This window comes from Cydia splendana, chromosome 2, assembly GCF_910591565.1.
Source record: "Cydia splendana chromosome 2, ilCydSple1.2, whole genome shotgun sequence".
NCBI lineage: Eukaryota > Metazoa > Arthropoda > Insecta > Lepidoptera > Tortricidae > Cydia > Cydia splendana.
In genome coordinates, this window is record NC_085961.1 from 24,604,015 (window position 1) to 25,180,730 (window position 576,716).

At 37.2% G+C, this 576,716-nt stretch overlaps 22 protein-coding genes and 1 long non-coding RNA gene across 26 annotated transcripts; 10 read left to right on the forward strand and 13 right to left on the reverse strand.

The window, feature by feature from the left end:
• Positions 1-6,373: 6,373 nt before the first annotated feature.
• On the forward strand, positions 6,374-53,747 carry LOC134806015 (homeotic protein Sex combs reduced-like). The gene is made up of 3 exons (XM_063779218.1): positions 6,374-6,557; positions 9,978-10,854; positions 53,060-53,747. The coding sequence occupies exons 2-3, from the start codon at positions 10,110-10,112 to the stop codon at positions 53,362-53,364; spliced, it is 1,050 nt and encodes a 349-aa protein (XP_063635288.1). The 5' UTR covers positions 6,374-6,557; positions 9,978-10,109; the 3' UTR covers positions 53,365-53,747.
• LOC134806038 (uncharacterized) lies at positions 25,253-472,833 on the reverse strand. Its single transcript, XR_010146452.1, has 4 exons — positions 472,819-472,833; positions 157,885-158,120; positions 156,855-157,766; positions 25,253-25,273 (listed from the first exon to the last, which is right to left on the reverse strand). It is a non-coding gene; the product is annotated as an uncharacterized LOC134806038 (long non-coding RNA).
• Positions 137,768-153,265, reverse strand: LOC134805899 (homeobox protein Hox-B4). Its single transcript, XM_063779098.1, has 2 exons — positions 151,722-153,265; positions 137,768-138,687 (listed from the first exon to the last, which is right to left on the reverse strand). Exons 1-2 carry the CDS (start codon positions 152,245-152,247, stop codon positions 138,035-138,037), a joined length of 1,179 nt encoding a protein of 392 aa, XP_063635168.1. The 5' UTR covers positions 152,248-153,265; the 3' UTR covers positions 137,768-138,034.
• Positions 243,780-246,123, forward strand: LOC134805906 (homeobox protein Mix.2-like). The gene is made up of 3 exons (XM_063779104.1): positions 243,780-244,761; positions 244,998-245,070; positions 245,161-246,123. Exons 1-3 carry the CDS (start codon positions 244,114-244,116, stop codon positions 246,090-246,092), a joined length of 1,653 nt encoding a protein of 550 aa, XP_063635174.1. The 5' UTR covers positions 243,780-244,113; the 3' UTR covers positions 246,093-246,123.
• Positions 250,750-254,022, forward strand: LOC134799710 (homeobox protein Hox-A1-like). Its single transcript, XM_063772147.1, has 4 exons — positions 250,750-251,133; positions 251,381-251,584; positions 253,144-253,237; positions 253,362-254,022. Exons 1-4 carry the CDS (start codon positions 251,011-251,013, stop codon positions 253,943-253,945), a joined length of 1,005 nt encoding a protein of 334 aa, XP_063628217.1. The 5' UTR covers positions 250,750-251,010; the 3' UTR covers positions 253,946-254,022.
• LOC134800533 (homeobox protein Hox-B3-like) lies at positions 254,277-256,060 on the forward strand. Its single transcript, XM_063773016.1, has 3 exons — positions 254,277-254,441; positions 254,882-254,948; positions 255,447-256,060. Exons 1-3 carry the CDS (start codon positions 254,388-254,390, stop codon positions 256,058-256,060), a joined length of 735 nt encoding a protein of 244 aa, XP_063629086.1. The 5' UTR covers positions 254,277-254,387.
• On the reverse strand, positions 257,422-259,412 carry LOC134805914 (diencephalon/mesencephalon homeobox protein 1-like). The gene is made up of 2 exons (XM_063779109.1): positions 259,122-259,412; positions 257,422-258,404 (listed from the first exon to the last, which is right to left on the reverse strand). Exons 1-2 carry the CDS (start codon positions 259,215-259,217, stop codon positions 257,430-257,432), a joined length of 1,071 nt encoding a protein of 356 aa, XP_063635179.1. The 5' UTR covers positions 259,218-259,412; the 3' UTR covers positions 257,422-257,429.
• Positions 261,324-263,051, reverse strand: LOC134800540 (homeobox protein Hox-A4a-like). The gene is made up of 2 exons (XM_063773028.1): positions 262,674-263,051; positions 261,324-262,301 (listed from the first exon to the last, which is right to left on the reverse strand). Exons 1-2 carry the CDS (start codon positions 262,803-262,805, stop codon positions 261,324-261,326), a joined length of 1,110 nt encoding a protein of 369 aa, XP_063629098.1. The 5' UTR covers positions 262,806-263,051.
• On the reverse strand, positions 293,082-407,970 carry LOC134806030 (prefoldin subunit 5). Of its 2 annotated transcripts, XR_010146451.1 has the most exons (4): positions 407,740-407,970; positions 407,432-407,641; positions 405,308-405,914; positions 293,082-293,458 (listed from the first exon to the last, which is right to left on the reverse strand). XR_010146451.1 is itself a non-coding variant. In XM_063779236.1 (3 exons), the coding sequence occupies exons 1-3, from the start codon at positions 407,839-407,841 to the stop codon at positions 405,741-405,743; spliced, it is 486 nt and encodes a 161-aa protein (XP_063635306.1). In that variant the 5' UTR covers positions 407,842-407,970; the 3' UTR covers positions 405,159-405,740. The 2 variants fall into 2 exon arrangements, 1 of the variants encoding a protein (XP_063635306.1); XM_063779236.1 differs by lacking the exon at positions 293,082-293,458 and having other exon boundaries at positions 405,159-405,914.
• LOC134806028 (deoxycytidylate deaminase-like) lies at positions 294,760-304,711 on the reverse strand. Its single transcript, XM_063779235.1, has 5 exons — positions 304,622-304,711; positions 303,241-303,367; positions 302,552-302,616; positions 297,822-298,044; positions 294,760-297,602 (listed from the first exon to the last, which is right to left on the reverse strand). Exons 1-5 carry the CDS (start codon positions 304,662-304,664, stop codon positions 297,554-297,556), a joined length of 507 nt encoding a protein of 168 aa, XP_063635305.1. The 5' UTR covers positions 304,665-304,711; the 3' UTR covers positions 294,760-297,553.
• Positions 340,284-403,489, forward strand: LOC134805995 (homeotic protein proboscipedia). Its single transcript, XM_063779178.1, has 4 exons — positions 340,284-340,760; positions 352,830-353,462; positions 401,258-401,400; positions 401,504-403,489. The coding sequence occupies exons 2-4, from the start codon at positions 352,994-352,996 to the stop codon at positions 402,917-402,919; spliced, it is 2,028 nt and encodes a 675-aa protein (XP_063635248.1). The 5' UTR covers positions 340,284-340,760; positions 352,830-352,993; the 3' UTR covers positions 402,920-403,489.
• On the forward strand, positions 411,999-415,263 carry LOC134805924 (glutaredoxin-3). The gene is made up of 4 exons (XM_063779115.1): positions 411,999-412,244; positions 412,681-412,849; positions 413,054-413,322; positions 415,027-415,263. The coding sequence occupies exons 1-4, from the start codon at positions 412,195-412,197 to the stop codon at positions 415,202-415,204; spliced, it is 666 nt and encodes a 221-aa protein (XP_063635185.1). The 5' UTR covers positions 411,999-412,194; the 3' UTR covers positions 415,205-415,263.
• On the forward strand, positions 416,990-427,053 carry LOC134806006 (golgin-45). Of its 2 annotated transcripts, none has more exons than XM_063779201.1 (6): positions 416,990-417,182; positions 418,042-418,544; positions 425,270-425,407; positions 425,623-425,684; positions 425,768-426,152; positions 426,467-427,053. In XM_063779201.1, exons 2-6 carry the CDS (start codon positions 418,047-418,049, stop codon positions 426,608-426,610), a joined length of 1,227 nt encoding a protein of 408 aa, XP_063635271.1. In that variant the 5' UTR covers positions 416,990-417,182; positions 418,042-418,046; the 3' UTR covers positions 426,611-427,053. The 2 variants fall into 2 exon arrangements, with proteins under 2 accessions (XP_063635271.1, XP_063635270.1); XM_063779200.1 differs by having other exon boundaries at positions 417,138-417,274; positions 426,467-427,051.
• Positions 428,220-432,551, reverse strand: LOC134806026 (protein CREG1). The gene is made up of 6 exons (XM_063779233.1): positions 432,413-432,551; positions 432,042-432,236; positions 431,635-431,789; positions 430,782-430,901; positions 429,838-429,919; positions 428,220-429,186 (listed from the first exon to the last, which is right to left on the reverse strand). Exons 2-6 carry the CDS (start codon positions 432,220-432,222, stop codon positions 429,029-429,031), a joined length of 696 nt encoding a protein of 231 aa, XP_063635303.1. The 5' UTR covers positions 432,223-432,236; positions 432,413-432,551; the 3' UTR covers positions 428,220-429,028.
• Positions 436,128-438,124, reverse strand: LOC134806013 (uncharacterized). The gene has a single exon (XM_063779215.1). It carries the CDS (start codon positions 437,978-437,980, stop codon positions 436,871-436,873), a length of 1,110 nt encoding a protein of 369 aa, XP_063635285.1. The 5' UTR covers positions 437,981-438,124; the 3' UTR covers positions 436,128-436,870.
• LOC134806012 (cleavage stimulation factor subunit 2 tau variant) lies at positions 440,476-446,650 on the reverse strand. 2 transcript variants are annotated; one of them, XM_063779213.1, is made up of 12 exons: positions 446,569-446,650; positions 446,337-446,459; positions 445,736-446,004; positions 445,258-445,383; positions 444,793-444,900; positions 444,148-444,244; positions 443,509-443,568; positions 443,172-443,301; positions 442,785-442,814; positions 442,081-442,175; positions 441,377-441,456; positions 440,476-440,638 (listed from the first exon to the last, which is right to left on the reverse strand). In XM_063779213.1, exons 2-12 carry the CDS (start codon positions 446,398-446,400, stop codon positions 440,516-440,518), a joined length of 1,182 nt encoding a protein of 393 aa, XP_063635283.1. In that variant the 5' UTR covers positions 446,401-446,459; positions 446,569-446,650; the 3' UTR covers positions 440,476-440,515. The 2 variants fall into 2 exon arrangements, with proteins under 2 accessions (XP_063635283.1, XP_063635284.1); XM_063779214.1 differs by lacking the exon at positions 442,785-442,814.
• LOC134805932 (leucine-rich repeat protein soc-2 homolog) lies at positions 447,690-452,133 on the forward strand. The gene has a single exon (XM_063779120.1). The coding sequence runs from the start codon at positions 447,974-447,976 to the stop codon at positions 449,675-449,677; it is 1,704 nt and encodes a 567-aa protein (XP_063635190.1). The 5' UTR covers positions 447,690-447,973; the 3' UTR covers positions 449,678-452,133.
• On the reverse strand, positions 454,820-470,523 carry LOC134805968 (ras-related C3 botulinum toxin substrate 1). Its single transcript, XM_063779146.1, has 7 exons — positions 470,259-470,523; positions 470,062-470,177; positions 469,194-469,343; positions 468,668-468,750; positions 468,289-468,449; positions 456,184-456,542; positions 454,820-455,491 (listed from the first exon to the last, which is right to left on the reverse strand). Exons 2-6 carry the CDS (start codon positions 470,175-470,177, stop codon positions 456,465-456,467), a joined length of 588 nt encoding a protein of 195 aa, XP_063635216.1. The 5' UTR covers positions 470,259-470,523; the 3' UTR covers positions 454,820-455,491; positions 456,184-456,464.
• On the forward strand, positions 467,090-468,140 carry LOC134805959 (uncharacterized). Its single transcript, XM_063779139.1, has one exon. It carries the CDS (start codon positions 467,120-467,122, stop codon positions 467,978-467,980), a length of 861 nt encoding a protein of 286 aa, XP_063635209.1. The 5' UTR covers positions 467,090-467,119; the 3' UTR covers positions 467,981-468,140.
• On the forward strand, positions 471,428-479,042 carry LOC134805992 (testin). Its single transcript, XM_063779171.1, has 6 exons — positions 471,428-471,549; positions 471,632-471,761; positions 471,932-472,084; positions 475,159-475,238; positions 476,575-476,733; positions 477,221-479,042. Exons 2-6 carry the CDS (start codon positions 471,632-471,634, stop codon positions 478,820-478,822), a joined length of 2,124 nt encoding a protein of 707 aa, XP_063635241.1. The 5' UTR covers positions 471,428-471,549; the 3' UTR covers positions 478,823-479,042.
• Positions 479,043-480,604: 1,562 nt separating this feature from the next.
• On the reverse strand, positions 480,605-481,200 carry LOC134799715 (prefoldin subunit 6). Its single transcript, XM_063772153.1, has one exon. The coding sequence runs from the start codon at positions 481,079-481,081 to the stop codon at positions 480,713-480,715; it is 369 nt and encodes a 122-aa protein (XP_063628223.1). The 5' UTR covers positions 481,082-481,200; the 3' UTR covers positions 480,605-480,712.
• Positions 481,201-492,532: 11,332 nt separating this feature from the next.
• On the reverse strand, positions 492,533-495,754 carry LOC134801302 (protein PFC0760c-like). The gene is made up of 2 exons (XM_063773844.1): positions 495,725-495,754; positions 492,533-495,064 (listed from the first exon to the last, which is right to left on the reverse strand). The coding sequence occupies exons 1-2, from the start codon at positions 495,752-495,754 to the stop codon at positions 492,533-492,535; spliced, it is 2,562 nt and encodes an 853-aa protein (XP_063629914.1).
• Positions 495,755-497,022: 1,268 nt separating this feature from the next.
• LOC134805990 (peroxidase) lies at positions 497,023-555,926 on the reverse strand. The gene is made up of 14 exons (XM_063779169.1): positions 555,629-555,926; positions 544,288-544,437; positions 519,107-519,183; positions 518,600-518,690; positions 504,858-505,049; positions 504,185-504,381; positions 503,395-503,568; positions 499,622-499,700; positions 499,150-499,295; positions 498,496-498,737; positions 498,135-498,267; positions 497,584-498,046; positions 497,360-497,506; positions 497,023-497,240 (listed from the first exon to the last, which is right to left on the reverse strand). The coding sequence occupies exons 1-14, from the start codon at positions 555,661-555,663 to the stop codon at positions 497,096-497,098; spliced, it is 2,271 nt and encodes a 756-aa protein (XP_063635239.1). The 5' UTR covers positions 555,664-555,926; the 3' UTR covers positions 497,023-497,095.
• Positions 555,927-576,716: the final 20,790 nt, after the last annotated feature.

The window sequence follows — 576,716 nt, forward strand, 5'->3', positions numbered from 1 at the left end:
TCCGTCTCGCTCTAATCTATGAAGAATCCACTAGAGTGAAAGGAACAGCATGACTCTTTTACGATTACATGCAAATTTTTATTCAATTGCAAATTAAGTGTTGCATTACAATGGATTAAGTAATTATGTTATATTATATGGAATCACGAATTTCTTTGACATGTGCATCTTTATAGATAAAATGCAAGCGTGAGTATGGAATTAAGTTCAAGGTTTTTATGTTAAGAATATTGAATATTAAATATTAAACGGTTGGAGTTGTAAATATGGTTATTTTTAACGTTGTTAGCATTTTTTTAACAATGATAATGCTCATTGCCCACGAATAGGGAGATAGATACTATATAGAGTCATAAAAAATTATAAGACCTCTGATATTGGTAGGTAAGAAGGTAATATTTATGCAGTATTTTCGTATATATTTACCACCTGTAAAATAGAATGTAGGTAAAACACTTTACTACTAAGAATCAAAATTTGTACCCCAATCAAAATCTGGGGCCCATTCTCGAATGGTATTAGGCTAATAGTCCACAAACTGTCAAATCATATGGGTTTCCATGACAACACACTAATATGAGAGAGAGAGAGAAATGGGCCCCAGTCGGAATATTCTAGTTTGATGTGACATTGAGCCATCGCACTGGGAGTCTTCGGCACAAGATCGGCCGAAGTGGAGGCATACAGTGAGCACAAAAGTGCAAGCCGTCGAAGAGCAGAGGCGAGTGGAACTCGACGCAAAGCGCGACGAGTTAAAGGCCCGACCACCTGCGGTCATCAACTACAATTTTGTCGGAGGGGTGCTGACCTGCAGTGAGTGCGGTCGTGCATTCACTGCAAAGATATAGGCTACGCCAGTCACCTAAGAGCTCACGATCGTCGCTCTCAATAACTAGTACAACTCCAGTCGCCGTGGCCGAAACCGGCCAGGACAGGATGATGATGATGATGATTCTAGTTTCACACACAGTTGAAAAAGGGGAAACTCTACATTATTAGGTACATACAGAGAACCAAAAAAGTGGTAAGTATATGGCTGGCATTTCACGTAAATTTGTCAAAGGCAATTATGTAGATGGGGACAGAACAGCGGATGTCATTCCAGATCTAGAGCAGAGCCCAGCTGGGAAAGTATCTTACAGAAAACATCAGCCAAATAACACTAGACCCTACTCATAGTGTTGTGTTCCTACCGTAAGGTTGCCAGACCTCAACGAGGGTCTGGAGTGTTAGGCTCGGCAACGAGCATGTAACACCTCTGGAGTGCAGGCGACCATAGGCTACGGTGACAGCTTACCATCAGACGGGCCGTCACCTTGGCTTGTTTGCCACCGTCGTAGCATAAAAAATTTAGATACGAGTATGTCAAGTAGCAAATTTGACAGTTCACCGATTCTAACGTAGGTAATACATTGAGAAAGATACCGAAGTTAATAGAGTTATACCAAGAAAAGTCTGCATTTGATAGCCCACGCAGTACAAGTGTTATTTTAAAAGTCTATCTTCTATGAAATTATGACGTATAAATAACACTTGTACTGCGTGGGCTATCAAAATCACTGCAGACTTTTCTTGGTCTAACTCTACTTACCGATGCCTCTACAATTTAGAGTAGGTACCTATTTGAGTCCATGGTAGTTTTTTTAGCCATTGTTTTTTGAACACCATGAAATATTTCAACTTCCATCTCGTCCTTGTGGCCATCTGCCCCGGAATCACCCTAGCCTGACTTTAAAACACCCAAACCCAAAGGGACATTGCCCCATAGACAAACCCCATGGGCCACAAAATTTATTACAACATAATAATCAACAGGTCACGCGACATGTTGCCATTCACCTGATAATTTACGACCTAGGATAATCCCTCCTTCACACTCGCTACGGAGGAGAATGAGACAAAAACTCGATTTATAAATCGTTTATTGCCTTTTAATTATGTATTTTAAAGGTTTTTTCTAAGTGTTTTTTCAAGGGAAGTGGAGGAATGTAAATAAATTATGGTAGGTGCCGTCTAATAGGATTTGGATATTAGCAGTTGTTTTTTTAGACTCAAGAGCGATAGGTCTCCTGAAAAAGACGTGAATTTTATTTGTTTACTTACTTCCATAGATATCTTATTTCTGTGCTTACTCCCATCTTAAAGACCGGCAACGCGCAACCGCCCGGTATTGCGGGTTTCCATGATGACAGTAGGTAATCCTTACCATCAGGCGCAACGTCTGCACGTTTGCCTCCTAAAAAAAATCATAGCAATTATTTTATTAGGTAATTAATTAAAATAAAGGGTCATCATTTTACCATTTTATACCTAGCCACATTATCAACACCATAGTACCTGACAGACTTCACTATCAGCAGTGGGGCGACACTCCTCCTTTCGGGCATTCTCGGCTCCGTTCGGCTCAGCATTGCTCCGAGCAATGCTGTTGACACAACTTGATGTCCCATTGCGTGCACGACCACAGATAAGATAATGACTTCAATTTTGACAACCCTCAATAGCCGAAAGGGATAGGGCCATTAGAAAGTGACAGCATGATTCTTCCCTGAATCGCTGTCAAACTTCAGTTTTGTAGGAAGTGTCGACCTTTCTGTACGGTAATAGGTAGGTAGGTACTATTACCTATTTATTCTGTGCTATCAGGCCAATTCCGGTTTTAGATCAGTATCATATTGGGAACAGATTGAATAACTAAATTGAATTGGCCTGTACGTCACAGTCCCCACGCAGCCCAGTGCCGGTTGGGGACTAATTGGCCCATTTCTTTAATTAACTACTAATTATATTACAACTCGAAACGAGTGCGAGACGAATGCCCGCCATTAGAACACCAACTGTTTAGATTTATTCTTATGGGCAAGCTTTTAATAGCTCTGTGGTGTGATTGAAAATCAATGGGAAGTTAACAGTTTTCAATGATTCACGGTTACTTTCACGGTCAGTAGTTTCGGTTAGTATCGACCGGGATATGGACCGTGATTACCTTTTGTATTGTTTTCGAACTCCCGATATTTTGACGCAGTCAGGCGTGGCTCACTCCGGGATTTCGTCGCTTTGCTACAGGTAGTAAAAGTACATCCGTTCCACACCAATTTTGGTGGCTATCCATAAGCCGCGTGCCGTGGTGCTGTCGTCACCTAGCGGCCATATCTGTCCTGATCGTGATAGACGCGTTTTGTTAGAGAGTGAGTCTTCTGTACCTAGTACTATTATTTATTCTGTGACGCAGTTACATGCATCTTGTCCGTAATATCGGGAGTTCGAAAACAATACAAAACGTAATCACGGTCCATATCCCGGTCGATATAAGTCCAATGGGAATTTGCTTGTTCATTTACCTACGATTGTGTATTGTGTATCTAATTGATACCTAAATGACTAGAATACGTCTATGTTAACTTTGCACAAACTTTAATAGAAGACAGTGAGGGAGTGGGAGATTTCGTAGAAATGAGACATTATAATGATGACATTGACATACTTTGTCATTGCAAGTTAGTTAGTTACTATTACTATCTACGTTACGTATCTAACTCGAACTAAAAAAAAAACCACTTTCGTGAGCCATATTTTAAAATATTTTGATCACATCATCACGACGGTTACAGTCACGTGATGGGTCTGAAACATGTCGCCAATAGCGACTAATAATTCACGTGAGTGTCACCGTTGTGATCTAAATATTTAAAAAATTTATATATGTAACAAATGTAAAGCTAAACGAGATAGCTTGAATGGAAAAACAACTAAAATTAATTCACATATTATGTGTACCTAATTCATAAAATAAGGCACACTGTCAATATCTATAATATAAATAAGCTAAGGTATTACACCTACTTATCTATATTTGCATCCTATCTTATAGGAAATTTGTTTAATACCCGTTCAACATTTCAATAATATGAAGATTCACGCGGTTATCTCATCTAAGTTTATATATTTCAGTGCAGGAAATAACCCTTCTAAAAGCTATTTCTCCACCAGCTTGGCACACGCGACAGAGTATGGAAGCGTTATCATAAACGTCAAAGACCAAGCCGGTGCAAAGTTACTATTTCTAATCTCTATTTTCTAATTTATAACCTCTATCTAGTAGAGATAGAAACATTTATACGAACTGAAAGAATAACAAAAGGCATAGAGAACAAAAAAATTATGTGTATCACGAAAGACCCAACTCAACATTTTGCTTAAATATTACATTTTTTATAAGTAACGCAGGAGACGTTTAGTAAATATGTAAAGCCTGACCAGTAATATATGATCACGCGCAATGTTGAGAATTTTACTGCAATAATTTTTTTCATATGAATTGTCACCCTATACATGAGAATAACAGCGCCCTCTTGACAATGATTACTGGTCAAGCTTTAGCAAAAGTTTAGGGGTAAACTTTTAATACATACCCATAGAGTAATATTTATTCGGTACCTAACTTATTAAAATGAATAAGGTAGCTTTTAAAATAATTTTCGCAGTGTCATATTTCCACAACAAACCTGCAACCGTTACAAAACATCTGTTTTAAAATAGCGTTTTAAATAATTCATTGAAGTGCTTGGTAATTTTTATTCCGTCCGTCACGTCATTCCTGATGTATGGGCGTCCGCGCGGCGACCGGTAAGTACTGACTTATGACGGATTACTGACGTTTTGTAGTGGAAATAGTTATACTTTACGTGCATAATTATTACTATTTTACTATTTAAATTACAGTAACAATAATTGATATGAGAAATAGGGCAAATGTATTAAATCACTATTTCATTGCTAGCTATTTTGCTTAGGTAATGTTACAATATAATATATGCAACTTTAATATATGCAAGTAGATTTTCAAATATTGCTACCTATAACTTGTAGCCTGACAGATACCACTAGCTTTGTGAACTGTAAAAAAGATAGCACAAACGTCTTAGTTATGCCCCTGCTAAAATACGATTTAATTATTAAAACGTCTGAAGTAGGTAGGTACCTACCTAAATATTTATATTTCATTATGAGATACAAACCTGCTTAAATATAAAATTGTCATTTATCCTTTAAAGGTAAGTATATAAACACAAAGAGACGAGGTGCTTTTTCTTAGAGCAAGTACCTACCTGTTTGAAGAATACCAATGAAACCTATTTTTTTTTTTTCTTTAGTGATCAAATTCCAGGCCACAGCTTTTTTTTATTTTATTTATTTAGGATCACCAACAGACAATACATCATGAAAAAATTATCAGTAGCTTACATAACATTAAAGGTAGACGTTGTCCAATTATAGGTAACCACAGCTTGCTTGAAGAAATTGTGAAGAACTACGGCGCAGAATTACTTACTTCAAAATTTGGTAACTGGTCCTGAAAGAAAAATATTTTTGAGTTTTTCTTTAACCCCAGATAAATGTAGGTATATAGTTTGGTAAGCCATTTCCATCAGTAGAAAAAGGCGATAGCCCAAAAAAATAGGCTCGAGGCTGTCCTCCCAAAGAAAATTGGAATTTCGCTTTTATTTCTACTGACAAACTGGGTTTACCAGAGTGATTTCCACACAGGGGCGTATTTTGAAATTTGGCGCCCCGGGCCCATACGTTTTGCCGCCCCAGAAGTCAAGGAAGAAAAACAAAATGCAATCCGGCATGCCGCCCCTGGGGGTTGGCATATGCCGCCCCTGGAGGTTGGCGCCCCGGGCCATGGCCCGGATGGCCCTAGGGTAAATACGCCCCTGTTTCCACACGGAGTGATTTTATTACTTCTGACCATACTCTGTGGGATGGATAGGTACCAAGGGTTTTTCAGTCCGACCTAACCAAAAAAACTCTGAGGAGTAGTATTGTCAAACAACAAATTTAATCAGTGAAAATCACCCTGTGTAGGGTCACCTCGATTTCATGGAGGCAGAAATTCTCTTAACATCAAAATAAATACCTATTAATAAACCTACATTTCTTGTGTTTGACTTTCCTCAAAGTCGAAATGAAAAGTAGGTAGAGTGTTTACCTCGGGTACGAGTAAAAATAACCATTTCACCCTTGAACTAGTGGCGCCAAAATATCTCGGGTGATATGGTTTACTTTCCACCCTTGGTTAACAATCTAATATTAACTAAGTATCCTCATCTTGAAAACATCTCATGAAATTATAATCCTAGTTTCATCATAACCATTTTGCGAACTTAATTAAAAGAAGCAATATAACATCCACGTAAACAAAGAAACACTTCGTCAAATCCCATCTCCATGAAAAGTGAGGCCTTCGCGTCACTTTCAGCACAGGCGGCAGCGGGAGCGGGCGCAAGCGCGCCGCCCGAGCGGGCACGTGGCGCCGGCTCAGGTGGGCCCCTCCCCGCCCGGCCCACCTCGCCGCGATCGCTCGCTCGAGACGCATTCGTCGCTCGGACGCCGGGAAACCACGAGCCGTTTTCCTCCGCGCCGCGCCGAACTTTTCGGACGCATTCGATTTTTAAACTTACCGGACTTTTAAAATAAGAGTTCGATTTTTAAACTGTGAAGTGAGTGATGTTTGTGAATCGGTTGTGATTGTTTTTTTTTTATTGACATTTAGTGTGAGTATAGTTTTAATATGTTTGGATTTATGAAAAGAAAATTCGGCTGAAAAAATTTAACGCGCTGAAATTAATTTGACTGTAGTTCTTAAAGCTCAAGTCACAATTTTTTTTCGATTCCGTGATTGAATGGCACTAAATCCCATGATTCAGTTTCTTAAAAAATTATCGTCAATTGAAAGTGTTTGAGTAGTCATAAAATCAAAGCGTGTCGCAGTAAATCTCTTGGCGGTGGATCTCAACTGTCCACTTGACACGGGACATTTAAAGCATATTAAATCTTTGAAAGCTTACTGTATTTGACTACAAAGCGAGTTTGGTTGGTTTATACAAGTTTCCGGTGACTATTAACTGTTTGAATTTTGTTTGATTAATGTTTTTTTTATTTCAAAATAAGAAATTAATCATACATTTATATTTGTGTTATTTTATGTATTATAAGAATAATAAGAATTATAATGGGACTAAACTCCATGGTTAATGTTTACTATTTTTTTCATTTTAATAAAATATATCAAATTAATTCGAAACGTGAATCTAGCTGACAATATGTGCTTAGATCATCTTCTAAAATAAAAATGAAAACTGATCGCAACATTCAAAAGCCCTTCCTTAATAAACTAAACCAAACAAGACACTTGCAACAAGCTATCAATGCCCGAATTAAAATTAAAACAGTCAGCCGTTTCCTCTTCAAAGCTGAGAACGTTAGAAAAATAAATGAAATTAAAAGAAAAAGAAAAAGCATCGAAATCGTCCGGCCCATTTAACTCGTACCGGACGACGACAAAAATCCGACTGAAATAAACCGACACATGTGAGGGCACGTCAGCGTCTTTATTTCAATATGGATTATTTTGATACTGAACTTGGTTGAAACTTTTGTTTGTTTATGGGACACAAGATTATTAAATTTAATTCAATCTGCCATTTTTGTAGAATCTTAGTAAACGGTTTTCACATAAATTTTTCTTTATTTTTTTAATTTAAGTTTGATTGCAGACTTAAAAAGTAAAATTTCCTACTTACATATTATTAAAAATACTTTTCAGACCTCCAAGTCAAGATTATCTTGCTTTCCAACCATATAGACGTATAGACGTTTATATTATTATTGCAGGTAGGTATAAAGTAAGGAAGGTATCTGAGTAGGTACAAATTTAATAAGAATCGAATAGCGAAATCAGGAGATCCTAAACTATCATGGACCTTAAATCTGACTGACTAAATCATAATAAAAAATCCTGTAGGTAGGTAGATATGGGTACGAACTTATGGATAACACCTATGTTATCTACATATGGAGGTCCCTACCTAGTTTCATTCTCTATTTAAGCTACTGAAATAACATTAACGAATAATATTAAAATAATTTAAAGTAACAAAGTTGCTTAAATTGATACTTGTATTGATAGTACTGATACTACTCGTGCTACCCAATGCTTCCAAGCATGGTTCTTAAAGATTATCTTCAATTAGGTATTTATAATCAGTAGTTGTTTATGAAAATACCTAAGTATATCAATCAATCAATCAAACTTTTATTGATAACATAGAAGTATTGTACCTTCATGTTATACAGGAATAACACAAGAGACGTGTCGTCACCATGGTTACCGATCATCACTGGTTCTTAAAGTTAATTTAGTCAATTAAAAATTAATCTTAGTTACTAGAGGTTTACGTCCATTATATTTAACTACAGGTTTGAGTCCATTATATTTAATTATACCTACAGTTGTAGTCACTATGATAGTCATACACTATGTAGGCTCAAAGTGACGGATATCATTTTAGGAAGTTTTACGTTTTAATACTATGGTCACCATATAACTACAGGTGTAGCAACTTATCTATATCTAAGTATGTATTAATATAAGACACGAAAAATATAATTCCAAATTTATTTACAATTTGGGACCAAAGCAGAACAAATTATTCTTTGATGAGTATTATTCGTCACATCACGGGATTGTGATTACAATGAATATAATTTCCAAATCTAATAAAACATACATACCTAATATATTACTTAAAAGGTAGTTTAAGTTAAAAAAAATCATGATTCGCAATCAATGCATACCGTCGCGTGTTACAATTTTGATTCTATTTAGAACTAGAAGAATCAACCTTTGCGGAATAGAACTTTATTTTTTATATCATATTATATGATATGATAGGTACCTACTCGTAATTTCAAATAGGCATAGAAAATAAAACCCACGTCACAAAGTTACATCACAAAGTGTCTTAAACTTCAAGATTTGCGGACATTCATTCAGCTCAACGCAGTTAAAACTCCGCAAATTTTCATCCTAAAATCCCCAATTCTCAAATTCACACATTCATCACTCGACTGTAAATCCAGCACATACACAATGACTGCTAATTTGCTCATAAAGACATATGCACCGGCATACGTCGTAAATCGCGCTTGGCCTACCGCTTACACCCATAAAGCTCTGCGGACACTTTTATGGGCCAACACGTGGCGTCTTTTTTCCGCATACACTTGACATGTGTAGCACTTTATAGAAATGTATTAATTTATTGTTTTAGAATAGACCCCCCTTGCGCAGCTTCCTTATTCTCTATTGGTGATCTACGTCGTGATGCAAGAATTATTTTTGATTGGCATTCCTTTCCTTATATTGTTTTTTTCCTTGTGTGTACGTACGGGAATAATACGAATATATACCTGTAATTGTAAATCTCAGCCTCTTCACGTTTAATCCACGCAGACTAGCCAGTTATTATTTAGATATGTTATATTCTACAAAGTATTAACTGCTGTTAAGATAAATTATTGCTTTAAAACAAATTTTCTTTACATTTGTTTATGTTTTTGGCCCTTCAACTTAGGAAACGTGAGTTTATTTTTAAAGGTAGGAACATTATTGCCAAGTAGGATTTTCTACTAGTCAACCGTATACCTAGGCAAAACTACAGAACAGAAAAAGAGACACGAGAGAGAGAGTTTAATATATCTATCTACCATTTACATTAATTTAGTATGTCTATTTTATTATATCTTATTAACATTTTATTAGCTGTTATGATTACGTTAAATGTTGCTGTTGTTTTAGCTAGTGAAAAGTATTATTTAAAAAACAAAATTTTGTATTATTATGTCTAGTATTATTCACCGACATTCGGTTTGATTACAAGCATACAAAAATATTCAAAATCAGTTAGTTCTCAAAACTAATATCTGTCATATCATAACACTACGTCTACATTAAAAGCACCTCCTTAGACAGTAACTTCATTCTCGCACAACATCTATCACTAATACGGCGTTTGAAAGAATAACAACATACGAGTACACTTATACCATAGTCACTTCCTTCCTTATTCTATTGGATGCCCTCCTAACGAGAGCACACACTTGACCAACTAATGTGTCTCATTTTATCGCAGGACCATCAATCAAGCTCGGACAATTGAAGCGGACTGCGAACAGCACTTAACATGTCCGACTAGACCATTCAGACATCCGAAGGATGACAAGAGTAGAGTGAACTTAACAAGAAGGACACTACGCTGTTACCGATGAACGACCTAAACTACAACGCCGGGATGAGTTCCTACCAGTTCGTGAACTCCCTAGCCTCGTGCTACGGGAACCAGGCGCCGGGGCGCACGGGCACGCCGGTGGACCAGCCCGGGCACCCGGGCCTGCCGACCCCGGGAGCGGATTACTACAATCCAACCGCGGCGGCCTCAGCCTACCCGAACGCCTGCTACTCTCCTCCACAAGTCGGCCACCACTACCCTCAACACCCGTACGCCGCGCCGGCCGCGGGCGCGCACATGCAGCCACAGACCATGATAGACTACACGCAACTACATCCACAAAGACTTGGAAACACAGCCAGTCATATGCATCAGCATTCAAACCCGAGCCCTGGGGCACTGTCACCGAATTTGATATCCAATCCTCCCAGCCAAGCGGGCGGTGCTAGTTGTAAATTCGCTGATACCACGTCCACTACAGGCGTCGCATCGCCACAAGATCTCTCCACATCATCAGGCCCCGGCAGAACTTCGCCCGGCTTTAGCGTACAGGGTGGAACTGGGTCTAAGCTGGGTCTGACGACACCCATCGCTTCTCCAGTGGAACACAAAGCGAACGTGAACCAGAACATTTCGAGTCCGGCTTCCAGTACGTCCAGCAACGAAAGCAATGAGGCTAACAACTCTAGTTCTAATAATACGAAGAATTCTAAATCTGCCAACGCGTCGGCGAATCCTCCACAAATTTATCCTTGGATGAAACGGGTGCATCTAGGACAAAGTAAGTAACTTAATTTCATTTATAAACGATTTTAATAATTTTCATAATCAGCATTGCAATCTAGCTAGGTCGTGTCACCATACATAGGTTGATAGTTGATATATTATCATCTATTTTATTATTTTACTACGACTTTATAATCAAGCAATAATACGTTAAAATAAACAAGTTTCACACTTTTTACCGCCGTTAAATCAAATGGATCGACTTCCTCGTTAGTTTAACAAGCCGGAGGCCGCCACGCCCTCGTCCAAACCAAATACCAATAGTTGATGTACGAGTAATAGAAACTAGCTGTTAGTCAATAGTCCAAGGTGTAGACAAAGCAAATTATACATCTATTTATAAAACATTAGCGTACATTAATGTACGATCGAAGCTGATGAATAGCGTCCATAATAAGGCATTAATGGACGTCGGGCGCTTGCATTCGAAGCCTTTTTTCTCCTAATGATGAAAGTGCATCGTCACTGTGACGTGGCAAATGATAACCTTCTGGTGTTAACCTGGTTAAAAGTTAATACGTTTTTAATTTGATTTTAGAACCATTTGTTTCTTTTAAAAAACGTTTTATCTTCATTAGCCTACCCGCAAACGTGTGAGTTAAACAAAAAACTAAAGATACTCGTATTATTACAAGCATAGGACAGCAAGATGGTTGGCGCAGCCGCTGTCACTTGTAGATGTCTGAGATAAAGGCGCGCACATGTTGCCGTCTGTTTCCCAGAAATGAGACTTGTATTGTTTCACGAATTCCATGACCTTCTCAAGGTTCACACTTGCACAATCTTTCACTTTTCAATATGCAAAATACAGGGATCGGCTACACTACAGACATAGATTAATTTGTGTAAAGTCTTAACGTTAACCTATTTAAAGACGTGTTTGCGAAATTTACATATAAAATGTTGATTCAAACTGGCATATTTAGAGCAATTAGTTTTTAAACGTTAAAAGTAGATCAACTATCAAGGCTGCGGCCAGCGTTTGGAACATTATAAGTATAATAATTTAGTTGCAATTATGTTAATATTTAGGTATTTTAGACCTATAATTTGAATACCATGGACGTATACCTACGGGGTTATAATAGTTTTTCACGCGTTATATTATACCTATTATGTGTGAGGTTTAATATTTGTCATGAGTTTTGCCAAATTTAACTCAGACAAATTGACAAAGAGTCAAAATTCAAATTTCGTCAGGAAGATAATGTGCGTTAAGAAACTACGAGTGAATGTAGTAAGTAGTCAATAATTTCTAATTTTAAAAAACATGAACATGGTCGCCAGGATACTATAACAGCTAAGATTCTTTAAAGTTTAAACTACAATGTAGGCACTTAAATTGGACAATTTGCGCTTAGGTTAGGAATGAAGTTTGACCTCTACTAACCGTCGCACTGCCAATAGGAACGGATATTTGCATAGTGGGGGCGGTGCCGTTGACATTTGCTGCTAGGTGCGCCTTGTTTAGCCAATAACTACCGTATTACCGTATATCAGCCGTCTAGTTATCATGTAGACGATTTGTTTTAGGGCCTTATTATAAAAGTTAGTCATAACATTTTACTTCCATTTTATATTTTTATTTTATTTTATATTTTGCTGCCCAAATTTGGCTAGGTATCGCTGGTAATTATCAATTAAGTTTTAAAAGCTTAACGCGAGGGAAAAGTAACACAAGAGACAAAATAAAATACCTGCTAATGCCAATCATGTAGAGGTTGTTGATTAGTAGTAGACATATTTATCTATTTTAACAAAGTTAAAAGGAAAACTATTAGGAGTAAATGTACTTACTCGTTCTCATGTTATAGATGAGTGATGATTCAAATCTTTACTTGCTGAAATAGCTATATACTTGAAATTCAATTCCTACTGAAATAACCCAATATTCTTATTGGCTGATATTTGGCTATAAAGTATCTTTAAAACTATGTTACATTTACCTTATTAACTCTAAAAAACTAAAAGCGTGCGCAAATCAAACGCGTGCTCCCATTGAAGAAGCTCCTCGTTTTGGAGCAAAACATGTCGAGCAATCGTACTTAAAATACATGAGTGACCCGTTTCCATAAGTATAATTATCCAATATGTCTGTGTCTTACAGAAGTTGTTATTAAAAACGCTTACCTATCTTTTAAGTCTTTTAGATACTTACGTACTAACCGTATCTGACCGGGGCAAGTATGCAAATAGAAAAGACGGAGGTCGCAACCCTTACGTGCTTCAAGGCAATAAGTCAAACGCGACGCCGCATGCGCTATGCGTGCAGACTAAGATTTCTATATATTTAGTACTTGTGAAATTACATGCAAACGCTATGGAGTGACGTGTCTATTCCATTTCGAGGAAAGGGATATGTTTGTTTCCGAGCTGCATGCACATACATGCGTCCGTAGTACACTGTTTGCGCGTATAAATCATAAGTCAAAGTGCTTGGAATAAGTCTGTTTTCATTGTTCTTCATGCTAATATGTTCGTAAGGCATGTTGTTGTTGGTTAGTCACTTAGGAAAGAAAATGCAACACAGACAGGTTTTTTTAATAAAAAGATAAATGTTAATAGTTGCGAAAAGATGGTAAGGTGTAATAACTGCCATGATACACAGGTAACAACTATTACCATTTTATGGACTCATTTACGGTCATTTGAATAATTTGTATTATATCAGTACCTACATGTTAAGTAAATTGTACTAGGTATTGCAAAGTCTGATATTTTGAACACATTTTTGCAAGTTTCACTAATCATTAATACAAATCAATTTTAATGGAATAACTATTTGAAACGCTAATAATGTTTACAATCGTGTCATTGTGGCATACATACAATACCATGTCTAGAGTCAGTATTTTGACGTCCGATCCTGTAAATAAAAACGACAGTTCTACGCAAGCTTAACATATAGCTGACTGTAGAACCCGTTGAAACCTGTATGATAAATGACGATTAGCATTGTTTAACACTAATTTATGAAGCGAGTGAAGGGATAACCTGCATAACCAGAACCAAAGTGCTGTAAGGAAAAAAGAAAAAAATAGTAGAAATTCAATCTTAATGCCATTCGTTTTAAATCTAAAATTGATCGACACAGTTAATCTCTTCTGGCATGAAAAGTCTTTGAGGAACTTTGATCCACACATTGAGTAATTATTTAATGAATTATGTATAAATGCAAACTCAATATAATTACTTATGCGATTTTCTGCCAACCGCGGCGGTGCCTCTTTTATATGCGCCATGTATAATGTGTCTGTATTATAATTTTTAAGTGCGCAAAAAATAATGAATTTCATTAAGCACTTATGCTTGACTACCGTAAAATGCGTTTACTCAAAAATTGTCAATATTATGAATGCTGAAGTAATATTAAAGTATTTTTTAATCATTTTACAAGTTTAGTTAGAAACAATGAATTAGGTAATTAATTTCTTAATAAAGGTAGTACCTATCCACAACTAAAAAATTCAAAGTACCTAAACTTATTTAAATTCTAACCGATGCTTCCTAACTACGCCATCGAAAAAAATAAATAGAATAAAAGAACATTGATAGGTACCCACTTTTTGGTAAACTCTTATGTTTGTTGATAGGTTCAATAAGAAATCGAAACACTATAATGCATTACAATCATACTTATTACGATACACATTTCTCGTAAGTAGCTATAAAACTTTACTTTAACTTACCTACTTAAATTGCTTTAATTGACAAACGATATGCATAATTGCATACATCAAACATGCCACAATATATCATCCAAAAATCGCAGTTATACAATTTGTCATATTGTCGTGCCATTAAAACAAACCGAAAACGGATTTCGCTCAAACAGCGCTGCCACTGCTGTATCGATTCACGCGCAGGCCTTAATATGCATACGGCCCTTTAGCCACATTTGATAAGGCCATAAGCACATTTGAGCTCAAGTGTACTTATGCCCTTTTTGAGCGTGAAACATTGCATTCCTCGTACCTGTACTACCGATTAGTAAATAAATAACAAATTTAATTCCAAGCAAGATTAGTGGCCGTCTGAGTCCATAAATAAATCAAGTCCGAGTGAGTAAAATATGACTCAAACAATATTATGCTATGGGCGCATTGTGCAGTTGCTGTGTGTTCCGCGTTTTTTAGTTTATTGGCAATTAAAATATAAATTAAGTTTATTTCAGTAATAAAGATGAATAAAATGTTGTTGCACTTTAATAAGGCCTCGGTTCTTATGTAAATTGTTTTTTTCCGTACCGTAACGCAGGAGACAAGTGAAGCTAGTTTATGTTAAATAATATTTAAAGTTTTATAGTAAACCTCGGGATTATTTGTCTTTGTTACAGCTAATTAATATTGAACTTTAAAAAAATAATTTTAAGGGTACCTACCTACCTACTAACACAGGAGACGCCACCATGGCACTCTTAGCAGTTTAAGTTAATTAACCCAATTTTTATTATGAGTTTAAAGATGCAAATTATATTAAGCAACTAATCCTATCAGAAATTAAAACTTATACCTAAACATACTCGACCAATTATCAAATTAATACATTACCTACATTAAAATTAACTCTAAACTAAACTATTAAAACTAAGCTAAATAAAGCCACAACCAAGAACTCAATCAAACAACCCGTCCCGCGCCCTTCCAGACGCAAAGGTGCCCATCACGCTCGCCGCGTTGCCACGCTGGACCGCGATAGACAGCCTCTGCATCAGGAATGACCCGGAACGAGGGTCATGACCTCCCTCCCTCGAACGTTGCCCCAATTCGCTCAAAAATTATATTAAGTATCACTACTTGAACTACTACTTGTACTTGGTGTACTTGAATATCAAGTTAATAGAACAAGATGTACAAGAGGTAGCTATATTTACCCACCAAGCTATACCCATAAAACAAACGCAACAATTTGGCTACCTACTTCGCTTCTTACTTCATAGTTACATATAATATTATTGATTGTAAACTCTATTTAATTTAAATTTGCACCACATTGAATTTACAACAGTGTTTTAATATTCTGTAAAATGGCTTCTTAGTTAAATTCAAAAGCAGTTAGGTACACTTCGTGAGCGCAAGGGCCTCGATCGAAGATACGGCAGGAATCTAGTTCGCAGACCCCGCCTCGCACCGTCAATATGCAAGGATTAAAAAAACAACAACTGGTTAACGAAAATAAATAAAAGGGATTAGTGCCCCAACCACCGCGGCCATATTGGCGGCAATGACTTTGCAAGTTCTTGCTAAAATACGCCTCAGGTTTTTTTTTTCATTATGACCTGGATGCGAGTCCTTTAAGCCATACAGCTTAGAAGCGTAAAGGCGTATTTCAATACCTTTCTCACGCTCATGAGGCGTTTTTGTGCGATTAACTCTGCGTATTGGTGTATGCGTGTTTTTATTTAATTAGGTTGCACTGTCGGGACACGCCCTGTTTTAAATGAAGTTGATTATTCTTTAGCGCTTAAGTTTATTAAGTGGGAGTAAATTACGCTAATTATTTAATATGGATGGATAGCAATTGTAGGAAGTTCATGGTTAATGCTGTTATTTATAACCGTAAAAACGTATTGTTAGTAAATAGCTTCGGTAAAGTTAAATACAAAAACATATAAAAATTATGCGCTTAAAAATATATTTTCATTAAAATGAATGCAAGTCTTAATATGTTTATTAATAACAATAATAACGAACCTTACCTAATTCCTATAAGGCGTAAAAATAAATCTTAACTGAACTTTAAATTAAAATGACAATATGTGGTTCATAAATACAATTACAGACCAGTTTGAAAACCAACTGGAGTTCCCTAAACCCCGCTCCCGCGAGACTCTCCTTCAATTATTGATGGCAACTTTTAGCCAATAAAATATAGGGGACGATGCGAACTATTTTTCATCTGGTTTAACCATCGACATCACGCGTATGGACTTGGAATTTAGTGCGAGATTCAGCTTCTTAAATACGAGAGCCAAAGATTTAATTTGTAATTAACGTCACAACTGATAATTATACCTATGTATGTATGCATAAGAAAGTAAAGTCCCCAGGGGGCCTCGCTAAGATGACAATTGTACATCATCGTACAAATGCCAAACAAATAGAGAAAATATATCGGGATGACAGATGAAAAGTCACATGACTATTTCCATACATTACGTTTCGATTGGCGTTTTCTATCAACGATTGTCAACTTGGCTAGGCCCCCTGTATGGATATGACGTTCGAAGCTGGCTAACTAGCCACCTGACAACTGTATATGAGGATTAGGACAGTTTCAGTCTTTTTCAATCACCTCATGTAAAAAAGTGACATTTATTTTATCACATGAATACTTACTTATAATGTCATCCGTAACACGTCTGCTGGCGTGGTCGTCTATCTATGTACGATAAACAGGAAACCCACTATAGCAAAGTTATTAATGCAGTTATAATAACGTAAAATATTGGTATTGGGAATTGCTATTTGTCTCTTAGATGCATATTACAATTCGAGAGTTGCGTGCAAAAAAGCTTCTATGTTGCTTATTTATACATGACTGTTTCTCTCCAAATAAAAGTACATATATTCAAGTCAATGGGCCGATGCCAACTATTTTTCACCTGGTTTAGCTTCAAATAACTGGTGCATGCTTTTATTTTCACGCACGTACCTACGTTATTTATAGGCGTTTTTCAGCTGATACGAACAAACATGCTTTTTCACACGCAACTGTACCGTTTAGGCGTTTTTCAACGCGAAACCGATGCAGGTGTGCATTTTGGACGCTTCGGTGATATGTTTATTAATTGCATATTACCTACTGTTGCATAAATATATCGTGCTTGCATGAAAAACATCTAACACTATTAGACTATGCAAAGTTTGTATAGACTGGGCTAACTGAAAAAAAAACCGGGCAAGTGCGAGTCGGACTCGCCCGCCGAGGGTTCCGTATTTTTTAGTATTTGTTGTTATAGCGGCAACTACATCATCTGTGAAAATTTCAACTATCTAGTATCACGGTTCATGAGATACAGCCTGGTGACAGACAGATAGATGGACAGTGGAGTCTTAGGATCACAACGTCATCTCTAATTTTAATTTTTGTTATCATACTGTGAAATTGTTACAAATCCTTTGTGAGCTTATAAATAAACATTTTTATTTATTATTATTTATTTATTTATTAGTAATAGGGTCCCGTTTTTACAGACATTCAACTTTTAACGTGCAAAACGTTATAATTTTTGTTTCATGATTGGTTACCACAGGTAACAATAAGTTAGGTTAGTATTAGCAACGTCCCAAGTTCTGTGCCACTGCGGAGAAACTTCTTGCAGGAGGAATTGCTTGAGTAATTATAATACGTAATAATAATTCAGCCTATATACGTTCCACTGCTGCTGCCCAGTGGCAGATTTGCAGTGTTGGCCGCCCTAGGCCCCAGACCCTGTAGTAGGTAACTACTAGCCGCCCCTTTCTCAGCACCCATCTATAGACTGCCGCCTTGCTGCCGCCCTAATATCTTGCCGCTCTAGGCCCGGGCCTACTGGGCCTTAGGGCAAATCCGCCACTGCAGTGGTGCCTCCTATAATGCGCGAGAAGCGAAGGTTTCCTCGCGATGGCGCTCCATCGCGAGGCTGCTGCATGGCTCGCTAGCCATGCAGAATTTGAACCTACGGCCTCGGGATTGGAAGTCGGGCTTCATATCCACTCGGCCAACACGTTATACAATTTGTAACCATATTAGAATACAAAATTGTACATTTTCAGAGATTTTTTTTTCCTTTCTTTCGGTCAGATCAGAAGATAACTGAAAAACCAAGAAGAAGTAACATTAAATGCCATTAGTAGTTAATTGCAAATTGCACATTACATCATGGTTCGTCATAATCGAGGTTTTTACACTTTTTGTAATTTTACGCAATAGGTGTTTTTGCCCTTTACGAAATGAGATATATTTAACTCGTCACATTTACTGTTATAATTATTAAAATTAACTTTCTGGGGTAATAATTATTGGTTGTATGCCTTATAATTTTATAAGTAGATAGGTGTTTTGATAATGGTATAAGTACCTACAGTACAGTACAGTTGCTTTTAATGATTATGTTTAATATAAGTACTAACATGAACAACACAGTAGCTTTTCTATAACACCAAAATACGAGTATTAATGCATACCGCATAAGCTAGTACCATAAAATGGGGTGAGTAGGGTTCGCGGGGAGAGTTGGGTTATGAATGGGGAGAGAAGGGATGAAAGGGGGGTGAGATGGAATTTTAAGGCTACTGCTACAAAAATAATGTATTCCAATTTAAAATGGAGCTATAGTAATACTCATAACTCATGTCACATAGTATGAAAATATGGGAAAAAGTGGTAGCGAGACGAATGAGAGAAGAAAGTGAGGTAGCACAGAACCAATTTGGGTTTATGCCGGGCCGGGGAACTACGGACGCCATATTTGCACTTCGCCAGCTGTGCGAAAAATACAGACTTGCGCAAAAGAACTTGCACATGGTGTTCGTGGACTTGGAAAAGGCATACGATAGAGTCCCCCGTAAGGTTCTGTGGTGGTCTATGAGAGAGAAAGGAATGCCAGAGAAGTATGTACGGCTTGTTCAGGCGATGTATGACAGAGCCAGTACTCACGTCAGGTCGGAAGCAGGAGTAACCGACAAGTTCAATGTGGCGGTAGGTTTACACCAGGGGTCGGCCTTAAGCCCGTATTTGTTCCTCCTGGTTATGGATGCTCTGACATCGAACATACAGGAGGAGGCACCTTGGTGTATGCTGTTTGCCGACGACATTGTTCTTGTCGGAGAAAATGCACTTGAGGTCCAGAGCAGGCTGGGAAAATGGCAAGAAAAGCTGGAAAGTGTGGGACTCAAAATAAGCAGAACCAAAACGGAGCACATGTTCTGCGATTTCGGTGGTCTATCCAGTTTTTCCCATATTGCCTTAGATGGTGTATCCCTACCAGTCTGCTCTGACTTCCGGTACCTTGGGTCATTGATCCAAAGTGACGGAAACATCGACCGAGACGTGAAAAATAGAATAAATGTGGGATGGATGAAATGGCGACAGATCTCTGGAACAACTTGCGATCCACGAATGCCCCTTAAACTTAAGGGGAAAATATACAGAACGATCGTGAGACCTGTTGTAATGTATGGATCAGAATGCTGGGCGTCGAAAGTAGCGGATGAAAGAAGAGTGCACGCAGCGGAAATGAGAATGCTGAGATGGATGTGTGGAGTGACGAGAAAGGATCGTATTAAGAATGAGTATATAAGAGGAAGTTTGAAAGTAGCTCCAGTAACGGAGAAAATGAGGAGTACTAGGTTAGCGTGGTATGGGCATGTAATGAGGAGGGATGAATGCCATATAGGCAAAATAATGTTAGGGATGAATGTTGATGGACGGAGAGCGTATGGTAGACCCAAAAAACGATGGATGGATTGTGTGAAAGAGGATATGAGAAAGAAAGGAGTGAGTGCTGAGGAGACGAAAGACAGAGGAGAATGGAAGAGAAAAACATGTTGTGCCGACCCCACATAACGTGGGATAAGGGCAGGGGAAAGAAGAAGTAATACTCATAATAAAAAAAATCGATCCAACAATCTTCCAAAATCACCTTTGTATGAAAACCCAACTCACCCCAAATACGAGGGACTACGGGGTGAGGTGGGATTTCCTGTTTATCGTTAAAGTTATGAAATGGAACTACCCAAAATAAAATAAAGACTAAAATACAAACGTCCGAAACACTTATTATATACACCATTCAGTTTGCATATGTAAAAATAAAATGTTATCGAGGTTTGAATGTCAGTTTTGCACCTACTCACCCCATTTTACGGTACCTAAGCTTAGCGGGTAACCAATAATATATTACAGTGGAAACTGGATAAGTGGAATCGCAAGGGACCGGCTGTTTAGTTCCGCTTATCCAGGTTTTCCATTTATCCAGTTTTCCACTAAACCAGGTTCAAATAAAACGTATTCTCACTTAAGGGGCCCACTGATTAACAGTCCGCCGGACGGTATCGGCCTGTCAGTTAGAACAAAATTTTGACAGTTCCGAACAACTGACAGGCCGATACCGTCCGGCGGACTGTTAATCAGTGGGCCCCTTTACAGAGGCTCTCGCTAACAGAGGTTGTGGATGCTAGTAATGTCGTTTATAGAGGTCACGTATGGTATGATCAAGACTTAAATAATCATCTTTTATTAAATATGTATGTAGATATGTATGTATTAACAAAAATAGGTATGTAATCCTGACTTTAAAAAAAGCAATACTGTAAATAATCCACAGTACCTACTCGTATACAATTTTCAAAATTACAAAAACAAAATCACTCCTAATATTTATTTATGCAAGAGAAACCAGTATGGTTAAATAAATCAATGTACCGATTGTACTTTAATGCAAAAAAACTGAACGATGTGTGATCTCATACAAAATACGTAGTTAAAACACGAACCATAATGTTAACGAAACAAACTACCCTCTTTGTGACGGTTTATTAAAAATACAATTTTTTTAACGCCGAGCTATTCCACTCATAGAGGTTTCGGAGACGGCTGCTTCCAGTTACAGAGGTAAAAATAAGAAATTTTCGAAAAAATGGATTCCGCTTATAGAGGTCCCAAAATTCCACTTAAGTATAGAGGTAATTCGTTGCCAAGGGACTGGAACCGAGAACTTGGGTCCACTTAAAGAGGTTTTCCACTAACCCAGGTTCCACTTATCCAGTTTCCACTGTATAATGTTAGGTATACATGTGAGGATTAGACGCCATATAAATAGGTCACATATAACCTGAAAAGGGTTGAATATATTTTAAAGAGTTTATCCCCTAAGGAGGTGCAATGGCAGTTGCAATTTAGTACGAATAAAGTACAAATAGGAGAGAATGGGGAAGATTAACGATTTATAAATAATAATTAAAATTAAAAGAAGACTATAGTAATTAATATAAAACGAATACCTATCAAAAGAAGACGACCTATCACGAAATGTGCCCTTAAAGTCAATACAGATACTAAAATAGGTTATGAACCAATTTTGAACTAGAAAACAAGTTCCTCTCGCAAGCACGTATTTAATAATTTTTGCTCTATATTCAACTACAATTTAAATACAGGAAATAAACAACTACTAGTACTTAACTAATTGTAGCACCTAAGACATAGGTACTTTACCAACTAACACAAACAGCATAGCCTTGAAGCACATTATCTTTTACGTAAGCACGTAAATCTAGTCTGAATAAACGTACAGACAATTATGGCGTAGGAGTTCTAAAAAGTATGAACTATCACAAAATCTTCGTGTTCTTATGGCCTTTACAAGTAATGGTATTGTGCTGTTGTTATGTTCTAAAAAGGATAAGAATAGTTAAAGTACCTTAGTCATTACGACCTTCTATGACTGAATAGAATACGCTCTTTGCATGTGTGATGCTGACTACCTAATCATGCCTAATGCACTGTATAAGGAAGGATCAGTAGGTAGGTACCTACTTATTGAATTTTAAATGTCTGACATGCATTCATTCTTCTTAATAAGACGTAAAAGTATTCCAAATTAGGGAAGCAAAAGGGAAGGCTTATTGTAACTTCTGGGAGTTATGACCGCGTTTTCATCGTTTAACGATGTGTATGTCACTTTCATTGGCCAGTCAGAAGTCAGAACGAGACGTCGTCTTAGTTACATATATCGAATATAGCGAAAAACTATAAGTATTTTAATATATAATCATCACTGAGCAAAAGAGCACGTCGTGGTCACTTAAAGGCCAAAGCAAAGGAAGCACGGTTGAGGAACTACTCATACAAGACTTGTAGAGATTAATAAGGAGATAGCTTTACAGCCAAAGTGTTAATGGATAATTTAATTGTTTTTAAACTTGCTTTACTTGTTGCCTTGTATGTATGTATTACATATACGAGTATGTTGTTTTTCTTCAATTTTAACAGGCATCATGTATTAGGTATAGGCATATATCCATAAGCAAATAACATCATCATGTTGTGTATCATCATGTTGGATTAACGTACTAGGTACCTATAACAGTAACATTATTCTAAGGCACGTATTTAACCGGTCAACTAATTAATCGAATGTGGGTAGTTAAAAAAAATAGAAATGGCTACTAAAATTAATAGTTTGGCAACAAAACCGGAGCCTTAAAATATATCAATATGAGTTGTATTTTAATGCCGTTACAGCTTTTGATTATTTTTAGGCAGGTACCAAGTATTTATTTGGCTACTGAATTAATATAATGGAGACCATTTATGAAGCACCTTTTAAAAAGAAAACGGCTATCTATTAATTAAAAAATTAAGTTCTTTTAAAATATTTTGTTTGGTCATTACACGGTCAACCTAACACGCTTAGGGTTTCTGCTCGAGAATTCTCGAGGCGGGAAATCTCGAGAAATTTGTCCTTGGTCGAGACGGGAAAAAAAAACTCAATGCCTCGAGAAATAAATTTCATGTAATAAGTAAAAAAAACACGCGTATAACAAGTGATGTGTCTATAGTGTTTTTCTTTAGGTAGTAAAATAAATGTAAACAATGTTTTTTTTAACATTTTCAAGTACTTACCTAAAACATTTATTAGTTAACCAAACATATGAAAAACTGCCTTGATCCGTGCTCTAGAGTTAGACCAAGAAAAGACTCTCAGACGCCAAACCTCTATGGAATTATGACGTATAAATAACACTTGCACTGCGCGGGCTATCAAAATCGCTGCAGACTTTTCTTGGTTTAACTCTATCATCCTGGCATCAACCGATTTTCATGTTTTGAACTACTAACCTCAAATTTCTCAAGAAATCGTCTCGTTTTAGGGTCTTTAATAGGGCCATGTAGTAGCAAATATTACAAAACTAAATTACTATTGATTAATCAAATTATCGCGATATATTCCTAAGCAAAATAGCACAATTTTAGCTGCTTCATTGTTACGTTGAGTAATTATTAATATTACGTAGGTAGTAAAACTTCTGTAAGGTTTTCACATCGAGTTAAATTGACTTGAATGCTGACTTGAATATTCTTGCTTAAAAAATACTATAATAATTGTGGTTTGATTACATTTTGTAAAATAGGTACCTAAAGAAATACACTACACCATATCACATCGCTGGCGCGTACGCTTGCTATATTGTCTTTATTGTTCGTTGTTGAATTATTGATTATTAAGTGCAATTTATGGTAACTAAAATTTTACCATTTGTTTGATTATTGATCTCACCTACGACTCCTATGAGTCTGATTTGTAAAAAAGCAAAAAAAAAAAAATAACATGGTGTTTGTTGAAACTTTCATAATTTCTCGAGATACTCGAGAAAATCGAGAAATCTTGGTCGAGAATTCCCGTGCCTCGAGAAATAAAAAAGGCCGAGAAACCAGAAACCCTAAACAAGCTCCTCCTCGCTTCGCTCGTCGTCGCACCTATCTGTTGACTCTAGCAGAACACGGTGGTAACTATTGAAATTAGTAATTAAAAATTTAAAGATCTAATGATTCTAATGGTATAATGGCCATTAGGCGTTTCATGATTAGAAATTTCGACTATAAGTATACTGACCATTGCGTATTCGTAAATTAATTTCAGGTGTTTTGTGTAGAAAGTGACCAATATTCATTAAATTTAACTGCTTTCGTGTCAAAATACTACCTAGCTGAAACGATATGCTCAGTTATGATTAGTTGATTTCATAGGTGTGAACAACTAGATGACAACTAAATTTTATGATCGCTTTACAATATTAGTTGCCAATTTATTATTTTAGACGCCAACTTATCACTTTAAGTTCCCTATCATTTTTTTAGGTGGCTTGATTTTGCTGCCAGTTTTTTTAATAATATGATGCTTATATTTGAGGCTAAAATATTTTTTTTGGCGCTAAAATATTAATGCACAGCCAAATTATATTATTATATGCTCAATGAAAGTTCCTGTTTAATATTTTAGTTGCCCGGTTAATAATAAGCCTTACTCTAACACCAAGAAAACCTGTTCAAAATGACAATTTAGCAACGTACTACTTAACTCGAATAGGTTAGCAACTTGCCAACATTTTCAATAATGTTAACATACAACTATGACTTTTCGGTGTACGTTACATTACCGGTTCATACATAATGGCGTCAGTGAGTTACACATACAACATTCTGCCTATTCAATACATAATGGTATCACGTTTCTCTACTGGTTCCTATAGAACTGTGACATTAGTGCGTTGCGTGCGGCGTAAATAAATGCTTACGTATAAAAACTTAAAGATACCTATACTCTGTAATTATAGCAATTACTAGAACTAGTTAGGCTTTACGTTAGCTCACCGATATTATGACTGTAGGCGATGAATTAATGGCCATTTTAGCGCCTTTATTTTTAGCTTTGAATAATTATGTCAGTAGTAATTTTGTATAATTATTCAGTTGAACTTTGTGCAACTTCTGGTATGTTGTCATAGGCACCATAATATTGACTTATATTAATACTTTTGGTGAATAAAGACTGTAACTTGATCACATACTGGACTGATAGAAAGAAGCCGCAGACATTAAGGGTCAATCAAATATTTTTTGTTAATACTTTTTTACACAGTTTTAATGTAGGTATAAAAAGTGTGTTCATTAAAAGACTGAGCTTATAACTTCCACAGAATTTATTATAATTGTTTCTAAGGGTGACCCAGCGGACGTAACCAAGGCATCGCGTTACATGAAAAAGTTGATTAAGCTTATATCTTAACTTACACTCAAAAGTGCATGACTGAACAGTCTAAGAAAGGTTTTCCTTTATACATACATGTGTTAAAATGAATGCCCAACACTATTACGAGTTTTAATTCCATTGCAATAAGCCGTGTCGCCTCCGACGCAGACTGATGCTCATAAAGGCACACAAACTGCATTCAGATGCACATGCATTTCGCAACCTCGTTCTTCTTCAATCACACCACCGTAAAAACTACCTTCGTCCAACCACCTAAGATTCAAATTCGAGTTTGAAGCATATACAATGTTGAGAACTTTAAGCAAAGAATATGCATACGTATATGAGGTATATGAGGATTATGCAGTTGCAGATTGCACATTTTGAATTAGCATAGGCGTCTCAAGTCGTTACTCAACTGTTCTGGGTATTTGCAAGGGTAAACTGGGCTCACGTGGTAACAATTTAAAATTTATAAATATACGATGAAAATGTAGTATTAATTTAATTACGAAACCCTAAAACGAATTAAGATCAAATTTCAATTCATTTTTTTCTCGAAATGTATATTAAAATGGCATATATCAGGACTGACTAGGTATGGCACACAGAAATATGAATGGTACCTATAGCAGGAAGATTCAATACTTGGTGAATTTAGTAAATTATAAAAACGACTTGATTAAACAATTATTGATCAATAGCAACGTTACTTCCTCCCTTGCCCATCGTCCCCTGACGTTTAGGCTCGAAACTTGCTTTTTTACTAGATTATAAGATCCGTTAAAAGCACAATGTACGTTTTTTCTACTATTACAGTTATGATATCGGTGAATTAAGTCACTTCACGCACAATAATATGAGCTGTGGCCCATTGTTGAACTAAATAAAGTCGCCACGACGTCTTCATCGGACGACGCAAAAAACAATATAATACACTTATTGCTGTCAAATGTGAAATAATGGTAACACTGCAATTGTTTTCGCGGCCATAAATAACTTTAACAAAAGATTCGCGGTTTCCTTAAAAGCTAAACTGGCTGATAAACATTTTTTTTTCTCCCGCGGCCCTTTCCCGAGGCTGCCTATAAATATTAATACAATCAAATGTTTTGACGTGGGCCTTTTTTAAGCTTTTATCTTCTGCCTTGGCTCTTTTTTTATAAGCATCGATGCCTTTTTTATTTCGTGTTAATTTGGACAGCGAATTTGGGTCTTTTAACAGATCGTAAAGTACCTATAGAGGGGAAGAGGCGCCTGGTGTTTCGCGAATATTCAAGATTTATATCTTGAAAAGAAAATAACGGTTTACGTACATACTCAAACCAAATAAAAACAACATTAGTACCTACGCATAATATTGAAACAGTAATAAAACCCAAACAATCGCAAATAAATCTTTGTGTATAAATATATTAATTATAATGCGCATGTTCGAAGCTACTTCGAAATAGTTACTAAACCAGTAAATATCAATTAAACAACAAATTAGCATAGTTTAATCGCTCACACTAAATCATTAATGCTTAAATAAAAACATAAATCTCTGCAGGCGACTCAAAAGACTAGCACAGACACAGACTCCCACACCATCGGAAAATGATATACAAATTTAGACTCTGTCACAATCCCAATAGGGTTCAAATACTCATGTCAAGATCACTGCGGACTTAGAATTCGACAAGATCTGATCAAAGTATCTAAAATGGTCACAGTTAGTGGGTTAACCACTTTAAATTGTCATCCGACTGATTTATTTCTGTATCTGAGGCAAACACATTTTTGTGGGCTTCTCGGAGTAAACCTTGATTTCATTTAAATTATATTATTTTAAACGACGTGATAAGAAATTAAATTATTGCATCTGTAGCCAGTAGCTTTTGTTTTAATGCAGGGCTTTTGAGTGTTTGCAAATTCAATTATTTCGAGTAGAGACAAAACAATAGGTACGGCTCTACTCTATAATTTGGTATCAGTTTGTTGGCAACGGTAGCATTAAACATCCAGTTTCTGGAAATCATTCCCACAAACACGCAAAATCCCCTTAATTTCCATTTATTACCCAACCTCCGACCGAAACACAGTAATCAAGAGAAATTTGCGACCCAAATACCTTCTCGAACTCAAACTGGTATCGAATTAAATGCATTTGCGAACGTTATTTTTCAATTTCAACTTTTTTTTGGACGAAATGACACCATTTTCACAGCACATTAGCTGCGCCTGGGCAGCCGCGCCAGGGGCGGATCCAGTCAAACGGTCGTAAACTATAATCATTTGCGGACCTCATAAATAATTGCGGAGTTCGGCCCTGGTTTTTGTCGGCCGCAAGTCTAGGGTTGCCAACGTGAAAGAGAAGGTTTAAAATTATCGACAAGTATGATTAGTTAGGTGCGTGACACATAATTATCTATATACCTAATTCATGTTAAGTTACGAGTAAAGACGATCGTCTGAAAAAAATCATAAACCGTACACATTGGGATCTGAACTCATGTGTGACGCGTCTAATGGCCTATAGTATAGTATCTTAAAGTTTGAATCGGGCAGTATGTCTTAATACTGTGTCAGCTCTTAGAGCTTTAATAAGTATAATTATCTTTTCCCATCGTAAATACCCGTCGAAATATAGTAGTTTTTGTGCACTATAAATTTTCTTAAAAGTAGTACACTAGGTCAAAATACAGTACAATATATATTATATAGTACGGTTGGCAACCCTAAGCGAGTCGCCTGCGCAGGTAATATAGTCATAAATTTCCATAACCGCCACTCGATCTTATCAAACATGATTTTAATTTGATTTCGGAACCACACGTGTTGAGGTCGTTTCGTTGCGAGTTACGATCGTAGGTATACTAAACACCTACTACGTCATTTTAATGATGTATCTTATAAGAATGCAGGAAAGTATTACATAGTTTTATGAGGGAAAATACATATTTATGACAAGAATGAGAACGAAAATATAGATAAAGATAATACGGTTACATTAACCACAATAGGTATACCTAAATACCTTAGTGCTTCTAAGAGTGTTCATAATGTGGTTTTATGTATTCAGACTACCCTTGAAAGTCGAGCGTTACCATAAAACAAAATTGATACGAAACTAAACGCACATCACAAATTATTGTCAAACGCAATCAATAACGAGGTAAAACGCCCTAATGACACATTATTACAAAACAGGTCACGCCTCGAAATGTAACAAACTATCTGACAGTCGATATGTCATTAAATTCTAAACACTATAAAGAAAACGAGATTAATGCTAAAAGGCCGACACTCACACCATCACGTAATATAAACATGACCGATATCAGAGACCACTATGAGAAAGTTCAAAAGGTTGACTGTTACACATTTATATTGATGCTAAAGATGAGAAATAAGATTTCGATGGTGACAATTAATCAAACGTTTCTGATCGGAACAGATAAGGTTGCAAAAAGTAGAACAATGAAGACTGAGCTAATCTAGATGAAACTGTTGGTAATGATCTAGTACTATGTTTAGATCTGCACATAAATGTAGGTAATGAAATTGTAAAGACATGAAGATACAAAATATAAAGACTTAAAAATCAAAAATAAAAACTATAATTATTTACCTCCACAAAAACGTATGTAATTCCCTTCTTTAATCTTCAGTGTTTTTTTCTTCTCTGCTCCGGCCTTAATCTTTCATGTGTGTGTGGTAGTCAAAAGTCCCGGGTTCAAACCTTGGTTGTGCTCCTACAGCAGCAGCTCTATACAAATACATTTTATATAGAGCAGAAAAAAATATTTTCAAAAATATGCTGAAACATGACATAAATTCGGTCAGCTCTACTTCCTTATTCATACACAAACAACAACAGGTTAATTATAGTGCAATTATTTTTTTTATTACGTCCACCTTACACATTGATGTACCGGGAGGTTCCTTGATACAAAACTGAAATTGACCGTCGATTACAAAACTACGATTTACAACCCACAGTTTCTATTATCTAGTATCAGACTTTAATCCATTTATCACCGCCTTTGTTTACGATCCTCGCGTATCATCAACTATTAATTATCATGCGTTCTTTGCTTCAAACTTTGACGTTCTCGCCGTGTGACAGACCAGAGATAAGAATTTAAATGTTATTCGATAGCTCTGTACTTCAATTGTGATACCACGTTTAACAAAAATGAGATCTACATGTTTATCATTAAGGTCCCTTTCAGAAATTTGAATTAAAAATGACTTGACTGATTGATTTTGAACTGTATCGCAGGATATTTGAGTCCATTATTCACTGAAAGGGTTGAGGAATCTGAACACCTCGAAGAGTACTTTAGAATTTTGATGGATGTGCTTATAATTGTTTCTGTATCGATTATGCCATTGATAAATATTTCGACTATTGCTCATTTTATTAATGATGTGGAAACGGAAGAGCTTTCTGGGTGATACCCTAACGACAAGGCATTGTTACAATTAATATTGTTGCTGTCAAAACATCTGTCTGTTGACGTAAATTGCGTATCGTTTTCAATCATTTGTGCTTTAATCGAATTTAGAGCTTAACAAAAGAGTTTCCGAGTTAACCTGCTGCTTATTGTTAATTATTAATTGATGATAATTAATGATTAGAGTCTGTGCGAAAAGAGAAAAGTCGTAGAGTGTATGGGTTCCCTTACATTCCACGACTCTTCTCTTTCCGCACAGATTCTACCAAAAATTGTAATAAAGGAAACGATCAGTGGCGGAGCGTCAATATAACCTTTAACATCGGCATTTACTCGTATTACAAAATCCTACGCCCTCCCATATGTTAATCGATAAAGCCAGATTATTTATAATTTTATATTTGCATTCATATAATTTGTAAACAGTTTATTTTTATTTTTGAGGGAATTGTCACGCACAAAAAAAACGCGCGCGCGCGCTTGCCTTATAAATTTGGTTGGATAGAAGCATCCATAATAAGTAATTACTGTGACCTAAATTGACTAAAGAATTGACCTGGTGATATTTTTTTTACCCATAAATAATCTGATACTATCTTCTGAAGTATATAAAAACGACTTAATTGTAATTTTATTTATTCATATTCGGATGATGTAGGTTAAAATTTCCGGTTACTATAATAAATAACTCAAGAAATGTTTTCTATGATACAGTTACATAGTCTTAAGTTAAGTTTTATATATTGAGTCGTAGCACAGGAAAACAATAACAGAACAGAACAGGAAAATCAATAGACAATTTTCACCAAAATTAACGGTGCCGTATAAACCAGCGGAGCAACGAATCGTAAAGGAATCCAAATAGTTCAAGTCTTTAGTCACACGGCTCCGACCCGGAGGAATCTCCTGATGAACCCTGCTCATTTGATATTGCACTTGCAAATTTACTCTCATAGATTTAAGGTCCAATTTGCTATGTTAATTTCTGTGTATAAGTTTTGAAAAATCATTAAAAGTTCTTGGAGGGTCTCTTACTGAGACCTATTACGCTATATGTAAAAAGAATAATCAATATTACCTATCATTAGGTACCGCGAGCTGCAAAGTGCATATCCACTTTATGAATGGATATGATAATGTATAAAGTATACACTTTTGCAGCTGAGTGTAGGTACATACAAGCTCAATAAAAGATTGTGATTGAGAAAAAATAAACTTTGCCTATCTATTGTTATGAATATCGCAAATTATCATTAAGTACCATGACTTTTATGTCTTGCTTAAGTTAACAATTGCAAACACTGACCGACTATTTTGTCTTATGATTGTCAAAATATTTATATTATTTACAACTATAAAACGACGGATCACGCACCAAAATATAACGCGCCCTTAAGTATGCGTGATACTAGTTCACTACTTCATAAAATTATGGTAAAAAGGCTTAAATTGTTTGTTATTACAAAAGCATACGTCTTTCTTTACCTGACAGTGTACTGTAAACTTCGCGTGCTGAGGTGGAGCAGGCTTACAAATTAGTATGAAAATTGCAACTCGACTGTACACGCCACTTCATGCCACAAACGCGGACACTTGGCGCCGAGTGTACCTTGTACTACCTTTGGTTTATTTTCACTATATTTGAATAAGTGTATGCTGTCAATATTATAAAATTGGAGTATTTATGTACGTACTTACCAGCTTTGTATTTTGCAATCACGCAGCTTTTTATTTAAAAAGTAAACAGAGTGGTTTAGGGAACTTTTATAATCTCTTTACTTTAGCATCTATTATTTTATTGTATTGCCGTAAAATCGTGTGATTGTGTTATAAAATTTAACAAATAGGCACTGTACTCACTAGACACCTTATAATTTTGCGTTACTTTCTAGTGCGCACCTACGTTACGTATCTAAGTTTGAGAAGCTATGACCTACATATTTCTAATATTTTTATTTGCATATCAGTTTGATCTAACCTGGAAAGGTCAGAATAAAGATAAGGTGTTATACCTACTTTAATTACTAATATGTGAACGTAACTGCCTAATCTTTCATATAGAGTTGGTTTTGTTCTTTTTAAAGTAATATTGTTGGTAGTTATTGGCGATTTGTGCTTCAATAGGTATAATTTGTCATATTTTAGATATTTTAGTATAAAATTTGAATAATCAACGAAAAACAATTTTCCCAGCATACTTCTCAAAACACTTCCTTCTAGGAAGCATATTACCAGTTAATAACCTAATATGTTGTGACAAAACGCCGTTTTCCCTGAAAACAAGGAAATTCCTCGCCAACGTAGACAGTGTGACAGGGTCTGACATGTTTACAGTTCGATGTCACGGTGACAGGGGTCGGTACTTCATTAATTCTTGGAACACGTGATCAATGCCATATTGCTTTCGGGAAAGGGTGGAGTACTAAGGGATATTGTTTACTATAATACGTTGAAAATGTTAACGTTAGACCAAAAAAAGTCTGCAGCGATTTTGATAGCCCACGCATTGCAAGTGTTATTTTAAACGTCAAACTTCTATGAAATTATTATTATTGCTATCAAAATCAAAAACGTCAAAAACAATTATTCTCTTTAAATTCCTTCTTAATATCTCCACGATTACTCTTTATCTATACGTATCTACCGGGTGTGGCCTGTAATACGAGCAATAAATTAAACTGTAGGCTGTACCTACTCCTCATACTGACCAACATTTGTTCAGCAACTTTTAAAAATAACTTGTGGTTTAATTTTTAATTCACTTGAAAGTTTAGTCTAAGACGCAATGTATTGTGAATTTTGTTATGTTTAAGGCATGACAAGCAACGTCTATCACAAATGATATGGCATGGCAGTGGCGTCCATTGAAGGTAATATTTATTTTGTATGAAAAATAGAAAGTCTAAATACTTACTTCATAATTTATAAAAGTTGTTTAACAAAAGAGTCAACGTTTGAGGAGTACAATCTATGTTTTAATTATTTGCTCGTGTTACAGGCTACACCCGGTATACGTTTAAGATTAGAGTTTAAATTTAAGTTACCTATTGAGTTGAAGTTGTAAAAGTTTCTAACTACAATTTTATCTAAAATGTTTCATGATAAAAGTTTACTTTGTTGCGTATTGCCAGGCATTACATCAAAAATATACTTTGTAAACAAGAAAATATTGATAAAACATTATTAATACACTGTTGCAAACAGCACAAACTGCATTTACACAAATAACTAAATTGTATTAAGTCCCCACTATTACCAATTCGCAATTGATGTACAATTGTAGCCAACGTCAAAGTAATTAAACGATTTTGAACCTTATCCAATCACATTAGGGTGTAAAATATTTGACGTGGTACAGTGCCCGCACAGTGGGCCCGTCAAAGGAAACAGACGGACAGTTATTAATGGTTACATATTATGGAAAAAATATCGTTGCGTTTCCGCGGCCCCAACTTTTAAGCGCAAACTGCGTGCAATTAAAACGCCAATCGCAGATTGATCGTTTTATTAATTACGCTTTGCTTTTAGATATCGTGAAACTAAATCTCCCCAAAAATGTTTTTCGGGGACGAATTTGAGTGGTATAGTTACGTAGTGACTTTTTATACGTAAGCTTTATTGTAATAGAATTAGGTTAAAAGAATACTTACCCAATGTTAGGTACAGTCGACGTCAAATATATGTTTACATTTTTCGCCTTATTACAAAGGCAAGGTGCAAAAGTGTAAACATATCTTTGAGGTCGACGGTACCTAAACATTTTCACCAAAAACCAAAGTTAAAATAACTGTCTTTAAACTATTTAAAGTCTATACTTTTTAGGGTTCCGTACCCAAAGGGTAAAAATGTGGCCCTATTACTAAGACTCCGAGTCTGTCTGTCTGTCTATCTGTCACCATGCTGTATCTCATGAACCGTGGTAGTTGAAATTTTCACAGATGATGTATTTCAGCTGCTGCTATAACAACAAATACTTAAAAGTACGGAACCCTCGGTGGGCGAGTCCGACGCTCACTTGTCAATGTTTTTAAAGACTCTTAACAGATAGCATAGGTAGGTTAGTACATTATTGTCTATCACAAAGTAATAAAAACAAACATTAAAACAACTAATTGAACACAGCAAATAATATAAAAATTAAAACGCATAATTGTAAGCTACAACGAAAAACTAGCTATTTTCTGTTATCAAGTTATCAAATATCAGCTGATTCAATCTGTACGTAACTCGAATAGCACCAATTAAAATGGCGACTCGTGATTGTCAAATGTAATTGGTTAATTATTATCAACAAGACTGGGCGTGGCTTAATAAGGCGGCATGAAATAGGACATACTTTCATTTCATACAGTATTTGCAACAGAGTAGAGTCATTGCTGATATCAACTCTATTCAGCGCAAGATAAGGTTGAAATTTGAAGGACTGTACAATAGCATGGTCAGTAATCTACGGTTTTGTATTATGAAATCGAAATGCGATTATTAGAGTACGGTAGATAAAGTAGTAATGTAGATTAACAAGCTACTTTGTACGAACCGCATTATTTAAATGCCAATTTTATAATCTATCTTTAGGAACCCCAACAAAGACACCTGTAAATAAGTAGGTACCTACTTACTTCACTTTTTAGGGTTCCGTACCCAAAGGCTAAAAACGGGACCTTATTACTAAGATTCCGCTGTCCGTCTGTCCATCTGTCTGTCAGTCCGCCTGTCTGTCTATCACCAGGCTGTACCTCATGAATCTTGATAGCTAGACAATTGAAATTTTCACAGATGATGTATTTTTGTTGCCGCTATAACAACAAATACTAAAAACATAATATAATAAATATTTAAGTGGGGCGCCCATACAACAAACGTGATTTTTTGCCGTGTTTTGCGTAATGGTACCTACGGAACCTTTCGTGCGCGAGTCCGACTCGCACTTGGCCGGTTTTTTAATTCCGAATATTCAATAGTACCGTATTACTAATAATGATAAAGATTGCGATTATTTATTTTTACAAATTTCTAAATCAACAATTTGTTTGTAAAAAAACCGGGCAAGTGCGAGTCGGACTCGCGCACGAAGGGTTCCGTACCATAATGCAAAAAAAAACGAAAAAAAAAGCAAAAAAAAAACGGTCACCCATCCAAGTACTGACCACTCCCGACGTTGCTTAACTTTGGTCAAAAATCACGTTTGTTGTATGGGAGCCCCATTTATCTTTATTTTATTCTGTTTTTAGTATTTGTTGTTATAGCGGCAACAGAAATACATCATCTGTGAAAATTTCAACTGTCTAGCTATCACGGTTCGTGAGATACAGCCTGGTGACAGACGGACGGACGGACGGACGGACGGACAGCGAAGTCTTAGTAATAGGGTCCCGTTTTACCCTTTGGGTACGGAACCCTAAAAAAGATTAAAATCGGACAGTAAACACAATAAAAGCAAGTACTTCGTTATTACATCTATGAAACTTTTTATGCAACAGAAACATTTAAACTATGATTAAGTAATCATCACCTGTCGTGTATTTGTGACTTCAACTAAGTAACAGTTCAAAACAGGTCATTACGAAATGATTAATGTTCCTTACTCACGACTCAGGGGAGTTAGGTGGCGCTGTTAATGCTTAATTCATAATTATTCGTTCATAATTCAATTTTTTATCATGAAAAATATTATGAATACTCCCTAGTGTGAATACCCTACTATTACTCTGTTAGATACGTGCGGCAAAAAGGTGTGAAATTATTGTTTAATAAGCAATAGCTACAATTGTAGGCAGTGACAGATGGACGTGTAGAAACAATGAAAAACTCACGCGGAAAGGTTCAATTGATAGCTGCTTTGACAGTAGGTACACTGGTACAGTCACCAGCAGAACTAGTAATACGGGTGAAATGCTCAAAATACTCTCAGCCGTGTAGACTAAAAAGTTCTAATTTTATAATTTATAATTATTTTTACTCAGAATTAGGAGACAAAGGAAATATAATTGTGAATTATTCTGTGTGTGACAATCCACATAGAATTTATGAAAAAATAACAACGGGTTGCACTCCGGGAGTGCCGGCAGAAGTGAAAACTCAATGACATTGTAACTCAAAATATTAATAACAGCGCCATCTAGTGCAAAATGTCTGCAGAACTATGTATAATTGAGGTTAATGCCATCTAGCGTTATTTCGTCGCATTACTTGAAACCCTTAAGCACATCACTGAGTACTAGAGTTATATTAGTACCAGTATGAGGGAAACTCACTAGATGGCATTTAAACTTAAAAAAAACTCAATGACTTTGTAACAGTGTCCGTCACACGTGTCGTCACAGTGTCAGTTTAACATTTTTTCGCCATCACAAAAAGTGCTCAGCGCCGCTAAAGAAGTTTTCACTTCAAAAATCGTTAAGTGAAACGAAAATGTAAGGACAATCAGGAGAAGCCTTATTTTACTTTCACTTGTTGTAGTCTTTCCGTAATCAAAGCTTGCAATTATAATATGATCTACTTTCTGCATGGTTGTCGTTGTATCTTTAACTTCAGATGTTAGTCAAAACTAATATGTACCTACTCAATTTTGAGTTTAAAATTTTGAACAATTAAATATACTAAATAAATAAAATAGGTAACTCATATTTTTAGGGTTCCGTACCCAAAGGGTAAAAACGGGACCCTATTACTAAGACTCCGCTGTCCGTCCGTCCGTCTGTCACCAGTCTGTATCTCATGAACCGTGATAGCCAGGCAGTTGAAATTTTCACAGATGATGTATTTCTGTTGCCGCTATAACAACAAGTACTAAAAACAGAATAAAATAAAGATTTAAGTGGGGCTCCCATACAACAAACGTGATTTTTGACCGAAGTTAAGCAACGTCGGGCGGGGTCAGTACTTGGATGGGTGACCGTTTTTATAGATAATGGTACGGAACTCTTCGTGTGCAAGTCCGACTCGCACTTAACCGTTTTTTTTTTAAATATGACTTTACTTCTCCTTAAAAAAAATACTGTGTGCAGATATGTATTTATCATTTTGAGCACTTCACGCAACTATAACAATATCACAATGCCTAAGAATACTAATATTTATGTACCTAGCTATAATATATATGGCAATATGTCTGGCACCTGCGCGTTTCTTCAAAGTACATATATCGTTTTTATTTACACAAATAAATTTACTTTAACTTGCCTTGTCATAAAAAAGGAATGCCTGACAGTGGAAAAACACACTTTTTATTTGCTTTCACAAATTTAAAGAAATGTAGATATAAGTAGTTACATTTATTTCCTAAGTCCCAGCAAGATAGTTACCGCACCACTTCATTTCATTTTCATCAGAAAATCAAGACCTAAGCAAGACCATTAATTACCTATCAAATCGAAATTATAAAGAGCTCATAAGACTTAAAACAGATTATTTAGTGCCCGGTGGTTTACGCCGCGATTTGGCCAGTCAAAACATTCAAACATCGACGCTGACGTCTGGAAGGTTTGTTTTGATATGTCGTGAGCTTTCAGAGTCTTTATTCTCTTATGACTATCGACGGTTACTCTGAGATAAGTCAGTATATGTGTGGTCTTCCAATACAAATAGAGTGTATGGATGTCGAGCTCAACGGTTATACTGGTTAGCTTGAGTTGACTGTTCGCATTCGCACAGCAAGTGATGAAATTACAGGGCTTGCGCTCACGCTTGACAGCCGTTTCCCGCGTTTTGTGATCCCGCTGTATATTTAGACTGATGTTTTAATTGGTAGATGATATGTTGAAAATTTTAAGAGGCTGATACTATTATTGGGTTACTTGTGTCGTATGGAAGTTTAATAACTTACGTGATTGTTAATGATTATGTTTTATTTACGCTTACTTTTGTATGCCTACCACTTCTAAATTAATAAAATGTCTCATTATTTATGTATAACACAATTGTATTTTCTGATTTTGTTGCTCACGTTAAAGAGTCATTCACGTTTTTATAATTATTAATTAGTTAACTTAACATTGACAGAACAATTGATCGAAACTATAAAATTAAAATTTAAAGAGATACACAGTTTATATAAACTGTCTGAAATGATACAAATTTCAACCCTTCTACACTCGTGAAGGTACGTTTACTAAGAATATCATTTCTCCTGAATGACTTGACACTGACGACGCGCGCGCCTGCGGCTGTCGCCGTCAACTCCTGCGCGCTCAACTCCAAAAAGACACAAGTGTACTTATATCCCTATTATTACACACCCGTTTATCACGAGGACGGTAAAACGCGTGTTCAACCCCGATCTCTGATCATGACGAATCCCTACTAAGATGAAAAGCTACTATAAACTACTTGCAATTTGTTACTAGTCTATTCAACGATTTTAGAGCGTTATTTATTGACGGCTTGTGAAGTAATTAAATATTTGATGGTTACAATGTTATAATTATTTATCGGCATGAAACTTAGGAAGCAGAAATTAAATCCCGAATGGATTATTTGAAACGTCATTTATACCACTTTGTACATATTTTACCCTACTTATAACATTTGTAATGCATATGAAAGCAGTTCTAGCCGAACATATATTTACACATACAGGTCTAAATTTTATTGTTTTGCTTTGAGAAAAACTGTTTATGCACCTATGTGGTAAAATCAGTAAAATAACTAGGTAATTTTTAATTACACGTTTGAGATAAAACAAATCTTTTATGCGTTGTAGTTATTTAAAGAGTTTGTCCTTTGATAGGTAATTATCTGTACGTGCCACAAATTAGTCACGGCTATTACAGTCTAGATTAGACTGATCTAGAAACATGCAATCAAGCGTTCAAAGGCTATTAATAATAATTCAAGAAGAAAGGACTGGCATCAAAATCAATGGCGACGCAGATCCATCATAGGTATTTAAAGCACGCGTCTGTTTTGATCTACGCTATCTACCAAAGTGAGTCGACTAGAGTTAATTTACTAGAACAATCCTTAAACATTAACCATCTTTCCCCGCAGTCGGCTCATCAGTCGACCAAGAAATTAGTCGGTGTCACTACAATAATATACAATAAGGAGCCGGGCCACGGTCCTCGCATAAATCGATCAACACGATGCTCTAATGTTTTGTATGGAGATTTCTTTCGGCGATCGCTGCCGGTATCTAGGCTTAGATTAATGAATTTAATTGGTATATGTCAGATTGTAGCGCGCCGACATTGTTTTAATTCACTTAGTTTGCTTCCTACTTTTTGAATAGATAAAGATAAAAAATACTATAAAACGTTTTTTGCGTACCGATTATGTCATTTAAACCACTGTGCCTTTAGTGATTTTCTTAAACATCAATGGAACCTGTTATTTGATAGTTACTTTGATTTCGTATCTGTACCTATGATATCATGTTCTATTTTCGTATTCTCATTGCTCACAGCTGTACTTATATTATTACAGAGTGGCCGCAATACACCGCACGACGTCTTTACCATGCCATATATTAATGTTCCCTTTGTTCATAAACTATTCATTAAAACTAAAAGTGTTTAGTACGCGCATTGTTGCCTTTTTCAACCCTGTTACAAATTCACCGCAAGTGGTATTTCTTGAAACGCCCAACAAAAGGCACGCAGACAGTATAAATCAAAGCTGTGCGAAAAGTACCAAATGTTGCAAAACCCATGCAACACAAGGTCAACTTGCATTCAAAACATTTCACGGGACTCGCAGAATTACGCCTATTGTTATAGGAAAGTTTTAAAAGAGACTTTCTTCTAAAATGTCATGGCAATTAATCTACTAATGTGCGTATTGAGAGTAGATTATTACTTTTACTTTCTTTGAAAGTGAGCGATTTGCAAAAAGTTGGAATTTGCATGGACGGACCCACCAGGCAGGTAGTGTGTTGTAATCGGGTGATTTGTCTTATTGTCGGTTTGTCGTTTTCTTATTGTCGGTTGTCGTTTGTTTGTGAGCGGTGACCGCGACGGTGCCCGAGATAAGTGTAATAAATTACGAGAAACGGAAGATGCTGGCCGACAGAGGTGTGGCCCCAAACATTAGGGCATGCATTTACTAATGCGATTAAAGGACTACAAAATGGGACCCAAATACCAATCTGTATTTGTTTAAAGCAACTGATCAGTTGCTCGATTGCTGACCGAGACTCGTAAATACTTTACTTGGCCACGCAACAATTTTGATCTAATACCGGGAAAAACTCTATGCGCTTTTCTAGTCTATATTTTTTATTTATAAACATTTTTTTTAATAAGTAAACATTATCGGTAGGTATGCAAACAGTCCCAACTTAGAATTGACAACATTTCTTCTATAAATTTTGATTCGTACTATACATGCATATTGGCGACTTTAAAGACGTAGATACACTAAGATCCTTTTATGATAAGCAACTACATACAGTCGTCTCTTGAGAAAATCTTGGCTTTTCACAGCCAGAGCGTTCATGGAAGGAATTTATAATCGCATAGCGTGAGACACATACTTAACTTTAAAATGCAAAAGGTTTTGATGAGATTAATTTCTAGTTAAATCATAGTAGTAGCGCCTTTTATTTGAACAATAAATACCCTTACTTGTAAACGACACACTGTAGAGTGATAAGATTGTGGATGACAGAAAGCAGTGTGTTTATATATATGTCACCGTAAAATTGTAAACACGCGTCAGTTCATAATCTCGCTAGTTAAATTATAAACTGACGGTAGGGAGATTACAATCTAACCTAACCTAACCTACGTTAGATTATAAACTAACGGGTTCACAATCTTACGGTGTCATATATATGTGTTAGTTTTTACAACCTGGAGGCCTTTAATTTACGTTGGTTCGCCCTAGAGCTCGACTCCTGCGCAGCCAATGAGAACAACCCAATCAGTAGGTACATACAAAGTCGTTCAACCAGATTTATGATGAATTTTCGACCGGATTATTATTAATATTCAATTAGCTTTCCGCACATGCGCCGTGGCTGGGCGTGTTATTAAACTTAATTTATGGCATCATTTACTGGCGATATTTTAAAGTGATTACTTTGGGTTTCTTTCGTAAACGTAATTGTGTACCGATTATTGACTACACCGTTGTATCCATTCTTCCGCGATGATACTTCCCAAGTAGCACAGATAGCTCTATAACTACTCACTTTTAGTTCTATCTAACGCTCTGTGCGTATTAAGACACTTATAAGAGCACACTCGTGGGCCTACAGGTGTATAATAGATCTCAGTGATATTTATATAGCTTAGGGCTGATTAAAAGCTGCATTACGTCTCTGAAAACTACCATTAATACGCAAAGAGTAATATAAAGGTATATTTGCTACGACCCTATACAGCTTTAAGGGTTATCAAATGCTTTAACCGTTATAAGGTCTGTTTAGTGGATAAAATTACGCCATGTGCTGTATAAGGAGGTAATTGTGGACTTTTATTACGTTGACTTATTAAGGGAGCACAAGTGAACTATTATGAAGCTAATAGACGTATAATGGAACACATGTGGCACATAATATAGCTTGTCGCTTAACATGTTTACCGCTAAGAAGCTTTTATTACACTGACTTTTAAGGGAGCACGAGTGAACTAATATGAAGCCAATAAAGGTATAATGGAACACATGTGGCGCATAATACAGCTTATCGCTGAACGTGTTTACCGCTAAGCAGCTTTTATTACGCTGACTTTTTAAGGAAGCACAAATGAACTATTATGAAGCCAATAGACGTATAATGGAACACACGTGGTGCATAAATTGCATAATACAGCTTATCGCTGAACATGTTTACCGCTAAGCAGCTTTTATTACGCTGACTTTTAAGGGAGCACAAGTGAACTAATATGAAGCCAATAGACGTATAAATGGAACACATGGGGCGCATAATACAGCTTATAGCTGAACATGTTTACCGCTAAGCAGCTTTTATTATTCTGACTTTTTGAGGAAGCACGAATGAACTATTATGAAGCCAATAGAGGTATAATGGAACACATGGGGCGCAAAATACAGCTTATCGCTGAACATGTTTACCGCTAAAGCAGCTTTTATTTCGCTGACTTATTATAAGGGAGAACGAGTGAACTATTATGAAACCAATAGACGTATAATCGAAGACATGTGGCGCATAATATGGCTTAGCGCTGAACATGTTTACCGCTAAGCAGCCTATTATACTACCATTGGGACTGTCTGCATAGCGGCTGTTAAAACGTTCACAAGATGCCTTATAACTGGTTAGAGGTTCACTAGTGTATCGAAATAACGACTTGGACTTTATAGTGGTTCACTTAAGTATCTTTATCACATATATAACAGTCGTATGCTGCATATAAGAATTTTAACGGTTCACGTTGCTTTTTAACATTGACCGCCATTTTATTGTATATAACCTACAAAATTGAAATTGCTTTTCCAACTTTTAAGGGTAACAATAAGGTGTTGTGCCTGAGTTCTTAACCTAAATTAGTTTAGTACTTCCTATAACGTATTATTAACTTTTTAGCTCATAATTATGTCCAAACCACTGAAATAGTTTTTTCACATAGCTTATTTATATCATTCATTTAAATAAATACTGATTATTTTCGTGGCGCACTGAAATTTTCTTAGATAATGTATATATATAATGTCAATAAACTTGCATTCCCAAAGATCTTTCTCGCATTAATATATAAAAGATCATGTACAAACATTTAACAAAACACTTTAACAAAATGACTTATGGTGTCTTTGCGCTTAACGTTTTTGCTTCAATATAAATATGTTCACCTCTGCGTTCATCGTCACTATACTAAATATAATAGCTGATTTTTAAGGCAGAGGTGTAAAAGTATGTTATTAATTATCTTTTATTCAGCCCAACGTCAATCTTTCCCGGTATTAGGGCGCACATGTGACATATTAGCTGAATAAAGGGTAACTGGTGGTCTCTTACCCAGTTAATATACACCTCTTATAACTCCTGTTACCCCTTATAATTCCGTTAAATTGCTGCTACAACGCTCTTAAGTAGCTATGTGAACTTAAGGCTGCCTAATTTGTGCCCATTTAAGAGTTATAAAAGCTGAAAAGACGCTTATACAGCTCTTATGCAGCTTTTATATTCCAGCTTCAAGCGTATTCGTACTTCATTATGCGGCTGCTATACAGCTAATCTGTGCTACTTGGGTTGTTTTTTTCTTAATTATGTAGGTGCATAATAAGTGTAATTTTTCTCTCAAATATCAGAAGTGTCATAGGTTTATTTTCCACCTTAATATCTTAATAAGAATTTAATTATATATGAAGCTTTTGTTATTTTGTTGAAAATATAATCAGTGGGTTTCACAACTTTGGTTTCAAGAATTTAATTTGTAAGAGTTTAATTTGTAAATAGTATTACATAATTGATAATAAATTCCCGTGCTGCAGATATTTTCAATGCAAAACTGGTAGCGTAACTGTTGTAACTAAAAGGAGAAATTCTTAAACATTACATGCTGTTGTTAAACAATTAGATAATAAATCACAATTGACCTTTTGCATCAGTTTCCCCATTCCAGTCGTCCATGGGCCGTTATTTCCAACGCATCGAGCCATTTAGACTGGCCAGTCTAGTGTGATCTCCAAACATGCATAGTGGTTACGGACGTATGGCTCATTTATATTTTTTCACCTGGGCTATATGAACGGCACATCAAACGGTAATCCCCGTATCCCTAATAAGCGCATTTTCTTGTTGCATATAGTTATTTATTATCAATCAGTCCACCTTCCGAAAAATTTAAGAATGACCAGATCAGAGTCAAGATCGAAGGAAACCATTGGATGAGACCGCAAACATTGTGGAGGTCCTTTGGGGAGGCCTACGTCCAGTAGTAGATTTTTTTGGCTGATAGGATACTGAATAATGTGCATAAGTGTTTTTGGCATATTCCCTTTAGAACAAAGTTTTGGATTTTTTATAGATTAGTTGGAGTAAGTAGCACTACGCTAGTCAGCGAATTCCCTGATTTATCCGCTTCGGATTACAATGTGGTATTCTTATCGGGGTTTTCAATATTTTTTACCAAAATCTGTATCTTTTAGATTGCAGTGGGGAGGGAGAACTAGGTGGGAATTGTAAAGTTTAAAATATTCACTTTAAAGATTCTTCCCCTTCTCCTTCCCATCTTATTACGGCTCATCTCCTGTACTTTTACACTGGTTCTAATCTAAATGCTCAAGGCGCCATAAAGCGATAGGAATGCCTCTGTCCTCTTATAGACAAGCTAAACGACCGGTAGGTAATCGCGTAAGTACCGGTTCCGGAATGAAGTCAGGGATTAGTCTTGTGGTTAGCTGAGACTCGGGGCATCGGTGGATCTAGTCCATCTTCGTTTGTATGATCGGACAGGATAATTATTTTCATTTAAAGAAAATCACTAGTACAGTCAAGTAGCATTTTTAATGGAAAATTGATTGATTAATCCTACAGCAAGTCGCACCTGAGAAAAGTGGTCTAAAAATCAATAGCGGCTTACGGGTTGTTATTTACCTAGGTATGAGTACAGTGAATCCTAGACAGTTGATATCTCAAGAGACCGGCAATTTTGTAAAATGTGTCAATTATAGAGGTTCTAAGTTGCGTTCTGATATTTTTTTTATGGAGGTGCAAAAAAAACCATTGAAAATAGTTTCACAAACTAGGTATATTCTGGTTTTCTGGTCTATATATGCGCTTTTATACTACGTTAATCAGTATGTATTTTTTCAGTACGTTAACTTTTCCTTGACTTGTCACTAATGAATTACAACGGTAAGTTTCAAATGTACTATCTATGAACTGGCTAATATCGAGTGCTCGTAGTTAGCCTTATTTAAGTTTAACCATGCATGTCACAAACAAGGCCTTGCCTGTCTATGTATGGTAATTGAACAATGAACATGCGGATAAGTGATGTTTAATATTAATTTAAAGCCTTACAATCTAATTCCTCATTGTATTGCAGTTTCAATGCAATATACTTGAATACATGGTATCAATCAAAATCACACAAGTAGATACTTATCTTGTCGCCAACCAAGAACTTTTTAGGAGGTGCACAAAATAGTATCAATTTCGAAAAAAATAACGATAGATCGTTAAAAGATTTTAGGAACTATTGAATTTTGAGAATGGCATTTTACTTTTAATTAAATGTTTTATCGTTGCGTTTGGTCGCAAAAAATTTAGAAAGTGACAAAAAACAGGCACTGAAATGTAGTTTTAAAATAAGAAAGAGAATGTTTATGTGAGTCCAACACTCGCCTGTGCTCGTAAGCAGTGTGAATTTACGCAGAGCCATGTATCGTGCGCTTGACTACATTCGGTTGCGACCATCCATCCGTGGTAGCACCGCGGCTATTCGTCAACCAGATAAAACTGGTTCCTTCCGCGCAATTACCACGGATTACCAAGCCTCTTATAGATAGTTTTATTATTAATCTTAACCATTATCTTCTATGCAAACTACAGTACGCAGTTAATAAGATTTAAATAGATAGTAATCCTATTTGCACGCGGCATACCTTTAGTTGAGGAACTGAGTTCAGTCAGACAATAAGTTATCTTCGTATTATTGTTGTACAAAATAGAACAATCGGAGCTGAAGTGAGACGGCACGGCCACCGCATCGAAATAGACCATCAAAAAAGCTCCAATAAGAATTTATCAACGGCGCCGTCTGAGCGCTGCGCACGAGATTTATTGCGTGTTATGTAAATGTGTACAAGACATTAGAGTCCTTAATATTTCCACGTCGTGATTAGCGCTCACTGGTCATGTATTCCTATAGCTTACCGTGCTCGAAAACATCGAAGATCAGGCGAACCGTTCAGGTTACCATTACCTCATAGTCTGTAAACATCTACCTATGCGTAAGCCGCGCACGTATATACTTGCTCGGTTGACCGTTCTGCTATCCATAGCTTGAAAAGTGGTAGGAATTACAGTCCAGCTCACTGTGAACGTGAGAAATCCAATCTCGAGCCGCGCTTCGTGCGCGCTCGGTGCCCAATCGGCCAATCTTCGGCTTTTATGGATCGGCGCTGCGCTGGCGCTGCAAATTGGATTATTTTTCTTCTTCGCGGCTATACTGGGAGAAAAAGGCTACGTGAACCTTACGAGTACCTATATGCCGTTACGTATATAAAATTGTACCAATAAGTGATACATCATATAAATTTGGTAATCTAAGTTCAAGGAGATTAACTATTTCAGCGTCTGAAACTCATGTAACAATTACATTCAAATATACTTCGTGGGAAGTTAATAAGAGCAAGGCAACGAGCCAAATAATAACCAGTGATGACTGGCAAGGCACTGACATTTGGAGTAGCATAACATGAACCAGCGGCTGATGACATAATTTGAACTGTGCGTGCGCGCGTCGTCAGCGTCATATTTTACGAATTTGATATACCTACCTAGGCAATAAAGAATGTGATTTGACTTTAAACTATTATACTGATTGTAAATTTTAAGGTAATATAACATATATTACAAGATTGCTATGATATCAACTTTTACTATAGAAGCACAACAAAAAATCCTGGTCTTCATACAATTGTCGAATTGAACTTTATAGTATGGAACAGCTGGTATTTTCTTGCGATTTCAGGGTTGCTCTCTTAACAAAAGTTGCTCACAGTTATAAGTACCTACAGTCGCCATTGTTTCACCTAAACAAGTATATTGTTCACTTAAATATGTAGTTAGTTGCACCCCGTATTAAATCTTAATATTTGACGTGAAAGACGCCAGTGATCTCATATATTTATACAGGGCTCTTAAAGGTTCTGCACGGTGCGTTGGTTTCTGGTTCCTATGTACGTAATTACTTAACGTGTCGCCTTCGTTATCGCGGGCGGTATTTTTGAGGCTACCCGTTGGGCGCGGTTCATTTTGCAGTGCTCAGTATCTCCTCCGGCTATCACTGCAATGTGTCAGAGCGGCCCCTTTTACGAAGGTTGTAGGTAGTTAGCGAGGCTTATGTATATAGTTCTGTGCGGATTTTAAATGTGCAAAGTATTTAATTTAATCTTTTACAAACAATGGTTCAGCTACAAGATGATGGCTGTGCTTGTCACTCTTGTAAGAAGGGGTTTATTAAAGGTTTCCTTTGCAAACCTAAAGCTAAATACACAGATAGTATAAGTCCAAACAAATACAATCAGATTTTGAAAATCGCGGTTACATGTAAACTTGAAGTTAATTTCATTCAACGTTAGGATGCACAAGATATAGCAAAGTGCCGTACCATAGGTACGTATTACTATGTCAAAACTACGATTTTTGAAAACTTGTGCAATTTTAGTTGTTATCCCTCTCTGACAAGAGTGTGACGACAAAGAAGAAGTTGTTATCGTCTTTTGCTATAAAGTACAGGTTCGAAATAGTTTTCAAAATATCGTGGATCGTTTTGAATCTGCCATATGTATCGCTAAACGTACCGTTCATAAACACAAACAATCAATAACTGCAAAATAATGTCAATTCGCATGACAGAAACGTGAAAACAATCGCACGTTGATACCACGGCAACAATAAATCAAATCGATGATAGATTCAATTGTCAAAATTACCAGCTGCATTTACATTTGGTGCAGCAATGTTGATCGTTAAAGTCAATAAAATAGAGTCTTAACTTGGCTGGCAAGACGTTTGGCTATCAGAGGTCGGTTCGAATTCCCGTAGTGACCACCTTGGCCAGTATTATTGCTTGCCGAGCACCGGTGATCGTTATTTCCTCTGAGGATGACCAGTTAAGTTTGACCTACAACTGCAAGTCTTTGTTACGAGCCTCGATATCGCAGTTATACTGGATGTCGGAGGCTTTTGCTCGCTTGTGGTCAGCACGCGATGGGAATTTCTTTAGCTGTCGCGACTCGCATACTAGAAGACAAGTGGTGTGACAGACAGACGGACACGCGACAGTAGAGGTTTTTGTAGGCAGGTGGAATTTAGCCGTAAGGAAGTGTCCACTTAGAGGACAGCTATCCTAAATAGCAATCTTATCTAGACGCATTGCATGAAAATCGTAGCCACACCAAGGCTTTGAATGGTAAACTAGTAGATTCAGTTTAATGTGACTCACAAATGAAAATATTAAATTTATTGGACTTAGTATTTTATAAATTTAAGACGTCCGGAAAACTATTTTTGCCTATCCTGACCCGTAAAAAAACCTAATTTAGAAGAATAACGATGATAATGGATATATGTATATTTAAAAAGCAGTCACGTCTTCAGTCATCGCTAGCTTTAACCTCAGGGCTAAGCACATTCGGCCTATCACTCGGCACATTGATAATTTCCTAAAATAGTTCAGCTTGACCGTGACAACTATTAGTTTTTATTAAACTGGCTTATTTTTCATATTTTCATTAAAAAAACACAATGTACCAATTTAGAAATGGAATTTATTAGTTTTATTTACTTCGTTATTCGCAAGCATGACAGTTCGTCATCTACTTCAGGATAAAAACATCGGACAGAAAACAAATTGGTAAATTATTTTTCTAATCATTTATTGTATTGTAGCACTGTCTGTTTGATATTCGGGTATCTATATTAGGAAAATGCCTGTAGGTAAAGATACAGTAGAACGGTTCATTTCAGAACATTGAGCCAAGATGAAAATTTAGCATCAAAATCATGGATGACAAAAACTGAAGCAGCCATGAAGATTTTTGAGGCATTTACATTTAAAAACTAAAATATTATTGTAATATTTATTAAAACATTATGTATTTTATTCAAATACTAACCTGTCTATATGTCCTTTCCAAAAAGTTAACAGACCGTCATTTGTTTCCGGATGCATAACGTGACCTCTTCGTGTATGACGTGTACCCCATCTTGTTACAAAAGCGCGGGCAACTCGAATCCCAAACCAAAGTAACAAGGCCTCGAGATCCATAACAACCGTAACCAGATTGCGTAAATCTATTGGCTAGCCGCGCCAGCGATTAGAAAACCATACTTAACTTTATCAGAACAAAAAACACATTGATTAATGTGTTTTTTAGTCGTGCGGTGAATATGGTGATGCGCCGCACTGTTTGCTATTCGGCGGGTACCTGTAATAGGCAGATGGGAGCCGCAGCCGCCTAGCAACATTCACTTGATGCCTTTACATATCATTACTACCACCGTTTCTGGGTTCTGTGGATTTTTAACATAAAAGCTTTCATATATCTACACGTATACGTATGTATGTCATATGTCTACTTAAACAAGAAGGGGGATTGAAATCCAGTAAATACATACCTACTTATAATATTGCTATAAGTACTCCTAGTATAGGTAGGTATGGTAATCATAATCAAAGCTCTGCAAATATTATTTAAGAGCACATTAACTATCAGAGTAATATGTAGGAATTAGGTAACGACCTACGTAAATAAAAATGCGTAGTATTTACAAAAACTTCTGAGATTAATTTGGTGGTATTTATAGAAAATAAGCACTAACTGCACAGAATAAAATTATGTTTTAGATGCAGATAGTTTACTTGAAGTTTTGTAAATGTATTTGGATCGATAATTTATTCTACAAGGTATATAATATACAACTGATTTACAGTTTCAGTGTAACGCGTGTACAAAATGGGTACCTCCCTACTTAAGGATTTAATAGGCTTTTATTATCATTAAATCTAATAATAATAAGATAGGGTAAGATAAATATTGGGCCAAGAGAAAGAGAAACACTGTCTTATAGGGAATTCTCAAACTGTTCTTCCTGCTACGAGCAAAATAAACTATGCTCCACTCAAATGACTCAAACCACCCAACATGATCTTAAAATAATAAAAAAAAACACTAGAGTAGAAATAATAAAAATATGAACATAATTCTAGTAACACATTATTATTCATTAATTCTTTAAAAATGTAATAAAGAGTTAACAACATCCGATGACAATATCGATGAAGGATCATATTATTATGCTCATAATCGTAAGCGAGCATAAGACAACTCATAACTCCACTCTACGATCTTTACGACTATTCGGCTACAATTTGTTTTATTTATTATTCTCCAAACGATATAGTTAACATTTACACGCTCTACAGCCGCAAATAAGAACTATTATGTGACACTTTTATTACATGTATTCTGTTTTCATCTAGATATCATTAATCATGAGTTCTTTGATGTTTTATCGCCAAGCATTTTTGTGTTTGCGTATTTGGAGGCACTGATATTTATGTGTAGATGTTGATGGAAGAATATGCTGCTGATGGGGAAAATATTCTAAGCAGCTTAATGGTGCGGTAAATTTTTTCTTTCCCATCTTTTTTATTAAGTTTATTTTAAGACCATGTAGCCATTAATACGATACAAGTGCGAAAAATAGGAAATTCGCAACTAGTGGCGAATTTTAAAACACGACCGAATGTTTGTGTTTTAAAACGACATGAATTGCGGTACATGGCCCTTTAAATTTTCGACGTAGTTACGTAATGTGTTTATTATAGCACAGGGTGTCGTAATGGAGCACCAAATGTACTGTAAGAGTATTTTAAGACATTGCATTTAAAACAGTATAAAATACAGTTACAGGTAGGTAGTGATAGGTACAATGTGTGTTGCAAATCTTTTTATATCTAAAAATCCAGTCCAGTTTCCAGACAGAAACTATTTTAGATTGTAAATTCAGTCTCATCCATTATTAAATATCGTGTTATACGTTTTAATTTTGACCATGCAATATGTCTAGATCTAGCCAGACGGAATATCAATGGCATTTGACCTAGAAGGACTCAAAAACCGGGCAAGTGCGAGAGGAGAGATATAAAAGGATTCCGTCTAAGACATTTATTCAAATCTCTTTTATTTTCTCTTCTTGTCAAATCTTCTCTTCTTTTCCAGTTTAAAAATGCAACCATTTTATCTCTAGAAGACATCAGAGACTAGGGCATTCCAGCTGAAACCTTTAGGTATATAGCAAGTGCACGTTCACTGCACAATTGAAATACGCAGTGCAGCTGAAATTCAGTCCACTTGTTTATCTATTACCATTTCTGGTTTTGGAAAAATTACCATCTCACTCTCTATGAAAGAATTCAACTTAAACCAAAACTGGTACATACTTCAATGCGTTTCTTTTAGCAATGTAGGTACTGATATTTGGTTGTAATATTATTACGAAGCATAAATTTGATTCGTCTAGAAATATTTTATTTTATCAGGTACTTATACTAGGAGTATTTTTTTAAGGGTACTTAAACGTTAACGTTGTGAGTTCAATTATAGGCCAGTTAGTGGCACGGCAGAAGTACCTATAGGCACTGTCGCGCCAAAAGTAAGACGAACATATAACCAAACATATTGTAAGCCCTACGTATTTAGGTAAAATGGAAGAACGGGTATACCTAGGTGTCCTAGGTACTTACTCAAAATATGCCAGCCAAGAAAAAAAATCATCCTTAAAAATACCTTACAAATACATAGTAAATACTTACCTACAGCCAATAATATATACAAAGATTGATATGTCTTTGCAGATACAAGAACAACTGAAATTTGTCAAGAATAGTCGTTGGAAATATTAAATGTTATATGAATCCATTCTAAACCAGACATCATTGTGCAAAAACGATGATAAATTCGCAAAATTGCAGTCAGAGATTGGCATTATTTCATTCAGATTCCGGATGTGCTCACTCGAACTAAAGTGAATAGATATTCAAATAAGATACTTGATGTGAGCGTTTAAACTCTATCACCATATTTGTGAATTCGAATTGAAATTCAATGTCCTCGTATTGCATCCATTCGTTTCGTTTCTGAACAAGGATTATGGTAAAATAAACTGTCACTCAGTTGTTTGTGCATCAGGCTGTCACTAACATATCAATCGCGAAGGGTTTTTGCCGCGGCCTCACTTGTTGCCTTACCGATACCGGCCAGCGGGCGCATCGCATATTTATACTTTCTTTAAACATCTTTATTGACACGGGCCTGACAACTCCACCGGAATAAGCATCGGAGCGGAATTTATTACGACTTTTTCTTTATCAACCAAATATCGCGATCACTTTTAAACTGTTACATCCATAATTCAAAGCGCTTACAGGTGTTTGAACCGTTTGCTTTAAAGCAGTATCCAACTCATTAGCGTTGTGGTCTAGTTGAAGAAAAATAACAAATGACACAGTTTAATTTGGTAGACACAGGCGAGACGTGCCTCGTATCGATCACGGGGCTGGCAAGGGTCCAAGATGGTCCAAGTGGTGGGCCGGCGAGCGACGCGCAGTGACAGGTGCAGCATGCGACCCATGACTCTGTCATACCGCCGTCACTGCAGCTCTTTGATATCGCTGCGGGAATGTCGACGGCCGCAGCGGCGGGAGTTACTGTCGCTCACTGGATATTTGACGGACGGAACGTTTTAGATCTGACTAACAGTTAAAAGGTGACACGACTATTGGTTTGTTAAGCATCCCAATCAAAATAAGATTAGGAAGGTAGTACGCATTTGCGCAATTTATACAAAGCTATGCCTCATTCTTATGTAAGAGCCGTGATTTTGTTTACGACATCAAACTAAACCTTCATCTTCATAAAAAATCTACAACAATACTACCTACATTAGGAAGCTAAAATATAAGGCTTCAAATCCCTTTCACTAAGCCCAACTGTACCTCGCTATATAAACAAGTGCCAAATCTGATATTAGAAAAACTTTTAGTAACACGCACGTAATAAATTAAGAGGAACATGACAGCTCTAGGAAATAAATTTAAATTAATTGCACAATAGTGTTCGGATTTCTCAATAGAAATCTTGTTTTGAATCGAGCGAGCTGCCGCGAGCTGTTCTACAGTACATCACAATCGAGCAAGCGTGGCAAGGCACGAAGCCGATCGAGCCAACTATTCATTGGCGCTCAAACGGACATTCAGATCTAAATATTAACATGCCTCACGTTTTGTGACCAGAATAATACTTAACGCACTTATGCAATGTAATACCGCTCAATCATCTGTCTGTTGACACCTTGTAACACAGCGTTCTTATGTTTTCAGGTACGGTGAATGCCAACGGCGAGACGAAACGTCAGAGGACGTCGTACACGCGGTATCAGACGCTAGAGCTGGAGAAGGAGTTCCACTTCAACCGGTACCTGACGCGGAGGAGACGGATCGAGATCGCGCACGCGCTCTGCCTCACGGAGCGCCAGATCAAGATCTGGTTCCAGAACCGGCGAATGAAGTGGAAGAAGGAGCACAAGATGGCGTCCATGAACATAGTGCCGTACCATATGAATCCCTACGGCCACCCCTACCAGTTCGACCTTCACCCGAGTCAGTTTGCGCATCTCTCCGCATAGGATCAGTGGAATTTTTCGAACAGCGGATAACTGATTTATTAAGGTAAACAGTCGGCCGTGGTACCGCGGGGTTGCTTGTAGCATCGAGAGGCCGCCGGCGTCTGAGATGCTACAGCGACCAGACTGGGTCAGTTATTCGCTGCTCGAAAAATTTCCACCTGATAGCCTAATTTTGTTAAATTGTTGATTGTGACGTTATAAGTGACGCTAAAAAGTGGTGTGTGTTTCAAGATACGTTAAGAAGGATTGCAGTGATAAAATTATGTGCATACAAAGATCTTTAAGTGTAGAACTACCTAAATAATTCGATTGATCGACGGATATCATAAGTACCTGGCAGACGTAAATATTTACCTGCTAGTTTATTTTATTTGTATTGAACTAATGACCAGATATTGATACTACTGATTGTAAAGTCTCAAAATCTTTTTTTCAGTTTGGTTCTAAATGTCACAGTGTAATATTTTATCGTAAATGCTATTGGGATACGTTAAAATAGTGTTAAATTTGATGTAGAAAGAAATTTACCTAGTCATAAGCTATGATTCGAATTGCATGTTATTCCTAAAGACAACTGAGAGCCGAATAGTATACATGACGATGGCTTAATCAATACCTAAATATACCTAGGTTAGGGTTAAATGGATTAGCTTTCCAGCAGCTTAGGTGTAGGTAGATAAGCCGTCTCAGAAATAACAAATTCGGAATTGTACAGGGATAGCATAACACAACATAGGTAATACAAAAGGATTGTATGTATGTACTATCAAATTTATTAAGGGTTGCTATACTTACTTCGTCTAGTACCAGATATAAATACATTTTAAATTAGAGAGGGCTTGTAAAAGCGCTGTGAACTTAATTAGAGATAATTGTAAGCTCAGTAATATAGTAACTGTGAATAGGTAGATATTCCTTCTTATTGTATATACGTAATGTTTTAATAGGTATGGTGAAAAGTTTAATATATTTCAGTAAACTTCCCGAAGAACTGTTTTATGTTCCTGTCGTTTAGTTGTAAATAACAAAAGTATTTATCATCCTATAAATACTAATAACGATACCTAATTAACATTAATTAGATTACGATGGATTTTTTAAAGTTTCCACAAACGATACCAATTATAACATTTTCAAATGACTCTATTTCGTACTTTAAAAACTTTAATGTCGTATTTGTAAATGTACTTAATATTCTTAGCAATTAAAAGGTCCTATAGTTTCTTCCCTTGAGTAAACATTGGTTGTTTAAATTGACTTACTTTACATTCGTTTTATAAGCAGACCTTTGTCGTCGCATTATGGTCTTTAATCACATGTTTATTAGGATTGTCGTGGTCAACTGTGATATTTTGTTAAATTTTATTCTTAAGTAAAAACAGTGCGACTTGAGTTGGTTATATTTGGTTTCATTCAGAAAGTATGCCTGAAAAGTGCTGATTTCATTTACTTTCGACTAGTTCATTTGTTGCTTTATTTATTGTTTGTAAATATTAGATACGTCATTTAGTATAACTGAATTGAGAAATGTTCAAATTCATAATGTAACATAACATCATTGTATCATTTACGTTGACTTTTTTCTATGAATTCTGTGCAATAGCGAGTGGCCTAATTCGTTTATCTACAAATTGTTTCTATCTTGCATCTTCAAGCTTCGCCATCATTATTTTTAATTGTGTTATTTCCTTTTAACTAAATACGAATATGTTTATCGTTCATTCCAGTTTTAAATGAGAGCTCTAGTGAAGTATACTACTTATTCATTTAAATTATTGTATTGTATGAATAAAAATGTATCAAATTTGAAAATTGGTGAAGATGAAATAAATTATGAAGAGAACATGAGTTTTTCTGTTATTCCGTTATCCAGAATCTAAAGGAATAGGTACCTAAGTAATTAACGCATTAATGACGGTAGCAGGTAAGTACTACATGATTTTTTGAAATCAGGCAAAAATTTAACATACAGAAAATAGCGTTGGGTAGAGGAAAGCTTTCGAACTATTCTTTCAAATGTGTAAGCGCCAGCAAGACGCCTTGCGGAGCGTATTGAGCTATGATAAATGACATGGAAGCAATGACATGACAGCCGAACCTGCGAGGGGAGTACCACGTGTCTAACAAAAGGAGTGCGAAAAATGAAGGCCTTAGTTTGTAGGTCGCGGCTGCGTATCGGAGGCTGGACCTATAAATCATGCTGTCAGAATATTTTGCTTTTATACAGTTTTGATACGGATTCATTGGATGCTGCGGACGTCTGGTGCTGGACTGTTTTTCATTCGCATGTCAGTTCGACGGTTTAATTCAAATTTGATTTGGTTTAACGACTTCTTAGCGGACCGGGTACCTATCCATTAGTGATTCTGTGAACCAAAACATCCTAAGGTAAAAAAATAAACAAAGTGAACGAACATTATTCGAAATTTAAATACAATCTACTAGTCAGCTTTGGGGCTATAGGTAGTCGTGGACTTATGAACAGAGGTTCATGAAAAAACCTGTGACGATCAAGTGGGACATACCTACATTCTGCTCGCTGTTAGGAATGTTTAACGTCATGATCAGACATAGAAGTTTTCGTGTCATAAACGAGTGTTTGAGAAAATGAAACATCGATAAATTTGTTATCGATAAGTCATAGATTAATATTTAAAATATGCTGTAGGTAAGTTACCGAGAAATTTCAATAATGCAGATCAATTACAAAGCGCTACATAATTTCTTTATTATGTAATAAAGAAATTATGTAATAAAGAAATTATGTAGCGCCCTGTGCTGTGTTGTAATTTAGTCGATGTTACGTTATCGATACTATGTCACTTGTTTGCTGCCGTGCGCACTATTATAGGTACCTAATTATAAAAATAAAGATTAGTACGTTTTTGATAAAAAGAAAATTAATATGTACATTAATATTTATGTATGTTGCCAATGAAAATTTCTTGTAAAAGATAACCTTTATAGCTAATAGTAATGTCATCCTGCTAAACGGGTGAAAACAATTTCCAACTCTCACGATCCCATACAAAACTGTGACAAAAAGAACGCGAATCCAACTTCGCAGTATGACTAATATTATTAATGTTCCGCTGTCCGTCCGATTGTGGAAACCTGGACGATTGCGATACTTGCATTAAGGAGTGTTCGGTGGCGACCATCATTTTTCAATGGACGGAGCCGGCGAAGCGTAAGTAAAGAAAGATGGTTCAAATGGCGTCAACACCTACTACAGTAAAACCACAATGCCATTTCCTACGTAATGTATCATTTTCCATTTTTCCTCGGTTTCTTCTGATTTTTTGCAGTCACAGCTTATAGGACTGGGCGACGAAATATAAGTAAAATTATTTTAAAATTAAATGTTAGTTACTGGAAATGTAGGTTTTGGTTAGGCTTTTTAGATCTTATTAAAAATCCTGACTAAGTTCAAGCAAAAACTTTATTTTAGTATCTCAAATAGTATAGAACTAATAGAACATTTTAATTGACATTGAATTTGATTAGCACATTTCAGCTTTCAGATAAGCAACATAAGGTATGGTGAGGTAAGGTAAGGTAAAGTGAGGTAAGGTGTACATTCAGCGACAGTAATCACTTACCATCAGGCGATTTGTCTGCTCGTTGGCCTCCTTTATCATTAAATAAGCAAAAAACTTGATTGAATAAAAAAACAAACATACATATTTTAATTTTGAATTTAGTATTCGAATATCCAACGATCCTGTAGAAGCACAAAGCATTTGATTGAAGTACCTATAAGTAAGACAAACCACGTCAGCGATGGCGAGACGAGTTAGACACCTTTTTAAAGGAATGGCCAGAGATTGCACAGGATCGGGAAGACTGGAAAAAGTGGGGGGGAGGCCTTTGCCCAGCAGTGGGACATTATAGACTCAGGCAATAATGTAAGTAATATAAAGTATAAAGTGAATCAACTGTCGTTTTATATTCTGTGGCAATGCGTAGCCTGTATGGGACAGTGTTTTGACACATCGATAAGATTACCCAGTAATTTTAAGAGTTATTGTACTTTGAATTAAAGTAGGTATTTATATTTGAAATATTAGTTGCCATTGAACATTTGGCACTCTGGGATCATTAATCAATTTAAACACTGTAAAAAATAACATTGAATGAGCATTTATTTGTTTGTTAAAATGGATGAAAATGATTGGTACCTATTACGATTTCAGAATAAGTAACTACTACTTGCTTAATTATAATTAGTGTTTCTTCGAAGTTAGATCATTTACTAATAATTATCTAAAAAAATATTATGTAGGTCTTCTATTACAAATACAAAATGTATAAGTAGGTACTAGAAGAGTGAATATGTGGATTGTGGATAGATGTAGTCAAGAAACATTCAAATGATATAGGTACCAAATTTTAGGGTAGGTAGGTACTAGACATAATATGTATACCTACCTACTAGTAGGTAATAGAGGGAATCAAAATTAATTCTGAAATAGAAAATTACACGTGCATAAGCGCAAGTCACAAAAAAATAAGTGCCCTCGTCATATTCATAATTATGAATTATGAGAGCGCTGTTTGATTAATAAATAAGTCTTCATTTTAATGTGACATACCTAAGTATTTATTAATCAAACAGCGCCCTCTCACTTATTTAAGAGGAACAATTGATAAATGTACAACGGTACCGGAATAATCTTACCAAATCTTACTAAATAAGATGCGGGAGTCAAATAGCAGTAAGACGCCATCTAACAGTCGTAATTCTAACTAAGTCGTAGTTATTATTCAGCTTTAACAAGTGAAACGGAAGCTGTCGTTGTTTGAGAATTTTCCCGCAGATGGCGCTAGTAGGTACAACCTAATAAGAACAGAAGACAAAAAATCGAATTAGAATTTGTTTAAAAAAAGTTTGTAGGTCATTTTTAAGATTACATCCGAACTATCCAGGAATCAATTTTAATAAAATGTACAAAACTTAAGAAACGACATTAAAATACTGCTTTCTCCAATACGAACGTTTGGACGTCATAGTACTCCTATCCGCCACGAGATGGCGCTAGCAAATGACTCGCAGGGTAAAGCAGGTGACGTTAGTTTTTGCAGACAGTAGAGCTTTTTCGTAGCAAGCGGGAGGCGCATTTCGCCGGCAGCTTTCTACAAAATTGCCGAATAAATCGTGTGAAAGGACGAGAATTATTCTACTGGTAAGTTTGTCTGTTGTGTGTGTCATTTTAGTTTATATTTTTATACGACGTTGTCGCCAATTTGCAGCATTGCAGGAAAGCTCTAGCTTTGAATAGAGATTTATTGCAGTAGTATAGCACTAGCCTGCAGTGCGTCCGTATTCTGACGACAACGGTGTATTCGAAAATGTAGTTTTTCAGTAGGAACTGTATTTTTCAGTGAAGTTCTACTAGTTTTATCAATATTGTGCAATGTTTATATACACAAAGGTTTCTATATAATTATTATAATTTAATTCATGGTTCAAAGTTAAGTAAGTTACTTACAAACCTAGAAAACATTACTACTTAGTAATGTAAATAACTTATTATGTAAATATTTATAAGTAGGTATAAAGAAAATATTTTCTTAACGATAAAAAACCTACCGTTCATAAGATGAACTTATACTATTGCCTCTGAAAGCTACATAGACCTCGCAATAAGCTTTATAAGCTTAATAAATGTAAAAATTAACTTCGTCAAGTCATTATCACAGAGGACTCACACTGATCTTAAATGCCATAGACCCTACTGGTACTTAGGTCCTTATTGCCAATGTTCGCCATTTTGTGCATTTTCCACAATAAGAAACGAAAAATTTCTATCGAACTACCGAACCTACTCACACAATTTCACGAGAATCGGTTGAGATAATGCGACCTGCAGAGGAGAACATCCGGACATAGGTACGAAAACATTTTTGCCTAAACTGAAACGGAGACCTTCGCTAACGCTCGGTCAAATACAGTCGTCTTATAATATTTTTTTTACTATTGAGCCAAAACCACTTTAACTTTTAACTATCGCAATCCATTTTAACTTTTCAAGCGTAGGTAAATACATAATTGATAAGTTTAGATATACATATTATGTAGACCAGTACATAATTCATTCAAAATTAATAATATTATAAATATTTATTATATTCTGTAAAAATACGTGTTTTTTGTTTACTAATATTATTACTAGGTACTTGTCTTAATTTAAGGCGATCTTCACATTTAATGCAGAATCACACGCCGCTCCGGTATGCGAGCGGGAGAGCGCTATATACTTTGCATAACGCTGTGTCGCTCACTCACCGGAGCTACGTGCGGATCCGCATCAGTGTGATAACAGTGAAAAAATATCATCAACCTAAGAGTTAAAATACAAAATATTTTATTGCACAAAAGTTGTTAATATTTCATTTTATTATTAATTTTTGAATAAATATAGGTTCTATAATACCTAAATTAGTGTTAACGCTTAACGGTCCTATAAATAGCAGGTTTTGTAAATGTTGCTTTAATTCCGGGGAAAAAAAAAATAGGTATGTAATTTCGAATAATTTTCTTCAAACAGGGTATTTTTAGAGAAACATTAGTGTATAAATTATTTAAACAATTAACTATTGTTATTTATTTTAGATAAACTTTATTTATCTAGTTTGATCCTTAGGCCTAATTAATAACATAAATACGGATGTAAATCATAAAAATACACAAACACAATAGAAAATACATATAACTACATATAGCTCAGCTGAAATATAAATTATTTTATTCCTATTTTTGACAATTGCCGCAAATGTTTCTATAGGATATATAAAAAATATTAAAGGAGCTACTAAATAAAGAGCTAATCTTATTAAAAGAAGGATTTACAGCAAAACACCTTAAGCACCTAAAGTCAAAAATAATTCCCTACTAAATACGTTCCAAACATAATCCTATTTAAACACGCTCAGACCGTTGCACAAAAAAGAAAAAAATCCCCAAAACTGTTAACTCGAAATTTATACCTGACTTGTATGAATGGCCACACTGTTAGAGGTCGACGTAAAAGAACAAAGATGGCTGCCATAAAAGGCACCTTCCTTGCGCCTGCGCCGCCGCCTGCCTTGCGCAGTTCGGGGTTGCGGGCTGGAGCCCAATAGGGTATTATACTGTATTTAAAATAAATTAATTTACACCATGCATGAAATAAAGCACCAGATAATTATTAGAAAAACACGGATAGGAGTTATTTTTAAACACAAGTTATATTTAATAAATCGGATAGAAATATAAAAAGTAGGTGAGTTGACCGTGACGTCACGATGTAATGTTTCATATAAATTCCATATTAGCAAATCGTTTTGACAGTTCTAAAAAAGTAACTGATTTGACTAGTAGGAGAATACCCTATTTAAACATGCATTTTGATGACGGAATGATGTTATTTTGATATTATGTGCCCTGCGTCTCGCTTGTGTCAATACATGTACCTATAACAAATTATTCGAGCGAAATGCACGCGCGAATAGTAACAAAATTACATCATTTTTATATCAAAATGTAAATGGTCTCCTGGAAGCAGGGTTGGGCAGTATTTCAATTACATGTATTTGAAATACGTATTTGAAATATATTTTAGTATTTTGTATTTGTATTTCAAATACTACCTGGAAAAGTATTTTGTATTTGGTATTTCAAATACTGCACTCACATGTATTTTGTATTTTGTATTTCAAATACTTTAAGCTTCAAAATACATTTCTACAAAATACATTTTTTTATTAAATTCTTTGATCCTAAAATGGAACGTTTTTTTAAATATAATGTACGACTTGTACGAGGTACAAATATGTAGGTACAATGCGCGAGCTATTCTGCGCGGAACTTTTCGTCAACAGCCAGGGGATAGGGTCATTGCAGTAGTTTCCGTCCATGCTCTAGTTTTCGACCACTTGACAGATTCATCATCATCATCATCAGCCTACTCTCGTCCACTGCTGGACATAGGCCTCTCCTATTGCACGCCATTGAGCACGATTTGCGGCAACTCTGATCCAGCTGCCGCCTTGCGAAGGTCATCGCTCCATCTAGTCTGAGGGCGTCCTACGCTACGTTTGCCGATGCGCGGTCTCCACTCCAGAACTCGCCTACCCCAACGGTTATCGGTTCTACGGCTAATATGACCGGCCCACTGCCACTTCAGCTTGCTAATCCGGTGGGCTATGTCGACGACTTTAGTTCTCTGACGGATGACTTCATTTCGAATACGATCCCTCAGAGAGACTCCGAGCATAGCCCTTTCCATAGCTCGCTGAGCGACTTTGAATTTATGGACCAGTCCTACCGTGAGTGTCCACGTTTCGGCTCCGTATGTCATCACGGGTAGGACGCACTGATTGAAGACTTTTGTCTTCAGACTTTGTGGGATTGATGACGTGAAGACTTGACGCAGCTTCCCATATGCTGCCCAGCCCAGCTGTATCCTTCTATTCGACTCTTTCTCGAAGTTGTTCCTTCCTAACTGCAGTATTTGCCCGAGGTAGACGTATTCCTGAACAACCTCGAGAACAGCCCCTTGTACTGCAATAGGTCCCGGAGCAACACGTTCGTTGAACATAACTTTCGTTTTGTCCAAATTCATCCGGAGACCTATGCGTTGAGAAGAATCAGCTAGACCGGTCAGCATATGCTCTAAATCCTGCAACGTCTCAGCCATGATGACGATGTCGTCCGCAAATCGCAAGTGTGAGATGTATTCGCCATTAATGTTAATACCATGTTCCTTCCAGTCGAGCGTTTTAAACATATCCTCCAATGCATTTGTGAACAATTTGGGGGAAATCACATCCCCTTGTCTCACACCACGATGCATGGGGATAGCCTTAGTCTGCTGGTTTTGGACTTGGACGTCCATGGTAGCTGCGTTGTACAGACATCTCAACACTCGGATATATCGCCAGTCGACTTGGCATCGCTGCAGGGAATCCAGAACAGCCCAAACTCCAATGGAGTCAAAGGCTTTCTCATAGTCCACAAATGCTAAGCACAGGGGCCGATTATACTCTTCAGTCTTCTGTATAATCTGCCGCACTGTGAAGATGTGGTCTATGGTGCCGTATCCTCCTCGAAATCCGGCCTGCTCCGGTGGCTGAAATTATGGTTGACACTTGACAGATTAGCAAATAATAATAATAATTATTATTATTATATGTAAATGCACAGGCAGCTTAAAGCTGATACGTGCACATCAATGTCCACTTGTGTTTTGTAGTCTAAGAAAGTGTTCATCGAGTTTGTTTTTAAAAGAGTTTATCGAAGGTGCACTGATCACTGACTCGGGTAAACCGTTCCACACTTTCACTACGCGGTTAGACAGGAAGTGTCGTCTGGGGTTGCTACTACTCTGCGTCCGTGTCAGTTTCAGAGAGTGTCCTCTCAGTCTGTCATTTATGTTGCGAGTAAAAATATCGCTTAACCCGGGTACGTTGTAGTGTCCTGTGAGTATTTTATACGTTTCTATCAGGTCACCGCGTTGCCTTCGCTAATAATAATATATTTCATTTTTAATTTACTATTTGCCAAATATAATTTTTATATGTAGACAGATATATTGTTTAGCTAAGGATTGAAATCAGTCCAAATTTGTGCAGCAATGTAGGTTTATACCTATTCAAATTTCGTCAAGTGGAAGAAAACTAGAGCTGGACGAAAACAAGCACAATGACCCTATAAGTTTTTAGGAAAGGATATTCGTTAAAAACCGGCCAAGTGCGAGTCGGACTCGCGCACGAACGTACCATAATGCAAAAAAACGGCATAAAAAGACGGTCGTTGCTTAACTTCGATCAAAAATCACGTTTGTTGTATGGGAGCCCCACTTAAATCTTTATTTTATTCTGTTTTTAGTATTTGTTGTTATAGCGGCAACAGAAATACATCATCTGTGAAAATTTTAACTGTCTAGCTATCACGGTTCGTGAGATACAGCCCGGTGACAGACGGACGGACGGACGGACGGACGGACAGCGGGGTCTTAGTAATAGGGTCCCGTTTTACCCTTTGGGTACGGAACCCTAAAAAACTAAATGATTAAACAAAAAAAAATTAAAAGTATTTTGTATTTGAAATACATTATTTTAAACACTGTAATTTGTATTTTGTATTTCAAATACCAGTCACCAAAGTAGTTTGTATTTGGTATTACAAATACTTTTAAAAATGTATTTTGTAATTTGTATTTGAAATACGTGGAAGCCAGTATTTTGCCCAACCCTGCCTGGAAGCATGCTCAAAGACATAAAATTTAGTCCCAATATTATTTTGATATGGCACGTAATTAACCGGTCAACTAATTAATCGAATTTGGGTAGTTTAAAATAATAGAAATGGGTACTAAAATTAATAGTTTGGCAACAAAAACGGAGCCTTAAAATATATCAATATGAGTTGTATTTTAATGCCGTTACAGCTTTTGTTTATTTTTAGGCAGGTACCAATAGTAGATTGTACAACAAGGGCATAAAGTGACCCATTGTTACCCGAGGCAATTTTTTGGTCTGAGCGAAGCGAAGACCAAAATAGTAGACGAGGGTAAAAATGGACATTTATGCCCTTGTTGGACACTCTGCTTTTCACTTCGATTGCGAGGAAATTATATTATTCACGGCAATTTACACCACGAAATTGTCGTAAAGCGAAAGAACATAATACATAACCAATTCCCGCCAACTAACTTTTTAATTTTTTTTTTTAATTTTCAACATGTGATCAGAGTTTCAGACGCTTGGTTTTCTGCCAAGTCAAACATTTTGGAGCATTTTTGAACGATAATCGACTCCTATTTTATGTGATTTACTAAATTTAATGACAGAAAATACGGATTTCTAATAAATTGTAGCAAAAATATAATAATATAACAAGTTTTGTCATCTACACAATTTTATTACTCAGTAAAATTGTGCAATATGTTTTAACTGTTTGGCTGTTGAGACCGATTACCTTAGTCTTAGAAGAAAATTTTAGTTTTATGCTCTAGAGCATAAAATGCGATTTTATGTCGCCTACGCACAACATAAAGCTGCACTTTTTGAGCATGAGAAGTGAAAATATTTATTTGGCAACTGAATTATTATATTGGCGACTATTTATGAAGCACTTTTTAGGGTTCCGTACCCAAAGGGTAAAACGGGACCCTATTACTAAGACTTCGCTGTCCGTCCGTCCGTCCGTCCGTCCGTCCGTCCGTCCGTCCGTCTGTCACCAGGCTGTATCTCACGAACCGTGATAGCTAGACAGTTGAAATTTTCACAGATGATGTATTTCTGTTGCTGCTATAGCAACAAATACTAAAAACAGAATAAAATAAAGATTTAAATGGGGCTCCCATACAACAAACGTGATTTTTGACCAAAGTTAAGCAACGTCGGGAGTGGTCAGTATTTGAATGGGTGACCGTTTTTTTTTTTGCTTTTTTTTTGTTTGTTTTTTGCATTATGGTACGGAACCCTTCGTGCGCGAGTCCGACTCGCACTTGCCCGGTTTTTTTAAAAAGAAAACGGCTATCTATTAATTTAAAGATGAAGTTCTTTTAAAATATTTTGTTTGGTCACTACACGGTCAACCTAACACGCTCCTCCTCGCTTCGCTCGTCGTCGCACCTATCTTTTGACTCTGGCAGAACACAGTGGTAACTATTGAAATTAGTAATTAAAAATTTAAAGACGTAATGGTATAATGGCCATTAGGTGTTTCATGATTAGGAATTTCGACTATAAGTATAGCAAGTATAGTAGGGTATTATTGGTAAATAAAGAACCCCGTACCAAAAGTATGGAAAATGTGGTTTCAGTTAAATATTCTGAGATTTTGATATAATATAGATTTTAACGTCCTGAACAAAAGTCTCTATGGGGGCTACCACTGTTGCAGAGTCCCTTTCAGAGTTACGGCTGATTTTGTATCAGATAACAAATCATTAATTAGATGCAATTACCAACTATTTATTTAAATAATTGACATAAGATTGAACCTATATTGCGATATTTGCGATAAGCTGGCCATTTGACGAAAGATAAAATTACTGCAATGTCAACTTCAAACTCCGTCCGCAGATTGTACCTCTCGGCCAGGAGTCGGGCGTCAAGGTCCCACGGTATATATGGTGCCGGCGAGGGCGCAAGCGGCTGCATGCCCTATGGTCTTGTATCCTCTTATAATGCGCTGCGCAATCACTCTCTGAGGCCTTCGGGGGAGGGCCCTCGTTTTGTTGTTAAGCCTCCCGGCCCATATAGGTGCCCCGTATAGTGCCATGCTACGAATGACGTTCGCATATATGCGTCGACATGGAGCTTGGGGCCCCCTACATTGGGCAATAGTCGGCTCAGCGCCGAAGCGGCACCAACGAGCCGAGGAACCAAGTTGGTAAAACGTTCCTTGAACTCCCACTTGCTGTGATTTGAAAGACGGATGGAGTGCGGTGTTCCGCAGGGGTCGGTTTTGGGGCCCCTGCTCTGGATCATCGTATTCGACTGGGCAATATGGGGAGAGCAACTTCCCCGCATGGTCACCATTTGTTATGCCGACGACACAATGGTGGCCGTGAGGGGAAGACAGTTCCAGGAAACCTTAAGGAGAGCCGCTGTCGCAACGGAACTCACGGTGGGACGCATCAACCTCCTAGGGCTTGCCGTGTCCCTCAATAAGACTGACGCCGTGGTCTTCAGAGGAAGAGGCTGGAGACTGCGGCGCAACGATATGATCCTAGTAGTAGGGGGTGAGGCGGTTCCCCTGAGGGCCCACATCAAATACTTGGGCCTAGTCTTGGACAGCAAGTGGGAGTTCGAGGAACATTTTACCAACTTGGTCCCTCGGCTCGTTGGTGCCGCTTCGGCGCTGAGCCAACTATTGCCCAATGTAGGGGGCCCCCAAGCTCCATGTCGACGCCTATATGTGAACGTCATTCGTAGCATGGCACTATACGGGGCACCTATATGGGCTGGGAGGCTTAACAACAAAACGAGGGCCCTCCTCCGAAGGCCTCAGAGAGTGATTGCGCAGCGCATTATAAGAGGATACAAGGCCATAGGGCATGCAGCCGCTTGCGCCCTCGCCGGCACCATATATACCGTGGGACCTTGACGCCCGACTCCTGGCCGAGAGGTACAATCTGCGGACGGAGTTTGAAGTTGACATTGCAGTAATTTTATCTGTCGTCAAATGGACAGCTTATCGCAAATATCGCAATATAGGTTCAATCTAATGTCAATTGTTTAAATAAATAGTTGGTAATTGCATCTATATAAAGATTTGTTATCTGATACAAAATCAGTCGTAACTCTGAAAGGGACTCAGCAACAGTGGTAGCCCTCACAGAGACCTTTGTTCAGGACGTTAAAATCTATATTAAGTATATCAAAATCTCAGAATATTTAACCGAAACCACATTTTCCATACTTTTGGTACGGGGTTCTTTGTGGTGTTTTGTGGATTAGGAAATTTGTCAATTTGAAGTAGGTATGCTAGGTATGCATATGTTTAAATTTAAATTATTTAAAAATGGAGTATTTAAGCTTATGTATATAGGTATCTTAGGTATTCTGTATATGTACAAAATATATAAACAACCAAATTGTATGATCGCTTTACAATATTAGTTGTCAACTTATTATTTTAGATGCCAACCTATCAATTCAAGTTCCCTATAATTTTTTTGGTTGGCTTGATTTTGCTGCCAGTTTTTTTAATAATATGATGCTTAAATTTGAGGCTAATATAAATTTATTGGTGCTAAAATATTAATGCACAGCCAAATTATATTATTATATGCCCAGTGAAAGTTCCTGTTTAATATTTTAGTTGCCCGGTTAATAATAAGCCTTTTGATATCAGTGCTACCCTTTCTCACACATGTAACTGAGCAGATGAGACACGTTGATTTTGATATCGTGTTGTATTTTGGTGTTTTTGGTGTTAAGTTCTTTTGACATTTTTTTATTATTATTTTTGTTACTTAATTACTAGAACGTCGATTTTGCGATATCAATTAATTGGTTTGATTGTTGCTTAATACCTACCTACGAATTAAATAATTGCGTCTAATTAATTGAATGCTAAAAAAAACATTATCACAAGTCTATAAACCAACACAAACAGTATAAACGATCCACTACTTGGATAGGTATAGGCCTTCTCACATTGTACAATATTAAACTAATTAAATTTTCTCTTTAATTAAATAATTAATAAAGTAAAATTAAGGTCACTGTGGCGAAGTCTTTATTTGGCATACTTTATTTTTTTTTTGACTTTGGAGTGATCTAATTCCGTTAAATATTCACCTATGTTACTGCTTGTAATCGCATACGATGAATAATTTAATAATTAATAGTTTAGCCTTAGTGACAGATCATTTCAAGCACAAATTAAGCAAAAACAATGGCATTTTTTTAAATTCGGCGAGTAGACGGACTTCCCGTGCAGTTTAAGGGAAGTCCGTCTAGTTATGATATCAGCCAATCTATGGGTGCGTATATGTTCGTAGTCAAATTCCTAAAAAGAACGGATCAAGACAATGAAAAGTGTATTTTAAACTTGTTAATATACGGTTCAGATTCGAAATAAACACAATTTTTCTAAAACAAAGGCACTATATACTACCAAAATGGGGTGGTAAACATTTTTTGGCAAATAATTAAACATAATTATTTTTTTGATTTCCGAAATAAAAGATCAATAGTAATTTTAAAATGAATTTTAATCGTTTCTTTTAATTTACTGAGAACAAAATTTAATAAAGTAACGTCATGCGTAAAGTCAGGAGGATTTTTTGATACCTTATCAAATCGTTATAATATTAAAGTCGCAAAAACAGTTGGTAATCTCTGATTTAACGAAAGTCCGGCATATCACGGACTTGCCTTGAACATAATAGACGGACTTCCCAACTTAGTCAAATTTTAATATGATAAATTGTAGAACGTATAATTACAAAACTAAGCTAATTTCTGATATTTTAAAAATAGAATAAAGACAACTGGTTCTTATGCTACCTACGTAGTTACTTTCTGATGCACAATCTTTTCAAAAACTATTTTTAACAATTTTTTTTCGAACGGCTGTCGCACTATGACTTCGAGTTCAAAACACGAAATGACTTGTTGAGGCGGATTGCTCTGAAGTTGGTTGGCACAGCGCCATCTGTTTTACAGTGACGGAACTAGCGCGAAAAACTGGTTAATCGACTGGACTCCAAAGTCGCATACGCCTTCAAATTCAAAAGTTATAACGTGTTGACGGACTTGCCTTGTAGACGGACTTGCCCACAGTGACCTTAACTAATTATACTTACCTGAGTAAGTACCTAACAATATACAATGACTAACGACTAGATCCAAATAAATAAAAAATGTTTAAAAAGTACCTACGCAACTCGAACACGAGTGTACCCTATTAGCTATATTTAAAGGGGAGCGGATAAAATTGAAATTCCGTTTTTAAATTCACCAATAGGGGGAGGGTGGCGTTGGATTGGCCGCGCGTCCGAGCCGAGCGTGCTAGGGGCCGTAGTGATGATCATTTTGCAAGCTGATCTCGTTCATTTAAGATTAGTTATGCGATTTCGGAGTCCAAATAATTTTTTTACTAAGTTTTACGCTATATTATATTTTTAATTTAAAAAAACCACATTTGTTAAAAAAAATAAAGATGCTTGGCTGTTATATTTGTTAATTTGTCATCTTAATTTTTATGTGAAAAGGCGAAAAGATGACAAAAATGTGTTAAATTAGGGATAACTATACATAGCCAATATAGAATTAGAACAGCTTCTTTGATTTACACGTTTTTTTCATACACAAACGTCGTATTTATCGTACTCAATACTTATACTAAGTACATACACTTATAGTTCATAGTATGTATAAGATTTCTTAAGTTCAACCCGGATGATTGTTTTTTTTATCTCTATGCTCATTTTACAACGTTGTTAAACTACGGTGTGATCAATTGTTCTACTTGTATGTAAATACTATACTTACGTGATTAAAATAGATTCATTAACAATGTATTCTAAGCAGATGGTTGTATAAAAAAATTACCAACGATTACATATAGGCATTGACTTTACACGCTTGATTGCTCGTCGAATATCGATACGTTTCTCTGTCGCGCTTTTGTGTATACGACAACAGAAGACAGCAACAATCATTTTTACGTACGACGCGATTTGAAACAGGGCAGGACAGCGGTAAGGCTAGATGCACACAGTTTTTAAATTTTTATTTTACTTAACCCTTTACCGCATGGATTTTTTATTCTCCCCGAATTAAATATATGTAATAAAACACTAAACATGTAACGTAAAAAAAATTGTAAAAAAAATCTATATTCAACCCAATTGAAAATAATAGTAAATAACAATTTGTTCCAAATTTGGACCTTTATGTATTAGTGGCTAACCGGAGCCCGATTATTAAACTGGTCAAATTTGGGACTGTATGCAATATATGTATGGAAATGTAAGTTTGAAAAAAATTACTTACATTTTCAAAAACTATTTATTATTTTTATACTTAGTTTTGGTCAGGTTTAGGCTATGGTAGCCACTTACCACCATACGGAACGTATGATTGTTTGTCATTGACGTAGTAAAATCATTTGATTTTTAGGGTTCCGTACCCAAAGGGTAAAACGGGACCCTATTACTAAGACTTCGCTGTCCGTCCGTCCGTCCGTCCGTCCGTCCGTCCGTCCGTCCGTCCGTCCGTCCGTCCGTCTGTCACCAGGCTGTATCTCACGAACCGTGATAGCTAGACAGTTGAAATTTTCACAGATGATGTATTTCTGTTGCCGCTATAACAACAAATACTAAAAACAGAATAAAATAAAGATTTAAATGGGGCTCCCATACAACAAACGTGATTTATGACCAAAGTTAAGCAACGTCGGGAGTGGTCAGTACTTGGATGGGTGACCGTTTTTTTTTTTTGCTTTTTTTTGTTTTTTTTTTTATATGGTACGGAACCCTTCGTGCGCGAGTCCGACTCGCACTTGCCCGATTTTTATTGGTTATCTGTAGCTATACCAGCTGTCACCGGTTATCTACAGATTTTTAACAATGAGGCTAACGTAACTAACTTAATAAAAATAAAATAAAGAAGTAACAAGCTACTTCTTTATTTTATTTTTATTGGCAAGCCTGAGTGCATAAGGTTCCATATTTGTCAAACTGATAAAAAAATCACTAATGCATAATGTTCCATATTAGTCCAATCCTTCTAGCTTGTAACGCATAGTGTTCCATTTCAGGAACAAACTTTCACGACGTCATACATAGTAATTTGGATAGAAATGCTTACATGTTTTACCATATAATATCGCGGCATCAATTTTTCTAATACTCAACGCTGGAAATTTATTTATTACACTAAATATAACAGCGAAACCCTAATTACAAAGAAGTCAATCACACTTGCATGTAAAATTTCCGGACGTCGGTGGAAATGATAACGTCATATAGACCACAAAACCACAAACTAGTTAGAAGCTGTATCGAGTGCAGAAAACGTTCAGTAGTATTCATAGTTTCTACCTCTTACAAGTTCAGTAAAATAGATGACGCTTATATAAATCCACGAGGATAATATCATTCCGTTCCAAATTTGGACCCATATGCGGTAAAGGGGTCCATATTGGGTTGCATACTAGTTTAGGTCATATCTTTGATGCGCATAACAACTTGTGTCATAATCATCATTGCGCATACAAATGAAAAGTCATATTATATTGTGTCATACATTTTCAGCCATAATATTTGATGACATACTCAGCAGTTGTCATATTTTTTTTTGTGCATATAGGTTTTGATTATAATGAATCAAATCAAATGTCATACCATAATATCGCATAATTATCGATATTTATAAGGTTTTTACGTATAACGTTTTGTAGCATAATAATTTTCAACCATAATGGTTTACATAAATAATTTAAGAAACTAATTTTAGCTTCTCAACAACTCCTCGAATAAAAACTTTTCCCTAATCTCCGTCCAAACACTTAATTCGACGGAGCCCCGCTCACGCGGGGCTCCTATTTCTGCATAGTTTGCCCTTCGGGCATCTAAAGCAACCTAACGAACCTAACCTACCTATTATGATTAGTTTCTTGTATGACCACTAAATATATGACTTAATTTTTTATGTCTACATTAATACTATGCACTGCAATACTTCGAACGAAAAACAATTATGGATATCAAGCAGATGACTTATAATTGTATGCGAATTAAATTAATGAGTACAAAAATTATGACAACTAATTTATGACAAAAACTCAGTTATGCTCTGGAATAATTCCGACTAAAGATTTTTATGACTTACAATTTTATACATAAAGTGTTATGACAATTAAAAATATGACAAAAGTTGTTATGCGACCAGAGGGAGTCCCGCGGTAAAGGGTTAAGTACGTATACAAATAATAATTTAATAAATAATAATTAAAATACATAATAACAAATTTTCAATATTTTTCAAAAAAAACCACATAAACATAAACTATCTAATACAATATGTGTGTAAAGGTTATCAGTGTTATCACTTTTGGCGCTTTTGTTGCTTGATGATGTTTCGTTAAGCGTACAGACCTATGTTTTTAATTTTAAAGGATGTACCTGAATTTTACTATTTTATTTTGAATAGACCTACTTAAATAAATAAAAAATATTTAGATGTAATCATAAATTTATTTGTAAGAGTATCTAAAAATAAATACTTTTTATTAAATGACTAGTATAAATAATCTTTATTTTTATCCTTACAAAAAAAAACTTCTTTACAAACCGAGCAAAATCTCAGCACCGATGTGAACACGTTCTTAATAACAGACGAGACATGTTGCTTTCGTCTCTTACGTCACCCCTGTATGGTTTGTATCCCACTAACTTCTCGCCAACGGCACCTCCTTGTGTCTCATCTTTTATTCAGCGAATGAAAAGGACAGCTCTAGTCAAGTATAGAAACAATGCTGGTGTAGAAATGTTGGTATTAAAACACCGTCTTTTGGCGCCAACAATGATGTTAAATTAAAACGTAGTTGTAGATACGTTTTTGTTTCTTATTTCGCAAATGGTGAAATTAAAAAAAAAAACTATTTATTGTTTATAGCTTTTACCTCTTACGACAATGGTTAGATTAAACGCAACAATAAACGCCTAAAATTGCCAAGTCCTAAATTTTTTTCAATTAAATAAGTAAGTAAGCATTAGAGAATGCAATCTCGATCGCGCAATTTCAAGATCTCGCACGAATTTTCATGATTCAATCTCGTTGACAGGAAATCTCGATTTTTGTAATCTTGGTCGAGATCTCGATTAATATTATCGAGATCTCTAACGAGATTGAAAGATTGATTCGTGTGAATTACTTTGTTTTAAGTAAATCTTTTTGACGTTAGAATCATGTTGTTACGGCAGTGCTATTGTGTGCGGCCGGCTTTAGCTGACGATTAAAGCACTGTGGCGCGTTCTGAGCGGAATGTGAAATTAGAGCTATATATGTCATGTTTTTTTTATAATAGTTTATTTTTTATTCAATGCTGATTTTTTTTTAAATATGACATGACGTACCCTATATAAGTAGTATGTACAGAATCGTTAGAGATTTTTGATCACAATAACACATTTTAGTTATTTTGTCAAATCTCGATCTCGTCGAGATTAATCTCGATCTCGAAAGTCTGACATTCGAGATCTCGAAACACCCAATCTCGATTCAGAATTTACGTGCGAGATCTCGAATCGCCAATCTTGGTGCGTGATTGCATTCCCTAGTAAGTATGAAATGAAATTGAAAATGTAAAATCAAACACTAAACTTCGCATAATGTGTAATCGTATCGGTCATGTGACTCATGTGGTATAGTACAGACCTATAACATTGTTGTTACTTGTGATATTGACCTCGCAAGTCTTGTGCGTGGTATTCACTCGACATCTGTTGTGCACGTGGTATAATAATTCAATTACGTAATTAGTGAATCAAATTATTACTTGCCGAAAATATACATCATACTATTTCATGCAGTAGTATCCTAAGTGATACCGTAATTATATTTTTTATACACCTAGGTAATATCTGGGAGAGCGAGCTTTGTTCGGAAAACATATAAAAACTCTAAAATTCGCGTTTTCTCAGAGACAAGGCCTAGCTAGAACGATTTATCGCCCCCGAAAACCCCCATATAGCAAATTTCATCGAAATCCTTAGAGCCGTATACGAGATCCCCGAAATATATATGTATATAAATAAACAAGAATTGCTCGTTTAAAGGTATTAGATAACTATATTTTCAATTTTGTTTTAGATAGGTACTAATATTACCTACTGCATTTTTGCAATACTTATGTTCAGTAGTCTTACATTTTTAATTAAATCTACTATTAGATATATTTTATTTATATATTTTTTAGTATACAAAAAAAAATTTTCAAGATTTTTTTTTAACTTGAAGTGGGGTTTGGCATTATGCAGTCGCGCGCAAGAACGCAAGGCATGCTAAAGGGACAGCAACAGTAGTCAAGCGGTAACTGTAACTCCCGGTTACATACGTAACGATCCCGTGTCTAGGTGGTCGGTCCCTGGCCTTGCGGGACTATTCTTAGGACTCGGCCTTGGAAGGACTCTCCGGAATTATCCGCCAAGGCCGTCTGGCTTCTACTATCAATCATGACTGACAACTTTCGTTGCGGTTTATGGTAAACAAAATCGTTGTGCTCATTTTTGTGTCTTGTATAACATCAATTTAGGCAATATTGTTTGTTTTGTCAAAATATGAATAAACTGAAACGCATATTTTTCAACATCCCTTATCCCTACAGATAAATTCCACTCTTTCTGAGATTTTGGACTATTTTTCAGTATTGAGAAAGATTATCAAATTGTTTGCGACAGAAAAATAATTAATTTATCTTGTTGAAACCAATTTCACATCCAATAAAACACGACATCCAAACTAATTAATTACTAAGCATACGAACCCCCAAGCTTCCGAGTACTTCAGCTCCATGAAACGATGCTTAATCCCGATACAGTCGAGAAAATCATCGTAATTAAGTGAATTAGGTTTGGTAACCAAGGGCGGGGTAGGGGTAGTGAGGGGTAAGGTAGGCAAATCTGTGCGCTAAGGAGCGGGGGCGAGGCGAGTAGGCCTGTCGGCGCTCGCACTCCGCTCCGCACAGCTGCCGCGCTTCTACTCCCGGTAAGCCCGCCATTTTTTTTTCAATTGTTGACAGATAGATTACATAAAATAGTCCTTGCTTGTTTGATTTTAGTAGCACATTTAGATGGCGTTTTCAGACCTATAGGCATACTTCAAAAGTCACACCGTGACAAAATACTTTTTAATCTTTTGTTGATGATAATTAGAGCCATATTGCCGCGCGTCTCTACTCCCGGTAAGCTTCGCCATTTTTTTTTTCAATTGTTGACAGATAGATTATACAAAATCGTTCATGCTTGGTTAATTTTAGCACATTTACCGGGGTGTGTTTTCAGACCTTAAGGCATACTTCAAAATCAAAAGTCATACCGGTGAAGTGTCAAAATCATTAATCTTTTGACATGTCGATGGTAATTAGAGTCATGTTGCTGGTGATCATAGTTAAGTTTTGTTAGTTAGGGGTATAATTATCTTTACTTAGTTTTTATTATGCACCATTTTGGTATTACTGCAAAAATTATAATGATTTAGGATTTGTGTCAATTTAACGATTAGGTATATTAATATATACCTAATTTAACGATTAGGTATATTAATATATACCTAATCGTTAAAAAATATTTAATTTAAAACTTATTTGTGGGAACAATTATTATTTAAATGATATCCAATGGTTTGAAAATACGTGGTTTTTGCGGTTAAAGAAATTTTTCTTGGTTCGAAACCACTCAATTCTTTATATCTATATGAGTTGTTGAAATTTATTAGACGACCGTTTCATAACGTGATTCCATATTCTATAATCAAATGTTGTAAGCATAATGAGAAGGGTAAATGTGGTTGATCATAGATAAGTAAGCTTTGATTAACGCATACCCTTCTTTAGCGCTGTATCATTATCCAAACACCGGCTTCCTGGCGTAATGAGAACATTCCTGGACGCACACAACCACACAATCTACACATGGTTTGTGCTAACTTCATTAATTTCACTACCGGCTTCTTTACTATCATTAGTTATGACAAGATTAAATAATGAAAAAGTTTTATTTTTATTGACTTGTTTCGGCATTGGTTTGGTTTTTATAGGACATTCAATAATATTCGTATTACCTATTTATCTTTTTTTATTTATTTATCAAATGTCAACGTTTAAAGTTCATGCAAAAAGCTGCACTAAATTACTGTTAGGCACAGACCACAAATAGCTAAAGATTAAACCAATTATAAGGGTAATTGATTAAACCTTTTTGTTTTCTCGTCAACTACAAAAGCTGTGTGTTTACATATAAATAATTAAAGTTAATTTTGCCGGGCAGCATATTAACTAAATTTTAATAGACTTTTTGGGTTATTAACAAAATGAAAAAAAAAACCTATTTTTGATTTAATGATTTTTACTTGTCTATAATTCTGATTTTTTTCAAAACAATAGTCATTTATATTTCAAAATAACAATATACATAGGTCATAAATAACATAAATGGACTTTGGTTTCGCTGTCCAGCTTCTTAACTAAGCAGTTCTTAGTATAATGCTCCATCAATTAGAACAAAACTGAGCAGATTTACTATCATACGTCCGTCTTATAACCGTTTTGTCTAAAGTTACATACACCCAACCAAGGTTCAAAGACCCATAGTTTCTCATACATAATTGGCCGGCCATACATGTCTAATCGCCGGCAAACATCGTAAAGCGTAAGCTACCCGTCGTACCTTTTTCGGCACGAAATTTGCTCAGTCAATATTGATACCCTCGTTCCGAGGTCAGCACCCGTCAATCTCTTCCACAATTTATATAGGCGCTATAAAAAATCTTATATACGGAGATCTTGTATCGAGGGACCGATCGTAACAGTCCATCAACCCGGGCAGAGCAGAAGACATTCAAATCGAGTGGGATTGTGTTATTTTTATTGTATTATTTACATTATCGGGGTTCGGCGCGGCTGCGCGTCGGGGGCGGGCGGCCGCCCGTCGATAACGGGGCCTGTTCCACGCATGTGCGGGAAGCTACAACCATTGATAATATTCTGATTTCTCATTTTATGCATGCTAATGCGAGGTATCAAAAAGGTCAGGCCTTCCTGTCTCCCCTTGTCATCATTACAGGCGTTTGACAAATATCTAAGTGGATCATTAGACCCTCGATTTGAGGTTTATTAAATTATTTTTCGAATGACGATTCGGTCTGAGGATCGACGATTTCTTGATTTTCATGTTCGATTTGATTTTTTATATGAACTCATTTAAAAATAGGTACCTATGCTTCGAAAATTTGAAACAGTTATTGGTTAAATATTGTAATTATTAATTACGCAGAGAAAGCAACTACTAACACATTTTACCTGCCACTGGCACCCCTACCTAATATTACCTACGTACCTCCACTTGATCTTTAAATTTTAATATTTTAAAGGATCCTTACCTCAAACGGAAAAACCGGAAACCTTATAGGAACACTTTGTTGTGTAGGAGTACCTCAGCTTAATTTTGATTCCTGTCGCATATTTTAGGAATCAAAACCTACATGGTATGGTAATAAAAAGCATCCCCTAAACCCAAAACTATTTTTGTTCACACGTTAATAAAAATGTTCTTTATATGTAGAGTGTAGACCACATAGGAGTCCTTTACAGCCTTTACAGGCATCATAAAAGAGAGCAAATGCAACGTGCGACATGTTAAATACATACTTACGTAACAATCGTAACATACTTAACTGCGAGCTACGCGTAAGTCTACGTATCTTTACTTCACTTAAATAAATTGCAGCGAAAACGTTGAAAGTTTTAACTACCTGCCTGATAAAAGTTTGCCGAGGGTTTTATAGCCGAGTTTAAAGTGTTTTGTGAAGCCACCTTACTACCTAGAAGGAATTCGTGTTTGTGAACATTTATTGCGTGTTTTTGATACAATTGAGTAGTTTGGAGGGACTTCTAATATGCCTGTATAGATAATTCAAATAGTTGACAACAATAGTTTAAGTTGAAGCTGAAGTTGAAATAACGATATTAAATACTCAGGTAGGTATATAATTTTTTGAAGCTGTGGAAAAATCAATTTTCAACCATTTGTTTGACCGCCAAATAAAAGTTAAATTTATGAAATATAGATCTTTCCCATCACGGAACAATGGTGTTCCGGACCTTTGGGAGGCGTGCGCGGAGCCGAAGCCAACACGTAGAGGCCCTTTTGACACTTTAATGAAATGTAAGGGGTACACCGAGCGGAGGCTGCCCTTGCCCGTGTCATGGGACGCACGCAGAGGCAGCACCCGCCAGGGTGTAAGGACTATTGAGAGTTGATGGAATCTAAAATGAACTAGGTTATTGGGTGAAAGCGATGGACTAAGAACTGAGCTATGGGGTAAAAAACCGGACGCCTGCCTAATAAAACGGTATGCAATTTTATTTCCGGCAGACGGTGACTCGCCCTCACAAGATGGGCCCCCACAAAAAGCGACATCTAGGATGGCTCAAGGGCAACACCGGTGTGAGCGGCTCAGGGGTGTCGAGAGGTGTGCGCCGCTTTCTACCCAGTGGCTGTTAACAGCCACTGTGCCAACTCGCGTGTTATGCATATTTCACTTCCACTCCTGGAGCTTATAGCTCTAACGACTCCACTCTGGCCGGCCGGCTAAGGCAAGCCAGAGGCAGAGAATCCTGTCCCACCTACCCTCCTTGCGGGTAACAGAACTCTCCAGGAGCACTCGGGTACGTGAGGTCGCTAATCCCCAACAGCTCGCCACAAGCTGCCCTGCGTTGACTGATTGCACTGGTAAAACCAGAGGGCGATGGGGTCGTCACAACCCTACGCCTTAAAATAGATTATTATTAAATATATTGATATTCAAAGATTAGAAGTAGATACCGACTGAGTAATTTAATTATTGCTCTAGGACTCTACAGCCTGCAAAATACGGTTAAGTGGTTTTTCATTCATAATTATCACGGTACTAACCGAAGACAATATAATGTACTTACCTAGTCATAAAATTATTTAATTATATTTTCAGAATTTGTTTATTACTCCTTGACGTGTATTCACGTCATGGCGCTGAGGGCACACATTCCAGGCCCGGATATGGGCGTCCTTAGCGGTCAACAAAAATACGGCGGGCTTGTCGCATATTTTGACTTTTAGGAATCAAAACCATGGTGTTTTCCATTGACTAAGAGTTATGAAATTTTGCACGAAGCATTTCTTTTACACATATATGAAGGAAAAAATATTTTAAAACCTTTAAATTTTTACTACAGAGGTGTAATTTTTTTATAACCTTACTGCTATCATGATCTATGTTCGAAATTCGGATAGGCACAAGACAGAATATTTATTTAAATACAAATAGCATTACGTATTTTCCTGATGTTCCGTCAGAAAGTTTCCAAAATAGCGAAATTTCCACATGGAATAATTTCGCAAACTTATCATATTTTAAAAGATTTTCCTCTATTTTAAGTATTTTTTTTATTTTCGTGATTTTTTCCAACTCTTTGGATGCTACGCAATTAACACCTCTGTATATATACTTATTGTATGTTTACCTATAGTTATGTACCTAAATATTTTCCTAATTTAAAATAAACAAGACTAAGCAAGTAACCATTTCCAAAGCCAAACCAAGGCAAATATTCGCGTGACAATGCCGAATTAGGATTAACGACTGGTTTATAGCCTTCGCCAGTTTTATCTGTCATCATTAAAACTTTCTAAATTCATAAACGTCCCTGTATATAAATATTATTCATAAATTTGCAGGATTGCGTGTCCTACAAGAACCAAATATAGAGCCTTAAGTTCATGACATAAATGCCTTTTTTGTAATCCCTTTGGATGTGCAACTGTCGTGGAAAGTACCTGAGAACGAAGTTATTGATAGCGTGTTACTAAGTGGATAACATATATTTACTGGGAGGGTAATTATTTTTGAGTGCTGTGGTCGATATTTCAACGAATTATAATATGTTTTAAAATACATACACATATATGTTTTACTATGCATATTTATAATCAATTAACTTTAACCAAAAATTCAGTCTTTGCAATGGAATTCAGTTCATAATTATAATTTTGTTTACACTTTATGTCTTAGTAATTTTGGATACCGTTCCATAAAGGACCAAACTCATCGGAACCTGACGTAACGTTTGCGCAGTGACGCACCTTATGCGCTTTGTGTAAACACATATGTTTCCTACGATATATGCATCAACTATTAGTTCACACTCATTGCGCGGAAAATTTGGTTGTAGGTAACTAAGACTTTTTATTTGTGCACTATAGTACGAATTAAGACAAAATTTTCTTCAAGTACGAGTGTGGACTAGGCTATAGAATAATAATATAGATCCTTTATATGGCACAGTTTGTATTGTTAGGTAAAAATTACGATTAGGTACCTCTAATAATAGAACATCAAAATTTTTTTTCTTAAGCAGAATTTCTTTGGCAATGATGAATTGTAGATTTTATAAAATCTGGTCTTACTGTTCTTATGGTTCTGGTGCAACTATTAATCGGGCGTATATAACCTAGATATATCCTAGTATCTAAATCACGCAGATACTGTACGATACATTATGAAACCAGTTTATAGATACCACAGATAATCTCTCGCAGCGGCAGCGGAGATATCTCGTGTTAATATTTGTTAACCACCTGATAAGTGACAAACAATATACAGCCTTAATCTTCCTTGATACGAGATTATAACGTGAATGTAAACAAACCATCAGCTTCCGTTGGATTAATCTTATCTTAAGGTAATTATGATCTAAAATTTTATTTAAAGCCGAATTAGTGGAAAGAAAAATTATAGGTTCTTTAGGAAGGATATAAATTTAAGATCGTAGTTATCTACAAACAGGTACTTACCTACATATACACACACATCACATCATACATTGTATCATTTGAATGAATTTTGTTTATTGTATTAATGATGGAAATGTATTAATAATACACATTAATAAGTGTTAATCTTATCTTTAACATGTTTTGACGTGTAATGTATCCGTGCATATACGAAATAAATAAATATGAAATATGTAAATATGTAAGTGCAGATTTGCAAGCGTTAAGGGAGAGTAGGAAGTTTTATAAAAGTCTAGGTAACAAATTAGATATTATCTTCTGAATGTTTTATTGTGGAACTAGATAGGTAGGTTTTGAACAATAATTAAACAATTGTCTTCTTGAGCACTCGAGAAGTTATTTATGATAATCCGCCCTAATACGAGTATGTACATATATGCAAAACCATTTGGATAAATTGCTTACTCCCATTAACTGTCTAGTTTTCGGTATAATGTTGTGTTTTCAAGAATAATAATCAGAATTATTCAAGTATTCTACTCGATAGAATATTATAGAGAATTAAATAGGTCTATTAAAAACTTTTTCTACAACCTATAATAGCCGAAATTTAATTGTAGACAAACCAGTAGTAAACTATGAAGCTATTAGGTATAACCCGGCAGGAAACGGGCAATAAATCCAAGTCAGTGACCCCGTGACATCAGTACCGACAATTCCGTTATGCAAAACATGTTTTCTAAAATAAAAATGTTATGTGTGAGTATAAGCGAGTGCGTGACGTACGGTTGTCCCATAACCTGTCAGCGAAACTTTGTGTCGGCACTCCAAACATGTAGCCGAGCTAAAAAATGTGACGGTTAAAATTCAAAGACAAAACGCACCCGAAACTCCGATCCGGCCTCGCAGCAATGTGGCAAAAATGCCGTTCAATTTATGCCCAAAATTTTAGTCCCGACTGGTCCCTTTTTGTTGCCATCTGCCCGATCCCGAGTCCAGACAGCTCCGCCCTAAAACCGTTTAGGTGAGATCCCTATCCTTTTACTCGCTGGTCAAATCTAATATCGCTATCCCTGTCTTAATATTTGAACGGCCAGGACCTGTCGTGCGTCTCGTTTTTGCACGCACCCTTTGATCGTTCTTTCCTTTCTGGCTCGTGGTTACTCGTGTATTTCCGCTTCCTACACGAGTCCGCCATGTTTGGCGGGAGCGGGCTGTCAAGTCGACGTTAGTTTGGCGCGTATCAAAGATCCGAGCAAGGTCAGATACCAAATTGTACACTCGATCGAGCTTTTACATCTTGTTAATGAAATCGTATTAAAACTGTAATTTGTTATTTTCAGATGGACAGTAAGCAGAGCTGCAGACTGGAGTTGGAAAAATTGGTGAAATATGTCATGTGAGTTTTAAAATTTATTAGCTTCTTCTAAGAAATCGGTAGTGAGCCTGGCTTTTAAATAGGTAAAAATCGTATAGATTTGGCAAGGGGGTTGGCATTGTTCCAAAGTAGATGTTATGTCTTACATTTTACTGCATATTAGTATGTCAATGCCATTTATTGTGTAACTGTTGATTTAGTAATTTGAAAGCCTAATTTGTGGGGTAGTCAAAGTATACCTACTTACTTAAATTAGTTTACAAAATACTCTAATTTTAATCATTGCAATTACCTACTAATTTCTGAGTGCTAAATCCCTTCGCAATCTATCATCTGTGAAATTATTAAAATTGAAATACAATCCTGCTTTAATTTTATAATTAAATAGGTAATAAATAAGTCACATTAACACCTCAGCTCTGTAGTTTTGTGTTGCAATCAAAAGATAGAGGCGAATTTGATGCATCTACCGACAGCTACAAGAACCATTTTATTGAAATAAAACAAAGGTGCCCACCACCCATTCAACCTGCACATGTCGAAGTCAGTGAATAGTAATAGACAATATTATTTTTTGGTATTCATTCTGTTTGATTCTTTAAAGCAGTAAAATAGTACCCATTTTAGTACAAAAACCGAAATGGTCAAATAGTCATAAAGTATAAAAGTTTACTTACCTACCTATACTTAAAAAGCAAATTATAACAAAACGTCAGGAATATACAAGCAACAACTAAAAAAACAATGGTATCTACCTAATGGTAAAATAGGTACTACCTACCCTTAATTTTGTATGCACTCATATTTAGTAAGTATGAACAGAACAAAAACATCCAATCCAACCCATATTTTACCACAACATGGTACACTTACACGACCAATCTTAATGCCTTTAGCATAAAGTCTAAAATCGCACGATCCATGTGCTTTAACTTTTCTTGAATCATCAACCCGCCAACAATGCGAACAGTACCAACACATGGTACCAAACATATCCTTAGTTCCTTTATTCAGATACAATTTTGAGACCAAAATAACGGTAGTTTAGATATATGTGTGATCTGTGAATGAAAATGCTAATTAAATATGCATGTAATTATCTTAAATCAATTTTTATACCCAGATGTTGCATATTTAGAAAAGGAAGGAAATCAGATTGATTCTTGCTCACTGATTGATTTTAATATTGCAATTTTTAAACTTCAAAATAAACCTAACAGGAATGTAGGTAGGTACTTTGATTCAAACAGACCTACCTACCTAGAGATAGACCAAGCTAAGTTCACAGCGATTTTGATAGCCCAAACTGTGCAAATGTTATTTTGAACGTCAAAGTTCTATGAAATTATGACGTTTAAATAACACTTGCACAGTCTGTGTTATCAAAATCGCTGCCGACTTAGCTTGGTCCAACTTTACTATCATGATATTTTTTTTAATCAAATGAAACTTCAGTAAGGACTTATTTTATAAAAACAGTAACCCACTAAAATAGGTTAATAGTTAGTTTTTTAAATAGGTACTGGTGAGAATCTAATTCTTAAATATTATAATTTTTGTTATCACAGTTCCAGCCTCAGTACCGCCAGTACCATTGAAAGTGGACGTGATAATTGTTGTAATTCACCAATTAGCGCCTCTGTTCACCTCGATTCAAAATTCCAAAATTTCCTAATTTCCGTATGGCGTTCGTGCTCGGTACATTTGTTCCATCGGTATCCCGAGCAAACAGCTACAATTATGCTGTGCGGACTAACAAAACGTGTAAATGGGGCAATTACCGCCGCCTATGTAGGCTGCCGTGCAATTAGTGGCTTGCTAATAGTTTTCATCACCAATAGTTTCATGCGATGCGCTGTGTGGGAACACATCAGAGCGAGATCGTCTCTCGTTGAGATCACATTGTTCCGCTTGTGAATATTATTCTCTTTTAATTTCTTTTGTTTTTAAATCATCAGTTTTAAGTTTTTTCTTTTCATCAATTTCAGCTTCATCCAGCCTGCCAGTTAGCCGGGATAATATAAGGTTAGTATTTTAATTAAATAATTACTAAATAGATCGTTTTAATTAAGCTTCAACGAGAAGCAAATAAATAGTAAGGAGGATGAAACTAACTGTCTGTGTAGTTAGATTTATTTGACTGAAGTAGGTCGCCGATGCAGCCTTCTAGGGTGGAAATGTATTATGTTGCCGGCATTTAGAGCGCATGAAATTTATGTTAACGACGACGAAAAACAGCATTTGTAAATCATTGGCTTATTTTATTTCCTTTCGGGGATTTATTTAACGTTCTGGCTCTACTTTTGAGAAACCCGTATAGATATTAGAGCAGTTTAGGGTAGGTACCTACAGTACTAAATATTCTCAATCTCTCAATACAGCTTTGTGAATTATTAAATTCACATTTTTTTATACTATATTTTGAGAACGAATTATTGGAAAGATTACCTATTGAAAAAATCCTCACGTATCTTTAAGCTTTATGGGAATTTTATAGCATTAGAGAAATGAATTCAAAACGCCATTTTAATAAAGTTTTATTGAAGTGCTAATTTGAATGTTGTTTACTACCAAGTACTTAACCGCGGTACTTACACTAACCAAGGACGCGCTAATTTTCACTTCGTGTTTTAATATTTAACGTTGAAGAAAAATTTATTCTCAACATTTTTAAACGCCGTAGAATTTTAATCTTCGTTTTAAAACCTTTCCTTGATTGTAAAACGGAAGCAGCTTTCGTGCTTGCGAAAAGTGCTCTAGCCATTTTCATATTTCAGCCGCAAACATGAGTTATTATTATTAACTACGCTGCACCATTATTAAACCTTTAGAGCCTTGTTATGAATTTATGAACACGAAAAAATTAATATTTTAAACAGCAAGTTCTTTCTATATTTAGAACCTGTTAAGTATTTGGTTCAAAATAGCGCCTAGTTAACGCCATCAGCTCCCAGTAATCTAATTTCCGATACCGATCCTAGCAACTAGTGGGCTAAGCACTCAACAGATTCATCTAACAGTTGCTTAGAACCTGACCAGTTGAAAAAGGACCTCAGATATATTCGCACAACCCTCGATTCGTCGGGTTTGTGTTGGCACGGGGCGGCAGAGGGGGTCGCGTTAGGCTGGTCGCGTGTAAGTAGGTACGAAGGGGGGTCTGAGCCATTCATTTGGTCCCAGGCCGGGGGCGGGCTCATTGGTCGCGTCCGGGCGCCTGCGCGTCCTCTGACCCACTTGCCGTCGCGCCGCCGCCGGCCGGATGGCGGACTCGGTACGTCAAGGTTGCCGAAGCAACGGGCTAGTTGGGAAGCAGACATTCTGACGCGACGAATCAAACCAGTTCCACATTTAGCAGTAGAAGTTATTTGGCAATATTTACTCGTAGAAACGGTGATCGCTAGCAATCGGATCTAAAATTTAAGGCGTCTTGACGTGACGACAGAGACTCATTTCTTATTCATCCGTCGCGAATTTTTGCTGGGTTACTTTACTCACGCTTACGAAATTAACGGTGCTTTTCACGTGATCTCTAAAATGAACATTCATATTCAACTCTTTAGATGGGCGAACTAAAAATTATATTCCTACATATTTCTAGTGCCCCTGTGAGTCACTAATATGATGCAACAGATGCTAAATTCCTCACGCGCACATAACTTTGCATTGTTGAGTATTGATTAGCATACAACATCTAAAAGATCTTGCGTGGTTATAAGTGCCTCATATAGTAACAAACTTTCCCTTGCTTTCTAGTGACGTATGGACATTGAACGAGGCTGTCCAAACACATGCGACCTCCATTGTCGCCGTGTTTGTTTAACGAGTCGGTAGTTACGATGATCGATTACAGCATCGCTTGTTACACGCTTAATTTGAACCATTGTTGACATCGCACCTCACCGATTTTATTTAGTTGATAAAACGTCGATTCATGTCACACCTATAATCTTGATCGATGTCTTTTTGTTACATAATTTGATGTTAATTAAGCTTTATTTTTCTTTCTTTCCAGGTGCATCATCGAGGAGGATTTAATGGAAGATTTCAGAAGACTTGGAAGACAACGGGGTATTTCTTTTCAGGATTAATTTTAAGATGAAGAAAGAATATATGGTGCCCATCGGCATCAATATTAGTGCCCTACATCTACCCTGTAGATCCGAATTTGTTTGAAGTGAGGCGACAAATTCGGTTCTAGAGAGGTTTGTGTGGTGCATGCACTGCAACGATCAAGCCTGAAGGGATCACAAGGAAAATCACAACTCTACCTCAAGCATGCCGTAATCAGGAAGAAGCCACGAAAGGCTTTAAATGGAAACTCGGGAAAGGTTCAACTTTACTGAAGATAAACGATTGCACTTTTAACTTACATTTATATATTTTTAAATTAATTATTTATAATTTGGTCGAAAAAATCAAAGGCAAAAATCATCATTGACTAATCGTTAAATCATTCAATTGCGTTTATCAAAAGTTTACAACCTTAAAAACGTATCAGTTTAAAAATCTATAACAAAACCCATTTTATTAAAAACACTATTACGTTTTATAAACAGAGCTACAGATTTTTAGACGTTAAAAATTTATTATCATAACATTAACCAAATCTAGCCATGTCGTCCCAAATTGCGTTGTATTTTGGGTCAATGTTTCGCAGCCGCCGCCTCGTGCCCTAGAATGTTACTCTACCTATACATTATACAACTCAGCCGGCCAGTGATATCACTAATTTGTAGAATTATGAATCATTTCATGATGCCACGAACTATCACGTGGTTTAAAATTTATCTTGACTTTGACGTGGAAGTCTAAAACGGTATGCAGCTTTGTGTAAATCCAAAAATTAGTACTCATCACGATTTCCTGGTGCAATTTATGACATCATAATACATACCTACTTCAATAATCAAAATATGTAATACTACTTATCTATCAAAACGAGAAATGACCTAGAATTGATCTGATAAACATGTTCAAAAATATTTGGTAATACCTTTTATGAGTATAAACTCCCCTACTTCTTTATATCCTCTATTACCTTCGTAATTATCCACAGATCTAGAATTACGTTTACGCTTAAACTAACGGACAGACAGATGGACATGGCGAAACTATAAAGGTTCTTAGTTGACTACGGAACCCTAAAAACATTCCATGACACTTAATATCATTCCGATTTTCGTCACTATTTGGAATTTTGACAGGCAAGTTATAACCATGTCGTTAATATTTAAATTCATTCAAATTGAAAAAAGCTAGGTGACAAAATATTTAAATGAAGATACCTACCTACCAATTTGTTCGCAAAAACATTGAACGATCAAACCACTAGCATTTATTTTTGTTTTGATATTATTATACGAATTTTATATTATGGTTGCTGTATTTAGTATAAAATTATCTAAGTACCGTATAAAACTTTTTAACCAACTGAAGGGTGTCAATTCGAGCAAGTCAGAAAGATTTCATACGATTTTAAGGTGTCTGATACAGTTCCTATGATAGTTTGGTCGAATTGGACCCTACATTTGTAGGTTCCGGTACTTGCTACGCCTCCTCCCGTGAACTCTTGTCGAGCAGAAAAGATTAAAAAATACTAGCCACTAAGACTTAGGGCTGATTTAGACGATGCGAGAACTTGCGTGCGAGTTTCATACCATTGTGGGTTTTGATCGGTCGGTTGAATTGGACGTAACCAACAGTCCACAGTGCAACTAAAATCGCATGCGAGTTCGCGCGCCGTCTAAATCAGCTCTTAGGACCAGTACCTAAGTTTTGTCCTGCTCTATAATGCGACTAGAAAACAATCCCAGTACTGAGTTTGTATGGCGAACACCGCGATCGTCGGTCGCGCTTTATTGTATTTGTATAGAAAACCAGTGTACCGGGGCCCTTATCTGTGACTGCCTTTACTTGACGACGTGACTTTAGACTTTAGACGAGAGTCGACGAGCTGTGCCGAGTCACATTCCGCTAGTGTGTCGACACCTTCTCTCGCCGCACTGATGTTTTGTGACTGCTGATCGTTTCCAACGATTCGGTGCAGCTCGTGCAACTCTCGTCGAACTGGGCTTATTTTATTCAGACGGCTTACCGCCAACATCGAAAAACGTTATTCGCCTCTCTGTCGCTCGAATATTCAAGAGAGAGCCAGATAACGATTTTCCATTTTTTGATGTTGGCGTTAGGCCTTCAGGATTTTTTGTGTGATTTCATATTAAAAATGTTGTGTCCTAGCGCATTTGTACTTATTGTATAGCTTCGTTGGTAACAGCAAAGACATATGTAACTTCGTATAAGACGAATAAAGTCTAAGGAAAAAACGTGCCTCGGAATTCAAGTAAAAGTCATTCTCGAATAGATGTCGCACACACCTTTAGCCTATCCTCTGCTAGATGGCGTGACGACACCGTTTCATATTTAACAATTTTAACACATAGATATCAGTGAATGAACATGGATCAAAATTATATAAAAATAATAAAATCATTTATCCATATATATATACATTTTCATTTTGAGTTTTAGTCGTGTGTCGATAGATGGCAGTAAATTTACAGTGGCTACAAAATTTACAATGACAGGACCCCTCTATACTATCTATTCTTTTTGGTAACAGCTAGTCTCCCAACATAGGTACCTTTTTAAGGAAATAATCTAATTTTATTATTGTTATAGTACTTGTATACAATTAGTACGTTACATGCCTAGGGCAGTAATAATTTATTTTCTTACTAGAAATGTCTCAGATCAAACATATGTGATCATGTAATCTGAGGCTTTCTTGTTTACTGGCCGAGGCGTGTATAAATACTTAAGTATTTTTTTCTGTTTGACGAAAAGCGGTTTCGTTTAGCGCAGTGGGCCGAAAGTTGAAGCTTTCCGGCCGGAGATTAGAAAAATATTATTTATTATTTAGTTTATGGTGTGTGAGTGTGAGTGTTGTCATGCAACACTTAATATTCTCCAAATATTATGTAGGTATGTACAGTATGGCCCAAAATACATTGACATTTTTTTACTGCGGCATATTGATGATATTTCAAGCTCAAGGATTTTTTTTAATAAATATATTTTGTGTATTAGTTAAATTTCAATAGTTTAATTATTTAATGATATTTAGTAAAAGACATGTAAGTAAACATTATATTCTTAAAAAATATTTGGCAATGTATCTTAGGGCCACCCTGTGTATTTTATGACTTTAAAGTATTATGTATTACAAATATGATTTGTTTCGTTAGAAAACGGTTTTAGTTTGTTCAAAATAAGATGAGATTGTTACTAATACATATGTACCTATACCAAAGTTACCTATGTATGTGATGGTTATAAGTGTATGTATAAAGTACATAGGTTTTTGCCAACTTTACAGTATTTAAAGAAAGAAAGAAAGAAATACTTTATTTGGTGTAAAACATAAAACTTAACCTATAATATTTCCCTTGTTATGGTCAGGACTACCATAAGTAACGTGCTTATTTTTCAAAAGGTTAAATACCTAACGTAACATAAGGCTGCCAAAGCTATTCTGCATAATGATGATATTTAATTAATTAATATGTTTGAATACTTATACGAGTATACACACATCTTTACAGTAGCGATTACCAAAATTACAGGATTTTTATATCTTATCAGTAATCAGTAATTTATTGCTTTCATATAGGTACAATTAGGTCTTACATTTTAGAATGGTGAACAAGCTATGAACCCTGTAAGAGCACTGCAAATTAAGTACCTATGTAACTTACAATCTAACTAATAATATTACGTAACATAAACTTAATCTCAATATAAATAATTATGGAAATATTCATGAGATCTTTATATTTCTATTTTATCATATACCTTAAGGTTCGCAAACAAACCTTAATGCAGGTGGTAAAAAGTTACAACTGATAATTGAACTTGTTTTTAAATCGTCGATTTATATTTCATATATGTACTTCTACTTATTATATTTTTATATGAACTGATTAATCTTTCTTTTTCAACAAGTTTTTTTGGTGCGTTTTTAGAAAAATTGTGACAATGATGTAGGTAGTTTTGATGAAAATATGTCATTAATAATAAGTTTCTACTAACATAATGTATGTACCTACCTAATTTGATGATTCAAATGATATGTATATTTAGCTGTAATTAGCTCTGGACATCCCACTTATTAAGGATGTGGTATTTAATAAAAATAAGCCAATTATTTTCTTCTCGTAGGTACGTATTATTTTCTTTTAAAATCAGAGATGTTTGGTTCAATAAAAGTATTAAAATGAAATAAATCTTTTTTTATCATTTGGAAACCTGTAGGTACCTAATGAAGAGAAGGCAATGAACTGCCTTTGCCTATTTGCGCTTTTATTTATTTATCGTATGGCATTTACATTACACTGTTAATTCATTAACAACATCTTTAGTAGAACAGTGTAGTAAGAACTGTGAGATCTTATAGAATAGAATAGAATAGAAATACATTTATTTATGACAAACAAACACAGATGACAAAACATGTTGACAAATATACAATGTATAACATTTAGTTAAAAATGCCATAAAAGGGTCACAACTCAGCATGTAGCTGGCAAAGCCAGCGCTGTTCTTCCGTTGTAACCCAGGCGTAGGCATATGGCAGACAGTACGGTTGCCAGTTTGTTGCACTTTTAGCACCACCCAGGGGTCATGTGTAGGGTAGCGGTGGGTTATTCCTACGGACGTGGTGCAACTCGACCCCCAATTTGCGCTAGAAATGCTCTAATTCTTTTGATTTTAAGATTTTACGTATGAGTTCCTGACTAAACTAAAGCTTATATTTCTGCACCCCTTTCATTAATATGTATCTCCTTTTTTATTTAAAATGTGACATCATCCATATAGCTGGTTTGTTACTGCACACCGTTGTATGGGGACCTTGCACTTTGAGACTATGCGCTGAAACTTGGCACAGTTGATTGTTAGCTGGTCTTGAGCAGATACAGACCGGGAGCCGTCGAGAGCCACCTCTCATTTAGTGGGGGGGAGGGGGAAAGTTCGACGCTGCCGCGCTTCACTTGGAGCAACATTTCTCTAAAACTATACCTATTAGGGCATGTAATATATCATTTTCGGATAAATTAAGGATGAGGAATCTAGTTTTGGAACAAAAAACAATGCACTTTCTAACAAAAAAAAAAGCATAAAGTAGAAAAGACTAAAAAACGTATTGTTGATTTTTTCATAATTACCAATTTTTTTTTAAGTGTAGCAGGAATCTGAAAACAAAAAATACAGTCGTAAAGCTACACTTATTACGTTTAAGAAAATATATAGTTTAATATACAAAACTGTTGATAAATGGGAGATAAAAAATAATATTAAGCGTGGGTCAGAGTGATCTCAATACAAAATATTATGAATGTGGGAAAGTTACTTATAATTTGTTCTACAATCGTTTATTTTTCTTGTTTTTCGTAAATAACTCGTAAACGGTAGCCCACAGCAAAAAATTATCTTTTACGTAAATAATCTGTTTCAGATTTCTTATAAAATAAGTACTACTGTTTTTCGCTACCATGAATATTAAAAAAATATTGAAGGGAGAAAATAAATACTTAGGTCCCCTTTTTTAATCATTCGTAAATAACTCGTACACGATGGCCAATAGCAAAAATTTTTTTAGTACATGAATAATTTACATAAAATTTCCTACAAAAAAGGTCATTCAAACTTTTTCGCTAGGATCAATATTAAAAACGATATTAAAGAGAGAAAATAAATTCTAAGGTCCCCTTTTTAAATATTGATCCTAGCGAAAAAGTTTGAATAACCTTTTTTGTAGGAAATTTTATGCTAATTATTCATGTGTTAAAATATTTTTTGCTATTGGCCATCCTTTACGAGTTATTTACGAATGACTAAAAAAGGGGACCTTAGTATTTATTTTCTCCCTTTAATATTTTTTTTAATATTGATCTTAGCGAAAAAAAGTAGCACTTATTTTATAAGAAATCTGAAACAGATTATTTACGTAAAAGATATTTTTTTGCTGTGGGCTACCGTTTACGAGTTATTTACGAAAAACTAAAAAAATAAACGATTGTAGAACAAATTATAAGTAACTTTCCCACATTAATAATATGTATTTTGTATTGAGATCACTCTGGCCCACGCTTAATATTATTTTTTATCTCCCATGTAGCAACAGTTTTGTATAATAAACTATATATTTTCTTAAACGTAATAAGTGTAGCTTTACAACTATATTTTTTGTTTTCAGATTCCTACTAAACTTTAAAAAAAAATTGGTAATTATGAAAAAATCCAAGATACGTTTTTTTGTCTTTTCTACTTTATGTTGTTTTTTTATTAGAAAGTGCATTGTTTTGGTTCCAAAAAAAAATTCCTCATCCTTAATTTATCCGAAAATGATATATTACATGCCCTAATAGGTACAGTTTTAGAGAAATGTTGCTCCAAGTGAAGCGCGGCGGCGTCGAACTTCCCCCCTCCCCCCCACTAAATGAGACGTGGCTCTCGAGGTCTCCCGGACTGTATCTGCTCATGACCAGCTAAGAATCAACTGTGCCAAGTTTCAGCGCATAGTCACAAAGTGCAAGGTGCGCACTAACAAACTAGCTAATATAGCACCTAGCTCGTAGGCGCATGCATTGGTTAAAAAAAACCATGTAGCTACCTAAATACAAGATTGATTTATTTAGAGTTAATGCTCACACTACCCCTGTGTGTTGCCACACGTCGAACTAGCCATAAGTCATAGCCAGACTGTATTTGTATTAAAACAACTAAATTACATAAATTAAACCCAAGCTGACCAGGCAAAGAAAACGAAACTGAAATAGACGTAGGCATAGAGTAGCTTTCTATGACGTAGGTATTGCCACATGGATATTAGAAAATAAAATGTTATTTAAAGAGCTCGGGCTTGGAATTAACACTGTGTACTCTTTGAATTTTAAAATCAAACTTCCCAGTTAGCAGAAACACCATATTTGTAAAAATATACGCGATCAATACAATGCAACCTGTCTCTGCAGCTACTTGTCAACAGGTGGCAGCACTGTCTTTATTTTTCTTTGAAGACTGGCACGTAAACTACGAACTTGTACATTACTACTCGACGCTAGATGGAAGGACCTATTCTTAATAAAAGCTTCATGCATTGGTTTGAGTTGGTTTGAGTTGGTTTGAGTATTGAGTTTTTTTTTAATATTTCCTTCTTCCTCGCGTTATCTCAGCATTTTGCCACGGCTCATGGGAACCTGAGGTCCGCTTGACAACTAATCCCATGTTTTGACGTTTTTTAAAATATTTCATCACAGTATATTAATGTATGACTACTTAAATGGTTACAATATTTATTTTCTAATATTAAGGATACATTTCATCAAGTCGGTGTATTTTATAACATTGTCTGACAAATCTTGAACACCTTGCTTATTTCCTAGTATTTGTTGTTATAGCGGCAACAAAAATACATCATCTGTGAAAATTTCAACTGCCTAGCTATCACGGTTCATGAGATACAGCCTGGTGACAGACGGACAGACGGACTGACAGCGGAGTCTTAGTAATAGGGTCCCGCTTTTACCCTTTGGGTACGGAACCCTAAAAATGGTAGCTTGGGTACAGTCAGCATCTGCCACCCTAGAATACTTACTTTTTAAAGATAAATCTCTACAGTTCGCTAGGTAGGTACCCAAAGTATATATAATAATTTAATTGTTCTACGTAAATTCTACAAAAATACTTAAAAACTTATACTTATTAATACTTTTAAATACTTATAGCGACACATCTATTTTTGTTAAGCAGTTAGAGACGGTAGATACTTTTTACGTGTTGTATGTGACTGTACCTCCCCATTCTATGTGTTACCACAGTCTATATCTAACTACTTAAGACAAGAAATAAATATCTACTAAAACTCTGTTCTCTTCATAAAGTAAAAGACGGTTAATCTTAAACTCTTCCTTAAAACCATCAAACCCGTTTCATTTAAAAGATTATGCAAACTCAGCAAGACCTCAGCTGTTTCCACAAAACAAAAGCTGAACTATATTTCTAGATCGACAGTTTCTATAGCGAGGTAGCTGTAAGGAGGAAGATTAATGGTAAATGCAGGACGGACAAGCGGGCGTGTTTGACAAGCACAGGTGCGCTACTTTCATAATTGGCCCGACCCTTTCAGCTTTCAGTCTTTACATACGAGACCTTTTTGAGAATGGCCAATGTGAAAGTCGACAGTTTATGTGTATTCATAAATCTTTGCCAGGTTTGCGGCGCATTTGTCAAAAGAAAACTGCAGTCGTTTGTTTTTTTTACATACGGTTTGTGAACATTAACGCTGCTATACATACATGTAGCTGTATACACCGTGTTTTTTTTGATTTCCGTTAATTTCAAGGGTGCATACCTGAGCTTAAATGAAGTAACTTTCCCAAAGACAACGATATTCTAATTAACTCCATTTCGAAGATAATCAATATTTTATTTTTTTCCTATAAGGCCTCTACAAGCTTGTACTACACTTGCCTTAAGACCGGTTTACATATTGATTAGTGTTTAGAATGAGTTCATACATTTGCTACTAAACTTAAGTAAAATCTCGGTCGATCGATGTTCGAATTGACATTGATATGTCACAGATTTCAATTGTTTGGTTTAGTTAAATGTAATGCCCGTGTTACAACAACGCTATATGCTACATTTAATTACTTTTTAATATTAATTTCTCTGAAAAAAAAAAGCAAAAAAAAAATTATTTTTTTCAAAATTAACTATGCCATTTAGTTTTCTTAAACGTACTTAACCATACCCCGAAGTTAACGGAATTCAATAAAAACACGGTGTAGAGCTAAATATTTTGAAATATTATCATTTTATATAATCACTTAACAGTTAGTTTTATTTACGAGAAATACAATGTATTGTTAAGCATCTTCATTTTCTTTGAAACTTTAAAAACCACTCGTCTTCCGTCATCTTGTATAAAATTATATGTGACGTCCCACGGTCAAAGGTACCTTATGGCGGGTATGGAGTTATGCATACCCCAGTAATCTACAATAAATAAGCTATCGATAACACAAAAGATCAACCTTCTAGGTTGCGTAGTTACAGAGATATGATTTTTTGAAAATAATGTTGTGAAATGAGCAACTTTACGATAGAGAAGTTTTAAGTTTAGCCGCCTAAAAAACTATGTTCCTGAAGTAAGTTACATAGTTGACTACAAATAATAATACCTTATATATCTGAGATTAAAAAAATATTGCGACTTGTTCTGTAATGCAAATAGAAACTTTTGATATCGACTGATTTATGTGTATACTAACCAATCTCTTGAAAATAAAGTTTTATTTAATTTTCACGATTGATTGGAATGAGCTCTCAAGATTTAAATTTTATCTATTAGAAAACGACACTGACAGACAGTTTAAGCAAAAAACAATACCGATTTAGAGGTGAAAATGTATTTTCTGACTTTTTCATATAAAATCACAAAATTGAATATTTTTACTTTTAATGTGACACACAATCAATTTTTCTGAGCACATATGAAAGAAATTCTGTCATTCAAATGAAATAAATCCTAAAACCGCAACTAAATACTATATTAAACCCCTTATGCCACTTTAAACTTACATAACAATAACAGTATTTGCTCCATACATTTACGAAAAGGTACCTTATGGAAATAAATCTAATAATACATCACTACAAAATATCAATCATATTACAGTTTATCTTTTATGAATAGAAAATATTAATTTACATTAAACTGCCCCAAATTTAATTAGTTCTTCGTCATAATAATCTTAAAAAAGACCAATAATTTGTATGTAATGAAAAGGTACCTTGTGATTAAGTTACATGATGAGGCATGATGATGATGGAACAGTTAGGATAAACTAATAATATTTTGGGGTTAAGATGGTATAAATCGTCTATTTCCTATCAATAATATATTTCGGTTGCTATTGAAGATAAGCGGCATTGAGGTTCAATGACCTCAGATATTCCATAAGGTAATGCGTCGGATATTGGCATTTTTCAGCACCAACCAATGGCTGATTTACTGCATGCGACCAAACCAAATGAAGATTATTCTAGTTAAGAAAGACTTGACGAGAGTAACTTTGGTATAATAGCAGGCTACTTGGATTTGTAATGTCGGTCGATGTACGGTTATAATATTTGCGAGGCGCCCCAACCAGAACTGAAATTATCAAATTAGTTTTGCAGAATGCTAATACAGTTCTCTACCAAACTTCTTTTCCCGTATTGACTAGTTTTTTTGGGAATTTTCAATCTTTTTTCCATAAGGTACCTTTTCTACTAAACTTTGAGACGACATTACTAGGCTTATAACTAACTTATAACAAAAATAAAAACAGGTAAACAAACGTTACGCATTAAGGTTTCAGATCACACAATAAAAAAAAATTGAGCATTTTTTCACCTCTTTACAAAACATTTCATATCTCCGAAACTAGAAACCCTCATAAGGTACCTTTTCCCGTGGAACGTCACATATGTATACTGTGAATTGAAGAGTTCGTTGGTACGTATTCGTGCTGTTCGAGACAAATAAATAATAAAGGCTCAATTTCCTAATTCATAAAAAAATTATAGAATGTTACGTTGTTGATTGTTGTAGATGGCGTCGTATTAGACCGAGGTCTACCCTCAAACAACCTCATATTTTAACTTTCTTAGTCTAGCTTACTACAGTACAAGTGTACTTAGTGCATAATTGTTTTCCATCGTATTTTCTCCGAAACGTTCGTATTTGTCATGCTACTTCAGTCAACCTCAGTACTTTTTGTACCGAGACTGACTAAAATAGCAAGACACGGTCGTACGTTTCCGTGAAAATACGATGGAATAGTTATTTGTTTTACAAGGGGGCAAATTTGTTGTTTAATCGCTCGTGCTAATATTGATACCCGAGCAAGCGAAAGATTCCAAAATTGAACCACGAGCGTGTTCGATAAATGGAATCTTGAGAGTTGCGAGGGTTTCAAAGCATGAAGGTTAAACAAAATTTGCCCCCGAGTGAAACACAAAATTTTTCACCACACCAACCCGAAGAAAATATTAACTGTAAAATATCAAACAAAATCAAACCAAATGAAATCCAAATGAATGTTAATAAATATTTATCATTCAAAATCATCATTTAAAAGTCAATTCTACCAGCAAACAGAAGAAAACAACTCAAAATTTGCATTTGATTACTTTGCCTCACATGTGAATAAAATGCAACTTTGCTATCAGGTTTTGGACAATCAAGAGAGCCTTTACCAGTTGGTGTGGTGAAAAATAATTACGCACTACATCTGTAGATGGTGTTACAGAGTCAAAGCACAAGGATCAATCAATGAAAGATTACAGTCTGAAACTTCGTCAAGTGGAATCAAAGCGGAATGAGACTTTCAGATGACACAGAGATGCACAGTCTTCCTTATTTATTTGTCTATATTCCCCAGACTAACTTAACAAAGATAATTCCCGCGTACACTTATCTCTAATTTCACATACCCTTGAATCCCTTACATATCTAGCCATATGTAAATCTCATCAAGACGACCCACGTAATGAGTAGGTACGATTAATCATACGAGCCGGCCATCTTGTCTTGTCCCTACTAGTAAAGCTCCTTGACACGAGGACAAAACCCGCGATACATCTGTGCCAAAACTAACGATGTGAGGATTAAAAAATAGGGGCATATTCTTAAGGTAAGGGTAAGGGTAACTGGAACGCGCGACAATATATCGAATAATTTATTTAGTTTGCTGTGAAGGCTACCTTATATTTAACTTGAACGCATTCTTTTATGGTGAAAAAATGAAAACTCGTTTTTCGTGAATCTAGCGCAGCCTTTTTGACCTGTGACGTCACAGGTCGCTCGCTTTTTGTATGGACCACATTTATTTTTCCTGTTTGGTAGTTTCTGGGGTAAGTATAACAGATAGCAGACTTATCAGAAACTTTTCAATTTCACTGGAAGTAGAATCTACTGAGTTGACATCTTTCAAAAAAACATGCATCATGCATTAATCTCGTACTCCTCCACACGAACACAGACACGACAGCACAGAAGACACGAAGTAGTCCTCCTATTTTTCAAACCAACTTTCGCATTCGCGACACTAACACTCACGGTCCCAAAATGAGCCCCCATCGAAAAAATGACGTAACTGAACCGATTCGGCAGGAAGGGCCCGTCAGAATTACTATTATACCTACAAGTTATTAATGAACTGCTTATTCAAAATTTTTAAAACTATTATTCATGCCGTTTACATTTCAAACGTTCCGACATTTCTTTGAAAGATCTGGTTATTAATTTAATACGTGGTCTTATGCGATTTTTAACCCCGGGATCACGAGCTTTTTAGGTAAGTGTTAATATCGGGTTTTTGTTCAACCGATAGCCATATTATGTGAGATGAGTAAGGCCATCATACTGAGCAACTTTTACTATGGGACCAACATCGAAATCACGAAAAAGAAAATTGGCTGTTTCATACATTTTGGCCGATGTTTTTATTTTATGTTGGTCCCTTTCCCTTGTCCCATAGTAAAAGTTACTCAGTATGACCTACATAACTAGGTATTCACCTCACATAATTTGGCTAAGGATTGAAAAACACTCCGTATACAGATTATAAAGGTAGAAATCGGACGAGCACATGTTACAATAAGTAGGTAGGTAGGTAGTGGACAATTTACCTAACCCTAAAAGTTTCCTTGACAATCATGTGTTTTAAGTAAATGAATCATCTTAAGTGAAGCATGATACATACCTGTCTATATCAATTGATTATAATACTTATAAATTACATAATTACCTAACAAAAATTTCTTTCATAAAATTTTATGGATGTTAATGGCTTCACGATTTTTTTAAAATTATAATGTGTTTTTAAAATTGTAGTCCACTTTTAATAATCCACGCATGCGAAAAGAAAAAGATAAGAACCTAATTAAAAATTGTATTTTTTACAAAAAATCACAGAGGAAATTGTTTGATTTGTTTACTTCAAGTTAAATAATACCCAAATATCGCTTAGATTCTCATCTCTGAATTAATTCACTTACAGTCCCTTATATAAGTACAAACATATGCCATAAAAAAAACTTTTAGCAACGCGTCTCAGCCAGTGGAAAATGTTTCAGCAAAAATACGGGCTTTCTTGTCTTTGATACAACATAACCAACCTTAATTGACCTTTTCCATCCCCCTTGCACTCTAATGTACTTACCGAAAGCGGTGTAGCGTGTGGAGTTCGCAGAGTCCTACTAATGGTGGTAGTATGAGATTTTCTGGTATTCGTCCGTGTTTTTTGCTGTAGTTTCTTTTGATACTTATTTTCGCTGCGAGGGCGCCTTTTCGTCATTATTTATTACGTATTTTTGGGAAAAGAGACTGCCGTTTGCGCCTCGCACTTAGTTGCGTCACGTTGAAATGACAAATCTCGTAATTCTTAAGGCATTCTTAAAAACGTGTGCAGTATACTTTTAGACCTCAGTGATTTCACAATAATAAAATTGTAAGGTATGGAAAAGAAAATCACAACGTAATTAACTATTGTTTTGCTTATCTACACAGGCTGAAAAAAAACTCTGACATTATTAGAGAGAAATGAAACGGTAACAAAATAATACCGTTTTTGACTGATCATAACCAAGGGTTGGAGTTTATTTTAGACAGGTGCAAATTAAATCAATTACTTACTAAACAATCTTGTGTATAAAGTTTAGGAACCTTGCACTTACAGCCGTTAAAATTGGCGGCGAGGTTGTATTTCTTGTAGGTGGGTAGGTACCTACGTTAGGCAGAAATAAATTGTCAGTTTTTATAACTTTTTAAATTAAGGTCCTGATTAGACTTGGTTTTATTTAACCCGTAGTTATTCAGCCACTGCGTCTAGACGTCGGCCACCATTAATCACCCGCATGCACACTGCTTTACCCAATGCCGGGTGCTATACATTCCCGGGTTTGGTGTATCTTTTGAGCGTATAATTGAAATGATATTTTTAATTTGTATATTCTTTTAGGATACTTATTAAGTTTACCATTTTTAGAATATGCGTAATAACATGTTCTGACAGAAATACGCAGGTGAAACGTTCTACCTAAGTTTTATTATGTTAAGCTAAATAACAACTGAGTAATAATTAACAGAGACAATGTGTTCACTATATAATAATCAAATTGTCAAGTTAGTCACGTTGGTTTCCAATCACGCTTAAGAAAATGAGCTAGTACCTAATGGCAGCAAGACGGTTAGATTCCAGTTTAAATCTTATTCTTAGCTATTGATAAGTTGTTATCAGTATATTTATTTATCAACTAATAAATAAATATACATTTGTTATCACTGATAACTATCAGTGATAACAAATGCTCAATGCATTTGTATTATTACTAAAGGTTAAATGTTTGTAATCTACCGAATCGTGCTGTAATTAAGCTTAGTTAATTCCTCATTTATTTAGAAGGTACACTGAGAGAAAAGGATAACAAAAACACACTTAGAATTACAATCCGGGGACAAGGAGAGTCAACTAATAGGAACAAATTGACTTTTGCAATTTCTATTCGTTCTTGCAATTTCTACTTATTATCTGTTTGTTGAAATTAGATTTAGGATTACTGAGCTGTTTGTAGAAATAAATAAACTTTACTGAAATAGTGAAACGTCTATAATTATTACTAAACTTCATTTTTTCCCCCAGTACAGAACTGTTTTTTAATTCCTGGTTTAGTATACTAATGATTTTTCTCTCAGTGTACTATTGTCCTTTCAATATAAAAGTAAGGTTTATAAAGTAGCAAAGATATGGTAAATTTCGTATTTAAAAATGTAACTAGCTCAACCCAACTGGCGTCCTCACCTTCCTCTTAATCCAATCGCTATTCTTTTACCTCAATCGAATCATCGCCGTGCCAACTCAAGGCCCACCAACAACATCTACACATGTAGTGCATAATTGTTTTCCATCGTATTTTTTCGGAAAAGTTCGTATTCGTCATGTTATGCTACTTCAGTCATCCTCAGTACTTTTTAACCGAGACTGATTGAAATAGCGAGACACGTTCGTACGTGTCCGTGAAAATACGATGGAAAATAATTTTGCACTAGATCTGTAGGTACACGTTACTGGAGCTCATACTTATAATGGCTTGAATAAGTACCTGGTAGGAATACGACCCCTGCTAATTGGGCACTGTTGCCATGACATCGTGCTGAGTCACGGAAGGGTATCGAACAGTAGTTAACGGTCGATACTGCCATATGGGACTGCGGGAATTAGTTTACAACGGTAAAATCTTACGGTAAATAATGGATACCTACTTATTTGGAATTTTGATTTAATTTAGTCTATAAACTGTGGAGCGCCCTGTTAGTATCACACGTGTGATACTAACTCCATACTACTGTGATACTAGGGTGCTCCACGGGATAATAAACAAATCTTAATTTTAATACTGATTTAAACACTCAGGTACGTATTGGGCCCAAAAAATAATGTAGAATAATTAAAAAGCTTTTTACAAAACTCCATCAATTTGGTTACCTACTAAATATATTACATGGGTGAGGTCATGGGGGGTAAGAGAGACATAGCTTATTTTGCTCGGGGCAAGAGAAACTGTTTGGGGATTCCCTACAAAGTGTTATATTTCAAATTAGGTACAGTCGCCTGCAATAATATGTTAAGTACCTACTCTTCGAAGGCCGCAAAAATATGTGACACGCTCTTATGGCTCTACAAATAAGATCGTGTCAGACATTTTTGCGGCCTTCGTTGTGTAACATATTATTGCAGGTGACTGTACTAAAACAAAATATGTACTAAATATATATCAATTAATAATATTTATTTTAAGTATTGAAGAAACATACATTGTCGGTAAATATTTTTTTCTTCATTACATTTATATATTTTATTTGTAATTAAAATTATTTGGAACGACATCAATCCATCCTTCTTCCCAATTTACATGCGGTGCCTCATTGTCAAACTTACAATGCCCGAAATCAATAAGTCAACACTGAAAACTAAAGCAACACCAATGATTTATGGGGGCCATATTGATTTACAGCACTAGTGAACAATATAAGCCTTTCGTGATGGCTACTGTTTAGCTGCTTGCGAATTTTTACCATTTTACACTTTACGGCGCTTATGGTGGTCTATGAGGGCGACAATGGCCTATGTTTTTGCAAGTCATGCGCCTTTGTAGGTCAGTTATAGGAGCTACCCTCAGCTGTAGGTTCCTCCCAGGCAACGGTTCTCAAACTTAGGTAATAAATCATGCTATCGTTCTGCTTTTTCGAACTCATTATAATATAAGTTTGTCGTTATATATCGTTTCTAGATTTTAGGGGCACAGATTTCGGAAATGATGCCGATTTTGAAAACCAGGATGGTGGCCATGCAATTATTATTTAAAGTGAATGAATATGGTATCGTGTTCATGCATTAAGTAGCGGATTTCGAAAATTGTGAACTTTAAAATGGCTACCATGCAAGTCATGAAAGTCGCCATGGTACCTTCTAGATTTTGAAGTTTAAGTTGCAGTTTAGGTACTTGTAATCATTATTTATACCTTTCTATTTACAATTATAAAAATATTTGTATACTTTAACATTCGTTTATACTTTAACGTTTTGCGTAGGAACTCCGGTACTATGTAAAGAACTTTTACATCGCTTTTCAAAGTTTGAGCACCGCCTTAACATTTCCAACAATGGCCTGCTAATGATCGTCTTAACATTCAAATCGCCCACGCGCCTTTTGTCTCCAAAAAACTCCGCTTTTAATTCGCACGACTATTTTTCAAACAGCGTGCGTACACGTAAACCATGTAAAGATGCTAACTTAATAGCTCTTATTACAAGGCTAGAAGGCTTGTTATCCTTTAAACCGAGTGCTTTATTTTTGACAGTCTTCGATTGGTATAAGAGACGGAATGATTGAAGGATGTAGGCCATCGGGTTACCTTTAATATCTTGTATAGAAAGAACGTTTGTATGTCTGTTTTGTTGCAAATTTTTGTACGAGTAAAAACTGTTACAAAAATGTTTTGTACTTAAATGAGGTAATATCACCGTATTTCACAATTAACAGAATAATGGTAGTTTATGTGACTGCTATATAATGAATGGTTTTAAAATATGAGTGTAAGTTTCACGCGAATTAAGTACCTATATACAATTACTGCTTTACCTAGACACGTATTATAAACTGTCTATGATTTTTGTTCAAGTTCTCAAAGGAAGTCAACAATGGAACTCTACATTAGCTATTAGGTAATTGTTTTTAGCTAGTTCTGCCAATAGTTCGTATCCTCAAACAAAGCTGCGAGTAAAAGCTATACATAGAGCGTTGCGTTTGCGTCACAAACACCTCGGAGATCGGGAGGTGATAGGTTCAGGGGCATTGCGCTTCGTTATTTCGCTACTGAGTGTTAATTAACCATGGTTTCACTGCTAATTCGTACCTACTGGCATGACAAAAGATCGTTTTGAGTTTTTATAACCTTGCAACTGAGGTAGGTAAAGTCAACAGTAAAGATACATAACTTTAACTAGTACATATCTTGAAGCTTAAGTATCAAAAATATCTCCGTACCGAAAATAGAGTCGTTAAGTAGGTAACGGTATCAAGATATTTCGAATTTACCTATTTTCAGTACTGTCACTAGTTAAAATCATAATTAATGTTTATTTGTTGCTTTAACTTTAAACCAAAAACATTTTTATAAGATAGGTGCTTAAATGTTCGAGAAAATCTCAATCAAAGCTATGACTTGGTATTTAAAACATAAGACACAAAAAGTTATCGATTGAAAACCTCAAATACTAGGTCAAAAAGTAGAATATTTGACAGTATTCGATTATGCATCGGTATGTTCTAACTTTTTTACCATAATTTAGTTAAAAGACAAACGTAAAATAAATATGTCTATATTAGGAATTGTATGAATATTTTAGTAAAAAACTCTTTGTAGAATGTTTTTAAATAAAGTTTTCGTAATAATCGGTATAAACTGCGTGACGCCGCCCGAGTGACATTCGGTACGATTAATCACCTCGTGCCGTGCCCGTGCGCCGAACATAATCCAGAATTACGACTTACAACGCTTCATTAACAAGCCCCGTGTTTCTATTAATATTTTTATGTTCATACCAACCGAATACGAGCCAAAAACAACAGTTGAGATAGGTCTCACACGTCATACAACAATGAAACAAGTCACGAAAGAATTACTGACAGTTAAAAAAGTCGTTACACGCACAGACAGTGAGGTGATCGCCTTCGCGTTCCGATTTGTCATTTTGGCAAGAAACACTAAAAAATCAACAAGAAATCTCAAATTTCATGTGAAAGTCAATGTTGCACGCAATGATAAATTAATAAATAAAACTATTTTGCACCCAGATGTTTAAATGCAATGGTATTGTTGAGAAAATGGAAAACCTCAGGCCGTATATGAACGATGAATGGACCGATTTCACGCGTCATAAATACGCCGTCGAATTCGAAAATTCCGACACAAGACGAATCCCTGGCGTTTCGAGTCCGTGTCGAATAAAATAAATGGATTTGTTTTGTAAAATGTTGTGATTTCATTACTTTTGACATGGGATTGAGGGATCGATGATAAAGAATATTTCGTCAAAGTTTTTACGCCTCAAACATTTTAGTTTCGACTGTCAGCGCCGCTATACCAGCATTGTACATTGCCGCTGTAATTGATTACATTACGAGTAATAAAGTATCGAGCATGTGCACTATTATTTTGAACGTAAAATCGAACAGCCAATTTTTATACGAGATAAAATAAGATTCACAAATTAATAATAACTAGGTATGCGTGCAATCGTTATACTTATGTAAATAATATGTATATTAAGATTTAGTAGGTACTTACCATAGCACACTTAGTTTGGTCAAATCCTTTTTAATAGGTAATAATCTGTCATCATCTTTATTACCATATTTTTATTTTATCCTACTTATAACATAGTTATTCTACAAAAACGTGTTTTAATTTTACCTAGTTTTGATATTAGACTTCCAGCGGTTGAGTTTGTAGGCGGGTTTTAAAATGATTCTATGACTCTTTGTTTTTCACTAAAAGAAATGTTTGCAGATCAGTAACAAAATATTAATTTTGTTACTACTGATACAATAAAATGGGACTGGCGAACTAATGTTACAATATCGGTTTTAGAATATGTATTTCTTTATTATTGAAGTTATTTAAGGTTTTTCAGTGTACTTTCATTGCCCTAGCTTTCCAATCAGCGTCAACATAGCGACTCTCGGCTCGATTCGGAAAATGAATTAGATTTCTACTAGACTTCAACAAGTTACGATATGGATAATTTAAAGATATTTGTAAGATAGATATGTCAAATTTGACGTTTCCGCGATTCTGGAGGTCCTCTTGAACGATTTCGACAAGTTATGACTTAGATATCCAAGTCACATCTAGTCGATATCTAATGTAGATCTAGTTGATCTCTAAATCGTCTCTAGATCTTGTGATTATCTCAAAATCCGAATAGGCCTGTCGCTGACTCGCTCGCAACTCTGGAGTAATCGAGGGCCGGCCGGTGGGTGTTAATTCCGCAATTCCCCGAGTGGTCACCGTCGACCCCTGGCCTAATCCAGTGAGCCTGGCAATCAACACTCCTCCTGTCAGAAAAAGGCACCGAGGGACACAGGGGCCGGGGAGATCCAAAATGGACGCATTGAGGGACTGCAGAAGTTACTCGTATTACTATTTCTGTTTGATCTATGGATTTTTAACAGCTACATTGATTTAAAAACGGGTGTATGGTATAAACATAAAATCGTGTATGGTATAAACATATTTATTTAGTTTTACAGCTCCGCTGAATTATGTTTTTAAGTCGTTCTACGTATTGGAGATTTAATTTTTACATATCGTTCAGTGAAATAGAAATTCGACATTAAGAAATAGGAAGTAATTAAATGGTCAGCCATAAATTCTATTTTAATAAGCAGAAAAATCAAATGGTCAGCTATGTTAGATTAGGTTAGAGTTTTGCTGACCAACTGATATTTCTGCTGACAATGACATTCAGACCAGTTAAATCATAAGTACCCTTAAACAACCTTGGAATGTTATATTAAAAATAAAACGGCTTATTTTCATATATAAACTTTAGTATACGTACTAGAATACCCTACCAATAGGTACTCAGAATATTGTTTTATTAAATAGAGTACCTATGTTGCTTTGGTGCACGTCCATTTGAATGATTAATCATTTTAACGTATAACAGCATAATTCTATGCAGTTGTTTATCATTTATTACCTTGTACTTCATAACATAAGTCATTTGCATTTTTCCAAGAATGTGTAATTTTATTTAATAGTAATTCTAAGGTGAATAAGTACTCGTAAGTACTCGTGATGTAATATTGCTATAACAATATGATGTATTAGATGTATATGACAAAACAAAGAAACAACTAAATTTACCTACTTAAAGCGATGAATTATTAAAATTTTATCGTAATTATATCTAAACTACTTAGTCGTATGGGAGTATTATAAACCTGTAAATACATATTTAAATTTTTTTTCATAGATATCTGAATAAGTAGGTATGTACCTATGTATATAATTATGGGAATAAATTATTATTCAATGTTTATACCATATAAAACAAAACTTAATAACCTAACCAGTTGCCGCGTTGGATTGTGATGGACAGCCTTGCATTAGGATAAAGGCTGTACAAACCAGTCATAAAAAAGTTTTAAATTCAACCGGAACAAAACTTCCATTTTAACCCATCAGAAAACTTTTGCACCGTATAGTTTTAGTAACCCTTTGGTCGAAGTAATTAATAGCGAGTGCCCAGGGAACTGTTCCATTAAGCTACGGTTTTATCGCGGTGATTGAGAACTGTTGTTTTTCGCTCCCTTCATCCTAAATCCCTAAAGTCCAGTGCCGGTCACCGACCAGCCACAATGATCTTCCCTGATACATAACTCATTCAGAATTTCCCTTATAATATTGTAGCCACATATGAAATGAGAGGTCCGGGAGCTGTGGTCGCAACTTTTGTTTTATTCAGTGAGGTTTTACCTGCTAAGAGCCGGGCTATAATTGGATTAGAGATTGTTGATAAGGGCTTTTAATGTAAGCTGGAGATATGTGGGTGGTTCAGGGACATTTCATTACTGGGGCTATTGATTTTCCGGCGATGAACGCACCAGCAAAGGGTGTACGTATTTTCCGGTCAAGGATTTTATAAATATGTATTCCGTATTATGGTATTACTGTACATAGCGGCAAAATGGAAATTACATAATAATTGTGCCTTAAAACATTTATATCTTCTTAACTTCATTAGGCAAATAAGTAGGTAGTAGCACAATTGGATTAGGACTAACCTCGAAATCTCTAGAACAGTCCTGAAATTTGTATGTATGTTAATTAAAGGTATCTTTTTCATGTCCACACTATTTGACATTTGGCCACCATCTTGGAAAATGTGTAAAAGCTTGAAGAAATTTGAATTTACTCTTCATTTAAGTTCTCTGTGGTATTCGACACTTTTGCGGAAAAAATACATGTTCTTAAAGAAATTACTTGCTATATCCAGATTTAGCGCTTATAATATAACCTTTCAGGGGACATTCTTTTAATAGGAGAGTTGGAGGAATATGAATTCCACTTTTGTCTATACATTTGTACATGATCTACATCTGTAGGTACTATAGTATTTTTGACATAATTCTATTTAAATGGCTCTTATACCTACATATATTAAGCTTAAAGAAATTGAAATGGAAAAAAGTTTACGATAAAATTTTGAAATACAAGGAACTTTAAATATATGACGATTGACCACATATCGCGAAAGCGTAAACTACTCCATATTTATGACAAGTTAAAATAAAATGCTAATGCTAACACGAAATTAATCAACAATAAATAAGTGGTTCTCATTTATTAGATTAGCATAGCACTTTCACTCAAATTTGGTGTTTGTATCATTAATCTCATAGTCATATCAATGCTATTATACAGCTACCTGCGAGCAAAATAAATCATTTCAGTTATTGCTTTAGTTAACGAGATACCGCGTACAATCACGAATTAGATTTGCAGGGAACCTTCACACCTTCCATCTGTATTCATCGTATAGTTGGAAATTCAACCGTTTCACTTGGAGTTAAAGGTCAGATTGCAATTAAATGGTAAAGGCTTTATACGAGTTTACGATGTTTATCGATTTGCATCCGTTCTATTGATTAAACTTGAAATCGAATTAATGTCAGTTAGCAAAGGTTATAGATATGTTCGACCTTATACCAGATATGGGTGTACAGCTGTGCACTAGAATTGGCCATTTTTAGGGTTCCGTACCTTAAAAGGAAAAAAACGGAACCCTTATAGGATAACTTTGTTGTCCGACCGTCCGTCCGTCCATCCGTTTGTCTGCCAGTCAATCCCTTTATCTCGGGAATGCGTATAGGTATCAAGTTGAAATTAAAACAATATACTTAAGTTTACAGCCCCTTGAAGCTGTGAAAAAATCAAGCTTCTAAGTTAAGCCGCAAAAAAGGTATATTTCGACAATCTCAAGGGAATCAAAGTTACGGTCGCTACTTGACCATCGTTGACCTAAAACTATGAAATTTGGCAAGTAATATCGACTTGACACTTGTATACAAATACAGGGGAAAATCTGAATATATGTGCTATATACATTTGTAAAAAATAAAATAGTTAAATTTGTACGGAACCCTCGGTGGGCGAGTCCGGCTCGCACATGGCTGGTTTTGTTTGTTATTGGTTGGCAATGTTAAGCTTTTTAAGTCAGAAAAAGTAAGGTATGTATTAGGTCCTATCACTTCTATCAGGTTTTGTCAAAAAACCCAAAACCACAGGTGCTTTTTATTTATAAACCAGTATCTTTATCTCAAAATGGATATCAATGGCTTACGGCGTTGTAGTTAAATACTAGTTTTTTAAAGTGCGTGATGAAATATACGAAGTAACAATTATTTATTTTACACTGACATCGTTTTCAATTTAATCATGGTATAAGTTTAATCGTTTCTAATACACGAACAGTTACTCATACATACATACATACTAGCAAAGTCGACAAAGGTCTGAAAATCTCATTGGTTATTTAGTATCCGCGTACTAGCCGGTCTCCCCGGCAGGCGGCCTGTCAAACAGCGGGGAACCCCGGTTAAATTGAAAAACAATCTCCCGCCATTTTCGCTCGCCCAACGTAATAAATCTATGTACAGAATAAAATTCTACACGATATTTATGAAATCTATCAGAGCGGTGTCCGGCCGTTATAAAGTATCGGCCCAGTTGAAATTGATTTGATTATAATGAACTTTGGAAACAAATGATGGACGCTGAGCTTGTTAGTCAAAGTCTCTTTAAATTTTATTAGATATATTTTTTGTTCGAACTGCTTGGGAACGTGGACTTTAAAATATTTGTGTTTGAACAGTAGGTAGGTATATGAGATTATACTTACCATAATTTATGTGAACTAGGTAAATTAAGTATCGTTTAAAGTGGCAATGCACTAAAATTTGTATAATATATCGGTATATGGTATCGATACTCGGTTGATAAATCTTACTAATTTGGAAGCTCCCAATTATATTAATAATACATAGTATTTTTAAAGCAATTGACCTGTTTTACAATATATTTAGAGAACGAATACTATAATACGTTCTCGTTTAAAATATTTTTAGGTTCAAAAATATGTTGTCATTTGAAATATTTTCAGGTCAAAAATATGTTGTCATTTTAAATATTTTCAGGTTCATCATTTGTGGCCAGTTTCAAAGTTATGTTTCAGTACTTTCAGTGACCTTTTCAAACTTGTACGACAGCTTTGGCTCACACCCAGCTGTCTGAGTTACATTTCGGAATAAACGTTGGCTTGCACTGAAGAACAAATGTTTTCTTTATACTTTATGACGTCAACAATTTTCGTGAATGTAATTAAGTTTGTTAAATTTCATTAGGGCGATATTTAAATTAAGTATTACTTTCCAATAGTTTGTCTACATGGCCATGTAAAATAAAGCCAAAAAAAGATTGAATCTAATATTTAGTCGGTAGATATTTTAAGGTTAATCAACCCCTACAATATGTACTTGCACCATCCCACTAACCAGGGTTAAGCGGTTAAACCGTTAGTTAACCCAGTGTCTAATTGTACTGTTACCGGTTAACCCCGGGTTAGTGGAATGGTGCAAGTGGCGTTTAGAAATTCAGCCAACTAAATAAGCTAGTAGGTACTTTACCAACAAAGAATTCAAAATTCAATGTTAATTTTTATAAATATTTTACCCGCCAGTGTACGATGCGATGTGGCCATTGTGTGATTAATTGCATTAATCATGGCCAGTGACAGGTATTACATTTTTGGTGCTCGACTTTTGTCCACCATTCAGACTAAAACAATGCATCGTTCCGTTCGGCAAGCTGTAATTGAAAGGTCTGGCTGTTTGAATACCTAGTACAGTCAGCGTCAATTGTATATAGCTGACAGGTTTGACTGGTACAGTCAGCATCAATAATTACCCTTAGATAAACTTTTCCAAATACATAGACCATGGCAGTCGCTTTGGTTAAAACTAGGGATGTACCGACTAGTCGCCGACTAGTCGGGAAAGCCGACTATCCGGCCACATTTGTAGTCGGCGATTAGTCGGCGACTAGTCGGCAAAAATGGCCGATTAGTCGGCACTTTATTAGTGAAAGAAAAACAGAAAAAAAGAAATCAACAGTCAATATTTAACATATGTTTTGTTTATTTTACTAAAATACCTATTCAGGGTGCATACGAAAACTTTTGTTCATATAATTGACCGTTTGATCGTTATCGTATGTTGGTGGGCTGGTGTTTTCCTCTACAGGTCGATCTCAACTGATTCTTGTGTAATTTCATGTGCAAGTTCGACAGTTATTTTTCGTTATTATTATTCAGTTTTTGTTTTTTTTTTAATGGTGGAGCCATGAGCAACTATTAATGTTATTGCAAAATTTAAAGATTTAGTCAGCCTTGGAAATACCTCCTACAAGCTGTACTGACGGTCTGCTCAGGAACGCAAAATAAAAGAACTAAAGACAGAAATTGAACGAGGATTCTTGTGATAGGTCTTTGGAGTCTTTGAACCTGTAGAGAACACAAAACCTTTTAGCCAAGCTAAATTATGATGAATAGCGCAACCAAGGCAGCAAAACTATTGTTTTTCACCGGAACTTATACGAAACTAATGATCGGCCGACTAGCCGACTAGTCGGCCGACTAATCGGCCCTTCGAGCGCCGATTAGTCGGCTAGTCGGCTAGTCGGCCAAATCAATAGTCGGTACATCACTAGTTAAAACTAGTGCCTGAGTCAATTCTTGGGATAGGTTACAGAGCGGAACTCAGGCTCCCCAAGTGAGCTGTGGCAAAATGCTGGAACAACGCTAGGAGGATGTAAGGTGTTTTGAAATGTCTAAAATTTACGTACGAAAGTTTCTGCCACTGTCTTGTCAATTGTTCTAACTTATGGGAAAATCTCTTTTCGTAAAGTTATTAGAAATAAGGATAAAACTACGCGTCAAAAGATATCTTTTGCCGCCTAGTTTTATCCGCTATGTCTGAATTGATACTGATCGTACCTAACAACAACCGATTATTGTAATGTTGCTATTTCATATATAACTTTTAAGATTGTTAATCTGGTGCCCTAGTTTACATTACTTAGGTATTTACATTACTTACCCTGTCTAGTCACCTATAGGTATATATTTAAGGTAAGTACCTTGTACTGTGTACCGAAACTGCGAGGTAAGGAATTTGAGTTGGGTCATTAGAATGCATTTAATTTTAAGTGAGTGTTACTAGCCAGATGTTTCTTGGTGGTTTACTTATACAGTAAAAAAAAGCTACTCCTTTCGATTTCATATCCGTTGTAAATTGTACCGTATTGTTAGGCACGTTACGTTTATATTAAAAATTTAGAGTTACTGGTCAAAAATCTTGGACTGTTCCCATTGGTGGATAATGTAAATAAGTGACCGCGTCTGGGGTGCATTTGAAAACGAACTGTAGCATGCTCAACCGTCGCTGCACCCGATAGTACCTTTTTCTGAAGGTAGGTAAAGTCAAGTAGAGCTTATATCAGGTGAACTTTTCGGCTTCGGTTGGTGGAGTGGAAAAAGGTAACTTAACACATTCAGGGCCAAGAACCCGACAATCGGGTACACTGTTCGTAGCGACTACGCGCTCCATACGGCGAAACCGTGGCTACGCGCTACGAGCGTAACCCGTAGCACTTAGTGGCAATGAATGTGTTAATAGGTACGAGTATGTAGCTTAACTATACCTAGGTCTGGTTTGAATATGTAGATGCACTTTTCATGATGAACTTTTATGCAAAAACCATCAACACCATGTCACATTAAACACAAAGTAGCTTTTAAAAGCAGATTGATTAGCTTTTGAAAGGCTTTATCCATTACCATGATGGTTCCTCGTGTCTACATCTTCATTGCTCAGTAATGGACCGGACTGTCTATTGTGGATGGAAAATGTGCATAAAAAATTAAGTGGAAGCAATGCTAGTGTACTTATGGAATACGTATAAATAATACCCACCGCGTAAACAAATAACAAAACCAGATAAGTGCGAGTCGGACTCGCCTACCGAGGGTTCCGTACTTTTTAGTATAATTTGTTATTATAGCGGCAACAGAAATACATCAACTGTGAAAATTTAAACTGTCTAGCTATCACGGTTCATGAGATACAGCCTGGTGACAGACAGACGGACAGACGGACATGGGAGTCTTAGTAATAGGGTCCCGGTTTTACCCTTTGGGATGGGAACCCTAAAAAGAGACATAATCCCGCAACTACCTAATGTGTTTTGATAGATCATGATGATATCGCGGATTTGAGATGGTCATCACGTCACCATTATCAAGAACTAGACTATATATTATTTTATAACCTTATCAGGAATAAAAATAAAAGCTTCACGTATTTACTTACTTACACATAATGAATAAAGATTGAAAAAGTTCAAACATTAATTATTACCACCCATGTCTAAATCCAAAAGGCTTCATTGCAATACTCTTACATAATGGTTTAATGAATAAGATCCATATTTAAAATTGGCATTACTTCTGCGCACGGGTCATAATAATTATAAAACGTACTAATTGGAAAGATGAGGTCGTTTTAATTTCTTCTTTAACACCGTCTTAAGAAAATCTAAAATTGTAATAATCTAAGTTGAGATTAAATATTTTGTCGTTATGGTGCTACCAGAGACACGTAAATATTAGAGACTGCTAGATAATTATCAATATCATACTAATTTGCAATTCTTCATAGACATAGTGTTTGCACATTTGTTTGCCTTTAAGTCTTAGGTTCTCTTTATTTCTTCATTTTATTTTATCTTCGGATGTGTAAACTGTTGTCGGACCTTCGACAATAATGAATATATAGTAGTATACCCTATAATGGACACGGAACCAGTAATGGGACAAAAAAACACAATTCCTCTAAAATAAGTATATAAAAGTAGTTTATAAACACTGGATATATTTTTATCATAAATAAGAGTCCTAGAGCTGATTATGTTTGAATTTTTATTAAATTCGGTTATTTTTTAAGAAATGTGCGTCAACCCAAAAGTTGTCGTGCCACTGAAAAAAAATATCACTAAAAATTCTTAACAACTTCGCTAAGAGAGGTGAGTTAATTTATTAAATTTTAATTAATTAATACTTGATGAAAACTAGAATGTGTTTTGTTAATTGCATTTACCATGAGATAAGGTATACAACACACTATGTTGTGACTCCACAGATGTAAAAAAATAGTGGTATTTGGCCCAATCCCATTATAGGAGCTGTAAAACTGCATACCTCCTATGATGGGACAATTGACATAATGATGCTTGCCATGCCATAATTTCATGTTTTTAACAATACAGAAGTAAAATGTAGTTACGAAATATGTCAACCAGGAGGTATTCTCGGACTTAGGATAAATTAATATCGTTTTTCCAAACTTTTATTTAACTTGCCTTGTTAGTTAGTGTGGGTCAAATCTTGGTAGCTGAATTTGACCCACTTTTCGATTTCCGATTCAGTTGAAATTTTGTGTAAGTACGTAATTAAGTATGCAAATCGGATGATAATGCAATATTATGATAACATGGACTTGATCTGATGATGGAGACAGGAGGTGGCCATGGGAACTTTATCGCAATAAACCCTAACTAATTGTGTTTGGGTATATTAGAATTGTCTCGATGAATCTAATACAATAATAATTGGCTGTGGAAAGAAAAATACATTCAGTGATAAAAGCTTATACCAAAAATTGATTTTTTTGCCATAACTTATTCCCCATTTCAAAATTTTATACTGATAGAGCAATGTCCATTATAGGGGGCCCATTACTGGATCCACGTCCATTACCGGGGGCCCATTACTGGAGCTTGGGTGTCCATGACTGGAGAAAAAAAGCATAGTTTTAATTTGTTAATTATGTGGAAACTCATTGCAGTATCTTTGATACAACACGCCTAAAACATGAAAGGCGGATAGGACTTTCATCTTTTAACACGCTAAGCGGAAGACCATTTACATGTACAAGGGAAATATCATAAATACTCCAAATTTCCTCTTAAATGTCCCATGACTGGTGCTGTTACTATAAGTGTGGTGGGTGGATTTAAATTGTGATGTCTTTTGACTTGACTTTTTGTCGTCGGGTACTTTAACAAATCTATGTTACATCATTTTGCTGGGACATAGGGCAGAAACGACCCTGCGACACTAAAAAGACCACGACCAGTGAAACCTGCGTCAAAACTTCGGAAATTAAGGTAAAAAAAATTCGATATAAACTCGTTTAAATTATGATTTAACAAGAATTATACTAGGTGTTTAAACTTCAAAATCAAAAGAATAGAAATAAAAATCTATTTAAACAAACCTGAAAGTTACTTAAAGAATTTATGTACATTTATATGCAGATTACGAGTTCACGTGTCTATTATGTACTTGTCTCTAATGCATCATAGTTGTCGGCTCGTTTGATCTTTCCTACAATCGGCCGTAATTGATGATGCGCGGGAGTGCGGCGAAACCAATCGGGCGCCATCTTGCGGCGGGTGGAAATAGACGAACCTGGGAAATTGAAAACGAGATATAGGTCTGATTATGGTCAGCTGGCTCTGTGAGCTGTGGACCTCGCCAAATTTCCAAAAAAGTTATCAAAGCTGCTCACAAAATTTCACGAGAATCGGTTAAGAAATGCGACCTGTATTAGAGAAGAGCATTTGTACATATAACGCAATCATTTTTGCCTAAGTTAAAACGGAGACCTTCGCTTTCGCTCGTTCAATTATGTTAAGATTGTTAAGTAAGTACCTACAAATTTTGGTTTTATACAAACTAGTGCTTTTCCCAAAACGGAGGGTGACCTTCTACTGTTCTTCTAGAAAATCTTTGCCTACCGCCTGAGGTAGGCCAACAACTAGTTTTCATGGTTCTTATCGTTGTATCATTTTAAATGTAAAACACAGTAAAGCATCGGCAACTGAATAAAAGTCCGAGTAAAAAAAACGTGACTACTCACACGTTTACAAAAATTTAATTAATAATTTCAATGGAGCATAACTCTCATTTTCAATATAGGTTAACGGGCACAGAATAGAAGATAAATTCAAAACAAAAGGAGCCAGTCGTGAGGCACCAAGCTGATTTGATATTATTCTACTGCAGAATCGTGCCGCGGGGCCTGAGATTGATGAGCTGTCAATACGCAATGTACAAACAGCAACACTATTAACTGTACATAAGTGGACCTTATTACAAAAGGCATAAGGTCCACCGATGTACAGTTAACAGTGTGGGCGATGGTACGCAGCGTGTGAAACCATCTTCAGGTCTAGGCGGCAATGGGATGTACTGTATGGCAACTATGCCAAGTTACTGAATAACGGACATTTTCATAGCAGAGGGAGGATTGATTTACATAGAAACATTACTGGATTAAAAACAACAGTGAACACACACTTTTCTGTAAAAAATTCTATAGACTTTTGGGTCAAAACCGTTCCGATTAACGGGCGTCTTTTCGGTGGAGAATTTTCTGATTATAGGAAGTACAAAAAAAATGTAGCTTTCAGTCTTCACTGGAAAGGCGCATGACTTTATCTAATTCATATTGAAACAATTTTTCACTCCTTTACTTACCGACCAAATTCAATATATTTGTTAAAAACCAGCCAAAGTTAAATATTTACACCTAATTGATTAGCTAAACTTATATGATGACAGCTTGTACTCTCTCCGTATATACTGAGTTTGCATGTGAAGATTGATATGTGTCGTAGTTATGATCATTTATTTCAATGCGTGTTTACCGGCATCTTCACACGGTAGGTGTCTATAATGGATTATTCGGTGATTTTTATTTGCTTAGCGAATATGTCGGTATTTAATTAATTGCTGGCAGGTGTGTTTTAACCAAAACATTAATATTGCCTTTTTTCACCAGTAGTATGACGCATCCGTCTAAAGTTTTTTAGTGTTAAGAAACTAATGTACTTCTCGGAGGAGTTATAGTCGCACCAATAAAAGTCTGCAGCGGATTTGATAGCCCACGCAGTGTAAGTGTTATTTATACGTCATAATTTCATAGAAGTTTGACGTTTAAAATGACACTTGCACTGCGTGGGCTATCAAAATCGCTGCAGACTTTTTACGGTCTAACTCTAAAGTCTCTCGATATCAAAAAGATCTTAAGATTCCTAAGGGCCTAGCCAAGGTGACAATCGCACATCGCTGACAAACGCCAAACGTATAAAAACATTTACCGGAATGACACATTGGCGGCTACGAAATTGGCGTTTTCAATCAACAGAAGCGGTTAGAACCGTAAAAGAAACAAATATTTTTATACAAATTGTCATAAACATGTCACGACCCAATTACACGCCAGATGAAAAAAGCAGAATGGAGGTTATGTTTACAAACATCCTAACCTAGGCTAATGATGAACGACAGGGCGTGCTCAAAGGTAATCAGCGGCCGTTGACCCCTGATAATGACTGCTCGATGACGCTGCATGTAGAAGCACGTGGGACCTGTGACCATTCAGTGATTCCGTCGAAACAAATCGTTTTCGGTAACGGGCCTAATGATTGTGATGATTCTTGGTAGTCCAGTTACTATTGTTTGGTGGTAGTCGTTTGTTTATGTTGAATTATTTGCGATAAAGGATTGGGCCTTTTAATTTTTTTCTCTCTTTAGCTTTATTCCTTTTAACAATATTATAAATAAGATAAATTAAATAGCATTATGATTTAATCTTGAGTAAAACAAAATTATAACTAAAGTAAGTCCAAAAATGGTTCAGCATTTCCTCGCTGTACTGTTAGGCTGATAGTGGTTAGTCTGTGGGCCTTGATCTAGGAAGCTGCTCTTTGGTCTCCTGGGGCATATTTTATGTAGGGCTTTCAATTTATTCATATTACTTATACTAAAAGTTTGAGATCATACTGCATTCACGAGTATTATCAGCTCTAATTGATTCGGCGTTAAAGCGACAATTATTTAATGGCTCAAGTATCTCTCATATTCTGTCTTGCTGTCTGGAACTTGGTCTCATTTTAAGTCGTGAACTAATTTAAGCAGTTCCTCGAATTGCAAATGCAACACAAGTTTCAGCGCGTCATCAATAACTGTGACATTCAACTGTTTTTCAACGCCTTCATTGTCTTCCTCTATTTACTATCAGATTTCAGTTGAACTAATATTGAGACGTCAGCCAAATGAAGAGTAATAAGACAACCGTGACTTTCAGAAAGAAAGTGCTGGTCGCAAATTGAATAACGCGTCGTTATGATTTTGATGGACATTGTACGGAAAACGAGTTTAAATGATGGCTCAATTGTCTGACTAGACGGATATTTTAAATATATACTGGATGTTTAAAATGGCCTTCTTCTAATATATACTCAGGAAATTAAGCGTACTATGCCGTACATTTTTTCAATCCACTTCAACAATATATTTTTCAGCGTTCCTGAGTTTTTAGAAACCCCGGCCTTAAGCAACTGAACACCTACCGTAGTTTGACCACCTGGTTTACTTAACAGTAATATACCGAACTAAGTATGTTACAGCTCAAAACTTTGAGCTGTTTTATGTTGCTGCTCAAGCCACATAGCGACAACAGACCAAAAAAAAGTAAATAGGTACCGAATAAAAACCGACCGAGTGCGAGTCGGACTCGCGCACGAAGGGTTCCGTACCATTACGCAAAAAACGGCAAACAAATCACGTTTGTTGTATGGAAGCCCCATTTAAATATGTATTTTATTCTGTTTCTAGTATTTGTTGTTATAGCGGCAACAGAAATACATCAGCTGTCAAAATTTCAACTATACATATGTACCTACCTATCACAGTTCATGAGATACAGCCTGGTGACGGACTGACGGACAGACGGACAGCGGAGTCTTAGTAATAGGGTCCCGTTTTTACTCTTTGGGTACGGAACCCTAAAAACTTCCCCACTATAGTACAAATACAAATTTTGGTCCAAAATTAACTCGAATATCTTTGTTTAGGTGGTATGGACTATTGTTTGAATTTGAATATAGGAGTGTTATGACTAAATATGTTTTTAATGGAAGAAAAAACTCAGGCAAAATCAAATAGAGCAATGGTATTTCTAATTAATAAAATTATGTCTTCAACTTGTGCCCTATATAGTTGTAGTACTGAACTATATTTGGGTGGTATTATTACGGTAGGGATTGAAAGATGTAAGAAACTCTGAAGTATTTTTTTTTATCAAATTATCTTGCTGTGCACCTTGGTCGAAGTATACTGGTACCAGCGTGTACTCTGCTATGGAATTGCAACATGCTGTACCCGTTCCATAGTAGGTATATTTATAGTTAAGTATTGTTATTGGGTAAAATTGACACGTCGATCTTCATAACGGAAGAACTGACGGCCGAACCAATCTCTCTCGGATATTATTGCCCCAATGAAAGCCAATTTATATGGAGCTTTAACACCTAAAACATGCTCTAGATGTTTTTAGTTTGAGTGAAAATATAATTTAGGTATTTCATTAGGATGTGAATTCAAATATGGATCGGCAACTTGTGAAACGGTAAAATAGGTATCGAAATACATATTTGTAATTTTTACACAGAGATACCCAACTATGTCAACAGTAAATTTCTTTGTTTTTGAACTATCGATATAGTAACTCATGTGGACTCTTATTATTATATTTGTTTGTATCTTTTATTATGTAGCTATTTAAATATTATTTATATTCAGTCTTATTGTATTTTTGTGTTTAATTTTATTTAACACTACTATTAGTAGGTAAGGTATGCTAACTACTAATTCCTTATACATATCAAGAATGATCGCAGGCATGTTGATTTGGATATACATACGTTACATTTCTCAATAGGTGGATAGGTACATTGTATGTTGTAGAGCCGATTAGACAAAATCGTAGTTCCAATCTTAGAGAAAGATAAAACCGTCACTGTTGTATGACTTACTAAGTAATACTCTAGTCTTATTTGATCGAATTCAGAAAAGATTCAATACTTCCATTGTCTGAACTAATCTTGAATTTATTTTTTTCGGACTTTGACATTAAGACTATTTATTTTTCTTGATCCATATCTTAATTCATAATATACCTTGCACGTAGCACGAGTGTCCCCAAATCCCAAATAATAGCATTTTCCAAGAACAAGCAGCGACAATGACTCCACAAATCGGATATCAAGCGGCGCAACTGACATGTAAATCGTGATCGAACTCGAACCCGCTACTACCGGTGCCACCGGGCTGACTCAGCAATATTTAACACACCTGCCTCACTATTAGAACATTCAAAAAGGTACACATCGCTTCTAGTCAAAGGAAAGTAGAACTTACTCCACGGAAAAAAAGGTTTTTTTGAAATTAGTATTTTTCGTTTGGGCTTTTTTAAATGTACACAGAATATTAGATGATAACATTGTTATCATTCTAATTACGAATTAATACAGGACATATGCGATAAGCGATCTTATTTAACAAAACTACCTAACTTCAGGTAGAAAACGTGTACATAAACCAAAAACGGGGCCGGCTCAAAAGTTCTCAGACCGTCGTCAAATGTTATCCAATCCTTATAATCATATGCCTCGTTTTTTCCACGTAATTCCCTGATCCTCTTAATGTTAAAAAAAGGAAAGATGATGTTTTTAATCTAACGTTTGAAAGATTGACAGGTCGGTTCGCTCGGGGCAGGTATCAGGTAAAAACTTTGATTAAAAATATTTCAGCGAAAGCGCGAGGTGCCTGCCGGGCGTGGTTCATTTTATTTTTACATTTTGTGGAATCTAAAGTTTTAGTCCTCCATATTTTAAATATCTCAAAGATCGGAAACATATGCAAGATATATTTAAATGAGTATGTGGCTTTGAACGTAGTTTGAGAATTTGTAAAAAAAAAAACAGTTTTAAATGCTCCTACTAGGTAACGTATGTGATGCTATATTTATCTGCAATGGGTAAAATGTTCTAGAAAGTTTAAAAAAACATATTACCATATTGAGATTTAGTTTGTTGATAGCTTTAGTTTTTACTATCATTATTATACCGTTACAATTTTATGAACCAATGTAAATATTTATTTTTTTCATATTAACATTATTGAACGTCAGTCCAAGTTCTACCGTCCCCTCTTAGCAACTAGGGTCTCTCATTCAATTGTTAAACAGCTACAAGTACACATATAACTTGATCCATATCAAATTCGGCAACATCTCTACTTCCACCCTCGGCAACTTAGAGCCGCCATTTCTCAAATTGAACAGCCGAATGCATTCAACAGAAGGAGCCCTCGACAAAAAATATCGAACTAAAACCATCCCCTAAAATTATTTTAGTGAAAAGAAAGGAACTTAATACAGTCCCCACTATTCCACCCTTAAGGCGCACCCCTCGGTGTTGAATGTGTGCGTTAATAAAGTGTGTAGGTGTGTGAGTGCCCTCTGACGAAGCGGCTGACGATAAAGTATGGGTGGAAGAAAGTACGGGTTTTAATTTTTAATATTTTTAATATCATCTTAATAATGTAAACAGTTCACGGCTCGCCTGACGGTAAGAAGATACGTAGTTCGTTCGTGTTTAAAGGTATGACACCAGCATACGTTTTTGTCGTTTTTTGAGTAGATATAAAAAAAATGTTGTAAGAAAAAAGTTAAAGGGGCTTATTTTTCAAAAACAAAGCTATGTTTATAAAAAAATCGAAGAAAGTACTTATAAAATTCTATTATCTGAAATTTCCTATCATATTTTATTTTCGCCTGATTCAAGTTAGAGGGGAAAGGACGGCATATAATTTTGGAATATCGAAGCTATTATGTATTTGCAAAATTTCACTAAATTTTGCGTTTACTTATTTTAAATTTTAAAGTTGTTTTTGAAGGTTTAGTTATACAAGTATAACTTTGTGTTTGTTGCTTTGTTCGTACCATATGAAGATAGAGAGAACTCTCCATTATGCGTGGCTGGATATGCAAATCACCGTTATACATCTTCCAATAAACCTTCAAAACATGTTATACAAGTAAAAGGGTGTAAAAGAGCGTATTTTTCAGGGTTCCGTGCAGTTCAGGGTTCTGCTCTGTCAGCAGAAACTGAAACGTTATAGGATCGCTTTGTTATCCGTCACTCTGTCTGTCCGTCTGGTAAGACTCTTTCAGGAACGCATGGAAGTATCATACTGAAAATACTATCAAATACCAAATAGGTCTGCTGCCCCTTGGATAAACACTCGCGTACTAAAAATAAGGTCGTTGAATGCTCCGTTTATGGCGCTTTTTGACACTCGCAAAGCAATCAAAACCTATAGCAGACATTCCGTTGACTTACAATCATAAAATTAAGCAAGAAGCAATGTTATGTCACAACAGTCAAGAAAAAATGCCCAAAAACTGTAAATTTATAGTTATATCACAAAATAATTGTGGTTTTTTTTTGGTAAACGAACCGCGACCTATGTCGATGTATAGGAACAACTTTACAACGCCATGCTTAAACACTGCAACCTTAAATACTGCACCATCTTCGAAGCAAAGAAACTTGTTTAATTTTTTACAATCACTTAACTATGCCGACAGAAGATATTTTAGTTAAAATAATTTAGGTTTATTTTTCATGTTTTGCCATAGAAATGTATATCTTTTTCTTACTTATAAGTATGTTATAAGTTTTCATTTTAAGTCTGTTATATTATATCAAAAACATACCTAAGACATTACTGGACTTAATTGTGTAACGTAGATCTCTTATTTAAACTGTAACTGGTTCCCCGCGATACTGGCGTAGACCCCTGACATATTCTGTTATGTGTTCTTTTGATAATAAATTTATTCTTATTCTTAACTGATTTTCTTTTCGTTAGCGGATCGGGAATGAACTTTTTGCAAATATAAGTTTGTACGGCACCCTCGGTGCGTGAGTCCGAATCGTATTTGACTGGTTTTTTTAATACGTAAATTATCGTTTAATTAAAACTATGCAGGTATTTAATCTTATTTTATTTATACACATTAAACTAAGAGGAGGTCATTGGAAGCCTACCTTATCGGGTACCAAGATTTAGCATAAATAGGTTGCTGTGCCTTAAACAGTTTACTTTTATTATGTGGTTGCCCGAGATAAAAGTGGAATATGCTACTGCGCATAACTTTTAGGGCGTCTAAAACGCCAAAAAATGCCACATCCAGTTGCAAGATTTCGGCATATACAGGTCGTTGTTGCATCTTAAAAAATATGGCATAGTATGTGGTATTACGAGTATGCGCCACTACCAAAATACCTTAAACAATAATTCCAACCCACACTTACTTTCCACCCGTACCGACGTCGCTCGCACCGCCCGCGTCGGCAAATCAACACACACCAACACGCCACGCACACACCGACAATCCCCACAGAAGGGCACAAAAGCTGGCCGACTGACTACCGCGTGTATTGTGATATATGGCTCCTTATAAACAAAAAAGGCGTAAGAATATTGAAATGTGCTAGAGTTAAGACCTTTTGGATTGTGGTGGTATGGTTAGGAATATGGGAGTGCTTGTAGGTATGGTTATGTAGTGCAGACTGATACAATAGGTGAGGTATTATTCGTGTTTCTGTTGAAGTGGATAAGATAGGTTCGGAAAGTGCAATACAAAATACTTAAGTAGGTATGTATGTAAGTTCGATGTTATGTTGTGATGTGTAAGTAAATAATAGTTTATAATATTTTTTTTTAAACTAACATGTTTATTACAAGAGAACAAAAGCAAGAACCGGTTGTCATCTCATCTCTTGCTTGCAATTATCATCGAGTCGAGAGCAGATCATAGGCCAAAGTCGAGGGTGAGTCAAAGCTCTAGAGTCAGACCAAGATAACTCTGCAGCGATTTTTATAGCACAGACGTGCAATTTTTAAATCACGCTTTCAGGTCTGTTATATCAAAATCGTTGCAGAGTTATCATGGTCTTGGTCTAACTCTAGTCGTATAACACATACGATTGCAATCATCTCTTGCGTGCAGTTCTCATCGAGTCGAAGCGGATTATAGGCCAAAGCCGAGGGTGGCTCAAGGCTCAAGTGTTATAAGTGTTATAACACATATGATTGCAGCAAGACGTGGGGCTCCATTCAACATAATATCGAATGAGTATAGAGTCAGACCAAGAATAGTCTGCAGCGGATTTGATAGCCCACGCAGTGAAAGTGTTATTTTAAACGTCAAACTTCTATGAAATTATGACGTACAAATGGCACTTGCGCTGCGTAGCCTACCAAATCCGCTGCAGACTTTTTTTGGTCCGACTCTAGAATATGAGTTGAATTTATGTCAAGTATTAGGTAATGTTTGTGTTGCAAGAAAAATAATGAAATCAAGAACCGTTGTCATCTCTTGCGTGCAATTCTCATCGAGTCGAAGCGGATTATAGGCCAAAGCCGAGGGTGGCTCAAGGCTCAAGTCTTATATTATAACACACACGATTGCAGCAAGACGTGGGGCTCCATTCTACATAATATCGAATGAGTATTGGAATATGAGTTTAATTTATGTCACGTATTAATGTTTGTGTTGCAAGAAAAATAATGAAATCAAGAACCGTTGTCATCTCTTGCGTGCAATTCTCATCGAGTCGAGAGCGGATTATAGGCCAAAGTCGAGGGTGGCTCAAGGCTCAAGTCTTATATTATAACACACACGGTTGCAGCAAGACGTGGGGCTCCATTCTACATAATATCGAATGAGTATTGGAATATGAGTTGAATTTATGTCACGTATTAATGTTTGTGTTGCAAGCAAAATAATGAAATCAAGAACCGTTGTCATCTCTTGCGTGCAATTCTCATCGAGTCGAGAGCGGATTATAGGCCAAAGCCGAGGGTCGCTCAAGGATCAAGTCTTATAACAATTACATACCTACATAATATTGCAGCAAGACGTGGAGCTGCATTCTAAATTATATTGAATGAGTACCTAAGGAATATGAGTTGGATTTATAAGTCCAATTATTTTAATTCAATTTCTTGTCGCTAGAATTTTATGTAATCGTGGACGACGGATTTTTTTTAAGAAGTCCGAATGTAACTTTTAAGAGCTTCCTTTTTAAAAATCTGTCGGTAACCAGATAAAGTTATCCTTTATAAAAAGCGATTTATGCGAGAATACTATAGTACATTTCGATGCTAGTGCGGAAAGTATGTCATTACTTCACGAGTAAGTACCGAGATATTGCAAGGCAAGATTCGGGACGAATGACATTTCCGCACGTGTATCGAACGTAGTTTTTTAATACAGTTGCGAAAAAATAAGAAAAACAACAAGTACTTAAGGAATTCTAAACTTACTTATTTTTAGATTTTTCAGGCAAAGCTCTCTCATTTGCAATTGCAGCCTTCTCACAAATGTCTGGCGGTGTTAAAAATCAATTTCAAACTCTGATTCACTCATTTTATAAGCAACGTTTTGAAAACTTTTAAGATTGGAAAACAAAGTCGTTGTAAGTTCGATTTTACGCAGTGAAAATTTTTGACATTATGAAGAGGTGTTTTTTTTTAGCTTTTATTCGACTATTGAACCCACTACAAAGAAAGTTTTTTTTTTTCAAATGCATGTTCTATAAGACATAAACAATTGTAAATGTAAACCATTGTATTATTATTACCTATGTATCGTTATTTACGATTATTTGTGTATCGTATATTTATAAAAACAATATCGAATGTTGCCTTCTCTTAAGAAAAAACCGGGCAAGTGCGAGTCGGACTCGCGCACGAAGGGTTCCGTACCATAATGCAAAAAACGGCAAAAAAAAAAACGGTCACCCATCCAAGTACTGACCCGGCCCGACGTTGCTTAACTTCGGTCAAAAATCACGTTTGTTGTATGGGAGCCCCACTTAAATCTTTATTTTATTTTGTTTTTAGTATTTGTTGTTATAGCGGCATCATCTGTGAAAAGTTCAACTGTCTAGCTATCACGGTTCCTGAGATACAGCCTGGTGACAGACAGACGGACGGACGGACGGACAGCGGAGTCTTAGTAATAGGGTCCCGTTTTACCCTTTGGGTACGGAACCCTAAAAATGCCTCTTCTCTGACAGGCGTTTGGCAGCTATTCCGTTCCATCCAGACAACTTATTAAGAACGGAATATTCAATATTCAATATTAAAAAATAAACGTGTTATAATGGTGAAGAGGTAAGTAATAAAATATGAAATATGTATATTTTTCGTATTCTAAAATTAACAGTAGGTTTTTATGTTGATTACGACGTTTAAAGGAAACTAATATTAACACTCATCAATAAGTAGTCGTGAACTGGAACAAGTATAAATTTAAAAATATTGGAAAAGTGAAAAGCACTAGTTCACGATTACCAACTTTCCGCACGCTAAACAGCTACGTAAAGTATTAGCACTTTTTGAGTAACTGTATTAAAAAATATTTTTCACCCCAAAGAAAATCAGACCTAAAAGACGGCCTCGACATGACTAGCTTAAATTTTTACTGCATCTAAGAAAGCAACAAATTACCTACCTACAAGTAGTAGTACTTACTTTTTTTTTCTTGCAAAAAACCTCATTGAGTTAGGTAGGTAGGTCCTCTTTAGTTAAGTCAGCGTGTCATGCCAGTCACCAGTCATGTCACGTTATGAATTATAAGTCATTTCATTTGATATAAAACTACTTATATGATTTGACAAAATAACTCTCTTTTCCCACTTTTGCGTGATTTGATTCACTTTGGTTGTATGTTGCCATATATGGCAAGTTGCCATATACGTACTTACATAGATAAAATAATAAACAATTCTCCCTCCTTTAACAACACTCCTCATATTACACCCTCGCGAAGGGCATAACCCTAACTTCACTCTCCGGACGAGATATTAAAATTTGTCGCGACGCAAAGTTCGCGCCGCAAATTTAACACTTGCAATAAGACTAAATAAATATTTGTTTATGGTTGTAGTTAAGATCAATTTATGATAGTAGGTAGCTAGGTAGCTACGTGGCGAAAGATTTTTGCAAGTGCGTTGCGGCATTTAAGATGGGATTACGCTCTTTTCTTGAAGGCGCATATTTTTATTTATTTATTTAAACTTTATTGCACCAAATATATACAACAATGTATAAATGGCGGACTTAATGCCAAATGGCATTCTCTACCAGTCAAGCATTAGGGCCAAACTGTGGGCCAAACAGACTTTTCCTTTAATATTAAAATTTGTAGTATCGCTTGCAGATAATATATTTGATAAAAAATTGTATAATTATATTTGATAAAAAATTGTTTAATAAACCACTAAGTCCATAAATTTTAGGAAGCACATTAACCTAACGTTATAAGTACTAACGTCGGTCTATGTATACAAAGTTTATAACTTGTTCACTTGCAAGAAAACTTCACTTGTTTACGGCTGCCGCTTTCAACACTTTATAATAGAACGTGACCAGAATTCGCCTCAAGGTTTTTCAGTGGCTACTACGGGAGAAAAAGCATTTTTTCTTGGTCGGGTAACAAGAAAACGTAATGCTGGTAAGCCAGTAAAATCAATAGGTACCTACTACAAACGGTGTCAAACAATGGTTTTAAAAATATTTTACAATTTTCCTATTTTCTATCACAAACTCAGCGAACCTCGTGAAGAACAACAGTAAATATTAGCATCAACGTAGACCGGTATTAGTTATTCTCTTAATGCTGAGGATCGTGACCTCTTGTCCTTATGTTGAAAACCAGATTCCTAATAGGCTACTGTTCGTCGCCAAGTGCATGGCCTCGTGCAGTTTTAATTGAATAGGTTCAGTAATTTGGGCACACCGTCGAGAAGAGGGATGGCCCTGAGGTCTCGTGTGTTCAACTTTGACCGTCATTATAATTCCCTCCAGGCTATCCGGGGAGCGACGAGAGTGGTGGCCTAATGTCGAAACCACAAACAAATCACAAAGTTTTGTTTGCGAAACTACAGATTGAACTGCATTGGTCGGCATTGCCCCATCTTGCAATATTCTTTTCAGACACAAAATTAGTGCCCGATCGAAGTTTCAGTTTCGGCAGGTTTCGATATAAAAATCATGTTTCGGCCGAAGGCTCGGCTTCGGCTGGAACTAGAGCAAAGCCATACCTACAGTTCCGGTTTCGGTCGAACACTATTAAAAATGCGCACGTCAGTAAAACACTGCTGGTCAAGCTTACCCTCCAGCCATACTCCCCTGGGGCACACCTGCCGAATTGCCAGATTAAAGGGCCTTTACGTCACTTATCGCTCTTTTGTTTTGAAGCGGCAATGACCAAGTAGGTTCCATATTCCTAACCTAAAGCAGGCCACTGACGAGCCTTCCAAATGGATGCCATTACAATGGATTCATCAAAATGGACGGCATCCTAATATTAAACGTTGTAAGTTTTTGACATTCACGGACCGATTTTGGATTGCAGCCACGCTATTTGGACTGTTGGAAGGCTCGTCAGTGGCCACCCTAACAGACACAAAAATGCGCACCTCAGAAGTAAAACACCGCTAATCACTCTTGCCCTACAGCCAAACTCCCCTGGGACACACCTGCTGAATTTCCACTTTTCCAGATCATAGGACCTTCACGTCACTTTGGTTTCAAAGCGGCAATGATCAAATGGTAGCTGGACTGGCAAAATAAGGATCTGTTTTTAAGTTAATTTAAAAATAGTTATCGATGTCACAACATACATAAACTAAATGTTGTTTCCGAGACTTCATGTCGTGTAACAACACTCTGTCTTTCTACTTTTTACTCGTATCACATAGGTACTCATCAAGTAAGTACCTAAACGCTTAAAAAATACGGGGAAAACTGACAAACTGGTATGGTTACAGACTTAGGACTCAATTAAGTGATTTATCTCAGTTACTAAACAATAGCTATAAACTACTTTCTACAACGGCTTTTTAATTATATTATTAGGCTTCAGACTTCTTAAACATGTCCCCCGAATTTTTAAGATTATTAATTTCTCTACCACATGATAACCATTGCCTAGTGTGGTCTGTAAATGCTGCACTGTTTACTCATGTTTGTAGGTATGTACATAAATAATTTTCAGATAATAAACTATATTTTTAATTATTTATTATTACACCCACGACTCCATTTTATTTTTCAAATAATTCGCTTCATTCTGCAATGTTTTTACCAGATACGTTCACTCACCTCAGTATTTACCGCAAGTCACCGTTGGCCCTAGAGCTCTAAACAGTCCCTTGGGGCACACCTGCCGAACCGCAAGATTAAAGGACCTCTTACTTACTCTTTTGTTTCGTGGTCCCAGAGGCCGAGGTCTGAAAGGGTATAGCGTCTTAGAATGATTGCGGGTGATTTTAGGTTTTTGTGGAATTCGGCGGCCTTTTTGCGATGACATACTAAAAATTAAAGTGTCGATTTTGTCAGTAGTAAGAAACTTGAGACGTATTCAAAGTTCACCCTTCAATTGAGATAATAAACAGAACCCTAACAGAAAATAGCAAAACATTAACTTCCTTATTTTATCGACTAAATAACACCTTTAATTTTCTTTCTAAGGCTATAATGAAAAAGTAAGAATTCCCGAAAAGGGGTAAAAAAATGGGCAAATTATTACCTACCTATTAAATCAACTAGTAATATTGCAAATAATTCTTAGTTTATTTTAAGCGTTAAATTGATAACTTCGTAGCAAAACCTTTCATTATCAGCAGCAGTTCGCAATCCGAAATGTCAAAGTTTGCAATCGCTGAAAGCTAAACATAGCGATATCTGAAGCCCGCCGGCGTTTCCTCGCACGCGAGCAAGCCTTAGGGTTGGTAACTGTTGGCAGATAAACGTAAAACGATATTAGTCGGAAACATTACAAAAGTTATTTAACCAATATCACATTTTATCTAATATCCTCCTTCCTATTGATTTCCTATCGATTACCTACTGCAAGAAAAAAGTGATACATTTTTTTATAATACCTATATGAAAAATTTCACTTGCAGTACTTACCTAGATACGTCACGTAGGGTTACGTAGCAGAATCTAAAAAACTACATACTTAGTAGGACTATATGTACCTAACCATTTATGTTATCTGGACAAAAAGTGCTTCATAGAAAATGAAGCAAGTTTTTCAGTTTTTCATGAAAAATTAAATCTAGAACGTCCAATACTTGTTTACAATAATGTGGTTTCAATGATTTTAACATTGTTTTACTGGGTTAAAAAATCATTGTCATTAAAATGGCCTAGGTTTCAAATATTGGCTACTATTATTTTAAATACGATTGCTTCTTCGGCCTTACTTGTCGCGCAAGGTGTGTTACGCCCCCATCACTTACCTGATATTTTGTTTTTAGATTATAAAATGCGATATAAAAGGTATTACAGCTAAATTACGAAAATAACACGTCGCTTCTGCCAACCCTGTGCCCGTGATGAATGACGCGTCCGCGGCCGTGACGCGAGTTTCAGCTTTGTTCATCCAGAATGTCGAATGGGGGATATACGTCACCGTGTATATAGCTCGTGAGAGCACACATTGTAGGCTCGATATATAAATACGCCAGAGCTTTTAGAAAGATAAAGCTTTCATACATTTTGAAATTGTTCCTATAGACGTTGCATTTACATTATTTATGTGCAAGATTTTAATTATTAACTCTTGAATAGGCAACGGGACACATTACCTTTTTTTAAACAGCATCATTTGAATTTCAAGGAGGATTGAAATCACGGCGGCCGTTTTGCGGTAAATTAAGGGTTAACATAAAATGAATACCTTGCTAGAAAAGTCATACTGAAAATAACTTTAGTTACTTAAATATTTTATTATTCTGATAATGGAACTTGATAGGCTTAGAGCTTGAACAGGTTACAAAATGTTTAATTCGTTTTAATAAAACTAAAGGGGTAATAACCTCTTAAGGTTGACATTCGATACGTCATTCCTTTGCGTTCATATTAATTGGCTTCAATTACCAGATAAGATCATATTCCCGAAATGGTGATGAGTAATTAATTTCGGTGAAGCGTGATAATCCAGAATTATAACACAATGAGGAAATTAAATGGTCTATAGCAGAATATGGTACTCAAGTTTGTATGTCATCATCATCATTATCATATCAGATGAAAGACGTTTACTGGTGGATATAGGCCTCCCATAAGGGTCTGCACTAGAGATGCCACGAATATTCGGCAACTATTCGGTATTCGGCCTATTCGGCCACTTTGTGTCACAATATCTGTTGCACCTACCTAAAAAGAAAAATTACACAAAAAAATAACCAGAAACTAGGTATATTTAATATTTAAAATGTATTCTTGGAAAGTAGCTAAATACGAAGGCACGTTTTTTCAATTCGGTCAATTCGGTCGCCGAATATTCGGTATTCGGCCGAGAGAGGGGCCGAATATTCGGTATTCGGTATTCGGGGCATCTCTAGTCTGCACTACGACCGGCCGGTTCCCTGCTATATGATAATATATGATTCGTCGGTACATCTTTTTGAGGACATTCTCCTTCTAAATCCTCACCGGTCACCGGTTCGCGGTCACCACTCAAGAACCTTTCTGCTGTAAGGGCCAGTAGTTTTTTTAGTTTAGATAGATAAAATATAATATGTTATTTTATAAATATACATTAGGACGGAACTTGGAGACTCCGCAAGAACCAGGAGATTGAAGATCTGGTGTCCGAGCCGAACATCATTGGAGAATCGAAAGCCGCTAGACTCCGATGGCTCGGGCACGTAGTCCGTATGGGGGAAGATCGCGCAGTCTGGAGGGCGTACTCTGGAGTACCAAGTGGCCGAAGGCCGTCTGGACGCCCTAGGTACCGCTGGAGAGACGAAGTGCAGAAAAACCTCTGCGAACTCGGCGCCGTCGACTGGACAGAAACGGCTTTGGACAGAGCAGCATGGCGGTCTTTGGTGTCGGAGGCCAAGATCCACTTCGGGTCGTTGCACCACAGCAGTGAGTAAGTAAGTATAAAAATACAGCTGTCACTGTCACATTGCGTACCTACCTACAGGTATATCTGTTTGTCAAAATGTATGGTGCCGGTCGCGTTGTCGCTGTAGATAGGATAATGGGTAAGTCGCCGATCCTTTTTTCTCGCACAAAAAGGCGGACACAGACCGTCGCATCCTAAGCTAGAAATGCAAAAACGACCAAATGAGCATTAAACGCATTGTCCCACCGTCGACACATGAAACTGCCCATTCGTAAACCTTATAGCAACGAAATAAGGTCTACAATTGAATAATAAAGCGTGTTGCTGTTAGTCCATTTGCAAAAGATTAGCAGTCTGCGCGCGCATCGACAATAACCCTTTTTATTATATATAAAAAGCTTTTTGCACCGGCGCGACAAAGCGTCAACTCTTTGCTGATTTCAACTAAACAATACCTTTTGTTATGGAATTTGTATGCAAATAACAAGATTTGGCTACCGATGCCGTTTGACGGATTTATTGCGATTTGTTTAGTTTGTCCTTTGGGACACTTTTGCTGGTAATCTGGTTAGCCGGTAGCAGTTTACAGTTAAAGGCTTTTGTTGATGTTTTGAAAAGGGTGAGTGACCTAGTAATGTAACTGTCGATCAAGATGGGTACACACAAGCTATTTTTATTGTTTGCCGCTTCTTAAAGTTACCGCATGTTTTTGAAGCATGATATTACTTGCACATGTTTGTACTTATTCTGCCTATGTTAAAAAAATGTTACTAATGAGAACCTACATTACCTCTAGTAGATATCATTGGCCTAAGTGGAGGAAAAATGTTGGTTGAAAGTAGCGCACAATTGGCGTGACTTTTACACTAGTCAGATAAACAAAAAAGTATACTTAGGCACACACTGTGCAAATAATTCGCTCTGATATTTTATTGCGATGTTTTTGCGTAAGAGTGAAGAATGCGCGCGCAATCAACACACGTAAGGTTGGAGCCAGACATGCACGGCTTTTTACACCAGTATTATGTATTAGTATTAGGTATTTGAGCCGATTTTTATTTTTTTGTAGTTTTTGTCTTTCTGAATTCGATAATATATTTGCTTTGCTGCTTAATTTCTACTTTACATAGGTAGGTAGAGTCAGACCGAGAAAAGTCTGCAGCGCCCAACAAACAAAAATTCCTCCTGTAGTGGCTTAAAATGCCAAAAATAATATTCTTATATGAGCCATATTATCACTAATAAGGGTGCATTTGGGCACAAATTATAAGGACAATTACCTTATATCCCCCTTGTAGTTGCTTTATTGTAAGCTTTCTTAATCTTGTACGTGCTTTATTATGACACGCAACAAGGAAGTCCAACTTATAATGGCAAGGAAAGTGCTCTTAAAAAGCTAATATACTTATACAAATCATATTGAAAGCATTAATAAGGGCAATAGCCCTTATACACGTTTTGTTATCATCATATTTAAGGGAGTAAAACTCATAACGGCAAAACAGAGGCTCTTAAAAAGTCTTTGGGATTTATAACTGTGCGTTTATGACTCTGCAATAGGTATTTTTTTCTTAGTGGTTTACTTTTTTTGTAACAGTTTGACAATAAATTAACAAGTGTCATCCATTTTGCTGAAATGAAATTGAATTTTTATATATAGAAATATAGATTACCCGAATTTTTGCATATTTATTATGAAAACTGTGTGGGAATTTAATTTCATGATAAAATGTGATATGCAGTGTGTTGTATTATCAACGCGCCCTTGTATTTAAGCGGTTTTGTGCTAAAAATGTGGTTAATTATTTTGTCATGTTTTGAGCAAGGCCATTATAAGAGCAAAAGGAATTAGCACATCGTCTACAAATACTCTATGAGAGTTAAAACTTTATAATAGCAACAGGTGTTGCTTATGATTCGCCATTTTACATATAGTTAGGGTTCCTTTCTCACAAGTGAAATTCCATGCCTATCTATGTACTCATTTCGCGGAAGTTGTCAAATTTTTAAAATCAAGAGATCTCAATTTACATAACATGAGATGGCCATGGAACTGGACACATTTTATACAAAGAAAAAGTTATAATTATTGTAGACATCCAACTCATCCAAATTTACCATTACACGTTGTGATTGGTCGTGAATACATAAAAATTTAGCAACAATTGCAACAAGACGACCGGTCTTGCCTAGTGGGTAGTAACCCTGCCTGCGAAGCCGATGGTCCTGGGTTCGAATCCCGCTAAGGGCATTTATTTGTGTGAAGAATACATTAATTTGTTTCTGAGTCATGGTTGTTTTCTATGTAGGTACATATAAGTATGTTTATATCGTCGCCTAGTACCCATAGCTAGCTATGGGTATGGGTATAAGCTATGCTTAGTTTGGGGCTAGGTCAATCTGTGTAAAATGTCCCATATATATTTATATTTAACTTACTTTCATTTTCTGTCAAAATTGTAAAGAGAAACAAAATACTCATGTGCCATAAAATGATCCTCTACGGAACCACTGCTGATAATTTGGTATCAGATTGTTCTAGAATATTTTTTTTGTCGGATAGGTATCTAATAACATGCTCCTATGAGTCAAAAAGCGTCATAGTTATCTTGTGCATTACCTTTATAAGAATAATTGGCCACATTAAAAGCCTTTACACTGCTTTGAATATTATACAGCTAAAAAGCAATGTAACCAGCCTCTATAAGAACAAAACATTTTGAACCCTTATTGTAGCCATATTAATTGGATTTATTAACGTGTACATGGCCAAATTATAAGAATAAAAGTAATATTAGCCAAATCTTCTTATAATGAGCCTCTATAAGAACAAAATATTTTGCACCCTTATTGTAGCCATATTAATTGGATATATTAACGTGTACATGGCCAAATTATAAGAATAAAGGTAATATTAGCCAAATCTTCTTATAATGAGCCGTTAAAAGGTACCTTGACATAATGAATGCTATTTTAAAACAACTATGAGTGTTTAACCCTTATAGATTTAATTTTATAAGGATATTTTGTTTGTTGGGCGATTTTGATAGCTCATGCAGGGCAAGTGTTATTTTAAACGTCAAACGTCTATGAAATTATGACGTATAAATAACATTTGCACTGCGCGGGCTATCAAAATCGCTGCAGATTTTTAGTTAATGGTGTAACTCTACATACAGTCATACATTTTATTTTTCCTATATTTGGATTTAGTATTTATTCCGCCGTGAACGAGGAGTTCTTCAAAATTACCAAATTTTATAAAAATCAGACGAAAAAAAACTACAATAAAAGAAAAATCTTCCCATTCATGGCCTGCCTTACCTAATAAATATGTTTAGGTAAAGTCAACTGTAAAAATATGGGTGCACAAATCATCTCAAAAATATGTCCCGTAGCTCTTATGTCAGCGAATTAAGAACTATGGGACATATTTTTGAATAAGTTGGCTACACCCATATTTTTTCAGTTGACTGTACCTTTCAACAATGACACTGGCCAAAATTATGAGATACAGTCGTTAATATTTCAATTCTAAATATGTGTTTTTATACTGAAAGCTATTTATTCCTTATCATTTAACCTTGTTTTCGCGCAAAAAACACATATCATTGGCATTTGGCACCTACGCTATCGAAGCTTGCTTGGCTTTACATCAGTCCAATACACAACACGCAATATTTCAGCATGATATTTCTTCATTTATTAACAAAGCAGGACCAGCAGCACGAGCGTGATAGGAGTGACGGTTCATTGATGAAAAGTGCTCTAAATTTGAGTTTAAATATAGGTATTTTTTTGCAAAAACGAGATAAGATGATAGGAGATACTTATGTGACTTGTAATATGAAATCCTTACTATGTAGCTTTCCAGTATCGTCCAAACATAGAATGCTTATTTTTCTACATTATACTTAACCCTTTTTTTTCAAGATGTCAAGGTGAAACAGTATCTACTTTCTTGTTTAATGCGTAAACCATCCAATTTTGAAAACTGACACATTACAGGGTGGCCCAAAAATACGTTAACATTTTTTATTACTGCGGCATATTCTTGATATATTTAACAAACGTTTGGATTTGTGTATCAAAGCTAGAGCAGAAGAATTGGAAGATGATACGTTTTAATTCAGTTAAATAATTGTAGTTTAAATATTTTATCAGATTTTATAAAAGACGTGTAAGAAAAATATTCCTATAGTATAAACAACATTATTTGCGGTATTTGACGTCTGTCACTCACAACAGCAATACTACGTAAAATGTCTTGCACATCTAAATCACAAAGGAAAACAACTGCGCTGCGAACGTTTACGTTCTACGTCTTTTTTTTTTAATTTTAGTGTTGGCCGGACACCACCGTTATGAATCGGTAGTCGTCTAAGTAAATCGATATGAATATTTCATTTTAGGTCGCAATTGACGATAGGTGCGACCTACTCGGTCGATGTATTAAATGCATTTACCTTGCGGGAAAAACATATAATTTTAGCTTTATTTAAATCTCAAATAAAAATTCATTATACGTCACAATTCGATACCCCAGTCTACGTGCCATCCAATCGTAATCGCTTGCTGTGACAATCGATTTGCGTTAGTTACATCTCTATATACGTCAGTCATAATGTGTCAAATACCGCAAATAATGTTGTTTATACTATAAAAATTCTATGTCAACGTATTTTTTGGCCGAACTATCGTACTCGATTTTACTGAAAATTAATACAGATCTCTAATATTACCTTAACTTTAAATAATTCTTACTATATGTAACTTTATTAAGTAAGTTATTTATATATACTTTGCGTGCCCATTGCACCACCAAGCTTGCATTGTGAGTAGGCCTCGCTGCTCTAATTTCCACTATTCTCCATAGATACACGGTCGGCTAGCTATACATAATATACAGCAACAAAAAATAACGTGAGCTTGACCGCCTTCTCATAGTGGCTGTCCATAGTATTGTTAAGACGTATTTCCACCGACTGTACGAAGACGTTGCGTGCGGGCCACACAATGAGCCGGCGACGTTGATGGATGATTCTACATTCAACGAATACATTACGATTTTTGCTTTCATTTCGTTCGATACGAATGTCACAAGGTTATGATATCGACGCGACGCCGATTGGGTATCTTCTCGAAATGTTAGTAAGCGCCGTTTTAATTGTATGAATTGTGAAGCGGTATAGTGATTCGTGCGTAATTGTGTTTTGTTTGTAATCATATGGGTACCGACAGCATCAAAAGGAGCGGATCAGACTACGCGCTAAAAGAGTATATTACTAAATACGTAACTTATATCTCAACAAAAAGATATAATTATTTCACTAATATTTAGGATAATTAGACTGTGACAGATACTTTAGATCGCGACCTGTAGAGCTATTTATATCTCTATTTGGAAAAGTATTCCAGGGTGACAGATACATAAATACTTTAAGCGTATTGTTTCATCATCTTCAGCTACTATTAATGGTGACATGTACAGTATGCTTACAATTGTTATAAAACTAAGTGTGCCTATATTTGACCAACAATTAATAAAATATATTAATTTTATTTGGACAGAGTCACTATGCCTATGCCTGCCATGGGAAGTATTCCTCGTGATTAAGGATAATAATTGTGTCGCTTAACTTCAAACTCGGGTAAATCCATTCGACCCTCTCAGCAAATATCTACTCTATTACCTTTTCTTAGTACCAAAATCGCATAATCTGACAAATGGATTTACCCGAATTTGAAGTTAAGCGACTCAATTATGGTCTACATTGCGCAATATTCCTTTGGATTGCATGTTAGCTTAGTGAAAAAGGTGTCCAGAACATTCGAATCCCTTTTCATTCGCTTTCTCTCAAAAGTACCCACTTAAATAAGTTTATCACCAAAACTTACCATGACTATACGAAAATCACTGAATTTACTTTTTACACCTATTTAAATAGACAGGTTTTTTCAGTAATCAATGATAAGAGTTTAGTTTCTCATACTATTTTATTGGTTTCGTATTCACATTTCTCCTAATTTAGTTACAAAACAATTTATCATTTAAAACTAAATGCCAAGAATTTGTACTTAAACCTAAGTCATTGCCAATTAACTGATGATTATACACAATTACTACATTTTATACAATACAAAAATATAAAGAACTGTATATCCACAACATATAGAATGAAAATCGAAAATTTATACACTCTCTTAAATATGAAATCCAATAAATGGTAACTTTACAAAATTGCTGTAAATATAAGTAACAATTTGCTTTACATTGATTATTTTATAGTTAGGCATTTATGAAATAAAAATATTTGTATTAAAGATATCGAAGTAAAACATAATATAATACTGCTCTTTAAAGTATACCTAGATGACGACAATGACTTGAAGCGAAATGTACAAACCCAACACTCGAAGAATCTATAGCCTAAAATAATTAATAATCACACTTTTGACATTGTAAAGTTTCCCACTTATCTATCCAAACATCCAATTATTTGACTGGTTACCCTAAATATTACACAACTTAAAATAATCTTAAATTAATTAAATTTTAATCATCACTTTACACATTATCGACACAAAGGAATGGTAAGAAAACTGAAAGTCATAGAGGAAAATATAGTTATTTCTTTACACATTATAAGGCGGTTAGACCGTAGTCCGACTTGATGACGGGCTGGCTGGCCTGGCTGATGCCTGAGCCGCAGCCGGCGGTGACGGGCGAGCCGTGCGCCTGCGCCGCCAGGCTCGCTACCATGCCCGGGTCCATGCCGGCGTGCATGCCCATCATGTGGAGGTGGTGCTGCGTCATCGCGTGCCCCGGATTCATGCCCGTGTGCGACATCGGACTGATCGAAGGGTCGTGCGACAAATTCTGCTGCGCACCGACGCAGTGTAAGTCATTCATAATATTATCCGTCACATTCTCTATACTATCTGGTCGTCCGTTGTTGTTTGATTTCTTCTTATCATTGTTATTCGTATTCTTATTTGATCTACTCTTTGGTGTGGCTCCCTTCGCGGTCGTCGTGACTCCGGCGGGATTAGTTTTTCTTCTAACGTTTTTGGTGTTAGGTAGTTTGTTGTCCTTCTTCCATTTCATCCGTCGGTTTTGAAACCAGATTTTAATTTGTCTTTCTGACAGGACTAGAGTGTGGGCTATTTCTATTCGTCTTCTCCGCGTAAGATACCGATTGTAGTGGAATTCTTTCTCCAGTTCTAAGATTTGGTGTCTGGTGTAGGCTGTCCGCTGCCGCTTTGGCTCCATCCCTGGTTGATATGAGCCATTAGCTGTGAAAGAAAAGAATTCATAAGTCATCTTTCTTAACAAACCAAGTACCTATCATAGACCAAAGCGTCTTAATCTTCAAATGACTAGCAAATATTAACCACGATTTGTTGCAAAATTATTATCATGTTGTCAATGTTATAGGTGATAATGATAACACAGAAACAAGGATTCACACGCAATTTGCCAGTGTACTAGCATCAAAACCACCTACATTTTCCAGGTATTCTACCACCAATTACGGAGACCTACAACCAACCTACACGTATAAATATAGTTATCTACCCGTACATAGTCACATTAATTGTCGTGCCACGGCGTGGCGTGTGGCTGAATAATGCACGCCATAATTAATGTGCATAATAATGCGCGGGCATGAGCTTCCTTTTTTGTTTTGATTAATTGCGTAAAGCAAATTAGAGTAGCGGGCTTGTTAGTTGGCAAAGATGCTTGTTGCCTCACATCTTAATGTCGTAGAATATAAGTACCTGTTTTAGTTTACGGGAATTATTTATAAAAAAAAAGCTTATTAAAAATTGTATATAAAAAAACTAATTTTTGCTATTTTATGAAACTTGTACCCAAACGAATTGTTATTTTTTTTTTTATCGTCTTCGGTTACCGCGATTATTATTCTTGAAATAGGTACAACAATTTTCATTAACATAAATTAAGTACGAGCCCTCTTTCAGCAGTCACACTTATAAAATATAATAATCTCTCAAACTACAATACTACAGAAGATAGTATTTGCTTCAATTAAATATACATAAATAACATAAAAAAATATTATTATAGGACCATCTTGCATACATAAATTGACCAATATTACTGTTCTATACAGTTGTGGGTATTTCATCATTAATTGCATGTAAAAAATACGCAAGTAAGTATAACGGGTTAGCACTGATTGACTAGCACGTTATCTTTTCGCGGATTAGCAAAGTAATATTTTGGTTTTAATTATTTCATCATTGTTCTTTAAAAGATACATAGTACGCATTAAGCCGTTACACAAATCCAAAAGTGTATATTCGACACGCTTGTATTTGAAGGCTTTCAACCCTATTCTTGGCTTCAACAATCGCTTAACAAAAGCTGACAATTCCTTACAATGGCGCTTTGTAGTGTTATTTGCGACGTAATTTTCCAATTTCCTATTTAAATTGATACATTACTTACCTTACATATGGAATGGATAAATCGTTGAAGAAAGACAGTTTTTAGGGGGTCCGAAAACTTTCGTGTTAATAACAACAAATACTAATCTACTTTTAGACCCACTTGCACCATTCCACTAACCCGGGGTTAACCGGTTAAACCTGAAGTTACCAAGTTAGTAAGTACAATTTGACACTGGGTTGAAGGTTAAACCGCTTAACCCCGGGTTAGTGGGATAGTGCAAGTGGGCCTTATAGATCTAACCTTTAACTTTATGGTGCACATGCACGATAAAAAATACATACATATTTACTTACTTATTAATTTGTGTGAGAGAGCCCAATTAAGTACTTATATTTAATTAAGTAGCTGTAATTTAGATAATTAAATAGTGGTTGGGCCTCTAAACATTGACGTTGTTTTCATAAATTGCATTGATTAAGGTCACATGGGGTAAAAGGAACATACGAGTAGTTTATAAACTTATGAAATAGTTACATATTTGTTTTTCAAGGGGGTAAAGTGGTTGTAACCGCTCATGCTAATATTGATACCCGAGTAAGCGAAAGATTCCAAAATTGAACCACGAGCGTAGCGAGTGGTTCGAGAAATGGAATCTTGAGCGTTGCGAGGGTTTCAAGGCATGAGGGTTAAACAAATTTTGATACCGAGTGAAACACAAAATTTTTCACCACACCAACGCAAGGAAAATACCAACTGTAAAACATCAAACATAATGAAATCAAATCAAATCCAAATGAATGTTATTAGATATTTATCATCCAAAATCATAATTTAAAAATCCATTCTACCAGCCAATATGAGCAAACAACTCAAAATTTGTATAATATTACTTTGCCTCACTTGTGGATAAAATACAACTTTCTTATCAAAAGTGCAAAGTAAGCCTTTCTGAGCTGGTGTGGTGAGAAATAAATTTTGCAAGGGCAAGAGAAACAACATGAGGATTCCCTACAAGTGTCTCTTCCCCCATCTGACCTTACTATTTATTTGTCTCCTTTGACTGATTTTTTATTTTCTGTTATTTTAACCATTTTTTGTCTTTTTTTTTTAAATATCTTAAATGTTGCTGAACATAAAAAACTTAATACTTTTGTTACAAATATACCGGATGTGGCCTGTAATATGAGCATAAAATTTAACTGTAAGATGTACTCCTCATACCGACCAACATTTGTTCAGCTACTTTTAAAAATAACTTGTGGTTTGATTTTTAATACAATTTAAAGTTTATTCTAAGACGCAATGTATCGCGAATTTTGTTATGTTTAAGGCGTGACAAGCAACGTCAATCACAATGATATGGCGTGGCGATGGCGTCCATTGAAGATATATAATATTTATTTAGTATGAAAAATAGGGAGTCTAAATACTTCATAATTTTTAAAAGTTGTTGAACAAAAGTGTCACCGTTTCAGGAGTACAATCTATGTTTTAATTATTTGCTCGTGTTACAGGCCACACCCGCTATAAACTTTCAACTGCAAAAAATATAAATAGTATATCAGAATACGACGCATTGATATTATCATTATTCATCAGTATACCTTTTGGTACTTCGGAATAAAATGTACAACATTTTATTCCGCCTTTTGCAATGGTAGTTACAATATCGATCGATTTGATCCCGCGACCTTTTTTTCTTTTTTAATGGTTTAGTATTACCCACGTAAATAAATACCTTTACATACCCACTATTTTATAGGAACTATAGTTTATTAAAGGACAGAAAGCGTAAATTTCTACAATAACCACGAATCAACCTCAAGGGTTAGAAAGGGGCGGCCTCAAGGCCTTAGGGTCCGGGAGGAATGTTTCAGGAATGTGCGGCGCGCCTGCGGGCCCGAGATTGTAGTGGTCAGGCGATGGCTGCCTTTCATCCAATCCGGCAGCAGGTCAAGAACATCCTAACTGGTAGGAATATCTTGGCGAAATAAGTCTATTTTGTTTTAGGAAGAAGTGGACGTACCTATAAGTATACTGACTACACGTATAGGTGTACATATGAGAGCAGTTTAATTATAGATAGATATAGTTTCAATGTGAAACATTCGCAAATATAAATATTTCTAGCTGATGAATTGTAGAAAAAGGACATCTCTACTATGACCATCGTAAAGGTATATAATGTTACAATCTGAACCATATATTAGGTCTAGTTTCATCTGATGTCAAGGGTTGGTCTTGTCATTTAGCAATTCGTGGAATGAAAAGTTGAGCCACTTTGTGCAAATAAATGGCAGAATATTGACAGCAAGAGTTGCAAGAATATTCAAAACAATATTTAAAGATTTCTGATAAGCCCTCAGTCGAGCGTGCATCCTCGCGGTCCTTATCACACCAGCGTTGATCGATCACCGAAGAAATTGCTTACACCACATTCACGCCGCTTATCACCCGTCATTTGTTTTAAGAACAATGCCATCGTAGCCTGGATCGTAATGACGGACCACCACGTTGCTCGATAGTGAGATCGGCCCGAGATTGGGAGATCGGTCATGAGACCACACGGTCGCAGGTAGCTTGTTCGATTGAGATTGTCATCCTGGGATGTCATTTCAATCGCTTACTGTAGAACGGTCAAGTGAGCCATTATAACTGCTCTGATCGACGCGTAATTGTATCGGATTTCAAGGTCATATTACACTGGTTTGTTCGAGAAGCTTCGCTCGCGTAATCAATGGAGATACGAATACAAGGCCTGATGACGTGATAGGGTAACGAAGCGGTGCTCGGTAGCTGGTTTCGGGCTGGTTTTCCGCAGTCTTGCGTTCGCTTTGATGAGAAAAGATACGGAGGTTATGTTAAATTAAAGTATGAGGATATTGAGGACATTTGCTCTAGATAAATGATTTATGTTTAAGGCTACCTGCTAAATTCATCGATAATTGACTTTTATCTTTATAGGAACTCCCTACATAGGTAGGTATAGGTGCCCTCTAAAATTCGATATCTGCTTTTAATTAATTTCCTATTTTATTTGATTTCCTAAGGTTTACTTTTCGACACAGCAACCGTAATTGACATTAATATAGGTACGTGTATTATATTCTAAATTAAACAGGTTTTCTAATCTTACTTCCAGTGCTATAAAGGTATTGATTAAAATACCCACACGGAACATAGTTTCCAAGATTATAAGAGAAGGAGAAATCCAATTACGAGGCAAGACCAGGAATGATGTTTTTTTCACCTCACAATTAAATCACCTGCCAATTCCTAAATTCCGCCAAAAGAATATTCTTGAACTCGTGACGAATGTTGACATTCCTGCATAATTATAAGACGAAAAGCCTGTCACCGCTCGGATATAACGAATAACCTGCCAACTGGCTATCAGTAGCTTACTGTCCGCTTCGCATGTTCGGTAATTGTATGATCAAAATGTGGACTCTATATTTCAGAGAAAAAAGTTGATTTTGCAACTACACTAGTGAGTGTAATACGAGGTTTAAAAAGTAATCATCTTGTGTCCGCACTAAGAGGCCCCAAACACCTGCTCATTTCTTACTTGGTGTTCTTAAAATCAGTTTAAAGCTTCAAAATATACCTACAGCTATTAACTGATAATTAGAATTGACCTGCAATTAAGTTTTCTGATATTTATAAAAAATTACTAGGACCTAAGTAGTGATTTACTAGTAATGGTTATTTACTTGGCCACTGATATTTCTTTAAAAATTACTTTAAAGCCAATAAAAATACTCTGTTACATTATATTCAACATAGCGTAGAAGAATACTATTGTGTTTTATTTCATTCTAATATCCGAATTGATCGATATCACAATAAGTTTTTTCACAAAGAAATCAACTTTACAAAATGCTACGGTTAATCTTTAAAGCGAATTCAACCGCAAAACTTATTTGAAAGTTATAAAAATGACTAAATGACGCTCATCAACATGAGAGTTCCTTTGTGTCACACAAAACTCCTAAGGGATAATGACATCGCATTAGTAAACTGTCACAACACATCAAAAGACATCGGGACTCAAGTATCCAAACATTCTGAAGCAATATTGATTGGGTGCAATTTGTTAGGTCCTTTAAACACCAACAACATCCATTATAATGCGTTTAAAATGGCGCCACACAATGTAAAAATTAACCGCCAAAGGGAAACTAATGTGGTGACATTAATCTGATCTTCAGTTGGGTGTTTTGCACGTGCTTAAGTACGATATTAATAAATATTTGGGGACCTTTTGTTGGGCTTGTTTTATCGTACTTTTAATAAAAGAGTCTCTTTACTGTGAAGATTTGCTTTGAAAAAAAAAGTCCGATACTTGGATTTAAATAAGTAGTTTTTTGGCATGTACAGAATAAGTTAGTTATTTAATGTTGAACTAATATTACCAGGGCCACTTGCACCATCCCAGTAACCGGGGTTAACAGGTTAAACCTGGAGTTTCCTTGGTTACCACTACAATTTGACACTAGGTTAACGGTTGACCAGTTAACCCCGGGTTAGTAGGATGGTGCAAGTGGGCTTAGTATTCTTGTAAAAGTATTCTAATAATAATTATACACTGATCTTTGCATATTATTTCATCAGAATTTTATGCTTAAGAGTTTACTCATTTTTAATAATCTCTTTTAAGGACTCGATTAATTAGGGTTCTCAAACCCATGAGTTTTTCGGAACATATGTGTGATAGGTATCTAACTTAATATTTACCAGATTCTTTTCGATGAAGGAAAACGGAGGAAAGCGGGCTAATCCGAATAAGGCCTATAGTTTCCCTCTGGGTTAGAAAATCAAATGGCAGTTGCTTCGTAAAAACGAATGCTTACGCTACTTCTTAGTTGCCAAGCGGACCCCAGGCTGCGATGAGACGTGGCTAAAAGCCGGGACAACGCCAGGAAGATATTTGTGTATTGTATAATATTATATGCATAAAACAGAAGTGTAGAAATAACTGAAAAGGCTTCTACTCAGGTTTCAGGCTTGGTGATGTCATCCTTTTAATTAATAGAGATATATAGAAGATTGCCGTATTCGATTCTCAAGATATTCACAAGAGACGACACGTACTAGATCCATTCTAAATACGTTATAGTTTAGATATCAACTAGTTCTCTTTTGCAGCGCAATTCGGGCAACCAATGTCACTTTTACGTTAGATAGAGTAAGATTAGATGTGAATTGGATCTCTAAGTCATATCCTGTGGAAATCGTTCAATAGTATCTCCAGAATCGCGCAAATGTCAAATTTGACAGGTTAGATCTTAAACATACCTATCGTTATCGTATCTTGGTGATAAATCTATAAGATATCTAAAAGATACCTAATAGATGTCTATTTCAAAATCCGAATCGGGCCCAGAGATCCTTATTTGCATACCAGGTATTTTCGAACGAGCGAGCGAAGCGAACGAAGTTCTTCGAACGAGCGAGCGAAGCGAACGAAGTTCTTAAATTCAACTTTGAACACGCGGCTGGCTAGCGGCACGTCCCGGCATTTCGATGTTTTTAAGCTGAACTGTCAGAAGATAGTTTGATACTCAATGACTAAAGTAAATTTGTTCTAATTTAAATGAAATTGGGTAAACATGTAGTCGAGGGCATTATATTTTAGTCATTAAATTATGAGCAGGCTCGATCAAGAGGTTATTGAGCTAGAAAAGCTTAGAAGGCCAAAAAGCTGTTTGTGAGGGGGCTTGCTATTCTGGTCATTTTATTTGCAAGAAAGTATGGTCGAGTTTGGTATCAAATGAAAGTGCTCGGCTTACACTTTTATAATATCGTTTTTAAATTTACCATTTTGAAACTATTAGCAAGATAAAAATAAACATAATATAGGTATTTGACATTTGACAGGAAATATTTCGGCTTACCACAGATACCGTTTATTTTAATCTATATGGTGACTTAAATCCTCCTGTGAACGGTGACTCCTTAGAAGTCGGTTTATTTTTCTTAAAAATTATTTTCTACTATTTTACGTCGCACTATACGAGTAAGTAGGTGCAACAAAATCGCTCTATTATAATTTTTGCCCAACCGCGAGTTCTCAGTTCGGGGCGAACTACTAGTATATATAAATACATGGACCCTGAAAAAGGTGTAACAACATTGACGCTGGCCTTACGTGATAAATTGATAATGATAGCCCCTTAGGGCAACTGTATGCTCACTACTAAACTTATTAAAATGATAAAAAATATGAGACTACAAACGCAAATGCAAGAAGATATTGTAAAATAATTGTATGAAGTCGTTAGCTATTATTAATAAGTTTAGGTATATTAATAACTAATTTTTAACACCCCTTAATTTATTTTTCGGTTAAGACGATTACCTAAGGCTAAAACCTTATATTTATATTTGTAAGTAACATATACAAGGGATGTATTATGCTACCTGCTTGGTAAGTATTGTACCAATTTAAGGTCCATGATACATCCAAAATAGATACTTGGTCCATTTTTAACCGACTTCAATTTCATAGAAGGAGGAGGTTCTGTATTCGGTTGTGGCTATTTTTTTTTTTCTATGTACGTTCATCGATTACTCTGACATCCGTAGTCCGATTTGAGTCATTCTTTTTTTTTTGAAAGGAGCTACCTCCGAGTTGGTCCCATTTTAATTTGGTTCTGTTCTGATGATGGGATCCATGAGGAATTGAGGGACCTCCTCAATTTTGAAAGGCACATGCATGGTGTTTTGGGCGTTTTCTTAAGCAACTCGAGCATTTTCTCCCGAAAACCACAAATTTGATGAAGTAGACCTGATGATGATTATTATTTTGATGATAATGATGATGATTTCTTTAAATGTAAGTATGTTCAGCGATTACTCCGGCACCTGTGATCCGATTTGAGTAATTCTTTTTTGTTTGGAAGAAGTTACCTCCAAGGTGTTTCCGTATTATTTTTGGTTCTGGTCTGATGATGGAATCCATGAGGAATTGAGGGAACTCCTCAATTTTTAAAGGCAGGTGTTAAGTGATTTCGGAGTTTTCTAAAGTAACTCGAGCATTTGCTTCTGAAAACCACCAATTTGATGTACTGCAACTGTACCCTTACCACGAGTTTGACATTGACATATTCGCTAACGTCTTATGCATCTAAATGTAACTTTTTATGCATCTCGCTCACACTAAGGTTAGTACGAGCGAGATGCATAGGAAGTAAGTTACACACATGCTAGCGAATATATCAATGTCAAACTCGTGGTAAGCTGGTAAGGCTACTGACCGGGGGTTAGGGTTAGGAGTTAAGGGGTCAGGGATTAAGGGGTCGGGGAATGGCGGTTGAAGGGTTGCTGGTTCAGGATCGAGGGGTTCCTGGATCAGGGGTTGATCTGCTGTGAGGTTGAGTGATCGGGGGGCTGAGGGATTGTGTCAGTGGCGGGGCGGGCGGATGGATTTAGTTGACAGGAATTATAATTTCCCAGACGGACTCGAGAAAATTCCTGATTACATATTTACTAAAGTAATAGGTACACGAATTTAGTGTTAAACATGATCTTGTTTTTCATTCATGCGTCGCGCTCTTAACAATGCGTTAAAACTAAAAATGGTAAAATAAAAACTTTTTACAAAAAAAATGAAACCGACTTCAAAAAGGATGAAATAAAATATTATCCTTTTTTATGTCTATGCGTTAGCAACTGATAAATAATCAGCTTTATGGCTATAAATCCCATTAGAACTGTACTAATAACTATTATAAATGTGTAAAGAATTCTGTCTGCCTCTTTGTCGCCTTTTCATGGCTAAACAACTGAACCGCTTTAGGTGAAATTTGGCAAGAAGGTAAATTCCTTGAATTGTTTTATATTTTGAAATGTAGTCCTCTGGATAAGGGACGGGAAATAACTCAGTCCCAATCCCACACTTGCGTGCTATAGACTGTTCGAGCATTAGTAAGAAATGCTCTTTAAAAAATACGACGGCAAAAAAATGCATTTATATTTACACTAATGTGCCGACTAATTTGGTACGGACTGCGCCAAGAAGGTTTGATCGTGTGTTCTGAGGTGTGTTCTTAGATCCAGTCGACGTCAATGATATGTTTACACTTTTGCACCTTACTCCTTTGTAATAAGGCGAAAAGTGTAAACATATTTTTAACGTCGACTGTACCTACAGAAAGTATTTTCATTGTCGTCGTGTAAGGCAATCCAACGTAGGTAAATCCTTATCGAATCGCACCAAAGTCATGGTATGCTTCAAAATTTGGCTTGGCACCGACTTCAAACATATCAGTTGGTAACGCATAGACATAAAAAAGGATAATATTTTATTTCATCCTTTTTGAAGTCGGTTTCATTTTTTTGTAAAAAGTTTTTAATAAATTAAAGTCACATTCGGCGATTGCAGCAGCGTTGCTAGTTGCAGCAAGCGTTCGTACTAGTAGTGCAGCTGCGGTCAGAATTGGAATGCTACCCATAAGGTGTCGTTCAGAAGATGGCAACTGTAGCTGTATTATTGTTGTGACATTACTGTGACGTCCACCGCCGTATTACTGCCGCGATTATGACGTTTAATCCGTCACTCATTTTATAAAGCAAATTGACAAATGCAATACAAATAGTAACGCAGCTGCGGTTTACATTCGAGTGTAACCTTAAGGGCAATGTAAAATTCGAAATTTCCTTGATAAATTGAATTGAACATCACGAACACGTCGTGGCGACAATCGTGAATAAAGACAGCATTGCGGCAGCGATTGTGACAGCAACGCATGCCGCCAACTTTACGCTGTAGCAGTCGTCATCCGAATATCGCCTTTAAATCCAAAATTAGGTATTGCGTGTTATCAATAGTTTTGTTTCTTAACTATACAGAATCTACGTTTAAAGGTGACATTCCGATGACGGCTGCAGCAGCGTTAAGGTGACGTTGCATCTGTCACTTTCCTTGAAATTCAAGCACTGATATCCGCGCCGCATTAATTGTCGCGATTATGATGTTCATTTCGTTTTTCATTTTATCAAGGAAATCGACAGATACAGCGGCGGCAACAACGATGCCGCAGTTGACATCCAAACGTCACCTTTAAGGTGACAGTCCATTTCCAACGACAGCAGCACTACCATTCATTTTACTATGGAAATTGACAATAACACCGACGCGTTCGTACTAGTAGTGCAGCTGCGGTCAGAAATGGAATGTTACCCTTACTGTTGCAACTTTACAGCAATGATGCGGGCGATGTTACTATCAATTTCCTTGAAATTACTTTTATGTTGTTGCCGCATTACTACAGCGAGTGCCAACGTCAACGACAGTAGTGTTGCAACAGTAATGCTGCTGCAGTCGTCATCCGACTGTCACCGTAAATAGAAAACGCGCAAATGTTTTACCATTTACGTTCCCCTATGACACCTATTGTATTTTATACTTATTAATAACACTCGCTTGTTATTAATGAAAAAAAACTTCAACTCTTGTTATTAATAAGTATAAGTATGTTATTACCGTACCTAAGACCGAAGCTAAGTCAGAAATGAAGAGATCAGGAAAAGAACCAAGCTTGTGGATGCCCTAAAACAAACACTGCGTCTAAAAGGGCAATGGGCTGGCCATGTGTCAAGATACACGGACAGAAGGTAGACTAAAATTGTGACTGAATGGACAGGACCACCAGGAAAAAGACATCATGGAAGACCACAAAAGCGCCACCACAGACATAGTTCAAATAGTTGAAAAAACAGGAAAAAATTGGATGAAACTAGCTACAGATAGAGAACAATGGAAGGGACTCGAGGAGGCTTTTACCCAATAGGGATCAGTGAAATTAATAAATAAATAATAAAACAACACATAAAATAAACTAAAATTATATTCTACCAAAAATGTAGTGTACAGCTTTATTTATTTCAGCGAATTTTTTGTACATTGTAAATTGTAAAAAAATTCGCTGAAATAAATAAAGCTGTAATAATAATAAGAAATTACCCTACCTTATTCATTAATAAAGTATAACAATTTTAACAAAAGAATCATCTAGGTTTAGTGCATATAAAATTCAATGTAGGTACCTACAACCACGCCGTAAATGTAATTTTGCTCCCTTGTGACACAATCTACAATTTTTTTTTGTTTGTCACTTTATCGAAATATCAACGATGAAAGAGTTACCTATAACTTACTGATTCATTTTGCAATTGATAACGTGCAGACGATTAAACAAATCAGTATAACCTACTGATTAATTTTGCAATACCTAATAATTGTTAACGAGCAAATCAAATTTCATTTAAAATGTAATTTTTACCACACCAGCTCGGAAAGGCTTACTTTGCACTTCAAAAACTGATAGCAAAGTTGCATTTTATTCATATGTGAGGCAGAGTAATCAAATGCAAATTTTGAGTTGTTTTCTTATGTTTGCTGGTAGAATTGGCTTTTAAATGATGATTTTGGATGATAAATATTTAATAACATTCATTTAGATTTGATTTGGTTTGATTTTGTTTGATATTTTACATTTAATATTTGCTTCGGGTTGGTGTGGTGAAAAATTTTGTGTTTCACTCGGGGGCAAATTTTGTTTAACCCTCGTGCTTTGAAACCCTCGCAACGCTCAAGATTCCATTTTTCGAATCACTCGCTTCTACCCTCGTGGTTCAATTTTGGAATCTTTCGCTTGCTCGGGTATCAATATTAGCACGAGCGGTTAAACAACAACTTTGCCCCCTTGTAAAACAGATAACTATATTTATGTCCTTTTTATGTCTTCTTGTGGAATTCACATTGTTTTTCTTTTGTTCAAAGCTGTGCCCGCAATTTGCAAATTTCGTTGTTTGTTGTCCTTAGTTGCTAAGTTTAGAGGTAATTTACCGTTCACTCATACTTATGATACTAGTTCTTTAGGTGACTGCTAGAAGCGCTGTACAATCCTCCGATATAATTCTTGCTCTATTTTTTAGTATACTTAGAAAGGGACATCATCGTTTGGAGCAGAGTGATGAAGTTAGGCCCATAAGACCGTAAAGAAACGTAAATATGTGACATATGGCGCGTTTATTCACTGTGAAATTTGTGTGAAATTTACTTTGGCAGCTCATGGTAGACACTGTATGCCTCGTTTTAATAAACTTTTCTTTTGCAACTAATCCAACTATCTACCATGTACATATGTTGTGGTAATTAATATATCTACCTAAGTGTCTTAGACACCAATATCTTGAATTAAGAATGACGGACCGTGCATGACTCAAGCATAGATACTGACATTTAGTTTGGAGCTACCTATTTAAAACCGCTACTTAGGCGGTTCACATCCGGAAACCTCATCAGTGTAACAACCGCTTTACTCTTCTCATGTTCGCATGCTATATAGTTGATGGCATCAATTTTATAGGGGCAAATATCATTTTAACCACTGTAGGGGCATTCCACAGAAAGGTCTACTTTGTCGTGGATGTGACGCGTAGAGCAGCTACCTTAATAACCTGCAGAAATATGTATTATATGCCGTTGAATTTGAAGCTAAGTTATCAAACTTTATCATGCCAAATATTGGCTACTTAGCTTTATCAGAAACTTTATCACGTACCACGTACCCGACACTTTTCTGGAGTACAGTCGCCATCACATATATCGGAGCGGCCAAGGTGCTCACAAATATCTGAACACGCCTCTATTGTCAGGGCGTTAGAGTGCGTGTTCCGATATTGTGAACACCTTGGCCGCTCCGATATATCTGATGGTGACTGTACCCCTACGTTAGAAATTGCGTGTGAATACTTTTTGCAAATTAAGTATAGCCTGTCCGATTTCTAAGATCAAGTTCGCCTTTCGCCATACATTTACTATGGCGTACTTGATCTTAGAAAAACGGACAGACTATACCTAAATTAATTATCATACATTAGCAATAAATGGATCAATACTCACAAGCACCAGCGACATGAATCTTCTTCATCCACGGATAAATAACCCTGTCCGTATTATCAGAACATATGGACGAATCATCGTCTTCAACCGGCGGGCTCTCCAACAACAGCCTCTCGTCATCAAGCTCTGACCCTGGGGACCCTTCTCTACCCAGTGCATGGAGCTTCCTCCCCGCTGGGGCCGCTTCCTCTATATGCCTTTCTAGTCTTAGACCTAGCTCAGCTAAACCAGGAGCGACATCGTTATGCGGAACGTAACCATGATCCGCTTCCGACGGATGCGATGGCTCCGGTGGTCGTGGCGGCGGCGCCACTGGTGGATGCTGAGGAATTGGATGATAGTACCCCCCATAACCGTATCCAGAACCTAGCTGAACCGGGTATTGGTGCTGATAACCGTACTGCAAATGCTGGTGCTGGTAGTATTCCCCTGGGGGTATGTAGTCGGCCTGGCTGTATTCTTCCGAGGGGGGGAACTTCGGGTCCGGCTGTGGCTGGTAGCCGCCGTTCATGAGGAACGAGCTCATGGTGGGCGTGGTCCACGCGCATCACCGGAACACGCCTAATATGGCCGCCATATTCGCTTTTCTCTTAAATTCTGCGCAGATCAATTATAGGTAGGTATATTATCTGATTTTGGATGTAACTTAATATTGGACCATTTGCAATAAGTGCATTTATTTCACTTGGTTCCGACTCAAATCACGTTTCAAATGCGTAAATACTTAGCGTAAAAAATATGAAGAGAGAAATTCGTTAGCAGTTTTCAGTCTTCACACTATTAGAATCCAACTCACATCACATGTTTTTTTTTTCTTCTATTGTCGATTCACAGTTTTCAAGTTCACTAAAACATTTCTAAATCACTGTTAAACAACTTAAAAGTCAGTTTGGAAATGATGAAGTATTTATTGCAGAGTCATTTGATTTATCACTTTTTGATAATAAACAATGCTGCCTCGCGCGACGACATTTTGAGACAATATACACAGCCCGACACGCCAGCGCACTCTGTCACTTTAAGGACTCCTATACATGTTCATCAATTTTTACATACCACCTTCCATTTTTAAGGCGGAGCTGTTACTTCTACTGTCTTATTCAAAATCATTCACTCGAAAACAAACTTTAAAACCCTTACAATACAGTTGATATTGAAGTACGATTAAGCTCAGAAGCACCAAACCGCAACAGAAATGTTCCCCCTTCCACGCGTAAACAAGCCAATGCGTGCGAACGAAACGGAACTATTGGTTTACCATCCGAGTTGAACTACGGCATGTATAGCGAGCTCGCTTATTCATAGCAGCTGTTAATATGAAGATAAGAGACGCAGCTTTGGTCAGAGCTTTTTGCGTAAAAGAGATTAAGAAGCTGTTTAATAATACAGAATGAACATGGTCTCTACTCCTAACGACATAGCGTTTTAAATATTTAGTATGCATTTCTTTATTTTTCATTATGGAGCTGCTCATTACTTTAATAAAGTGAGATATAATTAGATAAAAATTAATAGCATGTAATGTATACTAAAACTGTGATACCATTAAATTTTTACGGTTCGTTTATAAGTTTAATGACATATGGTGACAATACAGTTTGTTATTTAGTTATTTAAAAAGTACTTAATTTAGGTGGAATTCTTTGATTAGTTAAATTTGGTTTGTGCAATAAACAGAAAATAACTTGAGCTTACAAATATTTTCTTGTGTGAACATTTTCGGGACATACATAATTAGAATTATCTACATAAGAGATACCTAATTGGAACCTTTGTACAATTTTTTTTTTTTATTGCATCAATGCATTAAGTGGAGCGACACATTTCATTTATTTGTGAGGACACTAGGATAACTAAATTAAAATATAGAATTGGTAAGTTTTAAAATAGTAGAATAATACCTATATTTTAAAATAAGTTGGTGTTTCATTTCAACTATAAAATGAACCTAGGTACCTATCTAACTTAAGATGACATTCAGATAACAACTGCAACTGCACTACTGTGACGACATTTAATGCTGTCTTGACGCGTGCGCTGTATCTGTTAATTTCCTTGATAAAATGAGTGACGGATAGAACGTCATAATCCCGGTAGAGCCTGTCCGGAAAGATAAGAGTCGTGGAATGTATTGGGCCCTATACATTCAACGACTCTTCTCTTTCCGCACAGACTCTAGTATTAATTCGGCGGTGAATGTCACTCCTTTTATCAGCGGAAATTGACAGATATAAGGTGGTGGTACTGGTGCTCGACGCGGTCTCAGTACATGTCATCTTGTAACTTAAGTCATTGTTAATAGAGGTGACAGCAGGGTGTCATCTATTGGGCATTACCAAGTCGAGCACTAGTACCACCATCTTACTCAGCGGCGGTATCCACGTCGCAGCAGTAATGTCGCAACATTAGTGCAACTGCAGTTGCTATCGGATTGTCACCTTTATGCTTAATATGATAACTAAATCGCAATTAAATACTAGTAGGTTCGGATACAACAATCCGCTTACTCACAGCAGCACTAAATACCACTTTGATCACATCACTAATTCCTGATAATCCGGTATCTTAAACACACAAGAAAAACAAAAGCATAGTTACAAGTCACGCCGCCATAAGCAGCCAGACTACACCAAGACTACAAGGGAGCCGGCCAAATAAACAAAAATGTCCGGTGATTTTATTGAATTAGACGATCACAATGGCAGGAAAGTGCTGAGTCACGGCAGCGGCTTCCAAACGGCTGCCACAAAAGGTGGGAACAGATCAATGGCAGTCTGATCAATAAATAGACAAGCATCTTACTGACCGAAGCTGATTTCGGATTGTTGTTTGAGAATGCGGGATTATGCATGTTTTTGACTACCTTCAGGAAATTAACGCCTATTGGAGCGGTCTTCCAGAAAGGAGTGTTAGGGACCTTAAGCGTTTTGTGGTAAGTGAAAACTCTGATTGTTGTCAACTTATAAGAGATTTTACAATGATGCAACATAAAACAACACACACACATACATAATACCAAAGACATATGTAACTTTATTCTCTTTGCTAATACCTGTCACACACACATTAGAGATAACATAAATACCTAATAAGTAAGAGAAGAAAGAGAAAGTAGAAGTACCTACCTAAGTAGATACCTAAATGACTCACTCCTGAATTCCTTTAAAACTCTCATTTGATCTTTGATTTTACTTTCAGGAGGAGATGATTGACTTTACGAAGAATAACACGAGCGCCGATGGTTTAACAAAGAGGATACCGACGACCGTGCGATATTTAGACGACGTGTTGCCTCCCTGTCACATAGGTTATTTCCCTGGTGCATGATCTTGCATCAGCTCCAACAAATAACTGAAATAACTTCACATCAAAATCAAGATCAATTTTCAAATGAGACAACATTACATTAACCAGGGGTCACCAATTACCTACATAGTTTCTTTAGGGGTCCGGTTTTTAAAATAAGAACTTACTTGAGTTTATTAAATAAGCAAAAAAATAAAATAGGTCAGCGGTCCGAATCCGGATCACGGTCCGCCATTAGGTGACCCCTGGCTTTAACAGACATCAATGAGGAAGCAACTCCTTGTCTATTTTATTTTCATTGTATGCCTTAAATAGGTATGCAGAATTCTAATATTGACCAGCCACCCGTGGCCATGTCACAAAGTTCGGAAAAATTGACAGTTATTTACCGTTCCAACGCGAAGTTCCTGTTTTTTTCTCATGCCGCTAACTGGCTGCCAGCTCGTTCTCTGCTGCGCAAACTTAATCCAAGTTTAATGAACAGTACGACAGGCCCTTAATCAAACTTTGGATTTTCCAACTTCCCTGCTACGCCATTATCAACCTAAACTCTAAATAAAGATGATCTTTATTCGCCTGTAACAACAAGTGAAAAAGTCGTTTCGATTCTAAAATCCTCAGCTGGAGAAAAACCTATTTAGTAGACTTTGATCGTATTATTTGTTTCTTATTTTAGCCGGCTTGGAAGGGAGCTTTACTGGAGCAAATTTCATTATCATTTTTGCTTAATATATTTATTCAAAAGATTATCTATATTTTTCATGGACAGTGGACACATTTTCACGAAATAGATACCTTCGTAGGTATTTATTTATATTTTTCATAAGAGTAAAAGTGTTAAAAAATCCATAAAATAACAGACTTAAAAATATTTGGATCTATTGTCCACATCATATTATACCTACTTAAAACTGAAGGCATACCTACTCCGAATCATATTGAAACTAATTACTGTAATCATATGTGTATTTTTATTTATATGTGTCTTCATCAAATCATCTCAAATATTTTATTGCTGTGTTATGGCTGTTTTCTATGTACCTAGGTATTTAAGTATTTATATATATCTATCTATTATATTATATACATCGTTCTCTAGTAAACACAATACAAACTTCACTGAGCTTGCCGTGGGTTTAGGTCGATTTTTGTAAGATTGAATAATAATATTTATTTATTTATTTTATTTATTACTGATTGCGCCACGCTGGCACTTAACTACATATGTGATATATAAGTGTGTGCAGGTAATTGGTACCTACCTATTCAAATTTTTATAGGCCCTTGGACCATCCATGTAGAGCCTGTACGGAAAGAGAAGAGTCGTGAAATGTATGGGATCCAATACATTCTACGACTCTTCTCTTTTCGCACAGACTCTACCTAATCATTTTCAGTATATTTTATTTTTATAATGTGTTCCCAAGAACAAAAACCAAAAGGTTCGCATAGCCAATTTTCTGTAATAGTAGGTTGCATATCCTATCTTTGTTCGGGCAAGTGCCGCGTTTTTTGCAACTTGGGCCCGCCCGCCCCTCGGCCGACGTTGAAATTTATGGGGTACATAAGTGTACAGTTTCACGTGTGAGTGGGGAGCTTATACCGGTTTTTATACTGTTTTCTATTTTCAAATATGTTGGGGTAACATGTGCAATCTTTTTTTCAAGTAAATGACTAAATATTGTAAGGACAATCTTACTTAAAACGACCTGCTCTCACAGTAAGCTCAATAAGTCTTGTGGTGTGGGTACTAGACGACGATAAATATACCTAATACATATTACCTAGGTATGTATATCTATATAATATATAAATACTTATATATACTTTTTTTTTTATACCACATCGGTGGCAAACCAGCATACGGCCCGCCTGATGGTAAGCAGTCACCGTAGCCTATGGACGCCTGCAACTCCAGAAGTGTTACAAGCGCGTTGCCGACCTTTTAAAAACCTGTACACTCCTTTTTTGAAGAACCCCATACTGTAGACCCTCGGGAAAACCTCGGAAGGGAGCTCATTCCACAGCCGGAGCGTCCGCGGGAGGAAATTCCTCTTAAATCGCACAGTACGCGACCATTTAGGTTCTAGGGTGTGAGGATGAACACCCTGCCGACGGCGAGCGGTGCGGTGATAGAAAGCGGCCGTTGGCATCATGTCAAATAATTCCTCAGAGCACAGCCCATTGTACAAGCGGTAGAACACACACAAGGAGGCAAAGTCTCTCCTTAGACTTAAAGGTTCAATTCCGCTTGTGAGTTTGGGATCATCGACGATTCGTACAGTGCGCCTTTGGACTGAGTCGAAGGGTCCAAGCTGGCATCCAGGTGCTCCTGCCCAAAGGTGACAGCAGTACTCCATATGGGGTCTGACTTGCGATTTATAAAGCAGCAGCCTTTACCCCGGAGTAAAGTGTCGCCTCGCTTTATTGAGCACACCGAGTTTTTTGGATGCCAGCGCAGCCTTACCGTCCAGGTGGCTACGGAATTGGACGTCACTGGAGATGTCGACACCTAGGATCCCAATACTCCCTGACATGGTAAGGGCTGTGCCCTGGAACTGTGGGACCACAGTAAATGGGGTTTTCTTAGAGGTGAACGCGCAAACTTGTGTCTTGGTGGGGTTGAATCGCACTAAATTGTCCCGACCCCACACCGAAACTCTGGATAGAGTGCTCTCAATGTCCGACACAAGCTTTTCACGACTCTCCAGCACCACAGAACGAGGATATTGGCACGGCCTGTGTAATAGGCATCCCCAGTACTGTCGTCTGCATAGCAATGAATGTCATCGATAGACAACATGTCATTGATGTGCAGCAAAAACAGCGTTGAGGATAGCACAGAACCTTGCGGAACGCCAGCGTTAATGTCCATGCTATCGGAGCAGCTTCCGTCTACTACGGCTCGTATGCGTCTGCCGGGCAAAAAGCTAGCGATCCATTTGCATAGTCCCTCCGGCAATCCATAAGATGGTAACTTCGACAGAAGACCCCGATGCCAGACCCGATCGAACGCTTTCGCTATATCTAGGCTGACTGCCAATGCCTCAACTTGACTCTCAATGGCCGAAGCCCAGCGGTGTGTGAGATACACTAGAAGATCACCAGTCGAGCGACCGTGGCGAAAACCATACTGGCGGTTGCTGATCAGGTCGTGTTCTTCTAGGTATCTCAGGAGCTTTGCGTTAATTATACGCTCCATGACCTTAGAGAGAAGGGAGGTAATAGCGATAGGCCTGTAATTCGATGGGTCCGATCTATCGCTCTTTTTAGGCACAGGGTGCACAAGGGCCGTCTTCCACGAAGATGAAACATGCCGTTTGTCGCTAGAGAGTGTGAAAAGACGCGCCAACACGGGACACAACTCAGGAGCACACTGCTTAAGCACAAGAGCTGGTATGCCGTCTGGCCCGCTCGACTTATGGACGTTCAGGGATAGCAACTCCCGCCGAATATCCCTCTGCGTGAATGAGATTTCTGGCATGGAGTATACGCACCGCGGGATGGTGGGCGGCACGGCGCTACCGTCGTCGTTCAGGGTCGAGTTCGAGGAAAAAAGAGATAAGTAAGATAAGGCAAGTAGATCGGCTTTCTCTTTTGCACTGTGGGCCAGATCACCATCAGCTTTCCGCAGTGGTGGTAAAGATATATGTATAGATATATGTACATAGAAAACAAGAAAGAATTAAGATCCATTGCGTGCTGAATTATCTCATAAGCAAAAATTAAAGTCACATTTATTTACATAGTAAAACATAGTTATGATTTATGAAAGTTAATTAATTTGTGCCTATATTTAATTACACAAACGAGTCTATCGCGATAAAATTTCACTAGCCTGCCTTAGAACATGTGGTCGTGTCAAAACTACAAGCTGTAGGTATACGGATAGACTTATAGTTATAAGTATCGTACTCACATGTATTAGGCTTTCAAAAGCCACGCCGAAGTTTCTGATGCTCACGTCATCGTATTTCAGCTGTTTGACAGCCGATGCCCCCTCCCTCTACAATTTACGGAGATGACGTAATCCGCCCGGGGGAATAAATTTAGCAGATCAAGCGTTTGAAATGATTGCAAATAGGGTTCTTTGGAGAATTTGTTTTTGGTCTTATTTCTATCGTAATCGTTGTATTTCATTTATATCGTCGTCAAGTACTTACCCACTACAGAAGTCTTATTGAACTTACCTACTGTGTATAAAATTGTCCTATAAAATATATTTATTTATTTTTAACTTCATAGCACTTTGATAGCAAAATTATTGAAGCAAAGAGACGGAGTTTGCTCACGAATCGTCTAATATGTTTAATATTTCTGTAATCTATTTACCTCCCTAATAAAAATAAGTACGTTTAATCTAGAACCTTGTTCAATATTCTACGTAAGCTATGGTCTTAAGTGGTCAACAGTCATTGGCAATAAATGTATCCTACATTAAGTTCTTACTTACTTAAAGTAGGGTTGATAGTAAATAAATAAGTTGTATTTCAAGATTGTACCGATAATTGGTCTCGAATTTCTATGAATCATGAATTTGAATTTCTATGAATTTGATTTCTATGATTTCTATTTCTATCAATTGATATTTTCCTACTTGATGATCATAATATAAATTCGTATAGATTAGTGTAAAATGATTTATGTTGTAATTTCATATTATGAAATAAATAAATCTAAAGCTAAATCTAAATCTATGGTCTTTTATATATAGATGTTAATACAAGAGGACGCCCAAATTGTGAGCTAAATTATGTTCCTTACAAAATACAGATCACCGAATTACGATTTTCTTAATCCGAAGCGGAAAAACATCGTAATTAGACCTCGAATCTTAATGGTTATTCGAAGCTCACATAAATGTTTCTTTGATAACCGAACTTCCATCAAAATAGAGTTCCTATTTTGCCATTTTGTATGTGCTTACATCTCACAAAAACGTCAAATGTTACAGCGTCGAGGGGAAACGTTTGGTATTCTTGACTCACCTCTCATCAAATGCCTTATATTTGCTTGCGTGCCAAGTAAATGTAGTTCTTACCTGGTTTGATTTTAGGTTGTTAATAGCTCGTGGAAAGCTGGTAATTTATAGTGGTTTTCAGATGACTGAGCAGAAGTTTCATTAATCAGAAGATCGCGACAGTGCAGCGGCGCTGGCGTCGTGGTTCATTTTTTTTCTCGTGCGCCCTTAGATTGGATATTGGACACGATTTCCTGTGGAGAGGGCAAGCTGGGTACTAATCAATAGCATCTACCCTGGAAATGACACATGTGCACGCTACATCAAAGACGGGAATTGCTACAATAAGGAAAAGAGGAAATAGGAGGTAGGTACGTATTGGGAACAGTTTCGTACCACCTGCTACGAAGATGTCCTAAATAGATAGATATTATGTTTGGAAATATCAATGAAGGAGAGTTGTCAGTAATGTATAGGGAATTGAGAGCGTTCTTTGTTTCAAAAAAATAAGAAGAAGAGGAGCGATTTATGGTGATCTAGTTCTCAAATTTATTTATAAATGAATAATATTAATATACTTAGAATACTTAAGATGTCCTTTAGTGTCCAAAATATATGGAGATAACTTATGCTTTTCAGTGTTTAAATAAAACAACCATTTATCTTTTTTCCAATCAGTATACCTAACTACGCTCCTTTAACATTCTTATTACAGCAATTAAATTAAAACCTAAACTAGTAAATCCTAATTATCCTAAACTACGGGTGATGAATCTAAATATTACCGAAAAGTTAAATATAATTTATGTAAATGCTATGGCGGCACAAAAGTTTAACAAACCAAACCTACATTATCAGCACAAAATTACCATTTCAATGCATAATTTAACGCTATGTACTCACTCGCAGTGTCTTCAGATAAATATTTCTGTTATCTCCACCCCCCAGTCACTCTTTGCACTCCATCCGCGAATAATCCCTCCGAGAATGGGGAGGATTGCCGTGTTTTTTCTCTTTTGTCGCTGGATGTATCCCCCGCTGATGGCTATGTGGGGTGTTGAGTTTGAAACGTTTTATTGGAGCGCGTTTTAAGATACGAGCGCTTTTAAACAGGGAGTTTTCGTATTGCGTATTAAAACTAAATAAGGTTATCTACGTAGACTAACGAGAACACTTACGTATTACCATATTCAAACGCAGGAAATACTGTAGGCGTTCTAAATCTAAGTTAACAAACAATAAGGACAAGTTTTGTTACCAATATTCAGAACTTGTTTTGATAAATATCTGACAGACTTGAGCCATGTTACTATATTTCCCTCTTATCGCCTTTGTAGTTCAAAATAACATAGAAATCGCATTTAAACTTTCTTTACAATGCAAAACCAACAAGTTTGTCTACTGATCAATCTAGCAGTGACAGTAATATTATTCTTAAATAAACTTTGATTTCACAGTTACGATGCATCTCACTTTCTACTGACAAACAAGCTGATCGATCGGGTGGAAAATCGGACTGTATCGCCGTAAATATTTTGACACAATCCGAGCATCGTATTACGAAACAATTGCTTGCCAAATATTTCTGATCGCTCCCTTTTGAGGGGCGTTCAAAACTTAATATCGAAGTTGGACAGTTGATAGATCGGTCTCGGGGGCATTCGGAGGCACACGGTAGCTTCTGAGAGAGAATTGTTCGTTAGAAAGACAACTGTCCACTTGGGATCGCAAATGTGTATGTCATTCTGCGAGCAATTGCTGAGCGGATTATTGGCCGCCTGTTACTTGCTAATTCTGTCGTCAAATGACGTTGTCATCGTCATATTTTTTGACCTTAGAATATTTGGCATTCACATTTTAATGGAGCGTCGTTATGAAACTAGGTCTGTACACTGAAATATAGTTACGTAAATAAGGTAGCTTATGATAGAAGCCTCGGACGAAGTGAAAGTGCCATACCTGAATATAAACCAAACTAAACCTAGCTATTGCCCAGACAACCGAATCAAATCTCAATTCACTATCCCAGACCCAAAAATTAATTAACTCCAAAAACACATTCCTTTTTTTAAGCAAATCCCTCAACCGCTTCGCCAAATGCACGTCTGGATTGCATCAGTCGGCAAAAAGCTCTGCATCGGAATGACTAATGATCTTGCAGCGCGAAGGATTTCGAAAAATACCTCCTTTTAGTAGACAATGACAACGATTGAAATTCGGATAATTGAGGATTGAGCAAAACCTCAAAGAAGCCGCAGGTTTTTGGTAATTATTTTTGCAACGCTTAGGTTTTGCGAGATTTGAATTTAGAAAGGTTTTGAATTGTTAAATATTGAACAAGGTTTATGATTAGAGTTGATCATTCCTAATACGTAGAAGCGTAACAAAGGTGAATAAGAATTGATAGGCAAGTAAAATTAAATCGTCTTACAGTTCTCAAATAATTTTGCAGATGCCCCTTAGGTTTATTGAATTAGCTGTGAGATACCAAAAATGTATTGTAAGGACGTCCTTACAATACATTTTGCAACTGACGTCAGTTGCAAGTATGAGACAAGAATCCAGTAAATACTCGTACAAGTTAGCGTGTAAAGGAAGAGGAATGTAGACTGTGGATATTTAAACTTTCTTTATCAGGTAAGTATGCCGTGTGTTACTTCTTTGACCTTCTAGATTAGTGACAGTCGCCCTAGTCGGCGTTTTCGTGTGACAACCGCCGTTTTCGTGGGAACAGACGCTTCCACTGGCAACTTATTTTTGAAGGTATTCGTGTAGAAGTGTAGCATACATTTCCTTAGTTTTATCCTTGCAACACATCGGGTTACACAAACCACTTCCACGGCATTTCTCTAAATCTTTTCCCAGCTTTGTCAACTTCAACATTTATTCAACAATTTCAGTTCGAATATCCGTAAACGGAACAAAGACTTCGGTACCTAAGCCGATCCTTTGCCGAGAAAAATAGTAGGAAATCCATTAATAACTGTCGCGGGCTCCTTGTTAGATGCATACAATACTCGGGGCTTTTTAAAAGACGTACAAAGGGGACTGGCTAAATTAAAAGTTTTTCGATACAGCGACATTGCAGACGGTAATTATTGTGCGCTACTGGTAACGATAGCAGTAAAAATCTAACTTAATTAGGTAACCATTGTATAGTTTTTTACGCATAAAAAGGCAATGTGCTCCGAATAAACGTGCGTGTCTGTTGTTAAACATGTTGCAGATGAAATTAGCACGTTTTTGATTGAAGAGCCTAGAACCTATCATCTTGGTACCTACACACAGCTGCAAATGCGCTTTACACATAAAGTGGATATGCACTTTTCCAGGTCGTGTACCTATTCCAACATTGATTAATTAACTGAATGCTATGATGGATGACGTTCGTGCAATTGTATTGATGAAGAGCGGAAAAATTACGTAAAAATTTGTAGGTGATATTGGTTTGCTAACTTTTCATTTTTTTAGGTACATAACTAAGCAAAGGATTTTTTCCTTCGCAACATTCTTCCGGCATCATTAATTTGCCGACCATACCAACAGCGTCAACCGACGCAGGTTTGTAAAGACACGTTTAAGTGGAAAAAAATCAAAATTAATGATAACAGTGGCACCAGCAGGGCACAGTTGAATACTCATTCACGGGCCTACAATTCTTGCTGAAGCTAAAACGTTTCTACTGTCTATTCTTTACGAGTTCCGGACACAATGTACGAAGGTTACGTAAGTCGTAGGTACCTACTTGGTGTGAAAAACTTGGCCTATGATACATTTTTGGATATTTTATGCTTCTAGCCCTGTGAAGAATATAGCTAATTAAACTTTGGTCTGCCTGTTTTAAGATAGTTGAGAACCTTAAACCACAAGGCTTGACAGTCTATTAACTGAAATAGATGTCATATACTACAGAAAAGTGGCAAAGCGCTTCAGTGGCGGAGGCCAGATCGGAACCGGCGTCTTCAGTTCACGCCGCTAACGCCCCAGGGCCTTAACCTCTAGGCTTATGTCGATTTGCTACTTAGCATACTTGTAACGCTTTAGTACCTACCAATTTAGTATTGCCTTAGCTAAATTTTCTTTTTAATATAAGTAGCCATCACTTAGTGTAAAAACAGTTTTTACAATTGTTAAAAAAAAAGACTTATCCTTATCTCATAATTTCTTACATTCATATAACATGCACTTATTACAATCCTCACAAACATATCATATCTAATAAACAAAAAACTGTTGACCATATACAAAGCGAGCTAAATACGATAGCAATACAATAACAATCCGACAACCAGATCTCATGACCCGAAGCCCACGCTACTTGATTGACTTATCTTTTGATCAGCCGTCCTCTATTTTCCACGTCAACTATCGTTCGATATCGTGCATCTCTTACGAGTAAAGCCAGATAAAAAAGGACGGAAAGATCGACGTGAGTGGTATGGAAGAGTTTGTAGTTGCAAGTTTGCGCGGAGGCGGTTGGCTCCAAATCACCAGCAGATAAAATCTAAAGTGCGATTCCAATTGCTTGTCAAACGCAAGGGTGAACCAATTTCTTAGCGTTTTGCTTATAGGTTAATTTCACTTTTTTATGGTCTGAATCCAGCATGCTTTATTAAAAATCTCTTAAAATCAACTTCTAATAGCTAAACGACACGTCACACTCCTGTGAATCACAGTGACGTGTTGTAAGTAGGTTGTAGGTACTGGGTGTATGAAAAAAACACATAAATTATCATTTGACATTAAAATAATACTTGCCTACAATTTTATTCATAGAAGGAAACTCCTCTTCAACTGCAGAGTACCTAACCTACTGTTTAAGTTAAGACCCGGGGAATGAGCGTGAATACCCTTTTTTTATAAGTTCTATTAATAATCATATAATTTACTAATTTCCAATGAAATTCAATGTACGTAGGAACTATTATATCAATCCAATATTTTTTATTACTCACCTAATTACCTACCTATTTTGTATAGGTACTATCAATTTTTTTATTCATTAAACAAAAATTTTGATGAATCTCTTTCTGGGTCTTGTTACAATGGCTAACCCTTCAATTGCGCTCGCGCACGTCGCGCAACCAACGGGGATTCATGGTTGGAGTGACGGAGCCGTGACGTCGTGGCGCGATCTTCTGTCAATGATTTGACGAGGGCCTGCGTTCTCGGTCAGGCTGGGTTTTACAATTAAAGTGGATACTTATGTAGATTTACATAGCTATACTCGTATGTGACGCTTAGCATCTAATAGGTCATATCGGCAAGATGCGACCTAAGCCCTCTTCTACGTATACCCGCAACTCGACTGGACAACTCCATAGCGCGTCGTGTGACCGCATCTACAAGACAAAGTTTGCTTTGGCGAGCCACATTAGGGCATTTTATAATCCGGATAAGAATTGTTGATGGAGTCGCCTTTGCCGGATTCAGCAAGGAAGATTGATTGACCCGTATGTATAAAATGAAGAGGTTTCAATGCCTTTTACAGAGCTGGCTTATTATTATTAATAAATAAATATGACGGGAATGTGTAGGTAACTCAAATCGACCTAGTAGTCTAACTTAAATCTACCTAGTCCCTCGGGCTTTGTAATAGACAGAGTTTTCTAAGAACTACTATGAAATCGTATAAGAACCTACTACCTTAGCAACAGAGACCAAAAAACAATCGTCACACAGTAGCGGGGCAAGTGCGCCTCTAGGGACAGGCCCAGAATGTTTTGATCGTACGTATATTATGATTTTTTTAGTATTATAAAATGCACACTATAATTTTAAATATCAAATAAAACGATCTTATTTAAATGCTAAATATTTCGCATTTTAACTAAACCTACACCCAATTTTAATTTTAAATTCTGATCAAGCAAATTACGATAACATTAGTCTGAATTTGAAATTCCAAAAACAACCCAGTCACAATATCGACCGCCAAATTTTAATTACTCAAGCGAAGTAATCAAACTGGGACCTTGTGACCTGTTTTAAAAGTTCGATACGGGGCGATTCTCAACGAGGGGAGTGATAAATGGTGAACATCAATCAGACGAATTCGGAGTGATGCAAATTTTCACCCGCACTGAGGATAGCCCTTTTTGTTTCGAATGATAAAATGATTGATCAAGCTGCAGCTAAACTTTGCTTAGAATTTTACTTTTCTGTTTTGAGAAGTTTTAATTGAGTTTGGTGATAAAGATATTGGAAGCTAAAATGAAGATACACTTTAATTTGTCCTATCTTATATTTTACTTCTTTAAGTCATTTTAGAGTTTATTTTTTTAACTTTTAAAGTTTTATTTAAGCTGATTATTTTTTATTAATTAAATGGATCCTATCTCTTTCTTGGAATAATCAATGAATTATATTAATTATTTTACTTGGGAGAAGTTGTGCTAACCATGATTTTCAATGAATTGCATTATTGGTAACGGGGTACGAATTTATTCAAATCCATTAGCCATTTTTGAGAGAAATAGAAATGTAACCATACAAATTTTCAGCAAACTCCTTAACACAATGTTCACTTGATAGAATTCTTCCTCCCAGATATTTGTTTTTTTGTATGTTATTTATGTGTTTGTTCTCGAAATAGAACACGTATACCTATTCTATATTTTTTTGGCAAGTAGGTAGTATTTTTCATTTTACCCGATATATTTTATCTTACATTCTACAAAATCAAACCAAGTTATTCTTTCTCCACTGTGAACTGTCTTCGAAGTAACAAAGCACTTTAAGAAGAAACTTTTAAGTGAAACATTGATTGTTAAGTGAGTGGGAAATTCGAGTTGACGCGAGATAATACCGGAGGGTTCCGTTTAATCGATTCTCGACAGCAGAGGAAGTAAACGGAAAACTATGAAAGTCACTGGAAGATTATTAGATTATTTTAAGGATTAAGGGTAACATTCCATTTCTGACCGCAGCTGCACTACTAGTACGAACGCGTCGGTGTTATTGTCAATTTCCATAGTAAAATGAATGGTAGTGCTGCTGTCGTTGGAAATGGACTGTCACCTTAAGCCGCGCGACTATCGTGACCACTGCTCGTGCACTGTTATAGTTCGTTTTTTTTAGCATTAGAAAAAGACTACGCGATCTTGACGTGTCTTTTCATTGAAATCCGCTTATTTTTAATCAGTAACTATTACATATGAAAGCAAAAGAATGTACATAACCGTATATGATTCATAATTGTTACATATTTGCCATGACTTAATTTTAAAAAGTGTTTTTGAATAAAAAGACACGTCATGATTATTTACCTTTTTTCTAATGCTAAAAAAAAACGAGTATAGTGCTTGAAAATCCGAAGACACATCCGTAAAGTGTCGCAAGAGTGACTAAAAATACGTGAGTTAAACCACAAAATAACTTAATGAACCCCGACAGTTTAAATTCGATTAAAGTATTTGAAATATTGTCCTAGAATAGAATATTATTCAAGGTAGATAGCCTTAACTCTTCAGGAGTGATGGAACGCTCGAACCGCTCGAGCAGGAAGTCACATGTCTAATGTAAAGTGTGAACTTAATTTTTGCTTATCCAAGTGTTAAATACGAACTTTATTATTTACTCGGTGATGTACTTACATACCATCTCCACATATGCATAGACGTAGCATTCACAAGCATGAATTTTGTCTGAGCACAATATGGTATCGACGTTTTATCTCAAAAATGTTGGATATCAGTTCCGTCTCACGATCCCCAACTCTTACAGTACTTGCGTGGGAATTGTGCCCTGTCTTTGTAAGCAAGAAAACTTAATCAAATGATACGTCATCTCGAGTACCATCAAATCGTAGAGCCACCCAGACATTGTTACAACTGTTAAATACTTCATTATTCTCTTATATTGTTTTGTAGTGCAACAAGTTTAAAAAAACTGACTGCAGGAATATTGTGTGGAGATTTCTACAACTAGTAAGTGACACGTTGTCACTGTATTTTTTAGTGTAGTAGGTGTATAATGCATAGGTTTAGAGGATAAATAATCAAAATAATGGATAATAAGTAACAAAACGCATTTTGGACATGTTAGTGTCATCTATTAGTTAGAGCATTTGGACGGGTTATGCTAATCCATCTTTATTAATACACTGATAAGGCGTAATGAAAACAGTCGTCTCACATTAATAACTCTTATCAGTACCGATGAGCGCCGATCGGCTACCGTGGAGACACTTTTAGCTCCACGTATGGGTATAGAGCTGCTATTACCATATTTTTTTCGATATTTTTATCTTACTATTTTCAGATTTGTTCCTTATTTTATAAATATGAGAGTTTGCATTTAGAATTAGTTGACTTTAGAATAAATAGGACTAGGTACAGTCAGCAGCAAAAGTTGCTTAGCGGGCGAGGTGATCAAAATTATCTTGACACGCTCTTATTCTCTTAACAATAAAGTCGCGTCAAGATAATTCTGAACACCTGGCCCGCTTAGCAACTTCTGCTGGTGACTGTACTTTGATAACAAACTCATAATAAAACAGAATTTCTCATATGGTGAAGTTAGCTTGATTTGTTTCGAATAAACGGAATAAACATAAAAAATATCACTCCAACAACTCAAAATTGAAGTATGAAGTACCTGAAGGGAAGGAAAGATGAAGTGGACATAATGTTTCTGGCGCTGTTGTTTACTTTAGTAAAATTCATGATAACATCGAAATGCCATGAAATCAGTGGTCACGATATATCACAATCACAAATCAAACCCGAATAGGTAATGCTCAAGATCTATGCAATATTTATATCTATTTTAAGGTTGTATAGTAAAGATTCATGGTTTTAATTACGAGTATCTATCTTCTCCCTCGAACTGCCTAAGATCAGAGCATATTTGTCATTTATCAGAACCACTACTAGTAAATTCAGTGCAGTTGTAAGTAATACAATGGCAGATAGGCATAAACTATATGAATAATATCATTTGATAAACCAGCAGTTTTCTGGGGACACTCGTCGCGCCACGCCTCGACTCGTGTAGGTCCAGATAAAACAGTTTTAGGTAACTGCCTATTAAAAATGTCTGTCATAAGCTATTAATCAATGTTCGATAAGGAACTCAAATGGGCGGTCTGTGTTGTAAGCCAGGTGATTTATTTTATAAGTCCAAACGCTATTGAACAGTGTTGAACGACTAGCCTAACCTGACCCCTCCGATACCGTACATTACAGTGTCTTAATCCCTAATGTGTATGAATTGAAAGGGGGGTGGGAGGTCTTGGTAGTTGGGTTTGGATATTGGCGATAGCTGAAGTCGATAGCCAGCGTTGTACCGACATCGTCGTATGGACAATGGGCAATACATTTATCAGGGCATCGCATGAGTTTCCTTGTAACTTCGACGAAGGTAAAAAGATTTGATCAAAATGTTCATTCATGGATTCATTACTATAGAGCAGATATGAGTGGGTTTTTTCAACAATAACTGTTTTTTGCTGTAATGTAGTGGCGCCCACGCGGGTTTGGGAACTTAGACTTACTTAACCATTTTCAGAACATACATATTACAATTGGTTATCTATAGTCTATAGTTCGGAAATTCTTTTCATATATTTTACATCACATTTTTTTTATAATAAAGGTCCAATTTCCAAATGCGATATTAGCAACAAGTACACAAGTACCTACTTAGAAACAGAGGGCCATTATAAAATTAGAATACACGGAATTGGCCGCATTGACCTTACTGTAAATAATTTTAACCAACTTACTTACATCTTAGGTACCATTACCTACACCATTTTGAAGGCCTCATAGCCTAGTCGATAGAGACGCTGCCTACGAAGCACGAGGTCCCGGGTTCAAATCATGATAATTTATTTGTGTGTTTTCCACAAATATTTGTTCCTGAGATAGGAATGTTATGTATGCATACCGACATATGTATGTATTTAATCTATATAAATATGTATATCATCGCATAGTCCCCAAAGTACGAGTACAAGCTTTGCTTAGTTTGGGGTTAGATCTATCTGTGTAAGATTGTTCCCAAATATTTATTTATTTGTTACAAGGCCTGATTTCATTGCAAAGAGGTAAACTAGTGACTGGTTACTTTGGTGATTAATGTTCATAGTTTACTAACATGAAATGAAGTGCTTTACTCGTAGATACTAACGCCATCTAGTGCCGAGTAGCAAGTGAGCGTGTGTCTCAGTCTCGTTTAGTTTCGGTGGTCACCTAACAACGTATCACGTTCACGTTAGGTGCTTAGGAAAAAGGTTTTCGACTTTACCCGCCACGTGGCGTTTATGCACGCTGCGGCGATAGCGTTTTATATTAGGTATTTATTTTAGGGTAAATTGCTATACTATACCTAATAGAATATTATTATATTATATAATTATTATAGTATTGTATTATCTTCGGTATTTAGAAGAGCAGCATGACATATATATATACTATTATAATATATAGATATATGTCTTTAGAATATATATAAATATTTATTCTAATGACTACATAAATACGCTCCAACATATACAGAAGATTTACTCACAGTAGATTCGGTTTGGGGGCGTATTCTTATTGTACCTAATATCAGGTTATAGATATGTAATTAGGTACCTGATTGTCAGATTTTTCCTTTTTTTTACTGTTGATCCTTCTTTTAATAAAATTGTGATATATCCCTAAATATTATAAATGCGGATACAATTCTGTTAGTTTGCTTACTTCACGCTTAAATCGGTGAACCGATTAAAGCGAAATTTATTATAGGGATAGTTTGAGGCCCGAACAATGACATAGGATAGTTTTTCCTCCTCCTCCTCCTCTACACGATGGGCCAGCGCCGGCCACTCCAAGGGACGCAGCCATGCGGTAGAATGACATAGCAATATCCCTTGCTCCCTCTAACGCATAAATGCGTCACTTGGAGTGACCGGCGCTGGCCCATCGTGTAGAGGAGCCATCACGCAGACGATGTCGCGGACAGTAGCCAGTAGCAAAGACATATGTAACTTCGTATAAGACGAATAAAGTCTAAGGAAAAAACGTGCCTCGGAATTCAAGTAAAAGTCATTCTCGAATAGATGCCGCACACACCTTTAGCCTATCCTCGGCTAGATGGCGTGACTACACCGTTTCATATTTAATAATTTTAACACATAGATATCAATGAATGAACATGGATCACAATGATATAAAAATAATAAAATAATTTATCCATATAAATACATTTTTTGATAACTTTATACGTTTTCATTTTGAGTTTTAGTCGTGTGTCGATAGATGGCAGTAAATTTACAGTGACTACAAAATTTACAATGACAGGAGCCCTCTATACTATCCATTCTTTTTGCCAGTAGGTAGATATAGGAATGTGTTCCTTAACTTCAAACTCGGGTAAATCCATTCGATCCTCTCAGGAAATATCTACCCTATTACCTTTTGTTAATACCAAAATCGCATTATCTGACAGATAGATTTACACAAGTTTGAAGTTAAGCGACTCCATTTGAGTAGGTACCTATTTTATTTTTTAATCTATTTCGATTCTTCTTCGTATTAAGTATTGTGAGTTGTGACTGATTGTGAATCAACGCTTCTCTTATTACATGTCAATGAATGCTACTATAGTTTATAAAAAATATAATTAATCATATAGAATAGTGATCACAATGCAATAGGTACCTACCATCTTGATGCTGTGTTGTCCTAAGGCACCACGGAGGTACTTACATTGCAGCTTTCACCACGCCTTGTTGACTGTTGATATAAACCTTGTTGGTCTAAAAAAATCTGGTTAGGTCGAAAATTTTGACATTTTGTAAGCAGCTCGATTAAAACACTACATTATTTGTTAACAATAGAACAGGCCCTTATCCTTACGGGATTAGTAATTAGCAGAACGTGCGACTTTCAGTCGTGGGTTTGGTATTCCGACTCATAGCAAAGAGTTTCTTGAAACGTAGGTATGTAAGAAATATTATGTGTTCATGTGCTATTAACACTTGGTCCTCGGGTCATTCATCGGTCTATTGGTGAATGAAAACATCGTGACGAACCGGACTAATTGCAATAAGGCCTAGTACTAGCATCATCATCATCATCAGCATACTCTCGTCCACTGCTGGACATAGGCCTCTCCTATTGCACGCCATTGAGCACGATTTGCGGCAACTCTGATCCAGCTCTTGCCAGCCGCCTTGCGAAGGTCATCGCTCCATCTAGTCTGAGGGCATCCTACGCTACGTTTGCCGATGCGCGGTCTCCACTCGAGAACTCGTCTAACCAACGGTTATCGGTTCTACGGCTAATATGACCGGCCCACTGCCACTTCAGCTTTCTAATCCGGTGGGCATAGTGCTAGCATCCTCAGGTGTGAAAGGTCAGAAGACAGCCACGTTCTAGAGGGGTCTAGAGATAAGGCTACTAAATGTGGATCCCGGGCTTCTTTATGCAATCTGGATAGCGCTAACTTGAGGAACGCTATACATTAGTGATTCATCTTGTCCTTCCAAGGGCATTTTCTAATATTGGCATTTTCTAAGTTTATTAATATTGATAATATAGGTACTTACCCATTACTTGTAATACCTACTTACTTACAAGTTTCGTTGCTTGGCTTATGATTATCTGCTTCATGCAAAACTGTACACGTAACATGCGTAACTATGCTTTCAAAATATGATTTTCCTTTCTTAGTTGTGACTTAGATAACATTAGGAAATCAGAGCAATTTTTTTTTATCATTTTTTTTTAATCAAACATTCAATTCCAAAAGCATTATGGGCACTTTTGTACCGGAAACGATAACAAACGGGATTGACTAGTTATTTCATGTAATTATTTGTAAGAGCTTTAAACACGAATAAAATTAATTATTACAAATATTTTTGTTACAAATAAGTCTATGCAAATAAGTGCGAACAAATACAACAGTAATATCATCAATTATATTTTGATACATTGTACAATTACATAAGATATCAACAACAAAAAATATTGGGTAAATTTGCATATCTAATCCTTCTAGTCCTAGATTTTTCTGTAAGCCTACATATATTACAGCGCCAGGTTCATAAATACTTGATATTTTAAGCACGAAGTATCGATACGACAATTAAATTATGCGTATTCGACATAATGCTACTCTTAAAAAAATATATGATAACATTGCAGACTTTGTGCACGACGGTATTTATTGAAGCTAGATTGAAGTTTTCTTAGAGTACCTTACCTACGTATCATATAATGACATATATAAGCAAAAAGGATTTCATTTACGAGTTAGGATTTATGTGACACTTTGTTTTGGGAACAATAGTTTATAACTAAATAATACATAGGTACATAACGTAATGTAAACAATAATCAAGGATCTTTTTACAAGTTTTATAGCACCCAACTATCAGTAGCATCAAACTTTGTTTGCAATTTGAAATAAACCCTACTTCAATAAAACTGCAGCTAGGTAAACACTTTTCTATAACATTTATACGTAAACAGTCCCTAATCTTAGTCATAACACTCATAAAAATCTGTCAAATCTCTTTTAAAATGCAATAAACCTTATAAAACTTATTTAAGCTGGCATGTTAAGTGTCATAAATTATTATTTATTTAGTCTTTTACTGCTGCAATAGTCAGGTATAATCGCCGAGTGAATTATTAAATTGCATCTAAGTACCTAAATGTGTCCACAGTTGAATGCGATCCTCAGCTGCCATATAAAGTGAGTAAAGCGGGTGCGTCCCACGAGATATAACTACATTATATATAATTTCATATTAATAACGTTCACAAGATATAATGAACGTTTGCTATAACATCAAAATCAATATTTTTATTAGGAATAACGGTCTATTCACATAATACTCATTTCGTATAATGTTTTTTTATATACCACTCAAATAATCTAAATTCAGTTTATATAACATACATAACGTATATCGATCATAGTATATACTATCTTTTAGTATAATGATTATAAAATATAATAGCGTATGATATACTAAATAGGTTATAACTGCTACCCCTATACAAAACAAGCTATTGCCAGAAAAGTAGGTTAGGTTAGGTTATAACTGCGACCTCTACAGAAAACAAACTGCTGCCAGAAAAGTAGGTTAGGTTAGGTTAGAACTGCGACCCCTACAGAAAACAAACTGCTGCCAGAAAAGTAGGTTAGGTTAGGTTAGAACTGCGACCCCTACAGAAAACAAACTGCTGCCAGAAAGTAGGTTAGGTTAGGTTAGAACTGCGACCCCTACACAAAACAAACTGCTGCCAGAAAAGTAGGTTAGGTTAGAACTGAGACCCCTACAGAAAACAAACTGCTGCCAGAAAAGTAGGTTAGGTTAGGTTAGAACTGCGACCCCTACAGAAAACAAACTGCTGCCAGAAAGTAGGTTAGGTTAGGTTATAACTGCGACCTCTTCAGAAAACAAACTGCTGCCAGACAAGTAGGTTAGGTTAGGTTAGAACTGCGACCCCTACAGAAAACAAACTGCTGCCAGAAAAGTAGGTTAGGTTAGGTTAGAACTGCGACCCCTACAGAAAACAAACTGCTGCCAGAAAAGTAGGTTAGGTTAGGTTAGAACTGCGACCTCTACAGAAAACAAACTGCTGCCAGAAAAGTAGGTTAGGTTAGGTTAGAACTGCGATCCCTACAGAAAACAAACTGCTGCCAGAAAAGTAGATTAGGTTAGAACTGAGACCCCTACAGAAAACAAACTGCTGGCAGAAAAGTAGGTTAGGTTAGGTTAGAACTGCGACCCCTACAGAAAACAAACTGCTGCCAGAAAGTAGATTAGGTTAGGTTAGAACTGCGACCTCTTCAGAAAACAAACTGCTGGCAGACAAGTAGGTTATGTTAGGTTAGAACTGCGACCCCTACAGAAAACAAACTGCTGCCAGAAAAGTAGGTTAGGTTAGGTTAAAACTGCGACCCCTACAGAAAACAAACTGCTGCCAGAAAAGTAGGTTTGGTTAGGTTAGAACTGCGAACTGGTTTATTCTATACGAGCATTATGCATTTTGGTGTTAGATGTATTGAGTAATATACATTATAAATCTGAGATATTATGAACGTTATACATAATGATCGTTATAGACAATGATATTATACTTAAATAACGTTATACTTAACAAAAATAGATATTTTGATGTTATATCTCACGTTCGTTATACACCTTGAACGGTATACAAAACAAACTTATACAATATGAGCGTATATAATATGAATATTATAGTATAAGTTTTTATGTCTTATATTACTTACCCGAGTAAAGCCTGGCTTTACGGACACTATACGGCGCACTTAAGCTAGCAATATCCTCTGCGGCTACTGAACTAGCCTGACTATAAAATCCAGACTAAAGTATCTTATAGTCTGGATTTTTCACCGGGTTCTGCCAAATATATTGAACGTTTAAAGTTTTTGTAACGAACACATGGTTGTTTAAGTGATACCGCAATATGACGAGTTGAACATCAATTTATTTATTTACAATTAAATTCTGTCATGAGAAATAATGAAAGTTCAACAGTATTTCAATTACATATTATCTGAAGTCAATAATTTTCAAACAAACGAAATGATTTGTGTGTGCTAATATGGTGCTAATCATTTTAGTATAGATGCTTATACCAAGTAAGTATTTTCTTCCATTGTTTTTATAAGAGTCGCATTTGGTAATTACTAATTAGTCTAATTACTTACCATAGCACTATTGGAAAATTTATCAATTCTCGCGATATTCCACGATATATGAGCAGTATATTTAATCTCTACTAATATTATAAACTTAAAAATTCCTCTGTCATATCATCATCGTTCCTCTGTCTGTCTGCTACGTCTTCTCGCTTAAATTGCTGAACCGATTTAGATGTGGTATAGAGATAGTTTGACGCTCGAGAAAGGACAAAGGATAATTTTTATCATCATCATCATCCCACGCACACAAAGTCGAGGGCAGAAGCTAGTATATTATGTAAACATAAGGTAAACGTACTAGTGCTCGACATGCTAATGCCCAATAGATGACACCATGCTGTCACCTCTATTGACAATGACTTAAGTTTCAAGATGACATGTACAGGGACCGCGTCGAGCACCAGTACGTTTACCTTAATGGTTTTTATTTCCTACAATAAATATTTTTATGGCGGGTTCCGTAACGTCTGGCAGTGTAAAGTTGATGCACTTGGAACGCTGTGAAAGGTTTATGTGGTTAGTTTCCAGTAAAAGGCTTTTACTGGTGTAGTTGTTGGCTGATACTGAATTTACTTTGTATAGTTTGTATAATATTGGTGTGGAATATTTTTTAATTATGAGGTTGTAAAATGCTGTTTACATTATTTTATTACATATTTCATTCTGTATATCAAACCGAATGTTCTGGGACAGTTAAAAATATTAATTTCTGGTAAATATTTTATAATTACTCGTACCTTTTCAATAGGTACTAATGGCTAATATTAAACTTGACATAATATGAAGTTTATAAGCACGGTTATAATGTAGGAATTCGATTGTGTTATATCTATGCAGTAGTTATTAAATTCATGTTCAGTCATATATGTATAGTGATATAATAGTGATGCAAATGTATTAAGTATTTGAATTATGAACATCTTTACAATTATTCTTATTTTGGCTCAAGGATTGCGATACATATTTTTTTATGTACATATTTGTTATTACATAAGGTTACATAGATACGAGCATACATTTAAAGGTTGGCCCAAAAATACGATTTCAAAAGTTTTGGGAATATTCTTCTTCCTTGCAAGTTCCTACATATTTTACAAAATGTCATTAAAAATTATAACTACGTACAATCGTTGTCAACGAAAACGTATTATCGTTTAAATATTCTCCTTTAGCCATGGTAAAATTATCAACAAAATATGCCGCATTAATAACTTTGTCAACGTATTTTTGAGTCACCCTTTATTTCATTGATTTAGGCGGAAGATTTAAAACTATTTTTCTTCGTATGTTCTTGTTTCTAGATGTTGAAAGATGAACAAGTAGCGAGGTCTTCCAGCCGTGAGATACCTGTAGAGACGAGCTTCTGATGTGGAACTGAACTACAAAAGCCCGGATCTACAGGGTAGATCACGAATGTGCCATTATATTCTTCAATTTTCTTTTAATCTTCTTTTTTCAGTCTTTGAAACTTCGTTTTTCAGTCTCTTAAACTTCTTTTTTCGGTCTTTTAAGCTTGTTTTTTATACATCAGTTTTCAGTCTTGAGATTTCATTTTCTTGTTTCGCTGCAGCTCGTAAATGCTCCAGATTTGATCTGAAACTTTCAAACGGAAATTTCATTACAACACAAATCTCAATAAAAAATACAAATGTTTGTTATGACGGAAAACATAGCATCTAAGAAGAATCTGTGAAACAAAAAATTAAACAAAATTTGATTTTAATATCAGTGAGATGCATTTAAATATATTTGTGTTGTGTAAACTTAACAAAACTGGAATGAAAATCCAATTGATGCTATCAATATTTTAAATTCGTTTCCAGCCAAAAACATGTTAAAACTGTTCGTATACTTATAAATAACTTGTTGACATTGTTTTCCTGCTGAGTCATCTTATAATAGCATTTCATGCGACATATATTTTCTAATACAACCTTTATCAAGCCACGCCCGGGATCGGGTTCAGTTGCGGATAGTTTTAGTTATTAGTTTAGGATCGCGCCCATAAATCCTGAATAAATAAGGCACACAGAGGCCTACCCTGGAGGCCTATTCGAAGTGCTAACATAGTATCACAAAGTTATTCATATATGTCATTAATCCGGTCCATTGAAAGTGATACCACTCGATATAATATTTCATTCTGTTTTATTTTGCTAATTTGGAGGTTTTTTTATTAGAATATGTAGTAAAAACAACATGATTTTATTTCAACGAAATATACCTAAATTAACAGTGATAACGTCATCTTCGTCCGAACAGTTTCTAGTTAGCACTCGGTTGTCGTCCTTAACTTTGATTTCCAAGTTAGGTTTATAATCTTTAAAATCATATTGTATTGTAAGAAATTGATCTAATCGATTAAAATGTATATAAAAATAAAATGATGTTTCATGTTTTTTGATACGGGCGCGATACGCTCACATAACTATTTACATTCTAGACTTCTAGAGTAAGGCTGCGTCTCACTAATACTGAAATCAAATTAGTAGCTCAGGTATTCTGAAATTCGAATGCGCCTCCGTACGCTTATGTTAATAACAGCGTCATTATACGAAGCGGTATCTACCGACACGGCAGATTAGCATGACAGCGGCGGCCATTTGATATGGAAATCTCGTTAGACGTGACACATCGTAATCTATCATTTATAACGCAAATACCTCGTAAAATGTACAAGCACGCACGCCATTGGTTACCGTTAACAGGATTCAATTTTCCTTCCAACAATACGCGCTAATCTAAGATGGAATGACGAACACGAATCGGAATGCTTGTAGCAAAAAATAATCTCAGTATTTCCGCAAATCATCGAGCATTGTATCCGATAATGTAGTAGCAGAAGCGGGCGAACAAAAAGGCTCACTTAATTGCGCGAGGGAAGCGCTGAAAGGCGCTACCATTGTTTCCCGGAGGCTTTGTTGGATCTGACTCATCAATTTCCCGGGATTGACGGAACGATTGAGACTAGTTCCCATTTTCCAACTAATTCCGCTATCCGGGATTTTTAATGGTTCCAATGTGCGCTCGACCGAGAAATAGTGCGGTTCCAAAGCGCGGGAGACGCAATTAATCCGGTTTAGCTCGGATAAGCTCGCCATTACTTGTGTTTTAAGAATATCTGGATCTGCGAACGTCAGCTCTAAGTATATTTAAAATGGTTAGAAGGAGAACGCTATCTATTTTTTTTTACTTACAAAAGTAGCTTTAGGCGGTGTTAGGTTAGATGGCAATCAAAATGAAGGAATGACACCGCTAGTCTAAATTACTCGCATTAGATACATAAATATTTCAATTACGATTAGGACCCGTATTCCGGAATACAGATCATTAATTTACGAATATAACCAAGCCTGGCAAATATCAGCAATTAGCCCAAATACGACAAGCTTTAATAATAATTTTGTCGGTACATGGAACCGTAAATGTGTGTTTCCTATGCCACGCCTCGGAATATATTGCCGATCAGGGCTGAAGAATCTAAGTTCAGGCGAACCAGTGTATTTTAGTTATAACTCAGTAACGCGCTTATGTTGGTTGATTTTAAGGGTTACACTTAGGGTTAGACTGATGGAATGACACTTATGCTGCCATTGAGCGCAATAGTAGATGTCTTAGGAAAACCAGATAACTGTGACCTTTAAATTTGTAACAAAACCTGATCGAAAAGCACACAGAAGCTGAGGGCCTACCGCGAACCACGTTCGAAGTGTTGCCTCCCTGTCACACTTACGTACAAATTTACAAGTGCGACAGAGAGGCAACACGTCGAACCTCTGGTCCTTTTGTTTCAGCTCCGTAAGTAGCTGGAATAATACCCGTACCATTAATCTTGCGTCAAGCAAACAGCTTCCTTCGCCTCTGAACAACTTTAAAGCTGACCGATGTCGATAATATGCTAATCGAACTGTACAATAATGACTGTAATGCGATAAGGGGGCTTTGAGGCTTGTGGCCAATTAATTAGATCTCAGCTGCCATGTTTGACACTTAATTATATGTAACAGGGAATTGGGTGAAGGCGAGAATAGTGAGAATACAGTGGATGAGGACGGCAAGGGACTGAGTATTTATTGTGTGATTTTCTCGCTTGTAATAGTGATGTATAATGAATAATCTGAGCTTTATAAATATATTAAAAGACGGAATTATGCTTCTTATTTAAATCAGATTCATACAGACCTAAAAAATAAGTTATATATTTGGAAATTGCCTAAGATTTTATTAACCCAATTTAATTTAAAACAATGCCAACCCGTAACGTCCCTAGCTGTCGCTGTCAAAGACGTTTTCTTCTTTCCTCAAACGACTCGAGGTGTCTAATAAATCCCTATCTGATGTCTCGAATATAATATTACTTAGTCAAATTCGCGTGCTTTCATTTCCCATTAATCCATTTTCAACTCTTTGTTGTAACATGTATAATACTGCGCAGCGATGAACCCCTTTAAAGGACACAATTTTTATTGTAAGGCGAAATCCACCCTAAAGTATATTCCTTTTGTTTTTTTATTAGGTATGCATATTTTTTTGGATTATGATGTGGCATTGAGGCTTGAATGATAGATTTATTTATAATCTGGTCCGTTAAATGATTAAACAATTTCTCTTTTATGCTATTTTCGTAACCTACTTTAAGTACCTAAGTCCGCTGTAGAGCAAATAATACCGACGCAGAGCTAGGCTAACGACCCTGTCTGTCTGTCTCGGAGGATTTCGAGGATTTCTAAGCTAGAAGCTTTTCCCGCTCGACCCGACTTTTTTTATAATTCGCTATCCAATGTTACGGACAACATTTTAATTATTTCACTTGACAGGTTAGTGTGAAACAAGTTTGTTAATTAAATTTGTTATAGAGATTAGTAATTAATACATTTAATTTATATAGTAAGCGCAAAAAAAAATTGCATTAAAGTATGTTACATCTTTCACGTTCCGTACTAATATTAGAGTACCTACTTTTTAAAGTTTTGAGCTACAGCTGTGTTTAATTTTACAAAAAAAAAATTGCCAAGTTTTAAAAATTTCCCTTAAAATAAAGTTTAAAAATTCAATGCACGCTTTAAATACAGTCCCAAAAAGCAATCTTTCCACGGCACCCATATTGCTTACGACAAAAACAATAATAAATTTGCATATCGACATTCACTAAATCTTACCTTGCTTCGATTGTTTTCCTTCACGTGGCTCCCCTGGGACCCTTGGCCGTGTATTGCCATCAGCAGCGTGAGAGCGGACGTCTCTAGTTCTTAGGAGAACCAGGATACTATGACCTCTAGATCCTTCGCAGCTAGGTGGAGACAGAGATCGCTCTTACACCGGTTCTTCTGGACGATCAAGTCGCGTGCCCTCGGTAAACTTTTGGAATGCTCCTGAAACATACAGTCCCAAATGTTACCTACATTTCAATTCGCTGACTAAAAGAAACGTAACTTTTATTTTACCCGCTCCTATCTTTTATGGAAGCAATATGTCTTCGGGTTATTGAATTTGTATGACATAATACTTTGTCTATGCCTAAACTTATTTAATTAAATGTCTGGCGGAATAACCTCGTCTGTAGTCCTCGTCAAATGTATGAAATTATCATATGTTTAACATATTGATAACGGCAAAGGAACGTTTTATGATCCTACATTATCTAACATGGATATGTCATCTTATTTCATTTATATCCTCATTTGAATTAGTACTTAATTTGCAAATTTAAATTGAAGGAAATAAAAATATTTCTCTTGAAATTATTGGCGAGATAGTCTGTTATCGTCGTAGGTAACTAAGGGCCCGATTCGGATTTTGAAATAGACATCTATTAGATATCTTTTAGACATCACCAAGATACGATAACGATATGTTTAAGACCTAACCTGTCAAATTTGACATTTACGCGATTCTGGAGATACTCTTGAACGATTTCCACAGGATATGACTTAGAGATCCAATTCACATCTAATAGATATCTTACTCTATCTAACGTAAAAGTGACATTAGTTGCCCGAATTGCGCTGCAAAAGAGAACTAGTTGATATCTAAACTATAACGTATCTAGAATGGATCTAATACGTGTCGTCTCTTGTGAATGTCTTGAAGTTCGAATACGGCAGTAAGTCATGGCTAAGTAATGATTACTTGGCCGAGTTGTTTAGGTACGAACTACGAGTATGATTATTGATTATGTTTGCGGCCGAAATAATAATGATTTTGAAGATTTCGAGGGCCACAAACATTAACCTGTCGTCTACCAAGCTGTCAAAAAAAAGTACCCCTCTATCTACCCCGGCCGTAGATCTCCGTCATTTATTTTTTACCCCGGATTTGTTACGGCCGGAGATCTCCGACCATTTTAACCCCAGTCGAAAGCAGTTTTTTTTTATGAAATTAAAGCTGCCTTTCGCCTGCCAATTATCTCGGGTGCAAAAAAATCGGTCGTAACAAATACGGGGTCTCCGGCGCGTGTGGGGCGCGGGAGACAAGGGTAACGAACAATTGGCCGGAGATCTCCGGCCTGGGTCGACGACAAGTTAAGTTAGGTAAAATAGGTAAACATTTCAAATATCACATTCAGAGCCTAACAAACATACGACTTCTTCGTGAAGGAAAACATTTAAGAAAACAGAATCCCAACACGGCCCAATGTCCCTTTGGGGGAATATCATAAGGGCAGTCGCTTTGAAATAAAACTAGTTGGTGCTCCAATTCTTGAAACCAGGGCGCCAAACTGGACCTGGGGCTCTTTTAGGATGCAACCGTGAAGCGGGAAAATGATTAGAAGGACGTTACTCCAAAAACGATTTGATTATATTAGAAAATACACCCTCAGGCAATAAAACGAGTAACCTTTTTAAACAAATTCTATGCATACTATAACAATCCGAGGAACAATATGGTCGTCCTGAAAGCAAACAATTAATTATTCAGTTCCAGTTCTCAGCGACCTGCCTACATTAAACTTGATCCCATTTGGCAAAAACTTTGCTCTTAATATTTCACCTAACGAGTTAACTTCGGACGTACTCGTATGTAGGTACTCTAGACATTACCTATTGCCGAGTGGTAATAAAAAAATTAAGTGTTTATTAAGCATACTTTAACTACAGACTTTTGAAGTAAACAGAAGGTGTGTTTTGTAATGTCCTTTTAAATTTGACGATGCGTGTTGCGAATGACATAATACATATATGTGAAAATGTACGTTTTATTTTGACGAAACCCGAGGTGGATGAGCTATCTGTATGATGACGAAGCCTGCGCTGTGGATCTGAAGGTACCTATGCTGTTATTATTGTTTTGTTTTTTTTGGGTCAATAAATTATTATTTTCTTTGAACAGGTTAGTTTAGAATTATGAGCATGGATATTTTTAAGATGCCATCTTTTCTACGGCCTTTGAAAAAATCAGACACTGAAATTACTTTATATAGTATCACAAGTTTCTTAACACAAGAAAAAAAGAATCTCTATTGAGTTTCTTATCTGATTAAGATGCGTATTAAATTTTGATAAGCTTATAAATCCACCTAACGAATTTACTAGTAATGTACCGCACTTAGTTAGCATACCCGCTGCGTGCTGAGTGCATTTGAAACGTTCAGTTGCCTTGTTCTAACCCTATAAAAAAGGTACAAAAAGTAAATACACATACGGTGAATATGTTGTGCGAAGCATTACGAGCACTTCGTTTGCATATAATTACCAAACTTGAGCCAAACACAGCCTCGACAAGCCTCTGGCTCGCGCAACTGTTAATTATTTCCATACAAGCATGTACTCGTTGGCGCCAGTCCAACGTTTATATTTGCAAGGCATATTTCGAAGCGGCGATCGATACTCGCCATCGCACCGAGGCCCGCTGAATATCCGCTCAGTTGATATTTTTCAGTGAACTTTATTGCCTAGGTAATAAGGACGACGACTGGTAGCTATAGCTACCAAAGGCTTGCTGAATATTCTACGATCCGAGAGATAGATGTAGGACGTGACAGAATTAAGAAGAACTAAGCTGAGGTTTGGGGAAATGGCGAATTGAATTAGGGGCGAGAAAACTTTGTCGGAAGTTATAAGATATTTTTGAAATCGTTTGAACAAGGGATGACACTGAATGGTGCATATTTAACGCTTGATTCGCGATCAGTACTTAGTAGCTTTATGTTTAACATTATTTACAATTTTAAAACGCTTTATAAGGAGACTGACAGCCCAATTCGAACTTTAACAAAAACGTCACTTTTGACACTGACACATCTAATCCATATCGTTTCTAGGTCTATTAATTGACGTATCTTAAAGTTCGAATAGGGCAGTTTGGTGAGTTTTCCAATGTTACTTACGGCAGTTACGCGTGGTGAGGCAGTGTTATACAGATTATTAGTTTATACATATAATGTGTAAAATATTCTATGTACTTAGCTCGCTCACATACTGAAGAGTATTCAAAACTTTTATTTTATGTGTTTTTATAACTTTGCCGGTATAACTATCTCACGTAGCTATTAACAATCTTTGATAGACACCAAATTTAAACTGCTTCAGAAAAATATGTTTTTCCCAGAGAGCTTCCTCAGCTTCCCTAATAATTAAATCGCATTTTAAAGTACCTAAACTTCCGTCGGAAGGATATTATCTGTGCTAAAGAAAAATCTAATTCAAAAGGAACCGTCAGGGAGAAGTTTCGAAATTGTTTTTCTTTAAAATACAAACAAAAGGAAGTCGCGAGCTCGGCGGGGAATTAAGCGCAACGTCAAATGAAACAAAATAAAAGTCGCTCGTAATGGACGGCGGTAGTCGATATAGCAAGTCTAGCATAGCACGTTAAAAACCTAATAAATAGAAAACACAATCTTTGCCTGCGCAGCGGATCACCATTGCCATACAACGTGGCAATGCTGCCAGCCTCCTGTGCACGCTGCCAATAGACGGCGATTTGGGGCTAATTTTCTATTTATAGTTTATTTTTAAGCTTAGTTTTTAATTTTAGTTTTAATTTTAGTTTGTATTATCTTTTTTAAGGCTTTTTATGGTTTAAAAAAGGGTATTTGACTGTATTTAAAATAAATGATTCCCCAATCTTTGCTTAATGTAAAATAAAATATGATATATCAATAGTTAATGACCTGCTCTATTTGAAATGTATTTAAGAGCGTAAACTTTAATATTCTCAGAAGCTAAATCAGTTAACTGATTCAACCTCCGTAATTTTCGCCCCTTTATAAGCGACTAGTTTAATGGAATGCTACTAATTGGGTCTTTGCAGATTCCATTTATCCTGGTTTCACTGTATAACCATTTATTTGCTACGCGTCAAGAATTGGAATCAGTAGGAGTGCTACGCGTCTACGACGCCTACGGCGTAACCACGGGCGTTAAGTGGTCGATTACTACATAATGAGAATAACCTAACCTACTTATTTACAGCAACGGAATATATTTAGACGAAGCTCTGAGTACCAATTTTTTTTTGGCTTTTAAAAAAGACTACATAACTGTCACTTATCTGACACATATCACTGAAAATCCCTTCTCTATAAATATACCCCGCCCCCAGCTTTGAATTACCCAATACACCATTTCCGATTATTAAAAAAGTTGTGATTGGTCAATAAAAGTTTCGATTGTCTAAGATAAAATTCTATTATGTCAAGCCTCTGGCGCGGAATTACAATTATGACGTTTATAACTTGCGCGGAGTAGGTACACTTGACACTTGAGAAGCTTGTCGGAAAATTCCCGTGGGGTCATTTATGAGCTCCTAGTCAGACTTCTGTATTTATTCTATAGTCTGTATCTATATGTATTCAAAAAAGAGTAAACAAAATCTACCCTCAAATGATACATAGATAAAAACATTACATGATCAAATAATGTAGATAATATTGCCTTCGGTTACCGCGATAGTTACTCATGAAATAAATATATAATAAATATATTCTAGTTTCATAACAACAATTATGTTTTCTCACTAAATATGAAAACTTTTTTAGTTACTTACTTTTACGCCAGAGCCTCTACCATCAGTTTTAACATTGACATAACGCTCACGTCTACGTAATTTACTTTCTGTACATCTCGCTTCCACTATTGCTCGCATATGCGAGTACGAGCGAGATGCATAGAAAGTAAGTTACGTAAACGTGAGCGTTATGTCAATGTCAAAACTGGTGGTAGCCGTACTGGTGGGTAAGTAGTGCTACGTACGAATAAAAAACCGAAATTATTACTCTGCATAGGATATTTCGCGGAAGTTTAGCCTTATTATTATTTTTATATTTTAATTTTGAGCTTGCATATTTGCATAAAAATATAAAGAATATACTTATAGCTAAGCTAAGCATTTTTATTCATCACATTTTAAGGCTTAATTAGGATCTTTTTGTTTTAAAATTCGGTATAGTAATAATTAAATTAGAACTTTTTTTAGTATGTATGTAGTACTTACGCGTGATAATATTATCGTACCTATTAGTACCTCGGGCAGAAAAGCTTGGCATTACATATGATACTTGATCGATGTCAAATTGAGAGTTATTTCAGAATGTCGTTTTAAAATGAGAACGTAACTTCTTTTGTATGGCGGCGACTAGGTTCGTGTCGCTCTTAAGTTGCTCGAAATAATTATAACTAACCAGAAGCTTGAATACATGCCTGTTTAAAATAGAATACCTATTGCCGTTCAAAAAGACCTTCCACAATCAAAATAGAACAAAAGTAAAATTTTAAATATTTTTTTGTGAAAATTTTTTGATCACCGATTTTCTTTGCGTATGTGTATTTCCTTCTTACAGTTTAGTTCTTTGTATAGAAAGCTGACCTGGGATTACAGATTAAAGCAGATAACTTCAAATAAGTTGGAAAATTAAGAAAAAAATCATTTTGGGAACGGAAAATTTCGGTCTTTATCCGAAAAATTTCCGATTTTTTTTAAATGTGGAGATTTCGTTATTCTCGATACTTTCCGACGGCACAGTACCTAAGTAGAATGTCCTAAACATCATGAATTTTAAAGTCCACTACTACAAGTTAGCCCACTAGATGTAGAACACACACACAAGAACTAGTGCATAGTAGAAAGAGCTACGATATGCAAATGTAATTTGAGTTAACAGCGCCGACTTAATTTAAGGTGGCGGTTACGGAGGCGAGCGCCGCGATAGCGGTCCGGGATTTGCATTTACTCTTGAAGGGTTTAAGGCTGCGACGGATCTGAAAAGACGTCTTAGAATTCTTTGCGATAAAATAAACTAGAAGAATGGAACCGTTATATGTGCTATGTGAAAAACCGTTCAAATCTGGTTTCATTGTTGGAATAATTTGTTTTTCGGCTTGTACCGAGACAGCAAAAGCTTTTGATATAAGTGTAATTGTATATACAGACGATTAAACAAGCCGTTTTTATCATATTCCACATCGAACGGAGATTTTACTATTTCTCCAACGAATACTCATGTGGAATCAACATATTTATGAAATTGCACAGGAAGTAAAAGTATTGCTAACTTTTATAGCCGATGCTAGGGGTACAAGTCTCGCGTAGCTCAGATGAAAAAGGGTACAAATGTCATGTAAAACTGGTACCCTTTTTGATCTGAGCTGCGCGCGACTTGCGCCTCTTTTCACTAGACACTAAAATCACTATTATAGGTACACTTTTTCTGCGTATTGGAAATCTCTCGTCAGACAATCCAGTTCCAGCGTGCAACACAGACGTAAAATTAATTAACAGAATTGCTCCACTAGAATCAGGCGTTACAGAATTGCTTCCTCCGGCAATAAACACGCTACCTAATCTTCGAGCGAAGCTTTACGATGGCACATACACAGTTCTCGGCGTTGCATAGTGCAGCCCCTACTAAATTAGGTGCAGGAGTTTGCTCCAATTGCGCGGGTTCACATTTAACTTTGAAATATAGCTGTTTGCAAGTTTAATGTGCTGTGGTGACGGTAGTAAGTCTGGTTTATGGAAATTTGAATTACAAGTTCAGATACTAATATTATGCAGTTTTGTTTTGTAGATAGCTTGTTCAATATTATTGAAGAATAATAATTATAACCGTTAAATAACACACCAGTTGGCACAATGGCTATTAACAGTCATATAACTTGAATAACGGGCCGAAAAGGAGATAAGATAGTTTTTTATACTTTTTATCAATGATTGTCGTCATTTTACGTAGACGGAATCGTGGGCAAAAGCTAGTATTATGTAAAACGAACCACTTATGTAATTTTATTGGTAACTTGCACGTGATCTATAGACTGTAGTTAACTGGTTTATCTGAACCAGTTAATTTTAAGAAGAACTTCATTCTCGAAGGCGCCATGTAATTCTATATAATCCCATACACGGTTCACGCGTGGCCAATGAACCATCAAATACATTCCCGACCGCTAGAGCTGTATTATTATAGCTTCAGGCAACTTTTGTCCAGTGTATATTGAAATCAAGTTCCGTAAGATTATTTTGCAATCAGAGGTCTTACAATGGTTGGTCTAACCAATGGCCTTGCCAGCAAACCAAGCGATTGGAATACGATCCCAACCCTTATTATGTATTGACTTTATGGGATTGGACACGGACGAAAAATAATATCAACGCTCGGATAGATTTTCCTTCATTTTGAAATATGACGTGGTGACGTGCCTTAGTTTAGGCATGTTTAGATTATCATAGCACGTAAACGTGGAACGTCAGTAAAATTGTATAAATATAAAATAAGACACATGTTAGTTAAACGTAAGTACCTAAATACTAATAATATTCGGTCCTTAGGAAACATTTTTTTATTTCAATATTAACTAAGTATTTTCCCTTACCAACATTATGCTATGTTGAAAAAGACGTAGGTAATAAATATGAGTAGGTATTTTGTAAGGAAATGCACATTGAAGAAAAGCGATAGTTCAGTGGGACAACATATTTATGAAACTCAACATACTCTTGATTTACGCGAATTTAACTTAATTTGAATCTAATATTAGATAATCAGACATAACTTGGGAAGCAGGAAATAACATTTTAACATCGCAGCCTTTTTCTTTATAAATGTCCAAAGATAACTTCGGCATTTTAAAGACCAAGATTATCTCTATAACTTGGCTTAGCAGCGCCGGCTAGCATCGTTCCAGTAAATTTAAAATAAAGAGATTATGTTTAAAAGTCGTTATCATAAAATATAAAAGTCTAGACCGTACTAGCTTTAGTATTCGAGTTGTGAAACCCATTATTCATATTTATGCAAGTTCCGGCGCTCGTTCTGCCATGGTAACGCGTTTAAGACTATATACAGCTAGTTTTATAAAGCTTCCTGGAGAGTTACTTGCATTCCGGTACCATCGGCTTTGTATAAGCTGGTTGTCTATTTTTATTTTTGCGGTGTCTGCAGCAGGGGATCATCGAGTAAATATGGGCCTTGATGTTTGATCAAAGTTTAAATAAATAAATATTAGAAGTTGATTGCAGTGATTGCCATAAACCATTCAGAAGGAAAAGCAAAATGATAATATGTAGGTATAGGTACCTACATATATTGACAAGACGAGTATCGAGACTGTATTGTTGATATGCTATGTAGAAAACAATCACTTTTATTTAGAGATCAGCCAAATGCAAATAGAAGCAACATAAAAATTGTGACATTTTCAGACGTAAAAACAAGTTATATTCATAAACGAGAAAACAAACACTTTTCCAACCAGCCAAAGCTATAAAAAACGCTCTATACCACACCAGAGCATTGCATTTCCATATGCAGGGATCGGATCGAACCTAACGGCAATAGTAAAAATACTGTGGTTTACTAAATACCTATACAATGAATGTTGCGTTTCTTTCACAGTTTAAAATTGGTTTTAAAAGCCATTACCCATGTTTGTAAAAACCTCTTATACTGTGCAAATGTAGCAATTTAAAAACGGAATGCTGACGGTTAGTAGCATTCTACAAAGGAAAATAAAATTTAGCTACATTCCTAAAAAAAGACATTAGCAGTCCACCGTAGTTTTGCTGCAATTTTATTGTAGGTACTTTAAGTCAAAGATTGCTATCGATTGTTGTTATACATTAGTGACCCATTTTAATTTATTTAATACGACAAAAAATATATTCTTCGTTGTGAAAAAAAAAACATCAAATGCAAAGTGTGAGTGCCAGCCACCAACCCACAAAGAGCATTACGAGTATACATACAAACTCTACCTTGAGGTTCGCTGCAATTTAATTGTACTCGAGTCAAATCAAACGGCAAGATGGCGGCGGCGGGGTCTCGGCTCGTAATTTCACGCCCCCGGCGACATCTATAATTCCACCCGGCTATCATAAATTAGCATACGTATTAGATTGGACTGAATTCTGTGCACGCCTGTACATAAACACGGTGGTGAATAGTCGGGCATTACCTAGTGCAGCAGCTACCTATCATAAAATAAATGTGAAACGTCACGTTTTCACGATGCCCGGCTAGGAATGTAAATGAGAGCGATACAGTACATCTAATATTGAACATCAATTCCAATAATCCAAATCGACACTTTTGTAGTAAAAGCAAGATTTTTAAAGAAACTGATAGGGAATCTAGAACTTTTTAACCAACTTCAAAATTTCAAAAGGAGGTTCTCGATTCGATTGTACGTTTTTTTAATGTTTTTTTTTGCCTTAGAACTTCGGCATTTCTTAAACGATTTGGAAAAATATTTTTTGATTTAATGTAGGTATTTAAAAAGTGCTAGTTGTTGAAATGGAACCGCTTATGGACCAGAACGGAAGTCGTCCACGACAAGTATTCATTTTACGTTTTGAGGCTAATTGTAATTGTTATGAGATGTATTATGGTGCTTTTGAACTGTTTAGAAAAGTCGACTTTTTCTATTAAAGATTATTACATATTTAGATTGCTATAACTATACATACTTATAAACGACATGGAATAGAAGAATTCCTCAGAAACCCTTCTCATCATCATCAATCAAAAAATCCATTCACTTTACGAGTACACGTACAAAAACACCGTTCTATGTCGTGTCATTTACATTTAAATACAACGTACAAATATAATCCCGGACAGACGACATAACCCAAATTGTCATTCAGCGTTAATACCGCTGGAATGAATGACAATCAAAATGAATGAATTAGGTAATTGGCGTAATAAACGAAACTCGGTACGAGGAGACGTCGTCAAGTTACAAGTCCCAATGTTTTAATACTTATAAAATTTTTATAGGCGTTTAAAAAGGAATGAGTGTTAAATTATACTTAACTTTTGTTCTTATTTTAGTCGCTTAATACGTAGTAAATAATATAAGTGAGAGTCGATTATTGAATAAATAAAACTAAAAAAAATAGAAATTCGATATCTTATAAGCACTAATATACTTATAGCGATTTAAGTATTTAAATGGTGTTATTTTGTGAAATGGAACTGACGTTGAAAACACACGATGGAACACCTCATCGTTCAGTCGTCACCTCATTTTACACCAAAATGTAATTGTTAGAAGATGCAGTATAGCCTTGTTAGGAAAAAATAATGCTTTTTCAAACTGTTTTGTGGGGTCGGCTTTTTTTCTGTTAATAATTATTTCATGATTAGAACACCTGACTGTATCTTGAGGAATGTCGCCATCTTGGAAAATGTGTCCTATGGTTTTTCCTCTGAATATAAATTGCTGGATATGTTAAATATCATACAAAGTTGCCTAATTGTAATATTAAATTTATTAATTCAAATAAACGATTTAATCTGCCTGCCCTTTTTTAAGATTCGTCCTATCAGTCGAAGTCCCAAGTATTAGACGTTGGATAGCTATAATAGGTATAGCAGTTAAACTAGAAAAAAAAATGTTACAAAAAACATGAGAAGGTATTTAATTACAGTGAGGCGCCTCATTCTGATCTCGTATGTTTCTTTTCTTTCAATGAATGTGTTATACAGGATTTTGACTCTTGGAGACCCTATACATCTCTAAGGATAATTTGATAAACTATATAATCTTATACTTCTGACACCTAGAGACATTTACACCTCTAAATGTTATAGATTTTTTTTTGTGTTTTTGTCTTTTTTTTATATTAATATTATAGGTTTTTTATGTAATTCGACATTAAGAGACCATATACATCTCTAAGTAATTGTAATACATTAGTTTGAATTATTAGTTTTTTTTGTTAGTTTTATTTTATAAAAATGTGGATGTATGTATGTATGTATGTATGTATGTATGTATGTCACTTTATTGCACATAAACAGGTTTACATAAAACGGACAAAAACAAAACAAAAATAAAAATGTTATGTACAAAGGCGAACTTATCCCTAAAAGGGATCTCTTCCAGCTAACTTTTGAGAAAATGCGAAAGGATCAAATACTAACAGGTGAAAGACAATTTAATATGGACAAATAGCAATATGAGAATTTTGGATACACATAAAGGAAGACGAGAGCTAGTAAAGAAAAAAACTAGTACTACATATTTATAAATACGCATAAACTATAAACATACCTATATGTAAACCTATATATACTTACATAAAATACACATATATGATGTATTGTTATTTTATTATTTTTGCTTGTATGTAAATTCAATGATGTCGTGTAAAAGTGCCATTGTGGCCTATTTGCTGAATAAATGTTGATGTTGATGACGTTGATGTTAAACATATATGTATCCTGATAAAATATGTACGTTGTTATAGTATAACGTAAAACCTTCCTCTGTACTGTACAATCAAAAAGCAAATGTTACGATCAAAAAACTTGAACAAAAGACAAATGATCTTATATTTAAACGTGGCAATAAAACTCAAAACTTCATTCGGCCTCCTTTATAAGGGCTGCTGTGTTCCAACCGCATTCCAGGCTATAGCGAGTTCATCGCTCAGTCGACCCAATATTTACCGCAATTCAGCTACCTACATATTTTTACGGATCTTGAGGTCATCTTACACTGGTTTTGCTAACTGACTCGACTCACCCGCGTATAAAATACGCACTCAGGAGACGCTGGGCCGGCCGGTATGAAATGAATTTTACGTGGGCCCTGTAATAAACCGGCCCTTTGTAAGACTTGTTGAGTACTCATTAGTTATTCATTTTCATTTTCGTAGTTATGAGGGCATTAACGCCGATGAGACGTAAAATATTTCAACGTAACAGTAGGTACGTGTGCGATTAACGTGGTAATGGTATCGCTTAGTTATTTAATGTACCTAAAGGATTAAGCAATTAAGACGGCATTCAAAAAAAAGTTTTACAAATACAGATAGGCGTAAAGTATCAAAAGCAAGGTAGTTTGTTATTTTTACGATTGACTGTCGAATTTTACGTTTGTTTTCGCTTTAATAATCTACTATACTCTGCTATTGTTACTACATACGTACCTACTTAAATAAAACAGTTTTAAGTCTTTTGTTTTATGTATCATTCCAGCATGCGGAGCGTGTTTTTATCTATTGGTATAAAACATAACACTTTAACATAGGTATAGATTATTATGTTATTAAAGTGAGGTATATGTATTTCTTAATATTTATTACAGTCATTTTCGATTGTGATATCGAAATTGATGTTCTAGGTTGCCGCTGGCAGAACTAAGTAGGTATGCCCCATTTGTAATATGTTCGATTTACCTACGATACAGCAGCAACGAATACAGCAATATTGTAGGTAAACAGATGTCCCTTGTAGTAATTGGGTTTACTGTTCCGGTCTTTCGTCCGCTACGTCCCATCGCAATAATCTGGAGCTAGCTCGGCGGGCCCGTAATAAATGGCTGGCTGTGACCACGATTATTCTAAAGGTTATCTACCTTTAGAGTAATCGGGTTGTGCTGCGACTCTAAATTGCGCAACTCTCGATTACTAAAATTGCGAAATTTTCACATGGAAAAATTTCGGTTAATTCTCTCATTTTTGTATTATGATCGAAATTCTCCATTTCCAAAATTTTAACTTCCTGTGATTTTTCCTAGAATTTTCCGATAACCTAACCCGAATTTTTGGTAACTTTCCGCAACTGCAACATACGTTGTAAGTTGCAATGATGCTTATAACTAAAACTAGTATTTGTTGGCAAAGTTGAGGTTAAGCATCTGCTCGTACAGGCAGATCGCGTACCATTCCGCTCGATCAAAAAACTTTTTTTAAGCCAATTTTTCCCTACTGCAAAACACACAAATATGGGAGTCCATATTAAAAGACCTAAAATATCCCCAAACAAACTCTACTTTCAACAACGTCAGTGACCTACTCTTTTTATGTGAGATGACAAATTATTGACTACATAGTAGATCAACGATACAATTAATGAATAAATACAATAAATATTCAACGGTTTTACTCGGATCCCAATCTCACCGGCCTGATGAGTGATGATGATCATTGACTAGTGTCATTTAACGTACGTGATTAATCGGCACGGCAAAGGTAGTTTTGAAGTAGGCATCATAAAAAAAATGTACGTCACATACGAGTATACCTCGTAGTAAAAATAATATTCAAATTTTCTTCAAAGTTGAGACATCTTCGCGCTGTTTTTAGGATTTTGTACCGTAGGCAACTAAATAGGAACCCTGATCATTTCGCCATGTCCATCTGTATGTGTGTCTGTGCGTTCGCGGGCTAACTCAGTAACCATTAGCGCTAAAAAGCGGCAGTTTTGCATGGCCTTATAGGTAAATCAATCACGCCGACAAATTTGGTAACATAAAAAAATTCAAATACTTTCATGGGGATTACTTATCGTTTTTAACCCTATAGTGGATGAGTATCGTCAAATAATTGCTCCGAAAGTAAAAAATGTGTAGGTACCTATGTAAATGTCTATAGCAAAAGAATACATTTATTTATGTTTAAATAAAAGAATATTAAGGATAAATTTCCAATATTCTTAGAAGTAAGTATATTGTGTGCATACTTTACTACTTTGAAAATAGCCTAGCTTCTATTGATTTTAAATATGTGAAAGCATTTTGAGATATTTTTTTACATATTAATAATTATAAAGAATAATTCGATACCTAAATTATACATAATGCATATTAATGCGTCGAACTAAATATTGTTACGCGTATCTTGTCGGCCATTGCAATTACACCCTGTGACAATAGTCACTACCGAACTGCGCGGTAAACGTCCTAACAAATAATATCCTAAGTTAAACCACGTAAAACTAGCCGGGTTTTTTTGAACGGGGATTAAGTACATATATTCACAAAGTGTACGTTCGGAAAAGAGGATAAAATAGTGACGTGGAATGTACATGTAGGCCCGGTGTCTCCCACCGTATCGACCATTGTAGTTATGTCCCGTGACAATAGTGAACCGAACCGCGCGGTAAATCCTCTCGTTTACTACCCAAGGTTCAACCGCGCGAAACTAGTCGGGAAGTAAGCACCTAAAACAACTATGTATTCATGAAATGTACATTTTGCGGAAATAGCATTGAATGTTGGCGTAGAATAATACATGGGTAGCGCGTTGTACCCAATGTACTCATAACTATTGACTATTGCAATTATTAAACGGCGCGCGGAAAACAATCCTTACCAGACATTTATTTACTAACCTATTATTACACGCAAAAATTTATCGCCCATATATTTATTACACCTATTTGATTTGCTTATGTTAAAAAAAATCGCGAAATTATAACAGCTGCATAATTAACTCTAATAAAACATATTAAATTGTATAAAATCCCAAGGAATTGAAAAGTCTTGTGGTAAAAGATATGCTTATATTTTTAGTTATCATTTAATATACCAAAATTATGCTAGATTTAGCTAAAACTCTAAAACATCTTCGAGATATTATCTGTGTACCCATTTACTGCAAATTTATTCTCCCCATCTCTTTTGTTATGAATGAGAAAAGTTTTAATCTCTTATCTCAGCGGCTTTGGATCTAAATTAACTAAGACGTTATCAAGTCCTTGACTTAGCAGGTGTTAGTTAATTTATAATTGGTTTTTCGATGACTGTTAATACGCCTGAAAAGCTTAAATAATATAAGAAATAAGTCAATTAAGCAACAAAATAAAAACTTCATACATTACCTGCGTCGAAGTGAAGAAAACTCGCAATTTCCGGCATCTGAAATAATAAGATAAAATTTGTCACTTATCACCGACCGTAAATGTGAGATATCAAACAGGAAAACTTCCGAAATAAAAAGATTAAAGGTAAAACGAACGAGTCAAAACAAAATAGAAACAACAAGTCAACAACACTTGAGCGCGTCAGGAGAGGTAACGGTATCGAGTTAGGGAGCATTTGTGGCAATCAAATTATACGGAAACTTAGGCCCGGAGGTGCGAAACAGGAAACAACTAGCCACTCTCACGCACACTTACCTTTCACGATCCTTCATTTTCAGTCATTTCAATGCGTTTGAAAAATTAAGTGTTTTAATTGTAAACTGTGTTAACATGAAGTGTCGGTATCGGCAGAAGCTCAGTCGCGTCTAACTGTGCGGCGAGCCGCGCCCCTACACGCTACTTGTACTGAATCTCTACCCCAATTCCGGGCTTCGGGAGGCAAGCGCATCCCCGTACTTTCGAGCTTAACTTGGCCACAAAGTGTTACGCCAAATTGATCTCTGCTGCCGCGGAGAAAGGTTTAAATTGCCTTGCTTGTTTATGATTGTAAGGCTATTCGCTGTCTGCCGACTGCATTTCGGTACCCGGGGATGCTGCGCAAAATAGGAGCACGAAATATGAACGAGACTGCGAGGCGCTGGCGGGTGGGGAGGGGTGTGAACAGACTGGGGATATTTGAATAGACCTCGCCAGCTCTTTCTAGCGGGAGAACGGCGGACGCGGGCGGCGGGGCGGGGGCGGCGAGGTCCAAGCCGGGGTGGTCGGAAAAGTCCTATATACGTTCGAATCTCAAAAGCATATACGTCTTTCTTTCTTAGTGAAGTGGCTGTTGTGTCGGAAGCACGCTCCTCCGTACAAATCGGCAATGTACAGTACGCAACTAATGTGCAGTTTCCATCGCAGTTTGTATCACGGCCCCTGCCCTTTAGAAGAAAACAAAAGAGCACAGCTAATTTCATTTGCCCTATTACGTATTTGCGCAGGATGATTATGTTTGAGCAAATTATACTTGGGTAGTTTAATTTCGCTTATGTTTTGTCAACATACATTCATAAATTGATTACATTAAAGGCGAATTAAAACTAATTAGTAATAAATTTATGAATAAACACACGTGCTCAATATCCCTGACAGGCGATTTGTAATAATATTTTATTAGAATAATTTTCGCAGTGTGTTGTATGAATAAGCGAGATTATTGGAACTATCGAATCAGGTTTGGCATTAAATAGGCCGGGCCTTCAAATTATATTGGTATAGTTTTATGCACGTTTTATGGTTACGGCTTATTTTACGTCATATTTGGGACAAATTGTTTAATTTTGGTACAGTCACCTGCAATAATATGTTACAGACGGAAGGCCGCAAAAATATCTGTCACGATCTTATATGTAGAGCTAGCGTGTCACATATTATTGCGGCCTTCGATTCGATGAGTAATACCCACTTAAATTGTCACCTTTATGACAATTTAAGTGGGTATTTTTTAAAGAAATTGTCAGGTCAAAAGGTGATTTATTTTAAGTTTTGTCCCTATTCACCCCAGCCATCACGACATCCACACCAACCATCTAAAACGACAAGTAATGTCTACTTCACTCTCATCACGCACACATAATGACATTCATGAGAAAGAAAAGTCATCCCTAAAGTGCCTCAGCGCGGTTTAGCAAATTCACATATATTATTCACTGAGGCACGTTCCCTTTCCGCCCAGAAATACATCATTTTACTTATTTAAATACCTATTAACTCCTTTTCCAAACAAGTGTCATGCGAAACCACGATATTAACCCTTTACAGAAGTAGTGACGACCCATGCATTGCAAATGGGTGAATCCACTTTTTTCTTGTCACTATTTGCCATGGTAACGGTCGCCTGGGTCACTCTATAAATCAGTGGTAGTGATGAGGCCTTCGCACAATGGGACACCTACCAAGCACGATAATATAACGTGGTGTGCAAGAGTTCATCTAAACTAAAGCACTGTGCTACTATTTTCGACTGGCTGACGGGACAAAAAACAACAAAGAATAGGTAGTTGATTACTAATCCACATATGTCCTTAGAATTTCTGGTATGGTGCAAACTTAAAATCGAGTTTGTATTCCGAGTATTGCACAAAGAGGAAATCACAACGCAAACTAATATCTTAGTTAACAAAGTTGGCATAGAAACTCTTTAACGCGTAGAGTCTCCAAGCAACAAACAAGCCACATTTCAAATACTGATTCGCTCCGTATAACCCCATTAGTGTTATACAAATCGACGTTTGACTTTGGCAACCTTGCATTAACCTGGAACTTTAATTTTAGAATTGAACTTTATCTCAACGTGCGAAGATCAGTTTTTCAAAAAACTTAATCGGATGGTATTCGAGGTTGCGGAGGTTATCCCTCGAAATGCTATGCCCGCTTGGGCCACGGCCAATTTAATGTATGGCTTGGCACTGGTACGAACGCCTCGTAATCCAACGCTGAATAGGAATTATGGTTGTGTACCCCTGCAACAATGGCGAGGTAATGTATGCAGTACAGGAGTAGAGAACCTGGGGGTATAAGTTATAATTACGCAGCTTTACTTGCAAGTCGCTGCATAAGCGTTCTGTTTAGAAATTGACATACCAACTAGCTATTAAAACATGTTTGTTAATCTTGCGTTAATATTGGCATGAATCATTAAATATACATTTTTGCGTTACTTTTACAAGGTACAGTATATTATGTAAATTTAACTTGACTATACAGACATTTTTTTCCTTTAAAAGGTTTAACTCCGGTCCGGTTCGACCCTCTTTTCAAGACAGTTCTCGATTTTCATGTGAATTTCCAACCCATTTTCTATTATGTCAAACAAAATGCAGAAATAATTTTAGACCCACCTTAAGTATTAAATTATTATTCTGATTGAATTTATTTTGGCTATTTTACTGATTTTTTTATACAAACAAATTTTAATAAGAATATACATTATGAAAATTTTATCAGTAAAAATATCCCGCACGTCCCATCTCACGCTTTACGGTAACTACTCGAAGTTTGAAGTACCCAATTAGAACAGGAATAGTTTCCCTTATCTTTTTAATTAGAGTCTTGCACGCTGTTAGAGCATGCTTGTGATACTTTGGCGCTAAAACTGGGCTGTTAAAAAGGCAGCCAAGCGCAAAATTTTCTTGAGTTTTGAAATTTCTTCTTACACGGGTGTTGCATATGAAATGAGGTCTGTTTTTTTATATTCCTTTTTTTAGTAAATATATTCCCACATAGCGCAGGGGAATTTTATATAACATGAAACAATTTTTCAACAATTTAATTAAAAGAAATCCCTTACTATTTGTCAACTTAACATACCTACCTAGTAATGTCCGTCATATTATTCAAATATTCCTACCCCTTCATTCATAAAACCTAAAATGCTGAAATATGCGTTCGGCCCTCAAACGGGACAATCTCGGTTTGAACCTACTACATGCTAATAGGTTTCCTATAACTTTAAGTTAGTGGCCTTGCCTACGAAGCAGGAGGTCCCGGGTTCGAATCCTAGTAGGGCCATTTATTTGTGCGTTTATAACATTATATTTCTTCCTGAGTTATGGATGTTTTCTATGTACCTATTTAAGTATATACTTATATATCGCCGTCTAGTAAGTACCCACAACACAAGCCTTACTGAGCTTTTACTAAGAGACTAGATCGATCTATGTAAAATTGTCCTGTACTATTTATTTATTTATAAATGAATGAAATATTTTTTGATTTTCACCTGTCGTTTTCTCCTTGGATTGGAAGGTCAGATATATTAGTAGCTTTTGTAAAAATCAATGCCCATGCCAATTCGTGGGATTAGGTTGCCTGGCTCCTTTGTGTTGCAACGCTAACACAGGGGGATTAAAGTAAATATATGTCAAACGTAATAGATAATAAGAAAATCAAAATTTACTGAAATAGGACAATTTTCCGTTATTAAATAACACCGAGGACCAATTAATTAAATTTTAAGTTGACCTATGTAAATATGTATCCAGTAATAATTAAACCGATTATCAGCACGTGTGCCCAAACTTTCCACGGAACCCTAAAAACGGCAGCTAGTTTTATTATCAACATGTTAATTGAGCCCGAGGCGCGTTGGTGCCGATCCAAATGGCGCGCCGTACCAATTCCATAAATTGCAGGACCTCGTTGAACCGAGATAATGTGGAAAAGGTCCCGTAACTATTCCGTTGTTGCAAACTTCTGAATTATGCCTTTATAATGTATTGGGGTGGATTTCAAAATCCAGCGAAAACTTATGGTTCGGTCTTTATAAAAAAAACTAGTAGGTTGTGCGAGTTGCAACTTTTTTATATGTTTTTAAGAACTATTATCTTCATGTTCCTTCAATTACCATCTCCAATAACTTAATAGTTTTTTTTATATAAAATGTTTTATGTGTCTAAAATCATCACCGTCGACCGGAAAAATCTGAACCTTTTTGTTTGCAGTGAAAATTATAGCATACCTATCGTACGATTGCGATTTTTCTTTTACTTATATCTTTTCCATGTTGTTGTTTAACACATGAAAAAATATGCAATAATTCCTTCACCGAGAAAGTACATTTAAAAATATTTAAAATTTTGTCACGAATATTCGTCAACACCGTCATGGTAATGTCAATGTGAGCTTATCTCAGTGTATGAACAACGAAATACCGCTAAAGGTCCTTGCCCTATTTTTCACTTTAGTATAGAATGCCAAAAATGATTTCACTATAAAGTCACATCACTGAATCGTGAGAAATATTACGAACAAATTTGTAAAACGTAGTTTGTCACAACAGAGCATCATCACCGTTATGCTTTGGTTTAAAAAAGTTACAAATGATATATTAGAAATCATTACTGAAATGAATGGCAAACTACATGAAGTTTATTGTGTAGCATAGACATTAACTACTATTATTCGTATTCTAGAAATAAAAACAAGAAACTCTCAAATCGTCATCACCATACCCATCATCACCGGGAAAAAATGACGACCGGTGATGATTTCATGTGTATGGTGATGACGGTTCTTAGAAACTTTTCTAGTTATTTTGCTATAATTCATTATGAAATTAAGCTGTATGTTTGAAAAACGTTCTCTATGTCTTCTAACACTATATAATGTCTACCTTATAAATGTAGAATAAATGTAGAAGAAGATATAACTATTTCTTTCACACTAGAGGATGCTTAGTTTTTAATTAACATTTTGACTGAAGTAGGCAAAATTTAGGTCATTTAGAACTTAGAACATACAAATGTTTTTTTTTTATAATCTAATAATGTAAATCGTGCAACTTAGAGTCTGTAATTGCATGTTAGTCGTGTTAAAACAAAGTATTTAAACAAGCAACATATATTAAGTTTTAAGCGACCATAGGCTACGGTACTGGCTCACTATCGTGATGGCTTTATGTTTTTTGATAATATTATATTAATTGATGTATATAATTACAGCAATTAATAATTATACCATTGGGTAGTCACCGGACCCAATACCTAACATTTTGTAACTTATGACATGCATTATATTACAAGTAGGGGTCTTGCAACTTATAAAACACTGATTATATATTAATATTTAGCTATTAAACAACATATATATGGATTTAAATCATTATAGCTATTTTTAAAGTTAATTAATAAAACAACAAAAATACAAACTTGTGCAATGAATCAAACTATAAAAAAAAAGTAATATATCATAAAAATTAAGCTCATTGGTAAGCCAGTAATTTTATAATATGACATAAATACCAAGTTATGCAGTAGATAAAAGAAGATGCGGGTTTAAACTGATAATAAGAGTACAATATTGTTAATATGATTTAACATTGAAAAAACCCAAAAAAATTAATGAATACATAAATTGCCTATTTCGGAACATGAATTATTTAAAATTATACAATAAAAATACTTGTTATATATTTATTTATATGAATAAAATGTATTTTTTATAATTTTCTAAAAATAATTTATGTAGCTAGTCTTATGTTCAAAAACATGTTATTTGTAATGTTTATTAAAGTTCTAAAGTCTTACAATTAAAAAAAGTTTTTGTTTTTTTAATACGTTTTTAATACATATGTAAATTAGTTCCCAAATCGTCATTACCGTACATGCAGTGTCATTACCGTCTATAAAAGAGTCATTACCATACCATGGTTGTCATCACCATCTTGCGTTTTTATTTTCCGAAAGCGATAACTTCAAATATAAGCCACAAATGATTGTATAAATACCATACATATCCTCAATATACAGCCCTCCATTACTTTACCCAGCTAGAATCGTGTTAAATTAAACATTTAAAAAAATTAATTTTTTGTATGGTGAAATTTTTTGTGCTGAAATCCACCCATTGTTCGAGATACGAGGATCTAGTTCAGCAAGTAGGTTCTATAGTAAAGTAATTAAATTTGATATTACTGTTCATGCTAGTGCCGTTTATGCCATTGGTGAATATTTCACTTTGGTGTGTCCGACTAATGTCCGACTAATAGCTGTATCAGATGGGCATACCGGACCGCAATCGTGGTCCTAAGCCTCTACCATCAGTTTTAACATTGACATAACGCTCACGTCTACGTAATTTACTTTCTGTACATCTCGCTTCCACTATTGCTCGCATATGCGAGTACGAGCGAGATGCATAGAAAGTAAGTTACGTAAACGTGAGCGTTATGTCAATGTCAAAACTGGTGGTAGCCGTACTATTGTCATCCTATGTTGACGGAATTGACGCTAACGCGTTTCAAAATAAAATAAATAAAGATTACGCTTATCCAATCAAACTCAATGGGATTAATTCCAATATCCGTATTTACAAATTAGAATATCTGGTAAGCTGACAGGGGATTTTGCTATCTATTTGATTCTGGTACCTACAATTAATAATAAATATTAATAAAATTGATGTAGCAAACCTTGTGCCATATTAGTAATGTCGATGTAACGTAGGTACTGTAATGATTCATCATAATTATATCAATCGAAAGGTACCCAACTGCCTCCCACGAATACAGGAATTTACCGCAATCTTGAATAGATCATCTGTTAGGTGAATTTATGTTGGACTAAGTGAAGTAATGCAGTGTCATGGTATCTGGTTGTCACTCAATACACAACTACACCAAAGAATTATCAACAACAGGGGAGCCTGTTCTTCCACTCATCCCTGTTATGAGCTACATCTGGCAAGTCTCTTAGAAAGGAGTCCAAGTGATCTCCGACGAGGTCTGTCGGTTCCTGGTTTGACTCACGGGCCCACTCGGTTATATTAGCCCTCAAGTCGTTAGGTATGTTGCAGAACAGCCTAGTCCTACTTTAACTTGGCCGCTTTTTGAGCTACATCTATTGTTTGAATTTTAGAGCGCTGCGTGGTGTTTCGGATATGATCCCTTAGTTACCAACAATTATCAAATGATATTTCGTACTGCAGAAACACAATGAGATCATACGAGTACATACATCAAAAAAACCGGGCAAGTGCGAGTCGGACTCGCGCACGAAGGGTTCCGTACCATAATGCAAAAAAAAACGAAGAAAAAAAGCAAAAAAAAAGGTCACCCATCCAAGTACTGACCACTCCCGACGTTGCTTAACTTTGGTCAAAAATCACGTTTGTTGTATGGGAGCCCCATTTAAATCTTTATTTTATTCTGTTTTTAGTATTTGTTTTAGCGGCAACAGAAATACATCATCTGTGAAAATTTCAACTGTCTAGTGATAACCGATAATGATCTTTCGCGTGTGAAGCCTAACAATCGGTATTGGAAATGGTCACCTCACTAGCGCGCCAAGGACTGACAGATGAGCATCGCCGCAATGGCGGCGTCGTAGGTCAAGCTTCCCAAGTTATGTCTGTTTTATTGTATTAAATCCTTTATTTGATGATGATTGGTGTTTTAGTTTAACAGTTCAGAAGTGCGATAAGTAATTTCAGTCCACAATACATTTTACTTTGTTAAATGATGTAGTTCAACCACACAATGGTTGCCATGGAAACAATGCCGGTCTGCATTATTTTATCATAATTATTTAATTGAATTCGCATCAATCATCATTGAATAACAGACATAAATAGTTTCTGTAGCCGTAATAAGGCTTTACGATTATACTAAAAAGCTGTTAATCAGTTTACACGTCATCAAGATTGTGTACGTGACCTTGAGTTATGGTCAAGTTTGTGATCAGATAATCCATGTTAAATTGGATTACAATGTATGGTAAGCTATGAGGTATCGTTCCAATTTGTTGGGAAAAATATTACAGTCGTGTGACTTACAATGGTGTAACTTTGTAGTAGTTTTTGTGAATAGTTTTGTAAGTGAACTTTGGTGTGATAAATATTTAATTTTATCAGAAATCTAAGGTAAAATCACAAGTTGACATATCCACATAGTATGAGAAAGTATGTAATCATTTCAAAAAGTTAAAATCATTACTATAATTGGCAAGTATGAAATATTATACTTACTTACTCATGCCAAATAAATATTGGTCACTCTTGGCTACTGCGGAGTTCAGTAATCATAGAATTATTACTTACACAGAAATGACAACCCAACAAGGCTATTTGTTACAATTATATCATCAATCAATATCATCTAATTGGCCTCAAATTGATCAGAATACAGTAATTTCCATAGCGCTTATAAAACTTGTGACTAAATAAGTTGGCCGGTTTACTGGTTGAGTAAACAAGACATTTATTCAACCACCTTTATTTCAAAAATGAAAACAAAAATAGTAGTAGGTATCTGAAGTAATTGATTTAATCATTGTCATGGTTCTTTACTTACAACCCAGTTATGAGGAACATTGAAGTGGCTAGTGTGTTAGATATTTTATAGCACCTATGCACTATGCAGAAAATAGAAATAAAGATCTTTATTGGATTCATCCAAGCTTGTGCACTCACTGTGGTAAAATTTAGGCACATGAAATCTAGTGCAATGTCACAACATATTTGTGTGGCTTAATAATAAATAATATTTGGAGATCATAAATGATGACTTGTGTTAATGCAATAAGTACTGAATAAATTGTTGGGTTATGTTTTAATTTATCATAGAATGCAGTGGTATTATATTATCTGCTATATTAGATTATGGTAAGATAAATGCAACTCTTAGATTGTTGCTGGGCATGTAAATCAAAAGATGATTATCTGGACTACCTATATGAAACGAATTGTCACAGTGTAACTAGCTGTATAGCTTTAGAAATTTATAGAGGTGACTAGAGTTGATTATTAATGAATTGAGTTACATTTACCTAAATGAGGCAAGAATTTAAAATGTCACAGACAATTTCATATACACACTATTAACTTGCAGTTTGTAAACTTTATTCCAACAACATAAGGTCTACTGATGATCGGTTGAAAGTATTGCTGTAAGTACTTGACTGTTTTGTGTGTACTGTCCTCTCCACAATAAAATGCTTATAGACCTAGTCATGTCAAACATTATGTTGGTGGCTGCAAATTGCCTAATCTTTGCAAAGTGAGTACATGGAGATGAATTACTGTGTATGGTTCTTATGTGTTTGTGTATTATGTAATCAACTATTGGTTATGAATGAAGTATGGTCTTGTGTGGTAAAATATACTTACTAATAATTCAACTTTAACACAAGCTACTGCACATACTTTGCATGTTCAAAAGCGAATTGGAGACTTTGTTGTGGTAAAATATGATGTTTAAATGTACACCTAGATGTACTTAATGAACAAAATGAGTGTTGTGTAACAGTACTTACACTGACTAATGGATATTTGTTGACATGTTCTCAAATGAAATAGTGCAGATTAGCATGCTTACTAGGCCGGTGCTTAGTGGATAATTCCATACAAGTTCAGGTCGATTGCAAGCCCAAGAATTGAAGTAGCATGTACGTTGAATTTGCACATGCACTGCAGGAGGCAGTGAGAACAGCGGTGAGATGAAGTAACAAATTGAGTGGAGACAACTGGTATGGTTATTGTAGTATAATGCAAACCTGTAAGTGTGAATTGAATTGTAGGTAATAATGTTTTGTTATTGAATGAAATTTGTGTCATGTTAAGAGGGATGAAAACTAAATTCTAATTAGTTATGCAGAGCTTGCCAATATTGTTAGATATGAGATATCTATCTCACATAGGCGGCTTGTTCATATGGTTATGGGCAAACTGGTTGACTGGTAGTAAAAGTATTAACTGGCTAAAATTAGGCCGGTAGGAATTGAAGTCTATTGATGGTGTGCTCCATGTAGATGGGGACTTCCAAGAACAATTAAAATTATTAATATGTTATTTGTGTGTGTGTATGGCTTCATATTGAAACAATGATTTTTATAATGTTATTTCTTAATTACCTAAAGTAAATTATTGATAAATTAACAGTGTGAAGTGATAATATTCAATGAGTCAACATGTTCAATTTGTTTGTTAAATGTTGTATTATCATGACATGTGTTATTATAAAGTCAATATGACTCCTAGAATGGATATTGCGGCTCGTGGCGGTGCGGCTGCTTGAAGTGAGTCCTCTTCCTGACTGAACTGCAGCTGAAATGGGTTGCAATGAAAGAAGAGTCTGCAATGAGAAGTGACTGCAGATGTTATTACTTACTAAAGTTATCCAATTGAATGAGGCACATAACTTTACAAGTTTACAGTAATGGTCAATATTATTAACACATGTTGTTTCACCAAGTACCTACTTGAAGTAAGTTTCTGGATGTTTTCATGCAAATGAATCATACTGCCTATGCCTACTTTACTGATAATTGGCATGACTTATAAAATGTCTCTTTATGTCTTGTCTGTTTGCAATTTTTCAAAGACATCATAATATCAAGTAATTAATATGGATGGATACTATAATAGGTACATTAAAAAAAAAACCATCTAGTAACAAAACAAATAAAATTTTAATAGTACTTATGCTGTGTGACTGAACTACTGTGTGTGCTAAGGCATAACTACCTACTGTTGGCTGGTGAAAGGGGTGTGTACGCAGATCATTCTAGCATTCAAAGCTGCCTCAGATGGAGGAAGAAAGGAAATGGTCTTGTTGAGCGACCTGTTCTGAACAACATTTTGTAAGTTAAGTTAGTAAACATTAGTTATGTATAGCAAGTTTATGCCTGGAGGTTTGCTTGTTCATATACTTGCTACTTGGTAGTATCTTTACATCACACACTTTACCATATATTGTTTGGTGTTGACAAAGGTCGAATTGATGAGAGAAACATGAAAATCGTTTCTGAAGGCAACATACCTTATGTCTGAGGTATGCATGTTAGTGTAATTATCAGAGTGGATGCATTATAAAAAAAGGGAAGAATATTTGGCGAGACAATGATTCTCTGGGTCTCTGGTTGGTTGTCGTGTGGTGATAACGCCGACAGGGCTATTACACTTAAGTACAAAATTGTCATTGTTGCCAAACTTGTTATGCTGTCACAAAATAAGGTTATTGCCCGTGATAAAATAAATAAATCCATGTAAGCGTAAAGTCGCCTTAAGTTAGTCAAGACATGGTGGTGAAAAAGAAAAGTTATGTCCGCCAAGTTTGGTTGCCTCAAGGGCCCACAGAAATGTTTACATGGTTGCCTCGAGGGCTCACAAGGTACGTTAAAGATGTAGGAACATGGTTGCCTCAAGGGCTCACAGAAAAGATTACATGGTTGCCTCAAGGGCTCACAAGGTACGTTAAAGATGTAGGTACATGGTTGCCTCAAGGGCTCACAGAAATGATCACATGGTTGCCTCAAGGGCTCACAGAAAAGATTACATGGTTGCCTCAAGGGCTCACAAGGTACGTTAAAGATGTAGGTACATGGTTGCCTCAAAGGCTCACAGAAATGATTACATGGTTGCCTCAAGGGCTCACAGAAATGATCACATGGTTGCCTCAAGGGCTCACAGAAAAGATTACATGGTTGCCTCAAGGGCTCACAATGACAATCGAATGTCAGTCTTACTCATTGAAAATAGAACACATGTTTGAAGTCCCGTTTGTAGGAAATATATATCCCTTCGCCTGGTAAAGGGTTAAAGATGTAGGTACATGGTTGCCTCAAGGGCTCACAGAAATGTTTACATGAATTGCCTTTGGGGCCTGGTACTGGACAACCTTTGTGGCTTGGTTGTTGATAGCCTTTGTGGCTTGATACATGATCGCGTGAAGGGGCTCACGTACATGAATTGCCTTTGGAGCCTGGTACTGGACAACCTTTGTGGCTTGGTTGTTGATAGCCTTTGTGGCTTGATACATGATCGCGTGAAGGGCTCACGTACATGAATTGCCTTTGGAGCCTGGTACTGGACAACCTTTGTGGCTTGGTTGTGATAGCCTTTGTGGCTTGATACATGATCGCGTGAAGGGCTCACGTACATGAATTGCCTTTGGAGCCTGGTACTGGACAACCTTTGTGGCTTGGTTGTTGATAGCCTTTGTGGCTTGATACATGATCGCGTGAAGGGCTCACGTACATGAATTGCCTTTGGAGCCTGGTACTGGACAACCTTTGTGGCTTGGTTGTGATAGCCTTTGTGGCTTGATACATGATCGCGTGAAGGGCTCACGTACATGAATTGCCTTTGGAGCCTGGTACTGGACAACCTTTGTGGCTTGGTTGTGATAGCCTTTGTGGCTTGATACATGATCGCGTGAAGGGCTTACATACATGATTTGCCTTCGGGGCCTGGTACTGGACAACCTTTGTGGCCTGGTTGTTGATAGCCTTTGTGGCTTGGTACGTGATCGCCTGAAGGGCTCACATACATTATCGCCTGAGGGACTCACACACATGATCCCCTGAGTGGCTTACATACATGATCGCCTCAAGGGCTCGCTTTATCGCCAGAAGTGTCTTACACAGCTGAAACAACGCTTAATGAGCGCACATATTCGCCTGAAAGGGGCTCACCCAAATGAGATAATACTTTATTAGATCGTGAATGTGACTTAGCGAGTATTTTTGAATTTATTGAGAATCCCATGCCTGGTACTTAGCGAGTATTTGCAGAAGATTTTTGTAATTAATTAATACGTAAATTATATGTACGCCTAGCGAGCTCAAGAATATGATCACCTTGCAAGACCAGTTTAAGAATTGATTTAGCGAACTTATATAGTACAGATCAGCGAAGTTAAAATAGTGAGCGAATAGGATCGGAAGATGATAATTATGACGAGGCTTAAAGAGCTAGTTGACAAGATATGAAGTTTCTGTAATAAAATGACAATTGACGATATTATAATATTATTATATCTGCTTAAAGAGCTGACGATTGGAGAACATGATATTTATTTAAGAAAACTGGAGATATACAATATAAACCTGGTTTTGAACCATAACGGAACTACCTGAGAGCTGACGATTAAGATTGATTTACCAGCTCGTAATAGTCCCAATGATCTGACAAATTTTGATGCATAAAATGGCATTACGATATGACACCAAGAAAATTTATATTGATGTAGCCTAAAGAGCCTAAACATCGGAAGATGAATTGTGGAACTGACCAAGTCGGTTGGTTTTGTTTTCTTATTTTTAGCACAGTTAACATCGCGTCCAATGAAGTCGTTGAGCACAACTGGCTACCTACGTCACGAGTCCCTCGGTGCAAGGAGTACGAGGACAAGAGTTCTGTGGTGCTGATTGCTGACCTTCGAGGGCGAAGGTTTTTTTTCATCAGGAGGCCGAACTGATAACCGATAATGATCTTTCGCGTGTGAAGCCTAACAATCGGTATTGGAAATGGTCACCTCACTAGCGCGCCAAGGACTGACAGATGAGCATCGCCGCAATGGCGGCGTCGTAGGTCAAGCTTCCCAAGTTATGTCTGTTTTATTGTATTAAATCCTTTATTTGATGATGATTGGTGTTTTAGTTTAACAGTAGCTATCACGGTTCGTGAGATACAGCCTGGTGACAGACGGACGGACGGACGGACGGACGGACGGACGGACGGACGGACAGCGAAGTCTTAGTAATAGGGTCCCGTTTTACCCTTTGGGTACGGAACCCTAAAAAACGAAGAGCGGAATAAGTCCAGCCTGGAAAGAGGTCAGTTAACGTCGATGCAGTTTGGAGCACGTCCCGCTCCGTATAATGCATTAATTCCACACTGACAACTTTATGATAAGTACATGCTTTGCCACAGGCTGCAGTTTATATGACAATTAGAGTTGAGTTATACTGGCTACTTTCTGGAAATTTAGTATCACTGTAAATTTTTGATTCTTCTAAAGCACTTAAAATTTTAATTTACCAAATGTTTAAAACTTTTCAATATTTCGGTAAAAATAATATTCATTTTAAAATACATTACATGAAAATGTTGAACCTTTCGGAATAATTCATTTATTTAGTTTATCCAATAATCATAGCAAAGAGAATAAAGTCTATAGAGACGGATTGTCCAAGTAAATTATGTAGCCACTGTAAATTTACTGCCATCTTTCGACAGAACATAAAACTGTTAGAACGCCATTTGACTTTGATCCTTATTCTTTCACTGATATGTGTTAACTTATTAAATATTAATATTCACGCCATCTACTCGACTATAGGCCAAAGGTATAGTTCCATGTTTTCAAGCGATGGCGCCACAACCTTCAGCCTATGCTCGAGTAGATGGCGTGAATATTAATATTTAAAAAGTTAACACATATCAGTTAAAGAATAAGGATCAAAGTCAAATGGCGTTCAAACAGGTTTAATCTTCTGTCGAAAGATGGCATTAAATGAACTGTAGCTACATAATTTACCATGACAGTAACTCTCTACTTCAAATCCTCTTTGATCATAGTTATGTTGTTCGTGATCCACAGTTGTTACAAAAATGACAGTTTTCATTCATACTGGAGTAAGTAAATAAAAGTAACTACCTATATTGTAACTTGATAGTTTATAGTCTCAAAATGGCAACAAAGATTTTCAAAAAGTAGCTTTCATATCAATAAGAAAAAAATAGGAGGCGCAATTGTGCACTTTTCGTTTTGATAATTTGTTGACTTAAACTCGCAGAAAGTCAGTAGTTCCCCAGAAAGAATCTCATATTAAGTTGGTAAGAATTATGGAGAAGAATGTCGGCGTCGCGATATTACACAAGTTGGGACTACAACTTTGCCGCTGCCGACTTTGCTTTTATTTATTTTGTACTTACATTAGTATTTTCTGTTTCCGTTGCATTAACAAACTGCTAAGTTAGTGTGATTTAATGTAGAGAATTGTACGTGTAAAATGAATGTTGAAATAATCGCATTAGAGCAACTAGTTTCACGACTTGGCCTACACAAAAAAATTACTCCGTGTTTAATGCTCGTCTATTGAATAGGTGATTCATTTAAAATTTTGAATGTCTCAAAAAGTCATGATACTCTAGGCCTCAAAGTTATTTCGACGTGATAGTTATTGTAGGTTATCATCTCTTTGCCAAATACCTCAGAGTAGAGTCAATTTTACCCACTACGCCAGTGGGAAGATTAAAAAAAAACGCAGGCTGGGCCCTAACTGAGTTAATTACGAGGCTACATATTTATAATTATTGACAAATTCTATATTAACAACAAACAAATTCATAACATTTTTTTAAATAAAACATTTTTTGTTGTTGTGAAAATGCTCACACGAAAACTTATGATCGTTTTGAAAACTGAAATACTGCTAAGAGATAACATAAAGTAAGCAAGTAAAAATTTTCAAGAAACACGAAGAGTCACGTCCAACAAAAGCCAGATAAGTTACCGAAAGTGTGAAGTAAACAGAACGCGATGAAATGAGCAATTTATCGAAGAACAAAGTTCCGTCCCGGGCAGATAAGAAACTACTTATTGGGGTAAGGAGCTACTTGTTGTTGCAAATTGCACGCGACATTCCAAAATGCAGCTCACGCTGATAAAACTCGCTTTTAGTCCGCTTTGTTCCCCGTTGAATAGAATAGATTATTTCAAATTTGTAAACCTAAAATTATAATCTCTTCTTCCTCGCGTTATCCCGGCATTTTGCCACGGCTCATGGGAGCCTGGGGTCCGCTTGACAACTAATCCCATGATTTGACGTAGGCACTAGTTTTTACGAAAGCGACTGCCATCTGACCTTCCAACCCAGAGGGGAAACTATGCCTAATTGGGATTAGTCCGGTTTCCTCACGATGTTTTCCTTCACCGAAAAGCGACTGGCAAATATCAAATGATATTAAGTACATAAATTCACAAAGGAGTTGGGATAATGTTTACTGTGATTTAACTTACAATACTCTCCTAAACAACTGTACAGGTCCAGACCGCGCGAGGCTTTTGGCGGTCGGAGCCCGGGAAGCCGGTTACTGGCTACATGCCCATCCTTCGCCCAATACTGGTACTTTCTTGGATCCGGCCTCCCTTAGACTGGCGACTGGTTTGCGACTCGGGGTTTCGGTGTGTACGCCACACATATGCTCTTGTGGCACGGACGTGGACCGACTGGGACACCACGGATTATCTTGTCAAAAAAGTGCAGGCCGTTTTTCGAGACATGCGTCGCTTAATGACATAGTCCGTCGGTCTCTTGCCACCATCAATGTGCCTGCTCTTCTTGAGCCGACTGGCATTATCAGAGATGATGGCAAGAGGCCCGATGGAGTGTCCTTAGTTCCTTGGAGCTTGGGACGGATGTTGGTGTGGGATGCTACCTGCGTAGACACACTGGCACCGTCCCACCTCCAACGGACTACTATAAAAGCGGGCGGAGCGGCGGAAAGCGCCGAAATTCTAAAACGTAACAAATATAAGAGCCTCGGTAGAGAGTACCATTTTGTACCATTTGGTGTTGAAACTCTAGGTCCATGGGGTCCCAGCGCGCATAAGTTGTTCGCAGAAATCGCGAAGCGTCTGGTTGACGTAACTGGTGACCGAAGAGCTGGCGGCTACCTCGCACAACGTATCAGCATTGCGATACAGCGAGGAAATGCCGCCAGCATCCTTGGTACAATGCCTCAAGGGCCTATTTTAGATTTAAGCTAGTTATTAATTTCGTTTAGTAGTACCACTGTATATATATTGTATGTAAATAAATGTTTTAAATGACTTACGTATGTGAACATGTGAACTGGCCTAAATTGTAATAATAGGGAAGGAGAAAAAGAAGTGACTTATTATTAGAATTTACATTATGATTACCTTCCTTTCCTTATTCAAAATATCATCAGTTTTTGATTTTCGACATGTAAATTGTGGTAAAGAATAAAGATAAAGAATGCTATTCGTAAGCCCAGTCGAACGTAAAGCATTCATCTAGGAAGATTTCCCGACACGTCTGTGTTCTGCGCCGCATTTGTGTCAAATTGAGAACGTGTCATGTTCGATACAGATATGAGACAGGGGAAAAGTTTCCTCTATTTTCCGTGCATACTAAAGTCCATTTTATGATGATGTTTTTTGAAGAATCATAGATAAGTCGAATTCAGCTTTATTGCTAGCTTTAATAAATAAACATTTATTTACTTAAAAGATAAAAACAGTGGTACTACTAAACTAAATTAATAACTAGTTTTAATAAGTTTCGTTCTTAACGTTTGTCACGTACAGTCCTCGAAAGCGCGTAAAGAAGTAGACAAACATAGATAAACTCTAAAATCATTTTTCTTTTATCAGTCAGATAAAAATGTCAAAGCGCTACAATCATAAGTTATTCTTATATAAATATGTACCTATTGTTTATACATAAAATCTATAACCATGAGGATTTGACAAATTAGTGAAAATGGTAATTCCCAAGTACCTCTTAAGTATACCTATCGTCTGTATTCGAACAAAGCTTATAAGATGTCACAGCAATACGAGTGGCGTTTTTGGTTGAAGAAACCAAAAACGCCACTTCAAAACAGCCGTGTTACTTGGGCAGGCGCACAGCCGGTAACTTTTAACACTAACAGATCGGTATCGTATCGCTGTGACATCTTATAAGCATTGTTCGATTGAAATTGTTGTAATATTACCTCCAAACTTTTGTATTTAATGCTTTCAATTGAAAATGCGGCGAGCGTTTTGGGCACCTTTGCGCCAGGGATGACGCGGGGTGAGATATTTGACTGACTCAGTAGTCAGTCAGTCAGTACTGCTTTGTTTTTGACTTGTGTTTTATTTTGTGTTATGTAACTTGTGTAAATGTAATGTAATTATGTGATGTATTTTATAATTAATGTAATTTTGGTGTAATGTTTTAATTTGTAATACTTATCTTTGATTAAATATATATTAATTAAAAAATTGAAATTAGATTTCTACTGGTACGATATTAGAATATATATTTTTACTATGAATTTCAGAGTTTGAAATCCTTACCATTTATGTCGTAATTTGATCGTAGTATCGAGAGAAGTCTGATGTTGTCGGCAAGGATCAGAAGACACGTTCACCAAGTTGCTCACAATTTGACGCCTGTAACATAAATAATAACATTTTGTAGTCCTATGTACATGGAAATACAACCTCTAACCGCGCCCAGACATCAAAACTTACCAAGACAAATGCTATTTTGATTTGTCCACATAGAGATTAAATTTAGCATGAAACAGAGGACCTTTTTATATGCCGCTGGGTGGCTAGAGGAACGAAACTCATTTTCAAAAGCCTACTCGTACCTACTCACCACGCGATAACCATTTAATAGTGAGTTATGATGTCATTACAGCCGGAAAGTGCAGCAGACAACGGGAAACGTCAGCACAAATCTGAAACAATGTTATAATTCGATTGGAAAATTGAAACTTAATAATATTGGCTTGACAATCTGACAAAATTAGTATTGAAAAGCCAGATTTTTAAAGAACCACTTGCTTGTTTTCGATACTTTTTAAAGGAAATGAGCACGAGTAAGTTACTTAAGTCATTAAACTTAGAGTCTTTGTTGACAAATTTAGAGTGTTTGTTGTTACATTGATTTAACATATACATATGTACCTATTTAAGTTAGCTGATCTCAATACATACATAGTTTTAGAAGGTCAGGCCAAATTTGATTGGCTAAAACCAGTGAAAAGATATGTATTTATAATTTATAAGTATCCTAAATAACTTTGGTCTAGGCAAAACTATTAAGGCTATTGAGGCCAGACTTGTTAAACAAGTGGTTTTAGGTATCTGAAATAAGTGGATTGTACTGGGTTAGGATATTATCTTGACTCCCTTACAAGTTCTAGAATCTAGATATTATTGAAGTCAAAATTGGGTCAAAAGGTTAACTAGTTTTGCCTGATGTATAAGCCAGTTAGGTACATTTGCGACTTACACCGGCAAGTTATTGACAACCCTTGCTTTACACCCCTTCATAGTGGCTCTAATGTAACCGTTTATATTCTGCGAGTGGTATACTCGCTATAAATTAGTTGTATAATAATTACACAACTGCCATGCGAGGCCATGGGCCGGGAAACGGAGGTATGACGCCTATTATGATATCACGGGCTGATTCTAGTAGAACTGCAAGTTGCTTGCCGTTTAGTTTTGGTGAATTTTTGAAAAAAAGTATTATTTCAAAGATAAATGACAAAGAACTTGGAAACAATAGGGCACCGAGGTATTCTTACAAATGTCTTGTTTTGTCAATTTTGGCACGAGACACCAAAGAACATTTTTCATTTATTTAACTTTTACAATTTTAGTTTCAGCTAAAAATATCAATAAAATATATTATACCTAAGTACTATGTAGCTAATACAATGATCAGATTTTTAAAGTTCGAATTACGCCATATCTCTGTCAGTTTTGCCCGTTCCGTAAACATGGTATGTATGCCTATTGTAACAGAATATAATTGTAGACAAACAATAAATAGGGTAAATAAATAAAAGAAATACTTAGAATATTACAAAGATCAATATATAAATATGTTTATACTCGGCGACAGCACTTCAGACATAAGCAAAGAAAGAACAAACAAAAACGGGCATGTCCCACGGACACTTTCAATCGCAGTAGTTTTTGCGTCGCTCCCAGAATCAGGCGGACTCTTTGTCATCGGCTTCGCTGAAATAATTCCCTTATTTGCGCCGCGCTATAAGCGCTAATTGATGTGTTGACAAAAATGTATTAATCTGCTTTGCCTAGATAGCCAGGCGATTTTTTTTTTTATTCTTTCCGCTTTATTTGGACGTCTGCTGTCGGGACGAAGCTATTGTTCGAAATAAAATGGGTAATTTATTATGTACCTGGTCAGGATTCAATATTTCGTCTGATGTCAGTGCTTTATTTATTTTTTTGTGATTTGTGATATCGGAAAATGTATGAAATTTGTCATTAAATATCATATCAAGGTCCCTCGAAACATTATTCTTTACACTCAGTCAAAATAATATCGTTCTCTGTTTTTTATGTAGGAGTAACACAATCAAAAATATTTTATGATGTAGCCGTCAACGTATACCCATATCCCGATCCTTTATTCAAAAGTACAACTTTTATTCATAACGGCCTCTTCTATTCCAAATAAACTATGATTCAATGTTACAACGGATATTCCGTCCTACTTTATCTGTACTACGCTAAAAGGGACCACACTGTTCTGATTATACATAACTTACAAAAGTGGTTCTGAATAGTAAACCGACGTGTATCCGCAAATATATTTGCAACGGTTCGCTCTAAATAAAATTGAATATGCCTGTTGCTGTCTCGCTTACGTTTATGGTTAGGTTAAGATAGAGGGGTATTTTGTAAGGACCGGAGAACAAGGGACGTGTTACAAAATAGGGTAGCAAAGGATCTTCATTCAAGCCGTGGCCTGGTGGAACCCTTTTCCGAAAGATTACGCATATCGTAGGTAAATAGCTCGGCCATGCTAACCCTCCTTACATTTATCGAAATACTCATGTGAATAACATTGGGTCCGGGGATTCCTTGCCCTTTCATACTGCCGACAACTGGGCCGGGAGCTTGCGATCTTGAAAGCTTTAGTTACGGGCATTAGTTAAAGTGTCTACTTTATACAGTTAAGTATAGATAGAAATATAATAATATTATAGTAGTTACATATTATTTGGCTCACTGAAGAAATGTAACGATCCACCTATATCTTAGCTAGAGTCAGACCGTGAAAAGTCTGCAGCGATTTTGATAGCCCACGCAGTGCAAGTGCAATTTTAAACGTTAAACTTCTATGAAATTATTACGTATAAATAAAACTTACACTGCGTGGGCTATCAAATCCGCTGCAGACTTTTCTTGGTGCGACTCTGCATATTATCACATATAAATCCATTAAATGTTGATATTTGGTGTGTACAAGAAAATAATCACAAATGTTATATAATTTATTCTAAAAGCTATTCAACTGAAGAAGTAAACTCGATCCCTTAATTATTCAATGAACAAAATGCTACCGCCCGTATATTAGCTATTAAATATTAATTATTTCTGATCTAATTTAAATTAATTACGAAAATGATTAGGCAACAAGTGAAATTATTAAACCGCAAAATGTTTTTCGTAAAACGAGCCGAACAAAAGTGCCAAGTCACGAGCCTCAAAGTGCCGACGCTGTGCCCTGTCACCGCCACGATATTGGTCCAACTCCAAACACCCTTTATTGGGCTAAGTCGGAGCACCCTTTTATCTGGACCCATCCGACCCTTCCATGGAATCAGCGCTGCAATCCCACCCTTTGATATTGCTACATATTTCCAAAGATATTGTTATACTCGATAAACCAATATCGTTGACTTATAGGCGTGATGGCTATAACCAATAGAGCATGTAATGTCCTATGAAATACTCGTAAAAAACACTCGTTTATTTCTCAATCGAATGTCGGACATGCATTTTTAGTCCTTAATTTTTAGTGCTTTTTTTAAGAATAAGAGTAGGTACTAAGTGATAAGCCAAATTTTTTTCAGTTTTCAGTTTGATTGATATGACATTAATAGGATTACCTAATAGGAGTTGGAGGCGAGCCGTCAAACGTGTCACAAAGGGAGACTTCCAATGATGATCACGACCGCTCTGTCAAGAGTGTCCCGATCAAGAAGAGAGGATAAAAATATTTTTTAGGAAAATAAAATCAGATTTCTGGACTGACTGCACGAATCATCATGTAATTTTGGCATTCCAAGGAAGCAATAAAACGTAGCATCATTTCAATTTTCATTTCATACCGGGAACGTATTACTCAATCACAATTTATTCGTCTGTCGGGCTGTGCTCCACGTGGCAATTTTTCACAAACTCCGAAGTTATAATAAATCTGCAATATTTCTGAGCCAACGAGAATGTGCCCGCTGCTTCAATCAAAATGGAGTGAGAAGTTTTATCGCACACCTTTCACTTCAACAGCATTCTCGTTTTGTTTCTGCTATTCCCGATTCTCAGGAAACTTTTTATCTATCGTATGAAAATCAAATTAAAACCATATCTTTATTCGTGTGCTAATATTCTACACGTAAGTATAGTATGTAATACATTCGCCATCAGATATTTGAGAGCGACCAAGGCCGTCACGAATATCTGAACACGCATCTTTATTGTCAATTCGTTAAAGTGCTTGTTCAGATATTTTTGAGCACCTTGGCCGCTCCAATATATTTGATGGCGACTGTACATAACGAGTAATAATAAATAGGTACAATTAACACTTAAATTGTGTCACTATAATAATACCTACATAACGTAGTGCACACATTTTTCGTATTCGCACCTAATAAATAATGCGAGTATGATATTATAATAATCAGATATGTAAATAAACACATATAATATCCTTATCCTTATTACAAATTTTCAATAAGAAGTACGGCTGGGTTGCGCATCTCGTTTCCTTGATCATGTCACCATACAGCGCTGTAGCTAGGGTTGCCAGATGGTCGGGATTTGGCGGGATTCTCCCGATTTTTAGCAAGTGTTCCCGATTCCCGACAAAGTGTTAAGTGTCCCGAAAAACAGCTTCTCGTTATAAAGCAATAATTTCAAGTTCCGAACTGTCGTCGAGCGAGCGAGCGTCTCGCATCGAGCACGAGCGCGCGCGTGGCGAGAGACCTGAGCAGCTGACGTAGAGCCAATAATGTAAAATATCGTTGTTTTTAATACAATTACTTACTTTAATTTGAATGTTTTTTTTTTCCCGACTTAAGCCCCAAAATCCCGAAAAATTTATATTTTTTCCCGAAAATAGCGCCTCTCGATCTGGCAACCCTAGCTGTAGCAAATAGCGTATTTTGATAGCGACTGCGATTCGGCCAAATGGGAAATTGTTGCCACTCCCAAGACGCCAACCATGTCGCAAGATATGTACGCGAATTATTCAGTTTTTTACCTCCTCCCGGGATGATCCCAGCTTAACACTCAGCCGACATAACCGCCAGGACAGAACATAAAATTATGCGCTCTAACCCCTTTGGATAAATCGGGATTTGCCTTTCCGTAAAACGGTGACATGTGTTTATAAAACGCGATGACGCAGATTTCTTGTTTTTACTCCTGTGGTGGGATTTGAAGAGCTTTTGTTAAGTGTTCAGCCTGTTCAGAATGATGAAACGGGGAAATTTGGCGTATCTCTGTTTACACTTTTCGATGTCGTGTTGAGTATTGTAATAATTATAATTAAAAAATCTCAATTTCAAGCTGTGTAAACTTTGTTTGTAAACTTTTGTCTCATAGCATCAATTTTAGGTAAATATTCGTTCTCCAAACATTATATTTTTAATTAGTCGTATTTCAAGCAAGCAGTGCTACAAGTTACAAAGTCTTAAGTAAGATAAAGGCAGCGGCGCTTTAATTACACATGGACCAAGATAGTTTCAGATTTATGAACTTACTTGAATATATGGATCTTAAATATGGATGCCCCTCCAACACGTTGACAACTAGATTCTGAGTCTAGAACCACGTTCGACGTGTTGCCTTCCTATCACACTTACGTACGAATTTACAAGTGCGACAGAGAGGCAACACCTCGAACGTGGTTCGCGGTAGGCCCTCTGAGCGGACCTTGAGCTATAAAATGGTATCATTCGTATTTTAGGGTTGTAAATAAGCTGGACCCTAATGGGTGACCTCCAGACATTATGATAAATTGTTAATAGTTTAATGCCTCTAAAACGGTAGCACTTCGCACACAAAGCACACAAACCTTGAATTTCTTCGATTATTTTTTAAATATTAAAGCATTTAGAAGTACGTCAAATGTATTTATCATACTATTTATGCGTAATGAATAATAAACATACCCTTAATGACTAACTCTTTTGCGCTTATTATTATTTTACTACCATTTTTTTCATTATCATTTTTATCGTGCCTTTAAACAAATATATCAACCAATTTTAACGTACTTCGATATTTCAAAACAAGCATTTGCATTCAACAAGTGTCATTTCATTAAGTGTAACTGCTGATGAAGACAGGAACTTCTCAACGACATCGACACGTATTTCACGTTTTGTCTACGTCGTTGTTTATAAGCACATTTTTGTCAAAGACCATTCCTAATATTGTGTTCCATGAGGAATTAGGTGAGCTACTGGACTATTAGCTATTTTACTTCTATTTATATAAAAAAATACAGTCAATAGGTACGCCATAAGATATCGGTACCAAAGATAGTATCCTCTATACAAGAATATGACCATAAATATTTCAGCGGGACCATTCACGGCATTGAACTCCTAAGTAAAATCACTTGGCAAGTTATCTGTAACTATAATTATGTATTTATACGCTTCGCGTCAATAGAAATGCCCCTTTTTCATGTTCCAACAGGACTAAATCCGACATCGGTACCGATGAGAGGCGCAATAAATCGGCCCTGCCGCACCAGTGATGTCATCCAATCGCCTGCCGAACACAAACGACTGTAAAACTCAAGCTAACCAAATTAAGAACCCTCTCAGATTACACATAATTATTTCAGATCTCTAGGTCATGTTATACTGGTTAGTTCGGTATTGACCTCGACCACACTCGCTCAATCAACGGGAACGCTCAGCTCCTCGATCACCAGCGACCCGCGAGCGACCGTAATGTAAAGCTTTAATGAAGATATAAAACTGGCTTCGATTCCCGACCTAAACCCGAGCTACAATAAATTTAACTTTATGTCTATGTTATGATTGGAGCGAATATACTTAAATTAATAATTATGTTTTTTATTTATTTCTTTTGATTTATTTCTAGTTATATGATATTAGATGTTTGCACTAAACGACAAACGCGTATATTCCTTGTTGATGTACATAAAAAATTAAGAGACTCAATGGGACCACTATTTAAGGTAAAATAAAATGCTATTTGATTTTAAAAAGAGTATGATAGTACATTCCTATTAGCAAAGAAATTTAAATAAAATGCCTAAAAGGATGTCTTAATTATTCAAAATCAGTAATTTCAGACGACCAACTGTTAAAAGTGGCCCATTTCAAAAAATAAGTCAAAACTATATGTACCTATATTGTATTTAGTAAGCCACCATAGATTTACTTACGCCAACATAGATTTAGCCCTTTTATTCGAATACGGAAAAGAATTTCTACTAATAAGCATACAAAAGATTTACACTCTCTCAGAAGCAGTAGAATTTCCCAGATCGTTTACATTCCAACTCGCGCGAACTTCTATATTGCGCGGGAAACGACAATTCGCTACAACTGGCTGTCTGCTGTATGACTAAAGTAGATAATCCGATTTCTTATTAGAATTGTGAGCAAATCTGAGTCTTATTTAATATAATAAGACACTTTTAAGTACATAACACTAAGAGTAGGGACGAGTTTAACTGTAGGTAAATTAAAATTGAAGTAAAAGGAAGTAATGTCGTTTCCCTATATCTAAAAGATTACGAATATTTTTAACATTTCGCGCGAATGAAACCCGATCTATTACTTTCTCAGATAGCGTAAGAGATGACAAATAAATGTATAAAAAAGCTGCATCTCAGCACACTTGGCTGATCACGTCAAACACGATCCGTCATACTCAGCACCCACTCATTCAAGCCTGTCATTCCATTCGCGAACGATATTATTAGGTCTTGTGGACCAGTATAAGAGCGCTCCTCAATTACGCATAGTCCTAACTGATCTTGGGGTAACGCTATTATGGTTTATCAATAACTGGACTAGAATTAAGCAACCAACCTTGCGTGCAGCTAAGCTTTAGTCAATCGACAACTTCGCAAACTTTGTTGCCATGTTAGATCAAATTCCTTCGATTTAGATTTATTGATATAAGTAATATGAAAGTGTCGATCGAAGTTACCTATATCAACTAAATGTCTACTCTAATATTGTTGACAAGTAAGGAATTAACGAAGTGTAATATCTAAGGAAAAAAAATTTTTTTAATTAATAACAAACAACACGAAAATATGTAAATATCATTCACTTATCATTTTTAGTACCTAATGATAATAATTTTCCAATATGACCCCCTAGGTAGTGCGAATGTTTTTCGGGGATGATAATTAAGCTTAAAAATAACTCAATGCAAAGTTTTTTATCCAAAAATATTCCAGTGACCCATGGGAACAAAACGTGACATTGCTCAGAAGATAGCTTTATAATTAGTTTGTGTTCACCATTTCGCTAGAATTTAACCTTAGTAACCTTACAAACTGTTGGACCCGACTGAAGTCTGGTGTTAAATAACTCCAAATTATAAAGCATTAAGTAAACAGGGGAACTCTAAATAACGTCTAGTCAGTATGTCCTTCAGTTACCCTCATGTACTTTTTAAATGAAGTCACGACTCATTCTTAAAGTGAATTTATAATCCATAATTAAATTAACTTGGATGTCATTCGCTTTAAATGTTAACCCTTCGACCATAAATTTGCCAGCAGACGCATTTGGAGATTGCCTATTTGAACTAGAAATCTCATCAACGGAAAGTGATTAAGAGTTCATTGGTTTTTCAGTTGGAAAATTAGGAGGAATGATAATAGCTCCAAAAGCAAAGACATGATCATAAAAGGGCTTAAAAAGCTATAACAGTTTATTTAAAAACGCGCCTTTTTTAGGCTACAATGGTTTTACCATTTTTTCTTGAAATTACATGAACATTGGTTTCATTTATTATGTTTGCATAATTAATTTGAAACAGACAGTGAAATAATTAACAGATCCAATAACACCTCGTATTTGCACAACGTTAAATAATTTTAAACCCCGAAATTTTCATAATCAAACATTATCTCTAGACCCAAGGAAATGACATCCACCGCAAATCGCTAATCGCTTTGCAAACAGAAAATCCAACCGAGAACTCTAAAGTTTTGCAAATGTACTGAGCCCAGTGAAAATTTGCAACTGAAATCTGTGTCGTCATGCGACATATCGAAACTGTGACGCGTCGTCGCGCCAGAGCGAGAAGGACACACAAAACGTGGAAGTGCAAGCGGTACAGCCTCACCTTTTGGTAGGTCATATTGATCTTTCACCCGCCATTTTGGACCGTGCCATTTTCGCTTCGGCGTCACATGTACCAAAAACGGCTGAAAAAAATCTTTCATTCCCCTGTCATTGCGTGTTTTAATGAAATATTCCACAAAAACGGGATGAACGTGAATTTTTATTTAAATTTGGTATCTTTTATGCGGTGTGAAGGACTCCGTGACGCGCATTGTTTATTTTCTCCTTAATAAGTTAGCAGATGCGAGTCCGGGGCGCCGGGCGGCTTCTTACGTTACGCTCTTTTATTTTGAACAGTTTCACTTTGATCAGGTACTAGCACTATAAGTTTATAAACATACATACTTAGATGTTAACTAGGTATTGATTTTGAAGCGTCTTAACTGAGTAATTTACTATAAGTAATATAGCGATCTAAATAGCTGCCTACATCATGAAAGACTGCTCTGGTTATGGGGTTTTCTATCCGCCTATTGAAAGGGTTATTGATTAAACCACCGACTAGACTACTTCCATTGTCCGGCGTCCGCGTGGTAACGGAAGAGGTTTTATATCGCTTTACATTCCCTTTACAACGTGTGAATCCTTTGATATTTTATCATTGTTTTATCACAGTTTCGCAAACACGTAGAGGACGTAACAGATTTGGGAAACTTTTTTCCAAAGTTTGACCGGGTTTGTACAAAGTGTGGAAATGCTTGTAATGTTACAAAATAACTGATGCTAAGATGTGCTAAGATGTTATTTGAAACTGAGAGCTTCAAGAGATAGCCACAGAAAATATCTACTAACTTGATTATTTATTTATACATATTTTGGCATAGAAGATATTAAATCAACTGCCTTACCTATCGCAACATTCAGCAAACTGGCGCATCATACACGAGTACAATTTGACCGTAATATAATGCGCCATTAATTCAGATTACCGCCGAGATAATTTATTTACGAGCAGTTCAACACATCAACATCAGTTATGCTCGAATGCCTTTCCCTAATACCGGAGCATGGCTATCTCATTACGGGTAGTTGCCGTTTGGTCATAAATTAAACACATCGGTAACTAGTTACATACAGTACCCATATTAGCTTTACCTATTCGATAGAGCCATCAAGATATAGTGCCCGATTCGAACTTTGAGATACGTCAATTAATAGATCCAGAAACGATATGGATTAGATGTGTCAGTGTCAAAAGTGACGTTTTTGTTTGAAGAAACGTCACATTTGACACTGACTTATCGTCACATTTGATAGTCAGCATTTTGCGGTACTGGGACATTTATATTGATGGTGAGGACTAATCTGCGGTCAGACATGTAAGAACAGGAGCCCGATAGAGAGTTAACAACTTCTTATGGCTTTGAACCTATTTCGATACGATAGCTAGACAACTCACGCTAATTGGTAACATGCGAAATGAAGTGAATTTCGTGCGTGAGATGCGCGCCAATCACCAAGACGATTGTCAAGGTCATACCAAAACCACTTGAAAACTGTAACAAGAGTAGGCATATTCAAATATGTAGTAACCCCATAAACACTAGCAAGCGTGCTTTCGTGCTTCAATGAATTGACCCTGGGTATTGTGAAGCAGTAAAGTTATAATTTACTAGTTATCCCTCTTGAGTGAGACGTCATGAAAATTAGGTACCTATTAGAATGCTTAGTAGACACTCGTCTCAGTAGAGTCCAAAAAGGACCACTCTATTGATTGTATAGATTTTGGAAGAACGATTAGAACGAACATAGCTAAGACGATAAGTAAAACGACGGAGAAAAATACATTCTGTATATTCTCGCCCTTGTGTTTACAAAGGCTCGTAATAAGCCGCCCTAATCTTAATAATGGTTAATTCAGTTTTAAACTAACATAACCTCAAAGATCTTATTAAAGCTCTGAATCGAATAGCCTGTCTATTCAGTTTAATATGCACCTTAATGTAAATACAGAGCGCTCGAATTTAAGTAGACGCCAATTAAACTTCGCCTAAGGGATCTTGGAAAATTGGCTCTTAATACATTGGCATACTAAATGCTCATTACTCTGTGATTGTTTTATACTTATTTATCTAATCATGTTGTTTATCTAAAAGCCTCAAATGTTGGGTGCATTTAGACGTAACGTTTCCAATATTTCATAACAGCCGCTTACGGCTGAAGTTAATGCGTATATGTAATAAAGTGGCGTTGCTGTCAATATTTTCTACTCTGTACTCAGCTCAATAAATACTGTTTCAGCACTAGGGTCGGGTAAGACTTATAGATTTATCGATATGAAATACAATAAAGGTTTTTCAAGTGAAAACTTCTTTAGCGGCGCTGTGCACTTTTGTGATGGTGAAAAAATGTTAAACTGGTAACAGGTGTCACGTGACCGTAAGACGTAAGACGGGCAGGTGACCTGATCGAAAAACTGTTACAATGAGTTTTTCTTTATTGATTTAAATGCCATCTAGTGAGTTTCCCTCTAACTGGTACTAATATAACTCGAGTACTAACAGTGATGTGCTGAGGGGTTTCAAGTAATGCGTCGAAATAACGCTAGATGGCGTTAACCTCAATTATACATAGTGCTGCAGACATTCATTGAGTTTTCACTTCTGCCGGCACTCCCGGAGTGCAACCCGTTGTTTTTTTTTGCTGATTTTTATTCATGGTGTATTTTGTTTACATGAAACTTTTACGACCACGCTACTGTTTAAGTACACTACCTTTTAAATATATTTGAATGCCCTTCTCCAAGTCAAACTGTTTCTAGTTATGTTTTAGAAGCGTACTAATATTTTAAACAAAACTATACCTAGTCGGCGCAATAGATAAGGCTCAATTCATAACTGAAATCAATTCTTACGTTACTCTGACTATAATTTTACGGTATAATGTTTACGATTAAGTTAAAACTATTTTATATCTGAATTGTTTTTTTTTTCACACTAGATAAACTTATATAAATAGTAAATAAAAACTATTTATTGATAGTTTGCAGCCCAGACATGTCGACAAAAAATAAATTCGAGTTAAATTACATAGTAGTCTCATTTCGTGGTCAAAAACTTATTTAGTATGAGTGTAGGTTATGATTGTTATGAAAGCCTAATTTCATGGCATGCCTGAAAGGCATGTTCAACCTTCTATTTCTAAAAATCTGTATGATTAAAGGCGTAGTAAAATGTAACCATATCGTTAACTTTAATACTTATATTAGGGTTATAATAAAAATACAGTTAGTACAGTGAGTAGTGTTAGGAATGTAAACAATGCGTGTAAAATGATAACCTTTAATTGTAAGTCGCTTAAAAGGTCTATAGAAGGAATCAAATCATTGTGTAAAGTGTCGGATATAGTAGCTTTACAAGAGACCTGGCTTCTTCCTTTCGAACTGGGGCTACTAGGATCTGTTGACAAGGACTTTGGCTGGACGGGAAAGTCAGCGGTAGACATTTCGTCGGAAATGCTTAGTGGACGTCCTTATGGTGGCGTGGGTATTCTATGGCGCAAAAGTATGTTTCAATCGGTGTCAATCATAGAGTGTAATAATGACAGAGTTGTGGCAATTAAAATTAAATGTAAGGAAAGTGTACTCGTGGTTTGTAGTGTATACATGCCTACTGATGCGCCAGAGAATATACCAGTGTTTACTGACTGCCTAAGTACCATTTCCTCCATAATGGTGGACAATAGCGATGTGCAGGCAATGGTAGTACTAGGTGATTTTAACGCACATCCGCACGAACCGTTTTACCGGGAATTGCGAAACTTTTGTAACGAACAGCAGTGGGTCTGTGCGGATGTGGAGAAAATGAACCTAGATTCTGACACATACACGTATGTAAGCGACGCTCATGGGTGTAGGAGGTGGCTAGACCATTGTATAGTAACACACAGCGCCTATAATATGCTCACAAACGCAGCGGTCATGTATGATGTATTTTGGTCTGACCACTTTCCTATGTCTATTGAGTTCAGTCTGGATATGTTGAAACCTCTGTTATTAAGGCTTTGCCAAATGTAAATGTAACAAACATGGCGGTGCGGTGGGGTGATAGAGTAGGCGAACAAATTAACGCTTACCGTGTTTTGTGCAACGAACGGCTAAAACGGATAGACTTTCCGGAAGTACTTGCGCGAATCACGATCACCACCGCCTCCTGGACAAGCTGTATGATGACGTCATAGTCACCCTTAGAGATTCAGCTATAAGTACATTTAGAGCTAAACGGAGAAACAAGAGTGGTTATGTAGCGGGATGGAATAGGTACGTGGCCGGGCCGCACAGGGAAGCTAGGCTACTACATGCTTTGGCTAAATGCTGGTAAGCCGCGTCAAGGCAGGTTATTTGAGCTGATGAACAGGAGTAGGAAAGAGTTTAAGGCCAAATTAAAGTGGTGCCAAGACCGGCAGGACCAGTTGAGTATGGACAGACTTGCACTCGCTCACAGTGGCAGTAATTTTAGTGAGTTCTGGAAGATGACGAAAGGCATGAATGTGTCGCCGAGCTTGCCGGTGAGCGTAGACAACAGCAGTGAGCATGGAGACATAGCGGAGATATTTAGAAAACATTTCTCAGTTAAGTCTCTATTACAGGATATGCCGGCGGGAGGACCTGTGAGTGGCGGAGCTGGGGACATAGTAGAGCCCAGGGTGACTTTGTTCACTGCAAAAATGGTTGCACATGCAATTAATAAAATGCGGAGAGGAAAGTCGCCGGGCCACGATGGCCTCAGTATTGAGCATTTCAGGTATGCCGGGGTCCACTTACCGCGGGTGCTCTCCATGTTCCTGAACCTGTGTATGTGTCATTCGTACTTGCCAACAGCCTTGATGAAGACAATTGTGACCCCAATTGTGAAAAATAAAACGGGGGATTTATCGGATAAAGCGAACTATAGGCCGATCTCACTTGCCACAACACAGTATGCTGAATGACAAATTGGATGGATACTTGAAAATAAACGACGCGCAGTTCGGTTTTAGAACGGGTCTGTCAACGGAAAGTGCCATCTTGTGTTTGAAGCATACTGTGGGGTACTACACGGATAGGAAAACACCGATCTATGCCTGCTTCCTAGACCTCTCAAAAGCCTTTGACAGAGTCAACTACAGCATCCTATGGAAGAAAATGAGGGAAGCAGGCATACCGGGTGATGTCACGGGGTTGTTAAAATATTGGTACCATAATCAAACCAATCAGGTGAGATGGGCAGGGGCTCTATCCGATGAATACAAACTGGAGTGTAGAGTACGCCAGGGCGGGTTAACATCTCCGAAGCTGTTTAATATGTACATGAATGACTGATGGGTGGGCTTGGCAGCATGCATGCGGGCTGCTATATTGAAAATACTTGTATGAACAATATAAGCTATGCCGATGACATGGTGCTGCTGAGTCCGTCTATCGGGGCATTAAGACAACTAGTGGCCAAGTGTGAAAAATATGCAAATGAGCACGGACTTTTGTACAACGCTACCAAGAGTGAGATTATGGTTTTTAAGGCGGGTAGAATTAAACCATATTATGTACCTCCAGTGTCTCTTGGTGGAGTTGTACTGAAGGTAGTCAATAGTTTTAAGTACCTGGGCCACATAATAACTGATGATCTTTGTGATGACAGTGACATTGAGAGGGAGCGAAGGGCGTTGTCGGTAAGGGCAAATATGCTGGCCCGCAGGTTTGCTAGATGTTCAGTGCAGGTAAAAATATCGCTGTTTAAAGCATACAACCAATCTTTTTACTCTAGCAGCCTGTGGGTAAGGTATACCAAACGAGCCTATAACGCCCTTCGCATACAGTACAACAACGCCTTTAGAATGCTGTCGGGACTGCCTAGATGGTGCAGTGCGTCGAAGATGTTTGCCGAAACGTATACGGACGGGTTCCATGCGATCATGCGGAAAAAGATCTCATCGCTAATAGGACGCGTCCGTGCTAGTCCGAATGGCATTCTTAAGGTGATTGCGAGCAGATATAATTGTAATATACTGGCACATTGGCTAGATCAGGTCAAGCCTTTAGCGACTTACGTCAAATAGGATGGCCTGTAGGTTTTAAGAATAATTTAATTTATTTTTACTAACATAGTATTTAAGTTAGCTTAAGATTTATTTGTTTTGTAACTAACACGATATGGATGCTTTATCTGAAATAAAGAATTTAAATAATACACATAATATATATTTAATATTGACCACCGGAAAGACGCCCGTTTTCTGGAGTTGGCATCTAAGCGTTATCATTGGCATTAATCTTAAAACAAACCTATATTTTAAAGCGAATTCGAACGCACGATAACTTAATGACATTCAATTATCATTCTGAAGTCTGTGCACGTTCACATTGGCCTGTTTATCGATAACACTGCCAGCGTGAATGCTGCCCAGCCCTAGCGGTGCCAATATTAAACTGGTAACGGCGTCCCGCGGGAGGCTTACGTTTTGTTTTGACGCGATATGAGCAGTAACCACTCTTTACGCGGCCCAATTTAAAACTGCAGTGTTGCTGGAATTAGAACGTGGAAATATCGCTCGTTATGAACCCACATACTGTTTAATATTAACTGCGAGCTGCAAAATTGTATGGGTACATTATAATTAATTTAGCGGCCGTGTGTACCTTGGTTAAAAATTAAATATGTACATACAGAATATTAGTTATTTTTCTACAAAAATGGGCATTAATATCGTCCTTATATGCATGATAATACTCACTGCAAGGTGTTTCGACTTCGGTCTTCGATCGGGGGCTTTATTGCAAGAGACGCGAGATGCCGGCAATAGAGTTACATACATTAGCAGCCTACCACTACAAAATGTCACCCTTGAGTGTTTTAAAAAAGCACTTCTTGCTGTTGATTATACAAGGCATTATATTACGAGTACAACGGCCTTATTTGTTCTTTTAAAGTTTGTTCAGTATCGATGCTTTTGTGCCTACTCGTACGGACATACGCACCGCAAGATGTATAGTGAAACCTATAAACTATCAATACCTATATTCAGTTCGGCATACACGTCGTAAACTGCGGGTGTTGTATCAATGTATGAATTCACATCTTAGATTGTGTCACTAATCTATGGTATCGTACTCGTATGCAAACACAATGTGATACCTACACTAGCGCGCGAGATAATAGCAACATATTTATTCCTAAATATGTATATATTTTTATCTGCATTAGTAAAGTTTTTTTGTCATTTTTAAGCAGCGTATGAAGGACCCAATAAATCAGATGGACTTATGATCTAGAAACATTGCATCGGATGAGGTAGGTCCCTAACCTTTAGTTACGCAATGTAGGTCAGTAACAACAAAACTTTTAATCCTCTTTACCGCAATTTTTCCTTACATTAATGCGGAAAAATATATAGTCTCATTACTAAGTCGTGTGGCATGAAACATAGTCCCAACGTCATTCTAATGGTTGCTGACATATTTGATTGTAGCATTAAGTTAGCAATTGATAATATAGGTACTATGATGTAGTACGGTATGTATAGTTTGCTTTACTAATATCTAATACTTACTCGATTATTTCTCCGAAATTAAGAACACGATTCCGTTTTTTTTTTTTCATTAAGAGTTAAAATAAATTCACTAGCTAAGATAGCCATTTATGGCGGGATATAGAGTAAAATACGTGCGATCTGAGATTAATTTAGCGTGATTCTTTTAATGTCCTGGCTTTATTCCAGTTCCAGGTTCCAGTAATTCATCTCCGGTATTATTCACGATTCCTGCGTCCGGACCACCCGGATATTTAACAATATTTATAACGTTCAAAAGCATATTATTTAATATGCTTTTAGAGAAAATACTGCATTAGGTAAAGCAAACTGGGAAAGCGCAAAAACTAGCATAACATTGCGCACGTATAAAGATTTTTTTGTGATTTTGAGATATGTTTAATTACCTATACTTTAGGAAAATTATTACTTTAGTAAACAACTGTCATAAATACTGCATTTTTTTAACTTGATCATTTCTGTTTACACTTGTTAAAAAAACTGTAATAAAAATCCAGATATGCCAGGGTAAAAATATTATTATAAGAGCGATAAGGTCCAGCTAAAACTTAAAATTTTGGCGTAAAAATTTAATTTTCTTATTCGCTTCTGTATTTTAAGCCAACGTGATTTACGATAGGTACTTATACAAATAAAGCATGTGTGTAAAACCGTAATCTATGTTCTGAAACTGCACTCATTAGCGCTAGAAAACAGAGCGTTCTAGCTTTCATTTCCATTTTGAACTGCAAATAAGTAAAATGTTTTCCAATTTTAAATTTCAAGGAATAAATGCGTTTTAAAGCGTTATTTAACGTTCATAAATTCGGCAGGCGCATTGTATAGTCCGTTCGAGCAGCAACATTATTACTGCCAAACTGCCATGCAATTACCTACAACGGTTTTTTTTATTAGACTGTTTTTACTTTTAATGTTGGTTGACTTTCTTTGAATTTAAGTTTGCATAGGAATTTACGACCTTACGCCAAGTGCGTTTTGGAGCGGAGACCCCAGCTAGGCAGAAGTGTAGGCAGACCACCCGCCCGTTGGTCCGATGACATAAAGGAGACTGCAGGACCAGTCTGGATAAGGGAGACTAACAACCGCTCAAAATGGAGAGAGATTGGAGAGGCGTATTCCCAACGGTGGGCGAACACACGCTGAAGAAGAAGAAGATAGGAATTTACACCGTACATTTAAATTGAAATTTAATTTAGGCCTATGTTTTTCGAAATAACTTTTTTCTGTTGGTCGGTGAGTTCAACGTTATTACTTAAAGACCTTTCTTTTATTACAGTAATAAAAATAAGTACATCAAATCGATATTTTCTAGTGTCTAGACACATATTTTGTTATTGGAGCGTCGTCTGGACATCAAGCGATTTTTAACACCTCTAAGACGACCACGCGACAACCACACATGCAAGATTATCTTTCACCTTTAGCCACTCACTTGCTTTTGGTATTTGAGGGTCTCGGAAACGGCTCGAACGATTTCGATGATATTTGCTATATGGGGGTTTTCGGGGGCGAAAAATCGATCTAGCTAGGTCTTATCTCTGGGAAAACGCGCATTTTTGAGTTTTTATATGTTTTCCGAGCAAAGCTCATTCTCCCAGATATTTTGTCAATAATACGCGGTCATAGGTACAGTCAGTTAAATTTATTCATAGGCCACTAGAGAAGCATGTCATAATGAATCAACTTGTTTATCTTTTACGATAGTAAGTACTTATTGAGTAATGTTACGTCACTCAATAAGCATGTAGGTATATATGTCAGATATCTAGTAAGTAGTTAAAGTGACAAGATTCTATTATATAGTGGCCTAGGAATCACATTGTTTAGGTAACTGAACTACGTGTATCGAGGGGGGCTTATTTTACATCGGCGATGCGTTAGCTAAGGCTGGAACCTGGAGAGGCTAGCTTAGGGACGAGCCCCTCGTATAATTGTCACCCGGGGGCATTGAACTGAAGTGATTGCAATGGCTTACTAAGTAATCGGTTATACATAATACTGGGTGATTTTGTGGTCGTAATTCTGAATGTCAAAAATGTGTTAAAATGAACAGAAAGAGCTGCGCTCTTGTCGGTGAAGCAATCTCCAGGAATTTCTTACCTTGGCCTTTTCCTTGACAGCCTAACACGACGTTCACATGATTTGTGGTGTGATCGTTTAACTCTTTAAGCTACGGGAATGCACAATCTGAGCGCACATGCAGGGGAAGGTATTGACTGTTGTATTTGACACTTTATATTAACTAAACAGTTTAGGTGGTTTGCAGGTGGTGTAGATTTAATGGATTAATGTTTAAGCCGGGATGTGTCCAGTATGGTGTGATCTTCATTATTAGTTAGGTATACTCAGGTGGACAATGTGTGACTATAAAAAGTAAGCATTATTAACGTATCGACTGTAATTTTTATGAACCTATAGAGCCCTATAATCGTCGACACACTTCTGAGTTTATTGCTGTTAAATGTGGATTAATCTTCTTATTTTTAATGGCTACTACTAGTTAAATAGGGTAAATTTTTAGGGTTCCGTACCTCAAAAGGATAAAAATATGATTTCAACCTCAAAAAAGTTACTAATAAAGTAAAATTGGCTCTTTCATACATTCCGGTTAGGGTTTGCAATCCGGATCCGAAATGTATGAAATTATCCGGATCTGGAGTCGGATCCGCGGATATTCCCATACATTTCGGATCCGTCGTGCAAACCCTAATTCCGGTCAATCAGATGTCATGCTTTCTACGGGATTTGAAATTAAATTGTTTTTACGCGGTGTCAGGGTTCGTCCATATTTGTTGCTTAGTTAATTATATGGCCTCACAAAATATGATTAAACGTTGCAAAAATACCCTGCATATAGTAATAAACACGGAAAAAGTTTTCAATAATCGTAAAAGCTCGTAATCGCTTGGTTTATTTATCGCGCAGCTTACTGTCGCTGACGTAAAAAGTAAATTATGTCTATAATTGGACGTAAATTTTACTGCGGCCGTTAAATTACCATGCACAACTGCGAAATGCTTCATGATTTGCCCTAGAGGCATATTCAGGTTAAAAGATTTTGTTGAAAAGTCAGTGAGAAAAGTAAACAGTAGATTTTTTCTGAGAACACAAAACCACAAGAGGTTGGTTTCTAGAGTGCGTGGAAACTCAAAAAACCTGTCTCCTCCGTAAACGGAAATGCCGCAAAACAAAGCAGCCTATATTTGCTATAAATACTATTTGTTTAATAGTGTAGCATCTAAATCGTGTACTATAGGTACTATTAAAATATATTTTCAAGCCAAATTCTGCTACTAGCGATATATTACCAGTACCTGGCTATTTATTTAACTTCCTGAGTTACTAGCAAAGGTTTGTTTATACCTATTTGGCCCAGTTTCAGCTGCATTTCGCCGCTATCGGCGGCAATAACACGTTACAGTAATAAAAGTCAATATGGCAGTTTGGTTCATATCAAAAGTTGGCCCGGGTTCAGGGGTGTAGTTTACAGTTGCTTGCCGAGTTATCCGTACAAGTAAACCAGCATAAGAGCATTCGTCGATTATGCATAGTTGTAACGGACCTAAGAACAAGACTTAGGTCCAGTTCATATTCTGGATGGGCTAAAAATATTTCCAATTATTTTAAAGCCTAACTTGTCTCATTTGGATCGGGCAAGGCAACTATTTTAGAGTCAACCACCTTTTGTGGAAACCTAGGAATACCTAGCTAAATTTAGTTTAAATCATGTAACCTCCTAAGGCCCAAGGTCCTACCTAAAGTACTTATTAAGTTCGATGAAATTTAAATCATATTCAATTGGAACAGAGTCGCATTTGTTTTGTTTCGTTCAATTTTCAATCAAAACTGAAATCAACTCTATCCCCTGCACTAAAGGTTCAAATTTCTGTGGTAAATTATGGGTTCGAGCTTTATGAGATTAAATTAGAAGAACTCGGGTCAGATTTACGATATTTTGCGCTCAAAACATTATAAAGGCTTAGGCGTGAGTTAAAGAGCATGAGATTAAAGACTCCGTCATCGATTTTGAATGATCTATATAAGAATAGGTAGTCTAGTCAGAAGGTTGCTGTTAAAAACCTTGTATGTAAAGACTCGAATCTCTAATTAGTATGAAAGAACTCGTATTTCAGCATTATTATTAGTCAAGAAAAGTCCAGATTAAATTTGAAAACTCTATAGGTAAATTTGATCGGCTGTCGTATCTCATACTCATAAGAGTCATATTTTCACAAATACATTTTATTATGGGCTTTTTTTTTATTACCTACACCGTCTCCTAGCAAGTGTCTAACGGCTCGATTCGGAAAATGAATTAGATTTCTACTAGACTTCAACAAGTTACGATACGGATAATTTAAAGATATGTGTAAGATAGATATGTCAAATTTGACGTTTCCGCGATTCTGGAGGTCCTCTTGAACGATTTCGACAAGTTATGACTTAGATATCCAAGTCACATCTAGTCGATATCAAATGTAGATCTAGTTGATCTCTAAATCGTCTTAAGATCTTGTGATTATCTCGAAATCCGAATAGGCCTGTAAGACTTGCTTCTTTTTGCCAAAGCATGAGCATTTTTCGCTGAACTGTGAAATTTGGTCTGTAGCAGATATTTGGTTTAATTTTTTTAGGCAATTTGTAGACGACCTACGCACGACGCACCCGCCGCGTTTTTAAAAATGGCAGGCGCCGCATATCATGCTGCTGTTAGAGAGCGGCCTCCACCTATTAGCTTCTAGCCGCCGTACTTACATTCCCAATAAAGGATGACTCACGCTAAACCGGGCCGGGTCCGGGCCGGAGTTTCCGGTGCTTCTTTTTCTATGGAAAGCACTACGTGATCGCCGATAAGCCGTCATAGAAAATGACATGTCGGACGCCTCGGCCCGGGCCCGGCCCGGACTAGCATGAGTCATCCTTAACACAGACGAGCGATATAGAGCAGCCGATGTCATCTGCATTAAGTTACACTGGATGGGTAGTAACTTCGACTCGCCCTCACTCTCGTAACAATGGAAATATCAGCCAGAACGGCGTTAACAGACATTCGGCGCATCTGTCTGCCGCCCAGCGCGATACGTTTTTAATATAAAACCGTGCCTATTACGTGGTGCGAATTATGGGGTTTGCAGGGCGTAGGGAGACATATAGGAGTTGCATAACATGGTCAAAACTAGAGCCGGTGATGATGATTAACAATAATTATAAGCACTGACTCGATTCCACTCTGTAAAATTTCGTAAGAGTCAAATTAAATATCTTTGCCATAGGCCCGTAACAAACAGACAGACAGACTCCATGGTGATGTCCCAAGTTATTTTTACCTATTGTGTGTAGGTACTAATGCCGTATAGTAGTCCGTGTCCGTACTTTGTGGTCCGTACACTAAAAAACTCGGTAGAATATAATCGACATTAAACTTTACAAAAATGCCATTGCTTTTGGATGAGCCTTTTTATAAAAGAATTACGTGTCAATAATTTTAGGTTAGAATCCAAACAACCATTTTCCGTTGGACTTTTTACAGCAGTTAGCTAGGAGTCATTAATTGTCAAGAGCGGAGCGGGCTGGAAGCTTACATGATATTTATTACTGCTGCTTTCATGTTCCATTTTCTTGCACTTTGGAGGCTAATATAGGAAATGGCATGAACACTTTAAGTGTACTAATAGTACCTAGCGTGCTGATAGACTAGATAATATGTTTAGAGACATAGTAAAACAGAATTTTGCTCAGTTTGTCACATTTATTATGTTTATTAATTATTTTAAACCATAAAATCCAGGTCTGCGATTGACCTAATTACAAAAAACCGTTTTGTATTAAAACATTACATATCCGAACTTTAACCAACAAACTGCAATCGCAGTTTGGCGAGTTATATAATTTGTTACAAAATTGTTGTGAACTTTATGATAAATAAATAAAAAAAAAAAATCTCATTAAATTACAACTTGGTTTTAATATTAAGTAACTAACTTAAACCCATATACTTAAAAAAAAACCATATCCATACTCGCTACCCAATGTAAATAAGGTGTATTCGGGTGATTCCAAGTACCTAACTTGAGAATGTCAGCTAATTACGAATATTGTTGAGGTTTGCATCAAAAGCAATGTTTATACTGGCTACTTTGTTGTTGTGATATTATGAATTTGACATGTTCTTTCGATACTTCACTTATTGACTGACGCTTGTACTATTTTCATGTGTAATATATCTATTTTATATACTTCTGTGTTTATTCGTTATAATTGTGCAACCTAAACGCTAGGATCCTTGCGCTGCTCTGCCCGTATCCCTCACAAATATCACCCATAACTCCATAATATTAGAGTCCTTTTTTGGAATTACCCGACATTTTAATTCTTTCGACATTACCTGAATATACCTTACATAATTATGTGTAATAAAATTGCCGAGACATTCCACCACCAAAACAAAGCGTTCTGGTAACTACAAGCTACACGCTTAAAACAAATTGTAAGCGCAAGACTTCACGGACATTAAATATAAGAGCGCGTTAGAACAATTCTCGATGTCACGACATAAAGCAGAACACAAATATAAACACAAAGAAGCTTTCACGACAACACTAGGCGTAATGTTGCGAGCTAAGACATGAGCTCCAAGCGGTTTCAACTGACACAACAATTTTCGTACCACTATGCGTGAACGAGATGCTCCACAAGTTGAGACACAGAATAAATAATAGTAGTACCGTACAGAAAGAACACTTCCTACAAACCCGAAGTTTGACAGCGGTTCGGGGTCGAATCATGCTATCCCTTTCTAATATATGGCACTATCCCTTTCGGCTATTTAGGGTTGTCAAAAATCAAGTGATTACCTTATCTATGGTCGTGCACGCAAAAGGAAGTCAAGTGGTGCCAACCCTAATAATTGCTCGGAGCAATGCTGAGCCGAACGGAGCCGAGTTCGACCGAAGTGAAGAGTGTCTCCCCACTGGTTGAGATTCCAAAGTTCGAATAAAGGATGACTCTCGGTAGACCAGGCCGTGCCCGGGTCGTGGAGTCCGACATGTCATTTCCTATGACGGCTGATCGGTGATCACGTGGAGCTTTCCATAGAAAACGAAGCGCAGGAAGCTCCGGCCCGGCCCCGGCCCGGTCTTGCGTGAGTCATCCTCAAGCCAACTCATAGAATTCACACTGAAGTCTCTACTCATAGTATGTTCCATATATTTACATCGGTATTAAGTTAACATACATATAGGTACCTACGTACCATACTAGTTTCTTACACCCAGATTGTTTGGTGTCTATGAAAAGAATCGTCGTCTTTACATACATATGTATTAACAAATATGTATAACAAAATCAGCGTCATAACCAGCAGCGACTCATTAAGTGTATTTAAATATTATTATACTTACAATGTCGGTTTTCCCGTGTGATTCAGATTACTCAGCAAAATGGGGTTACTAAACTAACTCAATCATTGACATTTTGATCGATTAGGTAGTCAGCTGTTTATATGTAGACTGTAGAGGGTTACGCGTAATACGTGGTTATAGGGAATCGATGACATACTTAGATAGAGACTTGTTTTCTACCGTGAAGACACGATTAAAATAGGACGTGCAGTTCCAGGTTTATCCAAGTAACTCGGAGCTAACCAGTTATAGGTACAGGGTTAAACTCCGCGTTTAAACGGTTAACTCCGAGTTTGTTTGCTAACGCGCAAGAGGCCCCGTATTATTTTAAAATCAATATTTTTTTCTGAAGTAACCTATAGTAAAAACTCTAAAAAAGTTATAGGTAGACAGAATAGCAAAATTGGGAGATTATAGTTTTTGTAGAATATGATGTTCTTCAGTAGTTGACGATTTTTCCCAGAAAAACGTACCTATACTTATGAAAACTTTCAGGCAAAAGAAATCGGTTAAAATGTACTTATGTATTACAATTTACTCTTAATTTTTTTCTGAAGTTGATAACATGAACAAGATTAAAAAATATAGTACATACCAACTAAATATCTAACAAAATCGCTTTTGTCTCGTGGCTATACCATCGGCAAACTCAAGATGTCAGTGCGGGAATACTTTCCGCGAGTCGCAAAGTTCCGCAAGTTGCGCTGCAGGCCGTACATTCTCAATAACACAACGAGCGAGCTATATTCTAGAATGAACCAGGTAAATGTGACCTCGATTACCGATATAAATATACGTCATCAGGGTATTTTACACTGGATAGCTTGAATCTTTGACCCGCACTTGGTGAGCGAAAAGAATAACGACCAAGATTCTGGCGCGGCCCGACGCGACTTATGCTGACCGTACATTTGCAAGCGAATTCATTTAGCTGACAGACGTTTGGAATTTAAGTTTTGCTTGGAGCTACGAGCCTGACCACAGACTAAGCAATAGCTACTTACATAATTATAAGGTATAGGTCTAGGTCTTAATCAAGCTACAAGATCCCGTGCTACTACGCCAAATTGGTGTTACAGATTATTGTCACAGATTTTGGCAAAAACGGACAGACAGTTGAAAAAATCGTCAATTTGTCACTTTTTTCATCATCATCATCATCTCAGCCATAAGACGTCCACTGCTGAACATAGGCTTCCCCCTTCCGTCACCGTCCGTTCCGTTACCGTCACTTTTTTATTCCAATCAAATCCATTCCTATAGACTATAGAGGATCAGAATCACAAAGAGAAGAAAATGTTCTTCATATATTTAGTATGAAATAAAGTTGAATGTGTATCTATTCTTAACTAAACACGTCTATCACGTAAAACATAGGGTTCACGCAACATAATATAATAAATGTTGTAATTGCTTTTCGTCAAGAAATAACATTGATGATAATTATGGAAAATTTATATTTTTAAGCATTATGTATTTATATTTTATAGCATTTATAAAACAACAAAATTCAAGAAGATTTAAGTAGGAACAACCTTCGAATGATTTGCTACACTAGCGCCATCTGTGGATTCGTGTTGTATTCAGGCAGCGTGAAAGCCTTCTACGTGAAGGTTGCAATGTTCGTTGTGTATGCATTAACCCTTCCTGGTTAGACCACGAATTTTCGTCGAGATGGCAGTAAGTATTTTAAATGAAAGTAGGCAAACTGTGTTGAAGGTTGATGGTAAACTTCTGAGCAAATGTATTAGTATACTATACATACTTTAAAATTAAATGTTTCTGAATTATACTACACGGATTTACATCTCTTCAAGTAACCGTAAATATTAGGATTATAAACTGCACTAAGAAATCTGAATTATAAACCTATTAAATAATGTTTAAGAGCTGATAAAATTGCGGGAATATCACAACAGTCCCAAAAACGTTAAATATAAACTCACCCTAAAATATTTCGTTTTCCTGTCCACTAATAAACACTCATAGGACCCACTAAAATTATCGTTTTATAAAATTTCCAAACTTAAAACAAATTCATCTCAAAATTGCCCAAAATTCCACGGTCACAACGAAAGCTCACAACCACCAGACAGTGAATAACCAAAGTCAGCAGTCTGATTCACTTCGGCGGGAAAAAGATACTGTTTTGTATTCCGTCTCTATTTCTCTCACAGTCATCCGTATATATCTGTCTCAGAGGTGTCGATTAAACTAAAACCATTACGGCGAGAACAAAAAAGGTCCCCTCAGTGTAAATCGCAATATATCATCGCTTGACGTCCCGCTTAGGGCGGTCATCCCCAATGCGTACCACTGATCGACTGAGACTAACCAATATTACATGATTTCCAACCACGAATATTTCTAACGGGTCACGAGGTCTCTGTTATACTGGTTGTTGTCTACTGGCATGCGATAGGAACACGGCTAGGATTCGGGCTGCTTTTGTCAAAGGCAGTAAATTTACTGCAGTAACGGTTGCAATTTCATGTCCTTGGATTATGTGCAGCTGTTTGGTATTCTCAGGTTATATCACAAGCATTTTTTTATTACTAAAAAAATATGCCTACTTGAATAAACTATTTTTTATCTTTTTTTTTATCTTTTAAAGGAGATAGCATTATGACCTGACTCGCCACTTAGTTTTGCGGTACGTATAGCAGCGCTAGTGATGGTATGATAATGCTCGTTCGTCCTAACCGTGACGATTTACTACTGTCACATCACAGTAAACATTAAACAGTTTTTGAAGTCTGTAGATGATTGATATATTATAGAATTATGCTATCGAGACATTTATGTTAAACTAGCGATCCGCCCCGGCTTCGCACGGGTTGACAAATTATACACCTAAACCTTTCTCAAGAATCACTACACTATTGATAGATTAAAACCGCATGAAAATCCGTTCAATAGTTTTTGAGTTTATCGCGAACATCAAACACACAGACAGACGCGGCGGGGGATTTTGTTTTATAAGGTGTAAGTAGTGATTTTACGTTTCCTGCAGTATTGCAGCGCGCGACATTATTGCCGAGTTCATTGCTGCTGCAAATGTCAAAACACTACACAACTACACGGCTGTTGTATGTGTTATGAGGGATTTTGTCCGGATTTTTATAGTAATTTGCGGCAGCAATACAGCAACGTCGCGCCGCTTTACTGCAGTGTAGTCTGAATCCGAACCGTACCTTTATGTACCTTAATATAAATCAAGCTAAGCCGTGCGAAGTACCCAATCTCACGGGCGCTGCCCATCTATCACGTACCACAATACCTTTCGAAGTCAGTTTTATAAAAGGACTTGTATAGACATACGACTTTTTGGTCAAACACGGCGATGCCATCTGGCTTACTTTAGAACTGGGAGCAATTCCGCTTGTTCCTGTTGTTATTAAAACGATAATTGGCCTCCAGGTGCTACTTGTCCTAGCTATAAAATTTTACCTAAAATGTAATAAATACATATATCAAAAACCTGACAACCTATGTAATTAGTCGCTTTTCTTTATTTTTTGGCACCTTGTATCTGGTTATCTTAATGAGTTGGTGAGCGTCCCGACTTGCGTAAGCACTTGTGGTTTCGGTCCGAGTGTTGAACCCACATATTATAGCAAAGACAAGTGAGTTATAAGGACTGTTAATGTAATGAAGTGAAATTAAATGAAAATACATATTTATTTTTGGCCAATAGATAAATACCTTAAAACTAGCATATACATATTATTACAAGTGGAGAAGACTGAGCAGGAAAGCGGACCCTGGCGCTAGGTCGGGAAAACGCTAGGTTGAAGAAGAAGAAGAAGATACATATTATTATAAAATATATCTTAAAACTAAAAACACACAACTATGGCTGCGATGCAGTTCGCAACCCCGGAGTGTCAGGGCCGCGGAACCGCCGGAACTTAACACTCTTCGGCCAAAACTCCTCCTCGGTGAAGATCGCTAGATGTTCTGTCGGAACGCTAAGCACAAAAGAATTAAAATTCACAAATTCACATTAATCTGAGACGATACCTATATACATCGACGTTCGACATAAAATCAAATGGATGGTGTTTAGCAAAAATGTGTCAACCCACATTCATTTTGCAATAAAATGTCAACTTTAAGCGTATTTTTTTTGAGTTGACATCTTATTGCGTAATTAATGTAGGTTGACACATTATTGCTAAACACCATCATTATATTATAACGTGTTACTTAGGTATGGTGGTGGTACGGTGCTCCACGCGGTCCCAGTAAGTACTACATGTCATCTTAAGTCATTGTCACTAGAGGTGACAGCAGGGTGTCATCTATTGGGCTTTAGCATGTTGAGCACTAGTACCACCACCTTACTATTTTTATAAAGCACTTAATACAATAATACCATAACGCAAAGAAGTATGCGCAATGAAACAAAGAAATAAGTGATGGGTTGCAGGATCAGAGATTCAAGAAGGTTGCTCAAGTAAGCAAGTTTGATCGATTATCCGTTTGAGGCAAGTATTTATGATTTACCTGTCTCTGCCCAGAGCAAATCAAGTTTTATCACGAACATGAAGTGGGCTAATTGGTACCTAGATAAGTTCATTTTTAGGTTCAACCAACCAGAACAACCTACTACTGCGACGTTTTACCACTTGTACCTTCATACGTTCTGGGAGCCTAGCCAAGAAATATTTAGTCACATCACTTTTCGTAGCATCTGTCATCCCATACATTTTTTCTTTTCGTTTGGCGCTTGTCGATGTACGATTGGCATCTTGACTAGGCCCCGAGGCCCGTGTTTCACAAGGCTGACAATTGTCATCTGACAAGTCAAAGCAATATTTCTGAAGACCAGAACTACTTTACTATCACCAAGATTCAACCATCTTTTTAAGTACAGTCATTAAAAAAACCCAATAAAAAAACAAAAACGTACAATACCTACGAAAAAATATATTTCACGAAATCCTATTTAAAATCAGTTTTTTGTCTGCCTTTGGTGAAATATATTTATATAAGTAATATATTTTTACCTACATCTATATACTTATATGTATTACAACTATTTGTATTTTTAAAATTCATAAAGTTTAATATTATGTATCACCCTATATGTTAAAAGTTTAGTCACCTTAGGTACCTACTATTTACAGGTTTTCGCAGAAATAAATAAGGATGTATCTCAAAATCTTAAAGAGTTATGATTACGAGAAATTGACGCAACTGCCCCAACCTTGACCTATCCTTGTTTTAATTGATTTTTAATCACTTACATTCACGCGACCCTAATACTCACAGTAGGTAGTTGAACAAGGATTTAAGTGTTTTTTTTATAAATAAATATATTCGTTTTAATAATGGAGGTATTTCCCTTTGGACCTTGATGCGATCAGTGGGCTATTATAAGCCTGTAATCATGAACCTCAACGCAATATCGACTACCTCCATCTTTATCGCTTGAATACCTATGCAAGAATGACAGTGACACAAATAGACGAAACTTCGGATTTCTATGTTCACCGTAACCCCGCTGGGCCGACCATGTCCCAAGTATTGTTTTGGTACTAATTTATAGGTTATAATTATAAACTAACTATTCAACCATCACTAATACATTATATTTATTATATAGAGGTATCTATTTCGTGACAGCAGTATTTTTTCCTAGGTAAGTATGCTTGTTAAGAAGTTTTTAGTTTTAAAAAAGTGACTAAGGCCTTATCGGTTGAAGACGAAGTAGCAAGTTAAAGTCGACAGATGTGACAAGCGTTTTAGCTACCGGAATACCAGGATTTTAAACTATTATCTTGTGTCCATTTACTATCAGAGACCCGGTATGTCCGTCTTATCGCACACCGAGAAACCTGTCGTGTACAGACACGGCACACTAACGAACAAAGTCATTACCAAATTAACGATATTCAGGTGAACAAAAAAGCATTTTGTAAACAAGCCTCAGTCAATACGGTCGTTTAAGTACTTTCCTACTTTATTATGTTTTGATATCATTATTTTTCTCGTAAGGGTGTTAAGTGTCCCTGATTGAGTGTTATAACAATGTCAACATCTACCCCGTCGCCCCCGAGCTTGCAGTCGGATGACGACTTAGAAGACTCCAGAGATTCAACGTTATCGCAATTCTCTACGGCAGCGACCTCAAGTCACATATTGGAGTCTTCACAGAAACATGAAATCAAAAACAACGTCGTGACGTCTCATGGTGTTGAAGATATTTTATCAGAATGTGGACCATATCCTGGCACCGACAACACATTTCCAGATTGTAAGGCGGAGGTCCTCTCCTCAATACCCCATTCTTTCGTGCAAGACTATAACTCAAGAGACTCTACGAGCTTTAGCATTCAAGACATCCTCGGACTTCCACAGGCGTACAACCCGACGAATACTCAGGAAGACATTGAATCTAGATATGACTACCAAATACCTAACTATGAAAACATCAGTAACAGCCCCAATAATACCTATGCGCCAGTAACAGAGGACACAGCACAAGAAGACTGTATAGAAAAATCAGGGCACATATTTAATCCAAATAGCCATGACGACAGTCAAATTATATACAATAGGAGTTTTGCAACTAATGAACCTGTTCGGTGTCACCAGAGAAGCAGTTTAGGCAACGAGTTAGCAAACGATCCAGGCAGGGAAATCAATGATTTACGTGAATCCAGTTTCACCACTCAGGTAAATATACCGTTATACAAATTAACACCTTATTTCCCTAGCAATAAGATATAAAATTGTTCTCCATAACCACAAAAAGTACTAGTGTGATTTACCACAAGGCAACCGGATCCGTAATGACAATTTAATTTTGTTGAATCTTGTGTCAATTAAAGAAATAGGTAGTGGTAAATTCATTACCTATCTGTACAGAAGAGAAGTGAGTCGTATTAATTGAAAGTTTTTGTATTTTTTAGAATACATCGTGGAACAGCAAATCTTCAGCGGCAAGCATATCTATAGCCACTGCGTCATCACTTTCAGAAAACGGTAAGATAATTAATGCCTTTTTAATGTAGTGATTTAATTCTGTGATTTAGTTTAAAGCCATTACATTAAATTAACTAATTATTTTTACAGAAATGTCTACGGAATCATCAACGTACCAGAAAGGATTTACGAAGCGTGCTCGAACTGCCTACACCAGCTCACAACTAGTGGAGTTAGAGAATGAATTCCATCAGAACCGATACCTGTGCCGACCGAGGCGCATTGAGCTGGCCAACTATCTACAGCTCTCAGAACGCCAAATAAAGATATGGTTCCAGAACAGAAGGATGAAATATAAGAAGGATAACAAACACAACAAGCCTTCCTCGTCGGTCGATGATAGCAGTCCCTCCACAAGTTCCAAAGGTTTATCACCAAATCAAGATCATAAAATGAGTCACGGGCGAAGCTGCGGCGGGCATGATCGACATCGACGTCTACTCACGGACAGCCACGTATCCCACCATAAGATATGCTTGACTCCGAATGATGCCATATCAAGACCACCGGAATACTCGTCGATAAACACTTTGAAGTCCGTGATAAAGGGCCCGCAGAGCTCAAGCGAGCTACCGTCTTACACGCCTTTATCTTATACCTCGTACTACGCTGCAAACGCCAGCAAGGCTTACTCACCGCTGCCGGACGTTTATCGGTACTCGAACGATGAATCACTCCAGAATTCGAATGCTTTGTCCACACTACCTGCCGATACCTATGTTCCTAACGGCGTGAGCTTAAAACTGAACGAAGATATCTCGAGATACACTGCAACGTCGTCGTATTACAATCCTTTATCGTCTGGCGTCGTTATGCATCCGCCGACTTCTGAGGCTTATGGGTTCAGTTCTTCGATCCCGGCTACGATTCCAGCACCGACGTATGATGACAGCAACCTCCACGCTCGGTCTTCCCTGCCCCTGCCACAAGACCCTTACTACTCTTACTTGATCTCGTCAGATTCGGCCAATCAGCATCCTTCTTCTTCTAACAGCAAATATTCCTCTTACATATCGTTATAAATATTTTTAAGGGAAACATAGGTAATCTACTTAAATAAATAGTGCTCATTTCCTTTATTTTTTGTTGATAATATTGTTTAATGCTACTAATTTCGTTTGTTTATATTGTTAAAAAGTTTAATTATAAACACTTAGATTTGTTGTGTATTTTGTAAATAAAATACCATAATTGTGTAAGCAAAATATTGAAAAGTGAATAAAACTGTAAATATGATACATTCATTAATTTTATTTGACATTATCAGTTTTATCTATGCTAATAATTGCAATTGTAGCAACATACACAGAATATAATTATCCTACCTGTAGGTACCTACATCGCTAAGTTTAGTAAGCGTAATTCCAAATATTTTAATTATTTTTTTTAATACAGTAATAAACAATATTAACTGCATTAAGTAACTCATGTCATGTGTGTACCATCAGCCGTAAAAGTGCATGGCGAATGTATCTATTAATTCATTCATATTTCTCCATGCAATTTCGCAGCTCACTGTACATTATAATTAAGTAAATAGATATGTTGCTTGCATACTTGCATTGTGGGAAGGGAATTTATTTGTTTCCGTAGTTACGAGTAGGTACATATGATAGTTCACATGTAAGTATGTATATTATACCTATATCATCTGCAGTTGCAAAAAAATGCAAATCATCATCAATATCTATTGAATAATAATAGGTGCAGACGGTGCAGTTAGAGTTTGGCATTCATAATATATTAGAATTGTAGGAACAGAAATTATACGTTTATGGGCTTTTATTATGTATTTTAATGAAAATTTTATATATTTTTTATTCTCAATTATGATTTCATATTTCACGTTATAAAATTTTATAAAGTACGCAATTTACAAATGATCAGAATTTCCACTTACACATTTAAGTAACTAAATTACGACGAGGCAACGAGAAAGTCCGGTTGAATGACGTACTTCCGTACATTCTTGAGTAATGCTAATAATAGATAGTTCATTAGGTATAGTTCTTGTCGCCAAAATTAAACATAATTTGCGCTCGCAACTTTACTCGTATAGGCATGTTGACATTTTTTTAGAACTGTATTCATTTTATAGATAGACACGTAATTATTACAAAAAAAATATTTAAAATTTTTATTCATTCATTTTAAACACTAAATAGAGCTTAATTAGTTTAGTGTTTAAAGTTTGAGCCTAAACGCTCCAAGCTGTCACGTGACGTCACAAACAGATAAATAAACAAACTGCTGCCATTATGTCAGTCCTAGCGTAGATCAAAAGTTGTAGTAAGTATTTCTCTTTCTAAAAGATAAGTATGACGTAAATATATAAGCTAAAATAATGAATAACAAGTTTTACATGTCTTATGCAGTGCCTATGTGTAAATGAACAACAATCAAGACCCTAGAGTATAAAACAAAATATTTGTTACATGATACTTACGTTGCACTTACGAATTTTGACTCGAATGATATTGTTAATTGCGCACTATATGTATACATATTACGTTCTGCGATGATAAAAACATTTCAAAAATGAATCACAATAACTGATTTCACATAAAAACACTTACAGTTACAATTTAAGATGAATTATTATGATACAACTAAAATTTTGAATGTAAATATAGCGGGCGCCGATATAACTTTTTAAATTTTATTTTTTTTGTTTCCGGCAGCCAACGTGGCAATGATAGTTCCATTCAGCCAAATTATTAAAAAGATTTTGGTGAAATATCGTATTATATAACATTTTATTTATTTAATAACAAATAAATATATACTTTATATCATGTAATAATATTTTTTGTACGTAATAAATGTCTATTGTCGAAATAAAAAATACATACCGTTTTTGAACATCCAAACTCTTTGGTGGTGTCGTATGGATTACGGTCAGCTTTGACGACTTGTCTGTGATGTTTCTCATGTCATGACGTCACGCGCTCCGATTGGCGTTTACAGTCACGTGATACTGGGCATTATTTTAAATACTTTTGATTATTTTTAATTAATTTATTACGCATATTTACACTTGCAAAATATGATTTTCAGGATTCTAATATTCCCTGCTATGGGAAAAACATAACATGTTATATGTATATTCGCGATTCATGTCAACATGCCTATTGTCTGATGTTTTAAGAAGGTAACAAGAGCAACAGAAGTATTTTATCTGTTTTATTTGTAATAGAACCACATTTGCCAAGTTCTGTACAGTCGCCATCAGATATATCGGAGCGATAAGGCGCTCACAAATATCTGAACACGCCTCTATTGTTAGGGCGGTGCGTGTTCAGATATTGTGAACACCTTGGCCGCTTCCATATATCTTATGGCGACTGTATGTGCCTATTTCATTGTTGCTAACTGACGAAGAGAAGGTAACGTTTACTTTCTGGCTGTTACGGTTATTATGCATGGTAGGACTGCATAATTATCACTATCTCCCATTATTATAGATATATGGTTTTTTTTTTCAGATCAGAAATATTTGACATGGTAGGCAATGTTAAACTATAGTGCCAGCCATTTAACACCTGTCTGGATTGACTCCTTATCGGCCCAGCACTATAGTAATGTAGGGTATTGTTAGAGTTATGTACTTAACTTTCACTGACCAAATAAGACAAAATGATCGTTATTTATGGAATCAGAATGGGATTTGTACGCCAAATCGAATTTTAACAGTATTTTCATTGATAATGATAAATGATAATAGTAAAAAAAATCCCAACACATACCTATATGTTTGATTCTGTAAACATTTATAATTTTATAATACATTTATTTAGGTAATTAAAATGTTATATTTTGGTAGGTATGTAAGTACATCATTAACATTCTTTAAAAAACAGTTATACTAAGTAAATTACATTAATAATTAACGGAATAACTTATTCTTTGAATAATAAAATAAGTTATTCTTTGAATAGCTTCCAACTTATCCACGCCGGCCTGCTCGCTAAAGTGGGCACAGTATCCACCAACACGTCAGTTCTGAGTTCCCCAGGACACGACTGGAATCTCACCGACATAGCTTGTTGTCCTTGTTGTTCCAGATTCTGTCGTCTCGCCCACTCTTTATACATCCTCACCACGGCCAGGATTACCAGTACTAATAACAACATAATTACTGTTAATATTAGGCATCGCATATAGTCCGGTAAGGTATTGATGCCTGGAGTCTCAGTTGTGGTAGTAAATATCTCTGATGGTAGTGCACACTGGTATGTTGAATTCCAGCATTGTTGCATGTTACAGGCGAGGCCATCTTTTGACTTGCAGAATTCCATACTGCTCCAAAATACGTAAATATCTTCTTTCTTTTGTTGCTAGAATTCTCAATATGCCACCGTCTAACCAGATACAGTTAAATATTATTATTTTACTTTACAAACAATTATTGAAATATTATAAAGTAGAGGTACACATACTAATAAAGAACGAACCCTTTACGACGCCTACCTATATCTAAAGAGCCAGCCATTCAACCATCGCTTTTAATTAATCGACGTAACGTCTTTATCGGTAATCATTATACTGAGCACTTACATATTAAAATCCTTTGAACTAATTGACCTATTAGGCTTCAATCATTACATAAAGTATCAATTAAAGAGAGTGAATCATAAATTCAACTCGCAAGAACTTTTACCATTTACGTTACTTCATTTGCAAATGAGATTAATTTGTAAGAGTTTATTACTAGTGGATTTTGCATTTGATATCAGTTAATCCGCGGAATTTCCTGCACACACATAATCATTTTATCAAACATATCCTGTAGTGAATTAAAGTAATTCTGACAAAGATTTTTATGCGACCGTTTAAAAAGTTTTTTTACAACACAAGTAGATAATGGGCAAATTTTATAAATTAGTACCTAGTACTTGTAGCAATGCCTTTTGCCTACGAGCTCAGTATCTTTAGATTTATTATATCAGCTCAAAGTCAAATACTGTTTAATGATTCGATCACAAACTTTCCGGAGGTTAAATTGTGGCTGTGATAAGAAACGAACGACGTCTGTTACGAAGATATCCGGAAAATTTTACTTTGTAGGCGAAAAAAACAATTGTGCTAGTGGACCAGAAGCCAGTTAATAGCAATATTGCTATATTAAAAAATACAAGGTACCTACTATAAAAAAATCCTCATTTTACATGTAAGAAAGGCACCCTAAAAAATATTTTTCTAGTTTTCACATCACGGTCACCGAGCAAAGCCTCGAACGGACAGATGGACAGACAGACGGCAAAACTTTATATCAGTAAATAGTCTAAATATTCATTCAATAAACGTATTTTCCTTTTAAAATCAATGGATAAAATTGTTGACTTATAAGATATTTGATTTAAGACATTATTTTATAAATTATATCCTTCTTTCATTATTGTACCTATTCAATAATGTAATGTAAATAGGTACCTAATATTGACGACCATAATATAAATTCGTATAGATTAATTAAGGATAATTTATTGTAATTGTAATTTCATATTATCAGAATAAAAATCTAAATAACGTATCACTGTCCTAACAGGTCGAAACATGACATCTTAAATCAAATCAAAGTGATATGTGATACGTATTGTTGAGAAAAAATAGGAACGGTCACAACAATAATCAAAATTAATCCTGGAAGACATATCTCCAACTTTTGTACCTGAGAACAATATATTTTATTATTTGTTTTGGCCCAACGCCAAAACAAAACCATAAAAGTGGCACCTTTTTTTCATTGTTCGCTAATCACCTTATTTTGATTTTTGGATATTTCAAAAAGTAGGTAAAAGGGATGGCGCTTAATTACGGATTAACTTGAACCAATTAGAGGAGGGGTTTGGGAGAGGGTAAAGCAACACTAATCACCTCGGTATAAAGGGTTCAGGACCCTGTATTTGCTAATCAGTTGTCCCAATACGTTGATTGACAATGTCTTCCAGTGACGAGTTCAGTTTAGCCGAGTTTGGTCTGGCCGGTGACGGTGAAACCTGGGCTGACGATGGAAACGTTCCTGATAATTTGTTTCCAGAGTCATTGCCACAGACTAATGAGGTACATTTTCCTTGTTCAATAAACTCTCTAAAGGGCTAGAGTTAGACCAACCAAATGACAAAGTGTGGCAATGTCATCATTAATCTTCTATGAAATATAATGACACTCTCACACTTTGTTCTGTTCAAGTCATGCCAAGTTATCTTAGACGAACTCTAGCCTAGTTCTTACTCCCTTATACGACCCTTATTTGTGTGTCCTCCTAAAAATATTTAAATTATTAAGAAAATATGTTATTTGTTCTTAGGTACAATGGCCACAGTACAAGCAACAAACGTGTATGTGGCAGGAACAGACGTCGCCGGCGTACGAGTACCAACCGACGTTCAACCAAACGCCGAGTGCGGTCCCCCTCCCTGTGATGCACGCCGTGCAGTCCGTGCACACGACCCCTCACAATTTACAGTTTATTCAAAATTGCCAATATATAGCAATGAATACTTCTGCCCAGGTGAGATACCTAATATAATAGATTATATACTTATAATAAATAATTGTAGGTATTATATTCTCTTTATTTATTTTTCGTCTTAAGTTAGGTATTTTTATAATATGAATATAAAAGTAAAATATAAAAACACTTACTAAACAATAAAAATTAATATAAACACATTATAAAAAACCTAACCTAGGGTGCCGCCAGCAGCGGGGCAAGGCCCAAGCTACCGGTGGTCAGGGCTGCAGAGAGAGGAACCGGCGGACTATCCGCGCCGTGTCCAAGATCACCGCCTTCTGCATCTGACCCTTGATCCAACCACCTAGCGAGAGTCTCTCAAGATGTTGGTCGAGACTCTTCGCTATTAGACCGTTCACTGAAACGACTATCGGGACAATGATCGTCGAATCAACATCCCACATGGCGGTTATCTCGTGAGCCAAGTCTAGGTACTTACTGGACTTGTCCTTCTCGGCCTTCACGAGATTCTCATCATGGGGGATGGTGATGTCAACGAGCACGGCCCGACGTTGCGATCGATCTATTATCACAATATCAGGCTTATTGGCTACAATAGTCCTGTCAGTGATGATAGATCGATCCCAATAGAGCGTGGCACGACCATTCTCGAGAACAGGCGCAGGTAAGTACTTGTAGTACGGTACTTCGCGGTCCACAAGGTCATATAGAAGAGCAAGTTGCTGGTGAATAATCCTGGCTACGAGATTATGTCTGTGCAAGTACTCGCCGTTAGCAAGATGAGAGCAACCGGAAATGATATGCCTGAGTGACTCTCCGGGACGGCGGCATGCCCGACAGATGTCGACCGTACCGTCCTTCAGGATATATTTCCGATAGTTGTTCGTCATCATCACTTCGTCCGCAATTGCACAGGCAAAACCCTCGGTTTCTCCGAAGAGGTCCCCGAATCGTAACCAGTTCACCGACGCGAGCAGGTCCACATCGGGTCCCGTGAGGGCCTTGTAGAACCGCCCGTGTAGCACCTTACTCTCCCATGCCGCCTTGCGATCCGCAGTACTTAGTACCACAGGTTTGCGCCAGTTCTCGTTTGCCAAGGAAAGCGGCGTGAGGTTCCTATCTACTGCCACCACATCACGATGCATCCCACACTCGTTGTTAAGGAAATAGTTCCTGAGATTGTACACCTCGTGGTTGTGGAGATCCTTGGCGTTTAGGAAGCCTCGGCCTCCACACTTCCGTGGGATGTACAATCTCATAACTGACGAGCGTGGGTGTAGCATGCGATGTGCGGTGAGCAGTGATCGGACCCTCCGATCCAGGGCGTCCAGCTCGGTCTGAGTCCACCTTAGTATGCCAAAGGAGTATGTGAGTAGGGGCATTACCCAGGCGTTGAAGGCGCGCACTTTGTTGCCTCCTGACAAAAGACTGTTAAGGACTTTTGTGAGCCGACTGAAAAAGCGCTCCTTCACCGACCGTCTAATACCCTCGTCCTCAATACCCAACGACTGTGACATTATATATTATTATTATTTTAGTGCAAGTAATAACCTAAATTTTACCTAATTGACTAATGTTTTTTATTTTATTTTCAGTACCAGCAATTTCCGGTACATCATCTAATATCCAAGACAAATCAAGCAATGTTCAGCAATGTACCATCAAAACACCACCGAGCGCAAATTACGCGTAAGTTGAAATTTATTCATCAAACGATAAAACTCTTCATCTTTTTAATATTTATTAACAAGCTGAGAAAACTAAAAGTAGTAAGTAACATTATCATAAAAACATATTTTATTTTTATTTTCAGTGGTTCACAACACTAACGGACCTTCCAAAGCGATCATCAAGCGCAAGCGTAAAAGAACAGCTTTCACTACCGAGCAGATCTTAGCCCTAGAAAAGGTCTTTCGTAAAAAACCTTACGTGAATCGCGACGAGCGTCAGGCTCTCGTGGAGCAACTGCAAGTCACCGACAGAGCCGTCAAAGTGTGGTTCCAGAACCGGAGGATTAAGAGCAAGAGAGAAGAGCTTGAAGCTCTGGAGGCTTCTTCTGACTATTCGCCGATGGGTGGAACAGACTCGTCGGACTCCTTTGGATTGGCTTATGTAGAAGCTCAGATATCGCAAAAAACCGACGAATTCGGTTACGTAACGCTCGACGATCGCGCCATAGGAGAACTGGTCAGCGTCATCGATGGGCTGGTCGGTGAAAAAGTTAACTGCGACGTATTGAGCGAGGAAGACGTAGTAGAAAATGTGATGAAAATGGAATATGAGCCTGTATCCCCTGCCGCCAACTCGGATTGTTCTGATGAAGATGCCGCCAAGTGGAGGCGACCGGATCCCGAACAATCACTTAGGCAACTTTTAGATATTCAACACTTTTGTTAATGTACTTCAATGGTTTCAAAGTTTCTTTGTAATTTTCCTATCTCGATAAGTCATATAAAATATAAATATATTTTATTCCAGTGTTGACATAATGTATTCTTAGATTTTTAGTTAAATTATTGTAGTTTTAAGTTTTACAATTTAATAAATAAACAATTCTTTAATGCACATTTTTTTTATCTTAAAACCAATGTTGTCAGTAAATAATAAGTTAAAAGAAAAAGAGGGTATTCTTTTAAAATATTCAATGCACACCCTACATACACAGAAAACATGTACACAGAATTATCAACTTTGGACTAATGCCAATAAGGTATTTTTTGATTAAATAATCTGCAAACGCAGTTAAATTTACTGGACGTCTTAACACCTAAGTTATTCACGAGAAGTCCGCCGAAACAAAAACTCATCTAATCATATTTAAAACGAATTCCACTGAAAAATGTTTCAAAATCTAGTGATGACCGGATTGACTCCATTATGTAACACGAATGAGGTAAGTACATTTAAGTGTTAAAAGGAATCTAAGTAAAAATTAGTTTTTGAATTGAAGAACGTTATTATAATGGCTGTAACATGTTTTTGAACTAAACGGCAAAATTCACTTTATTTCTTGTGTAGTCGTTGAAAATACTAACTTAGGTACCTATCACAAACTTATTGAATGAATTGAAATCTTGATTAGCTAGGTACTTTTCTGCAGATTTAATTAAGTAGGTAATTAAGTCACTAAGCGAGATATATTTCCGAGAAATTAAAGCTTAACGCGAACAAATTTCAGTGTTATATACCTATCTAAGTTTTCCAAAACATGTCGTGTATAGTTAAATATACATTACTTCACTAAAACTGTAGAAAAGTGTTAATACAACTTAGGACACTTTAGATTATATGAATCAAAATTATCTATGTAAATGCTGTGTATGTCCATTTTAGATTCAAGACTGGGATAACAGGCCATTCAACGGGAAATGGCCTGAAAATCAACGTAGTTCCGTCCGAGGTGGGTAGATTTTTTTTTTTCAAATTGTAGATGTGATTTCAATAGCTATATAGTTAACAGTATAGCTACAATATATTGTAAAAATAATGTTGACTTTCATATCAAAAACATCGACAACTCTCCAGTTACAACAGACAATTTATTTTTCGGGATTTCGGGTTTCGTCCTTTAATATTTAAAAGGTAAAGGTAGGTAAGTAGGTATATGTTCAGTTGTTCACCTCACAGAGAGTAAGTTTTTGGATTTTTTTATGGCGGAGACATGGGGGTTCACGAGGTCTACTGCTCACAGAGCCACTAGTTTTATGTATGTTTGTGTTGTATGCAGTTGAACTAAAATATAAGAATTAGTGATTTCAAAATTGGATATACTAAGTATATTTTGCTTTGTACCTACTATTTTATCGTCACATTAAAGAGGGGACAGTCAATTTTCAAAGCGACCCATTTTTATGGCATTATATCATAAAATGTATAACGAATCTTTGTATGTTATCAGGTGCCGATGTCAAAAAAACAATCAGGAAGAAACCCAAGCGAGTTCGCACGGCCTACTCAACCGAGCAGATTCGAACATTAGAAAAGATATACAGCACCACCAAATACATCGATGCCAAGCGCCGCAAGGAACTCGCAGGCACCCTCAACATTGGAGACAAGGCTCTGAAAATATGGTTCCAGAACCGGAGAATGAAGGAAAAGAAGGAATCGTCAGAATCCAGCTGTGACACCTCATCCGATATTGTAAGCTGCCAGTCTCCAATACTTACAAATGATCGCGTGGAGCAAAATGTCGATACGCACATTCCCTACCAAAATATCGGGGTATCTTACGAACCTGATCAGTACCAGTTTCCTACTTTCTATTACCAAGATAGCGCAACTGGACAATGTTATCAAAATGGATATAATAATGGATATGGATATGAGCCAAATTCCCCCAGTTTCGGTGTTGATACTTGTGTTTATCCGACTCAGTATTATCCTATAGACAATCACTATAATGTAGAATGTAACGCTTATAACCAGGCTCAGAATGCTTATGGAATGGATAGTTGGTTTGCCAAGTCGTATGATTTTAACTGCTATAACCTGCAACAAGCGGTAGATTAGTAAGTGCTGTGCTGCCAGTGATTTTACAGAACTTTACAGTAGGATTATTTTTATAATACTTTAATTTGTTTGTGAATATTTGTGTCCCCATACCTACTTTCATCGTCACATTTTTCACCTCTGCAATAATATATTTATTAAAATCTAACTTATAATATTGCGTACAATACTGAGTCTGCTACTGATAATACCAATTTAATTTTGAATGTAGGTAAGTATCAAAAAAGTTCATAAGAATATAATATATATTTTAAATTTATTTAATTTATTTTAAAGAATGCTTTTTATTTTCATGTGGTTATTAAAATTTATTAGTAAACTTAGCGTTTAAGTAAAAATACATAAAAAATAAACATGAAAATTTACAACTGTATGACAATTTTAGTTATATTAAGATGATATTAAATTAAAAAATAAGTACTTACCGTACTTACACTTCGTGCCGAAGTTTCTTTTAGATACTACACTGCATGCCAAAAATATTGTTTTCATTATTTATTAACAATTTTAAATTATTAAAGAAAAGTATTATCAGCAGCTACTAATTAATTTATAGAAATTGTTCATAATATAAGAACATAGTTTTATTTATATTTCACGCATGCTATTTATTTTCTTCCGGTTATTTATTAGTAAACGTAGAATAAGTCAAATATTTATAAAAAGAAAAATACGTCAAATACTTGATGGTGACGATGTTTTATATTATTACTATTTAATACATTATCTACTAACTCTTCGTTTTGTACGAAGTTCCTTTAATATTTAAGTAATACTATGTACACCAGCAATTTACTTTTTGATATTTAATAGCTTTTATTTAATATAAAAGTTCAAATGAAATGTAGGAATGTAGCTATGATTATCATAAAATGTAAGTACAAATAATGATCAAAATATTTAAGAATAACGGGTTTCTCTGTATATTGTTTATTTCTATCTTCTACTTTTGCTGACATTCTACTTTTTGCATCTTTGAAATGCTTTTCTATTGTGCTAGTAGCAACTTTCCCAGTTTTTTTCTGTATAATATGTTAATTTTTAATATACCTAATATTAAATATTTTTGATGTTTGAATAAATAAAAGTAGACTATGAAATTGGGTATTTATTATTATTTTAATACACACAGTAAATTACCACTAATAATGAAAACTATAAAATTATTCTTTGGAGAAAACTATATACCTAAATCCTTAGGATACTTCCAATTTGTTCCATGGAACTGTGAAAAGGGATTTAATATTTGGAAAACAGTATCAGTTCCACGGAACTCTTGGGAAGTACCCCATCCTTGTAATAACATCATTCAAAATATAGGTGTATAAATCATCTATTTTAATTTTCTTTTAATATTTGTCATTTGTCATCAATACTTATAATATGGGTTTGGAAGAGGTAAGGCAGTGAGTACATATTGAGCCAAAGGGTTCGGTGTGCCTTGCTGCAGCAGCACCGGCGCCGACGGCGAGGCGGGGTGACATCTACACTCGCAGTGACACTCCTTAGCCGCTCGCGCAGGCGCCGAGCTCGACGCAGCCGTCGGAACTATTGGTAACATTTGAATAGGCTTCCATAACATATTACTTCCAACAGGAAGCGATGGTTCAGTGTAATATTTTTTCAAGTTCAAAGGAAAATATCCTCCTGGCAAATTCTGCACAACACTCATCGGTTTCTGTTGAGGTTTTCTTTTACGTGACAGATCATGCGGCAGCTTCTCGTAAAGACTAGTAGAGCTAACTTCACTTTTAGGGCTTTGCATTGTAGGTGGCTTTGATGCTACTACGTTTTCATGAAAAGGCTTGGGCTGGGTAACTTGATTTCCAAAAAAGATGTTATATTTTTTATACAAATTAGTTGAAAACTCTGCTGAAGGCTGATGATCTTCATTTCCTTTTTGAATATCTTTGTTGTCGGTTGTGAGGAAAGATTCAGATTCCTTTTTTATTGCAATGTCGATATGTTTTGGTGGCTCATTCTTAATTGACATTAGTGGTAATGAAGCGTAATGTCTGTTATTAGTTGATGTAACAGTACACTCATTATTTAATTGCTCGTTAGCAGCGTCTATTTTTCTGGAATGTTTATGTTCGTCGCACTCGGTATTGTTGGTTGTTACGTCTTTTTTCTCTTTCATCCTCCTGTTCTGGAACCAAATCTTGACGGCTCGTTCGGGGATGTTAAGCGCACTGGAGACCTCCTTGCGTCGGGCGCTGCCGATGTACGGATATTTCCTAAATTCAGCGTCCAGGTACTTGATCTGCTCTGTGGTGAAGGCGCTGCGGAAACGTTTTGCCTTCTTCATCGGTACGCTTTCCTCTGACATATCGTAGTTTTCCATCTGCAAATATAAACAAAATAATTATATTCCTTAAAAATAATAGTGAACAAAATTATAAATGGTTCTAGCAATGTAAATCGAAATAACAGATTATTACCATGTATTATAAACAACAAAATCCAACTATATTCGTTTGTATGGTTAGATTTTTTTGTAACACCCGAATGGTACATTAGAGCTCCTTTTTCTTACCATTCGGAGTGTTGTACTAGGTATTATTCCCTTCGCGTCTAGATAAGTCGGACGGTCAGGAAAACCTCAAAAGAGAGCTCCCTGATTATATAATTATCTTACGGAACTGTAGGTCACTATAAGCTGGCTTTGCTTGATCATTCGATCGTCTGCGATCGGAGAGCAATAGGAATACACGGCTTGAATAACCTCAAAATATTCTAGATTCGGGTTTAGTCATGTACCTATAGGTATTAGTATTTAAATTAGAAATCAAGTGAAATCGCGCAACATTAACTAATGGGGAAAATATTATCGCTGTCTTTCCTAATTCATTGCGCTAAATTAGGTCTTTTCTAATAAATGATCCATACAATCATAAATTATTGACTAGGTATCTAATTGCATTACACTAATACGAACAGCCAAAAGGTGTTATGACCTTTGATAATATATTGGTTATTGACTGCTTAATTACTTTCATACATGATCTTACAAAAGTGATTAGTGCATTTTAGATTACGGAAAATAAATAGGTCAACTTACAGTTTGTTCAATCTTTCTTTTCGATGTATTTTCAGCCATAGCTTCAGCCTGGTGTGGAATCCTCGGCCCGGCTTGATTTAGACACAGGTATCTCATGATCACTAGAACAAAACACGTCAAAACAAGGTTATATCCCCAGCACTCTCAAAGCGACTAAATTAAAGAAATTGATAAGGTCATTTTTATACCGTTTGGTTCAAATACATTAATTAATTATGTAAAATATTAATTAACTAATCATTTGGTGCTTAATACACATTAAGTAGCGCAGTCTCCATTACTCAATATCATCGACTTTGATTTGAACAAATAAGTTGGTAGCACGGATCGCATTAATTGTACTTATGAATCATCTCTGGGTTTTATAAGTTTATTATAGTTTGAAATCAAAGTAAATGTAACTTATTAATTACACAAAACATGAACTGGGATCCGGGAAAATCTTTTTAATCACTTAACTATCTAGCTCGGTAGGTAAATGCAGTTAAATGGGTAAATATCACAAACCTGATTTAATTGAGCACACAGTAAAAACAACAACGATTAATTTTATACTTTTTAAATCTTATTGTACCTAAGTAGATTTTAACTAGGTAGCTTCCAATAGAATAAACCCAGTACCTATTTAAGACGCTATAATACTCGTACACTGACTTTCAACTATAACATCTAGAAGTTGGGTAGCAATACTTTACGAGAGTACCCACAGTATATTTTCCGCAGACGCTATATATTTAAGCATATGAATATGTAAAATTATGTAATATACTTTAATAGCTAAGGTACCTTTATTTTATAACTAAGGTGTTTTTGGGATTAAATCACTTTTTATCATTGTTAGAAAATATAGGTTATACCCTAATACCTACTAATGTTTCAAGCTGTATTACTTGAAATCTTTGAACTAGTTTCTGATTTAGGTACTAATTTATTTTAGGTATAGCCACCTGCAATAATATGTAAATTACTCTTCTAAGGCCGCAAAAATATGTGACACGCTCTTATGGCTCTACAAATAAGATCGTGTCAGATATTTTTGCGGCCTTCGTTGTGTACCATATTATTGCAGGTGACTGACTGTACTATATTTATTGCCTGTAAATACCTCACTCTGTTTTGCGCCATCTCGCGTTGCCTTGTCACAACGCGTACAACGCGATGAGACTCGCCCAAGCCTACCGTAGTGTATGGAGTAGACACGTAGGCGGAAAACTGAAAAACTCTCATGTAGCTATTGTTGTGTAGACTTTGAAATAAGTAGTATTGTTAGTGTTTTATGGATTGTTTAAGTTAGTAATGTAACCAGTTACATAAAGTAATCAGATGTGCTGAATTCTTGAATAAAGCTATTACTTAGGTACTTTGACCAGGACTTGCCTTTTCTACGTAGCGCATCAATGTACGTGATGTCGGCCGCCTCCCTCAATAGATGGCGTCGCATGCTCGTGTTGTTATCATATAATATTTATACTTTAATAATATACTATAGGTATAATAATCAATACCTTATACATTAATGAAAAATAAATACGTTATACTTACTCTAATATCTAAGTGCCTCAACAAAATGTAGAATTGTACTTTAGAAGATATTTATAGGATTTAAACTGACCAATTTCACATAAGTATGTACTTATAATTTTTTGTAATTTTATTATTCGTTGTTTTATTTCATTTTATGTAAGAATATATGTATGTAGCTTAGATATTAGTTTTAGTCATAAATTAATTTAATTGCAAAGTACAGTAGCAGAGCTTTATCTACCAAAGTTAAAAAGAAAACAAATACCTATAAAGTTAGACCACGTTAAGTTTTCATGCCAAGTGCTATGTCAAGCATGGGCCTTATACGGATATGTATGTATTCTTACTGCCAAGTTTATGCAAAGTTACTGTGGCCAGAATCTAGTAGGTACCCGGTTAATTTACATGCAGATTAAACATGTAGGTACCTAATGTAGGTTACCTACCTCATTGAAGTATAAATGTATACCATTGATTTATAATATGGAGAATATTAATATGGACACAATATCATACTACTAGTCCTTTTACTGTAACCATGTCATAATAAAAATTGCAAACATTCTGAGTCAAACAATATTTTATTTTAATACTTAAATAATATTTACAAATTTTGCTAGCAATATCCATTTCACACGACATTTAAATAATTAAGTCACTTAAGTAATAATAGGAAAATTAGCATTCCTCGTCGGGATAAATATTTCTAATCCATGATATATCAGTGTTTTGAACATCTGTCGCCGGCATAGTGGTTACAATTCCCTGATCCTCACGCTGAGGAGACTCCTCCTTGAACTGAGGAGACATCTGCACCTCCTGCATCTCGCTCCCGTAGGCCGATGCTTCCTCTTGTAACTGCATCTGACGGTATTCGAAAGCCAAATGCTGATCCTGGGGATACTCATATGTATACCCATTCATCATTTGACTGTCGATACCATGAGGCAGGGACGACTGTGTCGGCATCGGCAGCGGTGTCGACGTCTCAGGATACGGCTCCAAATAAACACCTTCCTGTTTATAGAGGGCGTCAGCCACCGGCGTAGGAAAGTCGTGAGGGACTAACATTTGCATCGGTATGTTCGCGTGCTCCGGAGATGATTCCGTAGTCTCTTCAGAGTCCTCCATGCTTTCAGCTCTATCTTTCTTCTCTTTCATGCGACGGTTTTGGAACCAGATTTTGATAGTGCGCTCGTTGAGATTCAAAATCTTGGCGAGTTCAATCCGACGGCTGCGATCTAGGTAGCGGGTGCGGGCGTACTCCTGTTCGAGCTCCATCATCTGCTGACTTGTGAAAGCTGTGCGAATGCGTTTGGGTTTCTTCACGCCTCCTGTTCTGGTAACGTTCCAAGCTGGGGCGCGGTTCATGAACTGGCTAGTGCTGGATACAGGGGTCATCCACGTCCTGCCGTTCAGCATAGGGCTTTGTGAACTGGGAGTCATTAGGACACTTGAGCCGTTGACGCCGTGAGTTATTCTCGGGGTGTTCAGCATACTGTATCCATTCTGCACGCCGTTAATCTGAGGGAAGCTGTGGGGATCGTCTAGGTCGATGGGCGTGTGCACGCCGGGCGTGGAGAACTTGGGGCCATCGTAAGACGCACTGGAACTGACCGGAACTATGTGGTGCGGGATGGTGGTCCATTGTAGGGGCTGTAATAGAAACTTTAATTAGTTTACGTAAAAAAAAGTTATAAACTGTTATGAATTAGCCGGGTGCTAACGTAATTTCTTAATGTGAAGAAATTGTATATCCAATGTGTTACCCTCACATCGAAGTGTGTCGGATACTAGAGATCATATACCATTAAGAAGAGATACAATCAGGTTGCTCGTAAAGAATTAGTCCAAAGGTCGCTTTGTAAATAATTTCAATACAGAGTGAACCGATTTCCGTTTCTTTGTTCTGGAGCAGGTACACATATGTATACAAGAAGATGGATTCAAAACAAGACAGATCAGCTTGGGAAAACCTCGCCGTAATAAAAGTATACAATTTCTAAATTACTAAAAAAATGTATTTACCGCAGGATCTCCATTAACATTGGTTGTATCAGGACTCCACTGGTCTTCACTGGTCTCATTGATACCGTTACCGTACCGGTACATCTGGAGTGTACTGGCCGGCTGGCTAGGAATGGACTTCGATGCAGACATACTCGATTATCAAGTACAAGAGGGATATTCAATAAAGTATGGAACGTTCGGTACGAAAGTCCAAGAGTAAGTAATGGTGTGTACTAATTAGGGTCAGGTTTTATAGTGTCCTATTTCTATTGTTCGTGAGTAGGGGGTGATTAGCAAACTAGTCGAAAGCTCCAATAAGATTACGAATTGATAAGACATTTTTGTAATAATTTTGAATATTATTTTCCTTATCTGCAAAGTGTGAATCTAATTTATGAATACATTATATATTATAATACTTACTTTACAAGTTCAGTATAAAATCATTTAACTACATATTTGTAAATAAACAATACAGTATACCTAATACCAGGCTTCCAGCCTTTAGTATCCAAACAGTTTTTAATTTGGGTATTCTTCTAAGTTTGAATCTATCCAATTAGGTACAAGGAAATAGTCGTAAAATAATAATAATACTTAAAACCATCATACTTAATCAACCTATACCAGTGGAAAACACTACTGCAAAAAAGCATGACGTATTTTTGTAGGTCAGAATACGAGTAAATCTATCATAATTATTAATAGTTATGTATTTACACTTTAAAGAAACCATTTTAGTTTTTCATGATATCTTCACGCTGCTAGGGCCTGTCAAAACTGCTGTCAAAACATCAACTACTGGAGTCTATCCACTTCTCTAACTTTTATATGGCTTTAATTGCTACTCTAATTTTAATATAATAACCGTACTTAACCATCATAAGTTTATTTGAGTGTTTTTCTAATGTTAACACCTAATAGTACATAATGACAGTCGTAACTATTGTAGTACCTCTTATGTTTTTATATTTCTATATGTTTTAGAGATAACTGGTAGTGACCCTGCCTACGAAGCTCCTGGGTTCGAATCCCGGTAAGGGCATTTATGTGCCTGTTTAACAAAAATATTAGTTTGTTGAATTATGGGTGTTTTGTTTTAAAATGTATGTTGTATGTAAGTACGTATTTATCTATTTAGGTAAGTGGGTATATTATCGCCTAGTACCCATAGTATAAGCTTTGTTTGTTTTGAGGCTAGGTTGATCGGTGTAAGATTGTCCTCAAACTGTAGATGTATTCCACTTTCTCTGGACTTTGAACAGTGTCAATATTAGGCAAAAAAATACTTTGTAAGTGTTAAATATAAATAGTATTGTAAGACATGGTATGCTTCAAAACAATAGGGTGTCCGTTCGGGTGTAAACAGCCTTATCTTGGTGGTTTTACAACTTCAAATTGACTTCAAAATAATCTTTTGTTGAGACAATGCATCAACAATGCATTCAGATAGCGGGTGATTAGTTAGTGTGTCAACATTCAAAATTAATTTAATATTTTTGTGAAACATTTAAAACATTATTAGGTAAATTAAGAAATCTCCCTCTAAAATGTTTGTAGGAATGTTTTCTACTTTCGCTATTTTTTTCTCTACTATTCTGCTTACTTCTTACTGCGTCTTTCGTTCATTACGCGTAAGTAATGTATGGTATAGGTATTTAAAATTTTAAAGAATAATAGTATATAATATATGCATAAAGGATGACTCACGTTAGACCGGGCCGTGTTCGGGCCGGAGCTTCCGTCGCATCGTTTTCTATGGAAAGCATCACGTGATCACCTGTCATGTCATAGAAAAGTAAGCGCCGGAAGATCCGGCCCGGACACGGCCCGGTCTAACGTGAGTCATCCTTAACAACGCTGTTCGTTTTACATTATGAAATATTCTAGAAATCATTCCAGCGGTTACGATTGACGAATGAGAAATATTTCGCCAAAGTACGTACTTACTTTTACTGTGGCATATGCCTGAGTTTGCTTATATTGAATAAACGTGAGTTGAATAGTGAGCTAGGGTTGACACACGCACCGAGCTATATATTTTTTGCTTTTTTTTTTACTTTTAACTATTACTGTTGTGAGTGAGTCACTTGTGAATTAAGGATCTTAACAAAATGTGAAATTAAGTATGTAGGTATAAAAGTTGATTTTCCTAGACATGGTTACCTATATTATTCTTATATTAAACAACAATACAGTCTAATAAAGAGTAAATTACATTAAAATATAACTCAACCTAAATCAAACACAAATTAATTCTAACTATATTATACAAATTATCATATCTACCTATTATAAACAAATACATAAATTTCCTATTGTTAGTTCGATATTTTATTTGAAACGTATAAAGTGAATCATGTACCTATTGTACCTACCTAAATTCAAAGAATTACATTATTTTATTATGAAGATCCATTCTATGTGCAATATTTTAATAATAATTTTAGGTAAATAATATTCAACTTTCACTTTTACACTTAACAATAGTGCTAATAAAATGTTGTTATCAACTTTAACTTACTGACATTATGCATTCTGCCGTACATACATCTCTTTCACACCTATTCAAGTGGGAGTGAGATAGCAGATATCAAAAATGACAATAGGAGGCGGAGTCCCAACGTGAACGCAGAGTAATTGTGATGGAATGTCAATCAAACTACTAAGGAAGGGATAATCCCTGTTTGTAAAAATCCCTTTATATTTTTGTATTATGCGCAGCTTTAATTCCATAGCTACTTTTGCATTGGAAAAAACTTATTAACGACTTTGTTTACTAAAGTGTAGTTTTTTTTTTCTTTTAGTTTTCTTAAACTCGGTTAATGTTTTGCAGTAGCTGGTACATATAAACATGCCTTTTGTATTTTTAAGTACTTATTATCATCCCTTTTATCCTTTATTTAAATACTTACTTATTTAACAAATGTACCTACTTATGTACTTGATAATAATATGAACAAACGACTCATACTATATTCTTATTAAATGTTGTTTTAGAAACTTGCAGTTTTTGCGAAATTCGAGATTTTACATTTATTATGATTAGCGTCTATAGATCATAGTAATCGCTTGCTATCACACGACCTTCTAATATTTTTTGACGAAGTGGTGTAAAAAAAGCATAAGAAATATTTTAACATAGAAAATTAAATGTATTAGGCGTAAACAATATTTATAAATAGGTACAATAAACTTATAAATTATAGGTAGAGTAAGCTACACCAAATAGTATGCTGCTCAGCGTAAATCGCGTCATACTGTTATACGAATGTAGAGACACTGTTTTTCTGGACACCCGGAAAAAACCCTAAAATAAAAAAAAAACATTTTTTATCAGTTATATTTTTTTATCAAAATTGTCATTATTTAGTTGAGTTTTTCGGAATCTTGAATAGTTTTCGAGATATCCGTTCTCTAAAGTTTATTTAGGGCTCTCAATTTTATATTTTATTATCAATATTCAATTTTTTATAATTCTCATTTATTTCTAAATATGAATGTAAGTGGCAGCCCTAGCGGCATCGGCGGAGATCATCAATCATCGCGGCAAGACAATCACAACCGGCGGCACATCTGCCACGCTCGGCGCTTCCGAGCTCTAAGCGACACTGCGACCAGGTTGATATGGTAACAGATAGGGAAAGAAATGTTTTTGATAACTGGGTAAACATATTTACTGAAAGCATTTTGTATGAAATACTTCATACAAATTAAAGGTACATACAATCATAAAAATGGAACTTAAATATGTATAACTAAATTAATTAATAAACGCCCGCGAGTTGTACCGGTTGTAAAGGTGGGCATCACATTTGCCGCGTTACCACGTTGTATAGTGGTTGCATGGTTGGATGGTGATGGCCAACCTTCGCACCAGGGTCCTTACTACTCGCGCGAGTCGCGCGGGAGATCGGAGATTCTCTGTAAGTAATTTGGCACGATATGCAAATAGTTGAATATCCCAAAGGGCATTGTGGAGAAACTTACTAGTTCATGCGTACATTACATTATACTTTTATTATACCTATTGATTTATTTTACAATTTACCCGATCTTATCTAATTACATTTACATACCTGCCTACGAAGCTCGGTTCGGGACAATTTTTTTACTGTAGGTATACATATTAGCATTTCATATAGGTTCCATTTTAGGGTTAGATAGATAGGTTCAATTATAAGTGTACATCTATGTACGGATATGTGTTTATACATAGACAAGTGATATCTTCACCGATCGTGTTTCCTTGTTCCCTCGCGTTGTCTCCGGGTGTTCATATACTAGGGTCGGCTCGATCCCGTCATATCTTTTATATTTTTTCATCAATGTCACACGTGACGCCTGAATGTCATTTTCATGCGACGTCGAAAAAAATGTTTATTAAGACGAGGAGCGCCGCGATATTACAATTTCTCTCCAGTGAAATATGGGAAGCGATTTTTTACGAGAAAATAACAAGGTGAATAACGGTGAGATTAAAAGCGTGAGAGGGTTAGGCGTCTTATTAAATTTGTTTTGCAGTTAGCCTTCTCTTTTAGTCCCGTGCTTGCTACTGAATATCGAAAAAAATATGACAAATGAAACTTCGAGACGTGTATTTAATCCATTTCAATTTTACGTCAATTTAATTCAAAATACGTCCGACGTGCACATTAAGGCTTTCAGATTAGTTTTGAGTCACGTAACTCACGTCACGTTATTATTTGTGACATTTTTTTATTCGAAACAGCCCGGTATTTCAAGTTCTTTTCAGCACACGGATTTATCTCGATTCTAAACTAGATTTTACTTTCCAAATGACAATATTATAAAACGAATTAAATGCAAGGGGCTTTGCGATTCCACCTCATTTCTTATTGAAAATGACCCAGCTAATACAATTAATTAATATTACTCTTTAACAATTATATTTCCCAGTCGTCTCGCTTTTGTTTCACTCGATCAAATACGCGTGTAACGCCTAGTTCAGCAATAAAGAGGATCCTTTGACAAATGAGCATCATTACACGACACGACGAACGATCAGCCGCGACATGTTGTCCTTTGTTTTATTAAACCCTCCCCTGGCACAACTATTAACGGTTTCAGCTACGATTTATTTGAATTTAAGCTGTGTAAGTATATGTTAAGATGGGTATAGTAGTACAATTCTAATTATAAAACCATGTACCAGAAAAGTACCTATTACTACATACACAAATATTAATCTTATAGGCCTTTACCCAATAAGACGTGTATAGTAAGAAAGAGGTTATTATTTAATAGTTCGTGAGTTTCAATAAACTCTGTTAATCACTAATTGTGCTAATGATAGCACATAGCTGACTAATTTTAATTTTAGAAAGATTTGTTTTTTGTAGGCTGTGGCTATGGCTCAACTTATACACAGAAAACTGCCAAAAAAATAATATGAGACGTACATAATAAGAAAAAGGTACCGTATCGTTGTCCACCTGTATGAAAGTACATATTTAGGTAGGTACCTAGGTACTTGGATTTTTACTTCGCTGGTCGGTTTTTAATGTAAGCGTACACAAAAGTGCCTAACTTAAATTCATAAACGAGTCTCAATAAAACGTGTCGAAAAAATAAATTATAAATCAAATTATAGTAATTAAAATTCGTTGCGTAACAAAAATTTCCATAGGCATGTATTTAATACCCTGTATCCTGTATGGATGCGACGCACCAAGGTCGCGGTGCGGTGCGATAGTGTGTTACGGTCTTAAGAGCCAGTTAGTAGGTACCTACAGGTGTTTGTAGGTATTTATATTAGAAAAAAAACTCAAAAATCGAAATATAGTCTACGACTCGAATTCATTACAAAATCGAATCATCGGTTGTCTATTACCGAGGGTTGCCACAAAGCCGACGCGACAAAGGAAACGCGGGCCCGCAGCGAAATCTCGCGGCACATAAATCATACAACGCCGCGGAAGCAACCCTGGCGACGTAATTATATGGCCTATCGAGCTTAGGTGAGTCGAGCGCTCGCGTGTACCAGTGTATTTTAATAACTTCATTCTCCGTCATTCTTTGTGTCATTAGTAATTCCATCAATGCAATCAATACACTGTCAATAGTAATGTCATTTCTAGTGTCGTTACATTATCATAACTCTAATACTGAAGCAAGATATTTAACTTTGTTTAAACTAACTTCAATACCTGCCGTCATTCCTTCATTCCAGTCACAACACGATCACTAGTACTGTCATTTCTTTAAAGTAATATCATTACTCATGATAGATTCTGGCCCGTTTAAATGTAAGCTAGCTAGTTTTTTAAAAGCTAAATTTTATGATACGAATCAATTTCGAGATCTTGTTCTCGAGTCTTTCTTCCAGCTTTCAAAATGCGCTAATTGTGATATTTCTGTGACCATTTAAGATCATCTAGCACAATAAAAGCGCGTGTATGTTTTCCCCAGTACAAATAATATGGATTTGCTTTGATTCGTAATTTTTCTGGTAATCTTACCTTCGTTAGCCTCTAAGTTGCGTTGCGAATGCCAGTTGATTCAACTTATAAAGTAATTAAGGCCTCGTAAGGGTTGCCATATGGAAGAATTAAATGTCCTGATAAAAATCCGAACATGACCCTAAAAATCCGGACATTTCTTGTAGCGTAACTTGAACGACGCCCCGGCGGCGCGCTGCTCTCTGCGGTGTACTGTATCGTGGATCTACTTTTCCCTTTCCCTTCGCCCGATCCCGTAGCCCCCTCCCCGGCCGCGCATTTTATTTTTATTAGGTCATTCCTAAAAATCCGGACACATGCCAAGTCCGGCCGCAATCCGGACAAAGGGTCAAAAATCCGGACGTATTCGTAAGATCATGTACGCATGGTGACAATAATTATCTTAGTGAACTAATTGACCGATTTACAAATGTCCAATACCTATATTAAAAACTGTTTCAGCTACAGTTGAAACCTGAACCGGTACATATATTGATCAGAAAGTTCATTCACAATTATGGTTCGCCTGACGGATCGACTCGCGAAAGCGATTGTATTACACCCCTGACGCGCTCGTGCTCAAGGGGTTCATTTTAATGTTAGCTTTTGTAATAATCCATTATTTGGTTTTGTAATGTGATCTCTGAACGTTGGGTGGGTTAAGCCGGCTTTGAGTGTAACGGTGTAGGTCAAATGCCCGCTTTGGGAGATTGTATTAAGTCATTTGGCGTTTTAAAGTCAATGAATGTAGGTAGGTAGAAGGTAGGTATTCCATGAAATCGTGATCAAATTAAAAGGTAAATTTCATATTATGTGAGATGAGTTCTACGGTCAAGGGAGAAAAAAGTAAAAAACCGATTTTGAGTTAGTGTTATCTTTTTATGTATAACATAACATAATGATGATAATCTTCATCGACAAAGCAGTGATTGCTTTTAGCTTCAGCAGTCAAAAATATTGGCCGCATTGACTCATACTTTAATTTATTTTGGTAAGTAATCTGCAAATGATTTACTTAATACCTACAAATGTTGCATTCCGTTGGAATCATAGGCAGAATTTCACACAACATTCATACCGGCAAGCTCGTGCTTCTTAATAAGTGTAATTAATTATGATTACGCGCTTGTCATTACTTAATAAGAATAATTAAATTAGACATTCGTCTATGCGCGAGCGCGTTATTACCATAGCTCACAGGCCGCATGCGAGTTGATCACTCTGGAATACTTGTAAAAACCGGCCAACTGCGAGTCGGACTCGCGCATAAAGGGTTCCGTACCATTACGCAAAAAACGGCAAAAAAAAACACGTTTGTTGTATGGGAGCCTCACTTAAATATTTATTATTTTTTGTTGTTATAGCGGCAACAGAAATACATCATCTGTGAAAATTTCAACTGCCTAGCTATCACGGTTCATGAGATACAGCCTGGTGACAGACAGACGGATAGCGTAGTCTTAGTAATATTTATATTTAACAGAATTAGTTATGGATATGATCCAATCTGCCAGTGTCAAAACCAAGACAACCAGACATGTTCGGACCAGTTCAACAAGAAACGTCACGTATGACACTGACAGGTCATAATATATCCATGACAAATACAGATCAAATTGTTAGCCTGTTAATACAATCAGAATAGGCCTCCAGAGCAGGGACCGAATACCGGTATATATTTCATACAAATTAACCGGTATTCAATTTCGGTCTCACGGTTGTTTATGTACATTTTTGCACTTAATTTAGCTAATCTGATCGATCATTATCCTTACCTAAATACTATTCTATAATATCAAAGAAATATGGTGAATGCTACGAGATATTTTGGTTTTTAGTTATACCGGTAACGGTCCCTGCTCCAGACCAGAGTTCACAGATATGCTGGCTGAGCTTGCAGCTGCGCTTTAGAAGCGATCAGAACTACAGCCCTTTGCTCGGAATGCGAAATGGGAAATCACTGTCATTTCATTAATTACGTATGTATGTACCCGTACATATTTATCTCTAAAATGTCATTACTTAATTAATGATATGAGTTCAATTAATTTAATAGAAAAAAAAAATCATTAGGCCTTTCTCGAGTCAAATTAATGAGCATTCATTTTGTAATGAGCTGTTAAAATATGAGTTACTATATTTACAGCTCCTTGCAAATTGTACATTGATGTTTGATTAAATGGAGTGTATATCATAGTTTCGGACACGTACTCTCGGATTATCCTGCTGTCGAATGTTCGTTGATTCGACTGTCGCTGGATCGAATATTCGCTGGGTCGAAAAGCGTAGAAATAATAAATTGTAGAATCGAATCTGAGGTTTCGATTGTCATCCCGTAGAAGATCTCGGGTACGAATGTTCGTTGATTCGACTGTCGCTGGATCGAATGTTTGCTGGGTCGTAAAGCGTAGAAAAAAGAATTCTTCCAGGGTACCTCCCGAACTTGTGAAGAGGGGGTAATTTTTTTTCGGTTAAACCCTAAGGTAAAATCCTTTTTTTTAAATCGGTCCAGTCATTTTGGAGTTCATTCGTTACAAAAAGAAAAATCCTAAAATACAAATGTTTTCTCTTTAATATTAGTATAAATATAGCTTTGTTTTTTAATCTGAACATGACACTAAAAATCATTAGAAGTAAAAAAGGATGATAAAATAAAACTCTTGATTACTCAATCATTTTAAATTTACTATGCCATACCCAGCGAACATTCGATCCAGCAACATTCGAATCAACGAACATTCGATACACAACAAATCGAACCCATACAATAGGCCTGTTGCAAGTAACAAAGAATCATGGAAATAATGGTTTCAACGAAACATATATGTTAATATGATTCTAAAAAATGGCCCAATCTCAGTATAAACTGAAGGATTATTAATATATTCAATAAAATAAAAGTGCAAAATTCTCCAATCGGCCATTTTTACTGAAACGCCAATCAGAAACGTTCCAAACAGTGACGTCATCAATCCATAACATATTTCTTAGAGCAACATAGACAACCTCATTGACCGAAATCTATACGTGGGCACCAAAGAGTTCGAAAGGTGCAAAAAAAATGTTATTTCGCCACTAAACATTTATTACGTCCAAAAAATATTATTACACGATATAAAGTAGATATCTATTTGTTATTATTTAAATAAAATGCTAAATAATAGGATATTTCAACAACAAACTTTTTTAATTATTTGGCTGAATGGAACTATCATTGCCATGTTGGCTGTCGTAACTAGAAAAAATGAAAAATTAAAAAGTAAAAGCGGCGTTCGGTGATTTTCACTCAAAATTTACATGTATCTAAATAATTCATCTTAAACTGCAACCGTGTGAGTTTTTGTGTAAAATGAGTTATTGTGATAAATTTTTGTAATGTATTTATCATCCCTAATCGTAATATATGGTGCTGAATTAACAATATCATTCGGATTCAAGGGAAATTCGTAACTGTAAGTATGTAAACAATATCTACCACCCTACCACCAACTAAATGATGACGTCACAAATGGCATGCGAGGCGTTTTCGCGCGAAGTTTAAACTAGCTATAATAAAATGCAATTATCTATGTTAAATCTTATGAGTATAACTGAAATATAGTGTTTTTCGGGACTAATACAAGTGTACCGACGATATTAAAAGGGTTTTCAAAATTTGTCATCAGGCCTATTCTAGATTACGATTTTTCGATTATGCATAATTCGGCCACAAGTATTGCGACCCAGCGAACATTCGATCCAGCAACATTCGAATCAACGAACATTCGACAGCAGGATACTCCGAGAGTACGTGTCCGAAACTATGATATACACTCGATTAAATGAAGTTGCTTCTTTCATGCATTGGTTTGATATTATTTTTCTAATACGTAGGTATAGTTACATGTATGAACCTATTCGTTTTTATTCCCAAATAACCTAAAAATCCAAGAAGGGGATGAAATATCACAACTTATTTCTATTAATTAATAATTATATAATAATTATTATAAATATCTACCGATTTAGCAGGAGATCTAAGGTCCACCACCTTGCATTTTGGAGACAAAGCAAACCGTTTGGAACAGGTGTTCCTGGGGGTAATCTGAGCTGATTAAGCCCGGTTGCCAAGAGGTTCCCCCCAGCAGGTGGTCAGGGGAGGGGGGGTAAAAGTGCCTCCGGCGCGCCTCACTCTAAGCTTTATATCTGCATACATCTCGCAACTATATCAAGTTTGGTGTCTTTTTCGTGTAATTCGAGGATGAAGAATTCATTTCTGTGACTAAATTTTCACTCACCCATACAAAAAATTCGAGAAATTCATAATTAAAAAAAAATCTTTTAATTTTTTTTTTTCGTAAATCCTCTAAAAAATTTGAACTATGAGGATTTGCTCTGGAAAAAAAATACCTGTGAATAGCCCAGTTATCCTACTATACAGAATAGTAAACTTGTCAAACTTTTTTTTCATAACTCTGTTAAAAAAAATGTTTTGTGTCGCGCGGCGTACCTGCATTATAAGAGCGGTATGCAGCGTTTAGGATTTTTAAGTATGTTTAGATGATTTCTGATAAGTTGTTATTCTTCTGGTTGCAGATTACATTAATAAATTACTTCTGGACGTGATATATATACAAATATAAATTAAATATAGAAATAAAGATGTTGGGAAAACTTTCGCCAACAGAGTTAAGTATTATAAATGTGATAAAATTAACATTATTATTTGTATGTCTTTTCCATATCTCAGGACCATGGGGTCCCGGACCTTTGGGAGGCGTACGTGGGGACGAAGCCAACAGCGTAGAGGCCCTTTAAGGCACGTTAATCTAAAAGTAAGGGATACATGTGGCGGATACTATCCCCGAACGCACAATGTGATACATCCGGAGATGGTCCCCGCCAGGTGCAAAGACTATTGCAGTGCAGCACTTTTGTGCTGCGATGGGAACTAAGGTCATGGGCTATAGATTTGAAAGTTGGATGGACTGGATAATGGGCTATGGGAGAGACTAGCGGACACCTGCCGTGACAATCAGTCTCAAAATTGTAAATGACAGGCGGTGACTCGCCAACGCCACAGTGCGACAACAGGGCAACACTTTGGAGTGGCTGTGAGGTTGTCGAGAGGTGAGTCTGCGGTAGCCAGATCCCGGTAATCCGTTCAGCCGGCGTTATGACATTTTACACTTCCAACCTGGAGCATAGGTCCCGCTCTTGCGACTCCATTCTGGCCGGCCAATCAAGGCAAGCACAGAGGTGAGGGCCAGATGACAGGGCCCTCTGGAATAGGGGTCCGCGGTGTCGTCACTCACCGTCAGCTCGGCACAAGCTGCCCCCGCGGGACATTATTATTATTATTGTGGTGTTGTGGGCCTTTGAGTGTCGCATTGCCCAGCATTGATCTATTGTGACGGCCCTTTAAGTTCATTACTAATGCCCGTTGCATCCAGAAAGTTCCAGATTCTTTGGGCCGTAATGTTTTGTACCTCATAGGGTTGCACTACGTGTCGCCCTAGGTAGGTACTTCTTTTTGACATTAGTAGTCCACAAGAACAGAGAATGTGCATTGCAGTCTCCTCTGACTCCTGACAGAACCTGCATGTCGCATCTTGTTTCTTGCCAATTTGAAACATATGTTTGTTCAACTTGCAGTGTCCAGTCAGTATTCTGGTCACCGCGCAGGTTTTGTGCCTTTTGAGTCTTAAAAGCTCCTTAGAAGTTTTGCTGTTGAACCCTTTAATCAGAGCTTTCGAGTGTTCTTTTGTCCTTTAACGAACTTCCGCCAATCGATTGCTCTCGTTTTTTCTAAGTTGCTGAGCAGAGAATATGCATCTCGTTTTGTGCTTCCACAGAAGGGTTCTCGGCCGACCAGGGGTGTGTCTGCGCCCTTTCTAGCAAGTTCGTCCGCTTGTTCGTTTCCGTTAATGTCGGAGTGCCCTGGTACCCATCTAAGTGTAACTTTGTTGGAGTAAGCCAGTGCATTTAGGTTTGTTTTACAGTTCTGGACTAGTTTTGAGTTTGACTCGAGGGTTTCTAGTGCCAGCGGAGCAGCCTGGCTGTCTGAGTTGATGTAGATAAGCTGGTGTCTTAGGTTTCTATCCAGGTTGATCTCCGCACATTTGTTAATGGCGAAGACTTCTGCCTGGAAGATTGAGGCCAGTGTGCCCATGCTGACGCTAGCTCTGAGCTTATATCTCCCACCATAGATCCCACATCCTACATCATTGCCTTTCTTGGAAGCATCTGTATACCAGATGTAGCTTCCCTCTTCGACGTACATTTGGTTGTTGATCCATTTGTCTCTAGGAGGTATTTCTACTGTGTACAGTTTGGTGAGATGACGTTCGGTGTGCGTGTCATCAGTGGGCATGCTAAGGGCTCTATTCGCAAAAACCCAGGCCTTTAGGCTTTAGGCTTTAATGCCTGAGAGCGCTATTTTGGCCGGTTTAGCGTGCATATTCTGTAGACGCACTGCTTGGCCTCCTTTTGCACCTGCAAGTGGAGTGGTATGATGTCCAGCAGTGCATCTAGGGCCGCTCCCGGTGTCGAGGAGTAGGCGCCTGTTACTGTTAAACAAGCCGTGCGTTGCAGGCTGTTTATAGTGTCTATTGCTGTCTTTTGGCTGGTTTTGTTACACCAGACTGCGGAGGCGTAGGTGACAATTGGCCTCACTACCGCTGTGTATAACCACATAGCAATTTGGATCTTAAGCCCCATCTTGCTCCTGCCATTCGACAGCATGACCACATGGCCATTTTCGCTTTTTGTATAATGTTTCTCAGGTGAGGGTTCCAAGTTAACTTTTGGTCAAAGGTGACCCCTAGATACTTGACCTCTGCCGAGAACGGTATTATTTGTCCATTAAGTCTTGGTTTTGTGAGTTTATCGAGCTTCCGTTTCCTTGTGAATGGTTAAATGGCTATTACAGTCTTGCTCGGATTAATGGACAAGTCATTTTCTCTACACCTTTTGAATATTGTGTTTAGAGCTCCTTGCATTAGGTTGGATATTGTGTTGAGGCAAGGGCCTTTGACGATGACTACAAGGTCGTTGGCATATCCTTGTGTATCAAAGTCTTACATGATTGCAAGAAGTTGGTCCACTGCTAGGGTCCATAATAGTGGGGATAAAACGCCTCCTTGTAGGCACCCTTTAGTGGTATAAAATTCATGCTCTATATATAGTATTGATGGTCAGAGTAGCTACTTTGTTAGAGAGCATGCTATGTACCCATCTGGTGGTTTCGTCTACTCCCTTTGATTTCATACCATTGAGTATGGTCTCTGTGGGCGTATTGTCGAAAGCACCTTCAACATCAAGGAACGCACATAGAGCGGTTTGCTTTTCCTCTAGGGTTTTCTGCACCTTGTCAACCTGGTTGAAAATTATTTCGGCGACACGGCGGTTTTCAGTTGTGTCGCATGTTCCGGTGTAGGATTTGGTCTATGTTTGGGGACAGATTATAGCCCCTCAGCAACAGCCACCATGCCCTGCTGACTGGGGCTGGTCCAAACAACATGGTTATTGGGAGCCCATATGGACAAGCCTACCTGCGGCGGCTGCTGCTTGTTTAGAGCTTATTCGTTGCCGCTGCAAAACAAAATGCGCAGGGAGGTCCAACTGTGTTAAAAAAAACCTAAAATGCACAGTCCCATGGGCATGTAATGGCAATTACGAACAATATATATCTTATTTTAACCCGCATTTTTTGTCAAACATCTCCTATGTTAATTTTATCACATTTATAATACTTAACTCTATTAGCGAAAGTTTTCCCAACATCTTTATTTATATATTTAATTTATATTTGTATATATATCACGTCCAGAAGTAATTTTTTAATGTAATCTACCACCAGAAGAATAACAACTTATCATAAATCATCTAAACATACTTAAAAATCCTAAACGTTGCATACCACTCTTACAATGCAGGTACGCCGCACGACACAAAACATTTTTTTTAACAGAGTTATGAAAAAAAATGTTTGACAAGTTTACTATTCTGTATAGTAGGAGAACTGGGCTATTCACATGTATTTTTTTTTCTAGAGCAAATCCTCATAGTATAAATGTTTTTAGAGCATTTTCGAAAAAAAATCTAAATATTTTTTTTGAATTTTGAATTTTTCGATTTTTTTGTATGGGTGAGTGAAAATTTAGTCACAAAAATGAATTCTTCATCCTCGAATTATACGAAAATGACACCAAACTTGATATAGTTGCGAGATGTATGCAGATATAAAGCTTAGAGTGAGGCGCGCCGGAGGCACTTTTACCCCCCCTCCCCTGCCCACCTACTGGGGGGAACCTCTCGGCAACCGGGCTTAATCAGCTCAGGTCACCCCCAGGAACACCTGTTTCAAGCGGTTTGCTTTGTCTCCAAAATGCAAGGTCCCCTTAGAAAACGGGACCTTAGATCTCCTGCTAATTCTTATCGTAATTTTTTTCCAGTCATACAGATTTTCTGCCCGATTCGAACTTTAAGATACGTCAATTAATAGATCTAGAAACACTGACTTAATATTAGAAATAGACACACAGAGCGGAACAAAAACGTCAACAAAATGTGGGTCAGAATGACAGTAGCGGCAAATTTGCATTGATGATAAAAACGCTTACGTAAATTTTGAGTCAAGATAAATGTTTTGTACGGAAAAGAACTTACTGTCGTAAGCATTAAGTGTCAAATTTGTAAACATTAGTACCAACACTGTTAAAACTTTAAGTCCGATGGCACTAAACGTAACTTCACCTTTGTATTTACGTCAAACAACGTCAAATGAGAATAATGAACGAATGGAGTCCCTTTGGTACATTTTAATAGGTATTACTGTACAGAAAACCCAAAGTAATAAATGAATCAATTTAATTTGATCGGGAGTTCAAATAAAATTAATTCATGGTAACAACCCGTTTAAGTTACATAAAACAAATATATTTTTAATAAGTAAGTATATATAGGTACGTCTTTAAATACTATTTTCCTTGAAATAAATTCAACTTATTAAATAACTGTGTATTTTAGATCTACATAATCTTCGCACTTTCGTTCTTTGCAATATAGTGCACGGGGATATTCAGGTCGCTACTGGTACTGATTGGTTATGGTCTTTATCAAGAAAGTCCTGTGGTTGTCACTGTGTTCAGACAGGTTTAACATTTACAGTTAGTCGATGTAAGCCCTTATTGGTCGTGTATATGTCGGAAACAGGGAAATGCGCCGAACACACAAGTGCCGTTTTGCCTTGTTTAAAACTGCATCACCCCTATCTCTTGCTATAATAGCAGTACACTCAGCACGTCGCATAGGTTTTCTTGGAAATCTTGAATTTAAACATAATATTATATCTTACGAATTCCATATAAAAATAAAAAAAGTATTGACCTCACATCGACTCATTAGATTTTTGTTCCTTCACATCCCTTCTTTGGTACTAACAAAATAATTTATACAAAACCATGAAATTACCACCAGATTACATAAATTATGTAATGCTATCCAAAGAACTAACCGAAAGAAATACATTCCAAGCTTTTTCCTTATTTTATCATTGTTATTTTTGCATATTTTGACGACCATTTTACGACATTGTTGACAACTTCACATTTGAGCGGTCCATACAAGACTAAACGAAAAAGTAACGCGTGATCTGTTTTAACGTTACTTTTGCGGGGCCATTTTTTGCGGCTGATTGGGTATCCAGTTCTTATTCTATATCAATGTCTAGAAACGATATGGATTAGATGTGTCAGTGTCAAAGGTGACGTTTTTGTTTGAAGAAACGTCACATTTTACACTGGCATCGTTTCTATATTTATTAACTGACGTATCTTAAAGTTCGAATCGGGCCGTTTTTGATGCAGAATGTGATTTATATCTCACAAAGAATCATGCTACTCCTACAATGCTATAAAATTCACTTCAGAATATAATGATAGGAGATGATCTTACCATATTCTTTTATTTAATAGAATTTTTCTTATTTCTTCTCGCTTATTATCATTTGTATTTTATATTTAGGTATTAATTTTCTGTGTATTATAGTTAAATACTTCCGTAATACATACAATAGTATACAATGTTCTTCATTGTTTTTCATTGAAGTTTTAGTTTATGAATAATAAAGAATAATAATATGACATATTATTAAATAAACATTTATTTTATAACGATCTTTCAACAATGTTTTACAAAAAAAATGCAATATTAACATTATACAAAATCAACATATAGATCTAACCACAACTTATATTACAAGGTGCCTGCTACAATTTTAAGTCCACTGTTAGTAAAAACAAAATACAATCTTGCGAGTATATCATGAAATAGATATAACAATTCCGTACAAGTTAATATAAATCTATATAAAAACACAATATCTTGAACAATGATAAGCATTATCTTCAGATTTATTTACGTTGTACAAGAAATTTAAAATAAAATACGCGTTAACAAATAAATTGAAATATTGGCTACCACTAAGCGCGCCGGGTTGTCAATGGATGTTCAGCTGGTTAGAACCTTATAAGATAGGTATTAGTTAAAGAGTTCTCAATGGTTAATGTTTAGTAAAAAAATATTTCTTAGTAACGTATCCACTGTCACAGTTGCATCCACTCTATAGCGATCCGTCGTCGATGATTAGTATCCTTGTAAACCGTCGGGCGCGGAGAGCTCTTGATAAATAGTCGAACGCTGGCGATAGGCCAACCTCGCGGAATAATCAAATTTTGTACCGAACGTTGCCTCTTGCCCCGCATCCAGCCACTACCGTGTCTTTTATGGATTTTATCCCCCTAACAAGATGTTAGAAGTTCGCGGCTGCTTGAATTAAATGCTCGTTGATAACGTCATTTACAACACCCACTTATTTCCTGTTAAAGGTTATGAATGGCCATAAAAAAGTGTTTTTCTTGCGGTTTCGAGGTTAGAACTTTATTTTTAGTCGCAGCGTAAATCACAATACACTTCCGGTAACTTTAGACTGATATCAAGTTAATTCGCCCGCAAAAATCCTAATTTCAATGGATGACGTGTTTATTTTCGTAGCACAAGTTCACTGAGCCCGTGTTAGGCCAACAGTCTTTATAAATAAAGCGAGCCCATTGCCTATTCATGACCGGGCAGAATTCCCCCCTCCCCTGTCAGCCCCCGTATCAAACAAGCCCCTTCATGTCAAATACTCCGCGCCCGCGTCTGTCAAACTCTTGCCAGCGTTTGACAGGGATCCTCCCTCGCTCGCGGGGAGGTGGGGTGCCACCTTGCATTCATTAGTTACACTGAAAATCAAACTTTATGCGTGGTTAGCGTAAGAGTTACATTTGCTTGGGTAGTTTTATCCACCCGCGGCCGCCGCTTGGCTGTCACTCGTCTAGGTGCAGGCGCCACGGGAATGATGGATGACGTCAGGGCAGGCCGGCAGCATCACGCGTCATTCATGTGTACAGAGGCGTAAGGGATACGTTTTTCGCGTGACGATATAATATTGGTGATATGCAAATTTGCTGTCGGGTTGCTGATGCTGATCGGAAACAATAGGCGATCGAATTTATTTTTTGTTTTGTTTCCAATAACAATCGGCGGCCATTTTAATGGAGCTATAGGTACGTATGTTTGGATGGTAGATAATGTTTTCGGTCGTCAGTTTAATATTTGTATTTTTTTACTAAAGGCCGCGAGAGTGCTTGATACTTGTATCAATCATCAATCTTTATGGCGAAGTTTTAATTGCATTATTTTACGGTTCATATACTTAACACCGCACAATAAGAAAAGACACAGACTAAAAGGGAGGTGCGGTCCCCGATTTTAAACAGTTTTACTAAAATCTAGTAAATAAAACAAGTTCGAAAACTTCTTATAATCCGTAGTGCGCAAACAACATTCCTTTACTTTTAAAAAGACTCGTGTATTATATGGTCTATTCTATTAACATGTTTACATCTTGAAGCTTACATCAGTGGAATAAGATACAAATTTGTATACATCGTTATAGAATCGGCAGTATCTTGAGCTCTTATTGTATTGAGTTATTTTAGCTTAACACGGCAAAATTCCAGTCGCTCCTCAGCCCCAGTATAATGTAAACTTTATGAAAATTAAATATTTCACTCGGCACCGCTCGGAGGATTACAACAAATTTGCATCGCTTAATAGATACGGTGCGTGAGGCTTTGTCAGCCACTCTAGTGACAGCGTCTTCACAAATATGGAAAGGTACAGGATGTTTCATCCGGATATGTTTACAAATTTTACTATGGGATCATACCTAAACGTAATTTTCAGGTTGCAAAGTACCTATACTACTTACTTACCTAATAATTATAATTACATACCAATGACTTGCAAGTTAGGAGATTTTTGTCCGGTGTGCTTCTGTTCTCAACTGCCTTAAGCCTTTGTTATAAGGAACTATATTTATGGGTAACTTTTTTAGATGTCGCTGGCAAGTTTAAGTTGTAATAACTTCAACAAAGCGCAAAAAAAGTGTTTGGCATTTCACATTTTTCCCTTCTTTATTTTTTCATGAATAAAACAACAGATTTCTACTTCCGCCGCAACTTCCCCCCACCTTCGATTTATTCGAAGGATAAAGAAAACTTCCTTTAAAAATGTAGGTAAAGTTCCCTGTAATATTTTCCTTCTGTTTGCTATCGTGGTTGCCTTTCAAATTATGTGCATTTAAAATTTCATGCTTAGATTGTTTTTGTGATCTTGATTACTAATTTAATTTTAAATTCTTCTTAACTTCTTTTACTGCGTCATAAACAGTTAAGAAGAAGAATTATAGTTCCCAATATCTATATTACTTTAAATTAATAAAATAAAAGTCAGTTTTGATACCCTCCTTCGGCAATCAAGTAAAAATCGAGAGGAAGTCTTTAAAAGCCTTATATTAAAGTATTTATTTTTTGTACGGCTTACGTAAATATCTAATAATGCATTGTCTTACTTACCTACTTGTCAAACATTACTTAGTACTAAACTATTGAAATATAAATGCGTATTTCATACAATCTTTCATTAGGAGTTCGAGGTAACTACCCTGTGAATTTAAATTATCTATTGATACCCCGCCATCGGAGGGTGACACAATCGGCGATCTGTCAAGCTCGCGGCGTGCTGACAGTTTTTAGATAATGCCATTTGAATTTAAATCCTAGGTCACCCCCCAATTTAGATTCAGTAGGTATAGTAAGAACAACCTACCTATCCCTAATGTTATATTTTATGTGCAATGTTTCATAAGCATAGAATTCTGTTAAAAAAATATTGTATAGAAAATATTTGTACTTTTTTATTAAAGTTTAAATTTAAAACTGAGTAAAGTTTACATCCAAAAAAAAATAGGACAGTAGGTTAGGTATTACTTTCTAAGGCCAAGGCCAAATTGACAACCTACAGTCAGTACTTAATTAAAAGTAAAGAAGGCCTGAGCCCATCCCAAAATTGAATATTTTGGAAGAAAAAAAGTAAGTTTAGAAAACCCACCAGGATAACAAAATACAATTTTGATACACAGATTGTGTGTATTTAGGCCTAGGGTGACACGTGGAATTTCATATCAGATTGATATGTGAAGGTTTAACAAAAAGATTAACCACATAACGAAAACGTATTGTTTTGTACTTGCATTTTTTTTATAAATATTCATGTTCCATATTAGCATGCTGAGTCCCCGCTTGGCAAACCGTGGCGCGGCATGGCCCGGTGGCGCGCGTGTGTCATTATATCACCATTTACCACAGTCACAACTGAACTGGATTAAATGATACAACACACTACAACACAATTTCACCCTTAACACGTTCTATATTGGGTCGAAATTGTGGTTAACGGATCGAAGGTAAACTGCTTTTTAGGATTTGATAATTGAGACTCAAAAACAAGAAGACCTGCCGTGGAGTCGGGATCAGTAGGCTTGTTCGGTTTAATAGGGGCTGTGTACGTGGATGAGTGGTTGAAAACATACCTACAACCGAAAGTTCACAACAAACAAAATATAACTAAACCAGTATGGATATGATGGTCGTTCTTGTCTACGTGACAGCCTGATAAAACGGTGTCCGTCACTTTCTATCCCACGGTGTTAAAAAAAGACAGTTATTTTATCACGTGGATAAAGATGGATAAAGCTATCCATAATAAGCCAGCAGCACAATGAATATAAGTAGGTACAGTTTTTTTACCGAATTTAACATGTACCCATCTGCTTTCATTACTATTAAGTGTAAACATAACAAACCGTGTAGTAGATAAAAATCAAAAACGTAAGAAATTCCCCAAGCTTATCATACCGTTCGAAAACGAAATGTAATGAAAAAGTTAGATACATATTTAATCGGTGACAACAGAGTAAATACCTATGGTTTTTTCAATGTTTAATAATGTGATCACTGCCAATTCTGATCTTCTAATTAGTAAATCATCTATCTACTTATGAGCACAGTCATAACAGTCCTACCCTAACAAAAATACAAAAACCGTAAGGTCGGGGTACTTTAGCTCCCCAAGGTTACTTTGTTCACCCATGAAAACCTATTTTATTGAATTAGTAAATTCTTAAAAATTACATTTATCTGTTCTTGTGTAAGCGTTTAGTGGCGTTTTTAAGAATTTATTATTTCATTAAATGGATTTTCATGGGTGTAAGTGTAACCTTGTAAGGGCTAAAGTACCCCGACCTTACGGTACTGTCGCAAATCTCAAGGAAAATATCCCCAAAAAAGTGTTTGCAACAACCAGCTGTTACAGATTTATAAAGCAACGATAAAAGAGTCCATGGTACGATTCTTCCAAAGAAAAGGAGTGTGGTCGCTCCCCTTCAATGAGTTGCGTGCAGCCCAGCCTCCTCATTGTTTTAATTTCACTCGGATCACTAATTGCCAGGAAAGGCGCATTTTAAATTTCCCCGCAAACGTTTTTACAACCACCTCATTGCATTTTAAAAGAAAGGATTATAATTTCCTTTACCCTTTCTTGGGCTTTCTTTTATTAATTCAGTTAGTTGTTTAAAAGCGTTTTTGTGGAAACGGTTTGCTGGGTTGAGTTGCTTTTTATTTATGTAAATAACGTTTATGAAATAGATATTTCGTCCGTTTCATCTACTATATGTATAGGCTACTTTTGATAGATATAATATTTTTTATTGTAGCTCTTTATTTTATAAAATGATTCTAGTATCCCACCTGTGCAATTCTCCCAGACTCCCCCTACACAATACAAACTAGAAAGTTTTGTATCCACTTACCTACTTAAAGACAGAATAAATGCACACCATGTTAGATAACTTCAAAATCTTTAGCTTAAAATTATGATTTACAAAAAGTTTTCTTACAACAATATTTAGCCGTTATCTACAAGCCGATATTCAAGGATGGCAGCAGACTGTTTTCTGTTATCATCGGTGAGTTTACGAGCAATCGACGACACCGCGCTTCCTTCATGGGACATGCGGTATCCGACACCCTTATTAACGGCTAATCAATACAGGGTACCTCCCTATTAAGGTGAGGAACCCCTAAGAATGACTTCTTGGTGAGATCGGTTGTGTTTTTGAAGGTGTTGTGCGTGCTCGTGTCATATTTCAACCACAAGTCACAGTATTATGTGAATAACTAATTGGGATTTTATCTTGTATTTAATTATTTTATAGAAGTACAATATAGGTCTATAAAGGATGACTCACGTTAGACCGGGCCGTGTCCGGGCCAGAGCTTCCGGCGCTTACTTTTGTATGACGTGACAGGCGATCACGTGATGCTTTCCATAGAAAACGATGCGCTGGAGGCTCCGGCCCGGTCACGGCCCGGTCTAAAGTGAGTCATCCAACCCCTCGCTCGGGTATGAGTAGACATGGGCCTAGCCGTAGAAATAATCAAGAAGATTTATAAATAATATTAAAGAATTTTACAGCATTTTTTAAACTATATACTCTTGATTTTCTTTAATAATGTCCTGGGCTGGACCTTATCATCATCCAAATCGTTTAAGATATCGTTTTTACCCTGGACACCATAGTAATTTAGCCTGAAATAATGTTTAGTCGATAAAGCTATTAGGTGGGTTCGTATTAACCTAAATAATAGATGTTCGTTTGAAACACGTGTTGCCTTATTTTCACGTCCTAGACAGCATTTGAACATTTACATTTTGCTGCAAATTTAAAAGCAGGTTGGTCGCTCGGAGCGAGGTGCATAAAGAGTGCACTCCCCGGGTGCACAATAGTTGGAATTGGAATGCGCGCGCTGCGCCCGGTGATAAATGACCGTGCTACACCGCGCAGGGATGCGGGGATAGTAAGTCTGTTTAGGATTGACTCCTCGGCAGTACTAGGGAATGCAAATCGGTTATTTTTTGTATGGAAATAATCGGTTTTTAACCGAAACCGCGGTTATTTCCATACAAAAAATAACCGATTTGCATTCCTTAGGCAGTACCGTCTTTACCATAAGGGCACAGGGGGCCCGTGCCCAGGGCCCCCATCCTCAGGGGGCCGGAAGGACAGACAGTAACAGTATATTTGATTACCCATAATAAATAGAATATCATAGTAGAAAAATGTTAGTTTAATTAGCTTGCTTTACTTTCCAAAAGGGCCCCAAATTTGTATGTGCCCGGGGGCCCCAGCTTAGTTTAAGACGGCCCTGCTCCTCGGTTATAAGTAATGCGAGTAGGTATTATATGTTTAACTGACTTAAATTTTATGAAGGAGGAGGCTTAGTATTTGATTGTGACTATTTTTTATGAAATGTGATACATTTTATAACAAAGGCTCCTTATGGGATTTTGTGCTAAAATCTCGATGACATAATAATAAATACTTGACTCGACGGTAATTGTCCCGATAGTCGTTTCAGTGAACGGTCTAATAGCGAAGAGTCTCGACCAACATCTTGAGAGGCTCTCGCTAGGTGGTTGGATCAAGGGTCAGATACAGAAGGCGGTGATCTTGGACACGACACGGAGAGTCCGCCGGTTCCTCTCTCTGCGGCCCTGACGGCGGTAGCTTGGGCCCTGCCCCGCTGCTGGCGCCACCCTAGGTTAGGTTTTTTGTAATGTGTTTATACGTATTTTTATGGTTTTTTATGTGTTTTTGTATTTTACTTTTATATTCATGTTATAAAGAACCTAACTTATGAAGAAAAATAAATACAGAAAATAATATTTGATGTCACATTTATAAGTTTTATAGCACTTTTTTTACATGAATATCATACGACTACCACCTATCTAAAAGATGCTTTAACTTTTTTTGGTAATATTTAAGTTATGTTAACTCAGCCGGAATTAAAATATGCGATGAATATTGGTATTAAAAAAATCAAACTTTGTAATTAAATCTAAATAAACTAACGTAAAAGTTAAATTTTTGTATTAGGTGCTATGGCGTGATATATTTTTTATAACCTATTGAACTTTAATTCAAAATGTCCTCTACTAATTACTATTTTACTATTTGCATACCTAACCAATGCATTTCATTGGAACTTTATAATAGCTACGTCGTTTTAATAATTAATTTAATATCTTGATTAGATTTAAAAACTCAGGTCTCTTATCAACGAGGAGTAAATTTATTTAGAATTTAAAGTTTTATACAGCATCGTCGGCTATACATAACGGCATTTTAATATACATAATGAGTAACAAAATAATTTACAGAAACAAAAATACTGTTTTCTCCAATATGGAAATTTCAGGTGAACATGTAGCAAAAATAGTGGAAAAAGTTTTTTATTATGGTCAAACTCAAATATATATAAAATAACAAGATGTGAATAAAAATCGAGTTACGCATATTTTACTATAAACATTTAATTATTTTACTTTATTTCCCCACAAGTTTGGAGAAAAACTCTGTTATGTGCCTCGGCAGGAATAGCAATTCATGGATTCGTCTTTTTGTCGGCTCGGCTTCGCCTCATTCACGAATTCTATTTTACAGCATTTATCACTTAAAACGTAATAGTGAACATTTGTAAAATATATATAAATATATATAGCCACTAACCAATCCATGAAACGCGCACTATACCACAGCGCAAACACACGAACAATGTCAATTGAGAGCTGAGATGATGATGACGTCACTAAACAGCACCCTCACCTAGAGATAACGGGCCGAGATTTGTGTGCGGAGCTAGAAACTTGAAACTGTATCTTGTAAGGAAATGAAAGGGAAAGCTATGAGTATATTAAAAACAACCATGTAGGGCTAAGATGTTTGGCTCTTTATCATTTGTCACCATGCCTGTCACGTTCTAACAAATATGTAAGTGCGAAAGTGACGCATGGCACATGACAGGTGATAAAAATGCAACCATGATACCGCTTCTGGCGTCGGTGTAGCTACCACATTTTAAGGGGATGAGTCGCAGAACTAATTATTAAGAGGATGTGGGAAGGCCATTTGGCTATACATATACGTAAACCCAATTTTACCCCCTGGAAAAATTATCATAATTATAATATTTATAATCAGCCTATATATGATATACGTCCCAATGCCGAACACAGGCCTCCTCTCAGCATTGGGCTTTGACCCCTACAGAATTTATTACAAGTGGGAAATATGGCTAGAAGATTTATTCAATATTTTAAATTCTTGGCAGATTTTTTGTTCTTTTTTTGCATTATTGAGACAGCGGAATAAGTGGATACAACAAATCGCTGTTTGTGTCATGGAGGTAGGTACCTACCTAAAACTAATCCTAGTGTTCGATGTTGCTTTTATACCCTATCTGATTTACTAAAATCCCTGTGACAGTATCGTTTTATTCAAATTTGTACCCACGTACTTATTAATCTTATTATCCAAAAAGATTGGTGGTACGCTATCCTCATAAAGTCGCATAAGGCATAGCGACGTCGATGACAACTTGTTATTTGTAACCGTCGGCGAACTATCAAATTTTGCATAAATCTTAACATTATAAGGTGTAATGGCACTATAGTATATAGAGCCCTCGGCAATGCCACAAAAATGTCGTTAGGGTCAAAAATAATTTCGAATTTGCTTCCAAAATTATCGTTTCGATGGTCCTCTTCCATCTTCATACTTGCTGTATCATTTACCTAATTGTATTAATCGAATGCGCCGTGAGTGGAGGGTGAGTCGTCAATGAGGACACGCAGTAACTCGGTAGATATATAATTATCACAAATAGAGTGCTTAATATCAACTTATACTTTTCACCTGAATACTATACACTATACACCTTACACCACTATTGCTTCAAGTTTATGACTAAGGGATTTTGATTTTCAACCTTAACATTATTAAACATTAAATCCATCATTAGGTTAAGGTAGAAAATCAAAACATCCAGTCCAAGCTACTCGTAGTATACCCGTTATTTAATAGAAATGTCGTATTTGACGACCGGTCTAGCCTAGTAGGTAGTGACCCTGCCTGCGAAGCCGATGGTCCTGGGTTCGAATCCCGGTAAGGACATTTATTTGTGTGATGAACACAGATATTGGTTCCTGAATCGTGTGTTTTCTGTGTATATAAGTATATATTTATTTATATTAAAGTATGTTTATATGGTCGCCTAGTACCCATAGTACAAGCTATGCCTAGTTTGGGGCTACGTCGAACTGTGTCCCGAGATGTCGATGTGATTATTTATTTATAAAATGTACCGAAGAAGAAACAAATTTTAGTCTCACTGAATCATAAATCGAGAGTATGTATTTAAGTTCATATCTGTTACTGTCACTTATTTTCTACTGTTGCATGGGGCATAAACACTTTCCCTGAATTACCTATACATTGAAAATAGGAATACTCTAATTAAGCAAATTAAGTAATGACTTTCTTACTTGCACAGTGAATAATATGTAATCGCTAAGCTATCATTCCAATGACACACCCATATTCACTTTATATTCATTATTTGAATTGCGGTAATTTGCAGCGATGCAATCATGGTAGGACATTGCGTATATATGTAGGTACACAATATAGTTTTCTGAATATTACTTCTAATTAATTAATAGATCATTAGGTAATGCACGGCGCTAAATTTGTACTGTGGATAAATAATTTCTTAATAGATAGGTAATTCATTAAGAAATTATTTAAGTCGATTTATGATTCAGTGATAGAATCCAAATATAATCATTAGGTAACCTATGAAAGATAACGTGACACACACGTATAGAAATCAAACCAGTTGTGTTATTGCTGTGTTATCAAGATCAGCATAATTGATATAGTTATTTCAGAATCCGGTAATTTTCGATGTTTTACCTATGACCTTCCCGGATCAGAGCAATTTCATGCGTTTACAAACATTATAATAAACACATCATGTACACGTAATTGTTTTAATAGCGGCCCATTATCTGAATTGTCATGATATCTTCTTTTATACCTCGCGTTGCGGAGCGCTAGTTGGCCGATTATTATTCGAGATTTTTATCGCAAAAGCACTGTATCATTGTTAGATAATAACGGCGGATGACATCGTATTATTCGCGGTTATTCATTCCCACCAAGGTTCGATTCAGGCAATCTCAGCGGGACTTCGGATTTTCTCGAAAGGGATTCGAGCACAATTGGATTTTTGGTTAGGAAACTGGAATAATACAATCGGGTATCCTGAAATCTCTGATTTGAATCGGAGGCTTTGCCGCGAATCGAGGTCGAGCGCTGAGTCATCGGGAGTGAGATGTCCGGGTCGGCCCTCACGTGGGGAGACGAACAATTATAAGCCTGAAAGGATCTCATGTCTCTCTGTTTATGGGTAATCTTGCCATTTACTAGCATATACTTGATGAACGACGTCTTTCAGCGATCAGATTCTCGCGAGTAATCAAAACGGACCTTTGTAGGTACAAGGCACAAACTATACCCAATATCATTGCGTTTGACTTAAAGAGTGAATTTTACTGGTTCAGTATATATCTAATAGTAATGTCGTTCTCCTTACATTCGGTACAAGATTTTATCTCTGAAACAAATGCACTGTGGTAAAGTTAAGGGAAAGAGGACGACTGCTTCTCTATAAAAACGTAGACCCCATTTTTCCCTGGATATTGATATGATGAAAAATATTTTATACAATGTGATGTATAGTAACCACAGCAATTTTATTATTGTTATAAGAGTTAGGAGAGGAAAATAAATCCACACACATTTTTAATGTCCTAACTCTATACTATTTGTAATAAAAAATTCGAAAAAGAAAACAAACGAAGCGGTATAGATGGTCAATATAGCTTAAATTGTGTGAAAATATCCATACTTAATATTATAAAGGCGAAAGTGTGTCCGTCTGTCTGTCTGTCTGTTACCTCTTCACGCTTAAGCCGCTGAACCGATTTAGTTGAAATTTGGTATAGAGATAGTTTGAGTCCCGGGGAAGGACACATAGGATTTTTATATCGGAAATCATCCCTGAAGTGAGTGCAAAGGGGGGTGGAATTGAAAGAGTTAATGAATTGCCTAATAATTGAAGTACATAAGCAATGCGCGAATTGAATGATTGCTATTAGCATTATCCAGGCGCTATACCTACTTTAGCTGCTGTCACTAATTCCATGCAGACGAAGTCGCGGGCAAAAGCTAGTATTTAATATAATGTAAATATTCAGAGAGGAATATGGGGACCACGTTTGTATGAAGACTATAAAGAAGCGGTCGTTCAGTGTCGTAAATAATAAGTTAATTTAACGTACGAGTTTATTCAATACATACACGAGAATACTTATATAAACTTTCACGATTACACGAGAATGTCATATCTTTCTCGTCAAGTACTCGTACATTCGACGATACACACGTGAGGAGTTTATTCCGAGTACATACTTACAATAGAGAAGGTAGCATTGTGTACCACAAAGGCGAGGATAAGGCTTTTGTTGCAGATCCGAGCACATAAGCCACCAGCTCGCTTTATCTATTAAACGAGAATAAACAAACTTACTGAAGTATGGAAGACGTGGAAAATGCTTTTTTGTTAGGTTGGCGATTTACAGCATTTATTTTAACAAAGTTATTTGGCGTGCGTTTAAACTCAGATAAGTTTTCTTATCTTAGACAGTATTTATTATAAAAGGATCAGTGAAATATAAGTTAAATAATTGAAGAAAACAAAACTATGTCGCTCTTAAAAGACGAAAGTGGAATGCCGCCCCGAAACTGCCTTTACATACAAACGTAGTCCTCATTTTTCACTCTGGATATTACTTAACATTATTTAAAATATTTTGACACAATCTTATGTATATCAACCACAGCTAGGCCAGGCGTGGCTGACTCCGCGATTTCGTCGCTTTGCTACAGGTAGCTAAAAGTACATCCGTTCCAACCCAATTTTGGGGAAAGCCATAAGCCGCGCGTGGCGCTGTCGCCACCTAGCGGCCATATCTGTGCTAACCGTAGCAGACGCGTTTTGTTAGAGAGTGAGTCTTCCCCTTCGTTTGAATTATTTTTAAATTTTTAAGTTAGGAGCATTTATAAGTTTGTATGGAATTTGGCTTCACTCCTTAAACTACTATAAATGTAATACCTAATCAGGAAATCTAAAAATTCAAATTAAATAGCTAAGGTCAATATACACCAAATTGTGTAAACATACTCTCTATAATGTTAATATTCAGAGAGAAAAATGGAGACTAAGTTTGTATGGAGAATCCGTCATTCCCTTTCCTCTTAAGTGAAAGGGACTAAAGGGGCCCACTGATTAACAGTCCGCCGGACGGTATCGGCCTGTCAGTTGTTCGGAACTGTCAAAATTTTGTTCTAACTGACTGGCCGATACCGTCCGGCGGACTGTTAATCAGTGGGCCCCTTAAGATTAAAGCCACCAGAGGGGTTACCGCGAAAACCGAAATTCGCAAATTGCTTTTACTCCAATGCAGGCGTAATTAGAGTGACAGAGAAAAATGCCCGCAATTGGCGAAATTCGACTTTCGCGGTTATAGCCCAGGCCGGTAGGTACAGTTTATTTACTGGCCTCACTAAGAGTGCTCGGCCTCACTTTCTAGACTTTGCCTATTTTTCTGGCTTCGCCAATCCACTATGAAACCGGCAGGGCATCGTGACACTACACGCTATACATACCCTTGTTCGAAGTTCTCTGATGAGTCTGATGCGTTCTTTAACAGCTCATATCATCATCATCTCAGCCATAAGACGTCCACTGCTGAACCTGTATAGATAATATTTTCACAGATATTTTTCCTATTGCTAAAAAAGTTATCAGCAATTTAGAATCAGACCACTGAGGTCAATTAATAGTATTTGAGGCATTAAGGAAAAATACCATGAGAAAACAAATAACTTTTGTACCAGTAACCTCGGACCGCGTGGAAAGAATGAAGCTAAGTTTAGTTCAGGCGCTACCCTTTTTGTCTTCCGATATGAGTCCTAATAGTATGTATAATTCATTCTTTCACACTTTTATGGATCATTATAATGCGATATTCACCTCAAAATCGGTCGTAGTTAGTGGTGCATCAGTTTTTAGTGAGTGGGCTACTGCGGACTTACATCAAAGAAGACGTGAACTGTATGCCTTATATGAGGAACGGCGGTTTAATCAGAGTGATGAATTTAAAGAACATGTGAAGGAGTATTCGAAGAAGTTTAAAGTAGATTGTCATATAGCTAAGCGAAATTATCTAAGTCAGAAAATAAAAAGTAGTTCCGACATTGTTAAAGCAACCTGGAAAGTTATAAATGTGGAGACTGGTCGCTCGAAACACACAATTAAAGAGCTTAAACTAAACATTGATAACAAAATTATAGATGCCAATTTAGAAGTAGCTACAGAATTTGAAAAATTTTTCACCGAGGTACCAGTATCCACAACTAAGGATTTAAATTCATCACCCTCATCTGCTGTTACATTATTATAAAATAACGCTCCAGAGTGTTGTGGAGACCTTCATTTTGAACATGTTTGTACCTCAGATGTAATAAAGGCGTTTAAATCAATTAATGACAAAAAAACTGATGACCTCTGTCCATGCTGTCAAATCCTTAGTAGAAATTGTAGCGCCTGACTTGGTAGTTATATTTAACAACAGTGTTGATTGCGGCGAGTTTCCTGATCTAATGAAACATAGTAAAGTAATTCCTTTATTTAAATCTGGTAGCAGCTCTGACCCCACTAACTTTAGACCGATATCTGTGCTACCAACATTTAGCAAGATTTTTGAAAAATTAGTTCTTTCTCAATTAGTACGACATTTTAACGTTAATAATTTGATGCATAATAAGCAGTTTGGTTTTACACGGGGTCGCTCAACAACCGATGCCGGTGTTGAGCTAATTAAGCATATTTTCGATGCCTGGGAGGAGTCACGAGATGCTTTAGGTGTCTTCTGTGATTTATCTAAGGCCTTCGACTGTGTTTGTCATGAAACATTAATCGGGAAACTTCATTATTACGAAGTTAGAGGATCGGCACTGAATTTACTTAAGTCCTACTTAAATGGTAGAATACAAAGGGTCGATGTGAATGGACAGCGATCACCTGGGTCATTAGTCTCTATGGGTGTACCACAGGGGTCAATATTGGGGCCTTTCCTGTTCCTTATCTACATAAATGACTTGCCATTCCTTGTTAAGACCCACCATGATATAGTATTGTTTGCAGACGACACCTCACTTATTTTCAAAGTCAAACGACAGCAACAAGCTTACAATGATGTAAACAATGCCATTTCAAAAGTAGTAAGTTGGTTCAATGTTAATAATTTATTGTTCAATGAGAAAAAGACTAAATGTATTAAGTTTGTCACTAGTAGTAACGTAAGGCATGTGCAAACAAGTGTCATTGTGAAGGATGAGGAATTGGAATTAGTTGATAGTACAGATTTTCTTGGTATAACTTTAGATTCTAAACTCCAGTGGGGTCCCCATATTGCTACTCTTTCGAATAGACTGAGCTCTGCAGCTTTTGCAGTGAGCAAAACCCGTCAGTTAACTGATGTGAAAACAGCTCGATTAGTATATTTTAGTTACTTCCATAGCATTATGGCATATGGTATTTTACTGTGGGGCGGTGCTTCAGAGATAAATACCATTTTTGTTCTGCAGAAGAGGGCTAAGTATTCGAGCAATATACAAAATGAGCCATAGAGACTCACTTAGAGATAAATTTAAGGAAATTGACATAATGACAGTGCACTGTCAATACATTTATGAGAATATTCTGTATGTACATAAAAACATTGTAAATTTTAGGAAAAATTGTGAAATTCATTATATTATTACTAGAAATAAACATAAGCTCGCAGTGCCCTTCACTCGGCTCCATAAAATTAAAAAATCATTCACGGGTAAGTAGTTGTGTAAGATTTTATAATAAACTTCCAAACCATATTACTGAATTATCTATTAATAAATTTAAGAATTATGTAAAGCGTAAACTTATTTCTAAAGCTTATTATACCATACAAGACTACATGAATGATATTACAACGTGGGATTAATTGTTATTCGTAGTGATTATTTATTTATTAGGTATATTTGATTATTGATGAGGAAATGGATATTCCGATGTAATACTATCTACTTCTTTTGTTACTTATGCTTTTTTTTTGACATTTAGATTTTATTCTAGAAATTCTAGACTAGTATTTTTTTATACAATCTTTTTAATGATTAACGATCCGTTTGTGAAATTCTTAGTGTTAAATTTGATATGTATAATAATCCAATTTTATTATGGAATAATATTAGCATCAATAAATTGCTCTTATAATTAGATTAAGATTAATTACGATTCATAAGAGCTTGTTGCTAGGCTAGGGTTGCCATACGTCCCGGTACGCCGGGACATGTCCCGGTTTGAAGCACGGTGTCCCGGCGTCCCGGCCGATAAGAAAATTGTCCCGGTTTAAAAATCATAGTTATTTAGTAGGGGGCTGGACTTGGTAAATAATAATATACCTACATTTCTACGTTTCATATCCATGGCCAAAATTAAAAAAAAATGTATTATGGTACCTACTTTTACCTAATGTCCAATATCAGTTTCTCAGACACACAATAATTAGATGATTATGTAAATTATGTTATTTTATACCTTTTAAAGTCTGTAATGTAGAGCTCGTATTTCAGGCTCCCAAGGGCCTAAAACCTCATCAATGGAACTTCGGCCCTCCGAGTAACTCTTGTACCTACATATGACACATATTATTGTTGAGTAACACTAGCGCTGCTTTCTTACAGATCGACCTTCGGCGTCGCTTAATTTTTAACAAATATAAAAATTTGATTTGAGAAGCTTGGCCTTTTGCCTCGCATGAAAGCTCACCGCGCTGGTTATAAGTACGCTTCGGGCTTATTAAGTAATGTGGAGATTTCTGAGCTCGACCTTCAGCCTCACATTTTACCTAAATTTTTGGTTTGTCTTCCAAATCTCCTCTTCTTCAGCTTAGCCTTTGACCTCGCTGCGCCAAGCTCGGCCTGCGGTTTCGCTTTTTAATACAGTGGACATTGGTTGGCGTCTATGCTCTAGCTGAGCTTATCCTGAAGCACGGCTTCGACCTTGCATGAAAGCTAGCCTCACTGGGGAACTTCGGATTTTTAGGCCCGGCCCGGCCTTTTTAACACGCTTTCACAACTTTGTCAAAAAAATTTCGCGCTCGCGTTTTTTGCTGGTTGACCCTGAATTCCCTGAATCTACATGGTAGCTTGACTGGTCAATGAATAATCATTTAAACACATGGAAAATTTATCTCCGAAACTACTGTGCTAAAATTTTGAAAAAAAAAAAAAACACAAAATAGTTCTTTACCTATCTATAGGAAAACCTATTAGAAAGGTGCAGTCAAGCGTGAGTCGGACTTAATTATAGACATTTCACTCACGTTTCACATGAAAAAATACATTGTTATAAATTGTGTAACCCTTTAAACGCGACGCAAGTCCGACTCGCACTTGGCCGGTTTTCTCTAAATGTCCCGGTCTGAGTCCCCACACTTATGGCAACCCTATGCTAGGCCTACATGAATAAAGTATATTTTTGATTTTTTGATTTGATTCGATTTGAACATAGGCCTCCCCCTTGGACCTCCATACATGCCGGTTGGAAGCGACCCGCATCCAGCGTCTTCCGGCGACCTTAACAAGGTCGTCTGTCCATCTTGTGGGTGGACGTCCTACGCTGCGCTTGCTAGTCCGTGGTCTCCACTCGAGCACTTTTCGACCCCATCGGCCATCTTCTCTGCGTGCAATGTGGCCTGCCCATTGCCACTTCAGCTTGCTAATCCGGTAGGCTATGTACACGTAGAGAAACTCCGAGCATAGCCCTCTCCATAGCTCGTAGAGCGACTTTGAGGTTTGAGATGAGGCCGATAGTGAAAGACCACGTTTCGGAGCCGTAAGTCATCACTGGTAACACACATTGATTAAAGACTTTCGTCTTGAGCAACAATCGCAGCAATCTCATCTTTAACAGCTATTATCATCGAAATACAGCTTATTCATTCTTATTTAATAAACATGGCTTAAATATTCATATTTATATTCTTTTATTCATAAATTTACAAATTTTACATGTCAAAAGGGTAATTAATATTCATACTTATAATTAGGTCGATCTCAATTGAATAACAATTCATTGAATTATCAATTAAAGTAAAATAAAATAAAACACTATAAAAATAATCAACACCCATACCGAAGTAAAAGATGACCATGTAAAAATAAGTGACAGTGTAGGTACACAGACATTAGTAACATAAAAGCAAAAAAATATTACATTCCAAAAGTTTTAATAAATCCAAAACATCATCAAAGATATGGCATTATTCTATTCTGTTTTTCATTGTGAATATTCTTTAGCCAGTACCGTAAAACGGGGTGAGTAGGTTTCGCGGGGAGAGGTGGGTTATGAATGGGGAGAGAAGGTTTGAGAGGGGGGTGAGAAGGAATTTTAAGGCTACTGCTACAAAAATAATGTATTCCAATTAAAAATGGAGCTATAGTACGTATATACGCATAATAAAAAAAATCGATCCAACAATCTTCCAAAATCACCTTTGTATGAAAACCCCTCTCACCCCAAATACGAGGCACTACGGGGTGAGATCGGTTTTCCTCTTTATCGCCAAAGTTATGAAATGGAACTACCCAAAATAAAATAAAAACTAAAATACAAACGTCCGGAACACTTATTATATACACCATTCAGTTTTCATATGTAAAAATAAAATGTTATCGAGGTTTGAATTTCAGTTTTGACTCTACTCACCCCATTTTACGGTACTTTGTTCCTATTTCCTAGATGAAGCCGCGGTCGATGCGTTCAAAACGCACGTTTTAGAGGTTTCCCCGTCGGAGTGGTTGAACTGTTACAAAAACTGGTTTACCCGAATGAAAAAATGCGTAGACCTCAAAGGAGAATATTTTGAAAAGCAATAAAGCTATTTCTGTTAGTATAATGTTGTTAATAATTTCAAATCCCGAAATATAAATCGTCGTAGCTAGCCGTCAAAGTTAATTTCAATCTTCTTTTTATCCGGCATGAATTGCCTGGAAAAAGTACAATGTTCATGTTACTAAGTGGTTAATTTAAAATAAATTTGGTTATTACTTTGGTTGTTTTAATGTACTCACATTTACTTGCAGTCATTTGATACTTAATGCATCAAACGGTTAAAGAAAATGACTGTAAGTAACTAAATTACAGCTTCACAGGACTAATAATGCTTTTATGTGATAAAAAGTAAATTTCAGACAATTTCTATTTACCTACAAATCACTTTGGCCCCTGTAAACATCTTAAATACCAGTTCTCTCGCTTCAATATGTTCTTCCTTAGTCTTCTTTTCATCGAGATAAACTACTTCTCTAATGCGAGATTGTATTATTAGCTTAGCACATTCGTTGCAGGGGATCAGAGTTACGTAGATTGAACAATTTTTTACATCTACGGAGTTTTTGTTGACAATGGCGTTCAGCTCTGCGTGGCATACTGAAAAGTGAAAAGGTAGCGTTATGGTCATCTTACCTCATTTCTACCATAGGTTCTGATCAGTGAATATTAAAACCAAAGTAAACACGTCAGTTAACGTAAAGGGTATAGTAACATAAATGTCCTAGTGCTGGATACTGACCCAATAGTTGCCACTATTGATATAAACTAGTTCTTAGCAATAGAGATGACAAACAGGCTGCCTGTCAAGTATTGGAACAGTCTATTTCCAATACTATAGTCTGTTTTTAACTATAAAGTAATATTTTTATGCATGAAACAAATGAGCGTTTAAATACATACTTCATAGTTTAAAAAAAAAAACAACAAAATATTAATAACAGCGCCATCTAGTTAAAATGCGTGTTCTGCAGCACTATGTATAATTAAGGTTAACGCCATCTAGCGTTATTTCGTCGCATTTTTTGAAACCCCTAAGCACATCACTGTGAGTACCTACTACAGTTATATTAATACCAGTTTGAGGGAAACTCACTAGATGGCATTTAAATCAAAAAAGAAAAATACAATGACATTGTCCGTCACACGTGACGTCACGCAAGCGCCCTGCGCAGCCTAAACGAAACAGCAGGCTCAGGCATACATTTTCGCCGCGCGGTGGAAAGAGAGGGTTACGTCTTACGTCTTACGCTGTCTCGAGTTTAACATTTTTTCCCCACCTCAAAAAGTGCACAGCGCCGCTAAAGAAGTTTTCACTTCAAAAAACAGACTATAGAACGTTTACCTTAGTAATATTTTCCGATGTCACACACTACACGCATATGCATTATCACTATGTGCAGTCCGCTACAATCGATAAAAGTAATCCGTTTCGATAAGTTATCTGATGAGAGTGATGAGTTTTACTTTAAAGTGCATCTTTATCGCATTAGTAACAAAAAGATACGCATTGCTCGATTGCTGTTATCTTTGATTAATAAGGGTTACATTCGGATGGCAATTGCAGTAGTTGTAGAAGTGGCAGCAGCAGCTGTTGCGACTCAAGGATATTGACAGTGACGTCGCCCGCGTCAACGCCGCAGCAATAACGCCACAACAGTAAGGGTACCGTAAAACGGGGTGAGTAGGTTTCGCGGGGAGAGGTGGGTTATGAATGGGGAGAGAAGGTTTGAGAGGGGGGTGAAAAGGGATTTTAAGGCTACTGCTACAAAAATAATGTATTCCAATTTAAAATGGAGCTATATTAGTAATACGCATAATAAAAAAAAATCGATCCAACAATCTTCCAAAATCACCTTTGTATGAAAACCCCTCTCACCCCAAATTCGAGGCACTACGGGGTGAGGTGGGTTTTCCTCTTTATCGTCAAAGTTATGGAATGAAACTACCCAAAATAAAATAAAAACTAAAATACAAACGTCCGGAACACTTATTATATACACCATTCAGTTTTCATATATAAAAATAAAATGTTATCGAGGTTTGAATTTCAGTTTTGACCCCATTTTACGGTAACATTCCATTTCAGACCGCAGCTGCACTACTAGTATGAACGCGTGGTGTTATTGTCAATTTCCATAGTAAAATGAATGGTAGTGCTGCTGTCGTTGGAAATGGACTGTCACCTTAACGCAGCAATAGTGCCAATGCTACAGTCGCTAGTCGTCATCCGAATGTTACCTTAAGCCTGCAGACTGCAAAAAAGTTTCAGGATCATTACTTATAGGTAAAGCTTCGAAGTTTTTTCAATAAAATTATCTTCTATTGGTCCTTACAAACTCTTAAACAAGATAATAAAGGCAATAGCCTTGGCAAGGTGTAATCGATTAATTAATTTTGTTATTTATACATGTAATAATATACATATACATTATTATCACCTCTATGCCGACGACCTCCAAATTTATTCGCAGGGTGTTCTTGGTGATCTCGATTCAGTCATAGAGGGCACGAATCTTGACTTGATGCGCTTATCCAATTGGAGTCAGAATTATGGCCTTAGAGTAAATCCACTGAAAACTCAGGTAATTGTGATTGGCAGCCCTAAACTGATTTCCAAAATCGACTTCGCTAAGCTTCGTCCGATAGTGTTTGGTGGTATCCAAATTCCTTATTCCAGCCAAGTGAGAAATCTTGGCGTTGTTATGGATCGCTCTCTATGTTGGGTACCTCAATTGAGTGAAGTGAGCAAGAAGATGTTTGCCGCTATAGGGTCTCTCAGGCGACTTAGTAACTTTCTGCCTATACCTACTAAAATTGCGCTTGCTCAAACGTTACTTCTCCCTATTCTTGATTATGCTGATATCTCCTATCTCGACCTTACTGAGGAGCAACTCAATAACCTTGAGCGCATTCAAAATGTCTGTATTCGGTTCATATTCGGGTTACGCAAATATGACCATATTTCCAGTTTCCGATCCCAACTCAAGTGGCTCCCTATCCGTCATCGTCGTAACTCACACATACTTTCTTTTCTTTATTCTATACTTTTTAATCCTGCAACTCCCCGCTATCTCAAAGAACGTTTCCCTTATGTAAATTCTCTTAACACCTCTCAAAATTTGCTCCTATCTGTGCCATCTTCCTCTTCCAAATTTTATAACTGCTCATTTACTTTTCGGGCCATTCGACTATGGAACTCTCTACCTGTTGAGTTAAGACGTTCTCAATCTATTACCTCCTTCAAATCAAACCTTAAGGAATACTATCTTTCCCTACCTTAGTTTTTATTTGTATAATATTGACACTGTTGTTTCTTTGTTTAATATATACTTTTTATGAATGTATGTTTATGTATGTTTATGGTTATACGTATTTAAGTATGTTTATCTATATTAATGTTTTGTGTTGTTTAGTTATATTCAATTCGACTTTTCATATTTTTTCTTAGCGCCACCTACCGTATATTATAATTCTTTTGTCTCCGATACCCAAAGGTTGTCTGGAAGAGATCGCTCTTAAGCGATAAGACCGCCTGTTGTTACCTCTATTGTCTTTGTTTATGTTATTGTACATTTATTGTAAACTACGTGTATGTGAGGTGTGCAATAAAGAGTATTGTATTGTATTGTATTTACATCTTTTAATTTTTCCACTACAACCTACAATGGATTAAATAAAGGCGAGGGATGCCCGTGCCGTTTTTTGTGGCATTTTTACTCTAGCACATAAAATGTAGAGTCTGTGCGGAAAGAGAAGAGTCGTAGACTGTATTGGATCCCATACATTTTACGACTCTTCTTTTTCCGCACAGACTCTAGAACAGAACCATTGACGAATGGCTCAGTTATCTTATCTTATCTTAGAATATCATAAATGGTTGCAGTGGTCCTAAACTCTCCATAGAAACACGTAGTCTCAATTTGCCGTTCAAATTTGTTTTATTAATTTAGGTACTTTTTTTTAAGGGTCGGTGATGCGCGTGTAAGTAAATTCACTAGAGTTGCAAGCACCCACAGGCTGTGTAGCCACACGTTTGTTCACCATCGTCTTGGTGTAAAAAAATATCCTTTCTGGATATTGACATAATGAAAAATATTTTTCTCTCAATTTGATGAATATTAACCCCAGGCATGGCCCTTCGTTTAACGACGTTATTTTTATTATTTTACGACCTTCTAAGATCGACTAAGCACTAAGATAAGAGAAACTCTATTACACATAAGATATGCACTTATTTCACATACGAGTAGGTATACCTACCTATTATGGCTCAGGACCGCTTCGGCCTCAGTTTCATTTCGGCAACTTCTTAAGTAGTTCTCATTCGCATTTGGTCTACTGTTCCGATTCGCCAGCATTCCTATATCGTCATTTTCTTATCTCGCCCGCTTTCTTACGTGGGCCACTGTAGTAACTTGGTTATATTCCTAATTAGATTACAGTGCCGATTCGTCAACACTCCTAATTTCTGAGACCAAAACTGTCATCCGTCTGCGTGGAAATATGCTCAGCAGATTCGTCCGTCTGAGTAAAGACATCTTGGGCAGATGAATTCGGGGTTTGTGAGAAGCTTTCTTCTAACTGTGGCTGAGGTGTTTGTGTGCCACGATGTACGTACAGGTCAGGTGTAGAATCGGTTGATCTCAACCTGAAAAACTCTTGTGTTTCAGCTTGATAAGCTTCCTCTACAAATCCAAGTAGTATTGATTGGCTATATTCGTTGTCCATCTCTGAAAAAAAAAACACTTGTAACTACCTATTTATCTGTCTTTCTTAGATACCTATTGAGCTAGAAAAAATATTTTATTTGAATAAAATGTGTGCTGCTTCTGACAGTTTAAGTGACAATCAGTATTAATTCTACATTCTCAATTCAAATAAAAGAACGCGGACGAGTTGGCACTTTGGTCGAAATAGGAACGTAGACAAAATGGGGTATTGACGATATCAGAAAGTAGGCAAGTTAGGAAGGTGACGATTTAGGAATTGTAGGCTGACGACATGGCACTGTGGACGATTTATGGAGATGACGAAATGAAACTGAGGCCGAAGCGGTCCTGAGCCCCTATTATGTATTTAAGGGGCCAGATAGTTTACCACTTACCATAGTTATGTTTTTCTTTCTTGTCCCACGAGAACCCTTCACAACCATATGGATGCCTGTTGTAACTGTTAACAATTAATTAAACCTTATTTTAATTTTATTTAGTATTAAGTTTTAGTTTTAATTTAGTTTTATTTAAATAAGTTAGTTTATTTTTTTTAATGTACCTCTAATCTACGTTATTAAACTAAGTATATTTGGGTGTATGATCTTTTTAAATGTTATTCTATCCCTTCAGCCAGGCGACAATATTAGGTAGCAAGGCAATGACTGACAAGAAAAAGTTGATTCACTCATTTACGAGTACATGATGGCAATATTATGAACCTGCTTATGAACATCTCTTTTTAACAGATTAATATGCAAAAGAAAGGGGTTTTCAGATCGCTATAAACGCTATAAGAAGTGAAAGTGGAGTGGAGAAGTGGAAGTGGGAGTTGGAAGGGGTAGACCTCGGCGAACTTTCTCTGATCAGATCGGTGAAATCCTGAAGAAAGGCTAGGTCAAGAGCACCGTAAGCCGGCGAGCGTGTATGAGGAATGTTATGAAAGTGAAGGAAGCGAAAGAGGAATGTCAGGATCGTAGCAAGTGGAAATCCGTGGTCTCTGCCTACCCCTCCGGGAAATAGGCGTGATAATATGTATGTGTATGTATGTATGTATAAACGCTAGTTAAAATGATGGACTCACCCTAACCCGACAACTTTTCTATCGGCGTCGACAATACATGCGCCAACGCCAAGTTCGGGGTCCGGACTGCGCATGGCTGCGAGAACTGCTAACGCCATGAAGTATTGTTCCTCCTTGTCATCTGTTACTAAAAAAAACAACCGAAGTGAAAACTCAATGACATTGTAACAGTTTTTCGATCAGGTCACGTGTCCGTCTTACGAAGCGTCTTACGTCTTACGCTGTCGCGAGTTTAACATTTTTCCCCCATCACAAAAAGTGCACAGCGCCGCTAAAGAAGTTTTCACTTCAAAATCCGGATTTGGGCGTTTTCTAAAATAAATATCGAAAACCTGATTCTCACAGATCCTGGTGTTTTTGGGTTCTTTCAACTCAGAATCACTAGTATATTCAATTCTGATGATAAAATAAAATGTCCCAAGAATTTGTATGAAAATTGTACGTTTCCACTACGTCACGCACATACAAGTGAAAAATTTTTTCATACTAAAACGTAACGTAATGAAATGGACATTTTGGGACATCTTTTTTTAATGGTGGGATGGAGAATGCTGTCGATTCTGAGTAGAATAAGCCCAAGAACGTCCAGATTTGAAAGAATCAGGTTATCAATATTTATTTTAGAAAACGCCCATTTGTAATACTGTACTAGGTATAAGAATCAATTGGACCTTCCGAGCCTTAAGAGAGAAGGGGTTGATCGCTTCTCGATACACACGGCGTCCCCATTTTCCTCATTGGATATTAAAATTATAGAATTATAGAAGGTATGTTTACAAATTTTTATGCATTGATCTATTAATTGTATTTATTGAGCTACTTTTGTCATTTTTTTATTTATTTTTTATTATAAGAGTTAAGAGCGAAAAACCAACACCTACCATGCAAATATATTTAAATGTTTTGAATTCTTACATAATTCAAAATTCGGCAAGAATTAAATCAATAGTCAGCGTAATGTTACCATAATTGCGCTAAAATAAAATAAATTTCACCATGGAGCAACACAAGGATAATAACTGTAAAATAACCAACAAAAGCAAAGCAAATCGATTCTAAATTAATGTTATTAAATATTTGTCATTTAAAATCATCATTTAAGAGTCAATTCTACCAGCAAGCATAACAAAACAACTCAAAATTTGCATTTGATTGCTTTGCCTCACATGTGAATAAAATTCAAAATTCTTATCAGTTTTTTAACAATCAAGAGAGCCTTTACCAACTGGTGTGGTGAAAAAAAAACGTAATTAATATAAAAATATACGTTTAGGTAATATATTATCTTTAATCTTTAATCTTTAATCTTCGGTTGAATAAATTTTCTGTAATTAAAATTTATTTCAAAACCTATAAGTTTAAAATAAATATTAATAGTTACTTATACTTTTCCTTTTTTTATTAGTTCCGCTCTTATCAGCCATTTTTTACAGAAATATAATGCTTTAAATTCCTCTTAACTAGCACAAACAATAGACAGTAACTATCTATCGAGTAAAACTGCGATCGCTTATATGTATTCATTTTAACTGATATGACAATGATAAGAAATGTTATCACATTACAATAGGTATCAATACAATTCAAGTGCAAGGTGAGATCACACACTTTAGCTTTAAGCCTTTAATAGAGGTATAATGAGTGATATTCTCCGCCGCATTACTGACGCGATTATGCGGTTCATTCCGTCACTCATTTTATCAAGGGAATTGATAAATACAGCGGCGGCGGCAAGCTACAGTTAACATCCGAAGTTATCCAAACGTCACCTTTACAGTTCCAATAAAAGGATAGCAAGTAAATTGAATGTATGTTATGTAAGTAACTAAAAAACCATTTTGTTAGAACCGAAGTTTTCCGAACGTCCTTTACAGTTCCAATAAAAGGATACGAGTAGTAAGTAAATTTAATGTATGTTATGTAACTAACTAAAAAACCATTTTGTTAGAAGCCGCCAGTTCTTGTGTTCGTGACTGTTGTGAGCGGGAAGCCAACCATAGTCTACATACTAATTACAGTAAGTCAACAATTAATTTATATCAAAGGTAAGTAATCAAAACAATCTACTGGTTCTGTAGTTCGAACATTCTATTTAAACTTTTTTTACAGTGAGTGTATGTTTGCCTAAATATTCTCGTTGGTATGTTGTTGCTAACGTTTTATATCATTTTATAACAAATTACCGACTAATTTAGCATTACTCTTAATGAAGTTGTTTAAATATGCAGAACAAATGCGACTACTCTTTGCAAAGCGTGTAGTTTTGAAGACGTATTAAAAGGTTCCATTTCAACAACATTTTTAGATTGTGCAATCATATACGATTTGATTTCAGGTAATATGACATGACGTGCTTGAATGTAGGCCATCTTTTGCATCTTTAGGACGGGACGTAGAGTTCCTCCCACCACACAGCAGTGATGAGTACTTAATTGTTGGGATCTCACTCCCCAGATTTGTAAGGCTCAAATTCTTATGGGATGGGACACGACATGCATTTGGATTGCATTTCGCTAGTATGTACCTACTTGTTTGTGTATTGTATAGGCACAAGTGAGACGCACGGGCGAATGATAACAAAATGGCATAATATAAATATCAAAATGTATGTTTGATTCAAAGATTTCAAAAGTAAAGTTAGGGCCGTCAGAACATTTGACACGAATCGTCTTTATACAAATAAAACAAGCGCCATCTACAGAATTCGTGCGTACCTAAAAACGCGAGCATGGCCACAGAATATACAAGCTCGTTACCAAGCAGAACCGTCACTCTTCCCGCAAAATTACGTTATTTAGTGACACCAACGAACTGGCGTTTTCACTTAAAACGGAGTTTTATGGTAAATAAAGTAGGGACGAATTTCGTAGACAGGAACAGGCGTGTCAATATGCGAAAAATTATTCGCGCGTAGCGTCCTTAATTTAGCATATATGTATTAAGTCAACGCTTTGAACTTGCCTCACTGTTTAGTTGACGTTGATTGTGGGCATCTCAGGCGGTGCGGCGGTGCGTTCTCACGGCTCGCCGTTGAGGTCACGCCTCGGCCTGGCCACCACTGTACCACCGTACAAATTTACGCATCAACAATAATGGAATTGCTAACGGTATTGTATTGACTGAATTGTATGGAATGATTTAATGCTTGATTTTAATAAGCAAGTATAATTTAACAAAAGTTAAAAGTAAGGTTAGTTTCGTGCATAAGAAAAATTTTGGCATGGCTTTTCAATATGTAATATACCTAATAAAGCGTTTAGTGTTGGAGCTACATAAAATGTTACATTAGGCAGCACAGAATAATAATAAGATATATTAGAAGAATATAAAATCTTATAAGATATGTCTATTACTACTTAAATCAAATTGCCAAACAAAAATTTGAACATCAACCCGTAGAATATCTTGTGTTGTAATTTTTAAACTCATAAAAATGAGTAAATTTGTCAAATAAGCCAGACTACTACAATACAACAATATTAAAAATTAAACATAATAAAATGTTATTATCAACCTATTTTCTGTAATGACCCGCCCTAAATCTAAGCACCGTCTAAAAATCAATCCGTTTTATAAAAATCCAGGGGCCTATTGCATAACAAACTACAACTAATATTACAAGCGGAACTCCTTTTCTAATTTCACTTATTAAATAAGGAGTTCCGCTTGTAATATTAATTGTAGTTTGTTATGCAATAGGCCCCTGGTCTTAAATAGTTAATCACCTTAGGTTACAAGACAATGAAAATAATGAAATCGCTCCTGGTAGTATTACACGATACTAAAAATGCTATGAATGAAATTTACTACATACATACACAACAATTTAGTAACCCTTACCTCAGAATGTTTAATTCTATTAGGCACAGTTCGACCTCATTAGGGAGGGTTAACGCAGTGGTGGACGAGGATGGATTGCATCCATACGTCATCGCATGTATTCGTAATTTCGTACGTTCTTCTTGTAAATTCACCTTCACTTGCGTGCGTAGCCAAGATACCAATCGTTCACGCTCCGTAGCGAACGAAACGCCAATGTCTGTATCGCACTAATATGTAATTAAAAAAGAAATAAGACAAACTATAAAAACGTTTCTGACAGAATAAACTCACTCAGTTCCTAGAATAAAAACTTTTTACAAAAAAAATTAAACCGACTTCAAAAAGGATGAAATAAAATATTATATTTATTTATTAGTTTGACATTGATATATTCGCTAGCATGTGTGTAACTTACTTCCTATGCATCTCGCTCGTACTAACCTTAGTGTGAGCGAGATGCATAAAAAGTTACATTTAGCGAATATGACGTTAGCGAATATGTCAATGTCAAACTCGTGGTAAGGCTACAGTTGCAGTACATCAAATTGGTGATTTTCGGAAGCAAATGCTCGAGTTACTTTAGAAAACCCCGAAATCACTTAACACGTGCCTTTAAAAATTGAGGAGTTCCCTCAATTCCTCATGGATTCCATCATCAGACCAGAACCAAAAATAATACGGAAACACCTTGGAGGTAACTTCTACCAAACAAAAAAAGAATTACTCAAATCGGATCACAGGTGCCGGAGTAATCGCTGAACATACTTACATTTAAAGAAATCATCGTCATTATCATCAAACTAATCATCATCATCAGGTCTACTTCATCAAATTGGTGGTTTTCGGGAGAAAATGCTCGAGTTGCTTAAGAAAACACCATGCATGTGCCTTTAAAAATTGAGGAGTTCCCTCAATTCCTCATGGATCCCATCATCAGAACAGAACCAAATTAAAATGGGACCAACTCAGAGGTAGCTCCTTTCAAACAAAAAACAATTACTCAAATCGGACTACGGATGTCGGAGTAATCGGTGAACGTACATAGAAAAAAAAAATAGCCACAACCGAATACAGAACCTCCTCCTTCTATGAAATTGAAGTCGGTTAAAAATATGTGAGTAAAACCGTAAAATTTCTATAATACCAAGGTTAATGTTTTCAAAAACAGTATATTAAATTGCTAAATAAAATGATGTCATATCCGCTTGCGAAACAAAAACATCTCGCGAGAGCAGAGGGCCTACCGCGAAAATCAAAAATAAAAATTTCGTTATTTGCTTATCGCTCTTGCCCATCCGGGTGATAGAGAGGCGGACAAAGAATTTTTGATGTTTTTTTCACGTTAGGGCCTCTGGATTTCAATCCCATTGGAACTAAACTGCTTATTATTGGTTTACTAATAACTTCTTCTTCAAACGCGTAATCAGCTTGCCAATGCATCAAATTCAGTATATATATAAGTAATAAGTAAAGCAATGAACGTACTTTCTGTAGGTACAGTCGACGTTAAAAATATGTTTACACTTTTCGCCTTATTACAAAGGAGTAAGGTGCAAAAGTGTAAACATATCATTGACGACTGGACCTAAGAACACACCTCAGAACACACGATCAAACCTTCTTGGCGCAGTCCGTACCATGTTTGTCGACACATTAGTGTAAATATAAATGCATTTTTATGCCGTCGTATTTTTTAAAGAGCATTTCTTACTAATGCTCGAACAGTCTATAGCACGCAAATGTGGGATTGGGACTGAGTTATTTCCGGTCCCTCATCCAGAGGACTACATTTCAAAATATAAAACAATTCAAGGAATTTACCTTCTTGCCAAATTTCACCTAAAGCGGTTCAGTTGTTAGCCATGAAAAGGCGACAAAGAGGCAGACAGAATTCTTTACACATTTATAATAGTTATTAGTACAGTTCTAATGGGATTTATAGACATAAAGCTGATTATTTTTGACTGGTATTGTTACTACTTGGCTTGGCACCGACTTCAAACATATCAGTTGGTAACGCATAGACATAAAAAAGGGTAATATTTTATTTCATCCTTTTTGAAGTCGGTTTCATTTTTTTTGTAAAATGTTTTTATTTTAGCACTTTTAGTTTTAACGCATTGTTAAGAGCGCGACGCATGAATGAAAAACAATATCATGTTTTACACTAAATTCGTGTACCTATTACTTTAGTAAATATGTAATTAGGAATTTTCTCGAGTCCGTCTGGGAAATTATAATTCCTGTCAACTAAATCCATCCGCCCGCCCCGCCACTGACCCAATCCCTCAGCCCCCCGATCACTCAACCTCACAGCACATCAACCCCTGATCCAGGAACCCCTCGATCCTGAACCAGCAACCCTTCAACCGCCATTCCCCGACCCCTTAATCCCTGACCCCTTAACTCCTAACCCTAACCCCCGATCAGTAGCCTTACCAGCTTACCACGAGTTTAACATTGATATATTCGCTTACTTCCTATGCATCTCGCTCGTACTAACCTTAGTGTGAGCGAGATGCATAAAAAGTTACATTTAGGTGCATAAGACGTTAGCGAATATGTCAATGTCAAACTCGTGGTAAGGCTACAGTTGCAGTACATCAAATTGGTGGTTTTCGGAAGCAAATGCTCGAGTTACTTTAGAAAACCCCGAAATCACTTAACACGTGCCTTTAAAAATTGAGGAGTTCCGTCAATTCCTCATGGATTCCATCATCAGACCAGAACCAAAAATAATACGGAAACACCTTGGAGGTAACTTCTTCCAAACAAAAAAAGAATTACTCAGATCGGATCACAGGTGCCGGAGTAATCGCTGAACATACTTACATTTAAAGAAATCATCGTCATTATCATCAAAATAATCATCATCATCAGGTCTACTTCATCAAATTGGTGGTTTTCGGGAGAAAATGCTCGAGTTGCTTAAGAAAACGCCCAAAACACCATGCATGTGCCTTTAAAAATTGAGGAGTTCCCTCAATTCCTCATGGATCCCATCATCAGAACAGAACCAAATTAAAATGAAACCAACTCGGAGGTAGCTCCTTTCAAACAAAAAAAGAATTACTCAAATCGTACTACGGATGTCGGAGTAATCGGTGAACGTACATAGAAAAAAAAAAAAAAAAAGTCACAACCGAATACAGAACCTCCTCCTTCTATGAAATTGAAGTCGGTTAAAAATGTAAGAACGTAGTTCGTGCTGGAGTTGCTTAAAATTTCATATCAGATATTGCTAGAAGATCCTTATAAGAACTACAAACAATCGACAAAAATCCAATTGTCAACCCGAAAATTTTACAACATCAATTTATAGTTTACTTGAGAAGAAAAAATATACTGAGAGAAATTAATAAAAAATACTAAGGCGGTTTGTAAGCTGTACCTAAGTATTCGTTCTTGAACCATGTACTTATTTACGAGATACGAATACACGATTTAAAAAACAACCTCCGACAAAGACGAATCGCTGATCCAATGACCCCTAAATATTTTACCGCAGCGTATTAATCGAGTTAGTCTCGCTCTAGACAAATGCGTTGCTTGACAGTTAATGTTTTTATTTTATTGTGTTTCATTTAATTCATGTTTTTGTGCGTCCGCGGCCCGGAGGTGTCAATATTTTGTCACGAATCACATTAGGCGCGCGACGTGTACTAATGTCGTCATTAATTTGCTTCTAACAAAATTAACCGGTGGTTTTGATGTCCTTTAATAGGCCGCCGCTTAGAAAACAAAAGGACATCTAATCAACAGTGAACGACTAACAGTTGAAGCGCATATTTATAGAGATTAGGTTGAAATTAGAGATCATTCTAAACTCAAATTAGGTCGTTTTTGTTTTAAAGGCGCAAGGTGTTGTAGGTAACATGCGTGGTGAAACAATTATATTGATGTTAACACGTGGATCGTCTCGTATTTTACAGGAGAAATCACTTAGTTAAATGACTTTCCGAACATCAAGAGGGTTTACCGAAGTCGACTTAACATTAACATCGATCCTAACAAGAAACAGTAAGGTATGATAAAAAATACATGCGAGAACTTAGTTTTATTTCAAAAGGAAATAAAAGTAAGTTTAAAGTTTTTTTATATATATTCGTTTATTAGTAGAAAGAATAACACATAATCTAAAAAACTTAACTTAAATATAAATATAAACTAAATAATAATCACAAGAAATATAATTATGGCTGTTTCTCTTTTGAAACATGAAAATTTGTAGGTAATCATGTTAATTATTGCCAAACTAAATTACACACTAAAAACATCTTCCTCACTTTAAAGGTACCACAAATGATTAAAATTAAAGGTATTTTGCAATGAATAAAAAGTTATATGACAAAACAATAAAAAGAAAACTGATCGTGTTCATTATTCTCAAATTGTTATCTTAATTCTACTTGCCTTGTTTACCCTACCTATGTTTACGTTATACCTAACTGAAACGTACGTCTTTTCTCTAAAATGATACCTATTAATATTTAAAACTAAGTTACGTTTTATAGGTACTGACAGATTCTGATCAACATGTAATAAACTTAAATTTAAGTAAAATAGAGATTAAACTCATTGATAAGGAAGAATTTTTGATCGAATTTCGAAATCCATTCGCGAGGATCGAGCTCACGCCGATCACAATACTCGCCCACCAGTTTACCTTTGCGCTCCTTACATTTTCTACTACTCTATCATAAGGTTACCTATTGCGTGATTTATGTCACAAAAAAGTTGGCGGGCTAGTATTTTAATCGCACGCCACGCCCTCTGGTCACGCAAGATTGCGTTTCGGTACGCCGAAACGCACTACTATACTATAACCACACATAGATAACAAAGAAATAACAGGTACCCATTTAAAAATAATCGATATAGGTAGGTATAATAATTCAGGAGTTGATGATGTTTTCTTCTTATGCTGTTTTTATTACTTTTGTCTATATTATTTAGCTTGTTACACACACGCTCAAGGCAACTCAAGTCCTATACTCTTCACACACTCTAGTACCCTAAATCTAACCTGATTAGTACATAATAATAGTAGGTAACTTCTAATATTACGGAACCTGAGAATTCATAAGGTTCTTACATTACAATACACACTCGTATAATTGAGACCAAGCTAATAAACAATCATAATCCTATCTATCGACAAAGTTATACAATACAAGGTATACCTACCTAGTATCTATTAGGTACGAGTATCTAACGAAACATGTAACCAACCGGCATACTGTGGTCAAAATCCTATTGGATCACTGCCGACCAATCGCATCGACCAATACCCAATATCGATCGATGCCTTAGATAATAAACCTAGTATTACACCTGCTATAAATTTTATCCGTCTCGGTAAAAAAACGTTTAATTTTCTTACAGCCAATAGGAAAAAGACTATCAAAGGTGTATAAAAAAAGTAATAAATAAAAGACGCAAGCGCACGCAGCCGCTGGGGGCGGATCGAATGGACGCCTCGGTTTCTACTCAAACCTGTTTTGTTTTAAAATTACTCCATGCCCATACAGCTGCCCGTGGAAATAAAATTGGTACCTATTCTGAACTTAAGAATTTACGCCAAATCAACAAAGTCAATTTAGACTGAAAACTAACAACGTTCAGTAAATATTTTGTTTGCAAAGGTTTGTGCCAAAGTACAACACAAACAACATGTTTTGTCAAAAACTTTTTTTTTCTCTTATTTTTCTGACAGTGTTGAAAACAGTTTTCGTACGTACTGTAGACACTTTTTAAGGCAAGTCCTACGGAAGCCATGTATTTTAGAAGTTGAAAAAAAAAATGCAGTAATACGAACTAACAGCTCACTCACCAAAGCCCATTCTTATCTAGTACGTTTTCTTTAAGTCGCAATGTGATTTAAAAGGCTTCTTTTTTATGTAGTTCTCCAAGATGGTTTATTCCTTGACTTGATTCGCATATACATTTATGCTGCGTGCAAAGTCGTATAATTTTTTCGTTGCATCTCGACGACACCCTACATAATTTACCAATTAGATCGATAACCGGTAACCATCACTAGGGCCCAGGAATCTAGCCCACTCCAGGTAAAGACTGATGGTTGAAAATTATAGATAATTGACCGATTACCGCGCCGCCTTCGGGCGGCCGAGACTACGTAATGTACTGATTATAAATGGGACGGGATATAATAATAGCATCGATTTCGATCCAGGATTCAGCGAGGCTTATTATATTAAGTGGAGAACGAACACGAGATTGGTGACGGCGTAATCATGTGTAATCATAGCGCGGAACGGGCATGTAAAGTGGCGGTCTCCAGTTTCCCAGCCCGGCTATTTACTGGTCCGTAAATGGTCATGTCGTTCCTTCTATTATGTGGAATTTATTACGTGGGACTGTTGAAATGAAAGGTTTATTGTTCGGCTTTTCTATTTTAAGCTCTTAAGCACTCTATTGTATTCTACACTTGACACGAATTAAGTTAAAAATAACTTGACATACGTTCGTGTACCTATGTATTAAAATTTTCAAATACTTTTGATTTTGTCAGTTTTATCAAAAATATAAATATATCTACCTAATAAACTGAAAGAAATAATAATATAAAAAAGCTTTCAACTACCTACCTATAGACATAAGAAACATAAACAAGAAAAATCTCTACTCGCGTACCTAATAACATTTCCCAAGAAACTTCTTATAAGATCCTTTAACATAGTTAAGTAGACAACCTCTCCGGACCCGAAGGGTCATCCCTTTATTTCACAACAATCGCTCGGAAATTGATATTGATGCGGATTTCCATAAAAATAGGGTTTATTTGAATAAAGGATGACCGGCCCGTGAGGGATGCGTGGGCCCGTACTTTATAAAATTGTCTGCCCTCGGCCCGGTGATGCATGACCCGAGGTGTCGGATGACAGAAATGTTACTTTTACCACATCAAAGGTCTTCTCATTTTTTGGAGACTTTATCATCGCCTGGTTTATGTTATGGGTTCAATAAAGTAGGTATATTTTTCCGTGTGACTCCTAAAATATTTGAATGCGTTACTTAAGAGCGCTCTTACAAGAAAAGTCGAAATAATGCAAAATTGATGATACTAGTCGACGAAATTCAGGACTTTGCGCTCATTATTAGGAACAATGAGTACTTGTTCCAGTAAAAGCGTCTTCTTATCTTTATAAATATCGTTGTAAATATTAGAAAAAGGACTTATTAAATTAGTAATGATTTTTTTTCTGATGGTCGTTTCCGAAAAACCCCGTGAAGCACTGAATGGCGAGCTCTTATTTGGAAATGTTGAGAATTATACTCTGCTAAACCTGGCTATTTTGTATTACTAATACCCTGTACTTTAGGCATATCAAACTATATTTTTCCTACATACCTTTGAGAAAGAGAAAATCAAAGTAAAACGAACTCGATTTTCTCTCCGAAACAAGTGTCAATTCCTACGAAAATCTACTTAATATCGAAGTCATTTTCATACTCAAGCAATCTGCAACGTTTGCTTATACTGTTGGTATACATTAGTGTTTATGAAATTCTACTATAATTTTTTGGCAATTTTTTGAAAACTACTCTATATTACCGATGACGCGCGCTGCGCCAGCTCAGTGCCGCGGCAGAGCTTGTAGAGGCAGGACGTGTGTCGGTCGGCTCCGCACATTTTCAACGGCGACGACGAGGTTTTTTATCATTGTGTGCGGCGGGCGCCGTGTAAAACGCTATACTGTGTGCGTGTAAACCGCAACGAGAGACTTTGATCCTAGCACTGTTTTTATAGTATTATAATTTATAATGGTACAGTTTAATAAACTACCGGACAGGATTAAAAATATTTGAAACGACCTGACATTCTATATGTATTTATTTGACTCAAGATAGTACTCAGGGTCTGATGATGGAGCCGGAAGGTGGTCACCGGTACCAATCAACCATGCAACTAAACCACTTCGTGTTTAGGCTCGTTTTATTCATCTCAACAAGATCTTTGACACAAGATAGTACTCAGGGTCTGATGATGGAGCCGGAAGGTGGTCACCGGTACCAATCAACCATGCAACTAAACCACTTCGTGTTTGGGCTCGTTTGATTCGGCTCAACAAGATCTTTGACTTAAGATAGTACTCAGGGTCTGATGATGGAGCCGGAAGGTGGTCACCAGTACCAATCAACAATGCAACTAAACCACTTCGTGTTTAGGCTCGTTTTATTCGTCTCAACAAGATCTTTGACTTAAGATAGTACTCAGGGTCTGATGATGGAGCCGGAAGGTGGTCACCGGTACCAATCAACCATGCAACTAAACCACTTCGTGTTTGGGCTCGTTTGATTCGTCTCAACAAGATCTTTGGCACAAGATAATACTCAGGGTCTGATGTTGGAGCCGGAAGGTGGTCACCGGTACCAATCAACCATGCAACTAAACCACTTCGTGTTTAGGCTCGTTTGATTTGTCGCAACAAGATCTTTGACACAAGGTAGTACTGAGGGTCTGATGATGGATCCGGAAGGTGGTGACCGGTACCAATCAACCATGCAACTAAACCACTTCGTGTTTGGCTTCGTTCGATTCGTCGCAACAAAATCTTTGACACAAGTTAGTACTCAGGGTCTGATGATGGAGCTGGACTGTGGCCACGGGTACCAGTCTACCATGTAACTGAACCACTTCGTGTTTGGGCTCGTTTGATTTGTCGCAACAAGATCTTTGACACAAGGTAGTACTGAGGGTCTGATGATGGATCCGGAAGGTGGTCACCGGTACCAATCAACCATGCAACTAAACCACTTCGTGTTTGGCTTCGTTCGATTCGTCGCAACAAGATCTTTGACACAAGTTAGTACTCAGGGTCTGATGATGGAGCTGGACTGTGGCCACGGGTACCAGTCTACCATGTAACTGAACCACTTCGTGTTTGGGCTCGTTTGATTCCTCGCAATAAGATGTTTGAGACAAGATACTACTCAGGGTCTGATGATGGAGCTGATGATGATTGACAGGTACCCGTCGCCACCTTCGCGCTCCATCATCAGACCCTGAGTACTACCTTGTGTCAAAGATCTTGTTGAGATGAATAAAACGTGCCTAAACACGAAATGGTTTAGTTGCATGGTTGATTGGTACCGGTGACCACCTTCCGGCTCCAACATCAGACCCTGAGTACTATCTTGTGTCAAAGATCTTGTTGAAACGAATAAAACGAGCCTAAACACGAAGTGATTTAGTTGCATGGTTGATTGGTACCGGTGACCACCTTCCAGCTCCATCATCAGACTCTGAGTATCACCTAGTGTCAAAGATCTTGTTGAGACGAATCAAACGATCCTAAACACGATGTGGTTTAGTTGCATGGTTGATTGGTAATGGTACCTTCCAGCTCCATCATCAGACCCTGAGTACTGTCTTGTCTCAAAGATCTTGTTGAGACGAATCAAACGAGCCCAAACACGAAGTTGTTTAGTTACATGATAGACTGGTACCCGTGGCCACCTTCCAGCTCCATCATCAGACCCTGTGTATCTTCAGTGTCAAAGATCTTGTTGAGACGAATCAAACGAGCCTAATCATGTTACTACATGGTTGATTGGTATCCGTGACCACCTTAATCATCATCAGATCCTCAGTACCAGTTCGTTTTTAAACCCTCGTTGATACAAACTTTACAACCTATAGGTACCAAATGCAATGACGAAACATGTAAATAAGCGAGTAGGTACCTATAATTTCTTTCGAGTAATATACCTTCATAAGTACGAGTATGGGGCTATTCATAAATTACGTCGTTTCAAATGGGAGGAGTGGGGGGGGGGGGGTCTGGACATCGAATGATGGTAACATGACGTAGGAGGAAACAGATTCATCCGAAGCTTGATTTTTGGATGATTTGAGGGGTGGGGGGGGTCAAAAATCGTCAAAAATAGATGACGTAATTTATGAACAGCCCCTATGTACATTTGCACTGCATTTAGTATTTTCGTACTTACCAAATAACAGTTTTAGAACTTTAAAAGTTAAGTACAGTTAGTGTTGTTATGGTTGATTTCAATATGCTTCGCGAAGGATCAAGAATGTTTAATCCATCATTGTAGTGCGAGTGTGGTAGAAGGGATCGGCGTACTGAGCTCGCACGGCCTGCCGCAGCGCGTAAAATACCTAAACTCGCTCAACGCCGAAATGTAATAGCGCTCTTAAATAAACTTGTCGAGCAAGACCGATATTGTAGTATAAATAAATTGGAGTAAATACGATATCGGATACTAGTATCAATTTACAGAAATTGTAAGGAAAAAATACTACTTAGAAATACTTAATCAGTTCAACGTCAGCAATACGAACTCATCGCATTGATAAATGGATCTAATGAACTCCCAAATGTACAGAAATTCACGGAAAGTAAAATATTGACGCGAACGGAAGATATATCGTCAGATAATAGCCGTGACATTGCTGGACATTTGTTCCTATTGGTGTGAAAGCAAGGTGAAACGGATTTATGCCTATCCACTGTAACGTGATCTCTATGATAACTGATAACATTACGTGATCGGAGACCATAAATAAACTGTATACATTGTCATTTCCACTTGCTCGTGTTTGGTAAGCAGTTGTAAATACACTCCTGCTCTACGTCCCCCGGGAACGAAGCTGGGACCGCCACATTAGACCAATAGTGGGACCGGATTTTTGCACTAAAAGTTTTGATAATTCTAAAGATGAAAAAGTGATACTTATCTGACATGGGACATATTTTTAAGCATATTTGTAAAATATGACGAAAAGTTAGAACGAGCGTTAGATATAAATTAGGTATTTATATATTTTTAGTAATGATTTTTTAATATTGAATTAAAGTGCAATGTTTAAGTTCCATCGTTTATAATATGTATGACGCTTTATAATGTAAAATTATTAGAAATTTTTTTAACGTGCTTCTTAGTCAAACTACAAATTAGCTTATTATTTTGTCGATATTGAATTAAAGTTTAATAAATCCACAACAACATATCTAAATTCTTAAGTTAATAGGCAAGCTAAAAATTTAGAAGAATAAGATATATGCTTTAGAATTAATATGCGTTTTTTGTCCTATAATATCTAATATTGAATTAGAGTCTGTAAAAATAAGTCTATTACTATAAAATAATATACGCAGCCATATTATGGAAAATAAGAAATCTCGGTGTGTAGCTTGCATTGTAATAGTAAAATATATTTAAAAAGGCGCGAAATTCATACATACGCCGCGCTGGTCCGTCAGTGTCGCCGGCGCGGCGCCCGAGAGCCTATCATTACATAGCCTACCTATACCTCGCCCCTCGCCTCGCCCCACCTCCCGCTCACAGCACTGTCTGTCTTTTCTTATCATTCATTTGTTTGTTTACTGTGGACATATATAAATTAGATGCGGACATTACGTGAAATTAAAGGGGTCCCTTTGTTTCCCATAAAGTTTTAAGTCATAATGTATTGTTTGTCATATAAGAACCTTCGGGCTCTCGAATTAAGGTTTATTTTTGAATGGCCTTAGTAGCAGTGTGATAGCGTTGACTCGGCTCGGAGAGTTGGCGAATTGGCGATTCATTCGCCGAGTTAGCGGATCGGATACCAAGTTATCAGTTAGTTTAGTGGCCGAGTTGATTAGGAAGAACATTTGAATTTCGAAATTGTAATAAAAATGTACATGATATTCACAACTATTTTTTACCATAGTTTGTCAAAGGACTGTCTCATTTCAAACATAGAGAGAATCATCATACTATCTTTGACTTACACTAGTACTAGCACCCAAAAGAAAAGGATGAATATAGTTTTTTGTTTTTATTTACTGACAAATTGGTTTGACCGACTATACCTATTTCTGGTTCCTATTGTCATGTCCTGTCCTATTCAACGTCAATATCATATTATGTATATTATAAACCAACTGCTCAATATTACACGTATACATATTGAATATACAATAAGGTAAGTGACCTCACCTTATTGTATATTCCGTGTCGGCCGTATATGCCTATATACGGCCCACCTTAAATTAAAATGTTTTTTTTTTAATAAACAGGATATTAAGTGTGAAAAACTCACTCAAATAGGTATCTTATTTATTGAAGTTTCTTCATTATACCAAAATAGTTATAAAAATATTACGATACTCTTGGAAAATATACCTTTTATAAAAGTCCTATTGTGGGCCTTATTGAACACTAGCAGGGTATTACTTAATCCCGCAAAAAATAATCATTTTGACAGTAGACAATAACAGATTTTATTGTTTTTAACTTAAGAGTTATACATATACAAATAACAATATTTGGTACTTCACAACAAGAGGATATTTATAATAAGTTAAAAATAATTCTTTTGGGCCTTATTAACTACAGATATAAAAATTGTCTAGTTTACGAGAAAATAGTAGGTAACTAAAGTCACTAAACATAAATCTTTATTATTATTATGTTTTAACATCTGGGGGCACGGCAGTGCCCCCGCCAAGACGAGCAAAGCGCAAGGGCACTATCTACCTTTTCTCGAAGTGCTTCGCCGTTTTTTGGAACCCTCATAACTTGGGGTTGGATTATACTAGATAAACAAAGTTCTCGGACTTATTAAGCATATCAATTGCATAGCTCTTATACTTCGATTTCGTCAATGACTCACTCACTTGATGATTATCAATACCTTTAGGGTACTTCCTGAAGTCCTCTAAGAAGCTGAAATTTGATATGTAAGATAGTTTTAGTACACAAACAACAAATAAATTCAAAAACTTGAATTTTTTAATCCCTAAGGGGATGATGAGGGGGTTTAATCTTGTATGGGGAATCAATAATCGCTGAACCGATTTAGTTGAAATTTGGTATGTAGATAGGTATTGTTATGGGGAAGGATATAGAATAGATTTCAACCTCAAAGTTTACCCTTACGGGGTGAAGGCAGATTTCAACCCCAAAGTTTACCCTTACGGGGTGAAGGGTTTATATGGGGAATCAGTAAGAAGTACATTGTGTAACAGATGCCCCCAGATACTTATTTCAGGATTTTTAATAGTAAATCACCCCCAACCCTTTAAATTAGGGGATGGAAGATTGTCATAAGCAACTTACAAAAAGAAGTGAAATCCCACCAAAAACATTTTGATGTAAAATGTTGCCCAGACGAAACCATAAGGCTCGCACTGTCAAAAAGTTATCAGATCTCTTGCCAAGCTTCTAACTCTACAAGCCCTAACTTCACTAGCTCTACACCTTAGTCAAAGTATGTGGCTCGGCCGTTTCGTTTCTACAAGAACTATTGTATGTATAATAAAAAAACCGCCCAAGTGCAAGTCGGACTCGCGTTCCAAGGGTTCCGTACATTACACAATTTTTAACAATATGTTTTTTTAGTGAAAAGTGAGTAAAATGTCTTTTAAAAACCCGTAGGGATCGGATCAAAAACTAAGTACTTAAGTCGGACTCACGCCACAGATTATACAATAGTTCTTACGAACAGATACTTATCTCTCAAACAAAACGCAAATACCTACCGTTTTGATACCTACACAAAAATACAATGGAGTGACCTTCAACGCGCCGCTCCCCGCACCGCGCGCACCGGCACAACGCTAGGGTTGCTGACGCTTAGAAATGATAAATAAATACCCACTTAAACAGAGGAGTGAAATAAAAGGAAAGCTAAATCTTAAATTATACCTAATATTCCGATTATGCTTTAGTGTTTGCGAAATAGTCATTTTAAAAGGTCATATGTCCCTGCAGTAACCGCAGTGTTTACGCCGTTTTATAAACCGCGCAATAATCCCAGCAAGAATTAGTTTTAAAACTTCGTGTAATTTAAAACCAGATAGAGATTAATGTTACATAGTAAAGAAAAATAATAGAAACCCCATGAATAAAGGTAATTAATTATAAGTTAACCAGAGCAAAAATGAGTAGGCACTTTCCGGTGTAAACTTACTGTCGTTAAAATAAACATTTAAGTACCAAAATAAATTAAAAAATTACTACCTATTTCAAATAGATAGATATCTAAATCTATACATTTGTCACACATATTAAACATTACATGTTTAATTAAAGAAATTCAATAGTAGGTAGGTACCTACTACCCGCGCGATTCGAACTTTAAGATATCGCGCCGTTAGACATTCACTAGATATGAAATAGTAAAGATATGTGACGTTCCACGGCAAAAGGTACCTTATGGCGGCTGGCGCTTACGCTTATTATTATCGCCACTCCAATATTCAGTCGGGGCAATGGTACCTTTTGCCGTGGAACGTCACATATCTTTACTATTTCTTGTCTAGTGCATCTCTAATTCATTTCCCGAATCCCGCCGTACGTGTAACTATCGTAAAAATTTACAGTGCGGCGCGCGGTGACGTGCGTACGTGAGCGCGTGTGGCAACCAACTGGCTTGCTTTTCTACCGTGAACGGGAGCAGATTCGTAGGTATTAATCAGAGCTCGCGCAGAGAGTTCCATAGGCCTGCTCACGCTTAGCTCCACATTTCTAATAGGTTTTCCTGTCATCTATAGGTAAAGAGCTAATATGTGTATTTTTTTCATAATAAAAAGACCCAGTAGTTTCGGAGATAAGGGTAATGTTAATTTTTTGCCTGTTTTCTTAAATAACTTCTAAACTATTTATTTTAAAATTATGAAAAAAATATATTTGAGATTCTAATTCTAAAATGAGCCCCTTCATTTGATATATAACAAAGACATAGTTTTTTTTCTTCTGTTTATCATTAATCTCAAAAGTGACCCCTTTATTTAAATTTATATTACATATTTACTTTACATGTATGTCTTTGGGTTATAGACAAATTTCAACTTATTAGTCCAGTAGTTTCGGAGCAAATAGGCTGTGACAGACGGACAGCCAGACACACGAGTGATCCTATAAGGGTTCAGTTTTATTCCTTTTGAGGTACGGAACCCTAAAAATAATGATTATAATAAGTTTTTCACCTTATGCCCATGTGGCGGTAGCAAAACAGCCAAGCCACGTATTTTGACTAAGGTGTAGAGTTAGTGAAGGGGCTTGTAGAGTTTGAAGCTTGGCTCGACAAGAGATCTGATAACTTTTTAACAGTGCGAGTCTTAGGCTTATGGTTTCGTCTTAGCAACATTTTACATGAAAATGTTTTTGGTGGGATAATTTTTTACAGTATAAATATTTATTCGTAACAGTTAGTATTATCTTTTAACATGATTTTTACTGTACATCTGGGCCCTGTTTCACCAACGTGACAGGTGCGACATTTGTCGACATCACTGTTACTGACGTCACAGGCCTTTATAGGCTACGGTAACCGCTTACCATCAGACGAGCGGTGTGGTTGTTTGCCACCAACCAGTGTTGGGCGTAATTAATTACTCGTGTAATTTAATTACTAATTTAATTACATGTAATTAAAATGTTTGTAATTTAATTACATAAAATTTAATTACATGTAATTAATTTTTCTGTGTAATTTGCAATTGTGATTACATTAATTAGTAATTAAATTACTCAATTACTTTTCATTTACCTTTTTAATAATATGCAAATATGAACAAATTTACTTGTAGTAATTATAAAGAAAAACTTTTATGAATTCCATTATACGCTGGATAACGTTATAACATATTTTTTATCCCTGGAATCATACCTTTACAGGGTACTGTGTGTGTGTATGTGACAAACCACGTTGAATATGGCGGTCGGCGCTTACGTCGCGTAGCACCGCATTAGTATTGGGGCGCCGGTAATAATGACGTAAGCGCCGACCTAAGGTGCCTTTCGGGTTGGACTGTAGCAAAGGGGGGGCTGGGACTTGGACAATTGTCACAAGAAATACGACAGTTGTCACGAAATTCCGACACAGAACTCATTTACTGTCAAGAATTACCGAAAGTTCTTTGAAATCTTGTGTCAATTGTCATCATTATCATCATAAACATCACAAGAAAGATACCTGTTTTTTGCCGATATAATAAAGTTTTTTTTTAATAATACAATGATAGTGACAAACAGGAATAAGGCCCGTCCGATGGTAAGCTATAACCGTAGCCCATGGATGCCTGTGACGTCAGCAACAATGAGACTTGTCAAATTGTCGCACCTGTCACGTTGGTGAAATAGGGCCCTGGTGCTACATTACGACACCGGTGCTATAATAAGCACATTAAAACACTCCCTTTGGCCGTGTTTTAAAATTCGTCATTCGTTGCAAAATTTCTATTTTTCGCTCTTCTATCGTAAATAACTACCTATGTATTAATAAAAAAAGTTACCTGTATAAGTAAGTAGTTACTGCCTTTAAAAAGTATAAGTGTCTAAATGTTATTAGACTTTTTGATTCTTTAAAACGTCTTTAGGTCAATAAAGCAAGTGAAAAATTATTAGAGTTAGACCAAGAAAAGTCTGCAGCGATTTGGACAGCCCACGCAGTGAAGGTGTTATTTATAAGTCATAATTTCATAGAAGTTTCTTCAAATCGGCCTCATTAATGAGAGATTAAAAATATTCAAAATTATCTTAAAATATTTTAATCTATTATTTCATCTCATACGTTCAATAAGGCCCGGGACTGGACCTTTTTACCTGCACTGACAGTGGATCTTCTTAGCAACAAGTACAAATTCAGAATAATAGGGAGCAACTGCTATTTTTGAATGCTGGGCCTTGTTACCCGCCGGGCCTCATATGCCTGCACCTCACCTACCTTATTTATTTGTTTTACAAGGGGAAAATTTGTTGATTAATCGTGCTAATATTGATACCCAAACAAGCGAAACATCCTAAAATTGAACCACAAGCGTAGCGAGTGGTTCGTAAAGTTGAACCTCGAGCGTAGTGAAGGTTTCAAGGGACGAGGGTTAAATAAATTTTTCACTACATCAGCTCGTAAAGGCCCTCTTGATTGTTCGAAACGGATAAGAAGAGTGGCATTTAATTTGATGCAAATTTTGAGTTGTTTCCGTAGGTATACTCGCAAAGCTCAGTTGGTTGGTAAAATTGACTTTAAAATGATAAATATTGAATAACGTTAGTTTGAAATTGATTTAAATGATAAAGTAAATATTATCGGAGATATATATATCGGATATCGCTCTTAAACAAAAAATATATGTCGCTAGTCATTTATAACCTAAAAGCGCCTAATTACGCAAAATTATATTGAAATGACACCTGTCTATTGAATTTGAAGAATACTTTAACAAGGGTGGTTATCTGTATGACAATGCACCTAAAATAATTTTCAAATGTATCTATTATTTCTATACTTAACACGATAACGAATTCTACGTAAACCAAACCGCGGGCAATCTCTAGTACATATAGAAATAAATAAGTGTAGGTAAGTTTCCATTAGTGTACCTACTATTAACAATATAACTATTTACCATTGATAATAATTTTATAAACGTTTTGCGTATTTTTTACGGGCACCGCGCTAATCGCTAGCCCGCCACCGTCGATCGCTGCCTCCTGCCACGGCGCACAGCGCGGCGCGCGAAAACGCCGCGCGTTTGAAATGTAACTCAATATAAGCGCGGAATGCATACTTACGTATCAGTATTTAGTGTCGCCGTGATTTTATATTTCTAATATTTTGTGTGGGAACTAAGATCTTTATTATGACCGTGTAATATTAACTCTACAAACTTTAATTCAATATTGGCTATACTGCTTAACCAGAAATCAATATCTAGACAAGCACATTGTCTACATTTCTAACTTTTTACAAGTATACTAAGTTGATAGATAATATCGTAATTTTACAATATCAGCTACTTTAATTCTTTATTGACAAAGTAATTCGTGTTTTTACGTTCACCAGAAAGCAGCTGTTCCAGATTTCTAAAAACCGAATATTGTGAATAAATTAAAGTGTTATTGAACATGTTACAGTTTTTTGTAACTTTAATTTTATATTTACATAGTTATTTAGCAAAATTGAAATATTTAAATATGGCGGAACGCTCCACCTATAATTTTCTAATATTTTACATAAATGTTATTTAACATGCATGCAATAACATATCAAAAAAGAAAAAACTTTAATGTTATCAAAACCCATTTTTGTTCCACCGCTGGTCTACATGGCAGGACTGACCGAGGCCAAATTACTTTTACTCCATTTCACGGAAGTTTGTTATGCCCTTCGTGTGTCATGAACTATTGGAGTGTTGTCTTATGAAGTACTAGTTTTACGAATTATTTTTACTTCTATATATGTAGGCATATACTGTACCAGCTAATAATAAATCTGCCAAATTTTAACTGACCTATCGCAAAAGTTGATGAATCAGAGGCCCTTTTGATACCTAGCTCAATACCTATAAGAGTAGGTACTGGTACTGTCAAATCCCATCGACTGAACCGACCGAGTAATGAGATAGCGAACAAAAAAAGTTAAGGTTCCCACGTAGGTACCTAAATGTCCATTCCAAGCCAATGTGTATAGGTAAGCCCCATTCCAATAAACTAGGCTAAGTATATTAATTAAGGGAATTCTAGACGCGGTACGAATTAACTGAAGTAACAATAGGTATAACCGATTTTCCCCACATAATAAAACTTATTTATTTTAATTATACTTATTACACGTTTATTTTATTCGTGTTTTTTAATTAAACTATGACTGTAATAAAAAACTTCAAATGTTTATACAAGCTTCAAAAGAACCACTTTAAGTAAACTCCAATGGAAAACGTCCTATTAATTTGCTTGGAAAAACAAAACCAAGACACCGGGACAAACAAAGGCGCCGCTACGAAACGGAGCGAAACTTTCTTACTAATTAATTTAATCCCTTTGAGCCCTATCCCATTTGCCTAATTGAAGTGCGGTGTACATGTCAATTCTTTGCTCTTACTCTATAACCATTCACAAACCTTTTTCAACCTTAACTTTCAGTAGTAAAACTCATTTTACATTGTAACATTTTCGATTAAGTTCGAACGACGTTAATGATATGAGGGGCATACTTTGTTCCGTTTTGCATAAGTGTTGAGCAGACCTATTACGGTTTTAACAGATTGGTTTTTAAACAAAAAGTCGTCGTTTTATTAGACCTCTCTAATGCATAGAAGTTTTCAAGGATACCTACGCCTACCATTTCCCGTATAATTTTCCAAATGAACACATTAGTAGCACCCGATATTTACTGAAGATAGTCAAAATTACATGTTATTGGCTGAAGACAAACAGAAGAAAGTGGTTTGTTTAACTTGAGTAAACAAATATTTCAGCCTGTATTGACTGAAAGGCTAATTTGACTGTAATGTCTTCATATTGACAAACATAAGTGTGCATGTATAAGTGCGTCATAGCGTAAGCCGTTAGTATTTTGTTTGAAGAGTTTGTTTATAGATATCTATGTACACTCAAACACCACTAGATGCGAGTAGTTCCTTTAACAACTAAATAAAAAAAACCGGTCAAGTGCGAGTCGGACTCGCGTTCCAAGGGTTCCGTACATTAGTCAATTTTTAACAATGTATTTTTTATGTGGAACGTGAATGAAATGATTTGAATGTCTTTAAAAAACCCGTAGGGTCGGATCAAAAACTAAGTAGGTAATTAAGTCCAACTCACGCTTGACTGTACATTTCTAGGTTTTCCTGACATCTATAGGTAAAGAACTATTTTGTGTATTTTTTTCAAAATTTTAGACCCAGCAGTTTCGGAGATAAAGGGAGGGGGGAATGGTCAGACACACAGACAGACGCACGAGTGATCCTATAAGGGTTCTGTTTTTTTCCTTTTGAGGTACGGAACCCCAAAATGAATAAGTAGGTACAGTAAACGTTTTATTACCAACTTATTAATATAATCACGATCTAGATAACGCAATTAATGCGCACTACATAAGGACACTTCATATTTAAAACAGATTAGATTATATATGTACTTATATGTTATGGTTTATTCCATGGCAAAGCTATATTCTGGTTTATACCCGATTATCTAGTTCTATTACATTTGACCAACATTAAGTATTCGTATGTCTGTTACTAGGAATTAAGTAACATATATGAGTGGAAGAGTTCTTATAAGAAAAAATAACTTTCCTTCGTTCATTTACGCCCGGTCATTTAAATTCTAATTGCAAAAAAGGAAACGAAAATTTTGTTTTTCTCTGCCTTATTAAAAATACGAAAAACTCAATTAAATATTGCCACCGAATTGAAATTATATGCAACTGCAAATATTTCGTCAAATAAATATCTTGCCGTATTAAATACATACCAACCTTTTAATTAACAATTTCTGAGGAAACCCTTAAAGCATCCTGGCAATTAAACAAATTGTCCTCTCTCATAATTGTTACAATAATTTACATGAGGCGACACATGGCGCTGTGAAAAGGTTTAATGGGAGGCTGACCGCCCAAGATATATCAGACGTCGTTGTTTACAAGAATAACGGAGTGGCGCCGCTGGACATTGCGCTGTTCCACTTGCCACTTTCTATTTGAGGCTAAAATATCTGGGAAAACATATAAAAACTCAAAAATGCGCGTTTTCCCAGGGATAAGACTAGCTAGATCTATTTATTGCCCCAGAAAACCCCCATATAGCAAATATCATCGAAATCGTTAGAGCCGTTTCCGAGGTCCCCGAAATATATACATATATAAATAAATACACAAGAATTGCTCGTTTAAAGGTATTAGATTAGATAGATAGATAAATAAAATGATGAAAAATTCACCGGAATGCTATTTTTAACGAAACTTGGCAGTATACACCCACTGTTTAAAAAGCCTACACTCTACTCATAAGTTCCACGTCTTAAATATGTTTACATTTTGTTATTAAACTTTTTATTTTACATATATGCATTGATACAGATTAAAAAATTGGATTTCATATAAACATATATGTACCTATAGTTCAAACATGCTAACTACCCAATATAGGTACTTATGATCTGCTTTAAGATAATTTGTAAGTAGTCCCTTTTGTAATTAATTTATCAAAAAAAAATAAGAAAATGAAGAAAGAAAAGAATAATTTGGCTGACTATTGTTATTTATAATTGCTATTATAAATGGGTCAATTTTCAAATAGGCATTTTTTGCTGTCCCACGGCTATAACTCGAAGTCCATAGGACTAAAAGACTGGGCATGTATATATTTTCATCCAATGTATTGTGAACTTTAAATATAATGTACAACTGTACCTTAAATATTATTTGTTTCTGACAAAATCGCATTTGAAGTTCCAAAAACGGCGAAAGTTGCCGTTTTTTGCGTGTCCCAGTGGCGGCACACACCCAATAAAAAAATCATAACTTTGGATGTAGGCAACGTATTATGAATAACTTTATATTTTTATAAAGAGCATTTTAAAGAGAATGGATTTAATAATTTTATGCGTTATTTAATAAAACAAGGGAAGCATTTTAATCGCTGTCCCGCGCGGCACTTGTTTTGTTATGACTTAAAGATCCCCCCAAAATTTTCTTTGTCTATTGAATAACGGTTAAATTAAATTTACGACGCAATCGTGCGGTTAGTTGGCGTCGATCAACATGAAGCAGTTTTATATAAATAAAACTGCTTCAACATCGTGGAAGCAGTTTTATTTATATAAAAACAGGCAAGAATCTCTTTCGATATATTTTGGTACAACTACAACGACATTTGTATGGACGCTTAATATGTTGGTATACAGTCGAAATAAAAATGTGTATTTTACAATAACAGTTACAAATACAGTGTTATAATATATCGTAAAATAAATAAGTGAATCGGTTATATTGTGTAGGAAATATCGCAAAAAAATATTATTGGGAACATTTGTATGGCGACATTTGTACGGCTATTTTGAGCATATAAATGTCGATTGTGGTATACAAATGTCGATATACTGCCATACAAATGTCGAAAAGGTGCCATACAAATGTTGTCAGGGTCTTACAAATGCCACAAAAACAATAAATAGTGCCATAAAATGTTGATACTGCCATACAATGTCGAAAAAATGCTATATACATGTCAAAAACGCCTTACAAATGGCTAAATATTGCCATACAAATGTCGATATTTAAACGTCCATATCTAGCTAACTATAAAAAGTAGAGTGGTGCCTCGTACAGTATATTTTTTGTTGTTAAAAACCCTTTTTAAAGCAATGATTATAAATTTGATTTTCCTAAAATAAAAAATTGCCATACGAATGTCGAAAAAACACCCTCTTCAAAAATTTACCCAAATATAAACACTATACGCATAAATAGTGTTTAGTTTTAAGTTTACAAAATACATATGTATGTTAGTCTGTAAGGTATTTGTAATATGTGCCTGGATGCCTGATTCAAAATTCTAAAAAAAAACGAAAAAAAAATCCAGCATAGAGAGGGATGCATATGTTGGCTTCCAGCATAAAGAGGGATACATATGTTGGCACCAAGTGGAACTCTACAAAATACCTCAGCCGGGTTCGCATGCGGGTGCCTCGGGATTCACACAGTTAATTTAAAACTCACTGGAATAAACAAGGGGTAGCGCTTGCGTTTTATAGCGTTTGCGAATGCAATGCTCTGCGGCCGGGGACGTATTTTATATCGCTAATTAGGTGTTAGGAGCTCTTGGGGACGCTTTATTATGGATAATATTGCGAGTGCTCCATGAGTGTGTCGTGTTCGGACTTTAAAGCAAAGCGGTACATGTCTGCGCATTTTTAAAAATAAAATAAATTGAAAACAGTAACTTTTTCAGTGTCTTATTGAAAATTTTTGACTTGAGCGCGCAGATTGAAGATGGTGCATTAGGTATTAGAAATTAAACAGTTTCTCCACGTGGTTAAATTTCAGCTATCTCACATACATATACGAGTATGTATTTTTTTTTTCTCTTTTAAATAATGTTCTAATAAAATTACGTATCTGAGTTGAATATTTTTCTTTGCTCTATTTTATTTGCACGTACAGTACCTATTCGTTGTTCAACACACGAATGCTTAATCTTATACAGTCGTTACTATATACATACGTTGAAACTCGGTATATTTTATAGCAAATGTTAAACAACAAAACAATTGGTGATTAGTGATTGTACTCTTTTATTTATCAACAAAACAGTGAAACGGAAACAAGAAGACAAAAATGTTCACCCTTTGATGCAATAGTCGCAGAATCGAGAGCCCGGCAAGCCAATGAGCCGTTTCATTGCCTGCAGTCGGGCTCCTATCAATCATTGGAGGCTTTTTTGAATTTAATAAAATAAAATTTGTATTTTGTCATCGGTGCTCCCTCGTGTTTTATGCCAGGGCCGGACTCTGCCGAATTAAGTTTTTACTTCCGTGTATCTATTTTAAGTACCGTAAAATAGCTTTATTATAAACCTGACCACGCTTTATATATACCTACCTAAAATACCTACATACAAAAATATACTGGTATAACAATTATCCAAGTAGTTTGTGATATACGTTGCGTACCTAGAGTTACACAATACTAGTACATATTATTACTCGTAGCAAAATAATAGTTATAAAATACTAGTAGCATATTAGTATTTTTAAACGTCTAATATACCCTAATCTATAGTCAGGTTCAGTAAACCCACGTGGTTAAATATTGGAGCACGGGGTCGAATAAGGGGTCCGACCACGTCCCTGAATAATAAGTCCTTTAAGTATTTTTGGTCAACAATCAAATATCGCTGGTTACATTTTGTAGGTTAAGTGACATTCAGGTTTTTTTTTCTCACTTTACCTACCTATACAATAATTATTTCATCGGCATCAACCAACATTCATTATAGGGAACTATTACATCGCAAGTAATATAGTTAATACAGTCATCAATCGAGCATTTTAGACGATAGTTACACGAGACCTTTGCAAAAAAAAATTTTTGTTAGTTCTACAAAAAAAACATTTTTCAAACCTGTAGAACGCCCCGTGGTCTCCTGTTGTACCGTTTTCCCTTTTTTGCTTTTCGTACTCACGTAGGTATGTGTCACTTAAGTAAGTATGTGGCAAAACAATGTTGTTGCTCAACTTTAGCCACACCTTCAAATCTAAGTGTTAAATTTAATTTTTATAATTTGTAGTACGTCCCTGCCTCGCGAGCTGCCGCGGCAATGCAACGCATCTGTTGCCCTCCCCGCTCGCCCCGCCCCGCCGCATCCAATGCGCGCTCAACACCACCGATGTTCCTTAAGCCAAGCATACACTGGATAAGATCCAGGGGTTCCATATAGCCAGAAATGAGTATAGAACGCGCTTAAATAGTTAGTTACGGATCTAGAAGTCGCTGTGCCGTTGTGCGCACTAAAACTGGACTCGCCCTATAAATGGGAAAACAATATAGATAAGTACATAACCTAGGTTGTCTTAAAAGATTAACAGAATTTGTCAAGATGACGCGAAGGCAGCTGAATCGTATGTACCTATTGTATTAAGTCCGCCTTTGCAATATTGTTATTAGTAACGTAAACCTGCTATATATTGCAGAGTATCAGAACCATGAAAAAGTACTATTCTTAATTTGACTGGACAGAATGAAAAATTTTAAGTGCCTTCTACCATTGGTCCTGTCCACATCTCTCAAATTTACTTTGAAGGAGCCATAGTACTTCAGGTCACATCTGTCACTTTGGGCAGTCGCATAGCACCCCAGTTCCGAGACGAGGAACGCATGTTTACTGTATAGGAAGACGGCGTACTTTATTATCGAAGCTAGTTCAGACTTTTAAAGTGCCTCTGGCCCCTTCGTATATTTGAGGGAAGCCACGAGGCGAGCGGAAGCTACGCTGACTTTAAACGTGACCACACTGCATGCAGATTTTTCTCCTAATACATTTATTCACTTACGTTACGTAGCTACCAAAAATAAAACTGTGGATCTGAAATTAGCAAGTGTTAAGGTGACATTCGGTTGGCAACTGCAACTACATTACTGCTACGACATTACTGGATGCAAGCGCCACAATTTTCAATTTTCTTGATTAAAGTTAAATCAGTGACAGATTGAACACTCCGATCGATTTTCCTAACCATCTCTGCAGTTTGGCGCACAGCATGAAGTCTATATTCTGTTTTTAGTATTTGTTGTTATAACGGTAACAGAAATACGTCATCTGTGAAAATTTCAACTGCCTAGCTATCACGGTTCATGAGATACAGCCTGGTGACAGACAGACGGACAGACGGACGGACGGACAGCGGAGTCTTAGTAATAGGGTCGCGTTTTTACCCGTTGGGTACGGAACCCTAAAAACGAACACGTTTAAGTACAATTTCGACAAAAACATGCATACGATTTGACCGAATATGGTAAGGCGTAGAACGCACGCACACCGCACCTCCTGACGTGAAAAATGTCAGTTTATCCTTTGTTTTCCTGGCCTCGGGCGGAAAGCGCTCCTGTCGAAGTTATAGTGCCGTAGACTGCACCTGAAGTTTAGATCTCCCGCTTTTATGGCCCGCCGTCACGTTAGCAGATCCTTTAGCCGTAGGATTAATAATGGACCATTTGATCAAACAATCTAAGTGACTGACCGTGAGCGAAGGTTTCCGTTTCAGCCTGGGCAAAAATGCTTTCCGAATGCTTGCCGAATGTTCTCCTGCTACAAGTCGTAATTCTCAACCGTTTGTCGCGAAATTTTGTGAGCAGGTTTGATGATTAAATAGGTACTTTTTGTCGATTCAGATTTAGATTTCTTTTTTCAAAATGGTGGATCTATACATTTATTCAGTTTTATGTTTATGCTCAAGAGCTCACATAGCCACTAGTTTAGTTCATTAGAAATTACTTGAAAATGTTTAAGTTTCTAAGATGCTGTTTCAGCCAATATTCCGATTGTTCTCGTGTCGCTTCAAATCATTAAAATAAAGATAAATAAGACAGGGTAAAAAATCTGAATTACTCTGAAAATAAACTTTTGTTTAAAATTTTGCTTCTCATATCCCTCAGCGAAATCACTAGATACTAAAATTATTGTTATTGTACTCGATTAAAACGTGTAAAAATTCAATATAAAAACAACAATTTTGCGTTAGTAGCAAAAATATGAAAAGCGCAAATGTGCGGTGAAAAAGAGGAGGCAGCTTATACTTAGCCGGTGTGGTTCCTGATAATAGTGATAATATCCTCAAGCAACATAATAATTGCTTAATATCTCTTAGTAATTTAGTAACCCAGTAACCATTATCGGAAAAAGTGGTTTAATTTATTCACAACAAATTGCCACTGTTTACCATAAAATCGCAATTCAAAACCAAGAGGCTGATTCAGATCAAACTTGTTATTTTGAAATGGTTTTGATACTACCTTGACGACCTAGGCAGCATCGGACGCCCTACTTTCACTTTATTTCGCACTCACCAATCAACATGAGCGTTTTTCAAGGTCGTACTCGTATCACAATTAAATCAAAACCATTAATAAGTTGCAAGATCAGAATCGGGCTCTTGGTTTTGAATTGCGATTTTAAGAGCCCATCAACGTGCACACTAGCGCCACTGCTACAGTACGTAGCGGCCCCCTTTTTTTAAGTATCTTTCGTAAAATTTAAATAATCACGATTATTTAGCAGTGGCGCTAGTGTGCACGTTGATGGGCTCTTAAAGCTTCATTACGATTGCGGCGTTGTTGTTATCGCCGCTGTATCTGCTAATTTATTTGACAAAATGAGTGGTGGGATGAACGTCATACTCGAGGTAGTAATGCGGCGGCGAATGTCACTCATTTTATCAAGGAAATCGACAGATATAGCGGTGTTGAACAACACAGTTGCAGTTTGCTGCAGTTGACATGCGAACGTCACCTTAACTTTTGTGAAGCAACATTATAACACGGTAACATTAGGTAACCTTTCTTAAGGTGCAACACTGTAGAACAGTAAGTAACTGAGAACAGTAAGTAACTGAGAACAGTAAGTAACTGAGTACAGTTACTTACTGTTACTTACTGTGTTAGTAAGTAACTGAGTACAGTTACTTACTGTTCTACAGTGTTGCACTTTAAATGTTAATTATATTTCTGTACATGCGTAAGAGTATATAGCGACGAGTCTGGAACTTGTAATTTAAATATTGTTATGCTATCCGCTCCACAGGCCCGTATTATTGCAAACTGTAATACAAAATACAAAAAAGGGTTATTTTCTCAAATTGTGAAGCGCACGTCGGTCGAACGCTGGGCCGAAATAATGATTAATGGTGGCAAATAAGCGGTTGCCGCGGGTATAAAAAGCTGAGGCCTTGCAGGCTGGTGCACTGACCCTGCGATGCACCCGTGTAAGTAATAACTAGGTGCATACACCCTACACCTGTATATCTACTTATAGAACCTACGCTTCTTAGATATACTTTACGTGGAAACCAGGTAGGTACGGCCAGCATCAATAATAGCGGATTCGGCTATGCGTCAAACGTACAGAGTGGTCAACTTGGAGGTATACAACTTTTTGTTGCCGCTATTTTGTTTTGGCGGCAAATATGACAGTTGTTGCATGAAAATTACTTTGTGTAGATACGGCAAATTTGTTATGGAGCGTCTTATGACTGAACAACGTGTTTTAATTATTAAAACGTCTACTTACGTTCTACTCAAGCCACACACTCAACCCAATCATGTACTTATTGCGGAAACTCTAAGAAAACTGCGGCCAATTTTTGGTAGAAATCACTCTCGCGGCTAACAATGTTATAGCTCCTGACTTTTTTCTGTGGGGCTATCTAAAGAGACGTGTCTATTATAACAGGCCAATGAACCTTCAGCAATTATAACAAAATATTTGAGACACAGTCACTGAGATAACGCAGGAAATGTGATGAAAAACGCGATGAAAAGGGTTCACATCTGCTATGCTGGAGGTGAACATTTGTCTGACATTATGTTCCATATTTAATTGCCGACCCTAAATACTATATTTAACAACAAATACTTATAATTTTTATATATCATAGAATTTCATAGAATAAAATTACAAAAACTAAAGTGCATCCCTGTTATTTGGCCAGCCTGTATATTCTCTAACAGCTTAACAAAAACAGATATGTTTCCATATGTAGAACAATTAGACTGTGACTCACCGTGTTAGATACTTTTGAATGCAAACTGTAGAGTTAAACCCCTATTTCGAACCCCTAAATCCAGGGTGGCAGATACTCGTACTTGGGAAGCGTTGATTCATCTGTTACTATTGACGCTGACCGTACGTTTGTCGGTTTTTGCCTCAAGCTCCTTGCCAATGAAGTATGGAATGCTAAAAGCATTTCATCTTAGGTACTGTTTCGACGTCGTAATGTACTTATTTAGAATATGCATATTTGATAATTTGAAGTAAATATTTCCTTGGATACATGGTTACAATTAAAGATGTCAACGTTAGTATAGTCTACTATATTATAGCCAACAATTTTAGTACCTTATGCAAAATTATTGTACATAATTGAGTGCAATGGAAGTATTAATTTGTGAAAATCTATATTAATTATTAAATGTAAAAACTAATGAAATACGTGTTATGTGTCATACATAAAAGAGGTTAGCAGCCGTAGTTGATAGCTAAAGAAAAGATATTGCTGTACAAACTGCACCAGCAAGATTGATTGAATTTGCACTGCATTGGCCAGCGACGTGCAAAATAATCTTTAATTATTTCTGACTACTATTAATCAAGGTAAGCAATTAATTTCTTGGGCTGTGTCAGTCAGGTAGCGGTGCCGACAGGTGAGCGCAAATCGACAGGAAACGCAGGGTAATTACAGGAACAGGAACGGGAAACGGGACTGAGGTCACCTGCACATCTTAGAATAAATGATCCGCCACACCGACATCTTTCGAGTCTGATACAAAAGGCTATCTGATCACGAATGGGCGGGCTTGTGATGGACGCCCTTTTGCTGTTTTTTATACCATGTCGGTGGCTAACAAGCATAAGGCTAGCCTGATAGTAAGCGATCGCCGTAGCCTAAGGACGCCTGCAACTCCAGAGGTTGCAACTTCAAAAACTTGAAATTTAATACGTTATTGCGTAAACATGGTATACAAAAGCATGTCATACATAGCAGCAGATTTGCTTCTGCTGTTTAAAGAAGTTGCTACGTTAACAATACCAATCATTTATTCTCTTATTTGACAGTTTTATATGTATATTCTATGATGAACTAGCGTTACCTAGTTTGCGTTTGTAACAGCGCCATGTTTTATGAAATTTGGACATCCAACTAAACATCTGCAGTATTGCAGAACCAGGAAAAGGCGATGTCAATTTCATTTAATGAACTTCTCAAAACTTTTGCCCCTGTGAAATCTAGTTCTCAAGGCTTTTTAACACTGAGCATGCAAGATTACGAGCCGACGCCGTAATTTATGACAGTTAAACAGTTGACAGTCTGCGGACGTGAGCATCTGACGCTAATGAGGCGCAACCCTTTGGACACATGTCGCTCCAAATTATACCTCACACTTGCGGTCACCGGAGGAACCGCCGGCGCCGCCGAAACCGAAGGGTGCATCTCTCAAAGTTAGGGAAATGGGTATTTCACAAAACTATTTCTTTTGTAATACTGTTAGAATTTCTGAGAATTATTTTTCATAGTAGGTATGACTACCTCAAAAACTGCGACGAATTAGGCACAAAATGAATTACGAAAGTTCGTTATTCCATTACAACCAGATAAGTTTAGATAGGTAAATACCTACATGTTAAATCATCAAAAATCGACTAGGACTGAAAACTAGCTGCACCGAATGATACCTAGATAGCGTGAACTATATGAATGACATCCATCATTGTGTGAGAGTACAACCGTCATGAACATAGCCCTGTTGTCAAAATTGTCTTAAACATATATTTTGTATTCATTTACTTATTTGATCCATCTATGGTAGATTTGGTGAATACTATAGGCAGGTAAGTTTTTATGAAATCGTTAATGATTCTATTACTTGTACGCCAAAACTTTATTTATTTAGGTACTTGGTAATTTGCGCAAATCAAAAGTACAAACAACGTAAGTAAATTAGATTTTTTCCATTATTTAATATCTAAACAACAGTAATTCCAATTCACACCAGCTAAGCAGCTACAATAGTAATTACAATTACTTACGGCATATTACCCTTTAATTAAGTTGCTGCGAGCATTAATCACAGCACGGGCCACGATTACATCGGTTTCATTACTATAAATGTTTGAAACTTATTAAAGCAAAGTTTAGGTTCCGTAGAAAATAAGGAATGGCCGGTGACTTTTCCTGTAAGAAGAAGAGCGGTGTTTCGACGCAGATCAGGCACGCGACATGGATCGGATGGAGCAGCGCCCGGCAACAGGCGGCCCGCGAGCCCCCCTGGCTATTTTGTATGTAATTGTCAAACAACAATGTCTGATAAAGTCACACATATTAACAAAGTGCGGCCCGCGTCAACTTCCTTAACTACTATGTGGCCCTTGGCTGCTAAAATGTTGCCGACCACTGGTATTGAGGATGTATCGGAGATAGTATACAGGTTTTTTTTAATCCTGGCTTAGGCTGTACACTTCTGGAGCAATTGAGTGGTCGGGCCGTGTGGGAGAAAGATAACCTGAAGATAATCTAGGACCCTTCTGCGCCAGACTTGAATTTACTACACTGAAATACTCCTACTGAGTTTTCACTCCAGCGAGATCAATTGAGCAACTTAACCCGATCTGGGTATTGTGAGGGATTCAAGCTAATGGGCGTTTTGTCGCTGGGTTGCTAAACCTAGCCTAGCTGAGAAGACTCCGGCAAGAAACTATGCTAGATCCGAACATCTATGTCCGATCAACTGATACCTACTGGGTGTGGGTAGATTCAGTTACAATCCTGGGGACCAATTCTACTCAAGAAAGTGACAGATGATAGCGTGATTACAAAGATAGCTTTATAATTTTTGCGATAAGTAGCGATGTCGTTGGCCGCACAGTCAAAATTTAAAAACACATCATGAAGTAACATGTCGTACCTATAGGTCCCGTGCATGAACACACACCACACCACACACACCACAGTGTATAATGCCATACGATAAATAAATAAAATAATGAACTTATATGGGGCAGCATATGAGCCGTCAGATTTGTGGCGCGAGGCGTGAATGTGTCGTTTATGCTTCCGATGTAGCCCACAAGATGGTAGAACCTACTATGCACAAGGAAACGTACCGACGAGAACGGTAGATGGTAGCACTTGCTTTGGTAATGTATGTGCACATATGTTTCCAATTCAGGCCACAAGATGGCAGACCCTCCAACGCGCACGGTCCCTATTGAATTGGTAAAACAGCACGCAAAAAAGTTGACGATTTGTGGTTACTCGTACATAAAACTCACTTAGGTACTATGTAGGCAGCAAGTAATGGTCAGAACGGGACCAGAATACGCGGCTGATGACCGGATCTCCGCGCAGAATACTGAAATAAGTTTTTGCCTTATTTAATTATTCCATTTAAGTCTGCTCGTGAATATTCATCGTGGGATTATTAACATTTTATTTTATACAAGTGACCACAGTATCTAGGCATTATTTTTCTATAGCTGTTGCTTGAAAAAAATAATCTGAATTCGACGAATTTCGTAGTTTATAATATACTCTGTATTATCTTTAGGTATTTAAATAAAAGTAAATAAATAATTTGTACATTTTCGGGTAGTTACAACATTTATTGGGTAACCAACCAAATACAAACCGCCTGGATCTGTCACTGAACGACCTGACTTTAACCTACATTATTTGATTATGTAATGTTTTCATCTACCCTCAACTGGCTTAAGGAGCCATTTGAGGGTAGTTTTTGTTACTTTTATTTAAATACCCAAAGATACAGACTATAGGTAGTGTCTATAACGAGGTGTATAGTATTTACCTGAATATAAATTTAATATCTTTAATTCAGAAGTAGAAAGAGTAAAATGTAACATCGTAACATGTTTACGGGTACGTAGTCGGGTATAGCTTGTAAAGTTTTCAGTTATCTGATTAACTAAGTACCTATTTATTTTGATGGTAGAGCCAAGTGTAAAAATATGGGGGCATACAACTTACTCAAAAATATGTCCCATAGTTCTTAATTCGCTGACATAAGAGCTATGGGACATATTTTTGAGTATGATGAGTGCACCCATATTTTTACACTTGACTGTATACTTCATCATGCGTTGATATTATAACATTTTAATAACGATACGGGACGGCACGGCTTAAAAACCATAATGGCACAAAAGAGATAAAGAAGTCGTCAATCAACTGTTGGCAAATCAAGGTCAACAAACCTCTGAGCTAAATACGACGCTGTATCTGTATCCACCAACAACCGCCTCAGCCGTACAATGGCCGAGAAAAAGTCCTAAATCGTAGGGTGTAATTAAGGCGGCCACCCACCGCAGCGACCTCGAGGCTGAGGCCTTGACCGACAGCCCTAATGAGTTCACAGACGGAGAGGCCTAACCGGTGACACTGGAACTGCACCTTAACGACCCACGATCGACTTCGAGAGAGCGATCTGAAAAATCAAGCTGAAAACTCGTTAGTTCTGCAGAAGAAGAATTTGTATACAATAGAATATTTGGCGACGTCTGGGGCTCTGAAAAGTTTCTACCAAAAGCGGACGCCATATTGTTGCATTGCATTTCTCATGCAATGCCCCGAAAATCAAACAACAAAAGGAAAATACCGACAAGCCGGTTACTAAAGTTTTTTACTTCATTTCAGCGACTGGCACGAAGCGCTGCGGCCAGACGCGGTACGTCGTATGTAGCTACAACGCTAAACTTAAAACCCGCGTACGTAAAAGGCTTAAGTTTCACAAAACAGGTTTTCGTTAAAGACATTCTGTTTTTCAATTCAAAAGCTCGAACACGAGAGCTCCGCCTACACTTGATTTAAAATTAGAACTCTTGCGTGACAAACGCCGGTAACTTCAAATTATTATGCTCAAAAGTTAAACTTTATTCACGAGCGTTAGAGCACATTATTCCGCGGTAGTTTATCTGCCGTAAGGTGGGTTGCTCCGTAAATGCTATTGGCCGAATCATGCAACGTGAAACAAACAAGAAACACGAGAGCGAAAGAGATGGCGCGACAATAAGCTCAGTGCTACATGTTTTAACTCACGACCGTGTCACTAAAAATAAGAATTTCATTCCTTTAAGACGCCAGAAGACAAAAATTTAAATCAAGTGTTTTTTAGAAAATAAAACAATAACTAATACCAAATCAATTCGATGTTTTAAAACTAAAACTCTAAAACGTCAACGACAGAGATAAAGCATTGGTATCTGCGTGAGTGAGAAGAGTAGAGACGATACAGTACGCGAACGTTCCGCTTCGTTTCCCAAACGTAACGTCCAAGGGGTGTGCTTACGTTACGGATCTTAACGCAGCATGGTAGAGTGGAATTTAGTTTTTGGGTTTTGTGAGTTGCACCGTTTCGGTCGCTGGCGGGAGGAGCGATGGGCATGGCGGGCCGAAAGCGGTGACGATTCGTTTAGTAGACAGTTGACAGTCGCCACGCCACACTGACATTCTGATACCACTGATAACAATTTTCTATAGATGAATATTTTTTGCTGACATTCCCGTATGGTGGCGTTTGGATACACGACATTGAACTCAGTGGATTTGTTACGAGGAAGTGTTTATAGTGAAGTGTTGTGATAGTTAAAATGACTGTAAAGAAGTTGTGTTGACTGTACGTCAGTGTAAAACTGAAATTAAATTGAAAAGTAAGTTGGTTTCAATAGTTCCTGTGTATGATGAGTGTTGTTTTTTTTTGTGGTTGATTTAAGAACCTAGTTCTTATAATTTATGATGCTCTGGTATATGTAGAGATTGTAGAGTGGATTTAAAAAACGAAGCTAAATTTTATGCTATAACTACCCTCAACATTGAAAGGTACTACTTTTGTTGCTTTTCGGGTTGATTCAAGTTTCAAGGGTATGTTTGAGATATGGTTATTATTACCTTTTTGATTAGGTCCCTACACGTCGTAATTGTTTAATTGATTTTGAACAGTTATTGCACACAACCTAATATTAATTCGACATATCACTTTTTATAAAAATATCGGTAAAATAAATGTGAATCTATTTAACCAAAATTACCTACATCTTATATTCCTTTTGGATACTCTAACGCTAATTGTTAGAATTATTGTTTTTTACAGATGTAGCTATCCTAGGTATAGGCAATATAGAACCTAACCTAATAGAAACTAACAGAGATCCTGTGAATAATTGTACTTATTTTTTATTTATATGTTTTAAGTAGTCACACTATTATACCAAATTATACTGAAGAAAAAATCCGGCCTCCGCCCCTGGAGGGCTTGGTCACTTTTCTTTAGTATAGGTATGACATATATTTCAGTAAAAACGTGATTTGTTTAGCTCTACAGCTGATTTGACCTATGTAACGCTCTGGAGTGTTTACTAACACACATAGACACCCATTTTGTGCCGTAGGCACATTTCAAATAGGTAAAGGTTTAGTAAACGTCCTGGTGATCGACGCGGTCCCAGTACATGTCATCTTGAAACTTAAGTCATTGTCAATAGAGGTGACAGCAAGGTGTTATCTATTGGGCATTAGCATGTCGAGCACCAGTACCACCACCTTACATGTGACTTACTTCAATTACTTTTTGTACTTTACTTCAATTTGAGAAAAAAGTATTTTTCATTTCTTGTGAAATTAAACTCGATTATACAGTAACTTTGTAATATTCGCTTTTGTATAGTTTTAAACCAGATACACACATTAGTCGTATCATACTGTGATCTTCATACATACCTACAAGCAAGCACACATTATGCATCAAACCTCAAACAATCATTTAACTAAACGAAAATATACTCTTTTCACTTTGATGGGTACTCAAACGTTTTAAATATGTGTAATATGCCGCAGTAAAAAATAATTGTCGACATATTTTAGGGCCAGTACCTTGTACAAGTAGCTATAGGTACACACATCTGCTTCAAACCTCACATACAAGTAGGTAGATAACTCAACATACACGTAGGTAGACAAACGCTCAGTCTAGTCCAAATTCAAATATCTAGAGAGTGCGGGCCCGCCTCCGTCGCTGGGCGTACGCGGACACGCCCACCGACGGCCGTATCGTGTGAACGTACGAGTATATACCCACGATATTGGTAAGCCATGTGCTTACAATTTTAGATAATTCCATGACGAGAAAAATTTGAATACTGTATATACCTACCGACCAAGATTGGTACCTAAACCCGGTTTTATATGAGGTAGAGTACGTCCTAAAGACCGATTAAGTTGCGGAGAAGAGTCTTTATGGCGTTATTCATAATCGTCCGTCAAATATAACAAATCGTTAGTCTGTCCCTATCAGTAATTTTGACATCTCTGTTTGTTTGAAAGAGACAAAATTTAATAAAGGTTTGTAAGAGGTTACTAAGATTTACGAATGAGGAGGAAAAATTTTACGTAAAGCAGATCTGTTAATATGCTAAGACTAATTCTTGGGTGTGTTTAGAATTATACCTAGACAATTTGGGTTACGATCTGGAAATTTTTAAAGAACATTTTTAGGTCGAATGTACCATCGGGTCTACTACATACACGAAGAGCCTAGTGTGAATGTCCCCAGGCCAATGTGTTCTAAATTACCTATGTGTAATTTTAACAGGAAAGTAGACGACGGCACGTGACTACTTCTCCATCCAAACGTATTTAAATGTACCAGCTATGTCCCTTCGTTAGATTTCTTTAGACTTTTAAATTACCTATTTTAAAAATTAGGAGCATTCAAAAAATTTGTATGAAATTTGATTTACTCTCCTAAAATATATAAATATGAGTACGAATAATTAATAGTACGAATAATGTGAGTATAAGAATTATAAGAAATTATCATTATGTTACATAAAGAGCTTACGTAATAAATAATTTCAACAAAACCTACGTATACGTGTAACGTACTGCGTGTGAGATTTTTAAAAAACTGGCCAAAGGATGTATACATAAAATATGCAACTCAATTACCAAAACACTAAACCAAGAGCATACCCATACACCCCTAAAACCACGTAACTTACATGGAGCGGAGGCTAGCTCACAAAACACCAACTACGCTCATACATTATGTAACGTCTGGCCTACAGCACGCGCGGAATAGCTCGTACATGGCGGCACGTTATATAAGGAACCTCCAGTCTCGTGTTTATGCATGAAGCTGCTTTGTATGTTTATGAATTACGTGATATTATGATGTGGAATATGGCGGTTACTTGATGAAACTGGAGTTCTTATATGTCTATGTATTTTAAGAAGAGGCGACGAATAGAAAGAAGGATTTTATTGAGGACAATCTGAGATAGATCGACCTACTCGTAACCTCAAACTAATCATAACGAATTTTGGGTAGGTACCAGACGACCATATATAAGTGGCTAAAAGTGCATTCTCGTTGCCAGGGAGGTGTTGGGATTATGCTGAGCAACTTTTACTATGGGACCAACCCCGAAATCGCAAAAAAAAATTACCCTGCCACAAGAAATGGACTAGCCAAAATGTATGAAACAGCCAAATTTTTTTTCGCGAACTCGGAGTTGGTCCCATAGTAAAAGTTGGTCAGTATAATCCCAAAACCTCCCTGGCAACGGGAACTTTTCTTTTAATCCCAGTAGTTAAAATAACCGGTAGGTTTTTTATCACTAACGAAATAATTATTCTCTATCTCCATATTTTTTTTTTAATGCTAGTGGTAAAAATAACCAGGTTTTTTTCAAATAGTTAGGTTAAGGTAATTTTTTTTGATGACCCTAAATACGAAACTGCTCCCAGAGATAGGTCGGTTAGGGTTATTTTTTTTTTGGTGACCCTAAAAACGAATCTGCTCCCAGAGATAGGTAGGTTAGGGTTATTTTTTTTTGATGACCTTAAAAACGAATCTGCTCCCAGAGATAGGTAGGTCCCTGTTATTTTTTTTTTGATGGCCCTAAAAACGAATCTGCTCCCAGAGATAGGGAGGTTATGGTTATTTTTTTTTTATGACCCTAAAAACGAATCTGCTCCCAGAGATAGGTAAGTAAGGGTTATTGGCTGACAGCGTTTGGGGCAATTTTTTCACTTGTAGTTTTTTAGATTATGTTTTAATTTTAGTGTTTTTGATATTTGTTGTATGTGGATTGGGCAGCGTTATCGATTAAAGCTCTTAGCCAGAATATTTCGTAAACTTTCGTAAGAATCACTTTTTTTAGATAAAAATCGCATTAAAATCCGTTCAGGTTCAATTTCAATGAAAACTGAAATTATTACTCACTTCTCGCTTAATAGTTCTGACAAAATACGGGCCTATAGGTAGTTGCAAGTTGCAACCGCTGTGTGGCGCTCTCTTCGTGCCCAATAAGATATGCTCGCGAGGTCTACAGCTCACAGAGCCACTAGTTATTAATTTCGTTTAGTAGTACCACTGTATATTACTGTTTGTAAATAAATGATTTATCAAGAGCTTCTACAAGTGTAAAAAACATTACAGTTTCATTGTAGACACTAGTCAGCCAATGAATTTTCGCGTGTCAAATACAAACCCGGATTCTCAAACTCGCTGCACCCCTTTGGTGATCCATCACGATTCAATCTGAGGCGCGACACCGCGTCTTACGCGTAATTACTGCTGTTCAGATACAGGCTGATACTCATTCTCAATCATATTGTCTTGTAAAAAGACTAAATGGGGTATTATATCAAGTATGTATTAGGGACTAATTTAAATAAAAATAAGTGCAACATGTACAGTAAAACAATCTGCCAGTTGAAGTACAGTAGAACCCCGATATCACGAATCTGAATGGAAACACAAAAAAAATCTTGTTAACACGAATTTTTGTTACACTGTTAACACGGAGAGAACACTACATATATAGTTATATTAATGCAAACTTTACTTATAAACTACCACATATAAGATATATTTACTTATATGTACTATAAATTGTTATACCTAATAGGTACTATTATATAGTTGTAAGCGCTGTAAGTACCAACATCCAACTATCCCTCCAAACCATCATCGCTTAATGAATTAAATCCATCACTTTCGCAACAACTCCCGCGCGATCCATCACAAATCCTGATGTAGCCTATTCCTACACAAACATATTATGACAAATGTCCCTGCTTCAACAATACATTTTAGATATAGGTATTTACATATAACATATATTGAGCTTAATAGTTCATTAATCATTATTAACTATTCATTCGAATATATTCTGTTTTAATAAACTACTAAAATGAAAACTGTATTTCACTATTTTCGCACACTTCCTCAAGATTCTTTTCAAATGCTGGTCGACAGACTTTGAAGTGATTACGTGACAACCTAAACATACAAAACTACGTTAAGTACTCGTACTTGTTTTGTTACATTTTTATCTCGTAGTTCATATTAACTAAATAACCTACAGAAGTTAACTTGTAAATACGTGAAAATTACCATTAAATACGAATTGAAACTATGTGTAACACAAACAATACACAAACCTCTCTTAGTCGAAACCCAACATTCTTGGTATTTCCCTATCGATTTGTCTTATACCTAGAGGTTGCCCTATCTCTAAAAACGAATATTCAATCTAAGACATTTTAACCTAAAAAACATTTTAGTTTTGATTCTGAAGAAACCTTTTTGTTATTGCTTTTACATGTAAGTAGATGCCTTCTTTTCAGTTAGTTAAGATACCTACAATTGGGCTTTGGTCATAGTTTGTCCCTATTTAAAACAAAATTTAGCAGAGATTCGTCAAGTTTTATGAAAAAGGGTGATTAAATAATTTGTCCCAAGCAATTGTTTGAACTATCCTCAACAACTAAAATGAACTAAATCCTGGCACCACTTTCGCAATCCCCGCGATGGTCGCGATCCATCACGAATCCCGGCAATGCCAGACGTTTATGGGCACATTATGACGAATACCTTCCGCAACACGCATTCACTTTGTCAGTAGTGCGTGATATTGGCCCGTAAGGTTTATTTATTGTCTTTTATACGTTTTACTATGTTTCCACATCGGTACCTACCTGAAATCAAATAATATATTTTTTGCTATTTTTTATACACCTGTTTAGGCGGAGTATGGCACTTTCTTAGGAGGTCACTTTCGAGTTAGGTCACGGTCTTAGGATGTCACTTTCTGAGGTCGTCACATTCTGAGTTTGTCACTTTCTGAGGTCGTCACATTCTGAGTACGTCACTTTCTAAGAACGCCACTTTCTGAGTTCGTCACTTTCTGAGTACCTACGTCACTTTCTGAGTACCTACGTCACTTTCTGAGTTCGTCACTTTCTGAGTACGTCACTTTCTGAGTACGTCACTTTTTTATAATAAGATTTAAGCGTATACCTGCACGAATAATGGATACCAACAATCAGCTGTACGGCATAAGGCCACTTTTATGTATGACATACAGGATGTTTTTTTTAGTGGCCATTGAAGGGAAATACGAATACGTTTGGAATGTTTTTCGTTCGACCACAATATTTGTGCAATATTTAGGTACAGTCAAGGAATAATATGGGATCTCTAGCAGCTATCATAAAGACGGTCATGGCAACAAGATATAAAATTTTACCTATACATAAATTAAATTCCTTTAATGTATCCAGCTATCAATAAGTTGTTTTATTGAAGTGAACCCCAAAATAGTTTAATAATAACGAACTAATACCCACCTTAAACAAATTCCTAGCCACCACCTTAAACAAACTCCTAGCCACCAAATGGTTGTATAAACATCTTCAAAATCACAAACTTACGTAGGTACTTAAAACTTAAATCTAGTAGTATGTAAGAACGCAAAACAATACAATCGTTTTATTACTTCAAGGTTATTTCCCAGCAAGAATTATAAATTTCCATTCATTGATGATATTTAATTGGAACCATGGTCGTTGCTGTTAGTTCTCGTTGGTTTTATTTATTTATCTTATCCGGTAACCACTTCTCATTCTTGTCCTCTTTGTGAACAAAACATTCATAAAACTGTTCAGTTTTCACAGATCTCACTGAAGTCAGTTTTGCTCCATATTATCACAAAATCAACCATGCCCAACCGAATATAGTTGACGGGAATCTTTAAATGGTCGGAAAGTATCACAAAATAAAGATCAGAGTAGAAGATATTAGGTAGGTACTTCAGACTTCTTTTAAAATGGTCTGAACATTCTATAAAGGCAGATTTTCTCGCTCGATTTATGTCTGTCGCAGTTGCAGAATAACCTCATCAGATAAAAGACGTTTTGTCCGCTATTAACCCATTCGCACGCGATGCACTGAGCACGAGACAAGCATCCTACATGTCTCGGCCGATTAACATCAAGCATGTTTACACTTGCTTTGAGGAATCCAGTATAAATGTGACCTCAAGATCCAATAACAACAAAAAATACTCAAAAGCATGATTTAAAGTTTGCAACGCAAAAGGCACAAAACATGTTTGTAACAAGAATATTAAACAAATGTGCTTTAGTGGCTATGAAACGTAGGTAATGCAGCATTCTGTCAGGAGTACAAGAGACAAGACGCAGACAAAGAGATATACATATACAAAAATGCAAAGTCAAAGAGTCTGTTTTCTGTAAGCAACAGGTCTCATCAGTGAAATGTGATTGCAATAAACTGCAATAAAAAATACCTGATACTTAGTCTAAGCAGCACAAAAATACAACAACTATACTAATCGCATCAGACGCTCAGTAAATAATGGGAATAGGAGGAAATTGTTGGCAATGTCACAGTTTGTGAACGCCGACGTAAATTCAGCAGAAACACCATGCGGTATCATATGGGTATGGTATATGTCACCCTAGACTGTATTAAAGGGTCATACGCGGCAATTGGAGTTACCTACGGCTCTTCGATGAACTTAGGTACCCAAAGTTAAGGGCTACAAAATCTAATTATTACTCATACGCTAACATCATTAATTTTATGCACACAAGCTGTTCTTTATTGTCCTCAGGAGTGAATACTTTTATTTAAAATATCTGCGTTGAAAGTATAATTTGATATTTACCAGTTGCTTTTCGGTGAAGGAAAACATGGAGAGGAAACCGGACCCCAAAAAGACCTAGTTTGCCCTCTGGCTTGGAAGGTCAGGTGGCAGTCGCTTTTATAAAAACTAGTGCCTATGCCAATTCTCGGGATTAATTGCCAAGCGGACTCCTGGCTCCTATGAGCCTGGGGTCCGCTTGAGCGAGAAAGATGATGATGGGTATTGAAAGTAAAGTAGAGTTACAATTACAGGAATGACCTGATATTTATTTTCATAATGTTTTAAGACAACAGAAATTATGCGTTATTCAATTTCTGAAAATCGTAAAATAAATAAGGGACACCGTAACATATATTAAAAGCTTACAAGAAAGTAGATTTTCCAACATGTATGAAGAGAACAATGACACTATTAACGTACGCATTCATATCTCGTGGTAAAGTATCACTCATTTGCAGTTATCAGATCTCGGAGTTTAAACGTACATAAATTAGACATTATGATTTATGGCTTATTTTGAGTAAATAAAATTATTGTTACAATAGAAATTATGCTCAAGGGCAAGGGAAATGAGTGGCTGTAATCAATTTTATGTAGGCACCTACAATCAGATAGAGGGCACAGTTTGTATCAAATCATAATGATTAGGTATGTATATGTAGGTTGTGATATTTCGTTAAAAAACTCTAACAAAATTCATGCAGGAAATGAATGGACTTAGCAAACAGACATTAAAATAAAAGAAGTGTAAAAACGGAATAATCAAAACCAAGTAGGATAGTCTGAAGAAGCACCACATCTAGAAGTTGTTGTGATCAGTTGTGAGCAATTCATAACATGAGGGCAAGTAAATAAGGTATGTACTGTACACGTTTACACATATACCTATTACGAAAGATTATGAGAGTCGTCCTTGTGCCGCTATAGTTTCTTGTTTATAGTTGAATATCCAGTTACCAAAATAATTTTCTAGAAAGTATGTACTTACGATGTAAGTCCAGTTAGCTGCAAAATTGCATGGACACATTATGAATGAATTCATTCATGGAGTGGCCATGCAATTTTGTTCGAGCATAGTAAAGACTGGAGTTGGCATATGCAATATGCACTGATCATAAATTAAATCTGATCTCATTGTTTCTTGCTGTTTGCTACCACTTGTATTTTTATACCACGAAAGTAGCCAACTACCTTAGGGCTTTCACCTACACGGATACTACCGCTAAACTTTAGATATATGCTTGCAATACCAGCGGTATCAACACCGCGATGCCGACCCTTTAGTTACTAGTACATAGGCACATTATATATAAAGATTTATTAATTTCAAACCTGTAAATTACAATATAAATTACTCTAGATAGAATACGAATTTATATTATGAAATTTTTATACCTACTTTTAACTAATGTATGAGTAATTTATTAAGGTGACACACGGATGACACGGATAGCGACTCCAGCAGCGTTAGGTACTACAGTACGGCTACCACCAGTTTTGACATTGACATAACGCTCACGTTTACGTAACTTACTTTCTATGCATCTCGCTCGTACTCGCATATGCGAGCAATAGTGGAAGCGAGATGTACAGAAAGTAAATTACGTGGACGTGAGCGTTATGTCAATGTTAAAACTGATGGTAGAGGCTCAGCAGCGTTGACGCAAGTGAAGTCACTGTCAATCTCCCTGCAGCAGTAATCCCTACACCTTATAAAACAAAGTCCCCCACCGCGTCTGTCTGTTTGTGTGTTATGTTACTATGTTCAAGATAAACTCAAAAACTACTGAACGGATTTTCATGCGATTTTCACCTATTATAAGTGATTCTTGAGAAAGGTTTAGGTGTATAATTTGTCAATCCGTGCGAAGCCGGGGCGGATCGCTAGTCTCCAATAATGCAGTCGCCTTCCGATTAATTGTGTTGACAGGTTAAAGACAATTCTCATCATCCGTTTTTTTGCTACTATTAAAATCTTAACCATACTTAATAATTTCCCATCAACCGTCTGTGTTAAGCGGTACCTAAGTCTATAATACTAGTCGTCAGCAAACCTGCTCGCCACAATACATAGTACCCTATATAGAACAGTGGGCGGCCTCCGGACGCACGCCATTCGATTCCCCGAAGAGGAAATCGTTACGGCGGGCAAATTGGACCCTAACCACTAGTTAGAGGCCCGACATGCAAGCAGGGTTATTTACTTCTTGTACTTATTGTGAACAAAGCAGGATTTCTCGCCATATGAACCAGTTTAATAGGAGTTTTGTGTTTATGCATTGTAGAAAAATTAACGATACCTACGAATAAAAAAAATAGAATAATATCCCATATGTATTTAAATTATTTGTTGTAATAGCGGCAACATAAGCTACCTTGCCTACCCACTATCAATCAATGTGACCATTTCAACTGTCATGAACATTTCAAGAGATACAGCCTTCTGACAGACATCCGAATAACGGAGGCTCGGTAATCGGCACCTTTCGAATACGCAAATTATCCAAATAATGCAAATCTTGGACAATACAACAAAAGATAGACTATGGTTGAATGTCATATAACTGTACCTTGACTGTACCTGTGTTTAACCTCGATTTACGCCTGCTGACACACTCACACTAAGACGTTCGTATCATTTTTGTTCTGTCGATGGTTTAAGCAATACATATGCGTATTGTGTGTCGTTCTCAAGAAAAAGATAGAGCTTGGGGCTAACTTCGCTAAGCGTTGCATTGAAACATCGATTAATTATGGAAACTATTTTTGCATTTGGAACGAACTTGTATACCTACTTAAGTACACTTGTGTCCATATTTGTTTTTCTATGTATCTGTAACCCTAGGTGTTGTTTCTGATTAATAAAAGGAGCTAATTACATAAAGTTCGCTCGATTGAATAGCGAATTAAAATGCAAAAAATCGGTCTGCATATATCTCTCCATATAAGAACTTTATCTAGCTGTGTAACATCATACATTTTAATTATTTAACAAAAATATATATTTTTCTAAAATAAATTTCATTGCTTCTTATCACGTAGGCACCCCGTTAGGGCGCGGACGTGTGGCGTCGCTTTTATGGTCCGCAACTGGTGGACACCCTACCGCCTAGATGTAAACTCGAAAACGTCCGCGATTCCCCGCAACGGCTCCCAGACCGAATGTCAATTAAAATTCAGACCGCGTTCGAAATACGATTTTTTCCACTGGAATTTGCGGCGCGCCCGAGAGAAATGGCGGGAACGCACCTTTTTGTTTTATTTTATTTTTGAAAATGGAACGGCTGGAGTTAAACCTATTTTAATGCGTATGGGTTGCTCTGTGTTTTGAATTAAAATTTTCCGTCTACGCCCCATGAGAATGCGAACAAGCAATGAAATGTAATTTCCTTTGTGTTATGAAAATCTGTTGTATTATTAATGTGCGGCTCTGTCTGGTAAAAATAAAATGCGATTATTGTAGTAGTTGTTATTATACCTATTTTACCAGGAAAACTTTTCACTCCTGACTATGCTTGAGTATATCCCCCACGAAAGAATCCTTGCTTTGCCTGAGACATTTCCATTTGCATAGCAAGGTAGTCTTAAATTTGGGGATCCCTCTTGTCTCGCGACGGGGTGCAGGTTTTACGCCGCGTTTCACTTTTCCTGTATTCCCTCGGGGGACCCTTAAAAACGCATAAAAACGAGAGCAGGGCCTACTTATGAATTTGTTTATGGCGCTATTTTAGCGATGTGTAGAGTAAAATCTGGCGGCTTATTTAACGGTCGTATAACTAATTTTATATGCAAGTTGCTATGAACTGAAGTAAACGATGCATTTGGGCTATTTGGCAGAATATATAAAGGGGCTATATGGGTAGCTACCGAGACAATAAGTTCATTTTTCGTACAAAACATTACCTATAAAAGACACACAGTACTTTTTATTAAACTTGATTCAATTCAACATTTTTTTAAACTACCTAATATACTAACTTTACCCGTCAGGGTTATTCAAAAATAAATTTAAGAAACTCTTCTATAGGTACGAATATTGTTTACCTGTAAAATATAGCTATGTGTATTTTGCTATTATGCGTTTATAAACGCATAATAGCAAATTGGCTTTTGATCGACTGACATAGGGTAGCTAATATTTTGTTATATGACTCTAAATCTAACTTCCTCCAGAACCGTTATTATTTTAACCTTTTGACGCGTGAATTGATGTGGATACCTAAATGCTATTTATGGTGCCATGGTAATGAAACCTATAATAAACACACGAAGGCCACATGCTCATAATGTCCATGCGTAATACGATTTAGATAAACCCACACATTGACCCATCATGCGATTACCAGTTCATAACAATTTTAATAACTTTATTGTTGTCTCGTCGCTCTACGCTCCATAATGTTTATTGCAACAATAAACAATTTCGGGCACTCATTACTGGCGAGTTCATCACGACGTCAAACGCTTAAATTATTCGACACAGACCACGTAATGACGAGCTCGCATAATTGCAGAATAACCGCGAACAGACTCCTGGCCGCGTTTAATTTCACAATTTGGGACTATTAGACAAAGCCTTGTGCCGTACTTAACAGCATTACTTATTCAGTGGTCGCTCTGAAAAAAGTAATCTCAAAAAGTCCTGATGACTATCTTAATGAATTATATCCTTTCTTCTGACTGATTTGGACACAATTGTAAACTTTAGGCTAAGAAAACATGATGTAACATTATCTCTCATCTAACTAACATTCTCTTTTACAGATATAATGACGCCGCTATTGGAAGTAAACAAAATAGCTTCAGGAAGCAGTTATATCAATCCCAATGCGTAAACGAAAATGTTAACGCATGAGGCCAAACGGAAGGCAGAGTCGTCACGTAAATGATCGCGCATTGGTTGTTACGCGTCACCAGCACTGGCAGCGATGCAAGAGATATGCAACACCGCGCTGCCGCTGGACAGTAACCCGCTCGTGCGCAAGATAAAATGCGAAGAGTTCCCCGCCATCAGAGGGAAGCAGCCCGTCAGAGGCATGGGGGTACGCGATGAGATGGAGGAGGAGTTCCCCGTGAAGAGCAGGAGTACGCCGCCCATGGGGCCCGCACCCGACCGCATGGAGCACGGCGGCAACGGCTTCTGGCTGGCCGCCGTCACCGCCGCCGGCGCGCCGCACCCCATGCTCGAGACCTGCACCGAGACCGGCTTCATCAACAGCCAGCCGTCCATGGCCGAGTTCATGACCGCGCTGCCGCAGCTCGGCGGCGGCGAGCTGAGCCCGCAACACACGCCGCCCAGCTACGCACCCGACCTTCCCTCCCCGGGCGGCGGCCTCAACGTCCACGAATACCCTTGGATGAAAGAGAAAAAAACCACGAGAAAAAACAGCCAGCAAGGTCAGTACCGTAATGCATTTATTTTAGCGCGTTTAGAGGGAATATTGTATCGCACCGCCGCACCATCGCGGCGGGTCACTTAACAACGAAATGGCTACTCCATCACGAAACGACGTTTCGTTTCGTAAGCGCCTAACTGCCGCGTGAATAACTACTTCGGAATTATTATTGTGCCTTTCAACGGCAGCAACAAATGGCCATTCAACCATTGTGTTCTGGTTCACGGTCCCAGAGTTTCTTTAATGAACATCAAATTACTCTGAAATATATTGAATTGTGAGGCTCACGACGTTTTGTGTGGGTAACTGTTGTCGGTGGGAGTGGTGTCGCGGCGGCGCGGGCGCAGGGCGGAGCATTATTCGAGCCACCGACCCGCCGCGACTCCTCTAACGGAACGGAACTCGACATGCACTATAACCACAAATTATAAGTGAGAACTTTTTAGATCATAATTTACATGCTGACAACTCATATAACATGCTATCTTGCTATGTACTAGGATTTATGTCGCTTCACTAATGATGTCTTAAAAAATAGAAAGACATGTATCATTTGAATTTCCTTAGGCTAACTAGTAATAATCTTCTTTGACAACGCCTTAAATATTGGACTCCATCAATTTTAGACCGTAGCGTACCGTTACTGCGTGGCACCGATTTAGCTATATCTACAAACATACTTTGACACAGAACAGTTCCTATTTTTTATGGGGTATTTTGGCACAATTAGAGTAACAATAGCCGAAAGCAAAGACGGAATGACCCCAAATTTGTCGTCGGGACAAACGGCGGGTCAGACAAAGCGGGATGAGATGATCCATCATCATGAGTCGGGCGCGCCTGGGAACGGGCCTCACCTGAGGCCGATACATCATGCTCTACATGCGGCAAATTGCAGCTCCTGTGTCAATCGCGGCGCGGGAACATTTAATATTGGGGTCATGTCAGTACATCAAAGATGAGAACATTGACTTCGAGGCTTGTACTTCGAGGTGTGGCAAATCGATGTTCGTGCATTATTTATGAACATATATTTTGCCCGTGCTCCTTCTGGTCCATTGATGCTGCTGCTGCTTTTAAATTTCGGCAAAGTTATAGGCAATTGCTTGTATTGCATAAGAAGATCGCGTAATATTGCATTACTTTGATTACGTAAAAAGATATGCAGATAAGCATCATCATACTAGGTACATAATATTTCACTAACGCCATTCGTAAGAACGAACGTTGACTACCAATTAATTATAACATTTCACACATATAAAGACTTAAAACCGATTCACTTAAAACGTAAATATAAACTGGAATTAACGTAATAATGGCCATATTAATCGTTCAAACACAGAAAGCCATAAGATTTAAAAGGTTCAAGAACTCTTAGGTCCTTTTGAAGGAGGTTAGTCTAATATGTTCACCGCGATTAACGCAAGCAGGAGCGCTGCCCCCTGCCGGCCTCAGCAGGGGGCCTCTTCGACACGGTGTTAACACGCCGTCCGGCCGCCGACTTACCGACCGCTTGTGCGCTGAAATGTATTATCAGATTCCCTTTTGCTTTTACACGCAATTGGTCAAGACGAAATATCGCTGAACTCATTATATTTATTAGAAATCTAAAATTATTTTTATAGGATTAAATCTAGCAACCACAGGGTTCAAAAAATGGTTAGATAAGACTACCTAACTAATGCAAGAGATAGTGCAAAGCCCTGTTTGTAGAATAATGTATGTACCTACTTGAGTTTATTTTTTATCAAATAATTTGTTGTTAATTAAAATTAAGCATATTGCTATTTCAAAGTCTGGCATTCATATCTAATTATCTACCAACCCGTAAACTAGGTTTTAATACCAATGTGTAATAAAAAGTTAAGATATTTTTATTTCGAGCAAACTCGCGACGACAGGATACCAGCTCGTCGCTCTACCAACGAGCTACCAAAAAAGTTAGTTCCTTATTAGGACAGATTAAACTTTAAAACCAATATGCATTCGAGGAATTCCCTCACCTTAAATGTTTATAAGCAAACTTTATACTTTATACTGAGATAGTGGGGCCGTGAACTGGGGGTAATCAGTCACTGTCGCCGCTATCGAGCGATGCACGCGGGCGGGCCACGCCGCCGGCGGAAGCGGGCGCCATGCGAGGGATCAATCCCGAGATCTCTTGACAAACATTCAAAGTTTTGTAAGATATTAGGTATTTTTAATTTTTATTATTTTTTCATTCATGTATTCATCAGATTGAGATTCACTGAAATTTAATTAATACAGCACCATATTTTACTTCATTTGTAAAATATAGTACCTATAGGACATGTAGGAACCTAAATAGGGGTTGTGTAAGAAACTAAAATTGAATAGGTAGTGATAGTGGTATTTAAAATGACCTCAGTACCTTTTATGTTGTAATAAGACTTACATTTCTCTACAAAATACTTACTCAATACTCAATAATACTCAATACATTTATTGCACATAATGGTTACAGAGGTGGTTATACATATATGATACATTATTATAATTACAGGTCACATTATGTACCCTGTTGGGCGCAGCAAAAAATATCAAGCTGCTAATTGCGATCTACCTTTAGAGTTTTAGAGGTACTCACATTTAATAGGAAGTAAATGTTCTGCCGCCAGAGTGCAGCACTAATTTGTTTAGTAAACCATAGAGTAACTTATACATACTACGCCTTAAACAGTTTTTTGACAAGTTTTCACTATGACATTGATGCATCCAGGTGGTTTGTTTACAGGTGACCTACTGCGACACGCGAAAATCGAAATTTCATTATCTGCCTCTCTATCGATCGAATGGGCAAGAGTGATAGAGAGGCAGAAACCGAACTTTCGACTGTCGTGTTTCACGGTAGGTCATGTAATTGACCTTGTGACGCCCTCAGAGTTTTGCGTAATATTCTCTATTAAACAAAATCAATCGATGTTGTGCATATTTTGCATTTACAAATAAATCGTGGTATCCGCTGCAGGTAAGGCCGCATCCTCTATGCAGCTCGGCGTTTGTGCCCCCGCTCTAAACTTAGATATTGGATTTACCAAGTTTTGACTGATTCCGTTAAGTGACAGCTCCTCGTCTATTCCACCCGTTTCCGCGCTGGATATCCGGTGGCACTTTTGCGTCTGCGTTCGCTTTGATATTTTAAAAGCCACGGGTTTCAACATACCTGTTGTATATGTATCTATATCTTTACTTAAGTATCTACCTTATGTTAGGTAGCAAGCAGGTGCAGGTGTTTTATAAAGTATAAAACAAAATAAGAAAACAGCAAGTAGACTAAAAAATTTAGGTACCCACAGCGGCTACAGCAAGAAATATAAAATAAATTCTGCTTGATTATTTTGGATTAATCAAAGGTTTTGATAGACAGCGTTTTTTAACTTTCAACCATTTCAGTTAGGTAGACACGTTGTATAACAAGCAGAAATTTTAGACTTAGAACAGAAATATAAAATTCTCGAGGCTATCTTTATGTTAATTTATCACGGTGATCGGTGTAACTATTAAACAAGCCAACCAGAATGAATCAGATTTTCTACTTATCCATAACCAAATCTACGAATAAGCGCCAGCAAGGCCGAGTTTCCTGTTAAAGTTTCCCATCGCTCCTCGGCATTTTTTCCCTCACCTATTCGACTGCAGCTAAAACAAATCGTCGGGAACCACGCCTCCGGCCATCTCGACTCGGAATTAAAACGCCCTGCCACGATCGATCATTCCGATTCTTTAATACAATTCCGTGTACTGCACTGTCTCAATTTGTTCGGCCTGTTTGATGTCTGACGCAAGATGTTGTATCAAATGATACACGTTGATACAGCTGTCAGTTATTAAATGAACGCAAAGAGAATCAGAATAATTTGGAGTTAATTATGATGTTGTTCACATAATAATATATTATATGTATCTAATTGTTTCTTGTAGCGCAAACGTAGGTAAAACATTATGTTTTTACAATCTTCTCTGGCGTTATTTTAAACTGATGCAGCAAAAGCAAAGACAGCGTTATTGCTCTGCGCTGCCAATGGCACCTGCTCTGAATGGCGCCATTTTTACGTAATTGAAGCTATATAATCTTCTTATTACCAAGCCATGAAATAAAATAGAGAATGCGACACACCACCGACTAACGCAGAATTTCCAATCAACAAATTTGAATTTTAGGCCTCTTAGGACCTTGTTGCCGTGATAATACTTACTAATAATACAGGATCCCTCATGGGCCCCATATCATTGTAGTAGTCCAAAATTCAAAAAGTTTACCGTAATTCGTCCCTAGCAGGGAAGTGTCACTTTCCGTGCCCTAAAGATTAGAGTACAGGAATATTCTTACCTAAGAAGACGAGCGAGTCTCAATATAACCACAATTTACGAGTATAAGCGTACTAAGAAAAGATTATAAATAAGAAACAGATACATAAACACGTCACTGGATCGCGTGCGGCCCCAATTAGGTCCGTCTGTAACTAAACAACTGAAATATTCACTGTAATATGAGCCCATTTATACGTAATGATGATGACATGGGAACTCTGTCATTTGGTGTCTTTGCATTGGCACATGGCGTTATTTATTTAAACGCTCAATTGGTAATAGAGCGCTATCAATATATAATTCGACAGGCATATTCAGAAGCATCGACAGGCATATTTAGAAGATCTGCTGGTTATCAAAGTTGTCAATGTTAAGTGTAAGAAATCCGTCCGAATAAATGATACTTGGCTTTTTTCTGGTCCAATATTTATCTTCTTATGTGATATATATATAGGTACTGATCGGGTGCTCATAAAATAGTATGTAACTGGTATGAATATTTTGGACATGACTAAAAACCAGTCCGTACTTTTTGCAAAAAAGTATATTAATATGTTTAGTTACCGATATATTTAATTTAATACTTGTATTAATAATTAATAGCCTCTTTAGCCCATAATGATTCACTGCTGAGTATTAATAAGACTCTTCATTGCTACGCTAATCTCTTTGGTCCTTTGCTAAATAAAATAATGTTTATCGCCCAATGCTGGCTTAAACATTTTAAATTTTAAATGAATAATAAAGCACAGATACGATAATCCAAATACGAAATCGATTACAACAATAACGCTCAATATTTTATGGAAACTGCTAGCGCCAGGCAACTGATTCTACCAACAATGTCAATGTACTTTCGTTTGCAATAGTAAGTCATAAATCTACCAAATTCACAATGGTTGCAAATTTGCAAAACCGTGGTTACGCAATAACGCAGGTAGTTTGATCCTTGTCGGTCATTGTGGTCCGCTTAATAAATCTCCCGACCGGCTCCCTTTGATTTATGTGAAAAATGACCATAAATTTGAGGTTAAGAACGTCGAAGGTCCCCGGGTTCCTATTAAGGTGAATTAAAACGGGAACTGGTTACGCAACAGGACTAATCATCTCGACGAAATTATGGATGGGTTCAACGATTCTTTTTCGAAAATACCGCAAGCTTCATTTAAAAAGTAAAGTAGTATTTAAGAGCTATGAAAAAGGCACGCTTTTTAGGAAAAATAAATATTACCTGCCGCTATAAGGTACCTTTATATTCTACACCGATATTAAAAGTGTCTCCCATGCTTTAAATGCAGGGCTCGATTCTACTGGCTACATTGAGCTACTTTTACCTATTTATTATGGGACCAACCCCGAAATCGTGAAAAACATGTTGTCTATTTCATACATTTTGGCTAGTCAGATGATGTTTTCTATGGAAAAGCCAAAAAATATTTCGGGGTTGGTCCCATAACTAGCTCGATTGGGAGACATAGTGTAGACTAAGTTTATTTATATTTTTGATGCAGTCATATTATGTAACAGAAATTAGAATAGTTATTTACGGTGTCACTTTTATCATTTAAGGCCTGTTGAAGTTCATTATTTACTTAGACCCATCCCACCTACCATCTACATTTATAACAAAAACAAAAGATAAATAAAAACGAACGCCAACCAATCAAACGCGATAAAATCGCCCATAAATCTTTCAAATAGCTCTAAATCTTTCCAGTAGCTAATAGTTCATAAACAATTATTTCGCGGTATAATAACAGTATTCATTGGCTGTCAATACATCGGTTTTGATTTACGCGCGGTAACACTTTCACCTCTACATCATTCTGAGCGATAAATCAATGGCGTGGACTGCCCTTTTGTGCCCTGGCGTTCCAATCGGTAACCAAGCACTGGCGAGTTAAGAGCTTAGACTAACCAGTATACGTACGCTCTTTGATTTAGTATAGTTACGGATGTCTAGGATACACTGGTTCGCTCTAAAAGCCAACTCTCCCGCGCTCGCGCACATAACGGGAATAAACTGCCTTTTATCACCGCTCCTACTCCCGGGTAATATACGTGCGACAGATCGTGGTGCATTAGGTCAGGAGTCAGGACTCTTGGACAGATTCGCACGTTGTGATTAGAGAAATGATGTGGGTTATCATAATTTTTGGCTATTATGAGTAGAATTACAGCGAGGTTTAAAATTATGGAGTTTTGATAACACTGAAAAAAATTCCATGGGGAGCCAACTGATTAGAAATAACATTGGTCTAGTCTTTATATACTGTGCCGCTGTCCATAAAAATATTAACGTGTTACATTTACCGATTCATGACCGCGGCTACCGCATAAAAAATAAACTAACGTCCGACTTATCTTTTTTCGGTTCACGTTTCACATGACTGACGTGTGACTAGGCGAGTCGGAGATGACTAGGTCACATTACTATTATCAGAAACAGGTAGCTAAACCTGTTCTGTCTTTTGTTAGTCCAGTCAAACGGCAGCCGCCAACTTACAAACAAACAAACAATACGTAATCCGCTGCCTAAGCCGTCACGAAGAAATCAATAAATCACTTTCGCTAAGGGCGGCCGCGCACTGGGCGCCGGCTTTTGTCCTGCCATTGTCGGCGTAGATTTTTACGGCAATTAACGACACTTACCTGCCACGGTCTACGGTAATCCTATTAGAGTGGGATGGCGCTAGCTGCGTGGGCGGTCGTGGGACAGAGACGGCTCAGCGTTTTTAGATCGCTTGTTTTCAATGGAAGGTGTGATCTCGACGGTATACCGGTTCATGAATCGAACTTGTAATCGTAATAAATATTAATAGTTATTCTTATTTTCTGAATAAAGGTATTTAGTTTCACATAAACATTTTTGATCTTTAAACCGCAACCATACCTATAAATCGTTATGCTTGATAAACTGGTGGCAAAACCTATGTACACCTAATAGATCGATATTCACTTAAAACTGCTCATTTCATACCGGGATTTGAACGCAGTATCGACCGCTTCTTAACCAGTGTGATTCCATATAGGCAACCTAGTTATCAAAAATCTTAATACACTTTCATTAATTGTAGAATTATTCAAATTTTTGTTAATGGATTACCACATACATCTATCAACCCTAAACACTAATAGAATTATCAAGTATTCAAAATGCGATTGTTCATTTGACGGTGGATCGTTGGCGTCTCCCCTCGATCTCAAGTGAGTTGTTTGGTGGCTGTAAACTGATTTATCATATCAGCAAGAGTTTGCCAAACAAGCATCATCTTACACGCATAAACCCCATATCGCGACCATTGTCACGTAAGCACAATACATTTTGAACAATATGTGCTTAAACTTTGAGTACGTATTCGCGTAGCGTAGATTAGGTAGCGTCACTGCTGTGCTATCAACTGTAACAATCCATGTAATAATTTTGTACATAGTATTTTGCGCTTAACCGTGTGGGGTTTAGGTTGGGTATTGCATGGGTGTGTGTGGAGATATGTCGTTTTTGGCGTTTAGGTTTGAGACATGCACAAGCTTGTCTGAGACGAGGGTGGCTGTGTATCATGTTGTCCGGTTTCCGGACAAGCCCGCCCGTAATTAACCAACTTACTACGTAAATGTTGTTGATAAAACTTAAACTATCCCTAGCGACTACGTATGCAAGACGTCGTGATGCTTAAACCGTAGGTATGTATACTTAGTCGGGTAAATTCTCTAAATTGCTTATTAATTATTTGCTTTTAAATTAATTAATAAATAAGTATTCAGTGTGTATTTTCAGCATTGCCAAACAAAATAATTAATCATCTTAGAGCCACTTGCACCATCCCACTAACCCGGAGTTAACCCGTCAAACCAATATCCCAGTGTCAAATTGTACCTACTGGTAACCATGGTAACTCCAGGTTTAACCGGTTAACCCCGGGTTAGTCGGATGGTGCAAGTGGCACTTACTTAGCTCTAATAAGATTGAAATTGTCATCCCCTATACACAAACTAGTTAAAGTAAATTAAAATGTTCTTTATAAGTATATAGTTTATTTAAAATTAATAAATGTTGAATATTGTTCGTATAGTAATTTCATACAATTGTACCCGTATTCATTTGCTCATTGATTCCCTGATCGTAGTAGCACGATCGCTGGCTCTGAATGTTTTCCGCAATTTTGTATAATAATAACAGAACAGTGTATACAACATTCAAGCAATCACATCCCAAACCTCAACACCGCATATTAACACTCGCGCGATAAATCACCGCGTCTTGGTTTAATCATCCCGCGTTATTAATAACTTGGCTTTGGAATTAAACAATAAATTGGGAGGTAATCGCGCGTCGCGCTAACCGCTGACTCAACGTTTATAGAGACAAATTGTTGCACCAGTTACTGCGAGACGTATTAATCTTGAGGCCCTCACTAGCGGGGGAAGAACTTAAAACACGACGGAACTACATCTTCGAAGAGTTTGGGATCTCAGACTTGGATAGATAGTAACATTTTATGTAGATATTACATATAACAATATTATTTAAAAAAGAATATAATATATGCAGTATATAATATAACAAGCTAGTTAGTAATTTCGTTTAGTAGTACCACTGTATATATATAGTATGTAAATAAATGATTTAAAAAAAATTGTTATAATAACTAATACCTGGGAGACCGAGCTTTGCTCGAAAAATAGATAAAAACTCAAAAATGCGCGTTTTCCCAGAGATATAACCTAGCTAGATCGATTTATAGCACTCGAAATCCCCCATATAGCAAATTTCATCGAATCGTTAGAGCCGTTTCTGAGATCCCCGAAATATAGGTATACATAAAAATAAAGGTATTATTATTAGATATAACAAAGATTTTTTACAATAAATTACAATTCAAAACTTCAAATCGATATGGTTATTTTTCTGTGTGAGGACCTAACTAGTAACATAACATAATTATTTGAATAACTTCCCATTCAAAACGCAAAAATAGCTGTAGGTATTGGAACTTCTGTTTGATGATCTACTATAAGACAATTTAAACATACATATATGTTTTCTAATTATTTTTTTTTCTGTATCTTAAACTTATTGTATTACAAAAAATATTTTTAAACAAAGTGTTTACGCTTCAGCATAATGCTAGCCCTAAAGTCAGCGCTGATCTTCCGGCTTACGGCTCGATTCGGAAAATGAATTAGATTTCTACTAGACTTCAACAAGTTACGATACGGATAATTTAAAGATATTTGTAAGATAGATATGTCAAATTTGCCGTTTCCGCGATTCTGGAGGTCCTCTTGAACGATTTCGACAAGTTATGACTTAGATATCCAAGTCACATCTAGTCGATATCTAATGTAGATTTAGTTGATCTCTAAATCGTCTCAAGATCTTATGATTATCTCGAAATCCGAATAGGCCTGTTATTCCATTATTATTATCTATATCTTGTCTGCATACATTGGTCAACATTAACACATATTTATATAAATGGTGTATGACAAATGGAAAGTCCTCCTCGGCCACTGCCCCTCTATACTTAATCGTGAGACGTCGCCCGTAGCGCTACGCCGTAGGCTCCCTTGATATTGCTACGAAAAAGCAGGGAGGCTGAGACTGAGACTTCAGTGATCGATTTTGAAATAGTTTACCTTAAAAGCATTTTTTTTTTCGGTTATATCAAAGCATGAGATTAAAGTTATCAAGATACATTTCGTAGTGTACTGTATTTTTTTTTATAAAACATGAATATATTTTTATATACTTAACATTTAAAATTTTCACGTTTTGAACACATTACTTTTGTTAGCTTTATTTCCGTCGTAATTTGCGGCCGCGACCAATGTAACTTGCGTCAAAACTTCGGAAATAAAGGTAACAATAATTTCACAATAAATTGTATTTTAATACGAAAATATGTATGTTAAAAATAAGAAAATGTATAACTACACTATTCTCCAAGTTTGTGGTGAAGTTAACTAAATCAATTTACCTTATTCTTTTTAAGCAATAAATTTTATCGTAAATTAATTTTCCTTGGCCTGTAACAGTGCTTCCGTTTTGCGATAAAAACCATGAACGAAACTTAAAGGTCATGTATTTAATTTACCAAAAACTGTAACGAATAACTACATAAACGTGTACAAGCGTTTTATTTATGCTAATGCCCTTACTGACTGACGGAGACACGAATGTCATTTGTTATGATGTGTGTCGTTACATTAATGCTATTGATAATTAAGAACGTCGTAAGTGCAGCGAAAAGTAGTGGAGATACGATTTATTGAATGAGAGTGTGAGGAATAAAGGCGTATGTGTAGTTTGTGCTCGAACGCAGATGAGACATTTTTAAATACCTATGATTTTGTATGTTTCTAGTGTCCGTAATGAGGCGTATGAGACCGAAATTTTTATGCAGTTATGGCCTTTAGAAATGAAATACTTTTAATGTGAAATGTTTTATTGCGCCAATTTGTAAACTATGTGTCAGCAGCGGTCACAGTTTTAGATAGAATCGCTGTTTATTGCGATGTTGGACATGCAATTGAATGGTTTGAATTTATGACATAAATGGAAACTCTTAGTGCACGTTTTTAAGATATACTATGTGCCTACGTATTATGAGATTTATATAAGTCATGTCTCATGTTCCATCTAATTTATGTTGACTAAACCGATGCGGGCCACAGAGTCCTTTAACATAGTTCCACAATTAAGCTTCTAACCTATCACCTTTCTTTACTTCAATCGTTGCCATGGTAATGGTCCCATGAGTCACTCTTAAACCCCAAAGTTCATGGTATATCAATTTACCAAATATGCATTTGTTGTTGTTACGCTATTTAATTAATAGGTCATCTAGGTAGGTACTAAGAATGTTAGTAGAACTTGATAGTTACAACATTTCTTCTAACAAATTGTACCACTATTGTCTCCTGGACAACTGGACGGACTAACAACAAGAAATAGTTCATTCACCCTTCTAACAGCCAATGTTAAGAAAAATGTATTACAGCGTAAATTTTGGCATAACATAACATGTCCATTTGCGGAACGTCTCCAAACACCTTAAAGACAAATCGATGGTAGACAAAACACGCCTTATCCCCCTCGTGACGTACGACTATTAGTGCATCCGTCATTAGTCTCCGTCACCGCAACGACGCTGCATAAACGGCCGTTTTGCCAAATTCCTATATTACAATATTTCTGGAACATACGCGTTGGACAATATTAGGGAATATTTTGTTACAAAAAGTATTTTGGGACATGTTGTGGGATAGTTTCTAAATTGAACGTCTATGCATTGTTCTTCATCCACAGTAATTATTTTCTGTCAAAGTCAAACAAGAGACAATTTACGAAAACAACATCTAACGAATCAAGGATAAAAAACATTTTTTTCATCTTATTTTCTTGGCAATGTCAAATCGAGATTCTAAAGGACAAAAATAAGGCACAAACCTGGTCTACGCATAACATTCTTTAAAATTCTCACATGAACGCATTCCAATGAGTAAATAGGCTAATTTAAACTTTTTTTTCTTATCCAAAAGTTGTGGTACAGAAGTTATGGTATTTGAATATAAAATCGAAAATTATCTCTTATGTCGTAAAATAGATTAATATCGTTTACCCAGCACTTCTCATATATTTCCAAGTATGTATGTATAATTGTCTACGTCAGCCAACTACTCATGGCTGTCTTCAGCGTGCAATAACGTTGTTGAGACACAATTAACAAGGGCAATAACGTGACAGCGTCCGCAGGCTGAAGGGCTGAGGGCGTTAATTTGCTAACGCCCTAATGAAAGCCGCGACTTACCGCTGACGGCTCCGATCCCCGCCTAGATAAACGCTCTCAAGAATCTCACAGGAAATTGGCGTTTTCAGAACTCCCAACTTGTTCGTAAACTTGCACGATAACATCGATAGGCCTTAGTTAATCTGCTGGCCAAGAGAAATACATATTTTCATAGGAAGTCGGTGACGTTAATTAGGTCTATCAAACTGGTAGATAACATGCACACTTTTGCCACCATCAGGGCTTTTTTAACCATCGTTCCTTTCTTCGATTACGGAACACTTATGGTAAATAAGTTACAGTTAAGAAAATAGAAACTTAAAGATACTTAAACATAATACCAAATAAAAATAAGGTGAAAATAGACTTAAAAATACTTTACTTTTTTGATTCAGAACTATACAAATACCTATACCACCATGATAATAAATCGAATTCCCAAAATACCATGAAAAAAATATCCACTGACCTTATTCCAAGCATTACCACTCGTGGGAACAAATTAACTAGTTCAAAACAATCACAGTAAAACAATGGCTCGAACACCGGCGTTTAATTTAAAGTACGTCACGTCTGCTTCAAATAAAGCCGCCCTCGCAATATCGAGAGTGCCATCGATTCCCATCACGCGTTGGAACTAATTTGATTTTAGCATATTAAGGGGAACATCTAGATATCGTCCATTTTGGTGGAATAAAGTCGTATGTGCACATACGCCCTATAGTCACATGAGGCTTTACGTTGTTAAAAGTACGACATAAGACGCTTGCGCCCTCAGGTAATAACGCAAATGATGTAAGGTGCGCCGTAATATCCATCACGCGCGGTATTTGCTTATCTATGCAAACACGGAAGTGTAAAAATCGTCGTGAAAGGAACTGAGGGCTTGGTGTGGCGCTGCTTGTTCGAATTAATTTTTTAAATCGATTGAGTCAAGGAAAAGGTTTACTTGTGTCACACTATGGATGTACCCTATTTTCAGCAAGAAAGACAAATACGGAATAAGTACCTATAATTTTTATAAGGAAAGTTTGTAATTATATGCCAGTTAGAAAATATTTTGGATTGATGTTAAAAATTAGAACAAGCCAAACATAAGTGCAGTCAATTAAAAAAAAGTTGCAATGAATCTTTAAATTATGCCCACGTCAGTATATTTAACAGTCACTGTTTTAAATTTAAATATCGACAAAACCCCCGAATTATAGTGTAGGTATGTTTTTCTAGGTCCTAAAAACTATTAAAACAAATACTTCTTTAATATTAACATTGCCATTAATTGACCTCGTGTTATAAGTCCAACCTCCTAAGCCGGAAATATTTTTCGACATCGTAGGTATTACTTAAGTTTTGTGTTAAATCCATTGAATAAAACAAGTCGCGGCCTCGGGGAGCAACACCGTGAAACAAAATTCTAATATATTTTTATCTGATTCTGTTACGCAACAGCCTGATTGCAGTAAACCCATTTAACTTTGTGAACGTCCCCGCTCAAAAATACCTCTCGAATATTCCGCTGCTTCGATTTTATTGTCTTCGGCGTTACTTTTTTACGATACATTTGCTTTATTTATCAAATTCGTTTAATCCGGAGATTAAAAGGAATTTTCATTTATCATGCACTGAAAGTGACTCTTTGTTAATCTATGAAGTGGACTGGAAGTGATACTTTTCGGCCCTAAGGCGTTTTACGATAAGCAATGAAAACTCCGTTCTAAATAGATTATTTGTATGATTTCCATTCTGATAAATAAAAATCCTTTTACTTAAAATGAAATATGGATGCCCCCTAACCCCTAAGACAGACCCTAAAAAATACTATAAAAGGTTATAAGTACTTAGTCATGTTTCGTAAAATACACGTGTATTTTAATTTTCCCGTACTCTAAATGAATAGTAGAGTGTTTAACTCGGGTGAAAAGCATCCATTCTGACTCGAATTATTAACGCTCTCACTCCGTTTGAGCGCCAAAATACCTCGCCAGACATGTAATGGGTACAATTCATTCCTTGACTAACAATCTACTGTTCAGCTATAGCTCTACCGTAATATATAAACTATTAGCTTTAGTCTCAAAACTCAGCTTCATTGTACTAAAAAATCACCGCTCAACTTTCTTACCAAGCCTGGGATAAGTGGTAGATCAACAGTAGCTATCGAATCGAACGTATTTAAATTCTAAGAAAAGTATTCTTGTATATTCTGTAATATATGCAAGAGTAGTTGGTAAAGGCTCACAATCAAACGGTAGGAAGCACGGGTCGGAAATAAAATGTAAGCTCGGAGGGTAGATAAGTGGGTTCGTGGAAATGTGCCGGCCCCGAGCGCCACCGAGCACCTCCGAGCACCGACCTCTCAATCGGATGCCGGCTACATAAATAAGACTGGATGAAGGCCTTATCTGAAGTTGTCACCTCACTTTGTACCTTTGATTCTGTAGGTAGTTGAAAAGTGTGAGTTGGAGACTACTTATCGTGGATGCCGTAATGTGCTTTTACCTGTCTATTCTACTTCTGAAGAGCGAATCTATTTTCCCTCTCAGTCACTCGTTTTCTCTCAGTTTCATAACCAATTTTAGTTTTTGCAAGTAGAATTTCTTAAATGCGTTTAATATAGTTCAGTTGAATTTATTTTTTTCACTAGAATAGAGTTGCTGCTGCAGATTCTACAGTGATAGAGTGTGGGAACGACAATAAACGTTAAACTTGTATGAACGTATGATGTATATAATGGCTGTTCCACACTTTGACATGTGAAATTTGGTGGCTAGTTAGCTTAGAAGGACGTCGCTATTATTAAATTATTTCTTATTTCAGTCATTGAATTAATTATTCAATTTAGTCATTAAGTTTAGTGTGACCAACTAAGTGTGGCAGTACTTGGACTGAACACCTATGAAACAGCGATATTTTTCTCATTTCATTTCCATTTTCGTAGTTATTTAGGCAATTCCTCGAATCCTCCGGTTTCCTCCAGTGGTTTGTTTATTGAACCGCGAAGCATTTGTAATCGTTTAATACCCTCAATTCTTTATCAGCCGCGGGGGAATCTGTATCCGCGCCACCCCCACCCTAATGTATTACTTCACGAAAGCTATCTGATTATCACCGATACAATTTCATTACACCCGTGCCTCAATATCCTTAAAAACTTGCTACTATACCCCAGAATCATAAAGTCTCATCTGCGGATGAAAATTATTTGTTAGGTCAAGCGTCAAAAGGAAATGAAATGAAACGAAAACGATACAAACTAAAGCAGGCACAATAACGACGTCATTTGCTTATCAGTTGACCATTACCAAAAATCGAACGTCACATTTCCCAGAGTCCGAATGTCCCGACTGACATAAAAGTACCTTATCAAAGACCTTCCATTGAAATGTGCCATCGATTCCAATATTTACTTTAAAGAAGACATAAATTCTGGCCATTTAGAAAAATAAAAACATTCCGGCTCTTATCGAGTTCGATTTTTAAATAACGGTGCGCCATTGGAAGCTAACTCGAGGACAAGGTTTTGTCCCCGGTTCCCCTTTTTTCCAGGGGAGGAATTTCTTTTCGGCAATTTAGAGGCGAGCAGATAATAAAAGGGCTCTAACTGCTTCGATCGCACCCTAATGAAAAGTTGAAAACTCCTCATTTCTCTATCAATAGGTTACATTTCATTTCTGGGGACCATGAGCTTTCCTCGGCGTAGCATGCAGATACGCGAAGCGCCGAGATAAGTTTTCGTTAGTTATTTTTAAAGTATTAGCTACCTAATTTATTTAATGTTTTATGATTTCAGAGCGCGTATACGATGGCAATTAAATATGTTATAGTAGTGAATGACTTAGTTACATCAATAAATTCTTTCAGTAAGTGAATCAAAAACAAATATTGCTAAAACCAACAACAAACACACAATAGGTAATTAATGTTCCAGCATATGTGCATCGGGATTATCGCATAAGCTTTACGACTTGAAGATTGCCGATTTTTTTAAATGTAAATTTTGTGTTAAACATGCCAACATTTTTTCATCACTTTGTTTTATTTTAATCCCGATTGAGTTTTCCATAAGTTTCACCGTGTCGGTCCTGATCCGGGCAGCTCTTGACCCACTTGTGCTGCACCGGGAGCAAATCGAAAATCGATGTGCCAACGACCTCGACTCCCGCGCTCTAGCATTTGCATGGCGCAGATTACTCCGGAATAAACCCACAGGCGGTTTAAAACGTAACTTTTCGGATTTCGCAGATGTTTAGTCGAACCTGGTGCCTGTGAACAGCCGCCTATAGAAATAATTGAGAATACAGAATCTTCGAAATAGCCCCTACTATGGCCCTTTCAGATGGGTTTCGTTACACCCAAAGATTCGTTATTACCGATAGGTATGTACATTTTAAGATACGTATTTAATTTTTTAACAAACTAATTAGTAAACTTAGCCATGCGTTTCGATTATTTAAACATTTTATAACTGACTAACACTGTTGCATTAAAACTCATTCCTTGATGTTAAGAGAGTTACAAATTCTAACCCAATGTAGGTATTAAGATTGCACCTAAACAGAACTATGGAATCGAATATTTTGTTAGATATCTCTTGCCATTAGAAATATTGCTAATATAACATGACTTGCATTGCAGTATATTTCAATGGTCATAGACGGCCGAAACTCCCAAAATAAAAGAGTAAAGAAAGAAAAGTTTGGTGTATTAATGGTTCCACGTATAGTGCGGCTGTGTAGTAGTGATACGCACGAACACGCGTTTTTTGTGCCGGTTATTCCCCTCGCCACGTGGTGGGCACTAATTACTCAGCTGGGACCCCACCAAATGTGAGTTTTCCACTTAAAACAAATATTTTATTACGTGACACCTACTTCTTGGTCACGGGGAAGATTTTTTATTACATTTGTGATAATATAAGTGTTGTGTAATTGCAATGCTGAGCTTGGCAAATAATGTGACGTAACTAACTGAACTGAGTGTAGTGTAGCTGTAGACGCATTAATCAGAAAAACGTCTGATCACAGGAATATTCTAAGAGGTATTGAAACATAAAACTATTACAAATATTATAAACTTTACATAATTAATGCTCACTAATCTTTGACAATCAATAAAGAAAAATTATAAATATAGCTTAAATATGGAAATCATTTGTAATAATTCTAATTAAGAACATGCGACAAGAAAGCTCAAAGTTTTTGCAGTCCCGTATTCATGTCCCTCATGCTTCGCAGCCGGCACGTCGCAAGGAGAAAATTAACGCGCCCCGCCATATTGAGATTGTTTAAACTTCGAATTATGTACAAGCAACCGCCACGCCACATGTCCTTTCTCGGAACCCGGGAACTTCGCCACGCGTATTCGAATTTCTGTATGGAGTAGAAATACGGCTTTATAGGAGTAAAATCATACTTTCTCCTCGGCGGCGGCGGGGCTCTGTTACTAATGACCGCGCGGGGAGAGGGCGCTCTACCTACACCTACCTACATGCCATGACAACCACACTTTATATTGCGTTTAGCTGCCTACCCACACTTACACACACAGGTCCAACTCGGTTTGTGCTTTTTTTATTCTTTATTCAACGTGCAAGTATATTTTCGACCAGTATTGCAAATTTTGCGGTTTTGCCTAGAAACGCTTAAATATATGTTTTGTGAAATTTACGCAAACTTTGAAGTTGTAAGCGGTGTTATGAGGGCCGCACCGCTTTCCACACAAAGTGTTGTATGTAACACTTGCATGATATTAATTTTAAGGTAGAACCGATGAGTATTCTGTGACACTGCAGATGTAAATAGTCATTTGTTTTCAAGCAAAATACGAATCAAGTATCTTTGCCATGTATTCAGTACCTTATAATTTGCTGACTGTGCACACAGTTATGATGCAATATTTATTCAATTTTCTACACAAATTTAACAGTTCCCACCATTTTGTTCTATACTACATTGAACAATGTCAAGTTGTGCCATTTTTGCTGCAGACTTGCCGAGGCGTTCCGCAAGTCACTGCCCTCCGTCATGCATGTGTTAACGTGGGTCCTGCCAAAAGTCAGCAAACTGCTGAATCACGGGTTTGGCCTGCTGTTTGCACCGCATGCCAAGTGCATAGGAAGGCATCCCAGTGTAAGGTGATCTCGCGATCTGTAACAGTTACGCGTATTACTTAAATAGTTTGTCAGAGGCGATGCGCTAGTTAAACAATGACAATAACACCCCTGGACAACGCCTGCTTAACATGTGTGTCGAACTCTCGTCTGTCAACTTTGAGCTGAAATTGAGACGAGAACTGTCATGTGGGAGACGAGTTACTTAGCCGTGGGGTGTATTTAAAGTTTTTATATCTAACTGCGGTGTCTCGTTAGTCTCAAGATCACGCGAGTGTCATTATTAGAAATCCATCTCTAAAATTACTCTATCGCCGGCATGATACTGCAAGAACGTAGATACAGCACATCTGAACCGTACTCTACTAATTCACGTACAAGCATTTGTTTGAAATATACTTACAACAATTTAAGTTGTATTAAGTATGTGGATTTGAGATCGGTTTCCTATTTCATAAATGTCTGCTATAAAAGTATAGGATAGGATAGATTAGGCCCCAAAGGATTGAAAATGTGTGTTCCTGATAATATTTGGAATATAAGTGAGTTTTCTGGCTTTAGCCAAATTTCCGAGATAAAACAATTTTTCTCAGAAATACTTTTTTTATTTTGACGTGGCTAAATAAATATCTAAAATTCAGCAGTGATACGAGAAAATTCGGAATGCTCTATTAATTTGTTTAGCCCACTTCAACCGGCTACGCATTCGAACACTTCAGTGACATTATCACCAGATATGTCACTGACTAACAATGCATTATGACAAAGTAGTTTTCCTTTTCCAAAGCAAGAAACTGTTGAAATGTGTGATAGCCATGAGGTTTCCGTTCGCACGGCCAGTTATTACGGAACCCGCTGCCCATACCGGCATGATCTGTGCCATTGTAGACCTTACTACACTGACATAAAAACTAACGGCCAACGCGTTTCTGTGAGCGCTTGATGACTTGCTACGGACACGATTCCGTTCTCTTTACCGCGGACTTGCGGACAAATGAGACGATTGAACGGGAGTCATGTCACGAAGCAATAATCGTTTATTGTCAACAAATAGGTAGAGTTAGACCAAGAAAAGTCTGCAGCGATTTTGATAGCCCACGCAGTGCAAGTATCATAATATCATAATTTACATTAGTATCGTCATAATTTCATAGAACTTTGACGTTTAAAATAACACTTGCACTGCGTGGGCTATCAAAATCGCTGCAGACGTTTCTTGGTCTAACTCTACCCATATCATGGGGCCTAACAACAAGGAAAAGATTTACCAATTCCTGGCACAGATACGAGTTTATTGTATGCGTACTGTAATAATTTTATTGATAACTAACATCGTGGGTTTGTATGACTTACTCAGCTTAAATACTTTAAATATCTCTTAAACTTATTCTTTGAGAGAATAAGGGTCGGTTGCACCAAACTGTTCGTATCGTTAAAGAGTTCGCTAAATTTTTATGTATGGAATGTTTCATAGTAAAGCGCCGGGGGGCGCCGGCTGACGTTGATCAGTCTGTTAAATGTGGTTGGTGCAACTGGCCCTAAATGGGTGCTTACGGATAAGCTAACTTTATATTAATAATCTACTTTAACCACAACTATTTTATAAAGTTAGCTACAGACGTACTGAGTTACTAAATAGAAAGATATACCTACCGCAAATCAGCCTTGGGGTATCACAAGCGCAAAAAAGAATGTAAGTAACTAAGTACGTATATGCGCAATCTTAATGCGAAACTTTGTGATCTTAGCAGATATCTTTGTTTATTTATAATACTTAATTAAAAAGTATATCATAAGTTTTTTACTCATTCTAATATTTCAAACAGTTAAGTATTGGTTTGAGAACTAAATGAAAAGTTTTTATGGAATGCTTTTAAAAACATAGTGAGTAATTTAACAGTTCCTATAATTAAAAACAAGGTGCGCTTTACATGCCCGTTGAAAAGGTCCGACATAAATAGTACCTATAAGTAAGTTCCCATCGCTTAAACAGAAATATTAATCGCAGGCAATTTATAAACAAGTATCGAAAGAGGTCTAGGTTGTATTAAAATGAATTTCATTAATTCTTTTAAAAGAAGACAGACGTAAGTTGCATACGTTGGGTTTGTTATAAGATCTTTTGACGCGAGAGTTTGGATTATGTTACGACGCCAGGGATCATATAAAGAGTCCGCCTCTTTACCATTTCAGTTATAAAACGTTGTATATGCTTTCACGCTCTGTGCTGCTATTCGAATAGCTTTCCGAGTGCGAGCATTTTACCTGGTCGACGAACCAGTATACGAGCGCTCTACGAATACGCATGGCTATTGCGGATCAGGAGTCCACATTACAATGGTTTTTGCAGGGCCTCGGCCTGGCTGCTCTTTTGCAAGCATTTAGAAGGCATATCCTGGACATGACCACTTATGTCTATTTGGTCTCAGTGGACGTTCAAGGGCGGGCTCGAGCAATCATTTTGATGTTATTGGTGCAGCGCTGCGCACACGCTTCTCACCGCGGGCTGCGTGTGGACGCCTTAATAGCCTCAAGTTCATTGGCATTCAGCTTTATAAAACAACATGTCGGCATCTATAAAACATTATATTGTTATTATGTTGAAGGTAAAATGTGTATACTTCTCTCTGCAATTGCTTGCGGGTTAAATTTTTGTTAGAATACTTAGAATCCTTGCAAGGCAGAGGTTATTCTTTTTAAAATGTTTGCAAATACCAGTAAAACTTCTCTTATACAAAAAAATATGTATATTTTAAATTTGGGGAAGTACTAATGAGGAACATGTATTCCGCCTACCGAGTATTACGAGTATAAGATTATTTCATACAAAAATTATATCCTCCTTTATATACAAAAACCGTAAAACTTCCGCATTTTTACTACGACAGCCCGTAACTGAAATGGTTGCGTATAAATTTCCATACGACAAATTTCGAACGCAACAAAATTACCTACTCGTAAACACATCAAGGATATCGAGCGCATCAAACACATTCATGTAGAGCACATCTTTCAAACATTCAACATAGATATCCAAATTGTTATTGGAATAACGCATCATCCATCAGACGATGCCGTCATAGGGTGCGCGGAGAACTCGCGCTAGACAGGGATGGGGTGTGAGTTGCGACTGTTGTTAGAATGGGACAGGGTTTGAATTTTAAGAATTTGCATAATCTGCTTGGGTACTTTATCATTGAACCACGTGGCAGTGACTGGTGCAGTGGATTACGTACGCGGGATTAAATCGGCAGAGTCGTGCGAGTCACGCGTAGTGTCGCAACCGTGTTCCCTCCGTCGAGGAGTTCGAGATTTATAGGAGACGTGTGTTTGATGCATTAGTAATGACGAATTTAGATACGCACCTTGATTTCAGATTAATGTCATGCAAATTTCTTATGTCTGTGCCAAACATTTGATTAATTACCTACCTGCATACTTAAGAATCCTAATCTTTATAATTTGAGGCACCAAATACCTAACACATTCGAATTGAATTCGATTACAGCAATCGGTAAAAAAAATTCAAATTCTCTTCTCTCATGGCTACTTACATCTAATTTATCCAAATATTTAAAAAAAGAGGTGTGTTTTGATTCAAAACCCATCCAGCGGTCGAATCAACGTAAGAACACAATTGAAGATCTAACGTTTTTATGACATGATAAATATCACACCGCCAGACTCGGTCCAAAAAACGCTTAACTTGTCCCGCTACAAAAGGAAAAAGCCAGCGTCTTCCGTTCGGACGGCGGCACAGAAAAAATCTTCGCGAGGGATCCCGGCCTTCCATTTATCATATTCCATATTCATTTATTCGTCAAGTTCTGGATTCATTTATTCGTCATGTCTTGATTTCGTCTCATTTATTATTAAAAATGAACTGTCCGGAGCAGAACGGGACATGGGCCGCGGCCACTGTTTCAATCTTACGATAATGTCATGCTGCGTTAGCTGCCAAGTTTTTGCTGCGAACTTTTGGAAGCTACGAGGAAAATGTCGACTTTTCTCGAACAAATTATAAAACAGACTATACATATTGTTATCAGTTGTATAACAAAGAATGCTAACCTGCCGAGTATGATCATCATCATCATCATCATTCGCTTGCCCTTATCCCATTCATTTGGGGTCGGCGCAGCATGTCTTTTTCTTCCATACCATGTATCGAAGACCTCGTATCGATTACGTACGTAACGTATGATATCAGCATGTAATACTCACATAAAATCGCGTACTTCCTTTAAGCCCCAGGTTTTCTTTTCTAAATCTGACCCCCTATACAGGGTGTGTCTGACCATCGGGCTTTAAATCCAGGGCTCGATTCTACTCGCTAAACTGAGCTACTTTTATTATGGCACCAACCCCGAAATCCCGAAAAAAAAATTCACTTTTTCATACATTTTGGCTGATCTGATGTCGACGTTTTCTATGGAAAAGCCAAAAATTATTCCCCGATTTTAGGGTTGGTCCCATAGTGAAAGTAGCTCAGTTTAGCGAGTAAAAACAAGCCCCGGATTTAAAGCCCCATGGTCAGACACAGACTGTATAATGGTACACCAATGATTAATTTCCTAGATTAACTTTAACAATCAAGAACAAGGTTAGTTAGCAACAGGCTTGTGAATAAAATACTGCAGGCACGACCCGCGGTCCCATCCATCACGCGAATCCGGCCCCAAGTCTGACTATCTGACCTTATGACATGACCGCCATCGGTTTACATATTATAACTGTAAATATTGTTTTACAAGTCACAGGAGCTGAAATTATTATTTCATTGAAAATTTGAAAAACGTGACTCTAGAGTTTTATATTACCAATTGCGTGCTGAAACGCATAAGGTACGGTACTCGCAAAACATATTTCTCTATTATTTTGGTTGGTAACTTAATTAGCCGCACGTTAAACAACAACACACGCACAATGTTGCACGACAATAGGTACCTACTTTAAAATATTAAGGTTTGTGTTGAATATTTTTTACAAGAATAAGGTAAAAAATACTCGTATTATGTATGTGAAGAATTACTTTTAAAACTTCTAGTAAGTTTATAATAATTCCATAAAATAAGTTCGATTTCGTTACTTTATATTACACTACTTATGAAATACCTACCATGCAATAATTACACACATTTACAAAACTAACACTTATTACAACCTGACATTTGAAAACTAACACTTATGACCACTCGCAGTGACCCCCGGTCAGAGATTATCGCTCATCTGCCACGGCTGTGATGGATGACGCCGTGACGCCGTGACGTGACGTGACGCGCCGGACGTGACGCTCGGGACTCTATTAACAGGTTTACGCAGCGGGACCCGGCTACTGTTCAATGTATTGATAAATGTGATACCATTATTTATAAGGATATTTCGTTGTCAGCGCTTCGTTTATATTTGATTAGTATTACCTACCTATATTTTAGTACAATATACGTACTGCATATGGGATCTAAGTAACACAAAAATAACGTATTTAGGTATAAAATTTACATTTTCTTTGACATCTTTACTTGTACGGCTTGTGTAGGTCCCTAAATGAAAAAAAAATAAAGGTACCTAACGGTCCGTGGACTAAGTGCAGTATATTTTAAGACTGAACTTTAATTCGATCAACAACTTTCAGTGTCACACGCATGTAACACATAAGAAAACCAAAATTTTATTTTGCTACGCACCAGTCTAATACGCCGCTGTAACGCAAACAACCTTCCCACATTGTCCAAGGCCACCATTAAAATCCCAAACTTCAGGAATAAGACGCACAAAGCCAGATATGTTATCCATTTGTAAGCAATCTCGACAATAAAACGTTGTCGGTCTTTGTGCTTGCTGTCGGCGGGACGAGCGCCATTTCGCGGCCGTAACAAATGAGCGCATTACGTCCCTCCGCCACTACATACGTCATAGCGGCCCTAACTATTATATTATTTTTAATATTTCTTGGAAGATTCTTGCCTATACGGCTCTTATAAGCGGTCATACGAATAAGAAAGTAACATACAATCGTGAAGCACTAGACTACTAACAGACAATTTATGAAGAACCTTGATAATCAATATTGTTCATGTTTTTTTAAGTGGGACAATCCACTTAACGATAGTTTGTTATTAATAACTAGAGAGAGACCACTTAACTTATTTAGATACCTATTTTTAGTTATGGACAGGTGCATATATTTGATTGAGTTGTGTATAATTATGTATTTCAAATTTCAAGATGAGTGCTTATTTGAATGTTTTTACTCGATACATATTTTTATTATATAAATAACTAGATAAACCTAAGTTATCAGTAGAAGTCGAAGGGCAATGTCACGATTGCGTCACAGTACCAAGTTACAGTGACGCCAGAACTGGTCGCAGCAGACCACAAGTTCTACACATCCACAAAACAAAGGGTCGAATGTGTACTAGTATCTAAGAGCACTTACGTCCTTAGAGCCGGCGGGGCGGCGGTGCAGTGATGGGCAGGACCCGCCCCGGGCGCCGAACGCGACAAGAACAAATGACCCCGACGCATCATAATAAATAAAACAATTTGTTCTTAATTAGATTTCGTGAATTTAATTTTCATGCCAGTAATTGGTCGGTGGCCACAAAGACCGGTCTATCGGTGATGGATGATCGACGCGGCTCGTACTATTTACCTACGCCCGGCCGGTGTAATTAGAGGTTTCGGAAGTTTACTTTCATTATTGCTTATGAACCTATTACTGTTTTTAATATAGATTTCATTTCGTTTTTTCTATATTCTAGAGCGTGAGAACGACAACAATAAAAGAAAGTCAATCTCAGAATGATTACGCTCGGATACTTAACTAGAAAAACCATTTCAGATTCGTCTCTGATCAGTAGGTAAATAATAACTTGTCAACGTTAATGAATTTTTCAGCTGTCAGTAACTCACTATTAAAACAAATGGAATACAATACCTACGCAAAGAAAAGAGGAAAACAAAAGACAAATCCGAAAGCGCTTTCCTTTATATAGGACGTTACTTCGGAGGCAAGCGTAAAGTTTAAAAAATAAACGTCGAAAAAATCTTGAAAAGTCACGGACGCTTAACTTTCTTCCCCTGTTTTATTTTACGTTCCCTCTGCACTCTGATGTTCCTTTTCGCTCTTGCATTGTTATATCAATGTTCCCATCTCCCTCCTTTAAACTGATACGTTCCTTTTAAAACTGCAGGAAAATCGAAGTCGTACAACTGTGTAAATTAAAATCTGGCACAACCCAAGTATAAGTCATAAAAAGAAAATATGGCCGTCGTTTATCAAAAGTCTCTGTAATTGTTTGTTGTTTTCTATTTGTTGCTAGTCTGTTGAAAAGCAAATTATTTTGTTAAAGTTTACTTATTAGGTCAAGTTTAGCTTTAGGCGCGTGTCTTAAACGTATATTTATATTCTCTTTGGATACATGTGCATAAATAAGTACTATATAAACGTCCTGACCAAAGTCCGAGTTTCCTGACCTCTGACTGACAAAACGGTCAAATTCACTTTAAGCTTAAATCTTAAACAATATGGACCCTACTAAACCTATCTGTGATGCCAGTGGTTATAAAGTTAGATTTACAACTTCGTAAGGACGTAGAGTCAACAATGTAGGTACCTAACTAATTCGTTCATAATTATACGTTGTAATAGAATAAATTATATAGATACCTACATCAGTTTAGTAGTTAATTCCAAACAAGATTTTTCTTAAATTGATTAATACTAAATATACAAATGCAAAAATCATCTGCTTCTTAGCTCGTAGGTAGGTATAAATAAGTAGAGAACTTATATATGAATGTACAGATAACATATATTATGAATCAACGAAAACATTTCAATAGTAGAGTCGCTCGCTCCGGCATTTTATTTGCAAACAGAGAAATCTACGCAATGCTGGGGTCAAATGTGCATACTCACTGAGTATGGTAAGCAGAAAAACCAAAGCAAAAACAATGTTTTGGACAGTTTTTTTCATTCAAGCGCCAAGATATGGACAGAATACTCTACTACTGGTTACGGTTTTGATACGACTCGTCTTGGTTATTGGCGAGCATCTCACGCATGACTTTCACTTCATTTTGCATACACCAATGAAATCAGCGTGAGCGATCTTCAAGGTCGCATCAAAATACTATCAAAGCCGTAACAAGTTATCAAATCTGAATCTGGCTCAACTGAATACAACCAGTGGAACCGGGAGGAGGCAAAGTGTTAAACAATTGACGAGTAAGAGACTAAATAAGTATAGTCAAATGAAAAAATAGATGTGTAGGTACCTACTTGCAACATGCAATCCTAATTGAGGTGACAATTTATTTTACAGTACATAAGGTCCTATTGAAGGTACCTAAGGTACTTTCCGTGCGTATGTAAAAAGTTTAAAGGGCCATATGTAGTGTAAAACGTTGTACAATACACGTGCGAATAGGTATTTCGCCCCTCGTTTCGAATTTCCTCTTTTCCGCACTTGTATCGTAAATAACTATTTCTATTTTTAATCGCTTAGTTATTCTTCAATCAATGTTCAATGTTATTTGTAACTGAATAAATGAAATGCGTGAATTAATACTGAAATAAATAATTTGGATTAGGTATCTTTGGATTTCTGGTTGGATCAAATAAGAGATTAATAGGCTGATAGGCCTGTTTCTTAATTTTAAATGCAATTCTTGTTTGTGTTTGTTTATTCTGTGTTTGTTTGTTTGTCATAAATAAATGTTTTTCTATTCTTATTCTATTCAATTCTCGTATTCACTTCTTAATCAAATATAGTGGCGAGATACAAGCAAGCCAACCACAAAAAACATGTAATCTACGAGGAATGTGTCGCGCCACAGAACTGTTAGGCGCATTAGCCGTACATGGCGATATTGCTGACCGTACCCCATGCAAATGTAACGGGCCGTGGCCCGCGCCTACCGCGCAACATTCACTAACTATTGTAAAGTATTGTAGAAATACCGTAGCAGATGAATAGAAACGTGGGTTTGGGTGGTTACAGTAGATTGTTGTATTCTATACTAACTTTATCCGATTTTACTGCAATACATACACACTGTGTTTGACCAAAAAGTGCATTAATAAATACTATTTTAGCCAAAAATTGCATTAAAAAGAATCCCCTCAAACAATCGATCACACAAAGAATGTAAAAGATACAAAACTTTAGATTTAATAACATAAAAATACTTTGGAATGTTTTAAATAGAGTACCTTCCATAAGCACAACAAGAAGATGCGTTATTGGCTAATAACATGAATCTACAAATAAATATTTTTATACATACATACTTCAATAATATGTAGATAGATACGTATGATTACTCGTACAGCGGTATCATTCAAGCAATGTTTTGTAGACTGCCATTACTGCCATTATACTGCAAGGAGCTCGTGAAAGTCCACGCACGCAACTGGACAAGTAAAAACTAAAACACAGACGTTATGGAAATTCATTCAGATTAACAATTCATTCAGAAAAACTAATCCTATATATATACCTATAACATATATGATAATGTTATACTAAAACTCTATTGTTTTATAAATTTCGTTTACTATAGTATAGGTACGAACTACGAGTGACGTACCTATCTTAAAATTATATTGATATCACATGTAATAACAAAACAAAATAAGAAAAAATAATAATATTATGCAGGAATGAGTAATTAATCGAAAATTATCAATTGAAGAGAGGTAGGTTCCTACTTAATAAATTTCATTTTAACTTTTTTTAATCTAAATATATTTTTTTAATAACTTAGAATGCTACAGTGAACCTACGTAAGTTTCAAATATGCGACTTGTTTCTATCCTAACTTCCAAGTAAGCAAACAGTAGCTAACCGTCCAGTAGCTCGCAACTTTAAACCCCGCGGCAAAAACTGAAACAAAGGCCGTCGAGCATGCCTGATATTGATACCAGTGACTTGCACTTACCGCCCTTCCAGCTCTGATTTAAAAGGTCCCATCTCCATCTGATTCCAAGCCAACTTACAACCTTCTGACACACCCACTGTGTGTTGTGTCATGGACTACCGAACCCCTAAACTCTTGTTTGTTGAGCAAAACACTGTCGCTAACTTTGTGTTTAAATATTAGTTATATTATAGATTATGATGTATTCGGTCTTACATGACAGGCGGGTTTGTAAATGAAATCAATTTTGGAGGATTTTGTAGTAAGTGTATACAACGACGTACAAGAAGTTATGCTTACTGATTTACCTATTTATTCATAAAACTTATTAGCAACCTCTTGTAAATGTTGTCTCTTTCAAAATGACAGATAGGACCAACCAATAATAACGGATTGTCAGATTTGTCAGCCGATCATGAATAACGCCATGAATGTATTCAATGTTACAAACCTAGTAGGTACCTACTCTTTTGCGCTTCCAAAATATTTGAACCACAACACAACAACCGTGGCGTAATTTCATAGACAAACACAACCTGCTGAAAAAATATTCAACTACATAATAGCTTAATAAATTATACAGTATATAATTAAAATTGTTAGACGAATTGTAAATTTATCTGATCAATCAAGTTTTAAATTTAGGTACTTAATCCTAGTCTTAAACATTCTTATTCAGATTAAGTGTGTCCTAATTACAGTTTAAATCAAAAAGAACCCAACGACAAAAATGCTATCGCAAGAGACTATCCCACATAAAAGCGCATAAAGTTAATTCCCCCCCTTTACTACTAAAATTTAACTCCTTCACCGCATCTAAATCTTATCTGGCGACAGTTAAGAGGGCATTCACAGAAACTTGCGAACCCGCAAAACCGGGACTAAATTTACCGCAGCAATGGCTATAAACAAGTGGCCGCGCGCGAGAGGAATATTCAGGAGGAAAGTTCGGACAGTCCACTCCATGGCCGAGACTAGGGATGCGCGGTAGGAACGTCACCGTTCCTGGGAACATCCGCCAAATAAGAGATTGTTAAATGCCATAATAACATGGGAACATCTGAATTAAAACGAAAATATTACTTTGCTAATCCGCGAAAAGATAACGTGCTAGTCAATCAGTGCTAACCCGTTATACTTACTTGCGTTTTTTTACATGCAATTAATATTCCCACCCTCCCACCGCAAAAATAAATATAACAAACCACCACCAAAAGAATAATCCTCGACACGTGTTTCGCCTCTCTACGAGGCATCCTCAGGAGTTGTTGACGGTCTGACGCCCGGCAACGGAATGACCTGTCTAGAATGGTCGGCCATATTTATACCTTGACCACTCCCCCTACTGTGCAAGTGTGAGTGAGATGGTAAAATTCGTAATAACGGCGATGACGCAACATTCAATTGTTCGTTAAGAATCATGCCCCTATTGTTGTACCTAATTATTTCCAGTTATTCCAGAACACCCAAACGCAATCCCTTTTCGCAAACATTCCGACCATTCTAGACAGGTCATTCCGTTGCCGGGCGTCAGACCGTCAACAACTCCTGAGGATGCCTCGTAGAGAGGCGAAACACGTGTCGAGGATTATTCTTTTGGTGGTGGTTTGTTATATTTATTTGCGTATTTATTTTTGCGGTGGGAGGGTGGGAATATTAATTGCATGTAAAAATACGCAAGTAAGTATAACGGGTTAGCACTGATTGACTAGCACGTTATCTTTTCGCGGATTAGCAAAGTAATATTTTCGTTTTAATTAATATGGATTTCCGCAAAGTAACGCCTGAATCTATTCACTATGGGAACATCTGAGTTATGTTTTTTCTTCTCTAAATATCGATATAACATAAAATGTGCATGTCTATTACGCCGCCCTATTGGGTGTGGGAGTGGAACTTATTGATTATTTGACCATTGGCAGCTGCCTATACTATGAAGATGTCGTCCTATAAAAGTTCATATTTTCACTATATCGTGCACTGGCGTCGCTTGTATTTTCCTCTCCACCAACTTTGCACAAAGCCAATATCCGTTGTATTTACAACCGATAGGTACTTACTGATTGTTTACTGGTTGAAAGTGTTAAAGACATCACTTGTTTATGAGGCCCCCAGTTATAACCTTATACATTTAATTCGTTTCCTGTATTATATATTAAAGGTCTTTGACATAAAGAGTAATTAATCATTGGTATTTTTTTGTACCTATTTAAATATTGGTTTGCGAGATTATATATATTATGTAGGTTTCCGAAAATTCCCATGTCTCCTATTGAGTCGGGAATATTCCCGTCCCCCATCCCTAAACACTGGCAACACTTGCACGAAACGGGCCGAGTTCGGACACCGCGTCACCGGCACATGCACCCTTAATGAAGCATACTTCGAGAACTTATCATCTAAACACGCTTTGATGGCCACTTAAACGACGGCCCTCTTAATAGTTTGCAAGTTGGTGCTTTAATAAAGTAATGGTAGTAAAGTGTAAGGATGCATGAAATAGCCATTGGGCTGACGATTATTTTAGACATTGATACAATACAATAATTTAAATTCAACATGACGGCCATCGTCTTACCATTCTGGAACCAAATCTTATAGGAACCTACATGGTCGCGCACTGGTCGGTTACCTATATAAGAAATGTCGGTCGATGATCTTCGAAGATTTCAGTTAAGAAACATGGTATTCTCTCCAATGTTTTCGAATATTTTTTTATCATAACCCTGTATGCGACACGCAGATAACTGGTTCCCAACCCAGCTCGATGTAAGTTGCGACAAATTTCGGCAAAGTTCCACACGATACGATATCATGCGAACTCCGAACACCCCCGCCCTTTATGAATCCTATTATTTGCAGCAATAAAAACTTTCTTCGCGACATATCGAGGTCGGCACGACCTCTAAAAATAGTAGTTACATTTTATGAGTGAATGTGAATGACCTACTGGGCCAAGGAATCCAATTCTGCCATTCGCTATCGACGTATTTAGATCGGACTTAACACGATAAAAAAAATCCTCCAAGTCCTTAAACAACATTCTGTCACAAATCCTGTCAGCTTGACCCGACATCGAATTTTCACACGACGCGACACGACGAGATTTTTTCGTTTGAAACAACATGTCCCAATAGTATCCATTTGTGTCGTCAAGTCGATGCGACACGTGTATCGCTATCAGCCGTTGTCACTTGTCGTGCTATAAGCGTCGCATACGACGTCCGAGGTGCGGACAGACGTGCGCAGCATGGTACGACACTTTATTTGACAGTGTTTGTTGATTTGACGTTTTGTTTTAGCTTTAGCTTTTCGAATTATTTACAGTGTTACAACATTTATCGATAACAAAAGTTTTGTAGCAGGTTTAATTACCTACGCGTAGCTAACATAGTATATGTTTGTATTTGTATTATTATTCATATAAGCTACCTACCTACACATAATAGTCGCTTATAAATCGAATTGAGTTTCTTAAAAGCAGCAACGATAGCATGGTCGCGTTTTTATCGCCTGTCGGGTCATGCGTCATGCGGTCTTACGTGATTTTCGCACTTATACACTTGTTAGAACGCGACAGGCATGGTGACAGACGATAAAGAGGCGACCAACTGACCATCTTAGTCATAAATGTATAAAATTGAACATATTATTCATGTATATTCTTAGAATTCTTAGATCAAATAAAAACTTTAATGGTAACCTAAATAATACGTTAATGTAGCTATTTCTTCAAATGAATTTTGTTACATAATCTACTCGTATATATCTCCCATCCAGTTTCTTGAACATTATAATGTGCGTACTAACGTTGAAAATGAGTGCATCATTTTGCCGTTAAACGTAAGTTTGGCGAACCTAATATAAGTTTAAAATGTACCATACCTTTATAATAAAAAAATTAAAAAATATATACATATATATCGATCGATCTATGGTGTCATTGAAGCATGTAGATAGGTACTACTTAGCACTATTTAATACTGATTCTATAAACAGATCGAGAGAATTCGTGTAGGATATGCCCTCACGCTCGTACCCGTCAATCGACAGGCCGTCGAATTTAGAACACAGAAAATAGTTTTCTTATAATAAACAGCGTCGGATATTGCTCATTCAGATTTTAAAACAAATGCCACGACAAATGCTGCACGAGATGGAAAAGTACTATAGTTGGCGATAAAAGCAAGACTTAGCGGACGCTGATTCCAATTCATATTTAACTTTTCCATCAATTACAAATCGCAAAAAATGGAACTTGAGATACGATGTTATTACTCGTAGCCCGACATAGTGTTATAAATTAATTTTAATAACAGTCCAGTCCAGGAAAGTTTATATAATAAGTATTAAAAATAATGTTTTATTTTACAATTTATGCATGAAAATAAAATAATGATGTATTTGCAATATGTGCAGCTTTTGAAGCAACTACTAATTAAATCACAAGTATAAAATATAAGTACCTACCACTTAAGAGTACCTATAAAGAGGGCGACTTCTTGCCTTTAAAACTGGCCAAGTAGATAGGTACTTTCAGTCTTAGAATATCAATTGAAAATATCTTTAAAATTTAAATCATTTTAGGTATCTACATTAGGTTCTCACGCAAATCGTAAAAGCTAGCTATATTATAGCCACTTAACCTATGACAATTACTCATCTCCGCAACCCGGCTACTTAACCGGTTACTATGAATTTCAAGACAAATGAAGTGAAAATAGATGAAACGTTCCATACCGACTCTTGTATAGACTTCCGTTCCGTTGTCCGCGGACAGTAGTCGGATTGTTCCTTTTAATCTCGCCCCGCTAATGACTCCTGCGCATAACGGCGCATGCTCATTCATCAGAACTGTCAGCGACATCTATTGACAGTTTGACTGAGGAACGCCGTTTACGGAACGTAGATGTTTTACTTAGAAATGTGGCTCTATAAATAAAGTTAACGGGAATATACGGACGGTACATTATACTTGTTATTGACAAATCTAGTCACCTAGTATCCTATTAAGTTACCTACTAACGACTATCATATTCTGTGATACCGTAAAACGGGGTGAAAAGACACGATTTTCAACTTCAAGGACGATTTTCGCCAATAATCCAAATGATAAAAGTAATAATTTGGATATCATTTTTTGAGTCTTGGTTAGTTCTTCAATTTTGCATTTGTGGAATAAATTTTTACCTACCCAATTCAGAGAAAATCAAAGAAAACTACCTGTTTTCTCCATATCCTTAAAACGGGGTCGATAGACACAAGAAAGGGGTGAATAGAAATATTAAGTTTTAGTTATGTGGATACTCTATTGGCAAATGGTATATATATCTGTTAAACAGCTATTTAACACAAAATTATTTTTTCGTGTCTTTTAACCCCCAAGGCGTGTCTTTACACCCCTTTGTTGTATCTAATCACCCCCTATGGCGTAACTGTTCACCCCATATGCGTGTCCACTGACCCCTTTAACACGTAAATTTGCTTGTTATTGGTTTTTTGCAAAAAAATGCTTTATTATAGAGAAAATTAGTGATATTATTTATTATTTAGGTACTACAGATACTATATTACCAGAGCCTCTACCATCAGTTTTAACATTGACATAACGCTCACGTCTACGTAATTTACTTTCTGTACATCTCGCTTCCACTATTGCTCGCATATGCGAGTACGAGCGAGATGCATAGAAAGTAAGTTACTTAAACGTGAGCGTTATGTCAATGTCAAAACTGGTGGTAGCCGTACTAGTTAGCTAACTTTTACTTAGTTAATGTCAAAACATTTACCGCTAGAACAAAGTTCAGACAGGCTTCATTTCTTACCTTGGCGAGACCTTACTTTAGAGTCAAAAAAATCTAACTTTTAGGCAGTTTGATTACGTTCTTTTGGTATCAATGTAGAGAATAAATAGTCTACTTTATACGCATTCCAAAAAATCTAATTTTAGAGATGTACGTTTTTAAATATAACAACTTGAAAGAAAAAGTTCAAAATTTCTCTATTCACCCCGCGATTTCTGTTCACCCCGACTTACGGTATTAAGTTACTAAGACAAGTACCTACTAGTGGCTCTGTGAGCTGTAGACCCGCGAACCTCCATAGCTCCACCATTGTGGAAAATTTCCAAAAAATGAATCGACAATAGAATATATATTTAATCTTCGAACCCGCGTAGAGTTTGTTCGGAAAGAGAAGAGTCGTGAAATGTATGGGGCCCAATACATCCCACGTCTCTTCTCTTTCCGCACAGACTTTAGCCAACATGCCAATTGCTTACGCTCCGTAGCGATCGAAACGCAACTGTCACTGTCGTACTAATATGGAAGAGTGATAGAGATACACAAAGCGTTTCGTTGTCGTAGATGTAGCGATTGTCAATTTGTCACCTTGGCTAGGCCGGCTGCTCACAAAATTCCACGAGAATCGGCTGAGAATTGCGACTTGTAGAGAACATCTGGACAAACGAAAGCATTTTTGCCCAAGCTGAAATGGAGACTTTCGCTAACGCTTGGGTCAATAAATACTTACTTTACGGTAATGATCATTCACAATCACATTACTTAGGTACATTTGATTTAATAAATACTCGCAGCATAGTTATTTTCTTTTCATGATCTACATTAGATTTCCTGATCGAATAAAATAATAAAACTTCGTTGCCTACGTGCTGTAGCAACACAAGTCAATCAAAAAGTACAATTTTAATGAGTAAAGAATTCAAATAGACCAATCATTTTAATACCTATAATTCCAGGTTAAATAAATATTTACTTAATTTTCTTTATTGAATCGATACTCAAAAACGAAACTAATGATTGCCTTGCATGTCATCGATAAGAAATAATGGGCACGCTCAGAAAACTTCAAGAATAAACAACTTTACAAACCAGACGTGGCGGGCAGAAAAAAAACCGTCTTTATGCGGTCTGCGGCCAGCAACTACAATAGTTGGTGATAAGAATGTTAAAGAAAAATAAACCATTAAAATATCATCAGTCATCGCACGACCCCCGCGGTGGGCAGGTCAGCGGCCAAGGAAAAAATCTTACAATTCTGAGCCGAATTCAAATGAAGAATGATTCATTTATGAAAATGAAATGACAGATTGAATGAATGTGGAAGACGGTACAAAGGAGATGGCTACCGGCCACCGCTTTGTGCCACGTGCTCCCATGGCCCGGAGCAAGGCGCGCCTCGCCGGACTTAGGATGTTTGATATAATAAGTCCAAAGAGACAGGGTACTTCCTTTTTTAAGCATTTTACAACAACACAAAATAAAGTGACCGCTGAGGGCATAACCTAAGTGGGCTAGGTGTTCCAAATGATCTAAACACAACTTTGTTGTTAAAAATTATACGGTAATTTCTACTGCAGACTGTACAGTATATTATTATCTAAGTTTACTCTAAATATATATGTAGATTTTTTCAGTAAAGAGGACTTTTAAATAATTTAGATTTGAAAAAAAAATATTGTACCTCCATTAGAAAGAAAGAAAAAAATACATTTATTTAACGCCACAACATTAACATTAGTCATTAATTCATATTTGTTATATTTTATGTCACCTTTAGTAACTTCTTCTTACCAATATAAACATTTTATACTAGTTTAAATAATTTAATTAAATAATATTTAAAACTAGATTAGATAGCGGTGTCTAATGGCCCATCGGATAATCATGCCTACAATACAATACTTTTAAAGAAATTAAAACAAACATAAATCTCGACAAATCTTTCTAAGCTCCTAATGCCCGGTAAAATACTTCAGACTTTGGAATATCGTGACCTTATCTCGTAAAAATGGCAGTTACACCCTTCCCTTCCAGCCCAAAGTTCGTAAACACTAAAAGAGGAGCAATGAAATTAAAAATATGTCTTAAGGGCAATTAGGTTTAACTTTCACAGTGCCCTATCGCCCCTCGCTCTTTTCAATTGTGGGGAAAGCGGCCAGCTTTTGGTTGAAGTAAATTTTATTAACTAGAGTTCTGACTTTTGAAAGTTCACTTACCCCGCTGAGTAATGCGGAGAAATTGCAACTTAACTGAACTGAATGCTTCTGACTTAGCGAAGTTAATGCTCGCTGTGGTTTTACTCTCTTTATTGACTTTTACATACATAGCAGAACAGCTCTGGAAGAACGGTAACATTATGTAAAAAATCTAGCTATGCATTTAATTTTTCTCAAGCTACAAGCTACAGGTTACCGTATGTAAGGTACATAGTTATGATATCTAATAATTATATCTACCTACTTAATTATTGGCTCTTTGTACTTATTGAAACAGTTTGTACATCATGAATGTTTTTCTCTTAGTCGGTTAAATTCTTCTCAATCTGCCATTTCTACCTATAGGTACTTATGTTATTTGTTTTATTGTATTACACTTTCCTTCAAAAAATCATTATCATTTACCAAAACAGAACGCCGCAATAAACAAAACAAGAGACCCCATTGATCTATAATACGGCACTAGGTAAAATAAAATTCTTAAACCTGCTACTTGGAGCATTGACGAAGTGTTTAACAATAAATTTCCATTTAAAAAGCCACAAGCGGAGGGGAAACCGGGGCGAGGGGGACGCAGCTTCCGCCGCATTTTTCCTTCATTTCCTTTCGGCCGCTGGGGCCGCCCCATGCTCTAATAGTAGAATTAAAACGTTACTTTGTTTTTTAAACGTGCAACGTAAGGATAGATAATTATTTTATAGCCTTGGAATAAAATGATTGTACAATGTTAACTAATTTTTATTACTTAAAGGCTTAGTTATGTATTTATAATGTATACCTATATATATTCGTTGTACTGGTATGTAGATTATAAAAACATTGACATATTTTAAAGTCAACCTTATAGTTTTCAAAACTCGTAAAAATATTTTTCTGGAAATCCGTAATAATACTTTAGGTAGGTACTTTAAATATGTGTATACGTTTGCTGATTTTAATGTAAATATAAAATATAAATAAAATCAAGTACGCCTATATGTATTGTGCATGACACCTACGAAGATGTTTAATATTTCATGATACAAAATTAATGTCGTCTTCGTACCTACAGCTACACTTTTCTTTTGTTTATACCAAATATTGTGTTTTAAACTTAAACCGCAAGCGAGACTCCTGTGTTTTAAATGGAGAAACATAGTGAACGTCGCATAAAATATTGGCGGGATAATAATTAAAAGAAGCGATAATGTCCCGCGGTGAAAAACGACCGCGCCATCCTTTTATTTGATAAATAAAATTTATTCCACCGCTTCTTCGGGGGTTATGCGGTAAGCCGATCTTGAGGTTTCTATCATTAGTTTTATTGACTACGAAATTTTTGCAAATACAAAAGTATGACAATTATACCCAAGGCATGCATTCTCGCATGCATAAGGTATTTTTAGGTTTTGAAATATATAATGAAGTAATTTTCAAGTTTTTTCCTCAATCTGGACACGTAAATTATAGGTACTATACCTACAGTATGTATTGTAACTGAACGAAAAGCAATTACTCAAAGCCGTTAATGTTTAGGTCTTACTGAGCAACTTTTACTATGGGACCAACCACGAAAACGCGGAATAAAAAATTTGATGTTTCATACATTTTGCTGGTCTGATGTTGAAATTTCCTATGGCAGAGTCGATTTTTTTTTTCTCGCGATTTCGGGTTTGGTTGGTTGGTAAAAGTTGCTTAGTATGACCTAAATATTAACGGGTTTGAGTAATTGCTTTTCGTTCAGTTACATACTGTATACTCGTTAGATTTTGACGTTTCATGTCGTATGATATGACATAATTTCTACCCTTCACAAAATTTCATACTATGCAACATTAAAAGCCCAAAGATTCAAACATGAGAATTGAGGAATACTTACGTATATCGTTAAACTAAGCTTTTAAAATATGATTCTGCAATAACCAATTCAACCTTGCATCGCATAGTTGCATTTAGCAACAACTTTAGCAAGTTCGCACTGTCTTTGACTATTGACTATAAAATTAAATTTTAGACGTTTGCATGAAGATCGTGTTTGCAAATACATTGCATATTTTAAAAGACATATGAAGTTGTGCAAGCCGTTGAAAGTGTCCCCGGCCACAGATTACTTAAAGGTCAAGCCGATACTACTGTTACTGTCACCTAACCACGTCTAGAGTCTGTGCGGAAACAGAAGAGTCGTGGAATATATGGGGCCCAATACATTTCACGACTCTTCTCTTTCCGAACAGACTATCAATATTTGAAAACAAAATTTACACCAGTTGGAATAACATTCCAAAGAACAATATCATTGAGCTGTAGATAATCGCATTCTAATAATAATTTTGTCACTGCTTTTTGGATTATACAGTTCATTTCTGCATGGCAATATGACAAATTTCTATGAAAATATGACGTTATAATAATCCCAACAAAAACATAAATGTGAAATGAGAGCCAAGTTCAATATTAAGAATATGTGTCGTTGTTGACTCGCTGACAAAAGAATTGAGATCTATATGGGTGCCAAGTTCTGTGTTGTGTAGAAAATCCTGAAATTATAAAGGATTTGACTTGGCTAGTTTTTACCAACAAACCAAATTTTAGAAAAGTAGCCTATACGTAAAAACTAGCCAAGACAACTCCTTTATAATTTCAGGATTTTCTACACAACACAGAACTTGGCACCCATATAGATCTCAATTCTTTTGTCAGCGAGTCAACAACGACACATATTCTTAATATTGAACTTGGCTCTCATTTCACATTTATGTTTTTGTTGGGATATCATTACTTTTTGTACAGAAATTACTATAGTAGGTATTCATCAGAAAAGCAGTTTGCCTAAGCTGAAAAGGAGACCCTAGCTAACGCGCGGTCAATTGTTAAAAAGTTTCAGTTTTCAGATTTTTTTCTTTTTTATACGCCTAATAGTCTAGCTTCATGCCAAATATCAAGTTTCTAAGTGATCTAGAAGTGGGTTAGGTTTTTGGTTTATAAGTATTACCTAATTAATTTTTTTACATGTAAATATCAATAATTTCCAGTTTTCAGATTTTTCCCTCTATATAAACCTAATAGTCTACCTTGATGCCAAATATCAAGTTTCTAAGTCATCTAGAAGTGGGTTAGGTTTTTGGTCTATAAGTATTAATTATGTTTTTTCCATCGAATTATCAATAATTTCCAGTTTTCAGATTTTTCCCTATATATACACCTAATAGTCTACTTTGATGCCAAATATCAAGTTTCTAAGTGATCTTGAAGAGGGGTTAGGTTTTTGGTCTATAAGTATTAATTTTTTTTCCATCGAAATATCAATAATTTCCAGTTTTCAGATTTTTCCCTCTATATACACCTAATAGTCTACCTTGATGCCAAATATCAAGTTTCTAAGTCATCTAGAAGTGGGTTAGGTTTTTGGTCTATAAGTATTAATTCTTTTTTTTCCATCGAAATATCAATAATTTCCATTTTTCTGATTTTTCCCTCTATATACACATAATAGTCTACCTTGATGCCAAATATCCAGTTTCTAAGTGATCTAGAAGTGGGTTAGATTTTTGGTCTATAAGTATTAATTATTATTTTTTCCATCTAAATCTCAGTAATTTCCAGTTTTCAGATTTTTCCCTCTATATGCACCTAATAGTCTACCTTGATGCCAAATATCAAGTTTCTAAGTCATCTAGAAGTGGGTTAGGTTTTTGGTCTATAAGTATTAATTCTTTTTTTTCCATCGAAATATCAATAATTTCCATTTTTCAGATTTTTCCCTCTATATACACCTAATAGTCTACCTTGATGCCAAATATCCAGTTTCTAAGTGATCTAGAAGTGGGTTAGATTTTTGGTCTATAAGTATTAATTATTATTTTTTCCATCTAAATCTCAATAATTTCCAGTTTTCGGATTTTTCCCTCTATATACACCTAATAGTCTACCTTGATGCCAAATATCAAGTTTCTAAGTGATCTAGAAGTGGGTTAGGTTTTTGGTCTAAAACTATTAATTATTTTTTTTCCCTCTAAATATCAATAATTTCCAGTTTTCAGATTTTTCCCTCTATATACACCTAATAGTCTACCTTGGTGCCAAATATCAAGTTTCTAAGTGATCTAGAAGTGGGTTAGGTTTTTGGTCTATAAGTATTAATTATTTTTTTTCCATCGAAATATCAATAATTTCCACTTTTCAGATTTTTCTCTCTATATACACCTAACAGTCTACCTTGATGCCAAATTTCAAGTTTCTAGGTCATCTGGAAGTGGGTTAGGTTTATGATCTATATGTCAGTCAGTCACAAAAATGCCGGTTTTTAAACGTTAATTTATCAGTAACTGTTTGAGCTACGTTTATGAAATTTTGTATTTTGGACAAGCTAAGGGGCTTGAATACATGTGCCAGATTTCATTAGTGTAGGTTAAGTAGGTTTCAAGTTGTGAAGGGGTCAAAAGTAGCTCGAAATGGTTCGTGTAATATTACACACGAACACACGATTGCTGCGTCGCCAGTTCCTTTTTCTTTGAACTTGGCTGGACACGCTACCGCGTGTCTAGATGACACAACCTCACTTTGTTCTGTTCCAGTCGGTGCAAAACTGCAAAGTAAGCTTAACCAGACTCTACGACATTTATGTCTTTGTGCACTCTAGTGCACAGCTTCACGAAATTCACCTTTTTAATATTTTTATCACGTGACATACGCAACTATACCACACATTTTGACATATTTTGAGAGTAATATATCTGCTATAACATCATGTTATCTGTTACGGCTAGGGGTTTTCTTCCCCCGCACTTTACTGCGCTCTAAATATTCTCCGGGCGACAATTGCGATTATGAAAAGTGCACCGTTATTTACGTCCCCGACCGTTTATTTTTTGTCCCCTTTCAAGGGCAATTAAATGCCGCCAGTCTTAAAGCTCTTTGCATATTCCGTGGCGCCTTTATGGCCGTGCTAATAAATAGTAAAGGTCGATTTTTTTAAATGCAAAGAAATGAGCATAAAATTAGGTTTAAGCCTTCAAAATCAAGAGCTATAAAAACGAGCTTATTATGAAGATTCCCAAGTAAAATGAAGTTTGAACTGCTCTTGAACAGTCAAGATACACTTCATATACATCATGTCGCGACATTCGATAATGATGGACAGAGGACGTTAGTGTAGGTATCTGCTGTAGATGGCTTGAAAGAACAGGATTTTTTTTCAATTGGTTACAACGTGTAAAGTACTTTTTTTGTAAATATTACTTTTTGTATAAAATTTGTACTTTAGCGTGTAGTTGCACTCTCTCGGAAGGGTTTCCATGGAAGACCAGCGTCGAGATCCTTAGGTGGTATCTTGACATTAAGCTGAGTGGAGACCTTTTAAGCGACGCTTAATGATAAGTTGGTTCTGTATGTCTCATGTAACTAATACATAAGTTGTTAAATCTAAGCGTTTTTTATTAGCGTTATGTATTGTAGTATGTGCCTTGGAATAATGAATACCTTTTTACAGAATTTGTATGACAAACTTTCAGGAACACAAATACCCGTAACACGATTAGGAAATAAACTTTTAATACGGGATTAATGAAATTTTCTCGTCGACGGAATCGAACCGGGGTCCTGGGGGAGCTGTCAAACTCGTCCAAACTCCCGCCTGTCTGTCCCGGGACAACTTTTAATAACCTTCTGTATCAAGCAAATGGATTTCGGGCACTACCCGAAGGTTTCGATACGTTTCGACTTATTAAGTGCTGCCATCTGTGGGAAAACTGAAAGGGTCGGGATACATTCGTCCGTCCATTAAAAATGCATCGTAGTGTTGTGAGTAACGATTATTGAAATATTAATTCGATGAAAGTAAAGAAAAATTAAGACAATTTAATTTTCAATTCATATTTTATTGTAGTCCAATTTCTTCAATATTAAAGTTACCCATTGATTTATAGCCAAGTGGATAGGCGGTTGTTTGATATTTTTGTTGTTATCATCTCGTGGGGTGATTTAGACTATTTAGAGTCCTTTAAGAATCAACGTGCCTACCGAGAATAGAATTTTCGTTATCTACTTGCATATTCGAGCGATAAAGACGCAGATAACTTTTCGATGTTCGCGGTAGACCCTCAAATACTCTCAATCGCTATCTTTTTATTTGATTTGCTCATTTAGATTCTCAGCAAATATCCCTAAACATATTTTATCTCCCTTTCTGTTCATATTTTAAAAATAATAATAACATAGCGACATATGTAATGGTTGATTTCACTTACAAGGGAAATTAAAAGTATTAAAACATGATGGGCGACATGCAACGAGTAGAGGTACACACACATACACACTCGTTCCTACACAGTATGGCGGCATACCCACCACTTAACTTTAATTCCAAATTAATGCAGAACAGAAGCGTTTTATGCAAAATATAACTGCAGAATAATGAAGGTGGAGCAGCCGCGATTACTGGATTTATTGCGAACTTTCTACGTGTATTATACATAATGTAACATTCTAATGTTATGTGCAATTTATGGTATAGGTATAGTTTGATCTATAGATATGAGAAACTATATTTAACTCTTTTGTTTTTTTTTAATTACCTACCTTTTTTTTGCAATATCTAATGTCTACTGATTTGATGCCTACAAATTTAAAAATTGCGTGTTTGTAGACGTAGTGTTTCTTTTCGAGAAGTGAACTCACCCTTCCATTTACAGCCCCAAGGTCAGAGACAACCAGTATTAAGGCGTCTTAGGCAACCCGCCGCATTCACCGCATCAGATGCGCCGCAGATAGCGGCCCCGCGAAATTGAACGTCTTACATCTGTCTCCTGTAAGCCGCTTATAATTGATGCGACTACGTCAATCCCGCGATACAGCTAATCGGAAACAAGGCGTGATCGATTGTCGTGTCATTGTGACAGTTACGCTGATTTCTAAAAATCTGTCGAAGTTCCTTTACTGTGCTACGGTCGCTTTCTTAAATATAGCTCAACATTAGCCTGGCGACCCGCTCCAAAGTCATATATGTAGAGAACATAGTAGGCATGCACCGTTCCCCCTCTCCCGCACATAATACAAATACACAATTAGTTCCTGAGCGATAATTGACGCTTGTCAAAGCGTAGACATGCTGTTGCTTCGTAATATGTACAACACGTACAACAATATCTTACATTATGCAGCTGCATGTCAGAATAATCAATATTTGCTAATAATCAAGTTTTCTCGTTAAAAATACGACCATTTCACAAAATAAGTAGGTAATCAATTCCAAGACGATCTAATAAAGAAAATACCTGAAATAAATGCAGTTTTCCACTCGAAGTCTCTTGTATCACAAGGAGATGCTTTCACCTGAACCAGTTGCGATGATAAGCACTTTAAATCCCAGTAATCATTTTATACCGTTCACGAGTCGTAACGGCAATGTTCACGTCACAAAATTGAGGAAAAATTTACTTTTCGCTCGTAGAAATATTGAATTTTTACATTTATGCCTTTCACACCTCATAACGTAATATTTCTCAGCGAAATCTCCCTCCCTTCGGTAACTTTTCCGTTGCAGCAACATTCAAAATAAATGTTTGGTGCTTTGTCAGGGCGGGCCGTGTATGCCACCTTTACACCGGCGCTGAAGGCTGATATTATGTGTTATGTTATGCTTTATATGTTTATACAAGATACGAGTTCAACTTACTCCATGACTATGGCAATCACATTTTTTTTAAACATCTAAGTATTATATAGCTCAGTTAGAACCTACTTAACGGTAGGGGAGTTACCGGAGTTACCACACCAAGATGCAGATTAACATCCTTGCTAGGTCAATCTTTAGAATTCCAGTACGATAGTGTCTGTCTGTATATGTATCACGACATTCTTTTATGTATAAAATATGACTGTGAATATCTTCTAGCGCGACGCGATTCGACTGTTAGATTTGTCTACAAACATTACAATGACTGTCTTCCAATACGTGGTGCAATACAAATGTGGCCACGACATTTAGAGCGAGGGGCGTCGATCGCTCTAATGGGTCGACCGCCAACTGCCCAACACTAATTAATCCTTTACCGGCTCTTGATTAATTATTTCAACTTGCCTCCGGCTCTTCTCCACGCACTGCGAGTAGTTTACACTTAATTGTAGCAATAGGTCTGTTGTTGGGCTGGATACATTCGTCTTTGTCGTAAATCTTTTGTTTCGTAGGTTGCTTTATTGAATCGTTGTTTGGCGTCATTTAATAGCGATTGGATATATTTATATGAACTTTGGAACATTGGAACCCAGAATACTTTTACATCTCGCGTTTTTTATATCTCGCAAACTAGATAGATTTGAACTATTGCGATCTCGATTCTTGACCAAGGTTGTGAAATGTCTAATTTTTCCTTCAATTTAAAATTTGTAGGTCAAAAAAATACCTTGACTGCATATAGGTACTTACATTCTACAATATCGATTGTCTGAGCTTTATTTTGTAGCTGTGTAGTCTAGAACTTGGGAGCTGACTACAAAGTTCATGTTAAATGTTAAATTAAATCCATACCATATTTTAGGATAGTTTTAATTTAGCGTACCTATATGTGCATATTGTTTTACATGTTCTGTTTATTATACAGAATGATAAATTTTTGGATTTACTGGTTTTTTGTAGTTAAAGTCAGTACAAAGATGGGACATGTTAACATACAGGGTGATAAATCCAAATGGGTCAGTATGGAGATGTCAGAAACTATGAGAGATAGCGAAATCTGTTCTTAGGAAAAATCGACGCCATGGTTCCTAAGAACAGATTTCGCTATCTCTCTTAGTCTCTTACTCTCATAGTTTCTGACTTCTCCATACTGACCTATTTGGATTGATCACCCTGTATGTTAACATGTCCCATCTTTGTACTGACTTTAACTACAAAAAACCAGTAAATCCAAAAATACAAGTATCAAGAAAAAGCACGTACCTATGCAAATTGTAACGGCACCACAAACATTTCAATAACATTCCATTTCAGCCCGGTGTCCGCCGGACACGGCGACTCTTGACTTAAGTGATGTAGTGACCCTTAATCCGCCGTAAATCTTGCCGAGGGTTAAACAAGCCTGTAACACGTCATTTATTACCTGGACTGCTGGGTTTGCGCCCGAATTTAAACGCCTTCGCATGTTAGGACTACCACACATTTATTAATAAATTCGTATGTCTACTCCAATAAGAATTATGTCGATTTTGTAATAATAATATGAGATTTATAGAGTCGCATAGAATTATAAAAAATATCTTTATTAAGTAGAAAAATATTTAATTTTTATAATTTTCGTAGATTTAAGTATAAAATTTTCAGGAAGGATGTAACTTAATCATTTTTTTTGTTTTAAGTTGGTTTAAACATATAGTTATATTTGACCAACTTAATAACGACTTTCTAGGAAATGCTGGCAATTCATCGTTGATCGTTCCATTCGTCTTACTTATGGAATATTTAAGAAAACGAAGAATGGTGTTCAAAAGCGTATTTAAATCCAGAGGCCATAACAGAAAACAATATCCGATGACTTTAGACACACTCGTGATGTCGTTACACCATACAAGCTGAAACTCTATGCTCGGCCCGCTAAAACCAAATATTTAAGATATGTAGGTACCTACTTTAATAGGTACTCTCCCAGTCTAATGCAATTAAGCGTGTAAATGATTACTGCATTTAATTTATTTGCATTGCTCAGAAGAAATGAGGGACCTAGAGTCCAACGAGAAGTTCTACCTAAGTACACATAATATGATATATATATTATAAAACAAAATGAAAGATCTTTTACAAGGTTTTCACCAGTTTTACTACCTAAATTACAAGTTGCCTCTCCTTTTATAGCGACCACTGATTTGTCGCAGAATAGCCTCGTATTCAAACCGAAGTTTCCCGAGCGGTCAGTGGCGCGGAAGTGGACCGCGATAATGCGAACATTATACGAGCCTCTCGGAATTATGCGGCCCTATTACACGACAAAAACTTACCAACTTGCATCTTTCGCGTCAGTCCCCTGCACAGGCTCACGCTCGAAAGTCCTTCTTGTCTGGCAAATTGTCTGGTTTATATAGTAATATTATGTAGACCTCAAACGTAACTATTTGTGGTCCTCGGTTTTCGCTGTCAAACAAGGCATAAGTACCTACCTAAAGCCCTACCGCGAATAACTAACGAAATTTTGATTTTCGTTTTTCGCGGTAGGCCCTCGGCTAATGACTACGTCGTAGCGCTACGAAATTTGATTAACACTGAACAACTAAATAAGGAAGTTTTGCCTTTCTTTGACACGACATTCAGTGAGCACCGTGATTAATAATATTAGTAGGTACCTACTACCTATACAAAAATTGTAATCTTACTCTATTACTCTATCTATAGGTACCTACGTATAACCCAAAATATAAAATTGTTTTTATGGCAATAAAATATAGCTACAAATTTGCTCCATACTTGTATTAAAACACTAATTTAATGAACATCTAAACGTAATGCGTTGAAGCACTTGTGTAACCAACTGTCCGCACTCGACTCGACCACTGACCAGAGGCTATCGAGTTTCGGCTCCAGTTAACTTATAATTTAGTAATGTTGTTCTAATTTATGCAGTCCCCGTTCACTTGTGCCAGCAATTCTGCATTTGGGACAATACGAACCAATTCTTATACTATTTAGTTTCTCTTAGGTAACCGAACTTTCTCAGGCTAAAATCTAATCTAATCTAGGGCTTTTTGGCGTTCTAAATTACATGAGAAGCGAGCAGAAAAAGAGCAGAAAAAGCAAAAAAAAAGAATTAAATCTAGATTCATTACATTATTTTCTTTTTTTCTCTCTTCGTAAGCGTCTAAATTGTATATTCGATTATAATATAATTTTATAAATAAATTATTGATTTGAATCAAGTAATAAATAATAATTAAGTATGAAAAATTTAATAGAGTTATATCGATTTTGAGCAACATGTCTATACGCTGGTGCATTCATGTGGAACCGAAGGGCAGTTCCGAGTTTGACTGACAGCTCCCCCGGCCAATGGCGTCCGCGACCTGACGCTCCTTGTCAATCATGCGCAGCGACCCTACCACGCTCCAACAACCATAACACAACGCAAACTAACCCCTACCCCCTCTTATTAAATACTATATCGACCGCACAACCACGCGACAACTCCTGGCTGCTCGTCACGCAAACGCGATCGCCCCATTATTCGCCGCCCTTTTGTAATTTGAATTTCGAATTCCAATTCGTATTTTGTGGTAAAATAAAAAACGTTTCGACACAATGGCGTCAAGGGCGGTGCTCTAACATGCGATCAAGTTATTACATTAAAGGAAAGCGCGCCCGCGTACCTCGCCATCTATTATTGAAAGCTTCCAGGAATTATTTTATAATCAACTATACTGGCAAACTATAAACTTCATAAATTATGGTGCTTCGCAAAATACCGCAAGAATCAAAGTTGCGAAGACAACGAAAAGTTCAAGATATTCTTATGTTTCCACTGAAAACAAAGTTATTAAATTCTATGTAAACTATTTACGCAGAGTAATTTATCATGATTTTATCTTATTATTATGTAGAGCCATGTATATTGTAGAGATCCAAATTCATAAGATTTTTTTTATCGTTGTTACAGAGAATGGTCTGCCACGAAGATTGCGGACAGCGTACACAAACACGCAACTTCTGGAGTTGGAGAAGGAGTTCCACTTCAACAAGTATTTGTGTCGTCCGAGACGAATCGAGATCGCGGCCTCCTTAGACCTCACCGAAAGACAGGTAAAATCCGATGTTCTATTCTATTTAAAAACGTTAGGATACAATAAGACCACCGTGTAATTACTGTAAGGGTATTTATCCAACTTATTTCTTTTATTTTCAGGTAAAGGTTTGGTTCCAAAACCGACGCATGAAACACAAGAGACAAACGTTAACTAAAAGCGAAGATGGCGACGACAAAGACTCGACCACATCCGAAGGTGGCAAAAGCTCCAAAATGGGACTGGATAAATTCCTTGATGACGACGGACCCTTGTCGGGGAAGAAGAGCTGTCAGGGGTGCGAACTGCCTCCCGGGGCTCTATGCTCGCCTGCAGAAGATCTGCCGGAGCTGGCCTCTCGTACACGCAACAACAACACGCCCAGCGCTACCAATAATAACAGTTTTGCGAGTGACGGTGCTTCTAGCGTCGCTTCCTCCTCCTCGCTCGATAAGCTAGCAGAGGACGACTCACGTGACGCTCATCCACCGGGCGCATCCGTCGTCGCACCTCCTCGAAGCCTAGCCAAGAGAATCAAACAAGAATCAAGGAAACGCTCACCGTCATTAGACGCCACGGCGTGCAAAATCTCTCCATCGTCTTCAAAGGACGGCCTCGGCTCAGTCGGACTACCGGATGGCGCTAAATACTCGTCAGTCAGCCTCACACCTTCCTCGACCCCGGGCACACCGTCTAGCATGCACCAGAGTCCTCTCGGCCACTACCCGAGACCGTCGCCCCCGAACGCGCCTCCCGGTCCGCCTCATCCTCAAGCAGTACCCAACGCCATGCCGTCATACGTCATAAGGGGCAACGCACCCCCGGGACAATTTGTGCCTCACCCCGACTTCCGCATGGATTCAAAACAATTTGTAGGGAAAATAAGCCAGTATCCTCAGAGTAATAGAAACTACGACAATTACGGAGCAGCGGTGCATGCCGAGCAGCACGCGTACGCACGGAACCAGCAACACGCTAGACAGGAGAGTTCCTCATCTGGAAGACCCGTTAACGGTATAGCGTCCCGGCAAGCGTACCCTCACGAAATGTATCAAAACTATGGATACCCGGCGGCGTACGGAAAGGATCAAGTCGGATATGGACACCCAGGATACGACCAGGCCCAAGGCTATCCGGCTGAGGCCATGGCTTATGCTAATAGCCATTACGGGTACCATTACCACGAGGGCTCACAACACGAGCACCCGCACGGTTATTATGGAAGCGAGGCTCAAAAGAATTCACATGGAAATGAGTACGCCAAAGGTGGGTACTACGAGGCAAGCGGTGTGTACTCTGGGCAGCAGCCATCAGCAGCTAGCGGAGCCGGGGCTCAGTATACCGCGGGCGGTGCGGCCGGTGCAGGCGGCGAGGGTTACGCGGGGGAGTGCGGTGAGGGCTACGGCTCCTTCCAGCAGTTCTATGAGGCGACGCACGCGGCGCCCGCCGGTGCCGGCGACAACTCCAATTCATCCTCGGACTTCCATTTCCTGAGCAACCTCGCCAACGACTTTGCTCCGGAGTACTACACTATATGAGACAAGGACTTCGCCGAGCAGGCGAGTGATCTGTTCGTGTAACCACACGTAGTGCCCTATGGCTATGGGCCTTAGCGACGGGGCGCCAATCGTTTCCTCTTATTCATACGCCTCAAGTATGTATACACGAGGTAATTACAGTAATCGCCCCAGCTCTCGCTGCGTGACCTATAGCGAACGGCAATTATTATAATGTACAATAAAAGGCTTATAATTAAGGGATACTGTGTCTACATACATAGACCGACGTACGTGTAGATTCGCCTAAGGCAGTGGTTAACATTTTAAGGCTTAAGGTAAGGTTAATGTAATAAAGTGTACATACCTAGTGAACTACTTTATATTTTAGGAGTTTAAATACCTTGTAATACATATTTTTAACGTATAGTATTGCGTAATTTAGGTGCTGATATCAGTCGATATTTGGGATAAAAATAATCTTGGTAGATAATTCATCACCGCATACAAAACGTATTTAAGTGTTAAGCTGGAGTTAACTTTGTACGCTAAAGCGCGTTGCACACTTGTGGGAATCTCTGTAAAACTAAACAATACACCGTTTACTTGAGACGTCACAGTGGAGGAGAGTGATGTACTGATGTACTTAACATGTGACTTCAGGTATTCTGTTCAACCGACGTCGCTCACTGCTGAGGATCGTAGTATCGACAGAAGCCTTAATAGGCTTCCCCATTTGTTGCAGTCTTCAGATTAAGCCTGGTGGCGTAATATAAACTGCGTACCTATATAAATGGCGTACCAAGGCTTCATGTGATGTCACCACAAATGTGCATCGGGCGCAATTAATAATATTTATAATATATACATTATTAAATTATTTGTGATGTATAAATACGCTAGGACTTACGTTTTTGAGAATACCTACATTTAAATGTGCCAGATCATTTCCCGATAGTACCTCTCAGCATTAGATATCTGCAGCTTGCCTACTACTGTAAACATTGCATTGTTCATAAATCAAATTGATATCAATGTACAGATAATATAATTAAATCTATCTTGTATCCAACACAACACGTGTTCATTGTAAGAAACAGTTATTTAAATTAAATTTGATTTTACATTACTATTATTAGAAAATTGTTTACAATTCTAAGGAATAGTCGTTGCCTTATTTAGGTAATATTGTTTTGTGGGTATAAGACATTGTAGATACGTATAAGATAGTTTACAGTAAGTCATTATATTGTAGATATCAGCGCTATCATTTTGGCCTATTAAAAAAATAAATCATTTGGTGTCACAACGTTTATTGACTACCTTATTTATTTTATCCTAGACCCACCTTGCTTTTTTGTTTTCCTGCATCCTTTCTGTACCTAACTTTAAAAAATGCAGTCAGTAATAAAAGTTAAGAGACTTCTTGTACTAAAACTGGTTTTTAATAAGCAAGAGTTGGGATTCAATTTATAAGCAAACAAATTAACCCCTCGACCGCTAATAAAGGTGCCCTTAGAAGCGCATGGAATATCGTGCCACAGACCACAGCACCACATATCAACATCAAACAAAATATATTTCTGAACTGGGTGCCCGTTAATACGCCTAACATTAATTGTCATAATATGAATCCGAATAATTGAAATATGCATAACATTATCAACTATAACTTTAACTGTCACAAAATGAATTAGCATAATTTTATAAAGCGAGCGAATTAGATGGATCAGGGCAAAACCAACTTTGTTAGGTAGGTTTTGTTAGGTTTTTTTTTCTAAGTGCGAAATAATAGATATATTCACATCCTAATTAACTCCTCAGATCTAACTAAAAAATAAAACAATACGAGTATATACAATCAAAATTCCATTTGTCAGTATTTATGTATAACTGGTAAATAGAACCTATACCTATAAATCGGTGGGATGGAAAAAACTAAATTTACATTGGCTGCAATTGCTTCCAAATACCGCTTTTTGGTGATGTAACAATCTGTTTTTTTCCTTTTATATTTATACCATTTAATAATTATTCAAAGTAACGTTATGCTTATTACATTTATCCCAAGTCATCGTTATGACAATTCATGTTATGCGCATTAACATTATGCGTACTCAGTTATGCGAAATAATGTTATGCGATTTAAAAGTTATGCGTAATATATGTTATGCCAATTTCAATTAGGAGTATTACGTTATGCAAATTAATATAGACCCTTCTAGACTAGGTGTTTTATCCATATAAATATTTGGTTTAGGATTATAATTAAATATATGAGTCAAGTTACTTTTTTTTATTAATTCCATAATGCAATGAAGAGTGCACACAATGAGTCACCTTCAAAAAATATCCACACATTTCATATTCTTGTAAGGTCCAAAGCATTACAATTGAAAATTAAAATCATGTGTGATTTATATGAAAGACAAAATATGTGTGTCCTAATTTTCCGATTATACACCTTACAAGCAATTGCACATTAGTTATAAAAGCATTTTTTCAAACACAACTCTTAACAAAGCAATTCACATGACAATGAATTAATAATTTAAATTTTAAATGAATATTAATAAAATGTTTGTTGACTATTCTCATAACAAAAGAGAATAAAGACATAAGTATTTCTGAAATATAGGTAATTCTTCATGTAGATGTTGTCTACTCGAGCAGTAGAATAAAATTAGTGATCTAGTACTGTACAAATGCTTCATAGAATCTAAAGCACAAATATCATTATTATTTCTAGAAACCATGTTTAAACATGTTGTGACATTTACTCACAAAATCTTTAATACCAGTATTAATACAAAGTAAATTTGAATATGTGATCAAGCAAGCGGGTCAGTGACTTGTTCCATTGTTATGAGGTGGAAGGCTTCTGTGCCTGCGCCTGAGCTTGCAGCTTCATTTCCATCATCATGCAGATTGCTTCCCGGACCTTTGATTTCTCAATGCCCATGGCTTGGATTTTCTCCATTTGCTCTGTTACAAACTGGGTTTTTCTTTTGAAATAATCTTTAGCACCTTCTATGTCCTGTGAATTGAAAAAGCACACTAGAGTGATGATCAGAGACGAACAGAAATGGAAAAGATAGACAAGGCTTTTACCCTGAAGGGATCACACAACATGAACATATATAACAAATGAAAAGTCAATCTTAAAAAGAATATGTGAGAATAAAGCTTAAATAAATAATTACTATATTCAATACCACTTTGTGGCATTTGGTGTCGAGGCACTGGGGCCGTGGGGTCCAAGCGCACATGTTCTTATTAAAGAACTATGCAAAAAGCTCATCAATTTTACCAGTGACCAGAGAGCTGGCAGCTTTCTCTCGCAGCGCATTAGTATTGCTATTCAGCAGGGGAATGCTGCCAGCATCTTTGGCACAATGCTGCAGGGGCCTTATGTAGATGTATTTTAATTTAGATTACTTTAGTTTTTTATTTTATTATAAAGTAGTTTTGGCTAATCTTTACTTTATGGACCGTCGATTTGGAGGGTGTGTTGGGTATGGGGGGGTAGAGGGTGCAAAGGGCTACCCCCCAGTCCAACCCCCATGGCGCGGAACCCCATGGTTATGGAGATATTCATGGTTAAAGTTTGTATGAAATTACTATGAAATAAAGGAGAAATGTCATAGCAGATGTCGATAGGTGCCGTTTTGTGTTAATTTATATTACCTTTTATACCACACCACCATCCTCAAGGTCACCAAAATCTCAAGGTCACGAAATCATATGGTCACCAAAATTTCAAGGTCACCAAAATCTTTGGTCACCAGAATCTCAAGGTCACCAAAATCTTTGGTCACCAGAATCTCAAGGTACCCAAAATGTCAAGGTCACTTAAAACCGAATCAGAGCACCCCACTATCCACGTGGTCTTGTCTGTCCTACCCCTAGAGAGCAATTCCAAAAACGGAGGCGCGGAGGGAGGGCAGCCCTCGCCCGCCGTGACGGAGCGCGAGAACGAGCGAGGCGAGCGGCTGAGGCTGGTCGCCGAAGGCGACCAGTAAGCCAAAGCTGCGGAGCCGAGTTTAGTGAGCGTGCTTTGTCACGCGAGGGCGGAAGGGCTGCTCTTCCGCAGCGCCGGAGCTAACCCAGATTCAACAGCTTCGGGCGAACCCCGCACCCCCTCCCCCTTAAAATTTTGCTGTAATCCCTTATTTCATAGTAATTCCATAGTTTCCATACAAACTTTAACCATGGATATCTCCATAACCATGGGGTTCCGCGCCATGGGGTTTGGACTGGGGGGTAGCCCTCTCCCCCCCCTATCCCCTCCCCCCCTCCCCACCCCAAAAATCGATGGTCCATAAAGTAAAGATTTACCGTAGTTTTATATATTTCAAATGCATACCACTGTAATCTACAGAATTATTGAACTTAAAGCTAAGTTATCAAGTCATCCCAACTACTGGATTCTTAACTTTATCACAAATATATATAATGAAGGAAAGAGGACAATTCTAGGAAAAACTTTGTTACTTTTAACATAAGTATGGAGCCCAAGATCTAAACCTAGTATAGTTTAAAAATTAATCTCACCTTTTGTGCATAATATCCTGTGCCTATATCTATTACTACGTGTTCAGTATCTGCTATAGTACCGGGCACATACATGGAGCCTGTTAGTGGTACCAGAATACTCTTGCCCTTGCTGCTAGGTGTAATTTTTTCCACGCTCTCGCCAGACTCAACGAATTTTCCTTGAGCCATCTTTAGCGTTGAAAGAGAATCTTGGAAGACATTTAGCTCCTGAAACACCAAAATTAGATGACTTCATATAGTACTGCAAACAATATAAGATTAAATAGTAAAAATGTAACGTTTTTGTGTCATAGGAAATGTCTCACTTGGTCTAGTTGCTGCTTGAGCTGAGCCAACTGGTGAAGATTTAACTTGGACAAGTCGATCTGGTGCATACCCGGCGCTGGAGCAGTAGAAACTGACGCCATTATGTGAGAAATATCAGACCAATACAATAACTAGAGACAAATATTACTTGGAGATGCTACTAGGGCATATTTTATATTAACCTCACACAAAAGAAAAGCCGTGTGTGAAAACCAATAACCAAACCGAATGACAGTGACAGCTGACAGTTGTGTTTGAGACACGAAATAAAACGTTGTATTATTAATCTGTTACATTCATTATGTTGGCTACCATGATCAATTGCGACGTGAAGTTCGTTTAGCCCCCATTCGCACGACAGCTTTTTCAACGCGCGTTAAAAAAGCGTTTGAATGACACAAATGGATACGTGTGTATTTATTCACACGACAGCGGTGGCACTTTTTATCAAGCGTTGTTGGATTTTCGACTTTAAGCTTTGGACGTTAAGTCGAAATTAGAGTGCGGACAGATTCAAGCGCTTTTTTAACGCGCGTTGAAAAAGCTGTCGTGCGAATGGGGGCTTAGGCCTCATACACGAGCGCTTTTTTCAATGCGCGTTAATAAGCGTTTGATGACACAAATGGAAACTTGTTTTTTACACGATGGCGGTAGCACTTTTTATCAAGCGTTGTTGGATAGAGTCTGTGCGGAAAGAGAAGAGTCGTGGGATTTGAGGGCGCGCCACTGAAATATGAAACCTATGGAAGTGAAACGTCAACGAATAATGCGTGCCACTGTGACGTCATCTTAGAACTAAACATGGCGGTTTTAGTGCTGCCCAGAAGATTTTTACTGTTACTAGGTTTTATCGATACATCGATACCTTTTTAACGTTCTCGGCTCACTTTATTTAAAATACTAAGTATGTATTATTTGTGGAGTTTATGTTTTAATAGGAAGTAAGTAAATAAATAAAAATTCTTTTTCTCAAAAATGGACGGCAAAGTCGACTTTGCCGTTTAAAAAATACGTCGCGAAGCGCGTAGTTTATGGTCAGTCAAAAATTAAAAAGTTAAAAACATTGCAGTCTCGATTTTGGGACTGCAATGTTGCATACAAATTCCATTATTTGTCGAGTTCCAAACTTTTTAAAAGTTGAAATGGCCATATCAAATGTAGGCACAGGCCCATTAAACAGCCAAACAGATGATTAGTACCGCGACTATTTAGCTGTCTCAAATAGGTTGGCGTATTTTCGGTAGAAAAATACACTTCTATTTTTTTATTAAAAAAATAAAAAGGCGGCAAAGCTAATTTTTTCAATTGTTTCTACTTTTTTCTGTGAAAATATATACGTAAGAACGTTGCTTTTGTAAAATATTTCTATGATATTTATATTTCTTGCACCATTTTTGAGAAAAGCACTATATATGACTCGGCTGGAAGGCTACTTGCTGGCTTCGGATTCAATTAAACGGACTCCCAAGGTCGTCCGTTTAAAACGAATCCTCAGCCTGCAAGTAGCTACTTCCGAACCTCGACAATAATGTACTATATTAGTATATTGTTATGTGAAAAGATACTTTGATTTAGTAAGATGTGTGGAGTCTAGGACAATTTCGTGCTTCAAATTTGACAGGTAAACGAGATGACGCTGTACTACTCAATACATATTGCGATTTTTGCGGTAACACTGATTTTCAAAAGACGTAGTTTGACAACTTAGTGACCGCAAAACACATGGCGCAGTACAGCGCCATCTGTTTTGGATGTCAGAATAAGTGTACGTGTTTTTCTTGGACTTTACCTCTCTATTACAATCAATTTTGTTGTGTTGCTAACCCTGAAGTCTGTAACACACTACCGCACTGCACCTCGACCTTGGTGCGCCGTATCTATAAGTGAGAGCGATACAAAATTCAAGCTTATTAAGCGACGGGTGAAAAAAAACAAAACACCTTCAGAAAATTTTTTTATTACTAAAATAAGGAATGACTTCCGCTCTTCAACTTCTTCAACATTTATTCAGCAAATAGGCCACAAGGGCATTTTTATACGTCAAAATAATAACAATACATTAACCATTTTATAAATTACAACTATATGTATATGGTCTCTTAATGTCGAATTATATAAAAAAACTATAATAATGATATAAAAAAGCCCGCAGGGCAGCTTGTGGAGTAACGACCCCACGGACCCGAGTGCTCCCGAGAGTCGGTCAGGGTCTCCATCTCCAGCTCTTTCTTTTTATGTTCATTTCTTGGTAAGCTATAAAAATGATTTAATTATTAAATTAAGATAATTTAGTTGGTTTGAAGCGGGGTAGCATGATAAAATAAGAAAATATAAATAGGCAATCATAATATATCGATATCAAAGTCGATAAATAAAGCACAACCCTAGCTGAAATGTTTACATTATTTAAGCGTAAAAATATAGTTAAATAAATCCAATCACTTCATGATCTATAACTGCACAGAAGAACCTTGCTATTTATAATGTGAAACATCCTTAAATTTCCCAGGAACATTAACAATAACCAATATTTTTCATGTAAATTATAGCGTACCTGTGTATGGTTAAAGATGGCTGATTTGGTGGTTTTCTTATGCCGCACCCTAATACACTACACACTGGCATATTCGCGACGTAATTATTCACATTTGGCTTCAATTATTTTCAATCACAAGCAAAATATTGAAAGATAATTAATAATTTTAATTTTCACCACGACTTTTTGACAGGACAAGTACCTGCTGAACTGACAGACAATGACATTTGCGTGACTAAACATGGCGGATTTTCGGCCGCATTAGGTATTTACGTATTTTCATGGAACACTTTATGTCCGTACTGAAATACTGTCACCTTTTTTTGCTATGGGTTACAGTGCTGAGTAAAAACGAGATAGATATATATTTATGTGTGTGCCGTCAAAATGGGTGCTATTTCTATAAGCAATTGTACGTATAGAACAATATGTCTTGTCCCTATTATATAGGTCTATGGGGCGCGCCAGTGCTATTTTATGGTTTTTGCTATGCTGACAACACTGGTCACGTGATTATAGTACGACACTAAAGGTCATGATACTTGAATCCCTTTTGTTCCGGTTTTTTACCACGGCTTACTAAACGGAGCCTGGTGGTGGTGTCGGCTCGTCAACTCAATCCTCTGATTTAGTGCAGGCACTAGTTTTCTTTTTAAAACACACTCTTGTTTTTATGTCTCACATACTAAAAAGTGACAGTGCGATTGACAAAACTGCTAAAACTAGTTACGAATCTGCCCAATACAACTGTAATTTTAGTACCGAACAAGAGTCTCATTTATGTACTGCCTAATCTGTGCAGTCCAACAGTTATTTTAATACAAAACCGGGTAGATCGGGTAGAAATTGGGCAATAGAACTGTAATTTTACTATCTGGGATATATTTCACCCATTGTAAACTTGACTTGTAATGTATGTGTACATTATTAATAATAAATATGAATAAAAATAGTGCATAAGTAGGTAGGCCTTAGGGCGCGAGTACACGGTGCCGCCTCCGCGCCGACACCGCACCGCCGCCGCACCTCCGGACTTTCTTGGGATATGTCCGGTTCTCTCGCCTCATAGCCGGTTTAGACTCTCGCGCGAGCCACGAGACGAGCCGCGAGCCGCGCTACGAGACGCGAGTGTAAGCGGTGGGCTCGCGGCTCGTCTCGTGGCTCGGCTCGCGCTCGCCTGACTCGCGTGGAGGAGCGGTTTTTTGGGCACGAGCCAAAGGGGCTCGCGCGGGACGCGCGCTTGCGTTCACACTCGCGTTCGGCTTGTCATTCGATTATAAACCTTATGCAGCCATGAGACGAGCCTCGAGCCGAGCCACGAGGCCAGAGTGTAATCATTAGCTCGACGGGCTCATGCGCTCAAGGCCACTCGAGACGCGCCGCGAGCCGAGCCGCGAGACGAGAGTCTAAACCGGCTATCACGATACAAACAGAAGTTTGTTTACTTTTTACAAGATAGGTGTCAAAGGTTTGATTGCCATGTAAAATTTATAATTTTAGTTCCCGTTTCTGCCACGACTCTTCTCTTTCCGCACAGACTCTATTGGACTCTATCTACTAAGCCTTGGTCTAAATGGAATTTAGCGTGCGGGCAGATTCAAGCGCTTTTTTAACGCGCATTGAAAAAGCGCTCGTGTGTTGGGGCACTTAATGTCAAGAAGTGAAGTTAGCTGATTGACAAAATTGACACATGATATGATATTTCGAGTTTTGACAATTGTCGGCCGTCACCGTCACGTAGTCTTTTGTTTGGTTGTGTTATTCTTTAAAATAAATTCGCAAGAACTAGAAGTTATTTCATGAATGTAATTATTCTATTCTGAGTGAATACACAAGCTTCCAAAAGTGCTAAAAACCTCAGTTTAATTTATTGATCTGCGCTTGTACTCCGGACTTACAGAAGTAACCTAATTTTAAAATGTCTGTTACAAATGTTGATTCCGCGGAAAACTTTCATAATTTGATAAGGTTAGTGGGTTAATTATAAAATACAACTTCTAACAAAGATTATTTAAGTATAATTATACGACAAATAAATTATATTCGTCGTGACCTTTAATGCCAGGTTAGGTTATTTTCTAGAAACGAAACATTTTCTTAAGATTTATTGCAGTAACTACATTGTATTGTAATGTAATGATGCATTATTTTTTGCGTAAGAAACCTCTATTGTGTGAAATGACGTTTTTATGATAACTCTTGGAGGTCAAGCTCACAAACCATGCTATATAAACTATTATGTAAACATTTAATTGTATGAATAATCATATGACAGCATCTGCAGAACTTCATTGTTTTTCGTTTAAAAATATACTCGTCCATATAATTAAATATATTCTTTGCTTACAGTCAATCTCCTTGCTTAGAAATGCATGCTAACACTGAATTTTTTTTTTAATTATAGGTCTCATACATTAACTGCAATCCATTTTTCGGCTGACTGGTCAGACCAATGCGGCCATGTCACAGAAATACTCAACGAACTTTCAAAACTACCAGAAATACAAGCTAGTGGAGCTAAATTCTGTGTTTGTGATGCAGAGGAACTATCAGCAATCTCATTGAACTATAAGGTATATAAAACACAAATTCTTATTTTATACTTAAATCATGATCATGTTAAGTTTACTTTTTTTACACTTTCACCGCCAAGAACACGCTAGGTGTGTTTGTTTTGTATAGTAAATGGGGTGCTTGGCACTGAAAGTGTTAATAAAATCTTGTGTTGTCAAAATTCACTAAATGTTTCAAAATTGAAGTCCTAATTTGATTTTTAGGTTGACTCAGTACCAACTGTAATTTTATTCAAAAATGGATCACAAGTGGACAGAGTGGATGGTGCGGATGCTGCTCAAATTACATCTAAGGTGAAGGCTCACAGCCTCGGGAAGGCTGCACCGGCTATCTCAACACCACAGCAGCCATTAGAAGAGAGGCTCAAGGCACTCATCAACAAACATAATGTAATGGTATTCATGAAAGGCAACAGGGAGACTCCTAGATGTGGATTCAGTAGGACCTTGATTCAGATTTTGAATGGAACAGGGTATGTAGTCAGTCAGGCTATTTATTTGAATTATATTTGAGATTGAACAGAAAAAAGCCTGCAAGGAATAAAACCCTTTACACACCTTACTTAATTCAGTAACTGACAACAGGGATACAGCAATACATAGAAGTGACTGAAGTGAGATTGTGTAGTTGCTTTTACTGAATTAAGTAAGGTGTGTGAAACATTAAAAGCAGTATCCTGAGGCTTGACAATGGGCAATTTTCACTGCAATTAGCAAAAGGTGGTGTCACTGCCCGACCAAATTTATTTTATCAATAGCTGGGTACTGACTGAGCGAGCAGCCTCATGTGGCAAATCCTCGGTCAGTCAGGACGTGCCTCGCCCGAGGCAAACGCATGTCCGACCTCGGTCGAGCGCGCCTCGGCCCGAGCCGAGCGTTGTCGGTTTTTTGTCCATGCTCAAAGGCGCCTCAGTAAGTTTGCCGCACTCACTCAAGACGGTTGTGTTTTGCCTCGCTTGTTCGCCGCATGTTAGCGCCGTGGATAAAGAACAGTGCCTTAAACCACTATATGGTGAATATAGACGACTATGGGATGCGAAATGTCCCGATTATACTAATAGAGGACTAAGAGAAGATGCGTGGAGAAATATATAGTTATTTGTACAACAAGAGATCAAAGTTTGATATTTCTTCGAGTGCTTATTTTGAGTCCCGTGCAAGCGAAAGATTCTATAATAGATTCACGAGCGTAGCGAGTGAATCTAATTTAGAATCTTGAGCGTAGTAAGGGATTCAAAAGCGCACGAGATGTAAATAACTTTGATCTCGTGTAGTACACAAAATTTTTCACCCTAAGCAGTGAGAAGATACCTAGAGGGACAGAGATAATAGAACCCAAGTATATCGAACTTGTATTAGACCCCGCATGTTGAAATGACATTTGACTATAAAGGTCACTTGAATGTCATTTTGTATCACTCAGTGAGCAAAATCGCATTTTGCTCACTGAGTAAGACACACTCAGTGAGCAAAATGCGATTTTGCTCACTGGGTGAGACATAATGACTCAGTGAGCAAAATCGCATTTTGCTCACTGTTTTTAAGAAGCAAAGTACCCTTATTCGAGCTGCTGAGGTGAAAAATAAATTATGGCCTGTATAAAAGATAACAGGTTTTCAAATTCAATTTGACTCATTGTAGTAAAATTTTTATCTGCGTCATCGAAGGACAACTCCTCAAACTGTTCCCAGCTTGTAATCTGTTTTGATACAACAGTTTCATCCAAAAACGTTTAGGCTTCCGTTTTCTTTTTTTTACAAGCCGTAGAATTATTAGAAGCGCAGTGGTAGCGACAGCTTTTCGAATGAACGACCTCATGACACGCGCGGACTCTGTGCGACTTCACGTTAAACTGAGCGCTCGATGTTTGGCTCAGGCGTCACCGTGGCTCGGCTTTTCCGCGCGCGGCAGCCTCGTGCAACAAATCCTGCTGACCGAGGCTCGCTCTCGCTGAGGCGCAGCAATCGTCCGAGGCTGCCTCGCGAGGCTGCTCGCTCAGTCAGTACCTGGCTATAAAGATTACAAATATTACAATATATATTTCCATTAACAAGTGTTTGAGTTGAGTAGATAAGTTGCTAGATAAAATTGCAATCACTATTAAATTGGGTTGCTGATATCAAAAATAAATCGGCAAATAAAAGTTATCTTATCATGTTACGTTGTTTACATTTCAGAGTTCAATATGGCACTTTTGATATACTGACTGACGAACAAGTCCGTCAAGGCCTAAAAGAGTACTCTGATTGGCCAACTTATCCCCAACTTTATGTCAAAGGTGAACTAATTGGGGGGCTAGATATAATCAAAGAACTACAAGCCAGTGGAGAGTTAGATGCAACTCTGAAAGCTTAAATGATGGTTGTTTGCTACATGGTTGGATTTTATTTATTTCAATAAAGCTTTTAATAAAATTACATTTTGTTTTTATTAAACATTTATTTTTGAGTTATCTATTCACAGTTATGGGTAATGTAAACCAGACTCAGAGGGTCTACCGCGAAAAGCGAAATTTTGTTATCAGGCAGGCTTTATCGCTCAAATAATATGAAGGAGTGGTCAGGGCTGTCTTAAACTATGCTGGGGCCCCTGGGCACATAAGAATTTGCGGCCCTAATGGAAAGTAAAGAAAGCAAATTAAACTAACATTTTTCTACTATGATCTTCTATTTATTATGTGTAATCACATATATTGTTACTGTCTGTCCTTCGGGGCCCCCTGAGGATGGGGGCCCTGGGCACGGGCCCCGTGTGCCCTTATGGTAAAGAGGGTACTGGGAGTGGTAAAGAGGCACGCGGTAGACCCTCGAGTGGAAATAACGCGTTCCCCAAGCTTGCTCCAAGCCTTTTTCTTTCATGGATGCTATACACCTCGGCCTACAGAAAGACCTGTTATTTTTCTCGTTAGTATATTATATTATTCAGAGCCCACTGTGTCCCACTGCTGGGCAAAGGCCTCCCCCCTCTTCCTCCACTCGTCTCTATTTAGTGCAATATCTGGCCAGCCTCTCAAGAAGGAGTCCAAGTTATCCCGCCATCGCCGACTAGGCCTGCCGGCTCCCCGGTTAGACTCGTGGGGCTCCCACTCTGTGGTTAACTTGGCCCACAAGTCGTCCGGCATTCGGCAGACATAACCAGCCCAGTCCCATTTTAACTTGGCCGCTTTCCGAGCTACGTCCATTATTCGAGTCTTAGAGCGCAGCGTGGTTTTCGGACTCGATCCCTTAATTTTACACCTAATATGCTGCGCTCCATAGCTCTCTGGCAAACCCCGAGTTTGGACTTCTGAGCTTCCGTCAATGACCAGGTCTGAGCACCGTAAGTGAGAACTGGAAGTACGCACATGTCCAAGAGCTTCGTGCGTCATGTCAAAAAAAAAACATTATCGAACAAGGATCTCGGAAACGGCTCTAACGATTTCGATGAAATTTGCTATATGGGTGTTTTCGGGGGCGATAAATTGATTTAGCTAGGTCTTATCTCTGGGAAACACGCATTTTTGAGTTTTTTTTATGTTTAGAGCCGTTTCCGAGATCCTTGTTCGATAATGTTTTTTTTTTTGACATGACGCACGAAGATTTATGCAAATATTTTTATATGTGTATATAGTGGGTATTAGTGGCTACTCATGCATATTTTTTTTGTAGGTGTACCTCCGCGAATAGTATAAAAAATAATGAGAAGAAAAATAAAATGTTTTTTTTATACTTAATGAAGTATAAGGACATGATGCAGGTTAAACATATTCATTTTGTAGTCTATTTTATTGTTGTCAAATATAATTTTGTTTGGTTAATCTAACTTGAACGGTTTACAAAATATGACACTTTCAATGATACACTGATGATTTTACATTATCCTGAATAACTCGAAAACAAAAGAAGATCGAGGACTGATATTAAGCATAGAGAGTTCTTAGGACCTGCCAGTACACCACCTGAAAGAATGACCAAATCCGTCGTTGGGGGCACTTCTTGTTCGCTTAGCCTGCTAGACCCTTTTTAGTAGTGTTCAAATCGTTGACTTAAACAGCATACGATGTTAAGTTGGTTGCATTGAGTGTCAGTGTGACATGAATGTGACAACTGTGAACTGACAATTTGACAAACGTAAACTCATAAACTGCCTATTTTTCTGACGATGTATTTTAGGACGATATTTGTTTAATTTGCTAGTAAATAATAAGTTTGTAAAAATGGTGATGTTGTGGAAGTGAAATAGTGGATACTGTGTTTAATTATATCTTAACTAAATTCAAATCAGTAGTAGAATCATCATATTTTTTACGTCCACGTCAGAAAGGAAACTACATAGTTTGTTTTACAGCCATTAAGTAAGCCAAGTCTTAAAAAAATATTTACGTATATTTTCCACTGTCTCTGTTTCTTACTCCATCCATGGACGAATTAACTCCTTTCCATCCTAGTAAGTAAACAATTTGAGTTTCGAGTAAATATGATTACCTGCTTTTTGGTAATGGTTTGTAGCCCAACCCCTGTTGAAAGAGGGGCCACACGACACGCGCAGCATCGGGACATGTATGATGATTAATTGATGATGAATATACCAATTTTTCAAGCTTTTATTAAATTTCTTCTATCTGGAACTTTTTGTCTATTATATTCGACCTACTTCCACTTCCTTCTATCTGATTGAACTGTAATCAGTACTGTCTTTACCATAAGGGCACACGGGGCCCGTGCCCAGGGCCCCCATCCTCAGGGGGCCCCAAAGGACAGACAGAAACAGTATATTTGATTACCCAATAATAAATAGATCATAGTAGAAAAATGTTAGTTCGATTAGCTTTTTTTACTTTCCAAAAGGGCCCCAAATTCTTATGTGCCCAGGGGCTCCAGCATAGTGTAAGACGACCCTGACTGTTATTTAGCATTCCTACTTCAATTCTGTGACAGTGATATGTTATCTTCAATCAAGTACTTTCTGTGATTGCTACTGCAAGTGGCTATAGAGATAATAGACATGCTATTATGTTGTCCATAGAATACAATAATCTTGACTTGATTGCCTAAGTAGTTGGTTAACTGGCTAAGAAATATGCAGAATAAATTAAATTGGTTAAAATAGTGAAAATAGTTTCCTTTTATTTATGATTTAAGTACAAACATGTCCTTGAACACTAGTAAAATTATTTTGTTAGTATGTATTTACATTCTTCACGCCATTTACAGAAATCATGAGTAAAACACGGACTGCAGGAGATGGCATGGAATCAGACGAAATTGCCACTGAGGCAGTGCAAAAAGTTACTGGAAAGTCTACCATTCGAACTGGAAGTAAAGACACCCTTCTTCCAGGCCGACTTATTCAGGTTTACCCCACCAGTGTAGTTAGAGCAGAAAAGAAAAGGCAACTTAATTCCAAAAGCCCCAAATTTGTTCCTTATGAGCCTTACCCAGCGGCTGTGAAGCCAATAGTGCCTCAAACAGTTTCCAAGTCTAAGAAATCTAAGAATAACATGGACATCAATGTACTTATATCCCAGATGTCGCAAATGGACACAAAGTTGAATGAGTTCAAGCCGAGACCAAAGTTAACGTCCTCTAGTTCAGTAGATCCTGCAGCCGTGGATCCTGACAAACATAACCCTGAGAAAGCTGAAATGCAGGCCACTATTGACAAACTGATGGAAGAGAATGAGTCTATAAAGGATCAGTTGAAACAGCAAGTACAGGTATATTTTTTAAATCTTTGTATGCTCATTTATTATTTATCAGTCAGTGGACTGTGACAATGTCACAATGTGACATTTCAGTTTGAAAATTTTCTCTCTCATTCTTGTTGGGGGAATAATATCGACGCCGGAAAGCAAATACGTAGTAACCCACAAAAACCAAATTGTTCACCAGAGACGAAAAACTTTTCAAGGTTTGAAAAAAAATTCATAACTATCTTGTTTATGAACATAAAGCCGGGTATTCATTAGGCAACATTTATTAATGAACTGTTTATGAATTTGATCATCATGTTTTGCAACAAGTTTACCGTAAACACTGTTTCTGAAACTTAGCAGTCCACACTAGTTTAGTTGTTGCTAGAATGTCGCCCGAGGAGGTAGTATGCTCTGTGTGTTGGACCACACTATTTCCATGTTTCTAAACACGTCCACACTCGATGACATCTGTTTATAAACTGAATGTTTCGTCTTGTTCTCCACCTAGAGTGGGGAGCACAGCAACATGTTTATGCAACAATATTTCTCCTTGTTTATAAACATGTTTACAGAGATGATGAAACATCGTGCAACACTGTTTATAAACAGTCATTAAACAGTGTTTATTAACAAAGGTTGCCTAATGAATACCCGGCTTTACTTACTCAAAATTGGATACAACATTCAAAATTTTTTGGACTTCAATTTCATTTAAATGAATTTAGCCGTAAGTTGTTATTAGTCCATATTTTGTGGGTTACTACGTTTTGATTTTTTTTACACAGTACGCAAACACGTAGTAAACGTCATTACCAAATGTATGGGATAGCATTTCCTTAAAATTTGGATGGACAGCAAAAACGCAGTAATCCACCTGGATTAGACAAAAGATATCCGTAATAAAGTCTTAAGCTTTGCGATTTAGAAATTTTGGGTGAAAAAATGCTGTAACAGTATTTGTGTTCTTCTTGTAAGCAATTTAGAATGCATTAAATGTATTGCCAGAAATTTTACCACACCCTTAAAAATGACTTTAATGGCATCTTAATGAAAATTGCACGACATTTCAAATGTATACTTATAAAATGTGAAGATGTTTCCGGGATTCATAAAAGAAAATAAAACATCTATTATGATGATTTGAAATATTAAAATGAATACGAGTATTCTTAAGACGAAACAAAACACATAACCTTTGTTTAATATTCAAGAACATAATTAAATCTTATAATGTTATTGTAAAACCAATTAAAAAATAAGAAGTCCACTTTGAACAAGACAACGTTATGGGAGATCAAAATCTAACCAAAGTATAACAACGTCATTTTATTTAAAAAAGAGTGGTTTCTACATTGGGGCTGTCCATAAATTACGTCATCGATTTTTGACGATTTCACTTAACAATCACTTTAACCAAAATCCCCGTAATATTTTACTTAATTACAAACACGTCGACTTACTTTCACCCCCCGAACCGCACTGAGCCATGGCGCAAACGTTCGAGTAATGGCCGCGACAGCCGCGTCAAAACGAAATAAGGCGCAGGAGTTTAAACCTTACGCCCTACAAAAGTGAAGTAATTATTAAGTGGTAGTTTTACTTAATCCTTGTAAACGTAGTAAAAGTCATTTCTCTCAAATTTTAATACTACGAGGGGTGTTCAAAATATTCTCGGTATGAGAATGAAAACAAACAAGTACGAAAAGTTTGATATTTTTATTTTTCAATATACTCCCCCCCTATGTTAATCCCCTTAAAAGATCGATCAATTATTTTTTTTAATCCCTCATAAAAATATTTTTTATCTTTGGTGTAAAAAATGCTCCTCCACTGCAGCCTTCAATGCTTCATCGTCAGAAAAAAAAATTCCACGCAGATCCTTTTTAAGATTGGGGAACAAAAAGAAGTCGCTGGGGGCTAAGTCCGGACTATACGGTGGGTGAGTAACAGTTTCAAACCCACATTCAACAATAGCTGCCTTGCCAATATGAGCAGTATGGACGGGGGCGTTGTCACACAGAAGCAGAACACCTTTGGTTAACTTTCCTCGCCTCTTTTCTTTGATTGCATCCTTTAATTGACGTAGAATGTTAGCGTAGTACTGTCGTGTGATATTTACACCTTTTTCTTTATAATCGATTAGTAATATTCCTTTACAATCCCAAAATATCGTGGCCATGACCTTGCCAGCTGAAGGGACGACCTTGAACTTTTTGGGATGAGCTGAACCCTTAATGTGCCACTGCATGGACTCTTGTTTACTCTCTGGGTCATAATGATGAACCCAGGTTTCATCTCCAGTAACTATTCTTTGCAGCACCTCATTAGGATTTTCACCGCACAGGTCAATAACATCGGAACAACACGCTACACGCATGTCTTTTTGAAGCCGAGTCAGCATTCGCGGAACCCATCTTGCACTTACTTTTGACATATTAAGATGGTCATGGATAATATCATGTACGATACCAATAGAAAGATTGGTTACTTGAGCTATAGATTTTACCTTCACTCGACCATCTTCCAATATAAGTTTTTCCACTTTATCAATATTTTCTTGTGAAGTAGCTACTACAGGCCGACCAGGTCTAGGGTCATCTTCAATACTCTCCCTTCCACGTTTAAATTCGCTTGACCACTTTTGAATGGTAGATAAAGAAGGAGCAGACTCACGGTAAACACAATCCATTTCCTCTTTTATGGTTTTTTGATTTTTACCCTGTTTTGTCGAGAATCTTATGACGCATTGATGTTCTAATTTAGTTAACATTGTCAATTCGCACATGATGTTCATGTTTGTTCAGCAATTGCAGAAAAACAAAAGAACATCTCGGTTCCAATTATATTTTTTTTTAATGTCAACCTTAGCGGCCAGTAACGAAAGAAATTTAAGAAGAGGTTGTAAGATATCAATACCGAGAATATTTTGAACGCCCCTCGTATGTGATCAGTGGCGTGCCTACGGTTTCGGAGTAAGGCAAGCCGAAAGATATGTTTTCGTAATAATTATTAAATGTCCAATCTCACTCTTTGGACTCATATGAATTTGATAGCGTATCGCGGCGAGATATCATAGCGCACAGGGCATACTAGGTACTACTATAACTACTAGATAGAATTTTACAAACATATCAGAGGGCCTACCGCGAACACTGAAGTTTGCAAATTGCTTCTTTCTCTGTCACTCTAATTACGTCTTAATTGGAGTAAAGCAACAATCCTTGTGTTTGTAAACGGCCGTACAAAATTTTCTCTTAATGCGACTGACTTATCTGAGAATACACAAGTCGGGTGTTGGTTTTGGCGCGGACATGATATCCCGTTTTTCTACAAAGTTAAACGATTTTACCTTGCCTTCGATGAGTAATACATGGACGCATCTCATACCGTCACAAGGAACAACTTTATCAATTGTTAACACTTATAAACGTCACAATAAACGAACAAATCCACATTCACTACTTAATTCAAATTCACTTAAATAAATTGAGCTTTCGTTACTTTCGACTCACGGAAGAAAGAATGAGCACGCCGCGCTCTTTGTTTTGTGTTTCGACTCGACTAAATAATAATACACTTGAAGTAAACGCGTGCCCGTGCGAACTTATGCAGCTAACTTCACGCCAAAAGCCAGGCTTAAATCGCCTTATAAAATTGCTATACATACCAACAAATAGTTACATCGTTCTATGGCGGTTTGTAGGCTAGAGTGGGCCGAAAAAGCAAGCCCGGTTGCAAGCCTACGAGTGCGAGCAGGATAGCTCGAACATCCTACGCCTGATTTCTTTCGCCCGGACGAGGCGCCACCACGGCAAAAATTTGCAAGACGCTGGCGCTGGCGCCGCGGTCCGCGCGCTGTGGCTTGAATTTAATAATACGGGTTCATTTGGCGCGCGGTTTAAAAATTATCTATCTATATTGGTTATTGTATTGATCTTATCACTACGTAATTTCGGTAAGGCAACTAAGGCAAGCCCGGCTTTTGGGCTTGTATGGAGGTACCGCCACTGTATGTGATATAGTGGATAACCGATAACACTTGGGAACTGATCGAACAGAGGAAAGCCATAAAGGTAAAGGGTTTGCAAGATAATCAAGTCAGAGAGGAGTACTCTAAACTATGCAAGTCAATTAAGAAATGCTGTCGTCAGGACAAGAATGCCTTTATAATGAACATAGCAAAGGAAATCGAGGAGCACTCGCTCAAGTACCATACGCATGATCTTTTTAAGAAAGTCCGCATCCTCTGTAGGGAATTTAAGCCTAAAACGTGGGTCATTGAAGACAAGGATGGCAACCCTATCCATGAGTTGGACTGTGTTGCGGAAAGATGCCGCGAATATTGCGAAGACCTGTATCAGGACACCACCACTGACCCACAAGTTGCGAATAGTTTTGAGGTTATCAACCTTGAACCTTCTATCTTGCACTCGGAGGTAGTAGCGGCTATTAACTTGCTTAAAAATAGAAAAGCTCCCGGTCCTGGCCAGATTACGGCTGAGATTTTGAAAGCATTGGGTGAGAATGGTGTACACATTTTTCATAAAATTTGCAATTACATATGGACACAGGGTAAATGGCCGGACGACTGGGCCGAATCGACAATATTACCACTGCACAAAAAGGGGTCCACTAGGATATGTGATAACTACCGAACTCTAGCCCTGATATCTCACGCAAGTAAAGTCCTCCTACACATACTAAATAACAGAATTCGCCACTACTTGGATTGGCAAATTCCACCTGAGCAAGCTGGTTTCGTAAAGGGAAAGGGTACTAGGGAGCAAATCTTAAACATCAGGCAACTGATCGAGAAGTCCTACGAATTTAATACCCCTTTGATCCTGTGCTTCATCGACTACAGCAAGGCATTCGACTGCGTAAACTGGAACAGCCTGTGGACCGTTATCGCCGAACTAGGTGTACCCGAACATCTTATCTCCCTTCTTCGGTTTCTATACGTCAATAACCGTGAAGTTGTGAGGGTGGACCAAACCCTTTCAAGACCATTTATGTTTGGCAAAGGCGTGAGACAAGGATGCATTTTGTCTCCCATTCTCTTCAACGCTTACGGGGATATATCATGCGGCGTATCCTTGAAGGCTGGGAGGGCGGTGTCTCTATCGGTGGAATCAAAATCACCAATTTGCGCTACGCCGATGACACCACAATTGTAGCAACTGATGAAGCTGAGATGAAGGCACTGCTGGAACGTTTGGAGCGCGTGAGCGGAGAACTTGGCCTATCGATCAACAAGTCAAAAACCAAAGTCATGGTAATAGACAGAACAAAGCAGCTAGAGCACAGTGGGACACTCGATCTTCAATATGTTGACAGCTTTGTATACCTTGGCTCTACCATATGTAATGATGGGTCGTGCGAAGCGGATGTACGAAAACGGATTGGTATGGCAAAAAGCGCAATGACTCGACTAAACAGGATTTGGTTAGACCGAGCAATCTCCAAAAAAACCAAGATTGGACTGGTGAAGACTTTGGTGTTCTCGATCTTCACTTACGGCGCGGAAACTTGGACCCTGAAAAAGGCCGACAGAGCTCGCATTGATCCGTTTGAGATGTGGTGCTGGAGGCGAATGCTTCGAGTGCCATGGACAGCCCACCGCACAAATGTGTCCATCCTACAAGAAGTGGGAGTTACTGTCAGGCTGTCAACCATCTGTCTTCGCAGAATTTTTGAATTCTTTGGACACATAGCCAGAAAGAAAAATGACAACCTGGAAATGCTTCTGGTAACGGGGAAAGTCCAAGGAAGGCGACCACGTGGAAGAAGCCCAATGCGACGGACAGATCAGATCCGCGAAGGCACTAAATCTAAAATCCACGATGCACTGCACACTGCTGAAGATCGCAACAAGTGGAAGGAGTTAGTCCACAAAATAATTCGTGGAGGCCACGACCCTCAGCAATGAGGAATACGACACAAGGAGGAGGAGGAGATATTGTGTTAAACCACTACTCGATTAAACATTATTTCCCGCTAAATAGCGTAACTGCAAGACATTCTCATTCATGAGCGGCAAACACGTAGTAACCTACACTTGCGTCAGAATAACGGAGGTTGTAAATGACAAAACTAAGAATTGTATGGAATTCAAAGTGCTGTAAATACAATGATTTAAATCAGCGGTCGGCAACAAGCGGCCCGCGAGCCTCCCTGGCTATTTTGTATGTAATATTGACAAACGACAATGTCTGATATAAAGTCATTATATTAACAAAGTGCGGCCCGCGTCAACTTCGTTAACTACTATGTGGCCCTTGGCTGCTAAAAGGTTGCCGACCGCTGATTTAAATTATAGAGTTTTTTTGCTATTTACTGCGTGTTTGCTGAGTAAATTTCAAGAAAACGAGAAAATTTGTGTTCCTATTTTCCCAATTTTTCATCGTATTGGCACGTGGTTTCGACCTATCGACGCAGAAAAAGTTGGAGATTCCAAAAATGCAATAAAAAAAATATTTGACCAAGTGTGGGTTACGACGTGTTTGCTTTTCGGCGTCGATATAAGTCATGGAACTAGCTTTACTAAGCTTTTTTTTCGTAAAATATTCTTTTCTGACCATTATAATGTTCTGGATAAATGAATTGTACACATATTATCCAAAATACTGGCATTGCAAAACATTGCCCATTGACATACTTTCAATTTTAATTTCTGATTCTTTATAAGCGAACATGTATTGGCAAACAGATTAAGATACCATTATGTTCAATTTGGGTTATTACAGGTGAACAAAGAATTGAAGACAATGCTTGTGGCATCCATGGGTGAAGATTTAGAGATCCAGGTGCAGTCACTCAATGAGGACAAGAAGCATTTGGCCGATGCCTTGCTGAACTCTGCTCAGCACTTGTCAACCCATCAAGTGAGTATTTTTGCACCAATAACACTAAATATACAATTTATTATGGAGTTTTATCTCTCACTCATCCTCCTCCTCATCCAAAACAGATCATTCAAGTCTATGCCGGGCGGCGGTGGTGCAACTAGAACGCCGGTAAAAATGTAGGCCCAATGCTTCCAAAATTGTACATTATTATGGTTTATAGATATGTTTATGTTATTTAACTTTGCTTACAGGAGCAAACAGAATGGTTAGCAGGTCAATGTGAAGTGTGGAGAAGCAAATTTCTTGCTAGCAGGTTTGTATGCATTCATAATAAGTTTAAGTACATTTGTATATATATAAATTTTAAATATATAACTATACTTCTATACCTTTCAGCCTGATGGTGGAAGAGCTAGCAAACTGGAAGAAAGTTCTCAACGAAAAAACCGTAAATTTACAACAAGCAATAAAGCAACTGCTAGACGAGAGGTGCAGGACTAGAGACATGATGTTATGCACCTATAAAAACCTTTACAGCCTCCACGAGAAGTGGCTCGAGAACATCGCCATTTCAGAATATGTGGGCAACAATAAAGTATACAACCAACCGATTGGGAATCTTAACTTGAACACTACAATACCACACTCTTCAAATATAATTGATTTAGCGCTGGTCAATTTGAAATTGTCAGAGAATGTTAGCAGTTCTAATGAGAAACCCGATATCAGCTATCTCGATAATTTACCAACTGAGACGGATGGCGAGAAACATGCTGAGAATGTGAGTTATTAACATTTATTGTAAACATAAATATAGAACACTTGGTATGCCTTGTGTGAAACATCAACACAAAAAGCATTATGGTTTGTGACAACAATAAATAGTGGGAACGATTCACGATTATCCATCAGAAAGATATACTGCATACTTGCATATCGCACCGAATCCTCATTGTCCTACCTAAGGTGCAACCTTAGGCGCCTAAAGATTCACAATGATATTTTAGTTCTCTTGGACGTAAACGCCATTTTGCATAGACGGACAACCGTCTTCTGTTTTTTTCGTCCATAGTTTATTGATCCATTTTGTTTCAGATAATGGCCATGCCTTTAGAAGTAAAGAAGGTGAGCGAAGAACCTGTGAACGCGTTGGTGCACCACGCGTACAACAGTAGCAGCAGCACTCCAAGACCTATAGCTTCGTGTGTGCACTGCAACGGCAAAGTGCAGTTACTGTAAACAGTGGCGTAACTAGGCGTGGGCGAAGCGAAGGTCTCGCGCCTAAGGGGGCCCCACGGATGCCAATCTTTTTTATTACATTGGGAATACATATTGAAAGAAAAGAGCATCAGACATGCGACTTCGCCCAGGGAGGCGATTTTTTAATTTCTATCGCTCGATTTCGTCACTCGAAAATCGGTGTAAAAGGCCAAATACTAATTTTTGAAATACGAGCGATAGAAATTTGGAATCGAGTGGTATAGACCACTCGTTTTTAATTGTATTAGTATAATTTAAATGCCTAGTAGTGGAGATATTATTGAACGAAATACATGAAATCGAGCGGCCTAAATTATAAAATCGGCCCCCAGGACTAAATTAGTTCACACTACGCCACTGACTGTTAGCTTGGGTAGAAAAGATATTGCTTTAGAGGCTCGGAACTCCAGGCTTATAGATCACTGAAACCCTCTGGGGGTTGTAAGGTACTTCCGAGGTGGTTTTCTACCTAGTAGAATGTAGCGCAGCAGTACTCCAAGACCTATAGCCTCGTGTGTGCACTGCTACGGCAAGGTGCAGTTACTGTAAGCTTGGCTAGAAAAATTGGTTTTCTATTATAAGGTCGCTTAGAGAATATGTCTTAACATTTTAACCACTGTGACTATTTTGTATGACACGTATTTTCTAATAGTTTACTAATATTGCGTGTCATACAAAATAGTCATAGTGGTTAAAAGGTTAAGGTTAAAACAATGTATTACGGTTCATTTTATACTGTAAATTAAGTTCTCGGCTATGGCCGACTGTGGAGGTCAAAGGATCTCGTAATATCATTGTCAATTATTTAAAATCATCGCTTCGTACATGAGCCATCCGCTTCACTAAATACGAACGTTCATATGCCTACGAGACCACGGGGACAACGCCGTCCACGAAATGTCGGAGGTAAATTTAAAACATAATTTTACGCGAAGTCCCATCGTTGTGAATAATAAATTAATAATAATGAATAAAAATCGTGAAAGTTTAACATTGATGATAATAATGATGTAGGTAAATGACGTTTAAGCTTCAGTTGGAGAATCTCGATTTGATGCATTTTTGATGTCAGTCGAGGCTTAATATTAAACTAAAAGAGATGAGTCAGTTAATACGAGCCGAGGAATTCCTATGCCGTTGAGTCGAGGCATTATTGGCGCGTTTTTAGGACTGCTACAGAATTGATAATATATAGAACGTTAAAAATATTAAGTTTTGAATATTCCCTTTTCTCAAGATTTTACTATGTTATAATTATATTCGGGTAATTCCAAAAAGTTTAATGTGAATTATGGGTGACTTTAGGAATTAGCCGACATTTTGAAGTAGTCGAATTACCCGAATACACCATATGCCTGACGCACACAAAAATTATCAACTTAAACCAACTTAGAGCAATCAAACATGATTTACCCCCTTATTCATAAACACGCTACAAACCTCAATTAGCTAATAATCGTTTGTCCTAACTGCCATTTTGACTTATGTATTTGTAAGGGATACAACATAATTTAACAAAATCAGTCCTGTAAAGTTTTATGAATAAGGGGGTTAGATTTTAGAGGTACACGATAAATTATAGATACAATCTCGCAGTAAAATTATAATTGCATTCGATGTATAGGTAGGTACCTTAATTTTTAGACAAGTTTATAAAAATTTAATTGAATGAATGAATGAGATTATTGTTTGTAGGGGCTAAAAACCATCTTATTCGACTTTGACTATATGTACATGGCCAAAAAAAAGCGCATGACGGTGCGAAGATAGGTATTTGAAATTAGAAATTACGTTGGTACATGGTACAATCTAATATTAACTAGTATATATTAGATTTTAATGGAGGCAAAATGCTTTATACTTGAAGAATTTTGTAACTTACAAGTTGTTATTTATTGTAACCTAAACTCACTCTTCTAAAAGCATAATAATTACTATTACAATAAGTTATTACTGCGTATTTAGATCAATTGTTATTTTCTTTGCTACTTGATGCTATTTTTACTCGATTGTAAAACGATGTCTAACATCGATTAATAGCAAAAACAATCCGATTAACCTATGTAATTATGAAAGCAATTTGGTGGGTGAGATAGGACTAATGGCTTGTTATATAAATATAAGTAGGTAATTAATGAAACTTGGCTTATCGCCCAACACGGGTGAATGCCAAATGGTGCTTTTATTTCGTTATTTACAAGTATATCATTCCAATTGTAATGTTTAATAATCTTATTTAAATAAAAAACAATTGGTAAAAAAAAAATCTTTCAAATTCCTTATAAAAATAACCTTCTAGGTTCATTTCCATAATATCACATTTTGTTACATTATAATATTTAAAATAATATGTACTACGTAGGTACGTGCATGTAGATTAGGTACTTTTATATAATTCTAACTTTGGACATTGAGGATTTGACTTCTTGGTGTGTTAACGATTTGTGTGTAGTTGTACGCGAGATAATCCTTGACAGGGATATATTTGGCACCTCCAAAGTAGTCCACCATTGCTATTTGAGCAATTTTCAGCTTCGCAACGAACCAGTCGTGATCTGTAACAGACGATTTAAAATATACTTACTTAACACGAATATTTTCAAAATTAAATTAATTTATTGAGAACCAATAAATTTAACCGAATCCTTGGCCTTTTATGAAGTCAAGACATTGAGCTCTTATAACTTGACCCTTTCTTCCGCAATCCTTCGTCTCGGCATAATAAATAAAACTGATTTCTTTTAAAGTGGACAAACTAGTTAATTCACCAATATTCGGCGTGCGCGCAATATACTTTTGAAGGTGACTTACGTATTGCGAGGCAAACAGTGTATGAATGATCGCATAAATTTGCTCGTATGAAATTGTTGTTGATGGTTGGGAATCGAATATACCCAAAACGTACATTTAGAGTAGGTTTATTTGAACGGGAGTGACATTTGACCCGTAGATCGTTTTGCATTTGTTGCGATGAATTTGTCGCTTCCTTTTTAATTCGGCTTATTCCTACACATGTCGTAAAATAGTAGTTTTAGTTCTGCTGGGCATGTAGGTGTATTTTGCGCGTGTAGGTATATATTTTGTAAAATATAACCTACATTTATTAGGCCACATCCACGAACGCAACAACTTGGGCGGTCCCGCGAAAATTAGTGCCGCTGCGGTTTTGTTTTCTTCTCTTATTATTGACAAATGATAATACATACCAGAGGGGAAGTTAGCCATAGCCGGATGCCGCTCAAACAACGCGCCTTTCGCGAAAGTGTACTCGGGGGTGCCCTCCTTGACCTGCCGATAATAATGCGATGAGACAGTCTTCTATTAACCAACAACCATCGCCCACACTGTTAACTTATGCCTACACAGTGGATCTTATGCCTTTTGTAATAAGATCCACCGATGTACAGTAAGGAGTGTTGCTGTTTGTACCTACTAGAGTACTAGAGAAAGGACTGATAGTACTCATGTATGTATTTAGGTAGATACTTACTGTGTAAGTAACGTGGTTTTTGTCACGATTTCGTTTTTCAATAAATAATTATAGTTTAATACCCCTGTAGGCCTAGCACATGATTGGCGCGACAGTATCTCACGGCGAGATAGACTACCCGTCTTTTTCTAAGTATGTTAATTAAAGAGGGACGGGTAGTCTAAGATCACACCGCGAGATACTGTCGCGCCTATCATGTGCTAGCCCGGCTGATGACCCTTTTCCAGGCATAGTGCAATTTATCGACCGCATGCACAATAGAATTTCAACCTTAGCATTTGGATGTATGGTTCAATTAATATTGAACTTATGCAAAAATTTACATCCTAACTATTTGGAAATATTGTGGATTTATTGGTAAACCTAGGTTGTTTTGGTCTGGCAAAATGTTAAGTAATAGAGTAAATAGCCATTAAATAAAATTCATGCATTTTTTAAAGTATTATAAAGATTTTCCTTTTGAAAACACATAATATTATTCTTTCTCTCTGCTTTGCCTTAAGGTTGACTAGTAGAGAATGCCTTATGGCATTAAGTCCGCCTTTTGGCATAAGGTTTTCTTTTCTTTTGTGCAATAAAGGTTAAATAATTAAATATATGGTGTGTGTTGTATGAAAATTCAGATTGTGCATGTGCCTATACTTTGATAAATATGCATGCCTTCTTCATGATACCCGTGAGCATCAGTCTGGTGCAGCGAGGGTCTTCAGGGTCCCACTGCTGGCTCTCACAGTATCTTGTCTCCTCTAAGCTCACAAGTACTGTTGCGCGGTTGTTTTTCTATAAAAAAATGGTAGTAATAAATTAAACAAGATATATAAAAAATCAAAGTGGAAATCAATAGATGGTTTTTTGCTCAAGCTCATAGTTACTGAAAAGCTGCTCAAATCCAGTTCAACAATTTTTAGTAGTTATAAAAATATTAATTTAAAATGTGTTTTTATTTCCTTATGACCTTGTTCTGTAATATTCCCTTATTCATGTACTATTCTGGTTTTAGTAGTATCCACAGGAAATGTTACCAAGGAAAAACTAACTTTATGAGATTACTAATAACATTTATCAAAAAAAAAGCCTGGCACATGGTTAATTAGGGAACAAGTTGCAGAGCAAGATCATAAGGAAAGTTATACAGAAACTACAATTATGAATAAATCTGTGAAATAACTTTAATACTACTAACAATTGGTAACTTACATATCCCTATCTTGTCTATCAATAGCTTATGAGCTGTTCTAACAGTGCCCAATGATTTACCATGGACTTGACGGCACCCTGTATAAATTAACTTTAGTAAATTGGAAGTCTGTTATTGAAATGAGACATTAACCTGTAGCGTCCCACAGTCTTAATACTGGTACAAATTACCTTCAACTAAATTTTAATGGAACACAGTTGCTTTTGTTTTGTTTCATTCGATAAAAAAAATCTAATACTATTGATTCAAATTTGACAGCAAATTTTTTGTTTTATGATGGGCTGTTAGAGGTTAAACAATTAAAAAATAGTTTACCGATAAATCCTTAGCAGTAAAATCTAACGGTGACATGTAGAAATAAGGAATGCCAGTTGAGTTTTTAATGTATCCATCAGCAATTGACTTCACATTAGAGAATGGGAAACCTTCAATAGCAGGCAACACGGATACAGTTGCGATAGAGGCCCAATCTGAAAAGGAATTTGTTTACATATTTTAGTTGCTCGTTATCATACTTAATGAATATATCATCCTGCAAAAAGTATATTATTTCAATATATTAAAACCATAGGTATATATTTTGGCAATGTTAAATTGTAAGGAATTAAATGTGAAATCAGAAAGAGGATAATGACACAGCAAACATTAAATAACTATCACTAAGTGTTGCATACAAAGTTTCTACAGTGCAATCTACAGGAAGTAGGTATTCAAAATTATACCTGCATTATGAAGCGTATATCTGGCCATAGCAATAAGCTCAGTATGTGGTGGTGGATCAGAACCATATTTATATGGTCTACGAGTAGGAATCTCATTCGCAGCTTCCCGTGCAGTCCATTTGCCGTTTACGTAGAAATTCAGCACACACAGCGTCACGAATAAAAACAGCGCGAACTTCATTTTTTTTATGCCAACTGAAAGTTAAAGGTCGAATCTTTAAATTCTTGATATAAATGCAAGCAATAAGGCACTGTCAAATATATGCTCATAACAAAATTAATTTTACGAGATAGTTAAACTTTTTGATATTTAATTTTGTAGCTTAGCAATACAATTTATGCCCCAAGTTAAGTTAAAATAGTAAACTAACCGGATTACTGGGCACGTGTGTTGTTAATTAAGTAAACCGAAACACTGGTTCGTAAAAATATGCGAAGTCATACGGCTCAAACTCGAACTCAACTTGTCGCGCTGTATTTTTAACTGCGTACGAAAATGCGATGCGCGCGCGTCACTGACTGACAGTTGAAACAAGTGACATACGTCAATTAATTTTTTTTTTTTTTTTTTTTTTTATTCGTCCTTTCTGGACAGGCTAAGACCAAAGGCCATACTGCCTAGTCTTCGGTGAAATTAACTTTCATAAGTCATTTTAGTTCTAAAGTCTTCCGTTTTTTTTTCCATAAGTCAAATCCAATAAATATGTCTTCAGTATATTTGTCTTCAATAGTTTGTTTTATATATTGTCCAGTCCAATAATAAGTCTTCAGTTTAGTAGATTAACTTGTCAATATCAGGGTTACCATATCTAGGTATTTCTTCAAATCCAGTAGAAATTAGAATTTCAAGTTACTTCCAGATCATACAAAAAAAATGTATACTCCTCACAGAGATTAATCTGTGAGGATTCAAAATTAAACTCGTACCAAGTCAAAACAACTAATTTACAAATTCCTTATCCTATATTTCACCAACAGTGCTAACTATATATTTATACAATGGCAAATATGTACATTTATTTACAATTAAGTCTGTAATGTTACGCGGGATACACTCTGAACGCTCAAAGATAAGTAATAATTCATCCAATAGCACAAGGCGCTGAATGCCAAAGGATGGGCAGTCAAAAATAATGTGAGATATGGTTTCTTCATTTAAATTACAATGTGAGCATTTCGGACTATCAACCATTTTAAGACGATACAAATGAAAGTTTAATCGACAATGACCAAAACGAAGACGCATAATAATGGAATAAAATTTTCTATTAACATAAAAATTACTTTTACAAAACCATGGCTGACTATTAACTTTTACTTTAAATGTAGCATACCACAATCCCTTATTATCTACTTGAATAGCATGGTTCCAATGTGTCATCCATTTTCTAGTCATCCTATGCTTCAAAACTGGAATAAGATCTGTATAAGGTAACGCAACATTAAAATATGAATTTACAGTATTTGAAACATTAATTGATTTAGCCAAAAAGTCAGCACGTTCATTTCCTACTACCCCAATATGGGACGGAACCCACATGAAGCTTACAGTAATACCTTCATAAAAAAGATCAACCCATAACACTTTAATAAGAAAAATTATATAATTCGTTTTAGCATGAAATTTATGATTTTGTAAATTTTTGAGCACACTCATACTGTCACTTACTATAAGCCATTTTCGAAATCCTTGATTTTGATGCTTAACATGCTTTAGAGCTGCAAGAATGGCAATAGCCTCTGCTGAATATATACTACAGTTCTTATCTAACTTATACCCTAGACCTCTACCCACAGTGCTATCAAATAAGGCAAAAGAAACATTAGAATCAATTTTAGATCCATCAGTGTATATCAAATGATGATCATTCCATGCAGATAATTTGCTATAAACTTCTTCTTTAGAAGACAATTCATTATCAATAAAAATGTCAATTTCAGGGAATTTACTATCAAAATTGCCTTCGTAACATGGTAACACTCGAGTAGAGGACTTGTGAATATTGCAACTGTCAAATAAATGAACTAATTCAACCGCATTTTGAAGAATATACAAAGTGTTTCGAAGCGACACAGAAGGAGCTAAAAGGTTAGACAAAAATTGACTATTTTGAGAATACAATTTCAATATATATTTTTCTTTCAAATAATTCAATCTAATAGCGATAGGAGGAAGATTGCACTCGACTTGCAAAGCATTTATTGGCGTGCTCTTAAATGCACCTGTTATCACACGCATACATTTGTTTTGTAACTTATCTAAAATATCTACATATTTATTATTATCAGCAAAGCAAAAGAAACCATACTCAAAATGACTACGAATCATAGATTTATATAAAAGAAGTAATATTTTGGGATCTGAGCCCCAATAGGTTGAAGTTAAAGATCTTAAGACATTAAGAGCTTTGTTGGATTTTTTAACTATATGATCAATATATTTCTTCCAGGATAAATTATGAGTGAATATAACACCTAAAAACTTCGTTTCAAGCGAAATTGGAATAACAACATTATTATAAAGAACACTAGGAACTGATGAACTGTTTTTTCCAAAAACGAGAAGTTTTGATTTGAGAGGATTGACACTAAGAGATAAATATGAGAAATATTGTAATAACTTTTGTAAAGCATTATTAATAATGGTCACCAAGTTAACTATGTTACTACCACTGGAATAAACAACCAAATCATCTGCAAACTGTAAATTTTTAACTTCTGGTCCCAAAATTAAATTCAAACGTCGTATGTACAATATAAAAATTAATGGAGACAAAATTCCTCCTTGACATACCCCTACAGAGGCAAGTCTAGGACCATAAAGATGACCATTATGCTTAACAAAAACTTTTCTGTCAGATAAGAAATTGGTGATCCATTGTATCAATTTCTTTGGTAACCCAATTGACTTAAGCTCAATGGATAGAATATCAATGTTAACACTATTGAAGGCCCCTGCTATGTCAAAGAAAACAGAAACTAGTGAGTGTCCATGACCTAGACTATTTTGAATATCAAGCTGAAGCTGACAAATACTTTCTATAGATGAATGGCCTCTACGAAAACCAAATTGGTTTGATGGTAATATTTGATGCTTTTCTACAAAAAACTCTAGCCTATGTTTCAAAAGTTGTTCAAATATTTTTCCGATACAAGATGTAAGAGCTATAGGACGATATGAATCTTCATTTAAACTTGGTTTGTCAGGTTTGAGAATGGGAACCAAGCAATCAGTTTTCCAAAACGAGGGAATTTCATTGTTATCCCAAAGATAATTATAGATATTTAATAATATTAACAAACCATTTTCCTTTAGGTTCTTAATCATTTTATAGGGAATGCCATCTAAACCAAAAGCACTATCCTTTCTAGTGTTAACAGCAGATTTCAACTCTTGCAATGTAAATGGTTGAATTAAAAAGAAATTATTAGAGTTGGATACATCTGCCCAGGAATCAAAACTGAAACTATTAGAAACATGATCTGGGGTATATTTTTGCAAGAACTTCAACACCCAACTATCATCACGACTATGGTTAGGTATATAAGATCTATTAAATTTGCGCATGTATTTCCAGATGACAGAGAGAGGAGTACAACGATGAAACGAGTTACATAATGATGCCCAGCTCTTGGTTCTTTCCTGCTTTAATGTAAGTTTTTTAAGTGCTTGCAAACGTTTAAATTCTAAATAAGTTTGCTCAGAAGGATCAGTTTTGAACTTAATATAAGCATCTTTTGAATTTTTTACAACTTCAGAACACTTTGAATTCCACCATGGTAAAGGAAACTTTCTCTTTGATTTCCTAGAAGATAATGAATTAAGTGGAAAATTGTGACGGGATGGTACTGATGGTAAAGATGATTTAATGGCACAATGGAGAATTTCACAAAATAAAGTATATGCTATTAAAGGAGTATGAGATGAAATATTAAAGTCAGACAGCAAAGAATCTGTTTTTTCTTGATATTTTTCCCAATCTACTAAATTATAATTTGGAAACTGTTGACACTGAAGCAAATTATTTTGAACAGGATTATTACCAATCAAGTTATCTAATGTGAAATTTATTATTACAGGAAGATGATAACTTCCAAGTGGATCATCATGGATGGACCAGTCACAAGATAATGCTAAGGATGGACTAACTAGAGACAAATCAAGAGCATTGGGACGCCAAGTCAGAGAGCCTACAGTAGTAGGACGACCATCATTCAGAATCACAAGATTGTTATCCTCAATAACTTCTAGAATATCTCTACCTCGTGGTGCAGTAGAATTGCAACCCCATGAGATGTGATGGGCATTGAAGTCACCAGCAAAAACCATTGGCTCCGGAATAGATTTAATTAATGTATCAAATTTTTTTTTGTTGAAGACAGGAGTACAATTAGTAGGGCTGTAGAAACTAATTATGCTTATTTCTTTATTACCTATAGAAATGCGAACACCGATATTTTGCATAGAATTATCAAATTTTGTTACCAACCTAGAGTAAGTAATACTATTATGAAGTAAAATAGCTACACCGTTATGCTTATTACCTGTATCATTCCTCTCAACTCTGTACCCTCGAATATTAAAATTTTGATGTGGCTTTAGCCAGGTCTCAGAAATAATAGCTATGTGAATATTGTTGTTATATAGAAAATTGGTTAATGCTAATCTATTACTGACTAAACTCTGTGCATTCCATTGCATAATATTTATTATGTTATCCATAAATATTATGACAAATAAATGAGAATAGTTTTAATTTTAGAATTAATATTTAATTAGACTAGCATAGTATAGTGTTATGTTGACTTAAAATCTTTAACTCAATAAATTATTTACTTGCTTTCTTTTTGGTAATGGTTTCTAGGAGAATGTCTTTAATACTTTGATTACAAATTGGTTTTTCATTGCCTTTATTTAAACTAATGATTTTGACTACCGCTTCGATTAATAAATTCATAACCGTGTCAGAACTTATGATAGAACTTATGTTGTCTGGTCTCGAGTTTAATTTTGGAAATTTAGTGCTATTAAAGAGATCTGTGAACTTTTGTGTTTTCTTCTCTACTTCTATTTTATTCTCATTAATTTTTTGTTGTTTGACAGGACAAGTTGTTGAAATTGAAATGTGATTTCCAGAGCAGTGGACACATTTGGCAGATTTTGGGTCAATTTGGCATTCAGTAAATTTGTGATTATCTTGGCATATGGAGCAGCGCAGCTCATTTTTGCAGAATTTAGCAATATGTCCATACCTTAAGCAGCGAAGGCACTGCTTCACCGGCGGGATGTACGGCCGAAGCTCAAAGCGCCAACTATTGAGGTCCACGCTGTCAGGTAGTACTGGACAAGAGAAAGTTATCGAAACTGTCTTAGTGGGCTCTTCAGTAATGCGTCCATCATTGTTCACCTTTCGCATGAACCGTCGCACACACACAATATTTTTAGATGACGATATTGCTGAATAAATCTGCGCATTAGACAGGTTCGTGGGCACATGTAAGATGACACCAGTCACCTCACTGGCCGCCGCTGGTATGGAGGCTATAAATTTATATTGCTCCAGAAAGTTTTTATTTGCCAAGGCGGCATTAGCCTGCCCGGGCCGTTCGAAGATCACTCCAATTTTGTATTTATTAATTCGAAGTAATTGTTTCACTCCTTTGTTGTACCTTTTAATACAATTGGACAGCGACATCATGTCTCGGTTCCCAATGGGTTGTTCCGAGACGGAGCTTTCCAGGAAGACGATGTATTCAAAGTTACCGCCATTTTCGGGATAAGTTCTTGAATAGTTAGGTACTTTAAATATAGCGTACTTATCACTTTCCATTTCTAATGACTTCACCGAACTGAAATCAGTACTTTCATCTCCTGAGACAACGTCCATGTCACCATTCTCACCATTTTTCTTTTTCCGCTTTTTAGAGTTCCTCCCCATATTTATTTACACTTTATATATATTTATTTACACTCCTAATTATATTTACAAAGTTATTTACAGATGTAGCAATAGAAAAAGCCTGTATAGCGCCTTTAAAATTAATTATTGTTTAAAAATGCCGCCAACTCATCGGACGTTCCCGCGCTTTTTCACGTCAATTAATTTAATTGTGGTCGCGTTCACTGATTGCGGAGTAAAAGTTAATATTAAAAAAAAAACATTGATTCCTTTGCGTAACGAAACAACCATTAAAATTGAAATTTCGTTATTTGCCTCTCTATCATACTTGCGTATTCGACCAATATACAGGGTGGAGAAATGGAGTGCCACATGGAGGGCAACTACCTTAAATATTGTAAATAGCACATTTTGTTTAAAGGAGACTTTCCTTTGTTTTTAAAAACAATAAATTCTGCATTTAAGGATTTATGAAAAATCGCTTGCCTTAGTCGGGACTCGAACCGGTCGGTGCCATCCATGTGGCACTCGATTTTTCCACACTGTAGAGTCAAATAACGAAATTTTGATTTTCGCGGTAAACCCCGGTAAAATATTATGGATGGAGCAGCAGTGGTCACCCTAACAATTTTTGTAGGTAGGGGTTTAGCAGTGATGACCCAGGTAAGCAGTGAGTCCTGTAGATCGCCTGGCGCTCAATCCTTTTCCTGTAGAGCCGGTCTAATGTCATCTAGCCGGGAAATTGCTTAATTAAAAATGCGGCAAGTTTGAAAATCGTGGACAAGTAGTTTTTTTATTTCATTAAAGTGAAACGATAGCCTTGATTTGAATTTAATATACTTACGTAGATAACCACGCAACTATTAACTAACGGTTTTAAGGGCTCATCCATTAATTACGTCACACGATTAGGGAGGGGAGGTGGCCAAGAAAATGTGATAAGGGGGAGGGGGGAGTCACAAACTTTGTGACGTCACTTTAATTAACTACATTTGCAAACGAAAATGGTTTTGATTTTTTAAATCGCTGTTAATAGTTTAATAACTAGTTTTTGCAATGATAATCGTTTTTATTCCTAATCGGCTTCGTGTTATACATTTCTAACAATTTGTCGAAGATATTTTTTTCTGTTATAATAATAAAGAATAATTTAAATTGTTGATTTCATTGAAACCAAAATTACCAAATATGTGACGTCACACCAGGGGGAGAGGGGTTAGCCAATTGTGACCAGGAGGGGGCAGGGGTCAAAAAATCTTCAAATTCGTGTGATGTAATCAATGGATGACCCCTATAAGATTTCCAGGACACGATATTCATGTTTTTTTTTTATAAATACTTGTCAGTCCAAAAATTTAGGTAAACAATAGAAAGCGTTACTTTACTAATACTAACTAGCCTCTACCCGCGACTCCGTCTGCGTATATGTAGGTATCGTAAAATGTGCCCTCGTCTTAAGATTCTCGTACTAAATTGTCTAAATTCCAAATACACTATGCTATGCAAAATTTTATCGAAATCAGTTCTGCCGAGGCATAGGATGGAGGAACAAACTATAAAAATCAAAACATACAAACTACAAAACTTTCACGTTTAATACGGCCTAGTCTGTAACCGTAGTGATATTAGGTAGAGCTTACATGAGAAATTGCATGTCCCTTCGTTGTCACACTGTACCTAGCTAGATGTTTCGTAACGTAAGTAATGACAATGTGGAAAAGAAATCTTTAGATAAAAGTTTTTGCATTAAAAGGTCAACACAGATCTAATTCACGTTTCCGAAGGTTTTACGAATCGTTTCAGAAAAAAAATATTACCTTTTTTCGCTTCAGCTGTGAACCGTCGAAAAGCTACTAGTCAAATGGCAATAATTTATCCCGAATTTTAGATTGTATTGCAAACTGATATTATAACAATGATAAAAACATCACGTACGGATGATAATAAATAATCAATTGACCTATAACACCAATGATACCTTATCTTGCAATTTTATTTTACTTTTAGTTGCTTTTAGTAATCACAACATTGTATTGCCTTTTATCTTAAAATAAAATGTGAATTAGGGGCCTATTTAATAAGTATAAGAGTCTACTTACTATACACGTACCCGCTCGTACTGCAGATTACGTAGTCAAAATCATGTTTGTATTTGTGTATCTGACTCGACAATAGATGGATGCAGATCGGTATGCAATTTTATTTCCGGCAGACGTTGAATGGGCACAAGATGGGCTGTGCTACACACACACTCGCACTCGTTATCAATTCAAGTAGAAGTGTGTTGAAATGGCACATTATTGACCTTACTTAAAATGTTATTAAATTCAATGATAAACACCTTGAAAAATGTTTATTCAGGTATTGATACGGTGGCCTAAGGTGACTGTAAAAACAAAAACAAATTAAGTATGAAGTCTTTATTTATAATACGTGTCGCTAATTGTTCTTCGCGGTCTCTCGAAGAGCTAAGCAGAATTATACATCGGCTACGCAGTTTTCTTATTGCTAGTTATTCTATTACGAATAAAGAACTCATGGTAAGAAATAATAATGTAAGTAGTAATGTAATTACTAGCGTTGCTGCGTGCTCTTCGCGATTTGCTCCTTGAGCATGAGAATGCTCGCGCGTTGCTCGGGCGGCAGCAGTGCGATCTGCTCGTCCGATAGTTGCAGCACTTGCATTATAAGCGCCGCCTGCAATTATAAACCATTAGTATAATTATAACTGCGGCATCATCGTTGACACATTCGTAATAAACCTTCTGGCAACGAGATAAGGTTCACCTTTACCTTTAGTTAATCAATTGTCACTCATTGACATACCTATATAGGACTGGCTTTACGGGCAATAATAATGAGGCATGACAGGGGCCAGTACAGCGGTGTGACACCGCTACAACGCGATTGGTTGATGAGTTCGCATCACGCGCGCGATGGTTTGATGAGTTCAGATTACGCGCGCTATTGGTGGCAACTAGTTGCGTTAGACTGCACGATTGGCTGGAATTCGTGAGTACACCGCGGAACTAATAACATTTTTAGTGCCCGTAATAGTGCCCGTCCTTAGATATTATACGTCAATGTTGTCATTGTTATAGTAAAAAGCTGTTAGTGCAATATGACACTGAATATTATGCTACTAGGTCAGAATTATTTGCAGGTCACCGAACAGAGCGCCTACCACGAACATCGAAATTTCGTAATCTGCCTATTGCTAGAACGGTAAAGAAAGAGAATCTGGAAGATAATTAAGTTTATTTTCATGTTCGCGTTAGGCCTTCTTTATAAAATAAATATGTCGGGATAGACTTTGACTTTACGAAGGATTTATATTTAAGATTCCTGTACCTACACAGAAAAATTACACTACAATTTCAAACAGTTAAATCTGAACCTTATGAGCATAGGAATAAAGATGATATGGAAGCGTACCTTTTCTTGATCAGAAGCTCCGGAAGGAATACCCTGTATGGTTCTAGCCTGTGCAACGCTCGGCATTCCTGGCGGCATTTCTGTGAAAAAAAAAAACATGATATAGGGCTAGGTCAGGGATACGTAAATGGAATGATGAATGTCTGGAATTACACAAAAAAAAAATTACCTCCACCAACTCTTCTATCTAATAAGCTAGTTTAAATTCGAAATAGTTTTTCGGCTTTTATCGAAGCAGAAGATACAGAATGGATATTCCTTAGTTCGTTTTGAAAAACGCAATTAGGTACTTTCCTCTACTTTTAATAAATTATTTCACACCGTGCACGAAATAAAGCACCAGATCATTATTAGAAAAACATAGATAGCAGTTATTTTTAAACACAATTTCTATTTAATAAATCGGATGGAAGTATAAAAAGTAGGTGAGTTGACTGTGACGTCACTACTACACACGTTTTCATATAAATTCCATATTAGCTAATCGTTTTGACAGTTCTAAAAAAGAAGCTGATTTGACTAGTAGGAAAGTAGCCAATTATGACAATCGTGTTTATCTAGTGTATTTTGCTATGAAGCGAAATTAGAGAGACAACCTTTAATAGGCTTCTTCATTACTCCGCTATAAATGCGACCAACATGAACATGAGCTGCAATTTTACGTCTTAATCCCTTTGTAATACACTTTTTTATTGATTACTCACGCTGCGGCATCTTGGGCTGAGTGCGGGGGTCGGCGTTCCTCACGCGCGGGTCCGAGTTGAAGTTGCCGGCCAGACGGGGGTCGCGGGGGTACGAGCTGAGAAACACATTCGTTAGGCTGGCTAGAGTGGCTAGTTATACTTGTACAGTCAGCGGCAGGAGTAACTACGAGTGGCTAGTTATACCTACTTGTACAATCAGCGGTGGAAGTAGCTACGAATACGAAGTGCTTTAAGTTAGTTATCGATTGATCTAATAATGTGGTTTACACTCGCGCAAGGGGTGAGGCGAATGAAGAACGCATTGTTCGACTTCGACGTTCGTCATTCAATTCGCCATTTATCTTGAACTCGTGCGAGATACGAGGAAAACGCACAAACTAACACTAGCAACACGTCTGTTGTCTGCATTTTCACACTGGTCATTCGATAAATATGTTAACAGTAATCGTGATGGGATATCGAGGGCGAATGGGTAACGCTAAGAAATGTCGATAATTTCTTAAAACTTCTGGTGCTGACTGTACGAAAAAACACTTGTGTGTTTAAAAATAACTATACATTTTATAAGCTTAAAAGTATACTATGAAAGACGCCACTAAACGATAATAAATAAGTATTAAGGCTAGGTATTTAAAACAATAATAAATGAAATAAAATTGGATGGTACCTACTGTACTGAAAGTCTAATTTTAAGAACAACTTACATTTCTTGTGTTTCCACAAGGGGAGCACCACTTGGGACAGAAATATTCATTGTAAGATTTATTGTTGAAATCATTATTTTAGTTATTGTTCAACGTAATTTTTTAAACGAAGTATTACAAAAGGTATTTCACAAAATATGTCTTAAAGGTCAGATCCGCTCAAACAGTTTTTTTGTACATATGAGATGATGCGATGCAGCATTACTTTGTATAGGATTGTTGCCGTCTTCCTATTCGTTTTTGTCAAATGCCTTCTGAGAACGAGGAGGTTAGTCACTTAGATCTATGTCCGCCATTGCTGCCTGCGATGTACACGTCACATAGGTATATATGCCGCGCGCTGCCGCAATGGACCTAGTCATAGAATAACAAACAGAGTGTACGTACTTGTCCTGCATGGGCGGCGGCACGGGGTGCGGCATGGGCGGCAGGCTGCGCATGTCCTGGTCGAGGATCGGCGCCGCCGCGCGCGCGCCGCGCAGGTCGATGTCCGCCATCGCTGCCGGCGGCGGGCGCGCTGTATAACCACCGAGTACATCAAATCAGAACTAATTACACCATGGCATTCATATTGAGACAAAAATTTAGCTGATGACTAATTTTATTTCTTTCATTTAAAGTCGAACCTAACCTAATAAACCTGTAAAGTTACATGTTTAAAAAACCACTAAACACTGTTTTAAATACTATTTAATTAACATAATTGTACAATCGAAATACTCACGGTTGTATTGGTTAGACGGCGGCGGTACTGGATTAGCCAGCAACGGCTGCGGTTGTTGATCTGTAAAAGAAATACGGAATATTATTCATCCATGCAGATTTTCTAATAATACCTAATTAGGTAGTCATGAAAAAAAACCATCATATATTTTATATTTAGCCGTCAAATAATAATTAATAGGTGTCGGGGCTTCTAACCTCCGTGGTAACCAGACATAGACTGACTGACATACATATTTGGAACGACCGACATATAAATTCAAATTCGACATGACAATACCAGCAAAAAATGAGACAGTTCACCACTGACAATAGACAATCAAAGTATGACGACGACTACGACAGACCGTTCAATAGGTATGCCTTACAGCCGCCAGGCGATGGCCAATGTCACGCACAACGCCAGTAACAAGTATATACCTATGTCTCAAAATAATTTGTTAGTTCGGCTTTCAATATAAACACTCGCGCCAAACAATTTTGTAGCCTAGCACAACTAACTACCAACTAACTAAAGTTCATAATGCCATATGGGTAAAGGAGATAGCATTATGACCTGACTCGCCACTTAGTTTTGCGGCAAGTATAATGTTATTTACTTAATCAAGTTATTTAGTAGAAGTTGAATGAACGCATTTACTTGGAGGTACCATGTTGGGCATGTAAGGGTTCGGCAGCGGCACCTTATCGCCAGGGTGAATGACGGGAGGCACGGGGTTGCTGGGATGAAGCATGCTCTGAAACAATAGGTACACTGTTATAAAGACACTTTTTAGGGTTCCGTACCCAAAGGGTAAAACGGGACCCTATTACTAAGACTCCGCTGTCCGTCCGTCCGTCTGTCACCAGGCTGTATCTCACGAACCGTGACAGCTAGACAGTTGAAATTTTCACAGACGATGTATTTCTGTTACCGCTATAACAACAAATACTAAAAAGTACGGAACCCTCAGTGGGCGAGTCCGACTTGCAGTTGTCGGACGGTTTTTTAAGATAAATTTGACAGACAATAATGGTCTGGTATATTCCCATTTGTCCCCTTGACCGACGCCATGAGGCGGGGACAGATGGTAATGAATGTAATGATTCATATGAATGCACCAATTCCCATATGTGCCCAGTGGGGAATTTTCTGTATCTATCTATCTGACCTACGTGAGACCATTTTGTCTATCTGCTGACTAACAAACCCAGATGAGACACCTGACAGCATGACTAGTGGCTAGACCTAATGCATAATAATGCAAAGTCCCTGCAAGAGCAAGGCCCCCAGTGACATACTTACAACAGCAGTGGCCGGGTCTACAATCCTCATGATGACCTGGGCTTGCAACAATGCATATGCCAACTGCGGGTTCTGCAGTAACATATTTCTTGCCTCTGTTGGATTATTCTGAAAAATATTGATGATGATATTAATATTAATTAATTAATAGTTAATTCAATAATATTTTTTATTTTGTACAGAGCTTTGTAAATACAAATTAATATTTATTCATTGATCGACAATATTATTTATGTTGTACAGAATTTGTAAATGCATGTCTAACAATGGTGGTGATCATATAATGTTGGTTTAATTTAGGTTGTTTTTAAGAGTTCAAATTAAGTTCCATTTTACTTAGAAATAAGACAAGCTAGTGGACATTAAGTTCTATAGATGCCACAGTATCTAAGCACTTAGTGTGCACTGACCTAAGGCAAAATCCTTTGCCAGTCCGGTCCAGCAAGAGAATGAGGAAGTGCTCACCTGGACGCAAAGCTTCATCTGCTTCATGAGCTCAAACATCTGCTCCGGTGGCAGGGTTGCCACAGCCTTGCTGATGGCTTCAGGGGCTTTCTCTGGTTCCACCGCCTCCCCATACGGATTCTCTACCTAGAATAGAATACTGGTTTCAGAATACATTGAATTTTGTTAGGTTTTAAATTATTCTGGACTATCAAATAAACCCTAGTAGGCCTAGTACAGCACACTTATAATTTAAAATTACATCAATAAAAATACATCAATATAATTTAAATAAGTACTGACAAAAATCTAAATTAAACCACTATAATTTAATTATTGTAATTTGACTATTTTTCTAAACCTTTACTGCTGGGCAACTACTAACTAGATGAAACACACAATGTAAATAAATTAATCTTCGAAACTATGGAACATATTTGTGTCTATAATAAAAAACCCTCACTAGGTTTGAATAATATAAAAGATGTAACAGAATTACCTGGGGACCTTGCATTAGAGCTTGCATTTCCATCCTGGATTTCTCCGTACACGCATTATCTACCCTCAAGGAACGGCCACCGATTTCATAGCCGTTAAGGTTCCTCATAGCACTGAGGGCCGTCTCCTGGTCTTTATACTCACAAAACCCATAGCCCTTCGGCTTGCCCGTCTCTCTGTCAAACACGAGTTTGAATGACAGCACTGGCCCAACCTCGCTGAAGATATCCTTTAACTTTTCCTCCGTTGCTTCATATGGTATATTACCAACTAAAAATTAAAAAAATAATAATAATTGGTTGGATTAAGGGTCAGATGCAGAAGGCGGTAATTTTGGACACGGCGCGTATAGTACGTCGGTTCCTCACTCTGCGGCACTGACCACCGGCAGCTTGGGCCCTGCTCCGCTACCGGCGGCTCCCTAGGTTAGGTTTTTTATAATGTGTTTATATATTTTTTGTAATGTTTTGTAAGTGTTTTTATATTGTACTTTTATACTCACTTTGTAAAAACCCTAACCTAAGACCCAAATTAAATAAAGAGATAAATAATTATTATTCAATTCCAACCGGGCAAATGAAATTATTACAACAGTTACGTACCAAAAACGGATCTCATGGATTTATCCATGATACTCTGTTCCTCCTTTTCCTTGCTTTTATCCATTTTTGCTGATTTACTTTTATATAGAACTTAAATTTACGGCGTCCTTTACTCTTAATAACCTGAAATGTAGTACAAACTAATTGCATAGTTGTTGGTAGGAAAAAACGCAGGCATTTAATAAGTTGGCAATATTAAAACATATATTTGTAAACTAATAAGTCAGGAAACAAACTTGTGAAATCACGATAGTTATTAAAATCGTAGTTTTCTCCGGCTTTTACAATCTTGCTGTAATCACTTCAAACAACACCACCGACCGAATCTGTCAGTGTCAAGTGTGATCTGTCAAACATTATGCGTCAAGCAAGCTTCGCATTTGTTATTCCAGTTGCACTCGTGGTAAGCTTTGAAGCAGAAAGAGATAGAGATATAAATCGGAAATACCAAGCTGTTCAAGTCGGTATTTAAAACGAGGTACAAATTTTCCAAATAATATTTTCAGTTCGTGGGCGTGACATGGCTATTATACTGGAATCAATTTTCCCAAAAAAACATGCATTTTCCTACTCTACTGTTCTATGCATTGGAGTTGATTGGAGTGCATTGGGCGTCCGTGTGCGGCGAGTAAGCTAGGCTGGCCGCAGACGCACGAAATAACAAGTGCAAGCAAGACAGCGCTATGCGACGCGACGTCCCGTTCCCTCCTGTCATTCTGTACGGAAACCATAGACCTAGTATTACATAGATGAGCTATACGCGTGCGCCTGTGAGGAACAGAACATACGCAATAGCTGGTTTGTTAGTGCACACCGTTGTATGGGGACTTTGCACTTTGAGACTATGCGCTGAAACTTGGCACAGTTGGTTCTTAGCTGGTCTTGAGCAGATACAGACCGGGAGACATCGAGAGCCACCTCTCATTTAATGCGGGGGAGGGGGGAAGTTCGCCGCTGCCGCGCTTCACTTGGAGCAACATTTCTCTAAAACTATACCTATTATATTATAGGGCATGTGATATATCATTTTCGATTTAGAACAAAAACAATGCACTTTCTAACAAAAAAAAGAATAAAGTAGAAAAGACTAAAAAACGTATTTTTGATTTTTTTTATATTTACCAATTTTTTGATTGAGAGCGAGAAAGCGATATCTCTTTCTCGCTCTTACTTGTGCGTCGCACAATGACCTTGGTGCGGTGCGATAGTGTGTTACGGCCTTTACAGCCAACTCTCTGTGAGCTATTTAAGTCATTGCGTAAAACGCCAAAATGTTAAAAGATGTTTGAAGCATAAGCATGGCTAAACTACATGAATCCGAAATTTGAAAAAGAAAAAAAAGGTAGATTTTCACCGATTTGCGACTGCCTGCTTCAATGTCTGTCATGTCTATTTTCAATTAATTTTCCACTAAAGAAGGTAATTAAGTTAAGTTATTCAATACGCAAATATTAAAGATAGCGCACTATTTTACTAAGCCTTGTGACAAAGAAAATATAATCTACGTAATAGACGTAAACGGAATCACAAAATATTGATTGTTGCCTATCCAATGAGATGACAAATAATGTCAAGTGTGTTTTAATTTATCAATAAAAACTTGCTGTTAAACCTAAACGGTGACAAAAACAAACGGAATGAATTTGGATAACTCTTCAAGAGAAAATTCCGAAGCATTAGATTCCATCGGTACAGTGAGCCCTCGGGAGAAGTGTCACGGCATGAGGGAGAAAAAGTTATCGACGGCGTCACTCACGAACACCGAGGGGGCGCGGCCGAAGGTGGTGACTGTGAAACATCCCGAGTCCAACAAGCCCAAGCCCACCGCCAAGAAGAACAAGCCCATACAAGCCGATCTCGATGTTATCAAAGAGTTCGTGCGATGCCGAGAAGAGGGGGTGCGCAGACTCGATCTCAGTAAGTCCTCTATCACATCTCTGCCTCCAAATGTCCGCGACCTGACTCACCTGGTCGAGTTCTATTTATATGGAAATAAGCTGGTGGCCCTACCAGCAGAGTTTGGATGTTTAACTAACCTTCAAACGTTAGCATTAAACGAGAACTCGCTGACCAGCCTTCCAGATTCCCTCGCTAATTTACGATGTTTGAAGGTTTTAGACTTACGTCATAACAAACTCAGTGACATACCTGAAGTTGTGTATAAACTTACTTCACTTACTACATTGTTCTTACGTTTCAACAGAATCAGAGTGGTTTGTGATGGCATAGCCAACCTAACAAATCTTACTATGTTGAGTTTAAGAGAAAATAAAATTAAGGAGCTAAGTTCCGGTGTTGGAAAACTTGTTAATCTGGTCACCTTTGATGTGTCCCACAATCATCTGGAGCACCTGCCCCAGGAAATTGGGAATTGTGTAAACTTGTCCACTCTAGACCTACAACACAATGATCTCCTAGATATACCTGAAACTATTGGAAACCTCCAGTCACTGACACGCTTGGGCTTGCGTTACAATAGATTGACGGCCATACCGTCCACTCTAAGCAATTGCAAACATATGGATGAATTTAATGTAGAAGGTAATTCCATATCTCAACTCCCTGAAGGCCTCCTTTCCTGCCTCAATGAACTCACCAGTATCACTCTATCCCGTAACTCTTTCGCTAGTTACCCTGCCGGAGGACCTGCACAGTTCACTAATGCTTTCTCTATTAACTTGGAACACAATCAAATTGATAAAATCCCATATGGTATATTCACAAGGGCTAAGAATTTAACAAAGCTTAATATGAAAGAAAATTTATTGACCTCGCTGCCACTGGATGTTGGTACCTGGGCCAACATGGTGGAGTTGAACCTGGGCACTAATCAGTTAACAAAGTTACCTGATGACATACAATGTCTTCAGAACTTGGAAGTGCTTATACTCTCTAATAACTTGCTAAAAAGAATTCCCCCTAGTATTGGGAGTCTTAGAAAACTGCGGGTTTTAGATTTGGAGGAGAATAAACTTGAAGTGTTGCCAACTGAAATAGGATTCCTCCAGGATTTGCAAAAATTAATAGTACAATCTAATCAATTGACAACCCTGCCTCGCTCACTTGGGCATTTGACTAACCTGACGTCACTGAGTGTGGGGGAGAATAATTTACAGTATTTACCAGAAGAAATTGGCACTCTTGAGAACCTAGAGTCGCTATATTTAAATGACAATCCCAATTTATGCAATCTGCCATTTGAACTGGCTTTATGTGTTAGTCTACAAATCATGAGTATTGAGAACTGTCCATTAACTGCCTTGCCCCCTGAGGTGGTTTCCTCTGGCCCGTCCCTTGTCATCCAGTATTTGAAGTCCCAGGGTCCCTATAGGGCGATGTGATATCAAGATGATTGTTTACCAGCCAGTGAGGGCACTTAAGCTTCACTTGTATTTGAGGGGTAAACTTCCAGGCAAGTTCCAAGTAAAAATGTATACTCAATATCCTTTTTATGGTTTGTAAAACATGTTTTATTGTAATAAAATAGCAAGATTATATGTAGTATTAACTGTTAGGAATTTTCTAATAACAATAGGTAGAAGGAAAATGAAATTTAATATAATTTCCTTGATTAAATAATTCCAATATAAACTACCTATGTATGACTAAATTGTTTCGAGCTTCCTTGAGAATAACAAATAGTTATGTTAAGCATTAGATCTTCCCAAACTACTGTTTATTATTTTAATATGTGTATTAAAGATACAGTTATACCTTTTTAAATGATGTTGATCAATGTATATAGATATTGTAATTTTTATTTATATGATAATTTTAAAATGTTATTTCTCTTAGCTAACAATAAAATAAAATATGTATACTGTCATTTATGTAATTGCAGATGATTTTTTTTGTTACATTATCATTATGTAAGCACAATTATTAGTTTCAATCAATTTATATAAGCAAATGTCAAAATAATGATTATCAATATTATCATGCTGCAAACATATAAAAATAATCTTATCTTTTTCTACACTTTTTGTGTATATGAAGTTGAAGTGTATTTGTAGTATTACAACATCATGAATCATGATGTCAGCATTTGCAAATAGCTCATGAAAGTATGTTAATGATGTGATGAGTCATGCATAATTGTGAAGTTCTTATTGATCTTCCCTTAGTAATATGTTGTAACCAGCCGGATCTCAACACTTTGTCATGTGTAGAATAAGTTTGTGAAAATCATTTTGTTTACTGATAGAAGTACATAATAAGTGTCATAGTAGAACTTGCATATGTTTGTATAGCTGTCTTTGATGTTATTTCGATAGTACTGTCTATATTTAACAAGCATTTGAATATTTTGAATTAGTTTAATATCCCTTGGTATGATAGTAGATAGCAGGAAATGAGCTTAAATTTTTATTTAAATATTAAATTCAAGGATGTAGGAATTGTCACTCATGCCCCTCCTTCTTATTTTCATTCCCAACTCCTCAGCTTATAGCCCGATTCACGCTTCTGAAACTAGGTACTCCAAAATTTTTCAGCCTTACGTTTCTCCAGATTCTTTAAGTATACTAAGTTAGTTAAGGTATTTATTGATTTTTTGTCACAATTTATTTGTTGTGAAGTTGTGTAAGTACTATCATAAATGTTGATAGGTGTGCTGTCCTATTTTATTGCATTTATTTTCGTATTCATTATAGTTAATTAAGTAAATACTATAGATGAATATAGATGTGTATATGACATTTTGTTAAGAATAAATGTGTAATTCATATGATTTGTGTAATTGTTGGATGGGATATGTTCTATTCTCACATCACAATGTTTTATTTGCTAATAATCTTTATCAGCTTTACTGGCTCTCTTGTCCAGAGCGTGAATGCGCACATGTTATGGTAAGACTTGTAAAATAAATTATAGTTGTGCATTTGGTCACATTTTGCTTTAAGTTCAATAATTTACTATGTTAGATATGATGTAAATTTTATACTAGTCATTGAGTTTTTGGTCTATAAAAAATATAAAAATATTTTACTACTACTACTCTGAAAACTATAATGGTCATAATCATAAGTAATGATATGAAAAGGCATGTTTGTGGTACTGTACACTTGCTGCAGAAGAAAGTCCATCAGCACATTTTTGACTCAGAAGGGTCTGAACATTTTTGGTACCTTATTCCAACGCAATAGGGTTGAAACTGTTATGTCGTCGATCATACTGTTGTAGGCACTAGGAATGTTTAATTTAAGCCAGTCAAATTTTGAATCTTTGGAGGTCAAATGGGAGGCATATTTACTCTAGGGCTAAAAAGAGCCATGGCCTTGAGGCGGCGGCCTGTTAGGATTTAGTTACCGGATGATTGTTCTCTTAAATTGTGCTCTAATTGCATTTATAGCGGTATTTTTATTCCTATTGGGTCTAGCAATTACAGACATGACATTGTTGTGAGGCTATATGTTTTCTCATGTTTAAAATTTGTACCTATACTTAACCAATATAATCCAATGCAATTATAATTAGAGAAAATCTATATCATACTTTGTTCAAGACCGAAATACTGACTTCCAGTAGTAAAATGTTATTAGAACGTATATTTCTCTGGATGTTTAAGACAGTAAATGTTTATAATTAATAATTAAGACAATTAAGATTTCATGAAATCCATAACTTTGCTTTGATCCAAAATTTTATTAGGGAAGTGCCCCGTTACAAAGATATTGAATGAAGAGTCTTCAAATAAAACTTGTTCTAATAATGTTGATCCGTGTTTAGACTGTTTAGGTAACAATGTTTTGAATTTATGTAAACATGATTATATTATATAAAATAAAATATGATTATATTTATTTGTTTCTTTAAAGTACCCCTTTGTTTAATGTGTTGTTTCGCGCCATCTAGCGAACCACATACCTATACCTATAGTTTACATTTTTTAAGGTGACCGTTTACAACTATGAGCTCTCATCATATTCCTAAACGGTAAGCTTAAAAAATTTCAACTATATCTAAGAACCATTTTAACAGACAAGAATATCAATACATTAAAACGGATGAACCGTTTTGATAATTTTCGACTTCGTGCTTTAGAGCCCCTTTCTTTGCTCAAGATCCTTAAAATTGGCCCTCGCAGCAAAAACTCAAGTTTTCGTGGATCTAGGTATGCAATGATGAAGATTATTTTTGTAATTTTAGAGTCTGTACTTCCGTTATTATTATTACCTACCTATAGGTAGAAGTTATTGCAACCCTAACATCCTTGTACAATATCCTCCAACATTTCATTTCAAGTTGCCTTTGGTTATGTTGTTAACAAGGAAAAAACAACAATAAATTCAATAATTTATTAAGTGCAGTTTTACACATGATTTAGTATTAAATTGCGCATTTTGTTCTTATATAAATAATTGAATAGGTACCTATTTATATACACAATCGTTACTTTCAAAGCGTTTTCTGTAAATAAAAGCGGCCCAGTACAAAACGATTTTACGAAATTATATAAAACAAATACCGTACTCGTCACGATACATTGTAAAATGCTTTGTTATTCTTAATAAATCTAGGTTCTCATGCATACAAAAATATTTTGTCCTAACGAATGACTAAAGATAGACACCTTTTATAAACATAATCGCGCATAGAAAGTGCACCATTTACCATGAGAAACCATTCGAGTATGATACAGGTCTCGCACTATCGGCTTTTTACGTTAGATATTTAAACTAATGGGTAAGGTTTAATTAATTGGATGGTTAACTTTAGACCAAGAAAATTAACTGTTTAAAATTCAGGGCGTAATTCTATAGATAAGATTTCGTGTTTTATCTATCTGTGTTGTAACCAGTCTATAATGTAGTTTAAAATGTTCTCTGCGCCCTTTTTTCATAAGCTTTATATACCCATATAGCTTATTTCGTAAGTTTTATATCCTATTTAGTCGTTGCCAGTCCTTGATCCGTCTAGATGGCATATAATGGAAACTTTGCCTTGTCATTGACTGGCATTAGCGAGTGTTTTATGGTGTCAAAAGCACCTGAGCGACTTTGTGTTCAGGGTTTGTCTGACTAAACATGTTTTAGGCCTTCCGTGGATTAAATATGCTCATTTTCAGCTACATCGACTTCAAAGATACGTCATACAGTTTTCGCCTTTTTACAAGGAAGTAAGGTGCAAAATAGTTAGCATATATTTAACGTCGATGCTGCTATTCTGGGTCAATCTATCAATTTTCTGTATACAAAATAAATAACTTAGTAGGATTGAACTGTCTACATTAAGTAATACAAATTTTGACACTTAAGTAATTTAAAAAATCCGAGTTTTACAGCCTGGCAAAAAAGAGTAGAAATTAAAAAGTGGCAACACTGTAGTGTCGTTTCGTTCTATTATACAAATTGATTTGAAACGGACGACAATAGTGTTGCCACTTTTTAATTTCTACTCTTTTTTGCCAGGCTGCAAGTTGCAGTACTTGCAGTATCAAATCAAAATTAATGATTGTTATACAGTTTCATACATTTCAAATATTATACTAGCATTGATGTTGTTCAATTCAACTCTGGGAAATCTATAGATCCGTACTGTACCTTGTGATAAGCAATGCTACTGTAAGATTCTTATTCCACTTATAGGTATATAAATGGGTGAATCAACTTCTTTGTCCCGCGTTGCCATGGTTACGTTCCTGGCCAACTCTTTAAACCCTGAATTTAGATATTTACTAAAAACATGCATTTTTGTGGTAGTTATAAGCCCTTTCCATAAGAATGCCTGCCTACTGGAGCGGAGCGGAGAGCGAGGTAAAAATCCACCAATAGAATTGCATATAATATCCTCCTCTTTGCGCTATTGGTGGGTTTTTATCTCGCTCATCGCTCCGCTTCGGTGGACAGGCAGCCTAAGTTGCCAGGCACTGTTAGGACAACATGTTAGTTAAATATGATACACTTTTTCTAACAAACTGTGCCACTATTGTCCCCTGGATAACGAGACAGAATAACATCACAAAAAAGTTGATCCACGCATATACACTTAGATCCCAAGTCCAAGTTAACGATGCTTTAATCTCGCTCTCTTACAAACAACCAAACAGATAAACACTTAAATAGCTGCAATGTATACTGTCAATAGTAAAAATACTAAGTCAAAATGAAAATACGTACCAAAAGACATACCTACAGGTTATTTCGAGCACGCCCGTACAAACTGTTAGCTACTAAAGCTATAGATTATTTTATAAAGCATATGATACGTTCCTAAATAACCACAACAAATATATTTCTTAAAACTCATACAAATATAAATGCTTACTCGTAAAGTTAGGACGCTAGCACGAAGATATTCGGACATTGACCCGAGTGTTCCTATCTATATTGCACGCGCGTAATTAGGCATATTGCTGTCTCTCCCATGATCCCGGCGATCAATACCACGGTGCGAGAGGGACAGCAATATATAACTATGCGCGTGAGATAGGAACTGGCGGTTCAATGTTCGAAATCCCTCGTACTTAGCGTCCTTTAGAAATCTTTTCGCAACTAAATTATTGAACATATAATTGAGTATGTCAATATAACTAGCTTCTAAGGTCAGTCCTTGTTCGGAAGTCGCATAAGAATATAATATCTCAAAACTTCCTATCGAGGTTGCATGTACAAAAATAATAGTATTCATTTTATTCATAACAGTAACAATTTGTTTCTAACCGTTGGAGATTCTTTACAATAATATCTACACGTATTTACTGACACTTATATCTATTCATAAATCTTTGGCATAACCATTTGCTTGCTTCTGCAGCAATGTATAAATTGTGATGATCCGAATATCACATGTATAAAAAAAAGTTGAATGTTGTCTATGGCACATTTAAAAGGGAGTAGTACTGATTCGATTTCAAAGAAATTGCTGATGGAAATATGATATCGTATTATATCATATTATATTGGCATACATTTGACATATTTGGTAATTACCTATACAGATTTTTTTTACTGAATATGCTCTCGTTAAAATAATTTTTAATATAGTAATACACAAAATATAACTAAGCCAGTTTTCATTAAATATTTCTCAAGAGAGGTAGGAAAGCTAAACGTTAGTTGCTGTATTGCATGAGATATCTTTTGCAAACGAAATCAGCCTAATAAATGATAATCCAAACAGCGGTTTCTTTTTTAAAATGTTGTATAGGTACCTACCTTACCTACTGGTCTAAGAGCTAGCCACGGCAATAGGTATGCAATTTATAGAGCAACGAAATCCCTCTAGTTAGTATGCCATACTATCATTATTAATTAATCCGGGCGCCTGGCAGCTGTCTAGCGGTGGGTGTGGGAGTGGATGGGCAACAAAGTGGTTGTAAAATCAATTGAAGGTGTGCAATTTATAGAGCTCTGTGTTTGGTGATATAATAGCTAATTATGTATTTAATTCAAATATAACAATGCCAGGCGTTTTATTTGGGGGAAAAGTAGTGCCAGGTGATGAAAATACACAATCACTTGTGCGCCTGCAGGAAGTACTCACAATTGCTTTACGCATAGATTGTGAGTCAGCTGCAATTTGCTCGTGATCTTCCTGCAGGCGCACAAGTGATTGTGTATTTTCATCACCTGGCACTACTTTTCCCCCAAATAAAACGCCTGGCATTGTTACATTTGAATTAAATACATAATTAGCTATTATATCACACCAAACTCAGAGCTCTATAAAATGCACACCTTCTATTGATTTTACAACCCCTTTGTTGCCCATCCACTCCCGCACCCATCGCTGAACAGCTGCCAGGCGCCCAAATTAATAAATAATGATAGTATGGCACACTAACTAGAGGAATTTCGTTGCTCTATAAATTGCATACCTATTGCCGTGGCTAGCTCTCTGGCTATACTGATCCATTCTTATTCGTAAACAATCTGGATACTGAGATAGATTTCGATCGCGATTGTTCTATTTCTAAAAAGTTTTAATTGGCCGCCATTTCTTAATCTGAGAAGGAAATAGCGCCTATTCCAGAGAGCATTTTGAGATTTGCAGTTAATTTACCAGCTAAGCTAGTATTCACGAATGAGCACTATATATTATAACGGATTAGTGAGCAAGTGACCGGTGTAGAAACAGATTATTACTGTTGGAGATTCAGCTGTCACGTTCAGTGCTGTCCTGGCATATTTACATGATGAGACACTTCCGCTGATGCCTCTTCTGCGGCTCCGGTCGCAGGACCGCGCGGACGGCCTCGTCGAACACCTGCAAGAAATGTAACGACAAATAAGTATAGCCACCTAAGTCCCTGCGTACAATTTTTTGTACATATTCCAAAATCTATTTTGAACATTAATTGTGTAACTAAGGGTTCCAATTTCAAAAACAAAACAATTGCTTCTGGGTCTCAGGAGGATAGGTAAATCTAGATTTGCATAAAGTAGTATACACGGTGTAACATGACGAAACCGAAACATTTTAACAGCGTATTCCTGATCATATATTTAGAGACAATAATGACCTATAAACTTTTTTGAAATTCGCCTAGCTTCAGAGTTAATACCAATTAAAAAAAACAAGTTTTTATTGTTACATAGTGCAAAACGCCTTTTTGATGGCGATGTTGCTACTATGGGACGTAGTCTAAATATCCTTGATAAATTGATAGATGTCAAAAAGTGACAAGTAACACTTTGCAAAAACTAAGTTTTAGGAAAAAAAAAACCGGCCAAGTGCGAGTCGGACTCGCGTTCCAAGGGTTCCGTATATTACACAATTTTTAACAATCAGTGCCGGATTAAGATATGTTGATGCCCTAAGGATTTCTAGGTGCCCCCTCTCCCTCGGGTCATCAAGATTACATTGATTTTTTGGTAAATTGAGAGAAGTTCATTGCTGCGTTACAGCTGAGAATGGAAATCAGTCACATCATTTTATCACGAAAATGGACAGTGCCGCAGCAGTAATGTTGCAACAGAGTACCTAATGCTGTTGCAGTCGCCACCCGAATGTCACCTTTATCATAGCTTAGAAAGTAATAGAAACGCGAGCGAAGCTAGCGCGGAAATTTTTCGATATAAAAACGCAATTTTACTTTTAGTCCCAACCAGGCGCGAATCCAGGATTTCATACAGAGAAGGGATGGGACAGTTTTCTATCAGCCTAGCTTCGCATAGGGCTCGATATTTCTTAGGCTTCGATATTCGAGGTTGTTTTCATGCATAAAATATGCAAGAAAGCAGAGCTTGGAATTGAATTGGCGAAGTGTGAGAAAGGCAGTAGGCCTAGCTGCGAAAGAGGAAAGCTTGGATTTGGATCCACGCCCAAGTGTAATTAAGGCAGAAGGCCTCGCATAAGACCTCTAACGCCGAACCGCAAAAGAGTGGGTTGAAATCGAATCTATGCATGTAATCACGACTCTTCTTCTGCTACCGATTGTTTCCCAAAGAATTACGCGCCATTATTTTTGCAAATTAGCTTTTGGACAGCTAAAAAAAATCGTGTGGTAAAAACGATGTGTCTGTCCCTAATTTTAAAATTTGTTCATCTTTTTCAACCTGGCATTTTGGTGCCCCTTCTGAACGTGGTGCCGTAAGCACGTGCTTGTTTTGCTTATTGGTTACAAAGTCTTTATTAATTCAACCATTAAAGTCGACGAGTACAAAAAACTTTAAGCTAGCTCTCAATTTAACTTTTTTTTTAAACATTATTTTTAATTTGACCTTACAATTACTCGTAAGTAGGTAAGACCGTTAAATATTTAAAATGATTATCTTATCAGAAAATTATCACCAATTACTCTAAGAAAACTACTACTCTAAGTAATCCGGCACTGTTAACAATGTATTTTTTATGTGAAACGTGAGTGAAATCTCTTTAAAAAATCCGTAGGGGTCGGATTAAAAACTGTAATTAAGTCCGACTCACGCTTGACTGTACATTTCTAATAGGTTTTCCTGTCATCTATAGGTATAGACCTATTTTATGTATTTTTTTCAAAATTTTAGACCTAGTAGTTTCGGTGTTAAGGGGGGGGGGGGGGTGGGGGAATGGTCATTTTTTGCCTATTTTCTTGAATAACTTCTAAACTGTTGATTCGAAAATTATAAAAAAAAAAATATTTGAAATCCTTACAATAAGCTCTTTCATTTGATATGTAACATGATATAGTTCGAAAAAATTTTTTTTTCATTTACCCCCCAAAAGTGGCCCCCATGTTCAAAATTCATTTGTTTACGTTACATGTCCGTATTCGGGTCACAAACTTACATATGTGTACCAAATTTCAACTTGATTGGTCCAGTAGTTCCGGAGAAAATCGGCTGTGACAGACGGACAGACAGACAGACAGACAGACAGACGCACGAGTGATCCTATAAGGGTTCCGTTTTTTTCCTTTTGAGGTACGGAACCCTAAAAAAGTAAAAATCCATTTAATGTGAAATTTTAACCAATTACATTTACTTTTTATGTACAGATACATTCAAAAAATTGAAAAAAAAACAAATAAAAAAAAGGGTTTTTTTTTGCGAAATTGACCTATTAACTCATATTACATTTTTTTCTTCTTTAGACCTCAGAAATGCGTGGTTAAAATATTTCGCATTCCTCGTGAACACCATGTATATCACCAGTAATGCTGGTGCAGTCGCTATCCGAATGAATGTAGTGAAATTGCATACAGATAACAAAGTATTGATTATATGTATTTTTGGCATGGTAAACATATGCATTTCAATCACAATCTTACAATAAACACACTAGGAGCTCATTCAGACGGTGCGAGAACTCGCATGCGAGTTTTATTACATTGCGATCGGTCGGCTGAATTAGGGCTCATTTAAGCCCGATTTAGACGATGCGAGAACTCGCATGCGAGTTTCATACCATTGCGGGTTTTGATTGGTCGGTTGAATTGGACGGGTTATTCCCACTAGTTACCACCAAGTTCTTACCAGTGGTAACTACTGGGATTTTTTTTCCCACCTATAACCACTGGTTTGGTGGTAACTACTGGGAATTTTTATGGTCCACTGGTAAAAGGTGGGAATTTTTTTTCCCAGTAGTTACCACAAAAATTTTGTTAAATTTCAATATTCATAAATACAGAATAAATAGAATAGTATAAATATAGAGTGCTTTAATAAATACTTAAAAGTCGATTAGTGTTTCAGTAAACTGCCTTAAAAGTGATCAAAAATAATTAAACAGTTGACCGGTAAAAGTAAAAAAAAAAACTAAAATGTGAATGTAAGGATAAATTTAATCATCCATTTAGATTATTTTTCAAGTGATTTTAGTAGGTAGTTAAACAGTTTACGCTTTAGTATTTTTGATAATTTTCAAGGCATTTTACTGAAATGAAACACTAATCAATTTATAATAATTTATTAAAGCATAAATTTATTTAAAAAATTGGCTGAGTCATACATTTTGGCTGGCCTGATGTTGATATTTGTATGAGAGAGTAAAATTTTTGTTCGCCTTTTCTGTATTGGTTCCATAGTAAAAGATGTTCAGTAGGGTGGGCCGATTTAATTTTTTTTCGAATTTCGCATCGTAAGACCCCTCAAAAGTTGCCGAAAAAATAGCGTATTCTATGAAAAATAAAACAAAAAATCCTTCATACTATATTGAGCCCTCTACCGAGGTTTGAAATTGTTAAAAATATAGTTTTGTTGTCTATTCTCCACCAGCGACAAGTTGAAGATGACATTTACTGTATCGAATCTGTATTCGCTCTCTTTTCAACATGGCTTCTGCCCTATAGCTGCCTAATTTGTGTCGTCCCCATTTTATTTTCTATTTTTACATTTTTATATATTTTTACAAGTTTTACATGAATTTTTAATTGTCGATGATATAAATAAAACAAAGGAATATTCAGAAGACGTCAGTTTTATTTAATCACAAGATCTTCAACACGTGATACCACTGCGCCGAGTCTGCTTAACAGGTTACAAACCCAGATTTTTGAAGATTCTTAGTGAACCGATATAGACTGAAAGTCATATTTAAATATTTCAATGATGTCTGTGGAAAATGTATCAAGATTGGCATCAAATTTGGGCAGCGGTCACATAACCTCTATTGACCGACTGACTGGAATAGATAACTACATCCCATGGAAATTTGCTGTAAAAATGGTGTTAACATTAGAAGGTTTATGGAAATGCGTGGAAGGTACTGACACCGATGCGGATCGCGACGCAAGGGCGCTGGCGCGCATTTGCTTGTCGCTGCAGTCGAATCTTTATCAACACGTGCGTAATTGCACTACAGCGAAGCAAGCTTGGGACAAGCTTGCGGAATGTTACGAAAACAAAGGATTATATCGTCGAGTTCTCTTACTGCGAAAACTGCATCGTGTGGAATACTGCCAATTCGCGTCAATGTCGGACTACATCAATAATGTCATGCTTTTGGTACAACAGTTGGAAGATATAGATAAAAAGGTGGATGACGAAGAGGTGGCAGAGATCCTGCTCTCTGGCCTGCCTCAGGAATACGATGTATTGGTATCCAGCCTTGAGACGGCGTGTCTCACTAATACTTTAAGCTCGGATGTAGTCCGCATGAGACTTTTGCAAGAGGAGCACCGAAGAAACTCGGAATCGGCGTCTTCTGCGTACACCGCGACCAGCAACGGGAAGAAGAGGGAGGTGACCTGCACTTTTTGTAAGAAGCAAGGGCATGTGGCGAAGCGCTGCTTTAAGAGGAAACGTGAACAGAATAGCAGCTTTGAGACGGAAGGACATACTATGTTAGCTACTGCGTTCTCGGCTATTACTACAGCTTCGGACCTCATTGGAAGTGAAGATTCTCGCCACAATGATGGAAACCTCGCTGCAGATGGTGAAGAATGTGACTGCATTGCTTCTGTGGCCAACGGCCAACACATTTTTAGTGAATATATGGGTAAGGTTCCCATTTTTCCATCTGAATGTACCTTGCAAAATGCATTGTTTACTCCTTGTCTCTCTTGTAGTATCATGTCAAATAGTTTAATGACTCAAAGAGGTTATGTTAATGTGTTTTATAAAAATGTTTGCAATATTTATGGTAAAACTAAAGGCAACCCAGTTTTCTCAGCTCAAAAGGTTAAATTAACTTGTACATCTCAAATTAAGCAAGACAGGTCCTTACCCCGGGCGAACTCCAAGCCCCTTCATTTCAGGCAGGGGACAGTGAGTGCCTTCAAGTGTAGGCAAGGTATGCGCATGGTAGGTGTTGGGTATCAGTGTTCTGTGGATGTTTTTCAGGAAGAAAATAACAATAGCCTGTGCAGCTGTGTCTCTTGTCTGGCGGGTGAGATGAATAAGTCATCTCTGCCTGTGACAAGTCCAAGACGTGCTGCTTTACCACTGGAACAGACCCATTCCGATGCTGCTGGACCAATGCAAGACACTATGTTGGGCGGAGCCTGCTTCTTGCTAAAGTTGACTGACCATATGAGGAAAAGTTTTGGCTACCTTATGAAGTCTGAAAAGGAGGTGAGTTACCATTTTATTAACTTTTGTAGTATGATTGAGAAGCATAAGGGGTTGCACATTTGTGATCTTTGTACGGGAACAGAATATTGCAAGGATGACCTTACAAGTATACCTAAGAGGCAAGGCTTTGTACACCAAACCTCTGTGCCCTATAGTGCAAGCATAGTTAAATTTATAGTGTTACAGTGTGTTGAAATGTGCTGTGTTCGGACAGTATTTGAGACACTGTGCACTATGCTGCAGGAATCTGGTTGCTCGAGTCGCTTGCGGAGGAAAAGTCCTACCAGTGCGCTATTGAACAAAATTCCTGGGTATTTATTGACTGGATCTTCAGTAGATCTCAGTTTGCTTGCACTTAGCTGTTATACTGCGGCATATTCTTTTGTAGGCTTTTGTGAAACTTGTAAGGGGCATAGACTAAGTGATCCATGTGACTCTCGAGTAGTTATTTATTCAAGGAATATTTCCCTTATTGAAACCGAGTGTTATGGAGAGAAAACACAAACTAAATTAGGGCAAGCCAATAAAGAGCATTTTATGTTTATATTTTTACATCATTTTATTTATACAATTTTAAATTTAAATAATTATAATGATGAAATTTTAAATAAATTGGTAAACTGTGATATTAGCAATAAGTCTTATAATGTCTTTGAAAACGTTTCTAATGCTAGCTCTTCTGATGTTTCAGATAAGCAGATAACACCACCACCGTGGTCACCACCGACTGATCAGTACTGTACATGCGCAGATAGTGCTTCCGACAACGGTGATGAACAGACTTCTCTGCCCGAGCCGGAAGTTACGTGTCAAGGAGGAGGATCGACTATGCCATCAGCTGATGACGCGTCATGCTCTCAACGCCCCGTACGTAGTACCAGAGTCCAAATGTTACAGAAACTGGATCATTATGACATTTATGACTTTGCTATGCTAGCAGAGGCCAGTTCTAGTTCACTAGACGATCCTGATTCCTGCGAGGAGGCCACGTCTTCACCAACAAGGGTGGAGCAAAGTGATAAAACGTGAGTATCATGCTCTTCTAAGAAACCACTGTGTAGGGATTAGTTGATCGTCCCAAAGAAAGCTAGAGTCATTAAGTTTTTTTTTAAATGAAAATATAATAGCGCAGGTAAATTTAAATAAATATGAAGCGAGACTAAGTTGCCCATGGTTTTACCTAAAAACAGGGAAAATTAATTACTCTGATAGCTTCTTTTATCTGTACTGTGTGTGGTTAATCATTACTGTGGTTAGACACTTGATATCAATAAATAACTAGTCTCAGACTTGGTATGTTAAAATTCATATTTTGTGCTAATGGGTAGAAACAAGGTAAATTTGAGCCCTGTATTCATGTGAAAGGAACCGTGTTCATGTAATACTTGCCTTACATGTTGATAAGTTTTATGTTCTCCTTAATAGCTGTATAAATAGTGATTTGGAAAGTTCGGAACAGTATTTGTAAATTCAACATTTAGGTCAATTTAAATGTTTAACTGCTTAGGCATAAATATTACTAACAAAGGGGTTCTTTCATTTTAGATCAATCAGACTATGTGAAGCATTTATTGGCTAAGTTTAACATGATCGAGTTTAAGCCGTTAATTACTCCTATGGCTATGAACTCTAATCTAAGCTTGATAAGTGTGACAAGTGTTTAGATGGGTAAATAAGTATGAATAATTGTTATATTATTTATAATGTACTTATTAGTCTATTAGTCTGTACTTGTCTTTATATCGTAGGCTTGTAGTCAACTAGGCCAATATAACACTTGCTTTGGTATGGATCATTGGCATGCTGCTAATTGTGTATTAAATTATACCTAGCAGGTACAATAAATTACAAACTTTATTTTTGTAAAGGAGGTGATTTAAATATATGTGCCTTATTCAGTCGCAGATTATGCCAGGGATTTATATGATAGTGAGTTTTAAACATGTTTTGTCATTAAAATGAGTGGCAATGTTGTTTACTAGGAAGCTAGCAGACAATGTTGCGTAACTTTGTCGAGTATAGGTTTAAATATTTGGCAATCTATGATGTAGAATGTTTTGTCCAAAATTTCATGACAGAAATTGTTGACAAAATAATTAATGTAATATAAAGATAACCAAATGTTACTCGTAAAGGAATACTCTTAAAGAACAAAACACATAGACTTGTAATGTAGAGCTTCAAAAATTTCATATCCAAATAATGTCTGAAAATTGTATACTGTTTAATTTTGCAGGGATAGATTGATACTTACCTATTTCTAGTTTTTGTATGTAAATGATAGGGGACATGCATAGTAAATTCATAATATAGAAATGTTTAAATTGTGATATTATGTATGTGTACTCTTGTCGAAGGTAGAGAATAAGGAGGAGTGTTAAAAATATAGTTTTGTTGTCTATTCTCCACCAGCGACAAGTTGAAGATGACATTTACTGTATCGAATCTGTATTCGCTCTCTTTTCAACATGGCTTCTGCCCTATAGCTGCCTAATTTGTGTCGTCCCCATTTTATTTTCTATTTTTACATTTTTATATATTTTTACAAGTTTTACATGAATTTTTAATTGTCGATGATATAAATAAAACAAAGGAATATTCAGAAGACGTCAGTTTTATTTAATCACAAGATCTTCAACACGTGATACCACTGCGCCGAGTCTGCTTAACAGAAATTAGAAAAATAAAATATAAATCGGTTTAATTTTAAGTTCATGTTTTATGAATAAAACAAATATTTGTAAACATTTCATGACTATTCCTACTCTCTCTTGTATTCTACTTACTGATTTGTTATACTGTAGTAAGTTTCGACCTGTTAATAAATAATAAACTATACTTGTTCGAACGTGATTTGAGCCTCAAAACACCAGTTAAGGTACGTCGTGTTACTTTAAACTGGTGAACAGATAAGTATCGTTTCTTGCGATTAAAAAGTGTTTTGATTGCAAAGATAGTATTTGAAGTTAATTTGTAAATGTTTAACATCGCATTAGTGCTGGAGTTCGGATAAAAATGAACACAGAGCCCCTGGTTTGGATTCGCGGGGGGACGACGAAGTGAAACCGTCTGCCCCATGTTTGGATCATTCGCAGAGCTCAATCACAGGCAGCTTCCGACAATAGCTGATGTTATTAAGTTTATATTATTAAAGAGACATGAACTAAAAAAACAAAACAACGGGAAACAACCTTCCAACTCCGATATTTTTCAATTGGTAACTCAAGAAATCAATCTTATTTGGGAAGCAGCTTCTTTACCGACAGTTTCTGAAAACCGTATAAAACAGCTACTGAAATTGCATTTAGATAAATACAATTCATTAATAAGGTACCCTGATTCTAAAAAAAATTAAGCTTTTGAACAAAAATGGAATGATTTTAAATCTTACTGTTTGATTACATTATTCGACATAAGTTCCTGCAAATGTGACGAGAAGTGTAACTGCCCGAAAGAAAGAAAGGTTCCCCGTAAAAGAAATCCCGTTCTTAGCAGACCAGACCAGACCTAAAAATGTAAAAGCTATGGTGAAATACATCGTGACAGTTTACGCTCCTGTATGGTTTTGATAAAAGTTAAATCAACATTGAAAGATGGACCACACCACCTTTTTATGATGATTAAACTTTCTCGAGACCTGCCTGAAAACGTGAAAAGTGTGATTGATCCAGTGATACAGAGAAATGCCTATTTTGGACATCCAGAAAATCTATTGCTGGCAATGTTATACGACTCAAGAAATCACGTTCAGAAGCTCGCCGTTGAGCGGATCGTTGAAGCCAGGACTACAAGCGGCACATCCCAAAAAATTCGCACTTTCCAGCCGCCACCACTTAACTTTTTAGCGGAAGATTATATTGATTTAGTATATTGGCAAAATATATGTATAACTCCTCCTCCAGCTCTATCACATTACAGTAATGAAGAACTGCAAATGATGATGGAAGATACAAATCGACTTTGCCCTGTGAATTTCCATGCCACACCCAAGCCGTCGAAAGATCTGTGAAACTAGTGACTGAAGCTTCTGAAAGTGTTATTGGACAATCTGCTAGAGATGATTTAATTAAAAACACGCTAAAATCTCGTACAGTAATGCCGAAATTTGATTTAAAAAAAAAAGAGTTTCAATATGTCCAAAACTAAAATGTTCTACGTATTTCATTCCATTTATTTTATGCTTAGCTTGGAAAACGACAATAAAATTCATTTCTCTAACATTAAACATGCTTCTATTTCTACCCTAGTGCTAAAATAACATTCACAACTGCATCAATAGTCATTATAATGAGGGGCTGAATATGAGTGGAAAACTAACTAGAAGTGAATTCTTTGACAGACGGTAGAGGGCTCAAGATACTGAATTAATTTAAAACTAAATATACCATTACAATCAGCATTACAAGCCGCAACTTTTGACACCTCTTACGTTACGATACGCAAGAAAAAAAAATCTTCATACATGATCAGCCCACCCTAATGTTCAGTATGACCTATATATTCATTTCGTAAATTATTGCAGGTGACTATAAAAAAACAACCTGTATTTATACTGTTTTTATTAGTATTGAACTCTAACAAAAATTCCCACCTTTTACCAGTGGTAACTACTGGGAATTATATTTCCCAGTAGTTACCAGTGGTAAAAGGTGGAAAAAAAATCCCAGTAGTTACCACTGGTAAGAACTTGGTGGTAACTAGTGGGAATAACCCAATTGGACGTAATCCACAGTCCGCAATGTAACTAAAATCGCATGCGAGTTCGCGCGCCGTCTAAATCAGCCCTTATACGGCGTGCGAACTCGCAGGCGATTTTAGTTACATTGCGGACTATTGACGTTACATCAACTCAGCCGACCGATCAAATAACGCAATGTAATGACTCTCTCTCGCATGCGAGTTCTCGCACCGTCTAAATGAGCCCAAGGATGTCACCGCAATAGTCCGCAATGTAACTATAGTAGACCCAAACCAAACCGACGATCGGGATCGTAAAACTTCTCATTCACGCTCGCGTGGTCGAGTGAGAGAGATAGAGATATGACCCCAGTTGTCCGTTTGGTTTGGGTCTAAACTCGCATGCGAATTCTCGCGCCGTGTAAATAAGTCCAATAAATCAACTAAGATAACTTTTGAGGTCAAAGGTGCAACTTCTGCGTTTTAGTCCAAAACACTTTAAAATAAACTTTAATTTAATGGAGTAGAGCTCTATTTGTACCACATCATAATGAGATGATACACAACTTTTGTAAAAGTGTCCGTAAGATATCGATTAGCCTATATAAGTAGGCGCTACACTTACTTATGGCCCACAATATAATCACGCGTTAAAGACGGATAACGAAGGCAATGAAGCTATCAATATTAATATTAACATTTGGAATGGCGTGTTCTAGTGATATTTCAAAATCGTATAAAGCGCCTTCCTTGTTCTTGAATCACGGAGGCGGCCCCTTGCCAGTGCTAGGGGAGAAATACAATAAAGAAATAGGGGATTTTTTAAGGAATGTGTCGAAATATATAGAATTTGATCGCACGGAAGCAGTGATAGTGGTGACGGCGCATAGAGAAGAGGATGTAGTGACGATATCGTCAGGCGAGCGGCACGGGATGGTGTACGATTATAACAACTTCCCGGCGGTGAGTTACGAGTGGAAACATAAGGCGCCCGGCGCGCCAAATTTGGCACGCAGCGTACACGCAGCGTTTACGCGCGCCGGTATTCCTGCAACATTAGATCCGCACCGCGGATGGGACCACGGAACATTCATCCCTATGATGCTCGCGGACCCCGCCGCGCGAATCCCGATTCTTCAAATATCTATATTGAAAAACCAAAACGCCTCGCAGCACTTCCAGCTAGGAAGAGTTCTACGTCAGTTTCGTGACCAGGGCGTTGCGGTAATCGGCTCTGGGATGTCTTATCACAACATGGCGGAGTTTCGTAAAGCCGATATTTATAGTGATGGGGTCATAGCCAATGAGGAGTTCGATGAGTACTTGACGGATGTGTGCACGGGCGATGATTTGAAGAGGATTTTGAGGTGGGAGGAGGAGAGAGGGGCGAAGGAAGCGCACCCGGAGGGAGAAGCCGACCACCTGATGCCGTTGATAGTGAACATTGGGGCGGCGGGGCTGGCGACGGGGCGGAAGGTGTTTGACTCAGTTTTCATAGGAAAGTTTAAACTGAGCGGATTTGTTTGGAATTAAAGTAAAAAAATATATAATATCTTTAAAATGTATCCATGTATTTTCCGTTATACGGCTATTAGGCTGACAAATGGTATAAAAGAAAATATGAAAAGTCGTTTCAACATTTATGCAAAAGTGCATCATTCATCTTGGTGGACAAATAAAGGCAATAAAACCATTTATAACTATAAAAGTTTGTAAAAAAATTTTCCGGATACATAAGTAGCAGCCCTCGTATGCGAGAGTGATAGAGAGGCAGATAAGAGATCTCCATGTCGTTTTCTGAGGTATTAGGCCTTCCAACTACACGTATGTGGGTAACTGACCTGTTTGAGTCCGCGTTGTGTTAGCGCCGAGCACTCCATGTACTTTACAGCCCTAATTTTGTTTGCCAGCTTCTGTCCCTGTTCTCGCTTCAGCGGTGACATGCCCTGTTCAGACAGCAGGCTGAGTGTCTCGCGGTCATCTCGCAAGTCGATCTTTGTACCTGGAATATGAATGAGGCTTAAGTTACTACAAATACAAAGCAACGGAAAATATCCAAGGGTTTTGAAAGGTTCTTAAGCGCTTAAAATAGCCGTTCTTAAGTCAAGTGTTAGGGCTGTTCAATGATTTGATAACAAATTTGCTGCAAGAATCGTCGTTTTTATCATGCTGCATGTTAAATTGTTAACACAAAGGTAATTTTTTATTCTTTTTACTCACCAACTAAAATAATAGGTGCATCAGGGCAGTGGTGTTTAATTTCTGGATACCATTTGGAAGTAACATTTTCGTATGATGACGGGCTGAAACAGAACCATTCTATTAGTTGATTTCATACTGCATACCAGTCATATCTAACAATGACTCATTGTATTTGAGATGAGACAAATCTAATTAGTAAACAACTGCTTTTGCAATTGTTGTTGAAATGGCTGAGCTAATTCTTAACAACTAAATTGAGGAAGTAAACAATTTAATTCAACAAATGTCTGATCGTATAAAAGGATATAAGAAATAGTTTCATAAAGTATGCATGTTTCAAATAAAGTGAACTACACAAAACTAAAGAACTGATATTGTCTTAAAAGAAGGTCAGCCAATCTTTAAAAATTGCCAATCTTGTGTACATCCAAACAGCCAGCCAATCTACTGTAACACATGCAACTCTTTTTCCATTCCAGCTGTGGAAGTTTGCTAAACAAAGGGCTAACATAAGTCGAAGGGAAACTAGTTTAGTATGAGTTACCTTGTGACACTAAAGCATATGAGGAAGACATCGGTCTGGGGGTAGCTTAAAGGCCTAAGTCTGTCATAGTCTTCCTGTCCCGCTGTGTCCCACAGGCCTAGAGAGACTGCTACTCCGTCTACCACCATTGGTGCCGAATAGTTGTCAAATCTGTGAATACAGTAATATTGTGGGCTTTAATTTATGCAAACAAACATTACTTACCTAAATACATATGTTTGTTTTAAGGGGAACAGAAAAATAATTCAAAAGCAGTTGTTGAGTGGAATTACATTTGATGGGTTTAAGAACTTCAAACAGTCAAATCACACACTTTTGTGACAACACCTCATGCCAACAGAACCTAGTATTCTCTTGTAGATGGAAGATTAGTTGGCAGTTGCTTCAGTGGAAAAAAAACTTGACTACAATCAAAATGCAATAGGGAAAGAACTAAGCTAAGTTGAGAACTTAGAACTAAACCACTTTAAAATTACACTGAAATTCTTCCATATCCTCATCATAATCATCTTTCCATGCATTTGAATATACCTATTTTAGGATCATTTTATTTCCAGTTATAAAACTGTTAGTGGAATAGTGACTAAGAGGTAGAATAACTATGACAGTGAGGTTTGTAAACATTGAACATAGCTAGCATACAATGTTTGAGATATCAAACAAAATTCCTGAGGCTATTATAAGTATTTATATATTATATGTATACCATAATATTCATAATAACTATTATTTTATTTAACTTTCAGATGTTCTGCATATATTCAGTTTACGTAGAACATTTAAAAGGCCTCTATAAAATGCGAAGCAATAACAGATGTCCATTATTTACTTTTCGTAAAATTCCAATATGATTAACATTGATACTTACACTGTGGGTACATATTCACCAGGAAAACTGTCTGTGGTGTACGATATAAGCATGCACGTCTTTCCGACGGTGCCATCACCGACCACCACGCACTTGATTGGTCTTCCTGAAGACATCTACGAAGAAAATACATAAATCGTATCAGATCCAAACTATGAGTCATTTCAGTAAGACACATTAAATGTATTAATATTTACCTTCTCCTTAAGTTTCTTACAAATTATCACAAACGGAAAACTATAAGTAACACACCAAAACTTATACAAAATCTATAAATAGGGATAAACCTCACTTTTTGGGAAGGAAAGGAAACGCATTCACAGCAAAGATGGATTATGGCTGGACATCATGATTTCTGTAATCTGTGGATTAATGACATGACTGCAGATTAAGCAACATTTGTATTTGTCTATGGTAATCTAACACAATGTGAAAATAATGAGATGAAATACATACAGCCAATCGTAATAGCCGTAGCGTAATAAGCGATTTTCATCAAAAGCCCCCTCCATACTACTGGAGGGGGCTAAAGAATATAATACTCACTAATTTACATACTCGTGCGAGCCACGAGCCGAGCCGCGTGCCGCGCCACGAGACGCGAGTGTTAGGCCTCATTCTCAAGAGCGCTTTTTCGCTATTACAACGCGCGTTAAAAAGCGTTCGAATGTCACAAATTGATACATGTCTATTTAATTCACACGATGGCGGTGGCGCTTTTTATTAAGCGTTGTTGAATTTTCGACTTTAAGTCTTGGTCATTAAATTGAATTTAGCGTGCAACAGATTCGAGCGCTTTTTAACGCGCGTTGAAAAAGCTCTCGCGCGAGGGCCTAAGCGGTGGGCTAGTGGCTCGTCTCGCGGCTCGGCTCGCGCTCGCCTGGCTCGCGTGGAGGAGCGGTTTTTTGGGCACGAGCCAAAGGGCGCTTGCGTTTACAGGCGCGTTCGGCTTGTCATTCGGTTATAAAGCTTATGCCGTGCCGTTAGTGTTTAAAATATATTAGCTCGACGAGCTTACGAGCCACGAGACGAGCCACGGCCACGAGGCGATAGTGTAATAATGGCCGGTTTAGATTCGCGACCCGTGGCTCGTCTCGCGGCGCGTCTCGTGGCTCGCCTCGAGCGCGTAAGCCCGTCGAGCTAACGGCTCGGCCACGACATCGAGCGACTTGCGACGTGGCGATGGCTCGGCTCGTGGCTCGCGCGAGAATGTAAACCGCTTTTATAAGTTGGCTAACATGGTATTCGATTTTGTTCTACTCTCAGTCAGTCATCAGTCAGTGCACGCCTTGAACGTCAAACTACACTTTATCTGTATTGTTATCTGTCAATCTTCAATCCTATACATACTTATTATACTCATTGCTTCAATCTTCTTTGTAGATTGTGTACTGTGTAGATTATACATTATTTTGCGGAATAATTAATTACAAACTGTTCTTCCGACGGTCACGCGCATGAAATCAAATGTAACTTAATCCTGAAAATGTAAGTATTTATGGTGATTATTGTGTTCCTCACATTAAGTGTTTTTTATTTGGATATTGGACAAGGAAGTTTCTGTTTTCAGATGAGTGAGTCATGTGTAGAAACTCCTGAAGCGCCGGCTTGGTTATCGAAACTTGAGAGCCAACGTGAGAAGCTGAGCAAGGCCCGGCTAGGGCACGACAGCGGCGCCGGTGCTCCTTGTAATTCTTGTGGTAAGCTTGGGAGTCACTTACAATGTTGCATACTATTTACATATTCTTGGTTGTAAACTACGTGTTAAATTATTTATTCGGTGGTGTTAATTAAATTACTGTTGTCCATGTTCGTTTCATAGCCTTTTATGTTTAAGCGGCAACTATTAGAGAAAGAAATGTTTTGCCAGGTCCATCATGCCCTGGGCTAGACCTGCACTTCTGGCGCAAGGTGTGCCGCTCGTGCCACTGCAGTAAAGACGTACACGACGTCCAGGACGACGACCTCTCCGGCTGGGCGCAGTTTGAGCTCCTTGGGACAGCCAAGCCCAAGAAAGCTTCTAGTGAGTAGAAAAAAATTGTTACTTTACACATTTTTTATTTTTTTTTATTTAGCCTTTTTACTCGGACAATACATTTCTGGTTCATATATTTCCCTAATTCCTTTTTTTTTGTGTGTCTGTTTGCCAGGTGGCAAAGGCCTCCTCCAATCTTTATGTTGTTGTTGTTGTTTTATATGTTGTTGTTGTTTATTTCTTTTTCTTAAATGGAGGGTTTTCTTTACACATACGTGGGCCATACTGAAAGTTTCTGGATTCTGATATATGAGACGACTGATTTTTTCTAAGTGGCCAGTCCAGGAATTTTCAGTATGCCCTAAGTATGTGTATGTGTTGACTTAAAGTACCTGTATCCTAACAGCAAATCTTAAGTACTAATGTGTTGTTGGAAAGTTTATGAATGAAACTTTTGTTTTTTTTTTGTGAAATTATCTGGAAATATCTGAGAACTTTTCTAACTTTTAGGAAACTTTCTACAAGTTGCATATCTGTGATATAAACTTTTTATATGTCTGTCTGTGGTGGTCAAAAGCCGTGGGTTCAAACCTTGGTTCTGCCTTATATAACAGAAAAAAAAACAAGATTACTAAATATTCTGTCAGGATCCTTATGACCAACCACAGGCCACAGACACAGGTCACAGAATTACAGGCCCATCGAATTACAGGCCTATCACTATTACCTCCCTTCTCTCTAAGGTCATGGAGCGTATAATTATCGCAAAGCTCCTGAGATACCTAGAAGAACACGACCTGATCAGCGACCGCCAGTATGGTTTTCGCCACGGTCGCTCGACTGGTGATCTTCTAGTGTATCTCACACACCGCTGGGCTTCGGCCATTGAGAGTCAAGGTGAGGCATTAACAGTCAGCCTAGATATAGCGAAAGCGTTCGATCGGGTCGGGCATCGGGGTCTTCTGTCGAAGTTACCATCTTATGGATTGCCGGAGGGACTATGCAAATGGATCGCTAGCTTTTTGTCCGGCAGACGCATACGAGCCGTAGTAGACGGAAGCTGCTCCGATAGCATGGACATTAACGCTGGCGTTCCGCAAGGTTCTGTGCTATCCCCAACGCTGTTTTTGCTGCACATCAATGACATGTTGTCTATCGATGACATTCATTGCTATGCAGACGACAGTACTGGGGATGCCTATTACACAGGCCGTGCCAATATCCCTCGTTCTGTGGTGCTGGAGAGTCGTGAAAAGCTTGTGTCGGACATTGAGAACACTCTATCCAGAGTTTCGGTGTGGGGTCGGGACAATTTAGTGTGATTCAACCCCACCAAGACACAAGTTTGCGCGTTTGCCGCTAAGAAAACCCCATTTACTGTGGTCCCACAGTTCCAGGGCACAGCCCTTACCATGTCAGGGAGTATTGGGATCCTAGGTGTCGACATCTCCAGTGACGTCCAATTCCGTAGCCACCTGGAAGGTAAGGCTGCGCTGGCATCCAAAAAACTCGGTGTGCTCAAAGCGAGGCGATACTTTACTCCGGGGCAAAGACTGCTGCTTTATAAATCGCAAGTCAGACCCCATATGGAGTACTGCTGTCACCTTTGGGCAGGAGCACCTGGATGCCAGCTTGGACCCTTCGACTCAGTCCAAAGGCGCGCTGTATGAATCGTCGATGATCCCAAACTCACAAGCGGTATTGAACCTTTAAGTCTAAGGAGAGACTTTGCTTCCTTGTGTGTGTTCTACCGCTTGTACAATGGGCTGTGCTCTGAGGAATTATTTGACATGATGCCAACGGCCCGGCCGCTTTCTATCACCGCACCGCTCGCCGTCGGCAGGGTGTTCATCCTCACACCCTAGAACCTAAATGGTCGCGTACTGTGCGATTTAAGAGGAATTTCCTCCCGCGGACGCTCCGGCTGTGGAATGAGCTCCCTTCCGAGGTTTTCCCGAGGGTCTACAGTATGGGGTTTTTCAAAAAAATCGGGCAAGTGCGAGTCGGACTCGCGCACGAAGGGTTCCGTACCATATAAAAAAAAAAACAAAAAAAAAGCAAAAAAAAAAAACGGTCACCCATCCAAGTACTGACCACTCCCGACGTTGCTTAACTTTGGTCAAAACTCACGTTTGTTGTATGGGAGCCCCATTTAAATCTTTATTTTATTCTGTTTTTAGTATTTGTTGTTATAGCGGCAACAGAAATACATCATCTGTGAAAATTTCAACTGTCTAGCTATCACGGTTCGTGAGATACAGCCTGGTGACAGACGGACGGACGGACGGACGGACGGACGGACGGACAGCGAAGTCTTAGTAATAGGGTCCCGTTTTACCCTTTGGGTACGGAACCCTAAAAAGGAGTGTACAGGTTTTTAAAAGGTCGGCAACGCGCTTGTAACACCTCTGGAGTTGCAGGCGTCCATAGGCTACGGTGACTGCTTACCATCAGGCGGGCCGTATGCTTGTTTGCCACCGATGTGGTATAAAAAAAAGGTTAAATGGTACCATCCAAGACATATGTGCCATAAACTGACTTGACAACAATAAAATTGTAGTGTGGCATAGTAGCAGAATTTGATGGAGATGGCAGCATGGTCTTGGTGACTTCCAAAAAGATTGGTCCAATATTGCTAAAGTAAGAGATGTGTGGAAGAATGATAGGGAGGGCTTTGCCCAACAATAGGATATTACAGGCTAATAAAAGGAAAATAATAATAGAGTTAAATAATCCCATGGATCCTAGAAAGGAAATTCCATGGTAAACCAAAACCACAATCAACATTCCTAATTATGAAAAATATTTCCCCATATTACAATAAACATTAATTTTAATAGATTTTGTATTTGTATCTACATTTCCTCTATTTTATGGTTTTCCATTTTTGTTTTTTTTTTCCTGTACCTAACTGATCCATGATATGTTATCCATGTTCAATCAGGCTTTAGTTATTTTGTAATAATTATATCAAACTATTACCTTTCAATGCACTGTACTTTTCTTGAATATTTATGTTGTTGGCTCACTTTTTTCCATGAGGTAACAAAAACATGTACTTTCTGGTAAATGGTAAGAACAAAATAAGAGTTATACTTATTTGTTGTCATTGTTTTTTGCAGTGCCCCTAATCAAGATTCGTGGAGTGACAGACAAGCCTGTTAAACTTGACTGGGTGCCTCCAAATGCTTCTACTGAGTTGGTATGTTCCCTCTAAACTTGGTGTAAACTTATTAAAGTTGGTGATGGATGATGGCAATACTGCCCTCCTAAGCCGAGCACTGTCTCAATGACAAATGATTTTGAAAAGGAAATTATCAGCTATAGAAATTAAAGTATAAGTTAGCAAAGAATTTTCTTTTGAGATAGCGCTGTTTGGCTTAGTAGGGCAGAATATCATATTTTAAATTTTCGTGGAATAGGAGCATTCCATGAAATTGTCTATCTTTGTTAAATTTATCTAAAAATTTGTAGGCAGTTATAGGAGTATTTTTATCTTCAGTGACTAAGCTCAAAAATCATTGAATTAAAAAAATCGAATACACAAAATATAATGTGATTGTGCAGGACAGCTTGTGGAATGCTATATCACTTCATACTTGTTATAAAATTATAAATACCTTAACAATTATCTTCAGGAGTTTCAGGACATCCAATGCTGATAATAAAATAATATATCAGTAACTTTGACGTAAATTCGAGATGACGTTGATATTTGTTTCATTCTTATCAATGGAATAGAAGTACCTAGTCATGTCATATCTGAGCATATCTTAAAAATATATTGATTCTATAAATAACATATATACCTATATTACCTATACAACTATTTTAGTAGCATTTGCGATCATACGATCGTATCCTCCACCCGATCTTACCCAGGCCCGGATTTAGAGACCTAGTGCCCCTAGGCACTTAGTATGGTACTTAAAATTTAGGGGGCCCCCTTCTCCATCTCGAAACCATTGCTAGGTTGCCTGGGCCCCTAGGCCGGTATTGTTAAATTGGAGAACTGATGGTATATGGTAGGTATAATATTATGAAAGGGCTGTGATAATGGGGAGGGCCAGGGAAAGCCAATTGTAGATGGTGGTCTTCTAGATTTCATATATTCACAAAATTCCGATGCACGCTTCGTGCGCGGAAGGAGCGCGATCCTAATGTGCGTGTGTATTTGTATTGAACAAAAAAAAACTGTTATCTAAGCTTATTAATCTTATAAATGCACCTTTTAGTCTTAAATCTTATTAGATCTTCACCCGGATCCCTTTGCTTGACATAATTATTGAAAGTCATATAATAATGTAATGATTGTCAGATTATCATTAGTCATTATTCTGAAACCGTTAACTTTTCAGGATTTTCGTAAGGTTATCCTATTGATAGGTTAGGTTAGGTTTGTTTTATGACAATCGTGGAAAGTTACGCGTTTCTGAGAAAAAACAAATTATGACCAACGAAAGTACGGACAAACAATACATTATGATATAAAACCTTATGGGAAACAATAGAGACCCATCGTCATCATGTGCCTTCAGGTGTCGGAGTACATGTCGTGCCTGGGCTCGCTGGCGCCGGTGTCCGGGTCGGACGCGGCTCGGCGGCGCCGCGCGCAGCTCCGCACGCAGCTGCCGCCGCACGACGTAGCGCCCGCCATCCGCAACCACGCCACCGACCAGGAGAAGTCGGAGCACACGGTCAGTATCTCATGGCGTGGCAACTCTATAGTATACTTGCTTTGAGATCAGTATACAGGTGTCGGTACACCGTGCCGCAAAATTGCATGGCCACTTTATGAATGAACTCATCCATAATATGTCCATGCAATTTTACAGTTTACAGTTCGCTGTACACGGTGTGCGCTATGCAATATCAATTACAGCAATAGCAAACATTCAAGAGTGCAGTTTTAATGGACATAAATTTAGACACTGGTATTGTAAGTGTTTTTTTTTAACTGCTGGTCCACTATGGACACGGCTAGCCAGAGACAGAGAGGCATGGAAGGCAATGGAGGAGGCCTTTGTGTCAAAAGGACACGTCGAACCGACGGTTGTTGCAAACACATAAATAAATAATCAAATACTGTATTAAATATTATTAACTGTATGTTCGATAATAAAAGGCTTTGAAATTGAAATTGAAATTGTAAGTGTACTAAACCTAAAATTACATTGTTTTCAGGAATACATTACGCGCATCAAAGAGAATGTCGTCGGTATGGGTAACGTGGTCAGAGTGGGCCCTCTTCAAAGCGGCGAAATTTACTCGGTCGAGAACAGCAAGTCCCACTCCGGTACCAAGTCCTACGCTCTACCTTTGAAGATATCCAACGTTTCCAGGGGCGTGAAGTACAACATAGTCCCGAAGAATGCTTCAGACAAGAAACTGGTTCTTGACTCACAAGGAAATGTTGTCAGCAGCGCTGCCAACTTGCCGGACTACAAAAATAGCCCGATTCTCAGTCACGTCGTTAAAGACAAGCTAAACGTGATGCGCATCGAGTCTGACAGAATCAAAAGTGCTATTGAGCATGGCCCTGTCTACGACAAACTACTTAAAAGCCTGAACGACTTAAACATTCCTGTCACAAATGATGTCTACTTACAGCCTATCAAACTCTTCCGTGAAGAGTACAACAAAAATCCTCAATTTAAGGAGGAGACCAACGAGTTCGCCAAGGCGCTCGGCGCTCACGCCATGCCTGATCTCTGGCCGACCAGTAATAACAACGTTCTGGGCACCGCCAAGATGCTGGACAGCAGACTCCAAAAGGGAACTATTTTTGCTCCCAATGGGGAGATTTGGAGCTGGAAGCACGAACCCACCACTCCCGAGCACAGCGGCACAATTTGCTCTACAAAGATCAATCCCCAGTATTCTACAACTACTAAACCGCCTAATCAGGTGGAGCCTCAGCAGACGGCTCCTTTGAGGGACTATCTTAGGAGCCAGTCGGAAGAAGACATGCCGCCGCCTCCGCTGCCAAACTACAGCACCTACCCGGGAGGCGGGCCGCCGCCAGGTGCGGCCGCGGACTGGAACAACCCTCCCGCCGGCAGCGCCGCTCCCGACAACATGAGTTATCAAGTCTCACCACAAGACAGCTTATATGGCGAGCAAATAGATCCAATCATTGACCAGCTATCTGAGATGACTCTGAGCCCTGCCGAGATGGAATTCAACAGGAAACTCTACAACGAGGGGGTGCCGTGTCAACGCTGCAAGAAGTCTATGTTCGCCGGTGAAGTCGCCGTGAAGGCGGAGAGGGCCGGGCAAGAGGCTATCTGGCATCCCCAATGCTTCACTTGTAGTAAATGTGGCGAGCTGCTGGCGGATCTCGTGTACTTCTTCTACAAAGACGAAATTTACTGCGCCAGGGATTTGGCTAACGTGCTAGAGATTCCCCGCTGCGCCGGCTGCGACGAGCTGATATTCACGCGGCCGTACACCGCGGCGGAGGGCCGCGCGTTCCACGTGCAACATTTCTGTTGCTACCACTGCGACGCGCCACTCGGCGGGAAGAAGTATGTGCCCGATGACAAGACAGGTTTACCCATATGCTTGTCGTGCTATGATCAGTTCTACGCGGAGCGCTGCCGTGCATGCGGTGGCGTTATTGGGCCCGAGCAGCAGGGGGTGTCGTGGAGTAACATGCACTGGCACGCAGACTGCTTCATATGTTCGGGAAGAATGTGCGGAAAGAGCCTCTTGAGTGGGCGGTTTGTCGTCAAACAGGAGATGCCCTTCTGCAGTGTTCCTTGTGTTCAGAGTAGGGTTAAATAAACTTATATTAAATACTACATCGGAGATTTTATATGCCAATGTATAGATAGGTAATTTTACATGACATTTAAAATTACTCAAACGATACTACATATTTATGTGTGATGCAATATTACTGGGGCCAATTATATGATATACATTGTAAAATTATATCTTTTTTACGAAGGGTTTTTACTGTAGAAGTATTATTATACATAATATTGTGTAGGAGTTGATAAGGGGCTGTCCATAAATTACGTCATCGATTTTTGACGAGTTTGGACCCCCCCCCCCCTATAATCATCCAAAAATCATGCTTCAAATGACCCCATTTCCTCCTACTTCATGCTACCGTCATCCGATGTCCAGACCCCCCCCCCTCTAATTTGAAATGACGTAATTTATGAATAGCCCCTAATGGGGTGTAGTAAAGTAAGACATGTAAGTTTTTTTTTAAATCAAGTTGCATAATTTACAGTATATATTTTTGTACTGCATTTTTAGGTAATTGACTGAATGAAGAGTCACTATAAAGCTGGGTATTCATCTAGTAAGCTGCAACTAGATATAAAATTGACAAATTATTTGTAACAGTAAGCAAGCAGTTGTAACAGTTTTTCCTATTGGGTATCTTGTGATGTTTAGACAAAGTATTCTAAAGCCATGGCAATCTATGTGATAGATAGTGATATAAGAGAAACTTCATATTATTATCATTCCTTGAAAAGTGCCATTGTGAGGTATTTATGAATGTTTTGGGAAGTACAATAAAATATAGATATATATTCATTCTGCATTTTACTATCATCCTGCACTTCTAGCGTAATTCCAACTGAACCTCGGCTAGTCAATGTCCACCTAAGTTAACCCTTTACCAGGCTAAGGGATATATATTTCCCACATACGGCACATTTCATTTTTGAAATGTCAGCCTGGTAAAGGGTTAAACTCCAAAGACATACCCCAATATCAACCTTTGTGCATTCCAACAAGGTTCATGATGACGCTCCACACACAATACTAGGTGTGGCGTTCAAAGGGTTAACCTTTTGGACGCCAATGACCGATATAACCGCACCGCAGGTTCAACGCCAAAGACTGATTAATCGGTCACAGACCACAGAGCAACATAGACCTATGTACATATGCATAAAGTTCAATTTCAGTTTTGACACTTCGGAGACGTGGCGTCCGCGTGACAGCTTTTGTGTTTGACACGGCGTCGAAAAGGTTAATGCATTCACTACCAGGGAGAGTGGCCTAGGTACAAACTTGTATGATGGTGGACGCACATGTGCGTCGGGGGCAGTGAATGTGTTAATCATTTTAATAAAATTATCTTATTAGGCTTTGCTTTAATGTTCTTAGTGAGGCTTAAAAGAGATGGGATTCTAACAAACGAGGATTGTCAATCTTGAATCTTTATTTGAGCAAATTATACAAGCAACATCACTTTAGAATTGGCAGCAATCCGTCTATGTACAAGCTTAGCTCTTCACATGGCTATGATGTAGGTATGGCACCTGAAGGGTTAACCAAGCCCTAATTAAATTTGATACTGCCTATGGATAAAATGGTTCCACTACATGCGGGTTGGGTGTATGGGGTAGAGGAGGATACCCAAACTACCCAGGACCGGAGTCAGTGGAAGAAAATGACTAGACACCTCCCTACTCTTGGATACTTAAGCCCTACACCCCAGCAGAGGGTAACAGGATGAAAAGAACTACATAGTTGCAGCCATATTGCTAATATAAAACTGAATAAATATCACTAAAGGTAATAATTTAAAACTCCAGGAAGTAATTGTTAATACTAAGCATATATTTCGATATAAAATACATTTGCAGTGCGTAATATTAGAGGAGAGTAGAGAAATAGCATTACTTATAGGAGTTACAGGTTAATTCATCAAGCTTTGACTTTGAGTTTCCCCATGTCGTTTCTCAATTTATTTACATTCTCCTGGAGTGCTTCCTGCTTGTTCTCCAGTGCTGAAATGTGACCGTCAGTTCTCTTGATCTCCTTTGTGATAAACTCCATTCGTTTTGCAACATTCTGTTTCGCTTCTTCCAAATCCTGCTTGACTAACACTGGCCCGATTAACTTGTAGACTTCAGCATCCTTCTTGAGCAGTAACAGTTCTTCCTTGACCGCTTTATTTTCATTTAACTGGCTGTCTAATTGTTGTTTCTGGGAAACCGCCTTATGATATTCTTTTTGGACGTTGGTGATCATCTCCACTTCCTTCTGTAGTTTCTTTTGTATTTCCTCAGTCATTGTGATGTAAAAATTGGTTTAAAGTTGTATAAAGTTAATAGTTAACTTTCCAATGAAATGAAACAGCTAATTTCTAAATTAGACTGGAGTATTTGAGGTTATTTTAGTTCGCTAAACGAAACTCAAACCAAAATGACAGTGACATATGAGCAGTGCTTTTAAAACTATTCGGCACCCATTTAAAAACGGAAAACACAGGGCTATCGCAAAAATATACTCTGGCAAACTTATACCCAAACACACTCTCTTTGTCAGTAGAAAAAGGCGCGAAATTCAAATTTTCCACGGAGAAGTTAACCCTACGCGACTACGTTTTTTTAATTTGCCGCCTATTTCTACTGACAAAGTGGTTGTGCCAGCGTATAGTTTGTCAGTAGAATAAGGCGCAAAATTCAAAACTACTATAAGAGGTGGAACCATCGCGCCTACATTTTACGGACAAATTGGTATGCCAAAATTTATATCTGCCTCTCTATCACTGTTGCTTTTTTGAGTGATAGAGAAGCAACTACATAGGTGATATGAGGTGATGAGATGGGGTAGCTTGACCCCGTAAGCATTTTAAGTAAGTACAGACGAATGTTTACTGACTGTTCCTGGGAAATCAAGATGTTTCTTGCTGGCCTCCACTAAAAATATCCACAGTGTCCTTAAGAGTGCATCCAACAATTTCCTGCGATCTTGTCCGAGTACACATACGCTCCTTGTCTTCTTTATAACCGACTTCCAAATCAATAATTTTTAAGAAAAAAAAACCGACTTCTATGGGGGCCGGTGAAAGATAAAGATATGGTACACTATGTAGAAAAGGAGGTAAAACCACCCACTTTTCAAGTAGCATTTCGTTTCTGCAAAGGCTCGCAGTTCTAACCTAACCCTTGTTCGGTTCTGTGAGGATCGCAGTTCAAACCTAACCTAACCCACTTAACAGCGCATGCGGTGCGGTGTACGGGGGTTTAAGCGGGAGGGGCTAGTAAGAGTGGCATCATCATACTTTATACCTACGTTTTGTGGTAGGTAATCATAGTGGTTTATTTAGTTAAGGTATGATAGTGGTTTTCCGGGTCCGAGTCCGGGTCCGAGTCCGGGATGGTCCGGGTCAAGATCCGGGTCAAGGTCCGGGTCCGAGTTCGGGTCCGAGTCCGGGTCCGAGACCGGATCCGAGTCTGGGTCCGAGTCCGGGTCCGAATCCGGGTTCGGGTCCAAAAAGGATCCGGATATGAGTCCGGTTCTGGGTCCGAGTCCGGGTCCCAGTCCAAGTCAAAATCAAAATTCGTAATCACCAAATGTGTCACTATGCGTCGTTGAAGAGTATAAGAGTAAGGCATACGTATAGAATTTTTTGTATTTTCAACTGAAAATCAAGCATTTACATTAAAAACTGTCGCATTTGATGAAGTGGAACTGCTGATGATGATTAGAACAGAACTCTTCAACGATGCATAGTTTGGCGATTTCGATTTCGTGGGTTAGGTTAGGATAGAACTGCGAGGGGCGCTAGGTCGGGTAACCTCCACGAGGGTCTGGGCCATTCCAATTTCTGTTAATCCTTGCGGATTTGCAGTCAAGGGAATGGTTTATGGCTGGTGCGCCCTGGGGGCAACGGTAAGTGATCTCCTGCGTGGGATTGCTTACCGGAGCTGCCAATAACCCGACACCCGGGGTTTAGCCCGGGGGGGAGGGTGTTCTTGGAGTGTCTCTGTGATCTCCTAGGCTATACCGGACAGGGCTACCCATACCGGGTAGGCGAAGAGTGAGGGACACTATCAAGAGCAGGACGGGTTTGCCCGCTTTCAGTGTAGAAACCAGGTGGACAGGCTTCGGCCACCGTCCCAAACTCGTTATCCCAAATGATAAGGTGTTGTTGTCATGTCTAGCAGCCTTTGATGGGACCGAGGGCCTTGCCTTGGTCGGCCGGGTCAAGAGGAGATAACCTCAATAAAAAACCACAATCCCTCGCATGGCGGTTCACCGTGCGGGGGTGCTCTCTTTAGAGCGGCTGGGGTGTGCATCAGCCATTAGTGGCCAACCTGTGACACCGCCCGACCTCACAGAGTATATAGGGCCACAGCTTGGGTACGGGGATCTCTGCCCCTGTGGAAATTTAGTCTCCCCTACTCGTGGGAATTGAATGGATAATCTAAATAAAAACAACACAAAAACAACAAATCTTGAAGATATGGTGGGTGCTTCTGGCGCCGAAAATGAGAGGGACGGCGTCGTTTCAGAACTTAACACGACGCCAGCACAGCTACGGCTGCGGGGCTGCCGAGTGTCGCTACGTCCAGACGAAGCGATGGACTTAAATGCAAATAGCAGGGATCGGAGCCCATACGAAAAAGGAGAGGGATCAGGGACCAAATCAAATATGGCTGACAGTCAGAGGGAAATCAGGACTGAACGTTCAGAGAGGATGCGCCGACTGTCTGATGCGACGGACTCCGACGACCTTCCAGAAGTTATCTTTATAGATAAGGCTGGCGAGAAATCGGGGGAAAAACAGCTGGCCCAAAAACGGTACCATACTGGATCGGATGAGGATACGTGGCTGGGGACCTTGCCAAAAGTCAATACAGCACGTAGAGGCGGGAAAAACGGAAAGGGCAAGACTCGCGGAGCGTGCACGGGTATTTTCAAGGCCAAGCCCCTTGGGGCATACGTGGGAATCGCCAAGACCAAAACTTTGTTGAAAAGAAGGCTCGAAATGGATACTACTGAAAAAGATACCGGAAATGCGTCCCAATCTCGCGGGCCAGCCTCCTGCTGGATGAAGGACCAAACATCCGAACATGTCATATCTGATGAGGAGCTGGAAATGGAGTACAGCCTGGTGCCGGAAGGCCCTCAGTCTCCGGCTGCTGACGGAGACGAGGCGGATGTGGCCCGCAAGGCAGCCAAGAGTGTGCTGGCAGAAATCAGCAAATGTATGAATTTAAAAGGAACAATCCGCGGCCGCATTAACAAGGCGTGCCGCGAGATAGTAACGGCCATGGATAACATGGACTCAAGAGAGGAAAATGAAGAGGTCCATGTCCTTCGGGCGAATAACAAAAGACTGAAGGAAGAGCTAGCTCATGCCACGACTGAGATGAAAGCGCTTAGAAAGGCCTTCTCCGAACGGAATAAGAAGGATACTCCAGCAGACAGTGCAAGGCCTAACCAGATTCTGGGGTCGGTAACGGATGCCTTGTCTGGGTTTAGGGAGGAGCTAGAGGCGAGTCTATTCAAGTCGATTGGGGATATGGTTAATGCCCGCTTAGACGACATAAAGAGCCGCCTCCCTCCGGCGCCGATCGTCCGCCCGCCACTGGCGGCGGACCGAAGAAAGGCATCTGAGGCTGCCGATGCGACGGTTTCTCCAACAGCCCCCGTGGTTGATTTGCCGGATGATCCCTGGACCCCGTTGCCTGCCCCTGCCCCTGTTCCTGCCGCAAGGCCCAGAAAAACGGCAGATAAATCTGTAGCATCGTCGGGGTCAACGCTAATGCCCCCTGCCAGAGCTGCACCAGGGACCAAATTGCCGCGGAAGAAACAAGCGGCTACCAAGCAGGTAGTACCCCGGGTGGCACCTCCCCTTCCTGCGGAAAGGTCGACAAAACCCACCTCCGCTCCCCGAGCGAAGAGGGTCCCTCAGACGGTGCCGCCCCCATCACCGACGACTGCTGCTCCGACGTGGACGGAAGTAGTAGGCCGTAAGGCAAAGAGGAAAGCTAAAAAACCAACAGCTGCAGCAGGCCAACCGGCTGTTAAACCAAAGCCGAAGCCACGTATACTGGTGGCTCCATCAACGGCGGGCATAGTAGTGGCTCTCAAACCAGAATCTGAGGCTACATATGCGGGAATCCTAACCAAGGTGACGACCTCGTTTGGTCTAGCCGAGGTGGGGATAGACCACGCCAAAGTTAGGAAAACGGCCGATGGGGCGCGTATCATCGAGGTTTCTGGTACCGACAATGGCAGGGCAGCCGATATCCTGCGCGAGAAATTGGAGGGTCTTATTGGCAACGACGCGAGGGTGTACCGGCCAACTAAAATGGCTGGCTTGAGGATATCAGGACTCATGGAATCTGCAACCACGGAGGCAGTAGCCGAGGCAATAACAGCGAAGGGTGGTTGCAGACTTGACGAAGTGAAGGTCGGTGCAATCCGTACCGGATTTAATGGGGCAGGATCGACTCTCATTAAATGCCCGGTGACAGCTGCCAACAAGATAGTAGAGGGAGGGCGTTTGCTTGTGGGGTGGTCGAGTGCACGAGTACAGGTTCTAGATCCAGCACCGTTCCGCTGTTATAAGTGCATGGGGACGGGGCACACTCGCGCTACTTGCCCCTCACAAATAGACAGAGGGAACACGTGCTTCCGATGCAGCAAGCCGGGACATAAGGCGTCCGGCTGTACCGAGGCGCCATTCTGCGCGGTGTGTCATCAGGCCAAAAAACCAGCCGGACACTACATGGGAGGCCAAGCGTGCTGCCCCCCACCGACTAAGGGTAGACAAGACCCCATCCGGCCCCAGGGGCCCGATCAGAGATCCGCCCATGGGGCTGACGAGGGACAAGACATGGATGTGTAATGTTGCCACGCCCTTACGAACTCCTACAGACCAACTTGAACAACTGCGCCCGTGCCCAAGACCTGCTTATGCAGGTAATAGCAGAGTGGGCATAGGCGCGGCTGTGGCAGCGGAACCATATTGTGTTCCGCCTCAGCCCAACTGGGTAGGAGCAACTGATCGGAAAGTGGCCATAATGGTACCGACTAGCGGGGACTATCCTCCCCTGATCGCCGTTCATAAAGGTCCAGGAATTGCGGCAGCTAAATGGGGAAAGATTATAATAATCGGCACTTATTTTTCCCCCAATAGGCCACTATGGGAATTCGAGGGTTACTTAGACAATCTGGGGGGGCTGATAAGGAGGTTAGCGCCAACCCCGGTACTCGTAATGGGAGATCTCAATGCTAAAAGCGCAGCCTGGGGTTCCCCTGTTACAGACGTGAGGGGCGAAACCCTTAGGGATTGGGTGCTAGCGATGGGGCTTGTGGTTTCAAACCAAGGGCACGCTTACACATGTGTGCGGCAGCAGGGAGGGTCCATTGTGGACGTCACTCTTGCAACCCCAGTTATCGCCAATCGAATTGAGGACTGGCGTGTACTAGAGAATGTTGAGACCCTCTCCGATCACGTCTACATCAGGATGAGGATTTCTCCATCTCCAGCGGCTCCATCACAGGGTCTACCGCATACAGCGGGTAGGCGTCGTTCCAATGGCCGCTTCCCTAGGTGGTCCTTGGCTAGCCTAGATAAAGAGATGATTGAGGAGGCTGCATTGATACAGGCTTGGTGCGCTCCCCCGCCAGTAGACCTCGGGGTTGAAGAAAGGGCAGCCCGCTTCCGTACCTCGCTCACCACGGTGTGCGATGCTGGCATGTCGAGAGCAAAGAAACCAACTGGCAGAAAACAGGTCTACTGGTGGTCGGAGGAAATTGCGGCCCTCCGAGTAACCGCCAATGCTGCACGCCGTAAATTCATAAGGTGCAGGCGCCGACAACACACAGCGGCAGAGGAAGAGATACTCCGGGAGGCCCTAGTAGCTGCAAAAGGGGCATTGAGAACTGCCATAGCCAAACGGAAGGATGAGGCCCGAGAGGAATTCCTGAGAACCTTAGACAGGGACCCATGGGGGCGACCCTATAAAATTGTGAGGAACAAAATGAAACATGCTCCACCCATGGATTCCTTAGAGCCGGAACTACTAAGAAGAGTTGTTGAGGGCCTCTTCCCGGTGGCACCGGACTTTACGCCTCCCGTCATGGCTCTCCCAGTGGAACAACCGGAGGGCCTTCCGGATGTCCCTTTAATCTCGGACGTGGAAATCATGGGAGCAGTCTTCAGAATGAGAGCCGGCAAAAAGGCTCCTGGGCCGGATGGTGTGTCAGGGAGAGTCCTCTCCCTGGCATTGAAACACCTTGGAGTCCGACTCCGCGGGCTATTCGATGACTGCCTCAAAGAGGGAATTTTCCCTCGTTGCTGGAAGGAGGGTAGGCTGTGCCTGCTGCGAAAGGAGGGTCGTCCAGCTGACTCTCCTTCAGGATACCGCCCCATCGTCCTCCTAGATGAAACTGGAAAGATGTTGGAGCGCATCATAGCAAAGCGTATCACTAAGCATCTGGAGGACACGGGCCCAAACATTAGTGAACGGCAATTTGGGTTCCGCGAGGGGCGGTCTACAATAGACGCAGTAGGCACGTTGAAGAAATTCAGCGATCTGGCAGCAGAGAAAAAGGAGGGAGCCATAGCAGTGTCTCTGGACATTGCCAATGCATTTGGCTCTCTCCCTTACGGAGTTATAAAAGAGGCGCTCCGGTACCACGGCGTCCCTCTCTATCTAAGGACGATCATAGAGCACTACCTTACTGATAGGGTAGTGCTCTATGAATCGGGAGGCGGACGCTTTGAAAGACGGATGGAATGTGGTGTTCCACAGGGGTCGGTTCTGGGACCCCTGCTCTGGAACATCGGATTCGACTGGGCAATACGAGGAGAGCAGCTTCCCCGCATGGTCACCATTTGTTATGCCGATGACACAATGGTGGCCGTGAGGGGAAAGCAGTTCCAGGAAACCTTGAGGAGAGCCGCTGTCGCAACCGAACTCACGGTGGGACGCATCAACCTCCTAGGGCTTGCTGTGTCCCTCAATAAAACTGACGCTGTGGTCTTCAAAAGAAGAGGCTGGAAACTGCGGCCCAACGATGTGATCCCAGTAGGGGGTGAGGCGGTCCCCCTAAGGGCCCACATCAAATACTTGGGCCTAGTCTTGGATAGCAAGTGGGAGTTCGAGGAACATTTTGCCAACCTGGTTCCTCGGCTCGTTGGTGCCGCCTCGGCGCTGAGCCGTCTATTGCCCAATGTAGGAGGCCCCCAAGCTCCATGCCGACGCCTATATGCGAACGTCGTTCGCAGCATGGCACTATATGGGGCACCTATATGGGCCGGGAGGCTTAGCAAAACGAGGGCCCTCCTCCGAAGGCCGCAGAGAGTGATTGCGCAACGCATCATAAGAGGGTACAAGACAATAGGGCACGCAGCCGCTTGCGCCCTCGCCGGCACCATACCGTGGGAGCTTGACGCCCGACTCCTGGCCGAGAGGTACAACCAGCGGACGGAGTTACGCATCGCCGATGAGCGTCTGGCTCCCAGGGAGTTGGAGGCTCGGCTTGATGCGGAAAAGAAGAGAGCGAGGGATCGTTGGAAAAGCCAGCTGGAGGACGAGCCCTATGGTACGTATACCATAGCGGCGCTCCTCACATCTTTTGACAGCTGGCTAGACCGAAAAAGTGGTACTCTTACGTATAGACAAGTGCAGGTAATGACTGGACACGGCTGCTTCGGTCATTACCTGTACACAATAAGGAGGGAACCTTCGCCGGTTTGTCACCATTGCGGGTACGATGATGACACTGCTTATCACACGATGGTGGAATGCCCAACCTGGGCTCCTGAGAGATGGGAGCTGGAAATGGCCCTGAACGTGGATGATCTCTCGCTGCACAATATAGTAGCAAGAACCCTATAGTCCGGTGGCCGGCTGCATGAAACAAACCTCATCAAAAAATAGAATATACCTACCGTGTAGAGGTACCTGACATTTAGTAGCTTCCAACGCACTTGGTCGGCCTAGGCTTAACCTGGCAGATTTTGTACAAATGGCAAAAACGTTGGACAAAAATTCATCAAAAAAAACCTCATCGAAAAATAGAATGAAACTTGTATGGTAGGATACCTGACCTTGAGGACAGTAAAAAAAAATTGGTCGGCCTCACCTTAGCCTGGCAGTTTTTGCAGTCCGACCAGATTTATTGGGTCACGTGAGAGCTACAATTTACCTCATCGAAAAATAGAATGAAACAAACGGATTATAATAGCTAAAATAAGCCTGTTGACGTATGTCTTGGTCGGCCTCACCTTAACCTGGCAGTTTTTGCAGTCCGACCAAATTTATAAAAAAATCATCAAAAATTTTTTATCGAAAAATCGTATGAAACTGGTATGGTACGATGGCTGCCTTTGAGGACAGTAAAAAAAAAGTGGTCGGCCAAATCCTGTGTTGGCAGGTTCCTGTGTCCGACCAATTTTGTGGTACCACGTGAGAGCTACAATTTTACCTCATCGAAAAATAGAATGAAACAAACGGATTATAATAGCTAAAATAAGCCTGTTGACGTATGTCTTGGTCGGCCTCACCTTAACCTGGCAGTTTTTGCAGTCCGACCAAATTTATAAAAAAAACATCAAAAAATTTTTATCGAAAAATCGTATGAAACTTGTATGGTACGATAGCTGCCTTTGAGGACAGTAAAAAAAAGTGGTTGGCCAAATCCTGTGTTGGCAGGTTCCTGTGTCCGACCAATTTTGTGGTACCACGTGAGAGCTACAATTTACCTCATCGAAAAATAGAATGAAACAAACGGATTATAATAGCTAAAATAAGCCTGTTGACGTATGTCTCGGTCGGCCTCACCTTAACCTGGCAGTTTTTGCAGTCCGACCAAATTTATACAAAAATCATCAAATTTTTTTATCGCAAAATCGTATGAAACTTGTATGGTACAATAGCTGCCTTTGAGGACAGTAAAAAAAAAGTGGTCGGCCAAATCCTGTGTTGGCAGGTTCCTGTGTCCGACCAATTTTGTGGTACCACGTGAGAGCTACAATTTTACTCATCGAAAAATAGAATGAAACAAACGGATTATAATAGCTAAAATAAGCCTGTTGACGTATGTCTTGGTCGGCCTCACCTTAGCCAGGCAGTTTTTGCAGTCCGACCAGATTTATTGGGTCACGTGAGAGCTACAATTTACCTCATCGAAAAATAGAATGAAACAAACGGATTATAATAGCTAAAATAAGCCTGTTGACGTATGTCTTGGTCGGCCTCACCTTAACCTGGCAGTTTTTGCAGTCCGACCAAATTTATAAAAAAATCATCAAAAATTTTTTATCGAAAAATCGTATGAAACTGGTATGGTACGATGGCTGCCTTTGAGGACAGTAAAAAAAAAGTGGTCGGCCAAATCCTGTGTTGGCAGGTTCTTGTGTCCGACCAATTTTGTGGTACCACGTGAGAGCTACAATTTTACCTCATCGAAAAATCGAATGAAACAAACGGATTATAATAGCTAAAATAAGCCTGTTGACATATGTCTTGGTCGGCCTCACCTTAACCTGGCAGTTTTTGCAGTCCGACCAAATTTATAAAAAAAACATCAAAAAAATTTTATCGAAAAATCGTATGAAACTTGTATGGTACGATAGCTGCATTTGAGGACAGTAAAAAAAAAAGTGGTCGGCCAAATCCTGTGTTGGCAGGTTCCTGTGTCCGACCAATTTTGTGGTACCACGTGAGAGCTACAATTTACCTCATCGAAAAATAGAATGTAACAAACGGATTATAATACCTAAAATAAACCTGTTGACGTATGGCTTGGTCGGCCTCACCGTAGCCTGGCAGTTTTTGCAGTCCGACCAAATTTGTGGTACCACGTGACAGCTACAATTTACCTCATCGAAAATAGGATGAAAAAAAAACCGGATTATAATAGCTAAAATAAACCTGTTGACGTATGGCTTGTTACGGACGGCTTTCATAAATTCAATGTGGCAGTGTGCGGCAGAATCCACTTGCATCAAATTTGATGCAACACATTGTGGCTGGACATTAAGAGATGAAATGTATAAGATCAAATGGTTTGAAGGACACATAACGCCTTTGCGAGTCGAAGAAATAACAATAGATAAGTCGGAGTCTGGGGAAAGTTCGTCAGACTTCGACTCCGAAGATGATTATGATTAACAGTAATTATTAACAATAAAAGGGTTATTCCCACTAGTTACCACCAAGTTTTGACATCTGATTTGACAGTGACAGCAACTCCACTATGGAGGCGCCACCTGGCGTGATAAAATGTCAGTTATGCCTCCTCATTCTATCTGTAGTGGAAAAGTAGGATATACGATTCAAAACTTGTCAAAAATCGATGAAAACCTTTTTATTTTTGACATCTGTGAGACATCATCTCAACGTAAGTGTTACTCTGAAACCACGTCAGTAGTTAGAAAACGTTATTTAGATATTAGATAGATTTATGAATAAAATTTGAACTGAATGTTTTCTTTTTTTTAAAGCCCTCTAAGACCTCCATGGACTCATTTACTTATGACTTTTTTCAGTTAGCATTATTAAGTTAAGTTCAAGCTGCGAAGAAACCATATTTTCAATATAGAAATTATTATTCTTTATAAATGTGGTCGGACTGCAAAAACTGCCAGGCTAAGGTGAGGCCGACCAATTTTTTTTTACTGTCCTCAAGGTCAGGTATCCTACCATACAAGTTTCATTCTATTTTTCGATGAGGTTTTTTTTGATGAATTTTTGTCCAACGTTTTTGCCATTTGTACAAAATCTGCCAGGTTAAGCCTAGGCCGACCAAGTGCGTTGGAAGCTACTAAATGTCAGGTACCTCTACAGGGTAGGTATATTCTATTTTTTGATGAGGTTTGTTTCATGCAGCCGGCCACCGGACTACTAGTCAGCGAGAGATCCTGGGCGGCGAGAAAGAAGGAAGAAGCGGAGCGGGCGCGCGAGGACAGAGCCGATGCGCATCCGCTACGACAAAGACGGAGGGGAGTCAGGCGGCGGCAATTCGTCAATGCCTTGATTCCCCAGTAGAGCTGCGGGCTGGGGACCCGTAAATAAGGCTCTACACGCTCGAGGAGGGGTTGTAGCGTTACACAATCCCTCCTCCTCCAATCTGAGGGTGCCCCCGGTGAACAGCCGGGGCGGCCGGGGGAGCATCGTGGTAGAATATTAGTGACCTCACGGTGCTCCCCTATAACGGCAGAGAGGGTAACGCCGCAGGGGTTTTAGTGGGTATTCTCCTCCCCCTCCCTCTGTTTAGCAGAGGGAGTTACGGGAGGAGCGAGCCCCACATACCACCCCATGATGGGCCCCTCCAGCCCAGGGTGGATGCGTAAATGCATTTCCCCTGCGACAAAAAAAAAAAAAAAAAAAGGATAGAACTGCGACCCAGAGAAACGAATTGCTACTAGAAAAGTGGGTAAGGTTAGGTTAGGTTTGAACTGCGACCCTTACAGAAACGAAATATGCTACGAGAAAAAGGTGACGTAGTGGATTACCATATCTGGTGATCAGTTAAATACCAGCCAATAATGTATATGGCATTTCAAACTATTTTGAGAAGTCGGTTTTTTTTTCTATTAAAGATTATTATTAATTATTATAGTATAGGTATGTTGTTGTTAAGTTAGTAAATAAAATAGAGACAAGTTAAATTTCCAGTTTATTTAAGTCAGTATTATGCCTAATGCTAATGACTACAATTAAAACTTAATTTATAAATACCTATGTAATTTGTTGACCTATATTTACTTATCTATAAATTTTGACCGTACTCTAAGGTCCACATGTAACCAGCCTTTGGGTCTCCACTCTTTTCGGCTTCTTTTAGATTAGCTGCCGACTTTTTGAGAATGTGTTGAATTGTCTCACTTAACTTTGGGTCTGATGGCCTGAACACTTCGTTTCTAAGTGCTTCTGATCTTTTTTCAAATGAACCACGTTTCCCAAATCTTTCACGCACAAATTTTTCGTACAAATCCACGCCTTCGTCGTCATCATCGTCATCTGGCGCAGATTTCTTTTTGTAGTCTTGCTTTTTCTCATAAGGATCATCATATTTGTAATACCCTCTATCATCGTCAAATTGAGGAATAGAAATTGCTTTGGGAAATTCATCACTATGTTCATCACTGTAGTGATAAAATCTGTTTTTGTTTTTGGGTTTTTTCTTATTTTTTTTCTTGTAAGGCGAGCTCTTATAATTGTATGACAAAATGTCATCAGGAAGTTTTATATCCGGTAATTTTATACTCACATCATCAAATTTGAAATTTATTTTGTCATCATAACTTTCGTCTTTGGGTAATAAAGTATCTAGTGTTCCGTCTTTATCATTTTGAGAATCATCTGTGGGTGTCTCATTTTCTTCCTTATTATTTTCGGTATTTTCAGTTTTCTTGTCATGTTTGTAATTCAAAGGTATGCGCTCGAATTGTTGCTTTACGTTGCCATTTTGTTGTTCATTGGTTTGTGCGATTTGTTTCTCACTTTCTTCTACACTGTCATTTTCCTTTGCATCAGTTAGATCCTCGCTCGAATGTTCTGAGTTTAAATCTGCTTTTTGTGGATGTTTTATATCAGTATCTACGTTTTCATCACTATATTCGTTACTGTTACTTTCAGTATTTAGTTCTACAACGGGTTTGATCTCGTCATTGTTTACTTTCTCTATATACTCAGATTGAGGAGTATCTGTTTCTTTTATTATTATTTTATCATTCACCGGTTTTTCTTCTTCTGAGTCATTGTCGTCTTTACCATATATATCTTTTGCTAATTCAACTTTGCCGTCTTTACCGACCTGTATTCTCTCGTAACTAAAATCACCTAAATCAACGTCTTGAATGCCTTTTGGGACAGTCTTGTCCGATGCATCAAAATTCAGTTGCTTAATTTCATCTTTAGGTTTTTCATTTTCTTCATTCGATTCGTCGTAGTTACTACTAATTTTAGAGTTCTTTTCTTGAGAAGGAGAATCACGTTCGTCCGAATTGTCATTAACTTCATCACTGTCAATATTTCTAGCATGCGCCGCAACATGCTTTGAGTTGCGGTTGCTGTCTTCGCTACTTTCGTTACTTTCTTGATTTTCTTTACTGTCGACATCTTTTGAAGGCAATTTCAAATCTTCACTCTCTAAGCTTTCATTCCCATTTTCAGGTAAACTTGTATGTGAATCATGTGTTCTTCCTCTTCCTTCATCATTGTTTGTTTCAATAGACTCGTCACTGGCATCATTGACGTCAGATTTCTTTTCTCCTGAATTGTCATCTCTTTCACTAATGTAAGGTTTCCTTTCTCCTGAATTGTCATCTTTTTCACTGATGTAAGGTTTCCTTTCTCCTGAATTGTCATCTCTATCACTAATGTAAGGTTTCCTTTCTCCTAAATTGTCATCTCTTTCACTAATGTAAGGTTTCCTTTGTCCTGAATTGTCATCTCTTTCACTAATGTAAGGTTTCCTTTGTCCTGAATTGTCATCTCTTTCACTAATGTAAGGTTTCCTTTCTCTTGAATTGTCATCTCTTTCACTAAAGTAAGGTTTCCTTTGTCCTGAATTATCATCTCTTTCACTAATGTAAGGTTTCCTTTCTGCTGAGCTGTCATCTCCTTCACCATTGTAAGGTTTCCTTTCTTCTAAATTGTCACCCTTTTCTCTGCTATCATCACTCTCATCTCTTGGCGGTGGATGTTTTTGAGATAGTTGGTTATTATCTCTCCAGCTTCCTTTCTTATTTACTTCTAGATTTACTGCAGGTCCGTGTAACGTTTCAATATTAAAATCCGCTAAATTGGCACTTTGTATTTTATTTTGCGTCAGTTTATGTATGGGTAATAACGGTTCTCTCTCTCTGGGGCCATGTCTGGTTTCGTAGTGAAGTATTTCCGGGGCACTATTACTTCTTATATTATCTAATATAAGATTCAAAGAGCGCTTCTTTCTTCTAAGACTGTTCCTGATATGTCCACTAGTTTTTACGGGTACGTCGTCATTTTTACCACTTACGTATTGCATTACCGCATCTTTATCTTTAGTATCATTTAACTCATTTGTAGATTCAGAAGTGTTATGTGCTGCTAGGATTGTATTATTTATGCATTCACCAGTCGTCTCGTTCTCATTGTTGTTGCATAAGGTTGCATTAAGAATTATTGGTTTGAGTTGGTCATGCTTTAGGGCTAATTCGGCTGATTCTCTAACAATCTCTTTAGATTTATCTTCCACAGTCTCATTTCCATTTGAAGTGATATTGCTATCCGCCTTAATTATGGCTTCTGTTACATTCTGTAAATAAAATTTTATGTATAACTATATTATTATGTAGCGAATAGAGTTTAATTATATATTAATTATTAAAAATATTTTTACACAACTCACCTGCTAGTTAGTGCCTATTCGGTATTTACACAAAAAGGATAATAAAACAATATAAAACTTTCATATATCTTTTATATTGTAATTTTATTTACACAATTCTACATTTTTATTGCATGCTCTGTTACCACAAAATTACTCTACTACTATGACTAATAAAACAGATAAGAAATAACAAACTGGGTGAAATCTAAAGTTCTACTGTGATGGTGCGTATGGGTTAAATTTAAAGTAGTCTGGAGCTAGTACTAGATTTTTTCTCAACTACGATGTTACCCGATTTTAGATGTAAGTAACCAGAAATCATTAATAAATCGAATACTGCTCCTAACTTGGTACAAAAACTAAAATAATCAAGTACGTTTCGTGTATGTGACTAATGAACCGACCAGATCTACAAATGCTATCAAAATAGTCTTAAAAACTAAATACAGGTATTAAAGAGGTGATACATATTTTTTAAATTTTATATAATGCATAGTAGGTGAATCACAGAAAAATATTTGACTTAGGTAAACAACCACCTACCTACAGATAAATGAATAAGTACCTATATAGTTATGTAGGTACCATCGTTAATATAGTTATATATTTTTTCATTGCCATCAATCATTATTTTGCATTTTTATAACAGAATTGATATTCAATAGTTTATGTATTCATATATAGATACATATATTATTTCATCATCTAATTTTGTTATCTCAGGTAACACGACTTACAAAAGTTACAAAATATGAATAAGGTACCTAACAAGTATAACAATTGGTATTTTTTTATTATAAATATATTTCATCTATAGAAATATGGCATTCAAGCGTTGGCTTTGCGCCCCTTAATTAATTTTGTACACGTTAACTATTCTACGTATAAATAGATCGCCTCAATATGAACATAATTGCGTAAGCTGTAGGTATTAAATCTACGGGAAATTGTGGTGATATAACTATGACTTCGACAGTTTTTGTAAAAATGTACGTAGAGCAGTTATAATCAGACATATATCGTAAATTTTATAGCATTTTCGGTGCAGCGGAGTGGTGTTAACGGAATTGGTTATAAACTATTTCAACCCTAATGATTAATTAGCGTTAATTACGTTAATATTAACCTTAATTTACCATTTCAGGTGGAATTATCTATACCAATTCCGTTAACACCACTCCGCTGCACCAAAAATGCTATAAAATTTACGATGTCTGGTTATAAACCCTCTTAACCCTCTAGGTTAGAAACGTAAATGATAGGTAGGTAATTAGGTATTAAATACTTAAATTGTCAGAAAAAACAGTGCCTTATAATGTATATTAAACTCTTTGAAACTGTTTAGACCTAGTGGGCTTGTATTTCCTATAATTATTTAGGTACTTCATATTTAGTCAAGCTGTTGTGGATAAACCTTTTACATAACTAATTTCTTCTAAAAATATTTTGATACTTAAACACAAAACAACATAACCACTATGTCCATTTGGAAAAGTTCTACATTTACTGTGAATATGTGATCTGATATGTGTGTGTCTATGACCGTGTCTACTTAACAACAGACTGGTTACGTGATGACTATTACAACAGGTCCTTCAATTCATTGCTGCAACTTTATAATCCGTGTTAATATTCATGAAATACTTTTAATACTTAAGTAGGTATAATTTTTTTCAAACCCTTAAATGACTCGTGACAGACTCAATTATCATCAGCGCTAGCTAGAGTCGCTGTCACGATAATTTAGAGAGAGGGAGAAAGGGTAGCTCCGCTATTTATTAACGTTTAGCGTTACCTAATTGTTATGGTTACCTAATTGTTTGTTAATTGTTGGCTATATCATTTGACTTTTAATAGTTAAGTGCCTAACTGAAATGAAGTGATGGTCTGTAACTTCAAGTTGCAATAATGAATTAAAAGACCATAAATACTCTAATTAATACTTGGTGCTTGAGACTACTTCTTGCCAAAGAACGGGTTGTGCGAGAAGCTACTCACAAACTGTTTAGCGGCACCGTGGAAGGGCGAGGGCGCGGGCTCCGCCCACTTCGTGAAGTCCATTGAGGGCATGATGCCACTTCGGCAAGGTACTCGCGGATTTCTGCAAAAAGTTTTAATATTAAAGCAAATAAAAGGTACTAAATGTACCTAATAAAATATGATCTTAAAAAAAACAATATACAAATTACAGGAATTAGAGGTTAGAAAAGGGGGACTTACAATTCATGGTCCGCCAAGACCATGGGGTAGAGCTGAACGGTGTCAATAATGTCCGTGTTATCGCAAATGACGCGCGCAAGTCGCGACTTTCTGATCTCCGTCAGCTGTTCCGGGGTGAACGACGACGGTTGGTTTGGCAATTCGAACCTACGGAAATAAATGTTAATAATATACGTATAGAAACATTAGACACATTGAAATAAAATATCGGCTCTTAAACTTACCAAAATCTGTCTCCTCTTCTCGAGTATGAGAACTGTGTAGCAATAATACAGGCGAAAGTAGGCCCTAACATGGAACCTGCCAACGGTCTCTCTGACACTCCCCCTGACCACAGATCAATATCCACAGGATGTTCAAAGATTTGTCCGTATTTGTTTATAGTTTCGTTAGGCATAGACCCGTGAAGTTCCTCGAAACTTTCGGCTCCACCGAGACCGCAGAATTTTCTGAATTCCATGTATCCAGGAATGCCAAACTCTCGACCTCTTTGCATGTTGAATGATACCAAGTCCATTCCGAAGCGAGCTCCGACCTTCTTGAAGAGATGGTTGGTGACTTCTTGCGTGATAGAGTCGTCCATAGCTTGTGCTACTTGATTCATGAGGCCCATGACGTATTCATCAAGAACACCTGCTCTGTACAGATCGTAAGGTCTTCGGATCAAATCGGATAGTCTCTTGGAAGCTGTAAAGGACGAACGATTAAATTGGCTCAGTAAACGCATGCAAATGAGATGCTAATCTAAGTAACAGACATTGACGATTTAACTTACCGATAAACTTGTGAGCCTTGGACCATCTCTCGACAGCCGTGGGCAATAGTGAATGTCCGAACCGATACGCAGCTGAGGCGAAGGAATCTATGACGTCAGGGTTCACCGTTTTATCATATCCATCCCAGTAACCCTAAAACCAAATCATTATTTAGGAACATTGAAAAGAAGTACGTGTTTTTTTACGAATAAAATTTGAATAGAAGGTCAGCTTTTGTGCCATGTTAAAACATACTTAATTATATAAATATATAGCAGTGAAAAACATATTCATAGATAGCGCCATAAATAAAGTAGGTATATGTAAGCCTGAAAAAAACAATGTGACGTAAGTCGTCACGCATATAGAACTTTTTTTTACTTCTTTCTCCAGAACCAATCCGAATTTTTCCATAACATCCTTTCCGAGCAGGATAGGCAAGAATTCGTTGTAAGTGATGTGCTGAATTTCGGCAATGTTGATTCGTCTGGCCTCCTGGTATAGGGTCTCGTCGTCCCAGTGAGGGTTCACTTCGGCCAAGCCCTTTGCCACGCGGTTGTGCTCTCGAGCCATGAGGGTGTGCATCACAGTCAAAACCAGTTGCTCGTTGACTCGAATTTCACCTATTAAAAAAAGGTTACTGTAGGTTTTATAAACTGGGTAACGGTTTTCTATGCAAATGGTATCATCGATCTTCAGCGTATTTTTACTACCTACCTATGCAGTTGTTCTGAAAGACTGTTTTCTCGGTAATTCGTGTAAGAAAAATACCAATACAAATATTCCTCCTAAACTAAGGTGTAATAATTACTAGGTACATAGGTACATCAAATCTATAATTCATGTCAGTTATTATCTACATGAGGTTGAAAGGGGACATATATTAAGGAAGAATATAGTGTTGTAATGTTATTGTTGGTGTTGTTGTAGGTACTCAAAGACACCAGTAAGACAGTAAGACAGAAGTAGTAAGAAGGTTCTTAGATCTATAAATACTAACACTTTAGCAAGGTCTAGGTGCAAGGAATGACTTACCAGCCTCAAAGCAGTACATGTTCTTGTTGGGCCTGGTGCAACCTTCATCGGGGATATCAAGCTTCAGCGGCAGGAGGTCCTTCAGACCGTACTCCGTGAAGACTGGGTTCATGCGTAACAGACCACCATAGCCAGTACGTAGTTTCCTGTATTAAATAAAAGATTGAAATATTTATTATAAGGCTAAGAATGAATTCAATATCAAGCAAATACCACCTAGCAGCGAAAGGAACCATGGTTCCATCTCTTTCTTCTCGAATAATTATTCATAATCATGATCAATGGAGATAATACAGCAGCGATATGCAAAGCAGATGTTAGCAGATATCGGTATATCTGATAACTGACAAAGAGACACTTCATCAAGGTAGATGGGTTGCCGATGTTGCTTTCACTGATGGCGGTTGTTGTTGAAGTCGAATCAAATTAGAAATCACTCACAATAATAACAATCTAAACCATAGGTACACACCTGGCAAATTTATCAGTGACTCCGTAGACAGTGTTACCGTCAATAGCGCCGGTCAGAGTGTTGAAAGGCACTCGAGAGCCTATGAACAAAAAAAAACTCAGATCAAACAATTGTAAGTAGGTATCCAAATATTCCTAATTATATTACCTACTGTTGGTCATGTTAGGGCAACCTCCGTTGCAATTAAAAAAAACACGAGTGTAGTGAATTTGTACAGAATACCCGAAAATGGTTGTTGAGCCATGGTAATGAGGCGGAGGAATTTTCGTAGAACCCACTAGTGGGATCACCCCCGCACTCATTACACAACCTACACATTAAATTGTTTATAAATAAATTCCTCGCTTATTCAATTTAAAGTAAAACGCCCTAGTTTCGTTCAAATGTAGTGTTTTGCATATCTTAATACCCTTCTATTTTACGATGCCGTCAAGTTACTTAAACACCTATTACCTAAATTAAGCACCCTGCTCCATACGAGCAGTCCATTGGTTTTAATAGCGTTGCACACATCTAGTAAATTATGCTAGTTAGTTTATATATCAAGATTTATTCGCCGATACATAATATTACTATGCAAAATAAATTATATCATAATACCCTGTGTATTTTAAGTGACTTGGAAACGAATTGCCGTTACTTATCTTGTATATTCTATCTTGAACAAACATCGTCATTTGTCAGTTACACAAAGTAGATTTAGTGTAGATTTGGACAACGGGAGTGGGCTTCTACCAGTTTCACTTTGTTACATGCACGACTGGAGTGCGATATGGATTTTCTAAGAAAGTTGATTAATTGTTTCTAGAATTTCTAAACTAACAAAATAATAGAAAAGGCAAATGTTTTACATACATAGTTAGGACCGCCAGGGACAGTCTTCTGGTAGAGATAGAGAGCAGTCAGAAACGTATGTATAACACATACCCAGGGCCGGATTAAGCATGTCGGGGCCCCTAGGCAGTGCGAAGCTCGGGGCCCCCTACAATCAATTCCGCACACAGCATATTCAGTACAGGGAAATAAGTTTGCGTTTTTAATTTCCATCTTCAGACGTCGGCCGAGCCGATCCAAATCGAACGATGGCTTTTTGCTCTTATTGCGTGGACATAAAGCTTTATTCTATCGGTTTTTGCCGATTCCGCGTCGCGTCAAGTGTGGGGAGAGCCCTTTAGGCTTAAGGCCAATTCCCAGTGGAATACCAAAGATGTGAGCTTCAGCATCACTTTTCTATCTACCTCTAATGGCACATTTTAAGCGAGGCTAAAGGCTAAGCTCAACTAATGCCGCAAAGTTGATTTTCTCAATAGTTAATATTTTGCGAGGCTGAACAGCGATTGTCCGACCCTAAGACCAAACGCCGAGCCATATGATTAGAAACAACCTAACAATAAAGAATTTCCATATGTTAAAATTACCTAAATAGACCAAGATAAGCCTGCAACAATTTTGATTGCACTCGAAGTGCAAGTGTTATTTTAAATGTCAAAACGTCTATGAAATTATGACGTATAAATAACACTTGCACTGCGTATGCTATCAAAATTGTTGCAGGCTTATCTTGGTCTAACTCTATTCATTCACCAGTCAACCTAACATGTAGAATTGTAGATGATACAGGGTCAACTAAAGAACCAAAAATAAACGCGAGCGCAGCGAGCGCGAAATTTTTTGTTAACAATATCGCAAATTGTGAAAGCGTGTTAAAAGGCTGGGTATCGATCTCCATCTGGGCCTAAAAGTCCGAAGTGCCCCAGTGAGGCGAGCTTTCATGCGAAGTCCAAGCCGTGCTTCATCAGGCTTCAGGATAAATAGTTGAGCACAGACACGAACTTATGTCCATTGTATTAAAAAGCGAGACTGCAGGCCGAGCTTAGCGCAGCGAGGCCAAAGGCTAAGCTGTAGTAGAGGAGATGTGGAACACAAACCAATGGTAAATTGAGGTAAAAAGTGAAGCTGAAGGTCGAGCAATCCTATGAAAAACTGGGGACACGTTCATATTCTTTCTTTTTCTTTGTTTTAATCAATAGTCCTCGTGATTCTGAGTCGAAATAACCCAAAAGTTGTTGGTTATAATTTTTCCTGAAAACCCCTATTATTACAACTTTACAACAGGTACGCAGAATACGCCCCGTAAACTCTAACGTATTGCTTCAATTTTATTATAGTATTTCATTAATTTAAAGAATGGGTCGAAAAAAACAATAACAAAGCATACCTACTAATTATTATAAGAATAAAAAAATTACTCATGAATTTTGACCCTATGGAACAAAATTTTATTTGGTGCGCGCTGAGCGGTCGGGGCCCCCTAGCCGAGGCGGGGCCCCTAGGCAGTTGCCTACTTTGACTTAGGGTTAATCCGGCCCTGCACATACCTAAGTATATACCTATATTTGCCTATATACAACACTAACAACATATGCTAATTGAAAGAAAGTAAAAAAAAAACTGTTAAGTAACTCTGACATAGCATGTTTTGGCATGTTGGAAACGTTAGGTACGGTACGTAATGACGAATTAATGTAGCTTAAATTTGCTTTCACAAACACTTCTTTATTATAATTATCTAACTTTCACATTATTTAAGGATCAAAATAAAATATGAGAATTTGGTTGTCATTTAAGAAGTGTTTCACGTATCAGTAGTTGCTTCGGTATGAAATGTCGCAAATAACCGCGAGCTGACCGAGTTGCGTTGCTTAACATCTACGACACAAATTGAGTTTACTTTAGTCCTCTTTGGTCATTACATTTGATTAAATTGTAAGAATAATAAGCATTAAGCATCGTCACTCTTCAAAATAATTTACGAATAGTGCTATGTTATTGGACTTAGGTACCTACTTTTCCACAAGCTGTAATTACGAAAATGTGTTTCACTAAACATACCGATGACGGCGATGACTTTATGTCCGTAAGTTGTAGCAAATGCATCGGAAACGCATGGCATGCCCCATCTCGAGCTCGCTCGCATGCTCTTGAAATAGGTATTAATTACACAGCTCAGTACCGGAGATAAGTAATTATGATATTCAACGTGGGATGATGAATGTTGACACCGCGATCATGAAGTGGAAAACATTACTGACCTTTGTCGACCGGTCGGTTGAGTCTCCTAAGTAGTCTGACGAAATAAATTTACTATTGCAATGTTGCGACACTTTGTAATTGATGGTGGTAATTGGCCTTAAACATTAGTACAATATCGTTTATGGTTCAAGATTTTTGGTAAGATATGAAACATCCGGAGATTTAAAAGATCGTAATTATTTCGGACCAAATTACAAATTTTTGTAAGTAATTAAGTAAATATTTTTAATCGTTTTATTGATTGTCCTGTTTATAATATATTTTATAGTAGATAATTAATTAATCTTTAGGCCATACATATACAAAAACTTTAACTGAAGGTAAGTCATTAAAGGATGACTCACGCTAGACCGCGGGTCGTGCCCGGGCCGAGGCGTCCGACATGTCATTTTCTATGATGGCTGATCAGTGATCACGTAGTGCTTTCCATAGAAAACAACGCGCCGGAAGCTCCGGCGCGGCCCCGGTCCGGTCTAGCGTGAGTCAACCTTAATGCTTATGGGTCTAGCTTATTTTATTACCTTGTAAACGGGAAGGCCCTATGGAAGCACTTAAAAACCGGTCAGTCGTTCTTGTTAATGTGGACGCAGATGCAGTATTTGTACTTCAGATCCGGTGGCCGCTTAATTGCAGAGCTTGCTAGGAACATTGCAAGAGGTTATATTTGGTTAAGTTCTTACCCAGACGGCAGCCAGGTCTCGGGGACGGGAAAGCCCTCACGAAGTCGATGCACTTGACACCGAACAGGCGGTAGAAGTAGTCGTCATCAGGGATGAGGATCTCGTTGCAGTACGGGTGCTTCAGGTGCGGGGGTCGCTTGCAGCACTCCTCGGGGTCGTTACGGTTACGGGGATCTGTGAGGTTTGGCAAAGAACTGCTGTAAGTTATTGTGACGAATTTATTAGGTACCTCCTAGACGCAATTTGTAGTTTGTATTTGTTTAACTAACTAATTCAATAATTAGGTAAATATGATTCGTCAGTGAGAAAGGTGAAATATCGGTGTAATTAATGAGACTTTTTAATATTTAGGTATAACATGCGTATTAGGACAAATGCGTAAATAACCGAAAAAAGATAAATATGCACAAAATGCGCAACCGCAACGATCGTAGCATGAGATAACTTATTGATTTCATTAGTCAAATGACGTTGGACACATGAATAATAAGTATTATTTTTAATAAGTTAGTGTGATGAATGATTATGATTAATTAGGTAGATGCCTACGTAGAATTCCGCTTGATAACTGAGTGCCGGTAAAAATGTTGTCTTGTTGCATAAACTAGCCTCAGGCAATCGATGGCCATGAGGGTCCAAAACTAGGTATCGAAAAAGCCCCCGGGGAAGTTTTTCAGGGTCAGAGCAAAAATCGTGACTCGTGGGACTCGTGTGAGAGTCACGAAAAGAGTTAGTTTTGTCAGTTCTGCTGACGCTTAAAGGGGGATGATATGAAAGAAATAAGACTCACCTAAAGGCGTTCCAGTGAGCGTGTAGTCGTGATCCATGAACTGGCCCCAGGCGATGACCATGACGGTCCCAGCATGGTCGTGGAAGCCTTCATCAGGGTGCATGGTCCGTGAGACCACCCGAGACAGTGGCAGATCGCGACCAGTGTGCGAAATACGAGGAGAGTTGATACCGTCGGAGAACAGCGGGCCGATTAGTCTGTAAAAAAATTGATACAGTTGTACGCTTTACGTAAGAGTACACTGGAGAACTACATCATGAGCTTCTCTGATCAATGGTCATATCTAGGAGGAGCCTCTTCACTGCTTCTTTGTAAAGACAGCAATAGCTCTAAATGTGATAATATTACAGTTTATTTAAAGGCGATTTAGTGCCTCCGCTGTCCTATATTTTATCCGTGATTCTACCTGTAACCCGCGCAAGACAGCCGAGGAACTTAGTGCCTCTTCTGAGATGCTCATATGTTTGTTTCAAAGCTCATTGTTTTTTCATTGTAAATTGTTTTCATCCGTCGTATGTCCTGTACGTATGTAGGTACATTATGTACTTACTGACGCGGCTCAGAGACGTGAGAAGATATTTGCGGGTAGGTACTCCTCCTGGACCAGTGCCCCAATGGGCAGTTTCTTCTCTATCTCTTCGTAAGTAATTAGCCTCTAATCTCATGCACTCACCTCTGGAAAGGCGCATTGGTGGAGCCCCACGTGGGGTGCTCCAAGTTGTTGCAGAGTCCATCCAGGCGCCGGTATTTGCCGGCGCGGCACTCTACGTGGGAGAACACCGGCGGGCACACTTCTCGAATGAGCGTTCTCGACGTATCGATGAGAGGCAGGCCTTTTTCGATCTCTTCGTATGTAAGGCCGTATCTGGAAATAACAAATTAAGTTAGATAATTATTTTGAAAATGTTTACACAAAAAATCTCTCTGATTGCATAGAAGAAGAGATATACATATATTTTTGAGGAACTATTCCCAACATTGCTATCTAGCGTCGTCTAGAGTCCCAATTAATTTAATACTAAGTTTGTAAATATATGACCTACCCAAGTAGGTACAGTAAATGTTTTTGGGCTTATTGCATAGATTTATTGAGTTTTTCGCAGAGAAAATGGAAATTGAGAATAAAAAGTAACCCGACTAGAAAAGTTAGTTTAATAAACAATTTATTTAACTGTTATAAAACTGTCCCTGTGTTATAGTCTTAAATTTCGGATGTGTTCATCCATAAAACATTCAGATTTGTTATCATTCTAGATACTCTAAGAAATAAATACCTAAGTCTACTGAAAATAATGTAATGGATGCTTTAAAATCTTTAAATCAATATTGCCGTATTAGTGCAGAAAATCTTGTACTTTATAGTGTGAAGACGTAACGTACCTAAACGTAACCAATAATGTAACCATTAGATATCCTCGGCATCTAATAACATCATTGAAAGATCTAATTTACAAAGTAGCGTCATTGCGTATTCGATACCTATTTCAAATGCCAAGTGCCAAGGTTTGCCGTTTACTTCAATTCGCAGTAATAAAAAAAATTATAAGAAACTACATAATAATTAAAATGTAACATTGAAATTACGCGTAAAAGTATTTAAAGGAATACACATTTAATTAACTATGATTTAATTTAAATGTTCAACTGATGCTGAAGATTACCGCTTCCTTTAATTATAATATGTATAAAATGGCTTTGTATAAAGTGTTGTAATTAACTACTTTCAAGTAGGTACCATTTTAAAAGGTGCTAGAGACTGTTTAGGGGGTTGTTAAATGGGCTTTAAGAATTTGTATTGGATGTAATAGACTTTTAATTATCCAGCCTATGGTAGTGTGATTAACTAGATATTTCAACGGTGTACTTTCGTTTGGGCCAAATACCTTTCGCCAAATTTCACTTCCCAATAAATTTATCGCAGTAGTTTCATTTCCCAAAGGAACCTTTGGCAAAGTTACACTTCGCATATAATTTATTTGGTCAAATTATCACTTGGCATGATTTTACTTTGTCAAATGTTGTTAGGACAAAAAAATATTTAGCAAACGTTTTTTATTGGCTAATATTATATTCCAAAAAAGCCGTTAAGTGGGTTAGGTTAAGTTTGAACTGCGATCCTCACAGAACCGAACAAAAGTGGGTTAGATTAGGTTAGAACTGCGAGCCTTACAGAAACGAATTGCAACTAGAAAAGTGGGTTTGATTAGGTTAGAATTGCGATCCTCACAGAACCGAACTGCTATCAGAGAAGTGGGTTAGGTTAGGCTAGAACTACGACCCTTACAGAAACGAAATGCTACTAGAAAAGTGGGTGGTTTTACCTCCTCTTCTACATAGTGCACCATCTACAATAATCTTTTACCGGCCCCCATAGAAATCGATTTTTTTCTTAAAAATTATAATGTTTATGGTTCAACTAATCACATCCGTATGCGTAAAACATAACCAAAATGATAAAAAACCAAGGTCGGGATTAAGTACTTCAAATAAAAGCAAAAATAAATATCCATTGGTATGTAAATTGTATGCCATGCAATCTGTTATGCTTAATGATACATTTGACTAAATAATACTTGGTAAAATGAAACTTGTCCAAGTAATTATTTGCTAAACAATAACTTGCCAAAAAAGACTATTGCTAACTGAAAAATTGCGATAAGTTGTTTTGCCAAACATTTTTTTGGGAAATGATAATTTGGGAAATATAGTTTGGGATGTGATACTTTGGGAAACGTTTTTGGCCCATTCGTTAGTAAACCTATTTCAACATGTCCAGCCCTAGCAGTAATAATATTTCTTACGCGAGGTACTGTCAGTGTTTGAACCCGATGTAGTAAATATTGCACAACAGGAACCCCGAAAGGAGTAGGTATCATAAATCAGATGATATATTTGCCGTTATCTTCAAGAATGAGCAATAACAAATTTAGAACAACTATTGTGGTGTAAGCTGCTAAACAAAAAATGTTAAAAACTCTAGGTATAGCTTTTAATTACTCCTTAGGTAGTTGTAGTTAACCTACAGGTAGGTTAACTGGAAGAGATCCCTCTTAGGGATAAGTTCGCCCTTGTACTATAAATTTATGTTCTATCTGATGTACCTGTATTCCTCTCTTCCGTACAATAAAGTGTGTACTTACTTACTTAAAACTATGTCATGATCCTGAGGTAGGTATCAATACCTATTTCTGAAATGCTCACGGCTGAAACTATTATCCAGAGGCCGCGAGTTCAAGTCTCACCCAAGTGACTCACCTCAATTTTTCCACTTTTAAATTTATTATATGCTTAATAGCATCGTTCGCAGACGTTTCTGCTTGTTAAAAATTAAATATTATATGCAAGTTAGTTAACCTAAAGTCGTCAATTCAGTTTGGAATTTGTATTTAATGTGTTTTGTTTGGCTTTGAAATTTACAGTAACTATAACAGTTACAGCCATATATATTTATGGTAATGAGTTTCAATACACGACTTCTAATAATAATTAATTTATCAATGCATATTATATCGAGGCCAGAGACAAATATTTGGTACGCTGTTCAAGGTTGAGCATATAAATGAAGACGTCAGCACTAGCGAGGATATCATTAATTTGGAACGCCCATACTCGTACAAAAATAGTTGTAAAAATTGCTTTTAGCTGCTGTTGTGACCACCCCACACTCGCTAGTGTAGTTTTAAGCGTTGGCGTCTGGTCAGCGCTATGGAAAATGGCGTCGCTGCGCAGTTGCGCCAACGTTGCGTCGAGCAGCAGCCATAGAATTGATTAGACGCCGACGCTCGGAAGATGCTAGTGTGGGGCTGGGGTGCCTTAGGACTAAAATTTAATATTTTTTTTAAAGAGATATTCGGAAATCGACAAAATATTGATTACTTTGAAAATGTGATATCTTATCTACCTAAACTACTCGTAGTTCCCCCCTTTAATGTGGTAGGTAGAGGAAAGCAGCGCTGTCATTATCCTATCAACGTCGTAAATTCCTTGACCTTGTCGATTCGATGCGCACTTCGGTAGTTTTAAAACATTAATACCTACGACATTAAGTAGGTATGATTAGTGTTCGTTAATTCAATATACCTAAGTCACATTGAATAAGCCTCTGTGGTATCAGCTGTCTTCAGACTAATTCAAATGACTCATTACGTCTTTGGATATTAAAGTAGAACAATTCGAGCATACAGAAGCTGTGTGACAGGATTTACCAACAATAGACAAGTCGTAAGTTTGTTTGACGTGCCCTACATACGCCAATCACACGGATGCAAAACTCGTATTAGTACCTAGTACACAAGCAGCGGCATCTGACCTGACGATCGTCATTACTGACGCGAAGTCGGGGAAGATCACCGCTGACCACTCCAACGCCATCCTCCGCGGGTTGCACCAAGCAATCGTGGAGGAGGCGAGGAGAAACCTCGTAGGAGCCAGGCCACCCAAATTCAAGGGCAAGCCCATCTTCGCTGAGGGGCAGCTGAGGGTCTTCGCAGAAGACGAATACTCGGCCGCCTGGTCTCAGCGATGTGTCCAGGCCCTAACCCTGCCAGACATCTCCCTTAAGGCGGTTCGCCAGTCGGAGATGGCAAGGAGAATTAAGTGCGGGCTCCTAATACCCAACATTAATAACTCGTCCTGGGAAGACGTCCGTCAGGCAGCTGACGGACTAAGGTACCAGAACGAATGGGCCAAGGTCGGGTCTTGGTCCATTATACAAATACTACGGCAAGACCAGGGGTGGTTTGTCGAGTTCACAATCCCCGAAGACCTCGTCCCCGCCTTCATGGAGAGGGGGAGATCCCTGAACTGTGGGGTGGGCAATGTCTACCTCAGGTTCAGGGGTCCCGGAGGCAAATACCTGGACCAGCCTCCCACCCTGCAAGGTTCCACCCTAAGGGTAACGGGAGTACAGGTCCCCAACGAACAGGCCGCGGGCACCTCCGAGCAGAGCAAGTCTGTCTCCGGGGAGAAAGTTGCCCCCCTGCCTCTACCCAAGCCGACGATACCCGAACTCTCGGAGGATGAGCTCCTTGGCACTGGTGAGGGACCAGCCGGGTCATCATCCGAGGGTGAGGACTTGTCGGCTTGGATAGTGTCGGGGTTGGCCGACATGTTCAAGGAGGGAGGGGAGATGCAAGATGCCGCCCCCACCACCGACAACATGGACACCAACTAGTGTCATCCAAGCAAACCTCCAGCACAGCGTGGCCGCTACGGCCCAACTCAGACGCTGCCTGGTAGGTTTGCCAACAGCCGTTGCCCTCCTACAAGAACCATGGGCGGGCAATGGATACATACGCGGGCTGTCCGACACGAAAGGTAAGCTCTACTACTCCACGGTACATGCCGTCCCTAGGGCATGTATCCTAACTACTAACAATATTATTGCACAACCGCTCACTGAATTCTGTTCCAGAGACCTGTGTGCGATTAAACTACAAGTTCCACTGCCAACAGGCTGTCGCGACCTAGTCCTCGCCTCGGCGTACATGCCCGGAGAGGACGAGCCACCGCCTGCCGAACTACAACGACTGGTCAGCCACTGCGAGAGATCAGGCCTCGCAATAATCATCGGGGCCGACTCCAACGCACACCACCCACTGTGGGGAATGGAGACCAGCAACAACAGAGGTAAGACACTTGTTGAATATCTTGTGACTACTAATCTAAACATTCTAAATATAGGCGCTGAACCAACATTTGTAAACAAACGATGCAGGACGATTATCGACCTGACTCTGGCTTCGGAGGAGGTCAGTGAACTAATTATGGGATGGCAAGTCTCCCAGGAGGCCTCCTGCTCAGACCATAGATGGATTCGCTTCAATCTACTAGCATCTAGAGACACACCAACCGCCCGGAGGAATCCCAGGAAAACGGACCGAGCCACTTTTAGGAAGGTCCTAGGGGAAAGCCTTGACCGGCTTCCACCGAGGGATGACCTTCGGGAACCGGCTCAGATAGAACAGCAGGTAAATATCTTAACTGATACCCTCGTAGACAGCTACCACAAGGCGTGCCCCTTAAAACCACCGGCAAAGACTGCCATAAAGGGTCACCAGTGGTGGGGCCCAGAACTGGAGAGACTCCGGGGGAAAACCAGAAGACTCTTCAACAGGGCCATGAACACAACGGCTGAGGTGGACTGGGATAACTACTACGAAGCCAAGGCCAGGTACAAAAAGAGATTGCGGTACTGGAGATCCCTGTCATGGAGGAACTTCTGCAGCAGCATTGAAACACTTGACCACGCCAACCGGGTAAGGAAAACCTTAGCGCACAAGCCCACATCACAATTGGGCTCACTGCGTAAACCCGATGGCACATACACATCTAGCCCTGCAGAGACCCAACGCCTTCTCCTGGTAACTCACTTTCCAGGATGCGTAAGTCTCGCCGATGCAGATCAGCAGGACGAGGAATACAGTACAACGGACAACAACTGGCAAATGGCGCACAGAGTCGTCACCGCTGAGAAACTCAGGTGGGCCATAGACAGCTTCCATCCCTTCAAGGCGGCTGGTCCGGATGGGATCTTCCCCGCTCTCCTACAGTGGGGTCTAGGACTCATCCAGGAAACCCTGACCGACATCATGGCAGCCTGCCTAGCCTGGGGGTACGTGCCCAGGAGATGGAGAGATGTAAATGTGGTATTCATACCTAAACCAGGTAAGAACGACTACACAGCTGCCAAATCCTTTAGGCCCATCAGTCTCACATCATTCCTGCTGAAGACCTTGGAAAAACTGTGCGACAGGGACCTGAGGGACCGAGCGCTAAAGAACATACCGATGCACAACAACCAGCACGCGTACAGCTCAGGTAAATCTACGGAGTCGGCTCTACACATGGTTGTAAGCCGCATTGAGAGGGCCATCCACGGCAAAGAAATGTGCCTCGGCACTTTCATTGACATAGAGGGCGCTTTTGACAAGACTCACTTTTCCAGTATAGGGAACGCCTTGGAAAGCCACGGCGCTGAACCCGGACTAGTAAAGTGGATCATGAACATGCTAAATCAAAGGACAATAAGGTATGTAGGTGAACCGCAGGCCGTAGCGGCGGTGCGAGGATGCCCTCAAGGGGGAGTTCTGTCACCTCTGTTGTGGAACCTAGTAGTCAACAACCTCATAACCAAACTGAACGAGGAACACTTCTACACAATAGGCTACGCTGATGATCTGGCAATATTAATATCGGGTAAATTTGCCAGTACAGTATGCGACCTCACCCAGGCAGCTCTTCGGATCGTAGAACGCTGGTGTAGAGATTTTGACCTATCAGTTAACCCCACCAAAACAGAAATGGTAATGTTCACCAATAAAAGGGCACTTGGCAACTTTACCAGACCAACACTTTTCCAGACTGAGCTACAGCTGACCGATGAAGTTAAGTACTTAGGGCTAACGCTCGACAGTAAACTCAACTGGAACAATCACATCAACAAACGCATAGACAAGGCGGGAGTAGTCTTCTGGCAGTGCAGAAGGATGATTGGTAGGAGGTGGGGACTCAACCCGAAAATTACCCTTTGGCTCTATAAGACTATAATCCGCCCCCTACTCTGTTACGGTGCTCTGGTTTGGTGGCCAAGAACAAACCTAGGCAACGTACGAGACAAGCTACAAAGACTCCAGAGGCTCGCATGCTCGGCCACCACTGGCTGCACGAGGTCCACTCCGACTGCAGCCATGGAGGTCATGCTAAACCTTTCACCGCTGCACCTACACATACAACAAGAGGCCAGTCTCTCAGCGGTAAGGTTACGAACCCTCAATATATGGTCTAACACCACAGGAGCTCTTCACACAGCATGCCTGGAAAAAGTATACAGCGAATTTCCAGTGCTCATGGCGGGCACGGATCGAATTCACAAACAAGCCATCTTTGACAAAAGGTACAAAATACAATTATTTGAGGACGACAACTATGAAGGACTCAATCCCCGGGAGCTGAGAATCTTCACTGATGGGTCCAAAACAGACAGCGGATCAGGCTCTGGAACCTTTTCAGAAGACCTGAACATGTCAATCACCACTCCGCTAGGAGCCCATAACTCGGTATTCCAGGCTGAGTGCATGGGCATCATTAACGCGGCGGCTGCCATCACTGCAAGGAAGGTAGTAGGATCCTCCATCCGCATACTCTCCGACAGTAGAGCAGTCTTAATGGCCCTAAAAAGCCATATAGTCACATCCAAACTTATACACGAATGCCACGAACGACTAATGGAGGTATGTCAGAACAATAAGATCACCTTACAATGGATCAAAGGACACAGTGGATCCCGAGGTAACGACGCCGCGGACGAGCTCGCCAGACAAGGATCGGGTGCGGGGGCGATTGGCCCGGAACCGATCCTCCCGATACCGTTTAGTAAGGTACGCTCAATGCTGCTGGCACGTACAGGGAAACTACACACAGAACACTGGCTAAACCAAACTGGATGCAGACAGGCCAAGCAAGCCATGCCGAGCATGAACGGTAAGCTCACAAGGGCGCTCCTTCAACTAGGAAAGGTTCGACTGAGTATGGTAACCAGTGTCATAACAGGTCATGGACTTTTTAACAAACATCTTTTTATAACAGGTGTCACAGACAGTCCCCTATGCCGTGGATGCATGGAGGAAGAAGAAACAGCCTCTCACGTGGTGTTGGAATGCAGCGGATTGGCCCCATACAGGGCAAAACATCTCGGATCCCCGAGTGACCTCCCCGAGGTCCTACTCAACATCAAAGGTCTGATAGGATTCCTCGAGGAGCTGGGCTGGCAAGACTAGTCCACCCCCTATCACGCAAAATAGGCGCAAGACGTCGAGTTGCGGAAAATCGCCCGAACTACAATACAATACAATAGTACCTAGTAGGTAACCTTCGAGATGACACGCTACGCTAATTGTAGATTTAAGTAAGTACCAATGATATCAGTGAGTTCAGTTCTATTGCTGTATTGACCTTGTCTAGGCGATGCATGGTCTAATAATTTCAATGTTTACACTAAAATAAAACAAAAACATTTACATGCTTTCTATTTTTGTAATTTTGAACCTCGACCTTACTTATTTAGTAATCTAACATTAGGTACCTGTTGTCAGACACATTACCATCGTTTGTTATTTTGAATTAAGGTTAAGTAGGTATTTGATTATCGTTACGTATTTCTTACAAAGGTACAGGTTTCTTACATTTTTGTTACAAGACTGTGTAAAATATTGTTACAAATTTAACATGCTGTTTCTATAGTTACAAAGATGCATAGGTACATAGAACGTGCAAAAATTAAAGTTAACGAAGTTCGTTAGCTTAAATCATCTTTATTTTAGAATGATGAAGTAGCTGGGTTAAATAACCACAGAGCTGTCTACTGATTGCCTAGTTATGAATACCATAAGATTAAATAAAAAACCAATAAATATACCGTAACTTCTAAATACAAACATACTTAACGGCATTAACTAGGATTTCCGGTGATTAAGGAACCAGTAAATTCAAATCAATAGGGTAGGCCGCATTCCTCATTTCTGAGGTTAGGCAAAGTACCTCATACCTTGAGGTCGTGACACGCTTGCGCCTTCGGAAGAATACACTCGCACGCTGTACACATGAAATCTAGATTACGGTTCTTTATGCGCAAGACTTATAGAGCTTTGGCCATCAATCTCAACACATCGTGTAATTTAACGCTCGTCCTTAATCATAATATAGAAAATTAATAACAATGTGAGGTCTGCTGTTTGATTGAATGAGACTTTTAGCTTTCGCTTTAGTTTATAAATAGGGGGAATCCGGGAGATTTGCGCAAGTGGGAGTTTTGAACCATTATGAAAAGTGTCAAAATCTAAATATTTTTTTAGCATGCGCGTTTCATGTCCATATAGTTATAGATATCGTTAGGTGATATTGGAGTGCTAATAAAATAAATAATATGATTTTGGCACTTTTTTAATAAAATGGTTCAAGTCTCCCATCTGATGAGTTAGTGTCAAAAATGACGTTTTTGTTTGAAGAAACGTCACATTTGACACTGACATATCTAATCCATATCGTTTCTAGATCTATTAATTGACGTATCTTAAAGTTCGAATCGGGCCGCTAGTCTCCCGGTTTCCCCCTACCTATTACCCTACACTTTTAGCGAATGAACATAGCATACATTAGTGTTGGAATTGTCTAACACATAGTTGTATTAAGATATTAAATTTTCCCAATTAAAATTTAGCTTCTAATTATTCAACGATTTGTGCATAGGTACACCAAAGTTACCAATCATGTTCATAATAAAGTCAGCTGGCGGCGATTAATCGCTCTATTTTTAATGCATTTGGTAAGTGATTTGGTATTATAAAAAGGTTAATTACACCGTCATTACATTACACGTCTGAAGCCTAGCTTCCGTCTTCGTCGCAGCGGCGATCGCGATGACATTTACAGCCCCGCTCACTTCAAAGGCCAATTTGCAAACATGTTACAATGACACTTAGATCGAGAATCTACACCTACAGTACGGCATTTAAAGTCTCAATACGTTCTGGACAATAGTGCATTATTTAGAGTAAATGGTATATTGGCTACACCGACAAACCATGGTTTAATTTTATATTTAGACAGGTACGAGCACCTACAATAAACGCAACAATGATATTCGTCATAGGTAATAAGTAAAAAGCTCTTTAAAATATCGAATAAAGGCCCTCAATGGCCATGATTATGATGTTGTTAATAATTACTCGATGTACGACTATTTTTTGGCAAAATGTTAGGAGAGCTATTTAAATTAACTCCTAATTACATACATATTCGATGTCGCTTCATCTTTTAATACAAATTTTGACCTCTCACAACCTTCGAGCAACACGGAAGGGAGGCGGCATTCGCACTATTTCCCCTCTGCCGAGGTACAAGATTAGCGCGTCAATCTAATCTAGCGCGGATAATAAAACTAGTTGCACTTGGATTTTTCACTAGACCGAGTCCAGACGCGCGCGTGAACACTGCTGCACAAAAATGCCTGTTTGCTCGGTTTATTGTTATAAAAAGAGGTCGGGGACATCAAATTTACAAAAAGAAAGTGTTACATTTCACATGTAATATTTATTTTAACATATCATACGTTTAATTACATTCAAACACAATTATTATATTTTAGTCTCATGTAATTGTTGGATTTATCGATTTTGCTCGCTCAGTACAAATTGCGGATCGGTCGAGCGACAAATCCGACTTCTCATCTCTCAGAATACAATAACATACTTCAACGAAAATTTGTTAGTGTGCGTGTTGTGACACTTGTCACTCGTCCGTACACAAAAAGAGATCGAGGTTTGCAAGATTTGTCTTTGACGTGTGTCATTTTCTATGTATTTGTGTCGTCATTACAGATTGGATTTTGTATGCAAGTGTGTGAGAAGTGCGACTGTGTGCACCTTTCCCCCCGCGAAAAATGGCAGAAAGATTTGTACGGTGAGATATCGCTTGGGCCCCTCCCTTCCGATGTGTCGGAAGCCGGTGTTGCTCGAAGCTCACAACAGTCACAATTACATGTCACTGACTGTGTATGATTTGTATGACTCGAAAGAGGTCGGTCTGAACCTAAACTGTATCACCTGTGTTCTACAAATAAAAATTTATTTTACTTTACTTTACTGAATAGACCCCCAGTCTATTAGCAAACTAATTTCGACTCACGACTTGTGGCTTTATCATTCAAAGTGTAAGGCTGTGTTCGCTATTACGTATGGTTTGGCATGTGGTCAGGGCTGTCATTGCCACTCTTTAATAAGAGCAGTGCCTCAAGCGAACTAGAGTAGTCCAGGCAGTTAGATCCATTGATAAGAACTGAAGGTCTAATGCGAAAAACGTAAATCGAAATTTCGTATTTTGCTTCTCTAACATTCTTGCATATTCGAGTGATAGAGAGGCAAATAAAAAGGTCTCGATTTTCGTTTTCCGCGGTAGGGCCCATGTTGATAGGTGGATACGGAGAACAAGGATTTGATTTAGCATTTTCGTGGGCGACGGAACAGTGACCCAGGACCCAGGTCCGGGTAAAATGGTATAGGCGCTGGAGCTTTCAGTATTCGCTCAATTAAAGTTCTCTGCAGGTAGTCATTCAATTGTCAACCATGACTGACAATTTATATAACTAATACCTACATTACCTACGCAATACCGATAACGATCATAACAAAACATATGTAAATTCTTAGTTGATACAATACAATGATCTCATATCACATGGCTAAAGGGTATGTCTGAACAAATCTGTCATTATCTACCGTGGGAATCAGATGACATGTAGCATCGTTGAATGAACCAATTTCAAGGTAGCTTTATGAATGATTTCAACCCTTGCTCGTAAAAAAACAGTTGTGTAATTACTGTGATTAGTTTTTTTTTTTACATTTCTGCAAAGACATCTATATTATCTTGCTTCGTGATCAGTGTCGGTCATGAATTAAATAGGTAGACTGTCCAGGATGAAAGAAGCTTGGTAGACTTGAGAAGGAATTGGCCTTCGAAGCCGGTTTTATTGAGCTTTTTCAATTGATCCACATAAGAATAAAGACCAATCGTTTATTTAAGGTCATTTGCAGTTCCGTGACCGCTGGGCTATCCGTCTTCTTGATCTTTAAGCTGACTAAGCTTGGTGATTGTGCTAATTATAGTGAAACGAGTTAAACGATTAAAATACACTATTATTTTGCTATGGCCACAGTCTTTCTACCTACAATAGATCCTAACTATAGGTAGGTACATTTATATTTTATACCTACATATGTACATACTTCTAAAAACTCATTATTGGTTGTACATTTTTGATCCTATGTATTTCAGGCTTCAAATTTTAGTAAGCTTATTTCCTCCTATATGAGTAGACAGTGGTGTTTTTATTATAGTGGGTCATATCATATTGACACTAAGATTAAATACGTATAGGTTTCGCAGTCGCAGTATGCGCTGTAATATGAGTAATATATGACCAATGTGTTCGAACATGTCGCGCTAATTTTGACTTTATTTTAAAATTTATTTCATAATAACGTACCTATTGAAAACATCTACTGAACAATGTAAAAAGTAACAGCGGTCCGACGGGCTTTGACATGTACCGAGCTACTAACAATGCCGATGACGGCGATGTAAGCGTCTCGGGTGCGAGTGACCCCTTTCGTCTAGACCGTGCTAATAAAAAAAAAATAAAAAAGGCCTTTAATCTATCATAAAACACTTTACAATTTAAAAATACTACATTAAACTTAAAAATATTGTACTGTGATTTTTGGATTATAAAACTAACTTAAAATATAAAACTAAAATATTGTACTGTGATTTTTGGATTATAAAACTAACTTAAAATATAAAACTAAAATCTAAAACACGTACCTACTATATTATTTAAAGTTTTTCACTACATAATGTTTATTTACAGACCGTGCTAATACTAACATAATAAGAGAATGCATCTTGTAACTATTAAAAACAGGTTAAGTAACTTAAATAAGCTTTCTAAGCTTTTGACGAGCATATCAAAACATCCCAAATCACATGACTCGCGTTAGACATTAGGTAAGTCACGAACTTACGTCACCTCAACTATGACCTGCATCGTCGTATTAACTAACGAATGAACCAACGCAAGGTGTTTGCAATACTGTAATTACGGCGAAAATTTATGGTAGTTTTATCGATGCATTGCAGGCCTTCATTCATTTATGTACCTACATACTTAAGTACTTCGTCTAGTTACATTTGTATACTCGTTCGAATTTCAAAGGATTTATTTTTTAATTTTCAGGAGCGTGCTTCAAATATTTATTACTTGTATTTTCTTCTTAGTTACTATATTTACGCAGAAAACTAGCCCTCAAGGAAAAAATATGGTTGTCTGTAAAGTCGGTTTACGGACGATAATTTTGCGTGATAACGTCATAACTGTCATAAGAAAACATTGATGAAAAATTGCATACTTTTGTTTATGAATTGAATTGAATTATTATCACTGAATTATCATTATTTTGTATAATACAAAGAAGGAGTTAATTGAATGTAATTAACGTTACCATGGAGATCTGTCCACAACGTTACCATGGAGATCTGTCCACAACGTGACACTTTTTCGTGCATGCTACCGGTGTTCATCGATTTATAAGACGTCATCACGTCAAAAAGTTATCTGATTAGTTATCAATTGCTAATTATATGTACATTGTACCTAGACTGCCTAGGCTAGCGTTTCTCGAACTTTTTACCCAGCGTACCCCAGACGTCTGCGAACCACACGACGAAAAATGTTTTTTTTTATTTATTTCGTTTGGTATAAGAAAGTTATACTTTCGCGTATCACAGAACGTTTGAGAACTCCTGGTCTAGACGAAGCTAAATATGTATGCTGATGAGAAAGTAAAACGCTCTACTTACGTGCGCGCCAAACTGATGGAAATGTCAAGAATGAGCTCGCCCACACTGGCGTAGTCCTCTGGTTTCCAGTCGCCTTTAGGCTGAGCGACCACTGCGGACAAAATAGTTTAAATAAATTAACGGTATTCTTTAAAGGTACAGTCAGCTGCAGAGATATAGCATCCCCCTGCATAGAAGTCTATATGCAGGGGGTACTTTATCTCTGCACTCTTAATATCAGCTATCACTACGCTACGAGTAAACAGTACCAGAACCTTTTAGTTGTCATAGGCCAGCATCGTTGTACTCTGAAAAGCGAAATACCTATTACTGCTTCTGTTTTCCTGTCGAACTTTTATTTTTAATAGGTACTTTTATATAGAGTACATATTTTGCTACTTTACCGTGATACCGTCCTAGAGCGGTAATTAGCCCAATACGTGCCTATATATTAAGGTGCAGGGGGACAATTTCGACTGCGGGGAAATTTCAACTAATTCGAAATATCTATACAGAGGTTTTACTTACAAATTCGTTTCCGTGCGTCCAAGTAGGCTTGGTTAACAGCTTCGTACGTGATGCACGTGTGTTGACCCTCGTAGCCGCTGTAACAAACATATGATTTTACATTGAATCTATAAAATATGCATTTTTATCTTTCCCTGCGGCAGATTTTTTATTAAGTGGATCCACAAAGCACGTTACACAGACCTCTGTAAGAAACAGAAAAGTGGTAAGTACTGCGCAGCCGCGATTGTAAGATCTAATTTTGTGACGAGTTGGCCCATTTGATGTCAAAAGAGGCACTGCACAGGTTTTTTGAATGTCTTTTCGTTCGCTCCAGTATAGGGTCCGATTTCACGAAAAAGTTATGGTCGAAATAGTGAAAATGAAATTCAATTTTTTCCGAATTTTTGATTTTGGTGCTCGATAATTTGGAAACGAAGAATGATATCAAAAATTTGAGAAAAACGGCTCTGGACAATTTAGTCAGCTACAATTTGAACCTAAAACAAAGACGATCGGGTTAAGGGGTTGCCCTGTAGCCTAACCTTAAAATAGTCAAAAAGTCAGAACGACATTTTTCACATGACATTTATGACTTCATGTTTCGCAGAGTTCGTTATCGGTGTTTGTTGTGAATTATCGGGATTATGACGGCAGAATAACACTTGCACTGCGTGGGCTATCAAAATAGCTGCAGATTTTTCTTGGTCTAACTCTATCTATCCTGTTTGAGACGGGCGTAGATAACGTGTTCACTATTCGACAATCTATGCATTCTTGTGGTGGTGGAAATAGAGATAGAGATAGAAATAGAGATAGAGATAGAGATAGAGGTAGAGGTAGAGGTAGAGGTAGAGGTAGGGGTAGGGGTAGGGGTAGGGGTAGGGGTAGGGGTAGGGGTAGGGGTAGGGGTAGGGGTAGAGGTAGAGGTAGAGGTAGAGGTGTAGAGGTAGAGGTAGGGGTAGGGGTAGGGGTAGGGGTAGGGGTAGGGGTAGGGGTAGGGGTAGGGGTAGGGGTAGGGGTAGGGGTAGGGGTAGGGGTAGGGGTAGGGGTAGGGGTAGGGGTAGGGGTAGGGGTAGAGGTAGAATGAATGAATGAATGAATGAATGAAAACATTTATTTTCAGGCAACTATTGGCCCATAGATAAATACCTTAAAACTAGCATACATATTATTACAAAATATATCTTAAAACTAAAAACACAATTATGGCTGCGATGCAGTTCGCAACCCCGCAGTGTCAGGGAGCCGGCCGCGGAACCGCCGGAACTTGACACCCTTCGGCCAAAACTCCTCCTTGGTGAAGGTCGCTAGATGTTCAGTCGGAACGCTCAGCACAAAAGAATTAAAATTCACACTGTGTCGAGATTCCAACTTCACGACCCTCAGGATGAATCCGGACTTGGCTCGTACATACTTCACGATCTCCTCGACCTTCGTAAGGTAGTGTAATCGGGACACATACAGCAGCGTCGTCGGTGTTGCAGGACGCAGCAAATGGTTAGGTCCAGTCGGTGCGGTACCGCACTGATTCGGACGAGCTGACTTCTTTCTCCTCTCCACCTTTTTGAAGCCATCTCTGTCGCATCCCGACTCTTTTAGAGTCAGCTGTGACCGATCCTTGTGAACAGGTTCACGAAGGCTCTGCACCCCTTTCTTCGGCCGCTGCTTAGACTTGGACACAGCAGGCGGCTTAGCGGCAGTGGCAGCGTAGGAACGTTGTGGGGTCAACGTACTCTCGCGTGACGTGCGCGTCTCCGGTGACGGGCGGGCGGCGGGGCGCGGGTCGGCGGTCGCCTGCTCAGCAATCGCCGACGCATCCAAATTCGCGGACTCGAAACCGAAGAGGTAGAGGTAGAGGTAGAGGTAGAGGTAGAGGTAGAGGTAGAGGTAGAGGTAGAGGTAGAGGTAGAGGTAGAGGTAGAGGTAGAGGTAGAGGTAGAGGTAGAGGTAGAGGTAGAGGTAGAGGTAGAGGTAGAGGTAGAGGTAGAGGTAGAGGTAGAGGTAGAGGTAGAGGTAGAGGTAGAGGTAGAGGTAGAGGTAGAGGTAGAGGTAGAGGTAGAGGTAGAGGTAGAGGTAGAGGTAGAGGTAGAGGTAGAGGTAGAGGTAGAGGTAGAGGTAGAGGTAGAGGTAGAGGTAGAGGCATGTTGCTGGCGGCTGCTAGCAGATAGCTGATGCTGAACCCTGGCAGAACCTAGTGGAGCTCGGGTTTAATACAACATAAGCACACGCTGTTTTGGTCATCGGACTCGTCTCGATGAGCACTTAGGCGAGTAGTACCCAAGATAGAGCTGATGCTGAACCCTGGCTGTACCTAAAGGAACTCAGGTTTGTTGCAACATAGGCACACGCTGTTATGGTCATCTCTCGTCGCGTCAAACTGCTGTCAAGAAAATTTCATATCTTGCAGCAACGAATTCCGTAGATTCATTTCCAATGTGCTCGATAGTCGTGTGAGGCACGAAATCTGTGAATTTTTTTAGTTAGTCCAGAAAATGTGGTACTCGTAATACATGTAGACCTACTAGTATTCATCGCATGTCACTAGAGTTGTGTGTGCATTTTGAGGTGGTTTAGTTTTCAGACCGCAAAACCACGTACTTTCGCATATGTTATTAAAAGACGCGACAAGTTAAAGGAGTTAATACATATAAATTAAATCCCAATAGATACCTAACCCAAACACTAGTTTCGGCCGGTTACTGAAACCAAGAATATTATTATAACAGTTTGGGGTCAATGTACGAAAACGGTTTGTAAAAAATACCGGTTTCCGATCCCTGGTTGTTAACTAAAAGCAAATGAGCTAAAAATTAATAAAAAAACTGTATGTGAGGAACCGATAAAGGTGACCTAGGTATACTGGTACTTATATCCCATAAATGTCACGTTTTTACCAATTTTGGTATACAGTCCATACCAAAATCTGAGCCTATATTATTTTCTGTAACATTCTTTTTTATTTTCGCGTGTACCGTAGACCAACTGAAACAGGCGTGGCTGTACTTTTCAGCGAATATCAATATAAAGTTGGTATACGTCTCGATTTCGATTTCACAACAAGTTTATCGATTTTAGAGAGTAATACATATAGGTCTGATATAGGTAAGTAATACCTATTATTCATTTGATAGTCGTGATCAAGTCGTGATATTGATGACAAGTAAAATATCCTCCAAACATCTTAACTGCTTACAACCGTTGCGTAAGATTTACTGTCACAGGTGTATCTAGGTCACCGATAAACACGAGGTATAACAGACAAGGAAGTATCAAAACACTGAGGTTTCAGAATACCAATCATACGGGCAATTTAATCTTACCCGGGGTATAGACTTACGATAATTGGCCACATGTCTAGTAACTATGTCTACTCTACTCGTAACATAAACTGTCTTTAGCGTGCTATGTGATAGCGATCTTCTTATGATTTGTTAGGTAAGGCCACATGTTGAAATGATTAGATTTTATACTGCATGAACTATAGTAGTTTGTGTTACAAGGGATCAAAATGATATATTTCCGTCAAGGGCGTACATTTACTCTCGAATGAAGCGATGGATTCTACTTTAGAATCCCTCACTACGTTCGGGATTCTATTGTAGAATCCATCGCAAGAATCGATTCTACAATAGATCATCGATTGTAGAATCTGAGCGTAATGAGGGATTCAAATGTTAACGCCCAAGACGAAATAATTTTGATACCGTGTGACACATAATGCTTTTCACATCAACTATGAGGAAAATAAAAAAATCTTAGTGTTGACACAATCTGATGCTTAAACAGATTATTTAAGCTAAAAAAATAATGTGCAAAAAAATTTAAAAATAGTGTGCTAGAACAGAAAAGTGTTACTTTGATCCCTCCTAGCAGGGAAGAAAAGTGCCACTTTGAGCCCTCCTAGCAGGGAAGAAAAAACCTTTTTCCGAATAGGTGATGTGAAAAGTAATTTAGATCTATCAGTAGGTACCTAATTTTGAAATGAACTTTTATTCAAATTGCCAGGTTTTGAAAATTAGAAAATAAAAATTTGCCTTAGAACCGACATAAACGTAGTTAGGTACTACTAAGCTGCAACTAACATGGGAGTTGCACGCTGACTGCGCACTGATTATAATTATAGTTTCCATAAAAAAGCAGTTAGCAAACCTTTGACTTGAGAATTAAGGAAAATTATACATAAAAGTTGTCAATCACTTAAAAACGCTATCAATTATAAAATAGGCAAAACGCTGCTAGTTACAGTGCAGTTCAGTGCAGTGCAGTTGCAGTTACAGTGTTAGACCAAAAACAAAACACAAATATAAAATTCTGGCAAATGTTAATGTAAAGAGGCGTGAAGCCGTGCATATTTTTTATCTCATTACGGGGTTTCCGGCAATACCGTGGGACCAGACGACTCCGTAACAAACTAACGACACTCGTTACGACATCTAGAACAAAACAGTAACATCCGTGTCTTATCCAGCAGGCGAATTATGGATGGCTTTATCCACGTCACAAAATAATTGTCATTTTTTAACGCCACGAGATTGAAAGAGATGAACACTGTCTATATCGCGCTGTCATGTAGATAATGTGACCATAATAACCGTACAGATTGGATATCGAACTCGAATTTGAACCTAATCTTCTACTAAGTAAGTCGGTCATTCGGTAATTCGTAATTTGTGACCCGAGGTCGCCATCAGATGTTTCGGAGCGGTGCTCAAAAATATCTGAACAATGCACTTTAACGCCTTGATAATTGAGGCTTTGTTCAGGTATTTTGGAACACCTTAGCCGCTCTAATATATCAGATGTAAGTACGTAACTTTTCACTCCTTTTTGATTTAATTATAGCATTGTGGTGATTCAAATTAAATTAAGATTTTTAGTGACAGCGTAAAGTGTACTTGTACTTACACGCATAATTTATACTTAATAAGGAGGAAAGTATATTTCGGGGTTGTTATTTTTATGTAAGTATATTGTAATAAATAAGTAAACTGCTTTGACTATAAGAGGCATCCATTAATTACGTCACACGATTTTTAAGGTTTTTTGACCCCTTCCCCCCTGGTGTGACGTCACATATTCACGTAATCAGCAAATCGAATTAAGTATTATTAATTTGTACTCAAAATATTTTTAAAATATTAGTAATTTTATAACCCAAAGCTGATTATGAAAGAAAATAACTACATGAAAACGATTATCGTTCCAAAAACTTGTTATTTAACTGTACAGCGAATAAAATAATACAATAAATTTTCGGTTACTGATGATGTTAAAGTGACGTCACAAAGTTTGTGACTCCCCCCTCCGCCTTGTCACAACATGTCACATTTTCTTGACCCCCTCCCCCCCTTAAACGTGTGATGTAATTAATGAATGACCCCTAAGTCGCTTGATCTTAGTATCTATGTAGTAATTCCCGCGTTTAGTTTCTGACCTGACTCAGCACATTTCAAGTTTAGACGGCCTGCTTTTATTGTTTGTTCCGCACTACGAATCAGTTGTTGATATTTCCCATTAACCCTAGAGTAATAATGACTGCTGTTTCTAGTGTTTGCTGGTCAAACGCCACAAGAAGGTCAACACGGTAATGGCCTGGACACCGTTATAACCATTCAAGAACATGTGACCCGCTATGGTACACATACACAATACACATGCTGAGATGGAACCGTATTGACAGCATATTGACTTTACACAAATGTTCATTTAGCAACTTTGGCCTGCATGCATGTATTTACTGTCTTTATCTATGGGTCTTAGTTGTAGTAAGTGCGTACGTGCATTGGATAACAATGTTTATTTAATATTCTGTTAGCTTTAGCATTGTGCTATTAGTAATAACTGCTTTTTTTCTATTTTTAAGACTTTTGCTTTCTAATTTTACCATGATTTCCAACGTGTGTCTTGTTTTTTCAGAAGTAGCATTTTTTTTCATCATTATCAGATTCAGATTCAAAGATTGAAAATAGTTTTTATTTAAAGTAGGCTTAGCAACAATCGTCAATTACAAACATCATCTTAAGCTACAGGTCTTATTTTCCTCTTCTTTGGACGTGGCGAGATTAATTACTATGTAGAGTCTTTCTACTGCAAGAAATATTTGTATTGTGGATATGTGACGTGATTTGCAAGAAGCTGTTGACTCTGAAAAGCTTGTCCAGCAAATAAACCACGCACTCAGTCTTGCGTAGCTAAAGGTGACCCTTATTTTCTATTGTGTTTTCCTAGAGCTCGCAACTCAAGGTCTTGATTTTACCCGGAACTGGAAATTTTACTTTAATCTTTATCTTAATGTTTCGTGCATGTAGAAATTTCATACATCGACAAAGTAAAATCTAAATGATATGATAAAAATTATAAACGTTTTTGTATTATTTTGTACGATGACTGACACACCTATTTATTATTTATGTTATTTAAATTTGTTGCACAATAAAAATAAGTACAAATGGCGGACTTAATGCCTTAAGGCATTCTCTACCAGTCAGCCATAGGGCAAAACAGAAATAATTCTCGAATGTGGGTGCAATGCGAAAAATAATTCGGAAAACATAATAACTATACCTGGTCTAAGCAATTTTGGACGTATGATGTAGGTTATTTTCGTAAATGGTTCACGAAATATGAGTATAACTGATATGAACACACATCTTGTTACTAGCACCGGCACTTAACACCTTGGTGTTAAGGAGTTAAGTGTTAAGTTGAAATGGTACCGTGAGCTGCTATGAATGAACCTCTTCACCTTTACTCCGATCGTCACTTGTCTGCGGGAGGTTAGAGTTGACGATAATCACACTACTAGTTGTCATAGGCTAATGGTTTCGGTCTAACTGATGAAGTGTAAAATACCTAATTCGAAGTTTTGACTTATAAAATATACCTACCTTGTTGTCGAGAGGACACCTAACCAGTGCAATCTTTCGGTAAGGAGGAGCAATAACAGTGGGTCGTTAATTGTGATGATCATCCATACCCAACTTATATTGTTTTTTATGCTTATTTCAAAATATATTATAAATCATTATTATGAATATATTTAGAACATCCCCACTTTCATACTTTCTCTACTATTAATATGTACCTAATGTACCTATAGTTTGCTTAGTCACGTGCGTCCTCAGTCGGGATTTACTTTAAAATAGGCATAAGGTACTTACTCTTCCGGTGATGCATAAAACACTGATGACAATGCAATATTATGATGACATTGGAGGAAACAACGCAGACTAGGTACTGTTACTTAACGAAGCTGACCCCATAATATTTTCCCAATCTTTTTAAGTCCCCGGCGCAGGCTAGGCTTTTCAAATTAGATAGGTAATAGGTAACATGTTGAGGAGGATTACGTCACGGCACCCATCTTTACTTACTGTCTACGGCGCACCAGGGCGCCGCGGCGCACAGTTTGGGTACCCCTGTCTAAACAGTTAACGTAGCGTTAGCGAAAGGATTTTGAAAGTGAGCGTCCAAGTTGCCTAATATGATGCGTGAGACCGAGATGAAAGCAATTGTTGATACAGTACTTGCATTACAACATTTGTAGGTCAGTAATCTGTCTGGCGAGGCACGGAATAAGCTACCAAAGATCAGATAAACTGGTGGCGTAAAGCCTGAGCAATTTTATCTATTATGTCACGTAAAACAAAGACATTAAACCGAGACCGCGCTCTTGATGTTGTTTGAGATAGGTAGTTAGATTTGAAACGGATTGAGATGAAGAGATTGAAACAAAAGACATTCTTTACAGTTTGTTATGCGTGTTATTTCTTTAGTTTCGCGCGCTTACGCACGATTTGTTTTGGCTGTTATATTACGTTGTCTGTGTTCTTCACACTTGTAGTTAGTAATATTTTATTTATTTATTTATTTGGAAAGCAAACAGAAATAAGTGAGCAGGAGATAAGTTTACAGAGACACACTAAGGACATTCACTTATTTCCTTAACAGCTCTCACTAAAACATATATAACAGGAATATACTACACTTAACTACTCTTAAGGTACTAAATACAATTGTTAATTTTCCCTTTAAGTATGTTAGTGTTGCAACAACACCCTAAAAGTTCACATATCTAGGTTTATAAATCATTACAATATATATAATGCTTACATTATATTCAATTACGATACATAACCCAGTATTATAAATGTGCAGGTAAATAGCTTAGAATAGATGAATTTCGTCTGTTACAAAGTTGCGTTGTGTTGCCCCAAAATTGTTACAAAAATATTAAAATAATAGGTAATTTTTTACGACGCGCGACGTTAATTGACCGAAGCGAAGCGAAGGTCTACGTTTTGACTCGGGCATTTTGCTTTCGTATGTCCGGATGTTCTCCTCTACAGGTCGCAATTCTTAACCGATTCTCATGAAATTTTGTGACCGAATTTTATGACTAAATATTTTTTTTTTGTCAATCCGGTTTTTGGAATTTTTTAAAAATGGCGGAGTCGTGATACCTGGCGCCTAAACAAATAGTCGTATCGATATCATAAGAGTTTTTTCTTTTTGAGACATGTTTACAGAGTTAATAGGAAAAAATGCAGAAAAAAATTATCGCTGGTTTAGGCGGTATTTAGATATTTAGTTTTGTATTTCCGGATGTTCTCCTCTACAGGTCGCAATTCTTAACCGATTCTCATGAAATTTTGTGACCAGATTCTATGACTAAATAAAAATTTTTTGTCAATCCGGTTTTTGGATTTTTTTAAAAATGGCGGAGTCGTGATACCTGGCGCCTAAACAAATAGTCGTATCGATATCATAAGAGTTTTTTCTTTTTGAGACATTTTTACAGAGTTAATAGCAAAAAATGCAGAAAAAAATTATCGCTGGTTTAGGCGGTATTTAGATATTTAGTTTTGTATTTCCGGATGTTCTCCTCTACAGGTCGCAATTCTTAACCGATTCTCATGAAATTTTGTGACCAGATTCTATGACTAAATAAAGTTTTTTTGTCAATCCGGTTTTTGGAAATTTTTAAAAATGGCGGAGTCGTGATATCTGTCGCCTAAACAAATAGTCGTATCGATATCATAAGAGTTTTTTCTTTTTGATATATGTTTATAGATTAAATGGCCAAAAATTCAGAAAATTTGTATCGCTGGTTTCGGCGGTATTTAGATATTTAGTTTTTACTTGAGAATGAGTAGCTAAATTTCGTCAGCTTTAGTAAGAACTATCAGGGCGCATTTTGCAAACGTTCGCTTTTTTGTTTGCATAGGGAGGTCCCTGGTTCCATCCCCAGTAATTGTATGCTGCTACATAACTTTTTGTATTTTTTTATACTTAAATTTCGTATCAATTGTTGTTTTATATTTTATTTTTTTATTTTGAAAAAATTAAAAAAATCGTATTTTTTATTTATCAAGCGCGGGCTAAGCGCATTCGTTTATTTTTTGCAAGAGATGATGGCTTTTTGCGCTTTAAAGAAAATTTGATTCTTGAATATACGGCGCCATACCTTTGGCCTATGCTCGTCTAGATGGCGACACCATTTTATATTTAACAATTTTTACTCATATCAGTAAAAGAACATGGGTCAAAATCATATGGCGTTCTAAAAAAAAAAAAATCATTTATACATTTATTGATTTTTTTTTTCATTTTCATTTTAATCCTGTATCGAAAGATGGCAGCAAATTTACTGTGACTACAAAATTTTGTATGACAATAACCCTCTACTACATAGAGGGTCTGCCATCTTGTGGCCTGAATCGGAAACATGTACATTGCCAAAACAAGTTCTACCATCTACCATTCTTGTAGGTACGTTTCCTTATGCATAGTAGGTTCTGTCATCTTGTGGGCTACATCGGAAGCATAAACGTCACATTTACGCCTCACGCCAAAAATCTGACGGCTCCTATGCTACCCCCTATAGTTCACGCACGCCCATTATAGGGACCGTGCGCGTTGGAGGGCCTGCCATCTTGTGGCCTGAATCGGAAACATATGTGCACATGTACATTGCCAAAGCAAGTGCTACCATCTACCGTTCTCGTAAGTACGTTTCCTTGTGCATTAGTAGGTTCTGCCATCTCGTGGGCTACATCGGAATCATAAACTACACATCTACGCTTCGCGCCAAAGATCTGACGGCTCCTGTGCTGCCCCCTATAGTTCATGCACGTCCCCTATACACTTTATTCTCTTTAGATTAGATATTTAAATTCTTACTCGAGAATAAGTAACCAAATTTCGTCAGCTCATCTAAATGCTATCATAGCGCAGTTGGAAAGACGCTTATAAGCAAGGATATGGGATAGGTACCCGGTTCGATCCCCAGTAAATGCAATTTTTTTTATTTATTTTTTGCACTTAAACATCGTATTGCTGATTGATCAACCGAGCGCGAAGCGCGAGGTAAGCGTATTCGTTTGAGTTTTTGTTTGAACATTTTGTTAGCGGTTTTAGTTCAAGGGCATGGCTGTTCCAGGAGTCAATTTCCACTTATGTTTATATAACCAGTTTTTTTTCAAATAGGTAGGTTAGGGTTATTTTTTTGATGACCCTAAAAACGAAACTGCTCCCAGAGATAGGTAGGTTAGGGTTTTTTTTTTTTGATGACCCTAAAAACGAATCTGCTCCCAGAGATAGGTAGGTTAGAGTTATTGGCTGACAGCGTTTGGTTTTTTACTTGCAGTTTTTTAGATTATGTTTTAATTTTAGTGTTTTTGATATTTGTTGTATGTGAAATACCTACAAGTAACAAATATAATTACTACACTATTAACATACAGTAACAAGAAAATATTATCCTAGATATTTAAAAGAACGAAAACTATAAGGAAAATATTAATTTAAAAATATTAAAAATAGGCGATTGCGGAAGAAAACCATTGGGAAAATATGTGGTATTATCTATGAAAAGGGACCTTATTGTCGATGGCGCTTACGACACTAACATCGATGAGCACAAAACGTAGTAGTTTAAAATTGGGGATTCTGGCCCAGTTTAGTTATTTTGATTTCCAATTTAGCAATTAAGTTTCTTTGATTACTGGAACATTCAATGTTGCTGTCTATCCAATGCGGAGGTCAATTTATGTTATGTGACGCTGATGAACTTATCAGTCATCGGGTTTAAAGATCCCTTTGTAGTTTTTTATAAATAACTCGTAAACGGTGACCTGTAGCAAAAATGTTCTGATACATAAGTAATCTGCGTAAAATTGTCTACATTCAATATTCTATACACTTTTTCGCTAGGATCAGTATTTAAAAAAATATTTAAGGTATTAAGCTAAATATGATCAATTGTTAATATTTTTTGTAAATAACTCGTAAACGGTGGCCTGTACCAAAAAATGTTCTGATACATAAGTAATCAACTTAAAATCTACTCACACCAGAGGATGCTGAAGACCGGACGCTTAGCTAAAACGCTAGGTTGAAGGAGAAGAAGATTGATCCTAGCGAAAAAGTGTATAGAATATTTAAGGCGCTCTTATACTCGAGTTTTACGTTTTCAAGGGGGTGAAGCAGACGAGTGGTAGAACGGGCAGGCGGGCGCCCCGCGCGGCGCACCGCACCATTCCCGCGCAGCACGTCTACGTCCTTATTCTGACGACATCGGTATTCTGAATCGTCAGTTCCGGGATTTTTAGTTCGGCAATTAATATTGAAAAAGATTTATTAGTAAATTCGAATTTTGATGAGTACTTAATGAAATTAAAAACCGGACAAGCGCGAGTCGGACTCGCCCACTGAGCCCACCGAGGGTTCCGTACTTTTTAGTATTTGTTGTTATAGCGGCAACAGAAATACATCATCTGTGAAAATTTCAACTGTCTAGCTATCACGGTTCGTGAGATACAGCCTGCTGACAGACGGACGGACGAACGGACGGACAGCGGAGTCTTACTAATAGGGTTCCGTTTTACCCTTTGGGTAGGGAACCCTAAAAATGGTAGGTAAGACGGTGAGGTCGGTGAGTGTACCTAAATAATTATTAATTATATGTATACAATATGAGTGTATACTTGACTGATCATGTTTTTGTAAAAATCGATTTCGACTGGCAAAACATATTAACCGGGCAACCGGGTTTTTTTAACCTAATTAGACCCCGCTGAATCCGAAATTGCCGGTTGATTGATCGAATTCTTGACTGGAAGTGAGATAGTTGATATTAAAGGTCCCTTTTTTTTAGTTTTTCGTAAATAACTCTTAAACGGTGGCGCATAGCAAAAATTTTCTTAAACATAAGTAATCTGCATAAAATTGCCTACAAGAAAGATTCCGTACAATTGTTCGCTAGGATCAATATTCAAAGAGATATTAAGGCGGGAAAGTTAATTATAATCAATTTTTGAAGGTCTCTTTTTTTAGTTTTTCGTAAATAACTCGTAGACGGTGGCCAATATAAAAAAAATGTTAAACGTTAATAATCGACACAACATTTTCAATAAAAAAAGATTTAGTACATTTTTAGCAGGGATCAATATTTAAAAAGATAATAAAGAGGGAAAGTTAATTATAATAAATTCTAAGGTTCCTTGTTTTTATTTTTTCGTTAATAATTTGAAAAGTATGACTCATAGCAAAAACAAATTTTACACAAATAATAAACATAAAATTTCCTACAAGAAACATGTAGAACACTTTTCGCTAGGATCAATATTTAAAAAGACAAAGCATCCGGTAAGTCAATTATAATCAATTTTAAAGTCCCTTTTTAGTTTTTTGTAAATAACTCGTAAACGGTGTCCCATAGCACAATAGGTTTTTATGAATAAATAATCTCCATAAAATTTTCTGCAAAAAACATCTGAACACTTTTCTCTAGGATCCATATTTAAAACGATATTAAAGGAAGAAAGTTAATCACATTCAGTTCACAGGTCGCTTTTTTTTCGTAAATAACTCGTAAACGGTTGCAACGGGGGCAGTTGTAAAAAATATTATACGTAAATATTGAACATAAAATTGTCCACAAAAAAGGTTTTGTACACTTTTTCGCTACGATCAATATTTAATGAGGTATTAAAGGGGGTAAGTTAATTATAATCAATTTCCAGGTCCCTATTTTAAGTTTTTCGTAAATGACTCGTAAACGGTGGCCCATAGCAAAATAGGTTCTTAATGTTAACTAACCCCCCTTGGCTAAAAAGTGGCCTCCATGTTTAAAATTCATTTGTTTACGTAAGATGTCCGTCTTTGGGTCACGAATTTACATGTGTGTACCAAATTTCAACTTAATTGGTCCAGTACTTTTGAAGAAAATGGGCTGTGACAGACGGACAGACAGACAGACAGTCGCACGAGTGATCCTATAAGGGTTCCGTTTTTTCCTTTTGAGGTACGGGACCCTAAAAACTAAAAAAAGTGACATGTGAATTGATTGTAATGAACTTTCTTCCTTTAATATCGTTTTAAATATTGATCCTAGAGAAAAGTGTTCAGATGTTTTTTGCAGGAAATTTTATGTAGATTATTTATTCATAAAACCTATTTTGCTATGGGACACCGTTTACGAGTTATTTACAAAAAACTAAAAAGGGACTTTAAAATTGATTGTAATTAACTTACCGGCTGCTTTGTCTTTTTAAATATTGATCCTAGCGAAAAGTGTTCTACATGTTTCTTGTAGGAAATTTTATGTTTATTATTTATGTGTGATCAACAGGGTAAAGACCGGTAGTGATCACCGAATCGTAAGAGGCACACTGAATATCAATATTAAACTTGAAAGGTCCAGCCTGATGAAGTCTACGCTCCGACCTACTCGAGCCCATGTTCAAAACCCCGAAAGCTTTCAACTCGAGCTCTCTAACCGCTTTGCTTGCCTAGAGAACTTGGCTTCAGTGGACGAAATCAACGACGGGCTAGTGGAAACTGTCCACACAGTAGGGTCTAAGTTTTTTAGACCCCGCCGTAAAGATAGACCTCAGAAATTGACCGAGCAAACCTTAAACCTCATGGCTGAACGACGCTCGCTACAGTTGCAGTCTCCCGATGACGTGGAGTCATATAGGCAGCTCAATAGACGTATATCTAAGTCCTTGCGACATGATCTGCGTCTCTTTAATACTAACCGTATTAAAGAGACGCAGATCATGTCGCAAGGACACTAACCGTATTAAAGAGACTATTGAGCGAAACCAAGGCTCCAAAGTGTTCGCAAAGGACAAAGCAACGCAAGCAAAGCAAGGGTCTATTGGGCAAAGCCAGCTGACAAAGCTGAAACGGGAAGATGGCAGCATAGCGTCGAGCAAAGCGGAGGTTTTAGGTGAGATCGAGAGGTTCTATGGACAGTTATACACTTCGATCGCAAAGCCCGTTGACAGCTTGGTAGGAGGTCCAAGAGCCAAGCTGTCCCGACATTATACCGAAGATATCCCGGACATCAGTCTGTACGAGATTAGGATGGCCCTGAAGCAGCTTAAGAACGACAAGGCGCCGGGCAAAGACGAAATCACTTCAGAGCTTCTGAGAGCGGGTGGAACACCGGTACTTAAAGTCCTCCAGAATAGAGATGTGCGCCGATGGCAAAATCATCGGCGGCGGCGTCCGATGATTTTTTGATCGGCGGCGGCGGCGTGATCGGCGTGAAATCGGTGTGGCATAATTTTTGATACTGCATCAGAACGTGGCTGTAGAAACTCTACATTAAAGCTTTCTGAGTATTTACTAGGCTATCCAAAACATATTATGTGTGTTTTCTAAATTATTGCCGAAAATTATATCCCATCATGTCACTTGGCAACCATTTATGACCAATACCAACCTAACGGTTACCAACGGTATGTTTAAATATGAAAATAAAAAGGATACATTTTAGGCAGTAGTTTTACTTACTTTGTAAGCGGAATACAAATAAAACACAAAAAAAATCTTTATAAGTTAAGTCTTAAATCTATATTGACTTTTCCTAGCCGCTGTCGCCTCACCTAGGATTTGTTACGAAATAATGATGAACTACATCTACATCTACTACATTTTTGAACTGAAGTTTAACAGAAATGTATGTTAGAATAAAGATGTCATCGTTTTCGTAAGTAAACGTCTCTGGCAGGTTGATTCGCTCAACAGAATCGCGCTTTGAAGTGTCCCGTTTTATGGAATATTAAGGTCTACCTTGTTTTCTTTACTGCTAGCTTAGTGATGATACTTGGTGATTTAAGTTCCTATAAGTAGGTATAATTGTTTAGGTATAGCTTATTACGAAGCTTTATCCTGACTTTTATAATTTTGATTGAAATATAATATATTGTTAAGTAAAAGAAGCTGATAATCACAATAAAATTACTATGAATTGATCGTGTGTAATTTTAAATGAAATTGTATATTATGTGCTAAATAAATCAAATAAAGTATTAAAATAAATCAAATCATATCTATCATAAATAAAATTATGACCCTTATGCGTGTCACCAGCATCATACGAGAAATCATAAAATACGCAATTGTGATCGTGGTGACAGCTTGCTGGAGATTCTAAGAAGAAAATAGCATGTATATGTCCTAGGATATAAACCTGCTATTTTCTTGACTTTAGTTCACTGATTAAATTAACAATCAAGAGACTATTGATGTAAAACAAAATGCGTTCTACAAAAAAGCTGTGCGATAAAATATCAAATAATAACTTGAGATCCAGAAACTAGATCTTGTTTATATTAACGCTAAATCGTTATCACAACTAACACCGCAACGACAAAAATGATGCTAATTTGGTTCACTGGCAAATAATAAGCGAAAAAGCATAAGAATCTTTAAATTATATCTCTGACACTATCTCGCAACATGGAATGAGATACGATAGGTATCAAAATTTCCCACGCCGATTATACGCCGGTCAAATTTATCGGCGGCGGCGGCGTGGAAAAATCGTCGGCGGCGGCGGCGCGGCGGCGCGGCGCACATGTCTACTCCAGAAGCTCTTTAATTCCGCCTTGTCCGAGGGCATAACGCCTGAAACATGGAATAGAGGCGAGGTGGTGTTGTTCTTCAAAAAAGGTGATAACAACCTATTGAAGAACTACAGACCCATCACGCTTCTGAGCCATGTCTATAAGCTGTTTTCAAGGGTCATCACGAACCGTTTCGAACACAGACTTGATGACTTCCAGCCTCCCGAACAAGCCGGTTTCCGAAAAGGCTATAGTACCATAGACCACATCCATACGCTGCTGCAAGTTATACAGAAGACCGAAGAGTATAACTTGCCATTATGCTTAGCGTTTGTGGACTATGAGAAAGCCTTCAATTCGGTGGAGACATGGGCGGTGCTTGTCTCTTCAGCGATGCCATATTGACTATCGGTACATTGAAGTGTTGAAGTTCAGATTCAGATTCAGATTCAGATTCAGATTCAGATTCAGATTCAGATGTTTTATTGGTAAAAGGCAATCATTTTACAAGTCAATAAATATATGTACAATATCCAACTGTTATTTTACATTTCAGGTATTTGCTGATTAATTATTATTACATATTGATATTAATATTGTCTGAATATTATATATTTACATTAATTTTTGCATTTAATTGTCTCATTTCAAACATTGTCAGAGAGAATCATATTATCTTTGTCTTACACTAGTACTAGCACCCAAAAGAAAAGGATGAGTGTAGTTTTTTGTTCTTATTTACTGACAAATTTTACCTATATTTTTTGGATTAGTGATGACATTCTATGATTCGAAAAAATCATCAATGCTATAAAAGGCCATGCCTAGAAGATATTCTTTTAATTTTTTAAGAAAGATTGCATCGTTTGGTGAATTTTTAATATCTGCTGGAAGAGCATTATAGATTTTAACGCCAAACACAGCGAGCGACTTGCGAGTTTTGGCTAGGCGGGCGCGCGGCACAAGCAGCAGGTGCGGGCGGCGGCGCGCGTCGCAGCCGAGACGCTGCGCGGTGGTCATGTATGAGCTTAGATTCAGTCTGACGTATTTGCAAGCCTCAAGGATGTAAATGCTATGCAAAGTTAAGATTTTGTGTTTTTTAAATAGTTCTTGTGCCGGGTATTCAACAGGTTTTTTAGCAATAACCCGGATGGCACGTTTTTGGATTTTGAATATCCTGTCACGATCGGCTGCGGTACACCACAAATCAATTCCGTAGGTTAGAATGGAATTAAAGTATCCATAGTATGCTTTTTTTAAATTATCTATAGACAGACTGGGAGCCAACCTAGATAATGCATAGGACGCTGAAGACAGCTTATTACAAGTTTTTGTATAATAAGTGTTTGTATAATAATGCCACCATGTCGGTCCGAGTACAGGAGCAGAGCACGAGGGCGATTCCATTGCAAAGAGGCGTAAGGCAGGGAGACGTTATCTCTCCGAAACTGTTTACTGCCGTAATGGAAGACGCCTTCAAGCTCCTGGAATGGGAAGGACTTGGCATCAACATCAAAGGCGAATACATCACTCACCTTCGGTTTGCCGACGATATCGTAGTCATGGCAAAGTCGATGGAGGAACTCAGCATGATGCTCGATGACCTCAACCGAGTTTCACAACGGATGGGCTTGAAAATGAACATGGACAAGACGAAACTTATGTCAAATGCCAATGTTGTGCCCATCCCAGTCTCTGTTGGGAACTCGGTACTCGAAGTTGTTGACTCGTACATCTACCTAGGACAAGTAGTCCAATTAGGTAGGTCCAACTTCGAGAAAGAGGTCAACCGCCGAATCCAACTCGGTTGGGCAGCGTTCGGGAAACTACGTAATGTCTTTTCGTCCGACATACCTCAGTGCCTCAAGACGAAAGTCTTTAATCAATGTGTGTTACCAGTGATGACTTACGGCTCCGAAACGTGGTCTTTCACTACCGGCCTCATCTCAAAACTCAAAGTCGCTCAACGAGCTATGGAGAGGGCTATGCTCGGAGTTTCTCTACGTGATCGAATCAGAAATTAAGAGATCCGTAGACGAACTAAAGTCACCGACATAGCCCACCGGATTAGCAAGCTGAAGTGGCAATGGGCAGGCCACATTGCACGCAGAGAAGATGGCCGATGGGGTCGAAATGTGCTCGAGTAGAGACCACGGACTAGCAAGCGCAGCGTAGGACGTCCACCCACAAGATGGACAGACGATCTTGTTAAGGTCGCCGGAAGACGCTGGATGCGGGTCGCTTCCAACCGGCACGTATGGAGGTCCAAGGGGGAGGCCTATGTTCAGCAGTGGACGTCTTATGGCTGAGATGATGATGATGATGATGATGATTTATGTGTAAGATTTGTTTTTGCTATGAGTCATACTTTTCAAATTATTAACGAAAAAATAAAAACAAGGAACCTTAGAATTTATTATAATTAACTTTCCCTCTTTATTATCTTTTTAAATATTGATCCCTGCTAAAAATGTACTGAATCTTTTTTATTGAAAATTTTGCCAGTAGAAATCGATTTTTACAACAATGTGACCAGTCTAAATTATTCAATTTGATTAATTTTATAGCCTTTTAAAATATGTTTACACAATTTATCAATCGTGACTGATTCCGGATTGGTTAGATGGGTGTGTGCCTTTGCTGCCCAACTTGTTATAAAATGACAATATGACGGACGAATGTCTGAAATGTCACCGTATTTAAGAATTATTTTGCTTTTCTTCGTAAGTATGTTGAAAAACATTGTGTGTATAACATATTTGCATATTTATACTGTGATTACCCATTTTATGAAACGTCCGCTAAACTAGCACAGGTCCGACGCTGACAGTGGTCACGGGCGTACTGGCGTGAGGAATAGGCGCAAGGTATTGCCGCGTAGGGTGTAATTTAGTAGGCAAAATGTTGAATTCATCAAATGATGAATGAAAAAATTAACGTATCGATAAAAGGACAAGCAATAATGAAGATTTACTTAAAAGCTATCGACTGAAGTAAGTTTCATATACATTTTCGTCCTAGTACTTCTAACATAAGGAAATAAAGACAGTGTTAGGCATGTTTTCAACTTAAGATTCTATCGAGAAAATAATGAGCCGTCGTGTTTCTGACAAGCAATAACGTAGTTCAAGGACTTATACATACTAGAAAATAATGCATGAAATCCTTGTAAAAGTCTGTAAATATGGTGGTGGTAATCAAAGAAACTTAATTGCTAAATTGGAAATCAAAATAACTAAAATGGGCCAGAATCACCAATTTTAAACTACTACGTTTAGTGCTCATCGATGTTAGTGTCGTAAGCGCCATCGACAATAAGGTCCCTTTTCATAGATAATACCACATATGGGAACGGAGTAATTGCTACCGAGAATGAATGATTTCGGGAAATTATGGGCAACGCAAAATATGAGAACGGAGTAATTGCCTCGAAGAAAAAATGGTTTTCGGAAATTATGGGCCACACTTGCGCACGAAGCTTCTTAGTTGCAGTTTACAGGTTAGGGGTCATCCATTAATTACATCACACGTTTAGGGGGAGGGAGGGGGTCAAGAAAATGTGACATGTTGTGACAAGGGGGAGGGGGGAGTCATAAACTTTGTGACGTCACTTTAACTTCATCAGTAACCGAAAATGTATATACGCTAATTATCATTTAAATAACAAGGTTTTGAAACGATACTCGTTTTTATTCGTTTAATTTTATTTCTCAGTTTTGGGTTATAAAATTACTAATATTTCTTTTGTCAAAAATATTTTGATAAAATATTAAATAAATATTTGCCGATTTCGTTGAAGAAATGTGACGTCACACCAGGGGGGAGGGGTTTGCCAAATGTGACCAAGTGTGACAAGGAGGGGGGGAGGGGTAAAAAAACCTAGAAATTCGTGTGACGTAATTAATGGATGACCCCTTAATTCAAAGGTAATGTTGGTTTCCTAACATAAGTAGAGTTAGACCAAGAAAAGTCTGCAGAGATTTTGACACTGGCACAAATAACATTGGAACTGCGTGTGCTGTCAAAATCTCTGCAGACTTTTCTTGGTCTAACTCTATCCACTTTTCTATACAATTAGTATGGCGACGTGTATACTTAAGGGGCATCGACCGTACACTGACATCGGGATGATATTTTTATCATGTTATTTAGTAGTCATCGTGCGTCTCGCTTGCGCCAATACATGTACGGACAAGAACGAGTGAAATGCACGATAAACTAAATGACATCAGTTAGATGTCTTTCTGATATCAGTGTAAGTTTGAATTGGCCTGTTAGCCAAAAATTGTTTCGTATGTCCATATGTTCTACTCTACAGGTCGCATATCTAAACCAATTCCCGAATTTTGTAAGCAATTGATAGTTAAGTTTTTATGGTCAAATTAGATTCTCTAAATTCTTCAAAACAACGGAACCATACATTTATTCAGTTTTAAACTCTGCTCGCGAGGTCTACAGCTCACAGAGCCACTAGTTTGTAGGTACTATTTATTAGTCTACTTGTAAATGTGAAACAACATATATGGATTGAGCAATAAACTGATTTACCCACACGTCTACTTGTTGTATGTTAATACTATTACCTACATATTTATAAAAAATCTGGTGCAAAGAAAAGCTTTGGAAGCAAACGGTGTCGGGTAAGTGTGTCAAGAGCGCGCGCGTCGCATCGGCGTGACGCAACCGCGGCGGAGAAAGAACCCGCTCCGGCGCAGGTGACATTGCACCCAACGGTAAGCTGCGTCGTCAAACAACCTACACAAATCTATTCTAATGTTCTCAAAACGAAGGAACTTTACATATTTTGCTCATATTTAGACAGAGTTCAAAATCGGTCGGTGTTCCGTTGGAAAGTGTCTGTAGTTGTAATACTTGAACAGCGAGTTGAAAAATTGCATGGACACATTATTAAATGAATTCATTCATAAATTCCTTTTTCCATAAGTCTGGCTGGCTGACTGTCGCTCTAGTTAAGGGCACGAATGCAGGAATTTCGATCTGTTAGTGAGTTTGTTTATCCATGTTGGGCACGGCTCTAGCTTTCAATGGTTTTGATAAATGAAAGCTAACCCAAAATATACTGTCATAAAAGTGTTTCATATTTTGTTGAGTAATAAGTACCTAGAGTCGGACCAAGAAAAGTCTGCATCGTATTTGATAACCCACGCAGTGCAAGTGTTATTTATACGTCATAATTTCATAGAAGATTGACGTTTAAAATAACACTTGCACTGCGTGGGCTATCAGATCCGCTGCAGACTTTTCTTGGTCCGACTCTACTGTCTAGACCGAATTAAAGTGTCATTCTATGGAACTTGCTAACTATGTAAACAAATCGCCATATTGAAATTGTCAAAGAATGATGAATTTACTAGTGACTTTTGTTTACGTAGTTAGCAAGTTCCATAGAATGACACTTTACCTAGTTACTTGACTAGTTTACTCATAGCTTAGCTTACTGTGTAACTTTATCATCGATTAAGATGTTAAGTGATCGCTTGACAAGAATCTCCTCTTGTTGACACACTAATCGAACTACCAGTAGGTACTAGTTTTAAACAACTTACATTGACAATACTATTGTTACATGAAATTTGCATTGTACTAAACTATTGTGATATTGACAACTGGTTGCTTAGTCAACTCGGATTTATTTATATCGATTGTGATACGATAAGCGATCTAAAATGTAGGAATTCGTTCAAGTTCATTTCAAGTTATCGATTCACTTCGAGTAGGTAAGTGCCCGATTCGAACTTTAAGATACGTAAATTAATAGGTCTAGAAACGATATGGATCAGATATGTCATTGTCAAATGTGACGTTTCTTCAAACAAAAACATCACTTTTTGACAATTAATAGATCCAGAAATCATATGGATTAGATATGTCAGTGTCAAGTGTGACGTTTCTTCAAACAAAAACATCACTTTTGACACTGACACATCTAATCCATATCGTTTCTAGATTGACGCATATTAAAGTTCGAATCGGGCCGAATGTTTTGATGGTTGAATGTTATGTTATCAGTATTTTGTATCTACCGTTTGATTCGAAGTCGACTTGAATAAACAAAGGAAGGTCGTCATCGTTCAGAACGCCCTTTTTAGGGTTCCGTGCCCAAAGGGTAAAAACGGGACCGTATTACTAAGACTCCGCTGTCCGCCTGTCACCAGGCTACTGTATCTCATGAACCTTGATAGCTTTAGCTAGGCAGTTGAAATTTTCACAGATGATGTATTTCTATTGCCGATATAACAATAAATACTAAAAGTAGAATATAATAAATATTTAAGTGGGGTTCCCATACAACAAATGTGTTTTTTTTGCCGTTTTTTGCGTAGGTAATGCGGTTCCGTACGAACCCTTCGTGCGCGAGTCCGACTCGCACTTGGCCAGTTTTTATTAGGGTTTCGTAGTCACCTAGAAACCCTTATAATTTCGCCATGTCTGTCTGTCTGTCCTAGGCTTTGCTCCGTGATCGTGCTGGAAAGCTGCAATTTGGCATACAATATAAATAATATAATATAATAATATAGTAATATAATATAATATTATATGGCATATGATATATTTGGCATATTATTTGGATACATAATTTATGCATTGCTACAGAACGGTAAAATAAAATCTATAAAAAAATCGAGAAACAAAAGCTTAGTAAAATACTTTCAATGAAAACTATAGCAAACATGATCGGTCCAGTCGTTTTTGAGTTATTGCAAAAAATCTTCTTTTCTTAGCAAAAAGACGTACAAAGCGCTGCAAAGGTACTCCCTTATGTTTTTAATGTACTTACATGATACATGCTAATATCCCCCGTTTGGCCTATTTGACAGAATGGAAACTACGAAACCCTACACTGAGCATGGCCCGACATGCTCTTGGCCGATTATTTTCGGGTCACTCTGACGGCATTTTTGTGCTCTTTTATCAACATTCTAACAATGTGGTGCAGACTTATGCAATATTCGACATAATTGAGAAGTTGCTCATAAAAGTGAAGCATTTGTTAAAGGTCTTGTTACGTATATAGAGTGTAGCTTCTTAGTTAGAAATGAGATAATGTTGCAGTTACAAGCTTTATTACATAATACTGCAATTAGACTGAAATACACAGATGCAACTGTAAAATGAGGCGTAGTTATGTAAGCAAGTACAATTAAATCCATTTAGTGGTTCTTAAAATGTTTAAGTTTACGATTTTCCTGTGTGTTTACTAAATATGTAATAATATATCCAGCCTATCTTCAGTTCATTGATTAAACGACTGCGATAATTTTTTGCCCCTCCTTGTCGTAATAGATAGTTAATAGAGTTAGACCAAGCTAAGTTAATAGCGACTTTGATAGCCCAGACGGTGAAAGTATTAAGTAAATGTCAAATTTCATAGAAGTTAGACGTTTAAAATAACACTTGCACCCTGTGGGTGGATAGCTCGCTGCCAACTTAGCTTGGTGTGACTCTACCTGCATGCTATGGATTCTACCGCTGATTTAAAAAGGGGTTAGGTAGGTAACATTTTTCTGCATATCAGTCTATTTCAATCGAATATATTTCAAAATGAACGATCTAATTTCAATGCAGTTGGTCATATAAAGCCAGTTTAAGGCTTTGCGGAACTATTTTTTGTATTAAGCAGACACAACTGCACAACAGTACCACGATGTTTAGAAAAAACCGGCCAAGTGCGAGTAGGACTCGCGTTTGACTGCACATTTCTAATAGGTTTTCCTGTCATCTATAGGTAAAGAACTATTTTTAGTTTCGGAGATAAAGGGGGGGAATGGTAATTTTTTGGCTATTTTCTTAAATAACTTCGAACCTATGTATTTTAAAATTATAAAAAATGTCCATCTTTGGGTTACTAATTTACATATATGTACCAAATTTCAACTTAATTGGTCCAGTAGTTTCCGAGAAAATAGGCTGTGACAGACGGACAGACAGACAGACGCACGAGTGATCCTATAAGGGTTCCGTTTTTTTCCTTTTGAGGTACGGAACCCTAAAAATAGAAAATATCATTGCCTCTGGCGAGACCCGAACTCGCGACTCCGGGATTGCAGTCCGTTCCTCTACATACTGACCTACCAAGAATTACATGTTTACAGTGAATATTTCCACCACATTATTCATAAGACTTCGTATCTCGCCCGTACCAGTGAGTTCTTTTCTGTTTTCCTTTATTAAAAAAAACAACGGGTTGCACTCCGGGAGTGCCGACAGAAGTGAAAACTCAATGACTAGTCCAAAATGTCTGCAGCACTATGTATAATTGACCCATCCACCTTTCTATTGAAAAACTTTAGTTCCGAAATTGCTGGTCAGTGAGCTTGTTTAAAATTCGAAATTCAAATTTGTAGCGTTAATTGTTTAAAATTCGAATAGAAATTGTAAAGTTACCTTGCAGATCTCGCATCTAAATATATTTTTTTCAAAAATGGACGGCAAAGTCGACTTTGCCGTTTAAAAAATAGGTTGCGAAGCGCGTAGTTTATGGTCAGTCAAAAATTAAAAAGTTAAAAACATTGCAGTCTCGATTTTGGGACTGCAATGTTGCATACAAATTCCATTATTTGTCGAGTTCCAAACTTTTTAAAAGTTGAAATGGCCATATCAAATGAAGGCACAGGCCCATGCATTAAACAGCCAAACAGATGATTAGTACCGCCACTATTTAGCTGTCTCAAATAGGTTGGCGTATTTTCGGCAGAAAAATACACTTCTATTTTTTTATTAAAAAAATAAAAAGGCGGCAAAGCTAATTTTTTCAATTGTATCTACTTTTTTCTGTGAAAATATATACGTAAGAAAGTTGCTTTTGTAAAATATTTCTATGATATTTATATTTCTTGCACCATTTTTGAGAAAAGCACTATATATGACTCGGCTGGAAGGCTACTTGCTGGCTTCGGATTCAATTAAACGGACTCCCAAGGTCGTCCGTTTAAAACGAATCCTCAGTCTGCAAGTAGCTACTTCCGAGCCTCGACAATAATGTACTATGGTCATGATATTTTGAGTTTTATTCACCAGTACTAGAGTTCACTTTTATTAGCGATTTCATCAAGATGTAGCTTTATTGAATTATATAAAGTTAGAATGTAACTGTGAGATCCTCGTATTTAAACCCGTACAAGATTAGAACCTTTTTCATGTAATGTCATTGAGTTTTTCTTTATTGATTTAAATGCCATCTAAACGTTACGGTCACGTCATCGCCTTACGCTGTCTCGAGTTTATCATTTTTTCCCCACCTCAAAAAGTGCCCAGCGCCGCTAAAGAAGTTTTCACTTCAAAAATGCATTTTCCTAGTACATATTATTAGGTACTCACAAGTTGCCTCGTAGCAGGTTGAGGCTGTAGTCGAAGGCGGAGGTGCGCCCCGGCCCGGACAGGTACAGCGCGCACTCGTTGTCGTCCGCCGCCGCCGAGAGCGGCGTCAGCGCCGATGTGTGGGCGCACCATAGCGCTATAAGTAGCGCCCTGTAACAAAACAAAGCTGATTAAAAAATCTGTTTAAAATTTTGTTAGATACAACGATCCCTTACCGCTTTGACAAAAAAAACACGACTTATTCAAAAATGCGACGTCGCACAGGTCAAAGGATACAACGAAGCTATTCAAACATAACAGATAAAAAAACCGGGCAAGTGCGAGTCGGACTCGCGCACGAAGGGTTCCGTACCATAATGCAAAAAACGCCAAAAAAAAAACGGTCACCCATCCAAGTACTGACCCCGCCCGACGTTGCTTAACTTCGGTCAAAAATCACGTTTGTTGTATGGGAGGCATGGGAGCCCCACTTAAATCTTTATTTTATTCTGTTTTTAGTATTTGTTGTTATAGCGGTAACAGAAATACATCATCTGTGGAAATTTCAACTGTCTAGCTATCATGGTTCGTGAGATACAGCCTGGTGACAGACGGACGGACGGACAGCGGAGTCTTAGTAATAGGGTCCCGTTTTACCCTTTGGGTACGGAACCCTAAAAATGACCTTAATAACTAATGAATTTGTTGATAAGACAAAGTTGTAAGGCTTTTCTTCGTGGGTACGCGGTGGAATGCTGATAGCGACCCTGCGGCACCCCATCTAAGGCGGAGTCGGCACTCGTTGGTGGTTTGAGACGGTAGTCCTCCACTGGTTAGTCCGTCATTCCCCTGGTTCCCCCGGACCAGGTGGCATGAGTAAACGCATTTCCCCAACGTAAAAAAAAGGCTTTTCTTCGTGGAGGAGATGGAGCGGTATTCAAATTATAAATCTGTCACGGTTGTTATGGATATAATATCTGAATAGCCTGTCGTTTTTGGCTAACCACAAAACCAATAAGAGCCGCTAAGGACCTTAAGACCATATAATGATCGTGCACAGCACATACATCGTACCACCATTCAGTAATGCATGTCATTTGACTTGATGGGTATTGAGTTGGAGTCATTCACAAACGTAAAACGTGAATCACATATTTAACAGCTGTTACAAATGTCATGTGTGTGGGCACAACATTCTTGTAATTTTTTGTATCTATGTTAGTTATGTATGCATACATTCGAAGGCTGTTAAGTTAGCTAATAAATACTGTATATTTATAAAATAAATATTTACGAGCTCACCTATTTCTGTTAAAAATACACTACGAATTATGTTTAGACTTCACACTTGAATGAAAATGGTCTTAGAATAAAAGAAATCGTAATAAACTCGACCATTCAGCAATGACAGTTCACAACGACATCGACTCCGTTTTTTATCCCAATTAAATGCAATTTTTGTAATGTTACACTGACACCTGGCTCTGGCCGAAATGTCAAAATAAGACATTTATTGCTAATGGCTCAAATCAAGCTGTCGGTTAAATCAGTAATGAGTTCAAGATCTTTCTGCATGGATATAGAGGCTATTCTTGCTAGATCTAGATATGGTAGGTCCGTAAATGCGAACAACTTTTTATCCCGCACGCGTCAGAATCTAGATCAATCTATTGGTGTAGGTATAGGTTTCAAAATCGGTCCACAACGTGTGTGTGTTGTTAAGTATGTGTAAGTAGAACACCTGTGCTCAGTGCTTGGGCTTATGCGCAGGTTTCGCAAGTCTGGAGCTTTTACCTAAGATCGTGGGTACCAATCATGCTGCTAACAGACCCATTAGGTTTAGTGACGCGGCCACTTATCTTTGTTTAACGATTGGGTGTGTAGGAACACTATCGAGCTTGGCAATAGGTGATAAATATATAGGTAGTTAGCGTAACGTGTACGGAAATTTAGCTGACTAGGACTTGTGTGAAAAGGCGGACTGGTCCCATATAAATTAAAACGTATTCATTATCTTAAAATAATTTAACAATATCCAGGCTGGTACCTCTTGTTATATGATGACTTCTTAGATTCTTATATAATGTATAAATATTCAGATAATCAGCGCATTTTTTAAAATTGTAAGTAAGGTAGAGTCTGCATGTTCGGTTGTAAATAATATAACTATAACTGTACTGTACTGTACCTATAAGCATGTGATTGGAATTCCACTAATGAAATTCTCGTCACGTAGTGACCGATCGTAAAGTTTTATTACCGTGTACCCCCTTAAAAGTAGTATTCTACTGGTACGATATATTGAGAAATGGAGTGTTTATTTGATAAAATACATAATAATTACCAATTAAAATCCTTCGCTATAAAATTGATAAATGTTCGATAGTTTTAGTTATTAATAAATTTACGATACAATAATAAATACTTTTGTAGAGTAGGTAGGTGGGCACCAAAAGTTTATTGCGTGGAACGTAAGTATTAGGTAGCACTGTATATATATAAGTACATATATCTAGAAAATATGATCATAGGGCGATAACACACGTTATTATGCAAAAAGTAATTACATATAATATACCGCAACAAATTATTCAACTACATATAAAATTATTAGTATGACTTAATACATACAAATTGACAATGTCAATTGCATGTGCGTTGTGATAAATTGGTTGTTCATTATGTTTAGTACGTTTGTATAAATATCAAGTAAACTAACATTGATATTAATCAAAGTGTCGGCGCCGAGCGTAGCCTAACGAAGCAGTTTGCCTGAGAAAAGTAGCTCTGTCCTTACAAATACAGGCCAGTTCGAGTTTTTAGACATTCGATCAGATTCCGATATGATACTGATCTGTCTGTGTCATATCGGAAACAGATCGAATAACTAAAACTCGAATTGACCTGATAGACTATTTAGGGCTTTATTGGTACTTTGCATTAAGTACGTCTAAATAATGTTGGTAAATCACCTACTTAATTAAGATAATTTTGCAATAAAAAAGTGTAAAGTGGTATTTTTTTAAATTTATAAGCATGCATCATGCACAAAGAGCATCCTTAACAAACTTCGTCCAAAATTTCATCGTCCATAAGTAGTATTCAAACACAGGCAACAGAGGCATCGTCAAAAAGTGTCTAAAATTTTGACACCTTTATTCCAATAAAAGCGACAACAATGGATAGCGCCGAATAGTGGGATAAATAGTGGTATATTTACTTTATTTCTCAATATAAGACTATCCAAACTGAACAACGTATTTAGAGAACAGCACATAAAGGCGTTAATAGCCGCAAATTAGCGCCTTCGTTCGTACTTACATGACCCGGGCTTAATATATTTGCTAGGGATATTTCATTCAAACACTGACAAACTTTAAATGCAACGGTAAAATCGCCTAGGAAGTTATTTGTAACTTGGTATTTAATCAAACCTAAATTAGCTTTCAATAACTGCTGTCCGCGAATCATCTGACAATGAGTCATGGCTCTTCTCGCTTGAGGGTAATTTGAAGTTGCAATTAATTTCGAATTACGTTACATAACGGCCCAGTGACCGATCTGTTGCGTGAGCGCCGAATGTTGATGATCCGCGACCGACCTACGACCGACGTCCTGACCTATGAGCTATATAGACTGGCTCCACAGAAATCCAGCGCCGTTGACCACGCTAGTCGTGCCAGCTGCATTGCTGAGTAGAGACCATTTCGGCATCACAACTCTATTTCCACTGTTTTGTTTATCTTTGCCCTGTACTTGTATATAGATGTGTTATTTGTATTGATGTGTTTTCTGAATACATTATTTCTATTCTATTCTATTCTATATCGAACAGGGCCTCAATTGCACTTGTTCATTTACAGAACTTTGCTTCCTATTATTTTATGGCAGCATGGGCTAGCTTAGCACTTGAGAAATTGTTAAATTGCTCTCCAAGAATCATCACGTTGGATAAAAGAATCAGTTAAATAAAAGAGCAACATGTATTTTTTGATATCATAATACGTTTTATGATTATGATATCGTAATTACGCTGTATGGTAATGGTAATAACTACGAAAAGTAACTTAGGTATGTTATATTATAATTGTAGCCACTTTAAAATGTATTGGTAGAACCATAACCTGTTGGCATTTATTTAAGATGTTAATGAAGAACACTAGCCGCAAGGCAGAAAGTCTTTGCGACTACTAACCTGACCAATAAAAACTGTAAGTTATATTCTTTCCCAATGCAAGTTTGATTTAGGAATCACCAAATTACACGCAGTTGAGCAATGTGAGCAGATGAAAGTGCCAGTTGCAGTTAACATGTCGTGTTAGTCAATATGAAATATAATACGTATAAATGTCTTAAAATATACAACGTATTTTTATTTCGATCGTACCTGGTCCAACAAATCTCCTTGGCAGTAGCGCTGCGTACCTACTAATGCGGACGTTTGGGCCAGAGGTTAGGGCGGGTGGACTTTTACCTAGTTTAATTTTATTTATATGTATTAGTCAAATCCTTTTGCGGATTTCATTATTTGCAGGTATGTAATGAAGCTTGTAGTTAATTTGTTTCCACTTTACGAAGCTTGCGTTGCTAAACACAAAGTACGAATTGTAATTTTTTGTCATATGAAATAAATACTTTAATTTATTAAATACGCGTTGCGTACTTTATGGCGGTTTAGTAAGCAGGATCGTCTGCAACTTTCTTCTTATGCAATGGTCACATGGTTGAATGGCAGATTCCGCGACCGCACCTTACTTGGACTCGTTGTGAACAGTAAAGCGGGCAATCTCCGCATCGTTGACCGACACAGATTAAATTTCTGCAGAAGGTTCGTTCTATATAAGGCGTATATAAAGTTATATACACGTATTTCAATGGCTTCAATAAGAAAAAACAAAAGTGAAGAAATAACAAGATAGCCTTTCGGTACCTACCGGATATTTAATACAAACGAGCTGTAATTTTATTTATTAATAAAAACATGTGTAGACCGTACGTACACCAAAAATGAAAGAGTTGTGTTTTTTAGTTATCTAAACAGCTACACATCATATTTACTGCGGCATATGTGTGTTCAATGATATACGGGTCGTTTTTCGGCAATTCCAAATTTTACGAATTGAATATAGGTCATATTGAGTAATTTTAGTACAGTCGCCATCAGATATATCGGAGCGGCCAAGGTGCTCACAAATATCGGAACACGCCTCTATTGTCAGGGCGTTAGAGCGCGTGTTCAGATATTGTGAACACCTTGGCCGCTCCGATATATCTGATGGCGACTGTATGAGACCAACCCCGAAAAATGTTTGACTCTCCCGTAGAAAAAAACGTCACCTAATTAGCCAAGGTGCATAAAATAGCCAGTTCAAAACAGGAAATTTTTCGCAATGATGAGGGGTGGGGATTGCCCCATCCCCCATCATTGCGAAACCCCAATGGGTTGATCCCATACTAAAAGTTGTTCAGTATGACCTATATTCACAAATATGGCAAATGGTTGAAAAAACACTCTGTATGTAAGTATTGGATTTAATTTGATCTGTTATGGGACCTCTTCGTAACACTTTCAGTGCCAAGAGCCCCAATTCCAATACAAAATAAACCCGACTATCTGGTTCTTGGCACTGAAAGTGTTAAATAAGAAGTTTTACACATGCACATTTTAGGTCGCGCCAAATTTCGTATTAGCAACTGCTAGTATACTGCGAGATCTGGTGGCCACAGACTGTGACTGTTAGGTTGAACAGTGCATGATTCTGGCGGTTGCGCAAGCGGTCAACAGTCGAGATGCGCCCGCGCCGCGTTGCGTCACGGCTGTCGTCAATTGTAAACAGTTAAGGCGATCACTTGTGGAAAATGTGAAAAAATATTGGGAGCATAAGTGTCTTAAATGATAAAAATATATGTATATCAGTGGGTATCGGATATATCGCTTGTTTTTTTTGTTATTCGACATTTACTATGAAAAAATATTTTAACGAGACTGTTTCTTAGGTTTAAATTCCTTAGGACAACTAAATTATAGATATGATTAGAACTCTAGGTGTCTGGAAATTTTGGTAATGGATTAATCTTTAAATCGGTCTCTTTGAAATAAAAAAAAAACTATCAATGCGACCTATTGTAACGAGAATTTATTTTATGCGCTGTTTTACTTTTTATAGCCTCGCATTATCGCACTGCACGATGTGGTGATTGAGATTTATACTAATACTTAAATAGCAATAACCGAATACTTATATGTTATGTTGTAGTGTGTGTGTTCGATCAACTAATGTTTTATTCAATGTCTTAATTTCGCTAGCTTTTAATTTTAATTCGTGATTAATCTAATTAATAAATTAATTTAAATTTTTTGACAGTTTACAGTAAAATGTGTTTATTGTTATGTTACAAAACTGATAAAATTCCAACATTTTATATTAGGCCTAGTAACTTCGATGAGTAAACGCTTAGATAATAAGTTTATAACCAATAACCATCGCATTTGTTTTAATTTCTAATTAATTATTAATCTGTAGAATGTTCGCGGTTGCTTCTTATTTTAACAAACAACATATTTCGTAACTAAGTATACATAACCTTAAATTAGTAACAGTAGTAACCTTGGGTTTGGTAGCTCGTGGCGCTTACTGTAATATTAATTCCTACAAAATATGCTTTTTAAGCGTAAACAGTTTCCTAACTGTTTTGTAGATTCAGCAATGTTGATTTTTCGCAAGGATTTAAACATGGAAATTGTATGCAGTGTTGTGTTTAACTTCTAAACAAGTACAAATAAAAAACTTTTGGTAGCTCTGAAGGCTGATGTAATGTAACTAATTGGTCAAACTTCATATTCAGCTGCACTAAACCAAAGAATATTAGGCGCAACTTAATTAGCGCAGCGTAATACAAGTTAGGAATAACTTACTCATATCACTTACTTACTCATATCACTACTACACTACTACACTACTACACTACTACACTATTACACTACTACACTACTACACTACTACACTACTACACTGCTACACTATTACACTACTACACTACTACACTACTACTACTTACTGACTACCTACTGCTACTTACTGTGAGATTTACTTACTGGATATTACTTATTCATATCAGTGTTAATTAGGTATGAACGAAAATAATACGTTTTGGAAAATGTACTACACATACTATTTACACGTACATGTAAGTGTTTTTCTTACTATCCGGGAAAATCCATTAGAAGCTTCGATCATGACATTCATGACCTAATTGTATACAGGGTGACTAAAAAATAAGTGCATTCCCTTTACCAGGGAGGTTTTGGGATTATACTTAACGCAACTTTCACTATGGGACCAACCTCGAAATCGCGAAAACAAATTTGGCTGTTTCATACATTTTGGCTGGTCTATTTTCTATGGGAGGGTACTTTTTTTTTCGCGATTTCGGGGTTGGTCCCATAGTAAAAGTTGCTCAGTAGAATCCCAAAACCTCCCTGGCAACGGGAATTCACTTATTTTTTGGCCACCCTGTCTACGTTGAACCTGCATTATTGCTCAACATTCGTAGTCAAGTGATTATATACGGCCAGATTTATAAGTTCGTCTACTAAAGCTTCCTTTCACGTCGTAAATCTTGAGTGGATTAGTCCTAATAATTAATGCTGGCTAGAGCAATGCCGATTGCATCCTTCGAGCGTTGCAAACAACTTGCAACTATTGCAATTAGATTTGTGAAGTAAATATTTTATTACTAAATATCTTGCTTCAATAATTACAACATTGTGTTTTAATAATAATGCGCACTTGAGCAATCATCATTATATTTTTGCATTAAATTGTTTATTGTAAATATTTAATATAAAACTAGAGCTTTGGTCTGATACGCATTTATAAACATCTTTACACCACGAGTGTTCATTTGCGGATGGTTCTAGAATGACGCTAATAATATTCAATCCATCGTTTAATTCATTTTTAATATCATGCAATTCCAATCACTTTCAGATGCTCTTTGAATGACTTTTGGCGCACACATTATCCCTCGAAATATGAATTTATAGTCTGCATTGTAAAAAATGGCCCCCATTTTGAATTTCTGTATTTTTGGTAAAATCATGTCAAAAATCCGAAAACGCCTTTTTACCAGTGTCTGATCCACCAAACCCTGCTGGTAGTGTCATTGTGAATGATGGTGAGTTCCTTCTACATCGAGTGGTTTGTCAATCCAAGGAAAAAAATATCTCCTAAGGCTCCCAAAATTTAGGACCAAATGAAAATATGAAAACGATTTCCAGCTTGCTGGGAATTAATTCCTCAAAACGCAATTTTTGGATCTAATTTGATTGGCCTATTATCGGCGCGATTCGGGAAATCTTTACTATTTCATATCTAGTGAATCTCTAATTCATTTCCCGAATCGCGCCAAATGTCATTCTTATAAATAGCGTCTGGCTAGCATATAATCTTCAAACTGTATAAAAGTAGGTACAAGAAATATGAACTTTATAACCAAAATGAATCAAATAAATTTGATAAATCAATACAGGTAGCTAAGCAATATGCTAATGTGTATAGAGCGTTTAGTCTAATTATTATCCTAATTCTTGAACAAATGAACATAGTACAGTTGAGTTCACAAGCCAACGTTCCATAAATTTATTTACACGACTTTATTGTCAGTATCTTTGAGGCGTGTAATAGTACATTATTGTCGAGGCTCGGAAGTAGCTACTTGCAGGCTGAGGATTCGTATTAAACGGACGACCTTGGGAGTCCGTTTAAATGAATCCGAAGCCAGCAAGTAGCCTTCCAGCCGAGTCATATATAGTGCTTTTCTCAAAAATGGTGCAAGAAATATAAATATAATAGAAATATTTCACAGAAGCAACGTTCTCACGTATATATTTTCACGGAAAAAAGTAGAATCAATTGAAATAATTAGCTTTGCCGCCTTTTATTTTTTTTATTAAAAAATAAAAGTGTATTTTTCTGCCGAAAATACGCCAACCTATTTGAGACAGCTAAATAGTCGCGGTACCAACATTATAATTATAAGTACTAATCATCTGTTTGGCTGTTTAATGGGCCTGTGCCTTCATTTGATATGGCCATTTTAACTTTTAAAAAGTTTGGAACACGAGAAATAATGGAATTTGTATGCAACATTGCAGTCCCAAAATCGAGACTGCAATGTTTTTAACTTTTTAATTTTCGACTGACCATAAACTCCGCGCTTCGCGACCAATTTTTTAAACGGCAAAGTCGACATTGCCGTCCATTTTTGAGAAAATATATTTATTGGGTTGGCTTGTAAAGGTGGTGTGAACTCGACTGTACTTAGTACTCTTAAGTATAGAGTACATTCACGCATACTGTTTAAAATTAGCTGATAGGGTCAAACAGATCACTGTGTTATGTCTTTCCTGTAGACATACACAAGAGTTAAGGGCTATAAAGGTTAATTTTCTTATTTAACCCTTATCCACGTGAACTACTGTTCGCGCGAACACGCTAGTTTTCTCTCCTGTGGGCAATAGTTAACAGCTTGTGGGCATGTAAGTAATGATTTTATCATAGTTCTTTAAATAAAAGGAGGACCTTTTCACGTGGATAAGGGTTAAATAAGAAAATTAACCTTTATAGCCCTTAACTCTTGTGTATGTCTACAGGAAAGACATAACACAGTGATCTGTTTGACCCGATAATGAGACAAACTCACAAACTAAACCCATAAACTAGCTCGGTGGAAATGCCGCCAGCATCCTTGGTACAATGCCTCAAGGGCCTATTTTAGATTTAAGCTAGTTATTAATTTCTTTTAGTAATACCACTGTACATAAGTATATATCTTGTTCGGACTAGAAAGTACCTACTTGTTAATTGTAATCATTTTAGAGTTTTAAATATAAATTTAAATTCTTGTCATATAAAATTGACTGAAAGCAAGAATCGACGATTTTAAATAATTTGTAGCTAATACAATTAGTACCAACATTCAATTAAATACTTATGGAAAGCCGCATGCAATAACAATTGCCTAGCTCAATTTTTCATTTCAAATTTTACATTTTTTTATACACGATGATTTTTAATCGGTGATCAGGAGTAGAAAAATATTAATATCTAGCCCAAATTAAACTTATTAGGCTAGGTCTCACGCAATTATCTCATTGTTTAATTAATTAAAAGTTAAAACTAATAACCACTAAATACATGGTTATCCTACATGAAGTAACTACGATACGTCAAGTGCCATCGATATGGCGGGAAATTTGACGGATCTATGACTTTGTTTCTGCATATGACAATGACAATGTCAAGTTATTACTCATAAATTATCAATTGCCATTAGTTTGTAAAGAGGCTATAACTCATAGATACCGATTAGTAGAGTGACAAGAATTTTAGGATAAAATTGATCTCAAAATTAAAATTATGATAAAAAAAACAAGTTTGTTTCCATGGAATTACGACTTCAACGTGATCTACAACAATTACTGAGTTAGAAAAAAAATGTTCCTGATCACCGATTAAAAATCATCGTGTACCTATAGCAGAAAATAATTACCTATTCGTAGTTAAATAATCTCAAAATTCCTAAAAATTAACAATGAAAATGTATCCGATTTTTGATTAATCTTGTCTGTTGTAGTTGCTAGACCATTTAAGTAATTTATTAAACAAAATTAACATACTTAATATTTAAACTATGAATATTAAAACAATAACATTAACATACTGCGGAATTTAGACGGACGGATTCAAGCATTGTCTCTATTAAATGCTAAAAATAACTTGGTGCAGAACTTTCACAATTTACAGAATAATAACTGTATTAGTACCCGTATATTTAAAAATCAAAACGTAATTTTTATACACGGTACAAGAAGGTTTACTAATTTAATATTAATTTAAGTTTCGTTGATATTACAATGTAACGATATGCCAGAGTTGTTTCTAATTAAAATTTAAATTATAGGCCATAATTAGCTTTTAATTATTAATTAGAAACTCTGAAACATTTTCATGTAAATAAGTAAAGCTACGCGCTACGCTCCGTAGCGGCGCGCGTAGACCCTGTGCGTGTGTGCGTGAGTTCACTCTATACGTACGATAGACTTCAACGAGAGAGTGAGATTTACGTTTACAAATTCTTTTAAATTTTCTTATTCTTTACTACTAATTCTATAACTTCTATGAATACGTATACATTACAATTTAATCGTTTAAATTAATTTCATGATAATGAGTCAAATTAAAATTTCAATCAAATCCTAATCATAATCCACTTTGAAATATCAAAATAATAAACGAGTATTGTAAATAAGAAATAAAATAAACTGCAATAAATTAAAGTAACAAAAATATTAAATTACCTTGCTATCATTCTCGTATCCCACACTCGCCACATTATCTTGAGCACAACACTATCTTATCTGGCATGGATCACTCCAGTTCACAAAACTAATTCAAAAATAATTTTAATTGTTATATTCGCGGTTCGTGCTTCGTGCGGTGCGCCGGTCACAGCACTGAGCGACTCGGGCGCTCGGCGCGCGGAGAAGGCTCGTGAAAGTCGCGACCCCCAGCCGGCGAGTCCCAACCCTCGGTTGCTTCCGTTTGTGACGTTTTGGAAGCTTCGCGCTCGACCTTCACTTGTGCTGAAAGACGAACGAAGAGCGTTATGGTTAGGCAAGCTTTTGTTACATAGCTTCCTTGCTAACTAATATACCTAATAATTGTAAAATCGAATTCCGTGAATTCTTATACATGTATTTTATTAACATTGCCTTGATTGATCGTATGATCGCGCAATTTGTATTTGTAAAATAATTGTCAGACTTCACTAATGACTCGTACGTGGTGTCAGATTAAAAAAAATCGTTAATACCTATCACGATAGCATAATCTATAAAACAATACAGTCTTTCGACGAAGCCGTCTAGACAGGACAATCATGCGGGGTGCGCGCCCGAGCTGCATACATTGCCATTGTTAGTAGCTCGGTACTACTTACAGTGCCAGCGTGTCTTAAATATTTGAAATGTTTGGCATGTTTGTGTTAGTGTCTGTGATAACCTTACTGTGTTCTTGTGCGGTGTCGGCATTTACACAAAGATCAAAGGCGTCGGTCCCGGTCCGGTACACTGTGACGATTGGTTGATAAACGCATCTAATTATAAGACGTTAAATAAAGAAATATTATCTACTCGTACTGTTACGACACGAGGACCTAAGTATAAATATATTCGTCAACTACCTGTGGCCTATTTTATAAAGCTACAAGTTACAATTTACAAGCGGAAGTCTCTTTCTAACCCTATGTGTTAGAACGAGACTTCCGCTTGTAAATTGTAACTTGTGGCTTTATAAAATAGGCCACTGGTCCACAATCTGTGAGAGCGTACCTTGATAGGTACATATCAGGTTGTTATATGCTAACTGTCTCGTATTCTTTAGTTGCCATAAATTGCATCATACTTTTAAAATCAGCTGGTTGTTATGTGCAGATTTTTACATTACATAAAAATTACAAGATCTTCTGTTACTCTGTATCCCAGATTTCAAAACTCTCTAGAACTTTGATGTTTGCTAACTTATACGTTGTAAATTGTCACTTCTTTCTGTATTTACATTTTGGTCTAAGAAACCAATCTTATTTCGTCCATCGAACTCAAAATTAAAAACGTTACCATAAGATTAATTCTACAATGAGTGCCATTAAATGTTGCACTAGTTTCTCAAATTAAAAATGACCTTACATCTAATTCGCAACCTTAGGCGAAAGCAAAAAGGATCGATCAGGCTCGTCAGTTAGTTACTTTATCTGATTGCACAAGCACTAATGCAACGTCCGCCGTGACGCAATGAATACAGTCAGCGAAGAGCATTTTAATATTCGGCACCTCTGATGTAGGATGCATCAGTTCGTTAAAGAGCAAGGCACACTGCGAGATGTGTATGCTATTCGCGTCTCCAATCTTGGACTGTTAAATACCCCTTATACATAGATCGAGTCATTCACGATGACGCTCAGATTTGTAAATTTCTTAGTATGACATTACGAACCAGAGCAGGCGGCTTCGTGAATGAAAGGATCTATGGTGACATCTTAAGTTTCTTTGGGAAAGATTAGTGAAACACATTATTTCACCGTGTTGTGTTCAGTACCTACGGATCAAACGAAGACCAAGTGATAGAGTACTATTAGAGCTATATAATGTACCTACCCGTAGGATTTGACCCCTATATATGGAGAGACGTATAATATAATTATATCCTAACGCAACTTCGAAAAATGTTTGTCCGATGTTTCGCCTGCCAAACTTTGATTTGACCAAACGCGTTTTTTTCCAAAGCGTTCACTTTTCTAAAAGGCATCATGTAGAAGCCATTAGGTTAGGTTAGATTTATGACCCTTCTAAACTGTTATTTTACTAAACGAATTGCAATAATAAAACCATGGTTGAGTGACAACACCTTTGCCTATGTATTTTAGTGTATTCAACTGTCTTTTGGCCTGCTCCACATCATAAGTATATGTCCTTACACTGTAATAAATTTTATACCTAAGTGATTAAATCCAACACCATCGTAATTTTATCATCCATCTCATTTCGACCTACATCGGCCGGCCAAGATTCGCAACTAACTATAATCTTGCAAGTTACGCAATCTAAAGAGCCTGAGAAGATCTCGACAAGTTGCAAAGCAATAAGCATGGTCGTTTATGACCTTGTGTTAACTTTCTCTGAAAGAGCAGTTACTAGAGCGCCAATTAACCTATACCTTTTGCATTTGCGTCATCTTTTAAAGGGTATTTAGCATAATTTATCCCACCAAGCGCCAATTAACAATGGCATTTATAATTAAACCACAGGTATCCTAAAGAACTTCGCACCTACGTATGTACTCGTATCACTATATGTATGTACCAGCGAAATAAATTCCCAGTACTGTCAAAATATGATTCATTTTTAAACTTGGAATCCTACTCCTATTCGGCTTAGTATATAAAAAATAAACTTTTCACATCACCTATTCGAAAAAGGGCTTTTTGTTCCCTGCTAGGAGGGATCAAAGTGGCACTTTTCTTCCCTGCTAGGAGGGATCAAAGTTGTACTTTTCTGTTCTAGGACACGAGTCTTCTTTTCTGGTCATATAATACATATTTTCGAACATAACAATTTCCTCATAGTTGATGTGAAAAGCAGTATGTGTCACACGGTATCAACATTATTTGTAGAATCCATCGGTTCATTCAGGATTCAATGTACGCCCTTGACGGAAATATATCATTTTGATCCCTTGTAACATAAACTACTATTATCTTTTTTTCTATCATAAAAAGCACATGAATAAATACATGTATATGCAGCCTTTATAGAAAATTCTTGCCAATTTAATAATATTTTAAAAGATCCAATTCTGCTCCAGATTAGAGCATGCATGTGAGTAATACTTGTTGGTTGGTTTTGCCAAACACTTATACATCCATGGCAAAACTACGTCACGCATGTTGTAAACAGAAAGTTGTCTTCATTATTTTGCGTCGTTTAAACGCAGTCATTATGAATGAACGTATGAATATTTTAATGGTTGTAAATTCGGACAAGTTCACCTAGTAGCAGTGTCATGATTGAAGGTCGTTTCGTCACGGAGGCGGGAGTGGAATCCGAAATGTGATGTAACGTACAGCCCCGAGCGTGCTTTGTGTATGGATAATATTATGCAAATTATGTATAAATTGTATCTACAAATACAGAACTAATCTAATTAGCTATTAGTCCGTTGTCAGATTAATCCTCTTACTGGAGGGCAGTTTGACTTGTGGAATGGAATGACGATAGCTCGTGATATGACGACAGTATTGTCACTAGAGTAATGGGGAATGGGAGATTTTAACGATTTATGAACTTCTCGGTATTAAGACAATTGGGAATTGTGGCTATCAGAACACTTTATAAATTATATTGATTGTATTACCTAATTCTACTCAATAATGTTTAAGCTGCGGTGTTAGAGTCTGTGCGGAAAGAGAATAGTCGTGGAATGTATGGGGCCCAATACATTCCACGACTCTTATTCTCTTTCCGAACAGACTCTAGATTTGTTATGTTTGTCCTCTTGAAAACGCTTATACGTCAATATTATAGGTAAATAAATATCACACGAACCATACAATTTATAATGTTAGGTCACGGTAAATAAAGATCACACGAACAATAATAATGTATCGTGTTTGTTTACCTATAGTAAACAGCGCCGTTCGTATTATAGTATCGTGGTTCAGGGGAGGGTCAAGTGGAACTCCACATCAACCGATTAAGTTGACTCGTGTCGAAATGTATCAACCAAGTACACGTTAGCACTTCTCCTTGGGCGAGGCTGTCGTAATTATACAACCTAATAAATCGTTTCTTGTGAACTTTAATCTAACATTTCTTCCTAATATAATTTAAGGCCAGTTGGACAAGTACGCTTGCCTAAAAATACAAGTTAGTTTAGCGTTACGTTTCCTTCTTTCTGAATGGTAAAAGTTTATCAATATATCTTCTTGTCTTTCTAAAGTGTATCCCTAACATTTGCCTTGTGAGGTATTTACTCTCCATCTAAGAAATAGGAAAAAATTGCAGAAGAAAAATAATTTTAGTAAATGTTAATTAATAATATAAGACGGCTAGATAACCTTTAGCGTCACGGTTAAGAGTTTCTGGGCTCATTACCTTTACAGATCTTGAAGTACATATCGATAGTTTACTGACAGTTCCAGACAACGTCACTATATGTACACCAGCCCTTAGATACTATAACTTTTTTAATGTCAAGAAAATTATTAAAACTGACCAAGTTTCTGTTTTTATATAAATGTAAATTATCCTTCATGTAAATTACTTACCAATCTTACCATAATAATAATTGACAAGTGTCCCCCAATTACTGAAATAATTATCATATTATCAGATTCTTATCTGAAGATACAAGTGTTGTAAGAGAGAAAAGAAGACACATTTAACATTTAAAATTATATTTTATTGCTACCATAATAGTCTCGTTCAAGTAACGTAAACATATTACACAACGAAATGCCGTTTACGTAAGAATAGTGAATCTTGCAATATTTTTATACCTACTAAAAGGGTGTACTTAAGGGGCTACCCCACGCCAATGACCTTCGATCTGAATCCCTTAGTTTTCTAATGTTTTTTGTAGCTTATTATATTAACAGCAACGGCTTTAAGCAATATAGTATCCCATATTTACTTCAAAGTTCATTGTCTTCGAGATATTTGGCATCAAAGTTGAACAATTTTAGGCTAAAAAACTGGTTTTCTGGCCGTAACTTTTGTGTTAATTTGTTTAAAATTAAAACCCTGGACACATTTTTCGAGATGTCAAAGACGAACCCAAATATGTAGGTAGATTTCGTACATTTAAGATCCTTCACTGCAAACTAGATACGAAAAAAGTGTTTTTTAGACAATTTTTAAAAAAATCATAAAAAAATAAGTATTCATTTCTTTCAAAATCCGGTGGACAAAACCGGAGATAAAAGATTGCAAAACCGATAACCGTTTGTCTTATAATTCTATCTGTAGTGCAAAAAAAGGAAATACGATTCAAAACTTGTCAAAAATCGATGAAAACCTCGGGTAGCCCCTTAATCATATATCAAACAGCAATCTAATGCATTATTACTCTCGCTGACTTGCGTAGGTACTTACAACTCATTTGCGTATCTGTGGGGTCGGGAAGACATAGGATAACAATCTAGTAGCAAATAGGCACCAATGACAACATATCCTCAGATATGGAAACCTATGTATTATAAAAGCAGCAAAGATTATTTTTTACTTCTTAGGAAAATTTGTTCAATGTACAGCAGCAAGTAGCGGATCTGATTATGTTTTAAAAATATCTATTCTTTAACCGCTTAACAAAAAGAGACATGTCGATATATGTAGAACAATTAGATTTTAAAGGCGGGATTCCACCAGGGTGCCGCATAGTGCCGCACATTGGTGGTTGGCCTTTACTAATTAATACTTTTGAACGCGAACTGTAGAAATTTGGCTCTATTTGGAAAAGTTTTACAATGTGCTAAGTAGATATTTTTGGCGCGTTTTGTCTTATCCGGTACTATTTTGTAGTACCTCCTCGGTTCGCTCGTACAGTGCGATGGCGATATTGACCGTGACGTGAATTACCGGATTAGCACAGGATGGATGAAATGGCGACAGGTTACGGGAACCATTTGCGACGCCCGAATGCCTCTTCGGTTGAAGGGCAAAATTTATAAATCAATCATAAGACTTGTCGTCATGTATGGATCAGAGTATTGGGCCCTAAAGGCGACGGATGAAAAGAGATTGCATGTAGCGTAGATGAGAATGTTACGATGGATGTGTGGCGTGACGAGAATGGATAGGATAAGGAATGAGTATATAAGAGGAAGCCTGAAAGATGCACCCATAACAGAAAAAGTAAGGGCAAATCGCCTAGCGTGGTACGGGCATGTGATGCGGAGGGATGAAAGTCATGTGACGAGAAAGTAGTAGCAGTAGTAGTAGTAAACTCTTTATTGTACAAAAAGACATATTAAAAATAACATACAAAGGTATTACGAATGAATGTGGAGGGAAGTACGAGAAGAGGAAAACCGAGGAAAAGGTGGATGGACTGTGTGAGTGATGATATGAAACGAACGGAAGTGAATGATGAAATGATGGGCGACAGAGAGGTGTGGAAGAGAAAGACATGCTGCGCCGACCCCAAGTGAATGGGACAAGGGCAAGAGAATGATGATAGAAAACTCATTTCAGCTTATTTGATCTTATTTATTGTCATTGTTTCGACACCCAGCTGTTTAATAAAAGTTTAATCGGCTAAGCACTGAAGTATGGATTGATAATTGTGAAATGAAACGATTGAATGACTTGAAACGGCTGTTTTGTGGCAAAACTGTGCCTATTTTGTCAGCCTATTGCTTCACATTGCCAATGTCATTGTGAGAAATTTAATGATATTACTGTAAAAGGAAACTATTACACAACTTGAAAATTCCATCAAAAATTGCAATTAGGTATCATATATTTTTCTAATCGACTTATTTTTAGGGTTCCGTACCTCAAAAGGAAAAAACGGAACCCTTATAGGATCACTCGTGCGTCTGTCTGTCTGTCTGTCTGTCTGTCTGTCTGTCCGTCTGTCACAGCCGATTTTCTCCGGAACTACTGGACCAATCAAGTTGAAATTTGGTACACATATGTAAGTTTGTGACCCGAATACGGACATGTAACGTAAACAAATGAATTTTAAACATGGGGGCCACTTTTGGGGCGTAAATGAAAAAATGAAAAAAAAATTTTTTCAAACTATATCATGTTACATATCAAATGAAAGAGCTTATTGTAAGGATTTCAAATAATTTTTTTTTATAATTTTCGAATCAACAGTTTAGAAGTTATTCAAGAAAATAAGCAAAAAATGACCATTCCCCCCCCCTTATCTCCGAAACTACTAGGTCTAAAATTTTGAAAAAAATACATAAAATAGGTCTATACCTATAGATGACAGGAAAACCTATTAGAAATGTACAGTCAAGCGTGAGTCGGATTTAATTACAGTTTTTAATCCGACCCCTACGGATTTTTTAAAGAGATTTCACTCACGTTTCACATAAAAAATACATTGTTAACAGTGCCGGATTACTTAGAGTAGTAGTTTTCTTAGAGTAATTGGTGATAATTTTCTGATAAGATAATCTTTTTAAATATTTATCGGTCTTACCTACTTACGAGTAATTGTAAGGTCAAATTAAAAATAATGTTTGAAAAAATTGTTAAATTGAGAGCTAGCTTAAAGTTTTTTGTACTCGTCGACTTTAATGGTTGAATTAATAAAGACTTTGTAACCAATAAGCAAAACAAGCACGTGCTTACGGCACCACGTTCAGGGAGGGCACCAAAATGCCAGGTTGAAAAAGGTGAACAAATTTTAAAATTAGGGACAGACACATCGTTTTTACCACACGATTTTTTTAGCTGTCCAAAAGCTAATTTGCAAAAATAATGGCGCGTAATTCTTTGGGAAACAATCGGTAGCAGTAGAAGAGTCGTGATTACATGCATAGATTCGATTTCAACCCACTCTTTTGCGGTTCGGCGTTAGGTCTTATGCGAGGCCTTCTGCCTTACGGCAAAGTTGATCTTCTGCCTTAATTACACTTGGGCGTGGATCCAAATCCAAGCTTTCCTCTTTCGCAGCTGGGCCTACTGCCTTTCTCACACTTCGCCAATTCAATTCCAAGCTCTCTGCTTTCTTGCATATTTTATGCATGAAAACAACCTCGCTGAGACCCTTAAATATCGAGCCCTATGCGAAGCTAGGCTGATAGAAAACTGTCCCATCCCTTCTCTGTATGAAATCCTGGATTCGCGCCTGGTTGGGACTAAAAAATAAAAATAAAATAAAAAAATAAATTGATTTTATTTCAGGCAAGCACCCATATAAAACAAATATTACCTATAAACTAAAATTGCGTTTTTATATCGAAAAATTTTCGCGCATGCTTCGCTCGCGTTTTCAATTACTTTATGAGGTATGATAAAGGTGACATTCGGGTGGCGACTGCAGCAACATTACTCTGTTGCAACGTTACTGCTGCAGTACTGTCAACTTCCGTGATAAAATGATGTGACTGATTTCCATACTAAAAGTAAAAATGTACAACTGTCTATCATATTGCGTTTTTATATCGAAAAATTTCCGCGCTCGCTTCGCTCGCGTTTCTATTACTTTCTACGCTATGATAAAGGTGACATTCGGGTGGCGACTGCCACAGCATTAGGTACTCTGTTGCAACATTACTGCTGCGGCACTGTCAATTTTCGTGATAAAATGATGTGACTGATTTCCATTCTCAGCTGTAATGCGGCAATGAACTTCTCTCAATTTACCAAAAAATCAATGTAATCTTGATGACCCTAGGGAGAGGGGGCACCTTAGGGCATTAAAATATCTTAATCCGGCACTGATTGTTAAAAATTGTGTAATATACGGAACCCTTGGAACGCGAGTCCGACTCGCACTTGGCCGGTTTTTTGTAACACTGTTATAAAATGAAACTCGATCAAACTACAGTGCAAATTACAGACATTTCACCGACTTTATCACCGTATCATTTTATATATGAACTAGATGAAAACCCGGCTTCGCTCGGGTAAAATAAATAATAGTAATAGGTAATACTCATTTTGAATTAAGTAATTATTTACTTTTAGACTTCATACCTTCATCAAGGCGGTTACAAACCTATCTCATCTCAGAAAACTTTAAATCCGTAACATACAATCATAACTCGAAAAATTTACTATTCCGATATATCTAAAAACAAATATGTAATTAAAAAAACCTAATCCGCTTTTCTGGTAGCAGTTCGGTTCTGTAAGGGTCGCAGTTCTAACCTAACTTACTTCTGGTTGCAGTTTGGTTCTATAAGGATCACAGTTCTAACCTGACCCACTTTTCTGGTCGCAGATCGGTTCTGTGAAGGCCGCATTTATAACCTAGCCCACTTTCCAATCTCAAAAGAGGGAACCCTTTTGTACCTACCCTTCATGGCACTAAAGTGAAAGTATGGAAATTATCACTACTATTTCATTCTTTAATATTAATGCCTATCCGTTAATATTAAATTCGTTTACAAAAAAAAAACTGAATAAGTGCGAGTCGGACTCACCCATCAAGAACGGAACACTTTTTAAGATTTGTTGTTATAGCGGCAACAGAAATACATCATGTGTGAAAATTTCAACTGTCTAGCTATCACGGTTCATGAGATACAGCCTGGTGACAGAGGGACAGTGGAGTAAACTGAAATAAAGGTTCCGTCACACCGGCGCGATTTCAGAGCCGGGCCTGAGCGTTTTATATGAAAAAGCGGCGCGCCCCGCTCACGCGCCGCACGCGAAACGCGCCTGTGTGACGGAGCCTGAAATGTCAAACCGGGCCAGTGCTTGCGCACGAAGGGTTCCATACTTTTTAGTATTTGTTGTTATAGCGGTAACAGAAATACATCATCTGTGAAAATTTCAACTGCCTAGGCCTATCACGGTTCATGAGATACAGCCTGGTGACAGACAGACAGACAGACAGACAGACAGACAGACGGACAATGAAGTAAAACTGAAATAAATGTCATATACCTACTAAGAAAAACCGGCCAAGTGCGAGTCGGAATCGCTAATAGGTTCCCGTTTTTTAGTTACCCTTCAGGTACGGAACCCTAGTATGAGTGTAATAGATTTGTAACCGGTCAGTAATGTGAGTCCCTTGGAGAAGCAGAGGTCTAGTCTAAACCCCCACTTACCATCGGCATTAACAGCCTTGTATTCTTGTTTGCCACCAACATGTCATATTAAACATATTAATAAAAATTTACTCGGTCAACAATGTGAGTCCCTTGGAGAAGCAGAGGTCTAATCTAAACTCCCACTTACCATCGGCATTAACAGCCTTGTATTCTTGTTTGCCACCAACATGTCATATTAAAACATATTAATAAAAATTTACTCGGTCAACAATGTGAGTCCCGTGGAGAATCAGAGGTCTAGTCTAAACTCCCACTTACCATCGGCATTAACAGCCTTGTATGAGTTGTATGCTTGTTTGCCACCAACATGCCATGTTAAAACATATTAATAAAAATTTACTCGGTCAGGAATGTGAGTCCCTTGGAGAAGCAGAGGTCTAGTCTAAACTCCCACTTACCATCGGCATTAACAGCCTTGTATGCTTGTTTGCCACCAACATGTCATATTAAAACATATTAATAAAAATTTACTCGGTCAGCAATGTGAGTCCCTTGGAGAAGCAGAGGTCTAGTCTAAACTCCCACTTACCATTGGCATTAACAGCCTTGTATGCTTGTTTGCCACCAACATGTCATATTAAAACATATTAATAAAAATTTACTCGGTCAGCAATGTGAGTCCCTTGGAGAAGCAGAGGTCTAGTCTAAACTCCCACTTACCATTGGCATTAACAGCCTTGTATGCTTGTTTGCCACCAACATGTCATATTAAAACATATTAATAAAAATTTACTAGGTCAGCAATGTGAGTCCCTTGGAGAAGCAGAGGTCTAGTCTAAACTCCCACTTACCATCGGCATTAACAGCCTTGTATGCTTGTTTGCCACCAACATGTCATATTAAAACATATTAATAAAAAATACTCATTTCATCAGTCATATCCAGCCTAGCATTGCATTGGCCCGGCTTAAATATTTCTTTAATTTGTTTTTAGTATTTGTTGTTATAGCGGCAACAGAAATACATCATTTGTGAAAATTGAAACTGTCTAGTTAATCTAGTTATCACGGTTCATGAGATCTTGAGATACAGCCTGGTGACAGACAGACGGACAGCAGAGTCTTAATATTTAATAGGGTCCCCTTTTTACCCTATGGGTATGCAACCCTAAAAAGTGACCAAGGCCTCCAGTGCCCTAGGCTGGAATCAAAGCAGCGTCCTCTGCTATTGCAGCAGGTGCCTGTGCCATTCTGCCACCGGGACACCCACGGCGGCATAGGTCGAATTTTTCCAAGTATACTTATTCGCCATCCCTAAGCCTAAATTAAGTATTTTCTGAAAATAATTTGTTTTGATCTAAGGGGTCATCCATTAATTACGTCACACGAATTTCTAGGTTTTTTGACCCCTCCCCCCCTCTTGTCACATTTGGTCACATTTGGCAAACCCCTCCCCCCCTAGTGTGACGTCACATTTTTTCTACGAAATCGCCAAATCGAATTAAGTAAGTACCTAAGTATTATTAATATTTTATCAAAATATTTTTGACGATATAAATATTAGTAATTTTATAACCCAAAACTGCTTAGGAAAGAAAACTAAAAGAATAAAACGATTATCGTTTTAAAAACTTGTTATTTAAATGTACAGCGAATAAAATAATTTAAAAAAAAATTTCGGTTACTGATGAAGTTAAAGTGACGTCACAAAGTTTGTGTCTCCCCCCTCCCCCATGTCACAATATGTCACATTTTCTTGACCCCCTCCCTCCCCCTAAACGTGTGACGTAATTAATGGATGACCCCTAATAACATATTGGAGTCCTCGTAATAGGGGTCCCGTTTTTACCCTTTGGCTACAGAACCCTAAAAATCAACCTTGTTTTGGTACTATGTACTACGCTTCACTATGACTCTGAAATTTTAGCAGGAATTAATATTTATTTTGTTGTCACCTGTCAAATTAGAATAGAATAGAATAGAATAAAGGCTATTATTGACCAAAAAATTAAATTTCAGCACATATTACATTTAAATAAATTCACATTTCATTTATATCAATTAGTTTCAATATTTTTTCCTTAGTAACTTTATTAAATAATTTTTATGTCATTGCTTTTTAATAATTATTTCAGTCTGCCTTCTTGGCATAGGCCTCCCCCAGCTCTCTCCACAGCTCTCTATCCCTTGCCGTCCCTATCCAATTAGGTCCCGCATGCTTCTTTATGTCATCCGACCACCTCATTATTGGTCTCCCTTCTCTCCTTTTTCCATCTCTAGGATACCATTCCGCTTCCTCTCTATCCCACTTATCTTTACCTTCCCTTGCCATATGTCCAGCCCAACCTGTTGCAGTCAAAAGTGTGAACTGGCCAAAGAACTTTTAACCGACAAAAACAGGCAAAACTGCTTTTGACTGAGCATGTTGGTCAAAAGTAGTTTTACCTGAAAATCATACCTATTTCTGGCAGCAGTTTCGTTTTTAGGGCGTAGCAAAAAAAAAATAACCCTAACCTACCTATTTCTGGGAACAGTTTCGTTTTTTGGGCGTAGCAAAAAAATAACCCTAATCTACCTATCTCTGCGAGTACTTTTGACTGATAGTAACAGTCACAACACAATTACTATTAACCAATGATTTTCAGGTAAAACTACTTTTGACCAACATGCTCAGTCAAAAGCAGTTTTGCCTGTTTTTGTCGGTTAAAAGTTCTTTTGACCGGTTCACACTTTTGACTGCGACATATATACTATCTATATATCTTATTATATTTAATCTTATATTCAACTTACATTGACTCCGGAGATAACTTATTAGCTTTATGCAGTTGACTTTCCAATTCACCGATACACCTCAAATTTGATTCATTGTCTAAAGCACAGTTATTAAATATGTCCACAATACACTGTAGCTTTTTGCACTGATTCACACTGGCAATGTAATTAATTAGAGTGAGTTACAGTCAGCTGGCACTTAACTCAAAGTTTCTTTGAACAACGTCATTTTCATCTCGCTCACTTATTAGTTTATCACAGCTGCTTGCTTTCACTTGCATTTCCAGGTAGCTAGTAGTGCCTTGACATGTAAGAATATTTGGAATCATTCTGAAATATTAAAATACAACTGAGAGACCGATGTTTATACTAAACACAATACACCCATGGAACGCTTTGAAGTTCAAATCTCGTTACGTTACGATGGCGTTTGCACTTTGCACTATGTTCGGTGACTATTTTTTATTGTTAACACACACAATACACTATTTAACAGGTTTTTATCACGTCTGGAGTACCGGATAAAGTATTTTCGAATAACAGCCGTCGTTGACGTCTAGGCAGTGTTGCTATCGTCTTAAAAGCCGTAACAGACTATCGCACGTTCTGGCTTAAAAACAAATTTATGTAATAATTATACCGGTATACATATCCATATGAAACGAAACTTCATGCAAATAATAACCATTATACATACCGGAAAGTCATCAAATAAACAGTAATATTCGTCTTGCTTTTTATTAAAAAAAAAACGACCAACCTAACTTGTAAGCATGTTTGCAGTTTCTAAACGCAACGCATAGCTGTCAAATGTCAACCAACAAATTGAGCCTTTAGTATTGTGTGTCGAAATTTTTTCACTTTTAAATGCAAAATACGCGACAATACGAATTTTGCGGATATATGTTCTCGATTCAAAAGTGATATTTTTTCAAGCTCTTTCGATTGAGCATAATTTAATTTGTTTCTACCGTCAAAGCCGCTCGCGTTTATATATAAGGATAAGGATGAAGATATACTTATGAGCAGGCATCGGAGTTTTTATCGCATGGTAAGACTAATAGCAAGCTATGGAGTCGACATTTGCCATAAATGTAAACTCTTATTCATACTCATACTCATTTATTTAATTTATCTTAAAATGCCTTTAGAGCGGTCGGTCGTGTATATTGAAGTTCCAGTGGATTTCGTTTGATGAAGAATACTGTTGATATGTTTTAAAATAAATTTATGTTTCAATTGGGTGAGTTGTACTTCACAACTCAAGCACACTCTAGCAGATTTTTCATAGTCATATTGTAAATCGTTGTATGGCTCTATCCATGCCAAAATTGCAGCTATTTCTGGGTTAGGCATAATAATTAATTATGGAATAATCCACAACGTATTTACCAGTTACAGATATAAATAACTACTACGTTTGCAATCACCAGTGATTGACATATGATAAATACTAATCAATTTTATCAGCGGTCAGTACCTACATGACATTAGGTCTTTCGCAGCGATGTAGTTTGTATAGTTGTATGTTAAAATAGTTGAAGTTATGAATTCATAATGTAATAGAAAAATATTTTATATATAATTCGACTAAGATAATATACACGACCGACCGCTCTAAAGGCATTTTAAGATAAATTAAATAAATGAGTATGAGTATGAATAAGAGTTTACATTTATGGCAAATGTCGACTCCATAGCTTGCTATTAGTCTTACCATGCGACAAAAACTCCGATGCCTGCTTATGAGTAGGTATACTTACTGTGATTTAGCGAACTCGATGTTATAAACTGAAAACGCATTAAACTATCAATTTGTTTATGTTCAAGCTAACAATAAATTAAATCGTTTAAATATTTATATTTACGTTTATAAACGGGTTTATTTAAGACATATTTGGGGACTAATTTAATTATCCTGTATCCAAATGTTAAGCACACAGGAGAATCAAATGTCTATAAAGTTGTAAGTGAAATAACTATAAAAATTGAAATTCTTTAAAATACTGAACATAAACATCTAAATTTCCTAAAAAAATCTATTGTCGATAAAACTACCGCGATTGAATAAACCTAATTAAAAGTAAATTAGCATACCGAAAAAAAAACATAATTTCTTGGCGAGAAGATGTCGTTGTATCGCTTCGATTCCGAAACGGCCGCTGCGCTGTGGCTAATCGCTCCCGATCGAGATGAAACAATGCGTTGTGCAAGGCACTGTTGAAACCGTCCCACAGTGCGGTCCTACGTAATACTAATCCCCGATTTTGATTTAAATACTAAACAATAAACATGCAAAGTTTAGAAATACTAAATATTTATTTAGCGTCGTATCTCGTCTGTGTTCCTTTGTGTGAATATATTTTAATTTTGTTTGCGTAACAATGTTATATAATTTAATCATTTACTTAACATTATTTTCATAGTCAATTAAAATGTAAGTATTCTATTTGTTTAAAGCTGCACCAATTTTGAGTAGGTACCTAATTCGAATAGGAAATTTATTTGTCTGGAAACTGACAATTTACATTCATTCACATCTTAAAATGATTACGTGGCTGGATATTCTCTCCGAATGCCAAACAATGACATTTTTTGTGCGCATAATTATGTACATTATGCATTACAGACGTAAGTATTTTGTAATAATGTTTCGCCGAGATAACAATTGTCTGTCTCACGCCGGCGTAACGTTCGGATCAATCATTTGCGGTTTTTAAATCTATTATAGTCAGATAATAGTGTCTTTCCTAAATAAACTGTGTTTAAACCTTCACTGCGACGGATTAAAAGTGATTGATTTGTATGTGAAGGAAAGTTGGTTTTTCAATTTAATTTAAAATAATGAATTATTATAATATACCAAATATTGGTCTACTGAAATAGCAAAATTAGTAGAGTACCTATTTAAAATTTAAAAAGCATCAATCTTATTCTTGATTTTATAAACTGAGAATCACTTGATAAAAATCAGAATAATTTCAAATTGTAAATGTTGGGTATAAAACCTCACCGTGTTTACATGCACATGTATTTATGTAGTACATTATGTATTCACTGTATATATTTTTCATTATTTACCATGAGACAGTTTATTAGATATTGTGTATTTCAGGGCTAGTCTATTTTTAAGAAATATGTAGCGGACCATATTATGCAGAACGTCGTTATAATCGTAAATAATTATTAAGCCTATAAGGCGGGTTAGGGCAGGCCGGAGCAAGCCACTAATAATTATGTATATGACCTGTCACCGAGCGGCGTGTATACAGATAAGTTCTAGTCTAATTTGACAGTCGATTGGTGTAATTGCATGCATGACTATCGTGCATGTTGCAATGGTGGCCCTGAATGCGCGAATGTTGACAAAAGGTGGATCAATTAAATCAGATGACAGCTTGGGTGACGGGTTATAATTCTTGTATGTGACAGGCATTGATCGGTGGCTATCGATAGTCACCGATAGCTATCGTGCAATACGTAGGTCTCTGAAATTAAAATGTATCAATCATTCTAGTTATTTCTAGTGAAACTTTATTAGATCTTTGAGAATTGTACAATGTAGATACATTACACATCCAATAGTTAGATTATGCCAGGGAAATAAGTTATAAAAAAAAGTGGGCAACCTAGTATTGTTGAGTTTGGAGATTTAAATGTAAATGTTGTCTTTGTATACCCCACTGAACTGAATTATTTATCGGCACATATAGAGCCGAAATAAAAATGGCTTGGGTCCTAAAATATTGTTTATAAATGTGTCTACTATTTCATTTAATTTTAATTACTGAGTGGCTTAATTAAAATTAGGTACCATACTTGTTCAATGTCCATAGCATATTTTACTAACCTAATCTTCTATGACGTTTAATGATGATATTTAAATAATCGTGCAAAAGGATTCACTTTACAGGCATCACCGGCGGAGGCGGGAACACGATCACGTCCATTCACGACCCACGAATTAGTATAAAGATTCGTCGTTGATTAGCAAACAATGCTACATGCACGTGTCACTGCCGAGACTCCAAATCACTACATATGTACTACTCTCACTAAATAAGAATCTACTCCCAAAGACTTGAAAACTGTGCGGTTGTGAGTTTCTCCTTTACTAATGCATTTTCTTGTTCGTTGCAATACAATGTTTGATGACCAGAAGAGGTGTGCACTGTGCACGAGACATCATAAGTCATAAAACTTATAAAATGGTCCAACGCAGGGCAGGGGCAGGGTCTAGAGTGAGATACTTCGATGCCTTTATTTAAAGCCTGTGTAATTTTAATTCAAATAGCTCACACACGACCTGACCGATGTAGTACGAGGTCAATCTCTTATTAGACTGTTAAACGTCGATTTGTCTTATCAGCTCGCGCCTTCGGCACCGTAAAGGTTTAAGACGAAAGTTAACACCACGCCAATGTCGAGCTTAATACGTCTTTATTGTGCTTTAAAACAGTAAAAGGCTGAGAGGTAATTAGACGCTCCTTTGGTTATTGGTGACTTAGTAGTGTCGTAAGTAACATTAATTAATCAAAAGGCTGCCAAAAATGCTAATCAATGTGCGTTGTTCGTATGGGCTTAAGGAAAAATAATTAATATGCTTTACTGATAATATGATAAGATGAACGCTCGAGGCACTTTGTTTAATGAGTTGTCACGCCTAATATTATATTAAAACTATTCATAATAATGTATTTCAATCTGTCCAGTTTAGAAACGTTTAAATATTTTTGTATGATTGTATATCCCATGAACTTTACGTTATTTGAATAAATATTTACATCTTTCCTATATCATTAGGTATCCAAACTAAATAAGTTGTTTTTGGGACTATTTAATGTACGAAATAACATTAGTTCCAAGAAACATTGTAACACTCTCCCCCCCTCACTCCTCAAATAACCCTAACTACCCCCCACTTAGCTAAACCTAGACCTACCTAAAATACTAAAAATTCCAATAAGAAAATCTAAAATTTTAAATAACCTTTAAAATACCGCAAACCGTATCTACCTTGACTAATTATTATAAAATAATGTAAATAACCTAAATCAATTCTAATTAAATAAGTTAATATCTTGAATTGGATCAGTAAATTGGCCAAATGATCGTTTAGTGTTTATGTAGGACCCTTCGTCGTAACCGCTAATAGTAACCAAAATCCTTTTCGCATAGTAAGAAAGAGTTATGAATTATACGCTTATAAATCCTAATATTGTTAAATAATTATTAAACCGTGAATTATGTCAGAGTAATAAGAAATATCATTGCAGGTTGTAGTAATGTTTGACTTAATCAGATTAAGTCTGTAATAAGATGTAATCAATAAGTCAATAGTAAGTATGTCAAAATCAAATAAGTCTGTAGAATGTCATAGTTAAATTGTCAATAAATTATGTCATAGTCAAATTGTCAGTAAAGTATGTCAAAGTAAGTAAAGTCTGTCAAATGTCATAGTCAGTTGGTCAAAGTACAACTACTAATAAATGTCACAATATTTTGTTTTTGGGGTATAGATATCGCCCCGCCTCCGCGACACCCGTGATCATCATCCAGTTGCAGGTCAGAATCCCCGCCCCAGTTCTGAAGGAACTATATTGTGGTCCAGAAGGGACATCTTTTAATAATGACAGGCCTATTCCATCATTCGACCATGTCATTATTTTGTGACATTTTTCGTCAACAATGAGAGGACATTCAAAGGGACAATTTAACATAACAAAATACTGGTAGTAGAGCAGCTGTATTTGATCCACTCAAATTCCCCAGAATACTGTAATTTTGTAGTATACGTATTTTAATATTCAATGAAATGATATTATCCAAACTTTAATTGTAGTCATTTTGAATCACACTTTCGGACCAAAATAATCTACGATCGTGCATCTGCCTTGATCTGAGCCCAGATAAATCACTCATTGAAATAAGGTTTTATGATAATATATGACCTTATATTTTTAAAGGTCAAGTGTTAAAATCACAGATAATCTGTAGAAAACAGAATGTAATCGTCATACAAACTGCTAAGGGACAGGCAAAACAAATATTTCTTTGTAAGCAAATTGATTCTACAATACTACATTATATTGTGGTTATTTACTTTAGTTTTTCCCACAATTTATTTCTACCAGTAGCGTTGCAAGGGACCAAATATATACAGTCATGTCATAAGTCAATATGTCAAGTTTGTCAATTAGTCATAAATAAATATATGTAATAAAATCCTAACAATCCCTAACCCCACTCTACATCCTAGCTACCGCTATATTGAAAATGACCCATAAACCCATAATTAAGAACAACAAATGCAATAAAAATAGCCATATATGTATCGAAAGGTAACCTAGCTACCAACTGTAAATATCTAATGGCTTTGATATATTAAAATTATAAATCTAGATCAATCCTACAAAAGCCCTTTACCTGATAAATAAAAACCCTAACCTAACAGCTAATCTATCCAACTATTCTACCGATATATTTGAAAACTAGCATCCCGGGATGCACATTTAATTTACTCGCGTAATTACTCGATGTGCAATGAGTAATTTCTATGCTATAGCTAACTAAGACGAGTGGAGACACCTCGTTTTAGACCTAAAAATCCTATTTCTCCGTGTGCTAGCCATACTTCCACACAGTGGATTGGGACAGCAGAAGTAAGGCCGGAAAGGGGTAATATAAAAGTGAATATATAAGTATATAGATACGGGATAATTGGACTAGAATCTGGCTTCTTTAAGAAGTCTAGATGACAACCCAAATCTTCCAGATCCTAGGGGGTGACCCTGTCTTAATAAATGCAGGAACTGCCAGGTCCCCACCTGGGTTTTATCAAAAACACCGCAAGTTAGTAATTTGGACTATAGTTGACACCGTGAGGTTACCCGTCCAACTTACTAACCCCCCAACACTATGTTGGATCGAACTAGTTGTCTCTACCCCATAAGTATGAACGAAACAACTCACTAAACTAAATTAAAATTAATATATAGAGTATTCCAACCAAGTTCATTTAGGTGCTTAATATCACTAAAATAAACCAGGCCAAAACACTACATATATTAAACACAATTAAATCACAAACTAATTAATTTTCACTGGAAACAACTCAAGACTTTACAATCTTTAAGACTCTATTGATTTATAACTTAAACTTCACTTAGTATGTTCTCACACACTAGCGCTTGTCTGAGCACAAATCAATAAATAATTAAAATTCACTAAAAATTACAAAACCACTATGAACAATACTAACTTTACAATATTAATAAGTCTATTGATTCAAGCCTGACATTGTGATAATAGATCGATCGCAACGTCGGGCCGTGCTCGTTGACATCACCATCCCCCATGATGAGAATCTCGTGAAGGCCGAGAAGGACAAGTCCAGTAAGTACCTAGACTTGGCTCACGAGATAACCGCCATGTGGGATGTTGATTCGACGATCATTGTCCCGATAGTCGTTTCAGTGAACGGTCTAATAGCGAAGAGTCTCGACCAACATCTTGAGAGACTCTCGCTAGGTGGTTGGATTAAGGGTCAGATGCAGAAGGCGGTGATCTTGGACACGGCGCGGATAGTCCGCCGGTTCCTCTCTCTGCAGCCCTGACCACCGGTAGCTTGGGCCTTGCCCCGCTGCTGGCGGCACCCTAGGTTAGGTTTTTTATAATGTGTTTATATTCATTTTTATTGTTTTGTAAGTGTTTTTATATTTTACTTTTATATTCATATTATAAATAACCTAACTTAAGATGAGAAATGAATAAAGAGATTAATAGTCTATTGATTCATAATTTAAACTTTACTAGTACAATATTAAATACTAGCACTTGTCTGAACCACAAATCAATAAACAACACAAAAGGAATTAAACCCACTAAAATTAACACAATTTAAATGTACTTCTCTAAAATTATTCAAGTAAAACCCCACAACAAATTACACTACATTATGCTCCAATCCAAACTCTACCAGCATCATGAGAAACTAGCAAAGTCCAGGTCAGGACACAATATAGGTAACCTAGATAGACCTAGCTAGAGAACCGACGTCCGACGGTTTGCGGAAGGCGACGAAGAGTCATCTCGTAAGGGACTCTATTGATCCCTACCTTAGATCCCGTCATCCCTGCTATTTCCCACTTCCTTGTACGTCATTGGTTTCCCCATAACCAATACTGAATTTCATAATTTCGTACAGTCCTTTCACTAATTACACCTTATTTCCTAATTAAAATAAGGTCCAAATTGACCTACTTTTGGGTGTGGTTTAAACTATTTATTTACGCCTATGGGATTGACACTACAGTTTTTTTTTATCCTAACCACCGTTTGTTTTTATATATGAGCACATATTGTAGAACTCCGCCC

What these genes read in the sequence shown, in the direction of transcription:
- LOC134806015 (XM_063779218.1), top strand. Translation starts at nt 10,110, where the DNA reads ATGAACGACCTAAACTACAACGCCGGGATGAGTTCCTACCAGTTCGTG. An exon ending in ACGGGTGCATCTAGGACAAA is followed by an intron (nt 10,855 to 53,059) that starts GTAAGTAACTTA and finishes TTATGTTTTCAG; the next exon opens with GTACGGTGAATGCCAACGGC.
- LOC134805899 (XM_063779098.1), bottom strand. Translation starts at nt 152,247, where the DNA reads ATGAGCTCGTTCCTCATGAACGGCGGCTACCAGCCACAGCCGGACCCG. An exon ending in GATTCATGTCGCTGGTGCTT is followed by an intron (nt 138,688 to 151,721) that starts GTGAGTATTGAT and finishes TTTCTTTCACAG; the next exon opens with CTAATGGCTCATATCAACCA.
- LOC134805906 (XM_063779104.1), top strand. Translation starts at nt 244,114, where the DNA reads ATGTCAACATCTACCCCGTCGCCCCCGAGCTTGCAGTCGGATGACGAC. An exon ending in AATCCAGTTTCACCACTCAG is followed by an intron (nt 244,762 to 244,997) that starts GTAAATATACCG and finishes TGTATTTTTTAG; the next exon opens with AATACATCGTGGAACAGCAA. An exon ending in GTCATCACTTTCAGAAAACG is followed by an intron (nt 245,071 to 245,160) that starts GTAAGATAATTA and finishes TTATTTTTACAG; the next exon opens with AAATGTCTACGGAATCATCA.
- LOC134799710 (XM_063772147.1), top strand. Translation starts at nt 251,011, where the DNA reads ATGTCTTCCAGTGACGAGTTCAGTTTAGCCGAGTTTGGTCTGGCCGGT. An exon ending in CATTGCCACAGACTAATGAG is followed by an intron (nt 251,134 to 251,380) that starts GTACATTTTCCT and finishes ATTTGTTCTTAG; the next exon opens with GTACAATGGCCACAGTACAA. An exon ending in CAATGAATACTTCTGCCCAG is followed by an intron (nt 251,585 to 253,143) that starts GTGAGATACCTA and finishes TTTTATTTTCAG; the next exon opens with TACCAGCAATTTCCGGTACA.
- LOC134800533 (XM_063773016.1), top strand. Translation starts at nt 254,388, where the DNA reads ATGTTTCAAAATCTAGTGATGACCGGATTGACTCCATTATGTAACACG. An exon ending in CATTATGTAACACGAATGAG is followed by an intron (nt 254,442 to 254,881) that starts GTAAGTACATTT and finishes TGTCCATTTTAG; the next exon opens with ATTCAAGACTGGGATAACAG. An exon ending in TCAACGTAGTTCCGTCCGAG is followed by an intron (nt 254,949 to 255,446) that starts GTGGGTAGATTT and finishes GTATGTTATCAG; the next exon opens with GTGCCGATGTCAAAAAAACA.
- LOC134805914 (XM_063779109.1), bottom strand. Translation starts at nt 259,217, where the DNA reads ATGAGATACCTGTGTCTAAATCAAGCCGGGCCGAGGATTCCACACCAG. An exon ending in AAAGAAAGATTGAACAAACT is followed by an intron (nt 258,405 to 259,121) that starts GTAAGTTGACCT and finishes TTATATTTGCAG; the next exon opens with ATGGAAAACTACGATATGTC.
- LOC134800540 (XM_063773028.1), bottom strand. Translation starts at nt 262,805, where the DNA reads ATGTCTGCATCGAAGTCCATTCCTAGCCAGCCGGCCAGTACACTCCAG. An exon ending in ATGTTAATGGAGATCCTGCG is followed by an intron (nt 262,302 to 262,673) that starts GTAAATACATTT and finishes TTTCTATTACAG; the next exon opens with CCCCTACAATGGACCACCAT.
- LOC134806028 (XM_063779235.1), bottom strand. Translation starts at nt 304,664, where the DNA reads ATGGCTGATAAGAGCGGAACTAATAAAAAAAGGAAAAGTATAA. An exon ending in TAAAAAAAGGAAAAGTATAA is followed by an intron (nt 303,368 to 304,621) that starts GTAACTATTAAT and finishes TGTTTTTTTTAG; the next exon opens with TAACAGATGACAAGGAGGAA. An exon ending in GGGGCCAAAGTGATTTGTAG is followed by an intron (nt 297,603 to 297,821) that starts GTAAATAGAAAT and finishes TACTTTTTCCAG; the next exon opens with GCAATTCATGCCGGATAAAA.
- LOC134805995 (XM_063779178.1), top strand. Translation starts at nt 352,994, where the DNA reads ATGCAAGAGATATGCAACACCGCGCTGCCGCTGGACAGTAACCCGCTC. An exon ending in GAGAAAAAACAGCCAGCAAG is followed by an intron (nt 353,463 to 401,257) that starts GTCAGTACCGTA and finishes TCGTTGTTACAG; the next exon opens with AGAATGGTCTGCCACGAAGA. An exon ending in TAGACCTCACCGAAAGACAG is followed by an intron (nt 401,401 to 401,503) that starts GTAAAATCCGAT and finishes TTTTATTTTCAG; the next exon opens with GTAAAGGTTTGGTTCCAAAA.
- LOC134806030 (XM_063779236.1), bottom strand. Translation starts at nt 407,841, where the DNA reads ATGGCGTCAGTTTCTACTGCTCCAGCGCCGGGTATGCACCAGATCGAC. An exon ending in TCAAGCAGCAACTAGACCAA is followed by an intron (nt 407,642 to 407,739) that starts GTGAGACATTTC and finishes TTGGTGTTTCAG; the next exon opens with GAGCTAAATGTCTTCCAAGA. An exon ending in CAGGATATTATGCACAAAAG is followed by an intron (nt 405,915 to 407,431) that starts GTGAGATTAATT and finishes TTCAATTCACAG; the next exon opens with GACATAGAAGGTGCTAAAGA.
- LOC134805924 (XM_063779115.1), top strand. Translation starts at nt 412,195, where the DNA reads ATGTCTGTTACAAATGTTGATTCCGCGGAAAACTTTCATAATTTGATA. An exon ending in AACTTTCATAATTTGATAAG is followed by an intron (nt 412,245 to 412,680) that starts GTTAGTGGGTTA and finishes TTTTAATTATAG; the next exon opens with GTCTCATACATTAACTGCAA. An exon ending in CAATCTCATTGAACTATAAG is followed by an intron (nt 412,850 to 413,053) that starts GTATATAAAACA and finishes TTTGATTTTTAG; the next exon opens with GTTGACTCAGTACCAACTGT.
- LOC134806006 (XM_063779200.1), top strand. Translation starts at nt 417,247, where the DNA reads ATGGACGAATTAACTCCTTTCCATCCTA. An exon ending in AGTTGAAACAGCAAGTACAG is followed by an intron (nt 418,545 to 425,269) that starts GTATATTTTTTA and finishes GGGTTATTACAG; the next exon opens with GTGAACAAAGAATTGAAGAC. An exon ending in GCGAGAAACATGCTGAGAAT is followed by an intron (nt 426,153 to 426,466) that starts GTGAGTTATTAA and finishes ATTTTGTTTCAG; the next exon opens with ATAATGGCCATGCCTTTAGA.
- LOC134806026 (XM_063779233.1), bottom strand. Translation starts at nt 432,222, where the DNA reads ATGAAGTTCGCGCTGTTTTTATTCGTGACGCTGTGTGTGCTGAATTTC. An exon ending in ATATACGCTTCATAATGCAG is followed by an intron (nt 431,790 to 432,041) that starts GTATAATTTTGA and finishes ATTCCTTTTCAG; the next exon opens with ATTGGGCCTCTATCGCAACT. An exon ending in TATGGCTAACTTCCCCTCTG is followed by an intron (nt 429,187 to 429,837) that starts GTATGTATTATC and finishes CGTCTGTTACAG; the next exon opens with ATCACGACTGGTTCGTTGCG.
- LOC134806013 (XM_063779215.1), bottom strand. Translation starts at nt 437,980, where the DNA reads ATGGGGAGGAACTCTAAAAAGCGGAAAAAGAAAAATGGTGAGAATGGT.
- LOC134806012 (XM_063779213.1), bottom strand. Translation starts at nt 446,400, where the DNA reads ATGGATAAAAGCAAGGAAAAGGAGGAACAGAGTATCATGGATAAATCC. An exon ending in CCGCCGCCCATGCAGGACAA is followed by an intron (nt 442,815 to 443,171) that starts GTACGTACACTC and finishes TTCTGTCCCAAG; the next exon opens with TGGTGCTCCCCTTGTGGAAA. An exon ending in GAGCTTCTGATCAAGAAAAG is followed by an intron (nt 440,639 to 441,376) that starts GTACGCTTCCAT and finishes TTATAATTGCAG; the next exon opens with GCGGCGCTTATAATGCAAGT.
- LOC134805932 (XM_063779120.1), top strand. Translation starts at nt 447,974, where the DNA reads ATGAATTTGGATAACTCTTCAAGAGAAAATTCCGAAGCATTAGATTCC.
- LOC134805959 (XM_063779139.1), top strand. Translation starts at nt 467,120, where the DNA reads ATGAAGCTATCAATATTAATATTAACATTTGGAATGGCGTGTTCTAGT.
- LOC134805968 (XM_063779146.1), bottom strand. Translation starts at nt 470,177, where the DNA reads ATGTCTTCAGGAAGACCAATCAAGTGCGTGGTGGTCGGTGATGGCACC. An exon ending in GGTGAATATGTACCCACAGT is followed by an intron (nt 469,344 to 470,061) that starts GTAAGTATCAAT and finishes CTGTATTCACAG; the next exon opens with ATTTGACAACTATTCGGCAC. An exon ending in ATATGCTTTAGTGTCACAAG is followed by an intron (nt 468,751 to 469,193) that starts GTAACTCATACT and finishes GTTCTGTTTCAG; the next exon opens with CCCGTCATCATACGAAAATG.
- LOC134805992 (XM_063779171.1), top strand. Translation starts at nt 471,632, where the DNA reads ATGAGTGAGTCATGTGTAGAAACTCCTGAAGCGCCGGCTTGGTTATCG. An exon ending in TGCTCCTTGTAATTCTTGTG is followed by an intron (nt 471,762 to 471,931) that starts GTAAGCTTGGGA and finishes ATGTTTTGCCAG; the next exon opens with GTCCATCATGCCCTGGGCTA. An exon ending in CAAGCCCAAGAAAGCTTCTA is followed by an intron (nt 472,085 to 475,158) that starts GTGAGTAGAAAA and finishes TGTTTTTTGCAG; the next exon opens with TGCCCCTAATCAAGATTCGT.
- LOC134799715 (XM_063772153.1), bottom strand. Translation starts at nt 481,081, where the DNA reads ATGACTGAGGAAATACAAAAGAAACTACAGAAGGAAGTGGAGATGATC.
- LOC134801302 (XM_063773844.1), bottom strand. Translation starts at nt 495,754, where the DNA reads ATGAAAAAATATATAACTATATTAACGATG. An exon ending in ATATAACTATATTAACGATG is followed by an intron (nt 495,065 to 495,724) that starts GTACCTACATAA and finishes TTTTATTTACAG; the next exon opens with AATGTAACAGAAGCCATAAT.
- LOC134805990 (XM_063779169.1), bottom strand. Translation starts at nt 555,663, where the DNA reads ATGTGGCGAGTGTGGGATACGAGAATGATAGCAAG. An exon ending in GAGACCTGGCTGCCGTCTGG is followed by an intron (nt 499,701 to 503,394) that starts GTAAGAACTTAA and finishes TTTTGTTCATAG; the next exon opens with GCTCTCGAGTGCCTTTCAAC. An exon ending in GTCACTGATAAATTTGCCAG is followed by an intron (nt 499,296 to 499,621) that starts GTGTGTACCTAT and finishes TATTTAATACAG; the next exon opens with GAAACTACGTACTGGCTATG.